The sequence below is a fragment of the Bubalus bubalis genome, chromosome 12 (genome assembly GCF_019923935.1).
Source record: "Bubalus bubalis isolate 160015118507 breed Murrah chromosome 12, NDDB_SH_1, whole genome shotgun sequence".
NCBI classification, from domain to species: domain Eukaryota; kingdom Metazoa; phylum Chordata; class Mammalia; order Artiodactyla; family Bovidae; genus Bubalus; species Bubalus bubalis.
In genome coordinates, this window is record NC_059168.1 from 66,782,888 (window position 1) to 67,337,982 (window position 555,095).

General features: G+C 41.5%; 6 protein-coding genes and 1 non-coding gene across 9 annotated transcripts; 3 read left to right on the forward strand and 4 right to left on the reverse strand.

Moving 5' to 3' along the window:
* Positions 1-8,037: 8,037 nt before the first annotated feature.
* Positions 8,038-15,802, reverse strand: BMP10 (bone morphogenetic protein 10). The gene is made up of 2 exons (XM_045162414.1): positions 15,366-15,802; positions 8,038-9,914 (listed from the first exon to the last, which is right to left on the reverse strand). The coding sequence occupies exons 1-2, from the start codon at positions 15,697-15,699 to the stop codon at positions 8,974-8,976; spliced, it is 1,275 nt and encodes a 424-aa protein (XP_045018349.1). The 5' UTR covers positions 15,700-15,802; the 3' UTR covers positions 8,038-8,973.
* Positions 15,803-46,093: 30,291 nt separating this feature from the next.
* TRNAG-UCC lies at positions 46,094-46,166 on the reverse strand. The gene has a single exon. It is a non-coding gene; the product is annotated as a tRNA-Gly (tRNA).
* Positions 46,167-66,637: 20,471 nt separating this feature from the next.
* LOC102394414 (gastrokine-3-like) lies at positions 66,638-74,943 on the forward strand. The gene is made up of 6 exons (XM_006049077.3): positions 66,638-66,888; positions 68,177-68,230; positions 68,633-68,767; positions 70,356-70,463; positions 71,453-71,594; positions 74,642-74,943. The coding sequence occupies exons 1-6, from the start codon at positions 66,877-66,879 to the stop codon at positions 74,734-74,736; spliced, it is 546 nt and encodes a 181-aa protein (XP_006049139.1). The 5' UTR covers positions 66,638-66,876; the 3' UTR covers positions 74,737-74,943.
* Positions 74,944-82,386: 7,443 nt separating this feature from the next.
* On the reverse strand, positions 82,387-90,292 carry GKN2 (gastrokine 2). The gene is made up of 6 exons (XM_006049076.3): positions 90,179-90,292; positions 87,485-87,538; positions 86,909-87,046; positions 85,048-85,158; positions 84,164-84,320; positions 82,387-82,603 (listed from the first exon to the last, which is right to left on the reverse strand). Exons 1-6 carry the CDS (start codon positions 90,188-90,190, stop codon positions 82,521-82,523), a joined length of 555 nt encoding a protein of 184 aa, XP_006049138.1. The 5' UTR covers positions 90,191-90,292; the 3' UTR covers positions 82,387-82,520.
* A 14,557-nt stretch (positions 90,293-104,849) lies between these two features.
* On the forward strand, positions 104,850-110,730 carry GKN1 (gastrokine 1). The gene is made up of 6 exons (XM_006049075.4): positions 104,850-104,914; positions 106,895-106,948; positions 107,040-107,174; positions 108,133-108,243; positions 109,676-109,823; positions 110,491-110,730. The coding sequence occupies exons 1-6, from the start codon at positions 104,903-104,905 to the stop codon at positions 110,583-110,585; spliced, it is 555 nt and encodes a 184-aa protein (XP_006049137.1). The 5' UTR covers positions 104,850-104,902; the 3' UTR covers positions 110,586-110,730.
* Positions 110,731-149,233: 38,503 nt separating this feature from the next.
* Positions 149,234-408,157, forward strand: ANTXR1 (ANTXR cell adhesion molecule 1). The gene is made up of 18 exons (XM_006049074.4): positions 149,234-149,738; positions 177,927-177,998; positions 182,766-182,837; positions 206,452-206,533; positions 207,062-207,095; positions 208,677-208,756; positions 211,320-211,388; positions 212,855-212,935; positions 228,747-228,807; positions 244,061-244,159; positions 272,175-272,244; positions 273,739-273,817; positions 303,187-303,282; positions 323,732-323,773; positions 333,809-333,904; positions 334,433-334,600; positions 346,692-346,772; positions 404,308-408,157. Exons 1-18 carry the CDS (start codon positions 149,587-149,589, stop codon positions 404,566-404,568), a joined length of 1,695 nt encoding a protein of 564 aa, XP_006049136.1. The 5' UTR covers positions 149,234-149,586; the 3' UTR covers positions 404,569-408,157.
* Positions 408,158-489,605: 81,448 nt separating this feature from the next.
* On the reverse strand, positions 489,606-554,140 carry GFPT1 (glutamine--fructose-6-phosphate transaminase 1). 3 transcript variants are annotated; one of them, XM_006049072.3, is made up of 20 exons: positions 553,901-554,140; positions 543,522-543,629; positions 541,135-541,242; positions 535,314-535,439; positions 527,196-527,254; positions 526,113-526,247; positions 524,622-524,683; positions 523,051-523,130; positions 522,798-522,851; positions 519,806-519,911; positions 517,727-517,890; positions 516,218-516,313; positions 511,360-511,457; positions 508,325-508,445; positions 507,584-507,741; positions 500,436-500,550; positions 499,222-499,349; positions 498,487-498,654; positions 497,017-497,178; positions 489,606-495,864 (listed from the first exon to the last, which is right to left on the reverse strand). In XM_006049072.3, exons 1-20 carry the CDS (start codon positions 553,905-553,907, stop codon positions 495,820-495,822), a joined length of 2,100 nt encoding a protein of 699 aa, XP_006049134.1. In that variant the 5' UTR covers positions 553,908-554,140; the 3' UTR covers positions 489,606-495,819. The 3 variants fall into 3 exon arrangements, with proteins under 3 accessions (XP_006049134.1, XP_006049135.1, XP_044782015.1); XM_006049073.3 differs by lacking the exon at positions 522,798-522,851; XM_044926080.1 differs by lacking the exons at positions 543,522-543,629; positions 553,901-554,140 and having other exon boundaries at positions 541,130-541,242.
* Between the last annotated feature and the right edge of the window lie 955 nt (positions 554,141-555,095).

Sequence of the window (555,095 nt, forward strand, 5' to 3'; positions counted from 1 at the left end):
ACCATGGAAGCATCCATTAAGAAAAACAATAGTATTTAATATTAGAAACTCTATAGGAACAGACTTCTTGTATCCAGCTGGTGGGGCAGGGTATATAACATTTTGGAGAATAACTTGGTAGTATCTCTTAGAATGATATAGTCTAAATATGTACATCATTTATCTCTAGCAATTTCACTTTTGTGAATATAACAAAATCCAAAATAGGCAAAGTGAACATGAAAAATAGAAATTTGAAGGTAAGATTTCCAGGGAAAGAGGGAGGAGGATTTGTCTGGGATTGCTACTGTTTTTAGTGTTAGCAGTTATCATGGTAAAGTGGATTTTGGGTTTCAACTTCAAATCTCAAAGTTTCATTCAACAATGAACCCAGCTAGGCTTGATTTATTATCCTCTGAGTAGCTAGTTGGGGAATCGATGGGAGATGCACTTCATTTCCTCTGGCTCTTTCTGCTCAAGGAATCTTCTGAGCAATAACCCACGAAGGCAGACAGATTTAGCAAATAATACAGAGGACACTCAATTAAATTTGGATTTCAGATGTACAACAAACATACTTTTAATATATGTATGTCCCATGCAAATATTTGAGACATACTCAATCAATTTTTAATTGTTTATCTTAGATTCAAATCTAACTGGGCATCCTATATTTTATCCAGCAACTTAATACCTGACCCATTACTGTACAAAGCAAGAGGACCTGGCCCTTGGGAACTAGGATGCAATGGTATGATTTCACTGTGTTGTGCTTTTATAGGAATTTTTAAAAAGGCAACAACAACACCCCCCCCAAAAAAACAAAAAAACAAAACCAAAAAAAATATTAAAGAACAGAACATGTGACAGGAGCTGGTCTCATGTAAATATTACGTTAATTAAAACAGATGGATCTGGAGCATAAACAACATAGCTGCAGGGGGCTGGTTTTTGTTCTGGCTGGGTTTCTTAATATAGTCACTCAGTTCCCATCCTGTTAGCACTCTTTCCTTATCAAACATTGAACTGGGGTATAAGGAAGTTTAAATTACCAGTGATTGGAGAGCCGTTTTCTAAACACTTAAAACAGATGGTTTACTGCCTGAAAAGCGTGCTTCTTTTCGGGGAATGGAGTGTTGAGTGTGGTTATTTCAGGAAAATGCTTGGCCGTAGCTCATGTACTGACATCACGTTTGCCACGCGGATGAATAGTTTCCCTTCCACTCTGTTTTCCTCCTGTCTACCCACTGGGCAAAGGTCTTATTTTGGATGCTACTTGCTTGCTTCCTGCAGATGACATTGGGCAAAAGGCCTAGTTACTCCTCCCATATGACTCCCCACAGCTTCAGAGAAAGAGCAATAACCATGCAGAAGATTTTTTTAAAAATGACCATCATTTGAGAGTGTAGAGCTGAAGACTCTACCCCCTGAGCAGTAGGGAACTTAACAGAAAGAGAATGTCCTTTTGCCCTTTTGGTGGAGCAGGGCGCTGAGGGGGGATCTAGGATCCAACCCAGGGTCATGTGTTGCATTGAGTTGTCATGTCTCTTTAGCCTCTTTTAACCTATAATAACTTCTCAGTTTTTCTTTGCCTTTCCTGGAAGATTTAAGAGAGTACAGCTTGGTTATTTTCTAGAATATTCTCCAAACGGACTCATTGATATTCCCTCATAATTAGTCAGGTTACATCATGCATTTTAGGCAAAAATCCAATTAGAACTGGATTTTCTAACACCATTTCTCTTCTGTGGGAGAAAGCTGGCCTTGTATCCTGTGAGTGAAAATCTTCGGCTGAAACCCTGCTTCACACTTCCCACCAAAGAATCTTAATTTGAACTGAGAGTCCTAAAGCTTTTACAAGAGTCTCAGAATCTCATGTAAGACTGAAAATGGACTGGGTGTCTGTGTAGTTTCTGACTTTCTCCTTGGGATGAGCTGAGCTCCTGTGGATCTGTCTGAACTGTCTGATGAACGTTAAGAGAAGGCAGGAGCTGGTTCTTGTAAACTGACAGTTTGGGGGAGTGAGTTGAAGATAATCACATAATCCATTTATAACCACCCAAGTTAACAAGCTCTCACCCTCTCCAAGCAGGCCCCTTATTTACAAATAGTCACTTCTGCACAAAAGCGGGCTCTTGACCACGTGACTGAAGTCACATGGAGCCCCTCTCATGGCACTATTTTCCCTCAACACCACAAAGACCCATTCACCTTAAGAGCAGTAATACAACCTATAAATAGTATTAATGTATAATCTGAGCTTTGAAAATCATTTTTTCTCTTACTTTGTAGACAAACTACACCCCTCCCCAAATCACTTACAGCCCTGTCTGCCCAATGTACTACCAGGCTCTATTGTAGATGAGAAACTTCTAGAACCATGATAGCTAGTCCTGGGCTGCCATGCTCAGGTCAGACCAAGGTGGAGAATGAATCCAGGCTCCACACTGGGAGAAACACTCAGTAATGGACTTATTTACAGAAAGGAATGAATATGTTGCTAAAAATTGCTCAATATGAATGTGTTGCTCAAAATTAAGTACAAGAATGGCTTTTCAGGTTTTGTCACTCCAGTCCCGGCCTATGCACATCGACGGTTCTCAGCTCCCTTTTCTCTGCGTCTGGAACTCTCATCCTGCCTTCGTCACTTCTGATGCTGAGGAACTAGGGTCATGCTCCCTGCTGATGCACTTGCCAGATATGACCTCCAAAAGAGGTGCAGGATGATTGATAAAAGGAATTTTAACCCACCTGGGACTGTCTCTATGTCCTTCAGATCCCATGTTCTGCCATAAGAGTAAACTTCCTCCCAGGACAAGCAGCACTATCTGTCTGTCCACCAGACCTATTACCCCATCAGGGCCATGGTCTAGACCAGGTACAGGCCTTCCTTCTGTTTGCCTCTGGCAGAAGGAGCTGTTTCTGGGCATGTGTTTCAACATAGTCTATTGCTTCCCTGGTGGCTCAGATAGTAAAGAATCCGCCTGCGATGCAGGGGACCCTGATTTGATCACTGGCTTAAGAATATCCCCTGGAGAAGGAAAGGGCAACCCACTCCAGTATTCTTGGTTGGAAAATTCGATGGACAGAGGAACCTGGCAGGCTACAGTCCATGGGTGTCACAAAGAGTCGGACATGACTAAGCACTTAACATTTTCCTTTACTATTGCAGAACAAGGAAAACAGTGGATCCAGAAGGACAGAAGAGTGGTCTGCAAGCCAGAGAGGCTGTCAGGAAGGTGGATCAGATGTACATGTTCAGCCCCAAGCGCTGGGAACTGGAAAGCTGCGAGGGTCACTGAAAGAGAATTAAATTTCATATAAGGAAGAATCCTAACAGCTTTCTGCTTACCTTTGTCTCTCCTGAAGTGACCTGTATGCATAAGGACCTAACCTACTTGATGAAATGAGTATAATCAAGGCAGCCCCTCTAAAAATGCATTAGGTGCTCCTTAAAGGAAGTGTGTTCCCTTCTCATCACTAATATTTGCAGAAAAGATGAAAGGTGAGTTCTGGTGGCTGCCTGAGTAGCCCTCAGATAACTTTGAAGTTCCCTTCTGAGCCTGAGATTCTGTAAAGTTTGAATAATCAAATTTCAGTGAAATTTAGCACGAGTACGTTTCCCAAAGAAACTTCTGCTTGTCCTGCCTCATTCCACACTCAAAGAAGAAATATTCCTCAATTATTGACAGGAGCCAACATCATTGTCTATGTATGTCTCTGCAATTCTTGGGATTCACAGAAAGTTGTATAAAATGAGAGAAACAACTACTCACTCTCAGTTAGAAGCCAAAATCAGCTCATCATTTCCTCTGGCCATGCTCTACAAATGTATCAGGAAGCTTTATTCCATCAGAGTAGACTGTGAAACAGATATGCAAAAGAAGGGGGTGGGGTGGGAAGGCAAGGCAGAAAAGATTTCATCTCGTGGAAAAATAAGCTGCAAATAATTATTGTCAAAATAATTTTTCCATTTTATTTAACAAGATGATCCTGAATGTACACATGTGGCTTATGAACACAGTGTCAAATATTTATTTTTCCATCTTCACTTCAGTCTAATAGTTACTACGTACATTTAGACATGGTTTGACAAGAGAACATGAGCATGCTTCAGCTGGTTCAGTGCGACTGCAGTATTAGCCGATTTCCCGTGTTTGTGGGGGCGTGTCAGGTGGGCATCAACAGTCCACATTCCCACAGCACTCAGGCCAGACTCTCACAAAACAAGTGCTCGTGTGCAATGGAAACATGTGGATCACGACAAACGGGCATTCCTTGATGGGGTTGTTCATTTTGGATACATTGCCACACCCAGAAACACCTTTTTTGCTGCTATTATACAACAGTATCTACTTTCCTTTACGCTAATGTGTGAAATCAAATGTCTTTGTTGGAGGCAAGAAAACGCAGAGTCACAGAAACATTGCTTTTTTTAACCAGATCTGCAAAGGGCTAAGTACCACCCATGGTTACTCTGTGAAAAGATCCACAGTCTTTAAAAAGGGCAAGGTCCCCCCAGTGTTACAAATTGCAAATGCTTTTGCTAAAACACTGCTGGATTTTATCGTCTGTTGATGAGTGCAGTAAGCAGTCATACGTAAAATTCCTTTCTGTGAAAGTATCCTTTACTTCAACAATGTAAATTCCAAAGAATACCACAAAATTTAATAAGAGCTCTGGGGAAAGTATTTACCACTGTTCCAGACCAAAAAATTACATGCAGGAAGGAAGTTATTCACTTTAAGACCGATTCTTTGGAGAAATCACTAAATTAATATATATATTATATATATCTTTTTCATTTATGGCATAATGAGTCCAATTACAAATAGATTTTTCCAACTGGATATCTGAATTGGTGGGTCATTGAAGGCAATGGATAAGATCAGAGGGGAAGCATCCAGTTTGGGGGAAATGAAAGGCCCCCATTACATTCTGTCTTCATTCACTGAGCAGCAATCCTAGTCCCTCACATCCTGACATTTGCCTCTCACAGTAAAATGATGAATGTCAGCTCATCAGAGTGACATTTACTGATGAAATGCTTTCTGAAAACATGGGCACTTCAGTTAAAACCACCCTATTTACAAATCAGTAAACATGCCAAGGAGCTCACAGCATGCCTACAAGGTACAAATATACAAAGTTATGGCAAAGTTATGAAAAGACTCCTTAAAGTAACAGGAAATGTTGGTGCAAAAAGAGAGAGATGAAAATACAGGCCATACATTGTAAAGGAGCCATATTTAGGGGAAGGTACTGTTTGAAAAAGCACAGAAGACGCTTTTATCCAAGAGAGAATCACAAACATAAAAATAAAATATTTGGTATTCTACACTATATTACAAAAATAAATATATCCATCAATAAATAGTAGGAAGCCTAGAAACTTTTACATGAATATTTGGGTTGTTGGCTGCCAAAGTCCCTCTGCTATCTTTCTCCTTGAAAGTCATTTAGGTTTATCAACTTCTATGATGACAATTCTGCCATAAAAGTATAAAAAAAGACTAGTGTGGGACGTAGCAAAGGTCTCTGACCAGAAAAGACAGTAGTGAATTCTACTTTCCTAAGGGTCTGACAACTTCCTGGCTTTGTATCAATGCAGTATGTAGAGAGGTTGCAAACATGCTTCAGGAGGTCTAAGGGGAGATGGCAGGACTCCGCTATCTATGGTCAGTGTTTCTTCATTTTTTGATGAGAAAAAAGAAAAAAAAATAACATTTGAATAAGCAATAAAAGGCTTTCTGCACTCTCTTTCTGTAGGGTAGAAGAAAATCTTAGAAACACATGTTTACATCTGGACTGCAGTGAAAAGAGAAATACCTGGTATATGCAGCCTGATCGCCTACAGCCTAGATTTTCACATCTCTTTAATGGAAGAGTGATGATGAGGGCTCATGACAAACTTCTCGAGGAACCCAGCAGAGCCAGCAGAGGGGATGAGAAAAGCAGAGTCTGGCACCTCATACCATCAGTGTTCTATTATCTATGTGCTAACAGCAGAGTGTACCAGAGCTAGCATTCATGACTCCTGAGAACCTGCTGTTACATTTATGGGAATTTTGTGAGCCAATTGATAACACACTGGTGGCTTGAAATAGGCGGAGCAGGGGGTGGATATTTATACCATCAAAACTGACAAATCAGAGCTATTCCCTCCCACCACTCCCATCCTAACCACTGCTGGTTATAAGCATTCACCAGCATACGCCTCCTATGTATTTTCCATATAAAGAAAATCTTGGTTGGTTTTTATCTAACTACAACAATCCTGTTCAACCAAGGTTTTACCATATGTCTATTACAGTGTCCTTTAGAAATACTATAGAGTATATGAGTAAATGGTGTGTACCATGAATGGAAAGGATGGACCCCTTCTCACAAAGGGTACTGCTGCTGCTGCTGCTAAGTCACTTCAGTCGTGTCTGACTCTGTGCAACCCCATAGACGGCAGCCCACCAGGCTCCCCCATCCCTGGGATTCTCCAGGCAAGAACACTGGAGTGGGTTGCCATTTCCTTCTCCAATGCATGAAAGGGAAAAGTGAAAGTGAAGTCGCTCAGTCGTGTCCAACCCTCAGCGACCCCATGGACTGCAGCCACCAGGCTCCTCCATCCATGGGATTTTCCAGGCAAGAGTACTGGAGTGTGGTGCCATTGCCTTCTCCGACAAAGGGTACTAAGCTTGGCTATATAAAGCCAGTTACACACATACACACATACACACACACACACACACACACACAAGCACACCATTTTAGGTAGAAGGCATTCCATCATTGAATAATTCTGAGTTGCCTAGCTGTCTCAAATTGTCAGTCACCGTATACCCACTGATGGCCAAAACTCCATTTTTCCAGGGCCAATGAATTCTCCAGGACTCACCCTCTGGACACCAGCAGACAATGGATGTGCAGAGCTGAGATCCAAATTCGGCAAAATGTCCTTCAAAATAGCTTCCCTTGCCTCCATTTTCTAGTGCAAGATGAGTTTTATGAACCCAGGGTTTTGTCAAAGGAAGGCTGATGGCTTCCCAAGGTTTAAAAAAAAAAAAGTGCAAAACTTCTTAAAGAAGTATTCAGTTGGGTGAAGGTGGGGTAACCACATTTCCAGTTCTAGCTTGGACCATCCCTGTCGTCTGCCTGGAGGTGTCGGAACGATTCTGTCATGGTTCTGCCTGCACAGCACCTGTGGTCCTGCACGAGGGGCTGGGACCAAAGTCAGAGTCCCAAATATCCTTCCAACTGGCCAACTACTGGGCAGACCTCCCAGACAATTCCCATCAGAAACAACTTCCCAGCCCCTTCATCCTGGCAAAATGGAAAGACTGCAGCGGGAGAAGGAAGGGAAGGCCCCGGGTTTCTGCCATAGCTGATTTCTAAATTCCAGCTTGGCTTTCGAGTCATTTGGTTGTGTATCTGTTTACTACCTCATTTGTTTAAGTGTATTCATTTTGACTCTGGTTCTCTTTTTCTTACACTTGAGTATTCTTCATGAACAAAAATCTTATATATTAGCAATTCAACTAAAATATCAGGGGGAAATCTCGGCATAAGGCACTAACTCCTATCCTAACAGCAAATGCTTTTTAGGCGTCCTCTTTCAGCTCACAGCAGGGGCAATGAAGGCCAGTGAAGACGGGAACACAGGAATGGAAGAAGGACTCAAGGTGCTGGGCAGAAAGAGAGACGGAAGTGAGAAGGTGGGAAAAAGCAAGAGCAGAAGTTCAGAGGCAAAGAGGAAAATGTGACGAAAAGAGTAAAAGTGAAGAGTCCCACAAACAGATCCCTTCTGATATTTCCTTCTCTTGGTCTTTGATGATTTTATTTTGTCCAAAATATTTAACTATCCAATTAGACCTGCTTATTATTCCTGCCTGGAAAATCCCATGGACAGAGGAGCCTGGTAGGCTGCAATCCATGGGGTCGCTGAGGGTTGGACACGACTGAGCGACTTCACTTTCACTTTTCACTTTCCTGCATTGGAGAAGGAAATGGCAACCCACTCCAGTGTTCTTGCCTGGAGAATCCCAGGGATGGGGGAGCCTGGTGGGCTGCCGTCTATGGGGTCGCACAGAGTCGGACACGACTGAAGTGACTTAGCAGCAGCATACTGTTACAAACAGTCCTGGGACATCTCTATTCTTTGCCCCTCCTCCCCTAGGAGCCTCTCCCACCTCCCACACCCTCTGTAGCCATAAAGGCCAACACACAAGGCCTTGAATCTTCTATCACCTCAGGAACAGACGAAGTCCCCTGCTTTCCTTTCTTGACAAGGCATCACCTTCGAAAGCACACTAGTCTCCCATGGGCTCCTTCCTTGCTATTGTCCCTTAAGGCCACTGCCCTTTGAAGGCCTTTGGTTTCTGTATCAAACAAGCCCTCCCCTCAAATGTACAGCCTCTTTGCCAGGCCTTGCTGCTCTGAGTAATGACAGAAATTCAACTCACCAAAGCTGCATCTAGAGTTCCAAGAGTACTGAAGAGATGTAATAGCTCTAGGATGGTTAAATTCCTGGTGCAATTTATCTTGATGTAAATCCTACTCAGAGAAGAGGTGACTGAGACCTTCCCACTGGCTTTTAAGATATACACATTTGATGGTGCATGTGAGTAGAATCTGCTCCTATAGATCCAAAAGGGTTGATAAGCTTATCTATGTACACATATACATACACAAATATCTACCTCTCTTGACACTGTATTTCTGCTTAGCGGTGTTCCTTTCAAATTGACATAGAAGGCAAGTAGTGTGGGCTTGCCCCTTGCTGTTAGAGATGGCATTGCCAGGACATGGTAAGTCCAAAGAAAAATAGATTGGAAGGGACTCGACTGTAGAGTAAAACATGGATTTCCTACAACAAACCCACCTGTCAAATTCCCTAAGGCAGCAAGCCTCTATTATCTGTACACCCTTATTAAATAATCTCATTAAATAGGAACACAAAATATACACATTTACAGTTATTAAATAAGCCACAGGATTCCTCTCCTATCTACAGCCACATTCAGAGACAGCCATGCCCTCATATTTAAACTTGTAGGTGACGACGCCCTTATCTAAATAGAGGATGGAGATGGGCTCGAGCTTGGTGGGCACACAGCAGGCTTTGGAAGCCTTCTGGGAATTCTTGAGGTGGACCAAGGCCTGGATAATCGCATGCTTTGTGGGGGTGAGATGCTCTGCCAGGGGGTAGTTGCAAACACCACGACATTCATAGGCTTCATATCCAGGTGGAGCGATGATCCAGGAGTCCCAGCCAATCTCCTTGAAGTCGATGTAGAGCGGGGTCCTCTTGCAGTAGTTTCCTTTTGCATTCCTTCTGATGCGGGCAGTGGAGTCATAGATGATATTCGATCTCATCTGCAGCAAAGCCTCTTCCCCAGGTCCGTTGGAATAACCGTCCAAATCCAGGTTGTCCATCTCTGGGAATTGCTCATGGGCGATCATTTCATCCAGTTCCTCTTTCCGCTCCTTCTCACTGCTTTGGTCATCAGAAAACACGACAAGCAAAGGATCGTGCTTATTCCGGGCACTAGTGTCTATTTCCAGCTGTCCCCTGCCAAGTGTGTCCTCCATTTCGTGTTTGCTCTCAATGTGGACCTCCAGCTGGTGGGTGGATGAGCCTGACTTTTGCCAATGCCTGATGGCATCCGTGACATCAAAAGTCTCCCACTCACTGTTGGTTCCGTAGATCTCCCCTGACACCAAGACCAGCATGTTTCTTTCCCCTTCATGGTCCTCTTTGCTCTCAAGTACTTCAAAAATGGTGATTTTTCGGTCCACTCCTTCATATATAAGGCGGTCTCTTTGCACCAGGGTGTACAACCTGAGTTCAGCCATGATGATGTCTTCATGGTGAGGGATGGATACATTGAAGAGGAGAGGGTATTTTCGGAGTCCGTTAAAACTGGCTGGTTGGGAAAACAGATCTGGAAAAAAAAAAAAAACAAAAAATAAATCAGATTTGCAGCACGTAGCAGAGAAAAACAGATGCTTATTTATGCAATAAGAGTGCCTGTCCATTCTCTCCACACAGAGAGAATGAAGGAAAATCAGTGAAAACAAACACAGTGTTGGCATTCTCTAAGAGAAAGTATTGACTGCTAGACCACCTTAAGCTGCCAAGACTAAAATGGAAACTGGCCCCCTAATGAATGAAAGAAGATACACCCAGCCTGGTTCCCATAGCTTATGAGTCACAGAATTACAAAACTGGGAGGGCCCCCATAGCTTATGAGTCACAGAATCACAAAACTGGGAGGGTCCTTGGAGATTGTGCAGGCAAAACTTTTCTAACCAATGAGGAGTTATCAAATGAGCTGTATGTGGTTGTTCTTTGCTTGAAGCTTTTCAGAGATGAGGTTGTCATGGCTTTTCATATTTGTACTTATGGATGGAGTCCTTCACATAGTCAGGGCCTTCCAGAAAAACATCCATTTAGACCAGGGGTTTGTAAACCTAGCTCATGACCAAATTGGCCCTGTCATCTGTTTGTTTTTTAAACTTGGCTGCAGGCATATGGGATCTTAGTTCCCTGACCAGGGACTGAACCCCCACCTCCTGCATTGGAGGGTGGATTCTTAACCATTGGACCACAAGGGGAGTCCTGCCCCACCTGTTTTTGGAAATAAAGTTCACCCTGATTGATAGTTGATAAAGAATCCACCTGCAATGCAGGAGACCTGAGTTCGATCCCTGGATTGGGAAGATTCCAGATTCCCTGGAGAAGGAAAAGGCTACCCACTCCAGTATTCTGGCCTGGAGAATTCCATGGACTATATCCATGGGGTTGCAAAGAGTCTGACATAACTGAGCGGCTTTCACTATACTATACTGTTCATTTCTACATTATGTTTGTGGCTACTGTCGCACTACAATGGCAGAGTTAAATAGTCTCAACAGAGATCATACAGCCCACAAAACTTAAAATATTTACTTATCTGGCCCTTTACAGGAAAAAAAATTGCTGACCCCTGCTCTAGACACCAAAGCCTAACAAGTTCAACAAGATAGCCATAACACTAAGGGAGTCACCGCAGTTGAATCTGGAGTGTGTGGTCCTTTGTAAGGAGGGATGGGGGAAAATGAACCTTGAGGGCGAACTGGTTGCCTTAATTTTGCCCTTGATTTTGTGCACATAGGAAACATTCAGAATGTTTATGAAATAAAACTTTAAAGGTCCCTTAGTCTTAGAAGCACACCTCCAGATATTATCATGTTGACTCCCTATATGCGAATTTTATAGGTGTCCAAATCTTGTACACTTGTGTGTTAGTTGCTCAGTCATGTCCAACTCTTTGCAACCCCATGGATTATAGCCCCCCAAGCTCCTTTGTCCATGGGATTTTCCAGGCAAAAATACTGGAGTGGGCTACCATTTCCTTCTCCAGGGGATCTTCCCGATTCAGGAATCGAACCCCAGTCTCCCACATTGCAGGCAGACTCTTTACCATCTGAGCCACCGGGGAAGTAGTTTGCCCCAGGTAGCACCTGTCTGTGATGAATCCCTAAAGGCATCTGTCTTCAATCAAAGTGTTCCATGATGCCAAAAATGTTCAGAATCACCATCTGAGGGGATCTCCATCATCTTTGGCAACCTTTTCCCATTTGTATATCCAGTTCAATGTTTCGGTTAGGTCCCTATGCCAGATTGTATTTTTTAATATTTAATTTGATTTTATTGTTTTCATACTAACTTTTAGACTTGTCCTAAGCAGCTCTATTCTTGAAATGAGAGGTTTGAGATGATAGTTACGTGGATTTTTTTTTCAATCCACATTAACAAAAATAAATAATGATTTCACATGATTTACAGCTTCCTCTGGGTACCACCCCAAATCTTCTCATACACCACCAGTGAGAACTACAGGTGAATGGAATGAATGTAGACTTTCTAGCATGGCTCTCTAAACTAGACTGTAATTAGGTCTTAATCTGTTGACCCGGTCATAGCTCCCATTCTTCGCCAGCAGCATGGAATATTGCAATTTATCAATTAATATTCATTGAAAGATTAAACAAATCTTTTAAACAAAGTCTCTTATTTAAAGTAGACTGATATCTTCACTACTTGCCCAAACACTTCTTTGCTTTAGTGTCTATTGCACCTTCAGATATGTTCTTCTGACCCTTGAAAAGGTCTACTCTCTCTTTTCCACCTATCTAGCTGTGACCCCTCCCTGCAGGACCCTCCTCTCCTCACCTCCCTATCTGGAAGCCCACTCCCTTCTGAGTAACTTGAGTACTTACTCTGTCTATCTCTCCTTTGACCTTGCCATTTGAGTCCTTGTTTCTCAGTTGTCTTTATAAGTAGATCCTCCCGACTATTAATAGATTGACATCCTACTGTCAGATACCACAATTTAAATTCCCTTCTATGCCCCTAATCTACTGTGATGGAGATAGCACTTAAAAAAATATTGATGAGTTGATGATTCTGGGCATCAAACCAAACTGATTACGGGCACGGTAAGTGTCCTTAATATATCAAGCAATTTGGTAGTTGTACGCCTCCCCCCACCCCACCATAGGAATGGAGGAAGCTTCACTCCCCTTGGACAGGAAACATGAGAAAACCCAAAATAGGGAAATAGACTAGTGTTCCATCCATTTAAAAAATGGACATAATAAAAGCTCACTGTTGTGGGAGGAAGTGTTTACAGAGAAGCACAAAGGAACTTTCACTGATGATGCATATGGTCACACTATCTGGATGGTGATGATGGTCCCGATGGATGTTTACAGAAGTCAAAACCTGTTAAATTATACACTTTAGATATATGAAGTTTATTGTATGTCAATTATGCGTCAATAGAGCTGGTATAAAAAAATACATTCACTGTGCTTGTGCAAGTATAGTTATAAAAATGGTGTTATATTTCAGGCAAGGGAACTAGGGTTTGTTGAGCAAATTTCCTGTGCCAGGTGTTTTGCAAACTGTTTTATCTAGCTCTTGCAATGATTCTATAATGCTTGTATTGCTCTTCTGTTCATCTGATTCTGGAAGAAATCAAGCCTCAATGCAGAGAACTGACTTCTCCAAGATGAGGTCAAAGCAGTGGTAGGAAATAAAGTTGTGTTTTTCCACCTTGGAAGGGGCTCTTGTTTTTCCCTGATTGGTTAGATGTAGAGGAAATTTTATTTTGTTCTGTTGGTCTTTGCCTCCTAGGAAGTTGCACTGAGCAAACGCAGAAAATCAAAGAAAGATAATAACAGCCAACAGGGTGAGCGCAGTGCGGGGTTCATGACCTCGGGCTGTGCATTTTCACCCGAGGACTGACAGAGGCGTTCACGGAGAGGTTTGCTCCCACCCTCGCTGATCTTCAGTAATAAGAAGCTCTGAAAACTTCACTTCCTGACCTAGATCATCCAAATCCTCCACAGAAGTAAGAACTGAAAAAACTTTTTCCCCAGGGATGCGAACACTTTTCCACCCACATTCTGAGCCAGCTGCCCAGGGATTAGTAATCAGAAACATTAGGAAGTTTTCATAGAGAAGGAGGTTGTTTATTTTCAATCCAGACTGACCCAAAATGAATCTGTAGTGTCAACTTGTCATTGTCATTATGTTGCTAAATGTTATGAAGTCTCATTTCCAATGTTACTAAATATTTGAAACTGGCAGTCACCTACATTTTAAACCAAATAGTTTCTCCAGGACTGAGCAATACCTATTCAATACTTCCTCCAATGCCTAGAATTTGAGGAATTCATTAGCAATAACTGACATTCAGAACTTCATAGCAATTGTGTACTTTCTTACTCATGACCTCTTTGTGAAATTGCTCAATGTGTTATATGTATGTATGCGTGTCTGCTAAGTCACTTCAGTTGTGTCGGACTCTTTGCAACCCTGTGGATTGTAGCTCACCAGCTCCTCTGTCCATGGGGTTCTCCAGGCAAGAATACTGGAGTGGATTGCCATGCCCTCCTCTAGGAGATCTTCCTGACACAGGGATTGAACCCATGTCTCTTAAGTCTCCTGCATTGGCAGGTGGGTTCTTTACCACTAGTGCCTGGTGGCTGCCATGTATGGGGTCGCACAGAGTCGGACACGACTGAAGCGACTTAGCAGCAGCAGCAGCAGCAGCAGCCCCATTTGGGAAGCCCGCTATGTAGGTATATTATTCTCAATTTACAGATGAGGAAAAATTGGGATTCAGAAAAATTAAACTAAATATCCACATCTATTAAGTCAACTCTGTCTCAAAAATCCAAATTCTGAGCTACTACCTGTTTTGCTACTACCTGTTCACTTTCAAGAACATTTGGCCAACATCTACCTAAACCGTCTTTTGTACCTGGTTAATGACTATAAAAGAATAATTGGTAAATATGAGAGAATTAGGTTTTTTGGACCCACAGCTTTTAGCAAAGATTCTAGAAAAAAAAAATTTTTTTTTGATTACTTGCACCATATTAAACAAAGGATTAACTTTCTAGGTCATTAGATTTAGTACTGAATAAAGATCTAGAGGGAGAAAACACACTTTTCCCATGATATTTAAAGTTTGTGCATTGTTCTTCATAAAGACACAGAATAAGCTGAATCATTAATTGGGCATGCACACTTCCTGGAAACTATAACCAGTGCTTCGAGGATATACACACATGCATGCTCAGTCGCTTCAGTCGTGTCGGACTCTTTGCAACACTAGGGACTGCAGCCCGCCAGGCTTCTCTGTCCATGAGATTCTCCAGATAAGAATACTGGAGTGGGTTCCTGTGCCCTCCTCCAGGGCATCTTTCCCACCCAGGGACTGAACCCACATCGCCTACATTACAGGCAGATTCTTTACCACTGAGCCCTCAAGGATCTACATGTTACATCAAACAAAACAAAAATTTAGGAAGAATCTCTAAAATGTAAGTTTCCATCCTGTTTGAATATTTTTTACATCAAGTCACAAAATGAAAACTCAGTCAAAGTTTGAGTGAAACACAAATCACAACTCTGTATTTTGTCTTTTTTTCAACCTTTTCATTTGAAGTAGAAGTTCACAAACCTGGAGTCAATTAAAAGCCAAATGGGACTGAGGCCTATCTGGAAAATGACAAAGGTGTAGTGGTAGACCAACATTAATATTTTTTTTACCTGCTGTCAAAATTGAAATTTTTCAAAGAGCCAATTATGATAGTGAAATGGTAGACATTTTATGGCACTGGATTAAAAAGCTATTCTTTAATACCTTTTAGTACTATCTGGAAAATGACCATAAAAATAGTATAGACCAAAATGTGCATTGCTTTGGAATATCTGTGTACACATACCCCTATATAGATGTCTTCATTCTTAGCTGTATTATTTCCACGCATTGTAAATTTACCCAACCACTTCTGAAGACTCGAAGCCAAATTTAATCAGTAAAATCTCCACTTACCTTCATTCTTGAAACTCCTGATGATGTTAGCCGATGGCATGGAGGTGCGATCTGTCGCGAATTTGTTGTAGAGCTCCAGCATGTACTCTGGTGGGTCAACCTTGGCCGAGTCCTGCATGGGGATGTCAGACAGGTTCAATGTCTTGAGAAACTCATTCTTCATGCTCTGTAGCAGTGTGTTGAAGTCTACACCATCTTGCTCTGAGAAGACATCGTCGAAGAGGGGCATGTCTTCTTCCAGGGGTGACTGCTCCAGACTCATGATAGGGTTGCCAGAAACCGAGTGAACCAGCAGGCAGGAGAGAGTGCACAGCTGCAGGACCACGGAACCCATGACTCTGCTCCAGCCCCCAGGCCAACCCAGGAAGGTTTAGCGCTCCTGGGGCTCTAAGTGGCAGTTTTATCTCGCGGAGCATAAATGTCTCGTGTCACTGGAGACAAGTTTGGAAACTTCCCCTCTCTCCCCCTCCCCCTTACCACTCTTCCTCTCCCCCCCAACCAAAAAATCAGGTTGCAGTAATTGGATAACAAATCCCCCATAGGGGCCTAGCCTTTCTTATCTCCCTAGTGTAAACTGCGCACCAGATTTTGTTTCTATCTTGCAATCCTCTTTTCTTTTAATGAGCATTTTGTAAACATTTCCACATTCTGACACTGGCTGAGAGATAGGACAATTTTCTCCTCGCAAAGGCTCTGCTTCTCCTTTTAATTCACTTCCTTTTGGCAGGAACGCCTAAATTCTGCTTTTACATGGTTTGGTTTCACACATGCATAAAATAGACATTAGGAATCTACAGGATACACATCAATGGTGATACGTATTAATGCAAGTGATGGGATTTTATCCTCACATAAGCTTTTCTGAAGAAAGACAAAATAGCCAACATTTCCAAGTTGAGTTAATACATATGAATGATCTTACATAAATCGTTGGAAGCTGACATTATTAGAAACGGGAAAGTATAAACTTCACGGGCAATAGCCTTTTTCGTACAGATTTGATCTGGCTAAAATGGCTTTGGGAAAATAGGGCAAGTGCTTCATTATGACAGCAACTAAAATTTATTAGGTGCTTTCCTACGAAGAGGCATTGTACTAAGTGCTTTGCATATATCACCGAATGTGCTTCCTATAATAACCCTACTATTATCCCCATGGCCTATATGGGTCACTAAGGTTCGATAAGTTGCCAGAACTCACAGAGCTACAAAGTGATAGAGCCAGGATTTGAATCCAGGCAGTCTGACTCTTATGAAGCAAGAAAATAATCAGACCATTTAACCAGGTTTCCCCTAGTCTGGGCAGAGGCAGTTTAACCAGGCCAGGCCAGCCTGTCCCCAAGGAGTCCACAGTCAGGAGAAGGCAGGTGACAGTTTGCAGCTGGGTGTGGTGCTCAGGTCCTTCACCTGTGTGATGAGTTACTAAGAAGACCACAATCTCTGCCCAATTCACCTTTATGGTTAAATCAAATGACCATCAAACGGTTCAAGTAAAAGCTTGCAAACAAAGGTGAAAAGTGCCAAATGCCGTGGTCTGAAAAACAGTGGTGGAATTGACCGTGTGTCTGCTGTAGGGAAAGACAAGTCAAAGTCATCCCAGTTTTCAACCCTAATTAGTGGCGGGAGCAGCATGCAGCCATCAGGGTAGTTCTGCAGACAACCCGCCAGGGTTGCTTTTTCTGCTGAGGTATTGGGGTTGGTGTCTCTCTGACCTGTTCAGGGCATGCCTTCGTTCAGGGGTCTGCATCTATGTATTTGATGCCCTCAAATAGTCTTAGTTTCTGAGTTACAGTTTCCTACATTTCCCCCAATAAGATGACTACAGCATCTCTCCTTTTTTCCTCTAGGTTCGCTATGGTTTACTGTCATCTTCTAATTCTTTCCCCTCTTAAAAATGCAAATTTTTATAACAATTTTTTTATTGTTTAGAACACAATTTTATTATTTATAACAAAATTTTTATAACAATCAGAGAAAAGATTTGTATTTTGAGGGGATAAAAAAATCCCTCCACAAAATTGGTCATCTCTTTAATAGTGAGAGAAGGCAATGGCACCCCACTCCAGTGCTCTTGCCTGGAGAATCCCATGGATGGAGGAGCCTGGTGGGCTGCAGTCCATGGGGTCGCAAAGAGTCGGACACGACTGAGCAACTTCACTGTCACTTTTCCCTTTCATGCGTTGGAGGAGGAAATGGCAACCCATTCCAGTGTTCTTGCCTGGAGAATCCCAGGGACAGGGGAGCCTGGTGGGCTGCCGTCTATGGGGTCGCACAGAGTCGGACACGACTGAAGCGACTTAGCAATAGCAGTAGCGGTTAATAGTTGTGGATTTGATTCAATGCTCTATTTCAATAAAAGATTCTGCCCCTCCGTTAAAAAGACAATCGTAGACTGAAAATAGATTGCAACCTGAACAGGTCCACAAGTGAGTGAGTCCAAGGGCCATACTCCATCCCTTGGGCTTTACTGTCAGGCTCCTGACAGCATACCAGCAGGGCCCCTATATGACACTTTGCATTGAAACCAGCGCCCGTTTATCTTCACACACACACACAAATGTCAGCGCACACTCCAAAACTCTGAATGGCAGGCATGTGCGTCTAACTGCCACAGGACAGCCGAGTAAGTGGTGGTACTTATAACCCGGGTGCGCTGGTTTCAAGTGTCAGGAGGAGAAAGAGGCATCCTGCCTTGCAGAATTCTGGTTCTGAACATTCTCAGGGCTAAGGTGTGCAGCTGAGATTTCACTGGCTTCCCTGTACTCTGTGTTAGAGTATCAGTGGGGTTAAATATTTGGACCCATTTCCCCATCACAAATGTCTAACTTTTGGGTTGATTTAAAGATAGAAGTGAGCCTTTGCCTGGTGGCTCTGATGGTAAAGGATCTGCTTGTGAGGCAGGAGACCTGGGTTTGATCCCTGGGTTGGGAAGATCCCCTAGAGAAGGGAATGGCTCCAGTTTTCTTGCTTGGAGAATCCCCGTGGACAGAGGAGCCTGATGGGCTACAGTCCATGGGATCACAAAAGAGTCAGACATTACTGAGAAACTAACGCACACAAAGATAGAATAGGAAAGTGTCTACAACCACGTCTCAATGCCTATGACTTCTTGGAATGCATGGTCCTTAGGCTTCTCACCTGTGCTGGGTAAATAAGGCAGAAGCTCGGACTTCAGGCATGAAAGAAGCATACACAACTTCCTCCCTCTTCTAGGCATCTTACATTTTAGCTACAGAGTCTCTTTATTACCACAGTTTTCTCGGGCTTTTCCTGGTGACTCTCTAATGACTCTGAAAAGTCCAAACATCTCCACATTCCTTTTTTTAAAATTTTTATTGCAGTGTAGTTGCTTTACAATTCTGTGTTACTTTTTGCTGCACAGCAAAATGATTCAGCCATACATATACACATATCCTCTCTTTTATGGATTTCCTTCCCTTCTCAGGTCACCATAGAGCACTGAGTAGAGCTTGCCGTGCCATGCAGTAGGTTCTCATCAGGTAGCTATTTTATACATAATAGTGTATATGTGTTAGCCCCAATACCCCAATTCATCCCACCCCACCTCTTTCCCCACTTAGTGTCCATATATTTGTTCTCTATGTCTGTGTCTCTATTTCTGCTTTGCAAATAGGTCTATCTGTACCATTTTTCTAGATTCCTTATATGTGTTAATACATAATATTTGTTTTTTCTTTCTGACTTATTTCACATTTGTAGACATGGTCTCTTCTATTACTTTGCAGGTATATAATAAAATTGCTTAGGAAGATACATATATAATAGGTCCCAGCCAATTAAAAGAGATACTAGCAGGATCCCAGGGGCCCAAGCTTCACCTCTTAAGCTCTGAATCCTGGGGAGATTGGGCTGTAATGCTGAGGAAGGAACTTGGACAGCCCCTATCTACCAAGTGGTATGGGAATACGATGATAGATTTTAGCACGACATAGTACTGCTATACCATGTATAACAGGTGAATCTAAGTTCTGCTGGAAATTCCTCAGCCAGAGCTCTGAAAATTTCATGCTGTTAAAACTTGCAAGGTCAACATGAGGATGACAGCTTGCTCTTTAATAAAATTGTAAGTTTTCCTTTGCTACTTTAAAAATCCTCTTGCAAGGTTATGGAAATTCTACCCAATAGAATCGAGTAGAAATGAACAGCTTGTTCACTTCCAAGCTACCACTAAATCTGCTCTCCGGCTGCCCTTTTTTTCTCCTTCCCAGATGGTGCCCACTGTACCAGATGTAGGAATCCACTGAGGGGGGATTGGGAGCCACTGTTCCCAGGGTGGGTTTTTTTCTTTTGATATTGTCTGCCCAGAACTTCCTTCTAGGATTAGAAGTTGCCTTGGCAGTGGTATTTCTCATTAACTCCATAGGCCATAGTCCACCTTCTCAGTAGGAGATGTTTACCCTTACCTCTACTGACCCCTCAACAGTTAGGTGGCTGCTGACCCAAGGTTAGCAGTGTGCCAAGTGCTTCTCATGCCCTAACACACAGGAGCCAGTGCCTCAACTCAACTTTTCGATGTAGGGTATTTCCGAAGTAGGGTCTAAGGCCCGTCCTTCAATAACCTTCCACCTGATCCCTTCACTCTCCAATGAGGCCTAGAATGTGAATCATCGTCAATAATTGTTAGCAATTTAAAAAAATTCAAGCCTTTGTAATAGTCTTCCATTCAACAATTTCTTGCATGTACCTACTATGTGCCAGGTATGGTTCAAAAACAAAACCTGAAGGAAACACGCCAAACCCCTGACCTTGTGGAGCTTACTTTTCAGTTGGAGGGAGAGAGACAAATACACAAATCAAGCAAAGTACCTGTTGGGTGGTGATAAGTACAATGGCAAAACCAAATGGAAGCAAAATGATATGAAGAAGAGCCAAGGGGGAAGGGGACTGCTGTTTCTCTGTTAAGGCCTTACTGGTGGAGGTGAGGGAGTCAGTCGGGTGGGTCCAGGGAGCCCATGGAGCACACACAAGGGGACTGCATGCAGAGGGAACAGTTCATGCAAAGGCTCTGAAGAAACAGGATGCTTGGGAGGCTTAAGCATCGATGAGAAGGTCAAGATGGCTATAGGAACCCAAGCAAGGGGGAGCTGTATGATAAGCCCAAAAGGAAATGGGCTGGACCAATTAGAAAGTCATAGATTTTTTTTTTTAATAGTCATACTGTGCAAATACACAACTTTACTCTTGTTTTTATTTTTCACTGACTGCTTCATCTTAAGTGTTTTTCACATTGGCATATAGTGTTTATAACCATTCATTATAATAATTGCATAATTCTATTGGGTAGAATTTCCATAACCTTGCAAGAGGATTTTTAAAGTAGCAAAGGAAAACTTACAATTTTATTAAAGTGTAAAGACATTGGATATTTAGATTTCAAATACAACTGCCAACATATTCCAAGACTGAGAGCAATTGTTCATATATTCGCTTACCTGGAATGTAGGTCCAAGAAAAATGCAGAGTACTTAAATCACATTTTTTTCTTCATAGAATACCACTAGTCTCAGGAATACTTGAAGACCATCTGTGCCACACTGCCTCTTGTCTGGATTATGGTAGCAGGCTACCAGCTGCTTCTGCCCTCAACTCCTAACCATCTGTTCTCACTATGATAACCAGATCCTGATATGATATTGTACCATCACTCCTTTCCTCACTCAGACAAAAAGACAAAGTCTCACAAAAGTCCTCATGACCCTCCACTGCTGCCCTGACATCACTGTTACTTGCTAACCCCACTCCAGGGCCAATGGTCTTCTTGCTATTCCTAAACACCCCATGCCTGTTCCCATTTTAGGGCCTTTGTTCCCTCCACCTGAAACAAGCTTTCCACAGTAATCCACATGGTCCCTCTCTCACCCCATTCAAGTCTCTGCTAAGAAGCAACCTCCTCCATGAAGCCTACCCTGACCACTGTTCAAAATGACAGCTCATTCAGCAATCCGGAACCTACCAACCCTTCTCCAGTGGTCACTTATCACCTCCCAACATAAGATATAATACAATTTACTTATATAGTATACTCATTGTTTTCAGTCTGTCTGTCAGTCTTTCTCTCTTTGCCATCTGCTTCTCACCCCCTAGCTAGCATATGTGTTCCAGAATGGCAGGAATACTAGTTATGTTCCATGCTATATCACAAGTGCCTAGAGCTTTACTTTCCCCACAGTGGCTAATAAATAGTCACAGCCACTCAAGGAAAAATGATACCAAACACTCAAATCTCTTCTTCCTGAGACTACTTACAGTACTTTCATAAAAACATAAATGCCATTAAAAATAAATAACAATTAGTAAAATTATTATAAGTAATATAATATGTAATAATTTTAATATTATTTAAACCATTATTAAAATGTGCATGTGTTTTCTTGAGACACAGTATATATATCTAGGTTGGCTTATGTTCTAGAATGGTATATAATAGTATTACATACCATTCAACTAAAACTTTGCAAAGAATTGGTTTATCATTCTAAAATTTTATTATGCATTGTACTATATATACAAAGTGTTTATATGAAATATGTCAAAAGTTTGAAGACAATAATAGAACAGACACACTCACATACCTACCACTTGAAAATTAAAAAGTGAAAAAGGCCAGTACCTTTAAAATCTCCAGTGTAACCCTTTCCAATTCATCTCCTCTCCAACAGAGAAATTCCAATAGTCTATCAGACTAAAATTTTAAATTAATCAACCTGTTACACTTTTGTGATTTTACTACAAATGAACCAATTCCAAAAAAACATATAGCCTGGCTTTGCATGTTTTAACTTATATATAAATTGAATCATGCTGTATGTCTTTTGTATGGCCTACTTTTTTGCACATTTTAACCTGTAATCCATTGATTTTCATAACTACATAGTTACCAGATTTACAAATATATAAAGATGTGCTTTTTGATTATGCTGTTGATTGACACTTGGGTTATTCCTTTTTTCCTCATTATTTACAGTGTATTATGAGTAATCTTATTGCCAAATTGAAGTTGTTTTTCCCAATTCTGTTCATCCCAACAGGAGTACCTGTTATTCCACATCCTTGCCAACACTTGTTCTGGGGGCTGAATGAGGCTGTCTCATCTGTTGCTGGCCCCGTTTATCCCCAGGATCCACGACAGAGCAGGAGACAATCTCTTGGACAAAAGGCATAGTTTATGTGGGAAAGCAAGCACTGTTTTAAGGTATTGTGTTGGTTCCCAAAACTCTATAATAAATGATTCAAACCATGTAAAGCATGGTTTCCGGGAACAACAACAACAAAAAAGACAAAACTTATTGAAGGGCAGGAAAGGAGACTGATATAAATACAGCAGCATTATTTTTTATTATTGCCATGCTGTGTGACATGTGGGATCTTTGTTTCCCAACCAGTGATCAAACCCATTCCCCCTGCATTGGGAGTGGAGAGTCTTAATCAGTGGACCACCAAGGAAGTCCTGGCAGCACCATTCTAAGTCCATGAATAGGAAGAGAATATAACAAGGCTGTCAATAATTCCCAGTTAGTATATAGATTCAATAATATCCCACTCACAATCCTAACAAGACTTTTAATTGAACTTGAAAAGATGATCCTAAAACTTGAATGCAGGAGCAAAGAGTTAAGAATAGCTTAAATACCCTTGTCGAATACTATCTACTTCACTTTTTCTGCAAAAATCAAATTGAGATAAAGTAAGAGCTTAATATGAAAGAGTAATTTTGAACCTTTGCCTTGGTGACATAGAGACTCCTGGGAGAAAAAAAAAAATCCTGGGAGAAAAGCTCCTTTCACCCCAAGAGCTAGTGTTTCATATGCTATCTCCAACGGCAGAAGATAAAAAGGAGATAAATCATTGTCCTATCACCCTTTGCTTTTTTAAAAAAAAGCATATAAATTGATGCTATCTATCAAATTCCAAAGTAGCAAAATAGTATTATCATTATTAGCTTTAGAAAAAATGTCACCAAGAGTTCCTTGGAACAGAGTTCCCCAATTACATGATAAATTGATTTTGTTACACTGCTTTCAGGAACAGTTATTCATAGAATGAGACAAGCTTTCCTTGTCACAGAAGATACATTATTTGCATCTTAATTCACGTTTTCGTAGTTCTTTAAAGCTAGCAAAATATTTTTTGGCATGTGCGTCTTAAGGAGTCAGTGCTAAAAAGGAAAATGCCCACTGACCTAGGATATCGTGGGAGTGGCATAGACTATCCGTCAACGTGCTCTTAGGATCACTCGAGGTGTTTGACAGCTGCGCTAAGCAACCATCCAGAGTGCGAAGACAAAGCAGCAAAGCCAGCCAGGGTGCTCTGCCACCGCCCTGAGATAAGTCAAGCCCTTTAACACCAGAAGCTGCTAAGGTTTTATTCCACACTCTCAGCAAGATAAGCTGCCTTTCACGCCTCACAAGACACTCAGATCTGGAAAGCAGCTCAGGAGGAAAAAAAAAAAAAAAAAAGCTACTCAAATAAGTGCAATTATTTATTTCAGTGAAGAAAATTAGTAGATTTCAAGTTATTTGAATTCCAGCTTCATGAGGAGCCAAGATGTGCGTGTCTTCTAGGCTCTGCAAACATGTGGATAGAGGAGACAAATAACCCCAGGGCCCTGAGTCTCTCTCAATATCAGCCATTTTGCACTTACATCTGAGCCCCTCTCTGAATGGTGTCATTTGCCTCCCCATTTTAGAGATGAAACTGAGGTTTGAAAGGTCAAAACAACTCGTGCCAATTTCGTGCATTGGGGAAATTTGTATTCAACCTCACCCTCTTAGTATTGCTCCCTCTGAATTGTCTGAAAGCTGATAGTCCACACAGTTAGACTCTGAGAAGGTAAATAGGGCATACCTCTTTTTACTATGTTTTTCTTTATTCAGGACTTCCCTAGTGGCTCAGCTGGTAAAGAATCCGCCTGCAATGTGTGAGACATGAGTTCGATCCCTGGATTGGGAAGATCCCCTGGAGAAGGGAACGGCTACCCACTCCAGTATTCAGGCTTGGAAAATTCCATGGGCTGTATAGTACAAGGGGTTGCAAAGAGTCAGACATGACTGAGTGAGTTACACTTCACTTCCTTTCTTGCACTTCACAAATACTACATTTTTTACAGGTTTGTAGCAACCCTGCATGGAGCAAGTCTATCAGCATCATTTTCCCAGTAACATTTGGTCACTTTGTGTCTCTGTGTCATATTTTGGTAATTCTCACAATATTTCAAGTTTTTTCAGTTATTATATTTGTTATGGTGATGTTACTATTGCAAAAAGATTATGATTTGCTGAAAGCTCAAATGACAGTTAGCATATTTTTAGAAATAAAGCATCCTTAAATTAAGATTTGTACACTGCTGTTTCAGACATAATACTGTTGCACACTTAATAACTAAGTATAAGCATAATTTTATATGCCTTGAGAGGCCAACAATATACGTGTGTGACTCACCTTACTGTGATATTTGCTTTGTTGTGGTGATCTACAGAGCCAAATCTGTAGTATCTCCAAGGTATGCTCATATAAAACCTTGACTGGTGTGTTTATTCAGGTTTCCCTGGTAGCTCAGCTGGTAAAGAATCCGCCTGCAATGCAGGAGACCCCGGATTAATTCAAGCACAGAGTGGTGGACTAGTCTGTACTCTGACTCCTCTGTGGTTTCCCTAAAGACTGCATGAAACCTCTAATATTTTTAGATTTCCTAGGATGGTTCCAATTTCAAATGTTCTATCAAGGCAAAATATGAGTCTCCTTTCTTTTTTTCATTAAGAAAATATGGTCACCTTACCTGCAGAACTCAGTGTACCTACATTTTAAGGGAGTAACACACATTCCTTCTTTGAGTGATCACCACCAGGACCTTCTGCAGACAGCTGCAAGGTCAAGGCAAAGCACTCACGATAGTTTTGAACTTGGAAGGTGACTGCTACTAGATGATGACTCCCTGGGGGAGGAAGAAGGCATGTAGTTTTATAAGCTTCGTCTCAGCCAAATCGCAATATGAATGCCACTGTCGCAGTCTGAGACTGTGTAACTACCAGAATGTTCCCCAAGAAACTCCTTACTCCCCAGTGTCGTGACTCACTGAGGCAAACCCTATGACTGAGACTCACTGCATCTCCAAGTTGGAAGGAACAAAGGAGGTCAGCCCAGCTGGCCTCAGACACTGCAGGAAGGGAGAAGGAAGGAGAGAGTAACAGTTGAGACCTGCCTTATCGGTGGCTAGCCACTTTTCTGACTACTTTCACTTGACAAGTTCAGAAGGTTGCATGCCAGAAGGGCTTCTTGGAGAAGGTCTTCCGTATCAGAGCGATAGCCTAAGTGTCTTGTGACAGAACTGCTGCTGAGCATCACACAGTTCTTTGTGAAATTAGAGTCTGCATGTGATCCATCTTCATTAAATGTCATGCATAGAACAAAGAGAAAAAGAAGCTCGAAACCATGAATAATCTTTAGGAAATGTTGCAAAAGCAGATACATTTAGAATCAAACTTTCGGTTCCTAAACAGAAAGGGATGATCATTTTCCCTTAAAAGGCTTAGTTACCTCCCCATGAAAATCTCTTTCTCTGTCTTTCTTTCCATGGCAAAAGGTCAGATTATAGAGTCAAGCTCCAATCCAATCATATGATGTCATAAGACAGTAATTTAGTTTAAGCAATCCTTACAAAGTGATGTGAATACATGACTGGAAGATGACAAAATGAATTTTAGATAAGCACCTTCAATTAAGCTTGTTCTGATGTAGAAGTCCAAGGGACCAAAGCTATTTGTTTGGTCTTTCACATACCATCCAAAATTATTATTAGTGAATTATCTACCAAGGTTTTGTTAGAAATCACTGGTTAATTACCTCTGGAGAATTTGTGCAGTTAGGATTGAAAACTGAATTCTTTAAACAGCCAATCAAACAGTTAAGTGGAGTTTGGAGTGCCAAAGAATAGCATGTAAGACTTGGTTTAAGGAGATTGCTATGGTCACCTGATTCTGCCACTCTCACTACATAGTAATCCATTGGCTTAGCTAACATGAAATATCCATGTGAGTTCTGTTATAAAGCTAAATGACCAAATCTGTGATAAAAAGAATTCCAAAATATGCATCCCCCAGCTGTTATCCCAGGCACAAGAATGGCCCTTCTCTGTTACATGATTGGCATACTCGTGAGTTGTGTCATCTTTCCTGAGATAATGTTAGAATGCCTGTCTTCTCAGACAAGTTGAATGCAGAGGCTGTATTCCATTTATTTATCTCTGGAACCCAGTATGAAGCTTGGCACATAGTACATGCTCAATAAATCAATAAACAAAGGAACATATTTTTGATGTGACATCATCACATATTTATTTGCTTTGGGTTTTCTATAGGACTGTAGAGAGAATTAGGCTAAAGATATTCAAGGGAATCTACTTTTAATTACTTTAACTAATTTTCCTAAGCGTCCCCATCTTCCCTAAAACTGCTGGTGCATCAGATCCTTAAAGACACTTACCTCTCTTGCCGTCTATCTTCTACCCCATGCCATACCCACCTACTCTCTCTCCTTGAGGTCTCCTTTGAAAATATTGAGATTCTTTTTTGACTATTTTTTTACAGACTAAGTCTTTGGAATACTAGCCAGATCTTGACACATGAGAACCCTTCCTCCACATGGCAGATGAAACAAAAAAGGTCTGGGTATCCTCCAATTAAGAAAGCCCAAGCCACCACTCTCTTTGATAGACCTTCAGGATCAAAGTCTCTGGACCCCCCTTTTTTTTTCTTACTGTGTTCTATTATAATATTAGTTGCTCAGTCATGTCTTACTCTTTGCCACCCCATGGACTGTAGCCTGCCAGGCTCCTCTGTCCATAGAATTCTCCAGGCAAGAATACTGGAGTGGGTTGCCATTTCCTTCTCCAGGGGATCTTCCTGACCCAAGGATCAAACCTGGATCTCCTGCATTGAAGGCAAATTTTTAACCTTCTGAACCACCAGGGAAGCCTGTGTTTCTACAGGGTTGCTTTTCTTCTCAAATGGATTGATGTGTGGTCCTCAGAGGAAAAGAGATTGCTGCTGCCCTTGAGCTCTAATCTTTGAACCTGCATACAGCCAGAAAATGTTCCTCTCCCTGGTCCGGTCCAGTTCATCAGGAGACTGCATTAGGTTTGGGGCAAAATCCTCATAGAAATACAATGATTTTGCCTGGAACATCCCCCCGCTACATGAATGTTGGTCCCTTGAACTTGTGATATCACACAGCTCTCTGAGGAGTCAGGAATCTTGAGTCCCAGCCAGAGTCAACTTATCATGGCTAATAATTCGTCATTCACCACCACCTCTAGAACAAATGTTTATCAAGCACCTACACTGTGTAATGCACAGTGGCACGAGGCTGGCAGAGCTCACAGACATAGCAATGAGAATAAAAGGCTGCCATTTATTCAGATCCGATTTTGTGCCAGGCACTGAGCTCCATGCTTATGGTTATTATCTTACCCAATTTTCCCCCAGACTTTATGACCTAGAGTCATTTAAGCCATCGTGTCCATTTTTCAGATGAAGAGGCTAGTCGGAAAACCCGGAAGAGGAAGGTCCGAGATTGACGCCAGCTTGGTTCAGTCCCAAGCCCAGTCATTCACTCTAACACTGCTCTCCATCCCCAAGAAAGGCTGGTTTGATGGGCTGAGCAGGGTGGCAAAGAATACACAACTGGGAGGAGGAGGATAAACCATAGAAAGGGGATCATCTTTGTCTACAGTGAAGGAAGAGAGGAGAATACTGGTGGAGATCCAACCACATTGGTGGTGGTAGAAGTTGAGGAACTTCATACCTGACATCCTCAATTTCCTCTAAGAAGTAAGAGGCAAAATCATCTGTTTGAGTCAAATTAGTGCAAGGATGGGGAAGAGGTAGTGATCATGACGAGGACGATGACAATAAGAGCAGCAAATACTGAGTTCATTACGTGCTGCCTGCCTGTTTGCTAAGTCGCTCCAGTTGTGTTCGACTTTTTGCAACCCTCTGGACTGTAGCCTGCCAGGTTCCTCTGTCCATGGGAGTCTCCAAGAAAGAATACTAGAGTGGATTGCCATGCCCTCCTCCAGGGAATCTTCCCAATTCAGGAATCAAACCTGCATCTCCTGCAGTTCCTGGATTGCAGGTGGATTCTTTACTGCTGAGCCACAGGGGAAGCTCCTATTACGTGCTGAAAATGCACTAATTTATTAACATGAGTGATCTATTTTAATTCTCACAATTCCATGTGATAGGCACTATTTTGGACTCCAGGAAACCAAGGCTCAAAGAAATGAAATAGTAAAGCCTATCACAGGACAGGGACTAAGTAATAAAACTGGGATTTCAATCCTGGAAGTCTGACTCTAGAGCCCAACCTGCTGAGGGGAAAATGAGAAGACCGTTCAGAATATAAAAAAAAAGATGACTCCTCACATGCTTTTCGTTCAAAAGATAAACATTGGAAAACCGGTGATCTAAGAGGTGGTTTGCAGGGGGAATTTTAGCCTAGCATGTTAGACAGAACATGGAGCAGCAAAGCCAACATGCCAAGGAGGTATTTAGACATGCAGAAACCACAGTTCAAGAGAGAAATTAGGTGTAGAGCTTTTATAGCAATAACATATCATATGCACTGAAGCTCCAATACTTTGGCCACCTCATGTAAAGAGGTGACTCATTGGAAACGACCCTGATGCTGGGAAAGATTGAAGGCAGGAAGAGAAGGGAATGACAGAAGATGAGATGGTTGGATGGCGTCACCAACTCAATAGACTTGAGTTTGGGCAAACTCCAGGAGATGGGGAAGGACAGGGAAGCCTGGCATACTGCAGTCCATGGGGTCACAAAGAATTGGATGTGACTGAGCAACTGAACAAATGCATGATGTTATAGTCACCAGAATTTTAACTGAATGAGTGATACAATTCAACACACATGCAAACATGTATATATAGACCCCAACATTCATTAAAGTTAGTAAAATATATCATCTCTGCCCATAAAACTCAGTTAAATACAACAGATGTTAAGCAAACCCTATAGAATCTCAATCTATAAAGTAGAATCAGAACTATTTTCATTTTTACTAAAGTCAAGTCTAATTTGAGTTTCAGTCATACTGAAGGAATACTGTAAACTTCAGGCGTAAAGTTACTTATCCTGCAGAACTACAGAGCTGATGGCAGATACTGTGAGCTGCCCTGAAACAGTACATAAGCAGAGTATACTGGTGAAGGAAGTAGATAAATGGTCTGTAGCACCAAAAGTAATCACATTAACAGCAAGACAAGGTTCTCCATGGAAAGCGCCAGTGAGTTCAACAGCGAGAAGAGGAGGACAGCTGTGAAGGAGGCTGCCAAGGACCAGAGGGAGAGGGTCTTGGGGAAACAGGGGGCTTTCCAGGGAGAAGATAAAGATTGGCTCCTGCTTTATTTTCTTTGCTATTTTCTATTCTTTACTTGGTACAGAGCCAACAAGAAGTTAATTTCTCCATTGAAAGAAGTTCTTTCATTGCTGAATTGTCGCTAAGGAAAAGGCCAGGCTCCAGTGTCACTCATTCAAGTGTTTTATTAAATGAACAGACGTCTCCAGTAAGTAGCTAAAACATTTTAACAGCATCTTTGGTTTTCTTGTAAACCAGTATCCCCAGACTTTTTCCATCCCTTCCTTCCCATGATCCTCTGTTGACTCTTCCTATCACTCTCAGCCAAGCCCACACACATTGTCTTGCTCTGCACACACGTGGCACGCTTGTTCCCATGCTCTATGGAAGAAAACTTCTACACGGGCTTCATCCACAGGGCTCTCACCAACCAGGCAACCTGTGGGATTCCCCTTTATAGCATCTTTAAATTGCCTTACCCCAGTCTTTTAGTGATGTTCCCACTTCAGCTATGCATTGAATTTGCAGGTAAATTTCTATTCTTTTTATTCTTAGGAATAATTTTTTTAATTTTGAATATTTTATTTTTATCTTTGTGACTTGAAAATGCAATTTAAAATGTATCGCCCAGAATCAAACATAGTCTAGCCTAGAACTTCCTGATTCTCAGAGCGTGACCTGGTCCTCAGAAACACTTGATCTTTGCCCTGAATAGGCAGGTTTCTTAAGCCCTCAAAGCTTTACCTTTGCCATCTGTAATGCATGAACAACAGTGTTTAGCATAAGGCTTAGTTCTAATAACTGTTATGAATGTAGATATCTATTCAGCTTGAGGCTTTGAGAATAATTATTCTCCCTTTTAAATAAAATCTCATTTTAAAATTTGTTATCTTTTCTGTCTTGTATCATGCCCTAAGCTGTGATTCAAACACAGCTTTTGAAAACTACTTAGAAACTTAGGTGGAGAAGGCAATGGCACCCTACTCCAATACTTTTGCCTAGAAAATCCCATGGATGGAGGAGCCTGGTGGGCTGCAGTCCATGGGGTCGCTAGAGTCGGACACGACTGAGCGACTTCACTTTCACTTTCATGCACTGGAGAAGGAAATGGCAACCCACTCCAGTGTTCTTGCCTGGAGAATCCCAGGGATGGGAAGCCCGGTGGGCTGCCGTCTATGGGGTCGCACAGAGTCGGACACGACTGAAACGACGCAGCAGCAGCAGTAGAAACTTTGGAAAAATGATTAAATGAGTATACAGTTAACTTATTAATGAGAAGTTTTCATTCACTGAATGGACCATTTCTTTCTTCAATGGCTGATACAGTCATTAAAATACTCCATACAAGAGAAGGTCAAACCCCAAACTCCAGTGAAGTTCACGTTAGCTGTGTCCGAAAAAGGAAAACAAAGTTCATGGAAAACTGAGGTCTGCAAAGCCAGGAGAATTAGGAAGATTCCTCCAGCTTGTCCTCTCATGGCCACGTGGGATGAATGAAGTAACCGGATTTGATAGATGTAAGGAAGAAAAGGGGCTGAAAAACCCTCAACCTTTATAATCTGGGGTCCAGAAAATGTATTCTCTGGATTGTCTCTCCCGCCTTCCCTCTTATCCTTCCTCCCTTTCCTCTTTCTTTCTAGCTTCCCTCTCTCCCTACCTCCATATATGCTCTGAATACTTCAGGTTAGTTTTTTTTTTAGTATATACATTTAAGAAAAGAAAACTTGACTACTGCAATACTCTCAGTTCACTTTCGTGTCATCAGATCCTCACCATAATCCTGTGGAAAAAGCAGGGCACACAACATCATCTTTTTGTATAAATAGGGAAACCAAAATGCCCCAAGGTGAAATAAAACTTGTCAAAGACCTCTTACAGTGACCCTGAGAGCCGAGACCGAAATCTAACAGTTAAACTAGGTCTAAGCTAAATTGAGAAATAGGCAGGATTTTTTTTAAAGAATAAGCTGGATAGCATCAGAACAATAAATTTACTAAGTTGGCTAATGGTTTTAATGATTTCAGTCGTAATACAGATTTAAATATTCTACAGAATGCTTGCTGACAGTATTTTAAAAATCATTACCAGTAATTCAGGTAAAACAAGACAAAATCACATCTAATTTCTCTTATATGGAGGACACGACATTTTCTCTTTATTAGTCAAATGGCCCATATACACCAAGTATAATGTAATTTCTCCCATTTTTACCAATGAAGGATTAAGAAAAGACATAGATTGAGGGAAGAGGGGGTGCATCTTTTAAAGATGTAGATGAAATGGTCAAATTTTTACTTATATTATTTCATTTAATAATGTTAACACATGTATTTAGAATAGTGTTGTAAAAAACCAAAATATGAATTTAAAATTGTTTCTATTTTCATATTTTTCAAAAGACTGCATTCAAACCCTTTAGTTGAATCTTCAGCATCAGTGTCATTGCTTGAGCCATTTTTGAGTCATTTATCACATTTTCGAGACCTCCTCATCTTCACTTTTAAGACATTGGAAAAATCAGCCTGTCACTAGAAAACTGATCCCAAGCACAAACACATTTGGATAACATTAGCTGTCAGGTTTTCAACTGTCCTCGGGTATGCATTTATGACCTGTCTAAGGTAATCGTCCAATTTATTGCTTTAAAGCTTATTTTCAAAAGGCTTTTCCCCCCTTTATATCACTGGGTGGTTGCAGTTGGGAAGCATACTTTCAGAAATAATTGTGAGATATGAGTTAAATTCCTTTGCTTCTTTTTTACTTTATCGGTTCAGACAGACCTCAATAAATATTCAACTAAGGTTATCAGGTTGATGTTTTCTTCAAGCAATACTTTACTGGTCAAGAGAAAAGAATTCAGACAGTAATTGTAGCATGAGACTTGTAAGGCCTCAAATATGAAGTGGGCTCTTTTCTAAAGGAGAACTTTGGGGAAAGTCTTGACCTTTCACTTGGGCCTCTACAACAGCTGGCCTGAAGGCCCATTTGCCTATTAACTGCCAGCCTCTGACCTTCTTGGGGAATGAGGTTGCCTACATGAAACAATGGGAGGGCCAGGGAGCTCTAGGTCAAGGTGGAACTCTATTAATAGGATGAGGTATCAACCAGCAGTATGCTCCTGTATGTTTGAGACATCTCTTTACAAGGCCAGAAATAAGGTCTTGCGTCAATACATACCCGTGGTTCTCTCCCTAGCTGCTTTTCTGGCAGACTGAGAAGATTCCAGAGTGTCTGTTTGAAATGTTACACATTCATTCATCATCAGAATTTCAGTAGCTTTTTTAGCACCGTTGACATTTAGACCTCTGAATGAGAATCATCTCAGAATGGGCCATGTATGGGAAAAATGTGGAAATGACAGCCATTCCAGAGAAGGCAGAAATGAGGAGCTCAGATTGGGAACTAATTTTAGTTATCCTGCACACGCCCACCCCTGTCACACTCCTCTGTATCTCTCTTCTCACCGAAGGTTTTGCTCATGCTGCAGGCAGTGTCTGATAGCATTTATAGACATATTTGTGTTGCTCATCCCATAATGCTTTGGAAGAACTTAGAATTGCCCTTTGGTATCAATGACTTTTGAGAAAGATTTGTATCATTCCATTGCTCCCAAATCACTGGTAGATGTCAGGATTCTGAAATCAAGCTGCAGAAGCAGTTGTCAGCACACATTTTACAAACAAAGCTTATAGAGTGGTGAATTCCAACGACGGAACTTCGGGAAAAAGTATTCATCATAAGATGGAGTCAAGTGGTTCACACATTGGTGTTTTATCAGTTGGTGATTGTTGTTAGTAAACTCAGAGGTGTCCTACCAGGCAGACTGCCTCTGCCCAAAGACTGCCTGAATTGGAGATGCAACAGAATTCTGACTGGGACATATTGGTCAGGACCCATTCCGAGGTCATATATCTCCTCTGATGTTTTGTATTGCTATTCAATTTTCATGAGTATACATCTTATCTCAACTAGTTTATGGTTGGATACTGGGTTTGTTAGGAGCCCATTGGAAAGAGAAGAAAGAACTTCATGTGGAAATGAAATTTTTGTTCAATGGTTTGAAGATTCTTGGTAGTGGCCAGAGATTACTGACTAAAGGGAGCCTTCATTCTCCCAGAACCTCTGAAAACAAAATCAGATGCAGATAGGGCTCAAGGAGAGATGTTACAGCATAAGGAGACATGGTTCTGTATACTTTTGAATATAAAATAAAGATATGAAAACAATTTAATGCTTTGGCATTTTTATTAGCATTCATCATTCCCTTCTCTGCCCTCTAATTTTATTAAGCACCCACTATTGGCTACAAATTTGGATACAAGCCTTTCCATAGCCACTACTTTCTCTTATAACTCCTTTAATGTTTCCTTTAACACAGTATTTAAGAACATAACTTTTTGTGTTACACAGACCTTTCTGTGTATCATATTGAACACAGTAAGACCACTGATTGACCATACAAACTTGAGTTGATCACTTAGCCTTTCTGAGACTTTGTTTTCTTATTTATAAAATACTATGTGTAAAATAAATATGCTTTTACACTTAAAACTAATACAATATTGTAAATCAACTATATTTTAATAAAAAAAGAAATAAAAATAAAATGAAGACCAAAACACTACTTACCTTATAAGGTTGTTGTGAGACCAAATGAGATAAAGCCTATAAAATATTTAAAGTCCTCTACAGGTAAATGGTAAGATTCATTATTGTTATTTAGTACAAATTTTTCTTATTTGATTAGACTGAGCCATTTGCAATTGCCACCTTTGTAGGTTGAAATGGTAGAATACTGGTGGTCATATGATTTAACTTCTTGTACAGTTGTGTTTTCCAGATAGGCTTATGTTGGTTGCCATCAGAGTTAAGGAGACTGATCTCCTTAATAAGGTACATAAGGAAAGGATTATGGTGTCCAAAGACTGGAGGTCCAGGCATATAATTTTTATTCCAGTCATATTACACTTTATATTTGAGCATTTCTCTCAAGGCTTTCTACATTGGAGATGATTAATAAATATTAGCATAATTAATTAATATAACAAAACTTTAGGAAATAGCAAACTACTTGTTAAAAACCAGCCTATATCCCTTAGTTGTAACATCACAGTTCTAATACCTACGACCAATTGACCCATCATTTCAAAAACTTGAATAGCAAATATGTATGACTTGAGTTGACCTGGTTGAGTTTGCAAACTAGATCTATCATATAGAAATCATTTCACTTCAAATCAGTGATTCTTGACGAAAAACAAAGCTGTGCAAACTATAGCATGAAAATGGATGTTAACACTCATTATCAGAGAAATGCAAATCAAAACCACTATGAGGTACCATTTCACGCCAGTCAGAATGGCTGCGATCCAAAAGTCTACAAGCAATAAATGCTGGAGAGGGTGTGGAGAAAAGGGAACCCTCTTACACTGTTGGTGGGAATGCAAACTAGTACAGCCACTATGGAGAACAGTGTGGAGATTCCTTAAAAAACTGGAAATAGAACTGCCTTATGATCCAGCAATCCCACTGCTGGGCATACACACTGAGGAAATCAGAATTGAAAGAGACACGTGTACCCCAATGTTCATCGCAGCACTGTTTATAATAGCCAGGACATGGAAGCAACCTAGATGCCCATCAGCAGATGAATGGATAAGAAAGCTGTGGTACATATACACAATGGAGTATTACTCAGCCATTAAAAAGAATACATTTGAATCAGTTCTAATGAGGTGGATGAAACTGGAGCCTATTATACAGAGTGAAGTAAGCCAGAAAGAAAACACCAATACAGTATACTAACGCATATATATGGAATTTAGAAAGATGGTAACAATAACCCTGTATATGAGACAGCAAAAGAGACATTGATGTATAGAACAGTCTTTTGGACTCTGTGGGAGAGGGAGAGGGCAGGATGATTTGGGAGAATGGCATTGAAATACGTATAATATCATATATGAAATGAGTCACCAGTCCAGGTTCGATGCACGATACTGGATGCTTGGGGCTGGTGCACTGGGACGACCCAGAGGGATGGTATGGGGAGGGAGGGGGGAGGAGGGTTAAGGATGGGGAACACATGTATACCTGTGGCGGATTCATTTCGATATTTGGCAAAATCAATACAATATTGTAAAGTTTAAAAATAAAATAAAATTTTTAAAAAAAGGAAAGAAAATGGATGTTAAGGGTGAGGGTTTCAGTCATATCTCTGTCCCCTCTCCAAAAAATGAAAAGAGATCTCAGATCAGGAATAAAAAGAGCTAAAAATTACTGGGAAATTTCTCTCTTTCTCTCCAGCCAGGGATGAGAGCACCATGAGAAACCAAAAGAAGCTTGGGATCCTCATACCCCACCCCACACAGTAATCCAGCCAATGCTGTCAGATCTAAAAATGACCCAAAATTATAGATGCAGCTTTGGTCCCTAGTCTGGATCCAGACCAAACAGTTCAGTGATGGCTGTGTCCATGCATGATCATTGGATGTATCATAGGTGAGTTCTACTGAAAAGCCTAGGTAAGACATATAAATATAAGTTTAAAATATGAATCCAGAGAATGTTTTTAAATATATAGAGAAAAAGAAAAATTAGTGGTTGCAAGGGTATGGGCGGTGGGGTGGGTGGGACTCAGAAGTGATGGCTAAGGGGTGCAAGGTTTCTTTTATGTGATGTTGAAAAAGTTCTAAAATTGACTGTGGTCATGTAGTCACACAATTCTATGAATACACTAAAAGCCATTAAATTATACAATTTAACTGGGTGAGTTATATGGTATGTGAATTATATCTCATTTAAAATCTTTAAAAGAACAAATAGGAAAAAAGAAAAAAGGAAGCAGAATTTCATTTCACAAATCTTTAGTTGTACCATGAAGATATATAAACTCTGTAAGCATTTTGGTATATAAGTCTTTTGGTCTTTTTTTCCATGTTAAGAGAGTTTTGTAGTAATCTACCTTTTAAAACTTAATATAACTTGAATATCTTTATATGCCAATGTGCATTTATATAATCTTTATTACATGGCTACATAACACTTCATTTATTTTGCATATACCCACATTTCCTTACCCAATCACTAATTATTAAATATTCAGAATTTTTGCTATTTAAATAATTCTTTATACCTAAGAAAACAAAAATGAACAGGGAGAACCTTTGATAAAAGACTAGATGAACCCTTAAAATTGTCAGTGGTACAAGCAGAAAAATTGACTCTTTCCTTCCATTAAAATGCAGGCTAATATTGTGTAACGTGTCTCTATAATACATAGATACCTACTGTGTGCCACCACTGTGCTTTGTGCTGGGGAATCTACAAATGACAGAAACTATCTGTCCTTAAATAAGATCTGAACTACCACTTCATAGATGATATTCCTAATTCTTTTTAGAAAATAATTCAAGGTAATGTCATATCATACTCCAGATAACCGTATTTTGCTTTCCCAACCTAAACCATGGAATGCAATAATGTCAGGGCCCAAAGATCATCTATAGAAGCCCTATGTCATTATACAGATGTGATATCTTAACCCAAAGATGTTTGATGACTTTTCCCAGGTGACATAGTCTCTAATAGAACCGAGATTTCAACTCAACTCGCCATGAGTCCAGAGCATCCACCATTTCTTATTGGTTCAGTTCAGTTCAGTTCAGTCGCTCAGTCGTGTCCGACTCTTTGTGACCCCATGAATTGCAGCACGCCAGGCCTCTCTGTCCATCACCAACTCCCGGAGTTCACTCAAACTCATGTCCATCGAGTTGGTGATGTCATCCAGCCATCTCATCCTCTGTTGTACCCTTCTCCTCCTGCACCCCAATCCCTCCCAGAATCAGAGTCTTTTCCAATGAGTCAACTCTTCGCATGAGGTGGCCAAAGTACTGGAGTTTCAGCTTTAGCATCATTCCTTCCAAAGAAATCCCAGGGCTGATCTCCTTCAGAATGGACTGGTTGGATCTCCTTGCAGTCCAAGGGACTCTCAAGAGTCGTCTCCAACACCACAGTTCAAAAGCATCAATTCTTCAGTGCTCAGCTTTCTTCACAGTCCAACTCTCACATCCATACATGACTACTGGAAAAACCATGGCCTTGACTAGACGGACCTTTGTTGGCAAAGTAATGTCTCTGCTTTTCAATATGCTATCTAGGTTGGTCATAACTTTCCTTCTAAGGAGTAAGCGTCTTTTAATTTCATGGTGCAATCACCACATGCAGTGATTTTGGAGCCCCCAAAAATAAAGTCTGACACTGTTTCCACTGTTTCCCCATCTATTTCCCATGAAGTGATGGGACCGGATGCCATGATCTTAGTTTTCTGAATGTTGAGCTTTAAGACAACTTTTTCACTCTACTCTTTCACTTTCATCAAGAGACTTTTTAGTTCCTCTTCACTTTCTGCCATAAGGGTGGTGTCACAGCTAATCTCCTCTCTACAATACTCTCCCTGCAAGCCCAGCTCTAAAAACTCCTTCCCCCAATAACTTGTGATGTGAGAGTAGGAGCTTGATCTGAAACAAAATTCACTTCATCCACTGTTAATTATGGTTAAGAATTGAGAGAATGCTCATGCAATTAACACTAAGATGTGAATGGTGATGGGTTACTCCTCCAGGGAATATATACATCCAATACTCTGCACATGTTCCTAGCCCCATGCCTTTTACAGAGCACTTACATTTCATATCAGAGTTGCATAATCAACAGTATGACATTTATTGTACAGATGGGGAAATCTAAGACTCAGGCAAGTTTTCCTTTCTCTGGACAGAAAACATAGGTGGCAAAGATGAGGTGGATGCCCAGAACTTCAGTGACTGAATCCAGGACTCTTTCCACTAACACATTATCTTGATAAAATCATGGAAGACTATTGGGGTATTTTTGAGCAGTGTAGATTTTTCCTTCTTCCTCCAAGAATAGCAATCAACCATTTGGCTCTTATGAATATTTGCCCCTGCACTCCCACCCCCATCCTTACTGCCAAACTAAAAGATCTCCGTCTGCTGTCTTCCAGATTGAAATGAGAGACTATTTCCTTTTGTCTCCAAAGGACCAGAGCTCTTCATAAGTTTCACGGATGCACACAAGGCACTGCAAACTTTAAGATTATTTAAAATTTGGTTTTAGTGGGGGCCAGGTTGAAAGATTCAGAGGAAACAGTATGAAATGTTAAAAAGATAGATAGATTTTACATTTCTTAAAAAATTCTGCCCCAGGAAACAAGACCTGATACTCTGTAAATTCTTCCCCACGACCCTGTCCCCCACTTGCTGCCCACATGAGGATCACACCCTTCTCATCACAGGAATCCTCCACCCTGACACGTCCTGGGCTGTGCTTCTCCTTCCAGCCTTTCAGCACCAAATATTGGACACACATTCTTTTAGAGGCTGTGGCTGCTGCTGCCTCATGCGACCAGCGGCCGCACACCACAGTCCACCAAGGGTGAAGGAACGGGTTATCACAGATCAAATTCCTGTGTCAGTCACTTCCTCCCCTTATCAGGCAATCGGGGCTTTTTGTGAGGGATGGGGTGGATGTCAGCCCTTGCAGAACACCAGCAGTCCTAACAAGCCTGACTTCTTGCATGCAGTCTGGGAAGGCGCTCTCAGCTGTACTAAGAGAAGATGCTTTTAAAGAGGGGATCAGACCAGCCAGCTGGGGGCCATCAGTCATGCACTCACTCACCCACAAAGGCCAACTGAATGCCTATAGTTGCCAGACCCGGGCTGGGGCACCATGGAGATAATGAACGAGGCTTGTCCTCAAGGAGGATGTGCGGACAATGTGATAAACTTGCAGCATGCTTTGGGGACCCTGTGCTGTCTGACTGTAAGAGGACCTAGGGATTATCAGGCTTTACTCACAAGAAGACCAACACTCAGCGGGTTTAGCATCCGTCACGTGGCCTCCTTGAATGGGCTGTGCTGCCCATATTAGAACTCAGAGCTAATTCCCTGCTCAGTACACTCCCCACGCTTGCCCCAAGGTCCCTCCTCTGGGAATCTATAGGATAAACCATAGAGAAGTTCACAGGGTCTTTATTCACACATTGCTTCTGTCATTTGTGGGTTAGATTATCATGGCTTGTTGAGACTGTCTTTAAGCAAAGATTATCTACTCGGGAACACCTCTTGGTGTAAAACAGTCCACCAAGGGTGAAGGACTTGGGGATATCATTCCATTTATTCATTTCAATTCTAAACCAGCTCAAGTACTCACCGTTAAGAAGATTCACATAATAGAGTGCTATAGTGGAAAAACTCTCCTCTCCTTTCTCTTCAAAATAAATAAATAGATGTGCTGTTTCTAATCATTTTCTTTCCCTTCCTAAACGATTTCTTCCCAAACTCATTAGGTGAAACCCTGCAAAGTAGACATCCATGCTTGAAGGAAGGAGAGTAGGAACCACAGTGGTCAGAGAAGGGATTCAGTGTCCAAGTGGGGTGAGGTCAGCCACATGGGGAAGAGCTGCTAGTGGCTCTGGAGGAATTGATGGTGCAGGATGATTGATTGATCAAATAAATCATTAAGGGTAACAGGAGTCAAGTCCTTAGTGTCAGAGAAGGGAGTTACAAATGGGAAAAGTGAGAAACTGAAATGAACCTTTTGCTGTTAAATTTAGATTGGAGGTATTCATGTGAACCATGACTTTCAGTAGATATAGATCTAAATGATATATGATGGATAAATTGTGTCATTATCTATAGATATAAAATGTTATGTCTATATTTCTAAATATGCACGAATATTTAAAAATATGTGTGTATATACATACCGTCCCTCATTCTGGCCACTAAGAAAGTAAGGGCAAAGATACTCTGACATAAGTATCTCTGTGAACATATCTACAGCACATATCCTAGCCTCTGAACATCATTCTCCAGTAAAAGGAACCAGTGCTCCTTGTAGAAATGGCTGATTTCAGGGCTGGAGCAGGGAAATTACAAGATGAGCCTGGCACATCTGTTGTCTTCAAAAGACAATTACAAAGAACACAAGGAATAATGGGGGCCCTCAACAGGATACAGAAGCCAATGTAAAGCCCTCTTTATGGGCAAATCAAGGACAATTTGAGCCTCCAATAAATAATCATAGCAATGGATTGCAACCCATTGAGTAAAATAGTAAATCGGGCATCTATAAACACAAATAAACATATGAATCAATGGAATCTTTAGTGGGAAATGGAATATTAACATGGTTCCCAAGTATCTCTCAAAAAAAGCCTCATTAAGTATAAAGGCAAAAGGAGTGAAAAAGCTTGGCAGAAGCCACCTTACTCAAAGGATCAAAGTGAGCATTATCAGTAACAGAACAAAACCAAACCAAGCCCTCCCTGTTGGGATGCAGTGAGACATATACAGCATCACCTCAGTGGTACTCTTACCAATGATATATAGCCTGAATCTAATCATAAGGAAACATCAAACAAAGGAAATCAAGGGATGCTCTATAAAATAGCTGGCCTGTAATCTTCAGATGTATCAAGGTCATTAAAATGAAGAGAAGATTGAGAAACTGGGAACTAAGGAGGTATAACAACCAAATGCAACTCTTGATTCTGAACTGAATCCTTTTTCTATAAAGGACCTTAATAAGATGATTGGCAAAACTTGACTGGGAGCTTAAGAATTAATTGGTAATAGTGTACCAATGTTAATTTCCTGATCTGTTGGTTGTATTCTGGTTATGTAGAAGAATGTCCTAGTTTGCAGGAAATGCAAATAATTCATGGTTGGTGAGCATCAGGGTGGCAACTTACACTCAGATGGGTCAGGAAAATAAGGTTCTTTTCCCTCTACTTGTAACTTTAGTGTAACTTTTTTGTTGTGTTTAATATAAACAAATAATGTGGAATCAGTGCTCATCTGTTGATAAAATGTAGGAAGTGTTCTGCTCTGCTCATTTTTCTTTATTTATATTCCTGGTTCCCACTAAGTGAGACCATCAAAATGGGATGTTGATTTATTTGCTCAATCTGTGGTTTTGCTTTGAACAAGAGAAGCCCCTTAGTGATGAGCACTTCGACATTCATTTTTAACAAAGGCACAGGAGGCGACATTCAGTTGACCAACACACTATTTCATTTTTAAAATTAAATAGCTTAATGCGAACTAACTAGCTCTGGTGCTTAGTTTTCGTCTCAATGCAGTAAATAAACTGGAAGAGACCTATTGGTCTGGGTGTATTAATCACCGTGGGAAGAGGGTGGAGTTATAACTGCTCCCCTGGGAATCTTTTTCTCTATGGAAGCTGACATTGAAAATCTTCTCTGAGGGTGTGTGTGTGTGTGTGCCCGTGCGTGTGCACACAAAGCGCAGTGGTAAAGAAGGCCCAGAAGCAGTAGGCATTTGATATTCCTCCCAGCTCTAAATTCTAACATTCTCAAATCTCTTTTTGAGGGAATCTCCCTACACTGTTGGTGGAAATGTAAACTGGGGCAGCTACTACAGAAAACAATGTGGAGGCTCCTCAAAAAACTAAGAGCCAGAGATATCATAGGATCCAGCCATACTACTCCTGGGCATATATTCAGGCAAAACTATAATCCAAAAAGATACTTACTCCTTTATGTTCTTGCAGTGCTGTTCACTATAGCCAAGACATGGAAACAATCTAAATGTTCATCTCAGATGAATGGATAAGGAAGAGGTGGGACATATATGCAATGTAATATTACTCAGCCATAAAAAAGAATGAAATAACGCCATTTGCAGCTACATGGATGGACCTAGAGATTATTATACTAAGTGAACTACCGCACGATTGAACTCATCTCACATGCTAGTAAAGTACTGCTCAAAATTCTTCAAGCCAGCCTTAAGCAATATGTGAACCATGAACTTCCAGATGTTCAAGCTGGTTTTAGAAAAGGCAGAGGAACCAGAGACCAAATTGCCAACATCTGATGGATCATCGAAAAAGCAAGAGAGTTCCAGAAAAACATCTATTTCTGCTTTATTGACTATGCCAAAGCCTTTGACTGTGTGGACCACAATAAACTGTAGAACATTCTGAAACAGATGGGAATACCAGACCACCTGATCTGCCTCTTGAGAAACCTGTATGCAGGTCAGGAAGCAACCGTTAGAACTGGACATGGAACAACAGACTGGTTCCAAATAGGAAAAGGAGTATGTCAATGCTATATATTGTCACCCTGCTTATTTAACTTATATGCAGAGTACATCATGAGAAACTCTGGGCTGAAGGATGCAGAAGCTGGAATCAAGATTGCCGGGAGAAATATCAATAACCTCAGATATGCAGATGACACCACCCTTATGGCAGAAAGCGAAGCGGAACTAAAAAGCCTCTTGATGAAAGTGAAAGAGGAGAGTGAAAAAGTTGGCTTAAAGCTCAACATTCAGAAAACTAAGATCATGGCATCTGGTTTTTCCAGTAGTCATGTATGGATGTGATAATTGGACTATAAAGAAAGCTGAGTGTTTAAGAATTGATGCTTTTGAACTGTGGTGTTGGAGAAGACTCTTGAGAGTCCCTTGGACTGCAAGGAGATCCATCTAGTCCATCCTAAAGGAGATCAGTCCTGGGTGTTCATTGGAAGGACTGATGTTGAAGCTGAAACTCCAATACTTTGACCACTTGATGCAAAAAGCTGACTCATTTGAAAAGACCCTGATGCTGGGAAAGATTGAGGGCAGGAGGAGAAGGGGACGACAGAGGATGAGATGGTTGGATGGCATCACCAACTCAATGGACATGGGTTTGAGTGGACTCCAGGAGTTGGTGATGGACAGGGAGGCCTGGAGTGCTGTGGTTCATGGGGTCACAAAGAGTCGGACATGACTGAGTGACTGAACTGACTGATTATGTGTCAGTTACAAATGGACTGGTTATCTTCACTCTGGGACTCAGGAAGACAGAGTAGCGTCTGCTTGGAACATCGCTGTTCCTTGTGGCAGAAGGAACAGGAATATGGTGCAGCAAATGTCAGCTCCTAAAATTTCTCCCCAGAAGTGACACATCCCACCTCCATTCACATTCATTGACCAAAACAGTTCACATGCACAAGTCTGATGCCCATGGGACAGGGGAATAAAATGCTTTCCTCCCTTTCAGGGAGGGGCATATTTGGAACAATAATACAGTCTCCTTTATCTCCTTCCACTGAGAACAGTGGGGATTGGGCTGGGCAAGAACAGCGAGACCGCACACACAATTCTGTGCTGATAAGGAGGGTGGAAACATTCTGTGTGCTGTGCTATGCACTCAGTCACTCAGCTGTGTCTGAGTCTTTGCAACTCTATGGACTGTAGCCCACCAGGCTCCTCTGTTCATAGGATTCTCCAGGCAAGAATATTGGAGGCCAACCCAATATGCCCTCCTCCAGAGGATCTTCCTGACCCAGGGATCAAACCGTAGTCTCTTATGTCTCCTGCATTGATAGGCAGGTTTTTTACCTCTGCTGCTGCTGCTAAGTCACTTCAGTCATGTCCAACTCTGTGTGACCCCATAGGTGGCAGCCCACCAGGCTTCCCTGTCCCTAGGACTCTCCAGGCAAGAATACTGGAGTGGGTTGCCATTTCCTTCTCCAACGCATGAAAGTGAAAAGTGAAGGTGAAGTTGCTTAGTCGTGCCGGACTCTTTGCGACCCCATTGACTGTAGCCCACCAGGCCCCTTCATCCGTGGAATTTTTCAGGCAAGAGTACTTAGTGCCACCTAATCTGTTGTTGTGGTTTAGTCCTATTCTGTGGTAACAGGTAAATATTGGTGACTTACCAGGAACATATATCTGATGTTATATGAACTGCTCTACTTGGCAATTAGTCACGGGTGATAGACAGGTTATCATGAAGGGCCTTGAACAGCACTTTCCAAAACCAGGATTCTAACTAGGGACCCAGGTTGAATATCAGGAAACTTGGGGATCCAGGGGTGGAAGGAAGAAGTGGAGAAATATCCCACCAACAAGAAGGCGCTGTAGCTGGGGCTTAGGCAAGGAGGTAAGATGCACCTTTTCTTTATAAGGACAGAGACTTCCCAGTGGTCCAGTGGTTAAGACTCTGCACTTCTACTGCAGGGGGGCATGGGCTCCATCCCTAGTCAGGGAATTAAGAACCAACATGCTGCAAGGTGAGCTAAAAAAAACCAAGACATTGGGGAAAAAAAAGGTTATAAAGACAGGTACAGAATAGTATTGAGTGTTGGATGGCCCAGTTGGAAATGAGATACGATGTGAAAAAAATCTCGGGGATTAGAGATTGGCAAGGCTTGTAGCTGTTGTTCAGGGGGCATGAGGTAGTTCTTGGTCCTTGAGTAGGAACATAGGTGGAAGTGGGCTGGCCGCAGCCCTCTAAAGTCTCCATAGACCACACCCAGGGGTTTGAATGGGCAGCAGTCACTGCAGAGGGAGGTGACTTGAACCAAGAGAAACACTTGGGTTTGGTCCTCTCTGATCGGCCCTAGTAGTTCAAACATCCTTGTCCTTCCAGGGTCCAGACCACGCCTGAACTTTCTCAACAAATTATCCAGCAGCCCCTGTTGCCAGGCCACAGGGTAAACTGGAGCCCAAAAGAAGAGGGAAAAACCTTTTTCCAATTCTCCTTATTTTATTCTACTTACATAAGGTCTTACCAGCATTCACTTGGGGTGTAAGGTGGGATTAAGGAAGAATGGAGTGAGTATGCTTGTGCTTTTATAACTCTTCAAATAAAGTGTTATTTTTTGAAGGTTGTGGACTCACAATGCTTGTTTAAGAAATGTTTGTTGCCTGCTGAAATCTTTTTAAAATCTAACACAATTTCTGATTCTGTTCATCAAATTGGCTAAGGTTTCCATCTTTTTCCTGCCCCTACCCCATGCTAAGCCCTATAAGCTGATGTTTTCCTTTTAGAGGCACAGTTCTTAGAGACCTTCTTTTTTTTTTTTTAACTTTACAATATTGTATTGGTTTTGCCATATATCAACATGAATCCGCCACAGGTATACATGTGTTCCCCATCCTGAACCCTCCTCCCTCCTCCCTCCCTGTACCATCCCTCTGGGTCGTCCCAGTGCACCAGCCCCAAGCATCCAGTATCGTGCATCGAACCTGAACTGGCGACTCGTTTCATATATGATATTATACATGTTTCAATGCCATTCTCCCAAATCATCCCACCCTCTCCCTCTCCCACAGAGTCCAAAAGACTGTTCTATACATCAGTGTCTCTTTTGCTGTCTCATATACAGGGTTATTGTTACCATCTTTCTAAATTCCATATATATGCGTTAGTATACTGTATTGGTGTTAGACCTTCTTTTAAAATATTTATTTATTTATTTGGCTGCATGAGGTCTTAGTTATAGCACGTGGGATCTTGTTCCCTGACCAGGGTTTGAACCTGGACCCCCTGCATTGGAAGTACAGAGCCTTAAGCACTGAACCACCAGGGAAGTCCCCAGACCTTCTTTTTTTTTAGATAGTGGGAATAAACACCCGCCATACTCCTATTTGCAATAATGAATCCAGGTTCTGTGAATTTAGAGGAAAAAAATTCACGAAATACAGAGAGCATCTGTAAAGCTTGTGTGTGTGTGTGTAAAGGTATCCTGTAAAGGTAAAGGAATCCTGTCTTCTTTCCCAAACCAGAGCACTGCTCCTGTGTGTGTGGTGTGTATGTGTGTGTGTGTAAATATCTGAACTACACTTGCACAGAGACCTTCTTTCAGGCCCCTTGCAGGCTTCCCTGAGTCACAGCCCCGCCTTCCCAGAGAAGTGCCCCAATTTGCCTTATAAGGCAAAACTGAGGTTTCTAATTTCTCTTCTGAAGATTGCAGGGAGTAGAAACAGCAGGTGCAGAGAGGTGTGGTCCAGGGTTGCATTTCCACAGTGACTCAGGGAGTCTTCTTGGAAAACAGATCCCAGTGAGGGTGCTCTTCTTCAGCAGCCTCTGGGCGATGAGTGATGAGGGGCTGTCCATGCTGCCGGATGCTTATCCCAACACGATCGCCTTTGCTGCCCATTGCCTGGGATCCACAGACTATATGCCCTTGTCCTTGGAGGCGCTTGGAGAGGTCTTTGTGAACGCCGCAGTAGGAACCGAGAGAGGTCCCATGGATAGAGCTCCAGCAGGTACAAGGGGACTGTGGTCAAGCAGAGCCCAGTGGATCAGGGCGGGCATGCAGGGCCGGAAGTTCCAGTGAAGGAGCAAGGGGCATAGCGGGAGGTGCCCTGGCATGTGTGCAGAGTCAGATGGCAGGGTGCCCGGGGGCAGGAAAGAGATAGCGCTCCAGGAAGGCAGATGTCCAGGGTCAGGGAGACCTGCAAGGCCAGGTTTGGCCCAGAACCTCAGGACGTGAGGCAGGATCCTGGAGCAGAAAGAACTGGGGAGCTGAGCTCAGAGTCCAGTCAGCTGCTTAGGTATAAGAGCATTATTGGACCTGGATGTGAAGTAAAGCCCCGATCATGAGGAAGGTGACAAGGGCTCAGTCAACAGAAGCCTGAGCCATCAGAACCTTGAAGCCACTGGCTTGAGGCTGTCAGAATCAGCATGGCCTAGAGCACAAGTGATTCTAAAGCCTAGGCCGTTAGTGTGGCTGTGGCATGGGCTGATCTCCGGGAAAATCAAAAAGCCCATGCCTGCCTATCTTTGATTAGCCCCTCATCTGTCTCCTGTTGCATCTTCCCTACTTGAGTCACACAGGTAGTCAGAGAGTGATGATCACCTGAAGGATGATGTCTCAGCTTCCCATGCCCTGGGCACCTTGTGCATCAACCCACCCAAATATTCCCAGAAGGTCCCACCTGCTTCAAAAGCCCCACCAACTTCCTATTCAACCCCAGTCAGCCTGTCCTTGAAACAGTAACCTTGTTTGTCCCAGTTTTCCCATCTCTGACAGATTAAAAAAAAAACAACGCGGAGGAGTTGGAGGGGAAACCTGAGATGCTTGCTCCTTGGAATAAAAGTTATGACCAACCTAGACAGCATATTAAAAAGCAGAGACATTACTTTACCTACAAAGGTCCGTCTAGTCAAAGCTATGGTTTTTCCAGTAGTCATGTATGGATGTGAGAGTTGGACTATAAAGAAAGCTGAGTGCCAAAGAATCGATGCTTTTGAATTGTGGTATTGGAGAAGACCCTTGAGAGTCCCTTTGGACTGCAAGGAGATCAAACCAGTCCATCCTAAAGGAAATCAGTCCTGAATATTCATTGGAAGGACGGATGCTGAAGCTGAAACTCCAATCCTTTGGCCACCTGATGTGAAGAACTGACTTACTGGAAAAGACCCTGATGCTGGGAAAAATTGAAGGCAGGAGGAGAAGGGGACGACAGAGAATAAGATGTTGGATGGCATCACTGACTCGATGGATATGAGTTTGAGTAAGCTCTGGGAATTGGTGGTGGACAGGGAAGCCTGGCGTGCTGCAGTCCATGGGGTAGCAAAGAGTCAGACACGACTGGGCGACTGAACTGAACTGAACTGAATAAGAATTGAGATGAAGATGACGATTTGGGGAAGAGAGAAAAGGTCACAGAGGGAAAATTCACAGGTTTAGGGACCATCTAAATTAGTGAAAGAAGAGAGAGACAAGTAGAAGTGACACCAAGAGTTTGATTGAACATAGGCATGATGGTCAGGCATACATTCTCCTGCTGTTGCTTTGAATTTTAGTTTCCACTACTTTTATATTCAATTAGTGTGGAGAAGTCTGAAACATGCAGGGGCATGAATGGAAAGAGAACTGAACTTGACCTGGAGAGTTGCAGGCACCGCATCTCCCAGAATGGCGGCTGCATGTCCTAGAAAAGTCTTTTAACCTCTTTGGGCTTCATTTTTTTCCTCTATAAAAGATAACCTTCTTCATCTGTTCCAAGGGAAATAATGTGAATGAAATACTTGTAAACAATGCAGAATAAGTGTAAGGTATCATGTGCAGATAATTGCAAGCTCACTTTGCCACATTCAGTCTCAGCCTCTCACTGGGTCTCTCATGAGGGGACCCGAGCTTCACCTCCTTTGCTACTGCCGCCACGTTGTGGCTGCCTTGTGAACTGCATGCCACAACTGGGGACGATAGACAAAAACAAGTTTTGTTGTTCAGCCGCCAAGTCATATCCAACTCTTTGTGACTCTTTGGACTGCAGCATGCCAGGCTTCCCTGTCCCTCACCATCTCCCAGACTTTGCTCAAGATCACGTGCATTGAGTCGGTGATGCCACCCAACCATCTCATCCTCTGTTGTCCTCTTCATCTGCCTTCAATCTTTCCCAGCATCAGGGTCTTTTCCAAGAAGTCAGCTGTTCGCATCAGGTGATCAGGTACTGGAGCTTTAGTTTCAGCATCAGCCCTTCCAAAGAGTATTCAGGGTTGATTTCCTGGTTTGATCCCCTTGATTTCCACGGGACTCTCAAGAGTCTTCTCCAGCACCACAGTTTATTTGCAAATAAAAAAGTATTTAAGTCTTTCCAAGTTAGTTAATAAATTTAATGCATTGTCAATCAAAAGCTCTTAATAAGTTGATTCTAAATTGCAATGGAAGACTGAATGGGCAGGAATAGTCAAGACAAATTAGAGAAATAAGAATAAAGATAGGGAGAAAAATAGGTTAGAAAGCTATAGTTATACAAACAGGGGTATTGTCACAGAGTAAGCAGATAGCTCAGTGAAGCACAATGGAAAATTCAGAAGCATCTCTGCACACACAGGAATTCAGCATACAATAAAGAATATTCAAATTAAGGGGAAATTACTCAATAAATGTGATTAAAACAACTGACTGTCCATTAAGATCTAAATAATATATTCATAAAATTTAATTATAAATGAACTATAGATCTAAACTTATAAAATTCAATTATATAATATTAAAGTAAAATATTTGTGGAGTAACAAAGGCTCTTAAACAAAGTTTTTAAAACCCACAAAACAAAACTGTGGCCTAAGTGATTGACAAATTTGATTACATCAACATTTCTAAAATTATGTTCATTAAAAGAGTGTAAACAAAGATAAGTAAGTGAAAGTAGGAGAAACAAATTTTGCAACAAATGAATAGTATATAAGCTCCTATAAATTAATTTTGAATGACTCAGTTGTAAAGGAGCCAAGTATAAAAGTAAGCAAATCACAGAAGTAAAGCAAATGGTCAATAAACTTAGGAAAAGATGTAAGTATTTACTTAATAATCCAAGAAATGCAACATAAAACAATTATAATGCCATTTTTCACTAATTTGACTGGCAAAAATTGAGAACATTTTTTTATAACTGTCAGAAAGATGTGGGGAAAGCACACTCATTTTCTGTTGGTGAATAGTGTAATTCAATAAACCACATCATATCTATATTGTGCATAAGTGGAAAAGGCTAAAAGAGATCTCAGTGCCTCACATGATACAATCTCTGGATGTGATAAATGAAAAATCAAATTGAAATGAAATACGTACAGTAAGATGCTATTAATGTGAACCATTAGAAACACTCCAGATTTTCTATAAAAGCCTATGGGCATGTGTTTATGTACGAGGAGGTAGGCGCAGGCAAAATTCCTGTCAGATGTTCAACAAACAGAATATGGTGGTCATCTTTGGTGAGGAGATGGGAATTGAAGTATTGGTCAAAAGGGATACAAGCCCTAACTTTCATGTTTTACAAGGATGCATTATTCATGTAGAGACTTATTCAAAGAAGAAACAGGTTAAAGTGACAGATGGTATTTTCCAAAGATGGCTGCAACAACATGTCCAATCCCTCCTGTTTTTGGCAATGTGACCTTGCCACACGCCTCACACTTGATCAGCTTTCAAATATCAGAACTGGCATCCAAAACCCATTAATCTAGATGACATCTGAGTGAAGCCTGTGAGCACTCTCACAGGCTTGAGACTGACTAACTCTGACAACAATCCCATAAGGTAATGTTGCTGACATCCCCATTTTACAGAAGAGGAAGCTGAGGTTCACACAGGAATTACAAATAATGAGAACTAGTTTTAAAACAAAGAAAGAAAGTCTTATGGGAAAAGATTGAGTCATCTCATCTATAATCAAAGAAATAAAACAAAAACAAGATTTGATGTCATACTTAAACCATTAAAACTTTTTTAAAAAAGAGTGTTTATTTCCATGAAATTTGAATATACATAATTATGGGTGAAAGTGCAGATGAACAGAGTTCTTTGGAAAGCAAGCTGGTAGTGTGTATCATGAATCATAATGTGTTGCAAACATCTTGATTTTGATCTGCTTCTTGGAGCTTATATTATAGGAATAATACAAAAGATGAAAAATGTTTTCACACTAAGACACTCATTCCAACATTATGCAGACAATTAGAAAAAAAAACTTTTGGTATTTTGTATTTATATATCCTCTGCTTTCCCTTGTTTTTTTTTTTTTTTAAAGCATCTTTAGACTATTAATTGAAATATTTCATTATAAAAAACTTAGGACACCACATTCATTTATGGAAATTATGTTAATAAATTCCCGTGGGAAAATACCAGCAGAGGTTATGCAAGAGTAATCATAGCCTTGTCAAATTTATTTTCAAGATGCTTAGTAATGTTCTCATCTTGTTCAAAGATTTGTTTTATTTATTTATTACATTGCGTGCTAAGTTGCTTCAGTCGTGTCCAACTTTTTGCAACCCTATGGACTGTAGTTCATTAGGCTCCTCTGTACATGGGATTCTTCAGGCAAGAATACTGGAGAGGGTTGTCATTTTCTTCTCCAGGGGATCTTCCCAACCCAAGGATTGGACCTGTGTCTCCTGCATTGCAGGCAGATTCTTTTACTGCTGAGCCACCAGGGAAACCCCATTACAGTGGAACCTTGCTATTTATCCATTCTATAGATAAAAGCTTACATCTGCTAACCCCAACTTCCCAGTCTATTGTCTATGTCCATGTAGGACAACTGTTACAATGCTTATCTGTCTACCAAGCTCTTTTTCTAAATCATAGTTTTTGCCTTAAAGATGCTGGGCCAGGAGATCCCACCCTACAGTCTGTCACAGGTTTTTCCTGGATGGATTCTTCCTGCCCACGGGTATGGTGCCGGCAGGGTGTAAAGCACTGAGCCATCCAGAAGCTCATGGGCAGCACCCTGTGCCTTCAGTGGGGAATCAGGTCTGGAATGTCCACGGTCTCAGGCCCACATGCCTGGCATTCTTCACCATCCAGGCCTGTCTGCTGGCAGTTGAGGTCCTTGACAGTTGGTTCATCTGCAGTGGGGTTTAAAGCCAAAATCTGCAATTGCATTATTCCATTATCTAGATTGAGGATTAACACCTCTACTGATTTGATGGAGAAAATGGCTCCAAAATCCTCCTTGACAACCTCTCTCTTTATCAAGAAACCACTCGGATCTCACCCACTTAGCAATTCACACTAAGTGCCTGTATGAACTGAAATTAGGTAGCTCTCAGTCGGCCTGCTCTGTCCAACCCCAGGAGACAAAGCAGCAATAACTCAGGCTTGGCTCCTCACCCCTACCCAGAGGGCCTGGAATGAGTCTGGAATGAAGCTCATAAAACCCAGACCCCTTTTCAGAATCCTTACTACCAGAAGATAACAAGTTTCCACATTTGCTCTTACTGGCCTCCAATTCACTGTCCACAGAGAGCTAGGAAAGGATTTTCAAAGACCTCTGGTGGCTTCCCGTCACAGGCAATAGAAAACCGCCTGGGCCCAGCCTCCAGCCTGCCCAACCTGGCCCTCCCGCCTTACCCCCTGAACACTGGCACTTCTCCCAGCCTCTGCTGGGGACATACTCTTCTCACTCCCCCATAATGACCCACACATCCTGGTTGACCTGGCACTTTCCTTTTAACACTTCAGAAACCTCTCTGCTACTGCTAAGTCACTTCAGTCGTGTCCGACTCTGTGCGACCCCATAGACAGCAGCCCACCAGGCTCCCCCGTCCCTGGGATTCTCCAGGCAAGAACACTGGAGTGGGTTGCCATTTCCTTCTCCAATGCATGAAAGTGAAAAGTGAAAGTGAAGTTGCTCAGTGGTGTCCAACTCTTAGCAACTCCATGGACTGCAGCCTACCAGGCTCCTCTGCCCATGGGATTTTCCAGGCCAAGAGTACTGGAGTGGGGTGCCATTGCCTTCTCCATCAGAAACCTCTCAGTCCCCAGCAAACCCAAACCATGGACCAGGCTGCTTCCCCATCCAACCCCGGGTACCTAACTGGCCATGCCCAGGCTTCCAGAAACTCTTAGCCCCAAAGTCACTTTTCAGAGAGTCCTGACTCTCCCCCTACATCTAAATTGGGTCCTCATTGCTCCTCTATCTTGTGAAAGTCTTTCTGGTTGAGGACACCCATGATAATTATTTACTGCTTCATTCACAATCATTTATTGAGGACTTGGTGCTAATGTTTTATGGGCTGGGGATAAAGTAGTAAACAAAGCCGACAGGAGGCCCTAACTTCAAAGAGCTTACATCCTAGGGGAAGAAATGGTGTGGTTTTTATAAACAAACTACACAGAGTGATCAGTGTGGTAGAGAAAAGTAAAGCAAGAGGGGACAGAGAATATCCAGGGTGGAGACTGTCTCAGACAGGGTGTCCAGGGAAGGCCTGAGGGAGGTTACATCTTGATCTCAAAAGATGAGGAAGCAAAACTTGGATTCCTGGGGTAAGTGTTCCAGACAGATGGCAAAAGCCCTGAGCAAAGAACAATGAAGAAGCCAGAGTGGCCAGAGCTGAGAGGCAAGAGGAGCAAGAATTGGAGGTGAAGACAGACAGGTAACAGAGGTCTGACCCTGTGGGACTTACTAGGTCCCTATAACACATGTGGCTTTTGCACTGAGTGAGCTAGAAAGATACAGCTGGCTTTTGATCAGGGAATAACATGATCTGCCTTAGGATTTCACAGGACAGGGCTCTGACAAACCCCTGGTGGAGACTTTCAAAAGATGCCTGGGGTGGATTTTTAACAAGGGTGGTTGTAGCAGTGATACCTTAACCTGGGATACACTTTGAAGATAGAGCTGAAAAGGTTTTCACTCAATTGGATATGGTGGGGAAGGAAAGAAGAGTCAAGTGACTCCAGGGACTTTGACCTTAGTGAATGATGGATGGTGAGTCCATTCTCTGGGATGGAGACTGTGGGCAGCAGGTTGGTGGAGGTGGAACCACTGAAGATCAGTTCCAAACAAGTCGACTTTTAGGTGATTAGACATCAAGTAGAGAACTAGACATATGGGTCTGGGGGTTGAGAGAGAATAGGGATTAGGAGTGTATACACTTAGGAGTCTTAGAGAAGAGATATTTAAAGCCATAACACACTTAGTAAAATCACTAAGTGAGCCAAATATAGACAGAAAAGAGGAAATGCCCAAGTACTAAGGTTGAGGACAGTTCACAGCCTTACTAGGCTGTCAGCTCTATGAAGTCAGAGACTATGTTTAACTTTTTTCATTTCTATCTGTTTGGTACTATGATAGTGTGTGGCATATTGCAGAAATTAAATATATTTGTAAAATTGTGATATAAAATACAATGGAATATTATTCAATCATAAAAAGGAATGGAGTGCTGATAACATGGATGAAATACGCTAAGTGAAGCCATTCAGACACAAAAGGACAGATATATGATTCCATCCATGTGAAATATGAAGAATAGGTAAATCTATAGAGACAGAAAGCAAATTTGTGGTGCTATAGGCTAAGGGAAGGAAAGATAGGGAGTAACTACTTAATAGGTAGGGGCTTCCTTTTAAGGTGATGTTTTAGAACTATATAGAAGTGATGGTTGTACAACTTTGTGAACATACAAAATGTTGATATATTGTCCACTGTGAAATGGTTAATTTTATGTGAATTTTACCTTCATGGAAAAATATTAGCTCTTAGTGCATAACAAGTTATCCCAAACATAAAGAAAATAAATATTTATTACTTTACATAGCTTTTGAGGGTCAGAATCTGGGAGGGTTTAGCTGCATAGTTCCAGCTCAGGGTCTCTCGTGAGGTATCCATCAAGATGTTGGTAGGGGCCACAGTCACCTGAAGGCTTGACTAGGGAAGGAGGATCCACCTCCAATATGGCTCCCTCATAAGATGGCTCAGCTTGGAATGGGAAGCTTCTTGCCACATAGTCCTCCCCATGAGGCTGATGGAATGTCCTTATAACACAGCAGTGGGTTCCCCCGCAGAATAAGTGATCCATGAGCATATAAGACAGAAGACACAATGTCTTGTACGGACTAGCCTAGGAAATACCATGCCATCATTTCCACACCATCCATTGGTTGCACAGGTTAGTGTGGAAGGGACCTTTACAGGGACATGAATATCAGGAAGGAAGGATCACCTGGGGCCACCTGGAAGATTGGTTACCACACTTCCTTGCCCTTACCCAAGGAGTAGTAATGAATTACATCCCCTGCTCAACATGAACTTGACCACCAAAAGCAGAGAACAAAAGGCAGCCTTGGGAAAACACGGGAAATATCACATGTGAATAGCATACATGTGGGGTACTATACAAATCATGCCTGAGTCTCTACAAAGTGCCTCAGGCATCTGTGTTATGCTGGAAACTACACTGCAACTATTTTCTTTGAAAATATTCTTTGAAGGAAGACTCTCCTAAGTAACTGGATTATTGATCCTTGATAATGAGACACCTTGTTGGGAACTAGGGATGAGTGGGTGATCCCTGCCCCTGGTTCCCTAGTTTCCTTTTATGGGTTATTACATGTCAGCACACTGCCTCCATGTACCTCCTAGGCCTGCCGTACTGCGCAAGTCCAGACAATATCCCTTCATTCTCAGAAACGGCAGCTTTGACAACGTTATGGCTCTGAGAGTCCAGAGACAGTCCAACAGAACTGCAGGCTTGGCTGTGTCATCTCTTGAGTCAAATCTTCCAAGATCCTGCCCAATCAGATTACTGATAGGAGCAATCCTGAAAGTTAGCCAGATCAATAAAATTTTACCAGAATCTTAACTTGGATGGAACACTCTTTGGACACACTGATGGAAGCAAGTGATCCAAATGTTGGTCATTTGTCATTCAGAGAGGAAAAATGGTCAGGCCACTTGAGGCTTTTGCTTGAATAAAGAATTCAGTAACAGGAGCATTCAGCTACTTTGGTCTTAACACTGCATTTTAACCTCTGCTATTCTCTTGTTCAAGTTACTGCTTACGATAGATCCCAAAAAGCAAGCAGGACATATGTAAGGGTATACACTTCTACAGGCAGTGCCAACAAGTTAATTTCTCTTAGCCACTCCACCCCAGAATAAAATAAATATATTTCTGAAAGGGCTCAACCCACCAGGGATTGATGAAAAACAAGTAGATATCAGTGGAATTGGTTACCGCTGCTTATTGACACCTGAGGTGGGTTTCCCGCAGGCATTCAAGACATCAGCCAAACATCCAAACCCTTATCTGTTGGAAGATGGAGGACAGTCAGTGAGGGTGAAAAACAGAAGAGCTGAGACTAAAACCCTGGTTTTCAGACTTCAGATTTGGTGCTTTTTCCAATACACTGTATGTCTTCCAAGGAATTTAAGATAAAAAGGCAAAATGAGGTATGCAATAACAACACAAGAGAATGTCATAGAGAATAAAGAGGTAGGAATCCTTTGACTAGAGTTGATTTTATGTTCCTCTAACAGTGCCTTTTGAGTAAATGCACATGACAAAAGTGTGAGGTTCCAGTTACACCATGCGCATCATGACAGCACACATCCTGACGGGTTTCTCTCTCAACATTCTACTGAGTGGAAGGATGGAGACATTTAGAAGCCATCTGCAAACAGTGAGGGTTTTAACACATAATTCTCCAAAGAAGACATACAGATGGCTAACAAACACATGAAAAGATGCTCAACATCACTCATTATCAGAGAAATGCAAATCAAAACCACAATGAGGTACCATCTCACACCCGTCAGAATGGCTGCGATCCAAAAGTCTACAAGCAATAAATGCTGGAGAGGGTGTGGAGAAAAGGGAACCCTCTTACACTGTTGGTGGGAATGCAAACTAGTACAGCCACCATGGAGAACAGTCTGGGGATTCCTTAAAAAACTGGAAATAGAACTGTCATATGACCCAGCAATCCCACTGCTGGGCATACACACCGAGGAAACCAGAATTGAAAGAGACACGTGTACCCCAATGTTCGCTGCAGCACTGTTTACAATAGCCAGGACATGGAAGCAACCTAGATGCCCATCAACAGGTGAATGGATAAGAAAGCTGTGGTACATATACACAATAGAATATTACTCAGCTATTAAAAAGAACACATTTGAGTCAGTTCTAATGAGGTGGATGAAACTGAGCCTATTATACAGAGTGAAGTAAGTCAGAAAGAAAAACACCAATACAGTATATTAGCGCATATATATGGAATTTAGAAAGATGGTAATGATGACCCTATATGTGAAACAGTAAAAGAGACACAGATATAAATAACAGACTTTTGGACTCTGTGGGAGAAGGCAAGGGTGGGATGATTTGAGAGAATAGCATTGAAATGTGTACATTGCCATATGTGAAATAGATGACCAGTCCAAGTTTGATGCATGGAACAGTGCACTCAAAGCCGGTGCAATGGGACAACCCAGAGGGATGGAAGGAGGAGGGAGGTGAGAGGGGGGTTCAGGACAGGGGGACACATGTACAACTGTGGCTAATTCATGTCAATGTAGAGCAAAAACCACCACAATACTGTAAAGTAATTAGCCTCCAATTATAAATAATTATAATAATTAGCCTCCAATTAAAAACTTAATTTTTTAAGTTAAAAAGGAAAGAAGACACATACAAGCAAACAAAGACATTTAGAAGCCAAAGGAAGGAAAATGCCACATCTTCAGAGAGGTGGTCTTCCTCTCCCCCACACCCATAAGACGAACAGTGGTAGGACAGAGGTTCAGCGTAAAAAGAGAAAGGCAACGTTTCTAGAAGTCCATTTCCACCCATCCCCTGAAGGAGCAGCGTCTTAGAGCATAAGCTGGGTGGTCTGAAGCGGATGGAGTCTAGTTTCTTTGACTCAGGATCCACAGGGAGGCCCAGAGGAGAAGTCATAGGCTAAAGTTATTGGCTCCAGGCTGCTGCTCCAGGGACAGCTGGCCTTCCAGTTTGTTTTTCTAGAAGTTTGAGATACTTGAAGGAATATCTTTCATGAATGGGTGACTTTGGCCCACATATCTGCAGGAAAATGAGCCATTGGTCATCAGGTATAGGCTCTGGGTTAAAGATAAAAGGACTCCCCAGCTGGGGTGATGCAGAGCCTGGAAGGAGGATGTAGGGCCAAATGGAAGCACACAGGGCCCAGGTCTGTCAGAAGTTTGCTGGGACCCAGGATCGCTCTCACTTTCTGGCAAACACTTACTGGGTGGAGATCCGAGGGAGTTAGTGAAGTGTGACATCCAGATGTCTTCACTGTGGCTGGGTCTGAGGGCAGGGGGATGGAGGCAAGGCTTTCCACCTCAAAAAATCAGAAAGTCAAACAGGTCTTTTAATTCCCTGCATCCTCCTGGCTCATTTTAAGTAGCCAGTGAGTCCTTATTTCCACCTCCCTTGCTTTCTGTCCTTCTGATTCCTGAGCAAAGAAGTCCTTAGCCCCCTTGCCCCCTCCTTAACCAGACGCCCTGCACATGGTTTCATGATGCTGTCTGGGGTGTAGAGGAGAGGGCAAGATGTGAGTTTATTTACTGATGGCCTGTGGTCTCAATGGCAACCAACAACCTCTAGCCCCACCCCCACAGTCCAGTCTCAGTTTCCAGATCTGTGAAATGGGTAAACTACACTGTCTCCACCTCCCCCAAAATGGTTTTACCACCTAAACTCGTCTTTCCTTACTAGCGTCCCCCTCCTAAGTTTTCTCCCAAGTGAACTAAACTAAGAGATGAGAAAATAAATTACAAAAGAAAAGATAAACATGTATTTTCTGTGGGAGGAGGATCATTGAGGCAGAGATTCTTAAACTTTTAAAATAGAACTCCTTTGAAATTTTTAATGAAGGGCATGACACTTCTCCCTGGGAGGAAAAAACCATGTATGCCTGCACAAATCTAAGTTTTACTTGCAATTTCAGGAAGACTTAGAACCATTTCATCGTGGGCCCAGGTGAGAATCTTTGCTTTCAGAAAAACTCTGCTGTAAAAATTTACTTTGTAAAAAATGACACTTGTGTGTTAAGTTGCTTCAGTCAAATCTGACTTTTTGCAGTGCTATGGATCATTGCCCTCCAGTCTCCTCTGTCCATGGGATTCTCCAATCAGCATAATGGAGTGGGTTGCCCTGCCCTCCTCCAGGGGATCTTCCCAACCCAGGGATCAAACCTGCATCTCTATGTCTCCTACATTGGCAGGCAGATTCTTTACCACTAGTGCCACCTGGGAAGCCCCTGTAAAGGATGATGTCAGCTGCCTACCAAGGCAGGACGCAGTGGATCCTGGTTGCCAATTTACCTGGAATGGACTCAGGAAAAAGTGAGCGCAATCAAGCAATTGCAGGTCAGGAAGACGCAGACATGAGAATAGCAGCTCAGAGCCAAGACAAGATGCAGCAAAATAATGTCTGCTAGAAGGTTGTAGCTGTTCAGGGAAGGCAAGCTCAGAAGTGCCTGCTGTGGAAAAAAATATTTGGGTCTGGGATCCGGGGAGGACAAAAGAAGGGGCAGAGATAACATTCAGGGCAATGGACCCATGAAGGGAAGAGACACAGCTGCAGAACAGTTCTGGGACAGGGAGTGTCCTAAAGTTGAGATCCTGAGTCCTAAGATTTATGGAGCTAAAGGAGAAAATCCAAGGGGAGGGAGAGAGGAGGGTGGGGTGAAATTTGAAAACAGTCATAGAGAACATATAGAGATAATCATGATTGAATCTAGGAATGTGAAACAAGCAGTGCATGGATGAAACAGTCCAAATGCACATGAGTATCAAACTCTGGAGAGAAAAACTAATTAAAAACAACCAAACAGGACTTCCCTGGTGATCCAGTGGTTAAGAATCCATCTGCCAATGCAGGCGACACAGGTTTGATCCCTGGTCTGGGAAGATTCCACATGCTTTGGGGCAACTAAGCCCCTGCATCACAACTACTGAAGCCCATGTGTGCAGAGCCCGCAAAACCCAACAAGAGAAGCCAGCACAATGGGCAGCCTGCATCCCACAGCTAGAGAGCAGGCCTGCTCCAAGGAGCCAGGGGCAGCCCGCACACAGCAGCAAAGACCTGGTGCAGCCAAAAACAGTTAGTAACAGATAAGCTTCCTTTTGAAAAAAATATTTATATTAAAAAAATGAAACAAGAGTATCAGAAAGAGAATTGGTTTGTGGGCCAAAATGATGTTATTGATTTCTATTTTTCATTTGCTTAGGGATTAGGGAAGAAATACAAGTACACAGAGTGTGGGCAAAGCTTTGTTGTTGTTCAGTCACTAAGTTTTGTCCAACTCTTTGTGACTCCATGGACTGCAGCACGCCAGGCTTCCCTGTCCTTCATTATCTCCCAGAGTTTGCTCAAACTCATGTCCATTGTGTCAGTGATGCCATCCAACCATCTCATCCTCTGTCACTCCTTTCTCCTTCTGCTCTCAATCTTTCCCAGCATCAGGGTCTTTTCCAATGAGTCGACTGGTCGCATCAGGTGGCCAAAGTATTGGAGCTTCAGATTCAGCATCAGTCCTTCCAATGAATATTCAAGGTTGATTTCCTTAAGGATTGACTGGTTTGATCTTCTTGAAGTCCAAGGGACTCTTAAGAGTCTTTTCCAGCATCACAGTTTGAAAGCATCAATTCTTTGGCACTCAGCTTTCTTTATGATCCAACTCTCACATCCATACCTGACTACTGGGAAAAACATAGCTTTGACTGTACGGACTTTTGTTAGCAAAGTGATGTCTCTGCTTTTTAATCCAGTCTAGGTTTGTCACAGCTTTCCTTCCAAGGAGCAAGCATCTTTAATTTCATGGCTGTAGTCACCTTCCACAGAGATTTTGGAGCCCAGGAAAACAAAATCTGTTACTGCTTCCGTTTTTTCCCCTTTTATTTGCTATGAAGTGATGGGACCAGATGTCATGATCTTAATTTTTCGAATGTTGAGTTTTAAGCCAGCTACTCACTCTCCTCTTTCACCCTCAAGAGGCTCTTTAGTTCTTCTTCACTTTCTGCGATTAAAGTGGTATCATCTGCATATCTGAGGTTGTTTATATCTCTCCTGGCAATCTTGATTCCAGCCTGTGATTCATACAGAACAGCATTTTGCATGATGTACTCTGCACATAAGTTAAATAAGCAGGGTGACAATATACAGCCTTGTCTTACTCCTTTCCCAATTTTGAACCAGTCCTTTGTTCCATGTAAGGTTCTAACTTTTGCTTCTTGACCTGCATACAGGTTTCTCAGGAGACAGATAAGGTGGGCTGATAGTCTCATCTCTTGAAGAATTTTTCACAGTTTGTTGTGATCCACATGATCAGAGGCTTTAGCATAGTGAACAAAGCAAGAAGTAGATGCTTTTCTAGAATTCTTTTTCTTCTTCTATGATCAAATGAATGTTGGCAATTTGATCTCTGGTCCCCCTGCCTTTTCTAAATCCAACTTGTACATCTGAAAGTTCTCAGTTCATGTACTGCGGAAGCCTAGCTTGAAGGATTTTAAGCATAACCTTATTAGCATGTGAAATGAACACCAACTGTACAGTAGTTTGAACAATTTTTTGGCATTGCCTTTCTTTGGTATTGAAATGAAAACTGACTTTTCCAGTCCTGTAGTCACTATTGAGTTTTCCAAATTTGCTGACATATTGAGTGCTACACCTTAACAACATGCATCTTTTAGGATTTTAAATAGCTCAGCTGGAATTTGATCACCCACACTAGCTTTGTTTGTAGTAATGCTTCCTAAGACCCACTTGACTTCATGTGGGTCCAAGACTCCATGATGTCAGCTCTGTGCAAGTGACCACACCATTGTGGTTATCTGGGTCATTAAGACCTTTTTTGTATAGTTCCTCTGTGTACTCTTGCCACCTCTTCTTAATCTCTTTTGCTTCTGTTAAGTCCTTACCATTTCTGTTCTTCATCATGCCTGTGCTTGCATGAGATGTTCCCTTGATATCTCCAATTTTCTTGAAGAGATCTCTAGTATTTCCCATTCTATTTTTTTCCTCTACTTCTTTTCACAAGTTATTAAAGAAAGTTTTCTTATCTCTCCTTGCTATTCTGGAACTCTGTATTCAGATGGGTATGTTTTTCCCTTTCTTCCTTGCTTTTTGCTTCTGTTCTTTCCTCGGCTATGTGTAAAGCCTCCTCAGACAATCACTTTGCCTTCTTGAATTCTTTTTCTTTGGGATGGTTTTGGTTACTGCCTCCTGTATAATGTTATGGACCTCTGTCCTCAGTTTTTTTGGGCATTCTGTCTACCAGATATAATTCCTTGAATCTATTCATCACCTCTGCTATATCATAAGGGATTTGATTTAGGTCATATTTGAATGACTTAGTCATTTTCCTTAGCTTTACTAATTAAAAAAATGATTCCCCAGTTGTGATGCCTGCTGAGTTCTGCAAAGCTGGAAAGATTAATTAAATATCAGCACCATGACAGGGATGAATACAGAAGCCTGTATTCCAGGCAGGAACTAGAAACTGTAAAATAAGGATGAGGAAGTTTCTGGTTTGCAGCAAGTGTTAAGTCCATTACAGAAGAAATCAAAGAGTGATTAGCAAACACCAAGTAGAACAAGGGATCCAGTCAAAGGAGCTTGGCTCATGCCAGAGGCTCCAGGATGCAAGATAAAAGGTAAACAACTTTGCAGATGCCTGGCTTTCTTTTCCTTTTTCTTCACCCCCTACCCTCAAATCCAGGGGCAGAAATATTAATGATGTCTTGGCTAACCTTATAATTGCCCTATAATTGACATCTATAAAAAGGCTCATTTTTTTTCTTGTTGAATCTGCTATGCTCTTCAAAATTTAATTGCCTTCCTCATTCACATTATTATTAAATAGTTGATTTCATAATTTGCCTTTAAATTTAACAATCATTTACTATGTACTCACTACGTGTTGACCACTGCTAAGTATTCTAGGAGATAGAGCAATGAATGATACACCAAAACTGGCACGCATTCACTCATCTTCTTGATGTATATATTTTTGTGCACCTTCTTTGTGTCAGGCGCTGCTTTCAGTATTTTATATCAGAGCTGCAGCAGAAAGTAAAGGAGCCTCTAATCTTATGAAGTTTATGGTCTAGTGACATGAATGTGTCATTTAATGACCAGATCACACAACTATACAATTAAACATAGCACAGCAAAGAGTATAAATAGCAAAGTAAGGCCCAAGCATGGAATTATGAGATTGTGAAGAAGTGGTCACATGTGGCTAGGAGTGATGGCAGGGTGGGGAGTGGGGCACTGTTTAAATTGGCCTTAAAGAATGGGCAAGAGGAAGAGGCCAGGTAAGGAGTCTCTGGTATGGACCAGGGATTGGAGTCCAGAAAGCATGCACTCCATATGGGGAACAGTGGAGAGCCACCTTTGGTTGGCATCTTGGCATAGGCTGAAAGAAGTGGAAGACAGGACTGCAAAGATTAAGGGGGGGCCAAACCATGGAAATCCTCAGGTGACTTTGGAAAAGTGAAGTAGCAAGACTACAAAAGTTTGTGGAATGGATTGGAAGATAGAAGAGAGAATGTTGGGTGAAAAAGAAGTGCTTCCTAAACTTTTTTTGGCCAATGCGCGTTCCTTAATGAGACTTCATTGTTTGGATATATTGATTTTTCCTTTGTGCACATGGCTTTTGTTCTTTGCAGAAATAAATACAGATTTCATTATATAGCTATACAGTTATTTGTTAACAAACTTACATATCAGTATAATGGCTGAATAATACTTATATAGACATGTGATATCTATATGTATACATATAATATTTATATATATGTGTGTATGTGTATATATATTTGGAGAAGGAAATGGCAACCCATTCCAGTGTTCTTGCCTGGAGAATCCCAGGGACGGGGGAGCCTGGTGGGCTGTCGTCTCTGGGGTCGCACAGAGTTGGACACGACTGAAGCGACTTAGCAGCAGCAGCAGTATATATATATATATATATATATATATATATACACACATATCTGTTATTGTTTTGTTGTTAAGTCATATCTGACTCTTTGCAACCCCATGGAATGTAGCCTGCCAAGCTCCTCTGTCCAAGGGATTTGCCAGGCAAGAATACTATAGTGGGTTGTCATTTCCTTCTCCAGGAGATCTCCCTGACCAAGGAACTAAACCTGTGTCTCCTGCATTGGCAGGGAAATTCTTTACTACTAAGCCACCAGTGAAGCCATATATATATGTGGCTTTTAATCACATTTTTATATTCATTCATTGAATGACAAACCTAGACAATGTATTAAAAACAGAGATATCACTTTGCCAACAAAGGTCCATAGAGTCAAAGCTATTTTAAAATAAATATTTTAAAAAACTAAGACCATGGCATCCAGCCCCATTACTTCATGGCAAATAGAAGGGGAAAAGGTGGAAGTAGTGACAGATTTCCTCTTCTTGGGCTCTAAAATCACTGCGGATGGTGACTGCAGCCATGAAATCAGAAGATGACTGCTTCTTAGCTGGAAAGCTATGACAAACCTAGACAGTATGTTGAAAAGCAGAGACATTACTCTGCCAACAAAGGTCTGTATAGTCAAGGCTATGGTCTTCCCATTGGTCATGTATGGTTGTGAGAGCTGGACTGTAAAGAAGGCAGAGCACCAAAGAATTGATGCCTTCGAACTGTGGTGCTGGAGAAGACCCCTGAGAGTCCCTTGGTCAGCAAAGAGATCAAACCAGTCAATCTTAAGGGAAATCAACCCTGACTACTCTTTGGAAGGACTGATGCTGAAGCTGAAGCTCCACTATTTCGGTCACCTGATACAAACAGCCAACTCATTGGAAAAGTCCCTGATGCTGTGAAAGATTGAGGGCAGAAGGAGAAGAGGGCATCAGAGGATGAGATGGCTGGATGGCATCAATGGGCATGAACTTGGGTAAACTTCAGGAGATGGTGGGGGACAGGAAACCCTGGTGTGCTACAGTCTATGGGGTTGCAACGAGTTGAGCATGACTGGGTGACGGAACAACAACAATCCTAAAATGTATGAGGTGATATCTCATTGTGGTTTTCATTTGCATTTCCCTGTGATTTGTGATGTTGAGCTCCTTTTCATACACCTATTGGCTATGTAAATGTCTTCTTCCTCAGGAAAATATCTCTTCAGTTTCTTTGTCCATTTTTTTAAACTGGATCATTTCCCTTTTGCTATTGAATTGTATAACTTCTTCAGATATATTGAATAATAACTCCTATTTAGATATACACTTTGCAAATATTTTCTCCCATTCTCTAGGTTGTCTTTTTAATTTATTGATAGTTTCCTTTGCAGTACAGAAGATCTTTATTGTGTCTATTTTAGCTTTTCTTTGCCTGTGTTTTTGGTGTGGTGCCCAAGAAATCATTGCCAAACCAATATCAAGGATCTTTCTTCCTATGTTCTCTTCTAGAAGTTTTATGCTTTCAGGTCTTAACATTTAAGTCTTTGGTCCCAAAGAGCCAAAGAAATTCCAAGGAAGAAGAACAAATATGGAGACATAAAACTTTCTGATTTCAAACTATATTACACAGCTAGAGTAATCAAAATAGTATGGTACTAATTGATGCTGGGAGGGATTGGGGTCAGGAGGAGAAGGGGATGACAGAGGATGAGATGGTTGGATGGCATCACTGACTCAATGGACATGGGTTTGGGTGGACTCTGGGAGTTGGTGATGGACAGGGAGGCCTAGCGTGCTGTGGTTCATGCGATCACAAAGAGTTGGACACGACTGAGTGACTGAACTGAACTGAACATAAAAACAGGAGCATAGATCAGTGGAACATAACAGCAACCAGTGCATATTCAGTCAACAAATTTTTGACAAAGGCACCAAGAACATACAATGGATAAAGGATAATCTAGTCAATAAATCATGTTGGGAAAAATTCATAACCACATGCCCCAAAATGAAAGTCATTCTTTTATTGCATTTTATTTATTCAGCCAATAACTGTTGAGCATGTGCTCTGTGCATGGTGTTTTTGAAGTACTGACAGCAATTGAGATTATATTATCTGAGCCCTGGGTGACCTGATAGTCCCCAAGGCCCACTTAGTTCATGCTCCCATTGAAAATCCACTGTAAGAACTGAGCTGTCTGTCTACCACTTTGATCATTCCAGTGCCCAACCTCATCCATATACTTCATCTTTATCCCTGAAGAAATACTTTCATTTGATTATGACTTTTTGGAATTTGGTCCAGGTAGTTGAGTCACAACCAGTTAAGGGCTTGATAAAAACATAAGAAAATGTTTGAAAAAGCCTGAGTTAGTGTCGTCTAGTTATAGAACGTTGTTCTATGTCTCAGGAGATCCAGGGCTGCTCAAATGGTCCTTCATGGAAAAAGTCACCCTGAAACAAAGGCTGGGAGGAGAAAGACAAATCATAGAGTGGAAGCAAAATATCAGAATATCAGGAAGTCACCCAGAGGTAGATCTTTGAAGAGGTTAAATGAGGTCAGCTTGGTGTGTGGGCAGAAGGCATTACAGGACCAACCATGTGATTTGGGGTTTGGATGAAGAGCTGGACCAGTCTGCTCTCCAATCTAATCTTGTGGTTACAATTCATCTCTTTTGGTTTCATAAGGTTTTTCTCAACCACCTCCACCATTAGTAAAGAACTTCTCTGAAACTGGGAAATAGAAATGGTAAACACTGATTTTGTATCAGGACCATTTGGTGAGATCTACTATTTGCAATCCTTCCTTGACTGTTAATGTCATGGGCACACCAGCCCACAAAGCCTTGTTCTTTGCCATGTTTGCCTTATGTAACCAGTGGAGGTACTTGAGTAAAAGGAAAATATTAGAAGTAGTTAAAGAAAAGTGATAGCAGTGATTACATAAACTTGCCTTTCCCCCCCTAATGGTATTCAGATTATGATTAATTTTCCAGAATCTTTTACCATGGCAGTAGTTGAAAGGTCCAAGTCTATATAAACCAGACTTAGAAAGCAAATAGGACATGAAAATTCTTTTATGCGTGAAGTTGCCTAGGTTCTGAGAAAGAGGCAATATGAAACACCTTGTAAGTATTTTTTCTGGTTTTGAATATAGGTAACTATGTTTTCAGAGCCAGAATAGCCAGGGAGCAGTTCCTTTTTGCCATCAACTCTTCAAATTAAACCTAAATAGAACTTCCAAATATTAACTTGGCACATAACTTCCCTGTTGGTAAGCCTCTTTTTTTTTTTAGAACATCAGAAAATGGGTCTGTCCCAAAAGAATTAATAGCTAGTTTCTTAAAAGGTCAACTATCTTTGGGGATTGAGTAGATATTCATATTTTAGGGTCTTTTCTTCCTAGATTCATCTTATTTATAAATTTCTGTCAAAGAAAGTTTCAGGTGTATTTAACACATGGCACTAATTCTAAGAATCATTTAATAGAATATTATTGCTGTCTGCATCACATGTTTTTCCTTGGTTAACCTCATTGCATTGTGGTTATTATTCAGAGAGTAACTGTTGTCTTTTTCTTTGAAGATGTATCTCACATTCATGGTGTCATCACATGCAGACTACTGCATAGGATATTGTGGGGAAGGGGAGGAGGGGTTTCCTGTCGATTTTGGCTTAGGTTGTAAGTGCTCTTGAGCTGAGTGAGCCTTGAGCTGTGAGTGTAGGGAAAGATTCTCCGCTACATTTATCTTAGCCAGTTCCCATCCTTCTAATTCTCTTTCACTTACTTTCTGGTGTCTGAAATGCCTCCAGTAGGTTAGGCAGGTCACAGCAGGAGCAAACGATTTCCTGCAAATATCTCAAGAACCACTCACCCTTGAGTCAAATCTATTTCAAAATAAGGTGTAAACAAGTGATGCATAATCTTTATGCTCAGGCAAGGTGGGAGAAACTGGAGGAGAGGAAATTGGAAGGATATCAGATTCCAGAGGGGACAGAGAGGGGGTCCCCACTGGTTGGGAAGAAAGAAGGAGGTACAGAAAGGAAGACGGGGGACCTGAATTATCACTTATTTTACGACTTGACTTAAGATGGCCCTGCACTATGTGCAGATCAAGTGCTTGGTCAGGTTGCCTAATCTTTAGCCCAGTGATTGATAGCAGATGTAGCGCAAAACAAAAGGTATCTTTGAATGAACGGTAAAGCTTTCCTTCTTGAGCAGCCAGTACATCCCATATCGAACACACGGAATGACAGTCTCCTGATGCATCTGGGGCCTCTAGGGCAAGAGACACTATGAAAGTTACAGATCTTTTAAAAAGGCTCCAACCCTCGGCTCACTCTGAGCCCCATGCCCTGGGCTCATCTGAGGCTAAGGGAGCCAGCCCTGTACACTGACATTTGTTTCCATTTCAGATTGTGCCTTCAATCCTTATGGTCCTTTTCCTAGCTCCATCTCTGGCCCTGATGGTAAGTAAGGGTGGAGAGGGTTCAACCTGTCTGGTCCTCCTGAAGCAGAAGTACTTCAAAGGTGATAATCTGGGGTGCTGTGTTGTGCTTAGTCACTCAGTCGTGTCTGACTCTTTGCAACCCCATGGACTGTAGCCCACCAGGCTCCTCTGTCTATGGGGATTCTCCAGGCAAGAATACTAGAGAGGGTTGCCATGCCCTCCTCCAAGGGATCTCCCCAACCCAGGGATTGAACCCAGGTGTCCTGCATTGCAGGTGGAATCTTTACCATCTGAACCACCAGGGAATCTGGGGTGGCCTCCGTCAAATTTCTTGTGAGGACCACTTTATACCTGTGAGAGACCGGCAATGCAGAAACGCTGAACTTTAGGACTGTGCTCCTTGCTGCCTTCTCTTCTCCAGAACATCAGTGACAACCATCCTCTGGATGGATCTGTTGGGACCCAGAGCATCCATGTCAATGCCTTTCGAGGTATGGTCAGCATCCGAGACAACAATGTTTTGAGTGAATGGGATGGAGTCTTGGACCACAAGAATGTAAGATGTAGAACACATTCATTACAATGCCAAAGAAAGCCTTGCCTGCTCCAAAATTTAGCCTCCTGCTTTTCCAGAGAGAAGAGAACCCTGTCTACATAGGCCTCTCTAAGTTTAGGATCTTGAGGGAATACATCTCTCTTGGTAAAGAACCAGCTTTCGTGCATTTGCAGTGACTTGTTTTTGAGCCAGCGACCATAGGAAGAGCTTCTGAAATCTCTAGGGATCCAGCACTCTTTGTGTCCCTCTCCTGTGTTGACTTCACAGGGCTCCTGAAGGCCTCTGAAATAAGAGAGCTATTTTAAGAATCCTGATGTCCTCCAACTTGTATGTACCATAGAGGTTCTTTGGTCTTGCTCTCAGATTTTAATCAGTTTATTTCCAAAGCAGGAAAATAATTTATTTTCACTTTTAGAAATCTTGCTTCCACTTGCCCATGTGGTCAGGGATGGCAAGGCGTGACCTGGAAGAAAGAGGCAGGATTGGGAAGGGAGGCTCCATGATAGAAAATTTATATGACCAGAGACACGACGCAACAAGAGACATGATGCAATCAGAGACACAAGGCAACCAGAGACAGGATGCAGCTTTTGTGTGCTTCGGTTTCCTCATCTGCAAAGGAAAATCAATGGCTGCCTTTCCTACTGGAAAGGATTCAGAGGATTAAGTGAAGGAAAAGACCACAGCCCCCACTCCCTGGATGACCCTCTGCCATCCAGCCCCTGGTGTTCGGAAGCCCCGCTCCTACTTTCCCCACTCAGGACAGAATCCACAAACACAGGCTTTCTCTCTGCTCTGCCTGGACCTCCCCAGACTCTGTCCTCCCCATTCTTCACCTGACCCGCTCCTGATTTCCTGGAGGACACAGCTCCCAAGTCTTCTTTCACGACATGCAGGCCAGGGATTTCTAACTCTGTTTTAAACCATAAAGACTTTTGTTCTAATGAAGATTTCGCAAAATTCCACTTGATGGAACAGAAGTCAGAACCTTGGCAGGTAAGGGAGATGAGCTCAGTGTCAGACTCGGCTGGAGAACTGTTGCTTTACTCCAAAGCTCAGAGAGGCCGAAGGTCAGGTCCAAGGCTACATCAGGCAGTCAATGACAGATCGAGGGCCGGATCTGACCCTAGAGGTCTAAGCACAGGCTCCTCCTCAGCTTGTAAACCCAGATGGGATGCTAACTCACACACTGGCTTCACAAGCAGGTGGTATCTGTCTCATCCGTTCATGACATCCCCCTGGAGAGAGTCTACTTTTCCTGCTTTGCAGATGGGGAAGCTGAGGGTCGTGCAGGCGGCTGAGGACCATGAACAGCACTGTCACTGCGGCCCACCCCCTGTCCCTCCAGTCCCCCAGTCTGTTAGTGGTATGCAGAGTGCCCCAGGGGATACCCTCCGTGATGCCTGCAGCAGGGCCCCATGTGCAAGGCCAGTCCTTTGGCTGGCACTTTGCTCTGGTGCCCAGGGCCTGCTCTGCCAGGATGCTCCACACCACAGTCTGAAGGACAGCTATGTGCAGCTCTGTTGACAAATAGGAGCCCCTGTATTGTGACTAAATGAATGACAGGGTTCTGCTGTGTTGCTTTAAGGCCCTCTTGGTGGCTAAGTTGTTTAGCAAGATGGCCTGTGTCCTGGCCAAGATGGATGAAGCTGTCTTCCCAACTTTGGATGACATTGTTAAGGCCCTGGACCACCAGGTAAGTGAGATCAGCTCACTGGGGTCCCCTCCTAGTTTAGTGTTTTTGAACTCTACGTTCTGACCTCCTAAGATGATGCTGTACATGCTGGGGAATTCATTTCATGCTTGATCTTAATGCCCATGGAATTCCATCATCATGCAAAGGACTCCAAGTCCAATCCATGGCCTATTTAAGTCACAGCACATTAATGAAAATGAACCTTTGCATTCCATGCAATGACAAAATTTTGATGTATTCCAAAAGGGTGTGAACTACACGTTAGTGAATATAAATATTAAAGTGAAATACTAGAGTATTTTCATTCTCATACCTCCTCTCCTCCCCTGCAGACCCTTTAAGCTCATGCACACATAATATCTTAGTTGAAAATGAGTTTAGGACTTCTGAAACTCTTTCCTGTCTCTTAAATGCCAAGGGTTGTCAGATAAATTAAAAATCAGCAGGAAGTCCTTGGGAAGTCACTGAAATCTGGCATCATTTTGCTTAAATAACCAACCTAGCACATTTGGGCTGTGTCCCTGATGTCCATGGCAGCAGGGCTGCTGATTCCTGGGGAAGAAAATGCCTTTGGATCACATAAAAATAAAATAATTTATCACTTTTTAAAAAGAGAGGTAGAAAGTATTCCCCTCATCTGATTTATAACAAGTAAAAAGTATAATATAAATGAATAGCATAACTTAAAATGTATTGTACATCATTATTAGAAATGAGAATAGCACTGGAGTCCGGAAGAGCTGAGAATTCAAGGGCGAAAGGAGTACAGATTGAGTCACAGGGACACGCAGACTTTTCTGGAGTAATTTTGCCACCTTGTGGTCAGATAGGATATTGCTATTAGAGAGGAAACTCAAGGGCTAGTGCAGGTTCAAGGCTATTTTTGGACACCCAGTGCCCCCATGCACTGGAATAGGTTTCTCACGCTTCCTCCTTGCTGCGCCACCTCTACCTGCTGTCTCACCCTTTTGAAATGTCTCATCTTCCAGACTCCAAAGCATTATCCATCTACTCACGGCCTGACCTACACTGTTTTACCCAGCCGGGTCAAGAACTTGGCCCAGTTCGGAGCACCCATCAAGGACATGTGCCGAGCGGTCCCCACTTATTTTGCCCAACAGCAAAAAGAAGGTACATGAATCACTTACCTAGAAACTCAAGACCACAGGTGAGGCAAGAGGTGTGGAATGGTTTTTAGGTCCTTGACAAATTCTAATGACACTTTTCAGGTCTATTCCATTTCTTTGCAATTGGGTATAAAAATAATGGGGCCTGAGATGTATTTCCCTCTGGTGGTAGAGATGACTTCTGATTACTGAGAACAGGAAGCAGAGTGAACTTAGCTTTACCTAATGGTTGAGGACAGTCATTTCGCCACTGAAAACTGACAGCTGGTGGATACTCTCAGCAGACCCAAAGTTTCAGCCTCCCCTCCCTTCCCCCCACCCCAGCAGCACAGTGCCTGGAGTCCCCCATGGAGACCCATGGCTCTGGAGAATCTCAGTCCTCCTCTTTATCAGGCGGCCCAGATGCTGTAAAGCAGGACTCTGACAGTTATAGACTACACTTTGGGAAAGAAATGTCTTAGTGGCTGGCATCCCTGATGGGGATACAGTGGGATCAGTGTCTACCAGCTTGGGAAGTTACCAGATAAGAATAGAATCTCCCTGGTGCTCCAGATAGAGTCAATAACCACTTCCCATTACACTGTTGTCTGTCAACTACATCTGAGTATAAACTAACCCAGTGAACAAGGCTTCTTCATAACGAGAACTTCCAGCAGGAAAACAAAGAGAACTTGAGAGGCTGGGGGGATAAAGAGGATGATTCAGTTCAGTTCAGTCGCTCAGTTGTGTCCGACTCTTTGCGACCCCATGAATCGCAGCACGCCAGGCCTCCCTGTCCATCACCAATTCCCGGAGTTCACTCAGACTCACGTCCATCGAGTCAGTGATGCCATCCAGCCATCTCATCCTCTGTCGTCCCCTTCTCCTCCTGCCCCCAATCCCTCCCAGCATCAGAGTCTTTTCCAATGAGTCAACTCTTCACATGAGGTGGCCAAAGTACTGGAGTTTCAGCTTTAGCATCATTCCTTCCAAAGAAATCCCAGGGCTGATCTCCTTCAGAATGGACTGGTTGGATCTCCTTGCAGTCCAAGGGACTCTCAAGAGTCTTCTCCAACACCACAGTTCAAAAGCATCAATTCTTTGGCGCTCAGCCTTCTTCACAGTCCAACTCTCACATCCATACATGACCCCTGGAAAAACCATAGCCTTGATTAGATGGACCTTTGTTGGCAAAGGAACGTCTCTGCTTTTCAATATGCTATCTAGGTTGGTAATAACTTTCCTTCCAAGGAGTAAGCGTCTCTTAATTTCATGGCTGCAGTCACCATCTGCAGTGATTTTGGAGCCCAGAAAAATAAAGTCTGACACTGTTTCCCCATCTATTTCCCATGAAGTGATGGGACCGGATGCCATGATCTTCGTTTTCTGAATGTTGAGCTTTAAGCCAACTTTTTCACTCTCCACTTTTACTTTCATCAAGAGGCTTTTGAGTTCCTCTTCACTTTCTGCCATAAGGGTGGTGTCATCTGCATATATGAGGTTATTGATATTTCTCCAGGCAATCTTGATTCCAGTTTGTGCTTCTTCCAGCCCAGCATTTCTCATGATGTACTCTGCATATAAGTGAAATAAGCAGGGTGACAATATACAGCCTTGACGTACTCCTTTTCCTATTTGGAACCAGTCTGTTGTTCCATGTCCAGTTCTAACGGTTGCTTCCTGATCTGCATACAGGTTTCTCAAGAGGCAGGTCAGGTGGTCTGGTATTCCCATCTCTTTCAGAATTTTCCAGAGTTTATTGTGATCCACACAGTCAAAGGCTTTGGCATAGTCAATAAAGCAGAAATAGATGTTTTTCTGGAACTCTCTTGCTTTTTCCATGATCCAGCGGATGTTGGCAATTTGATCTCTGGTTCCTCTGCCTTTTCTAAAACCAGCTTGAACATCAGGAAGGTCACGGTTCACGTAGTGCTGAAGCCTGGCTTGGAGAATTTTGAGCATTACTTGACTAGCGTGTGAGATGAGTGCAATTGTGTGGTAGTTTGAGCATTCTTTGGCATTGCCTTTCTTTGGGATTGGAATGAAAACTGACCTTTTCCAGTCCTGCGGCCACTGCTGAGTTTTCCAAATTTGCTGGCATATTGAGTGCAGCACTTTCACAGCATCATCTTTCAGGATTTGAAATAGCTCAACTGGAATTCCATCACCTCCACTAGCTTTGTTCGTAGTGATGCTTTCTAAGGCCCACTTGACTTCACATTCCAGGATGTCTGGTTCTAGGTCAGTGAGCACACCATCGTGATTATCTGGGTCGTGAAGATCTTTTTTGTACAGTTCTTCTGTGTATTCTTGCTACCTCTTCTTAATATCTTCTGCTTCTGTTAGGTCCATACCATTTCTGTCCTTTATTGAGCCCATCTTTGCATGAAATGTTCCCTTGGTATCTCTAATTTTCTTGAAGAGATCTCTAGTCTTTCCCATTCTGTTGTTTTCCTCTATTTCTTTGCATTGATCGCTGAGGAAAGCTTTCTTATCTCTTCTTGCTATTCTTTGGAACTCTGCATTCAGATGCTTATATCTTTCCTTTTCTCCTTTGCTTTTTGCATCTCTTCTTTTCACAGCTATTTGTAAGGCCTCCTCAGATAGCCATTTTGCTTTTTTGCATTTCTTTTCCATGGGGATGGTCTTGATCCCTGTCTCCTGTACAATGTCACGAACCTCATTCCATAGTTCATCAGGCACTCTATCTATCAGATCTAGGCCCTTAAATCTATTTCTCACTTCCACTGTATAATCATAAGGGATTTGATTTAGGTCATACCTGAATGGTCTAGTGGTTTTCCCTACTTTCTTCAATTTAAGTCTGAATTTGGCAATAAGGAGTTGAGAAGGTGATTAAAGATCAATAAAAGAAATAGAAAAAAAAGAATGTGGGACCTGTTATTGCAGCATTGATGAGATCTTCTGTTTTGTTCCCAAGTCTCTGGTTAGTAACGTTGTCTTGAGCATCACACCTCATCTAGGTGCAACTCATAATATATCCACTCTACTTTAGAGTCTTAGAGCAATTAAGTGATCTTTTAAATAAAATGCTTCTCTTTCTTTTTAAAGGTACTGCACTGGCTATTGACCCAGATTCCTGTTTTGAAATCCAACTCCTGTCCTTCCTGGGACTCTCCATCTGTGGGGAGATACCTGGGCTCTGAACCTCCAGGTCAGCCACGTGAGGGGCAGACCTGTCTGGACTGGGGCCGCTGACCTGACCCCAGAGCTCAGGGACCCAGCCCACCTCTGCCAATGGAAAGCTGCTCATTTCAGGCCAGATTACCCCTATCTTTTGACCCAAGATCCAGCTTTGTGACCTAGAAACTGAATACACTTTCTCCTTATTCTGTTGGCTTAGAACAATAAAGTTTCTTGCCTCCCTGATCTAACATATGAGCACTGCCTGCCTACACTGTCCTCTCTAGGGTTACTGGACTCCCATCCACATGCTGTCCATACCATCACACATAAACAAGGCACAAAGGAGAACACGCCTCTCCTGGAAGGTCTCATTTCTAAGGGCCTCTCTTTGGTGTGTCCCTTGAAGAATTCCTGAAGAATCTGGGACACAAAGAAAGAAAGAACAAAAAGACATCAGCCACAGCCTGACTTAAGCTTTCAGGTCTGAGGTCACATCTCCATCTCCTGCAAATTGATGCTGTTCACTGTGGCCCAGCCTGCACAGTGAAAATCCCTGAGAGAGTTAACTGCATGAACAAGGCCTCTCAGACCTCTCTTTGGAACCAGTCTAAACCCCTTCATGGGAATCCCTAGTCAGCCCCACCCACAGCACCCAGAACATCCCTGACCTGCCTAAACCAGAATAAACAAGGAAAGAGTACTGGAAATACATAGACATCCACCAAAGGTCATGCTGGAGTTTGGAGTAAATAAGACAGGACTGGAATGGGAGGGATGGGGAGTGCTGAACCGCACATGCGCGTGGAGTAGACGGACTGGGGTGAATTTCAGCACTGATTTGCCACAGGCAGAGCTGGAGCTCAGCTTCGGTCTGCAAGGTCATGATGTGATGTGACTTACAGTTACGAATGGAAAGGTGATTGTATGGGAAAGGACCAGAATAAACCTCTAGCTGGGTTTAAATAAGGTGTGACTGGGTCGGCCAGGGTCTCTGAAACTATGCATTTGGTCACAAGCATCTTGTCAAGGATAAGGCTGGTGGAGATACCTGCACAGAGCATCCAGGCTGGAAGAATCAGACAGATGGACAGATTAAGTCTTGGTCAACCAGAAGCCCACAAAGCATGATCTTGCCCTCAAGGCTTGACCTAAAGTGTCCCTGGAGTTAAGTCCTCATGGCTATCAGTCCTCCTTGACTAGTGTATGCTTTATCCCTGACATCTAGCCCCCAGCATCTTCAGGAGCAGTCCCTATCTGGTCCCAGGTGCCTGAGTCCCTGTTACAGTTGCTGGACCTCTGCTGCCTACTGACTGGTTCTGATATCTATCACACCTTCCCTTCTGGACATCTGAGTTTCAGCTGTTTCTAAATTTCCCATCATCTTAGGGCTCCACCTGATCATTATAACATCCCAGTTACTTCCAGGAGACTTAAGACATCCCACCTCCCGACATCCACCATGTGTCTTTCCATCTGTTACCCTCCCCACAGACATTCTGCCAGCTAGACTGCTTTCCTTTAGCAAATTCTTGGTTCAAGGCCTGCTGCCCTCTCATGTTTGGCTATCATTGACTGGGCTGTAAGAGCTCTGTACCAACTCTGAGAAAAAACTAGCATAGTCCTCTAGACCAGAGATCCTCAATCTCTGGGATCTAATGCTTGACAATGCTTGATAATCTGAATTGGAACTCATGTAATAATAACAGAAATAAGGTGCACAATAAAGGTAATGCACTTGAATAATCCTGAAACCCTCCCCCTGACTCCAGTCTGCAGAAAAATTGCCTTCCAGGAGACAAGTCCCCGGTGTTAAAAATGTTGGGGACCACTGCTCTAGATCTTACAGAACTTGTCAAGATAGATTTTGGTCCTTCGGGTCCTTCAAGCTCAATCTTCATCTTATAAAGAATCTTCCATGTGTGCACCAGGATTTAGATATTTTAGGAAATAGGATTGGAAGGGGCAACATTCCAAAATGTCATAGACCAGGTGACTTGTAAACAACAAACATTTATTTCTCACATTTTTAGAGGCTGGGAAGTCCAAGATCAAGGCACCAGCAAATCTGGTGTCTGCTAAGAGCCCACTTCCTCATATGCAGACAGCCGTTTTCTTACTGTGTCCTAACATGGTAGAAGGTAAAAGGGAGCTCTTTAGGGCCTCTTTTATAGGAGATTAATCCCACAACATTGGGGATTAGATTTCAACATATGAATTTTAAGGAGACATAAACATTCCTGTCTACAGCACCACCCTACTGATGACCATTGTTAATATTTATCTTTAATCCATCACTCAGCAAAATTCACCATATTTGAATCTCAAGCCAGTACCACTCACCCTCACCCAAACATATTCCATGTTATCAACACCACCAGCCTTCTGTTTAAGATGCAATCACATTAATATTCATAGCAAAGTGTTTTCCTCCATCTGTGACTGAAGAACCCAAGCTTCTCGCTATGTCTTTTGCAATAATCTTTGAACTGGCTTATGAAACCATTCATCTTCTAAGCAGGGAAATCTTCTATTCTCTTTTCTTTTTTCCCCCCATTTCTTGGTACAGCTGCTGTCACTGACCTCTGTCTACATCTCCAATGCTGCCTCTTAGGTCTGGGCGGGAGGGACTGGGAACCCACAGCCCACGGTGCTCTCAGCTGAGCAGTCACATCTGCCACGCCTCCACTGAGCATGCGCCCCGGGCAGACACTGCTGTCTCAGCCTCAGCGGGTCATGGACTTACCGTGAAATAGGAAAGTGTGTCTCCCCCCGGGGTTTGTTGTCAGTTGTTCGCACTGCTGCAAACGTCTGCTCTGGTTTCTTCGAGCAAGTGTAGTGAGAAAAGGCTTCTCTCTTCTTTTGCTTCTGCTCACAGCTCCCACTCACCACCCTGGAGCCTGAAGCTTGAGCCCTTTGGAGACTGGACTGGGGGCAAATCTGAGCACGAGACAGATGTCACAGGGTGTTCGTCACCGCTCCTCCCGTCTAGGACTTGTTGGGTATGACCATGTCCCAGTTCCCTCTTCCCTGAGCTTTCTATCTCCCTCAGCTTTGTCCTTATCTTCCTGCCAGCATGCCATGGAAGGATCATGTCTAAATCCCAGCTGGGAACTGCTCGAAATCCTCCTGCCAAGAAATCTCTGAGATTCTTGTAAAAATTCCACCCTTGCCCTTAGGCCCTTCTCAGGGAGGAGGCCCAAGATAGAGGTCAATTTCCCTGCCTCCGAGCTCGCAGAATGATGTTCCAATGATAGGCTCCCTTGAAGGTAGTCTTGCTCCCTTCACTAGCCCTGCTCCTTCCACCCTAGAAGGAGGCTCCCCTACCTGTCCTCATCACGCCTGCCTCTCTGCAGCCTCAGGGATGAGCCAACTGGCCCCGAACCCCAGATCTGTGGGTCTGGGTGGGCAGGCTCACCAGCTGAGGGCAGTGACTGCCCAGAGCTTACTCTCTGGCTCCCTGCCCACTCCATGCTCTCAAATTCCCCAGGGGTCAGGAGTGGGGCCCCTTGTCCTGCCAAGAATGTGCTGCTCCTCTTCTTCCTACTCCTGCCTGAGGTAGAAGGACCATCCTCACAGTTAAAGCTGTATCTCTGCAGTTACTCCTATGAAGCAGCTTCATTGGCCTCATCAGGTGGGTTCTATTCACCTGGGCATCAAACTCAACATTCAGAAAACTAAGATCATGGTATCTGATCCCATCACTTCGTGGCAAATGGAGAAACAATGGAAACAGTGACAAACTTTTTTGGGCTCCAAAATCACTGCAGATGGTGACTGCAGCCATGAAATGAAAAGACACTTGCTCCTTGGAGGAAAAGCTATGACAAACCAAGACAGTCTATTAAAAAGCTCTAACTGAAAACCACCAATTTAGACTAATCATTATGGAAGCCTTGGAACTAAATAAGGAATATATTCCTTAAAATCAAAGGATCTTTTTAATGGCTACTTAAACAGGAAATGACTACTGTTGGCAGCAAAGATGTGAATGGGGAATGCGGATTAGGTAGTTGGTGGATTTTTTTGTTTTGTTTTATTTTTGCTGTAGAGATTGGAAAACTCTGATCAACAGTAGATGAGGAGGAGGAGCAGCCAAGATGATAGAGTAGGAAGGCCCTGTGCTCACCTCCTTCTACTGGCACATCAAAAATTACTTCTATGTACAGAGCAACTATTGATGAGAATGATCTGAAGACTAGCAGAAAACATCCTTCTGGTGCTAGGAAAACTGGGCAACTACATGGGAAAGAATGAGATTAGAAGATTTTCTCACACCATACATGAAAAAAAAAAAAAAAACCTCTCAAAATGGGTTAGAGGCTTAAATATAAGACCTGAACGTATAGAAAATATAGCAGAACACTTTGCCTATAAATCATAGCAATATTTCTGGATGTCTCCTAAGGCAAAAAAAGAAAAGTAAAAATCAATAAAAGGGGCTTATTTAAACTTAAAAGCTCTTGCACAGCAAAGGGGACCATCAACAAAACAAAAAGAGAATCTACTAAATGGGAAAAAATATTTGTAAATGATGCGATTGAAAATTGGTTAATACCCACAGTATATAAACAACTCAATGTAGAAAAAACAATTTTAAAATGGGCAGAAGACCTAAATAGACATTTTTCCAAGGAGGATATGCATAGCCCAACTAACACATGAAAAAATGCTCAGAATTGCTAATCATCAAAGAAATGCAAATCCAAGCCACAGTGAGATATCACCACACACCTATCAGAATGGCTATCATCGAAAATATCACAAGTAACAAATGTTATTGTGGCGAAAAAGGAACACCTTGTACACTGTTGGTATGGATACAAATGACTGCAGCCACCATAGAGAAAAACTATGTGAAGTTTTCTTAAAAAAACTAAAATAAAATTACCATATGACCCATCAATTTCACTCCCAGGTATATAGCTGAAAAAAGCAAAATGTTAATTCTAAAAGATATATGCACCCCTATGTTCACTGCAGCGTTAATTTCAATAATCAAGATATGAAAGCAACCTAAGTGTCCACCCATAGATGAATAGAAAAATAAGATGTATATATGCAACGGCAACCCACTCCAGTACTCTTGCCTGGAAAATCCCATGGACGGAGGAGCCTGGTGGGCTGCAGTCCATGGGGTCGCTAAGAGTCGGGCACGTGTGAGCAATTTCATTTTCACTTTTCACTTTCATGCATTGGAGAAGGAAATGGCAATCCACTCCAGTATTCTTGCCTGGAGAATCCCAGGGACAGAGGAGCCTAGTGGGCTGCCATCTATGGGGTCGCACAGAGTCAGACACGACTGAAGCGACTTAGCAGCAGCATGCACAGTGGAATAAGTGGAATGGATACACACACACAGTAGACTATTAGCCATAAAAATATTGAATCTTGACATTTGCAACAACTTGGATGGACCTAGAGGATATTAATCTACATGAAATAGCTCAGACAGAGAAAGATAACCACTATATATTTCCACTTATATGTGGACTCAAAATACAGAACAAATGAACAAACAGAACAGACTCATAGGTACAGAGAACAAACAGGTAGTTGCCAGAGGGTAAAGGAGTGGAGGGATGAGTAAAATAGTTAAAGGCGATTAAGAGGTACAAACTTCAGTTACAAAATTAAGGTAAGGTATTGGGATTATAGTCATTTATAATGCAGTATCTTTGTATGATGACGGGTCGTAGCTAGACTGACGGTGACCATATTACAATGTATAGAAATATCTAACCACTATCTTGCGCACTTGGAACTAATAGCGTTGTAGGCCAATTACACTTCAATTAAACTTATTAGGAGAAGCAAATCAAATAGGACAGGCACATGCCTACAAGGAGTGAGTCAAATGTAAGCTACAAGGAAGCTGGGGCTGCATTAAATGTTCTCCAGAAAGATTCCCTTTGTAAGGGCTGGAGAGGGAAGATATTAATTCTGCTTTCATTTTGTCCCAAGATATTTTCTAATTTCCCTTTGACTTCTCTCTGAACTCAGTGGTTGTTCGAGTGTATGTTGTTCAATTCTCATGTACTTATGAATACTTTCCTCTTGTTATTGATTTCTAGTTTTATTCCATTGTGGTTGGGAAAGATACTTGGAAAGATTTCAATCTTCTTAAATTTGTTAAGACTTGTTTTCTGGGTTAGCATGATCTACCCTACAGAATGTTCCATGAGTGCTTATGGAGAATGTGTTTTTGCTACTGTTGGGTGGAATATTCTCTATATGTTGCCGGGCTTGTTCAGTTTATAGTTTCCAAGTCTGCTGTTTCCTTATTGATTTTCTGTGAAAGATCTATTATTAAAAGTGGGGTATTGCTGTCCCCCATGATTATTATATTGCTATCTACTTCCTTTAGATCTGTCCATGTTTGCTTTTTATGTTTAAGTGCTCTGACATTGAGTGTACATAGATTTATAATTGTTTTATCTTCCTGGTAATTTAAAGTCAAGCTAATTTGAAATTAGAACAAAGAGTCCTTTCCTCTCTGATGATGACACAAGGAAGATGGAGACCTTGGGACTCACAGTCACATTGGTTTTACCACCATGGAGAAAGCTAATGCAAGATACTGAGTATGGCATGTGGAGAGGAAGAGTGTTGAGAGTGGAAAAAGATAGTCTGGTCACCTTCAAGCACCTAGTTCTGGCCAACCAAGACCAGAACATACCTATCTTCCTTTGGTAGACGAGACAATAAATTCCCACCTCGCCACTCCCACCTGTTATTTTGATTTGGGTGCCATCATTTGCAAACATTAGGAGCCCAGCTAATATACTCTACTTTTGTTTGACACTTTATTATACACTCTTTACTGCTGTTCTCAAACGGTTTCATATAAATGACTCATTGCCTAACAAGAAAATAACTTTCTTTACTATGGTAGTTTTGCCAGCATATCTATCCTGGTGCTAATGGTTATTAAGGAGTAGATGTTAGAAATAGGAGCAATTGACGACAGAAATTCTTGCTAAAGTAGTTCCTCTTTGTTCTGAACTTGCATTCACTGACCAGTCCATATGAGAATTAATTATATGAGCTGGAAATTTGCCCACCTTTTGCAATTTATATGAAATGTTAGAAATTGTTTTCCTCCTACAATGACTTGATATTCCCAGTCAAGTCCTCACTCCTGTAAAACTTTCAGGAATATGCATCTCTCTCTAGGTGATGGGTGTTTCTCCCTCTCTCTCTCCACACTCTGGGATGAAATATGTCATGATAGTGTTTATTACAGTTGAGTCTACTAATCTGATGAACTAAAAGTTATATAAATGGCCCTCAAAGCTGGGGACTTTGTCAGAAGGTATACTTGATAACACAAATTTTATTTATTAAGTTTGCATCACCTGATCAGTCAAGTTGTCTTTAAAGGGTACAAATAAACTATGCCTCTCATTAGGTGGAAGTTACTGTCACCTGAGCCCCTGCCCTACCTAAGCTACCTCAGTGTGTTGGATGGAGAGATGGGCAGCTGGTCTAAATGACAGATGCAAAAATGGAGACTTGCACATAACTGACCAGCCTGTATGTAACTCACCTATATTATCCGGGAATTTTCACACTATGCACTTTATTTGAAATCCTGGCGATTTCTTTCATATATTGATGTAAACATCATTTGGCTTCCCTTTGTGGTTTACAAAAACAAACACACAGAGATCTATAAATATACTAGTCGTGTTTTACTAGTGAATCTCCAAATTAGCTGGGGCATTGAGAAAGAATTTAATTTGGGTGTTGAGTGGAAACCAAGGGTGTATTTCTTTAAAAAGATGAAACCAGTGAGCTGAATGCCTTACACGTGAACATCTGCACAGACGGAAATTCCCAAGATGCCCAGGAGCCCAGCCTTTGCGCAGACTCCAGCACCAGTATTATCTGAAAAGGGGGGAAATTGTTGAAAGAAAGAGAATGAAGACGTTAGCAAATTAGATTTAATTTAGCAAACCAATGCCCTTTAGTAAATGTTTTGACAAGGGGTTGTACATATAATTTCATGTTGCCCAAGATTTCAGCTATACTTGTAAAGAATAATCATATATTAGCTTAAATAAGACTAACAATTCCTGGAAGTACTCTCTGACTCAGTTGATGCCATGGCATTCTGCATTGATGGCATGCCAGTGTACCTTTACTTGTAAGTACTAATGACCTTATTAAAAGAAAAATACCTTAACACCTGGGCAATAGAAAGGTAATAAACGCCATTTCTTTTCTTCTTTATCTACCTCCCACTACTCTGAGGAATTTTTCTTGCTGCCTTCACTGTCTGTGAAGCCTCTCTTTCATTCTGGCCACTCTTACTACTTGGCCATATTTAGCAATTTTGTGTAAAAATACCAGGAATGACTGCAGTGACATATGTTAACTGGATAAATCAGAGTTTTTATTCCCCATCTGTCAGTCCACTTTGCCTGCTCTTTTTTGGACCAGTCTTATCCTAAATTCTGATTGCTCTTTAACCTTTTTGAGAAACAGTTGACAAATATATTTGTATATATTTAAAATGTACAATATATTGGGGCTCCCCTGGTGGCACAGTGGTAAACAATCCACCTTCAACGCAGGAATCTCAGGTTCGATCCCTGGGTCAGGAAGATACCCCTGAGAAGGAAATGGCTACCCACTCCAGTATTCTTGCCTGGAAAATCCCGTGGACTCAGGAGCCTGACAGGCTATGGTACACTGGGTTACAAAGACTCGGACATGATTTAGTGACTAAGCCACCTCCAAAGTGTGCAATATGATAATTTGATATACAGATACATTATAGAAAGTCAAAATAGCACATCCATCACTACCCGTAGTTAACCCTTTTGTGTTGTGTGGTAGAAATTCTTAATCTCTACTGTCAGCAACTTTCAAGTATACAATACCATATTATTAACCAGAGTTACCATGTTGAACTTTGTGTTCAGTTGCTCAGTCATGTCTGACCCCTGGCGACCCTATGGGCTGTAGCCTGCCAGGCTCCTCTGACCATGGGATTTTCCCAGGCAAGAATACTGGAGTGGGTTGCCATTTCCTACTCCAAAGGAATCTTCCCAACCTGTGGATCGAACACAGATGTCCTGTGTCTCCTGCATTCCAGGTGGATTCTTTACCACTGAGCCTCTAAGGAAGCCCTATACTATACTTTAGAAAATCCAATAGTTTTTCCTTGGTCCCAAAGGAATCTCTTTTTATTCCATCCTCTATCTTAATGAATTAACTTCTCCACCAGATCATGTGTTCCTTGGGGGCAGAGTTTTATTCATTTCTGTGTCTCCCCCAACATTTAGAAGCATTTCCACACAAGAAAGATATTTAATTCCCCCAATAAACCAAATTGAGTCATGTTTCATGTTTATTTGTATCTCACACAGCACTTAACAGAGTGCCTGACATATTGGAGCAGTCAGAAAATATTTGGTGAAGGAATGATTGATTGGTACTTACGTGTCTTATCAGCCACTTCCCCCTGATATAAGGGGACATGTTCGCAAAGCTGCCTGATGGGTGATCCAAACAGGAACCAATCCACGTTTGTGATCAGAGACTTCAGTGGGTTGTACTTGACCCAGATGTATTTGTCAGAGAACATGCTGTTCAAAGCCTAGATCAGTACGACAGAGTGGAATAAGATGAAATAAATCAATACAATCTGGTGTACCTTATTCTAAATTGTGACTTTTTCTCTTTCAAATTATTGAACAGAAGGTGGTCAGGGATCTCAAGACATTATTTCTTCTGACCGCTTGGTCTGTAGAGAAGCCTCATTATTATTATCAATGTTATTTTGCAGCTAATGACAATGAAACCTAGAGAGAGTGAATCCTGTGCCCAATGAGAAGACACAAAAGGAAAATTAAACCTCAGGTTCCTAGCCTCACACAATGTTTGCTTATTCTCACTATATTGTATTTACTTGCACCACTGTGTTATTGGATATTATAACTTCACTCATTTTTCCTCCCAATCATTACTTCCTAAAGCCTTGTTTTAAGAGAACAGCAGTTAGTCCTTTCTACAAAGACACTGGCATTTATGATAGTTTTTAAATTTTTAATTGTTATTTTTACTTTCTAAGGAAATAAGTGGTTTGCCTGAGGACACATATCTAGGGTTGAGCAGAGGCAGCCTTTGTATTATAAGTTCTTACACCTGGCGGCTGCATAGTGGAACTCAAGCTAAGAGATAAATTCCTGCTCTAAAATCAATGAATATGAAAATGCTTTAAAGTGGAGAGTACGTATCCTTATCCCTTACCCTCTTCATTTCTCCATGGACCCCATATTCTCTGGCTCAAGAACAGGGAATACCTAAGGCTACCCCAGACTTACCTTCCTCTCAAAGATGTACCGTTTGAGCTGGTCCAGAGCAGGGATGGCTTTGTGGTCCATCTTCAGGATGTAGCAGGCTCTTCTGGAGAGCACCCTGAGCGCAATGTAGCCCTAAAGCAGCAAGAGCACAGTCACTGCCCCTCCCAGTTCCCTGGGTTCTGAACTTCGTGAGTACAGCCCTTCAGGAAAGCTTCAAACATGCACAGTAAGATTTTCAAGCTGCAATCCATTCTATCCATTTGACTTCTTTTACCGCGTCATTTCACTTTTTCACTTGTCATTTCTGTCTCTAAATTTCTGTAAACTCTTGACGTGTCTCTCACTTTTCACGTTTTGGTTTTGCAGTTTGGGGTTTGAAAGGTTAAGGAGAAATTGTTCTTTGTCTTTCTCTATTGATTTTGTTCTGCCACGTCTTCAATTTGGAGTAAATACTGTGCTTTCAAATATGTTAATTACCAGCCACAAGTTTCCATTTACATTTAAAGTCAAATTAAATAAAATTTAAAGTGTACTTCCTCCATCACATATTTCAAGTGCTCTGTAACCACAAGTGATTAGTAGCTTCCCTATTGGAAAATGCAGATACAGAGCATTTCTACCATTGCAGAAAGTTCCACTGGACAGTACTGCTTTAGAAGATCTCCTCAACATATCCAAACCACCCTCACTCTCCACACATACATGTTTCATTGACTCTCCTCTCCCCTCTTCACCATCTTCTCTTCATCTTTTCTCCACCTCAAACCCAAGCTGGCTGCATAAGGATGGAATGAAGGAAGTTGGGATTGGAAGAACAATGGAAGGTGAAGAACTTGGAGCCAAAAGGAACCTTCTGGAATATTCATCTGGAGTGGAATTTTCTCTGCATAGTTCCAAATAATTATTCAGCATATAAGATTGTATATAATGCAAATCTTTCTAGTCCCTAATTTTTAGTTCTCACTAATTTCCAGTTCCTAAAATCCAAAAATCCAGAAGCCAAGCCTGATGATAGTGGAGAGACTTATACCAACTTCTCACCATGCTACTTTTTAAAGATACTTTTGGGATTTCCCTGATATCTGCTTAAAAAGAATTTCAGCACAACTCCTTGAAAACTAAGACTTGATGCTTTCAAATGTGTCATGAAACTCCCAATAACAGTGGGACAGAGGCAGGGAGGAGGTTTCTACAAGAAAAGCAAGTTCAAATGCCCAGTGCCATAGACTATGGACTACTTATATCCACAGTGCATAACTCTCTCCATAGATAAAAGCAGGTTTCTCACCCAGGAGGAACAAATGGAAAACAAAAACATAAATGAATGAATCAAGGATGGAATAGTTTTCTGAACAGGTTTCTGAGATTTATTGTTAATTCCAGCAATTGAAACTTGGAAATAGCATAATGTTTTTAAGTTAACATGCTTTAATTCTTCCAAAAGTATAATTTATTTCATATCCTATGTACACAGTTAAATATGTAGCTGTTCAGGATTTCTGCTATTTTGTGACTGCTTGTTTCATGATTGCTCTCTTTCTGCAGAATTTTTTGTATTAGAAGAAGCCCTACTTCACTCACACATTTGAAAAACATTTTTGAGAGCCTGTGTGTCAGGCCTTGCCCTGGGTTTTAGTCACCCTTCTAGGCACTTTCTGAGCCTGTAATGAGCCAGCATCATCATGCTTCCTACCTGAAAAAATCAAGCAAATTTGTATATTTCCTGTCTCATCAATTTTTAAATTAGAAATGGGAAAAGAAGAAGTAAGGAAATTCTGAAAGAATTACAAGGATAGATCCTGGAATTCAAATGCATGATAAATGGTTGTCCCTCCACCCTGTAGGAGTCCATTCTTGAAGAATATAAAATATTGCTGCTTACATGTTTATAGTCAAAAATGGTGGTAGAGGAGCATGATCCTGCGTGGATGTTAATGATGGCAGCATTTTTTTCATTGTCAATTGTCATCGTCTCCTGAATTTGGCCACCTTTGTCAGTTGGGCTGATGATGTTATAAACCTAGATTGACAAAGACATAATGGTGTTTTCACAAACCATGTGCATTTGAAAGGCAACCCTCCTGGCAAAGTAAAGCCTTCTATTGCTTTGAACAAGAGATTGAACATTGAGATGTTCCCACTGGCATCCCAGACCAAAAGCCCATGCTAAAATAAGAATGCAAAGGTCCTCCTCTTAGTTCATTGTATTATATATGGGCAAAGCAATGACATCACATGAGAAATGAAATTGACCACATTTTAAAGCAATGGGTTATATTTTTAAGGTATTGTGATTGGAAGAAATAGTCAGCCTCATTGTTTCTGTTATTGGTTATTTCTGGGATTTCATCCCACACGTAGGGCATGTAGACTCTCTACTGTCCTTCAGATTATCTTGTGTCTTTTTTTTCCTCTCCCAATATCTCTAGGATATAATATCTATAGTGAACTAACTCACCTCATTTCCCAAAGATTGTGTCCCAAAGATGGCCAGTGCCACCAGAAATACCACCTGAAAAACAGATCAGTCACATCCATTCATAATAGGGTTGTCATTTGGAGTGGGGTGACACAGGACAAGCACAAATATCTCAGAAAACATACTTAAAGACACTGGGGGGAGGTCATGGATGGTCAACAGTCCATTTCCAAAATGTGCCAATACTCATTCATTTGACAGGCATTTGATGAGTTTTTTCCTAATTTTCAGATTAGTTCTCCCTTTGTTACCAAATTCCTGACCCTTCCCAACAACACAACCGTCTAGAAAGAATATGCCAGAAAAATACTTGGGGGAAATACAAGATGCTTTTTGGTGTTAAAAGTAATAATAATAATATTAGTAATAAATTTTTAAAAAATACTTGGGAGAAATGAGCAGTAAGAAAGGGGTCATTTTACTAAGAGGAGGACCCTGGAGGTATTCACACTGGCTTTAGTAGTCAGGCATCAAGTTGTGTTTTTTGGTTTAAAAAATTATTTAATGCCTTGAGATAAAGAGAGTAAGACAGATTTAAAATAGATTCATGGGTGATAGGGGTACCTATGTATTCCTAAGGGAAACTATGAAAATCAGATTGTGGAGGCACAAATAACTTCTGAGGCTGACATCAAAGAAAACATCCACATTCCCATTAGTGATGCCTCGGACAAGTGTTAGGCCAGCAGAACGTGAGACTGACCCAGGGGCACTGCTGACATCTTGCTGCAGTTGTACAAGGGTCTCATTCAATATGCTGATCCTGGTTTTGTGTTCCCTGTTCTGAACATCACAGGGCACTGCACTGTCATTGAGACTGCTAATGGAGAGACTCTTCAGAGGGGCAGATGTTTTTAGTACCTGTCAGTGAGGTTTCAGAGAAGGCAATGGCAACCCACTCCAGTACTCTTGCCTGGGAAATCCCATGGACGGAGGAGCCTGGTAGGCTACAGTCCATGGGGTTGCGAAGAGCCGGACATGACTGAGCGACTTCACTTTCACTTTTCACTTTCATGCACTGGGGAAGGAGATGGCAACCCTCTCCAGTATTCTTGCCTGGAGAATTCCAGGGACGGGAGCCTGGTGGGCTGCCATCTATGGGGTCGCACAGAGTCAGACACGACTGACGTGACTTAGCAGCAGCAGCAGCAGTGAGGTTTCCCTACTTCCCTTTGCATCTCATCAGTAATATTTCTGTCCTGGTGACTGGGTAGAATGTCTAACACGGACCTAAGTGCAGATGTCCAATCTGTCTACTCGCATACGGAAAACCTGGGCTCCAAGGCCAGCTCTAGTAACCTCTGACACTCCTAAGTGTTCTGTTTAATGGGTCAAATACAGAAGCTTGAGTTAGATGGGTGGAGGGCTGAGCACCTTAGTGGAATGATTAAAGAGTCAGGAAATGTCCCCTGCCCCCAAATAGCCACCCACCCAACAATGTGATTAATACACCACAGTCCTAGGTGTGCATTTGGGGGTTAGATCTCTCTTGGAAAATCAAGAGATCCTGGGAGAAGGAACTCATTAAATTGTCAGTGTTTGACAGCTTCTGGGGAGGTACTTATATTACTCTCTCCCTCAACAACTCAGTGAGAATAAGGGGTAGAGGCTCCATGCAGCCATAGATCATAGTTCACTGTCTATGGAGCGCTGCCGTGTGAAGCTATGGGAGACTGGGATCAGGGCCAGGATCAGTTGGAGTGGTCACGGCAGGGCTGCTCTGCCATGATTGCTTCTGTATGTGGGGCCTAAGATGGATAGATTTTAAGACTAAACCCTACATTTCCTGGCCTAGGGAAATCATATTTCTCTGTGCCTCAATCTCTTCACCTGTAGAATGGGGCAATACTACTCAGTTCAGTGGCTTCCCCAGTAGCTCAGCAGTAAAGAATCCGCCTGCAATGCAGGAAATGCAGGAGACACAGGTTTAATACCTGGGTCAGGAAGACCCCCTAGAGTAAGAAACCCTCTCCAGTATTCTCTCAGGAGAATCTCAAGGACGGAGGAGCCTGACAGGCTGTGGTCCATAGGGTCGCGTAAGGTTCAGACACAACAGAAGCAAGTGAGCATAGCACACAAACACTTGTTGCAGTGGATAGATGAAGTGATTCATGTGAATGTTCAGCATACAGCCTAGTCTGCACTTGGGAAATGGCAGATTTTTTTTTTATTATCAATATTATTATTACTTTTGACCATACCTCATGGCATGCAGGATCTTAGTTCCCCAACCAAGGACTGAACTTGTGCCCCTTGCAGCAGAAGCATGGCGCCTTAACTACTTCACCACCAGGAAAGTCCCTGATATTATTATTTTCAAATGACTATTTCCCTTTTAGATGGTAAGTATAGTTATCCTAAAATGCCTATATTCCCTCAAAATTTCACAATAAGGAATTATTATTATCAAAATATTACAAATTAAAATTCCCTAGCTATTTCCCATTTTTTCTTTGTATTTTCTTAGTAAACATCTCAAGAAACAAAGGACAAATAAATATGGACTAATTAATATTTGACATTATTCCTGCCAAAGACAGCATTAATTCAATCAAGAAACTTAGAAGCATGCAGTATTTGTCTAAGACCCCTGAAAACCAACACATATTGGATGTGAACATTCTCTGCAAGCAGTTACCATAAGAGTATAAAGAAGCATAAACAAATACTCACAAGGATTTTCATTTTGCCTGAAAAGAAGCTGCTGGAGCAAGTGAGGCCACCCAGTGCAACTTCTACCTTTATATCAAATTTCAGGTGCAGAAATCTCTGTCCAGAAGGATCACTTTGAAAAAGGCCATGTTCCTATCAATGCCACACCCCAGCAAACTCCTTTATCAGGATTAAGACCCAACCACATAACATAATATCAGAGAAGTTGATTACTCAATAGTGAAAATTTGCCACTTGATCACTCTGTAAATATCACCACTTATCTATTCTGTGTTGCATTTGTGATTTCAATGTCCACCCTTTAAAAGCATTGCAAGATCCTTGTCCTACACAAACATCTCATGGTCATCTATACTAATACTATATTCCTAAATCTCACCTGATGGTAAAGTCCACCCTTAAGACATTAGTTGGGCCCCTAACTCAGCGTCTTTTCATCCCTGCCTGTTGAATTTTTCCATCTAAGAGTTGGATATGAGACTAGAGCTGAGGGTATTGTCTGGGGACATGTTGTAAGAAAAAGCCATCTTATGACTTTTTTTCTCCTCTCCTTCAGATTTGGTGCCAATTTCCAGAAATCCATGAAGAACAAGTCTCAGAGATCCCTCTGCCCAATTACCAGCATTAAGCAATTTTTTATGTTGAAACATTACCTAAAACTCCATCACAACTATGACATATAGTTCTTGCTATCTTGATATACACTGAGAAATTCTCAGACTAAAAAATTAGAGAGAATAAAGATTAAAGCAAGTAATTTTTATAATTCTGCCATTAGAAATGGCTAGCTAGTATTAGGGTGGGATCTTGAACTCAAATGTGGGAAAATACAAAAGCAAATAGCACCTGTAAATGGCAGAATTGTTCAATATGGAAAATTACTACAGTGAGCAAAGAAAAAACATAAATGATGTTCTTGTTCTAGAGCTGGAATGACTTCTTAGCCAGTAACTATTTAAAGCTTGAGCTTTTAAAAAGCAGACATTTGGGCAATTTGGGAGTTACCTAGCTCGTTGGAATTCCCCTACCTTGGCTGTTCAGCTGCATTGGATGTAAAATGGGCTTTTCATTTAATCTAAGATAGCAACAGCAAGAAGGATTACAGTACATCTGCAATTTTCTCCCATATCTGGCTCCAAAAATCCCCCCTAAAATCACACGATAGATATTAGAATTAGAGGTATTACACTCTACCCTTTAATGTGTCCTCTGTCCCCTCAAGAGTTCTGAGTCTCTTTGTCTAATAATGACAATAGTTAAATTAATCGGGGCTTCCCTGTTTGCTCAGGATGGTTAAGAATCTGTCTGCAATGCAGGAGACACCTATTCAATCCCTGGGTTGGGAAGATCCCTTGGAGTAGGAAATGGCAACCCACTCCAGTATTCTTACCTGGGAAATCACATGGACAGAGGAGCCTTGTGGGCTACAGTCCATGGGGTCACAAAGAGTCAGACATGGCTAACACTTTGACTTTAGTATTAATGGAGCACCTAATATGTTCTATCACTTCCTAAGAACTTTGCATATATTAATTCATTTGGTACTCACAACAATCTTATGGGTTACTTTCTAATCATGTTTCATTTTACAAATAAGAAAACTAGGGTGCAGAGAACTCAACTTTTAAGGAGGCAAGTGGGGGTCAGAGCACAATCTGACATCACGTTGTGTCACCAGAGTCCACACTGGTAACAAGCGCAGTCTGTCCTCTCTGAGTGGGTGCTAAGTGTAACTTCTTGCCTTTCTGAGATGGAGGCATTAGCAAGGAGCCTTGTGATTCCAGAAAGTTTCTTGACAAAAAGATAGACTTGGAAATAGGCCTAACCCACAACCCAAGGGTAAAAAATTTAAATAGGGTGAATGAGACACTGTACTTACAAAAGCTATTATAAATAAAATCCAAGACTCAACTGCCTAGCTCCCCACTGAGAGTGTGAAGTTGCCAACATGGAAGGGTCTCCTGCTGGCCTTACCTACACCTTGGACTCTTCTTCAGTGGGTCCAAAAAGGGGCACAACCATATGGACTCTTAAACTTCCCTGGGTGATTCTAATTGAAAGAGCTGTTTCAAATCCTGTCCAAACCCCTCCTGAGGAAAATAGGATTCAAATAGGTTAAGAAACTTGGCCAAGATCATATATAGATACAGTTAGTGGAAAAGATAAGACTTTTTCTTGCTATTTTATTGTTCAAACTAAACAGTAAATCCACTTCCTTACTGATTTTGTTAGCTTTCCTTATGTAAGTTTGAGCCTATTTTAACTATTACCTTTTTTATGACACCTACATCCCCTATTTTTGCAATTTTTCTTTCACTCTCTCACACACACACATGAACATAATTCTGTAACTCTTTTTTTAATTTGCCAGGCCTTTATGTTTGGATATACAATAATATATGAGAGTCAATACATCTAAAACAAAAGTTCCTACATTTTTTCCCTCAAAGCAGCCTTTTTTCTGGACATTGTTATTTCTGCTAACAATTTCCCTCAGGTGTTCAGGCTCACCTTGAGGTTATCCTTGCTTTTTCTGCCATTTTCCTCTGTAATGCCTTGCCCATTTGTGTCTTTCTTTTCAATCTATGAGCTAAAACTCCATTTTCTCACTCTCACCACCACACACTGCCCCTGTCGCAATGACTTTAAGTAACCAGAATTGCTACAGTAGCTGCTATAACAAGAAACACTTAAATCTCAGTGATTTGACAACATAAACTTTTATTTCTCATTCACATAAAGGCCAATACAGATGACTTCATGGACAATGGCTCTCCTGCAACAGATGACTTATGGCTTCCAGCTTCTTTCTTATGTAGCTTCCCCATCTTGATTTCATGGTTATCCTGGCATCAACAAACCAGCAGTTGAGAGTTTAGATCAACAGCATGATGAAAACACATCTTCTTTTAGCTTCTTTAGAATGAAAATGACCACATCCATTCATTATCCATTAGTAAGGACCAGCCACAGTACATATCTAGATGTGAGGGAAATGAAGCTTAGCTCTGTGCCAAAAAGAGGAAGCCAGTCTTTGGGCATTGTCTTCTTGTTTCCAGACTTTCCATTGTTCCATCCTCAAAACCAATTAATTCAAGACTTAAAGGCACCACATTGCTTAAGTCGCTCTTGTGTTCAAAGACTTTCTAAAATTCTCCAGAAACTGTAGGCTTTTGTAGAAATTGAAAACTATTAGCTTGACATTTAACTCACTATTATAGCCTCATTGCAAACTAAATTTCTCAAGTGGTATGAGTGAGAAATATTTGAAATGAAGAAGAGAGGATGTGGTTATAGAGATAGAGAGATGTTCATGTAGTCAATTGCCACAAAAGACACTCAACTTTACTTTCCTGTCCTTTCCCTCCATGTCTTAGGCTCCCCACCTTTCACCATGCTATTTTCTTTTCATATTACCTTTATCTACTTTGTCTCTCTTTCTTCTTTCCTTCCTTCTTTTATTTCTCTTCTTCCTTCTGTTCTTAATGACAGTCTCTCTTATGAAAGTCACCAAATAAATATTCTGAAATGGATAGAAGAATGAATCAGACCCGATGAGTATCTGTTCTTAGAGCTTGCTATCATAAACATAAATAACTATTAAAATATAGTAGGTGTTATGCACACTGTTATATATAAAATAGATAACCAAAAATGACCTACTGTATAGCACAGGGAACTATACTCAGTATTTTGTAGTAACCTACATGCAAAAAGACTCTGAAAAAGAATATACACACACACACACACACACACACACATATATATGTGTATATATATATGAAACACTCTTGTTGTATATTTGAAACTAACACAATATTGTAAGTCAACTATACTTCAATTAAAAAATAATAATCAAGAAATATATAGTAGATGTTAAGTATCAGAAAAGAAACACAAGTAATTTGCAGCCACATGTACAGACCTAGAGATTGCCCTATTGAGTGATGTAAGTCAAACAGAGAAAGGCAAGGATCATATGGTATTGCTTAAACATAGAAACTTAAAAAAGAGTACAAATGAACCAATTTACAAAACAGAAATTGAGTCACAGATGTAGATTTAGTCTCAACTTATGAAACATTTTACAAATCCACAGGTTATAAAATGAACACATGGAACATGTCTTTAGGGCCAAAGACATGATTAGAGGGAACAAAACAGTAGGAGGTGCTTAGAGTTACAGCTTCTGACACATCTTACCCAAATTTGAATTGTCTAGGTGTTCCAGCTACTCACTGTGTGTTCTTTGCCAAGTTGTTTAATCTCTCTGTGCCTCGATATCTTCATCTGTAAAGAAAGGGTAATAAAAGCATCTCCTCACAGGGGTACCATGAAGATTAAACGAGGGCACACATATAAAGCACATAGTAGAGTAGCAGACACAGTAGGTTCTTAATAAATGTTAGCTAATATTATGGTCACTGTTTATTATTCACATACACATTCAGTCTTGTTAGTTATTAAGAAATTGCAAATCAATAATTTAATAAGAAACCATTTACTTCTTTTAGTGAGTGTAAGGTGAAAAAAATTCCATCTTCTGGTTGAAGCCTTTGTAACTACCCCAGCTTAAAGAACTCACGCTCCTCTGAATGCTTTGTCTATATTGCTCGTTTGAAAAAGCTACAAGGCACAAAAGAAAAGCTCCTGGATTTCATGAAAACATCATTCCATTTTTTAGCTGCCATGAGACCTTTGACAAGTTGCAGAGCCTCTCGGTAAGAAGATGGCCCTCATAGAGGAAGTGGGCTCTCACAGATTATGAATCTGTTGGATTTATGAGCCTCTAGAACTATGAGAAATAAATATGTATTGTTTATAAGCCACCAAGTCTGAATGCCTAAGACAATCAGAGAAGGAATAAAGAAGGTAAAATTAAATCTTTTTCCTTATTCTTAATTGATCTGATAGATGTAATGCACACTATGGATTTTGGGTGGTAATGATCTGTCAGTAGAGGTTCATCAATTGTAACAAATGTGCCTTTCCTTTCAGTGTTGCTGAGGGAGGCTATATATGTATGGGGGCAAGGAAGATACAGGAATTCCACTCAATTTTAATGCCAACTTTAAACTTATCTTTTTAAAAAACTGTTTTAAAAAATGAAGAAGTTAAAAAAAGGAAAAAAAAAAAAACAAATGCAACAAATACAAAATAGTTTCAAACATATTAGATATTAATCCAATTATTTCAATAATTACTTTAAATATGAATGATGTAAATACACCAAGTAAAAAAGAGATTGTCAAAGTGGATCAGAAAAACAAGACCCAATTATATGTTATGTTCAAGAAACTCACTTTAAATATAAAGATACAGATTATATATTAAAATACAGTTTAAAGTAAAGGAGTAAAGAAATACATACCATCTAACACTAATTTTTAAAAGTTTGAGTATCCATATTAATTTTAGATAAAGCAGGCTTCAAAAAAAAATTATTCAAGATAAAGTGGGCAATAACAGCATGATAAAGTAGTCAATTCTTTGATTTATTTTAGGGTAAGCCATGAAATTCTACACAATGAATAGTATCTACATTTCTAAAATATACATATCTATTTACATATCCCCTTAAATATGTGCCTATATGAAGAGAGTAAATCAAATTTAAAGGTGTGTTAATTATTTTTAAAAATGAGTGATTGCCTTTTTAGAGAAACACCCATGGAAACTAACACCAATTAAAATATTATTTTTCTGGGAGGAGCGCAAGGAACTTATAGGTGTGGCAAAGAGAAAAGAGCCTTCACACATGCAGGGAAGTATGAGGCTGACATACCTGAGCTCAGAGCCCAGGGAGAAAGGGAATTTTCACATGGGTATCAGTGAGGATTAAATCCCTAGAATATCTATCTCAAGCTTCAGTTCAGTTCAGTTCACTTCAGTCACTCAGTCGTGTCTGACTTTGTGCAACCCCATGAACCGCAGCACGCCAGGCCTCCCTGTCCATCACCAACTCCCGGAGTCCACCCAAACTCATGTCCATCGAGTCGGTGATACCATCCAGCCATCTCATCCTCTGTCGTCCCCTTCTCCTCCTGCCCCCAATCCCTCCCAGCATCAGAGTCTTTTCCAATGAGTCAACTCTTCGCATGAGGTGGCCAAAGTATTGGAGTTTCAGCTTTAGCATCAGTACTTCCAATGAACATCCAGGACTGATCTCCTTTAGAATGGACTGGTTGGATGTCCTTGCAGTCCAAGGGACTCTCAGGAGTCTTCTGCAACACCACAGTTCAAAAGCATCAATTCTTTGACGCTCAGCTTTCTTCACAGTCCAACTCTCACATTCATACATGACTACTGGAAAAACCATAGCCTTGACTAGATGGACCTTTGTTGGCAAAGTAATGTCTCTGCTTTTTAATATGCTACCTAGGTTGGTCATAACTTTCCTACCAAGGAGTAAGGGTCTCTTAATTTCATGGCTGCAATCACCATCTGCAGTGATTTTGGAGCCCCCAAAAAATAAAGTCTGACACTGTTTCCACTGTTTCCTCATCTATTTCTCATGAAGTGATGGGGCCAGATGCCATGATCTTAGTTTTCTGAGCTTAGTGTGTAGTCAATTGTCAGTTCTTGATAAGTGGAATAATTCTGACTCAACTATTCTCTATTGAAATCCAATTAAATAGGAGATTTCATAACTATAAAGAGGAATCTGAGAGTATTAAGAATGTTGTAAGGTGATTCTCACAGCTATGTAACTCCCCCAGTTCACACCACCTGGCTCTGCTGCTCCCCTAGGCTGACACTTGGTTCCTAGGTATCTAGACCCAGACTGCCCCACAGGTCTTGACCAAAGGTCCATCTTCTGTATGAAGCCTCCATAACTATTCCAGCTTAAAGAGGACACACTCCTCTGAATATTTTGTCTCTACTGCTCATTTGGAAAAACTGCAAGGCGTAAAAGAAAAGAATATAGGCTTCTGAGTTTCATGAAAGGATTATTCCATTTTTAACTGCCATGTGACCTTGGATAAGCTCAAAGCCTCCCAGAACCTTCCTCTTACCTTACTTTGATATATCCATGTTATGTGTATGTGTTGTCTCCTTACAGAGCCAGATATGCAATCTGTGAAGCCCAGGGCAAAATGAAAATATGGGACCTCTTGCTCAAGAAACAGAAAACCACCACAATTTTGTAAAGTAATTAGCCTCCAATTAAAATAAATAAATACATTTTTAAAAAAGAAAAAAAAAAGCTTTTTCCTTTCTTCCATAGTTTCTCTCTTTCTCTCAACCTATGATGGTGTCTTTGATTTGATAGTTAATGTCACAATCTCTCAGGCATGGGGATAGTTGGAAGTAATTGCAAATCCTCAGAGGCACCCGGGGCCCCTCACTATGACTCAGCATGCAGGTGTACCTGTCTGACCTTGATCATGTCTGCATTTGCACCCAGACTCCACAGTAGAGGTAGAGGAGTGGGAGGTGGAGAGACCATCCAGGAAGCTGGGGAGAAGCAGGAATTGGGACAACCCATGAACCACACCTCCTTATTTAACTTATATGCAGAGTACATCATGAGAAATGCTGGGCTGTAAGAAGCACAAGCTGGAATCAAGATTGCCTGGAGAAATATCAATAACCTCAGATATGCAGATGACACCACCCTTATGGCAGAAAGTGAAGAGGAACTCAAAAGCCTCTTGATGAAAGTGAAAGTGGAGAGTGAAAAAGTTGGCTTAAAGCTCAATATTCAGAAAATGAAGATCATGGCATCCGGTCCCATCACTTCATGGCAGATAGATGGGGAAACAGTGGAAACAGTGTCAGACTTTATTTTTCTGGGCTCCAAAATCACTGCAGATGGTGACTGCAGCCATGAAATTAAAAGACACTTACTCCTTGGAAGGAAAGTTATGACCAACCTAGACAGCATATTCAAAAGCAGAGACATTACTTTGCCAACAAAGGTCCGTCTAGTCAAGGGTATGTTTTTTCCAGGGGTCATGTATGGATGTGAGAGTTGGACTGTGAAGAAGGCTGAGCACCGAAGAATCAATGCTTTTGAACTGTGGTGTTGGAGAAGACTCTTGAGAGTCCCTTGGACTACAAGGAGATCCAACCAGTCCATTCTGAAGGAGATCAGCCCTGGGATTTCTTTGGAGGGAATGATGCTAAAGCTGAAACTCCAGTACTTTGGCCACCTCATGCGAAGAGTTGACTCATTGGAAAAGACCCTGATGCTAGGAGGAATTGGGGGCAGGAGGAGAAAGGGATGACAGAGGATGAGATGGCTGGATAGCATCACTGACTTCAATTAACGTGAGTCTGAGTGAACTCCGGGAGTTGTTGATGGACAGGGAGGCCTGGCATGCTGTGATTCATGGGGTCACAAAGAGTTGGACATGACTGAGTGACTGAACTGAACTGAACTGAACTGAACTGTTGAGCCACGAATCCAAGCCCCCAGGTAGCATGCTGCATTGTCTCATTAGACTCTACTTACAAAACACAAATTCAAAAATGTAATTAACAATAATTTCAAGTTGGCAACTTCAAAATGTTAAGTTTGGGGCCCTCTTCTGAGCATGAGTCCTGCATGGGTACTATAGTGATCACATGTCCAAAAAACCAATCCTGCCCTTGGACAGATTTCAGGATCTTGGAGTGTGAGCACTTGTTTTATATCTTTGAATCTTCTATAGCACTTGTGTTTAACTGGTTCATTGCATTAGCTTGTTAATTAACATGATTAATTAACATGGTTAATTGATTACTTTTCAATATGAGAAAATGAGCAAAGAATTGTAGGTCTGGGCAGTAAATGAAAAAACTTCCCAGGCTGGATGAGGGGCATTGAGTCTTTATTTAAATGCAGTTGGCCCCCTGAAGAAAAAATACATTCCAGAATAAATCCCAGTGGATACACTCTATTAAGCATTTCCAGGAATTGGAGACTGGGGGTGTGGGTAGAACGAGTACGTAATTGAATAAACATGGAGCTCAGTATTCCCTGAAGCACCTCTGAGTATCCAGCTTCTTCCTCTGAGGATGTATGCTTCCAGACCTGAACAGATTACACACATGTGTGTGTTTTCTATCTGGGATGCAGAAAAGAAAACCAGTTTAGATCAGTCACCCTGCAGAACATTCAATGATCCACAAAATCATGTTTCACTGTTCAGTCTTAGGGCAAGTCCTTCGCTTTGGCTCTTCTGCCAGGGAAGTCATGGGGATAGTTCAGTGTAAGGGCCATGGGGTCCTCACAAAACCTGGGCTCCGGGTGTGACCCTCACAGCTGTGCTACTTTTGGTTCTCATCACTTAGAATCTGATTTTCATCTTCCAGTGTTCACTTCGATCCTTTCCAGGCCTGACTGCTATGGCTGAAGGAACATACCATCAGCATGAGCTTTCACACCACTTTCTCTAAATTGCTTCAATATGAGCAATCAACAAGGAATGTGCTATTACTTCTGAATTACCTGTAAATAATTATAAAGCAGCACGGTATCATCACTTTGTTTCTATTCTTCAAGCAGGCACATTTTCTCCAACTCCTTTTCAGAATAAAAGTACTTTGATTTGATTACTCTTTATAGTGATGAAAAATGAAGTTATTAATCAATATTCCCTTTATCTCTACTTTCATATGTTTTATAGAAATGATGTCATCACTCAAGAGACCTTCTTTTAGCAAGATGTTTCCAAATCCTGTTCACAGCACTTTAACGCTCAAGGTTAGTGACCAATTGGAGTCATAATGTGTCACTGGTTGTCTCTGAGGGGTTCCAGAGGTTTGGCAGATGTGATTGGGCAGACATACAGGCAGCAACAGAAAGGCAGCATTATATAGATTTTGGCAGGCAATGGTCCTAGAGGAAATAACAAAAAGAGAAGGCTCTGTGATGCCATAAGAAAGAGCTTCCTCCATGTTGCTGTAATTTGAAAAGAATTTCTCTCCTATACAAAAAAACAACTATGTAATAAGCATGGATTTTCTGGAATTGGAAGCTTTCTAGTAATAATTATTAACATGCTGTTCTACATGTCCTTATTGCTATTTTTTCAGATGTGTCATTCCTGGCCAGAAATACATATGGAAGATTCAATAGGAGTACATCACAGTTAAAAGCCCTGGGAGCTGTAATCACAGGGACTGTTATTAGAGTCTTAGATGCAAACTGGTAAACCAAGATTGTGGGAGGGGGCAGAAGTCCCCTCCACTCCCCACCTCCAGGTGACGAAGGGTGCTCAAATCTCACAATCAACCATCTGATGTGGGACCATCACAGACTGGTGTTCAGCAAGAAAACAGAGGCAGAGAGACCGAGACAGAATCTCAGCATGAAGGGGATTCCCCTCTCCAGCAAAGACAGTATAGTGTGAAGTCACAGGGGTTAAAGGCCAACTGAGTCCTAAATATCAGAAAATGGGAGAGAAGGAAAGGGAAGATGAGATTCTTTCGGGCTTCCTAGGTGTTGAGGGCAGCCCCTCTATGTACCTACACCAGAGCAGGAATCTTGAATGAGGATATTTAATGATGAAAAATTGCCCTGTAAGTAAACATCCCTTTCACTCAGAGAAAGAGAAGGGAAATAGAAGTCTGATTTATGCAGAACAGCTCTGAAAGGTCCTCCGGATCTGTGGTCTGACCATATCGCACTCATATCGCACCCCTGTTTGATCCACACAAAGAGAGCTTCCACCCAGCTGGACATACAGGGTGTGGGGTGACGTGAGGTCCTGGGTGTGTGTGCTGTGAGATAAAACAGGGCCTTATTCTTGGCATGGCCCAGCATTGAGCTCTGTGGGCAGAGGAGGTTTTATTTACGCAGCGGCTGGTTTGCCCCACACTGACCTTGGGCACTGGGGTCACACCATCTCCCGAGACTCCCTTGCTGTGTTACCATAGCCAGTGCAAGGCAGTACCTATCTAGCTGCCTCCAAAAATCAGAAATGAATAAATATTGTGTATCTTTTACCTTCTAGCTTGAACATCTCCTTTCAGTGTGTGTTTGTCACTCAATCGTGTCTGACTCTTTGCGACCCTGTGGACTGTAGCCTGCCAGGCTCCTCTGTCCATGGAATTCTCCAGGCAAGAATACTGGAGTAGGTTGCCATCTCCTTCTCCAGGGGATCTTCCTGACCCAGGGACTGAACTTGGGTCTCTTGCACTGCAGGCAGATTCTTTACTGTTTGAGCCACCAGGGAAGCCTCTCCCTTTTCTAATTCTAAATTTTAAAATGGGCCTGAAAGTGAAAGTCGCTTGGTCGCATCCCACTCTTTGGGACCCCATGGATATAGTCCGTGGAATTCTCCAGGCCAGAATACTGGAGTGGGTAGCTTATCTCTTCTCCAGGAGATCTTCCCAACCCAGGGGTCGAACCTAGGTTTCCCACATTGCAGGCAGATTCTTTACCAGCTGAGCCACGTGGGAAGCCCAAAATGGGCCTATGGAGCATCATATATGTGTCATATATATTCTAGGTTCTATGGAGGTGACAAAAACACCTGTTTTTCTCTCAAGGGAAGACAAGAAACATATAAAACATAGCTCTCAGAATGGAAGGGAGCAAGATACTTGCTCATGCACGTGGCTTGTAGGATCTCAGTTCCCCTATCAGGGATTGGACCTGGGTCCTCAGCAGTGAGGGTGCAGAGTCCTAACCACTGGACTGCCAGGGAATTCCCACTTCCCTAAGACTTTTGGATGAGACTAGTGTTGGGGTCAGAGTTGACCCCTCCCCACACACATACAGGTGTGGGGTGAGGTGAGTATATTTCATACATACTACACTGATAGCTCAGTTGGTAAAGAAGCCACCTGCAATGCAAGAGACCCCAGTTCGATTCCTGAGTCAGGAAGATCCCCTGGAGAAGGGAACAGCTACCCACTCCAGTATTCTGGCCTGGAGAATTCCATGGACTGTATAGTCCGTGGGGTCGCAAAGAGTTGGACACAACTGGGCGCCTTTCACTTTCACTTTCACACAAAGTATGGGCTTCCCTGGTAGCTCAGCTGGTAAAGAATCCACCTGCAATGCAGGAGACCCCAGTTCGATTCCTGGGTTAGGAAGACCCCCTGGAGAAGGGATAGGCTACCACTCCAGTATTCATGGGCTTCCCTGGTGGCTCAGACAATAAAAAATCCACCTGCAATGTGGGAGACCTGGGTTCGATCCCTGGGTTGGGAAGATCCCCTGGAGGAGGGCTTGGCAACCCACTCCAGTATTCTTGCCTGGAGAATTCCATGGACAGAGGAGCCTGGTGGGCTACAGTCCGTGGAGTCGCAAAAAGTTGGACATGACTGAGTGACTAAGCACAGCACAGCACACACAAAGTACAGAGGAAGAGATTCTTCTGATTTTTCAGGCCACTGAAATACAATATTATATGAAGGATGAATTATTGTCAAATCCAAGATGCATCCTCAGAGGCAGCACAATTGTCTCCCTAAGGAAGTTGCCTCCCAGGAACGTTAATAGCTATTATGAAAAATAAATCAATAAAAGAAAAAAGGAAAACCAGGTTCTGTGGTCAGTTAAGTTTAGGAGAATCTGGATGAAACAATGCGACAGAGATTTCTCCTCCACAAAATCCTCAGCACGTTTGATAGGTGAATGTGAGTTGTCAGTCCCTAAGAGGGAGATTATTGAACCCTGAACTCTAGTTAGCTAGTTAACTAATTACTCACTGTGGAGCATCTTCCAGACCAGCATTCCATAGCCCCAGAGGAAAATATGTCAACCTCCAATCCTTTGTAAGATATGACACACAAAACATATCCTAGGTACTGCAGCCATGTACCAAAGTGACTACACATGGCTGAGTGTACAGACACCGTGCTGTCCCCGCTGACTTTGAAGTCACATGACAGCACGTGAAGAAGATGAAACCTCTTCACAGATCTCTGCCTCTATCCCAGGCTTCCTGATCTTCTGCAGTTAAAGAGAAAGTTTGGAAAAGATTAGTGAACATATTAAAAACATAAAATCTTACCACAGCTACACTAAATCACTCAAGCCAACATTCTGAAAGAGATGTGGATAGTGATCAAGCTTTATAACCACATAACCCAGTCCTGTGATTGCAGTCCATATATAGAAAGATAGCTATGGGCTCAGGAAGGTTTCCCAAGGGAAAATTTATAGATCAGTGATTCATGACGTATAGTTTTTCTCTTCAGTAATTTAATTTACTAACTTCCATTTGTAAGAGAGAGCAAGAAAAAAAAATTAAGACTTTAATTCACCTCCAAGATTGTTTTGAGCATTTACTTGTTTGTCCAAGTGACAATATCTACTCTCTGCTTCTGATGAAAACATCAAAAAAAGATTATGTTAACATCATTTCTGAAAATTTAATTATCTAAAAACAAGTCAAAGGACAAGAATTCCTTTTAGAGCTCCAGGGAAAAAGAAAAAGATTTAGTCCCAGGATATGGAGAAGACGTAATGGAGGCAGTGATATTTGAGCTGAGCCTGGAAAATGAATAACAATTACCAGTTAGAGATAAAGGCAAGGGTTGGCACTCCAGGGTGAAGGAACAGCATGTATGAAGGCAGAGAGGTATGAACCATCCTGAATGTTTCCACTAGAGTGAGAACCCTGGTGTAGCTCAAATACAGATTTTTAGCATAGAGTGACAGATACAGCAGGAGAGGCTTTGGAAATCTTATTAAAAAGGGCCCTCTGTGCCATTCCAATGAGCTTAAAGTTTATCTTGTAGGTTGCCAGTGAAAATTTTAAAGCATAGTAGTCAGTTTACTTAAATACTTTAGAAAAACAGCCTTCGGGAAAACGGAGAAAATGCCCTGGAATATGAGACTGATAACCAGAGCTATCAATTACATCACTGTTGTAAAAGTCCAGGTGAACAAATCTGTGGACAAAGCCAGGGTTGAGAGCCAATTCTAAGATGAAATGACAAGGGTTAGTAACTAACTGTATGTGGTGGTAAGAAGAGTCACAGAGAGTCCTTAGTTTTCTAACCAGATGTATGGTCCTGTCCCTGAGAGAGTTCAGGATTGCAGAGAAAAATATAGGTTTAGTGGAAGTAGCTAATAGAATATGTTTGCATGCCTGCTTGCTCAGTTGTGACCAACTCTTTGTAACCCCATGGATTGTAGCCCACCAGGCTCCTCCACCCATGGGATTTCCCAGGCAAGAATACTGGAGTGGGTTACTATTTCCGCCTCCAGAGGGTCTTTCTGACCCAGGAATCCAACCCACATCTCCTGTGTCTGCTGCATTGACAGACAGATTCTCTACCACCGCGCCACTTGGGAAGCCCTAATAGAACAGCTTAGCCTAAGCAAAAACCTCACAGTGGCTCAGTTGAAGGTACAAAGAGGAAGCCGTGCCACATTCTTGCACGAGCTGCTCTCTGCAAGGTCCATAGTTTCTTATCTTGTTTGATTTTAGGGATGATTCTTTTCCTAAATCTCAGTAATATCAATGTATAAAATACCCACAGCCACAGCTCCAATTGGACCAGAAGTTGTCATCAATCGTTTTGATATCTTCAATGTCAGCATATGGTGAGTCAGATCCGCTCCATGTCAAAATGCCTTGCCAACCAGGTGGATATTCCAAAAGGCTTCCTGGTATGCCGGAATGTGGCACAGATATGGAAAATGGAGAAAGATAAGTCTTGGGCCCCACCTGTTCACACCTAGCTTGAGTAAAGCTGGCCAAGTACAAATAAGAGAACACTTTTTATCTGAATGCATACCTATCATCTCAGCTTCATTGCTTTGGTGAAGTCAAAATGAAGTTCACAGTGAGTAGACTGTTCCTTTTGAATTTATTACCTTATAATTGGAAACTGTTAATATTCTCAGCTAAGTGGGGGTATGCTTCTTATTATACTATCACTGTCATGGAAAAATTTGTAAAAATAAGAATAATCCCTTTTTATGGAATCATGGCATTTATAAGCATCTCCATAGAAAAGGATAATTATACTGGGATTAGTCAGCTGCCTGAGCATCTTGTACTATGCTATCTTTTAAAAAAAAATTGCTTTCTGGATCTGTTGATTCAGATCTGGGCACAGAGCAAACAGCTGCTAACTCTATAGGAAATGTCTGATTTTTCATTACATTCTTGAATTCCTTTTTTGACAAAAAAAACTACTGAGCAGGTTCAGGCAAGATAAAAAGCTTATTATCAAAATAAATTAGTGAGAGACTTCCTGTCACATTCCCTCCTGTGAAATGGATCTCTAAGTAACAAAGTTTTGCCTTGAACCCTGTCTATAGTCTTGTATTCATGAAAACACTAGAAGCATGAAGCTAGTTCATCATCTCATTTGTTTCATGTAAAAGGCTGAGAGAGTAGCAAATGGCCAGCAAAATTCTGCCAAAGCAACCAGTGATGCTGTGTGTCTCATAACAGGATGCAAAAGGGCTAGAGTAGGGAGAATAAACATTCATATTTTGACATACTAAACATTAAAATATATGACAGTAGATTCTGCTTCATAATGGAGTTGCAAGTGTGAAATAATTTTCTGGAAAAAAGTGCTAATGATAGGAAGGTTAAGGGGAAGAAAAAGAGCTTCAGACAGGTTAGATCTGATTTCTCTTCCAGTTTTGGTATGAACAAAAGGTAGACCCTTGGCCAAGTCACTCAACTGCTGAAGCTCCATTTTCTCATCTGTGAAGAATTATGTTGTACTAATAGATCTTTAAATTTCTTCTACCTCTGATTTTTTTCATCCTCCTTTTTAAACTATCAGGGGATACATCAAACTTTTTTTTTTTTAATTATCTTGAACCACTAGGGCAGGTCTCAAATCATTTTGTTCCAGGCAAAGAAAATGAGGATAGGGACCCAGAGTTGTGCATCCTGCATAAAGCTCTGTGTTCTGAGAACCAGTATCATGTATTCTATGACAATTATGATTACCAGGTATCCTGGGACACTGACTTCCCTTCTACTAAGCACTCTTGATAGACAGATACTCCATCTTTGCCTTCTCATCATTCATATCCAACCTGGTTACTAATCCATTGCTTTGAATATATATATGTGTGTATATATATATATATATATATATACACACACACACACAGTAGATGCAGACAAATACTATTTGATTCCACTTATACGAGATATCTGGAATAGTTAAATTCATAGTCAAAAAGTACGTTGATAGATGCCAGGGGCTGGGGGTGGGATGGGAAGGGGAAATAGGAACAACAATATGAATGTACTTAGTGTCACTGAACCATATAGTTAAATATGGTTCAAATAATATGTTTTATATTGTGCGAATTTTACCACAATAAAAATGTTTTTAATAAAAAGACTGCTTTTGAGATTAGGGGGTTTAGGAAGAGAAGAAAGCATTCAGGTCAATAATTTGATCTGGAAATTAGTCCTATTTGATTTCTAGACCACATTAGGAAAGTTATCTTAATTCATTTTCAGGTCCGCTTCTCAGAACTTATAACCATTTTCATGCCATGTATGCTATTCAGTGTCAATGCTATTTTTCAATCTACTTACACTTCATCAGTTTTTCATAAGACCTACATTAAAAATTCTAAAACAACATAATTATTTATAATTAACCTACAATTCAACATTATCATTAAATTTTCTACAGTTTAAAAAAATTGAAGATCAAAGAAGAAAAGACAGATCACTCAACAGTAATAAATTTAGTAAGCACTTTTATAAGTTTAGCTAGAAAAAGACGATGAGGGCATCATTTTGCCATTTAACAGTAGACCAATGTTATTTGTGATTTCAGATTGTCTTTGCTGGACTTCTTGGCATCTTCCTGACTCCTACTCTTGCGGACTATGTAAGTTTCATTTTTTAAAGTGTGTTACCAAAATGCATTTGCAAAAAAAAGAAGTGGTATTAAATCATTATCAATTTCTTGTAAATTTCAGGATATCAGTGTTAATGATAACAACAGTGGTGGAAGTGGGCAGCAGTCAGTGAGCGTCAACAACGAACATGGCGTGGCCAATGTTGACAATAACAATGGATGGGACTCCTGGAACTCCGTCTGGGATTACGGAAGTGTAGGTAGTCAACATGCAATTTCTGTTCTTTGCAAACACGGCATTTCTTTTTAAACAATAATGAAAACTGCATGCTAACCATAAAAAAAAATTAAAAACTTATGTAAATTCTAATTGCAAATAAGAGAGTTATAAGTAAAAGTGTCTCTTTTGCTTACTCAGCTTCACTTCCTAGATAAAATTGCTGTCAATAAGTTTCTCATAGTAAGTTAAAATTCAAGTCAATGAATGTTAATTAGAATCCAGTGAATGGTATGAAGCTATAAAACAAGTGCAACATCCTTTGGCCTTACCTGCAGAAACCCTCAATAAAAATGAAAGACCTTCATAGTATTACTGTTGCCAAATCATAGTCCACATCATTCCATTGTCAATTTCCTAAAAAGACAGAAATTGGCATTTAATTTATAATTCAAAAGGACCAAAGTAAATGTAAGTAACAATATTAATTAAATGTAAGGGCACCTAAAAAAACAAACAAAAAAAAAATAATACCCACTTGGCTCTAGTTAGAAAACCTAACTCTGCAATTATCATCTCTATATTTAACAAAATTTATCCTTTAGAAAAGGCAACTCTTTGTAGTTTCAGTTTTATCATCTGGTCAATTAGAAAACTAATTACTATCCTGCTAGCCTCCTTGAAATGTTGTGAAGATCAAAGGAGATTAAAATATGATAGTATTTAAAAATTTATTTAGGCAAAACAAACATGTAGGGAGACTCTTGCTGGGCTAGAATCTGAAGTGAATTCAACAGTCTCTCCCTCAAAGAGTTTGTGATCTATGCTTACAAATGTCAGCAATAAAAATGATTGCAAAACAGGGCCAGATCCAGCGCTTTTATCTCAGTTCATTGTGATCTCACAATTCCATTTCCATCTGCTGGTGAAACTAATTTCTGATGAGAAAGACACCTTGGAGAACATACTGCTTACCATCCACCATCTTCTTTAATAGGGCTTTGCCGTCATCAGACCCTTTAAGAAGAAGTCGTGCATTGTGCACAAAATGAACAAGGAAGTCATGCCCTCTATTCAAGCCCTTGATATGCTGGCCAAGAAAAACAAGGTAAAAGCAAAAGTCATTTTATTCTTTACTCGGGGAGGGGGGGATCTTATGATTTCCAATAAACAATGAGAAGGTCACAGTTGCTCCCTCTTGACCACATAGTACGTTGTCCTGTGCAGCACAAAAGGGGAAGAGGAGTTGGAACTGCCTGAGGAGAGGCAACCGCCATCACACTCAAATGCTGAGGCTCACACCTGCGCCTCTGGAGTCTGATCAGAGCATCTCACTCTTACCATTAGGGGAACAAAGCGCTGTTCACATCAAGGAGAGTCCTCCACACTTCAAGGACATTTTCCCAGAAGAGTTGGGTTAGGGTTATTATTATTATTAACAAACAAAAATAGAGGATACCCAGTTGGGTTTGAATTTCAGATAAACAGTGGATAATTCTGTTTGTTTTTTTTTTAGCCTAACTATGTCCCATGCAATATTTGGGACATGCTTACAAATGATCTTTTGTTTACCTGAAATCAAAATTTAACTGGGTGTCCTGTATTTTATCTGGTAACCCTAGGTGTGGTGGGCAGGGAGAGGGGAACGATCACTAAAATGTCAGCCTGAGTTTATATTTGTATACCTGATAAGTGGGTATCTTTCATTGACAGTGGAAAGAAAAGAAACTGCATTTTCAGAGACTGATTATCATATAGGTCAATCCAAGAACTATAAGATGACCAAATGAGCTACAACCTTCAGTGTAAATTTATCCTCAGACTTACGCTGTTATGAAAAGCTGAGGTTTTGAATCAGCTAAATCCCTTAGGACATTTCAAAGTGTTGAGATATACAGGGCTGTAATTGGTTCTTCTTCATTTTGGTTACGGAAAAATTATAGCCAAGAAATATGCCCTGTTGGCCTTGTTGTTGTTCAGTCCCTCAGTTGTCCTACTCTTTGCGACCCCATGAACTGCAGTACGCCAGACTTCCCTGTCCTTCACTATTTCCTGGAGTTTGCTCAAACTCATGTCCATTGAGTCAGTAATGTCATCCAACCAACTCATCCTCTGTTGTCCCCTTCTCCTCTTGCCCTCAACCTTTCCCAGCATCAGGTGGGTCTTTTCCAATGAGTCAGCTCTTCGCATCAGGTGACCAGATTATTGGAGCTTCAGCTTCAACCTCAGTCCTTCCAATGAATATTCAGGGTTGATTTCCTTTAGGATGGTCTGGTTGGATCTCCTTGCTGTCCAAGGGACTCTCAAGAGTCTTCTTCAGCACCATAGTTCAAAAGCATCAATTCTTCGGCACTCAGCCTTCTTTATGGTCCAACTCTCACATCCATACATGATGACTGTAAAAACCATAGCCTTGACTATTCCGACCGTTGTTGGCAAAGCAATGTCTCCGCTTGGCCTTGTATCCAACCCCCAATTCAACAAACCACTGGGTTTAACACTCCTCTCCCTCCTCCTTGCCACATCTTCCCCACACTCAGCTTCAGGGTAGAGGACCAGAGGGACCACCTCCCAAGAGCCTGATCTACTCAGTCAAGCCTGACAAAGTCAACAACCTGGACCAGTTTGGAAAATCTGTTGTTACCATGTGCAAGGGGATTCCAACATACATGGCTGAAGAGATTCAGGGTAAGGAACCCCCCTACTGTGCATTCTGAGTTAGTGCTGGTAGGATTGTCAGACTGTTTTCAGGCCTGTCCACAGAGGACACAAATTACTCAGGAGGTGGTGATCAAGGCTAACACTTAAGTAGTGCTTGCTCTGTGCCATGCACCATTCAATGGGCTTTACGTGAGTTAGCTCATTTGCTCCTGATCCCAGTCTTATGTGATAGATTTTATTGTTACTCTCACTTTCTGAGGAGGAAACAGGCACAGAAAGAGGACACAAACTCCTTGCCTGAGTCATTCCTAAGTATTTTGGCTCTGGATTCTGTGGTTTTTAACCATGCTGAAATATTTCCTTTCATGGGTGAATCTAGAGTAAACTCAAGAAATGCATAAATCATTAAATGCAAGGAGAATGCTGATAGAATCTGTTGGTTTTTTTTTAATAGCTCAAACAATCACCAATTCTGAGCATTAAAACAATAATCTATGCAGAAACAGTGTCCACTCAGGAACCGAATATAACACCAACTTTTCAGATCTCTTAATTGGTTAATTTATGGCTAGCCAGCTTAATCTTGAAATTATTGCAGAGTTGGTTTGAAAACTGTGCAACATTTCTCACCACCATCCCCCAAAAGACAGGTCCTTGAAAAGGCATTGATGGTGCTTTCTTCTTCTTTTATCAGGAGCAAACCTGATTCTGTACCCAGAAAAGTGCTTCAATGTTGATATACTCTGGATTCTGAACATTTCCTTATGTGAAGAAGCAATGGAGAACTAAAAAAAAAAGTTCCCGTGGGTTTAGTCTTCAGAATATTCTATTCAGAAAAATGTGGGTTCTAATGGTGTTTATCATATCATTCTGAAATGTTCTCTCCTAGTCCTGTTTGGTTTCCTTAAGAGTCAATAAACCTATTTAGCACTGAGTTCAGTTTATACTAAAATTCTTTGGTATTTCTATTTGGAAAGCACAGGGTCAAAAGTGCTGTATGGTGTCAGCAAGTTGTCGAAGTGCATTAGACCCAACTGTTAGCCTATATTCAGGACCTGTCCCTTATAAAGAGCCCCTTCAGCTGCTTCAGACACTACTAACCACAGCTCTGGGAATAGTTCCAAGACCATCCAACTGCTCTGAAGACTGCCCTATAGTTGATGTGCATAGTAACATCTCAGATCAACAGAAATCCACTCAACGGAGCATAAGCCAAAAGAGGGGGAAGGGTATTGCAAGGATATTAGAATGTCTAAAATTACTCTTAGAGAAAGAAAAGGAGAAGAAGACTTGAGTCTTTGAACTATATTGGCTCCAAGACCCAAGTCTCCTTCTCTCTGAAACCACATATAGTTCTTCTCTGCTCCTCTCAAATTCAACTTCTCTCTTCTTTCCATCTTGATGACTTTCTCTGTATTCATGGCAGAAGATGGCTGTACCAGAATATCATCCCCATCTCCCATGTTTTTGTGTCTTTCCAGCTCATAAGATCAAGTCTCATACTTTTGAATCCATATTCCAAATTTTCTTCACAATGCATGGTTCAAGAGCCCACAACCTCCACTCTTTGATGGGCAGGGGAGTGAAGTCACATGATACACACACAGCACTGAGGTCTCCACGGAAGGAGAATAATCTCAGAGAAAACAGAGGTGTGAATTGGTGTGTGTTCTAATATGAAACTACAGCTCATTTTTAAAAATTACTCCCACATATATTTTTTATATCCTGGATGCCATAAGAGGATATTAATCCATTACCATGTCTTCGTATAAGACACCCCTAAATAACCTAACAAACAAAACGAAGGACATTGAAATGGTGGAAATGGCATTGGAAAAATGCCCATATTTACCAGCCCTTATTGGGAAAAATTATAATTTTTTAAATTCTGAAACAATTCTGATCTTGATGCGAGGCAGCAGTGAGTGGTGGCATGAAGTGAGGTCCTAACTCCCTGCCTAAGCATCGGATCTGGGAAGCCTGTATGAAAAACAGGAATCCTTGCCACCAGACAGCAAAGACTAGAGGCTAGAAGCTACTTTTCTTTGCTCCCAGCAAAAAGTGCATTTATCCTAGAGGCAAAAACTGTTCCTACAAGTGCAAAGTTTATTATTAGAGACGTAGCACAACAAGTGGGAGAGCACACAGAGAAGTGGTTTCTTAGTTAATGTGGAGACAAGACAGATGCACACCCAGAGAGGAGGGATGTGAGTACCCCTCCTGGTGAGGAGTGCAGCAAAGAGGCAGTTAAGTTATTTACATGAGGCAGTTTTTCTGGATCTTTGTTTGTCTCTAACCAATTACCTGATTTCTTTTTCCACACCTGACCTACCCTAAGACCCTCCCTGACATGCTTGTCCAAGTTTTTTCCAAGATGGATTCCAGCCCAGAGGCCTATGGAATATTATCATCACGTATTACAGGATGGTACTACCTCCTTTGGTCCCCCAAGGAGTCTTTCTGTGCATGTGAAATGTCTTCCTTGCCACAAGGATGGGAAATATACAATCGCTCTTTTAACAGGGTTTAGTTTCACTCTGTCCTTGCTATAAAAATGTCCAGTGTCCAGCTCTTTACCCTATTCCTGTTGCTGGTTTTTATATTAACATGTAGATCTCAAAATATAGACAGGAGTCCAGTCACAAATATGTAGTCGTGGAGCCTGTTTGTCTCTTGCTTCAGGAAATATAAACAGGAGGCTGGTAATGAATGTCCGACCTGGAGCTCACCTTCTCACCTCTCATCAGGCTATATACAAGGAGGTGTGAACAGGAGACCAGTTGTAAATGCCTAGCCTGGAGTCCATCTATCTCCTGCCTCTATTCCACTGCTGTTTATAAGAAGTGTGTTACCAACAGAGTAGAACTTCCAAAATACCCTGAAGCCATGAGATGTGGAAACCTGTCAAAGACCCATTAAAAATAAAAGTCTTACATACTGCCCTCCTATGAGCAAGCAAGCAAGAAAGAAAATCACAACTCCCCAACTAGACACAATGTCATGGAGCTGACTTAAGTGAACCAGTTAGTCTCATGTTTCTTAGAAGAATTGTCTCATCACTATTTCAGGATAAGAAATTGAATTCAATGGGAAGTAAAAATTTTAGATTATATATACCTATCAAATATATGAAATAAAAATTGTAAGAATTTCAGGAGAATTTAACAATCTGAGTATGCTATTAAAGATTTTAACACATATTTTTCTATTACTTGTAAACAGTTAAGAAGAAAAAATGAATGTAATTAATAATAACAAGCTTATTTTGATGAACATATATACAGAACACTACAGAAATCACATTCTTCTTAAGCATATATGGGACATATACAAATATCTATCACATGCTGAGGCATAAAGCAGATCTCAAAAACATTCAATGATTGGTATCAAAAAGATCACACTTTTACAGACCTCAATTTAATTAAGGGAGTATAAGCATTCACCTCTGAATAAAACAAGATGGCCTCATTTGTTTTGAAATTAGGCAACATAATTCTAAATAACACTTGAGCCAAAGAAAAATCCATGATGAAAAACACAATTTATTTAGAACAGTGCAATAATGGAAGTGCTACATGTCAAAAGCTTGTGAGCAGCGGCTATAACAACTTACTGTTTTAAATAGTCAAAGAAAAGCTAAAAACTGAGTCAACTATTCAACTTTAAAAATAAAGGAAGACAATAAAATATCCAAAATCAGTAGAAGGAAAACAATAATATGGATAAGTCGACTAAAAAATATTAGTCACAACCTGTAAATAAGAGAGTTGTTTTATTTGGTGGGCATATGAAGGACTCTGAACCCAGGGGGCAGCATCTCAGTAGCCCTGAGAAAACTGCTCCTACAGGCAGGAAAGGGAGTCAGGCTATATACAAATTTGCAACAAAGTGGGCAAGCAGTCTGAACATCAAAGACTATTGATAGTAAGGAAAACCAGATACCTAGCTAAGGAATTTAGCGTTCTTCTGTGTATGGGAAGATGCAAGCCTCTGGACTCACTGAATTCATTCCTTTCACATGCACCTCTGCTATCTGGGGCCATATCCTATTTCCTAATTGTTTACATCCTCCATTCCTGTTCACTTTACTGGGTGGCAGATGCGGCAGATGGCTGCTTCTTGCATTCCTCAGTTCCTCAGCAGTCACCATGGGGGTAGGGGTGAGGAGTGGGGAATCTGCTGGATCACAGGCATTGATTTCCATTTTGGGGAGCTCTCATTCACATTTGGAGCCCTGAAATCGCTGATGGCTATGACATTTCTGGTTGATTGATATGGCCAGAGATATTCCATTTCATGGATGGTGGCAGATGTAAGTAACATAGAAAACAACTATACACTAGAAAAACTCAACAACATCAAAAAGTGGTTCTTTGGGAAAGCAGACAGTTGACAAGCTTTAGGTAAAATTGACCACAAATAAGAGATAAATTATAAGCAATGCTAGTAATAAAAATAATACTAACCTACAAATATCACAAATATTAAAATGTCAATAAAATGATATGAATTTTGTATAGATGAATTTTAAAGATTGGGTAAACTGCATATCTAAAAACTTAACCTACCAAAGCTCATTCAAGAAGAAATAGCTAACCTGAATAATTATGGCCAGAAAAGGAGTTAGTGAAAAGTATAAAAACTTCACACAAGAAAATTACAAGCTAAAATAGTTTCTACATTGAGATTTTACAAACATTGAAAATATAGATTATTCTAATCATAAAACTATTCAAATGTATGGTGGCAAGGAGAGAAGTACTCTCCAGTTCCTTTCATAAGAATATTTAGAAAAAAAAGAAAAAAAAAAAGAATATTTAGTTCATTCCAAAATGTGACAGGTATGAAAAAGGAAAAGTACAGGGCAATCTCTGTCATAAAAATAGATGCAAAATGTCTCAATGAAATGATAGCAAACTTATCAAGCAAAGTGTACAAAAGGTAATACAGTGTGACCATGTGGAATTTTCCCTATCCATGCCAGGTGGTTTGATATTCAGTTCAGTTCAGTTCAGTTCAGTCACTCAGTTGTGTCCGACTCTTTGGACTGCAGCACGCCAGGCTTCCCTGTCCATCACCAACTCCTGGAGCTTGCTCAAACTGTTGTCCATCGAGTCGGTGATGTCATCCAACCATCTCATCCTCTGTCGTCCCCTTCTCCTCCTGCTTTCAATCTTCAACTTTGTTTATCTGCTGGGAAAGATTACAGATTTTATATTAGAAAACCAATAATGTAGTTTGGCACAATAAAAATCAAAAGACAACAAACTTACTAAATATCTCAATAGCAGCAAAATTACCTAATAGAGCTGAATATTCATTCACAATAAACAAGCAGTTCTTTGGAAACTTGGAATTAAAAGAAAATTCATTAAACAGACCAAAATCATCAAAGAAAACTGTAAGCATCAATTAGAACAATGAAAACATTTCCATTAAAACAAGAAATATAAACAGATGCCTGCTATCACAACTTCTAGAAACATTATACTGACAGTTTAGTTCAGTTCAGCCACTCAGTCCTGTCTGACTGTTTGCGACCCCATGAATCGCAGCACGCCAGGCCTCCCTGTCCATCACCAACTCCCAGAGTTCACCCGAACTCATGTCCATTGAGTCGGGGATGCCATCCAGCCATCTCATCCTCTGTAATCCCCTTTTCCTCCTGCCCCCAAACCCTCCCAGCATCGGGGTCTTTTCCAGTGAGTCAACTCTTCGCATGAGGTGGCCAAAGTATTGGAGTTTCAGCTTCAGCATCAGTCCTTCCAATGAACACCCAGGACTAATCTCCTTTAGGATAAACTGGTTGGATCTCCTTGCAGTCCAAGGGACTCTCAAGAGTCTTCTCCAACACCACAGTTCAAAAGCATCAATTCTTCAACACTCAACTTTCTTCACAGTCCAACTCTCACATCCATACATGGCCACTGGAAAAACCATAGCCTTGACTAGACAGACCTTTGTTGGCAAAGTAATGTCTCTGCTTTTTAATATGCCTTCTAGGTTGGTCATAACTTTCCTTCCAAGGAGTAAGGGTCTCTTAATTTCATGGCTGCAATCACCATCTGTAGTGATTTTGGAGCCCCAAAAAATAAAGTCTGACAAGGTTTCCACTGTTTCCCCATCTATTTCCCATGAAGTGATGGGACCAGATGCCATGGTCTTCATTTTCTGAATGTTGAGCTTTAAGCCAACTTTTTCACTCTCCTCTTTCACTTTCATCAAGAGGCTCTTTAGTTCTTCTTCACTTTCTGCCATAAGGCTGGTGTCATCTGCATATCTGAGGTTATTGATATTTCTCCCGGCAATCTTGATTCCAGCTTGTGCTTCTTCCAGCCAACGTTTCTCATGATGTACTCTGCATAGAAGTGAAATAAACAGGGTGACAATATACAGCCTTGACGTACTCCTTTTCCTATTTGGAACCAGTCTGTTGTTCCATGTCCAGTTCTAACGGTTGCTTCCTGACCTGCGTATAGGTTTCTCAAGAGGTAGGTCAGGTGGTATAGCATAGTAAAAACAAAAAAAAAAATGAACTATAAAAATTAGAAGAAAAAGAAGAAAAAACTATTATTATGCTGAGATGCCAAGATTTTCTGTGTAAAAAAATGCAAATCTATAGATAAGTTATGGGAGTCAGAGCATTTGGAAATTTTTCTGAATACAAAAATAACTATTAACTATGAATTGTGTTTCAATATGTCAGCAGCAAACATACAGAAAGTTTAATTTTTTAAAAACATTGATAACAGGAATAAGAGCAGTATGAAATATGACATACCTAGGGAAAAATATTTAATTTATTTAAGAATATTTCTTAAGTATCTGCTACATGTATAGCACTACTGTACACACTTGAAATCCATCAGCAAATAAAAATTCAAAGATCCTTGTTTCATAAAGGTGATATTTTAGTTGGAGGAGGCAAAAATAAATGACAAACATGATTAACAAACAAACACAGAAATAAATAGGATATTTGATAGGACAGTATTGTGTACTGTTAATGAATGGGATATAAAATGAGAAATGCTAAGGGAAAAACGCAGAGTGGGTGACATGTGAACAAAGAATGAAGGAGATAAAGGAGTCAGCAATGTCAATATTTTGGGGAGAAAAGTATTAACGGCAAAGGGAATAGCCAATGGTAAGGTCAAATTGCCAACATCGGCTGGATCATTGAAAAAGCAAGAGAGTTCCAGAAAAACATCTATTTCTGCTTTATTGACTATGCCAAAGCCTTTGCCTGTGTGGATCACAATAAACTGTGGAAAATTCTTCAAGAGATGGGAATACCGGACCACCTGACCTGCCTCTTGAGAAACCTGTATGCAGGTCAGGAAGCAACTGTTAGAACTGGACATGGAACAAGAGACTGGTTCCAAATAGGAAAAGGAGTATGTCAAGGCTGTATATTGTCACCCTGCTTATTTAACTTATATGCAGAGTACATCATGAGAAACGCTGGACTGGAAGAAGCACAAGCTGGAATCAAGATTGCCGGGAGAAATATCAATAACCTCAGATATGCAGATGACACCACCCTTATGGCAGAAAGTGAAGAGGAACTAAAAAGCCTCTTGATGAAACTGAAAGAGGAGAGTGAAAAAGTTGGCTGAAAGCTCAACATTCAGAAAACGAAGACCATGGCATCCGGTCCCATCACTTCATTGGAAATAGATGGGGAAACAGTGGAAACAGTGGCTGACTTTATTTTGGGGGGCTCCAAATTCACTGCAGATGGTGACTGCAGCCATGAAATTAAAAGACGCTTACTCCTTGGAAGGAAAGTTATGACCAACCTAGATAGCATATTGAAAAACAGAGACATTACTTTGCCAAAAAAGGTCCGTCTAGTCAAGGCTGTGGTTTTTCCAGTGGTCATGTATGGATGTGAGAGTTGGACTGTGAAGAAAGCTGAGTGCCGAAGAATTGATGCTTTTGAACCGTGGTGTTGGAGAAGACTCTTGAGAGTCCCTTGGACTGCAAGGAGATCCAACCCGTCCATTCTGAAGGAGATCAGCCCTGGGATATCTTTGGAAGGAATGATGCTAAAGCTGAAACTCCAATACTTTGTCCACCTCATGTGAAGAGTTGACTCATTGGAAAAGACTCTGATTCTGGGAAGGATTGGGGACAGGAGGAGAAGGGGACGACAGAGGATGAGATGGCTGGATGGCATCACTGATTCGATGGACATGAGTCTGAGTGAACTCTGGGAGTTGGTAATGGACAGGGAGGCCTGGCGTGCTGCAGTTCATGGGGTCGCAAGGAGTTGGACATGACTGAGCAACTGAACTGAACTGAACTGAACTGAATGGTCTAGTGGTTTTCCCTATTTTCTTCAATTTAAGTCTGAATTTTGCAATAAGGAGTTCATGATCTGAGCCATAGTCAGCTCCTGGTCTTGTTTTTGTTGACTGTATAGAGCTTCTCCATCTTTGGCTGCAAAGAACATAATCAATCTGATTTCAGTGTTGACCATCTGGTGATGTCCATGTGTAGAGTCTTCTCTTGTGTTGTTGGAAGAGGGTGTTTGCTATGACCAGTGCATTCTCTTGGAGAAACTCTATTAGTTTTTGCCCTGCTTCATTCCACATTCCAAGGCCAAATTTGCCTGTTACTCCAGGTGTTTCTTGACTTCCTACTTCTGCATTCCAGCCCCCTTGCTGGGAGCCGGCATATTGCATATTGAGTGCATATTGCATATTGAGTGAGGATCTGTAATAGCTCAACTGGAATTCTATCACTGCTGGGAGCCAGCGTGAGGAACTCCGCCCATGACAAAGGTCATGAGGAAGGAGGCTCGGCATACGCAAAGGCGGGATCGAGCCTCAGGAGTCCCCCTGGAAATTCTCGAGCATCTACCCCCAAAACCAGAGTCTGCCTACTTTCTACTTTGTGCTTTCACCTACACCTCTGACTTTACGGGGGGCTGTCTCCCACTACCTCTCTCTGAAAAAAGAGTTAGCTTACAGCTCCAGTTAATAATTCTTGGGTGTGACAGTGTTTAACCTACAAACTCCTTTGGAAATCCTCTAGCCTGCCTGAATAGGTTTTTCCAGCCACATGTGATTGTTCAGAGCCTCCCAACTGTGAGAGGCAGGAGATGTTCTAAACTGCCTAAACACAGATTCCTTTGAGTAGTTAAAAGATTGATTAGAAATTGTATTGGTGAAGGGTTTTTCACTTGTTGGGCCAATGTTTGCTGCTAAGTCTCCATACTCCTTACCTACTGTGTTCTTGGCAGTGTATTGATTGATATAATGGGTGTATAGAAATGTAAAATGCAGCTTTGTCCAATGCTTTTTGGAAGGCTGGCGCCTGACTTTGGAATAATCACCTTTAGAGAAAGATAAGTTTCTTAAAATGTTAACAGGCCTCCTGGCCAGAAGATGATGTCAATCACCTGAACTTTTGCATATGATAAGGAAGAAAGCCTGGCTTGCTGCATGGCTCTACCCCTTCCCCCATTATCCTCTATGCATACCTTAAGGTATAAAAACTACTTTGGAAAATAAAGTGTGGGCCTTGTTCACTGAAACTTGGTCTCCCCATGTCATTCTTCCCTTTAACTTCCGGCTGAGCGTCCATCTGGAGCGCGGATGTCCTCTGCGACCATTTATTTGCCTGGGCTTCTAAGACCCACTCGAGAGGGTGTCTAAGGTGGGGCACCTTCCGCTATTCGAGAGGGCGCCTGCGGCCTCCGTGGTCAGAGCTAACCTGGTGTCACGGGTTATATTGATTTTCCGCGTAAACCAAGCCACTCAGCTTCTTTTCTCCACTGAATTTTCCTACTGAGCTATCCTTATTTCAGCCGCTTTTCTCCACTGAATTTCCTCACTGAGCTATCCTCATTCTATTACTCTTTGAATCTTTGATGAATAAATAAATATAAATAGGTCGCCGACGCCGTCCCCGCTTCGAATACCCTGGATCAGCCGGGGCTGGTCCCCGGCACCCCCTATAATGAAAAGGACATCTTTTTTGGGTGTTTGTTCTAAAAGGTCTTGTAGGTCTTCATAGAACCGTTCAGCTTCAGCTTCTTCAGCGTTACTGATTGGGGCATAGACTTGGATTACTGTGATACTGAATGGTTTGCCTTGGAAACGAACAGAGATCATTCTGTGGTTTTTGAGATTGCATCCAAGTACTGCATTTTGGACTCTTTTGTTGACCATGATGGCTAATACATTTCTCCTGAGGGATTCCTGCCCACAGAAGTAGATATAATGGTCATCTGAGTTAAATTCACCCATTCCAGTCCATTTTAGTTTGCTGATTCCTAGAATGTCGACGTTCACTCCTGTTTGACCACTCCAAATTGCCTTGATTCATGGACCTGATATTCCAGGTTCCTGTGCAATATTGCTCTTTACAGCATCAGACCTTGCTCCTACCACCAGTCACATCCACAACTGGGTATTGTTTTTGCTTTGGCTCCATCCCTTCATTCTTTCTGGAATTATTCTCCACTGATTTCCAGTAGCATATTGGGCACCTACCGACCTGGGGAGTTCCTCTTTCAGTATCCTATCATTTTGCCTTTTCATACAGTTCATGGGGTTCTCAAGGCAAGAATACTGAAGTGGTTTGCCATTCCCTTCTCCAGTGGACCACATTCTGTCAGCCCTCTCCACCATGACCTGCCCATCTTGGGTGGCCCCATGGCATGGCTTAGTTTCATTGAGTTAGACAAGGCTGTGGTCCTAGTGTGATTAGATTGACTAGTTTTCTGTGATTATGGTTTCAGTGTGTCTTCCCTGTGATGCCCTTTTGCAACACCTACCATCTTACTTGGGTTTCTCTTACCCTGGACGTGGGGTATCTCCTCACCGCTGCCCCTCCTGACCTGGAATGTGGAATAGCTCCTCTAGGCCCTCCTGCACCCATGCAGCCACCACTCCTTGGACGTAGGGTTGCTCCTCCCGGCTGCCACCCCTGGCCTCAGGCATAGGGTAGCTCCTCTGTGCCGATGCCCCTGACCTCGGGTGTGGGGAGCCTCTCTCGGCCGTTCCTGCACCGTCACAGCCTGGCACTCTAGAAAACTCAGCAGTGGCCACAGGACTGGAAAAGGTCAGTTTTCATTCCAATCCCAAAGAAAGGCAATGCCAAAGAATGCTCAAACTACCACACAATTGCACTCATCTCACACGCTAGCCAAGTAATGCTCAAAATTCTCCAAGCCAGGCTTCAGCAATATGGGAACCGTGAACTTCCAGATGTTCAAGCTGGTTTTAGATAAGGCAGAGGAATCAGAGATCAAATTGCCAACATCCGCTGGATCATGGAAAAGGCAAGAGAGTGAAAAACATCTATTTCTGCTTTATTGACTATGCCAAAGCCTTTGCCTGTGTGGATCACAATAAACTCTGGAAAATTCTGAAAGAGATGGGAATACCGGACCACCTGACCTGCCTCTTGAGAAACCTATATGCGGGTCAGGAAGCAACCCTTAGAACTGGACATGGAACAACAGACTGGTTCCAAATAGGAAAGGGAGTACATCAAGGCTGTGTATTGTCACCCTGCTTATTTCACTTATATGCAGAGTACATCATGAGAAACGCTTGGAAGAAGCACAAGCTGGAGTCAAGATTGCCTGGAGAAATATCAATAACCTCAGATATGCAGATGACACCACCCTTATGGCAGAAAGTGAAGAGGAACTCAAAAGCCTCTTGATGAAAGTGAAAGTGGAGAATGAAAAAGTTGGCTTAAAGCTCAACATTCAGAAAACGAAGATCATGGCATCTGGTCCCATCGCTTCATGGGAAATAGATGGGGAAACAGTGGAAACAGTGTCAGACTTTATTTTTTGGGCTCCAAATTCACTGCAGATGGTGACTGCAGCCATGAAATTAAGAGACGCTTACTCCTTGGAAGCAAAGTTATGACCAACTGCTGGGGTCCAGCCCCGGCTGATCCAGGGTATTCGAAGGAGAGACAGCTTTGGCGACCTATTTATTTATTTATTTATCAAAGATATAAAGAGTAATAGAATGAGGATAGCTCAGTAGGAAAATTCAGTGGAGAAAAGAAGCTGAGTAGCTTGCTTTACACAGAAAATTAATATAACCTGTGACACCAGGTTAGCTCTGACCACAGAGGCCACAGGTGCCCTCTCGAATAGCGGAAGGTGCCCCACCTTAGACACCTTCTCGAGTGGGTCTTAGAAGCCCAGGCAAATTAATGGTGGCAGAGGATTTCCGCGCTCCAGATGGAGACTCAGCTGGAAATTGAGGGGAGGAATGACATGGGGAGACCAAGCTTTGGCGAGCAAGGCCCGTAGCTTTATTTTCAACAGGGGCTTTTATACCCTAAGTTACACATAGAGGATAATAGGGGATGCAAAGTCAGCAGTCTTTGATCCTTATCAAAAACCAGGGTTTCTTTCCTGCAAATTTATCGTATACAAATGGTTTAGGTGATTTACATCATCTTCTGGCCAGAAGGCCTATTAACATTTTATGACTCTTGACAAAAACTTATTTTCTCTAAGAGTAATTATTTTAAGGTTTGGCGCCATCTTCCGAAGGTATTAGATAAAATTACATTCCTATAGGGCGGATGTGTAATGGGTTTACAACAAAGGAAAGAATTTATTACCTTAAGGGTCTAAAGTTACTAACACCAAGGCCACTACTTATTTTTTTGTACATACCAAATATATTAATTAATACATATTCAAGGATACAATACAGGGGACATGAAAACTTGGCAGCAAGCATTGGCTCATCAATGAAATCTTTTACTAGTTTTATTCTGACAGTTTCTAACTCTCTGAGAGGCTCTAAGCTATTTGAATATCTTAAGCTTCCCGTGCCTCTCAAGGCTGGGAGACTGCAAACAATCGTATGCATAGCTGTAGGAGCCTGGGTAAACTTGTCAGGCGAGTTAGAGAGCTATCTGAGGGGTTTGGATTTAAACACTCCTAATGCCAAGGAACTTTATTAATTGGAGCTGTAAGTTAACTCTTTGACAGAGAGAGTGAGATGGTGGTGGGGGACAGCTCCCAGTAAAGTCAGAAGTGAGAGCACAAAGCAATAAAGTAGGCAGACTCTGGTTTTTTGGGGGGTAGATGCTCGAGAATATCCAGGGGGACTCCTGAGACTCGATCCCGCCTTTGCGTATGCCGAGCCTCCTTCCTCATGACCTTTGTCACGAGTGGAATGTCTCTCGCTGGCTCCCGGCAACCAACCTAGATAGCATATTGGGGAGCAGAGATGTTACTTTCCCAACAAAGGTCCATCTAGTCAAGGCTATGGTTTTTCCAGTGGTCATGTATGGATGTGAGAGTTGGACTGTGAAGAAAGCTGAGCACCGAAGAATTGATGCTTTTGAACTGTGGTGTTGGAGAAGACTCTTGAGAGTCCCTTGGACTGCAAGGAAATCCAACCAGTCCATTCTAACAGAGATCAGTCCTGGGTGTTCATTGGAAGGACTGATGCTGAAGCTGAAACTCCAATACTTTGGCTACCTCATGTGAAGAGTTAACTCTTTGGAAAAGACCCTGATGCTGGGAGGGATTAGGGGCAGGAGGAGAAGGGGATGACAGAGGATGAGATGATTGGATGGCATTCCCGACTCGATGGACATTAGTTTGGGTAAACTCTGGGAGTTGGTGATGGACAGGGAAGCCTAGCGTGCTGCGATTCATGGGGTCGCAAAGAGTTGAACACGACTGAGCGACTGAACTGAACTAAAGTTAGAGGGAGGAGAGAGGAAAACTTATACCATATCCATCAATTTTTAAGATTAAATACATGAAAACAGAATATGAAAAACTTCAATATGATATGTTTGCATCTTAACATAGAATCACAATGACATGCAGAATCATGTCAGTATCTGCTTTCAGTGGTTTAAATACCATGAGCTGTGTTCATTGTTGAAGAGGTTTTGTTTTCAAAGGCAAACAATTTCTGATACAGTTCTAAACAATATCTTCCCTCAATTTACATTCATTCCTGGAAATTTTGGACACCCAAAAATGTACAAAGTAAATCTCTTTCCATGTAAAATAAGTTAGTATCTAAATCCAGAAAACTGAGTTTAGATAAAGATAAGTGTTATCTAAACTGAATTTAGGTTAAAAATCACATGGGATGTAGGACAAGACTTCACGGAGCCTATTGCAATCTCAGATGAGCAACCCTCCAAATGACTTCAGTGTGTGTCTGATACACACAATTAATTTTGACAACTAAAATTCTCCTACAATTTTCTTCAAATCTTTTACTGCTTGTTATATGCTACCTGTTAATAGTATGGAGAGAACTCTAAAACAACGGTAGCATATTTGGGATGTCCCAACTGGACACAAGGTTTTATTTTTATGTTTTATTGCCTGAAGTTAGCTGGGTCTTCTACTTAGTAGGATTCTCTAGTTAGGGGACCACTGAAGCAACTGACACCCATTTTCTTGTAGCTCTTTACTTGGTTGGAACAAGGGTGGAAGCCCATCATACTCCGTAAGGCCTTTAATCTGGAAAATCCTGAAGCCACTGGCCGTCAGGTTCTGTCTGTGACAACTGCCCTCCACTCCACTCTCCGCCATTCTGAGCGGGGCAGTATTTGCACCTCTGATTGGAGGTGGCCTCAGTTCTAGTGTTAATGAGTCCAAGCTCACTATACTTACTGTATAACAGGCCAATAAATCGAAAGATGTGGTTTTGAGGCAAGGAATGCAATGCTATGCTATGCTAAGTCGCTTCAGTTGTGTCCGACTCTGTGTGACCCCAGAGACAGCACCCCACCAGGCTCCCCCGTCCCTGAGATTCTCCAGGCAAGAACACCGGAGTGGGTTGCCACTTCCTTCTCCAATGCATGAAAGTGAAAAGTGAAAGTGAAGTCGCTCAGTCGTGTCCGACTCTTGGCGACCCCATGGACTGCAGCCTACCAGGCTCCTCTGTCCATGGGATTTTCCAGGCAAGAGTACTGGAGTGGGGTGCCATTGCCTTCTCCGGAGGCAAGGAATACTTGATTTGTAAAGCCAGCAGAACTAGAGGATGACAGACTATTGTCTGAAAACAGCCATTTTATTGGGGTCAGTTTCTTTTATAGAACAGAGAAGGGGAGGAGGTGGAGAAGTAAAGTAAAAAGGCCATTTATCTTGCAAAATATCTCCTCACTTGGCCAGCATCAGGGGAGGGGATGTGTTAATTTCTTCTTTTCTGCAGTCACTCACAGGTGGGCAGGGTCAGATCATCTCCCTTCCAGCTGATCAAAGGCACTTTAGTTTAATAGTCAAGCAGAGGGGCAGGATTCCCTGTGACTCGCTATTATGTATGCTTACAGCTATAGACAGATATTATAAAAACAAAAGCAACAAAAAGAAAAGGTTAAAGTAACAAAGAGATTCAATGTGGAGTCAGTTTTCTCTTCCCTGTTACACTGGGCATGTCCACTGTGTCAAATGTTTTCTTTCCCAGTGGTATAGCTGAAGTTAGTATGGGCACTGGCTCCTTTGCCTGAAATGGATGTTCCACTTCAAATCTGCTATTGCAATCTCTTTCCCAGGCTATCTGAGTGCAATGGAAGCTGGCGTTTGGGCTGCAGTCAGCTGCTCTGGAGTTGAGTTATTTGTACATTGGAAATTTGACTGCATCTAAGTGTCATCATACTGTTCATACTGTTCATGGGGTTCTCAAGGCAAGAATACTGAAGTGGTTTGCCATTCCCTTCTCCAGTGGACCACATTCTGAGCCCTCTCCACCATGACCCACCCATCTTGGGTGGCCCCATGGCATGGCTTAGTTTCATTGAGTTAGACAAGGCTGTGGTCCTAGTGTGATTAGATTGACTCGTTTTCTGTGATTATGGTTTCAGTGTGTCTGCCCTCTGATGCCCTCTTGCAACACCTACCATCTTACTTGGGTTTCTCTTACCTTGGACATGGGGTATCTCTTCACGGCTGCTCCAGCAAAGCGCAGCCGCTGCTCCTTATCTTGGACTAGGGGTATCTCCTCACCACCACCCCTTCTGACCTTGAACTTGGAATAACTCCTCTAGGCCCTCCTGCCCTCTCGCAGCCACTGCTCCTTGGACGTAGGGTAGCTCCTCCCGGCCACTGCCCCTGGCCTCGGGCAGGGGATAGATCCTCCCGGCCCCCGCCCCTGACCTTGGACCTGGGGTAGCTCCTCTCGGCCGTTCCTGCGCTGTCGCAGCCTGGCACTCTAGAAAACTCAGCAGTGGCCACAGGACTAGAAAAGGTCAGTTTTCATGCCAATCCCAAAGAAAGGCAATGCCAAAGAATGCTCAAAACTACCACATAATTGCACTCATCTCACACGCTAGTAAAGTAATGCTCAAAATTCTCCAAGCCAGGCTTCAGCAATATGTGAACTTCCAGATATTCTAGCTGGTTTTAGAAAAGGCAGAGGAACCAGAGATCAAATTGCCAACATCCGCTGGATCATGGAAAAGGCAAGAGAGTTCCAGAAAAACATCTATTTCTGCTTTATTGACTATGCCAAAGCCTTTGACTGTGTGGATCACAATAAACTCTGGAAAATTCTGAAAGAGATGGGAATACCAGACCACCTGACCTGCCTCTTGAGAAACCTATATGCGGGTCAGGAAGCAACCCTTAGAACTGGACATGGATCAACAGACTGGTTCCAAATAGGAAAAGGAGTACATCAAGGCTGTGTATTGTCACCCTGCTTATTTAACTGCTATGCAGAGCACATCATGAGAAACGCTGGCTGGAAGAAGCACAAGCTGGAATCAAGATTGCCTGGAGAAATATCAATAACCTCAGATATGCAGATGACACCACCCTTATGGCAGAAAGTGAAGAGGAACTCAAAAGCCTCTTGATGAAAGTGAAAAAGGAGAGTGAAAAAGTTGGCTTAAAGCTCAACATTCAGAAAACAAAGATCATGGCATCCGGTCCCATCACTTCATGGGAAATAGATGGGGAAACAGTGGAAACAGTGGCTGACTTTATTTTTGGGGGCTCCAAAATCACTGCAGATGGTGACTGCAGCCATGAAATTAAAAGATGCTTACTCCTTGGAAGGAAAATTATGACCAACCTAGATAGCATATTCAAAAGCAGAGACATTACTTTGCCAACAAAGGTCTGTCTAGTCAAGGCTATGGTTTTTCCAGTGGTCATGTATGGATGTGAGAGTTGGACTGTGAAGAAAGCTGAGCGCCAAAGAATTAATGCTTTTGAACTGTGGTGTTGGAGAAGACTCTTGAGAGTCCCTTGGACTGCAAGGAGATCCAACCCGTCCATTCTGAAGGAGATCAGCCCTGAGATTTCTTTGGAAGGAATGATACTGAAGTTGAAACTCCAGTACTTTGGCCACCTCATGCAAAGAGTTGACTCATTGGAGAAGACTCTGATGCTGGGAGGGATTGCGGGCAGGAGGAGAAGGGGACGACAGAGGATGAGATGGCTGGATGGCATCACTGACTCGATGGACATGAGTCTGAGTGAACTCCGGGAGTTGGTGATGGACAGGGAGGCCTAGCATGCTGAGATTCATGGGGTCGAAAAGAGTCGGACACGACTGAGCGACTGAACTGAACTGACTGAAGTGTCATCACCACCCTTCACTCCCAGCCTTTGGGGGCTTTGCCCTTTGTCCCATTAATGTGCTCTTCCCAGAATGTTCTATTTCCCTTGCTTGAATCATGGGTTGCTTGTCACTTCCCTCACCCTGGTCCTTTACCTCGGTGTAGGTAGCAAAAACTTGTCACCTTCTGGCCTATCAATGGCAACCTTCCATCTTTCCTAGTGCTAAAACAAAATTTTACTCTATTTTTGTGTTATTCAGTTTTAAAGGAATATGGATGAGAGGGTAGTTAATATACAATTGGGGGGTGGGGGAGGCTGTGTTGGATCCTCATTGCTTCACACAGGCTTTTTGCAGTCATGTGGGCTACCCTCTAGTGGCAGAACATGGGCTTCTCATTGCGGTAGCTTCTTTTGTTACAGAGCACAGGCTCTAGGGCATGTGGGCTTCAGTATTTGTGCTGCATGGATTTAGTTGCATGTGGAATCTTCCCAGACCAGGGATCGAACCTATGTCCCCTGAACTGGCAGGTGGATTCTTAACCACCAGACTACCAGGGAAGTCCTATATGGACTTTAAATGCCACTTTCAACCAGAGGCTGGAGAGGAAGCTGAGTTAATGTCAGACCCCAACAGGACCTTGTCATGGGGCTTTGAGGGTCTGGCAAGTGACTGTTGAAAGCAGCATTTTTGATGGGGCTGTGGTGTCTCTGGTGCTGAGGGATGGGAGGGAGAATTATTTTTTTGTTTTTTTACAAAGCTTTAGTGAACAAATTGTTTCAATTTTATACTAATGTTTCCAGAATATAGAGAAGGAGACAACACTTCCTCACTTATTCTGAGAACTTGGTATAAACTTAAAAACCCAAATTTGGCAAGGATAGTATAGAAAGGAAAAATTACAGATCAATCTCACTCCTGAACATTCAAAAATTCTAGACTAAATATTGACAAATCAAATTTTAGCAATGTATAAGAAATACAATATATCATTATTAAATTGGGTTTATCTTAGGGATTCAAGTGTGATTTAACATTCAAATATTTATAGATATCACTCATCTCATGCAGATAATACCACTCTAACGGCAGAAAGTGAAAAGGAACGAAAAAGCCTCTTGAGGGTGAAAGAGGAGAGCCTCTCGAGGCCTGAAACTCAAGATTACAAAAACTAAGATCATGACATCTGGTTCCATCACTTCATGGCAAATAGAAGGGGAAAAAGTGGAAGCAGTGACAGATTTTATTTTCTTGGGCTCCAACATCACTACGGACAGTGACCGAAGCCATGGAGTTAAAAGACACTTGCTTCTTGGAAGGAAAACTATGTCAAAACTAGACCACATGTTAAAAAGCAGAGATGTCACTTTGCCAACAAATGCCCATAGAGTCAAAGGTATGATTTTTCTGGCTTCCCTTGATGGCTCAGTTGGTAAAGAATCTGCCTGCAATGCAGGAGACCCAGGTTCAGTCCCTGGATCGAAAAGATCCCTTGGAGAAGGCAATGGCAACCTACTCAAGTATTCTTGTCTGGGAAATTTTGTGGACAGAGGAGCCTGGCAGGCTACAGACCAAAGGGTCACAAAGAGTCAGACATGACTGAGGGTAGTCATGTATGGATGTGAGAGCTGAACCATAAAGAAGACTGAGCTCCAACGAATTGATACTTTCTAATTGTGGTGCTGAAGAATACTCTTGAGAGCTCCTTGGACAGCAAGGAGATCAAACCAGTCTATCCTAAAGGAAATTAACCCAGAATATTCATTGAAAGGACTGATGCTGAAACTAAAGCTCCAATACTTTGGCCACCTGATGTGAAGAGCCTGCACATTGGAAAAGACTCTGATGCTGGTAAAGACTGAAAGCAAAAGGAGAAGTGGGAGGCAGAGGATGAGATGGTTAGAGAGTATTACCAACTCAATGGACATGAATTTGAGCAAAGTCCAGGTGATAATGAAGGACAGGGGAGCCTGGTATGCTGCAGTCCGTGGAGTTGCAAAGAGTAGGACATGACTGAGCGACTGAACAACAACAAATTACATCAAGAAATTAAATGAGTAAAAAACCAGTCAATGGGTTCAGGAAAAATATTTGACAAATTCAAAACCAATTTATGACTTTATTCAAAAAATGAGAGGGGCAATTAAACTGCTGATGTCTCTCTCTACAGGTCTTGCCTGGTTTCAGAGGACAGTGACCATACTAATATTGACCTGGACAGACAGCAGCCAGATCATGACAGACAAGGTTCACATGCCTTTTTTTTTTTTTTTTCACAAATGCAAAAGTAAGAAAATTGAAAATCATATTTCCAGGTTATTAATATGCATCAATAGCCTCTATTCCAGACCTATGTGGATTTGTTCTTCTATCATCTGTTTGATGAAAGTGTGTGTTTCTCCCTCCATGGTCTCATTTGGCTCTTTGGAGTGAGGTAGTTAGGGCAGGTGGAGAAGGCAATGGCACCCCACTCCAGTACTCTTGCTTGGAAAATCCCATGGACGGAGGAGCCTGGTAGGCTGCAGTCCATGGGGTCGCTAAGAGTCAGACACGACTGAACGACTTCACTTTCACCTTTCACTTGCATGCATTGGAGAAGGAAATGGCAACCCACTCCGGTGTTCTTGCCTGGAGAATCCCAGGGATGGCTGAGCCTGGCGGGCTGCCGTCTATGGGGTCGCACAGAGTCAAACACGACTGAAGCGACTTAGCAGCAGCAGCAGCAGCAGTTAGGGCAAGCAGTTCATGTGGAAACTGAGCCTTAACAAGGTGAAGCTTTCAATCAGAACCAGGTAGCTAGCAAATGCTGGAGGACCAGGACTGGGTCTCTGGTTTGGATCTGAGTCCAGTTTTTCCTCTAGCACATTTATTCACATTATCTGATTCATTGAAAACACAAGCACAGGATATGGAAGAGAGAGTTTTAACATGAGTAAATACCAAAAACTAAGTCTTAGATGAATGTCAAGTCTTCCATTTGTTCTCATTGTTAAGAGTATCAAATGGTAGACCTTTAGGGTACAGAATCCCAATCCCCACCCTCTCACACACATACACAGGCAGAGTTCATCTCTGTGAGACCAGCATCCTTCCAAGGTCTTTTGAGCCCTTTAGCTAACCACATTAAGGCAGCCAAATCCACAATGCTTTCTTTCATGCTTGAGCTCTGTAGATGGGACTTCCCTCCTTAGTTGTTCATCTCTGCTGTGGAAATTACTCAGTAAACAGTAAAACTAGGCACAGCAACCCCCACTCCCAACTCACACGCAGCCCAAGATCAAAATTCTCAGCAATCTCTAAGAACTTCCTGAGGAATAAATATAGAGAGGAGCCTTCCCACTTAGATCCTTATAAACTAGCCTCCTCCAATTCTCTAACCCATGCCCATCAGGCAGTGTAGGAACTTGGTCACACTTGTCTTAACCCATCTCTTGGAGTACCAGTGAATGGTGTGGGGAGCTGGACTGAGCACAGCTGATCATTTTAGGTAAATTAATTAACTTCTCAGGGACCCAGGGGAAAAAATATAGGATTAATAATGCCTGCTATATTAGTCAACTATTATGAACAACCACAGAATCTCAGTTATGTTCAATAATAAGCATTTCTTTTCACCCATCAGTGGTCAGCTAGGTAGGGTGTCCTAGGCAAGGCTTGGCTGAACATCGCTGTGAATCCAGCTGGCTCTGATCTGTTCCATGTGTCTCATTCTGGATACCTGGTAGATGAGGCAGCCACTGAAACCATGAAGGACCCTGCTGGACAGAGAATCTGCCACTTAAAAACTCCCTGCTCACCATCAGATTCATCACACTCCTAGGGTTGGTCCTGCTTTCCCTTTGATGAAGGTTTTAGCACCTTCTCAGCTCCCTCTCCAGCCCGTTTTACTTCACAAATGGGGAGGGAGTCCACAGTGAGAGGGTATGCTGTCCGAGTTCTGAAGGCACATACAAGTCCCCATGTCCCCTCCTCCAGGAAGAGTCCAGCTCAGATGGACTGAAATGACCCTTAGACTTTCCGCTGTAGACAATCTTTGCCTTTGACTCCAAACATACTTAATGACATTTTCGAGAAGCACTCTGAGACTCTGATTCCCCAGAATCCTGCATTGACCTCCCCTGTTTCACAAACTCCAAAGAACACAGACCCGTAGGCAGGCATGTGTAGCTGGTTAGTGTCTGATGGCATTGCCAAGACCCTGGTGGGTCTGACAGAATCCCACCTCACCCCAAAGCATCACCCTTCAGAGCATGGCAGGTGTCCACAGGAACCCATCAACATTTTGGGAAACAAAATGCAATCACAACACTATGGTTTAAGTGATCCCTTCCCTGTTTGTTTTGCACATCTGGTTTGCAGAAATAAGTTTACAGTAAAGGAAGGAGCAACCCTGTGTTTGAATTCAAGCATCCTTGGCCCTTGCATAATTCAGAGGAAGGACTCTCATCATCCACTAACCAACACATGATACAGTCATTTATATGACTTAAAATATTTAGATAGAACATAAATTAATGCTATAAAAACCAGTGTCTTGACAGTAGAATAAAGAAATGTCAAAGTACTTTGACACAGTCAAAGTTTATTATGCCAAACGCTGTGTTATGAATAGAATCCAGAAAATATAGTTCCAGGAACTCTAGAAGTAGAAGATGGTTGCTCAAAAAAGACTATTATGTTTATACTTCATCATTCAAAACTTCAACTCCTCATCTTTCCACTTACGCACTTGTCAACTTGTCAACATCCTTTCCACTGTCTCAAAGGATCACACAGTGGGAAGAGCCAAGGCAAATAGGTACAGGCCGGCATCCCAGGCCCACAAACAGGTACAGAGATGATTAATCAAAGTTATTTGACCTCTTTGAGTCTCAGGTTTTCATTCATTAAATAAGGATTGCAATATGGAAATCATGCTGTTGTCGTTAGAGAAAGGCAGCATCCATGGTCCTCTAGCATCTTTACTGCCTTGTGATATGTTCATTTCCTTGGCCAGTGCTGACCTCTCCCTCTGTGTTCTAAATACCCACTTCCTATCTCCTCACACAGGCACCACCTCCTCTCTCCTCTCCTCTCCTCCTCCCCTCTCCCATCTTTGACCTTTCACATTGTTGGTCTCTGCAGTTCCTTTGTCCCTTCCCCATCACAGATATCAACTAAAACATCTCCCAGCTTAAAAAAAGAAATCATGAAAATAAGTAAACACAAAAACCTCTTCTAGCCTTGTCCTACCTCCAATTCCCTCATCTCAGATATTCCCTTTTTTACAGCTCCAAAACTAGTGTTTTATATGAATTGCATCTACTATTCTTCAATGTATTCTTTTTGTTTCTAAATGATTTGATTTGTAAAAATGACTTCTGAGTCCTTATCCAAATGAATATATTTCATAGTTGCCATCATAACCTACATAGATTCTAAATTTTTCATATCACAATGCACCATTGTTTCTCATGTTTTACAGTCTTCCTGTGTCTTATTTTTATTCTTATTTTTCAGGGAGAGGGGGAACTTAAAACAACATGAGTTTATTATCTTATAGTTCTGGAGGTCAGAAGTATGAAACTGATCTTTAGGGGTTAAAGTTAAGATGTCAGCAGAGCTGTGTTTCTTCTGGAGACTCAAGGGGAGAATCCATTCTTTGCTTTTCCCAGCTTTTAGAGGCTGCCCTACACTCCTTTCATTGTGGGGCCCCTTCCAGCCATCAAATTACTCCAACCTCTGCTTCTGTCGTCATCTCTCATTCCCTGACCCTTGTGCCTCCCTCTTTCACTGATAAGGACCCTTGTGTGTATGTGGACCCATCCAGATAATCAAGGATAATCTCCTCATCTCAAGATCCTTACCTTAATCACATCTGCAAAATCCTTTTACCTTATAAGGTAACTAGTTCACAGGTTCTGGAGTTTAGGACATGGACATCCAAACTGGAAAGTGAGGTGAGTGGTGGAGGGCATTACCTTGCTCCCAACCAATGGTAAGGTCATAAAGAAGCCTAGGAAGTGATCACCATGAAAGTCAAAACAGACTTAACCTTCCTGTGTTTTATTTTTAATGGCATATAATGTACCATTTTATTAATGACCCCAAACCAAATATGTATATCATTATATATTGTCTATACATATGATATGTGTGTGTATATATGTATATGATTTTTGGTATTGCCTTCAAAGTTTATAAATTACTCTGTGCTCTGACTATTTTTCAACTTCTCTTTTTTTTCACTTTAACTGGAGTCTCCAGCATTGCAGGCAGATTCTTTACCAACGGAGCTATCAGGGAAGCCCCTTTATTTTATAAATATCTCCCTATTTTTATATCTAGCCCACGTGATTGTCACTTTTAAAGACAACATGGCATTCCATTGTATTAATAACCCAAAAGAATGAAACAAACTTAGCAGAATTCCTTAGCAAGAACTTTGGCAAAATCTGAAGACTCAAAATTTTTATTCAAAATATTAAAGTCACATAGTTTAAAAGTCAAATTTCTGAAAGTCTTATAGTAAGATGTTTCTGTTTCCTGTCCCACCATACTCCTCAGTTCTCAGTCTCCTTTCCCTTTTAACTATTTTAGGTCATTTTTTCTGGCATTTACACATGGCCATATCTCTAAATGATGCATACACACTGATATATTTTAATTCATCAGCCTCAGATATTATCCACTGACTTTCTATTTTAGAGGGGAGATTTAGCTCACCTGTGTCAATCACATCATATGAGCTATCAATTTCTTTCTTGCTTATTGGCAGTGTCCTTTTAGGAGAACTCATTCTCCTGTCTGGACTGGCTGCCCTCTAGGCCATCTGTGTACGTGTCATTGTTACCAAACTAAACTCGGGTCCACTCACCCATGTGCTGTAAATCCAATCTACTGACACTCGGTTGTGGTGAAGGAAAAATGCAGTGTTTATTACAAGGCATCAAGCAAGGAGTATGCACAGCTAATGCTCAAGAAGCCCAAGCTCCTCTATGACTTTCAGGGCAAGGTATTTAAAGGATGAGAGATGAGGGAAAGTGTTTCAGTTTACATGATCAGCTCATGGACATTCTTCTGATTGGTTGGTGGTAAGGTAATGGGGAGTCAGCCTCAACCTTCTAGTTCCAACCAGTCTGGGCTCTATGTGCTTGTGGTCAGCATGCACTGAACTTCTACCACCTGGTGGGGGTTTCAGTATCTGCAAAACAGTGCAAAGGATATGGCTCAGAATATTATTATCTCTAGCCCTAGAGGAGGAACTAAAAGTTCTTGACTTTGCTTAACAGCTAACATTATTATTTTGTATTGCTTGACTGTTTTCTTTTGTTTCTGCATTTTCTCACTCCTCTGATTACATTTAGTCTTTTGATGTCAGGGAAGGCCTAGGAAGCTAAAGTTCTACAAACAAGAGGCAGGCAGAGGACATGATGGGTGGGTGGTGGGAGCATCTGTCCCAGGAAGGCCTTTAAGGTCCCACTGGGCTACATCTCGGGGACATCCCTTTGCTGTCATCCTAAGAATTGTCTTTGCCTTCATGCTGAGCTGGTGTACTAAAGTTCTCCAGAGAAATCAAACTAATACAGTGTACAGAAAGAGAGGCCAAGAGTGAGAGGTTTATCTTAGGGAATTGGCTTGTGCAACAGCGGTGCTTGACAAGTCTGAAATCTGTAGAGCAGGCCAGCAGACTGGAGATCCAGAAAAGAAATGATGTTGTAGTATTGAGTCCCAAGGTATTCTGGAGGACGAATTCCTTCTTCTGAGGACCTTTATCTTTTCTGTTAATCCTTTCAACTGCTTGAATGAAACTTACATTTCAACATTATGATAGTCCACTTTACTCAAAGTCTACTGATCTAAATGTTAATCTTATCTAAAAAAATACCTTCACAGCAACATCTGTACTGGTGTTTGACTGAAAAACTAACCACCACAGCCTAGCCAAGTTGACACATAAAATTACCTTCACAGTGGTTCCCTTTTGCTTTGGCATTTTGTCTTTCTTTTTTGGTTTACGCCTTCATTTTGGTGGAACTCCTTCAGCACCATCTTGAGAAATATGTGTGGCAAGTAAAAGATCATGAATGTTTGAACATGTCTTATTCTATCCTGATATTTCATTGACAGTTAGGCTGTGTACAGAATTCTGGATTTTCCTTCAGAAGTTCAGAGGCTTCATTATCTACTGGATTCAAATTTTGCTGTTGAGAAGTTCAAGGCCATTCTGACAACTATTTATCTATATGTGACCTGGTTTTTATTTTTAGAGTCCTATGAAAATTCCTCTCTGTTCCAAATACTGTTGTTGTTGTTAAGTCACCCAGTTGTGTCTGACTCTTTGTGACCCCATGGACTGCAGAACTCCAGGCCTCCCTGTCCCTCACCATCTCTCAGAGTTTGCCCAAGTTCATGTCCATTGCATCAGTGATGCAATCAAGCCATCTCATCCTCTGATGCCCTCTTCTCCTTCTGCCCTCAATCTTTCCCAGCATCAGGGACTTTTCCAATGAGCCATCTGTTCACATCAGATGACCAAAATACTGGAGCTTCAGCTTCAGCGTCAGTCCTTCCAGTGAATATTCAAGGTTGATCTCCCTTAAGATCGACTGGTTTGATCTTCTTGCTCTCCAAGGGACTTTCAGGAGTCTTCTCCAGCACCACAGTTCAAAGGCATCAATTCTTTGGTGTTCTGCCTTCTTTACGGTCCAGCTCGCACAACCATATGTGACCACGGGGAAGACCACAGCCTTGACTATACGGACCTTTGTCAGCAGAGTAACGTCTCTGCTTTTCAACACACTGTCTAGGTTTGTCATGGCTTTCCTGCCACGAAGCAATCATCTTCTGATTTCATGGCTGCAGTCCACCATCTGTAGTGACTTTGGAGCCCAAGAAGAGGAAATCTGTCACTACTTTCCCCTTTTCCCCTTCTATTTGCCATGAAATAATGGGGCCAGATGCCATGATCTTAGTTTTTTAATATGTAGTCTTAAGCTGACTCTTTTACTCTCCTCCTTCATCCTCATCAAGAGGCTCTTTAGTTCCTCTTTGCTTTCTGCCATTAGAGTGATATCATCCACATATCTGAGGTTGTTGATGCTTCTCCTGCCTATCTTGATTCCAGCTTGTAACTCATCCAGACCGGCATTTCTAATGATGTGCTCAGCGTTAAACAAACAGGGTGACAGCCCTGTCATACTCCTTTCTCAATCTTGAACCAATCAGTTTTTCCATACAGGGTTCTAACTATTGCTTCTTGACCTGCATACAGGTTTCTCGGGAGACGGGTAAGATGGTCTGGTCGTCCCATCTCTCTAAGAGCTTTCCACAGTCTGTAATGATCTACACAGTCAAAGGCTTTTGCGTAGTGGATGAAACAGATAGATGTTTTTCTGAAATTCCCTTCCTTTTTCTATAATCCAGCGAATATTGGCCATTTGATCTCTAGTTTCTCTTACCTTTCTAAACCCAGCTTGGACATCTGGAAGCTCTTGGTTCACATAATATTGAAGTCTAGCATGCAAGATTTTAAGCATGAGGTTACTACCATGAGAGATCAGTGTGATTGTCCAATGATTAGAACATTCTTTGGTACTACCCTTCTTGGGAATTGGGATGAGGATTGACCTTTTCCAGTCCTGTGGCCACTGCTGGGTCTTCCTGATTTGCTGACATAATGAATGCAAAACTTTGATGGCATCCTCCTTTAAGGATTTAAATAGTTCTGCTGGAATTTCATTGCATCCACTAGCTTTATTAACAGCAGTGCTTCTTTAGGCCCACTGAACTTTGCATTCCAGAATGTCTGGCTCTGGGTGACTAACCACATCATTGTAGTAATCTGGTTCATTGAGATCTTTTTTGTACAGTTCTTCCGTGTATTCTTTCCATCTCTTCTTCTTGATCTTTTCCGCATCTACTAGGTCTCTTACCATTTTTATCCATTATTGTGCCCATCTTTGGGCAGAATGCTCCCTTGATGTTGCCAATTTTCCTGAAGAGATCTCTAGTCTTTCCCCTTATGTTGTTGTTGTTTTTTTTCTATTATTAAACACTGTTCATTGAAAAAGGACTTCTTGTCTCTTCCAGCTATTCTTTGAAACTCTGCATTTAATTGGATGTACTTTTCCCTCTCTCCCTTGCTTTTTGCTTCTCTTTGTTCTTCTGCTAGTCATAAAGCCTCCTTAGATAACCACTTTGCCCTCTTACTTTTCTTTTTCTTTGGGATGGTTTTGTTTGCTTGCATGGCATGGTTCATAACTTCATTGAGTTATGCAAGTCCCTTTGCCACGTCAAGGCAGTGATCCATGAAAGGGATTCCAAATATACTGATATTTAGTAATGAATTTGGGGTGGGTCTATTTCTAGCCCTTGTTTTGGAGACTCAAAGGGTCTTTTCAAGCTAGAAACTTATGTCCTTAATTCTAAGAAGTTTTGATGATTTTTTTCCCCTTTATTTTCTCTGTTCTCACTTTCTATACTTCCGTTATTCAGATATTGGACCTCCTGCACTGGTCCATTGTTTCACATATGTTTTCTACCCATCTTTTTCTTCTTGTGGTCTTTTAACTCCACTTCCTTGAAAAAAAAAGTCTTCAAGCTTATTTTCCATTTATTCTGAGTTTTTTTTATTTTTATTTTTGTGTTTTAATTTCTAAGAGTTCTTTTTTCCCCCTCTCTGAATGTTCCTTTTTTCTAGCACCATTTCTATTAATCTCCTTTCATAAAGGTCAGCAAAGAACTAATTACTAAATGTAATGAAAGGTATTTAGTTCTTGTTTTCTCACCCTCTCTATCATGATTGATGCTCATGATTACTCCTTCCTAAAAGTGTCTTATTTTCCCTCTGGTTCCTCATTCTCTGTCAAGCTCTGTAAAAATGTTCAAGATCCCCAGGCTCCATTCTTGACCTCATTATGTGGCTCTCTTCACTTGGCCTAAAATGATATGTAAGTGTACTCATACTGTCAACTTCTACACTCGTGACTTACAATGCTCTTCATCCAGTCACCATTCCTGAGTGTAAGATTCACACAGATGAATGTCTTCTGCATTCTAACTTTCCAATTAAATATGAAGCAGCAGTATCAATTAAGAATAAAGAAGCGTATGTTGGAAATTTAAAGATAAAGTATAAATAGACATCTTAGAGAGGAAGAAAGTAATCCAACTAAAAGCACATAACCATGGGACCACCCATGTAGATCTGAACTACAGCATCAGTAAAGACTTGTTTTAATTTTATGTTAGGAGAACGTGCTTAATGAAGAACTATCCATTTGTGGAAAAAGTATTCTGAGAATTCTACTATAGCCATAGAGTTTTCTGAATTGAATGTTTTTCTTTCCCTTTTATCTCTTTCCCACTGTCCCTGAATTGACTGCAAGATTAAGAACTATATTTTAAGCAGATTCCATTACTAAGCTTGTGATGAATTCCCTCCACACTTCACAGTTTCTGTTTTTAGACACCAAATTCTAAAGCTTTCTTTAGAAAGCTATCACCTGAAGTTTTCCCTCTACCTCTGAGCAAATCTGATTTCTAGAGGACAGTGTTCCAGGTGTTGGAACAGGTCATCCCAAAGACTGTGGTCCAATAGTGTATCACTGAGGATTCCATTGTGTCAGATCTACTTCTCCTTGGAATTGTCCTGGTGGGGTCTGGAGGAGATGAGGAGATAAGTTGAGTTTTCTCTAGAAGGTAAATTAACCACACTGTTGGACCTGTTTGTATATTTGTGCCTCCCAGCTAAACTCGGCAAGGTCCACACTGCATTCATCCTCTATCACCAGTGTAAGCGCAGGGCCTGCCTTATAGCAGATATCCAAAAACTATTTTTGAATGAATGAATGAGTTAGGAAGAAGAAATAATAATGGTTGTTTTCTATAAATTGTTAGATCTTAAAAAATAATAATAATAATACAGTACCAGAAAGAAGCATCACTGATTATAACCATTTCCTCAGACATTTCTTTAGAGTTTAGCTCTCTAGCATTCTTGGCTAGCAGAAACAGAATTGGTGCCAATAGATTATTAATAGCCCCAAAGCATGTTTTCCATTTGTTTTCTGTACACACCCTAGGAAACCATCAACTCCCAGTAGATCCTGGATGAGCTAAAATCTTTATCTTTGCATTTTTCAAAATTGATAATGTGAATGCCCATGGTACAGAAACAGCTTTGTTTCATTGGTGGTAGAAAAATCAAACACTCTGAAAGTGGTTCTTCTAAACTTACTCTTTTCATCCCTAGAACAAATTCACATGCAATTTCCCAGAATTTCTCAATAACCCTAAAAGCCAAAATCTACTGTGTGCTTCCTGAAGGCCACATGTAATATATTATCCCATTGAAACCATACAACAATCCAATGAGGTAAGTAATATTAACCCAATTTCACAGATGAGAAACTGTACTACAGATAGGTCACTTAACTTGCTCGGTCACCCATTAATAATGGCAGAGCTGTGCTTTGTCCCAAATAGCCTGTTGTGCAATTACACTATTTATTAGTGTGTGTCCTGCCTAATGCTCAAATAGTTTATGGGAATTACCATTAATTCTATCTATTTCAACAGATCTCATCAGAGAAGAAAAAGGTATAGATGAAAAAGAAATTGGTCACTGTAAGGCTGTATTAAACTATATGTGTCCCTGGAATCTCCACATCCATTTCTGATATTTTACAGAGATATATATCTTGAAAAAACTCCATTGGTTATTCCAGGGTGATTAATATGTTTGCCCCCACCTTTCACACTTCCCCACCCACACACACATGTGTTCACACACTTTGAGAACAACTGCTCTTTCTGGCTTAGAACTTGGACAGTGGCCACTACCAAAAGTGTTGAAGGAGTTATGGGCTTGACAGGCCTAGGTAGGTTTTTTGTGTCATCTTCAATTATAAACTGGTCCAGGGTCTCTGAGTAAGACCTTGGTTTTGAATACCCTGAAATATGCCAAGACTGAGCAGAACTGGGTAGAAAAGGGCTGAACTGGTCTTGTATGTACCTTTGTGCTGGCCTTGAGTCATCTGATAAAGCTTCCATTAGGCATTTGTAAATTCTGGACCTGTCAGTACCTTGGATTATCTGTACTGGTCCAGTTCATCCCTCTTCTGGGTTCTGTATTTGATGGGCCTGGTCTCTACTCTAGATGAAGTAAATGTTTTGTATGCAAGGCTTTGGGTCTTGTGAGGCTCTGGAATGGATTTCTTTTTTCAATATGTTGGTATGAATCATGGATTATTCTCTTGGCTGAGTCCTTGTTGCTGCTGCTGCTGCTAAGTCGTTTCAGTCGTGTCTGATTCTGTGCGACCCCATAGACGGCAACCCACCAGGCTCCCCCGTCCCTGGGATTCTCCAGGCAAGAACACTGGAGTGGGTTGCCATTTCCTTCTCCAATGCATGAAAGTGAAAAGTGAAAGTGAAGTCGTTCAGTCGTGTCCGACTCTCAGCGACCCCATGGACTGTAGCCCACCAGGCTCCTCCGTCCATGGGATTCTCCAGGCAAGAGTACTGGAGTGGGGTGCTATTGCTAGTCCTTGTAGGGATGTGAATAAGGCTTGCTGTGTTTGACTTTGAGCTTTGGCTAAACTCTGGTTGGATTAGGCTAAAGAGGGTAAGCAGTTCAACTTCAGGCTGGGCTTGGATGTGTTTTAGGATCTACTGGGATGGTCTGTAGGCTTAGCTGAACTCAGCTGTGAACCATATTACACATGGTCTATCTCTGGGATGATGGTGACAGATATATGAAATTGGCTCATTTTTTTTCATGGCTCTGAATTTATTAGAGTTGGGTTGGGACTGTGTTGAATAAGTTCTTTCTCTTCATTTGGATGGCTGTAAACAGGGTTTTGGGATTGCCCTAAATTGAATCAAGGGATATAGTGAAGTTAACTGATTTTTAAGTTAGCCCATGTTCAGAGAAGGCAATGGCACCCCACTCCAGTACTCTTGCCTGGAAAATCCCATGGATGGAGGGCCCTGGTGGGCCGCCGTCCATGGGGTCGCTAAGAGTCGGACACGACTGAACAACTTCACTTTCACGTTTCACTTTCATGCATTGGAGAAGGAAATGGCAACCCACTCCAGTGTTCTTGCCTGGAGAATCCCAGGGACGGGGGAGCCTGGTGGGCTGCCATCTATGGGGTTGCACAGAGTCGGACACAACTGAAGCATCTTAGCAGTAGCAGCAGCAGTGCTGGGCTTTAGCATGCTGGATTTAGCAAGGTTTTGCCTGTTTCAGAGCTGAGGTTGTGGATAACCTGTCTTATGGAATGCATCAAGTTATTTAGCTATAAATCATGATTCTGCCGCTGGACTTAAAGCTATTACTGGTGGCTTTTCTTTTCCTATGACCAAAAACCAACATTCAAATGATTCAGATTCTTTAGAAATATTGTTATGAACAATAAATTGCTCCTAGGAATGCTCTCTTGAATTTTTGCAAGTGGTGGTCCTATGGAAGATAAGCATGAAGGAAATCTCATAACAATGAAAAGAGATTTTTTTTTTTTAAACTAAAAGCTGTTTTGCCTTAAAAGGCTATGGAGTCTCACCAAAGCCTGAGGACCTGTGGGACCTCCAAGACCTTAGCAAACATTGAACATATTTGACTGACACAAATTTTGGCAGAGAATGCCAGATCTGTCCATACTGTGAACAAGTATTCCTAAAGAAATAATTATCCAAGTTTTCTTCAGTAGACTCTGTTATCTGGAGCTTCCAAAACCTTTGCCAAAAACCTAGACCAATGGTCCTTTGGTACTCAATTGGATTCTTAGAAGATTAGATGGCAATGTTATCAGGAGAGCAAACTTTGTTTTTGAGAGCTTGACAAAAGGGCTCAATCGTATGTGTTGAAGAGTAGGGGACAAATAATGGAGAGTGAGTCACTAGGGGCTGGTAGACAGGTAGGTCATATTTAACAATTTCTGTCTCAAAGAAAGAAGCCTGGAAAATTCATGTGGAATAGTAATTAGAGTGCAGGATAAAGCCTTAAGATGGTCAGTCTAGTATTACAAAGTCCCCATCTTTTGGAAGCCAGGTAACTTGAAATTCTTGACATTCTTAGGTATCCTGGGATCCTTCTTTGTGTCATAAAATGTGCAAACATTCACAAGTTACCACCTGTCCCTCTTTCTTCTTGACATAGAAGTTTCCACTTCCTGGCCACTCATTGCAGTCCAACGTCTCCCTGCACTGCTCCACTGGCGTGCTCCTTGGTGACACGATTACACACGTGTCAGATCAGTGCTGTTTTCTCACTGCTTATGCTCTTGACTTCCACACGATGTGGTACTGTTGACTGTTTCTTCCTCCAAGAAGCTCTTCCCTGCCTTGACTTCCAGTTTTCACTCAAACACTTTCACGTGCGTGGTTAATTTGCCCTTGTGCTTCTTCAACCCCAGAAATATCTTTCCATAGCCCCAGCATCATCATTTATATCATTCTTGCACTGACTTGACTTTGAGAAGCAGGGGAGTTCCTTGCAAACTCCATATGGCTTTCTCTGTGAAACCTGGGAAGGCCAGCCAATGTTCTATAAAGAGATTAGAACCCTGGATACCCTTAGTCCAGGTGGAATATTTAGCATTTCCTTGAGAAGATGATAACATCTGTGGAAAGGTATATTGATACTTGAATATCTCTGAGCTGTGAAATCAATCTGAGAAATGCTAGCAGAAACCCATTGAAAACTCTTCCTAACTTCTTCTCCAACCTCAAGGAACTGATCCACCCCTTTCATTTACCTATGTGCACTAATTATAAGTCTGTTACATTCTCACTTCCAAAAGAAAATATTGCCAATTTGAAGAACCTGAAAATGTCTCCACTTGAGGACCTGCTGAACCACCATTTTGATATCATACCAGGGACTTCATTTGTCTTGTTATAGACTCTGGAAATCTTTGTTCTACTCAGCATTCCATGAGATTAACCATATCTCCATGGCTCAATATCAAGTTCACTTCATGGGCATATTTGGAGGATACCTCTCCATAGTGAGTGAAGCTGGCAAAAACTGTCTAATTGGAAGATGCACATGAAATGGATTTCTCTGGGCTAGTCAGAGAGAGGAAAAGGTAGAGTGACTTTAAAGTCTAGAAATGGTCAAGATGTATTAATGATTCCCTGACATTGTACAGGAGACAGGAATCAAAACCATCGCCATGGAAAAGAAATGCAAAAAAGCAAAATGGCTGTCTGGGGAGGCCTTACAAATAGCTGTGAAAAGAAGAGAAGCGAAAAGCAAAGGAGAAAAGGAAAGATATAAACATCTGAATGCAGAGTTCCAAAGAATAGCAAGAAGAGATAAGAAAGCCTTCTTCAGCAATCAACGCAAAGAAATAGAGGAAAACAACAAAATGGGAAAGACTAGAGATCTCTTCAAGAAAATTAGAGATACCAAGGGAACATTTCATGCAAAGATGGGCTCGATAAAGGACAGAAATGGTATGGATCTAACAGAAGCAGAAGATATTAAGAAGAGATGGCAAGAATACACAGAAGAACTGTACAAAAAAGATCTTCATGACCCAGATAATCATGATGGTGGGATCACTGACCTAGACGCAGACATCCTGGAATGTGAAGTCAAGTGGGCCTTAGAAAGCATCACTACGAACAAAGCTAGTGGAGGTGATGGAATTCCAGTTGAGCTATTCCAAATCCTGAAAGATGATGCTGTGAAAGTGCTGCACTCAATATGCCAGCAAATTTGGAAAACTCAGCAGTGGCCGCAGGACTGGAAAAGGTCAGTTTTCATTCCAATCCCAAAGAAAGGCAATGCCAAAGAATACTGAAACTACCACACAATTGCACTCATCTCACACGCTAGTCAAGTAATGCTCAAAATTCTCCAAGCCAGGCTTCAGCAATATGTGAACCGTGAACTTCCAGATGTTCAAGCTGGTTTTAGAAAAGGCAGAGGAACCAGAGATCAAATTGCCAACATCCGCTGGATCATGGAAAAAGCAAGAGAGTTCCAGAAAAACATCTATTTCTGCTTTATTGACTATGCCAAAGCCTTTGCCTGTGTGGATCACAATAAACTGTGGAAAATTCTGAAAGAGATGGGAATACCAGACCACCTGATCTGCCTCTTGAGAAATTTGTATGCAGGTCAGGAAGCAACAGTTAGAACTGGACATGGAACAACAGACTGGTTCCAAATAGGAAAAGGAGTAGGTCAAGGCTGTATATTGTCACCCTGCTTATTTAACTTATACGCAGAGTACATCATGAGAAATGCTGGACTGGAAGAAACACAAGCTGGAATCAAGATTGCTGGGAGAAATCAATAACCTCAGATATGCAGATGACACCACCCTTATGGCAGAAAGTGAAGAGGAACTCAAAAGCCTCTTGATGAAAGTGAAAGTGGAGAGTGAAAAAGTTGGCTTAAAGCTCAACATTCAGAAAATGAAGATCGTGGCATCCGGTTCCATCACTTCATGGGAAATAGATGGGGAAACAGTGGAAACAGTGTCAGACTTTATTTTGGGGGGCTCCAAAATCACTGCAGATGGTAACTGCAGCCATGAAATTAAAAGACGCTTACTCCTTGGAAGGAAAGTTATGACCAACCTAGATAACATATTGAAACACAGAGACATTCCTTTGCCAACAAAGGTCCATCTAGTCAAGGCTATGGTTTTTCCTGTGGTCATATATGGATGTGAGAGTTGGACTGTGAAGAAGGCTGAACGCCGAAAAATTGATGCTTTTGAACTGTGGTGTTGGAGAAGACTCTTGAGAGTCCCTTGGACTGCAAGGAGATCCAACCCGTCCATTCTGAAGGAGATCAGCCCTGGGATTTCTTTGGAGGGAATGATGCTGAGGCTGAAACTCCAGTACTTTGGCCACCTCATGCAAAGAGTTGACTCATTGGAAAAGACTCTGATGCTGGGAGGGATTGGGGGCAGGAGGAGAAGGGGACGACAGAGGATGAGATGGCTGGATGGCATCACTGACTTGATGGATGTGAGTCTGGGTGAACTCTGGGAGTTGGTGATGGACAGGGAGGCCTGGAGTGCTACAATTCATGGCCAGACACGACTGAGCAACTTAACTGAACTGAACTGATAGCTTAGTTGGTAAAGAATCCACCTGCAATGCAGGAGACCCCGGTTCTATTCCTGGGTCGGGAAGATCTGCTGGAGAAGGGATAGGCTGCCCACTCCTGTATTCTTGGGCTTCCCTTTGGCTCAGCTGGTAAAGAATCCACCTGCAATACGGGGAAGACCTGGGTTCCATTCCTGGGTTGGGAAGATCCTCTGGAGAAGAGAAAGGCTACCCACTCCAGTATTCCGGCCTGGAAAATTCCATGGACTGTATAGTCCATGAGGTCACAAAGAGTCGGACATGACTGAGTGACTTTCACTTTATCTAGGATAGTGAAAGAAAAACAGACAACTTGGGCTTTCAAGTATCTGAATCCATCTAAGTCTCTGTCCTCGAAAGAACCCTCTTTGTCCCAGGGGAGACTGCTCCACTCTTTCTCGTTTCCCATAACTTTGTTTCATACTGAATTTCCCTCCCCATGGCTTCCTACCGCGGGAATTCCCTCACTTATCTTTAACAATCATGTCTCTAACTTTGAAGAGTTCTGTTAAGACTCTTCTGATCCCCTGCCAGACTAGCTTCCTAATCTATAAACCCTTCAAAACATGCTTCTGTCACCCAAACTTTAAAGAGAGTCCCTAGAGCATGAGGATGAGAGAAGACACTCCTAAGCTTCCCTGACCCCCCCGCCCCCATCCCCCAAATCCCTTTCAGGTTCAAGCCCTTTCTTTTTCTTTGCCAATCCTGTTACCCACAAATGTTCTCTTCAGTATGTTTTTCTATCTCATGTTCCTTCTCTAATCAGTTTCCTCTGGTTTTTCTGCATTCATCTACCCACTTAATTTCGGCAGATGTTCCTCACCTTCTTTCTCATCATAGAGCTGCAATGGGACCAGGAGAGGTTTTCAGTTTTGGAGAGAGGGAGAATATATGAAAAAAAAAAAAAAACTTGGATAAGTTAGAGTATTTTAATCTCCCTGCAATTATTTTTTTCCTGAGAGTAGTTATTCCTAAAGTATAAGTATTAATAGGTACAGTACTTTTCAAAAAAAGAACAGTTTCTTCGTCAACTAAGCTTGGAAAATACAGTTAGACATTTTTTTCCCCCTAAAGATAGCTGAAATTTTTAAACATGATAATAGGCATTTCTTAGTTGTCTACTATTGCATAACAAATTGCCCTCAAAATTTGATGCTTGAAACATACATACACTTTCATTCTCTCGTAATTTTTGTGGGTCAAGAATCTGAAATTGGCTTGGTTGAGTGGTTCTGGCTTTGAGGTTCTCATAAGGTTACAGTCAAGAAGTCAGTCAGGACTGTAGTCATCTGAAGGCTTCACTGGGGCTGGAGGATCCACCTCCAAGATGGGTTATTCACGTGGCTGGCTGATTGATGCTGGCTATCAGCAGTTGCAGTAAGTTTCTTACTACATGAACTCTTACACAGGGCTGCTTGAGCAATCTCATGACATGGCACTGGGTTCCCCAGAGAAAGTAGTACAGGAGAACAAGGAGGAAACTGCAATATCTTTTATTATTATTATTATTAAAATATAGTTGATTTACAATGCTGTAATTGTTTCAGGTTTACAGCAAAGTGATTCATATACATATCTATTCTTTTTTAAGATTCTTTTCCATTACAGTTTATTACAAGGGGTTTTGAATGGAGTTCCCCGTGCTACACAGTAGGACCTTGTTGTTTACCTATTCTCTATATAGGAGTTCGTCCCAAACTCCTCATTTACTCCTCCCCCTGCACTTTCCTCTTTGGTAACCGTAAGTTTGTTTTCTAAGTATGTGAGTCCATTTCCGATTTGTAAATAAGTCCACTTGTATATTTTTAGACTCCACATATATGTTCTGGAGTATGTGTTAGTCACTCAGTTGTGTCCGACTCTTTGTGATCCCATGAGCTCACCAGGCTCCCTGTCCATGGGATTCTTGGGGCATGAATCCTGGAGTGGGTTGCCATGTCCTTCTCCAGGGGATCTTCCTGACCCAGGGATCGAACCCAAGCCTCTTGGGTCTCCTGCATAGGCAGGTGGGTTCTTTAACACTAGCACCACCTGGGAAAGTATATACTTTAAATACCACAAATGATTTTTTTTTCTCCGACTTCCTTCACTTAGTATGATCTCTAAGTCCATCCATGTTGTTGCAAATGGCATTATTTCATTCTTTTTTATGGCTTAGTGATATTCCATTGTCCATATATACCATATCTTCTTTACCCTTTCATCTGTGGATGGACACTTAGGTGGCTTCCATGTCTTGGCTACTGTGATTAGTTCTGCTATGAACATTGGTGTCAAACAGTTCAATATAAAAAAACCAAACAACCCCATCAGAAAATAGGCAGAAGACCTAAACAGACATTTCTCTGAAGAAGAAATGCAGCTGGTCCACAGGCACATGAAAAGATGCTCAGTCGCTAATTATTAGAGAAATGCACATCAAAACTATAATGAGGTATCACTTCACACCAGTCAGAATGGCCATCATCCAAGAGTCCACAAATAATGAAGTCTGGAGAGAGTGTGAAGCAAATGGAACCCTCCCTCACTGTTGGTGAGCATGTAAATTGGTACAACCAGTGTGAAGAACAGTATAGAGGTTCCTTTAAAAACTAAGAATAGAGTTATTATATAATCCAGCAATCTCACTCCTAGGCATACATTTGGAGAAAATTCTAATTTAAAAAGATAAATGCACAATATCTTTTATATTCTCAGAAGGCACAAACCATCATTTCTGCTGTACCTTATTTATTACACACAGTTCAGTCTCATTCAGTGTGGGAGAGGAGGTGTGAATATCAGGAGATGAAGACCATAAAGGAACATTTTGGAGGCAGCCTAGAGGGCTGCCCTCTATGGGGTCGCACAGAGTCGGACCCAACTGAAGCGACTTAGCAGCAGCAGTGCAATTAGCAATCTCCCAAACTTAGAGGCTCTCAAGCAGAGGGGAAGATGAGTGTCTGGAGCAATAATCCTGAAATACAGAGCACGAGTGTGTATTGAGGATTCCCAGAGTGGAAGACAAAGGAAGATAAAACTTGAGTTCCCGCTGGGAACGGGGGTCCAGAGCCCACTCTAAAAAGGATCTCTCCCTGTATAAAACAGAGCTTCTCTGGCAGTCCCAAACTGTTTGGAAGGTTCACATTCTTGTAAGCTGTTTGTTTTCTCTGTCTTAAATCAAAGATTGGGTGAAAAAAGTCAAAGTTCACAGGCTGAAAAGAATTTACCACAGAATCTCCAAAATCGGAGATGGAGACCGTCTAGAATGCTCCGCTGTTTCATGCCAGGAACAGCTTTCTGTGTGGGACTGTTTTTGCTGTTTACGGTCACATGACCGCATCCCAACAGTCTCTTTTATGATCTGCGGTAAGTGTACAGTAAGGTCTCTTGGGTAATTCAGATAACAAAGGCCCATTCTTCTCTGCTCGTTTGTCCAGCATCTTGTTTGCAAAGGTCCTAGCCTGGGGTCAGAGCCGTGGTGCTTGGAGTAAGTTCTCATCAATTGCTTACATGGACCTTATCAGCGGAAGTAGAACAGGAAAAGAAAGAACAAGGATAAAAAGGCTAGCGAGTGAGGAAGAACTAAAAATGGGGAAGAAATAATGGAGAATGAAAGGAAAGATGCGTGGAAAAAAAGGAATAAGAAACGTGCATAGCCAGGCTCCCTAGAACGCGCAAGAGTGCTTTCGCCGTCCTTGGCCACAAGGTGGCACCCTTTGAACTTTCTTTCCCCATCAAAATATGAAAGGGGCGGGGGGTTGAGAGGAGGGAGAAAAGAGTAAGCACTCCCCCAACCAAGAACAATTTGAAAACCCACCCCAAAATATTTAAAATCTAGGACAAAGAACCGTCAGGACGGAATTGCTTCAATTGCAAAACCTCAGCGCTGCCTCCCGAGCGGCCCGCCGGCCCGAGTCAGGAGCAGCCCCTTTAAAAAAGAGCGGACTACAGTATTGGGATTCTTGAAACCCGAAACCTAGAAACAGAATCGTAGCGGAAACCAGAAGGAAAACCTTGAACTCCTCCAGACAATTGCTTCCGGGGAGTTTTTCGGGAGAGCGAGGGGGAATAAAGGGCCCGAGAGGAGGGCCCCTCGGATGGCGCGCCCCTGAGGGTCCTGGCGAGTTCGAGGAGCGTGGGGAGTAGAGGACCATACCCTCTCCCTTGGGCTGCAGGTCATGGCCACCGTGGAGCAGAAAGCCCTGGGCATTGGCTTCAAGTGTCTCTCTTTGGCCACTTTTGTGCTCATCTGCGCCGGGCAAGGGGGACGCAGGGAGGAAGGGGGTCCAGCCTGCTACGGGGGATTTGACCTGTACTTCATTCTGGACAAGTAAGTGCCGTGAGTTGTTCCACCCTAGGCTAAGCTGATGATGCTTTCTACCCGGGCTGGGCTCCTTGGCAGGGTGGCTTTGGGACAGGCGCGCATCTCCAGGGACCCAGAGGGGCCGCGGGAGGTGGCGCTGGCCCCAGCTCTGCGCCTTTGTGGACCGAGCGCGCGTCCCCATCCTTCCCGGCTGCAGGAGCCGGACGGGCAGGCGTCGCTGCTTGTTCTCCAGACAGCTTCTTCTCTGCCTTGCTTTCCGGCGACCGAGGCGCCTGAGTTTGAGGATGGGAGTGTAAAGATGCTGTTGACCTACTACCTCTCTGTGAACCTTTTCCGTTTGCTTTAGAATCCTTGGTGAGAAAAACTGGCTTAGGAGAGGTAGAACAACGTTCAGGCACGTCTAAAGTAAGCGGCGTGGGCTTTTAAAAGCCAATCGTCTCTTGTTTAAAAACTCTGCCCTACATATTCCTTTTCCCTTGGTTCCTCATCATAGAATGTAGGCAGACTGGGCAGTTCGTGGAAATATAAGGAGAATTTCTCCACTTCACTGAGTTTGAGGCTAGGGAGTTCTTTGTTGTGGGACGTCTTGTGAGTTGTAGGATGTTTTGTGAGTTGTAGAATGTTGAGCATCCCTGGCCGCTACCCTGTAGATGCTGGTACTACCCGCTCCATAACCTCCCCCACCCCACTCCCCAACCCCCACTAGTTCCTCCGTGGTGACAGGCAAAAATGTCTCCAGACATTGCCAAAAGTCCCCTGCGGGTATATTTCTCCTCCCTCTGGGCTTGAGAAACCCCGATGCGGGCGAAGTCAAGTTCTTGGTGATTTGACTGGTGGGCTACCAGGGAAGTGCAGGAGCCCTGGTTTTCTTGCAAAAATGGATGAGGCTTCAGGACTGTTCAAGGGAGAACTGAACTCTGCCCAATCCCCCGTAGACTTGCCAAGCCACAGTCATTCAAGGAAGTTGCCTGCTATCAACTAAAAAGCAGCTTTTACAATAAAAAGCCCCTCAGCGAAGATCAGTGCTCACTAGCGTCGTGTGAGCGCCCCACTGCCAGACAGGACTCTTGCTGGTACAGTGGAGGGGACATGAGTTTCACAGACTGGAAAGTATTTGCGAGTTGGAAAAAGAGTCCTGCAAAGCAAGCTGGCCAGCTAGACATCAAATGTGCTTTGCAGTTGCCCCTGGAGTTTGATTTTTTTCCGTAAAGGCTGTTTTGAACTCCAGATTCTTTGGATGAAAAGGGAGATCTCTTTCCTGCAGATTTATGAGAAGGTGGATACTGAAAATATACTCCAGTGCTAAGAAATGGAATTTCTTTAGTTACTTCTAGCAGCTGGGAGCACCAGCTCACAGATTCAGACCTTCTGAAAACACAGATGCCCATCATTTTGCTTTTTTTTTTTTTTAAAGCCAGTTCAGAAGAACATACAGGAAGCTTGAAAATGGACAGAATCACCATGTCCTGGAATGGAACAACCCCACATTGCACAGATATCAAACTCTTTCCAAATTACCTTATAGATTGAATTAAACTTTAAAATCAGAGTTCTGAAAGAATTTTGTTGGTGAGAGGAATTTAGCAAAATGATTCTAGGTTTAACTTAGAGAAAAAAAAAAAAACAAGTATTAAGAGCTAAAACATTTTGGAAAAAGAATAATGAATACTTGTATCTCCAAATATTAAAATGTACTGTGAGGCAAATTAATAAAACACAGGATGGCTTTTTAAAAAATGGTTCTTGAACAAATGGTTGGTCCATAGGAAAAGAAAAAGTTTAGATTTACACTTTACCCCCCCCACCACCACCAAGATAAATTCCAAGAGAATTGAAGATTTTAATGTTAAACATTTAATTTAAAAATGAAGTATTGAAAGAATTAGAAGAAAACTTAATGAGTATTACTGTAATCTTAACTTTGGAGCTTTAAAAACAGAGTAGCAACAATAAAGAAAACTGCAAAAAGATTTAAATATATTAAAATCTGACATGTCTATAAGTGAAAAAAATGCCACAAATAAAAGATAACAAGTTACAAAAACTTTTGCAACATAAATTCGCCTCTATAGAGTAACCTTAAAATGTAATAAGCAGTTTTTAAAAGATCATCTCAGTAGAAAACAGGCTTACTATATGAATAATTCACAAAAAAATATGAAAGGTAATAAACAAAAAAGTTCAAGTTCCCTAGCAAAGAAATAGGAAAATCAAACAAGATGTAATATTTATTGCGTTGGCAAAGATTTTTAAAGAATTGTAATATTCAGCATTGGCTAACTTGTGGGAATGAGGGCCGTTGTCATATCTTATAAGGAAAATATAAATTTGGTTTGGTCTTTCTAGGTTTGTGCTAGCCAATAAAACTTTCTGTGATGATGGAAATATTCTCTTTTTGTGCTTTCCAATACGGTAGCCACTAGCCGTATGTGGGTATTGACTCCTGAAATGTGTCTAGTGGGACTGAGGAAATGAACTTTCTATTTTATTTAAGTTTAATATAAATTTCAGTAGCCAGATGTGTCTATTATTTTGAATAGCATAGACAAGAAGATAGCATGGCAATATGTATCAAAGGAAAACTCCAAGATAGTCAGAAAAGAGTGCCTATATGTTCATGGCTATGATGTTTATGATAATGAAGCTGAAAATTATCTAAATGTCCAACAGCAGAGGCTTTAATAAGTTAGATGTGGTATATGCATGATATTGAGTACACATGTTATACATGCATGTAAGATATTTTCAGGAGAAACACAGTGCCCATAATATACTTTTTAAGGGAAAATATAATTACCTAACATTATACACTATGATTCTACCTTTGTAAAAAATGCTAAACACACGTGTGTCTTTATTTACCCAATATGTAATAGTATTTGTCTGTAGAAAGTAGGATTTTAAAATTCTTTTTTTACACTTTTCTGAATCTTCAAATTTTTCTACAGTGAATGTATATTACTTTTATATTCAACAAAAATAAGTTATTTCGAGTTTTTAAAAAGTCATTTCAAGTGTGAGGAGGCTCTCTTAACCAGCGTGCTGAACTCCAAGCCCCTCACAATTATAGAGGATTTGCTTTCATGTTTAATCCTGGAGTACATTTCTAAATACACCATAGGGTCCTTGGCAATGTTGAGGACCCAAAAATGCTCCGGGAAAAAAATGGTGGGGAGACCTTTACAGGTACCTACCTTTACATGGAGGTGGACTCCTCTGACTTCTTTTAGTTGTCTTATTGCTTGAAGAGAGGGACATTTTTGTGCTGAATGAGAAAGTTGCTAGCACTTGGTATGATAAGCGTATGCAATTCCAGCTTGCCATCTCGATTGGAGCTGATTTATGGGATTGTGGAACCCAAAGCTGGGGGATGGGCCACAAGCCAGTGATAGCAAACAGTCCCCCAGCTGGTCCCTAAAGACATGGTCTTTTGTCCTAGAAAGTACCTCCCCAGAAAGTGCTGTCCAGCACCCAACCACTACAGCTTGCAAAGGGAAAGAGTGCTGATGCGTTTTTTTTCCTTGGGCTTCTCAGATCCTCTTGCGGACAAGACACTGTAGAGGCTGAAACCAGTGGCTCACAAGGCAGTGAATTCACCATTCTTCTCCCCACCCCTCAACTCCCTTTTTTCCCAGCGAATGGTTCTCTTCTTTTCTGTGACATTAAACCTCAGCTCATTTCAGCTTTAAGCAGGATGCACCTCTGGCTTGGAAGAAACCCAGATTATACATTTAATGGAACGTCATGTTTTCTCAACCAGAAGCAAAGACTTCATAATGATAACCTAGACTACCACAGTAACACAATAGGGCATTATTAGCGGCTTTGGCCACGGAGCTGATGGACTGGGCTTCACAAGGCTTTATATGATGGAATTTTATGTTCATTCAAGCATGCTTTTCTGGTTACAGTCAGGAAAAGTAGACTGCTGGGAATTCAATCAGGGATTTGAAAGTCAGATTTGAAAGGACTTTATCCAGAGGAAAACAGTCAAGGAGCAGCTAGCCACCTTAAATCTCCCAGAGGGCCCTCTAAGATTAGTGCACCCAGTTGGCCAACCCATGGACATGCGTGGACCTTTCCTCTCTTGCAGGGCTCTTCTGTTATTACACTAGATATTTACATATTGGTCTGTTTTATAGAGAGCTGTTAGTCACTCAAGTGGAAAAAATGGACTCTCCATCGTGAGTCTGGGGAAGTGCTGGCTATATTCATGTGTGCCCTACAGATTTCAAAAATAGAATGGTTGAGTGGGGTGGGGCAGGAGAAGTGGAGGAGATAGTGAGCTGGAGGATGGCAATAATCCTTGAATAGTTGACCTACAGGGTTTCCTAAAGCCACAGCCTGTCACCCAACAAATCCTTACATTTGCAAAGACCCTCTACAGGCTCACTGTGTGGGCTCCTTCCCCATTAGAACCCCCCAGCTCCTCCCTCCACGACGTCTTTTCTGTTCAGCACCAATTTTCTCTTCCTCTTTTCCCCATACAAAGGGACCCTGTCTCGCCACTCATGCAAGTCCAACCCCAGCATCCAAAATTGGGTGGTCACATGTGGTGATGCTCTGTAGAACCCTTCCTATGTGTTACACTTCAGAGACACAGTCATTAAATGGATTTTTATAACATTAGACTGGCAACCACACCATGTTCTGGGTTCCCAGCTACTAACTTACAAAAGAAATCTTTAGAATCAAAACGAAAGTCTCCTAAAACTTACACCGTCTCACAAGTGCCCCAGAGAAAACCTTGCTTGGTTGCTAGGGCAAACGCGCTAGTCTCTAATTTACTGATGAGAAAACTGTTCAACCTTGGTCAACCCACTGGATTAAGTGACCTGTGGAAGGACCTAGGATTAGATAATGACAAAGCTGGGATGCTGTCTGCTCCTGACTCTAAGCCCAGCTTTTTCCACTCATCATTGCCCTGTGCAGTTGGGTCATAATGAGAAGCACATGGCAATACGACTGGGTAGATTCCAGGAATTAAAAATCCCTGCATCAGAGTTTCAGGAAATGATGGTGCGTAAGGCAACTAAGGTTACTTAATTGAGGAGGTACTGCTCTGCTGTTAAAGCAGCTCTAAATTGATTGAAAGTTTCAGGGTCTCCAACCCTCTGCAGCCCATGGAGATGTTCCAGAGGTCTGGGGATTACCTGATGGGTAGTAGGACTCTAAGGACATCTGATTATAATGCCCTTAAAGATCTGATAAATTAATAATTTGTTCACAGTTAATCCGGTGGAAAGGGGAAATTCAACTCTGTAGACATGTTAAAACTCACAGATGTAGCTTGTTTTCAGAAATGCTTTGGAAGAAGACTTCCAGTAATGAAAATGCAAACTTGACTCTGAATAAGGAAGACAGAGTTCATTAGAAGGTACCTTGAAAATGATACAGTAATAATTCTGAGAAGCATCAGGGAAAAAAGCTTTTCAGGGCCTTGGAATGTCTTCTTTTTGATATCAAGTTGGATTTGATGGTTTTTCAATATTCTTCCTTAATTGAAAGAATTGCAGTTTTGGAGAGGTCTTATCAGGTCAGGTAATAGTTGGTAGAACTGCTTGCAAATTGGAAGGTTTGGCTTATGGTTCAAAATAAATAGGGCAGAACTCTTTTGTTTTATTTTGTACTTCTGTCTGGGCCAGCCAAGTAATTATCTCTATCTGTGGAGACCTGGTAAAACTCAGTGTCAAGCTGAGAATAGAATCCAGGAGTGCTGGAGGAAGGCACCCATCCTGAGATAACCTGCAATTATCTTCAAATCCTGTAGGACTCCCAACAGTCCAGGAGCAAACTCTGGCATCCCTTAGTGAGACTTGGCTGTCACATAAATACAAATAGGATTTGCCCATCCTAAAGGAAATCAGTCCTGGGTGTTGATCGGGAGGACTGATGTTGAAGCTGAAACTCCAACATTTTGGCCACCTGATGCAAAAAGCTGACTCATTTGAAAAGACCCTGATGTTGGGAAAGATTGAATGCAGGAGAAGAAGGGGATGACAGAGGGTGAGATGGTTGGATGGCATCACTGACTCAATGGACATGGGTTTGGGTGGACTCCGGGAGTTGGTGATGGACAGGGAGGCCTGGCGTGCTGTGGTTCATGGGGTCGCAAAGAGTTGGACACAACTGAGCGACTGAACTGAACTGAACTGAATTTAGAACATGTGTCTATTTTTGATATGATGTCCAGAGACTGGATTTTGCCTCTTGCAGTGATTACTGTACAACAAAAGACCAAGTGGGTATTTGGCTATTTCCTGATGTGTTTCCCAGACATACCACGTTTGTACTGAAAATAGTGATTAGATTTCTTCCATCTGGAAGAGCTGATTCTTTCATTCATTTGGCATAGGTTTGTTCTCAAGTCCAATCACAAGTGTGTGCTCCAATAAAAGTACAGGTGACAATACCTGTTGTCAACAGTGTCCTGTCCTGGAGGCTGCAAGGAATGGAAGAAAACAGCAAGCAGTCCAAAGCTATTTGCTTTTTAGGTAGGAGGACATTAGAAGGACTCCAGGCAGGTAAAGCTAAAGGCTCTAATGAGGATTTGGGGCAGGGGGCAGGTTAGGTCGGGCTTCCCAGGTGGTGCTAGTGGTAAAGAACATGTCTGCCAATGCAGGAGACATAAGAGACACAGGTTCGATCCCTGGTTAGGAAGATTCCCCCAGAGAAGGGAATGGCAACCCACTGCAGTATTTTGCCTGGAGAATCCCCATGGACAGAGGAGCCTGGCGGGCTACGGTCCATAGGCTCGCAAAGAGTTGGACACGATAGAAGTGACTTACCATGCATGCAGGTAACGTCAATTTTAGATCAAAAAGGAGAAGAAATAAGTAAGTTTACTGAGTCCATGTTACCTGCCACGCATTGTGTAAACATTTTGCCTGTATGATCCCATTTAGTTATCTCCTTTATAACCACATAAGGCCATGATCACTGTTTGACACATGAGGAAACTGAGGTTTAACAAGGTTAGCCAAGGTCATAGTAAGTGATGAAAGTCAGCCTCAAATCCAGGCATCTCTGACTCATGATCTATGCACAGAGATGAAAAGAATCTAAACATGCAGGAGAACATTGACTCAGTCAGTGTAGTTTATGTTATGCCATGGTAACCAAAAAAATCCCCCAAATCACAGTGACACAAAACAGCAAAGGTATAAACCTTTGTAATTTCTGTCTCTGCTACACATCTGGTGAGGGGCAACAGGGGCTCTGCTCAGGGTGCTAGCCTGGAAGCTAGACTGGTGGAAATTCCTTAACACTGGCTTTTACCATCATTGCTGCAGAGGAAGGAAATGCTGGAGAGTCTCTGGCTGGAGCACTGCCAATAAATTAATGATTTGTCCAGATTGAATCTGATGGGAAAGGGAAATTCAACTCTGTAGACATGTGAAATGACATGCATCCTTCACTCACAACCCACTGGTCAGAACTAGTCACGTGACTACTCAACACCACCACCACCATCACACCATCTATACTACCACTACCAGCACCACGCACACATGTGTGCGTGCCAAGTAGCTTCAGTCGTGTCCTACTCTTTGGGACCCTGTGGACCATAGTGCACCAGGCTCCTCTGTCCATGGGATTCTCCAGGCAAGAATACTGGAGTGGGGTGCCATGCCCTCCTCCAGGGGATCTTCCCAATCCAGGGATCGAACCCATGTCTCCTGCATCTCCTGCATTGCAGATGGATTCTTTACCCACTGAGCCACCTGGAAGGCCCACTGCCATCACCACCAAACCAACAAATAGGATGTGGAAAAATACCATCCTCCTGTTTTTCTAAAGGGAAGGGAAAGCCAGATATGGGTGGGCATGAAAAGTCTTTACCATAAACCTTTAATCATACACTACTTTCACCTGAGTAAGCAAGAAAGGAGTAGTCCCTGGGAGAGGATATAAAGATAAGACTTCTCGTCCAGGGTCAGTGTTGAGCCATGTCTTAGATATGTTCATCAACCTGGAATTACAGTCAGACGCGACAGTTCGAATCCGCCTGTGTAGCAGCGATGGCCTCTTGTTCTCTTCCTTCCTAGCCCATTGCTCACATTGTTTACATGAAAAATTCAGTGCAGTGGGCAGGGGATTAAATTAGACTAAACAGAAAGTAGAAATGAAGATGAGACATGTTTCCCTGATAGCTAAGTATTACATGAATGTATTCAGAAGCTCAGAATCCCTTTGTTCATAGTTTGTGGACTATGAGGGAATTTGAAAAGCTGTGAGGGGAGAGTGGGATGCCCAGGTGGTGCTGGTGGTAAAGAACCCATCTACCAATACAGGAGATGCCTGAGACAAGGGTTCGATCCCTGGGTCGGGACTATCCCCTGGAAGAGATAAGGCAACTGACTCTAGCATTCTTGCCTGGAGAATCCCATGGACAGAATAGTCTGTGGGCTACAGTCTGTAGGGTCGCAAAGTGTTGGTTGCAACTGAAGTGACTTAGCATGCATATACACCAGGGGAGAGCAGCCCCTGGAACACTGAGGCAGCCAGGCTGAGAGGATGCTGTGTGTTGCAGAGGCTAATTCCAACCTTGAATCAAGAGTATCTGTGTTCCAGCCAAATGTGTTTCTCAGTGAAGGTGTCGTTGCCATTTTCAGTGGACAGTTTTTCACTGAGAGGGACTGTAGGATGCTTAGCATTTCTGATCATTCCTTTGTAAATGCTGTAAGCTTCTAGTCATTGTGATGCTCAATAAATAAATACGTCTACATATATCCCTAAATGCCTTCCTTGAGGTGGTACCACCCTGGTTGAGAACTCCTGACTGAAAGAAAGCAGGTAGAGCAAGGCATGCCAGTGATACTGATTTTAGGCATCGTAGGACTACATCTGATCAGGAAGAGCATTTATCTACAGGAAGAACCAGAGTGGCTTTAGTTATAAGAGGGCCAGTGGAAACTGCTAACCTTGGAAATGAATGTGCTCAACCAGTGGTTCTCAACCAGGGACCAGATCAGAACCTTAAGGGTCAAGGGCAGGCCTGTATCTTTTGGAAAATTTCCCAAGTGATTGTGATGTGGTTCTTTCCCTCCCACAATAAATCATGAGACTGAACAGAAAGACCAGAAAAGCTGTCCTATACTGATGGCCTTGTTCCTCTCTCATGCGGATGTGGCTAAGGAAATAGACACCTGATAACTGAATGCCAAGCAGAGTTCTTACTTTAGATGGTGGTTGGGAAGGCTCAACATGATATAGAGAAGGAAGAGCCAAGGTCACAAATAAGCCATGCTTTGCCCTGCTGTGTTGGCAGGTCCTGCGTGTGTGCATACACATGGAGGCCATGGTGTTTGCTAGGACAATCCTTTGTTCCCTTTCTGTCAAGACTCCAGGCAGGAAACATACCCCAGTTCCTCAGGGGCATGAACTGGACTAATCACAGAGGTTAAGAAAGCTGACTTTGGAATCAGGCATTTCTGGCTTTAAATACCAGCTCAACCTTTTACTAAGTTGTATGACTTGAGCAAATTTTTTAGCCTTCCACTGAACCTTGGTCTTCTCATTAATAAAACAGGTATTCAAACTACTGCCTCACAGAAGTATCCTGAAGATTAAATAATATTCAATTAAAACCCTTAATGAAGCATTTGGTATGTGAGTGCCCTAGATGATGATAATGGTGGTAGTGATGGTGGTGACAGTACGGTGGTGGTGATGGGGATGATGGTGGAGGGGGCAACAGTGACGGTGAAGATGGTATTCATGGCGATTGCAGTGGTGATAGTGACGATGTGATGATGGTGGTGATGGCGACAGTGATGGTATTGATGGTGATGGTAGTGTGATCAAGATAATGGTGTTATTGATGATGTGATCGTGGTGGTGGTGATGATGGTATTGGTGGTGGTGGTGGTGGTGATGGTATTACTGATGATGGTATTGGTGGAGGTGATGGTGATGATGGTATTATTGATGATGTGATGGTGGTTGTGGTGATGGTGACAGTGATGGTATTGATGGTGATGGTAGTGTGATCAAGATAATGGTGTTATTGATGATGTGATCGTGGTGGTGGTGGTGATGGTATTGGTGGTGGTGGTGGTGGTGATGGTATTACTGATGATGGTATTGGTGGAGGTGATGGTGATGATGGTATTATTAACGATGTGATGGTGGTTGTGGTGATGGTGACAGTGATGGTATTGATGGTGATGGTAGTGTGATCAAGATAATTGTGTTATTGATGATGATGGTAGTGGTGATAATGATTATGGTACTATTGATGATGTAGCAGTGGTGGTGGTGGTGATGGTGGTGATGGTATTAATGATGTGATGGTGGTGGTGGTGATGGTGGTGATGATGGTCTTATTGATGATGTGATAGGTGGTGATGTTGATGGTGATGATGATGGTATTAATGATGTGATGGTGGTGGTGGTGATGGTGGTGATGATGGTCTTATTGATGATGTGATAGTTGGTGGTGGTGATGGTGATGATGGTATTAATGATTTGATGGTGGTGTGGTGGTGGTGGTGGTGATGATGGTCTTATTGATGATGTGATGGTGATGGTGGTGATGGTGGTGGTGATGGTGGTGATGATGGTCTTATTGATGATGTGATAGGGGGGGTGGTGATGAGTGATGATGGTATTAATGATTTGATGGTGGGTGGTGGTGGTTGGTGATGATGTTTTTGTTGATGTGATGGTGGTGGTGGTGGTGGTGGTGGTGGTGATGATGGTCTTATTGATGATGTGATAGGTGGTGGTGGTGATGGTGATGATGGTATTAATGATGTGATGGTGGTGGTGGTGGTGGTGGTGGTGATAATGGTCTTATTGATGATGTGATGGTGATGGTGGTGGTGGTGGTGGTGATGATGGTCTTATTGATGATGTGATGGTGGTGGGTGGTGATGGTGATGATGGTATTAATGATGTGGTGGTGGTGGTGGTGGTGGTGGTGATATGGTCTTATTGATGATGTGATGGTGATGGTGGTGGTGGTGGTGGTGATGATGGTCTTATTGATGATGTGATGGTGGTGGTGGTGATGGTGATGATGGTATTAATGATGTGATGGTGGTGGTGGTGGTGGTGGTGATGATGGTCTTATTGATGATGTGATGGTGATGGTGGTGGTGGTGGTGGTGGTGGTGGTGGTGATGGTCTTATTGATGATGTGATGGTGGTGGTGGTGATGGTGGTGATGATATTGATGATGGTAGTGGTGATAATGATTATGGTACTATTGATGATGTAGCAGTGGTGGTGGCAGTGATGCTGGTGGTGGTAATGGTGGTAATCACCCCTAGAGAAAATGGCTGTGTTCCTCTAACCAAAGACATCTCCTTAGATTATAAGTTGGACTTCCTGTCTAGGGTAAGGAGTACATCAGTTCAATTCAGTATTTATCAAACTTTGCTAAATGTATCAGATTACAAAATGCCTATGACATGTTCCTGGCTCTAAAGGATTTTGCAGTTTAGCAGAAGAGACAAGGGGCTAAGGAAACAGAGTTGGTGAAATAATGAATTTTGATTGAGATTAGAGAGGTTTAGGAGACTTCCTAGAGAAGGTAACTTCGGATCCAGGACTTGAACCTCAAGCAGGGTTTTGCCAGGTGACAAAGTAAAGAAAAAAACATCAATGCCCAAGGAGCAACACAAGAACGTGAAATGACACATATTCTTTGTGATGTAAGCATGACAGTGAGGGTGACAGAAAAAGAATCTGGAAAGAGCAGGATTTTTCATATCAACAGTAGGTTAGGGGATTATGTTGGGGGAATGGGAAAAAAAGAACAAATGAAATTGAGTGACTTTGTAGGGTGGAGTACCAGGACTTGATGAGCAGTTGGCTGTGAGTGAGTGAGAAGAAAGAGCCATGAGGGGAAGGAGTAGATTTCAGAAGAAAAGAGGAGTTTGGTGTGGACATGTTGAGTCTGAACATGTAGGACATTTGGGTGGAGGTATTGAGTAGGCAGTTGGATTTATACCCTGTAACTGGAAAAAAAAAAAAAAAAAAGACTTGAGAGTTGTCAGCCCAAGATGAAAATATGGATATGGTAATCAATAATATAGAGATAATATCAGGGTTAAAAAATGTCAAGTAGAGGTGGTGTTTAATGAGGAAGATGGCCAGGGTCCAACCTCGAGGAATTGCCAACAGGAATGTCTGGGCCAAAGAAGAAACTCCATTAACTAGAGTTGAGAAGAAGTCACCAGAACAGTTAGAAGAGAAACAGCTAAGAATTGTTACCACTGAGGCCAGGAGAGAGAGAATTTCAGTGGAAGGGTGATGAACTAGATGTTTTCCCCCTAAAATCATCATCTCTATTCCTAGTCTTGGGGGCAGCATCACCCATAGATCTAACCACGTAAGCCAAAAGGCTGGGATGAATCCTCTTGTACTCCAAAGCCTGACAATGTCTGCTCCCACATCTCTGCTTTGTCATCACCTTGCTGTACTGTGCTTAGTTGCTCAGTCATGTCCAACTCTTCGCAACCCTATGAACTGTAGCATGCCTGGCTGCTCTATCCATGGGGATTCTTCAGGCAAGAATACTGGAGTCAGTTGCCATGCCCTCCTCCAGGGGTCTTCCCAACCCAGGGATCGAACCCAGGTCTCCTGCATTGTAGGCGGATTCTTTACCATCTGGGCCATCAGTGAAGCCCTGTCATTACCTTGCTGCTACTGCTAAGTCACTTCAGTCGTGTCCGACTCTGTGCGACCCCATAGACGGCAGCCCACCAGGCTCCCCCGTCTCTGGGATTCTCCAGGCAAGAATACTGGAGTGGGTTGCCATTTCCTTCTCCAATGCGTGAAAGTGAAGTCACTCAGTCGTGTCTGACTCTTAGCAACCCCGTGGACTGCAGCCTATCAGGCTCCTCCATCCATGGGATTTTCCAGGCAAGAGTACTGGAGTGGGGTGCCATTGCCTTCTCCGATCATTACCTTAGTTCAGACCATTTCCCACCCAGTTCACGGAAATGTTCTCTAAATTGGTCTCTTTACCTCCTTTTTTTTTTTTAACCTTTCCCGCTGGGGCTTCGCAAGTGGCTCAGTGGTAAGAATCCGCCTGCCAATGCAGGAGATGCAGGAGACATGGATTGGATCCCTGGGTCAGGAAGATTCCCTGAAGTAGGAAATGTCAACTCATTCCAATATTCTTGCCTAGAAAATTCTGTGGACAGAGGAGCCTGGCAGATTACAGTCCATGAAGTTCCTAAGAGTCGACACACCTGAGCATGTACACACTACTCTGTACTTGACATTGGTACCAAGTTGATCTTTTCATCTCCCCCACTCCTTCAACCTCTAAATACTCCCAAAGTTCTTTCAGTATAAAATGTGAACTCCTTAGCAAGGGATTCTAGAGCTTTTTTGCTCTGATTACTATGTGTTGCCCTTAGTTTCATCTCTTACCACACCCAACACCCTTGCAATTTCCAACAAAACTGTTGGTGTACAGTTCCCTGAACTAACCCCATGCTCTTTCTTGCCTTTAGCTTTAGTGACCTCATCACCATTTCCATCTTTGTATAGGTGATACCTTCATAACTTTTGAGATGATACTGGCATTTCTTCCCTTCCTGTCACTAGCTGTGGGTTCACAGTGGTACAGAAAAATTGAGAACAGTCATCTCTTTACATATCATTTTCATTCTAAGTTTGTTCTTTGTTCAGAGTCTCTCAACCCCATAACAACTCATATCACATAATAAGCAGTGGAGGGGTCCATTATGAAGACATGGAGAAGAATAACACTTGGTGTGTGTCCTCTGAGGTCTCATTCAGTGGCCTTATCTTCTTTTCCTCGTACCCTGCTGCTTAACCATATACAGCTCATTCTTGTAGGAACCACCTAGAACAGGACTTCCCCAACACCTTTTGGCATAAGGATTATGATCAGAATCTTAACCATCATTACTTACATAAAATGTTGTGTTAGTCACTCAGTTGTGTTCTATTCTTTGCGACTCCATGGACTGTAGCCCACCAGTCTCCTCTGTCTATGAAATTCTCCAGGCAAGAATACTGGAGTGGGTTGCCATGCCCTTCTCCAGGGGATCTTCCCAGCTCAGGGATTGAACCTGGGTCTCACACACTGCAGGCAGATTCTTTACCATGTGAGCCACCATAAAAGATAATGCAAATATTAGGTTTATGGAAATTATATAGACAATTTAAAAAAAGAAATATCCTAACTGAACTACACCCCAGTCACAATAATAAGCTATATAAGGTCAAAGGAATTACAAAATGCCATTGGACAGCCATAATCTAACCATAAGTAAATGGATGGGCCAGTACATTCCTCGCCTGTGCTTGTCCCAGTATAATTATTAGTGGCTTCCTAGTTTACTCTTGAAAGTGTTTCAGTTTGGATTTTAAATTATATGGTCATCCTGATTATTGACTGTCATAAAAGACACTATCAAAGGAACACAAGAGGATTGAAAGCCAAACAGATGAATCCTCTAATACACCTTATTCCGTTAAAAAGGGCAACCAGTTTGGCACTTCTGATTCCACTCAAGTACACCAATTTTAACCTGGCCCTGGCATCCCCATTCCCAAATTCCTATAAAAATGTGTGGAACTTCTGCAGTACTTCTCGCTAACTTAGCAGCCGAACACTACGAATTGTAATCGTATGCTTCCTCCCTCCATGGGGAGGCAGTGTTGCACAAGTGTTAGGAGTACAGGCTTAAACACCGGAAAGACTGGAGAACAGCAGTGTTTGGACTAAGAGCATGGACCATAGGGTCCTTCTCCCAACCCTACCACTCACAAGTGTGCCCTTGAGTGAGTTACTTATTCTCTTTGTGAACTAGGTTTCCTTATCTGTGAAAAGGAGCCTAATAGTATTATCACATAGGGTTGTGCTCAGAGCAGAGTGCTGCCCACACACAGGAAGTGCTCATTAAGTACTAGCTATTATTAAATGGCTTCTCTGGTGGCTCAGTTGGTAACGAATCCACCTGCAATGCAGGAGACACGGGTTTGATCTCTGGGTCAGGAAGAACACCTGGCGAAGGAAATAGCAACCCACTCCAGTATTCTTGTCTGGGAAATCCCATGAACAGAGGAGCCTGGCGGGCTACAGTCCATTGGGCGTCAAAGTGTCAGATATGATGGAGGGACTAAACCACCACATTATTAAATGGCAATGAATGTAAAGTGCTCAGCACAATGCCTGCTGCCTAGTAAGTACTTAGTGCATGTTGTTCTGTAATTAATCTTTTAGATTCTAAAGGACCTGCCAGGCATTCAAAAATCATTTTGCTGCATCAATACACACTCTTTTTTATTTATACATACTACAAATATATCCAGCAAGAAAGAACCGAGAAAGGTCCTATGCTGAAGGCATTGGTGACTTTTGGAAGTGTTGCTTCAGGACCTCATAAATGCAGAAATTAAGGTTGAATGAACTCAGGGGCTTAGTTTGAGATGAGAAAGGAAAGAAAGTTTGTTGATGACTTCTGAAGAAGAAGCTGAACAGACAGTTAGCTTCTCACTGCCTCCCCGACCATCATCTAAAACTGTTTCATCCCCTGAAAGAGAAAGTCTTCAGAAGGCATCTGGGGAAGCCTGCGTCAGGTCCATGCAGGACACCTGCGTGTCCGCCACCTGCGTGGAGGACAGCCACACTGACCTCCAACACCCTCGTAAGAAATTCCACTAGGAACAAAGCAGATGAGCTGAGTTTGCAGGAGGTCCAGCCGGGTCTGCTTTCAATCCTGTTGCCAAGTTAGAAAAACATGTAGAGGAGGGTTCTGGAGGAGCCTCAAGAACAATCCCAAATCTGGAAGTGAGTCTGAAGGAAAGACTGTGACATCAGAAGAAGAGGCCACCTCCACGGAGCCCTGCTACCCTGCGGCATCAGTATCACCCAGAGGCATCTGTGCGGGACAGTAGAGGGGGAAAGAAGCCACAAAAGAGAGAGCGCACGAACACCAGGCATCTTCATGACAGTGACTCCCTCCAGCATTGCTGAGTCCTCCCCACATATCCTGGGCCTCCAGGGAAATGGCAGTCCTGTCTTTGATTATGTGGATGCAGTAGGGATGAGGAATGAGGTCAGATACAGCTCCAGATACAGAACTTGGAGTAGACATCAGGTCCCAAAACCCAACATATGGCAAGCCGGAACAGATATGGCCCTGTCCAAAACAAACACACAAACTTTGCAAGGATGAGATTCCTTTGTGAAAAATGATGAAGAATTATTCCATTCCCTACTCTCCCCTAATTGATGGAACAATAACATAAGCTTACTTTAGCTATTAAGGCCAACTCCCTTCCCCCAAACTAAGTTCTTTTCTAAAAAAAAAAAATTTTTTTTCATTGGAGTATAGTTGATTTGCAATGTTGTGCTCGTTTCAGGTGTACAACAAAGTGAACCATTTATACGTATACATATAGCCACTCTTTTTTTTTTTTTTTTAGGTTATTTTCCCATGTAGGCCATTACAGAGTATTGAGTAGAGTTCCCTGCGCTATACAGCAAGTTCTTATTAACTATCTATTTTATATATAAGCATGTGTATGTCAATCCCAGTCTCCAAATTTATCCCTCCCCTCCATTATCCCTGGTAACCAGAAGTTTGTTTTTTACATCCATGACTCTACTTCCATTTTAAAAATAAGTTCTTTTGTACCTTTTTTATTTTTTAGAATCCATATATAAGCAACATCATACGATATTTGTTCCCCAGATTTAGTTTTTAGAGAAGTTTGCAAGTTCAAGACATTGCCATATATATGGCAAATATGAGACCCAGTTACACCTTCCCACATTGAAAGATGAAAATAGGGCCTACAAGATTTTAACAACTGAAAATAAATGATGTAACAAAATTCCTGAGGTGGAAGAACATGTCTATGGAAAAAATTTTCAACAGCAAAAGAAGTCAGTTTTTAAGCACCATATGTTTTATGATTTCAGTGACATTAAATAAAATAAGAACTTTGTTAGGTGATAAAATATGAAAAGAAAAGAAAAGAAAAGGGACCTAAAACAGTTAAGGAAATATAAAATAATACGGAAAAATGTAAAGTCATAAAGCCACCTGAGAAGCAGTAAAGAACTGACAATGCAGAAAATGAAGGATGAAGGAATGTTTGAGAAGTTCTCATAAGTTGAATAGGAAATGAGTTACACAAAGGTGATGAGAGAGAAGATGATAAATAATGAATGACAAAAATAGATATCCAGTATACCAGATAATTTGCATTGCTAAAGAATAATCCAGAAGAAGCACTCAACAATTTGATAGAACTTCCCTGATTAAAAAACAAAAACCTGAAAATGTAGATTTCAACTCATCAAGTAATAATCAAAATTAATTAAAAGAGATCTGTACTTAAACATTTCCTGGTAAGAATGTTTAATTTCAAAAGCAAAAGAAGAATTTTATGAATGGGAAAAGATACAGGTTACCTACAAAGGTTCTGCAACATTAAATGTTGGAAAAATTTAATGGATAAAGTTATGAACAAAAATGTTCTGTCAAGATGTTATTTACATGAAAACAGAAAGAGATTTTCAAATACATACAGATTCTTCTAAAAGGGGGAGTGAGGATAATTTTCTTTAAGAACTTACTCAGAAAGTGAATCAGGGTTTTAAAAAAACTTAATAGTGATTATATAAAAGAACTTCCAATGACCATCCAAACCATTTAAGCAAATATGTCTCATTAGTATTTTCATTAAATTTGGAGATGATATTACATCAACTAATAAGAGCAGTCTGTTACGAGAAAGGAACAGCTGAAAGTAAGAAACTTTTGGAGAGAGAATGTGCTGTTCCTGAGTATTCAAATTCATTGGAAAAAATGACCACCACAAAGAATATTACAAAAATAAATTCAGCTCATCAAAAGACAGTTTAAGAAACTTTTTCCAGAACTCAAGCAGAAAGAATACAGAGATTAAAATTATGAAACCAGAGGTAATACAAAGGCATATAAAAATTCCTCAGACATAGAAAAATCCAAAATATATACCACCCACATACCTTTATTAAAAAAATATCACTTGAAAGTATTGACATCAAAATGGAAAACTTTTGTAAATAAAGGATATGAAAAAGATATAATATAAAAGAAATAGAAGTAATGGCCCCAGAAAAGTTAATGTCACAGTAATGTTATCAATGAGGTTGTACAGCAAAATATAAAAGTTAAAGAATGGATTCTCAAAACAGAAAGTGAAAAGTATAAATTTTTTTATGCCACATAGAAAAAATTGCTCATACTATATTTGCATATACTGCCTCCCTAAAATGAAGTTTACTTTTATCTAGCTTACAAATCAGTCAATCCTAAAGGAAATCAACCCTGAGTATTTACTGGAAGGACTGATGCTGAAGCTGAAGCTCCAATACTTTGGTCACTTGATGTAAAAGAGCCGAGTCATTGGAAAAGATCATGATTCTGGGGTCGCAAAGAGTCAGGCACAACTTAGAGCCACCCCAGTTCTCTCAGTCCTATGGCTGTGTGCTTGAAGGGGGCTCATTGTGTCCTCGTGGCTTGCACGTGAAGGGTGCCTCTGACTTTTCTGGCATCCATAGTACTGTACCTTGTCTTATCATGGTCACCTGGTGGTCATCCACAGATCACATTGCTGGCTTTGACTGGTGGCCTTTCAGGCTCGTTTATCACATCTTGCTTTCAGACAACTAACTAGTTTTCTGTTCTCTTAACAACAATTCTGTGTTGAATTTGCACCCAATGTACCAATACTTGTTATCAGAAATATCTTTAGACTTTTCTTGCTCTGTGTGTGTGTGTGTGTGTGTGTGTGTGTGTATTGGAAAAGGTGAATTAGTGGAGGTGAAAGGATTACATATTTTGGTCTAGTATCTTCCTGAGCATTCACAAGAAAAACACAGTTTAGTTTACGTCTTGACACAGTATATGTGCATTATATACCTACACATAGTTAACTGAAAGTTTTACATAACATGACTTTCTGTATGGTATACAATATATTCTGATATTTCTATTCTATTTCATTTTTATTAACTGTTGGCAACATCCCACCAAACTGATTTCCCAAATCACTAATAGGTTGCATTCCACAGCATAAAAGTCATTGCTGTGATAGCCTTCAGTGAGGTGGACTAACAGGGAAATTCCTTACAAGTCAGTACAGTGGGGCTGGGGTCTCCAGACACAGATAGGAGCAGGGTGGGTACAGTGTTCAGTGGCTTGACTTGGGTCTGCACTGAAGACATTGGAGGAGGGTAAGAGTTGCTGTCAGCTTTTAGAGCAAGAGGGAGGCTGGTTCATGACTCCAGCCAATCAGAAGAGGACAAGAGCTGAAGCTCTAGGCTCCAGCCAGGTAGGGTGCAGGGAGGCTAGGAGGAAGGAGAGAAGGGCCAAGGAAGAAGTGGAGTGGGGTAGGGGGTGGGAGGGGGATACAAATGAATGTGGGGCCAGAATTAATTGCCTGTTCCGCTCAGTGGCGCCTGAGGCTGCCCTAGCCTTGCAGGATTAGCTGGGGACCTGGTGGGTCACTGAGGACATGAATGACTTCAACTGGGTGGGGCTGAAGAAAAGCAGGACCTGACAGTTTTATAATTTCCATCCTTACTGGGACTATGCTCTTCCAGGACTAAAAGAGTCCTGGGTGATGTTTCCAACTGTGAGCTCTCTTTATTTCCCTTTCATTTTGCTCTGACCCTTATGCCAAGGAGAGGACAATTTAAACTCAATTTGGACCACTTGATTCTTTCTGACTGGTTGTATCTGTGGCTAATGGAAAGAGCTTGTGTTTTTAAAGGAGCTCAACCACAGGGAGGTTTGGAAACTCATATAAACACAAAAGAATGTGTTTCAGAAACAAATCAGAATGACACCCAGGGTTCTTCTTTTGCTGTTACTCTTTGCATATGAGATCCTTGAAAGTAACTGAGCAGTAATCTGAGGGCCAGGTCAAGTTCCATGCAAACCCCTCTCTGCAAACACACAGTGAATACACAAGATGTACTGACTTTCTTATCAGGCTCTAAACCTTGGAGAGGGCCTAGAAAAACAAAAATAAGTAAGGAGCCCTGGAGCTGCTCCCAGCAATTACCTTCTCAAGGGACCAGTGGCTTCGCCTCCTTGTGGTCTGGGGAACCCTTCTGAAAGCCAAGCAGAAAGTGGTGTGAAGAGGAGGTGACTGATTTTGAGTGGATCCAGATATAGTAAGTGAATCTTCAAGCAAAGAACTCTGTAGGACTGTGTTCAAGCAGAGTTCCCTGGGAGGCTGCTTGAATTCCAAATTTTGTTGAGATATATATTTGTGGAGCCAAAGCATGAGCTCCTAAGAAGGGACCTGAATTCTCTACAGCATCTCGATACCCAGTGGGCTCACGGAAATCTTCAGGGGCTAGAATTGCATGAGTTAGAATTTAATTGAGGCAAATATCTGGGACATTTCACATCCACTGACTTGGATCTAAAACATGGATATTTCAACTCTTTGACTATAGTTTGTCAGCAATTGTGTGTCAAAAACAATTCTAAAAACAAAACAATCCACACAAGTTCAGTGGAACCTTAAAGAGCCTCTTGATGAAAGTGAAAGGAGAGTGAACAAGTTGGCTTAAAACTCAACATTCAGAAAACTAAGATCATGGCATCTGGCCCCATCACTTCATGGCAAATAGATGGGGAAGAAATGGAAAGGGTGACAAACTTTATTTATTTATTTATTTATTTTGGGGGGCTCCAAAATCAGTGCAGATGGTGAGTACAGCCATGAAGTTAAAAGACACTTGCTCCTTGGAAGAAAAGTTAGGACCTATCTAGACAGCATATTAAAAAGCAGAGACATTACTTTGCCAACAAAGGTCAATCTAGTCAAAGCTATGGTTTTTCCAGTAGTCATATATGGATGTGAGAGTTGGACTATAGAGAAAGCTGAGCACTGAAGAATTGATGCTTTTGAACTGTGGTATTAGAGAAGACTCTTGAGAGTCCCTTGGACTGCAAGATCAAACCAGTCAATCCTAAAGGAAATCAGTCCTGAATATTCATTGGAAGGACTGATGCTGAAGCTGAAACTCCAATACTTTGGCCACCTGATACAAAGAACTGACTCATTGGAAAAGACCCTGATGCTGGAAAGGATTGAAGGTGGGAGGAGAAGGGGACGTCAGGGGATGAGATGGTTGGATGGCATCACCGACTCAATGGACATGAGTTTGGGTTAACTCCGGGAGTTGGTGATGGACAGGGAGGCCTGGTGTGCTGCAGTCCATGGGGTCACAAAGAGTCGGACACGACTGGGTGACTGAACTGACTGAGGCAGGACTTTTTGTTTCTACCCTGGGGCTTTGGTAACAATGGCTGGATGATCCATTATTGAAGAGAACATCAGGGCTCCCATAGCTGGGATGTTAAGATCAGTAATTCTTGAACAGTCTGGCATGATAAATGAGATATTTAACATACTGTAGGGTAGAGAGAAGCTGCCCCAACCAACACCTTACTTCTGGCTGTGACCATAAGTCCACATGGGTCCTCAAGCTTGAAAAGAAGCCATGTTAGAACATGGACACACCATCTTGGGCTGATTATTCTGGGAGTATCTACTAGTTTAGATTCCAAACCAGAAAATCAGTTCACAAGGCAAAGTACAGGAGAGACATGCATGTTTTAACAGAAAGTCCAAACAATAAAAAACCCAGTGTATCTGTCCCCATGAGAGAAGGGCAGGAGTCTGGTTCAGGGGGGTAGTTTTGAGATCCTCCATGGATGAACTAGTTAAGAGTTCAGAGTTAGGAGTCCAGTTGTAGCCAGTGGGTGGTGGTGAGGCAGGGAAAAGGACCATGGCACCAAGCAAGCAAGCCCCTTCCTCCTGGGGATTTGGGTTAAAGAGAAATGAGCTGCATGCCCAACAAACTTACCTCCATGCTAAAACCATAAGGAGCTGCCATGGGACTATTTCCTTCTCTAAGTGATTATTTGATCTTGGGGAGCACAGAGCATGCATATGTGGGTTAAGAAGGGTCAGTCCTGAGGACTAGAAGGATTCCAAGGTGCAGACTTACATAATCCTATATTCCTATGCCACTTTAGTAGCCGAGGCCCCTTGGGGTCCCATGTAACAAAAGAGAAAATAAAGTCAATGTTGTTCCCAGAATCTTTGAACATTATGTTTACCCTCAGTGCTGGAGGGAATTGGCTATGCACATCTCAAGAGTGTCCCAAAGGGGATATATTTTGGTCAAGGCTTATATAATTGTGTAAAGAATGATCATGAGTACATATGAAACAATAGGACAATTATTAGTAGAGTTGGGATGGGAGAAGCAAGCCTGTCAATATCCCCTTACCTCTTGTTTTATCTTATTTTCTTCTTGAGAAAATACAGCACCTGCCCATTGGCAAGAAAGTGTTCCAGATGGCTTTAGAATTTTCTCAACACTCCAGAATATTTCTTGGATCTTTCCTTATATCTAGCATCTAGAAATCAAAGATGAATACCAACATTTTCTAAATTTTACATGTCAATCAGATAGAAGAATAGTGCAATGAAATATTTTAAGATAAAAGAAAATGTGAATTAATTAACAGTGGGTGATCCTTTGTAATAAGTGTGTATATATGTGCTGTCACTTCAGTTGTGTCTGACTCTTCGTGACCCTATGGACTGTAGCCCACCAGGCTTCTCTGTCCATGGGATTCTCCAGGCAGGAATACTAAAGTGGGTTGCCATAGCCTCCTCCAGGGAATCTTCCCAACCCAGGGATCCAACCCACGTCTCTTATGTCTTCTGTATTGGCAGGCAGGTTCTTTACCACTAGTGCCATTTGTAATAAGTAAAGGAATGCAAATGATTTGTGCTCAATTCTTGAGGACAGAAAACTACTAACACAAAAAGGATTTACTTGAGACCCCTGCTTCTTTAGTAGACAGCCAAGAATAGACCCCCAAATCTAGTTCAAGTCCCTACTTCAACTCTTTACCTCCCTTCCCAGTTTAATTCCCTCACTATAGGACTTCTCTACTATTGAGAAAATCAGACATGGGATGGAGGAACTGTGGGGGTTCCTCTCTAGTCATTAGGTATCTTACCCTACTTCTCAGTGACCAAAATTTCAGATGATACTTGTCTGGGTCATAACACAGCATTGCAAAACACAGTATTGCATTTCAGAAGTGGGCACAGATGACCAGTGTTCAAGGAGATCTCTTGATTCTAGTGGAAAAGAGTTGTAGAATTCTAAATAGACTGTGGTTAATAGTCACGTGGTGGCTCATCTGAAGCACATACACAGCACTGAGCCAGATCTGCCAGACCCTCACTAAGACCCCCAGGACCAGAGCATCTACCCTTTGGATGAAGAAAGGGAATCAGAACCAGTCTTTGAGATTTTAAATATACAACTGAAACATGTCCAAGAGGATGGCTGGGATTCTAATGAAAAACTTTTCAAAGCTTTAAAAGTTTAGGGCTGGGATATGTTCTTCTGGTGAGCTTTTGGGAGACTCCCAGTTGCATTAAACTCAGAGATCTACCATTGATTAGATCAGATCAGTCACTCAGTTGTGTCCGACTCTTTGCGACCCCATGAATTGCAGCATGCCAGGCCTCCCTGTCCATCACCAACGCCAGGATTTCACTCAGACTCACATCCATCGAGTCAGTGATGCCATCCAGCCATCTCATCCTCTGTCGTCCCCTTCTCCTCTTGCCCCCAATCCCTCCCAGCATCAGAGTCTTTTCCAATGAGTCAACTCTTCACATGAGGTGGCCAAAGTACTGGAGTTTCAGCTTTAGCATCATTCCCTCCAAAGAAATCCCAGGGCTGATCTCCTTCAGAATGGACTGGTTGGATCTCCTTGCAGTCCAAGGGACTCTCAAGAGTCTTCTCCAACACCACAGTTCAAAAGCATCAATTCTTTGGCGCTCAGCCTTCTTCACAGTCCAACTCTCACATCCATACATGACCACTGGAAAAACCATAGCCTTGACTAGACGAACCTTTGTTGGCAAAGTAACGTCTCTGCTTTTGAATATGCTCTCTAGGTTGGTCATAACTTTCCTTCCAAGGAGTAAGCGTCTTTTAATTTCAAGGCTGCAATCACCATCTGCAGGATTTTGGAGCCCAGAAAAATAAAGTCTGACACTGTTTCCACTGTTTCCCCATCTATTTCCCATGAAGTGATGGGACCGGATGCCACGATCTTTGTTTTCTGAATGTTGAGCTTTAAGCCAACTTTTTCACTCTCCTCTTCACTTTCATCAAGAGGCTTTTTAGTTCCTCTTCACTTTCTGCCATAAGGGTGGTGTCATCTGCATATCTGAGGTTATTGATATTTCTCCTGGCAATCTTGTTTCCAGCTTGTGTTTCTTCCAGTCCAGCATTTCTCATGATGTACTCTGCATATAAGTTAAATAAACAGGGTGACAATATACAGCCTTGACGGACTCCTTTTCCTATTTGGAACCAGTCTGTTGTTCCATGTCCAGTTCTAACTGTTGCTTCCTGACCTGCATACAAATTTCTCAAGAGGCAGATCAGGTGGTCTGGTATTCCCATCTCTTTCAGAATTTTCCACAGTTTATTGTGATCCACACAGTCAAAGGCTTTGGCATAGTCAATAAAGCAGAAATAGATGTTTTTCTGGAACTCTCTTGCTTTTTCCATGATCCAGCGGATGTTGGCAATTTGATCTCTGGTTCTAAAACCAGCTTGAACATCAGGAAGTTCACGGTTCACATATTGCTGAAGCCTGGCTTGGAGAATTTTGAGCATTACTTGACTAGCGTGTGAGATGAGTGCAATTGTGTGGTAGTTTTAGCATTCTTTGGCATTGCCTTTCTTTGGGATTGGAATGAAAACTGACCTTTTCCAGTCCTGTGGCCACTGCTGAGTTTTCCAAATTTGCTGGCATATTGAGTGCAGCACTTTCACAGCATCATCTTTCAGGATTTGGAATAGCTCAACTGGAATTCCATCACCTCCACTAGCTTTGTTCATAGTGATGCTTTCTAAGGCCCACTTGACTTCACATTCCAGGATGTTTGGCTCTAGGTCAGTGAGCACACCATCGTGATTATCTGGGTCGTGAAGATCTTTTTCATACAGTTCTTCTGTGTATTCTTGCCACCTCTTCTTAATATCTTCTGCTTCTGTTAGGTCCATACCATTTCTGTCCTTTATCGAGCCCATCTTGCATGAAATATTCCTTTGGTATCTCTGATTTTCTTGAAGAGATCTCTAGTCTTTCCCATTCTGTTGTTTTCCTCTATTTCTTTGCATTGATTAGATAGGCCTGTTCATTGAGGACCTGTACTCTAGAATCATTGGCCCCTCTGGGAAGGCTCCTCGGGATCACATAGGGTCACAGGAATTGGCTGGAGCTATCTGAGTCTCAGGCCTGAGACACTCATCCAAACAAGGCCAGAAGCCAGGACCAGCTGGCAAAAGATCAGGAGGCATCCATGAGCAATAGAGACGTCTCCCCACGCTCTTCTTCCTTCCTTCCATCCAACTAATAGGTAGATGCTGGGGAGGCAAATATCCTTCACATTCTCACAATGGAAGCTTGAAGAAAAAAAGTGATGGCAACCCAATATCCAAGGATGATGACTGAGAGATGCACACAGTGCCCTGAGATCCCGGGGCAGGAGCAATGAGCCCCATCTGTGTTGGTCGGAGACAGCAGGCAGAGATCAAGTTGGCTCTTACAGATGAGTAGGAGTTTGCCAGTGTGGACATTGTGTGTCTCAAGCAGATGGAATGTATAAAGGCTGAGAAGCTGGAATAGAAAGTTTTACTGGAAAAGGTTTATTTTCTCCTTCTGCATCTCCCCAACTCCCCACTCCTCGACCCTGTAGGCTTTATGCTGCTGCCCCCCAAAACTACTTCTTTTCCCCAAACAAAGCATTTCTGGATTTATTAGAGGAGGAGTTGAATATTTTTTCAAATGCTGATTTGCCATCCTTCAAGGGATTGCCTGTTCTGATCCTTTGTCTATTTTTGTATTGTTTGCCTTGTTAACATTTACTTGTACCGATTTACATATACTAGACACTAATCTTTTGCCACTTATTTTTGTGGCAAACATCTTCTCTCAATCTCTTCCTCATCTTTGCTTTTGTCATCCTTATCTTTTGTCATCCAGAATTTTAGACACTTATAATAGTCATAATCTTTTTGTAAAGAACAATTCCTACTTTTTGTATTTGGTTAAGGGAACTCTTCACTAACTTGATGACATAAAAATCTTCTATAATTCACCCAATGGATTGAAAGTTTTGTTTTTCCTATTAGGTTTTAATACACCTAGGGTTACATTTGGTATGAGATAGTGATCTGATTGGTTGTTTCCAATTAGAAATCCATTGTCACAGCAGTGACATGGAAGGGTTTATTCTCCCTCCACAGTTTGAATCACCTCTTTCCCTATGTATTATAGCAAGACCTTACATACATTGAGGTGTGGATGTAGTTTTCCATTTTACTCCATTGGCTCTACTCTTACATATCATGTGTATGGGGTTGCTATATTCGATAGGGCAGGCTTTCCAACTTTGTTCTTTTTCATTATTACCTTGATTACTTTTATAACTTTAATCTTCATTTCATTTTTGAAGTCAGTTTTTGAGTTTCACAAAACATTTTTTCAGAATTTTTCCTAGAATTGAAGTTATAGGTTAACTTAGAGAACTTCCATATCCTTTTGATAAGTAATATTGCAGTGTTTGACCATAACATATTGTATCACTTCTGTTCAGATCAGACAGACATATCATTACTGGATGTGGGGCAGAAAAAAAATAGATTTTACTCATAGAGGTGGAATACGCTTAACCAGAATAAGAATTCCTAGACATATTGAATCACAGAAAAAAAAGGCATAAAATTTACTTTGCACAGATTCATCTTAAAGATCTATAAAATAGTCTGAAACAAAAATAACAATAACTTTCTAGAAGTTAAAATTAAGGTAGATGAGCACATAAAAATAAAAGCTATCTGAAACCAGTGGAAAATGTTTTCAGTACAAAATGTCAGAGTCAAAAAAGCAAACTAACCTCAACAATTATGACAGGCAGAAATGCAGAGCTCAGCTGAAACAGATCCTTAATAAAAGGAAAAAAACATTGAGTCTACAAAAGAGTACGTTAAAATAGAAAAAGCTACTATGAAGTCAGTGCAACAGATTGAGTATGAGCACTATGAAAAATACTTATAAGCTGAATTGAAGCAGTAGTAAGTGGTATCAGTGAAACAGAAGTCAACTGTGGGAAATAAGCCCATTTCCAAATCTAAAGTGCTATGATTCCATATGTCTTAGAGAAAGTTTCCCTCTTTTTTTTTTCAGTAAAAAGATCCCTTTTTAATGATGAGGGGCTGTATCATTTTTCTTCTTTTAAGTATTAGTATGACTAAATACATTCAGTTCAGTTCCGTTCAGTTGCTCAATCATGTCCGACTCTTTGCAACCCCATGAATTGCAGCACGCCAGGCCTCCCTGTCCATCACCAACTCCCAGAGTTCACTCAAACTCATGTCCATCCAGTTGGTGATGCCATCCAGCCATCTCATCCTCCATCGTCCCCTTTTCCTCCTGCCCCCAATCCCTCCCAGCATCAGAGTCTTTTCCAATGAGTCAACTCTTCGCATGAGGTGGCCAAAGTACTGGATCCTTAAATTTTGAACTATCAATATCTTACTGAAATAAATCACCAATGAACTAATTAGCATTCTTTTGAATTCCTGCTGGATTTGTTTTGCTAATATTTTTTTTAGAGACTTTGAATTTGTATTTACCAATGAATTTTGACTCTTTTGAGGAGTGGAATTTGTTTTTCTTTGTCTATTTGGGCATATAGTTTGTGCCAATTTCATTTGAATGAATTGGAATACTATTTCTTCTCTAATCAGAGCAATAAATTGCACAAAAATAACTATTCCTTAAAGCTGTGAAACTAACCTGTGAATCTGGCTGGGCCCAGGAATTTTCTTGACATATGAGTGTCTAGAGTAGGGGTGGTAAGGAGTCGGAGGTGGAGTGAAGAGAGTTCTTTACCAAAGTTTCTCAGAATTCTAAAATTAATTCTAAGCATCCTTTCAGGTAATTTCCAAAGTTATGGAAGTTTCAGATGGTGAGCCCTGTTAAAGGATAGATCAACTGTGAAAGAATAGAATATATGACACAAGGTAAAGACAAATGAACACCTGATTAAATCACATCTGCTTTATCTCCCTAGGTCAGGAAGTGTGCTACACCACTGGAATGAAATCTATTACTTTGTGGAACAGTTGGCTCATAAATTCATCAGGTGAGAAATATGTAGCTCTTGGCCATAAGTAAACCCAGCCTATGTTTGCTATTCTAATTACTGACTAGTTTGGGGGTGCTTTTTGACAAAGGTAGAATCTCAGACCTTGGAAGAAAGACTTGCCTTTGTTTTCATCTTTGCCACATGTCAGACTATTTTGTTTGTTTTTAAATAGAATAACTTGATTATGTGTTTTCAAGAGGAGCCCAATTTGGTTATAAGATCAACATTTTAACTTTCTTCCTCTCTTGTCAAATAATATCCTTCTAGAAGGATCATTAACATTTTCTTTCACAGTGCATTATGCTGGAGAAATTGGCTCATTCTAGCTGGACCCATGTGTATGGTGTAAGGTCATCTTACACCTTATGGAGTGTAAAGTGACCAATTCATCCCAGTTTGCCCAGAACCTCCTTGGTTTTAGCATTGAAAGATTCATACCCTGGGAGCTCTCCTCAATCCTCGGCAAACCACCATGCTTGTTCAGCCTGGCTATGTGCCCTGTGATATAGAATACTCTGAGCATTCTCAACCATGTGTCCAAGAGAGGACAATGAAATTTTGAATGTCGGCACTGTAAACGTTGCAGGGGTCTTAGCAGTCTAGTAATGTAGACTCCCACTAGTAAAAGAAAGGAGGTCATTTTACCCTCTTTGGGTGCAGCTGCCAAACGACAACACAGCTGTGATAGCGTTCACCTATATGCTAGAGTTTAAACCAGTTGTCCAGGTCTTTGGTAAAAATTGTTCTGGATGTTGTAAATTTGAAAGCAACTCCACTTCTGCTTTGTGGCCTCTGTTGAGTCTTCCAGCCAATGTAAGTAGCCATATACATCTTCTGTGAGTGAGATTTTTTTTTTTTTTAACTCAGGAGACAAGTTGTCCTTTGAGACCAGGGTACTGATAAATGTGTTCCCTGCAAATTCACCTTCTGTCTCCACATGTACCCATCTGCCTGACCAGAGGGAGCAGGGTAAGGGGTGTCCTCTCTGTGATGCCAAAAATTGGAAACTAGAGCAAGTAGCCGGAGAAGGCGATGGCACCCCACTCTAGTACTGTTGCCTGGAAAATCCCATGGGCGGAGGGGCCTGGTGGGCTCCAGTCCATGGGGTCGCTAAGAGTTGGACACGACTGAGCAACTTCACTTTCACTTTTCACTCTCATGCATTGGAGAAGGAAATGGCAACCCACTCCAGTGTTCTTGCCTGGAGAATCCCGGGGACAGAGGAGCCTGGTGGGCTGCTGTCTATGGAGTCGCGCAGAGTCGGACACGACTGAAGCGAGTTAGCAGCAGCAGCAGCAGCAGAGCAAGTAGCATATAAGCCCAGATGAATGGAGAAAACAGAAGCTGGGAGGAGATGGAGGGGGAAAACTGAGGGAAAGGAGAGAAACAAAATATTTAAGAGACTCATAGAAGCTTAGAATTGAAAGGAATAACTTTCCAAGCTATCCTAAGAGCTACCCACTAACTGCCAGCTTGAAAAGCTCTGGTGAGAAACTGCTGCCTTTTGAGGCAAATGCAAACCCAATAGTTGGACAGTTCCAGTTTCCTTTTGTTGTTGACCCATAATGTCCCTTCCTACACTCTCATCCAGGAGTGATATAAAACAAATCTACCTCCAGATACTTGGGAGTCTCTGCTATGTTTCTATTTGCTCTGATGATTTTCTGTTTCCTCTAAAGCAAAGGAGTCTCCTGAAAAAAGATTTGAAGTTAGACAGGTGTGGAGTTGCATCCAAGCTCCACTGGGCAACCAAAGCAACTGACTCACCTTGGTTGAACCTCAGTTTACATGTGAAAATTATAAGAGAAAATGTGCTCAAAGCAACAAACCCAGCACCTGACTTAGAGTGGGCACTCCACACTTCTCTTCCCCAGTTCCTTCAGCACCTCCAGACACTTTGCTATTTTAGATTCAAAGAAATTAGAGGTAGGGATTGAGGAAACTAAGAGACCATTTAATCCAGTTGTTTGTTTTATAGACAAAGAAACTAAGGACCAGAGTAGTTGATATGGCTTAATCCAGACCACGAGGCACTTTCCTGGTTTGTTTGTTTTTTGGTCTGTGCCATGAGGCATGTGAGATCTTAGTTCCCCAACCAGGGATCAAACTGGTGTCCCCTGCAATGGAGGCATGGACTCTTAACCACTGGACCACCAGGGAGTTTCCACCTTCCTTTCAATGTCTCCTCTGGTCCTCTTTGGCTATGGACCCCCATTAAAATGTGGCACCTGGACACGACTGCCATGCAGACTCCAAAAGGAGGAACTGTCTTTTGTTAACTGCTGCAGGCCCAGGGCCGCCAATAGTGCCCAACATACAGTACATGCTCATTCAATACCATAACTTTTCACCATATTCTTTAAACCCTCGTACTACACCTCACACCCATCACTCTCAGCAAAGAACTTCACCTGCTGTTCCACCAAAAGCCCAGAGAATAGCAGACAAGGGATTACCTCTTACTCTAATCCTCCTCTTAAAAGATATATTCATGCCTTCCCATTGTCTCTGAGATTCAAGTATCCCCTTTATTTAATGCCAGTCTTTTTCCATTAGTCCATTTTATCCCATTGTCTCCAGTATTCCCCCAGGTCTTTGTTTCTTTCTTGTATTTTTCTCTACCTTTCCTCTGGCTCCATTTCCATTGCCAATAGATAAAATCTCATTTAAAAAAAAATGAATTTCCTGGTCCTGTCTTCCTATAGATGCTACCTTCTTTCCCAGTTTCTCACTAAAATATCCTTAAAGACTGTCTGGCTCCATCCTTACTTCTCATTCATTCCTTAACCCATTCCCATCTGTTTTATCCCCACCCTTACATCTGCTTACTCTCAGCACAGTCCCAAAGTGATGCTCAATAGGACAAATCCATTGAGAGCCATGTAGTGCTTGCTCTGCTGGTTAGAGGCACTTCATTGGATTCAGATTTATCTCTCCTTGAAATCCTCTCCTTCGCTGACTTCTGGCTCACCTTTCATCCACTGACCGGAGCCAGGCCTTTAAATGTTAGTGTTGGTTCTAGGTTAGGCTTCCTTCCCATCTCCCTGCTGACACTCTGAACAATTTTACTCACATTAGTATGCTGAGAATTCCCAAATTATGTCTTCAGCCCAAACTCATATACCAGTTACTGTTTGGAGACCTGCATTTCCCACATTTCAAATTCATTCTTTCCAGTGCTTAATAATTCTCTATAAGGTAGGCAGTATAACCTGGTGGTGAAGAACCCAAGTTCTAGAATCAGAATGCTTGGTTTTAAGCCCAAAGTTCACCACTTTCCCACTATGTGACCTTGGGAAAATTATTTTATCTTTCAGAGTCTCAATTTCCTTTTGTGGAAAATAAAGATTGGTAATAGTAATGATCTCATAAAGTTGTTACAAGTTTAATGAGATAATACATGGGAATCACTTACAGTAGTGCCTGACACATAGTAGGCACATCATTGGACTGGCGATTATTATATTATTATGAAACTTATGATTGTTATTATCACTTGTGATGTAATGTCCTCAGCACTGGTGAAGTAGTACCAGGCAGCCTGATGCCATGGACAGAGAACCCAGGTCTTTCTCAAGAGGCCAATTTCAACTCACCAGGTGTTGCTTGGGCTCCTTCTATGTATTACAGACCATGCTAAGGGTTTCCAAAGATGCATTGAACATAAGGTAATGGAGGTAAACTTTATCTTGGAGGCAATAGAAGCCATTGGAGGTTTGATAGAGATGACAAGATGAGTGACAATATCTGATTTATATTTTAGGAAAATAATTCTGGAAGCAGTGTGAGGAATGAATTGGAGCAAGGAATGATGATCAGCTGGGTCACCAACTAGGAAACAATTACTGTTGTCAGGAAAAGGGGAACAGGTTTGGGGAAACATTTTAGGAAGTGGGAACTATAAGATCTGTGGCCAGGTCAGATATGAGAAATTATTGCATCATGAAGAAATAGGTTGATATTATGAAACCAGCTGGCTACCTAGAGAGAGCCCCAAAGGGTGGCATTCCCGTGGTGGATCCATGGTAGTGTGACAGTCCATCTTGCAGACAAAAAGTTACGTTTGTCCTCACCCGAGGGTTATCCTATCTTTCAGAGTGTGGATTTTACATTGATAAAGTTCCCAATCACTGCCATGTAAAAACCATGCTGATGTATTCATTAATCATGAGAAGTTCTAACTACCAAGTAGAATAGTTATTCTTGTGGCCCATCCGCATATGCTCTCCTTACAAGGTAACCTCCTTAGAAAGCCAAATAGAGATGACAAATTGATTGTGATCCTACTTTCCAAGTAAAATAAACTGTATAATATTGATGACTAATGGCATAAAGCTGCCACTGCCTAAGACACTCCATTCATTATAGGATACACCAGCCTATAGCGGAGACACCCGCAAATTTTTCTGTTGGGATCCTGAATTGTATAGACAGGATGCAAACCAGTCTTCTAGGGGCACACTTCAGACATAGCGGAGGAAAGTGATGAGCTTTAGCTTTCTTACTTATAATCCACATTCACTGAGTGATGGTGTCAAATCAGAAGCAGCTTCCAGGAAGACAAAGAGAGTCTTCTCTTTGATCCACAGCTTCAGGTTTTCTGGTGGCCGAATACTTGCAACACCAGCTGTGGAAGTGCCCTTTGGGTTGTAGGTTGGCGGCTCTGGCAGCCATAATAAAAGGGAAGAAAGAGGGGGAAGCCTAGAAGGGAATGGCATTCCACTGGGTCTCTTTCTGCCCTAATAGAAGTGCTTTTCCTTCCAGCCCACAGCTAAGAATGTCCTTTATTGTCTTCTCTACTCAAGGAACAACCCTAATGAAACTCACAGAAGACAGGTAAGTATGCTCCCCATCTCTGTCATTACAAAATCCATCTTTTCTTGAGTAGTTCTGATATTTGTGCCCTCCTGCCAGCCTTGACCTGTTTTTTTAATCAAATAGTTCTCTTCACTTATGCCTTGAACTTTGCACATTGACCCATCTGCTAATTTACTCTGTGATGACTTTGATAGAATTTCCTGCTGTTGGTGAAACTTTATAAATGACTGAATCACATTAAGGTAAATCTTACCTTGGTGACTCAGTCTGCTGACGTGGAGCAAAATGTTAGCAAACCACATTCTTAGGGGACTATATTTTCTTTTCTTTAAATTAGATTTATTTTGTGGATTGAGCACTGTGAAAGCACCAAGAACTTGAAATATCATCATCCATAATTATAAAGGCAGGAAATAGAAAGGGAGGGCTTACAGTACCACAAGATAAAAGACAATTTGAATCAGGTGTGGAAAAATGTTTTTGACATAAAAGGATTATTTAGACCTAGCGTAACACAAACATTGTTTGGGGTTTTACCACTTGTAGGTGAAAACTAGCAGTAACAGAGACGTGTCATTTATTCACAGCTAGGGTGGCATATAGGAGATGACATTTTTCCTGAGTTAATGATTCTGTGTTTTAAAAAGTGGTATGGTCCACATGAGAGAGGCCCCAGGGTGGGGCACTCTTGGGATTATTGACTGACTTATGTGAACAGGATGGAGAAAGGGAGGAATAGCAAGTACAGGGAGGGCAAAGGACTTTATTCTATACCATTCTTCTAGAAATGAGAATAGGACTAACAGGATGGAGTAAGGTTTCCTGGAATTTGCACTCACACAGCAATCTAGTCCTTGTTTTTCTCCATGTCTTTGCTTCCCATCTGTAACAAAAATAGTCCTCCGTACCACATGGAATTTCCAAATCCTGTTACACCTTCAGCAGTGTCTATTATATGCACTTATGCCATATGAGACTCACTGAAACCCCATTTTCAAAATAGAGGTTTCTTATGACAGAAGGGGAAACTGAGCCATATCTTGTTCCTAAGAAAAGAGCAGAACCCACTGTAGATCCAGGCTGCACATCCTTTCTGCTCCACCTGCTGGTAATCAGAGACTCATGACACCCAAGAAGCCTGTGTGACTTCCCTTCAGTATTGGCCAAGGATTTTAAGAAACTCCAAGACACTGTCTCTACCCTGTGGACCACATGCAAGACTCCTAATCTCTCTCAGTCTTTATATATGATAATATCGCGGTCTTAATTTACAAAGATGTCTTTTCTTTAGAGAAAACTCCTCTCTTAGCCATTCTTCACATCCTCCTGCAACCCAAGGCTGCCTAATGCTGTGTTATGCTGATTCCACTCTCTCCATGCCTGAGAGTTTGGCAAGAGACCAAGATCACACATCCCTTGTGGATATTTTGTGTGCTACTGCTCATAGCCTCTGGGAAGTTGGAGAGGTCGAGGAAGGTCACAGATTTATAAACACTATTAGAACGCCGAGGCTTTCAGACCCATTTTGTTTATGCTAGTTCAAATTAGTCATCTGAATCCTACTTTGAATCTAGTTTTTTGTGCCTTTACTACTCTTAGTATCTTGTGCCAAGGAGAAGGCTGGGATTCGAATCTCTACTTTTCTGGATGCAGCATTTAATATTAAAGGATGAAGATACATCAAATAACAGCCAGAAATACCTTGCTAAAGGCTGAATGATTTAGGATTAGCAGATATAAACTATTATATAGAAAATGGATAAACAACAAGGCCCTACTGTATAGCACAGGGAACCATGTTCAATATCCTGTGATAAACCGTAATGGAAAAGAATATGAAAAGAATGTATATAAGTGAATCACTTTGCTGTCCAGGAGAAATTAACACAACATTGTAAATCAAACAAAGACTGAAAGAGTTTTATGTGGTGACCTCTTGGCCTAAACTACAGATCAGCTGGTGAAGCATGGCAATGGTTCGCTGACACATACATCCCTAACCTTGTCAGCCTGTGGAGAGATGTGGGCAAGCCAGAAAGTATTTAAAATACTTCCTCATGAGATTGGTGTAACGAATTAGGCTTTAAAGCTCCCAAACTGATAGTTTCTGAAATACATAATTTTCAGAGTTTTAGTTTATATTTTTTGAAATATAATAAATATTTATATTTATTATGAAGATCAATTGTCTCATTTGATCTTCATAATATCCCTGCAAGACAGGGAAAGATGCATTATTAGACCTGTATAATAATGTGGAAACTTACAGAATTTTTAAAAACTTGCTGAAAAACAAGACATGAATTAGAGATTCTTATTTCAACAAGAGCAAAAGATTTGGGGCATATTAAAAGAAATAATATCAAAGGTACATTTGAAACCAATTCTTGGCATCAGGTCCACACAGGAAAACCAGGGGAAGGTTGGACTAATACAATGAAAAATAATTATGTAAAGTATTATTTTTCACTGACTAAAGATTTTGTTTTTCTCTTTACCTTTAGTTTCTCAGCAGTTTGATTATGATATGTCTGCCATAGCTGGTCTTTTTCTTTTTTTTGCTTGTTTTTTGAGTTTTTCCTATTTTGGCTTTGCTGAACTCCTTGAATTTAGAAATTTATGACTTGGATCAAATTGGGTGTCTCTGTAGCCGTTATTTTTCAAATAGTTTTTTCTGCACTGGTCGTTTTCCCCTCTCCTTCTGGGATCTCAGTGACATACATGTTAAACCTTTTGGGTGTTATTCCACATGTCCCTGAAGTTCTGTTCAATTGTTTTTTGCAATTTTCTTTCTGTTCTTTATACTAGATTGTTTCTGTCATTCTATCTTCATATTGACTTTCCTCTATCATCTCCATGCTGCTGCTTAGCTCATCTACTGAATTTCTAAGTGCAGATACTGTATTTTTTCAATCCTAAAATGTCTATTTGGTTCTTTTAAAAAATTTTCCTCTGCTGAGAATTTCTTTCCTTTTATTTTAGGTGTGTTTACCTTTACCTCATGGATTATATTGTTGTTATAGTTATATAACTATAATACTATGACTATAAAAATAGTTATTTTAACTCCTATTATATAATAACTATTATAACTGATAATCCCAGTAGCTCAGGATTGGCTTCTTGTCTTCTCTCTTGAGACTTGGTCACATTTTCCAGGTGATTTGTATGTCAAACAATTTTAGGTTATATTCTAAAAGTTTTTAATATTAGATTGTTAAGACTGAGTCATATTCAAATCCTATAGAGAATGCTGATTTGTTTGTTTGCTTTAGTTGGCAATTGCCATGGCGAAGTTCATATCACAAGTTCTATCTCTTCTGTGGGTGGTGGTTTTTCTTTTGGTTCAGTTTTCAGTTTTTGCTAAGTTGCTTTGGGTCTCTGCTGCACACGTGCGGTTCAGACATGAGCCCGGGACTTACACAGCTTCATACACAGTTAGAAGGATCCCCTTTTCCAGCTCTCTCCTCTCTAGGATTTCCCACACACTAATTTTCTCAGTGAGGGCCCCCCTTTCCAAGTCTTCCAGCAAGAAAAACAGGGTTCCTCGTGGAGTTTTGATCACCACATTGCTGTGTGCAGTTCTGTACCAGGCCACCCTTGGGACAAAGCCAGGAGTAATAAAAGAGAATAGAAATGGGATTTCCTCCACATTCTTTGGACCACAGGGACCTCTTTTCCCAGAGGCCAAAAATATGGGGACTTTCTTAGTTTTTCAGGTGACATCCCAGGCTACTGCCATGTGACTGAGACCACCCTCAGATTAAAGCTGTGAAGGAAATGAAGGAAAAAAAATTGGAATTCATTCCTGTATGGGTTATTTCTCTAGGTTTTAACTCTCCAATTCACCTGAATTTTTTGCTTTTCAGAGTTTTACTGTGTTTGCTTTCTTCATTTGTCCAGACATTTTTACAATCAACAGAAGAGACAGCAAATTTAACTCCATCTTACCTGCTGCTGCTTCAGTACTACAGATAAGGACACTGAAATTCAGAGAGTTTAGACAACTTGTTCAGGTCACAGAATGAAAATGGCAGAACTGGCATTCTGGTTCTGGATTCTGGATTCAGTCCAGCTCATGTGCTTTGCATTCTATCATGCTGCTCTTTCACGATTTCTTGGCGTCCTCAGTTTGAAAAATAATTGACAATGTGTAGCAAGTTTTTTTATTAATTTAAGTTAATTTAAGTTAATTTAATATTATAATATAATATAATATAATATATATAATAATATAATATAATATTATATTATATAATATAATAAAATAATATAATATAATAATAAATTAATTAATATTAATTTAAGTTAATTTAAGTGTTATTAGAATACATTACTTTAGTGTTAACTATTGCACGTGAGTCCCTAAAAACTCCCTGGATGGTCTTTTTCCTTATCTTAATAGAAAAATGCTTCAAATGTTTTGTCATTTGAAATGAGACCATGTCAAGGAAGTCCAACTCTTCCTATAAAAGAAACCAGAAATAGATACTCGATTTAGTTAAATGCATTTTTGGTATCTATTGAGATCATATTTTTTCTTTGACCTAACTAATACAGTGAAATGCATTGAAAAGATATTTTACTACCAGGTCAGATGCATTTCTGGTTACGCTTGGTTATGATATTTTATTATTTTAAAGTAGAGCTGAATTCTGTTTTCTGTATTTTATTCAGAAATTTAAAATCAGTATTCATAATTATGATTGGGCTACTATTTTCCTTTATATAACTACCTTTAGTTACAGTACTTTTTAATAATTTTTTTACATTATTACTTCTAGAATTAACCTGATATAAGGTATGAGGTCCATCATTTTTCTCCAGGTGTTTAGGTGGTTTTTCTAACACCGTTTAGATCCTGGGTAAAACTTTACTACTGATTTAAAAGTTTAAACTTTCTCATAGGCTTGGGTCCTTTGCTGGTTTTCTATTCTGATGTATTGCATTTGTCTGTTCTTATGCTAGCACCTCATTATTTTAATTAGTTTTAACATCTGAAAGATAAGTCCTTCCTTACCTCTTATCCTGGGTGAAAATCTGGTCTTTAAGTGACTGGGTCTCTTTTTCCCTACCATGTGCACTTCAAGTAATTATTTAAATTATTAAATATTCCAAAATATACCTGAGTTTTCACTTGAATTGTATGAAAAGTACAGAATAATCTGAACAAAATAGCATTACATTATTACTGTATCTATTTTCTTACTTAAGGATATATCACTTCTCTTTTATGTCCCCCTGTAAGGTTTTGATATTTTCTTCAAATCAGTCTCATGCAGTATTCATTAGGCTTATTCTTAGACATTTAAAATTTTTGCTTCCATCGTGAATGAATTTCTTTTCTGTTGTATTTTCTAAACTGTTGTTCACTATAAAGCAATTAATCTATAGCTTGGGATCCATGGGCTTTTACTGAACTCCATAAAATTATTTTTTAAAATTTGCAAGTCAAGGAGATTATAATTTGCAACAAAACAGGCCGATGCCTCCCAAACAGTTAAGAAATACTTGCCTGGGGAAAATCGTTGCTTTGTAGATTTATTTCTTATCTCAACATTTTAAAGAATCATTTTATTAATTCTAGTATTTTTCTACTTTTGGATTAGTTTTCTAGCAAGATAGTTACATTATTTGCAATGAATGAAAACACCTGTCCTCTTTTCTAATATTTATAGCTGTTATGCCTCTTGGGTATCTTGGGTTGTTTGTTTTTTGATATCGAGTTGTATGAGCTATTTGTATATTTTGCATATTAACCCATTGTCAGTCACATCATTTCTTTTCCATTGTATTCATATCCATTGTATATTTTATTTGTGATAAAATGTACGTCCATAAAGCTTAACATTTTAAACATTTTTAAGCATACAATGCTGTGGCAGTAAGTTGTGCAACCATCACCACTATCCAAGTCCAGAACTTTTTCATCATCCTAAACTGAGACTCTCCCAGTCCCTGGTAAAGTCTGTTCTACCATCTATCTCCCTGGATTTGTCTGTTTTAGGTACTTCATATAAGTGGAATTGTTTAATTTGTGTTCGTGTTTGGCTTATTTCACTTAACATATCTTAAAGGTCCATCTATATTGTAGCATGCATCAGAATTTTGTTCATTTTCAAGGCCAGAATAATAATGCATTTTGTTTATCCATTTATTTGTCAATGGACATTTGAGTCGTTTCCATCTTTTGGCTGTTGTGAATAATGCTGCTATGAATATTAGCATGTAAATATCTGTTCAAGTCCCTGCGTTCAGTTATTTGGGGGCATACACTAGAAGTAGAACTGCTGGATTATATAGTAATTCTGTGTTTCATTTTTTGAGGAAATGTCATAGTGTTTTGTGTTTTCCACAGTGGGCTCACCATTTCACATTCTTACCAACAATGCATAGAGATTCTGATTTCTTCACATTCTTATTGATCATTTTCTGATTTTTTTAAAAACTGAGATAACTTTGGTTTATAATATTATGTAAGTTTTATTTGTACAACATATATTTCTACTTCAGTGTACACTACAACATGGACACCATTACAAATTTAGTTTCCATTCATCACCATAGTTGATCCTCTTTAGCCATTTCACATTCACTTACAATACCTTCCCCTCTGACAGTTACTCTGTTCTTTGAATCTACATGTTTGTTTTTGGTTGGTTTGGTGTATTCACTTATTTTTGTTTGTTTGCTTGACTTTTATATTCCACATATGAGTGAAGTCGTACAGTATTTATCAGTCTTTCTTCGTCTGATTTATTTTCTCTGAAAATTTCTCCGAAATGATTTATTTCATTTAGCATAGTATCCCCTAGGTCCATTCATGCTGTTGCAAATGGCAGGACTTTTTATGCACTTATCTTGTCATGACTGAGTGGTATTCCACTGTGTATTCCTCTCCATACAGACACACACGTATACGCACATATTCTTATCCATTCATGTTCTTTATTCGTGTCATGTTCATCCATTGACAGTCACTTAGGTTGTTTCTATACATTGGCTATTGTAAGTAATGCTAATACTATGATGAATATGGGGCACATATATCTTTTCTTATTAGTGTTTTCATATTCTTTGGATAAATACCCAGAAGTCAAGTCGCTGATAGTTCTATTCTTAAGTTTTTGAGGAAGACCCGTACTGTTTTTCATTAGTAGCTGTACCAATTTACGTTCCCATCAACAGTGTTTGAGAGTTCCCTTTTCTCCACATCCTTTCCAACACTCTTTATTTCTTGCCATTTTGTTAATAGCCATTGAACAGGCATGGGGGAATATTTCATTATGGTTTTAATTTGCAATTCCCTGGTAATTAGTGATGTTGAACGTCTCTTTGTGTGCCTGTTGACTACCTGTATGCCTTTGGAAAAATGTCAATTCAGGTTCTCAACTCATTTTTAAATTGGGTTGTTTTGTTGTTGTTGAGTTGTATGAGTTCTTTGTGTTTGGATATTAATCTCATATCAGATATGAAGCTTTTTAGTTTGATGTAGTCTGGTTTGCTGATTTTTTTGTTTCCTTTGCCTGAGGATATATGCTCAGAAAGATATTGTTAAGACCGGTGGCAAAGAGTCTACTACCTATGTTTTCTTCTAGGAATTTATGGTTTCAGGTCTTACATTCATTTTTAATCCATTTAATCTGGTGGGTTTTTTTTTTCTTTTGTAATAGCCATCCCAATGGGTATGAAATGGTATCTCATTGTAGTTTTTATTTGTATTTCCTTAATGATGATGAATGTTGAGCATTTTTTCATTTGTTTATTGGCACATTCGTTTATCTTCTTTAGAGAAATGTCTGTTCAAGTCCTTTGCCCATTTTTTAATTGGGTTGTTTTTTATTGTTGTCATTGAATTCTAAGAGTTCTTTACATATTCTGGATATTAAGCCCTAATTAAATACATGACTTACAAATATTTTCTCCCATTCTGTGAGCTATCTTTTCACTGTGCTGATAGTGTCTTTTAATATATAAAATTATTTAATTTTGATTAATCCATTTTATCTATTTTTTTATTTGGATGCTTTGTGCTTTTGGTTTTACATTTCAAGAAATCATTGCCAAATCCAAGGTCATAAAGCTTTCCCCTTTGTTTTTTCTAAGAGTCTTATAGTTTTAGCTTTTACATTTAGGTCTTTGATCCATTTTGAGTTAATTTTTGCTTATGGTTTGAAATAAGGGCATAATTTCATTATGTTGAAAATAGATATCCAGTTTTCCCAGCACCTTTTGTTGAAAACACTATCTTTTCCCCCATTCAATGGGTGGCACTCTTGTTGAAAATTATTTGACCGTATATGCAAAGTTTTATTTCTGGGCCTCTGTTCTATTCCATTGGCCTGTACATATGTCCTTATGCTAGTACCAAACTGTTTCAATTACTATTGCTTTGTAGCAAGTTTTGAAACCAGGAAGTATGAATCTCCCAACTTCTGCTCTTTTCCAAGATTGTTTTGGGTATTTAGATTCCTTTGAGATTCCTCATGAATTTTAGGATAAGTTTTCCTGTTTCTGCAGGAAAAAAAAGGTCATTGGAATTTTGACCGAGATTGCATTGAATCTGTAGATCACTTTGAGTAGTATTGTCATCTCAACAATATTAAGTCTTCTGATCCATGAACATAGGCTGTCTTTCCATTTATTGAGGCATTCTTTAATTTGTTTCATTAGTGCCATTGCATTTTTAAACTGACAAATAATATCTTTCAACCCTATGAATATTTTTCTGATCCTGAATTTTTCTTTGTGTGTGGAGGGGCACACACTATCATTGTGTTAGAGATGATATATCTTTATCATGAATGTGAATTAGAATTGCTTTATGTGTCCCCCTGTTTCTTATATGAGTTTGCTTCAGAGGAAATTTTCTTAACTTTCTTAAATTGCACCTCTTCTTTCCATCTTATGAGAACTTTTCTTAGTAGAGTGACTCAAAAGAGGAACAACTACATTTACTAGGATTTGAGATGAGTTCTGTCAGAGATCATGTAAATCTTTGTTGAAAATGTGACGATCACAGGAAAAGAAGATGGGAAATTTATATGTAGTGTAACTTTTTTTTGAGGAAGGTAGAGACTTAGTATGTCCAAGGTAAGGAGGAAGCTTGTGCCAAAGGAAAATAGTCAAGTGTAGATGTTGGATCACTATGTTGAAAATCTATCTCACCATCAACCACAGGCTTTCCCCCTCAAGTCACAGACTTGCAGGCTGGTAGGTCCTTCTGTCACCTTGATCTCAGCAGCTCTACATCTTGCAGGAATTATTCTAAGAGTCTGGCATGTATATGACACGCTTACCAATTTGCCAGCAATGCAAAACATTTTCCCTTCATACTAGTTCAGCTGTTTTTACAGCATTTTGGAAAGAAAAAGGAAGGTGGAAATGTGTAGAACCAGATCACTGTTTTTAACTGGAAATTTCACCTTTCTTGTAAGCTTTGCAAGATGAAAAAAAACAAAGCATAATGAAACAACTGTGAGTCAAAGAATTATTATGTCTTATCCAACTCAATGGCCTCACTTCACTGCTAAGAAAATTATTCTCAGAGAGGTTGAATTATTTGCCTAAATTCATATAAGTAGTCAGTAAGAGTAGGATTTCTTCTTAATTCACAGAATTAAAATGTTTAAATTCAATGATTTTTTTTTTCGATTATATTACATAGCTTACCTAATTCACTGTATCTGTATGCATATTGTTATCCTTTTTCTTATCTGTGGAATAATTAAATGGTAGCAACCACTCTACATATAATATGTGCAAATACAGAAGTATATATGCATTTGTGTATACATATATATGTGTGTGTATATATATATATAATCTTCTATTAATGGCTTATTATGTACTGACAACCTAGAATACCTTTTTCAATTATAATAGAAAATAATGATACCTGCCTTGTAAGGTTGCTATGGGAATTATATTATTTATTATGTTTTATGTAGATGGGGATACTGAGTCAGAAAAGGCTCAAGGCCACTCTAGTGTAAATGTAGAAACCTGGATTTGGGCCCGGGAACCATGGCCCCAATGTCCCACATGCCTAATCACTGCACTACAGAGTTTCCCACAGTTTTACTACTATATACAGTTTTAAATTAAAAATAAACCTGAGCCTACATAACTCACCACCCCAAATCCTCTGACTTCTTCCAGAAAGCATTTCCCCTGAAAGCATGTGCCCTCTACACGTTTTATCTTTGCGGCCTTTTAACAACATAGCTTGGAAATACTCCTCACAAAGAGGTACAGAGGTAGAATCAGCAATTTGCAGATGGGGTTAAGAGGTTAAGCATCTTGCTTATTGCTTAAGGAGTTGGAAAGAAAGCCAAGAACGCTTGGCTCAAACTGCTGAGTAGAAACCAAGAGACCACACTTCTGTCTCCCTCCCAGTCAGCCTTTGGTTTGGTCGAGAGTGTGGTTTTGCCATCAGTATCATGGGGGAAAATGACATATTCTGAACACATCACTTGATTCCTGGAGCAGAAGATTGCAGGCTGTCATTACCAAGGGGCATAATTCTGAAAGCTTTTTCTAAATTTAAAAGTAATAGGAGAGAAAAAGAGTCTTCAGATACTTTGTGCTTGAAAGCACCTGGATTCATTCCATTTTGAAGAACTTTTCATGCAGGTACAAGAAGATTTGATGGCAAAATTAAGAGAAATGGAGCAGAGCACTTATTTACTCTCTTCTCCTTTTGACTGAGAGATAATATCATGGTGTCTCAGTCTATGGGAAGGTCCTTACCTCTCTGTGCCTCTGTTTCTCTGATTGTGAAATGAATACTGTAATGATCATCCCTACCTCGTAGAACTGTTGAAAGGATTAGCAATGCCAGCTGCCTAGTAGATGGTGCTGTTACATTTGTGGTTATTGTTGGGGGTTTTAACAAAGAATTAAGGAATCACCCTAAATCCTCATGGACACATCCCACTTAAATCATCACAGCATAGCCAAGAATAATTCAGAGCAAGTCCCCAGCTCTCCATGCCTCACATCCCTGTCTGAAGTTTTTAACCTTTGGCTGGTCTCTCCCTACACAGAGGGATATGGGTAGAAAAGACTGCTTTGGCATGGCGTCAGGTAAAAATGATTGTTTCCTTTGTCTAATGGTTCTAGCAAGACTTCCTCCAGACGGGAGCACACAGGCAATGTCTCTAGAGGAAGTTTGTCTAAGGGCGTCTCATATTGAATCTCAATGATGGTAAAAAAGAACCCACCTTAAAGCAATTCAGTAGGTCTAGGAACAGATGGATGTGTGAGAGCAGACTGGTCCTGCGCTTCTCATAGTCTCCCTCTGGAGAACCACTGTTAAGAAGGAGAAAGGAAAGGCATAGCCCTGGGGTCCCTAGGTTGAGTTTGAAGTGGCTCATCAAAATAAGAAATTTCCTCAACATCCTTTCATCTTGAAAATGAATGTACACTTGTATTCTATTCTGTAACACACCAATGTTTAACTTCACATAAAAATCATGTTGAGTCCTTTCTCAAATTTTGGAGTATAATCTATGCCCTAGGAAAAAACATTATACACACAAACACACACACACATCTTCCGTGTCTTTGTGTACAGTTCACTGTCCTGTACCAAGTTTGGATGCCACGTATGTAGTAGAGACAATACAGACTTTGTACCAGGACCAGCCTCGGCTCCAATCTGGGCTCTACCAGCACATAGAAAATCTGTTTTCTTTTCAAATGTATGATGAAGATAAACACCATTGGGTGGTGTTGTGATGCTTTGTGAACTAATGCATAGAAAGAGCCTAGCAGAGACCCTAGCACGGCATGGATCCTCAGGAAATACAACTTCCCCTGCTCACCTACTATCTGGCATGTGGCATAGATAAAGGATAACATCTTACAGACCAGCAGCCACAAACATTCTTATCTGGATGAAGTCAGCAAGGCAAACGTCAGAAATAGCAGCATCAAACATGGTAGAGTTCTCATATTCAAATCAGATAGCTAAGACCAACACATTTTCTGTGGGCTAACCAAAAAAAATCTACTATTGGTCAACATCAGGCTTGTCCATCACCTCCTAGTCCCTTGGCCTCTCGGGTGGGAACGTGAACCTTAGGTTTAGCACTGCCTTTGACAAGCTCAGAATGCTTCCTTGTGAACTGTGGTTCAGCCTTTGATATTCACCCTCAACAATTTTTAAAAATCATTAAATATTTTAAGTATAACAAAAGTATACAAAGAAAGGATTGTAAACCCTCATTATCCACCACCAAGCTTATGAAAGAAAATGCTACATGTTTTGACACCCCTCTTTCTCTCATCAGAGATATTACTATCCTGAAAGTAAGATTTATCATCTTAATGACTGTTGTATATTTTTGCATACCCATGAATAATGTATTTTTTCATATTCGGTTTTATAATAAACTATCATACTGTGTTCTTCTTGAGCTTGCTTTTTACACTTAACATCATGTTTTTGAAACTTTTTCTATGTAGATACATGTAGCTACACTTGGTTCATTTTAACTAATGTATACTTTCTGTTGCATTGCATTATATTGTAATAATGTACCACCGTGTACTAATCTATTCTCTCATTAATATACAATTAGTTTGTTTCTAACTTTTCACCACTATGAACAAAGTTGCATTGAACATTCTTGTACCCGTCTCCCAGAAGGTGGGAAGCAAGATTTCTCTGATATAGAGATATATACCTAGGGATTGAATTGCTAGGTCTTTGGTATGTGAATATGTAACTTTAGTAGACATGATTTAATTGTGCTCCAAAAGGGCTGCACCAATTTACACTGCCATTAGTGATTATAAGAATTTTCATTTCCCAACATTCTACCGATGTCTTGTGTGATTCTCCTATTCTTATCAAAGAGATGTGCCCACATATGACTTGTGGATTGGATTATCTGGTGTGAACCTAGTATACTCCTACCTACTCCCACCTCCAGCCCAACGCTGCTCCAAAGTGTGACAAGGAAGACCTGTCTTTTGGAGAGAAGTGTAGCTTTTTTCAGCGTGACCAGAACAGCAGACTCTTGTCTGTTATCTACAGTAGAACTGTCTACTTTCAGCTTCCATCCAAGAAAGTGACTCTGGGCTCCTCATTCTCTGTTGCTCAGGATTTGGCAGAGTGTTACTCTATCCTCTGCCCCTGCAAACACTCCTTGTGGTCAGTAGTACTAAGCTCAGGTACATCAAACTGACCATCTTAGATGCCACCAACACCAGGAGAGACCCTGTCCCCATTGAACTAAGAGGAGTGTGGAACTAAAGGTTCTCACAGGATAAAAATCTGTATTTGGGCAACCCTGACTATACAGCCTACTTTGCACCACTCCCGTCTCTTGCAAAATATGACTCAGCTAGGGGAGAGGGTTAGTGATGGGGAAGGTCTTACAGGTTGGTGGCTCAGAGGTTCAAGCATCTGCCTGCAATGCGGGAGACCTGGGTTCGAGCCCTGGGTTGGGAAGATCCCCTGGAGAAGGAAATGGCAACCCACTCCAGTATTCTTGCCTGGAGAATCCCATGGACGGAGGAGCCTGGAGAACTACAGTCCACAGGGTCACAAAGAGTCAGACACGACTGAGTGACTTCACTTTCACTTTCAATGCCATAGGAAACTGCATGGTGAAAACCGCTCTGCAAATGAGTAATAAACCAAAATAGAGTTGTGTACAGAGGAGTTTGTTTGGACAAATTCGTCATGTTGCCCTGTGATTAAACCACTGTTCCTGTCCTTTATGCTAGCTTAGGACAGCTCAGGAATTTGGAAATTCCTTGATGGGCTCCTTTTAATGAACTTCAGTTACTGGTCTGCCCTTGACCCTGTGTTGTACTGTAGACTACTCCTGCCTGTCAAATGTAGCCTCTCCAGTTACCAGCAGATTCCCAGGTTCTGCTTCTATTTCAACCATTGGTCCTAACATAAAATCAGATGCAGGACTCTGAGCTGGAAGGAAGCTGGTAGGTCTTATAGTTCCACACTTTCACTTTGCATTTGAAAAACCAAAGGTTGACATGTGTTAGAAGTGGCAGAACTAAAATTCAGTTCAGTCTGATTTCCTGCAAAATCCATGCTCTTGTGAATGGTACTGAACCCATGGGAAGAATGAGACTGCCTTATAAGACAGTGTGAAAAAAGTGAAAGTCGTTCAATTGTGTCTGACTCTGCAACCCCATGGACTGTAGCTTCTCTATCCATGGGATTCTCTAGGCCAGAATACTGGAGTAGGTCGCCGTTCCCTTCTCCAGGGGTTCAGTGTAGGTGTAAGAATAAGGGGATCTGGGTTCTGGGGCACTCCAGTCTTTAAAGTTCTAGAAGAGAAGGCAAAGCTTACTCAGAAATATGAGAAAGGACAACTGATGTGGGAAATGGAGAGAGGATGCTACAATGGAAGTCAAGAGAAGAAAGCATTTTTAATTGAGAGAGAGGAGTTAACTGTGCTGCTGTTAGAGAGAGAGTAAGAGGAAGGCAGAGAAGTAACCATTAAATTGGGAATGTGGTGATCATTGAGGACCTTGAAATAGGCAGTTTCAGTGGAATTGTTGAGTCAAAAGTCACTGCAAAATGAGCTAAAAGGTGAGGGGTTTCAATTTTAAATTGAGAGGGAAAGACATTTTAGCCCCTTTTCTTGCAAAAAGCACCCACAATCAGGAGAAGGTGAGACAAAACCACAAAGCCCATCTTTGAGGAAATTAAAACCATAAAAACACAGGACAGAAAAAAAAAAAAAAAAACAACAGAGAGTGGCAAACGATGTAAGCAGTGTGGAGAGAAGTCATACATAATAAGAGATACTGAGGAGGAAATAGCCTTGTAGCCTTGCAGAACCTTGGAAAGCTCAAAACCTGGAACTGTCTTCTGCTACTGCAGAAGGCAAGAAAGTGTTACAGGGTGAAGACTAGGACATGTTTAAAAGTTTACCTAAGGATCTTTTCAACCTTCAGAACCACTTGCTTCTGCTACAATTTGAAAATTTCCCTCTTTTCCAACTCCACTAGAAAAGAGAAGTGTATTCTCTGGCAAAATTAAACAAGAAAAGTTTCATGGACAGACACCACATAAGGGAGATTATGGAGACATATGCACAATAAATGTTGCTACTTCCAACCCTCTCCCTTGTCAATTCCAGAATTAACACCTAAGGAAAGAGTTTGAAAACTACTTCTCTGTAGAAATAATCATTTCAGAGGGGAAAAAGTGTTCATACACTGATGCATCAGTGGATGATCCATCCAACAAAGAATCCTGTTGATAAAAGCTGATCATCCACCAACTGGTATGCCCCACCGTGCACGCAGGGTTTCCCAAGTGGCACTAATGGTAAAGAACCTGCCTGCCAGTGAAGAAGATGTAAGAGACATGGGTTCGTCCCTGGGTCAGGAAGATCCCCTGGAGGAGGGTATGGAAACCCACTCCAGTATTTTTGTCTGGAGAATCCCATGAACAGAGGAGCCTGATAGGCTACAGTCCATAGGGTCACACAGAGTCGGACACAACTGAAGCAACTCAGCACACACGCACGCACCGTGCACACAGAGCTTCCAACCAGTCTTAGTCTTGTTCAATCACTATGAAGAGATAGATAAAGATCACTTTACATTTGAAATCTTTACCAAGAAAAACTGGGAAGCAAGTACTCTTTCAAGAAGTTTTGTTTTGAAGACATGCAGATGAATTGGTCAATAGCTAGAGGGACATGTGGGGTCACAGTGGATTTATTTTGTTATGATGAAAGGTACTAGAGTATATTTATATGCTGGTAATCATCTCCGGTATTTTTCTTCCTGACTTGAAACAAATGTGTAGTTGCAAATATTTAGAAAAAGCCTTTATAGTATGTCTGCTTCTAGTTAGGATGTAGAGGGATGTGAAAAACCTTCATTTCCATGGTCAACCAGAAAAGCCCAGACAAAATAAAATTCATATGTTCCACTGGGGCTAGCAGACACACAGGAAGCACTGATGAGATGAGAGAGAAACAAGCCCAGTAGAACTGAGCAGACATCTGCAGAAGCTTCTGTACTTGAAGGTGGCCACCTGATCTGGGTTTGGGAAATTAGAAATGTAGGTGAGCCATGGACAGACCTCTAAGGCATGAGGGAAAGTCAGCTGAACCTTAGACAACAATGTTCACCAGAGAGATGGATTATCTTAAAGAGCCCCGATAAAGAAAAATTTCTCAGCCTAATAATTCTTCCCTCTCATCCAAACCTCTGCAGTTTCCCAAGAAAGTAGCAGTAAAAGAGTTGTTGAAAATGAGAGAGAAATCACTTCATCCCATGGATATTTGTGGTGCTTGCTTGGATTCCGGAGTCCTAAGTCAAGCAAAATTATCTGAAACTGCGCCTAACTCCCGTCTCAAATACAGAAAAGATCACAAAGACAGGGCTGGGAACTGGGTTAATAACAGGGAATACAGTCTAATTAAAGCTGTATCCCAAACGAAGATCAACCTAACTCAAGAGAGAATCTAAACATTCAGCACCACCCCGACCCCAGCTCACAAAGATAAAAGGCTTACAGTCTCCAGTTAGTCAAAAAACAAAAAACAAATCAATATTATACCTAAGTTTCCACTGCTTTTAAGAAATATACCATGTGTGAAATACAAATTTAAAAATTGTGAGACATGGAAAGTAGGAAAGTGTAACCGATGATCAAGGAAAAAAACAAGAATGGTAGCAAACCACAAACGACTCAATTATTGGAATTAATAGACAGGAATTTAAAACAACTACTATAAACATATAAAGAATTTACAGGAAAAGGTGCATATAATGGAGGAAGACATGGGGTATCTGAAAAATAAGAAAGAATCTCCAAACACCAAGTGAAAACTGCCGACTAAAAAATACAATATCTGCAGAAAATGGATTAATGAATTAAAAACACATTAATAGAAATTATCTAAATTGAAAGAGAGAAGGGAAAACATGGAGGGTGATGAACCAGATCTTATTATTTGTGGGGTTATATCAAGTGATCTAATATATGTATAATTAGAATACTAAACATGATATTTCACACACAGATTCAAGAAGCTGAAAGAACCCCAAACAGGATAAATTAAAAAAAAAAATCACCTAAGCACATCACAGCTGAATTCTTGAAAACCAGAATAAAGAGAGAATCTTAAAAGCTGTCAAAGGGGGAGGGAAAAGACATATTACAGAGAAATATCAATGAAAATCTTGTACTTTTCCCTGGCAAAAATCTTGTGCAATCCAAAAGACAAAGGATCAATAACTTTAAAGAGGTAAAAGGAAAAAAAGTCCATCCAGAATTCTGTATCCATTGAAAATATCCTTAAAATTAAAGGCAAAGTCAAGACGTTTCTAGAAAGAAAAAATAAGCTGAGAGAATCATTACCAGCATATCTGTGTTACAAAATAAATAAATAAATGTTAAAAGAAATTTTTCAGAGAAAAAAATGATACCAGGTGTAAACTATCCATAACAACACATAAAAACAACAACCAGAAATGATAACTATTTTCTTTTTCATTTATAATTTTATTTTTTGTTTTTGACTGTGCTGGGTCTTTGTTGCTGTGCGAGTTTTTCTCTGGTTGTGGTGAGCAGGGGCTACTTCTCTAGTTGTCGTGTGTACAGGCTTAATTGCTCCCCAGCATGTGGGATCATCCTGGACCAGGGATCGAACTACTGTCTCCTGCATGAGCAGGTGGATTCTTCACCACTGAGCCACCAGGGAAGGCCAACTATTTTCTTAATTTCATAAAAAGATGATTATTTAAGTCAGAAACAATTAACACTATATTTTGGAGTGTATTACATACAGAAGTAGAATATATGACAACAATAACTCAAAGGATGACAGAGAATTACATGGAAGTATAATACTAAAAGCTTTTTCAATTATATGAGAAGTAGCGTGATATTAACTTATTATAAAATAAGGATAAACATCATAATCCATATAGCAACTGCTGAAATGAAATGAAAGGGAGGATATCACTAGAGATCCTACAGATATTAAAAGAGAATGAAGGAATATTAAGAGAAAAGTAATAGAAATAAATTCAACAATTATAATGGATATTAATGAATATCTATGCATGTTACTATCTATAAATTATACCTAACTTTAAAAAATATAACAATGGATCTTTAGTTCAACATGCATCCTGATGTCATTAATCATACTGGCCTACTCTGAGATAAAAATCGTAAAGAGGACGTGATCTTTATACATTATAAACAAGTGATTAGAGTTGGTTAGGGACTTCCCAAGTAGCAGCAAAATGTCTTTCTTTGCTATTCTGTTCGGTTCGCTCCATGTTTTGGGTAGCCGACACTGGAGCCCTGAGACATCTGGAAAGGTCGTGAGTGTAGTGTTAGTTGTTAATTGTGATGTATGTTTACTGTATCCTTGAGGTTCCAAAGCCAAAAACTGCAGGACATTTGAGGAAAATCAGTTCCACGGAAGCTCATTCACTAGGAGACAAAAATTGGCCAATTCAGAGCTGACGCTGGGTGTCAGAGAGGTGGTGGTGGAGTTTATTTTTTATAGACTGGAAATGTGGTAGACATTGCCCAACCCCAAGGTGGATTTTGCAGTAGAAGAACCACTGGGATACTTGGGGTAAAAAGTTGTTGAAGTGCTTCTTGATGTACTTATGTACATGCCTCCTTTAATGGTTCCATCAGCAAATATTAAAATGTCACAGTACAACTGGAATCCCAGAAAGTAATCTTCAAGAAATGTAGAAAAATTCCAGGGTAAGAGAAAGCCCAACAGACACTGTAACTGATTCTCCCCACCCCCTCCCCCTACAAACCAGCATAGTACGGGTGCAAAGTGAGTGCTCAGTAAGTAGTTGTGAAAATGAATGAATGGATGGATGGACTGTCCAAAGTGGAGTCATTCATTCAGCAACAAATCACTCAACTATGTCCATCATTAAGTATTGCAGGAGTTGCAAAAGGAACACAAGACATGTGGCCTGAAAACCCTTGACTTCTAAGTAGGAACACTGGCAGACATGTGAAACCACCAAGGAAAAGAGGAGACTCTTTAATAGCAGCCTGTTTTCGTAGGATTCCCAGACTCTCTCATTTCCCAGGAAGATAACATTTCATTTGGTAATACCCAAGTTCTCAGAAAAAGGAGAGGTTCTTATCAACCCCTTTAAAAGACCTTTCTTCCAGCTTTCTTTCATTTCTAAGAGAGCATAAAAAAATAGGTCTTTATTAATAGTTCTGTTGTCCCAGAATTAAAACAGACCCACAATTTCCATGAAACCATCTGTTTTGTTTGCTTGGATGTTGTGGGAGCTTAGAGAAAGGGCATGGAGTAGGGAGATGGGGCCATAAGTCATCTGATCTTTCACCAACTAAGGGTGGTATAAAGGAAGTTTGACCACTGCTTGGGACCAGTGAGCAGCTCATCATATCTTGCCAGAGACATCAAGGATAAGGAGAGCTCCCAAAACAGCCTGTGCTTGTTCTGGTACCAAAAAAATAGAAAGCTCAGGAAAACACTTGTAAGGAAAGGAAATAGGCTTAGAGAAAACACCCCCGTTCCCAGACATTTTTTGGCAGAGAAAAATACAAAGCAGCCAGGGAATCTTTTCCACACCCCCAGTATCCCGTTTTTCTTTCCTCTTTTTAAAGTTCCAATTTTAACACAATACACCAATTTTAGTGTTACCAAAATGTCCTAAACCTCACTAGTCAATGACCAAAGACAAGACCACATTTACTTTTTTGGTTCACATTTCCTTTCAATGCCCTATCTGCGTCCACCTAATTAGAAATTATCCTCCGACTCCATAATGTACCTCAGCTATACCGGAGAGTTTCAGCGTATGACCTCTGTGACTTAGGAACAAACCCCAGTTTTCTGTCTCAGCCACACTCTCCTATCCCAGCTTCACCATCCTGCCACCTTGTTGGCTCTTGTTGCTGTTGTTCAGTTGCTCAGTTGTGTCCAACTCTTTGCAACCCCGTGCACTGCAGCACACCAGGCTTCCCTGTCCTTCACCAACTCCTGGAGCTTACTCAAACTCATGTCCGTCTAGTCGGTGATGCCTTCCAACCATCTCATCCTCTGTCGTCCCCTTCTCCTCCTGCCTTCAATCTTTCCCAGCATCAGGGTCTTTTCAAATGAGTCACCTCTTCGCATCAGGTGGCCAAAGTATTGGACCTTCAGCTTTAGCATCAGTCCTTCCAATGAATATTCAGGATTGATTTCCTTTAGGATTGACTGGTTTAATCTCCTTGCAGTCCAAGGGACTCTCAAGAGTCTTCTTCAACACCACAGTTCAAAAGCATCAGTTCTTTGGCTCTCAGTCTTCTTTATGGTCCAACTTTCACATCCATACATGACTACTGGAAACACCATAGCTTTGACTAGATGGACCTTTGCTGTTACCCTCATGAAAAGGCTGACCTGCAGGGCAAAGCTGCCCTCTGCCAGGTGAATGCTAATGCCACCCTCCCCCTGCCATGGTGGCCTCATGGGGGACTCTGCTCACATCTTTAACCCTCCTTCTAATGCACAGATATATGCTCTTTCTCATCGCCGAACAGCAGAGTTGAAATTAAACTATGGCTTTTAATGGAATTTATTAAAATGTGGGGGTTCTGTAAAGAGGTACAGCGTAGAGAATGGTTTATAGTTACATGGACCCAAGCCTGCCCTACAGTCAATTACTACCAGGTGAGCTTCTGCCTGGCCACTGTCCACATGTAGCAATGAAGCCTATTCCCTCCCCTACCTCTTTAGCAAATATTTTTTGAATGTCTGTAATGTTCCAGGTATGTCATAAACACAGAAGATTAGTGGAGACCAAAACAGACATGGCCCAATGCTCATGGAGTTTAAGTCTAAAACTGAAACAAATGAACTAAACTGAACAGATGATGACATAATCAAATGTTACTAGTTATAAAATGTCCTAAGTGCTATAAAGCAAAAATTGTGGGATACCCTGTAAAGTCTGATTGAGGGAGCTAATTGTCCAATGAAGCTACTTTGAACAATTGATATTTAGCTTGGGATTGAAGGCTGGGAGAGAAGTAGCCCAGTGGAGAGCTGGGCAAAGAATATCTCCCATCCCTAGGCAGCAATGACTGCAGATGTGAAGGATCTGTTGGAGAAAGGAGCTAGGGATGACCAGTGGCACTCAAATGAAGGGAGTAGGGGCAGACTGGTGCAAGTTGAGACTGTCAGGGAGGCAGAGAACCATCCCATGTAGGCCCTTGAAGGTTGTGGTAAGGATTTGAGATCTTATGCCAAGTGTAATCAATTGCTATGAAGGGTTTTGAGCAGCAGAGTTAATGGCATGTTTTGACACAAAAATAGTTTAAGAACATGTGGAGATTGAACAGAAGAGGGTTGAAGAGGCAGTCTGATAGCTAATGACTTTCCCAATAGTCTAAGTAAGAAATGATGGTGGCCCAGGCCATGAGGTTGGCAAAAGAAATAGAAGTGTCAGTCTCAAGATATCTTTAGAATACAACCAATGGAATCTAATGTTAGATTACATAGGGGATTAGGAGAGAGGGGAGTCAAGGTAGAGGGGGTCAAAGAAGGCTTCCAGTTAGATGATTTGGGCAGCTTGGCACGTGAGCTGATATCTAGGCACTGATAAGAGAAGCAGACAATAATCTGTACGTCTCCCAAAGTCTAAGTTGCTTGACCTTAAATATTCCACCTTAGAAGCATCAGCAACCTCAGTTTAAACCCTATTCAATTCATCTTTTAAAACTTCCAACCTGACGATCCAGTCTCACCTATGAGCACCCCATTACATCAGTTTAACAAAAATATTAATTCCACGTTGGGCTTCCTCTTTAAGCAATTACCAGTATATACAAGTAATAAATCTTATCCATTCATTTGTTCATTCATTTATTCAAGAGAGGAATAGTTTATCATCGTGACCGAGAGCAGGGCCTCTAGGTTGAAATCCCACCTCTGCCACTTGGTAGTGAAGGAGCTTTGGACAACTTCCTTAAAGTCTAGAGCTGAAACAAACAGATGTTATTAGTTATAGAATTCGTTATTAGTTTATAAATTAGTTATAAAATGTCAAATGTTCTTAGTTATAAAATGTCGTAAGTGCTATAAATCCAGAATTGTCGGGTGCCATGTGAAGTCTGATTGAGGGAGCTAATTTGAACTGGGGAAGTCAAGTGACTATTTAATACTTTCAGCAATCTAGTGACTCAGTTTCCTTATCTGTGAAATGAAGATAACTCGAGTATCTACCTCAGAGAGCTATCATAAGGCATAAGTGAATTAATTGTATGTATTTTTCAAACTGTTTGACACAGTATTAGTACACAGATGGTATTAAAATTTGCCATTGCTCTTCATTAATTCAAGTTTTACTGAAAACTTCTCACTGTTCTATGCTGCTTGGCAAAGTAGAAATCCAGGCAAAAAAATTTTTTTCTTCTAATCAGGCAGATTGGATGTCAAGCCTCTGTTCTCTTACTTAACTAACCTCTCTGAACTCATTTTCTTACCTGAGGGCAATGATACCCACCTGGAGTGGTTATTATGAGGATGAAATCAGAAATCTGTGTAGGGCCTGTATCTAGTGGATGCTCAGTGAACATTAGTTTCCTTCCCTGCTGAAAAGAACTTTCCCCACCCAATTTAAATTGTGCATCTCCACCCTCTGCTCCTAAAGAAACTCCAGTGGGAGGAAGAATAATTTCAAACCCTTTATGGGCTTACTATTCGTGAATGAAGTTCTTTTTTTTTTCTTTTGTCAAAAACTACACTTTCTTGCCCTTTTCAGCATAGTATGCTATGCTAAGTCACTTCAGTCGTGTCCGACTCTGTGCGACCCCATAGACGGCAGCCCACCAGGCTCCCCTGTCCCAGGGATTCTCCAGGCAAGAACACTGGAGTGGGTTGCCATTTAGCTATGTAATTGATGGGAATGTGAATGTGGACATCTAACATCCCTAAGGGAATGGTCCACAAAGATTCTAATTGGTCCCCTAAGCTTCATGTTTTCCACTGCTGTCAGACCCTTTCCCAAGACCATAACCACTTCCTCTTCCTGCACCACTACCACCTTGAGCAATCAAAGTAAGAAAACATGGACTCCAGCCCACAGAAAACACTGTTGGTGTCCTGGAAAGCCCAGCTTGCCAGGGTCTTTATTTTCAAAGCTGACTACTTGGTTTTCTCTGGCGCAATGGTGCTGGTGGCGTTTTGCTCCAGACGCCTGTCCCTCCTGCCTGTGGTCCTTGTGGTGACCTTGCCCTGGGTTGTTAGTACCCGCCCCTCTCTGGACTACATGAGCCCTTTGCATCTCGATATAAAGTTGCCTAGGGTGGTATGTTTACTTCAAGACCAGTTGCATCTCAAGACTTGTTTCCAATGTAGAGTGAAAACTTTGTCCTGTTCCAGGGAATGGAAAATTTTCACCCACAGATTCCTGAAGAAGTGTCCTTTCCCTCAGTCCCTGGAATCTCATTTACTCTACACTATGGCTTGCCCTAAACTGATGATTTACTGCAAAGACTTTCCTGCCGATAGGCTTTTAGGGGACAAATGGGGTAATATAGACTATCCATGGAGATAAAGACTAATGCATGTGACTATCAACAGCAAAATAAAAACAAGACTAACAGGGTGTCTTTGGATTTCAGGGAACAGATTCGTCAAGGGCTAGAAGAACTCCAGAAGGTTCTGCCAGGAGGAGACACTTACATGCATGAAGGATTTGAAAGGGTAACTTCAAAAAGAGTTTTAAACTCCAAATGTAGATTGTGATGTAGAAACAGGGATGACTGATGAGATGAGACACATGTTTTAACGGAACTAAGCCACACTCAATGGCAAGAGTAAAAAAATTTCCCAGAAGTGTGTACCCAATAATTCCATCCAAAAGAGCTGAATAAATGAAATTCCTTCCTCCTTCCCTGACACTGGATGAAGAATCTCAGCTAATGCTTGGCTGATGCTCATGAATCATGCCACACACAAGTCCTCTCTATTCCCAGGGTAGCCTTTCTATATATTTCTTCAGAGGTTGAGACAGAATTTCATCATTTCAGTCTTAAGAAAAACAAGTCCCAGTCTATGAGAAGTAAGATATTGATCCAAGGTAACCTTAGATGAATGTCATCCATTGGTATTTGAGTGAAACCTGGGTGAATTACATAAAGAACTGATCCAACATCAGAGACCACTGCCCATAATGGCATTTGTTGTAGCAAAGAGTAGATATGTCTAATGACTTTTTCATGTGTTTTTCAGGCCAGTGAGCAGATTTATTATGAAAACAGTCAAGGTAAGACTATATTCTGAATTACCATTATGATTAACTTTTTTTCTGTGTTTCCTTCTGAAAAATTACCTCAGTAATTTCCTGTTTCAAAAGACACATATGATATTGCTTCAGATCCTTGAACTCACACTTCATCACAGAGAAGGGACACATAGAAAGATGGCATGTACCAGGTCAAATTCTACTGCTCTGATGATTCCCCAAAAAGTTATATAAAAGTAATTAAGATCTCATTATGGGCTACAGTTTGTAATGCTCATGACCAGTTTTGCATGCTGAATTCATCAAGTTAATAAATACTTGGATGAGTTAGTAAAGTCTTGGATTTTTATGTCAAATTTAATTCTCTTGTCCTTCTCTGAGCTCCAAGCCTCTTCATCATTGTGACTGGATATGATTTTAGATTAAGATACCAGTTTGGCTTCATTGTTCCTTCATTTAAATGGGGGAAGGGCATGAAATGCACTTGCTAGTGTGTTTAGCACATGGAAATAATATTTATTATTATTTTCGTTAATATACTATTACTACCTTATCTTTCATGGGTAACATTTCTCTATCTGAGGCAAATCTCCAAAAAGAGAGTCAGCACTACAGTAGGGACTTTTCTCCCAGACCTGTAGAGGTGTCCACTTCCTATTTTACTCTAAACTGCAACAAATAAGACAGACCCAGTATCTATAGCAACAGTTGTTAATACAAAGACATCATCAGCAATGGTGGCTCAGATGTGAGCTCATATGTGCTCAGATGTGCCTCCAGTGTGAGACACCCGGGTTGGATCCCTGGGTTGGGAAGATCCCCTGGAGAAGGGAATGGCCACCCACTCCAGTGTTCTTGCCTGGAGAATTCCATGGACAGAGGAGCCTGGTGGGCTACAGTCTATAGGGTTGCAAAGAGTTGGATACAACTGAACAACTGACACACAATGTTACTAGAAGTTTCTAAATCATTGACAGAATTCTAGTAAGTTTTGACAACTGCTGTAATACTTCTGCTGCTGCTAAGTCGCGTCAGTCGTGTCCAACTCTGTGCGACCCCATAGACAGCAGCCCACCAGGCTCCCCCCATCCCTGGGATTCTCCAGGCAAGAACACTGGAGTGGGTTGCCATTTCCTTCTCCAGTCAACTTGTAAATCACTTCTGTTCCTCTTTGCCAAACTCCTCAAGGTATGTAGCATGCAGTCAAGGACAGCATGTGAGAAGGACACCTGGATGGCCCAGGTGTTCAAGTTTGCCCTCAGGCCTTGGCAAGACTCAGGTAGACTGCTCCTAGGAAATAGTCATGTGTGATTCCCTGTAGCTACCCTCAGCCCCCCAGCTATCAGTCCAGTGACCAATTTACAAGGTTTGGTCTTTTTTAAAGACAAGACTTGGCAACCCAGAAACAAAACATGTTCCCCCTTAGAGTTTGTTCCATATTCTTCTTCATGCTGGAGCAACTTCCAGTCTCAAAAGAAAAGGTGCTGATTTTCACAATACTGAACCTCAGATGGTGCAGCTTTGAAGAGATAGACTCCCAGGGCTGAGGGGGTTTTCTTGGTGTGGCAGGATGAACTGAGTGGGTCTGTGTTGTTTGACCAGGATACAGGACAGCCAGCGTCATCATTGCTCTGACTGATGGAGAACTCCATGAGGACCTCTTCTTCTATTCAGAGAGGGAGGTAAGAGACAGCCTGGCCTGTGTCTGACATACAAACAGGGCTTCTTCCTTCTGAAATGGGCTGCAGTCTCTCTACTTGGGCAAAAATGATAGATTTTCTTTGTAAAATCCCCGGATAAAATAGAGTCCCATATGTGAAAAATAATAACAGTTTATTTTTAAAGTGAATCCACATGTCTCACACATGGTGGGTATTTTTCCCTTTTACAAAATATTTGCATATTACTTTGGGGGATAAAATTTATCTGTCATGCCTTTCTTTATTGAAAGCAGTTTTGAAATACTATATCATTTTTTAACAAATCCATTGGTACTATTTTTCTTTCATTTCTACTAAAAACAGGAGGGGAAAGAATTACTTGAAATATGTAAGGGCCAATTTTGTCAAAATGTATTCATCACTGAAATTCTTACTAAGAATCAAAGCTGAACATTAACTGGTGACAAAGTAAATTGCAAGCTCTCCTTCAATATTCCTTTTTTCCTTTTCTTTATGCTCTTGAAAAGTACTCCCCAAAGCAATTAAAGGAATTCTTTCTAAATGAAGCTTTCAGTTTGTATAAAGAGATTCAGAAAAAGAGGTTTGTCTAGGACTTGAAAGTGATGTTTATATTTAGGAAATTCTTTCCTTTCAAATTTCACATTCGAGCTATATGTATAAGTAACCCAAAGAAACCAGTTCACCATAGAAATGTATTGAAGCCTCATTAGTAACAAAGGCTCATTCAGGACAACCTCAAAAGAAACACGATAAGAAGAAACACAGGCGGGGAGGAAGGGCGATGCCAGCCTCTTGAGGAGAAATCAATAAGAGCATTACCCTTACTTGAAGCTCTTGACTACTATTTAATTTAAATTCAGCTTTCTCCACAAGCCAGAAGTATATATTCATTCATTCATTCACTCACTATTTACTTAGAGTTTGACCTGTATGGGCACTTTGCTGGACTAGAGAAACATTGATTCGTAAGACACAGTTGCTGCCCTCAAGGACTTGACCATGTAATAATGTTCAACTTTTTGAAGGCTCTGTTGGCAAAGGGCATGAGGATATTAAGTGGGTAAACACATTACTGTCCCCCATCCTTAACTTGTACAAAATTCTCAATGGGGAGACACATGAGTAAATTATGACAGACACTTCCTGAGCATCTGGGAAACAATATATTCCTATATGAAAATACATTCCTATATAGAAATTCCTAACTTTAGAAAAAGTTGAAACTAACTATATAATAGGAATGCAAAATGGTTTATCTAGATGCAAAGTAGCAATCAAAGTAAAAACCCTAATAAGGGAATAAGTGAATATAAAATAAATGATAAGTGACAGGCTTAAAATAGGGATTGGTAGAAAAGAATTTTAGGTATGGCACATGCAAACTTAGAAAAATATTTGGAGTGCCACTGCCAATAGGAAGAGGGTGTCTGAAACAGAAAGATACATTTCAAGATACAGAAAGAAAATGAACCTTTCCATTTTTGATAATTCTATTTAAAGCCCTGCTAGAGGAGAAATGTCATATAGAAGTTGTTGCAGATAAGGCTGGGGCTAGACTGTATCTAAAAGTTAATTTTATCCTGAAAGCAGCAAGAAATAATTTCTAACTTGGAGGTAAAAAGATGTACGTTTCTGTCCCTTCTAAAATTCAGGGTTAATCATAAGTGGGTTGGAGTACTAAGAAAGGGGGATAAAAGGATATCATTGAAATCAATATGCATATATTGGGCACCTATTATATGTTTCCTATCAATTATTTATTAATTTCCTACTGTATTGACGTATACCAAGGAATTACAAATTTTGTTTTCTATTCTGAAACAAACAACCTAGAAAACCTGGAAGAGTCTTTAATAAATCAAATATTAAAACCAAGCCAAAATCTGTATATTATTCATTGTGTTGCCCTCTCAATACTTAATTGTAGAGAAGGTCATAGGTTCACCCACTCAAATATGGACCACACCATTGACCCTGTGTCTTTGGGAATAAAAAACCCTTATTCACAAAGGTGCTGACATTGATGCCCATCTGTATTGTTCTAGGCCTCATGTGAGGAGCTCTGCATATGTTATCTTATTTAATCCCCCAAACACTTCACAGAGCTAAGTCAAGCATCAAACACAGGTATATCAGGTTCCAAAGATTACAACCTTGCTGCCAGAGCATGATGCCATTACAAAAGAAGAACCTATGTCAATAAAAATCCATCAGAGGAACAGAAAAGATAATTATTTCCCCGGAATATTTAATATGACTTAGCCTACAATTTCCTTTTCCTCCCTTCGTCATTCAAAGTTTCTCATCAAGACTCTACTTCTGTGGATCTTTCTCAACACCTCCCATTAGACTAATCACGCCCTTTGCATCTACCATATTGAATTAGAATATGATGTTCACTGGAGTATTGACTCTTCAGGGACAGGGACTGCCCTCTCCCTTATGGTACATGGCACACAGTAGATGCTCAACAAATACCTGGTTATTGCAATTAGTCTGGCTGATCCAAAAGGACCGCATTTGCCTTTGCTTCTCACTCTAATGTCATTTTTCATTGGCCCAGGCAAACAGATCCCGAGATCTCGGTGCAATTGTTTACTGTGTAGGCGTGAAGGATTTCAATGAAACACAGGTATGAACATTAGATTTCTTCATGCTTGGGAGCATATTAAGCTTGTGAATGATAGAAAACATATGCATTTGGTGAGGAGGGTACATCAGCAGTATAAATACCCTTTAGATAGATGATTTTTCCAGGAATGCTAAACAGGAAGGGAGTCATTGGATGTGTGAGGGATGTGAACCCATTTGCAAATACACTTGAGGGTCTTCAACACAGAGCATCTAGGCAGCATCCTTTCTAGTTGACTTTTCAGTTCAGTTCAGTGAAAAGTCTTTTAGTAGATGTTAAATTGCCAAGAAGTCAAAACAGATCGAAATTAACTTGGAAACAGATTGGTTTTTTAAAATTTATTTTGACAAATCTGATTTTCTTATTTAAATGGCAAACATCCCTTTTATCTCATTAAAAACACAATGCATTTTCAATACCCCTCCCATAAATGGAAATAATTGGCCAGTGGGCAGAAAAGTATGTGCAGGTATATATAAGCAAATTGTGAAAATGTGTTAGCAACCTAGTTCTTCATAATTTATTTTTGTTTTGGTAACATGGACAATACTCGTGATATGTTGCTAAATGAATAAAATAAGGTAACAAAAACTGTTTTGGGAATAGTACGAATCCACTTTTTAAAATAAAATATATTTGTATAGAAAAAGTATGAATAACTATATATATCAAATTAACAATAATAGATGAAGGATGAATGGACAAATGGGTAGATAGATAGATGAATTATATGAACCTTTTTTAACAGATGAATTATATGAACTTTTTTTCTTTTTAATACTCCTGGGTTTTTTGAAATTTCCCAATGATTGTGTGTTCCTTTTGCAATCAGTAAAAATCCTGGCATTGACTCTAACTGTGGCAGTCTCAGCACTAGACAGAAATTTGGGAGGAGAAAAGCTCACAGATCAGTTTCTCCTTTCTTCAGTCCTCTGCTCCATCAAGCAGGAGCAGCCAAACCAGTCTTAAGGGTTCTTCCCTGAATGAGCAGCTTGGGTCTAAGATAAGGGTCCCCATTCATTGACCTCACCCAACACCAAAGCTTGAATTTATTTTTAAAGTTGCTCTGAAAGGAAACCTGAGTCTGTTTGATTCAAATATCGTTGCCAATAGAAATGTGGTTGAATGGGAGAGAAATGAGCCAATGGCCTGCCCCCAAATCCATAAATACATCAACCCAGGCCAAATGTTCATCTCGCTGCGCAATCTTACCCCTGCTCCCAAGGAGACAAGCATTAAAACAAACGTAAAAGCTGGAGCCGACTCTCCGGACCCGCTCCAGAAGGGCGGCTGGTAAGCTCATTATGACTGAGGGCCTTGCAGTGAGGCCCCTGCGCCCAGGCAAGCCCTTCAGTTCCTGCGGGTTCTACATGCGATGGAGCCCCCTGGACCCAGTGGCTTTTCCCGGTTCTCCGTGTCCGAACCTTACACGTCTCCGTATGTGTTTGTGTTTGCTGTGTTCTCAGCTGGCCCGGATTGCGGACAGTAAGGATCACGTGTTTCCGGTGAATGACGGCTTTCAGGCCCTGCAAGGCATCATCCACTCAGTGAGTAGAGCAACTTCCTCTGGGACTGAATACTCCGGCCCTTCCGGCCCCCTGATCTGCTGCCCAGTGGCCCCACTGCCTCTCGCTGAGGCTGGTGGTCTTATTCTTGAGACACACGCCTTTGTATATCTTCGTATTTGCTGTGTTCCACTTCTCCCTCCTGCCTTTCACACGTGTTTCTATTCTTCTGTGCCAATTCTTCACCCTACAGTGGAAAACTAAAAATGGAAGGGAGTCCTGCTCTGGCAGTGAGCCAGACTTCAGGCAGTTCTCCTACTGGAAGCACTGTGGCCCATTGCTGTGCTCTTGAGTGACCTCAGCTTTCCCAGTCATAACTGACTGCAGCCTCCCTTCAGACCGTTGCAGGCTCAACCCCTATCACTTGCTCATCAGAGGTACTTTCCACCAGTGGTGTTCTACCTTGGCTGCCCGTTGATGATTATCTGAACAGGAGTTTTAAGATCTTCCCTGGTGATTTTAAAAGGCTTCTTTTTTTAATATTAAACTTTTATTTATTTAATGAATGGAACTTACCTGGAGTCACAACATAGGTTCTTGTTTCTCTGTTTTTTCATGGCTCATTTGTTTGTTTAATATATATAGTTGATTTACAATGTTGTGTTAGTTTCAGGTATATATACAGCAAAGTGATTCAGTTACACACACACACATATTCTTTTTCAGATTCTCAGATTCTTTTCTCTTATATTATTACAAGATATTAAGTATTGTCCCCTATGCTGTACAGTAGGTCCTTGTTGGTTATCTGTTGTATACATAGTAGTATATATATGTTAATCCCAAGCTCCTAATTTATCCCTCCTGCTACTTTCCCTTTTGGTAACCATAAATTTGTTTTCTATGTCTGTGGGTCTGTTTTTCTTTTGTAAATAAGTTCATTTGTATCATTTCTTTAGATTTCACATTTAAGTAATATCATATGTTTGTCTTTTGTCTGACTGACTTCACTTAGCATGATAATCTCTAGGTCCACCCATGTTGCTGCAAATAGAATTGTTTCTTTCTTTTTTATAACTGAGTAATAGTTCAACCTTACTGTAAAATATGAGGGTTTCCGTGTTCCCCAGGGTTTGCACAGTCACCAGCCCTCTTTTCCATCACAACCTGGTTTTGTTTTGTTTTGTTTTTAATCATCCCTTTCCTATCAATGAACATGACCTGGCTTCCTGGATTTCTTTTCTACCATCCATCCCCTAGCTAGACCCTTGGTCCAGTGGAATCCTGGAGAATGCTGATCTTTGAAGCTTCAGCCAAAAGGCCTGTGTGTGTGCTGTACCCGTAATAAAGTCCAGAGTTGCTAAAGCCTCCACCTTTAGGTCTGGGAACCAGGCGGACAGCCAGCAGTGTCTGCAGTTGGAGTTCACCAGGCTTTAGACTTGGGGTCCAAGGTGCAGATTCAGAGCTCAGAGGATCACTGTCCTTTTAAGATGTCAGTGTGGCTTTAATCCAGGGATTACTCCTCAGGAGTTCAGGATCTGTCCAGCTTCTGCAGATTGACCTAGGAAGCCCCCAACCTGTTGTGCCTGATGCTCCCTCTCCCTCCCTCCAAGGTTTGCTAAGAACCCCAGCAGAGTGGAAAGGAGAGTGAGACGTATGAACTTTGGAGCTGGTCAGTCCAGAATTTAAAGGCTGGCCCAACAACTATCATGTGTAGATCCTTGGATGAGGTATTTTCTTTCGTTCCATATTTGTGTAGGGGATTAATGATAAGACATACATTGTAGTCTTGTTTGAGGATTACAAGAGATAACACCAGTGAAAATGCCTAATATTTTTTTCAAGCACATAATCAGTACTCAAGACATATGAATTATTTCCTCTTCCACATCCCTTCACTACCACACAGGAAACTTTAGTGTTAGCTTCCTCCTGATCCTCTGAATTTCTTGAATATGCATAATGATCACGTGGAGAATCTTGTCTGCACTACCCATTCCCAGGGTCTGTCCCCAAGAGCTTCTATCAGAATCAGTATGAGATGGAGCCTATGAACCTGCATCTTTTAAATCTGCACTTTTTAGTTAGTGCCCCAGATGTTGTACATTCAGAACATCGATATGTATGACCTTACATTTCCAGAACTGTGAAAAAATAATTCCACCCCAAGTTGAGAGCTCCTATCCTAAACATGTACATATGACAGACATCTTCTTTAAGATGTGATTGCAAGAAACAGAAACCCACTTAGAGTACCTTAATCAGAAAGTGGAAATAATTGAAAGGATAGAAGATTATCAGTTCCAATTATGGATCCCCAGGCGAGGGACCCCTGGGGTCCTGTAAATAACTTCTGAGGTCAATGTGGCACACTTGACAGTATAAACAAGAAACATAATAAGCATGTAAAACAACACCCAAATAGTGATTTCTCCAGATGATTAAAAACAGGATTCAGGCCTGATCATGAATCCTGTGGCAGCTCAGAGGTGAACTGTTCTGGACTGGAGACTTCATGAGAAGTTGAGCAGACCTAAATTCCTAAAAGACCAGGGATGGGTGATGGATAGCTCCAGAGAAGAGATAATATGACCTCAGCCCAAAGAATGGAAAGGAGCAAACATATTTTGAGGACAATAATCTGTCTGGGAGAGTTTGGGTAAAGGAGTCAGGAATAATGAGAAATAAACTAAGACATTGGGTTGGAAGCAGATTGATGAGAGCCTGGAAGGAATTTTAACTCCAACTTAGTGTAATCACTGAAGCATTTGAACATCTAACAAGTGATATTTAAGAAGAGAATCTGATAGCAGTGTCTCTGTATATAAAAAGGATACTGAGGGGCCCCAGAGGCAGAAGCCCAGTCATGAGGCTACTGTAGAAGTCCTTTCTTCAGATGGCTGGGTTCTAAACAGGGACAACTCTTACTCGTTCCAAGATTCTTATGAGTGGTATGCCACATCATTCAGGAGTTGGTTCCTCCCCAAATAATCTAAGTATTTTTATCTGTATAAATTGTGTTTTCTTTGACTGTTTCAGCCTTAGCAACTCATTCAAGCTCAGTATGAGCTCAGATGTTTGTAAAGCTCTCCCTACCCCTCCAGTAGAAATCACTCCAAAGATGTTTAAGAAACTTTAGTAAAACTGTCTTCCAAAAAGGGAAAAAATAATTTGACACTCCAACCTTTTAGCTGAATGATAGCATTCTTGTGAGTTTTTATCTGGGAGTTATGCTGGTGGTTTCCATCCTTCCAATACTTGAAACCCATGTTTATTGCAGTTGTTAATTCATTTGCTTGGACAGAAAAACGAGGACAAACACAGCACAGCTCATCTTTCTCAAGTCAGACAAAAATAATTATGGCCTGAAAGTTGGCTAACTAATTTTAAGAAGTGGGTTCATTTCTCTTTCTGGATACTGAAAAGAAAACTCTTGTATCCCCTCTCCCCATCTGAAGAATCTTTTCCAGCTTTTTCCCATGGATGTTGTTTTGTGGCTAGTTTTTTTCTCATAATAAAATAGGACTGGGCTTAATTATCCAGAATAGGAGTGCAGAGCAGCTTTCAAAAGCTCAGATAATTCATGAAGTTCTAGATCCACTGTGACCTTCTTTTTTTATTGAGGCAGAGTTGATTTGCAATATTAGTTTCAGGTGTACAGCATAATGATTCAATGTTTTTATAGATTATACTCCATTTAAGGTTATTATAAATACCGGCTATATTCCTGTGTGGTACAATATATCCTTATAGCTTATTTATTTTATACAGCAGTTTGTACCTCTTAATAGTGACCTTGTTTTTAAATCCCCAGTCAAGATTCATGGGCTAATATTTATTCATTCCTCTAATATTCATTGAAAACTTTTTATGGTAGACTCTGGCCATTTGGTTATACGTAAGCAGATAGAGCAGAGAAGGCAATGGCACCCCACTCCAGTACTCTTGCCTGGAAAATCCCATGGACAGAGGAGCCTGGTGGGCTGCAGTCCATGGGGTCGCGAAGAGTCAGACACGACTGAGTGATTTCCCTTTCACTTTTCACTTTCATGCGTTGGAGAAGGAAATGGCAACCCACTCCAGTGTTCTTGCCTGGAGAATCCCAGGGACGGGGGAGCCTGGTGGGCTGCCGTCTATGGGGTCGCACAGAGTTGGACACAACTGAAGCAACGCAGCAGCAGCAGCAAGCAGATAGAGACCCTATCCTGGTGGAGCTTATAATCTAGTGGGAAGAACACATGAAAAAACAACTCAATAAGTACACATGTATAATTTAAATTGTGATGCATAGTATATAGAAAGTAACATACAACTGAGATTAATAGTAAAGTGGTTGGCAAAGAACGCAGGCTCCTTTGAAGAGATCACCTCAAAGTGAAATGGAGTTGTTCATTGGAAAAGTGTGGCTACAACATTCTTGGCAGAGCAGAACCCTAAGAAGGTGTATAACAGAATTGAAGAAAAGTGGGGCTTAGATGGTAAATGACAGACGATGAAGGAAGAAGCAAGAAGTGGCTAAATCACATGGAGCCTTGACAACTATGGTATTTTACTGTAAGGACAATAGGCAACCATGGCCAATACAAAGTCCAACAAAGGAACGACCATGTTTGTAATCAAGATGCTCAGGGAATCTAGAGATCATGGTTTTTATCCCCTTTGGATGATGAATAAACAGTCAGAACCAATAGTAATGAGACCTGTGAAAAAGAAGAAAAATTACTATGATTATTGAGCATCTTCCTTCTACCAGCTCCTTTGTTAACTACTTCCACAACCACTCTCACAAGAGGGACTTATTATCCCCATTTTACAGGTGAAGAAACTGAGGTGTAGGCAGTTAGATAAACTGCCCAAGTCTGCCCACTTATAATGGTGGAGGAGGGAAGTTGAACCCACATCTGGGTCCAAAGAGTCTGCTTTTTCCACAATACTGGGCTGTGAATGTCTGAGGAAATGGAAAATCACTGGATTATAGGGAACTGATTATCTAAGGTATGGATGCAGCAAGTCCTGGGATTCTTTGCTTCCTCAATATGATTCCTGTGTTTTGATCTTTTTACTATCCTTCATTCCTCTCTACTTTAAGGAAGAAGCACTCAGATTTTGTGTAATGTGTTAGTTCAAAGTGCTTTCACTTGTTTTCCATTTTAATCTCCCATCAGTGCAACACAGGGAATAGGCTGAGAGAAAAGCTTGTAATTTATTTTGGTACCAAATATTGTTCCTTTTTCTCATTTAATGTTACCCCATTTATGTTTTTTTTTAAATATTACCCCATTTAAAAACTATAACAGCCCTGTGAAGGAAATATTCCCATTTAACAGATGAAGAAACTGAGGCTCAGATACCCTGCACAGGGGCACACAGCTCTAATGGGGAGATCAAGGTTGGAACCCAAGTACATGACTCTAGAGCTCAGGCTTTCTCCCACCTTAATTTCCTTGGAAAGGTTAAAAATAAGTCATCATTTAGTGAATTTTTAGCTGTTAGGCACGGTGAGAATCATTTTACATAGTCATCTCATCGAATGCTCACTCCTACTGTTAAATGTAGATATTATTACTCCTTCCATAGAAGCAGATACCCTAAGCACAGAGAGATTAGCTAACTGGTCCAAGATTGCATAGCAGTGGGCAGTGATCCAGAATAGACTCAGTTCTGTCTCTAAGGTCCATAACAAGATGACCACAGCATTTAACGATTGATGTGGGTAGGCCAGGAAGCAGCTCCATTTCGGAGAAGAGGACCCTGAGGACCAAGAATATGAAATGACTTAACACAGTTCACAGTTATAGCAAAGACAAGACCAGAGTCCAGGCACGTGCTCTGGTGTGAGTGCACCATTGGTGGGCAGGAGAACCTTTGCCATTTACTATTAGGTGGAGAGCATCTCTGAAAATCTCAGTTTCTGCTCAGTGGATGAAATTCCATCATTTTGAGAGGCTGGCAGCTTGCCACAGCTGAAAGAAACATCTTCACTTTCACATTTGCTCAGGACTCTACCTCGGAGGACAGAATTCCTTGTTTTTGCAGAATTCAGTTGATAAAATTATAAAACAAAATTTAGAAGGTTAGAAGGTTGGAGCCCTTTAAGCCAGTAAAACTGTAAAGGAAGAAACTATTTTTTTGCCTTTTCTTATTGTGGCTTTCTCCGGGAGTTTCCATTGACCACAACTGGTGAATGCAGTGCCAGCCCTCAAGTGAAAATATGAAGCAAAGGTCCAGCGAGGCTCCTGGGTCTTTGTTTGCCTTTTCAAAAGTGCTGCAGGCAGTGAAATGGGAACCTGCATGAAAGCTGGCTTCGGATAACACTGAAGTGGGTCTGCAGCTTTGAATCCTAACGCTTGACCTGGTTACCATGGTGCCAGCTCCTCCTCCCCACTGTCCCCACTTCTCCTGCAATCAAGGGCGGTGTCTAGAACCAAGCACACTTGGTCTCTGAGAAGAACCCAGTCACTGGCACCAAATTATATCCATCCAGGAGCATTTCTCTAGAATAAATATTTAAGCCTGCATAGGGCTTCCTCCTAATTAGAGGGGTGAGTCAGTGCCTAGAGCTTTCTGCATGTTTGATCAACTATAAACAAGTATTGAGCAAACGACTATATTTGAAAGGATTTCTTGCAAGTTTTGGCACTAACATCCTTGTTATCAAGGAAGCTGTAAGAACTACTGAAAGTGAGGACTGGATCTATTCCATGGTGTATATATATTTATTTTATTTATGGTAACCATATCATGTGCTAATTTCTCCCTTCCCCTCATGGGAATGTGAAAGCCCCTCGTCCAGCCCTACTGGAGCTTTGACAAAAGGCAAAGCCCATCTTCCTGGCTTCCCACCCATCTACTCTTCCAAGACCCCACAAGGGACTGCTGCTGCTCCTGCTGCTAAGTCGCTTCAGTAGTGTCCAACTCTGTGCGACCCCATAGGTGGCAGCCCACCAGGCTCCCCCGTCCCTGGGATTCTCCAGGCAAGAACACTGGAGTGGGTTGCCATTTCCTTCTCCAATGCATGAAAGTGAAAAGTGAAAGTGAAGTCGCTCAGTCATGTCCAACTCTTTGCGACCCCATGGACTGCAGCCCACCAGGCTCTTCCGTCCATGGGATTTTCCAGGCAAGAGTACTGGAGTGGGTTGCCATTGCCTTCTCCTCCACAACGGACTGCTAAGGGTTTTTCTCCAATCAAAATCTAAATCCCTGGGGTTTCCCTGGGGTTCTAGTGCTTAAGACATTACCTTCCAATGCAGGGGGCATTGGTTCGATCCTTGGTCAGGGAGCTAAGATCCCACATGCTTTGTGGCCAAAAAAACCAAAACATAAAAAACAGAAGCAATATTGAAACAAATTCAATAAAGACTTTTAAAATGCTCCACATTTAAAAAAAAAAAAAAAACAGTATCTGCATCACATGCCTGTAGTCCTGGAAAGTACCTGATTTAACTGAACCAGCTCTCCTTCCAGGGCTAGCAGAAGGGGAGATTCATTTCAGCAGCAGCCCTTCTCTTAAATCAGCCTTGTTTGTGAAGGAAGAAACTGCCCTCTCCACCTTTGCCCCATCTAAATCCTGTATGGAGTTCTGTCTCAACTTCAAAATTCTGCTCACATCCTCTCATTTCCATGGAGCCTAGCCTGCTCTCTCCTGCACCTTGAACTCTCCCTGCCTTGAACTCCACTGGCGCTAATTGTTGGCATCACTTGCTTGGCCCTTGCGTTTCCTCCTGGTCAGTTGCTGAATTGTGTAGTCACAGAGCCCGCCCCCTTTGTTGTATTCCCCCTGTGGCATTGAGTGTGGGGTTGAGCATAAGAATTCATTGCAAAGCGGCACCAAGGACTGCGGAGCCTTCGTGACCTACGTGGCACCACACATGGGCAGTTTTGTGGCTCTGTTTCTTGTAAAATCCTCTTAGTCTTTCCCTACCCTCTTTTCCAGGACTGTATCTATAAAAGATGGCATTTTGTGCTGCATTCACATTGGCAGGCCTGGAAGCATAAATAGAATTAATTGTAGTTTTTGTGGTGAGTGGAAAAGCTTTTTAAAAAATCATTTGCCTCAGGAGTCATTAATTAGACTTTACAGACATTCAGGTCAGGCATTTCAGCTAAGCTATTATTTCTATTTAACTCAGTAAAGAATCCAAATGTAATAAAAATTCCCATTACTTAAATAGGCTGAAGAGATTGCAGGGAGGTATGTTCAGTTAATCCTCAGGTCAACCCCACACCCTCCAGCTCCTTTTCCTATATCTAGGAATCTGTTAAGACTTATTGTAAAAGCAATAGCAGAATTTAGACAAAATCCATTGAAACACTGCAGGGTCCAGCTCCCCATGAGGGCCACTGACTTTGCCAGTATTCATGAAATCAACAAGCTCGTCTTACTAAATAAACCTCATCTTGGAGTTCACAGTTATCTGAGCTTTCCTTCTGAAAACAAGAGAGGAAAGTGGTTTCATAGAAAAACGATGAATTTCCTCAGTTTCAAAACCTTGTTTGTCCTGTGCTCCTTCACACCAGACTCTCCTTGAGTGTGCAACTAAGAGAAGAGTACCATATATTTAGATAAGCTGGATGCCCCTCTCCAGACAAAAACTCTTGCATGTTTTGAGGATAATAAACTTTATGGTCTAAAATTCAGTAATCTCTTAAACATGTCTTTCTTGCACGTTGGAATATTTACTTGGTATTATGCATGACTATACATAGGAGCCTGGAGGGCTAGGGTCTACAGGGTCATAAAGAGTCAGACACAACTTAGCAACTAAACACAACAATGACTATACATAAAATCATGAATGAATCCTAGAAAGATCTCTGTGTGTTAGTAAATTTTTATTTTAAGTTCAGATTCTGTAGAACTGATAGGAATCTAGGATAAGGTCCATAGTTAACAATAAATATGTCTGTTGCTGTTAAGTCACTTCAGTCGTGTCCGACTCTGTGCGATCCCATAGACATCAGCCCACCAGATTCCCCCGCCCCTGAGATTGTCCAGGCAAGAACACTGGAGTGGGTTGCCGTTTCCTTCTCCAATGCATGAAAGTGAAAAGTGAAAGTGAATTCGCTCTCTTAGCGACCCCATGGACCGCAGCCTACCAGGCTCCTCCATCCATGGGATTTTCCAGGCAAGAGTACTAGAGTGATATGTCTATTGAGTTTTAAATGTGGAATGGAATTTACTTAGGAAAGGTGACTATCTTTTTTTTCTTTCCAAAATTTTATTAGAGATCAAATAGTTTCAAAATTCGTGAGGGCAAGATTGACAGTCCTGAAGACAAGGATGAGCCAGATACGTGTCCCAAGCTCCCTGATGTTTTCTAAAAGCAATATCCTCCAGGTTTATCCAACATGAATACTGCCATCAGCTATAATATTGTACCTGGGAGTCTGAACCCCACCTCCCAAACATATACATTTTTGCCAAGTAAAGGGACCAAGGCCTTTTACAAAGCAGGCCTGTCTAGACCTTAAACATGGGGATATAATACACCTACAACATTACTGTTTTAAAATATAAGTCATTTAAAAGGATGAAGGTCAGAAGTAGTCCTGCTGGAAGGCAGTCTCCAAAGATGGTGGTGCTTAATAAGAAGAGGGAGATGTTACAAGATGCTGAAACTAGCCTTGTATTCAAGAGACTATAAAAGATTTAAAATTCAATTTAAAAAGCCAGAAAAGATTAATGTAATAAAAGATTATATTTATGGGGAAAAAGAAAGACTGCTATATAATATGCTAAAATGCCAATTAATGAAGCCATGCAGAAAGTGTGCCATTTGTGCAACAAATATTTATTTAGTGCCTACTATGTGCTGGATAAAAACAATTCTCCTTGCCTTTGTAGAGGTTATAGTCTAAGAGGGAAGATAGACAATGACCAACCAATCATAAATATATCATTATAAACCACAATAAGTCCTCTGGAAGATGGTAATTTATACTAAAATGTGAATGAATACAGAAATATTTCATTGGTAAAATCACCAAGACTTAGTTCACAAAATCCATACTGAATTTGGAGAGTGAGTGTAAGGGAAATTGCTAAGTTTTGGCTTAGAGAACTGCTGCTGCTAAGTCACTTCAGTCGTGTCTGACTCTGTGCGACCCCATAGACGGCAGCCCACCAGGCTCCCCCGTCCCTGGGATTCTCCAGGCAAGAACACTGGAGTGAATTGGGTGATAGATAGTTAACCACCTATGGGCCAGCCTACTTCAAGCTGTAGGCATCTTAGAAGCAGAATATGCCTTTCATGATAAATAAGACACTAAGAAACATGCTATCTAGATATGTAGAAGCAAAAGGCCCTTATACCACAAATGGATAAAGGAAATTGGTCTTATATGAACACACACAAAACCCTTCCAACAGGAAATGGCCAAGGAAATAAAGAATGATAGTTTATTAGGGAAGGAGGCAGAGCAATGAGGGGGAAAAATTAGGTAAGCTTATGGTAAGGGAGGGATTCATAACAACTCTATGCAAATATTCACAATCTTTAAGGATTCTTGAGAAATCTCTGCATAAACCCTGAATTTATGAGAGAAGTCTTCAAAGTAAATAAATAAAGTCCTGGACTAATCCACCATGGATTTCACTTTAAATATATTGAATAGCTTTCATTACTTGGCAGAGTTATTTTACATCGGTTGCCTCTTTTACTCCCCTAATAATCTAATGAGGTGTTCAAGAGTATCACTACCAGTAACAACACGTGCATTTCTAGAGCTCTTTACAGCGTCCAACATGCTTACCCATATATCTTCTTTTTGAAATCTGCCCAAAAGGTAGCAGGATAACATTATTAGCCATCTTTCAGGCATTTTCAGCAAATAGGATTTAGCAAGAGGCCAATGGTGAGTGATGAGATAGACGCAGTTATGAGTGACTGTCTTTGCCCAAGAGTAGTAGCAGTCATAGCAGTAGGTAACAGAAGTAAGAGTAACAGCTACCATTGTTTGAGAACTGAGTATGTGTTAGAGATCCTGCTAAGAGCTTTACTACTAAGGCTGCTCTGAGCCTGTTTCTTGGTACCTTATTTTCATGAAAGGCACTTGTTGGCTGATGGCCCAAGGTCATTAAATAACTATCTATTGACTAATCACATCTGTCTAGTTCTGTCTACAGAACAAAAACCTTGTCAGTATTCCTTAATCTCACTCTCTTCCTCACTCTCTAAGCCAACTTTTACCACCTAAGTTCTATTGATTTTACAAATGAAACTTCTCTGCATTCTTGTCTGTTACTCATTTTACCATCAGACAGCTCTTTGAGGTCAGTGTTTTTCTTATTCTCATTTTACAGAAAAAGAAACTGAGATGCAGAAGTTTAATAACTTATCCAAATCCTCCTGGCCAGTAAGTGGTGGGGCTTGGATCTGAACAGAAATCTATTTAAAGTCCAGATCTATTTTTTTTCTGTCTCCAGAGCCCAGGTTCCTAAGAATAAATCATCATTAGTTGAGGATATCCAGGCCCTGTGCTATGGACTCTACCTATAGTATCTCATTTAATCTTCCCAACTCAACAACTTCATGCAGTAGGTACTGTTCTTATCCTACCATTACAGATGAAGAAACAGACTCAGAGAGGTTATGGAACTTCCCCAAGGTCACAGTGCTTATGAGTTGACCCAAAAATTTGATTCCAGATTCTAAATTATTAGTATGTTAAACTGTTTCACAAAATTGGGGTTCAGACAAGTTTAAGGATTTGCCAGGGACCATAAGTCAGACAAGTAGAGGACCAGGATCAAGGCCAAAAGCCAGTTCCTCACACTGGTTAGGCTTGAGGCATGTGGTAGACTTAGCCCAGTCTCCAGTGGAGGTCAATTATTTTGTCACCTCTGACATCACCCCGACCCTGTGTGAGTTCTTTCCGCTCTGTCTAGTCATTTCCCATCATCTGGTTCCCAGTGCTCTGTCTGTACCTCCTCCATGGCTACCAGTGCCCAGATTGGGGATGGATCCTCTGCCTCCCCACACCCATCCAGTCTCCAGTCCCTTAGGCTTCTCTGCTGTCTACTGAAGTTCAGACAGACTGATTACTGTACAGTCTGGGCTGCTAATAACCAAAGGACCCCAAATCCACCCCATGCCATTCTGACTTCCTACCTTTTGAAACCAGATATTTCAAATTAATAGAAGCCACAGTCCCAGACAAATCCTGCCCATCCCCCTCACTGATAAATTTTACTCTATTGGCTGCACCGTATCCCTTCCAGATGTTTTATGTTAAGATTGGGAAAGCTGTGTTTTTACTGGATTGAATCACTGCACTTGGCTGACATTTTTTGGCCCTAATACACTCCTTAGATTTATCAGCTAATTGCAGACACTTTGAGAGAATCATACGGCATGTGTTTATTATGACAAAACCTGCAAGTGTGTCTTTGTGGTTAAAGATTCACGGGTGTTTCCTTTACTGACCCCTGGTTAAGTATTAGAGTTAGTTCAAAAATGTTGCTTCCAAGTCAGGAACGTAACATGGGTGAAAATTTCATTTTTGTGTTTTGATGGAGTTTGAGAAATGGGACAGGATAGATCCAATAGCTCAATTTTCATTCTTGGACTGTTGAAATATTTAGTTGAAGATAATAAAATGACTTATAAATGGAGATGGAGGAATTTTATTTAAAATGTAAGAAACAGCTTTATGTTGTTCTAATATCACTTAAATAAATTTCTCCAATGGGTCAATTCTGTTTCTTCCAATGTAGCCTGTTTGGAGATTTATGCCTGAAGACATGATGAAGAGGGTGGTTGCCTCCCTGACTAACGGCCACCAGTAGCTAGGATGGCCCTTCAGGCAAGAAGAGCCCAGTGGCAGCAAACTAGGGGGGAGAGAGGAGAGGACAGTCATCACAGTTCAGGTAGCTCAGGTGCTATCTGGGGAGGATCTGGATGAGGATCCTGGCAAGCCCCAATCCTAGGATGCTGCTGCATCGAAAGGACTGTATTCACCATTGGAAAGAGGAGGAAGGAAAAGCCTGAAGGGAAACACGGATGCCCAGGATATGTCCTTCAGTGGGGGTGGGGGTCCCTCATTCCAAGTAACAATGTCAGTGAAGGGCTCAGGGGTGATACTGGGTCCCCAGAGCCAGGTATGTGAGGACCACTGACCAACAGAGATGGAGGTGCAGAGTTGGGTGCATGTTATCTCATTCTTGCAAAACAGGGGGAACTGAGACCACCTGTGCTTGAGGTGCGTGGTGACTGGGTAAGCTAAAGCGAGAGGAAAAAGTCAAGCGCTGACAAAAAGGAACAAATTGCTTTGACTCTGGAATCACATAGAAGCTGAAAACAGATACTAAAATGCCTTTAAATTGTGAAAGAGGCAGAAAGAATGTTCAGGAAAAATAGCTGGAAGTCTGAATCTTAGAATTGTCAAGAAAAAGAAATACAGTCAGCCCTCTGTAACCTGGGTTTCACATTTGCAGATTCAACCAGCTGGTGATCAAAAATATTTGAAAAAAAAAAAATCCAGAAAGTTCCAAAAAGTAAAACTTGAGTTTGCAGCATGCTGGGGACTATTTACATAGCATTTCCATTGTATTATGAATTATAAGCAATCTAGAGATGATTTAAAGCAGCGGTCCCCAACCTTTTTGGCACCAGGGACTGATTTTGTGGGAGAAAATTTTTCCATGGACCAGGGGTGGGGGCGGGGGAATAGTTCAGTGGTAATGCGAGTGATGGGGAGTGGCAGATGAAGCTTCACTGGCTTGCCTGCCACTCACCTCTTGCTGTGCGGCCCAATTCCTAACAGGCCATGGATGTGTACCATTTCCATAGCCTGGAGGTTGGGGACCCCTGACTTAAAGTATATGGAAGAATGTGTACAGATACTCCACCATTTTATATAAGGGACTTGTGCATCCTCTGATTTCGGTGTCCATGGAGATCCTGGACCAGTCCTCCTGCAGGTACTGAGGGAGGACCATGCTGCTTCTTATGATTCTCAGGTATAGAGAATTACCTCAAATACCTGGTTGCGAGGGAGCCTCTTTCGGTGAATACGTCTGAATGTTTTGTCGTCTGTATATCAGAGAACAATTTTCTGAAGCATGTTATTCATTTCCTTTCACAATGCTTCTCTATGAGGATGCCCAGATTTCTCTCTGGAATGGGTAAATATTATCTCTTCTGAGAAACTGGTTTGTTTTCATTCTTCAGACTGAGAATCTCATAAATATTGTCTGTCCTCATTTGCTACTAGAATGCTTAGAATTAAATTCAGGAGCCACTCCTAACAAGGAAATAAGCTATTCCCAATGTATTTTGTCTATGCTATTCTCACTCCTTACTTCATCTTCCTCTGATTTTCCCTTTAATCCATTTCCTCCCCTTTTGTAATTTATTATATATTTTGTTTTACTGTATCCTTGTGGCATATGTATCACTTAAGCTGGAACAAAGAAGCATATTTGCTAAAAACATCCATGCAAGTTAATGTGTGTTTCCCAATGCTAAAAATCCTTTTTTTCTTTCACAGACTTTACATTTTATTTCACTATTAATTCTTTTAACAAATGCCCCCTTCATAAATAGAGCAAAATGGTCTTCTTCAGCCCTCTGACCCATTTCAATTTCCAAATTAAGTAAGGCCCACCCAAATAAAGATCCTGCAGTATATCACTCAGTGTCCTATACTTGTTTAAAATGCTTGGCCAAAATTTTAGAATCCTTATGCAGTAAGCAGTGGGATTCATAAATGGCAGAGAAAAGCTTAAAAGTCAGATACCCCGATTTCACCAGAAGCCTTTAATTCCCTGTGCAGTCTTGGAGTTCTCCAGACTCTCCACTGAACCCTGAAAGACTCACTTGGGGGGAAAACTACATTTCCATTTACGTAAGGTCCTCTTAAAGTGTGAGGCACAATAAGCAGGCTTCAAAGACATCCTTCGCCTGCAACATGTTTCCACTTCTTTAACTAGAAGGTGACTGAGTAATCTGAGCATGCATCTCTTCTAGACAGTTGGCCATTTCCATCCTATCTCTCTGGTCTTATCTATTAATCACTTGTTTTTCTACTTTTTAAGCTTCTTTTGTTCCAGCTAAAGAGGTCTATGCATTTCTAGTTTCTCACCTTTGCAAATGCCACTCCCTGCTGGGACCTTAACCTTCCCCTAACTTACTCCTGCCCACTTGACTGCGTCCCACCTTCAGCAGCCACTTCTTCCAGGAAGCCCTTCTCAATTACAGCCCTGAGTGATCTCCCCCATGAACTCTGTAGCTCGTACTGTCTGCCCTTTTACCCTGGCATCTATCACATAGAATGGTCCATGGTTATTTATCTTTTCAAGTGTAGCTCCCATTTCATCTACTGGATGTAAACGTCTCTATAACTAGGACTGGCCTTTCATAGATTCAATGCATATCTGCCAGAACAAATGAATAAATAATTCCTATGGCTTTTGTGGGGCTTCCAGGGTGTTGCTAGTGGTAAAGAACCCACCTGCCAATGCAGGAGACCTAAGGGATGCAGCTTCAATCCCTGGGTCAGGAAGATCCCCTGGAGGGGGGCAAGGCAGCCCAATCCAGTATTCTTGCCTGGAGAATCCCATGGACAGAGGAGCCTGGCAGGCTGCAGTCCATAGGGTCGCACAGAGTCGGACAGGACTGAAGCGATTTAGCACACAGGCACATAGCTTTTGTGACACCCAGAACATCTAGCACAGTACTGCTCCTTAAATGCCTGACATTAATGATATCAGTGAAAATGTAACACTCTACTTATCCACCCACTACAGCATAGTATCCTTGAGCCTTCTGATCCTGGTAGCTAAAATCAAACCCACTTTTCTAACAAAATAGCTATGCTTTGACTTTGACTTTTTGATTTCCTCTCCTCCTAGATTTTGAAGAAATCCTGCATCGAAATTCTAGCAGCTGAACCATCCACCATATGTGCAGGAGGTAAATTGAAACTAAGTGTTAATTGCTGTCACATGATGAGATATCGAATTCAGGTCACGGTTACTTCATCAGTAGCAAAGAAGGGAGTTGGGGCACAAAAGGGGAGGGGGAAAAAAGGAGTAGAAATTGCTAAATTTGCTTCTGGGTCAAAAAGGTAATAAATAAACAACATGTCAGTTGTTTGAAAGTTTGAAAAAGCCTATCCAAATTCTCTCCTTTCGTGGAAACTAATTATAGGAATATTACAGAAATACTGGATTCCCACACACCGCCACCAATACCCCTTTAACCCTTCATCTTCATGGCAGCCCTACATCACATCACAGTGATCACAGGCCACCTCTGAAATGTTGACATATTTAATTGTTTAACTGGTGCTGAACCTCTTTCCGTAACTAATATTTTGATCTTAGTTAATCGCCCCATCTGCCAGCCCTTACAGAATGTCGATAGGCAACTCCAGTTGTCCCCATAAAGAGTCATTATAATTTTGTCATTAATGCAGCAAACCTCTACTTAACAAAGAATCACCCTTCTCTGGGTCACAGTATTTTTTCTGACTGATCAAAATTGGGGTCTTGTTGTTGTTTTGTATTATAATGGACTGCCTAAAGCTTCAACCGTGCTGGCTCTCTTCGTACAATTCCTGGTAGTTTCCCCATCATTCTCCTTTTATTTATTTAAAAAGTACCGTTAGGCACCTACTGAATGCCAGGCACTGTGGTAGGTGCTCAAGATTCGAAAAGGATAAACTCTCTCTCCATTATTTCCTGGTGCTCTAGGACCTGGAGTCTTCCACTGTTGAGACCTCACTGTTGACATAATCTTTCTAGTCTCCTAAAATACCAAGTGCCAATTATTAATTTATCATAGAAAATATATCATGCAACCCTGTAAGTAGTGAGGAAGAACTTTCCAGCTTTTTCAAAAACTGTACACTTTTATTCTTTATGGCATATTTTATTGATATAAGTGAGGTAATTCCTTGAGGATTTCCTTCTAGTTTCTTGGCTATATTTTAGAATAGCTGAAGCACTTTCAAGGAGTTAGATGTACTGAATAGTATGAACCAACAACAAAACACTAAGTATATATATGTAAACATACAAAGTTGTTAGGGGTACTTGGGGACTGACTATTCAGAAATGTGTATAAATTTTCTGAAGAAAAGCAATCAACAAAGAGTATCTGTTGACCTCTAAATACACTGCTACCTGGCAACACAGATGGCAGCAACATATGTAGCTGGCACAAAGACAGGTCCAGGAAAACCTTCTTAAGAAAAAGAATTGAAATATCTTACTTTTGCAAATTTACAAAAGCATATGACTACATGAAACCCAGTGCCAGGAGCCTTAACCAGGGTTCATTAGCTCCAAGGTAAATCTACCTCCACAATTTTTATCATTCCTTTATTTTAAAACAATTAGAAAACAGGGGAGTTCCTTAATTATGCAATTATCTCATTCATGAAAAAACAACCCAGACTTGCAGTTTAGCAATCCTACTGGATGTTTTGCAACCGTGTATTGAATCAGAACATTTAAAGACAATGAATACTGAATTCTGTTAATTCAGCAGCATAATCAGTTCCCTTCCTGTAAGGTTATTGGGGACAGAGAAGAAATCTTTCTCTCCACTTCCCACTGCCTCAGAGTACATGGTACTTAATAGGTGGTCAATAAATGTTGACCGAATGCCTTGATTCATATATTCCTTCAATAAACAATGCACCAATTTTTGCTCATTTGACCCTGATTAACAACTACTTTCACCTAATCTCAAGAAGTTATCAGACCTTTGAACTGCCAATTTAAAATGAAGCAAAATTAGAAATAGCCAAAGACAGAACAAGACCCCTCAAACCCACAAAATCTCAACCGGTTGGACAATGGAAAAATATCTTATTAAATAATTCTTGAATCAAAGATTAATAAACCAAAATCTGCTTTACTTACCATCAATGTGTTCAAGATAATAAAAAGCCCACATATATAAATATAATGAATATGTCACAGAAATATCAAGATCCACAAGATCTGATCCTAGCAAATTCAGTTTTTAGTCTGTTTCTTATTAAATAAAAAACAAAAATAATTAAGTAAAAGATGTTTTTAAAGCTAAGGAAAATACAAGAAAAAAGATTAAAATGCATTAATGAATTTAAACAAATTAAAACAAGTTAACTGATAAATTATGCCAGGAGCTGTGTCTTTGACCAATAAAATAGACAAATCTCTGGTAAATCCAATCCAAAGAATCTTCCTGTGGATATTTTTTAAATCTCTGACTGAAATGCAATAGTGCATATTTTATAAACAAACAATAGTTTCCCATATCAGAGTAAACTATCCAATTATATTTATTTTATTTCTTTTTTAATTAAAGTATAGTTAATTTACAATGTTGTGTTAATTTTTGCTGTACAGAAAAATGATTCAGTTATATATGTGTGTGTGTATATATATACATTCTTTTTTATACTTTTTCCCAGTATGGTTTATCACAGGATAATATTTCCCTGTGCTATACTGTAGGGCCTTGTTATTTATCCATTCTATATATACGAGTTTGCATCTGCTAACCCCCAACTCCCCCTCCGCGCCCCCCCCCTTTTCCTTTATTTCTTAGAAAAAAATCAACACAAGACACAACAATGGGACCTGGTCATATGTTTTGAAAAGGCAAGCTCCCACCTCTCTTGACTTAGAATCATTAGGGTTAAAACATGTTGATTAGAGAATAACTTTATTAAGAAGAAAATGAAACTTTCATAAGATATCCCTACTCCAAAAGTTCTTCCAAGGATTCTCTTAAAGGTCTATCTCTGATCATTCTTGGAGTAAGCATGGCTTTCATGAAATATTGGGGGCCACTTCCCCATGGTTACAAACTCCTATCAAGTAGACCCAGACATACCCCGTCTGAAATTTTCATTAGGCTACTGCGAGGATCCAGAGATTTATGTGAAAGTGCTTTAAAAATCATGAACTGTTATAACAAAACAAGGTGATATTATTATCATAAGTATCATTTTAATAAGGATTGAAGGTCAATGTGAGAATGTTGATAACATCATACCTAGATGAGAAAAATATGCCTGTATGTTTTTCTGAGCTTCCCTGATGGCTCGGTGGTAAAGAATCCACCTGCCAATGCAGGAGACGCGGATTTGATCCACTGGTCAGGAAGATCCGCTAGAGAAGGAAATGGCAACCCACTCCAGTATTCTTGCCTGGGAAATGCCATGGACAGAGGACCTGGCGGGCTACAGTTCATAGGGTGGCAAAAGAGTCAGACATGACTTAGTAACTAAACAACAGTGTTTCTCTACTGAAAGAAAACTGGAGAAATATATAGAGTTCAGAGTATCTGCAAAATGATTCACTAACTCAATATGTACTGAAGGGGAAAGTAAACAAGGAAATATTGAGACTAAACCCTGTGAAGAAGATAGAATTTGCTTTCATCCAAAACCTTTCCTCTCAACCCCTTCTCCTGCTTCTCTGAATTACTTCCCTTCCTTGGCCGCCAGAGCACCCCCTCCTGTGAAGCCCCACCCAGGCCTGTCCGCTCAAGACACTCTATGCTGATGACTGCATTCCCCCAAGACAGTGATCTCTGCTGGCTTTCACCAGCAACTCAGCAACAGGCATTATTCCGACGCACACCGAGCTCTGAGTGAGGCAGTGAGACAACGCACTGGACGACAAAACTGAGATCCAACACAGACCTTTCCATGTTGGCCTGCAAATAACATGGTGAAATTTAATAGGACAAATATAAAATGTTGAACTTGCAAACAGTTTCATGGACAAGCAAGTTTAGAGAAACTTGACTTAGTAACAGTTCATGCAAAGAAAAAGAAAAAAGCAAGAAGACGCATAGCTATCTTGAGAGCCAACAAGAATGCCTTTGACAAAAAAGAAGCTCATGCCATCTTAGGGTGCATCAGTAGCCATCCAGTGTCCAGGGTAAGAGAGCTAATTCCATGCTGTGCTATTCCAAGTTCAGACCATGGCTCCAAGTCCCATATTTTAAGGATAGCACTGACACATGTTCTTAATAGAAGAGGAGATGGAACTAGAAAGCATTTAATAATTCATTCAGGATGTGAGGGCAGCCTGGCTGTGATATCTCCACTGATAGACAGGCTTGATTGAGCTGATCTGGCTGGCTAGACAGCTGTCCCCTCCCTCCCTCCCACGTGTGTCCCTCCTGAAGCTGTATGCTTAGTAGAAGAGGATAACCTTCCGCAATAGTGCTTCATGCATAGTTCATGAATGCTATAGTGCTTCATGCACTGTAGTCCATTCTTCAGTCAAGGATATACAAGTAGCTGTGCTCCCTTGCTACCACCTCCAGACAAGCACTCAAGGTCCATTTACGGGAACACGCAGGATAGTCAAGCTTCTAAGAATCCAGTCACTGATTCTTTGCTTCCTTCCTTCTTCCCTTTTTTCTTTCCTTCTTTCTCCCTCTCCCTCCTTTCTTTTTTCCTTTTCCATCAATTCTTAGTGTCTACTAAGTACCAAACAATGTGAAAAGATTTGAGTACCAAAATGCATGCCTGGTCCCAACCCCCATGAAATTCTCAGTCTTCTCTAGGAGATAGTCATATGTTCAGATAAAATACAAAACCATGTATGAAGTGCTATAGCAGAGATCTGCTCAAAGAGATGCTAATGAGATGCTTGTGGGATGAGAAAGGACTGAAGCGACCACAGATATTTAGACAAAAGAATTGAAACACAAGGATAGTTGGAGAACTCCCATGCAGAAAGGACTTATTGGTCTTATTATATGTAGCTTTAGGAGACCACCACCGAGCGGTTGGGGAGGAATTCAAGGAGGCAGATTTTGGCTTAACACATGCAACTTTTACAATGAAAGCTTTCCTACAGTGGAGTAGATGGTCTGAACTTTCCACCCCTAGAATTATGCGAGCAACAGCTGAATGACCATCTGTAAACATATGCTGTCCAGAGAACTCCTCCTTTGGGTTTCCTTTATAACTTTAAGTTTCTAAAGACTTAATTCAACATCAGCTAAGATATTAATGGCTGATTATTGTTAATTGATAAAGAGACCAGTACACTTGGAACTATTTTGCATTTTAACAAAAAGTCTTGATGGGAAGAAAATGTAGGGATCTGCCCTGATCAAAAAGAATTTCATTCAATAAAATGAGTGAAACTATTTGGAGAGAGAGCCGTCCCCCAAAGCCTCCACTTCCAGAGGTTATAAACTGGCAACCAACAAGCCCTCTCTGGTCTGCACATATGTTCTTTTTGATTCATACCACAATTAAAAAAAAAAAACAAATTTATTACTAACACTTAAAAGTCTGATTTCACCTAAAAATTCAGATTTTCATCTCATATTTAAAAATCAGATCTAGCAACACTGGGTCTGTATTTATCACATGAAAATGATTATTAGAGACTGAATAACTTCCCTTTAAAAGAAGCATGTACTCTTTCCAACTCACTATACTATCCCACCTCTCCCCATTGTCACCCCTATACTGAGGCCAAGCATATGTTTGCCATTTAGTATGGTGCTTAAGTCCCTGGATTTACAGCTCCTGTTCTAAAACATGTAGGAAGTCACTTGCTCTGTGGAGAGCCTTTACAGCACCTTTGACTTTGCATGTGTGCCTGGTTAAGTTGCTTCAGTCATGTCTGACTCTGTGTGACCCTATAGACTGTAGCCAGCCAGGCTGCTTTGTCCATGGGATTCTCCAGGCAAGAATACTGGAGTTGTTTCCCATGCCCTCCTCCAGGAATCTTCTTGACTCAGGGACTGAACCCATATCTCTCACATTTCCTGCATTGGCAGGAAAGTTCTTTACCTCTAGTGCCACCTGGGAAACCCCAGCTTTGAGATTGGCTACATTTAAGTGATTCTCTTTCCCTTCCAATATAGACTCTTTTTTAAAATTTCCTAATTAAATAGTTTTGCAGATTAGCCTGTGTGTAATTAGGAGAATAGGCCCAATGTTGGATTGGCCCTGCCTACTTTAGTGTAGCTCCTCTTTAGGAAATGCATCCTTTGCCTAAGCACAGTTTTCTTCTGCTACCACAATGACAGCCTCAGATGTATATAGCTCAGTTCAGTCACTCAGTCATGTCCAACTCTTTGCAACCCCATGAACCGCAGCACACCAGGCCTCCTTGTCCATCACCAACTCCCGGAGTCCACCCTAACCCATGTCCATTGTGTCAGTGATGCCATCCAACCATCTCATCCTCTGTTGACCCCTTCTCCTCCTGCCCTCAATCTTTCCCAGCATCAGGGTCTTTTCAAATGAGTCAGCTTTTCACATCAGGTGGCCAAAGTATTGGAGTTTCAGCTTCAACATCAGTCCTTCCAATGAACAGCCAGGACTGATCTCCTTTAGGATGGATTAATTGGATCTCTTTGCAGTCCAAGGGACTCTCAAGAGTCTTCTCCAACACCACAGTTCAAAAGCATCAGCACTCAGCTTTCTTTATAGTCCAACTCTCACATCCATACATGACCACTGGAAAAACCATAGCCTTGACTAGACGGAACTTTGTTGACAAAGTAATGTCTCTGCTTTTTAGTATGCTGTCTAGGTTGATCATAACTTTCTTTCCAAGGAGCGTCTTTTAATTTCATGGCTGCAGTCACCATCTGCAGTGATTTTGGAGCCCAGAAAAATAAAGTCAGCCACTGTGTCCACTGTTTCCCCATCTATTTGCCATGAAGTGATGGGACCGGACGCCATGATCTTAGTTTTCTGAATGTTGAGCTTTAAGCCAACTTTTTCATTCTCCACTTTCACTTTCATCAAGAGGCTCTTTAGTTCTTCTTCACTTTCTGCCATCAGGGTGGTGTCATCTGCATATCTGAGGTTATTGATATTTCTCCCGGCAATCTTGATTCCAGCTTGTGCTTCCTCCACCCCAGCGTTTCTCATGATGTACTCTGCATATAAGTTAAATAAGCAGGGTGACAATATACAGCCTTGACGTACTCCTTTTCCTATTTGGAACCAGTCTGTTGTTCCATGTCCAGTTCTAACTGTTGCTTCCTGACCTGCATACAGGTTTCTCAAGAGGCAGGTCAGGTGGTCTGGTATTCCCATCTCTTTCAGAATTTTCCACAGTTTATGATGATCCACACAGTCAAAACTGTGTGGATCACAATAAACTCCAGGAAGAAACTAATTGGAATTAAGCATACAACTTGCCAGCTACTCTTCATGTGAAGCTTTTGTCCTCCAGAAATGGAAGGAGGTTTTCATCAGCTCCCCACATCATCATTTGAGAAGCAATTGTATTATTGTACTCTGTTGTTTCCCATTGTAATAAACAATGATTGAGTGAGTACAAAGGAAGGTACTTTTAGGCAGCTTAAACTAGACACTTTTAAGCAAAATCAAAAAGTAGCTTTGTTTCTTTCACTCTTCATTTTCTTTCAAAAACCTCATGCCTGGCCCATAGGCACCGCTTCTGAATCAGTTGTTTAATTCTCTGCTTGTCTTCTTTTCCATTCAAAGATATTTCTGTTTGAAGGAGGGATACTCACACTTAGAGGGTGGAAATGTAAAATGGTACTCTTACTTTGGAAAACAGTTCTAACAGTCTCTCAAAACATTAAATATACACCTACCACATGACCTAGCCATTGTACTCCTAGGTATTTACCCAAGAAAAAAAGAAATTTATATTCTGACAGAAACTTGTACACAGATGTTTATAACTGGTCTATTTTTAAGAGCCAAAAACTGTGAACAACTCAAATTTTCATCAACACATGAATGGATAAACAACTGTGGTTTTTCATACAACGAATAATACTCAGCAATAAAAAGGAATAGACTATGCATAAACCTCAAAGTAATTATGGATGAGTCTTAAAATAATTATGCTGAGCATAAAGAAGTCAGACCAAAAAGAAATACTTACCATATGATTCCATTTCATAAAATTCTAGAGAATGCAAACTAACCTACAACAACAGAGAACAGATCAGTGGTTGCATGGTATGGGGAGGGACTGGAAGAAGAGATTATGAAGGGGAACATGGAAACTTCTGAGGCTGCTGGGTGTGTTTACCACCTTGATTGTGGTATTGCCCCATGATTGTGTAACTGTATCAAAATGTTTCAGTTATACACCTTACATCGGAGAAGGCAATGGCACCCCACTCTAGTACTCTTGCCTTGAAAATCCCATGGACGGAGAAGCCTCGTAGGCGGCAGTCCATGGGGTCGCGAAGAGTCGGACATGACTGAGCGACTTCCCTTTCACTTTTCACTTTCACGCATTGGAGAAGGAAATGGCAACCCACTCCAGTGTTCTTGCCTGGAGAATCCCAGAGACGGGGGATCCTGGTGGGCTGCCGTCTATGGGGTCGCACAGAGTCGGACACGACTGAAGCGATGCAGCAGAGTAATTTAGGCATCAGAAAGCACTTAATACACATTCAGCTCTATATTATATTTTAGATGTTACATGTCACAATAAGCATTTAATAGGAAAGAAAATTAAAACTAACTCACAAGATAGAAATATCACTAACAATAATTTTGTTAGTGATAACAACAAAAGTCTTAGGTGACCAGAGCAAATGGTGAATATACAGATATCTCATTTTCAGATCCAGTGATTGATAAAGGATCTTTATTGAGGCCATCACAAAACTATGTGTTCCATATTTTCAAATAAAAAGAAAAGGAGGGAATAGAATAACTTTATCAATCTATTCTCTGACCTTAACAGTTTTCTTTTTTTAAACTGAGCTATAATTCACATATCCTGAAATTCACCCTTTCAAAGAGTTCAGTTCAGTTCAGTTCAGTCGCTCAGTTGTGTCCGACTCTTTGCAACCTCATGAACCGCAGCATGCCAGGCCTCCCTGTCCATCACCAACTCCCAGAATCCACCCAAACCCATGTTCATTGTGTCCTTGATACCATCCAACCATCTCATCCCATCTCAACCTCTGTTGTGTCCTCCTCTGGCCCTCAATCTTTCCCAGCATCAGGGTCTTTTCAAATGAGTCAGCTCCCGCATTAGGTGGCCAAAGTATTGGAGTTTCAGCTTCAACATCAGTCCTTCCAAAAAACACCTAGGACTGATCTCCTTTAGGATGGACTGGTTGGATCTCCTTACAGTCCAAGGGACTCTCAAGAGTCTTCTCCAACACCACAGTTCAAAAGCATCAATTCTTCGGCACTCAGCTTTTTTATAGTCCAACTCTCACATCCATACATGACTACTGGAAAAACCATAGCCTTGACTAGACGGACCTTTGTTGGCAAAATAATGTCTCTGCTTTTAATATGCTGTCTAGGTTGGTCATAACTTTCCTTCCAGGGAGCAAGCATCTTTTAATTTCATGGCTGCAGTCACCATCTGCAGTGATTTTGGAGCCCGAAAAATAAAGTCAGCCACTGTGTCCACTGTTTCCCCATCTATTTCCCACGAAGCGATGGGACTGGATGCCATGATCTTAGTTTTCTGAATGTTGAGCTTTAAGCCAACTTTTTCACTCTCCTCTTCTACTTTCATCAAGAGGCTCTTTAGTTCTTCTTCACTTTCTGCCATCAGGGTGGTGTCATCTGCATATCTGAGGTTATTGATATTTCTCCCAGCAATCTTGATTGCAGCTTGTGCTTCCTCCACAATTCAGTAATGTTTGATATACTCACAAAGTTGTACAGCTATAACCACTATCTAATTCCAGAATATATTCATAATCTTACTCTTTAAGCAGTCACACCCCATTTCTTCCTCTCTCCAGCCCTAGCAACCGCTAGACAATATTCTGTCTTTCTGAATCTGCTAATCTGAGCTATTCATATGGAAATGAAAGGGTATGGGTGTCTGGCTTCTTTTACTTGGCATGATGTTTTCAAGATTCATCCACATCACAGTCTGTGTCAGAACTTACTTACTTTATATGGATGAATAATATTCCATTGTATGAATACCATATTCATCATTTGATGGATACTTGCATTATTTCCACTTTTTGGCTATTATGAATAATGCTACTGCAAACACACATGTACAAGCTTTTGTGTAGACATACATTTTCAAGTCTCTTGAGTGTATACCTAGGGATAGAGTTTCTGGGTCATACAGTAATTCTAGGTTTAGCTTTTTGAGGAACTGTCAAACTGTTTTACAAAGCAACTGCACCAATTTACATTCTCACCAGCAAGGTACACAGGGTGTAATTTCTTCACCAACACTTGTTATTGTTCATCTCTCTTATTACAGCCATTCTGGTGAGTGTGGAGGGATTTCGATTTATATTTCCCTAATAACTAATGAGTTCTAAAGGAGATCAGCCCTGGGTGTTCTTTGGAAGGAATGATGCTAAAGGTGAAACTCTAGTACTTTGGCCACCTCATGCGAAGAGTTGACTCATTGGAAAAGACTCTGATGCTGGGAGGGATTGGGGGCAGGAGGAGAAGGGGACGACAGAGGATGAGATGGCTGGATGGCATCACCGACTCGATGGACGTGAGTTTGAGTGAACTCTGGGAGATGGTGATGGACAGGGAGGCCTGGCGTGCTGTGATTCATGGGGTCGCAAAGAGTCGGACATGACTGAGCGACTGAACTGAACTGAACTGAATAACTAATGATGTTGGGCATCTTCTCATTCAGTGACCTTATTAAGCCTCAGAAAATAAACAGGATTTTTATCTGACTGGTACCTGAATAAATGACCACATTCTCCTTCCCTTATTCCCTTTCTCTCCCAAGACGTCATTTATCCATTCATTAAAGGAGCTTAGACTGACACAGGGAGAAGGCAACAGAACCCCACTCCAGTACTCTTGCCTGGAAAATCCCATGGATGGAGGAGCCTGGTAGGCTGCAGTCCATGGGGTCGCTAGGAGTCGGACACGACTGAGTGACTTCACTTTCACTTTTCCCTTTCATGCATTGGAGAAGGAAATGGCAACCCACTCCCAGTGTTCTTGCCTGGAGAATCCCAGGGATAGGGGAGCTTGGTGGGCTGCCGGTCTATGGGGTCGCACAGAGTTGGACATGACTGACACGACTTAGCAGCAGCAGCAGACTGACGCTGACTCAGCCCTGGGTTAGACACAGCCCAAAATTATAAAGAAAAAGAAATCATGGCCTCTCCCATCAGGAAGCTTAAATTATAATTGAGAATAAAGTGACAAAAAGTCATAATAAATATATATCTTAAAGCTAACTTAAAGAATATGCAAAGAGATGGAGTAAAAGATCATTGCCTGGTAGAAAGTCCTCCTTGAAGCTTTCCAATCTCTAAGCACTTCTTGTAGGAGCTGTAACCCAACATACATGTTGCAAACTCTGGGAGTTGGTGATGGACAGGGAGGCTTGGCGTGCTGCAAAGAGTCGGACACGACTGAGAAACTGAACTGAATTGAAAAAAAAACCTTAGATGTACTTATTGTGAGAGGTAGGTTTAGGGCTTTGTGAATAGTGTAATTCAATCAGTATGTCCTGGTTCTGGTGTGTCCTGGTCTCACTTGCTGGCAGATCCACTTGACAAAGGTTTTGTTACATAACCTCTACGTGTGAAGGGCTGACATTCCAGTCAGGCTGCAGGGTCAGTATTCGGGCTCTTCTGGAGACCAAATGTGCGTCCTATCACAGAAACTATACCAGGCAGGGTGGCATCTGGCCTCTGCTCTGGTGTGCCTCCCAGAGCATCATTTCCTCCATCTGCTCCCCAGGCCTGGGGGTTAAATTGTTTGGTTTCCACTGTGGCTGTTCATGGATTCCTGATGTCTTTCTTCCTAATACCCTGAGGGTGTGCCAGGCCCAACCAGAGAGACATCCTCTCTTACAGAGGACCCCTCAGCAGCACTGCTAAGGCTAGGATATGACCTTAAGAGAAGAGATCTTGGGACATGGCCTGCATTTCCAGCATCTTCTCTCCTTCCACTGATCTTTGAGGAAATAAGAGAAGTAGGCCCAGCAGTGAGGCAGAAAACATTTTGAATCAGCAGAAACATCCAATAGCAGATTTCTGGATGTCTAGCATTCAGACTAAAAACAGAAATGAGTTTCTAAAGGCTAAACTGAATAAAAAGATATTGTACAATAAGATTCTTCCACAATGCCTGGCACTTAACAGAATGCTTGTTGAACCAACGGTGTCATCAGTCACATGCCAGGCAGGCATCAAAAGAAAACGCTGAGTCCCTTCGCTGTTCACCTGAAACTATCACAACATTGTTAATCGGCTATACCCCAATGCAAAATGTTTTTGGTGTTAAAAATAATAATAATAATAAACTTTTTTTAAAAAGAAAAAATAAAGAAAACTATTTGGTTCATCCTTCTAAATTTAGCAATCCTATCTATGTATCAACATGCATAGCTAAATCCTTAATACTCATACTGTTGCAGTGAAAAGGAAAATAGAGGAATTTGTTTTTGTTTTCTTTCCCTTTCCTGAGAACAAAGAACGAGAACAGTGAACAGGTCAGGGAAGAAATATAAACACACCTGAAAGAGTTGATCACTCCTAGTTTTACTTTTAACTATTCCTAATCTGTAGTCTGTGACTAGATTTGCTTTTCACAAACTAACCTGACACTCTGTAAATTACATCCTGCACATATGGTCCCTAATTCTGCATGAGTTACATCCTGCATGTATTGCCCCTTAACTCTATGCTAATTACATCCTGTACCTGGTGCTTACCTTTCCTGAGCTCTCCCTTTGCAGACCACCCCTTGTAGCTTTTTGCATTTCAGAAAGAAGGCCACAGGAAAATAAACCAGAGATAGTAATATTAGTCGCTCAGTCGTGTCTGACTCTTTATGACCTCATGGACTGTAGCCTACCAGGCTCCTCAGTCCGTGGGATTTTCCAGGCAAGAATACTAGAGTGGGTAGCCATTCCCTTCTCCAGGGGATCTTCCCAGTTCAGGAATCAAACCCAGGTCTCCCACACTGCAGGCAAACTCTTTACTGTCTGAGCTAACAGAGACTAATTACCTGTCTTCGTGATGCCAGCTATGAGTATTTTGAAACAATACAAGAAGGAGAAGGATAGAAAACTCTCACTACTTTGTTCCTCATCACATCCCCAGACTATAAGCCCCTGTTTGTTACCACCAAAATCTTGGCTTTCTCTGGCCACTGAAGCCAAATAAAAAATTACGAAGACAGAGTTTGGAGGAACTAGAAAGATGGCTTGAATCCTCAGCTGGCTGAGGGAAGAACACAGCAGGCCAGTGCCCCCCACCATGGGCAGTCAGAGGGGACCATATGGATGGGCCTCCCAGTCTGGGGTATGTAATAAGGAACAAAGTGAGAATTTGGCATTCTTCTTCATGCATTGTTTCAAAACAGTCATAGCTGGCATCAGGTAGCCTGGTAATTGGATCTGAAAAAGCCATGTGCCCATGACCTTAATATAGTTCAAAACTGAGGCAGTGAATACTCATACATTAGTACCCAGTTTTGCTGCTGCCCAATTACAGATTACTTGATCTTGGGCAAGTCATTTACAATTCAATTTCCTTACAGTGAAGTTCGTTCATAGCTCTCAACAGCACTCTGTGCTAACTTGTTTCTCCTTGTGGCACACTTAGTGCCTCTAGGTTCCTTTCCTTTACTTTGGGTTCTCCACCTCCCAGCCAGGCCAGCTCCACTTACCTGCAAAACGGGCAAACCTGCCCAAAATAAAAATAAAATAAGCTTTAAAAAAAATCACAATGTTAATCTCTAAATGAGTCATATGTCACAAAACATTGAGGATCCATTTTAGCATAATGGTAAAGAGCATGGCTGAGTTCTAAGCACATGACACTTGACACCTGACAGACCTGGATTCCAGTTCTAATCCTGACTACCAGCTGTGTGATGTGGGACCAGCTATTTAACCTCACTAAGCTTGTTTTTCTCATTTGTACCTCCCTGTAGTGAGGTTTAAATGACATCAGACCTTTACAACACTTAGTACAGAGTCTGGCACACAAAGAGGGAGCAACTGATATCAGTTATTATTCTCTCGGCAAACATGACCCCTAAATGAGTTTCCTGGGAATGAAGGTGACATACATTCATGCCATTTATTAAAGTTTGGAAGAGTCCCCTATGCTAGTCCTTTAATTCCATTCTTCCTCCAGTGAAAATCTCCATTTGAAACTTTACACTGCCAAATCCACTTTCACAAATATTGCACTTTGACTTCTTTTTTTTTTTTTTTGCACTTTGACTTCTAAGTTTTAGTCTTTTTCTTTTTTTTTAATGTTACACAGCATTATCCCATGCCCCAATTTTTATATACAAAAGGATGACAAAAATAAAAGAAAATGAAGTATTGGCTATTAGTTACCATCAAACTTAAGCAAATATTCCTAAGCATTTAATAAATTAGTTAGTTGTTTTTTTTCCCCTTAGTAAGAGGATCATTATTTTTACTTTATGAAGATATTGTGTTAATTCAGCATGAATTATGCCAACATGAAATTAACATGCAGGGCTAGAGGCCAGTGAGCTATATTAGCTCTTCTATTTGGAGAGAAGAGAGCATTAACTGCACTAGGACCTATGTCAGTTCAAAAGGGAAATGCTTGACAACTGGCCACCCATAAACAAGACTTGTCTTCTCTGGTGAGTACAGTTACTCCCACCTAACACTAGGTTTTCCTACTGTGTGCCCTGCAGAGACAGGAGAGCTGAAACTGTTGTCAAACAAATTCTGAACATAAAGGAATGCTTTTCTAGCTGTGGAAGAAAACACAAAAGGACAATGTCAAACGATACCTAGTCACATGCTGCACTATTCAGGGCAGATTGTGAATGCCAGAAGACAGTGGTCTTCAAAAACCCTAGGCACCTTGAGTTCTAAAGAAATCCTTTCCTCTGCATCCAATGTATAAAAGAGATACAAGAGGCCTGCTGGCAGCAGACATCACAAGTTTTAAAACTGCCACGACTTGAGAGATGGGTAAGGTTTGCAGGACACAGGTGAGGGAGAGGCACTCCAGGGAGGAGGAACAGTAAAGGCAAAGCCAAGGTGGGAATTTAAAGTAAGAAGTCTGTGCCTTCCTGGTGGACAACCAGTGAGAAGGTAGTGATTAAGTGGTAAAAGGCTCCCACATGGATGCTTCTGTTTCCCAGCTTGAACTGCTTTTGAATATTTTAAGCCTGATGAATAGTTAACAAGTACCCTAAATCAGGGCAGATGGGAAATGTAAGGTTAACATTGTGCAGTCAATTAAGGTGTCTTGTCATTATTCTTTGTTTCAGAATCATTTCAAGTAGTCGTGAGAGGGAATGGCTTCCGACACGCCCGCAACGTGGACAGGGTCCTCTGCAGCTTTAAGATCAACGAGTCAGTCACGCTCAGTAAGTTCTTGCGGAGTTTGGGGGTTTCTGCTGCTGGCTTCTGGGAAGGGGGAGTTCCCAGCCTATCTCCCCGAAAAGCCACACCCAGGAAACTACAGAGAAGGGTCCTCCCTGCTAGAAAGGCTGCCAGCAAAGGGCATAACTGGCCCCTGCGGTCCCCTTGCTCCCATAAGGAGAGGCAGCGGGTACTTGTTTCCCAGTCCGCCAGCATACCTGTACCAAGTTCCAAGCTCTCAGGTGGCCGTGGTGGCCCTGACTGGTTAGGGCTTGCAAAGCTCCACATTGCTTAGTGAGATATCAGGACTCTCAAGCAAAAGAGGAAAACAATAGGTGTTCTAAATTTATTAATTCTGAGTAAACCAAAAGCCAGAAAAATCTCATCAGGGTAGATACCTGACCTGAGATACAGAAAGATGGATGTAAAACTAAGTGCATTTCATGGGAAAAATGAATTATCACAACACTGGCACATTCACAAGACATTTGTAGCAGGGAAGTTAAAGACATGTGTGACTCAGATTACTGTCCAGGAAAGATGGGGCAGATGGATTATGTTAAGACAGATGGCCAGGAGTCCCTGTTATTATTTACATCTGGCATTCATCCCACAGATAATTACCGGTTCAGTATCTGCAGCAGTAAACAGCAATCATATACTGTATTTTCTACAGTGTTAGGACCGTTTAAATACCTCACATCTTTTTACCACAACAGCCCTGGGAGGTAGAAAAACAAAGAAGATGGGGAGGATACTCATTTATTGACCTTTCACACTGGTTTTGTCCTCCTGTTAGCATTGTGGAGTAGGTACTATCCTGTTTTTAAAAAGGAAGAACTGAAGGGTATGCCTTTTTCCCTCTTTAGCATCTCAAAACCCACTTGAATATTTAAACAAAGATATGCAATGGCTTCTCTACATCTGGAATTCCTGTATATGGAGAAACTGCAAAGATTTGAAATATTCAGTTATTTTTCCTGATACTTAGAAATGCCCTCATGTATCCAGAAAGTACTTGCTTTTTGAAAACATTTTCAAGTATCCTAGTTGGACATGCACCCTCTACAGAATCTTTCTGTTTTTTTTTTTCCTCCTTTAATTTGTGATGTTCAAGTCCACCTTCCCTCTCTCCTCTTAATCTTAAATCTAAGATCAGAAACTCCTGAGAATTAAACTCAAAAGACATCAACACCTTCCAAAGAAGGCTTCCCAGACAAGCAAGCCTTTAGAACCAACTCCTCTCTGAAGATGCATAGCCATGAGTATAGCATTGCTGTTGCTTGACAGGTTACCCAGAGATTCTATACTAAGATAAAAAAAAAATGCAAATTTTTTATGATGGATTTATAGAATGACATTTTAAACACATATTTTCCAGGTTCTCCATAAAATTTTATTTCTTGGAAAACTAGCTTCTTTTCCTTTCCTAATATAAACTTGCAAACACCTGCACAGTCTGTTCACCTAACACATATTTTAAAAGAAATAAAGGCTGTTGGGTTTAGCTTAAACCACAAACTTAATTATGCTTTCAACACAAGCACTGACAGCTTGGAGAAGAGAAAGGCAGTGACTCAACCATATTATATGCCACAAGCAACACTCCTGAACTCAAACAAATAGTTATTAAAAATATCCTAGCTAAGGGGAAAATACTGGAATTTTTTATAAAAAATTGTATTTATTAATTTGTCTGTTCATTTATATTCAGTAAAGTAAGAAACTACAGAGGACAGAAAAGATAAATAAATTTTAAAATGCAACATATTCAATTCTTCATCTTTCTGTTAACTTTATGAATGTAAGTATCTCATTGAGTTGTCCCCATAAAATAAGACAAATTCAGATTCTCTTATCCCATTCTCCTTTTCCACTTCCATATCCATGTTTTAAAATATGTTTTCATTTTTATAGTATATATTTCCTCTTTCAAGATTTTTTCCTAAATACTGCATTATATTTTATAACAAAAAAGAGAATAGAATTCCCTTATTAATCAAAAAATGACTAATTGAAGGCCCAATAATGAAGCTATGGTTTTTATTATATAAGCCTTGGAGTCTTCAAGAAATAATGTATTATTTGTAGCAGATTATGTGAAGAAAAATAGTTAAGTAAAAAATAGCAAATTAAAAAAGTTACATTTATAGTGAGATATATTAACATAACTGTCAAAGCCTTTGGATGAATAATAAAAAAATTAAAGCTATAGAGCAAATATATATACTTTTTTTAAATGGCTATGAATTCCCTTCAACATGTATTGCACTAAGAAATAAACCACTGACATATTAATGCCAAAGTGTTGAAATTGTTTACATATATTTTTAGATGATAAATATAACCAGAAAATAAAAAGCATAGGTTAATACCTATGTCCATCCTGCTTTCCTTGCCTTTGCTTAAAAATAAAATAAATCAACCACTTAGGAATCTAAAACAATTTGGCGACCTGTTTCTGGTCAATGGTTCCAAATTATGCATAAAATATGATGTAAAAACTGTGACATGTGGTCTTGCTCAAAGGAATGAGGAAAACCCCCAGGTACAGGAAACAAAAAGAGAATGCAGAATCTAAGCAGAAGGCAAAGCTGTGAGGGCTCCAGGCCTGAGCTCAGGCTGTGATCTCAGTACTGATATAGATACAGGACACCAGGAAGTTCAGTTCAGTTCAGTTGAGTCGCTCAGTCATGTCCGACTCTTTGTGACCCCATGGACTGCAGCATGCCAGGCCTCCCTGTCCATTACCAACTGCTGGAGTCTACTCAAACCCATGTCCATTGAGTTGGTGATGCCATCCAACCATCTCACCCTCTGCCGTCCCCTTCTCCTCCTGCCCTCAATCTTTCCCAGCATTAGGGTCTTTTCCAATGAGTCAGTTCTTCACATCAGGTGGCCAAAGCATTGGAGTTTCAGCTTCAAAATCAGTCCTTCGAATTAACACCCAAGACTGATCTCCTTTAGGATGGACTGGTTGGATCTCCTTGCAGTCCAAGGGATTCTATAGAGTCTTCTCCAACACCACAGTTCAAAAGCATCAATTCTTCAGTGCTCAGCTTTCTTTATAGTCCAACTCTCACATCCATACATGACTACTGGAAAAACCATAGCCTTGACTAGATGGCCCTTTGTTGACAAAGTAATGTCTCTGCTTTTCAATATGCTGTCTAGGTTGGTCATAACTTTCCTTCCAAGGAGCAAGCGTCTTTTAATTTCATGGCTGCAGTCACCATCTGCAGTGATTTTGGAGCCAAAAAAAAAATAGTCTGTCACTGTTTCCCCATCTATTTGCCATGAAGTGATGGGACCTGATGCCATGATCTTAGTTTTCTGAATGTTGAGCTTTAAGCCAACTTTTTCACTCTCCTCTTTCACTTTCATCAAGAGGCTCTTTAGTTCTTCTTCAATTTCTGCCATCAGGGTGGTGTCATCTGCATATCTGAGGTTATTGATATTTCTCCCAGCAATCTTGATTCCAGCTTGTGCTTCCTCCACCCCAGCGTTTCTCATGATGTACTCTGCATATAAGTTAAATAAGCAGGGTAACAATATACAGCCTTGACGTACTCCTTTTCCTATTTGGAAAGCAGGCAAAAGCAGAGCCAGCTGTAGAGATCAGGCTCCAGGGGTTGTAACACACATTGAATGGGTGCAGGGACAGGCGCTCAGTGATTCAGGAAAGCAGGCAGGGGAGTAAGGTAAGATGCTCTACCAACCACATAATACAGAAGCACCACAATGTGTCTGTGGCCATCCTGATTGCTGTAGCCCTGGCCAAGGCAGTATACATCCAGTCCAACCTACACCACTCCTGAAGCCGTAACTCCCTCTGAAGATGGGCTCACAGCACCAAATGATAAATCATATGGCAATAGTTGAAAGAAAAAGGAGAACAAGCAAGATGACTAGGGAGCATTTTAAAAGAGAAGGTAAAATAAACATATTTAAAGTGTATTAAAACAAGAAAACATCTAAAAAAATCTAACTTTACACCTAAAGGAACTAGAAAAATAAGAACAAACAAAACCCAAAGTCATTAGAAGGAAAGAAATAAAGATCAAAGTGGAAATAAGCAAAATAGAGAGTTAGGAAGCAACAGAAAATGTTTTTTTCTGCAACAGAAGAGGTGTTTTTTTTTTTTTTTATAAAAATAGACAAAGTTGACAAACCTTTAACCAAATTCATCAAGAAAAAAAGAGAAAGGATCCAGATAAATAAGTCAAAAAAGAGAAAGTACAATCGACAACAGAGAAATACAAAGGATCATAAAACAGTACTGCAAACAATTATGTGATAATAAAAGAGACAACCTAGAAGAAATGGATAAATGCCTAGAAATGTGCAATCTCCCAAAACTGAATCAGGAAGAAATATAAAAAATGAACAGACTAATAATCACCAGTAGTGAAACTGAATCATTACTTTAAAAACTTCCAACCAAAAAACTCTAGGACCACACAGTTTCACAGAGAAATTCTATTAAAATTAAAAGAAGAAATTGATCCTTCTCAAACTATTTTTTAAAAATGAAGATGAAGGAATACTTCTGAACTCATTCTACAAGGGTAACATCAACCTAATATCAAAGCCAGACAAAGATACCACAAAAAATAATTATAGGTCATTATCACTGATGAATGTAAATGCAGAAGTCCTCAACAAAATGTTAGCAAACTGAATTCAACAGTAGGTTAAAAGGGATCATACCCATGATCAAGTAGGATTTAGCCCAGGAATGCATGGATGGTTCAGTATCCACAAATCAATCAACATAATACACCATGTTAACTAACTGAAGAATAAAAACCATATGATCATCTCCATATATGCAGCAAAAGCTTCTGACAAAATTCAACATCCTTTTATGATAAAAACTCTTCACAAAGTGAGCATAGAAGGAACATACTTCAACATGATAAAGGCCATGTATGACAAACGACAGGCAACATCATAACCAATGGTGAAAAGCTGGAAGCGTTTCCTGGAAGATCAGGGAACAAAACAAGGATCCCACTCTTGCCACTATTTTTTTTTAACATGCAAGTGGAAGTCCTAGGCACAACAATCAGAAAAGAAAAAGAAATAAAAGGAGTGAAAATAAAATTGGAAAGGAAGAAGTAAAAGCGTCACTATTTGTGTGTGATATGGTTCTATACACAGAAAATTCTAAAGACACTAACAAAAACTATTTGAACTGAAATGAGTTTAGTAAGGTTGTAGGATACAAAAGTAATATACAGAAATACGTTGCATTTCTAAATACTAATTGTGAACTATTAGAGAAATTCATAAAACAATCACATTTTTTATAGCTGTCTCAAAAAGAGTAAAATAACTTGAGATAAATCTGATCAAAGATGAAAAAGCCCTGAAAGCCATAAGAGATTGATGAAAGAAATTGAAAACAACAAAACAAATGGCAAGATACTTTGTGCTCATGGATTAGAAGGATCAATATTGTTAAAATAACTACACTACCCAAAGAAATCTATAGATTCAGTGCAATCCCATAAAAATACCAATGGCCTTTATCACAGAGCTAGAACAAATAAGTCTAAGATTTGTATGAAGAAACACAAGACCCCAAATAGCAAAGCAATCTTGGGAAAGAAGAACGAAGCTAGAGTTGCCACACTCCGGGGTTCAAGCCACTACAAAGCAGCAGTTGTCAAACCACTATGTACTGGCATGAAAACAAACACACAGATCAATGGAACAGAATAAAGAGCCCCAAGATAAACCCATGCTTATATGGTCAATTAATCTACAACAAAGCAGGCAAGCATATACAATGGGAAAAGACAGCCTCTTTAATAAGTGGTGTCAGAAAAACTGTACTGCTGTGTGTAATAGAATCAATCTGGACTATTTTCTCACACCACATACAAAAATAAATTCAAAAGTGGATTAAAGACTTACATGTAAGGCCTGAAACCACAAAACTAGAAGAAAGCATAGGCAGTATGCACTTTGACATCTGTCCTAACAATATTTTTTTGGATCTGTCTCCTCAGGCAAGGGAAAAAATAAAAATAAACAAATGGGACTACACCAAACCTAAAAGCTTTTACACAGAAAAGGAACCTATCAATAGAAGGAAAGGCCACCTGCTGAATGAGAGAAGACATTTTCAAACTATGTATCTGATAAAGGGTTAATATTCAAAATATACAAAGAACTCATACAATTCAACATCTAAAAAGGTAAACAGCCCAATTGAAAAATGGGCAAAGAACTGGGTAGACATTTTTCCAAAGAAGATATGCAGATAGTCAATAGGCACATAGAAAGATGCTGAACATCATTAACCATCAGGGAAATGCAAATCAAAACCACAAAGAGATACTAACTCATACCTGTCAGAATGGCTATCAAAAGATAACAAAGCGTTGGCAAGGATGTGGAGAAAAGGGAACACTTGTGCGATGTTGGTGGGAATGTAAATTGGTGCAACCACTTGGAGGACAGTATGGAGTTTCCACAAAAACTTAAAAGTAGAACTGCTATATGATCTAGCAGTTTCACTTCTGAGTATTTACCTGAGGAAAACAAAAACACTAATTTGAAAAAATATATGCATATTACTGTTCACTGCAGCATTACTTACAGTAGCCAAGATGTGGAAGCAACTTACATCCATCCATTAGGTGAATGGATGAGGAACATGTGATATACATGTGTGTGTTGTATGCTAAGTTGTTTCAGTTGCATCTAACTCTTTATGACCCTATGGACTATAGCCCACCAGGCTCCTCTGTCCACATATATACACAACTTAGTGGATAGATTAAGCAATGTGATTAGACACAGATAAAGATGAAATGCATGAACTGGAAGAGAGATGTGAGGAAATACTACCCCTCAACCAAAGCACTTGACCCAGATTTTTTTCATCTGTGTTTTACCGGAATTTAAGGACAAATGATTCATATCTGATACATATTCTTCTAGAGAAAAGAAATAGAGCAAAAGCATTTTAATTCACTTATGAAAATTATGTGATCTTGACTTTTTAAAAACTGGACAAGACACTAGTAGTAGAGTATATTTGAAATCGATTTCCTTGATGACAAACATACAGATAAACTATTGGTAAACACAACTCCAGCAATGCATTTAAAAAGGACCAGGATAAGTAATACCGTTTTAAAAAATGAGAGGAGAATTTTCCTCTCACATAGCAAATTTTTTGATGCCAAGAAGATATTAAAATTCACTATCCATTCCAAATGTTAAAAATACATACTTTTTTAGGGACTTCCCTGGTGGTCCAAGAATTGCCTGCCAATGCAGGGGACACGGGTTCAGTCCCTGGTATGGGAAGATTCCACATGCCAAGAGCCTCTGAGCCCATGCACCACAATTACTGAGCCCACACTCTCAAGCCCGAGAGCGGCAACTACTGAAGCCCAAGCGCCCTAGAGTCTGTGCTGCATGACAAGAGAAGCCACCGCAGTGAGAAGCCCGCACACCTCCACTCCAGCATCAGCCCCAGCTCTCCGCAACTAGGAAAAGTCCACGTGCAGCAGTGAAGACCCAGTGCAGCCATAAATAAATAAATAAAATTATATTTTTTAAAAGAAAAAATTCACAGGAAAAATAGAGCAGCAGCATATAGACTCTAGAAAGAACTAAATTTAACCAAACTGTAAAGACATATAGGAAGAAAGTTCAACAACTCTGTGAGGGAAATGAAGACAATGTAAGTAAATAGAGAGCCAGTATAGACTCATGGCATAGAACACACACTGGAACCAAACCACCCAGGAAAAGCACCCTGGCTCTGTCTTAAAGCTTTTTGACCATGGCTGGTTACTTAACTTCTCTAAGCCTCAATTTCTCCAGCTGTAAAATGAGGATGGCAATAATAGCACCTCCGTGGTGGATTCCTATGATATTTCAGTGTAATAATTAGGGCCTAGAACAGGGCCAAGCATGCAGTAAGCAGTCGATCAACGTTGGCTGATAGTATTAATTTATTATTATCATTATCACTATTATTCAGTGGAGCAGCAGCTGAGGATTGTAGAGACATCAGTTGTCTTCAAATGAATATTTACTTTTACTGCAGTCCCAAGGAAAAGTCCAATGGGACTTGTGAAGTTAACAAAATAATTCTAAAGAGTATATGGAAGAATAAACATTTAAGAATAGCCAAGAAAAATGTGGAAACTTGCCCTAGCCCATTTTAAGATGTATAAAAAAATCTGAAGTAATTGAAACAATGTATGACTGGTGCCCCAAAAGGCAAACTGAACATTGGGACAGGAAAAACGAAGTCCATAAAGAGAGCCAAACACTTCTATGAATTTAGTATAAAATAAAGTGACCTTTCTAATCGGTGGGAAAAGAGTAGATTATGCTTTTTGGTATTGAGACAACTGGCTAACCCCTTGGAAAAACAATTCAGTTCAATTTTTATCTCACACTTTACATCTAAACAAATTCCAGATGAAAAATTTAAATGTGAACATGAAACTATGGAAGTTTTAGAAGGAAACAAAAATAAATATTTATATAATTTTCCACAGGGGAAAATCCTTTTAAGCATAACTCTGAAAGGAGATACCACAAAGGAAAATTTGAATGGTTTGAGTACACATTTTAAAATTCTTTAAACCTCCCCCCTTAAAAAATCTGAAGGGAAACAGAAAACCTGCTAAATTATTTTTAAGACATATAACAAATAAAGGGTCAATAACTTTAATGTATAGATAGGTCTTAAAATCAGAAAAGATGAGCACATCAATGGATAAAAGAGAGGAAAAAGAAATTTACAAGAAAAATAATGGCAAATAAGAATATGGTAAATGCTCCCTGTAGTCAAGGAAATGCAAATTAAAATAATCTATCAAACTGGTAAAGATTAACAGACATACAATGCCAGTATTGGCAAAGATACAGGGGAAGAAGTGTTTTCATTCATCATTGGCTAGAGACCATTAAAGATCACTGAATCTTTTGGAAGGCCATTCCTGTTTTGTTTTTGTTTTTTGGCTGAGTCACACAGCTTGCAAGATCTCAGTTCCCCAACCAGCGATTGAACCCAGGCCCAGCACTGAAAACCCGGAATCCTAACCACTAGGCCATCAGGGAACTCTCCAGGAAGGCCACTCTTAACAAATCAACTGCTTTTGTACATTTTTGACCCAGAATTTCAACTTCAACTTCATCAAAGGGAAATGCTAGAGAATGTTAAAGACTCAGCTGCAAGATGTTCATCATAATATTGCTTTATGTTAGCAAAAAGGAAAAAAAGAAACAGAGGGGGGAGGAAGGAATGAATTTGAGATGGGAGCAAGGAAGGAAGCAGAGAGGAAAGCAAGTAAACAAATCGAAACATCTAGGTGGTAACATAAATGTTTTACAATTGATGGTGTGTTATATAAATTATATTCATGTTTAAATAATTAATATTGTGAGAAGGAAGAGTAATTACCTATGTGGGGGAAATGTTAACAGTACTGCCTCACATGTCGAGAATAAGTTACAAAACAGTGCCTTAAAGCTGCTCCTGATTTAGACACATACATTTATATGCAGAGAGAGAAATGTGAAAGACACACATCCAGATGTTAACAGTAGTTACCTCTGAATGAGTCCACTATGAGTTTTTACTTCTTCTTTCTATCCATCTAAGTTTTCTGTGATCATATGTCCCTTCCATTATGAGAAGAAAAAAAAAAGACAGTTGTTTAAATTTTCATTTTAAAATTCTTGTTAATTATTGAGGCATGCATCTTAAGTGTAGCATTTAGTTGGTTCTCCAGTTACCAGGCTGAACTACTAATCCTGGCCAAGAAAGTATCTTGGAAATCTTCACACAACCTTTATTTATTCTGGCTACACTTTTTCCTACTTCAGTATTCGGTGTATCGTGCCATGAAAAGATCCACTTTCAATTGGAAATCCATTTGTAGAGAGATTAAAATGCTAAAAAGGATACACTGAGGTAGGAGCTAAGAAAGATCCATTTTAAAGAACAATAAATAAAAAATGGATGGTTTTACTAATACCATAATGAGAAACTTGTTAGACTCTCCTAGTGTTGCATGGAGACTTACGAGGTATGACCAGAAACAAAAGAAACTGATTTTTAGCAAACTTACTAAAATTCAATTGAAGGGCCATGTGAAAAATCAGCCTCTTGGTATTATAGGCACATTTCTTTTCTGATGCAGGATTTTATTTCTCAGCTTGAGCTTCGATCTTATTCACAAGGCATGGCTCTGGTTCACCTTTGGTTCACTCTCAAAGAATAAAACATTGCCCCCTTTGAAGATTTTTTTTCTCAAACTGAACATCAGTCCTGAAAGCAGCTCTAAGAGAGTTTCAGAGAGGGGCTTCTTCCCAAGGGGATGAGAGACTACACTCACTCAAATATAGAAGTTCCAGTGTGTTTGTTTTTAGAAATCTGTCCAGTTATCCAGAAACTATCTTAGAAAACATCTGGTCCTCAGGACTGCTTTGGGCCCCTTAAGGAGATCATCGAAGTGCACCTATGGTGACAGCTGGGGAGAGAGGAGGAGAAAAACTTCCCAAACAAAAGCCTATTGTTTCCTTTCTCACTAGTTGGAATGTTGCATCTATCAGTCAAAGGTACTTAGCGCAATTTGGATGCATCCTTACTTAGGGCTTTGATGTCGTATGAAGATAATAGAATGTCACTTTGCGCAACTCAGAATTAAATGATACAAAGGGACATCTTGTCTCATAATTCTTTTTTTTTTTTATTGGAGTGTAGAGTCTAGTTGGTTTACAATGTTGTGTTAGCTTCAGGTATACAGCAAATTGAATCAGTTATACATATACAAACATCCACTCTTTTTTTAGATTCTTTGCCCATACAGGCCATTGGGCTTCCCCAGTGGCTCAGTGGTAAAGAATCTGCCTGCCTATGCGGGAGACGTGGGTTCAATCCCTAGGTCAGGAAGATCCCCTGGAGAAAGAAATGGCAACCCACTCCAGTATTCTTGCCTGGGAAATCCCATGGACAGAGGAGCCTGGTGGGCTACAGTCCATGGGGTCTCAATGAGTCATATGCGACTTAGCAACTAAACAACAACAGGCCATTACAGAGTATTGAATAGAGTTCCCTGTGCTATATATAGTAGGTTCTTATTAGTTATCTATTTTATATATAGTAGTATGTATATGTCAGTCCCAACCTCCCAGTTTATCCCCTGGTAACCGTAAGTGTGTTTTCTACATCTGTGCTTCTACCTCTGTCTTGTAAGTTCATTTGTACCCGTTTTTCAGATTCCACCTATAAGTGATATCATAGGATATATGTCTTTCTGTGTTTGACTTACTTCACTCAGTTTAATGATCCATCCTCCACTCCTGCTTCTTAATCAGGCCTCACATCAGAATCCCCCAGAAGCGTGATCCAAGTAATGACAATTACTGACTGTGACCACCTGCCTGGTTTCCTTCCTAAACCAGCTCGTTTCATCCTCCCAGCAGCCCAGTGAGGGAGGAGTTACTTGTATCCCCCCTTGGCTAACAAGGGAACTGAAGCACAGAGAGAAACTGCCCAAGGTCACTCAGGTGGCCAGAGGTTGGAGCAGTGTGGACACCAGGCGGTCTACTCCAGAGGCTCTTGCCCACTTCTCTATGTTGCTTCTTAAACACCGATCCCCACAGGTCCCCAGGTCCCTGATCCTGAATGCCCACATCACTCTGACACGTGCCTAATTTGAAGACACTGATTCCCATGGCTTCCTCTTACTATAGAGACAGGAAACCTCAGCTCCAAGAGATACAGCTACTTGCCCAAGATCATGGGTTTGTTAGTCAAGACTTGAGCTCTGGTTCAAGGGGAAAAAAAGCCCCAGACCAGGGGACGAAGAGCCCAGGCTTTAGATCAGTTTATGCAGATGATTGTGAACACGGAGAAGCCACCTCTTCTGGTTCCCCAAGTGGCCCCTCTTTCTTATACTTTACGGGCTTTCCATGTATCTGCTCATGTTTCCCTTTGCCCCTGCTCTCAGAGGGAGTTTGGGTTTCGCCCAGTTGTTTCTGAAACGGGTCCTGCCAAGACTGTGTTAGTCCATGTTTCTATCTTTCAGATCCAGACAAAAATATAGATAAGTGGAAATTTACTGCAGTTTTGCTTGGTCAGACAAAAACCTCAGGAATCTGGGATGAGGTGGTGATAAAAGAGAATTTGCCACCAGATGTAACTAACTGGTGAAGACTTTCATTTAGGGGCAAAAGAGTTTCTTCCAGGGGAAAATTGACACAAAGTTAACTACAGCAGTGCCTGATAGATGGTCAAACTTGACATTGCCCCGGTTCTACCAAGGGTGCTATTGCTTCCAAATGAAAATTGGAAGCTGCCTGTGGACTCTGGCACCCAATGAGCTTCTTTGAAGCATGATTAAGAGAGATTTGCTTGTGAATGTCCCTGAAACTGCTGTTACCCTAGTCCTATTGTCTCAATAGGGGAAGTTGGCACCCCCTCTATTCTGTACCAGATAACTGGACTTCTGCAGTGCCTTTCCTCATGGAGCACTACTCCTTTGTCATTTCAGTGGGATGATGGAAGAAAAAGTGGTTAACAGAAATGGACCAGACTTATGGGAACTCCAAGGAGGCTAATAAGCTATGCCCCCCTCAAATTAGCATTTGAAATATGTTAAATATTTGCTCCACATTCATTTAGAGGAAAAGTTGGGTGCTTCTGAGGGAAAGGAAGAGAGCGCTACTGATGTATCTTTCCTTCAAGCAGTTCAGCTCTGGCCCCTAATATGCACAGCACAGCAGCTTAGTGATGTCCACCGTGACTCAAGTGCATGCCTGAGGCCTGCTTCCCACCTCTTCCCTGCATTTCCGTATTAATTTGTGTTCTTTAAGAGCAGTCAGCATTTGCCATGGGTCATGGTCATGATCCTGTGATAGAGATAGATAGTCGCTCTGTCGTGTCCAACTCTTTGCGACCCCATGAACAGGGTCACCAGGCTCCTCTGTCCATGGGTTTCTCCAGGCAAGAATAGTGGAATGGGTTGTCATTCCTTTCTCCATTGGATCTTCCTGACCCAGGGATCAGATCTGGGTCTCCGGCATTGCAGGCAGAGTCTTTACCATATTTTAATAGACTTGTCCCTCAATCCCAATTCCAAAGGTAAACCCTTCCAAACCTAATTGTGCACAGCTGAAAGACTTGGTGTCAGTAGACACATACCTTGTGCATGAATCCTAAATTGTCTTCCGCCAAGTGAAAACAAAACTTTAAAAAATATATTTCTTAGCAAATTACAGCTGTCTCAAGGGCACCAGTTTTCTGACCTCAAGCTTACAAATTTTTTAAAGGTTAATGCTTTGCTTATAAGATAATTTGTTAGTTTTGTAAATGTCAACAGTCAAGAATTTTTGGTCTAGATTTATTGAGAGGAGGAAACATTTTGCCAGAGCCCTGAGCCCCATTATCTTCATTTGGTTTTCTTGCAATACCTAAATCTGTCCCTATTAACTTTGGATAGAGATGATGCAGAAGACTACAACATTATGGGCAGTATGATTCCAATTATGTAAAAAATAATATGCATAGAAAAAATTCTGAAACAGCATGCCCCAAAGCATTAACAGTGTTTATCACTAGAAGTTAGGATTACCAAGGATTTTCATGCATTTTATATTCTTCTCTGTATTTCTCAGACTTCCCACACTCACCATGTATTACTTTTACAGTCACTAAAAATAACAGTAAATATGAGCCGAAAATAATTTACATCCTGAGAGGTCAGACTAGCTGTGCTAAGGACCAGTTCTAAAAGCTGGAGAGTTCTGAGGCACAGAGATCAAGCCCCCAAAAGACAACCCAGTGACCAGCAGGCTGCTGGCTACTATCCCTGGGCTTCTCTGGGAATGCATTCATGGTCCCTCACCCTTTACTGCCTCTCCTTCTGGCGCCATGATGTAATCTTGATCCTCTTGTAAACAGTGTTCAAGATAACCCACTTCATTTTTTTCCAAGACTGCATTCAGCTCTCTGTCCTACACTGGTGTTTGTAGGTAAGGTCTTCTGATTGCAGCCTTCCCACCCATATCCTCAGAGCCTCAGCAGCAGTCTAATCCCCACTCTGGAGCACCCCCATTTCAGTTGTAAAGAACCACCCAGCAGAGTGGCTCAGGTGCCACCTACCACTAGGCAAACCTGCACCCATCAAAGCCTGCATGGAAGAATTTACCAAAAAACACTCCTCTTTAGTCTAACCAGATGCCTTCCAATGGCCCCCAAGCTGTTACTCCCTCACCCTCCTCTATGCATAATCATTCAACACCTCTGAACTTTTCTGGACATTCTGTCAGTACCCCAGGGGGAACTGTGAACTACCTAGTAATATCTACAGAACCCTCTACAGTGGGCCAAAACCATGTGTGAAAGTGTTAGTCACTCAGTTGTGTCAGACTCTTTGCAAACCCCATGGACTATAGCCCACCAAGCTCTGTTGTCCATGGAATTCTCCAGGCAAGAATACTGGAGGAGGTAGCCATTTGCTTCTTCAGGGGATCTTCCCAACCCAGGGATCAAACACAGGTTTCTTGCATTGCAGGTAGATTCTTTACCATCTGAGCCACCAAAACCATGGTAGATATTATACCAAGATTTCTAACCTTGGTACTACTGACATTTTGGGCCAGATAATTTTTTAATAAGAGGGAGAGGAATGCCTTGTATTGTAGACTACTTAGCATTGTACGTGGTCTCTACTCACTAGATGCCAGTAGCACTTCCCTTCTGGTCTGACAATCAAAATTGCCTAAAACATTGCCTTTCATCTCCTGAGGGTCAAAACCACCCCCATGCAAGGACTGCTGCACTGCATACGTGTCCACATGTGCTATTAGAATAAATGAATGCCTTCTTGTCATACCTACACTATATAGCCTGACACAACCTAGGAAATAAGTTCTGCAGGACCTAGTCAGTTTATATATACCCTCACATCATGTGTTGTACAGGTACAGCAGGCTATGAGCCCAGAAGTACCCCCCTTTAGTAGTCACAGTTGACATATGTCAAGTGCTTATTAAATGTTCAGTATTTAATCATATCATCTCACTAAATGAGTGAGTATGAAATGACTATTATTGCATCTTACAGGTGAGAACTCTGGGTTATGGATAGGGTTATACAGTCTGTTGGAGAAGGCAATGGCACCCCACTCCAGTACTCTTGCCTGGAAAATCCCATGGATGGAGGAGCCTAGTAGGCTGCAGTCTATGGGGTCGCTAAGAGTCAGACACGACTGAGCAACTTCACTTTCACTTTTCACTTTCACGCATTGGAGAAGGAAATGGCAACCCACTCCAGTGTTCTTGCCTGGAGAATCCCAGGGACGGGGGAGCCTGGTGAGCCGCCGTCTATGGGGTCACACAGAGTCGGACACGACTGAAGCGACTTAGCAGCATACAGTCTGTAGGTAGCAAGCTGTGATGGGGCTCCAGCCAGGGACCAGGCTGTTCATGTGCTCATGGTTCCTACTCTAACCTGCCCAGAGAACAAAGAAGAAAACCAAAAGGTATATTCTGGACGCCTTAACACAGAGGTACTAGGGAAATAGTCATGTATAGACCCAGGAAACTTACCTGGAATCCGTTGGCCAAGCTCATCAGCTGATCTCATAGTAACTAAGCAGTGAGGGCTTCCAGAGAAATCTTGCAACAACTCCAGGCCAAGGGATGGGTGGATAGGTATGGGTCATGTCTGAGGGAAAAAAAATAGTGGCCAGCCTGGTTCTGCCATGTTAAAGACATGAGAGAACATTTCAGCAGATGTGTATGTTCTGAGGATCATTCCCAACTTGGCCCCACCCTCCTGTGCTTCACTACTGGCTCTTCCCATTCTGTGTTGACTCTTCTCATTGCTCTGACCACAGAAAACCATTGTTTAGCCTTTCCAAGTAGAAGCTTCCCTCTCCACTTTCAAAATCCATGCTGGGTCCCCTTCTGTAGAGTTTAATGACTTCTATCAGAAGAATGCATAGGTTTGTTACTAAACCTGTCTATGAAAAATCTTCCAGTTCAGGGTCTGACATGGAGTTCACATGCCTAATAAATAGCTTCTTTCTACTCTAAGCAATGGATCCCATTTAGCTTTACAGTAAGACCCTCACATTTGTGAATTTTCATTGCACGAGTCCCAGTAGAGCAATCAACCACCTCTTTTCTGGCTGGGACCTCAGAAAGCTCAAGCCAAATGCCTTGAATTTCATCAACTTGGAGTCCTGCAGAGTATCATTTTATTTCCAGTTTTTGCACAGCATTTTAAAAGTCTAATTTTTTAAAAGCTGGTTACTTTTCAAGTCAGTGAAAAGGTAGAAACATTTAGTCTAGCCTGTCTTTTCTCCCTTCATTCAGGGACACATTCCCCAACCAGCTGATAATTTGGTGCTGAACAGTTATACTTGGCACAGAGATGCCACAAAAATGCTCCCTAGACCCAGGGAAGATGGGGAGAAAGAGCAGGGTGAGCTCATTCAGTCCCTAACCTCCACTCTTTTGTCACAGTAGGAATGTAAACCCTACTTTGGAGCTTACATCAGCTTTTGGAGGGTTTCAGCAAGCTCCCCTAGATAAGACTAAGAGTTATTTTTCTTGTCCTTTTAGCCAGAAATAAATATTTATATCAAGAAAGGATTGCCAAGACTTGGAAAATATTTCAGTTATTTAATCAGCCCTATAAAAGGATTCACTGTGATTGGTGTTTGAATTAGCTAATAAATTTTAATCTTGGTTTTATCCCAACTCCATTAGACAGTCACCAACTGCAGCTAAGAATTCTGGAAACTTCTTAACCAGTCTGAAAAGAATTACATTGATCTGAGATCAAAACCATATACACATTTGAATGTATGGTTTTGCTGCTGCTACTGCTGCTAAGTCACTCAGTCGTGTGCGACCCCAGAGATGGCAGCCCACCAGGCTCCCCCATCCTTGGCATTCTCCAGGCAAGAACACTGGAATGGGTTGCCATTGCCTTCTCCAGTATGGTTTTGAGATATGGGTTAATTATAGTAAGTCAGGGTCTCCCAGAAGACACTGGAATCTTATCACAGAGCTTCTCAACCCTGGTTGCCTCTCATGGAAGACAAGCCTCCTAACATTATTCAACCTCACCCATGGAGAATCTTGACTTTTGCCTCCACAGCTGTCAGACTCAGCTCTAGGTATACTTCAGGCCATATCATAAAACTAGCTGTGAGAGTATGACAATATAAAATGACTAACTAGTTTAAATTATATCTGTAAAAAAAACTAGCTGAGTTGACTATAGGCAAGTTATTTCAAGAAAACCTGGGTTTGATTTCCAGGTCTTTTATTCATGTTACAACACTAACTCAATTAACCAACTTCTTTGAGACTCAGTTTCCCAAATTATAAATTAATAATAATAATAATGTCAAATGAGACCATAGGTATATCAGTTCAGTTCAGTCACTCAGTCATGTCTGACTCTTTGCGACCCCATGAACTGCAGCATGCCAAGCCTCCCTGTCCATCACCAACTCCTGGAGCTTGCTCAAATTCATGTTCATCGAGTCAGTGATGCCATCCAACCATCTCATCCTCTGTCATTCTCTTTTCCTCCTGCCTTCAATCTTTCCCAGCATCAGGGTCTTTTCAAATGAGTCAGCTCTTCACATCAGGTAGCCAAAGTATTGGAGTTTCAGCTTCAATATCAGTCCTTCCAGTGAATATTCAGGACTGATTTCCTTTAGGATGGACTGGTTGGATCTCCTTGCAGTCCAAGGGACTCTTCAAGTCTTCAATACCACAGTTCAGAAGCATCAATTCTTCGGCACTCAGCTTTCTTTATGGTGCAACTCTCCCATCCATACATGACTACTAGAAAAACCATAGCTTTGACTAGACGGACCTTTGTCGACAAAGTAATGTCTGTAATGTCTCTGCTTTTTAATATGCTGTCCATAGGTATATAATGTTACACAAAATCAGTATAGAATATATATATATATATATGTATGTATGTATAGGTATAAATATGTGTGTGAATGCATAAGTAAATATATATGCCTGTGTGTGTGCACATATGTACACACAAAACACATTCACTAAAACTTTTCATTTTCCCAGGAATTTCTAATAAAATCACATTCTTTCTCAGATGGGACTCAGACCCAGCCAAAACTCAGATTGGGACTTGAACCCACAGTTCCTGACTTGGGAAGGGACTAGAATCCATTGTGTTTTAACTGAAACTGTTTATCTGGCATCCAGACTTAATGAAGCTCAGGTTCTTTTGCCACAGAAAAAAATTCAGCGTGAGGTAGAACAATAGGCTAAGAGTGAGTTTATTAGCATAAGATGCTTGTTAGAAATACAAGCAGGCAGGCAAGGGAGTGCAGCCCTGAGAACAAAGAGGGCTATATTTTTATAATCAAAAAGTAGGGAGGGGAGAAGACCACCTTCTTCCTCATTTTGGAGTAGACATCAGGCTTATGTCATTTAGTTTGTCCCTATATGGTTTAACTGGTACTGTCATGGTGCTATTTAAATCATATGTATATTAGCAAAGGGCTTCCCTTGGACTGCAAGGAGATCCAACCAGTCCATTCTGAAGGAGATCAGCCCTTTGGAAGGGCTGATGCTAAAGCTGAAACTCCAGTACTTTGGCCACCTCATGCGAAGAGTTGACTCATTGGAAAAGACTCTGATGCTGGGAGGGATTGGGGGCAAGAGGAGAAGGGGACGACAGAGGATGAGATGGCTGGATGGCATCACTGACTCGATGGACATGAGTCTGAGTGAACTCTGGGAGTTGGTGATGGACAGGGAGGCCTGGCGTGCTGCAATTCATGGGGTCGCAAAGAGTCGGACACGACTGAGCGACTGATCTGATCTGATCTGATCCCTTGTGGCTCAGTTAATAGACTCTGCCTGCAATGTGGGAGATCTGGATTCGATCCCTGGGTTGGCAAGATCCCCTGGAGGAGGGCATGGCAACCCACTCCAGTATTCTTGCCTAGAGAATCCCCATGGACAGAGGAGCCTGGCAGGCTTCAATCCATGGGGTCGCAGAGTCGGACACGACTGAGAGACTAAACACTTATTAGCAAAAGGGTGATGACATATACTAACACATGTTGATTAGTCTTAGGTTTTGATATAACATGCCCTTCCTTTACCCTTTCACCTAAATTCTTGTCTTGGCTACATGCAGAAATGCCAGTCTTCCAAGGACCATTAACTCCCTGACTTCAGGTAACAAGATTCATATCTATTGTCTTGTGTTATAACTCTCAGGATTTGTGGCTTGACTGTGCCTGGCACTTGAATGTGCCTGGTCTTCCTTCAAGACAGAGTAGATTGTTGCTAGGTGACTGGATTCTTTTCTTGACTGTTCATATGCTCTCAGCAGTCTCCCAAACTCCCTTAAAATTCCCTTTCTATCTTTAATCCCCTAGTGGGATTTCTAAACTATTTAATTATCCTACTCTATTCTTATCACTAATGCCTAAAAAAATGTTTGATAGAACAATGTAATCAAGCAATTAAGGCATTTTGAAATTTTGAATTTTCAATTCCTCTGATTTTAAACCACACATTTAGTTTACAGTCCATTTTAAAGGCTTGGATACCCATGTAATAATGTGAAGTAACATTTACTATGGACAGAGGTTCATGACATTGTACAGGAGACAGGAATCAAGACCATCCCCAAGAAAAAGAAATACAAAAAAACAAAATGGCTGTCTGAGGAGGCCTTACAAATAGCTGTGAAAAGAAGGGAAGTGAAAAGCAAAGGAGAAAAGGAAAGATATACACATTTCAATGCAGGGTTCCAAAGAATAGCAAGGAGAGATAAGAAAGCCTTCCTCAGTGATCAACGATCAACGTAAAGAAATACAGGAAAACAATAGAATGGGAAAGACTACAGATCTCTCAAAGAAAATTAGAGATACCAAGGGAACATTTCATGCAAAGATGGGCTCGATAAAGGACAGAAATGGTAGAGACCTAACAGAAGCAGAAGATATTAAGAAGAGGTGGCAAGAATACACAGAAGAACTGTACAAAAAAGATCTTCACGACCAAGATAATCACGATGGTGTGATCACTGACCTAGAGCCAGACATCCTGGAATGTGAAGTCAAGTGGGCCTTAGAAAGCATCACTACGAACAAAGCTAGTGGAGGTGATGGAATTCCAGTTGACCTATTTCAAATCCTGAAAGATGATGCTGTGAAAATGCTGCACTCAATATGCCAGCAAATATGGAAAACTCAGCAGTGGCCACAGGATGGAAAAGGTCAGTTTTCATTCCAATCCCAAAGAAAGGCAATGCCAAAGAATGCTCAAACTGCTGCACAATTGCACTCATCTCACACACTAGTAAAGTAATGCTCAAAATTCTCCAAGCCAGGCTTCAGCAATACATGAACCGTGAACTTACAGATGTTCAAGGTGGATTTAGAAAAGGCAGAGGAACCAGAGAGCAAATTGCCAACATCTGCTGGATCATTGAAAAAGCAAGAGAGTTCCAGAAAAACATCTATTTCTGCTTTATTGACTATGCCAAAACCTTTGACTGTGTGGACCACAATAAACTGTGGAAAATTCTGAAAGAGATGGGAATACCAGACCACCTGACCTGCCTCTTGAGAAACCTGTATGCAGGTCAGGAAGCAACAGTTAGAACTGGACGTGGAACAACAATCAGGTTCCAAATAGGAAAAGGGATATATCAAGGCTGTATATTGTCACCCTGCTTATTTAACTTATATGCAGAGCACATCATGAGAAACTCTGGGCTGGAGGAAGCACAAGCTGGAATCAAGATTGCCGGGAGAAATATCAATAAACTCAAATGTGCAGATGGCACCACCCTGATGGCAGATAGTGAAGATCTAAAGAGCCTCTTGATGAAAATGAAAGAGGAGAGTGAAAAAGTTGGCTTAAAGCTCAACATTCAGAAAACGAAGATCATGGCATCTGGTCCCATCACGGCATGGCAAATAGAAGGGGAAACAGTGGAAACAGTGACAGACTTTATTTTGGGGGGCTCAAAAATCACTGCAGATGGTGATTGCAGCCATGAAATTAAAAGACACTTACTCCTTGGAAGGAAAGTTATGACCAACCTAGATAGCATATTCAAAAGCAGAGACATTACTTTGCCAACAAAGGTCCATCTAGTCAAGGCTATGGTTTTTCCAGTAGTCATGTATGGATGTGAGAGTTAGACTATAAAGAAAGCTGAGTGCCAAAGAATTGATGCTTTTGAACTGTGGTGTTGGAGAAGACTCTTGAGAGTCCCTTGGACTGCAAGGAGACGCAACCAGTCCATCCTAAAGGAAATCAGTCCCGGGTGTTCAGTGGAAGGACTGATGTTGAAGCTGAAACTCCAGTACTTTGGCCGCCTGATGCAAAGAGCTGACACATTTGAAAAGACCCTGATCCTGGGAAAGATTGAGGGCAGGATAAGGGGATGACAGAAGATGAGATGGTTGGATGGCATCACCAACTCAATGGACGTGGGTTTGGGTGGACTCCGGGAGTTGGTGATGGACAGGGAGGTCTGGCGTGCTGCGGTTCATGAGGTCGCAAAGAGTCGGACACGACTGAGCAACTGAACTGAACTGAAGATTTAGTAAATGTTTCTTGAGTGCCAAGTAATGTACTTCCATGCACTCTTGTAATCCCCACACAGCCTAGTGCAATGATGTCATCATTACTGTTCACAGATAAGGAACTTGTCCTCAGTTACACACTAGTCACAGGACCTGGGATTTGAACCTGCATCTGTTTGACTCTGGAGTCTACCCGGCACTGTAACCCCTGTACTCATCTCCAGAGCTGCTCAGATCCCAAGCCTGGGTGTCTGCTGGTTTGGTTTAAGGACACTTGTTGATCCCCAAATCCTGATTTAAGTCAAGTTTCAGTTTGATTATCAGACTGTTGTAAGACAGATGCTTTGAATTCAACTATGTCATGGGTATGCACTGAATTCGGAACTATCTTAGGTAAAAAGCAAGGACATTTATATTTATAGATCATCTAAAAATTCCCTTAAGGCCTGTTTCAACCCCCTCCCCTCACTAATTTCCTCCCAGCTCCTGCTCTGTTTCCCCCGCCCACCTGGTACTAACAAGCAGTGAACAGAGGACCAGGGCCCTCCACTGTCCTCCAAAGTGGATGTTGCCCCGTAAACATCACCACACCGGTGGTTCTGGCAGAGGTGGCCCTGAGGTTGGCGTGGCCCCTGAGCCAAACGTAGCCCAGCCAGAGGAGGAAGGCTTTGGGCCCTGCTTCCCAAGTGGACGTTCCAGGAAGGAGTCAGATGATCAGAATTATGGAAACCAAATGGCCCTCCTTTGTTTAGAGAGAAAGAAAAAAAAGAAAAAGAAAAAAATCACTCATTTTTGTGGTAAAGTGAAACCAGGCTCCAAACCAAACAATCTCTCTCCGAGCTGAAAATGCCAGCTCCCCAGAGCAGGCCCACAGCCTGGGACTCCGAACTGGTGGGAGGCGGTGCCACGGCCTTCAGCCACGTCTCCTCGGGCTTCTCAGCGGCGAGGGTCTCCTCTGCTCTGCTCCTGAAATCGCTGGTCTCCCAGGCAGGAAAAGAAAACGAAAGGAGGGGGAAAGTGAGAAAGGAGTCTGCTCGACCCAGGCTGACCAAGGCTAACGGAGACAACCTCCACCTCTCCTGCCTTTCCTGTTGGGAGGGAGCAGAGGAGCTGCTGGGAGAGCGCAGGGGAGGGAGCCTGGGCCCGGGCGTGTGGTTGTACTGCGCCCCCTACCGCTCCCCCCGCAGAATGCAGCCGGGAGGCACAAGGCCTCCTGTGGCCGCGCTGTGGCGGGCTGGTGGCTCCGTGGGCAGGACCCCACACTCCCATGTATTACTAGAGCATGTGCAGCACCCAGAGCAAGTAAATATAGGTTGTCATTGGCCACGCCTATCCTGGGCTTTGTTTCTCCTCTAATAGGAGCCTTTCCTGGAACGGAGAGGCCCTTGGTGCGGACACGGGGGAATCCAGTCCTAGTCCTGGCTTTGCCTCTGACTTGCTGTGAGATCATAGTTTACAACAGCCTCTCTGAGCCTCCATTTTGCATCTGGAAAATGAGCCCAGTGAGTCCTGCCTTGCCTTGGTTCCCAAGGTCATGGTGAGAGGAGATCAAGCCTGGCTTTTATCCAGAGGTGGCGGCCAGACTGCCCACGTGCTGATGCGAGCTCTCCTGTGTAACACTTGTTAAGTGTCTCCATCTTTGTTCCTCACCTTTACAGGAAGGGAATAGGGACTTCCTCGGTGGCCCAATGGTAAAGAATCCTCCTGCCAGTGCAGGGAACACAGGTTCAATCCTTGGTCCAGGAACTAAGATCCCACCTGGCATGGGCAGCTAAGCCCATGGGCCAAAGCTAGTGAAGCCTGCGGGCTCTAGAGCCTGGGCTCTGCAACAAGAGACGCTGGCATAAGAAGCTGGAGCATCGCAACTAGGGAGTAGAACCCACTCACAAATAGAGAAAGAAAGCAAATAGAGAAAGCCTGCGCACAGCAACCAGAACCCCCTTCAGCCAAAAATAATTTAAAAAATAAAGTAAAGGGAATAATAGCCTTCCCTGACAGCACTGCTGCTGCTGCTGCTAAGTCGCTTCAGTCGTGTCTGACTCTGTGCGACCCCATAGATGGCAGCCCACCAGGCTCCGCCATCCCTGGGATTCTCCAGGCAAGAAGACTGGAGTGGGTTGCCATTTCCTTCTCCAACGCATGAAAGGGAAAAGTGAAAGTGAAGTCGCTCAGTCGTGTCTGACTCTTTGCGACCCCATGGACTGCAGCCCACCAAGCTCCTCTGTCCATGGGATTTTCCAGGCAAGAGTACTGGAGTGGGTGGCCATTGCCTTCTCCAACTGGAAGGTAAAACAGTTATGTGATGTGTGTGATGACTTAGAGCACACAGCATGCCCCAAGTCTCACTGTCATCGTCACCATCATGGACAGAAAAGCATCTTGAAGAGAATGCCCAGTTCAAGCCCTGTGTGATCTGCCTCTGTCCTCATAAGCTTTTAATTGTTCTCAACACACTCACTATTCTGACATATTCCATAATCTGCCAGTGTCTGCGGGCCGTGTGCTCAGTCCCGTCTGACTATTTGTGACCCCATGAGACTATAGCCCACCAGGCTTTTCTGTCCATGGAATTTTCCAAGCAAGAGTATTGGAGTGGAAATCTTTTTCCTACTCCAGGGTATCTTCCCGACCCAGGGATTGAACTTGCATCTCCTGCGTCTCCTGCATTGGCAGGCAGATTCTTTACCACTGAGCCACCCGGGAAGCCCAGTCTGCCAGCATTCATTCTAAATATGAGGGGAAAACTCCAGTATCTTCCTGTTACACTTAGGAAAAGTCCCCCAAACCCACCATGATCTACAAGGGCTTGATCAGCTGGCCCTGCTGCCTTTTCTAGCCTCATATTTTACCCGCTGTCTCACTGAAATCCAACAGCCTTGTCAGCTTTCTCCTAACTCCTGAAGACCTGGGCTTCTTCTTGCCCCAGAATCTGTGCAGGTCCACCTCTTTGCCAACCCATTTCCTCTCCACCTGGCCTCAGGTCTCAGTTCACAGAGCCTTTCCTCAAGGAAATGTTTCCTGACCTTCCAGATGAAAGTCTGCCCCCTGATTCTCCTTCTTTGTACTGAACACAATTTAATTAAATAGTAATGTGTGTAATAACAGTATTTTTTGTGCTTTGTTGTACTTTCCTCATGATTTCTCCTCCTCCAGAACTCCTGTTCACTCAGCAAAATCCAATGTTCATTGTATTTCCAATGTGAGATCAGATCAGATCAGATCAGTCGCTCAGTCGTGTCCGACTCTGCGACCCCATGAATCGTAGCACGCCAGGCCTCCCTGTCCATCACCAACTCCCGGAGTTCACTGAGACTCGCGTCCATCGAGTCAGTGATGCCATCCAGCCATCTCATCCTCTGTCGTCCCCTTCTCCTCCTGCCCCCAATCCCTCCCAGCATCAGAGTCTTTTCCAATGAGTCAACTCTTCTCATGAGGTGGCCAAAGTACTGGAGTTTCAGCTTTAGCATCATTCCTTCCAAAGAAATCCCAGGGCTGATCTCCTTCAGAATGGACTGGTTGGATCTCCTTGCAGTCCAAGGGACTCTCAAGAGTCTTCTCCAACACCACAGTTCAAAAGCATCAATTCTTCGGTGCTCAGCCTTCTTCACAGTCCAACTGTCACATCCATACGTGACCACTGGAAAAACCATAGCCTTGACTAGACGAACCCCTGTTGGCAAAGTAATGACTCTGCTTTTGAATATGCTATCTAGGTTGGTCATAACTTTCCTTCCAAGGAGTAAGCGTCTTTTAATTTCATGGCTGCAGTCACCATCTGAGCCCTCCCTCAAACAGGGTTACTCATTAGAACTCTAACTGAAGTTTTGATTTAGTAGGTGACCTCTGTCTGGAAGGTGTAAGAGTGTCTGCATTTTGTTCTGCTAATTATCCCTTCTCCTTAGGCTACAGACCCAAGGAATAACAGGAAATAAATGCCACTTATTATTAGCAAGTTCAATATCTGATGTCCCCAGGACATAGATCTTGGCCACATCCCTAATTCCAATAGATAACTAAAACACTGGCCATTAAAAAAAAAAAGTGAGAGGCTTTGTCTATTGTGTTCAGTTCCAGATCTAGCATAATGCTTGGCACATGGTAGACATTCAAGAGAATATATTTTTAATAAATAAATGTTTAAATAAGCAACAAGGATATATTGTACAGCACAAGAAAATTTAGCCATTATTTTGTAATAACTTTAAATGGAGTATAATCTATAAAAATATTGAAGGACCATGATATACACTGGAAACTAATATAGTATTATAAATCCACTCTCCTTCAATTAAAAAATCTTGAACTGAAAACTAAGATTAAGTAAATGTAATATTTTTACTGCTTCAAAAAATTGAATGTGTTTAATAACTATCTCCCCTGCAGCTTCTATAAAATCCATGAAAGCAGAGACCATGTTTCTCTTCTAAAAGCCTGTGTTTGTAGTTCATAGTAGGTCTTGAATAAATATTTGTTGAATGAATGACTTGGAATAATCTCCCTACCTTTTCACCACTTGAAGGTCTCCCTAGACATCAGGGGAAACTGTAATTGGCCATCCCTTTTTCCTCCTTCCACGGAGACACAGTGCTTAGAACTCAGATGTGTCCTCCAGCTCCTGTCTCATGTGGGTCTGGTCCTTAAATCCTATCATGGAGGGCACGAAGCTTCCTAATCTCCACTCAGGCAAGTGATTAGTGTCAATTGCATTTAAATGTCATTAGAGATATCAATTTCCTATCAAATGCAACAGCAGCATAGCATTCTTCCATTACACATGGATTCCTTTCTGTCTTCTAGGCATTTATATTCACAACTTGATTAAAGGGGCATATTTATTCATCTTCATATCACCTACAGTTCCTACTACAATCTTTTGAACAAAGAATGCTGAGTTCCCAATAAATGTTGAGTCATGAAAGAATGGCTACCATATGCTGAGTATAGTAACTTCTCAGCCCTGCTTTTGGCCCCAGAATCTGAGATACGATGAAGTTTTTAAGGAGTTCCAGATTAAAGCTGCTTAAGTTTTTCCCTGGACATCCATTAGGATAAGAAAAAGAAATCCCCCAGCTCCAGATTCCTCCCCGCTTGAATCAATCTTTCATAACTACATTGGCTAAAACTTCCAAAATCATCACTTCAAGTTTTTCTCCAAAAACCTCCAAAGTTCTTTACATAGCCACATAGGCTTAGGTCCAAATCCCTCAGTCTAACTCAAAGAACTTGGACCAAACATTTTCCTATACTGATCTTTTCAAATCCTCCTTGTGTCCTACCCTGGAGCATCCCTTTTGTTTGCTCTGTCTTTGCTGTTTTCCATTTCTTCCACCAGGAATGCATCTTCCCATCTCTCCCCCAAAACTCAGCTGCTGTTATGTTCCCTGTGACCTTATCATGTCACCCACCTAGAGGGAGCTGCTCTCTGTCTTCTGAAGCCAAATGATATTTTGGCTTAGCTACTTCTTGTATCTGTCAGCAATTTTTTTTTTTTTTAATTGAGATGTTAGTCTCAGGTGTACAACATAATGGTTCAATATTTTTATATATTGTGAAATGATCACCACAATAAATCTAGTTAACATCCATCACCACACATAGTTATAATTTTTTCCTTTAGGATAAGAACTTTTAAGATTTACTCTTGTAAACTTTCAAATCATGCTGTACATTGCATGCTCATTACTTATTTATTTTATACCTGGAAATTTGTACCTTTTGACCACCGTACTCATTTCACCCACCCCACCTACCCCTGCCCCTGGTAACAACCAATCTGTTCTCTGAATCTGTGAGTTGTGTTTTTGGTTTTTTTTTTTTTTTCTCCTTTTTATATTCCACATATGAGTGAGATTATACAGTGTTTGTCTCTCATTGTCTGACATTTTACTTAGCATAATGCCCTCAAAGTCTATCCATGTTGTCACAAATGGCGAGGTTTCCACTTTTATGGCTGAATAATACTCCATTCTACACACATATGCCCTAATTTCTTTATCCATTCATCTGTAGATAGACACTTAGGTGGGTTCCCTGTCTTGGCTATTGCATCAATAAACAATGTTGAATCAACAAACTTTTCCCATGAATATGACTCCTCTCTCAAACTAGACCTAGACTTGAAGCTCCCAAGGATCAGTCTAATACCTTCTCATTTCCCCTCAGTTGTGCCTGGTCTGTGGTAAAAGCTCACTCTCTGTGTGCTCACTGAGACTCAATTGGATATACAGGTTAGAAAGCATTCAGGCAGAAGAGCTTGCATTCACTCTAATGGATTTTACAACTCAAGACAAGTTTATATTTCAAAACATCACGGCTTTTCTAGTGTCTTCTAGGACTTGGTTGATGGTCTGCAGGAGGCACCAAATATGAAATTATCAACTTGCCTCACTCCTCTTAATCCAGTGACTTCCTTTTACAGATGAGAAGCCCTTCACTGTGGAAGATACTTATTTGCTGTGTCCAGCACCTATCTTAAAGGAAGTTGGCATGTAAGTTTCCACCAGCAACTAAACCCCACAGCCAGGGAAGTGAGAGGAGGTGGGGGCGGGCAAAAGGAGAAGAGTCTCTCTTCACTGTCATTATGGAACCTTTCTCTAGACTCCTCCAGATAATGATGATGGTGCTATGAGTGCAGTGAGCTAGGCACTGCATCAGTGTTTCACAGCGGGGACCTTGATTCTCCCAAGATCCGCTGTAGCCTGCCAGGCTCCTCTGTCCATGGGATTCTCCAGGCAAGAGTACTGGAGTGGGTTGCCATTCCCTTCTCCAGGGGACCTTCCCCAAACAGGTCAAACCAGGGTCACCTGCATTGCGAGAAGATTCCTTACCCTCTGAGCCATCAGGGAGGCCAATGAACCACCGCAATTTTACAGATGTGCAGTCTGTAGCAGAGAGAATTTAAGTAGCTTGTCGAGGTCACGTAGTGAGTGGAAGAGTATGAGTTCAAAACAAGGTCTGTCTGGCTTCATCACAACTACATTTCTAGAAAGCTCTCAGGCTGCCCAAAGCACTGTCATAAGGAAACTCAGAAAAGAAGCTCAGCAAGGCTAAGTGATCCACAGCTGATTCAGGACCCTACGGTCAGACCCTCTGAGGCCATGTTCAGTGTTCCTCCGTGTCTTCATCCACACTGCCCAAGCCTCTGTGAACTAATTTATGGAGAAAATCTCACAGTGATGCAGTTGTGATAAGTGCTAGTGAGATGAGATCAAAATATTCAAGAGAAGGAAGAGAATTTGCATCCTGAGCAAGAAAAGAAATATGCAGGGAAACAGACAAGCAGTGTTGGTGAGGGAAACAAACTAACCTCTCTGTAAACACATCTCTAACAGACTGAAGACAGAATGGTAGCTTTAAGGAAAAATGCTACACTTGTTCATCTGAATTCTGCTTTCAATCATTTGTTCAAATCACAAAGCCTCCAAATCTAGTTGCCTGACATCAGCTCATGATGCCACTGATTCCACAAACTAGCTCTGTGTCCGTGCTGCAGAAAGCAAGCTTGTGTCTCAACGAGCATCTTCTAGATGGCAGGAAATAGAAGGCAGGTTAGCTCATGTACTGCTGTACCTTTCTGTGTTGGCTGGGTGGTAACAAAACCATCACCATCAGAATCTCATCACTGAGAGTCCAGATAACAATTGTAGAGGTTCTAGCTTAACCAATTCATCCCCTGCTGATTTGGACCATTTGTTAAGACTACCTCTTCCTACCTACTACAATGGCAAGTAAATTAAACGGGAGCAGCCTCTGCCCATTCAGTTCTATTTGCCATGATGTAAGAAAGCCTGGATACACTGCCTTGCTGCACCAGCCGGGTGTATCCTGACATCTCTCTAGGGTGTTAGAGATGGATGGGCCCCTGGAGAGCATACTCCGCGTTTTACAAAGGAGCCAGCTCAGAGGGTGGTTTAGAACGGAGCCCCGGGGCCCTGTGTGTCCACACGCCGTGCTGAGTATCCCTGGTCCCCGTGTCGTTGCAGGAAAGCCGCACTTCAGGTCAGCATGAACGACGGCCTCTCCTTCATCTCCAGTTCTGTCATCATCACCACCACACACTGCGTAAGTCCCTGCCTTTCCCTTGACCGAGAACATCACTGTCATCCTCATCTCCCTGGCAAGATTTTTCCAGTTCTGCGTTCTGTTAACTGAGCTTTGACTCTGACACTGCAAGGCCAGCCTTTGGCCACCTCAGGGGCTGTACACATGTCAGGAGTGTATCAGGAAGGCCTGTGCCTCCCGGTTCCCCGTTTCTGTTACTAAAAGTGAGACCTGGACACACTGGCATGACCAGACGGTACGATGGGGCCAGGGCCTGTGCAGTATGGAGTGGGGATGCCTGGATGGACTGGGTTTAAGAGAAAATGCACAGAAGGAAATGGCACAGTATATACAGAAAACCCATCTTAGGGAGTTTTTCCTCTAAAAGGAAGCAGGGGGGAGGTGGGTGGTGCAGTAGCTGAAGGAAGAGGTGGAGTAAAAAGAGAGGCTTTTATTTAGAATTGGAAAAGTTGCCACTTGTTAATATGCTTGTGAAAATAATCCAGGGGAAAATGGAAAATTCATGAAGTGGGAGAGAAGGGGAAGGGACCTTGGCCCATAGGGTAGTGAGGCAGAGAGCAGACTGTATCCTCTGCCAGCTCCTCCAATGCCCCATCTCTGGGTCCTTCATGGAAGGTAGTATTCATTTCTGGCTACCATGAGATCACCTGGAAAGCTTTTTAAAAATATGGATTCCCTGACCAACTGGGACAAAGTCTGTGCAGCAGGCCCCAGCTTTGGTGGGTTCAGAGCCCCCTTGGGAGTTCTCTTGTGCAACTATGGCTGGGAACCCCTGGATTTATGAGGTTGCTCCCACTGTCGGTGTCTTGGAGCTCAGCCCGTCAGAGGGCAGTCAGGGCTTTGTTAGCTCATATACAGACCTCAGCTCCTAATATGAACATTTCCAAAAGGATCTTTGTTGAATATTCAGTTTCTATTCTACCAAATGCACTTTTCCCATGAGATTGCTCTGCATGCTAAGTTGCTTCAGTTGTGTCTGATTCTTTGCGACCCTATGGACTGTGGCCCACCAGGCTCCTCTATCCTTGGGGATTCTCCAGGAAAGAATACTGGAGTGGGTTGCCATGCCCTCCTCCAGGGGATCTTCCCAAGCCAGGGACTGAACCTGTGCCTCTTACATCTCCTGCATTGGCAGGCAAATTGAAGACTTCTTTACCACTAGCACCACCTGGGAAGATCACTCTAGAGACTAGCATTTTTGACCTGCTGGCCAACTTAGACAGGTACCTTAGTTACTTCCCAGCTGGCCTTTGGAGGGCATGTTGTTAGAATCCCTCAGTGATTGGGGTTTGTGTCCTTAACACTATCCAGGTGGATGAGGAAGAGCAGGCAGGCCCTGGAGCTGGACAAGATAAACATGAATTGTTTCCTGGAGGAGCAGGAGGCCAGGCCTCACAAGGGACGATGCACCCAGCTTCCCCAGTTGTCCCTCCTCCTCTCCCCCCACACATATACAGTCCATCGTATGTTAGGAGCCACTCAGCTTTCTTGACAGCTGGGTAAACCAATGCAGTGGGTACAGACAACAGAAAAGTTCCACTTGACCAAAGTAAGAGCCTAGCGTCACCACAGAGACATGTCAGACTTGTCACCCCTGAGCAGTGTCTGTGTCTCAGTCACACCTCAGTGGAACCTCAAATCTGGAGACCAAATCTGAAAGCTAGATGCGGGAGCAGTGACATGTCTCCAAGCATGCCCTGCCCGATTCTTTCAGAAACTGACCCTGTTGGAAACTGCCAACCTGCAGGAAATGATTAAAATACCCCAAATCTAACAACGCCATTCCAGATTCCTCCCCGCTTTGGAATGACCCAACAGTTTGGGCCTGTGTTTCTCATTATGTCTGACCAGACCAGAGAAACAGCCATGTCCTGAGTCCACGAGGGCAGGGAGGTGGGAAGGGGAAATATCTTGGGACCAAGCCTGTGGGGTGGCAGGGGCAGGACGACAAACTCAAGTCCTGGGCCTCTAAGCCAAGAAGAGAGGGTGTCCTCACTGACATAACCCAAAAGGAAAAGAACTCCCAGTCAAGTCACTCTAATATCGTCCCGACTCACTCCAGCCTCCCTTACATTTCCCATCTCCTTAATCTGAGTGCAAATCACTAAGTTTTCTGTTCAACTAACCCTTGATCAGCATCACCTCATAATATCTGCATTATTCGCCTTTCACTTGAGAAGGCTGCATGTCTATGACAAAGTTATAAGGACCCTAAGATTTTAGATCCAGGTCCATTCACTCATTTATTCAACAAATATTCACTGATCACGCACAATGTGCCAGATAGGCATTGCCCTGGGTGCTCAGGATACTTAGAGGACACAAAGGACAAAAATCTCTTATCTCACAGGGATGCAGGGAGAGAAAGCAGACAGCGAACAATAGACATAACAAATGAATCACACACTATGTTAGAAGTCATATAAGCTCTAGGGAAAAAAAAAAAAGCCAAGGGAATTCCATGATGATCCAGAGGTTAGGAGTCCAGCTTTCACTGCTATGGGCCTGGGTTCAATCCCTGGTGGAGGAACTAAGATCGCACAACCCATACCACCAGAAGTAAAATAAAGAAAAGAATAGAACCAAGTAAGAGAATTTGGTACTGCGTGAGTGAGTGAGTGAGTACAAATTTTAAATAGAGATACATTGAGAAGTGGCATTTGAATAGAGACTCTGAAGTTAACTGTGAGGGAGAATTTGCGAACGGTGAGCCCCACTGCTCAGAGCCCACCACCAGGGGCAGCTGGTATATTCAAGGAAGAAAGAGGGCTGGTGATTAGTCACAAGCAGCGAGTGAGGCAAGCAGTAGGCAGTGAGGGTATGGGATGGAGAGTGGAGGGTCTTGTGAGAACTTCGGCTTTTGCAGAGGTCCAACACAACCTGGCTTGCATTTGAGAGTTCACTCTGGCTGCTGAAATGGCCAATAGGAAGACAAGGATAGAAGGACCTTGACTGGTTAGGAGGGTTATGGCAATATTTCAGGCACAAGTGATGATGGCAGTTTGACTCAGGTGGGAACAATGGTGACGAGAGAAGAGATCATAGTCAGATATGTTCTGAAGGCAAAGCTAGCATATTTCCCAAATCGTTAGATATACGGCTTGAGAGGAGAGGAATCAAGAATGGCCCCAAGGTGCAGCCACTATGGAGAACAGTATGGGGGTTCCATAAAAAAACTAAAAATAGAGTTGCCATAAGATCCATCAATCCCACTCCTGGGCATATATCTAATTCAAAGGAAATATGCATTGCAATGTTAATAGCAATACCATTTTGCAATAGCCAGGACATGGAAGCAACTTAAATTTCCATTGACAGATGAATAAATAAATAAGATGTAATACATATATACAATGGAATATTAATCAGCCATGAAAAAGAATGAAATAACGCTATTGGCAGCAACAAGGATGGACCTATTGTTGTACTAGGTGAAGATTGTCATACTAAGTGAAGTAAGTAGAGAAAAACAAAATACCATATGCTACCACTTATATGTGGAATCTAAAATATGATACAAATAAACTTCACATAGAAAACAAATTTATGGTTCCCAAAGGGGAAAAGGGATGGGCAAGAGATAAATCAGGAGTTTGGGATTAGCAGATACAAAATGCCATATATCTAATAAATACTATATATTTAATAGATATATAACAAGGTCCTACTGTGGAGCACACAGAACTAAATTCCATATCCTGTAATAAAGCATATGGAAAGAGTATGAAAAAGAGTCTATGTACTCATATATAAATATAACTGAATCACTGTGCTGTACACCAGAAACTAACACAACATTATAAATTAACTATACTTAAGTAAATAATTAAGAATGGTCCCAAGGGCTTTGGCCAAGAAGTAGCCCTCAGTTGACAGGAAGAAGGCTAAAGCCAGAGAGGATCTGAGGCAGAGGAGGAATCACCAGTTTTTTGTCCACTAGTCCCGTGGCCTTGACTGAGTTATTTAGCCCCTAGGTACCTCAACTTCCTAATCTGTAAAATTAGACTAATAATAATTTGCATCCCTTAGCAGTATGGTGAGTATTAAATGAAATGATTATGTAAAGGGCTTGGCAGAAGGCCTGGCCTGTAGTAAGTGTTCAATAAATGTTAGTTGTTATTATAGTGGAAGTTTAGTCAAAATGATGGACCTAATTGGAGATTCTTCCCAAGGAGTTGCTCCTCACTTCAGGGTCCCAGTGTAACAAAATAACTCTTTCAACACAACATGTAGTCCTATGAGAACATGTTTGTCGGTTGATCAAACCCAAGTGATTGCAAGGGGGCAGACAAGTTGGCCAAAATCATCCTGAGAAGAGGATCTATAGTGAAATATTCAACCCCAGTCCCCAACAGGTCCTGTAGAAGCTCAAATTAAAAAGACTAAAGCCATCACTGGACAAATAGAGATGCAAGAGGAGTGGGTGGTCCTCCAGAATATGAAGTAAGGTCTTGGACTTCCCTTTGTTTCTTGGGCAGCTGGTTTGGAGGACAAGGTTTTTAGATCAAAAATGATCCCTTGGGTCTGAGTAAAGGGTTAGTCTTGTCAGTGCCAGTTGCAGCCTGCCCAGTCCATCCCCTGGAACCAAAATAATTTTAAAATATGTAGTTGAACCTGTTCTTTTCTCGCTTTATTTGGTGCCCATTTGGACAACCGTGTCACAAGTTTTCAAGATCTGCAATGAATAACTATTGCCTCTGCCAGAAGCAGAAATTCCATGAAGTTTTACAGGAAAGACATTTTTCCATCCAAGAACTAAAAGATTCCTATACAAATGGTAAACTTTGTTGAGCTCCATGACTATAGAAAATGGTCAAAGATCCAAAGCTCTCTCTTCCCAGCATATTTGAATACATCCCATCTCTAAGAGTCTTCACCGGCCTCCTTTTTTCCCCCAGCTCTAGAAATAGGTTGAGAAAAATCACCAAAATGTACTGCTCTAAGGGAAATAGCAAAAAGCAATTTGTCATTTTGATAACAATGCAAGCAAATTTAGGACCTTACCAGAACTTTTTATGAAAGATTGTCTTCTTTTATGTAAATAACCTTAAAATTGTATAATTTTCCACCTTAAGTGTACAAAAACCAGAGAATCATCCAACAAGTATTTCTCAAATTCTTCCTGTGTCTCTGGTGCTCCATTTACATTTTACAAGTCGCTGTCCTTAAGGAACTTAAAATCCATTTTGAGACGTGAGTCCAACAAACTCATAAAAGAGTATGTAATAAAGAACAAGGTTGTGGGAGCCAGGTGTATAAATGCTGTAGGATTTCAGAGTAGAGAAAAAGGGGAGAATCCAGAAAGAGTCATGAGGGCTTCATAAAGGAGACAAAACCCAAGTGGTGGTTTGAAAAATAATAATAACAGGTGAGAAGTGGAAAGTGACCTTCCACTAAAGTGAAACCAACCTGAGCAGGACTGGATACGGCCATGAGCATAGTTTGTTCATGGTCCCTCCCAGGAAACATGACTTTTTTTTTTCCTCTTATTTTGTATCAATATCTGGTGCCTTCTAATTGAGGTCCATCTCTCAGGTTGCCAACTACTTTCCTAGGATGTGCACTCCACGCACCCTTGGTCACCTGGTGATCAGCAGTGAGACCCAGCTGATGCTCTTCCTTATTAACTATTAGGATTTGATTAGTGTTGGTTTCCAGGTTGGAGAATCACAATCTTTGAAGAGGAGACCTAAAGTTAGACATAAAAGTCTAAAATCAACACTAACTCAGTGGACACTCTCTCTTTCCTCCTAATTTATATGAACAATAGCCTGGCTACAGTGGTGTGAATGTGAGCATGCTCAGTCACTCAGTCGTGTCTGACTCTTTGCAACCCCATGGACTATAGTCCACCAGGCTCCTCTGTCCATGGAATTTTCCAGGCAAGAATACTGGAGTAGGTTGCCATATGCTCCTCCTCCAGATCTTCCTGATCCAGGGATCAAACCCACGTCTCCTGTGTCTCCTGCATTGCAGGCTGATCCTTTACCCACTGAGCCACCAGGGAAGCCCAGCAGTGACAAGGCTGAGTAAATCTGAGAGGACTCATGTCAGTTCCTATTCAGAGAAAATTTTTGAATTAAAATAAAAATGCAACAGACTTAACCCTAAGGCATCAAAACCAGAACAAATGCTCTATGATTACAGCATAATGGAAGAATTAAGAATAATATTGAGTCAAAAATCCTAATTTCAGGTTCTAGCCCTTCCATTTCCTACAATAATCTTGGGCAAGTTAATCTGAGCCTGTCTCAGTGTCTGTCTCGTTGTAAAGTTTAAAAAGTGACAGCTGTGTGTTAGTTCATTGACATTCCCTCTCCTTGCCGAGTAAAAGCCTAATGGACTATCTCATTAAAAGATTTGCTGTTCATTATTTATAAACAGGCTATTTCCCCCTGATTAAGAAGTACGCTTCCTTCTGAGTCCATGATAAGCCTGTTCCTTTAGGAAGGAACAGGCTGGGAAAGACTGAAGATGTTGCCTGCATAATAACGAGGGAAAGCAGCACCAGTAAATTAGATCTGGTGATAAGTCAAACTGGGTTAAGCTGCAGTTTCTTCAATATTTTTTGTGTAGTTGATTTATAATATTGTGCAAGTGTCAAGTGTACAGCAAAGTGATTCAGTTTTACATATATATATATATATATTATTTTTCAAATTCTTTTCCATTATAGATTGCTGCAAGATACGGAATATAGTACCCTGGGCTATACAGTAAATCTTGTTGTTTATCTGTTTTATACATAGTGGTGTGTTCTGTTAATGTTCACTATTTTTGAAAAAAAAAAGTTTTCTCAGTAAATGAATCATGGAGTAACATAAGGGGACTATTTAGAAGAATGAGTCAAAACAAGTTTTAACTAAATTTGATGCGTCATTACCACTTAGAAAATTTCTAGTATTATAATTTAAAATATGCTATCACACCCAGCATGTCTGGAAGCATCTTATCAGAGGAGATACCATTTCATACAGATGAGAACTGCAAGCTCAGAATTTTCTGACAGCCTAGATCCTCCAGCGTGCCCTGAGATAGCCACAACTCACTGGGGTTTGGAGCATGTTTGACTTCTATATGGATGAACATAGTACTAATTTGTTTCCCAAGGGTTTTTAAATGATTTTATTCTTCAGATTTTCATGAATTGAGACTGTTCTTTTCCCAAACTAATGGCATTTTTCCCAGAAAAAGAGTGAGAAAAAATGTGTGTGTGTGCTATCAAGATCAAGATTCAGGGCAGGCTCTGGCACGTGAGGATCTACAGCACAAAGCAGACAAAACCATTGCAACTGATACAAAATCTAAGTAACTACATTTGCTAAGTCCAAGGAACACAAAGATAATGCATGGGAAACAGACAAGTACTGCAAAGATTTGCAATTTGACATAAGTGCTTTAATTGAGAAATGAACAATGCCCAGTGATACCGTGAAATGGAGTGTCTGGGGAGTCAAAGAAGGACTGATTCACAAGAAAGATGATAAATTTGCTCAGGGTATGGCCTGGGTGAAGGTGTGTTTGAGGCCCATGTGGCTGTGGTTAGTTGGGATGGGATGTTAGGAGAGAAGATAGAGATAACTGGGACTGGTTGGAGAAGGCTTCCTTAGTTGGAGTTTTTCTCTAGTGTTTACTTTACACAGAATGCTGTTTTGATGTTGAATTCCAATATCTCCTCATTTATGAAATAAACATTTTTCATCTTCAAGAAAAGAATATAGAGGAAAGCAGTGTTGTAGGAAAACTGTCATGGCCTGAGTTTGCCTTGGAATACCAGAAACCAAGGGCCCTTGTGGCTCTGCTAGTCAAGAATCCGACTCCTATGCAGGAGACCTGGGTTTGATCCCCGGTTTGGGAGGATCCCCTGGAGAAGGGAAAGGCTACCCACTCCAGTATTCTGGCCTGGAAAATTCCATGGACTATATAGTCCATGGGGTCACAAAGGGTCAGACACAACTGAGCGACTTTCACTTTCACCAGAAACCAAGGCGATGGTAACTTAAATAATCTGGATGCTGCCAGTGAAGGCTGGGGTTGCACAGGCAGCCTTGGTTAGGGCTAGCTCAGAAGACAGTGTGCTGAAGCCCATAGAAGAATGCTCCAGGGGCTGCAGCAAAGAGAGGCTTCAGATGGAGGTCAGGGGGCATCTTCCAACCTTGTCTGCAGAGTTCTATTCTTAGCAACTTCCTGGGTTCATTGTGTAAGTCAGTTCAATTCTGTTACTAATTGCTTTGAAATAACTTAGGAAAATAAAAATCCAGCCCAGCTTTGTAGTTGTATAACTATCTAGGTAAACAGACAGTTGGCATGACTGCCCTTGCCAAAATTTCTTGAATTTCACCAGCCTGGTAGGGAATGAATCCAGAACCTTGTGCTGAGTGGCAATCTCGCCTTCCAACTTAATAAAAAACTAATGCTCACTCTTCAGAAAAAGTAGAAATCAGAGAAGTCATTTTTCTTCTATTTCTTTTCCAAGGTAAACAAAACAGTCCATTAATCAAAATAGGTAGCTATCTTTGAAGTAGCTAATTCATACCAGCAGCTATAAGCATGTGGGCCTCTTCATTAAGTAAAGTAGTTTAGAGAAGCAGTTGCTGATGGTGAACAGAGCCAAAGACTGGGACTGGCATGTATGAAATAGTACTGTGGTCCAAGTGTTAGGGTCTCAGAGAAGCGCGTAGCCTGTCTTTGCCCTCCAGAACATACAAACTAGTTATCAAGGCAGAATACATACTCCAAGAGGTAAATGCTATATTTGGTGGTATAAAAGATAAATATTATATTTGGGGGTGCAAAAGACAAATACCACAGGGTATCCAGAAATTCTTTGTCTATTCTAAAGACTTGTGAGCCTCCACCCAGGCCTGTGGATAAGTAAGTTGGCACAAGCACTGCACACTTTGGGGAGAGTCCGTTTAATGGTGCTAGCGGGTTACCAGGTTCTAACCGTAACCCTAATTCTCAATTACTTAAGAAGGCATTCATGACTTCCTGCAAAAGGGAGCTGGACAAATTCTAGAAATTCAAGAATAACATGTAGACAGCTCACGATGTACTGAGCTCAGAGTGTCTTTTTCCCAACAAGACCCTCCCCAGTTTTTATTTCTCCCCAGTTGTATTTCTCAATTACAGGAAAAAACTCATGGAGAAGACAAGTCCCTTCCAAACAACCAGTGGAGAAGGGCAGGACCAAGCCCCACACTCCAGTTTTGCTTATAGATTATTCACCCTGACATCATTCCACTGCCTGTACAGCTCACTCCCGTGTGCACCTTTCTCCCATCTTTCTCCTTATCCATTTAGCCCCCATGTCTTCACAGAGGGTGAAGAATTCCTATCCTGGAAGAATAAGGGGTGTCAGGGTTGGAGGGGAAATAGGAGACTGACTTTGCAGAGTGTTTGAATGACAAAAGATGGAGTCTGGGTGATGGGAAACCATTCAAAGGAAGAACAAGGCAATATTTTTGGAAGATTAATTAAGCATTTGTTTATTCCAAGTCTTTTAGCAAAACATTATTTATCTGGATGTCCCTGATTTATAATTTGGTCATTTGGAAAGGAACAGGCTCCAGTTTACTGTTCCATTATTTGAGGTGAAAGAAACTTTGTTCCAAGAATGACCAATCCACAGCCCTAGGGCTACAAGTGATTCATTAGTGTCTCATAATCAGCCCCTGAAAAAGGATGGCTGTTACTTTCTTATTGCTGTAATTATAGGTGATATGTCCTGTGAAAGATGTGGCTTAGCAAAGTACAAAGGAAAGACTTAGTTGAGGAAGAAAAGTAGGAACCATCATGGACTTTGGGATCAGATCAGTGTGGCTAAAATCCCAGGCCTTAAACAGCTGGCAGTGGTCCTAGTACAGAATAGACCCAATGTTAGCTTCCTTAGGCTGATGTTATAAGAATCAGTGCAGTGACAGTCTCTGACTTCTGATTGAATTAACAGAATGGTATCTGAGCCTAAGGAAGTGATAGAACCTTTCAACTTGCTGAAGGAACATCTTTCAAGTATCATATTAAATAGTAAGGACACTACAAAGGAGAACCTCAAAAAACTGAATATGTGAAAAAAGATTACCAAGTATGATAAATCATATAGAATAATCTATAGAATTGAGACCGAAGATATAAAGATTTGATAGACATTTTCAATATTTCAAGGGCTGGGCTCTCCTGAGGTACATCTGCTTTTATTGTGTTTATCTAAGGAGTAGAATGGGGCTTCCCTGGTGGTTCAGATGATAAAGAATCTGCCTACATTGTGGGAGACCTGGGTTCAATTCTTGAGTTGAGAGGATCCCCTGAAGGAGGGCATGGCAACCCACTCCAGTATTCTTGCCTGGAAAATGCCATGGACAGAGGAGCCTGACAGGCTACAGTCCATGAGTTTACAAAGAGTGGAGTAGAATAGGCTGATGGATAGTTTGTGGCTCAGTTTTGTAAAAGGTCTTTCTGATTGGGTGCTCCGTACAGGTGGGAGTCAACTCCCCGTTGTGGTTATATTCAAGTCCAGGCAACTTGATAAATTGGCAGAATTATGTAAAGGCCATTCATGCATCAGATAGGCATTTGGACTAGAAAAACTTTCAGACTTCTTCCAATGTTGAAAGTGAAATTCTAGAACTAAAAGTGATCTAGTGAAAGAGTAAGGCAAATATTATCAGTCCTAAATGGTGCAACAAATGAGTTTGGCTTTTATATTTTGAAAATAAATGAAAGCCTTTTGTTGGTGACACTGGAGATAGTTTCTCTTAGTGTGGTTCAAACTAGCCAACCTTCACCTGATACAAGTGAGATTATATTTCAGACTAAAGTGAGCTTAAAGCTCCTCCCAAGAAAAATTTGTTTTCAAATAACTTCAAACACACCATCTCATTTACAAACAATTAATACACTAGTCACAAATCAGTCTCATCTATTTATTAGCTGGCCTTAGGAAAGACATATATAATTCAAGGGTTTTTTTTGTTTTTTTTTTACAATATCCTAGTATTTATTACTATTATTTTAACAAGATGAGCTATGGTTTCTTATACTGTCATTAGAAAGGCTGAAAGACCACAGGAATATCAGAATGCCAAACTCAGATGTCAGATGTTGTTTATGAACTGAAATAAAAATAGTTTGGCTGCATCTCTATTTTGATAACCCTCGTATACATAAGAATCTTTTCAAATATGTTTTGGAGGATTGTGCTGATTTGTTTTTCTTGGAAGTTTGAGGAATTGACTTTCAGTATTTTTATCTCAAGGCATTTTAAAGAATGTTTGCCCTAAGTTTGAAATTTCCTTGTTTTGAGAGTAAATGAGAGAAAAAAAAAAAAAGGATTTTTCTGAATCTATACTTGAGGAAATTCAGATAAGCACATAGCAAGATGGTAATATTTATTTTTAGAAATAAAAAGTCCAAATACTAATCCATAACCAAGATAAATATATAAAGGGCCAAACCCAGCAGTTAAAAAACACAGACTGATATATTGTGTTTAAAATATATTCTGCTATATTTTACTTATAATAAAGCATGCACTCAACAACAAAAAAGGGCACAAAGGTTAAAAATAAAACTATGAGAAAAATTATGTCAAGGGAATACCAAAATAAAGTTAATATAGCTATATTAAAGTTAAACTTTTTAGCTAAAAATCTTTATTGATAAAAAGAGGACAATTACATAATGTTAAAAGGAACCATTAACCTGGGAAGTATAATTCTAACCTGTACTTCATGACATATCCTCAACATATATGAGGAAAAAGCTGACCAGATTACAAAGAGAAATTGATAAATCCACCATCACAATAGGACATTTTAAAACAGTTCTCTCAGTAATTAATAGGTCAAGCAGCCAAAGGTATCAGTTCAGTTCAGTTCAGTCACTCAGTCATATCCAACTCTTTGTGACCCCATGGACTGCAGCACGCCAGGCCTCCCTGTCCATCACCAACTCCTGGAGCTTGCTCACACTCATGTCCATCAAGTTGATGATCCCATCCAACCAAATCATCCTCTGTTCTCCCCTTCTCCTCCTGCCTTCAATCTTTCCCAGCATCAGGGTCTTTTCCAGTGCATCAGTTCTTCACATCAGGTGGCCAAAGTAATGGAGTTTCAGCTTCAGCATCAGTCCTTCCAGTGATTTCCTTTAGGATTGACAGGTTTGATCTCCTTACGTCGTCTTCTCTAACAGCACAGTTAAGAAGCATCGATTCTTGGGCGCTCAGCTTTCTCTATGGTCCAGCTCTCACATCCATACGTGACTACTGGGAAAACCAGGCTTTGACTAAACGGACCTTTGTCAGCAAAGTAATGGCTCTGCTTTTTAATATGCTGTCTAGGTTGGTCATAGCTTTTCTTCCAAGGAGCAAGCATCTTTTAATTTCATGGCTGCAGTCACCATCTGCAGTGATTTGGGAGCCCAAGAAAATAAAGTCTGTCACTGTTTCCATTGTTTCCCCATCTATTTGCCATGAAGGGATGGGACCAGGTGCCATGATCTTCATTTTTTGAATGTTAAATTTTAAGCCAGCTTTTCCACTCTCCTCTTTCACTTTCATCAAGAGGCTCTTCAGTTCCTCTTCACTTTCTGCCATAAGGATGGTATCATCTGCATATCTGAGGTTATTGATATTTCTCCTGGCAATCTTGATTCCAGCTTGTGCTTCATTCAGCCCTGCATTTCGCATGATGTACTCTGCATGTAAGTTAAATAAGCAGGGTGACAATATACAGCCTTGACATACTCCTTTCCCAATTTGGAATCAGTCTGTTGTTCCATGTCCGGTTCTAACTGTTGCTTCTTGACCTGTGTACAGATTTCTCAGGAGGCAGGTAAGGTAGTCTGGTATTCCCATCTCTTGAAGAATTTTTCAGTTTGTTGTGATCTACACAGTCAAAGGCTTTGACGTAGATGTTTTTCTGAAATTCTCTTGCTTTTTCTATGATCCATCGGATGTTGGCAATTTGATCTGTCGTTCCTCTGCCTTTTCTAAATCCACCTTAAGCATCTGGAAGTTCACGATTCACGTACTGTTGAAGCCTGGCTTGGAGAATTTTGAGCATTACTTTGCTAGCGTGGGAGATGAGTGCCATTGTGCAGTAGTTTGAACATTCTTTGGCATTGCCCTTCTTTGGGATTGGAATGAAAACTGATCTTTTCCAGTCCTGTGGCCGCTGCTGAGTTTTCCAAATTTGCTGGCATATTGAGTGAAGCACTTTCACAGCATCATCTTTTAGGATTTGAGATAGCTCAACTGGAATTCCACCACCTCCACTAACTTTGTTCATAGTGATGCTTCCTAAGGCCCACTTGACTTTGCATTCCAGGATGTCTGGCTCTAGATGACTTTTCACACCATTGTGGTTATATGGATCATGAGGATCTTTTTTGTACAGTTCTTCTGTGTATTCTTGCCACCTCTTCTTAATATCTTCTGCTTCTATTAGGTACATACCATTTCTATCCTTTATTGTGCCCAACTTTGCATGAAATGTTCCCTTGGTATCTCTAATTTTCTTGAAGAGATCTCTAGTCTTTCCAATTCTATTGTTTTCCTCTATTTCTTTGCAAAAAGAATAAATACAAAAAAAAAATGATTTAAATCATGCAGTTAAACATGATCTAGTAGACACACCATAATGCTACAGCAAAATGTTTCAAGTAGGATCCAAAATTTGGGGGTTGCATAAAATGAGGCCTATACAGTTATAAGATTAATGAAAAACACCATTATTCCATAAATTTTAAGAAACATATCTCTGAAATTGGAAAATTTCAGAGATTAATGTATCATAATCTCATAGTGTTTTTCCCTAATGGCTCATAAAATAATGAGTCATCCTACAAAGGATGCATCTTAAGTTCATTAAAATGTTTCCCAGCAGTCTGTGCTGTACCCAAAGTAAAGATGATGAAATAGATGATGAGCAAAACTTATTTTTCACTTCCTCTCCCCCACTCACACCTACCAACAGTGGAAATGAGAACTCTGTCCTTGCCCCTCTGGAGAGTGGGGGCCAGGCAGAGGGAAGGAGCTGATCGCCAACCACCTTACAGCCAAATCCATGACATCTTCATAATGCTGCTGTAGGACTTATTGTGTATAGGGAAATCTCATGTGCCTGCAGTTTCAAATAAACCATTTAAATCTTTTATAAGTCAAATTAAAATCATAATGGAAATTAGAAAATAAAGTAGTTGATTATAAAGATTCATCATACCAAAACTTGTGGAATACAGCTAAAGTGAGTCTTAGACGGAAATGTGTATCCTTAAATATCTATGTGAGAAAAGAAGAAAGGCATAAGTTGATTAGCCAAGCTTTGAGCTCAAACCATTACAGAGAAACAATTGAGTAAGCCCCTCCAAAAATAGAACAAAAACAATAAAGTAAGAGAATAGAAAACAAAATAGAGAGAAAACAGAGTTGTGGACCCTGCTGCTGAGTCGCATCAGTTGTGTCCAACTCTGTGTGACCCCATAGACAGCAGCCCACCAGGCTCCTCCGTCCCTGGGAGCCTCCAGGCAAGAATATTGGAGTGGGTTGCCATTTCCTTCTCCAGTGCATGAAAGTGAAACGTGAAAGTGAAGTCGCTCAGTCGTGTCTGACTCCTCGAGACCCCGTGGACTGTAGCCCACCAGGCTCCACCGTCCATGGGATTTCCCAGGCAAGAGTATTGGAGTGGGTTGCCATTGCCTTCTCCCAGAGTTGTGGGGAAGGGAGTTAAAAGAATAAACATGTATTCAAAGAACTGTGTTCTCATTGGTCAGTTCTGGATGAAAAGTGTTAGTTGCTCAGTCATGTCTGACTCTTTGCAATCCCATGGACTATAGCTCACCAGGCTCCTCTGTGCATGGAATTCTCCAGGCAGGAATACTGGAGTAGGCAGCCATTCCCTTCTCCAGGGGATTGTCCTGACCCAGGGATCTAACCCAGTTCTCCTGCATTGCAGGCAGATTCTTTACCATCTGAGCCACCAGAGAAGCCCCCAGTTCTGGTTGGGGGACACACAAACTCCCTTCTGTCACAGGTTCAGGCTGTGCTAGAATAAGATCACTGACTGAGGGAACAAGAAAACATATGCCAGTTGAGCTCATCCCTCACTCCCTTCATGGGGTTGCAAAGAGTCGGACACGACTGAGCAACAGAACTGAACTAAACTGGACTCACTCCTTTCAAGGTCTTTCCTCCTATGGAAGCCTTTGTACACAAAGTAAATGTTATAAATGTTATAAATGTGTTGTGTAGTGTTTACATTTTATTCTCCACCATTCTTTTCTAAGTTCTTTTTTTTTTTTTAATGTGGACCATTTTTAAAGTCTTTATTGAATTTGTTACAATATTGCTTCTGCTTTATGTTTTGTTTTTTTAGCTGCGATTGGCCAAGAGGTGTGCAGAATCTTAGCTTCCCAACCGGGGATTGAACCCATACCCCCTGCATTGGAAGGCAAAGTCTTAACCACTGGACTGTCAGGAAAATCCCTTACTCTCTTGCCATTCTTATCAGGAACTAAAATTTTCCATGTTACTGTGAAACCCTTGGTATCTGTGGCTGTTTGCCCCTAGAGATGTCTTCTGATCACTGTTTTTTGAAGTTTATGGTTCTGCTTTTTCTAGCCTCTCACTTCCTGGTCTTCTATTTTAGATCCCCTCCTCCATCTCTTTTCTGATTTGACAGAAGCTTCCGGGTGCTCAGATATCAAACAACCAAGCTTCTTTGAATATAAAATAAGAATCCCCAGTCTCTGAATAGGAACCTGAGAGAGAGTATATTCCTTAAGTACACAAGTTTTAGTGAATGTCCAGTGTGTGCGTTTACGTGTGCTCTTGGGTCATTGAGGCTATTCCAAAAGATTGAGTCTTTTAGGTTGAGCATTCTGAATTAGAAAATCCAGTTGGGAGAGGCACAATTGTAGGAAGAAGTGCACAATTTAAAGAGGATCCAAAAAGTGTGTGTTTGTGGAGAGAAAGAGAAAAGAGGGATAGAGGGAGTGGGGCAGGAAGAGAGGGAGGACAGATTCATAGTTGGGGAAATACAACCAAATCACAGAGAAAGCCTCTGAGCATTTCTGTCTGCCAGCACTAAAATAATGCCAACTCTTTAAGTGGTCCAAAATTGGCAAAAACCAGAGGACTAGGCTATCCCAGAACTAGAGGAGACAGCAGCCAGACCCAGGCTACATTGTCCTGGCTGGGAGTTTAGAGTCACAATGCACCAAATCACAAATTGCCATGGGGTCTTTACATATATCTTCTGACCAGGATGTTGTGATTTACATTGTCTGCACCCCCAAAGAGCAAACAGACTCTTTCCTCTGCTCCCCACAGAATGACAAAGTCCCACCAGGGTACATGAGTGCCCTTCCTTTTGCAAATCAACCAGCTTCTCACCTATTTGTTAGGGGACCAAGGAAATTCAAAGGTCAGTGATTTAATTTATAGCTCCCCAGAAGAAGAGTCTGTGCCTCAAGTAATACATAACTAGCATTCCTTTGCTGTAACAGTGGTTCCTAGAACACATGTTAGTTTAGCCAGTTAGTTAAGCCACTGTCCAAAGCAGTGGGCTTAATATTTTGTTTCATTTACTTAAAAAATTAGAAAGCACTTGAATAAGTGACAACTAAAATATTTCTGAGTTCCTTTTATATACCGTCCAGCATCAGGAAAACTGCTTCATTTGCAGGCCAAGAAAATGAAAAAGGTGCGGCTAAGGCACTTTTGTTTTATCTGCATCGCCCAAATCCTTCGACTTAGAAGAGGTAGCTCAAGGCTTTTGAGACTGTATGTAAAAGGTGCAAACCCGTCAGAGTAAATATCTAACAAAGCTTCTTCACAGTAGAGTGCGACATGGCGACCTCAGTTGGCCTTTAGCTGCTGGCCTTAAAATTTGTGAATGCAAATTTTAGATCCCTGATAGATTAAAAAAAAAGTTTGATGATGATCCCGTATTTGTATCTCGTATTTCCTCACTCTAAATAATGTCCATCCTTACTCAGTGCCTTTGATCAAATTTCAGTTTTATTCTGGAATGCTCTCTCCTCCTTTCCACCTACCCAAATTTCACCATGGCTATAGGGCCTGCCAAGTGCTGCCTGGACCTGCCCCAGGTTGCCTCACTGATCTCCTCCTGCTCTGAGCTCAAGCACTGTGGGTTATAGCATCATTTAGAGATTAACTGCACATAACGTGTGCTGCTCTTTGAGAAAGTTCTGTGAGTCAGTCCTGACTTTCTCACTGGACGGTGATAACATCTTCCAAGATTGTAGGCTGACTTTGTTCGTCTTTCTATGTCTCTCACTGCTGAACATATGTTAACTATTCAATAGAAAATTATCTGTTGGTTTCCTGATACTATTTGCAGTTTTGTTGTTATTTTGTCGCTCAGTCATGTCCAACTCTTTGTGACCCCATGGACTGTAACCCCTCAGGATCCTCTGTCCCTGGGATTTTCCAGGCAAGAATACTGGAGTGGGTTGTGATTTCCTTCTCCAGGGGATCTTCTCAACCCAGGAATCGAACCCACATCTCCTGCATTCCAGGCAGATTCTTTACCACTAGCCACCCAGGAAGCCCTATTATGCAGTTTAGAGACATTGTCTTAAGGACTAGATCATCATGGTCACCAGTAGTAAGCATCTGTCTCTCGACAATGGCCGCAAATCATAAACATGGCTTCTACCTTTCCAAGTTCATAGTCTAAAGCAATAGCTAACAGTATAGTGAAGATATTCTTACTGACAATAGATAATAATGATGCTGACTAACATATGAAGTATGATCACTAAGACCAATTGAGCATATGCATTAACATTAAATAAATAGTTACATTAAAGGCAAATAGACAAGTCTCTGTAGCTAATGGAACAAAAAGTGGAAATGAGAAATTAGTCTCTCTCTTCCACTGTCAGTAGTTGAACGTTACTTTTTCTGTAATCCTATTTCAACAGCCCACTGACAGGAATTAAGGCTTTCTGAGTACATATGAGCTACATCTTGTCTGCTTTATTCTCTAAAAACTGGTTCTGACTAGCAAGCTCTATGAATTTTATGGAAAGGAAAGTGCTGAATGAATCCAACATCTATTTATTATCACCCTCACCATTGCAAGTGAAGATCAAGGTGATGCTGGAAAATCTTGACAGAGTGTCCTTCCATGATAAGGACCTCAAAGCTTGAGTTTGTAGGAGTGTGGCATTAATCTTCCCCTTCTTATTGCATTATAATGGTGGCTTGTCTAAGGCCCTTTGGTATTATTTGTATAAGGCAAAAAGTAATAAGATGTATAGCAAACTAGAATTGACACATCCAAATTATTACTGCTTCTTCAAAATATTTACCTTGGAAAGCCGTATCCTTAACAAGACTCAAAATTTCAGTTATCCTCTGCACTCCTGCTGTGAAACTGGCATGACTCTGAAGGCACAGTATTTGAATATCCCCAAAGAATTAGGAAGACATCATCATCATTTGATATCAAAACAACTCCAAAAGTTGTGGGAACTAGGTCTGGTGAATGTCGGGTGATCAAATTGGGAAACTCACTGATAGAAAGCAACACGTAGCTTACAAGATAACAGATTTTCTTTTTGTGGCCTATAAATCAGCTTCAGAAACACTTCCAAAGGAGGTATTTCAGAATTGCTTTGAGCATGGGCTGAATCACTGGAGCATCTCCAGCATCCAGAGTCACTAGTTTGGAGGGAATTAGATTCCTCTCTGGGAGTTCTACTATGTTCAATACACGAACAGCCTCACCACTTTATAGTCATGCCTTTTACAGAGTCCCACAAGAGCCGAGGTAATTCTCACCTAGTATTTTTCCTGTACTGCCCAGTTTATGGATTAAGGAATCCAGTATCTTCGGTGCTTATCAATTTTATCACCATTTTAGCCCAGATTACCTCTAGCCTGGATTACCTCTCAGGTAGCAAGAATAAATCATCATATTTGATAGTGTTTTACCCTTATTAATGTTCGATTGATTTTAATGGAAGCTAGTAAATTTACCAGAGAAGGCAATGGCACCCCACTCCAGTACTCTAGCCTGGAAAATCCCATGGATGGAAGAGCCTGGTAGGTTGCAGTCCATGGGGTCGCACAGAGTCGGACACGACTGAGCGACTTCACTTTCACTTTTCACTTTCATGCATTGGAGAAGGAAATGGCAACCCAATCCAGTGTTCTTGCCTGGAGAATCCCAGGGACGGAGGAGCCTGTTGGGCTGCCATCTATGGGGTCACACAGAGTCGGACACGACTGAAGTGACTTAGCAGCAGCAGTAAATTTACCATTGGAACACTCACTTGGGTTTTCCTTTGCTTGACATTGCAATGGCAACCTGAAGGCCTGTGGTTTCCCACTATGTAACCTGGGACCACCCATCAACACCACAGCCCAGTCATAGTTGTAAGAGACTGTTCACAGGAATCAAATTTATTCACCTGAGCCAAGTCTGGGCACATCACCAGGAACACAGCTTGGGCATAGAAGCAAGGGGGAGAATGGAAAGGAAAGTCACATTTTATTGAAGGATGGCTGTGTGCCAGGATCTTTACATACCTTATCCTATGTCATATCGAATCAATCCTGGGAAGTGGGAATTAGTGCAATTTCATACACCTTGAGAAAAGGAAGTTTAAGAGAGGCTGGGTTAGTTACCTAAAGTCTATGTATGAATAAGTTAAAGAATTAGCACTTTAAATTTTACTGAATCCAAAGCACAAGCTCTTTGCAGTAAGATTGATGAGCTGTTTCTAGCAACAGGACCATGGAGGGGGAGGTGAGCAACCTGGGGCAACATTGGCAACTGTGCCATTTCGGCTACCCACTAGCCGTGGAAGGTCTTGGTCTACCAAATCCTTATTTCCCTCAATCTAATAAATACTTGAGTGACAAGTCCTTTTAGTTTGAAACATTATATTACATCTCAGTCACAAAGATAAGTGAAGTCAGACTTAAGTCCTCCAGGGTCTTATAATTCAGTGAGAGACAAGCACATAATGATATAATATCTAAAATACACAGGAGATACTGAGATAGAGATATAAGATCAGAGCCCAGACTTGGAGCTGAGTGGTAGCACTTACTTATCTGTGTTCCCCTCTCAACTACGAGGTCAGTGATTACAAAGACCACATCCATCTTTTATGCCAGTGCTTACAGAGGGCCTGGCATAGAGTAGGTATTCAATAAATATGTATGGTATGAATGAATTGGGTGGTGCCTTAGCTAAGACTGGTTGGGAAGTAGCTCAGATGGTAAAGCGTCTGCCTACAATGCTGGAGACCCAGGTTCAATCCCTGGGTCGGGAAGATCCTCTGGAGAAGGAAATGGCAACCCACTCCAGTACTCTTGCCTGGAAAATCCCATGGACAGAGGAGCGTCGTAGGCTACAGTCCATGGGGTTGCAAAGAGTCGGACACGACTAAGCAACTTCACTCATTCACTTAGCTAAGACTTGAAAGATGAAAAACAGTTGCCCAAGGAATGAAGGAAGAAAGGGTGTTTCAGGGAGAAGACCATGAGAGAAACAGTGAGCTGATGTACAGGGAACGACATGTGGTTGAGTTTCGTCAAAGCCCAAAGTGTAAGGAGGGAGGTGGTGAGGGAGGAGGTTGGAGAAAAGAGAGGCCTAGTTGTGAAGGGCCTTGAGCTAAGGACTCTTGGACTGAGGGACCCATAAATGGATTCTGGGGGTTTGATGGACCCCTCTGAAAATATGATCAAAATTAGTGAGCTTGTTTATAAATTTGAATGTGTCTTTTTCTGAGGAAAGGGCTGTATCATTTTCATCAAATTCTCCAATATTAAGAACTCTTGACCGTGAAGAGCTGTTAAAGATTCATGGGCGGCAGAGCTATTATAACATGTTAGGTCAATAACTCTAGATGCAGTGGTGGAGGATGGAATTTGGGTAGCAAGGCTGGTGGTGGAGAAACCAGTGAAGAGAGAACTACAAGTGGCAAAAAAAAAAAAAAGATTCTAAATCTAATCAAGTGTTGAAGAAGGAGTAGATAAGGCCAGATTCAGGAAGTATTTAGCTGGTCAAAGGAATAGGTGTACTTATAGGAGGGTGTGAACTTGGGGAGCGGGGAGAGGAAGAAAGAGAAAACTGAGATGGACTTCCAGATTTCCAACTTGGATTGATAGGCGGTGCATGCATGCTAAGTCACTTGTCGTGGCCGACTCTTTGCAATTCCATGAACTATAGCCTGACAGGCACCTTTGTCTATGGGATTCTCCAGACTAGAATACTGGAGTGGGTAACCATTCCCTTCTCCAGGGGATCTTCCCGATCCAGGGATCAAACCCAGGCCTCTATGTCTCCTGCATTGCCAGGCGGGTTCTATATCACTGCACCACCTGGGAAGTACTTAGTACTTATCAATGAATGAGAAGAGAATGAGCTGGTTTGAAAAAGGCAACAGTGAGCTCAGTTTGAATTGTTGTTTGTAGTGCAGTGCCAGTAGAACCTACCAGACAGTGGAATGACCCTGACCATGACCCTGAAGCATGAAGAGAGATCTAGGCTAGAGATAAAGAGTTAAGTCTTCAGTATCTAGATAAGAGTTTAAACTGTGAAAGGAAGGGAGACAGCCCGTGGCCAGTTTTATAGAAAGAAAAACAGCAAGGGACCAAGAATGCATCCACGGGTTGTACAACACGGCAAGCAAACTAAATGCCACCGAATTGGACACTTACAAATGGTTAAAGTGGCAAATGCTGTGTGTATATATATTTTACCATGCTTTTTAAAATGAGAAAAAAGTAGGCACTTCAGGTATAGCTTAGGGGACTCTACTCACTGTTCTGTGGTGATCTAAATGGGAAGGAAATTCAAAAAAAGAGGGGATATATGTATATGTATCGCGGATTCACTTTGCTCTACAGCAGAAACTAACACAAAATTGTAAAGCAACTGTGCTCCAATAAAAATTAATTTTTAAAAAGTATATACCTTGCTTTAAAAAAAAAAAAGATCCATGCCGCCTGCTGATATTTAAGGGACTGCATACAAGGAAAAGCCCATGAGGAGGTGGGCAAGGAGTAATCTGAGATGAGAGGTGGGAAGCTGAAGAGAGCCACCACAGATGCCAGGGCAACAGAATTCCAATAAAATGCAGGGCGGGATGGGCAGTGAATTAGATAACGGCTAAAGTTACTTCCAGAAATAACAGTCAAGAATATATAAGCTCTGGGAGAGAGAGACTGAAAGAGAGAGAATTTTGGTCTCAGGGCTTGCCCATCCAGAACTTCTCAGCAGTAATAAAATGACTTAAATTTCATCTTTCAAAATAAAACTTGCCCATACTCTGCCAGTTTTGTCTGGGCAGGAAACAGAGCTCATACCAGCTGCTGAGGATGATTTGAAATTCCACTTCAGAGCCCTGGAATGTGACACCTCCCAAGTGGCAGCCTCTGCCTAGGGAGGGATGGAGGGAGGGAAGCTGCCTGGAGCGGAGGGTGGGGGTACAGCAGGGGGTACAGAGCCCTTTGCCCTCCCTTGGAGAAGCGGACACTCCTGCCTGACTTGTCCACCATGTCCCTGGTCCCTTTGTCTCTGCACATCTCCCTCTCCGCCAGATGGCCTCTTTTTTGTTTACAACAAGCGAGTTGCCATGAGATCTCGAGGTCACGAACCAGAACTGCCCCTGGCCGAAGGGTTCTTTCCCTTGAGTACTTCCCGACAGTGCTTCAAAGACAGCCGTGCTCAACACCAGGGATAGAGGGACGGAGCCAAAGATGGAGGCAGGAAAGGAAGAGGGACCACTGGGTAGCCACACCCCATAGCAAACACGCCTAGTCGTGTCCTGGAGTGCCCTGTGGCATCATCATTTCCCAGCTGAATCCAGGGAAGCAGCCTCTCCAGCTTTTAAAAAGATCTAATGGATCATCAGCTGTTTTCCTGTCATATTTTTGGCAGAGTTTGGCTGATAGCCCTACAATGTGGCAGAATAAACCTGCTAATTTATTCTTCAGGTTGAATGTTTAAAAGACAGCCTCATCTAACCAGGTGAAATAATCTGAGTATCTTCGGTAACTCAGTGATAATGCTGAGGATCTGTAAAACCTAGCCTAGATCCTAAAACTGCAGCAAACCCACCACCCATCAGGGAGGGCTCTCCATACTGCTTTATTAATAATTCCTGTACACTCTTGTCAACATGTAATTGTTACAGTTTACCAGAGCCCTTCCTAAAAAGTGAAAGTGTTAGTCACTCAGTCCTGTCTGACTCTTTAGGACCCCATGGACTCTAGCCCACCAGGCTCCTCTGTCCTTGGGATTCTCCAGCTAAGACTACTAGAGTGGGTAGCTATTCCCTTCTCCAGGGGATCATCCTGACCCAAGGATCGAAGCTGGGTCTCCCACATTGGCAGGCGGTTTCTTTACAGTCTGAACCACCAGAGAAGCCCTAGGGCCCATACTAGGGTAAGTTAAAAGATACTGAGGGGTCACAGTCCTCAGGGCAATAAAGCATATGAAAAAACAGAAATAAGACCCTCAACACCATATATGAAAGCCTTCGTTGTTGTGGACTGGAGACTGAGGCTGAGGGGACAGCAATGGGCTGGAAACTGAAGCCCAGGATTAAACAGATTTGCCAGCCTCCTCTCGCCTGGGGCTTGTCCAGGGAAGATGCAGAGCTTTGGGGGAGCTGATGAAGTTTAAGTTTCCAGGATCCTCATTTGAATGGGTTTCTCCTAGCCCTTTTAAGGCCCCAGGAGGGGCACTTATAATTATGAGTTCGTATTTTTACATTCTTTTTCTTAAAGAGGACTCCCCAAATTGTACAAGCATCAGGCCTTACACAAAACCAGCCTGCATGGAGCTGAAGAGGAGCTGTTTCCAGTGGGTAGCATGCTCCCAGGAGAGGAAGTGGAGAGCAGAGGCCCATGTTCTCTGTGCTCTGGTCCTATTTACTGAATGAAGAAGGAAATGGCAACCGACTCCAGTAGTCTTGCCTGGGAAATCCCATGGACAGAGGAGCCTGGCAAGCCACAGTCCATGGGGTCACAAAGAGTCAGACACAACTGAGCAACTATGCACTCAAAGAGGAAGAAAGGCCTGTAGTTGTGCACAAAGCGCCTTCAACAGGGAAAGATACGCAGGAGTGGGGAAGAACACACCCTCCTTAACTGATCCAGAACTGAAGACACTTCATTGGCTACATGTTAATAACCCCATGCCTGGACATCAGGCAGAATCCCAGTTCAAACCCACCTTAAAGATCTGAGTTTCTTAAACTTGAGCTTCCCCAGTTTCCCATCGTTCCTCTCAGTTTTACCCTCCTCCCTTTATCCGGGTCAGCAAGCAGCTAAGAGCTATATAGAAGTCTCTGGAGTCAGGGAGAACAACAGGCAGGGTCCCACTAGAGGCCATCCCCTTGTGGGACAGGTTTGGGTTTTTTTTTTCTCCTTTTTTTAAAGATATATTCAGAGCAAACAAACAAACAAGAAAGCAAAATATTAAGACAGAAAGGAGCAGTGGTGCTTAATGCTCTCTTGCTTAGAAGCTTGCCTCCCTCCTATTATACAAGATCTCTCATGCCCCACTACTGTGAGTCAGAAATCCAAAATTACTAGAAACCTACTGTGAGAGTTGCTGTCATTATTCAAGTTTCCAAATCTATACCCTTGAAAATAACGCCTCCTTGTTTTAAAAGACACACCCTCATTTGGTGAGCTGGGAACAAAGGAACGGACAAAGCCATGCAGCAGGGATTTGCCTTTCAAGCCAGGTCTACTTCAGAGAAGGTTATCCTAACAAAGGATGACTGCAGGAAGGAGCAGGTGAGCATCCTGCCCTTGTATTTAATGTACCATGTCTGCTTCACTGCAGGCTTCTGTGAGCATGTTACACCTCAGCATTCACAGGAAAAAAGGCATGAAACTACTACTCATTGAAGAAACCGATGTATTGTTGTTCTTTAGACCTAAGTCGTGTCCAACTCTCTGCAACCCCGTCGACTGCAGGCTCCTCTGTCCCTCACTATCACCTGCAGTTTGCTCACGTTCATGTCCGTTGAGTTGGTGATGCCATCCGTCTCTACCGCCCCCTTCTCCTTTTGCCTTCAAGCTTTCCCAGCATCAGAGTCTTTTCCAATGAGTCAATTCTTCACATCAGGTGGCCAGAGTTTTGGAGCTTCAGCTTCAGCATGAGTCCTTCCAATGAATGTATCTCCTTGCAGTCCAAGGCACTCCCAAGTCTTCTCCAACACCACAGTTCAAAAGCATCAGTTCTTTGGTGCTCAGCCTTCTTTATGGTCCAACTCTCAGATCTGTACTTGACTACTATAAAAACCATACCTTTGACTATACAGACCTTTGTTGGCAAAGTGATGTCTTTGCTTTCTAATACGCTGTCTAGGTGTGTCCCCCTGCTCCAGCTGGAAGTACCTTAGGTCGCTTCTGTTCAGCTCTAGTCACAGACCCCAGAACCCTCAACCTCCAGCTGAAAATATTCCAAACTAAAGGGCTATGTTGATTTATTAAACTTTCTTTTTATTTTTTAAATAAAATAAGAATTTAACTTGTTGGATATTTAGGCTGTCCAGAAAATAACAATGGCAGGAATCAATCTTTGGCTACTTGTCTGCTGCTTTCTTTTCCCTCAGAAAGCTCTTTCAAAGTTTCTAGAGAATTACACACAGAGGCTTCCCAGCAAGGATAGGTGTCAAGACAGAGTTTGCAGGGCAGGTCAGCTTCTGCTCTCACTTTGTGTCATAAAATCAGGTCCAGGCAGGTCTCTCCCCAGCGTCAGAAAGAATAGAGGCTACATTTGCTTCCAGGCCTGGAGGCTGGCTGGGGTGGCACTGTGAGTGGTGAGAAAGCCAGCTCGGCCCCGCTCAGCCCCATAGTGGAGGCCATGTGGGTCCAGGGGTATTTCCAGTCCTGGTCACCCTGTGCCTGGTGAAGCAGAGAGCAGAGGCCGAGTCCACACACTTGTCCTGAGTCAGACTGAGAGCGATGGTTAAGCCCATGACCCTCTTAGGCTCCAAGCCAGGAAGAAGCTTTGGGGAGCAAGCAGTGGGTAACACAGTGACCTGGGACACAGGAGGGCTGGTGGAAGGCCAGAGCTCAAGGAGCCAAAGAAGGTGGCACCAGAAGAGAACAAAAGAGGCAGATTATGGGCCACCAGGCTATACTCTGGACTCTGGAGCATTCCACATGTCTCCTGGCTCATGGAAGAATCTTAACATCCAAGGGAGCTCTTCATCTTGGAATTTGGTGAAGATATAAGAGGATTAGTTTAGAGTAACTGAACCAACTTCTGGAGTGGAACAAATACCATTTAGTACACATTGCAGGTGTGTATGTATTTCTCTACTACACTGATATAAATTCAACAAGGTAACACAGTCTCCAATATGAGTTGTCATGAGGTAATTGATTAAAACTCCAATCCAAGCTCATAAAGGGCAATCCCTTTTGACTTTACTCTGAAGTACACTTTCACCATGTGAGACTCCAGTCCACCTGGAGCCATGTGGGTGAACTTCTGTCAGAGCAGATGTAGCAATTACAAACACATTGTCAGTCTCTCACGTGGCTATTTAATGTTTAGTCTTTAAAGTATCGATATTTCTTAAGTGAATTTTTTATAAATCTGATATTACAGTATAATGGTGAAGTGGAAGTGGGCAAAGTGCTAAAATCAGACTGTGAAGGTTCAATTCCCAGTTTTGCTGGAAGATCTTGAAAACCAGGCAGTGCATTTGGGGGGTTTATTGGGGGCTGCATCCAGAGCAGGGGTCAGTGCCTTCGGGACCTCCCACCCTGCCTCCTTTCCTCCCCCCCAGCATCCCCAGTGTACTTGCCCCTTCCAGAGTCCCACGCTGTCTTCCTCCACTGCAGCAGGGAGGCCTGGGGCTGGGTAGGGTCAGACCAAACCTGGCCAGAGGCAGGCCACATGGAGCTTTGTCTGAATCCAGGAAATCTTCTAGTAATGAAGCCTTCTGTCTTCCCATCTGGGCCCGGTCCTTCACCTTCCCCACTTCATAGGAAACCTTCTCCTTTTTCCAGAAGGAAATTTTTTAAAATCCCCCCAATACATCAGCCTTTCTGCTTCAGTTCCTTTCTCTAGAGTGAGAATTAAATCAGAAGAAGAGAGACTGCATATAATGTGAATACATGTAGTCTGTAGTCTTTACTAAATTATAACTTAATACTGAAATACCAAAGGTCTATAAACCTTGCAGTAACAAAATCACTTATTATTCCAAGTGCAAACAGATTTATGATGTGAAATGGCCACCATATTTGCTGGCCATGTGGAAACAGAGAGGGTGAGTTCAGCTCAGCGTCTGGCTTGATGGCCTCCGAATCTCTCATCCAGGCCTGTCTGCTTTCATCTTACAATTCATTTTCTCCTCACATCAATTCAGTGAGGCAGATGGGGTTTAGTATCTCCATTTTATGGGCATGGAATTTAGGGATGGAAAGATCAAGAGGGTTGTCTTTGACTAACAGTAAGTCTGGAAAACACACATCGTTTCTTTGTGTCTTCCAGGAGAGCATCATTTTCTGCTGTAGCTCATGCATAAATGTTGTGGTCCAGGAGCATCCTCTGGCCACTGTGCCCTCTCCCCACCCACTGTCCAGCCCTGCACCTGCCCTTGTGAGGTGCAGCTCCCTCGGGGACAATAGGGCATTCCCAAGCCTTGGCTTGGTGGAAGTCAAATGTTTAGTTCCCTGGCTTTTGGGTCAAAGACGTTCCACAGAGTAAGAGATGCCTTTGAACAGCTTCCAGTAGTCCCTGATGAGCACTCAGAGTAAGAGTGAGTCACACCCCAGCTCTGCCATTAACCTACTGTGTAACCTCCAACAGGCCACCCAGCCTCCCGGCTTTGGAAATGGGTGGGAGGGAACAGCTTTTAGAACCTGGTCACACTGTGAACAGCTTCCCGTGAAGTCATGTGCCCTAAAGTTCATAAGTGTCATTTTGGGAGGGTGACACCTTCCATCCAGCTGAGCCTGTCTGTGTACCCAACAGGTCCACCAACCCAGGGTGAGAGCCCCAGGGTCATGAGAGCGCTCACACCAAAGCGAGGTTCCCCAAGTGCAGATTTTTAAAATACAACTTCAGGAGTTTATTTTCTTATTATGCAATGTTAAAAAGCGAAAAAAACAAAGATAGATTTGTTTTTAATTACCATTAACCCACTACCCGCAAAACCACCATTAATATTTTAGTAAATATCCCTCAGTCTCTCTCACTCTTGACACATATACATAAGTCCACTCTTTATATCAGGGCTGTTTTCTTGGGTCATTTAAATATTTGCAAACATAATGTCTACAGAGTAACTGACTGCATGGTGGTTCTATGATGTATTATTAGTCATCCTTTGTTAAACATTTAGGTTGCTTTCCTTTATCATCATCATCATTATCTGTGCAAACATACCTGATTTTCCCAGGGAGGTGCTAAAAGTAGAAGTGCCAGCTGTATTCAGAAGGGGTACCCATGACAATTAATACCTGTGTCAACTTGCCTCTAACCCCTAGCTCCAAACATTGTGCCTCCTTGCATTCCCAGTAGCTGGGAAGGAAGGGAGATGGAGGGCACTTAAATCTGCCTCTGAACCAGCAGCCTCAGAATAGTGACACCCAGTCAATGAGATCTCTGCTGCTTAAAGTTAACCATCTCAGGCCACGGCAACTGTCATTTTGGGGACTGGCCTAGGCATGTTTGGAAGTGGGCATAATTTGTCTTGGCTGCCTGTCTCACTGGATCTGACAGCAGCATTGACTCAGCCACCACACCCCTCTCCTCCCAGGGTTAGCAGCAGCTGCTTTACCCTCCATACCCTGGAATCCCTTTGCCCTTTATCACATCCTATCTGTGGGCTCTAGTCTTTGCTCATGAATCTGTTACATGCACATATGAGAAACAGGTTCAGGGGAGCAGACTGAGTCCTGAGAACTGTCCTGAGTCCAGCCCAGGTGGTAACAGGAGCAGCAGATCCAGGGAGCAGGAAACTGTCACCGTGCAGAGGGTGATGGTCCGCAGGCAGGCAGGGAGTGGCGGGCCTTCTCAGCACCCAGATGCATGAGCGGCCATCTGCTCTGTCTCTTGCAGGATTGGTCCTTCGGGATGTTGTTCAAAGAGAAGAACAGGGCTTCGCTGAAAAGAGGAATCCATTTCTCATGAGAATTGGCTACATAGAGTGTGTTGCCCAAAATGCTGCACAGAGTCTCAGCCATTTGCTTAGCGAGCTGTGCTCTTCTCCAGGCCTTAAATCTGCATACTGAGGATGGGAGTGTGGGGTGGGGGGACCACAGGTGTTGCCTTGCCCCACCCAAGCTCTGTGCTGGTTGCACACACAGCCAGTCCCACTGCTGACCACCCTCTCTCTCGGCCCCACAGTCTGATGGCTCCATCCTGGCGATCGCCCTTCTGATCCTGTTCCTGCTCCTGGCCCTGGCGCTCCTCTGGTGGTTCTGGCCCCTCTGCTGCACTGTGGTAAGTGACGCAGCCCCCTCCTCGACCCTGGGCCTCTGGCCACTCAAAGCGAAGAGTGACACAAAGTTAACAGCACCACGAGCAAGGAAAGGGCAACAGGAAAATGTGTGAATAATTCAGAATAAATCTAGCATTTTGGGGTACAATTAATACAAAATTGGCAAAATCTAACACAAGCAATAAACCTGAGTCATTAGGAGTTCAAATGGGTTAGGGAGTGAGTTTGCCAGTGGACATGCCATTTGGGTAGAACAGCTGGAGAGCTTGCTCTGGGTCCAGTGCCTGGAAGGATTAGTAAAATATTGTAAATGATGACATGTAACCAATGCACATGAATGTGTGTGTGTTTGGTACATGTGCATGTACACACACACACACACACACACATATTTGTGGAGTTGCACCAACTGATACTCTTCCAAAGCCAACTTGGTCTTAGCAACTTGTCAGCTCATCCGAGAAAGAGACTTGCTGCTGCTGCCAAGTCGCATCAGTCGAGTCAGACTCTGTGCGACCCCATAGACGGCAGCCCACCAGGCTCCCCTGTCCCTGGGATTCTCCAGGCAGGAACACTGGAGTGGGTTGCCATTTCCTTCTCCAATGCATGAAAGTGAAAACTAAAGTGAAACTGCTCAGTTGTGTCCGACTCTTAGCGACCCCACGGACTGCAGCCTACCAGGCTCCTCCACCCATGGGATTTTCCAGGCAAGAGTACTGGAGTGGGGTGCCATTGCCTTCTCCAGAAAGTGACTTAGGCCTCTATTTTTAACAATACAGAGTGGCACCTACCTTTTATAGCATGCACCTGGGCTTCCCAGGTGGTGCTAATGGTATAGAACCCACCTGTCAGTGCAGGAGACATAAGAGACATGGGTTTGATCCCTGGGTCAGGAAGATCCCCTGGAGGAGGGCATGGTAATCCACTCTAGTATTCTTGCCTGGGAAATTCTATGGACAGAGGAGCCTGGCGGGCTACAGTCCATGGGGTCACAAAAGAGTCGGACAGGATTTACCGACTAAACAACAGCAACAATCAGTTTCTATTCCCTGGCCCAGAGACCCAAACAAAAGGAAAAGCCCAAACAACATAATATTCAAATGAAGAAAAACATTAGGTCTCACAGGTCTAGTTCTAGCACGCGCCCTGCCTTCTTGCCAGTCAGAGCATGCCCTGTAAAGCCAGGTAGGTTTGAATCAGCGCCGCTCTGCTGCTGCAGCATCTTTCATTCCCTGGATTTCAGTCCTTCTATGGCCAGCCCAGGAGGGGAAAACAGATGATGAGACTCTCCAAGCCAGTTTGTCTTCACGTTATCTCTGGAATGCCAGCATTTAAGCATACAACACAAAGCTCCTAAAATCTATGTGTGGAAATACCCTGGTGTTCCAGTGGTTAACACTGCACTTCTACTGCAGGGGGCACAGGTTCAATCCCTGGCCAAGGACTAAGGTTCCACATGCTGCTCAGTACAGCAAAAAAAAAAAAAAAGTTTTTTTTTTTTTTTTAACTCTGTGTGAAAAACAGAAACCAAAGACTCATAGAGCACTAGACTTGAACTGAAGGAGGAAATGTCTTCAAATGACATCTTAAGGAGATGGGAAATGAATGAAACAAGAAATTCAGCCAGGATATGGATCCATGTGGCAGGGATTTCTGGAAAGTAAAGACTTTGCACCAACAGAAGCCTCTGGTGTAGACAGGAAAAGATGACTTTTAGCAGACAAGAATGTGTAGTGGGGAGGGACTCCAGACAGGTGCAAATCTTGGGTCAATTAGTGTAATCCAGGCTGGAGTGATTTCACCAAGATTTTAAGCTGTCTCGGCCACGGCAGCCTCAAAAGTTAAATGTTTAAATACTTAAGGCTGTACAACCATTTTATTTTGAAGGTTTAAAAAAAAAAAATGAGCCAGCCAGAGTGCTCTGTATGGTGATTCAGAAATATACACCTTTCCAAGTCTGGAATTCTGGAGGGGCTCTTAAAGAAGGGGTGGCTGGTGGTGGTATTGGTGGCAGCCCAGAGTGAACCCAGGGCTTCTGTTATGGTAGACATCACCTTTGTTCACTGAGTCCCCTTAATTGTTAAAAACTGTTACTTCTGAGTGACGGCAGCTAGAAACAATAAAACAGCCAAGCAGTACTCTATGACTTACTTGCTGTGTGATCTTGAGCAAATTACTTAACCACTCTGTCCCCCAGTTTCCTCAGTTGTATACTGAGGACAATGAGAGCTCTGACCTCATAGGTAGATAGTGAAAATTAAAGGATCCTAAATATGTATATCTATATCTGTATAGATATATCTGTATACGTGTATATATACTGCTTGAAGCAGTTCTTGTATTATTTTTAATAACAATAATTAATATTATTATTTTAAAATAGTTACTATAATAAGAATACATAGCTGTACCATATGGCATTCAATTTATATTGGTGAGAAATGTCTCTTTTTTCCAGTTTTATTGAGAAATAATTGACATATAACATTTTATAAGTTTATAGTATACAACTTAATGATTTGATACATGTATTGCACAAAGTTTACCACAACAAACATCCATTACCCCACATAGTCACACACTTTTTCCTTCATGATAAGAACTTTTAAGAACTACTTTCTTGGTAGTGGTGGTGGTGTTAACCACTAAGTCATGTCGGACTCTTTAGTGACCCCAGGGAGTATAGCCCACCAGGCCTCTGTCCATAGGATTTCCCAGGCAAGGATACTGGAGTGGGTTGCCATTTCCTTCATCCAGGGGATCTTCCCAACCCAGGGATCAATCCCATGTCTCCTGCACTGGCGGATGAATTCTTTACCACTGAGCCACCAGGGAAGCCCAGGGACTACTTTCTTAGCACCTGTTAAATGGACAGTGCAGTAGTCTAAACTGTAGACATCGTGTCTTACATTACAGCTCCAGAGCTTATTTATCTTAGAACTAGCTGCAAATTTGTACATTTTGACTACCTTCACTCAGTTCCTCTACCCTCAAACCTGTACCCCAACCCCTTCCTCTGGCAACCACAAATATGATCTGCTTTTATGAATTTGGTTCTTCTAAATTCCACGTGTGAGATCATACAGTATTTGTCTTGCTCTGCCCGACTTACTTCACTTAGCGTAATGTCCTCAAAGTCCATCCATGTTGTCGCAAATGGAAGGATTTCCTTCTCTTTTATGGCTGGATAGTATTTCACTGTATATGCATATCACATCTTCTTTATCCATTCATCCTTCATAGGTTGTTTCCACCTCTTGGCTATTATAAATAAGGTTGTAATGAATACGAGGCTGCTGGTACTTCTTTGGGATAGTAATTTTGTTTCCTAAAAGTGGAATTGCTGGGTCATGGTAGTTCTATTTCTCATTTTTTGAGGAACCTCCGTACTGTTTTCCACTGTGGCTATACCAGTTTATGCTCCCATGAGTGGTGTATAAGGAGTTCCACCAACACTTGTTATTGTCTTTTTGATGATAACCATCCTAACAGGCATGAGATGATATCTTATTGTGGTTTTATTTTCCAGGAAAATGTCTCTTAATTAACGCCTTTCATTATTGGGAGCAGGATTACATAAGGCCAGGTTGTTTTGCAATACTCAAAATATTTTTCAACAATTCTATCTGGTTAAGCCTATGTTGCTTTGGAAGACAGCCAAAAGTCTTAATGCGGTCTGATTTTGTAAGTCCTGAAGGATTTCTTTGCAAGGGGAAGATCTTAGAGATTGATTTCCCTGTTTATGAGGTCTATAGAAACTGCCCTCACAGCTATTTCTGAAAGCTGGCTGGGGCTGACACTTGGTGTACCCCCAAAATTGCTTCCTGATCACTGGCTTCCTTCAAGAATGGTGATGTTCTGAGGGGGATAGGATAAAGTCATGTGTTTTCTGAAGGGAGTATACAGGAAGGAGGGCAAACATCATCTCCTGCCTCCCTAAAAGGCAGAATGCAGGAAGTTTCTCTCCCTTGTTTGACAGCATCCCTCTCCAAGTCTGGGACTGACAGAGGGCATCCTTATAACTGATGGTCCTGAAACCTTCCTCTGTCCTTCTCTCTACCCTGCCTCGAGTGTGAGGAATGCCTCAGTGACCTGGTACCAAAGCTACATCTCAATGATGGAAAATAACCAGAGAGCAGAAAGGGTCTGTAACGTGAGGAGCCCATGAGGATTCTCTGCTGTGTCCTTCCTCTGTCTTCTGCACAATTCTCTCCAGGAATGATATTTAAAGTATTTAACAACCCGCAAGGCCCCCCATCGCAACTGAGCCAAACATTAACCCTTTAGTGGCTGGATATGAACTGGGAATGGGGGTGGTCCACAAAGTCCTGGAGGGTGGCAGGGGTAGGGGGGCAGGCAATTAGATCACTCTTTACTCATCATAATGAACATTTTAAAAGTAATGACCAGAGCAAGTGTATTGCTTACTACAAGCTGGCCCTCTGCAGAACTCAGCATCTTCTTGCTTCCTGCTGGCCCCATCTGGAAGCAGAAATCTAAAGGGTGAGAGTGACTGGTGCTACTCATTGCATTTTGCCTTTCTGAAAGGACCTTACTCCCATCTGGCTCTTATCTTCTGCCTAGATGAAACCTGGGTTAACTTCTTGCCCAAATAGCAGAGAATAGTCTATCAGTGATGACCAATGGAGAGAGAATTTTTCCAGACCCTGGATCAAAACCTTTTAGTGTTTCCCAGCATGGACCTCAATATCCCCAGGTAAACCTTTGATTTCTAAGATTCCTACCTTTATTCACTGGCACGAAAAACATTCCCATTGAAAGGGAGAGAGTCACTCGACTATGTAGCCTGGGTTTATTTGCCATTGCAGAAAGGGAATTCAGGAGCCAATATTTTACCCCAAAATAGATAAGTAAATAGAGACCTGCCTCAGTTCCACAAGGGACATTGCTAGAACCCTTTAAGTCATGCAATGGCCATTCTATCTACTTATTAGTTGGTCCAATATTATTGAACTTTCTCAATTGAACTTTAAAAAAAGGAAGACCAAGAAATCTAAATAAGAAGATGATCATGAGAAAAGGGTTGAAATATATTGTAAGAGTGAAAAAGTCAACAATAAATCAGTGGTATTAGCAGTAAATATCATCTAATATAGATGAAGAAAGTATAGGTAACCCTGGGTGTCTACCATCGTCTCAGCCAAGAGGCAGCACCCTAACAAGAGCCTGCAGTCCAGCTAGGGTGGTAGCTTCATGTACACAGGGAAAGACCATCACCTCTGGCCTAAATTTCAGCAGGTCATCAGACACTGATAGATCCCTGATTAGTAGTGGGGACTTGACTCCTCCAAATCAAAAATCTGGGGATAGAATAAAAGCTTACATGGTCTCTTAACCTACTGACCCCATGTTGCCACTCTCAGGAACACCCTTGATTCCGTAACTCCTTCTCCACCTGCCCTGGCCCCTTCCTGCACCTGAACAGAGCAACTCTAAGTCTTTTCTCCTGCTCCCAAGATGCTGATCCCTTCAGAAAATAATTGCCCGAGCACAATGATGAAGCCCGAGCACACTGATGAAGCCAGGGCACATTTACCGGTCCTTGAATTGCTTAGCACACTCTGACCTCATTCGTATGGAGCCCCAGTTTCACTCTCACAGTGTCTCTCCCAGACTGTTCTCTGCTACTTCTGGCCCTTTCACTCTCAACAGACAACCTGCTCTTCTGTCTCAGTGAGAAGATGGAAACCATCCTGTGAGAAACCTTCCACTTCAAACAGACTTGTGTGCATCCTTCTCCAACATCCCTCGCTTCCCTGGATGCAGACTGGCCCCTCTCCCTCTCCTTCCACTCATGTCTTTCATCCTGTTCTCTGCCACCCACCTCTGCCTATGGTATCTTCATCCTTTCCACCATCTTCCTCCCCACTGCCTGCTGGCCTCCTTCAACCTTAACAAATGTGTCATAGCTTATTCTTCCTTCAAGCTGCCCTATTCCTTCTCCCTCTCTTTCATCTGAAAACTTCTCTGCAGAGCAGACTGTTCTTCCTTTCACTCTTCAGCCTGCTGCACCCTGGGCTCCATCACCATTGTTTCTCTAGTCCAGCCCTTGCAAGCCTGAACTCCCAGCCAGGAGTGCTCATTTCTCTTCCTACTCTAGTTCTTTCAGCAGTGGGCACTCTCTCCTTTCCACTCTGTCCCCTGCTGGCTGCTGCTGACTCTTCTGTCTCCTTCCGCTGCTGCTCACCTCTTGTTCTTTGACCTTGTCTTCAGCCTTCTCTACACATTGTCTCTGGCAATATTACCAATGCTCATGACTTCGGCTACAACGGATATGCTAGCGGCTCCTCAATGTGCCCACCCATCTCTGGCCTTGGCTTCAAAAGATCAGGTCTATAGTATCAGGACCGAGTGGCTTTCTCAAACATGGCTATCTCTACCCGCCCTCACAACATGTCCCAATTAAACTTGTTGACCCCAGAACTGGTCTTCATCAGTGGATATGTCATCATCCTCGGAGCTGCCCAAACTAGAGACAGCAGAGTGATTGCCAATGTCTTCTCTCTCTCTTCCTGTCTTCTCTCACTCTGGAATGGTGTATAGAGCATCCTCTTCTCTCACACCCCGTCTCATCTGGCACTTCTGTCCACATCCTCTACCCCAGCCCAAGTATATTACCTAGAACTCAGGAGTTGCTAAACAAATAGTTTGGAATGAATGAACGAGTGAATGGATGGATGTCATTGCCCTAGTCTAAGGTTCTGCATCTCCCACCTGAACTATTGCAGTAACTTTCTAACTGCTCTTTTAGTCTACCATCACTAGGTTTTTTCCTTTAAAAAAAAAAAAATCAAGGAAACAGTTCATGATCCCACTCCCTTCCCTGCCCCAAATCCTCATGACTGTTCAAGTTCTCTAAAATAGACTTCAAATTCCTTGACTTGGCATGTGTAGACCCTTCCCAGTCTGGCCACAACCGCCCTCTCCAGCCTCACCTCCTACCCTTCTCCCTGTGTGTGCATGGACCCCCTAAGCACCCCATGAGGGCTTCTTCATGGCACCAACCATGCTGTTGTTACTGATTGTTTACTTGTCAATCTTCCCCTGTGGACATAAGCTGTTGGCAGCCAGGAGTGTAGTTCCGCAAACATTAACCGTGCCCAGTTCAAGACTGTTACTTATAAATCTCAAAGTTCTTTGAGTAGCCAAATGGAAGGAGAGTGGTCTCCAGGCTCGCTCTGTTCTTTGGGGCTCCTTGAACATACCATGTAGTTATTACTGATCTCTTTCTGTTGCTTCCACTTGCTGAAATATTCTCATAGTCTTTATCTATTCTGTCTACAATTCCTCTTTGAAGTCCTGCTCATGATTACGCCATCTAACTAGTTTTCCTTTTTCCCACCTGGGAGAATTAGCTTCAGCTTTCCTTGGTTTTCATAGCACTTTTTTCACACATCTGTTAAAGCAGGGGTCCCCAACCCTCAGACCAGCACTGGTCAATGGCCTATTAGAAGCAGGGCTGCACAGCAGGAGGTGAGCTGCAGGCAGGCCAGTGAGGGAAGTTTCGTCTATATTTTCAGCCCCTCCCTGTTGCTCACATTACCACCTGAGCTCTGCCTCCTGTCAGATCAGTGGCCGCATTGGATTCCCATAGGGGCATGAACCCTAAATATGATGAGTTTGGATCATCATAAAACCATCCCTCCAACCTCGCCATCCTTGGAAAAATTGTCTTCCATGAAACCTGTCCCTGGTGCCAAAAAGATTGGGTACCACTGGACTAGAGAACTGTTTCATTCTAACACAGTGATTCATTCATATATATGTTCCTGTCACTATACAATGAACCCCTCCAGGGGAGGGAGAAACTAGTCACAGAAAATCATCCTACAAAGTAGTACAGTGCCTGGCATGTAATTCATATGTTTTCCAAACTAAACTAAAAAGCTAAATCATCTTGGGGATATGCAAGGAACTCAAAAACAGTGGAACTGTAGGACATGGTAGTCTCATGAGTGTTTGCATCATTATTAGGTTTCATAAATTACATGTCTGTTAACACATGGTTTTATATGTATCAAACATTGCATAACAAAGCATATTTATATCTTCTTCTTAAATATAATCCTAGAAATGTGCCCATTTTATTGGAAGGTAAATGGGGTCAGGAGCCCTGAGACAAAAGATCCTGCTGTATTTTGCCAGATGAGAAAGTTCTGGAGCTTGGTTGCCTAACAACGTGAATATACTTAACACTACTGAACTGTACCCTTTAAAATGGTTAAGAGTAGGTTGTGCATTTTTTTCCACAACTAGAAAGAAAGTAAGAGATCCTGCTGTGCTGGGCTCAGTCGGGTAGTTGTGTCCAACTCTTTGCGACCCCATGAACTGTAGCCCACCAGGCTCCTCTGTCCATGGAACTCTCCAGACAAGAATACTGGAGTGGGTTGCCATTTCCTACTCCAAAGAGATCCTGCTGCTGCTGCTGCTGCTAAGTCACTTCAGTCGTGTCCGACTCTGTGCGACCCCATAGACGGCAGCCCACCAGGCTCAACCGTCCCTGGGATTCTCCAGGCAAGAACACTGGAGTGGGTGCTAGAGAGTCGCAATTCTTCTGCAACCCAGCTAATTAAACCACACTATTTAGGTGAAATCAAATTGCTATATTTCTATTCAAATAATAGCAAATATTTTTATTCAGTTTGTTGGGAAAGGATTATGTGCTTGTATTGAGAATTTCTCTCAATATAAACAAAAGTCAGTTCCCTTTTGCTTTGCTTTGTTTTTAACGGCCTTGTAGGTATTTTATAAACAGTTTTTAAAGAATTATGTAAAGGATCATGTTTAATTCCCTTATTGAATTTCCAGGGTAGCTCAACAAATAAGCCCCTTTGTCATCACCAGCGACAAATTCCAAGGGATGAAAACTAATCAGGAAATTGATATGCCTTAAATTGAAATAAAAATAAAGCCTTCAAATATTGCCCTCCACACCTTTAAGCATAATATTTAATTTTAAGGGCCAGACAACCAAACCTCACATCACCAAAGGGATTTACTGAAGTTTATTTAATAGAAACCTAACAAGTACAAGCAGCTCCTTAGCCAGGCATTTTAGGCCTAGATTCATCGTGCTTTCTGGACCCCTTTCCAGCCTCCACCCACTCCCATCTGGACACGCCTTGCTCTGAAGCTTGCAAGATTACACAGAGCTCTGCCGTGGCCTGCCCTGCACCGCAAGCCCCAGACGCCCAGTCTGTTGTCATCTCCACCTTGCCTTCATGGCTACCCTCATCCCCTGCAGGGCTGGTCTTGACACTTGCTTGGCCCACCCACCACCATCCTCACGCCCCCGAGTGAGCTGGGAAGAAACGAGCCGTCATTAAAGACAACGGGATTCCAATATGAGATCATCGTCCATCAGTTAAAGGAAAATCTTTTAAATTCATTTCCTCATGTGAAAAATTAGAAAATTGGAACCTTATTGGCTCTAAGGTTGCTTCCTTTTATTCTCACCTAGTATAAGTGAATCTACTCCTCCCCTTCAACATGTCCTGGCGTGTGATCCTCAAATCTGGTTACACATCAAAATATGATGCAAGTAGTCAGTGGCAACATTTCCAAACAATGTCCACCTAAGCTTCTTTTGATCCTGGAGCCCCTTCCCCTTGGCCTAGTCCTATCCCCACCCATTAACATACCAGCACCTAGCACACTATTCCTTCCCAAACACCTGTAGACATACCGATGTCTGGAAGGACACTAACATTCTGCCAAAGACTGTTTGGGAAACATAATCCCAGAGAATGCTGAATTAGCTGAAAGTCATATTCCTGGGTTCCTAAGAATGGCCCCATTCCTGCCCTTCTCGAAGGGTACGTCAATGCCAACAAGCTCAAACACGCTGTGAACATCACCCCCCATCCTTGCTCAGTGTGTGTCCCAATGAGATCCACAGCCACTCCCCGTGGCTGGAATCATCTTGCTCATAACCAAGGCAAACAAGATGCTCCTCCAAGCTTCAGGGAATCTGAATTCATGGATTTTTTTAAAACTGTCTCAGTTTTGCAGTGCCTGGCACATTGTCTACTGGAGAGTATGCATAGCCATTTTTTTGAATTACCATGTAAATCATTTGGGCCTTATCAACTGATGTTAAAATTCTTGCCACCATTTTCTCTTGAGTTATGGATGAGTTTTGCCTTTGAAATAATTCTGGTCTTAAGGGAGATATGATGAAAGGCCAAGAATTATTTGGAATTTGAGTTCCAAATGCAAAAGACAAAAAAAGTTGAGCTCATTTCTTTGAAAATGTCTTGTACTACATTCTAGATCAACACCCTTGGCAGTATCCTTTACTAAACTTTTACAGTGTAAATTTATTGAATTCAAGCAGTACTTGGCCAGCTTTAATCAGCTGTGAGGTTTCTATTACATTTATACTGTTTGTATAGTAAGATTCATTTATCTGTCATCAGCTAGTATCTCATACTTGCTGGACATTCTCCACATTGCATTGCCTAGTTTCCCTTGGTTTCTTGATTTTAATTAGAAAGATATTTATTATAAGGTTAAGGAATCAGAATTGAAGTCTAGATTGTAAAAGCAAAAGAGCAAGCATCTCCTTCCATCCATGAGACTAAAGCCTTTTGTTATATGGCTTTTCAGATCTCATTGGCATTTCTTCTATACACAGCTCTCTTCTGATGGCTTCTCTTCACACAGAACCTATGAGGTCAGTGAAAGTGAAAGTGAAAGTCGCTCAGTCGTGTCCGACTCTTTGCGACCTATGGACTATACAGTCCATGGCATTCCCCAGGCCAGAATACTGCAGTGGGAAAGCCTTTTCCTTCTCCAGGGGATTTTCCCAACCCAGGGATCGAACCCAGATCTCCCACATTGCAGGTGGATACTTTACCAGCTGAGCCACAAGGGAAGCCCAAGAATACTGGAGTGGGTAGCCTCTCCCTTCTCTAGCAGATCTTCCTGACCCAGGAATCAAACCGGGGCCTCATGCATTGTAGGTGAATTCTATACTAACTGAGCTGTAAGGCCAGGGAGGTAGCAAAAGAGTTGGAATTAAGGTATCAGTCCAGAAGTCCCATAATATGCGATGTTTTGAATCAAAAGCTCCAAATGACTTTAAGCATCTAAATACATTTATTTGAGTTAACCCCTCTGAGGTGGTGCTAGTGATAAAGAACCTGCCTGCCAATGCAGGAGATGTAAGAGAAACGGATTCGATCCCTGGTATGGGAAGATCCCCTGGAGAAGGAAATGGCAACCCACTCCAGTATTCTAGCCTGGAGAATCCCATGGACAGAGGAGCCTGGCAGGCTACAGTCCATAGGGTTGAACAAAGTCAGACATGATTAAAGCAACTTAGCATGCCTCCTGAGCATGCAGGAGGTAATCATTTGCAAAAAAATCGATTACTCCCAGCTGGTGATACACTAGACCTCACAGAAAAATAAAAACAAAAAATTCCTGGAAAAAATGTATAATAAAAGTTTGTTTTAAGTGCATAACCAGGATCACAAGAAAACAGACATTTCCAGGGACAAAATAAAGTTCTGGAAATTAGGTGCTTAGCTGACCCTAAAGCAATGGTGATTTTCTAATCTCAATAACCTAGACATTTGGTTTCATAACTTTACATAAGTCCATAAAAGTTTGAGAGTAGGACTGAATCTTCTGCCTACAGCTGAGACTTTGAGTAAAAGGATGGGCTGTGAGTTTAATGTGTGTATGTGTGTGTCCCTAAAAATTCAAAACAACAACCTCTCAGTTTTAGAGTTCAAATATATATTACTTTGGGTTCTATAAGTTACAAACTAAGAGAAAGGGATTCACAGTTTAGAAGTACTTAGGAATCTGCAAAATGAAACTTGAATCCCCTCTGGCAGGCTGATCCCTTAGCTGAGTCTTCATAAGACTCCCATAGGTAAATGCAAACTGCACATGAGTTCACAATTGAAAATTACCCAAAACTCAAGGAATATTATTACTCAGATTCCTTGGTGTTTTACTATGCATAGAAAGCACAAAAGACCAAAAACCAGTTGAGAAAGTCAGGCCCTGTCATTTGTCCTTCCTGTCCTCTTTACAAAATCAACAATGGTTAAGCAGCAGATATATCAAAAGTTCTCTAAATACCATTATTTCTCCCATAACTTGAAGGGTGTTTCTAAAAATGTCACTTCAAAAATACAATAGCCAATTATGATACAGATAAAAAAATTTCATAGAGGGAATGTATCTCAACATAATAAACCTACAGCAAACATTATTTTCAGTGGTGAAAAACTGAAGCATTTCCTGTAAGATCAGGAAGACGACAAGGGTGCCCATTCTCACTACTGTTATTCAACATAGTTTTGAAAGTCCTGCTGCTGCTAAGTCGCTTCAGTCGTGTCCAACTCTGTGCGACCCCATAGACAGCAGCCCACTAGGCTCCTCTGTCCCTGGGATTCTCCAGGCAAGAATACTGGAGTGGGTTGCCATTTCCTTCTCCTAGTCACAGCAATCAAAGAAGAAAAAGAAATAAAAGGAATCCAGATTGGAAAAGAAGAAGCAAAACTCACTGTTTGCAGATGACATGACACTATACATAGAAAACCCTAAAGATGCCACCAGAAAATTTCTAGGGCTAATCAATGAATATAGTAAAGTCACAGAAATCCCTTGCATTCCTATACACTAACAAAGAAAACTCAGAAAGAGAAATTAAGGAAATAATCCCATTCACCATTTCAACAAAAAAAATAAAATACCTAGGGATAAATCTACCTAAAGAGACAAAAGACCCATATGCAGAAAACTGTAAGCCACTGATGAAAGAAATCAAAAGCAGTACAAACAGATGGAGGGATATATCATCTTCTTGTATTGGAAGAATCAATATTGTGAAGATGACTGTATTTCCCAAAGCAATCTATAGATTCAGTGCAATCCCTATCAAACTACCAATGGCATTTTTCATATAACTAAAACAAAAAAATTCACAGTTAATATGGAAACACAAAAGACCCTGAACAGCCAAAGCAATCTTGAGAAAGAAAAATGGAGCTGGAGAAATCAACCTTCCTGATTTCAGACTATATTACAAAGCTACAGTCATCAAGAGAGTATGGTGTTGGCACAAAAACAAAAATATAGACCAATGGAACAAGACAGAAAGCTCAGAGATAAACCCCTGCATCTTTGGGCACCTTATCTCTGACAAAGGAGGCAAAAATATATAATGGAGAAAAGACGGCCTCTTCAGTCAGTGGTGCTGGGAAAACTGGACAGCCACATATAAAAGAATGAAACAAGAATTCTTCCTAACACCATACACAAAAATAAATTCAAAATGAGTTAAAGACTTAAATGTAATGCCAGAAACTGTAAACCTCTTAGAGGAAAACATAGGCAGTACATTCTTTAACATAAATCACAGCTAGATTCTCTTTGACCCTACTCCTAGAGTAATGGAAATAAAACAAAAATAAATAAATAAATTAGACCTAATTAAACTTAAAAGCTTTTGCACAGCAAATGAAGAAATAAACAAGGTTAAAATGGGAGAATGGGAGAAAATAATTACAAATCAAACAACTGACAAAGGATTAATCTCCAAAATAAATAAGCAGCTCATACAGCTCAATATCAGAAAAACAGCCCAATCAAAAAATGGGCAGAAGACCTAAAGAAACATTTCTCCAAAGAAGACATACAGATGGCCAATAAACACATGAAAAGATGCTCAGCATCACTAATTATTAGAGAAATGCCAAACAAAACTACAACGTGGTATCACCTCACACCAGTCAGAATGGTCATCACCAAAAAATCTCTAAACAATAAATGGTAGTGAGGATATAGAGAAAAGGGAACTCTCGTGCACTGTTGGTGAGAATATAAAAACCGATACAGCCACTATGGAGAACAGTATGGAGATTCTTTAGAAAACTAGGAATAAAAAACTACCATATGACCCAGCAATCCCGCTACAGGGCATAGACCCTGAGAAAACCATAATTGAAAAAGACACATGTATTCGTTACAGCACTATTTACAGTAGTTAGGACATGGAAGCAACCTAGATGTTCATTGACAAATGAATGGAGAAGGAAGCTGTGGTACATATATACCATGGACTATTACTCTACTATAAAAGAGAATGGATTTGAGTCTGTTCTAGTGAGTTCTAGAGCCTGTTATACAGAATGAAGTAAGTCAGGAAGAGAAAAACAAATATCATGTATTAACACATATATATGGAATCTAAGAAAATGGTATCAGTGAATCTATTTGCAGAGAAGGAATGGATATGCAGATATAGAGAACAGACTTATGGACACAGTGGGGATGAGAGAGTGGAACAAATGGAGAAAGTAGCATGGACACATATACACTATCATGTGTAAAATAGATAACTGGTGAGAAGTTGTCATATAACACAGGGAGACCACCCTGGCACTCTGTGATGACCTAGAGGGTTGGGGGGAGGTAAGGAGGTGATATATGTATATTACAACTGATTTGAGATGTTATATGGCAGAAATCATCACAACATTGTAAAGCAATTTGCCTCCAATTATGTAAAGTTAAAAATAAAATTAAAAAAAATAATAATAATTTGATATAAAAAAATAAATTTAAAAATAAAAGCAAAATAAATAAAATGTCAATTCTTTATGGAATTTTAGCCCCATGAAAGTAACAGCCTAGTGAGGGAAATAGGTTCAGAACAGAACACCCAAAGCCTTCTAAAGTAACACATTTTTTAACATTAATAATACACTAAAATTTTCTAGCATTTTAAATGCTTTAAAGTCTTAATTAAAGTAATGTGTGTATTTTAGTCATTCACTCAGTCATGTCCAACTCTTTACAACCCCATGGACTGTAGCCCACCAGGCTCCTCTGTCCATGGGATTCCAGCAAGAATACTGGAGTGGGTTACCATTCCCTTCTCCAGGGAATCTTCCCAACCCAGGGATTGAACCCAGGTCTCCTGCATTGCAGGCAGATTCTTTACTGTCTGAGCCACCAGGGAAGCCCAATTAAAATAATGCTACAGTATAAATAGCTCTATGCCTCAATTTTTAAAGTATAAACACATGAAGTTTCATGATGGGTTTGAGTATTATGTAGCCCCATGCCTTTGAGTTAACAGGACGGAAGGAAGGACATTCTTAGGATGAAGTATCACAACAACAGAGGTGGACGGCTGTGACTCATTGTCTTGTTATTCCTTCTGCACTGGCTTAAAATAGAAACCCAGCTTTTGATGTCTTGCCAGGGTCCTCTTTTCTTAACAACAAAAAAAAGCTATTTGTGTGATTCCAAATAAGAAAAAAATGCCACAGATTTGTTTTTCTGCTGCTCTCAGCATTATAGCCTTTTCTTCATCCATGGCACATGCTTCTAATCTCCTGTAAAGCAAATGATGGGCCCCATGAGTTCCATTCTCCTTTCTTTGTGTTCTTCAGTGTGGTCTCTGATGAAGCCCTCAGGGGTCCATCTGTTTCCTTTGCTCTCAGGGTTTCCTCTGTCTCTCACGTCTTCACGAGTTCTACCAAAGCTTAAGATTTTCCTCCTTCCCTGAATCCCTGGCTTATTTAACCAGGACACACGTTTGTGTTAAGGATGCTATAGTGAATGTTTTAGTGAAGAAAAGTACACATGCTCACAAGGGTGATATGTAATTGCATTGCACAGGGGAAAACAGAAGTGAGAAAGCAGATGAGGTGTGTGTGTGAGAGAGAGAGTTTTGTGTATTTCTTCCAGGTCACTACTGACAACTGGACAGCATCTTCATGTTCACCTGATAGCAGCTGGTACACCCAATATAATTGGCTCACACTTTTAAATGGTTAATGTTATGTGAATTGTACCATAACCAGAAAAATCTAAAATATATACAGGCGTACTTCAGAGACAGTTCTGTTCCAGACATCACAGACCAGAGTTCTCCCCAGTCCTACCATGACATGCTTACAAATATATCTGTTGAGGGATTTTCCTCTTAAACATTTCGTTAAGGATTTCTTCACCCTTATCCATCTTCTCTTTGTCCCTCCTAGTGAGGAAGGAGCTGACAAGCCCACCCAAAACCGAGAGGAAGCTCCAGAACCTTCTAAGAAGGGAAGTGGCCCAAATCAAGCCTAAGTTTGGTAGTGCTCAGCAGCTTCTTGTGTGCATTCTTGTAAGAAATAAAGATCCTCCAGTCATACTAGTTAGAAGCCCAGAAATTATGCAATTAACTTTCGATTACATTTAAAAGTATGACAGAAAACACTGGGTTGTGTGAGACCCCATAATGGAGACCTGCAGACGTGCAGACAAAGCAGGGAACACAGCAGGCATTTAGGCAGAAGATGCTCCCAGTGAGAAGCAGCCAGGTGCGTGGAATGGGCAGGAAGGTGACAGGAGGCTGAAGTGCAGAAGTGAAGGGGAGGGAGGTGGCGAGGAGTGAGGTAGGGAAGTGGGGGGCCCTGTCTTACAGGTCTTGTGGGGGCCAGGGCAGTCTGCATTTTATCCTGTGAGCCTGGGCCACTCTGTGTGTAGCAAGGCCGCAGTGGGCTGTAGGCTGGAGAGCAAAGCAGGCTGTTGCCCAGTTGCTCCTCCAGGCCACCTGGGCTCAGGCCCTCGGGCGGGTGAGGTGGGGAGGGCTGATGTGGCTGTGTACTCAGAGCACTCCATTGGGTGGCCCAGGCGCTGGTCTTGGTATGAAGGTTTGGCTCGCTCACAGGCAGCCCATCCAGCTTCGAGGCTTGGAGTAATCATATGACTTCAACTCAGCCTGCCTGGATCGCACTTTGAGATGCTCTCTTGCCATCACTTCAGGGTGGGGTTGGGGGGGAGTGGTGTTTAGGGGGCGGCAGGCGGTGCTGGAGGCAATAGGAAGTCTTCTTCATTCCCACTGAATGCAGCCAGACACCCAACCCAGGAGGCCAGATGGAAGTGCTTAAATCCTGTCTACCTGAACTTGTGGCATTTTTTCAGAGGCTCAGGTGGCCAGTTTACAAGTATGTCAGAGTGGAATCTAGATTATAGATTACTCTGCTTCTGATTAACACTTAATAAATCTTGCACTTTGCTTTGTCTTTTGGGTTCCCCTTGGGACATTGTTGGCTGTAAAATTCAATAAATATCCAATAAGACACTGTGAACATAAGCTCACAGATGGGTTGGTCTGAGTGGTGGGCCACTTGGCTGATATCTGCACTTCCTAGCTGATGTCATGTGCTTAAAAATACGTGGTAAAACACACTGCTGCTGACCCCTGTGAATACCCTGGCCACTGTCAGGCCCCTCTGGCCACTGTCTGAACATCAGCCTCCTATCTCACTCATTTTATGAAGCTCTGGCTTGTAGGCTGCACCATCTGGAAATCACCATACATAGTCATTCGGTATATGCGGGGCGGAGGGGAGGGGAGGGCAGGCAGTGTTAAGTGAAACCTTCATTAAAGATGTGATAAAAGCAAGAGACAGTGACTATAAGAAAGGGAAAGGGGACTAATAATAGTATGCACCATCTATTGAGCACCCACCCTGTTTCAGAGCAAACATTATTGCTCACCGTGACTCAGTTCCTGCAAGGTTAGTGTTATTGCTCCCATTTCACAGAAGTGGACAGTGGAGCTCAAGGAGGTTCGGAGACTTGTCTGATCTTCACAGTCAGAAAGAGGCAGGTCTGGGGTTCACAAGTGACAACTACTCTGTACTTCCATGCAGCAAGGGGCAAGGCTGATTGCATTTTGAAGACAAAAGCCCAGCTGCTCTGCACCAAACCTCTGTTCACCTCGGGTACTCCTCAAGCACATAGTTCACAGCACTCTTGTCGACATCTGTCTGTGTTCCCAAGTCTCCTGCTCTCCTCTCACTCCCTTCCCTAAGACTGCCCTGAGAGAAGAGATGCATGCCAGATTGTTGTCCCTGGCTCCTCACTCCTCCTTCCATTTCCTATTTGAAAATCACCACTGCCTCTGGGACGATGGGAAGTCTGCATTGGGCAGTAATGACCCTCCTCAGCGGAGAAGGCAATGGCACCCCACTCCAGTACTCTTGCCTGGAAAATCCCATGGACAGAGGGGCCTGGTAGGCTGCAGTCCATGGGGTTGCGAAGAGTCAGACACGACTGAGCGACTTCACTTTCACTTTTCACTTGCATGCATTGGAGAAGGAAATGGCAACCCACTCCAGTGTTTTTGCCTGGAGAATCCCAGGGACGGGGGAGCCTGGTGGGCTGCCATCTATGGGGTCGCACAGAGTCAGGCACGACTGAAGCAACTTAGCAGCAGCAGCAGCAGACCCTCCTCAGAGATTTTTTTTAAAGGAGTTTGGAGCCAGTGTTGAGTGGGCAAGAAAAACCATGGCTTTGTACTTTACAAACACCTTCAGCAGGTTTCTCACAATGGCCAGGAAATGGAAGCAAATACAACAATAGTTTGAAATGATCACCTCTGCCTCTTGATTAATTGAATACCATCCTTTTGGGTGACTGAGGGCTCAGTGCCCTGGCTGGTGTTAGTAGAACCTCAAGTGAGTAGCCTATCTCAGCAACAGAGATGACATTACAGACAGTGGTAGCATGGGTGACAGCAGTGGGCATCAGAACCCAAAAGAGGCCCCAGAATAACCATCAAATGAAAGGTGGGATGTGCTCAGTCGGAGGGATGGGGAGGAAGAGCTGCCTAGTAGGCAGCCTGCTCTGTAGCCGGTAGAGCTCTCCAATCAGATTAAGAAACTGGTCCCATGGACAGCACCTGAGCACCCATCCACGAAGTGGTTCAGGCCAGCGATGATGCTAACACATCAAAAGATACATAATGACTTTTGTATTTTCCAGAATTCTCAGGAAAAGGACTGCATGTTGGGGTCCCAACATTCTGATAATAAAGTTTGGAGTGTGAGAGGACGGAGGCTTTGAGGGATGTGGTAGTTGTTCAGTCACTAAGTTGTGTCCCACTCTTTGCCACCCTATGGACTACAAGATGCCAGACTTCCCTGTCCTTCGCTATCTCCTGGAGTTTGCTCACATTCATGTCCATTGAGTCGGTGATGCTATCTAAACATCTCATCCTCTGCTGCCTGCTTCCTCGTTTAACTTCAGTCTTTCTCATCATCAGGGTCTTTTCCAATGAGTTGCCTCTCCCCATCAGGTGGCCAAAGTATTAGAGCTTCAGCTTCAGTCTTCCCAATGAATAATCAAGGTTGATTTCCTTTAGGATTGACTGGTTTGATCTCCTTGCTGTCCAAGGGACTCTCAAGAGTCTTCTCCAGTGCCACAGTTTGAAAGCATCAATTCTTCAGTGTTCAGCCTTCTTTATGGTCCAACTCTCACATCCGTACGTGACTATTGGAAAAACCCTAACTTTGACTATATGGACCTTTGTCAGCAAGTAATGTCTCTGCTTTTTAACACACTGTCTAGGTTTGTCATAGCTTTTCTTCCAAGGAGCAAGCATCTTTTGATTTCGTGGCTGCAGTCACCACTGCAGTGATTTTGGAGCCCAAGAAAATAAAATCTGCCATTGTTTCCACCTTTTCCCATCTATTTGCTGTGAATTGATGGAACCGGATGCCATGATCTTAGTTTTTTGAATGTTGAGTTTTAAGCCAGCTTTTTCACGTGGTAGAGTCAGAGTGAATAAATGGCCAAACTGCCTTGTAAAAATTTTTAAACAGAATTAACTTAAAGGTGGCAAGAGCTTTCCTTTTATGAATGGATGTCCAAGTTGGAGATAAAAATGAGGACAGGTGGCTTACTGCCACCCCTCTGTCCTCCTTGCTTGTCCTTCTCCCATGTGTTACCCATCCTCTCGTTGGTTAGAAGTGGCTCCCAATTGCTTGCCTTCCCAAAGTGACCACACATCTCTCTTTAACCCAGATGATGCAGTGTTTGTGGAGTCCAGTCTTAGAATATTGATATGTAAATCTTTGTACCTCTTCAGTTTCAAGGCCCTGAAAGGAATCCCTGGTTAGCCCTTCTTTGCTGCCTTCTGTTGGGAATCAGTCTGCCTGCCTGTCACACCCTCCCTCCAAGAGTACCACCCGGGGCCAGCAACAGTTAATGGGATTGCCAGCAGTCTGAGTGTGGCCCATACCTGACTGACCTCTGCAGCACTATCTTAACTTCTGTTGTGTACCATTCTTGTTAGATGTGCAGCGGTTCGGGTGGACTGGTGAATGAGTCGATGCAGGAATGACTAGATGAATAAATGAGTGAATACATTTGCAGGACATTACCTGGGGTAAGAGATGAAACTGTTACCTGTGGAATATTTTTTTCCCTATACAAAACTATAAGAGGCACAGTTGAGTGTGGAGCCCTCAGATGGATCATGCTGTAATTACTGAGTTAGTCTGCCCAGAAAGACACCTGCCTTGCTTGAACCCATTACGGTGGTAATTATGGCCATACCACCCAGGTACCTTTGGAGCAGGTGGCTGGAGATTTCTACTCATTTGTTCTTTTTTTTTTTTTCCTTTTCAGATTATCAAGGAGGTCCCTCCACCCCCTGCTGAGGAAAGTGAGGTGAGTGACCAGGTGGGCTGGGTGGCAGGGTGGGACAGAGAGCTGACTGGGCTGGTCCCAGGCTCAGGCCCCCACAGAGCAGAACTACATCAGGCCTAGACTCCCACTGCATATGAAGCAGCAAAGAGGGAGGTCTTTGGCTCTTTCTTAACCAAGGATAAACAGGAACTGATCTGAACTGACAGCTGGAGGCACAATGGTTTTTGGAAGGTTTTCTCCCTGGAAGAAAAAATTGAGATGTGAACATAAATGGTTTTCTCAGTACAATTATTTGGAGCCCTGAGGTACTGATTTTTCCTCCAAAACAGATACTTGCTGGATCTCTTCTCCCTGAAGAGACAATGCTTTTTGTGTGTGGATCGGAGTGAATTTGCCACATTCTCCAAACAATCAGTGATTCTAGGAACAGACTGATGCTGAAGTATTACATTTTCCTTTAATTTAAAACAATGTTACCTAAAGACTTGCCAGGCAATAAAGAAAATTATTGGAGCCCCCTCCAGTATGCTAGTATTCTGGCCTTGTATAGGATATTAGATCCTCATCATTGGAAAGGAGAAAAATGTCTTAGATTCCATCGTAAATTGCCCAATAAGCAGATGTGGTCATGTGTGGCCTAGAGGCGTTAAAGGCTAATGGTGAGAAGGAGCATCCCTGGGGAGCAGTGCCTGCCCAGTACTTTTCCTAGTCCTCTGATTACTCCTGGGATAGCTGGCTTCCCTCAATGTGGCATTCACCAATTTAGAAGCCAGAGTACAGGTCTGCAAGCTGAGTGGGATCCAGAGATATCAGTGAGGTTTGCAGTTCATTTTCCTTAATCCCTAAGGTAGGTTGCATGCAAATTGAGCACCACCCCCTCACTATTCCTCTTCCCAATGCCTTTGTCAAATTTCCTTCATACAGAAAAAAAGATAATGATTAAAATTCCATGTGGCTCTTATATCCTGAACTATAAGCTTGTAAGCTAAGGGATTTAATAACTGCAATCAATTAAAGCGCATCTTGTTGGAATGCTAACTTTCTGCCCAGAAATCAGTGGAGGAAATTACATTGCTGTGCACAGCTAAGGGAGGGAAAAAAACTCTCCTGACATCCACAAAAGCCTCTTCTTAATCCTTCAAGAGAAAGCACCGTGGCTAGCTCCCCCGGTTCCAATTTGGCTGTGGTTCTATTGTGTGCAGCTGTGTCTTATACTCCCTGAGAAAAATAGGGCAAGAAACTCTCGATGAGGTTGCTCTGTTTGCCCTGAAGTGAAGAATGTTCCCTTCACTCATCATGTTCAATCAGCGGAGTTATTACCCTTTCTTCTGCCGCTGGCTCTGCATTTGCTTTTGGAAGGTGATGTGGCAGCCACCATAGCCAAAATACACCAGGGGTCTTAGGTCCAAGACTGTGGGGTATGGTTGACCCCAGGCCCCAGCATCTAGCATAGGACTCCACGCACAAAACAAATGCAATAAGTATTTGTAAAGTGAAGTCCCACAATTCTGGAGGAAAAAAATAAAGCCCAAGTCAGTAAATCACCGAGAAAGAATAGCTAAACGCAAAAGAAGACAAGTAGTTGGATTTTTCCAGTTCCATCCAATATTCTTATGGGAGTCATACTTTCACCTCTAGAAGGCAGACCTGAGCTACAGTGACAGCCTGGGGGCCCTTGAGACCTAGCAGGCTGTGTTAGATCTATAGGAGCTTCCAGGCTGGCCAGGGCAGGCTAACGGGGGCGCTGATTCTCTGGGTATGCGTGCTGGTCCTGATTGCTCCTTGGCCCTGTGAGCTCAGCAGCCCTCATCTCCTTCCTAATGTGTTTTGGCAGAAAAAAAGAAAATAATCATAAAAAAGAAATCCCACAGAAACAATGACGTAACCCAGCCCATGAAAGTATTTTACACGAAGCCCTGAATCACAGTCTGAACCTAGACAACCTTCTCCACTCTGGCTCCCTGTGTTCAAATCCCACCAGCCCTTCAAGGACAGCTCCTGTGCTCTAATTTCCTTTCACCACAGCTAATTTCTCCTTTCTGTATATTCCCAGGGTATTTTATTGACGTTTTCCTTCTGCATCAAAGTTTAAGATTATTAGCTATACGTGAAGGTCAGGAACTGTATCTAATTGATCTTTGACTTATCCCCAAAGGATTTACAATATCTAATATTTAATTAATAGCCAAATGAGGTTAAACGCTTTCTGCCATATATATGAATAAGTATCAATTATCCAAACTTTCATCAGCTCTATAAGCATCATATCCTAAAGGTAATAAATATGCTGAGAAAATGAACACAACTTTATAATAAACTCTCAGTTATCCTCTTTATTCTTGTTGTTTAGTCACTAAGTCATGACCAACTCTCTGTGACCCCATGGACTGCAGCATGCCAGGCTTCCCTGTCCTTCACTATCTCCTGGAGTTGGCTCAAACTCATGTCCATTGAGTCGGTGATGCTATCCCAACATATCATCCTGTCGCCCCCTCTCCTTTTCCTTCAATCTTTCCCAGCATCAGGGTCTTTTCCAATGAGTCAGCGCTTCACATCAGGTGGCTAAAGTATTGGAGCTTCGGCTTCAGCATCTGTCCTTCCAGTGAATATTCAAGGTTTATTTCCTTTAGAATTGACTGGTTTAATCTCCTTGCTGTCCAGAGGGCTCTCAAGAGTCTTCTCCAGCACCACAACTCAAAAGCATCAATTCTTTGGCACTCAGCCTTCTTTATGGTCCGACTCTCACATCTGTACATGACTCCTGGAAAGACTATAGCTTTGACTATATGGACCTTTGTTGGCAAAGTGATGTCTTTGTTTCTTAATATGCTGTCTAGGTTTGTCATAGTTTATTCAAGAAACCTCTGTCTATAGTTCTTCAGGCACTCTGTCTACCAGATCTAATCCCTTGAATCTATTAATCACTTCTACTGTATAATCCTAAGGGATTTCATTTAGGTCATACCTGAATAGCCTAGTGGTTTTCCGTACTTTCTTCAATTGAAGCCTGAATTTTTCAATAAAGAGCTCATGACCTGAGCTGCAGTCAGGTCCAGGTCTTGTTTTGCTGGCTGTATAGAGCTGCTGCTTCTTCAGCTGCAAAGAATATAATCATCTGATGTGGGTATAGACCTTTGGATGATGTCCATGTGTAGAGTCATCACTTGTGTTGCTGGAAAAGGGTGTTTGCTATGACCAGTGTGTTCTCTTGACAGAACTCTGTTAGCCTTCGCCCTGCTTCATTTTGTACTCCAAGGCCAGACTTGCCTGTTACTTCATATCTCTTGATTTCCTCTTTTTGCATTCCAATCACCTATGATGAAAAGGACATCTTTTTTTGATGTTAGTTCTAGAAGGTCTTGAGGTCTTCATACAACCAGCCAACTTCAGCTTCTTCTACATCAGTGGTTGGGGCATAGACTTGGATTACTGTGATGTTGAATGGTTTGCCTTGGAAGAGAACCAAGATCATTCTGTCATTTTTGAGACTGCACCAAGTACTATGTTTTGCACTCATTTGTTAACTATGAGGGCTACTCCATTCCTTCTAAGGGATTCTTGCCCACAGCAGTAGATATTGTGGTCATCTGATTAAATTCACCCGTTCCCACCTATTTTGGTTCACTGATTCCTAAAATGTTGATGTTCACTCTTGCCATCTCCTGCTTGACCACGTCCGGTTTACCTTGATTTGTGTACCTAACATTCCAGGTTCCTATGCAGTATTGTTCTATTCAGCATCATACTTTACTCTCACCCAACACACCCATAGCTGAGCACTGTTTTTGCTTTGGCCCAGCCACTTCATTCTTTCTGGAGCTATAGATTCCGAGCAACTGACAGTGATATTTCTGTGTATAAAGACAAGACAAAGAAAAATTACTTGAAATTTCAAGCTCTCCACAAAAACAAGAAAGCTAAATTTTAGCAACTAAGAAGAGTATTTCCTGGGTTTAGGGTCTTTGCTAATTGGCAGTAGGCTGAGGACTCCTCAGTATCTCCAGTTATTCCAAATAATTGGCAGTTTATGGAAGAATCAGTAATGGAGTACTTGACTTGCTAATTTAGTTCTAAAGGTCATCACCCTCCATGCATTTTCTGACTGTTTGAGAGGGAGAGGGACATGTGTTAAGTGAACTGACACTGTGTGAGCACCCAATTAATAATAAGCACCTGGCTTTAAATGATGGATTTATTTCCAGGTTTATCATCATGCTCACTGATGCTAATGATTTCTCTGTGGCAAGAATTTCTTAGATGGGAAAACTGGGCTACAGAAAAATTAAACACGTGTCTTGTTGTTTTGAACTCCTTAACAGCAGCAGACCTGGTCCCTCTCACAGCTGTGTCTACACAAACAGCCAGACTAGCATCCTACTGTGGAGGGGTGAAGAGCCAAGTTTCTGCCAGGCATCTTTTTTTTCCAGTGGACATATGACACATCCGATACACACATGCACAAATACACCCTTACGTACACACATGTCTGCTCCAATCAGAAGTCCTAGAACAGACCCAAATTCAGTCTTCTATATTAAGTAGTTTAAAAAAATAAACACACAATTGCTTTAAAAAGTGCACACAGAATTCTTTATTGAAAAACACAGGACAGTCATTGCGTTAATCATTATGTGTATGTAATCAGATAGGATGGTACCAAAACATATCAGTTAAGTCAACTGGGATTTTTTTTTTTTTTTTTTTTGCACTTACACAGAACGGTTGATGAATTTTTTTGACTCACCAGTTCATTTTCAGGAATTCGTCTCCAAGACAGACACTGAAGCTAACCTCTCTGGCTTATCCCCAGAGACTTCTGAGGACACAGTACAGCCAGAGCTACTTAAGGTCGGCCCTCCAGAGCCTCTCAGACCTGGGAGTTTTTTTCTGTCCTTTAGTTCATATCATCATCCTCACAAAACTTACTCTTCTATAAATGTAAACAATCTCACTGACAGTTGCATTCTATTTTTCTCAAAATAGAACATGTTGCAGTGGAGGTACAACAATTGTCTGAGTGAGTGAAGGAAGGAATGGACAAATACAGGGCCCTTGTTTGGGGGTATGTAGGGTTTATCATAAGGTTTTAAGATGTGCAATAGTTCAAAGAACTTTTTAATGAATTCAGAGGCTGGTTTAAAACTATTTCCTTGGGCTCCATTCTAGTTCAGTTATGTTTTCCCTTCTATAGATGGGTCCTACTGTTACCCATAGTGAACTGGAGATTGAGAGCCTATTTGGATCAAAATGGCCATTTGGTTCTTCTGCCAGATGGATATCAAAGAAGCAGGAATGTTAAAGAACTTGTAGACTGAGTCTCAGAGGGCCACCATAGACACAACTCTAGGGGGCGCTGTTCACAGCATGGTCTGCATGAGGAGTGAGGGATCCCCAGGATCAATAATCTCACCCCTCTCCTTGCTGGTTTGCTTAATGACTGACTAAGAGGTCAATATTTGTTGAGTGAGTGAAGGTCAATACAAGGAACTATGGCAAACACAAGAAGGGAGCACTGAATTCCCTGGGGAATCAGGGCGTTCTTCATGGAATAGGTTACATTTGAGCAATATCTTAAAAGATGGCTAAAAGAAGCAGGAGAAGTTTGTTTCAAGCATATGGAATTGTGAATGTTGAAGCATGGAGCTATATGTATAAAAGCCAGGCATGATTGGAAAGATGGAAAAAGTGCAGTGCGTGCAGGCAGCAGAGGACTAAACCAGTCATGGACTCCCAAATGTGTGCATCAGACTTCTATTTTTCAGCTCTTTCTTGTCCAGGTCTGCCTGGATGAACAGGTCAGAACAAGCCTCCCTATCTGAGTCATGTGCTGCCACTCAAGCATCAGCCAACTGGATGTCTGGGGCCACCACATCCTTTAAAATTTAAACAAAACTTCCACTGATGGAAAACCAGCATCCCTTCCTAATGTCTGCGGTTGCTCCAGGCACCACCGCCTCCTACTACTTGCTTCTTCTGCCTTATCTCCTCTTCTTCCTTTGCTGGATACCATCTAACAAATCAGATCCCTCTATTCCCCAAAGGCACCACTGGCACAAAGCCATCTGTGTAGGAAGTTTTACTGATGGCTTAAAAGTACCAGTAGGTTACAATACAGGGCAGCCAATTAAACAGAATATTAAACAGCCCCTTCTTTTTTATTTTTAATTTTTTTAACACCAAAAACATTTTCTATTGGGGTGTAGCCAATTTGGGAGAAGGGGATGGCACCCCACTCCAGTACTCTTGCCTGGAAAATCCCATGGACAGAGGAGCCTGGTGGGCTGCAGTCCATGGGGTCGCACAGAGTCGGACACGACTGAGCGACTTCACTTTCACTTTTCCTTTCATGCATTGGAGAGGGAAATGGCAACCCACTCCAGTGTTCTTGGCTGGAGAATCCCAGGGACGGGGAGCCTGGTGGGCTGCCGTCTATGGAGTCACACAGAGTCGGACACAACTGAAGCGACTTAGCAGCAGCATAGCCAATTTACAATGTTGTGATAGTTTCAGGTGAACAGTGAAGGGACTCAGCCATACATATACATGTATACCATCCCTGTCATCCCATTCCTGGAAGGTTCTACTGGCCATCTTCTGCGGTGGAACCTGGCAGTTTCCTGGAATTCAGTTCCACTCTTCTGCTCATCTTCTGCTGACTGCCCACAAATCCCTGATTCCTATGGCTTTGCTGACACAAAGCAGTTCAGCTCATCCAGTCCTCCATTTATCATAGGGGATTTCTGTCCTGGTGGTTTTTCCCTTCCCTGCTACATCCTTAAAGGGCAGTGTGAGAGGGGACTTACCCCCAAAGCCCTGCTATTTAATTAGAGGTTGAGACTCACCTCAGGTGCTGCCGATTCTGTCAGTGAAATTGCTGGGGACTATCTATGATTTTACTCCATCAATTTTTGGCCAGATTGGAAAAAAAAAAAAAAAAACCACATCAAAAATTCCCTTCTCTTCTGAAGATTGCAAAACCCTTCTGTCTCTAGAATGTGTAAACAGAGCCATAGTAACTGAAGGGACTCTCCCTTTGGTCAATCCTTGGGCCTTTGTGTTGTCTTTTGCTGTTGTTATTTGAGTTTGGCCCGCAAGCTCAGGTCACGGGATTAAAGGCAGGCTTGGTTGTATCAGGAGCGCGTGGAGCGGATTGCCATCTAGGCATTTCCTGTATGGGATGCAGGACCTGCACATGCGCAGAAGGCAAGCCCAGCCTGGGTACCCGGCAACCGCAGAGGGGTATAGAGCCTAGGGGCAGGAAGAGATAGGGGGAAGGGCTGCTATGCGTGCAAGTATAAGGGGAATACCCGACAAGGCAAGCCAGATCAGAACTCCACTCCACTGGTCTCTTTGCTTCTCTGGATCCAGCTATCCTCTTCTACGCAGTGAAAAATCCCACTTAGATGGTCTCTTAACATCTGTGCTTCTGTCATTTAAAAAATTAGGAGATTCATGAGACCCTTTCAGTGCCCTAATGAATAGAGCAGCTTTATTCTTGGAATTTCATACATTCTCTGTGCTGCTGTGTTCAGTTTAGGGTGACGTAATTTCAGTAAGTCCTTGACCGGGTGTGCCCAGGGTTTTGGAAGCCATGTTTCATGTATGACACAGACACATTCTGGTGGTAAAGTTTAACCATATAAGGTTCCTGATTGACATAATAAACTTTCTGAAATTATAAGGTGAGATACCGTGAGCTATAGCATTTTCTGGCTGGTGTCTTTTTTGTTTGTTTTTATTTATTATTTTGGCACATGTAGTCAGAAGTCTTAGCAGGTACAAGGCGTGAGAAGTAGAAAACTGCATTTACTTGAAAGCATCAAATGATTGGAAAAGCAAAACACAAAAGGCCAAAACCTAGAATTTTGTCAACACTGAGAAACAATCAAACAAGAGTGTGGCTGCCTGGGCTCAAATCCAGCTCTGCCACATCCAGGCTGCTGACTAAGTCACTTAACCTCTCTATTCCTCCTGTGTAGTGGGTGTAACAGCACCACCTACATCACTGGCTGGTTAATATATGTCAAGCACTTGGAAGGGTGACCAGCACATACATGTCAAAGGCTACATAAATCCAGCTGTGTTATCACGAATTCAATACTGACAATTATTGAGCACCTACTGTGCACCAGGCTCTATGCAAGATTTAGAATACAAGAGTCGACAGAATCCACTGTGCCTTCAGGGCTCACAGTCCCACATACAAGAAGGACAGATTCATTTAAGACACACACACACACATGCAGACTGACCCATTCTGGTCAGCTGCCAGAATGTGATCACTGTCCTTTAGATATATTAATTTTTAAAAAGAAGCCCGCCCATCACAAGCACAGAGGTCACCTTGAAGGTCTGAATGTGTCGTGTTACTGCTTTGCTTTGTCACTGCTGGCTCTGATCTCTCTTCCGCGGACCCTTGCATGTACCCCGTCCCATGCCTGCCGCTTTCCGCACAGCAGTGGCCCCACATGGGACTCCACTCTGCCTCCCCAAATGCCTCCAACCCAAGGCTGTGGGAGGTGAGCTTGTTCTGAGCACATTAATCTGCTTTGCAGACTCCATTTTCAGCTTCCTTTCCTTACCCGGAAGGGAAATTATGCCACCACTCCCTAGCCCATCCAGGACTGTAGATGGTGACTTTTTCTCCCCACAACAGGAATCAGCGCCAAGATAAGGAGGAGTTTTGCTAATTATCCCTCCCTTTTCCACCCATCAGCTTACAAGTTCCTCTTGTTTTCTCCCTTCATCTTAAAAAACATAGTAAATGCTAACTTCTGTCGGTAAGCTAAGTTCCAGACACCTAGTTAACTGCTGTATTTGAATCATATTGTTGAATTTATTTGTAAATTCAGCAGATAATTCTTGGGCATCTACCATGTACTAGGTGCTGTTCTAAAAGCTGAGACTGCAGTGGTAACTATGACAAATAAACAGAAGCTTTCTTGAAACTTCCATTGCAGTGTGGAGAGACAGACAATAAATAAATAGCAAGCCATGTGTGTGCTCTGTTGTTTAGTTGTGTCCAACTCTTTGTGACCCCATCGACTGCAGCCCGCCAGGCTCCTGTGTCCATGGAATTTTCCAGGCAAGGATACTGGAGTCGGGTGCCATGCCCTCCTCCAGGGGATCTTCCCAACACAGGGATCAAACCCACGTCTCCTACATTGGAAGGCAGGTTCTTTACCACTGAGCCACCTAGGAAGCCCTATAAGAGCAAAAACTAGGAATAAGATAGATTGATGGGATGAAGAGACTGGGGCTACTTGAGAAGGATGTCCAGGGAATGCATTGAGAGTATCTGAGAGAGGGGAGTGTGGAAGGAAGAAGGCTGGAGAAATGAATAAAGGCCAGAGCTCTCAAGTCAGAGTTGAGGTTTGGAATTTATTCTGCTGCTTTGTGGAGAATGGATTATAGGTAAAAGAGGTCAGTTAGGAGACTGTCTCCATATCCAGGAGAAAACTTATGGAGCCTTGGTACCAGGGTGGTGGAGGTGGTGATGGAGCTTGAGTTGGAGAAGCCATCAACTGAGGATCTTTTAGAATTAAGGCCAGTAGAACTTGCTGGAAAATTGAGATGAGACAGGGAAGGGGAAGCAGAGGAAGAGAGAATTCAAGCTTGACTCCCAGGCAGGGGGAAAGACTATGGCAGGAACCAATCTAAGGTGGGGAAATCAGGACTTCTTTTAGACATGTATTGTTGAGAAGTTGATTAGTCCCCGAGAAGATGTCAGTGCCAACAGAGGTCAGAGAAGTCAGGGACAAAGATGTAAATTCACGAGGCATTAACATGTAGACAGGATTAGATGAAATATGCTATAAAGGAGTAGAGATGCAGAAGAGAACATGTTCCAAGAACGCAACACAATCTAACCAGGTCGTACTGCTCTTATTCCCACTTTGCAGATAAGGAAAATAAACTTGGACAGGTTAAGCGATTTGCTCAAGGCCCAGCAAACGGTGGTACTGGGATTTAACCCAGACAGTCTGCTCCCATCCACTCTGCCATAGTGGACACAATGGTGCTTTGCTTCCTTCATGTGTCACAATCTCTCTGCAGGAAGAAGATGATGATGGTCTGCCTAAGAAAAAGTGGCCTACGGTAGACGCTTCTTATTATGGTGGCCGAGGCGTTGGAGGCATTAAAAGGATGGAGGTAAGGACAGCTTCACTTACTCATGTCTACGTGCTGACTACTCAGTGACAGAAAACCAAAGCAAAATGGTGAAAACTCACACTTAAGGTCTAATGGGGATGTGACTCGTGAGGCATCAGTGGAGAGATGGCAAGTATAGCCTTTTACCTCTGCACCCCAGTGTTTTGTCCACTGTGAGTCAGAGCGATTCACTCATTAGCTCAAGTCCCCCTACCCCCACCCCAGTGGTTTCTTCTGTCACTGGAATACAATCCAGAGTTCTTACTGGGCCCACAATGCCTTTGCGTGTGTTGTTCCCATGCCCTGGATGGTCCCTTCCCCAAATGCCCACGCCCCTTGCTTGCTTTCACTGCTCCTCCAGCCCTTCCCCTTTCCCTTTCTCTATTCCACCCCTCTTCTCTGGTCCTCATGACCCAAAAGAAATGAGGACTGGGTAGCACATCGTAGTTATTTGTGATCCCTGTTCTCCAGGGGCATCATATTTTATTTTGTCATTTCATGGGGTTTTTTGTATGTTATTTCTTTTAGGTTCGTTGGGGAGAAAAGGGCTCCACAGAAGAAGGTGCTAAGTTGGAAAAAGCAAAGAATGCAAGAGTCAAGATGCCAGAGCAGGAGTACGAGTTCCCTGAGCCCCGAAATCTCAACAACAACATGCGCCGGCCCTCCTCTCCCCGGAAGTGGTATTCTCCGATTAAGGTGTGCCTCTTTCTACTCAAAAACCCATCCTCACTCCTTGTAAAACACTTACATAGGAAGAACCAGAATCTCTTGAGATGATATCAAACCAAAACCCAGCTTATCACAAAGAAACAAATTTCTCAAATCATGGACTTGAAAGTTTAAATGTATATTTTCTCAGTTTCCACAATATCAAGGTGAGAGCTGGGCTTTTTTGTTTTAATTGGAGTATTGTTGATTTACAGTGTCTTGTTAGTTTCAGGTATACAGCATAGTGATTCAGTTTCATGTATATCTATTCTTTCTCAGATTCTTTTCCATTATAGGTTATTACAAAATATTAAGTATAGTTCCCTGTGCTATACAATAGGTCCTATTGTTTACCTATGTTGTGTATAGTAGTTTCTATCTGTTAATCTCAAACTCCTAATTTATTCTCCCCCCCTTTCCTGTCTGGAAACCATAAGCTTGTTTTCTGTGTCTGTGAGTCTGTTTCTGTTTTTTAAATAAGCTCATTTGTATAATTTTTGTAGATTCAGCATATAAGTGATAGTGTATAGTATTTATCTTTCTCTAACTTACTTCACTTACTGTATAATCTTTAGGTCCATACATGTTGCTGCAAATGGCATTATTTCATTCTTTTTTTTTTTTTTTACAGCTGAGTACTATTCCGTTGTATATATATATATGCATCACATCTCTTTTTCATTTATCTGTTAACGAGCATTTAGGTTGTTTCCATGTCTTGGCTATTGTAAATAGTTCTGCTGTAAACACTGGGGTACTTGAAAGTTTTCATCTTTTCCTGATATATGCCCAGCAATAGGAGCTGGGCTTCTTAAAATCCCCATGGCAAAGTGGTGGAATGAGAGTGGACTTGAAGAAAGTGACTTGGGTAGTAACCCCAGAGAATGATTATGACCTTCAATAATTTCATTGGTAGGCTTTCCATAGTCTAACAACAATAGCTGGATTCTCCTTAGTGCCTAATATCTATCCTTTTTGCCGCAACAGGAGCCCATTTCCCTTTATTCAAGCCATGTGCTGGTGTAGAGGGCTGTGTTGGCCATGAGTCTAGTACTCATTCTCCCTGGCTGCAAACAAAATGTCTTATTTCTCCAGAATCTCTCTTCCCCCCTCACAGTTCCACAGCTTAACTGAAAGCCTTTTTGACTTATTGAGAAATTTAAGTCATAAGAGACAGTTAATGCTTCCTAAAGGCCTCTTTTCTCTTCCTCATGGGTGCAGATGTCTTTGAATTCATGTGATTCCTTCAACACCCTTGCTCCTTGGTCTTCCTCATAAGCATCTGCACTATGCCAACCATCAAAGAGCACTAGAAAATTGTAGCCAAAAGACCAACACAGTCTACCAGTAAAACTAGAGTGGTCGAGTCTTTGCTCTGCCCGGGTCTGTCTGGAATCCAAGTCTCCAACTCAGATCTGCACCCTCTAGCTTCTGCAGACAGAACTATGCCAACTCCAAGGCCTCCGGTGAAAGACTCAATATAAGAACCAGCTCTCTTTGCAAAAGAATGGATACATGTATATGTATGGCTGAGTCCCCTTGCTCACCTTTGAGTCCACCTGAAACTATCACAAAATTCTTAATCATCTATACTCCAAAATAAAATAAAAAGTTAAAAAAAAAAAAAAAGAACCAGATCTCATCAGCAGCCACCCCCTCTCACACACACATACAGCTTTACCCCTCTTCCAGTGATAAACTGAGATATTTGCTAATTTCAGAGCAGCTCTTCTCCCATGAAATCAAAAGAAGTAACCATTTTTAACAGTGGAGGAAACTTTCTTGGTAGTTGTCTCTGCTGAGTTGAATTACCTCATTCTCAAACTAATCTCAGTGCATTGTCATTTTGGTTTGTTGTGTTTCAAGTGGTGAGATTCTTAAGATAAGCCACCCCCTCTCCTAGAGCAATGGGTTGAACTCTGGAAAAAATGTGGCCCAAATGTAGTTTGCTTGACTAACAGCTGTTTGCTTCTAATTATATTCTAATGTGGAACATTCAGTGGCGTGCATGCATGCACAGACAGGAAGGAGCCAAGGAGAATCTCAGATGAAGGCGAAAGGGGATTTTCTATTATGTTGTTTTCAGAAATCTGTACCTTGTGACTAATACAACATATTTGGTAAGAGCCAGGGTTTCATCTCTGTAATCTTGGATATTGAGAGAGCTTTAATTCTATTTGAAGAATTCATATTTGCTTGAGAGCATGTTATTCATCTGTTAACTAGTTGTCTAGGATGAGTTTTATGAAACAAATGAGCATATGGTCAACTAGATTTAGAAATCCCAAAATACTCCCAACACGCACTTGGAATTAGTGTCAGTTGAACTGAATATTTGTTGTGTACCTACTGTGTGCCAGTATTGCTGGATATTGAGTCTATAGAGGATCTCAAACTTGGCTGAGAGTCAGTCACCTGTAGGAGCTTTAAAAACACAAATTCCCAGGCCTGCTGTCTCAAACCTCATGATTCAGTCTCACAAAAGGCTTTCAAAGTCTCCCTGGCCTTCATGACCTGCCCACTTTTTCTCATGAAGTGAAACTCTGTTTTTTCCCTAATTTTCTCCCTTTTCAAATTTCCCATCCAAACTCCCCTAAGGGAGACCCCACTGTTACCTCAGTTACCGCTCCCTCCCCAGCCCCTGCTCTTCAGCCTTGGTCACTGTGTATGCGCGCGCACACGCTGATTCTCAAAGTGTGGTCCCTGAATGGGCAGCATCAGCATCCCCCAGGAGCTTGTTAGAAATGAACACCCTCAGGCCCCAAGCCTGACCTGCTGAATCAGCAGCTTTGGGGTCGGGGCCCAGTTAAGAAGGGATCACCCAAGGTACCAGTCAGCCTTCCAGAGGAGACTCCCTGAGGGCAGGAACCATGGTGCGTGGTAAAGTGACCACAGTCATGCCTCGGAGGCATCCTAAATTTCACATGGGTCCATTGTTCTCCCAAACGCAGCTGCTGGATTAATGTTGAATGGCTGGAAAACTGCATGTTAAGGGATCACCAAAAAAGCCAGCTGGAAAAAACCTGTGACGCTGGTGGGCTCGTTAGGCGCCTCTGTAGGACCCCTTTGTTAGGACATGAGAAAGTGTGAATGCTCCTCCTGCTGCTGGAGCAGCTCACACCTAGGCTTACATAGCACAGCTCGTTTGTGTGACTGCTCCTGTTTGTGAGTCTTCCCCCAACTAGATTTGATCCCTGCTGGAGGCACCAATTATCCTTAACTCATCTTTGAATCACCCACATACAGCATTGTACCTGGCATGGAGTAGGGATTTCTCTTGATAATAGAGCTGATGCGTGGGATGTAATTATGAAACCACACCCAGAGCATCATGCTGGATAGACTCTCCTGTGACCTACACAGATCACTTTGGTACTCTCGGACTAAAGGATGTGACATTCTTCTTGCCATCTCTTTGAGGCAAGGAGAGAAAAAGAGGTCATCCTATGTGTATCTGGGCCATATGGGCAAGGGAAGGGAAAGAACAAGAAAGTTTGAGAGTGGAAGCACAGAACAGAATTGAAAAGTCGTAATGTACACTGTTCAGAAGAAGAGCAGACTCTCCACCAGAACTTCAGCCCTTGGACTGTAACCCCATGTGTGGTTCACGATGAGCCCCATTCTAGCCACAATGTCTCTACACACTCACCAGGCCTTGGACAAAGCATTCAGCCTCAAGCTGTGCCGTAAACTCTATTTCCCTTTCCTGAACCCTCTTGCTGGATTTGTCTTGGTCCTGGCAGGAAACAGAAGGCACACTCAGGAGGGTCAAACTCACACAGATCTGGGCAGGGTTAGGAGAATCCGTGGCAATGGTGAGGCACATGGGTACTCAACAGTGAGAGCTGCGACACCCCCGGACCTGAAGGGCAAGGAGAGGAGAGGGTGTTACTGGATCCAGTGAGAGCTGCAGCCCCGGAGTGGAGGTCACCCAACGGGAGCTGTGGCCATAGAGAGGGAGTCAGTAATCTAAATCTGCCCTGCTCCCTGTTTTAATATGGTCCATGAGCTAAGAATGGTTTTTGTATTTTTTAATGATTTTATTAGCACCTACATAATAGCCTTGAGTTTGCCTCTTGACCTACAAAACCTGAAATATTTACCCTCTGGGCCTATACAGAAAATGTTTGCAGACCCCTGCCCTATAAGAAAGCAGCCACTGATGGAAGTGGGGGTCGGGGAGGGAGTAGAAGGAACAAGTACCAACCTCCCCGTTATCTTGCCCTCTTCTCTCCTTTTTTAAATTGAAGTATAGCTGATTTACAATGTTGTATCAGTTTCAGCTGTACAGCAAAGTGATTCCATTATATATATATTTTTTCTTTTTCAGATTCTTTTCCATTATGAGTTATTATAAAATACTGAGTATAGTTCCCTGTGCTATATGGTGGGGTCCTTGTTGGTTATCTATTCTATATCTAGTATATCTAGTATTGTGTATATGTTAATCCTAAACTCCTGATTTATCCCTTCACCCCCTTACCCCCTTTGGTAACCATAATTCATTTTCTATGTTTATGGGTCTGTTTCTGTTTTGTAAGTAAATTCACTTATATCATGTTTTTTCATATTCCACATATAAGCAATATCATGTTTGTATGACTTACTTCACTTAGTGTAATAATCTCTAGGTCCATCCATGTTGCTGCAAATGGCATTATTTCATTCTTTTGATGGCTGAGTAATATTCCACTATATATATACACACGCAGACACACACGTGCACACGCACTCCACATACTCTTTATCCATTCATCTGCCTGCTGTCATCTTCTGGGGTTACCTGTTGGCCAGACCAAAGGGAAGCTAAATGATGCCATCTGTTGAGGTTGCTCTTCCAAGGCATGGAACAAGGAAGGCAGAGAATTGCAGAGAGTGGATGGGGGCAGGCAGCTCATGGAGGATGGCCTGCCCACTCTGTGCCCCACTATCAACAGGGAGAACATCTCCACCCAGGGCAAAACTTTCAGAAAGTTCTAGAAAGAGTCCTGGTTCCCCAGTGAAGGTGGTCAGAATCACACACCTTTAAACTGGTTGCATTTGACTCAGTTTCTCAAGCATTCCAGGAAATAGATTTGAGCACCACAGAAGCAGGGGAGCACGTTGCCTCAGCACACCCCAAGGGAGCTCACTAGGAGAAGGAGTCCACAACGGGCTGCTCCCTGCCATCGCCCAGGCTAATTTAAGGCACTGACCACACTGACCACACTTTACCCTTTCCTCATTCCAGGCTCATGATCAGGAAATTTTCCGATATTTGGCCTGAATTTTTCTTTGCTTGGTTTTCACCCCCTGGATTTACAGCAATCCCGTGCTTCTCATTAAATTGGGACTGACCGCTTCAGGCGAGTTAAGTAATGCCCAGATGTATGGCCACCAGAAAGATGAAAACCAGGTCTGTTTTCAAGTTTGCTGGAAGGCTTGCAGCCTTCAGAGAAATGATTTTCCTCCTTTTCCAGTAGCTCCTCCCTTTGACTGGCAATGACAGAAATGACAGCCGAAGAACAAAAGCCAGACCCTGGCTGGCCCTGCAGACCACTGTGTTCTGCAGAAGAGCCTGACCAGCCTGTGCTGCTCACAGCGCCGGGAAGCCGGTGGTCTTCTGTTCATTTTCTTTCAGGCGAACCTGTCATCCCTAGCCTTAAGCACCTTGACCTTGTAATCAAGCAGCATTCAGTGCTCAAACTGCACTGAACGAAGCTGTATGCCGTCCAGCAAGACACACTGAAGCCTTAAATGTTGTCAGATGTGCTGTTGATGTTGAACAGACATTTTTTTGTCCCTTCCTGGCTACAATTTAGAATGGTTCCAAACATGTTTTAAACAAAGACCGAAAGAAGAGAGAAAAAAAATTACCGTGTATGAGTGTGTCTATGTGTGGGTATGTATAGGGAAAGTTTCTAACTTATGCATTCATTTGTTTCATTTAAGGAGAAGCATGAGTCACAATATTTACTATATATTTTAAGGTATAAAAAATTAGTATTAGTCTCTCACACGCCTCTAAGTTGAACTACCCTCAAAATTCCCAGCTTCTGACTAACTTCCAAGTAGCTGAGGCAGACAAACCAGGAGAGAAGATACAGCTGCTGCCTGCCCACCCCTCCTCCCACCCCCAAAAAAGGAAAGAAAGGCAGCCACAAAGCCCATGCACTGAGATGCTTTGAGCGATGGACCTCACAAACCTCCTGGCATGGTCTTCTTGTTTAGGAAGAAACAGCGAGCATTGATGTAAAATTCCCGGTTTGCCAGCCTTTGTGGATTGGAAGATATTGATTATCAGGCTGGGGTAGAGTTGGGGAACCTGGAATTGGTACACTTCTCATGGGATAGTCAAAGTGTGTCAATTTCATATGAAAAAAAGATATATATAAATGTCAGGTAATACACTGTGGTGGAGGGTTCCCAGAGTGGTGGAGAATCTTTAAGCTTGGCAGAAGCATTCCTCCTGGGAAGTGAGGACCTGTGTCTTGAAACGCACCTTGTAGAGAGGGCCATGCAGGCAGGACACTCAGATCTGAGAGAAATAGTGGCGTCAACTCAGAGGCTCCCCCCAGGCTGTGAGTAAAGCCCACCGACCACTTGGAAGAATCTCCTGAGGCTCTTCTGGCCCCAAAGGGATGTTATTAATAAGCCCAGTAGCTACTGTCTTGAAATGACAAAACTTCTGCCTCCTCTCAGAAAATCAAGCAAAGGAACCTTGTTATGTACTTCTCTTTGACTTTTAAGAGTTATTTTTCATCCTCTTGATTCTAAACACACTTATTCTATAGCTTACTTCAGCTCTTGCATAAAATGCTACCTGATGTATTGAAAGAAGTACAACAAGGTATAGGATGTATAGATTACCCCAGCTGTTTTCTATGCCACACAGAATGGGGACTTTGGATTCATTTGTGGAACTTTTAGAATTCAGAACACTGAGGTCTACAATCAGAACTAGCTGGTCTTACCTTGGCCAGAACAGCTGTTGATAGCAGCTCGCCTGGATGAAGGGCACACCTGGGTGACTCATGCAGCACAAGTCAGGCATAGTCCCGAGGGCCCTGCTTGCACTCACTTCTTCATTTCTCACCAACGCCCTCAAAATTAGAAACTGCTACTACTCCCTCTGTTTTACAAATGGGAAAATCAAGGCACAGAGGGGTAACTTGCCTAAATTCACACTGCTAATATGTTTCTTGATTTATTTTATTACTGACAAAGCATCCATTCCAGCTAGCCATGAAATCTGTTATTAATCAAGTAGTAGAAAGGACTGGGAGCCTGGAGGTGAAAGACCAATCAGGAAACTATTCACAGGATGAGAGACAGGTGATCAAGGCCAAGGCAGTAGCCAAGGAGACAGTGGGGCAGGGCTGGACAGGAAGAGGCAAGAGGGAAGATGGGACAGAACATCCACCGGACGTGGTCGAAGTTGGATGTGAAGGGGTGGCAGAGAGAGAGGAGGTGAGAATGGCCTGTCTGGTCATTGCCTGTCTCCATGTTGGTGGTGCTCCATGGCATACTCAAGGCAGGGTGCCAAAGGAGGAGCAGGTTGGGGGAAAATTATTCAATATGTGATGTTTGGGGTTTTTTTATACCTGTGATATGTTTACTTTACAACTAAGATTTGGTAATTGGATTGGAAGCTTATATGAGCCATGGGCAAACAGGTGGAAATTTGACCCATGAGACTAGGTGAGAGTAGGCGGGGTGAGCATTCTGCCTGGGGGTGAGTCTGGTAGAGGGGGGACACCGAGGGGACCCCCTTGCATCAAGTGTAGGCAGAGGGGAGGGGAAGAAGAAGCTGAAAAGGATATGAGAGAGTTAAGAAGGAGCAGGCAGAGCCAAGGTTTAGCCAAGCCTTAGCAAAGCAGCTGTGGTGGAGTGTTGGGGGTCCCCAGACATCGTCATAGAAGCCAGGGGGAAAGGCGGAAATGGGGTTGCAGGACAGAGTGGAGGACAGGCGCTCCATGCTTGTAAAGTACAAATTGTTGGATTCTTACTCGTCATCTTACATTCATTTCCATCTTTCTACAGGGCATTCCAAATTATCATTTTAATGACTTTACCTAAGGATTAATACATTGATAACATTGAATGAATGCTTTCTGTGAGACAAGTATCTTACTTCAAGGGCTTCCCAGGTGGCGCTAATGGTAAAGAACCTGCCTGCCAATGCAGGAGACATAAGAGGCATGGGTTCAATCCCTGGGTCAGGAAGATCCCCTGGAGGAGGGCTCGGGGACCCACTCCAGTATTCTTGCCCAGAGAATCCCAGGGACAGAGGAGCCTGGCGGGCTACAGTCCATAGGGTCACCAAGAGTCGGACATGACTGAAGTGACTTACCATGCACACATCTTACTTCAATATCTAATTGTAAGCCTTTTAAGATATCCATAGAGCAGACAATATTATTATCTCTCTTCTTTCTAAAGATGAGGAAGGTAAGACTTAAGGACATGAAACAGTTTGTTCAAGGCCACAGCAGAGCTGGTGAGGGGCAGCCCCAAAATACAGTCTAAAGCCAGTCATTTTGTGCTTCAATATCGCTCTATGATCTGTTGCCACCCATTCTCCTGGTGTTGCACATCTAGGTGGTTTTTGCCCCTTTTCCCTGCCTGGAACTTTGTATTTCTGCTGAGTTAATTATAACACTTCCTCAACAGCCACTTTTTCTTTTAGCCCCATCTCATTGCACCTCATTTGTCAAGGAGTTGAGTGATCAGGGCACAGAATACTGAGAGGGGGATGATTTACCAAGTCAGTTACCAGGAGTCCCCCCTAAAAAAGGGAAAAGAAAAGAGGCATTCATCCAGGAAGTCCACCTGGTTATATCCTGACACATAAATACTTATCCCAAAGAACTTTAAAGGAAAACATTTAACCAATGATTGAAACAGTTTAATGCAGAAAACCATGCTGAACACAGCAGCAGTCCTTCCCAGCATCCTGAAGTCAATCCAGAATATTTTTAGAGGTTTTTGTAAATACTTGGGCAAGAGAGATGAGAAACATTATGCTTAGCAAGACAGAGTTGAACCCACAAGAACTCAAGCGACCATTGATAAAGGTTGCAGAGCACATTTTTCATATCTGAGTAAAACCCACCAGAAAATAACTTCAGAACACCAACTCTTCAAGTGGCATTCTTAAATTGATGCTGCCACTATGAACGCTTTGTGGCAAGGAACTTGAATTTTCTAGACTCTCCTAGCCCTTCAGCATTATCCTTCAAAGACCACTTACAGATCAGTGTTTTCAAACATGCTCTCGAAACCCCAACAGGAATACATGTTGGCCCAGTAAATCCTTATGTGTGCATATGTGTGTATTCACTTCATACACTAATACTCACACCCATGCATGTTTAACTGATACACATTTTTCACAAATCATACTTATCCTCACCATGTGCCATTAACTCAAATATTTTCTTTCCTATTAATTCAGATCCTAATACACAAAATTATTTCATGAGGGGTTGAAGAGTTGCAACCCCCAGTTTAGAAACCCTGTTCTAGAGGATCTAAGTGAAAGTGCTCTGACCAGAAGATCTGCACAAGGAAGAAGCTGCAGCTGGTATCATAGAAAGGATATGAGCTTTGCACAGGGAACTATATTCAAAATCCTGTGATAGACCATAATGGAAAAGAATATTTAAAAAGAAGGTGAAGTGAAAGTGAAAGTTGCTCAGTCGTGTCCAACTTTTTGTGACCACATGGAATGGTCCATGGAATTCTCCAGGCCAGAACAATGGACTGCGTAGCCTTTCCCTTCTCCGGGGGATCTTCACAACCCAGGGATTGAACCCAGGTCTCCTGCATTGCAGGTGGATTCTTTACCAGCGGAGCCACAAGAATGTAGATATGTGTATAACTGAGTCACATTGCTTTATAGTAGAAATTAACATAACATTGTAAATCAACTATACTTCAATTTAAAAATTAATAAATGCCATAAAATTTTTTTTTAATATTTAGAATTAGACATGGTGGGGGCATCCAGTCACACCTCTCCAGTTTACAAGTTGTGTGCCTCTGGCCAAGTTAGTTGACCTCTCTGATTCCTTCCCCATAACCCTTTGGGACTGCTGGGAGAATCAAACGAGCAGACACTCAGAAAAGCACCTCGCCCTGCACATAGCAGCACTGGATGCATTCATTCATCTAACACATATTTTCTGAGCACCAGAAGCTGTGCTAAGGGCTGGGTATACAGCAGTTAAAAAAACCAGTGGCACCTCTGCTTTCATGGAGCTGGCATTCCAGATGACAGAGACAAATACTAAGCAAATAAACAGAGTCCTTGTCAGGGAGTGATAAGGGCTGTATTAGTTTCCTACTGTTGCTCTAACAAATTACCTCTAACTAAGTGGCTTAAGACTGCACAGATTTATTGTCTTTTAGTTCTGGGGGTCAGAAGCCCAAAATGGGTCTCACAGGGCTAAGATGACAGCAAGGCCAGGGCTGCACTCCTTCTGGAGGCTCTAGGAATCTCCTCATCTTTTCCAGACTTCAGAAGCTGCCCGCTTATTGGCTTGTGGCCCCCTTTCTTCCCCAAAGCCAGCTACCATGGGTTGAGTCCTTCTCACATGGGATCACTCTGATTCTGCTTCTGTTTCTCCATCTCTTTCTCTGACTTAGACCCTCCTGCCTCCCTCTGTTAAGGACCCCTGTGAAATACATAAATTTTATAAACAAATCCATGTGGTTAGCTTGGGTGCATCCAGATGATCCAGGATCATGTCCCCAATCTAAGATCCTTAACATAATTGTTGGGGCAATTCGAGTGCAGGTTGGAAAAGACTTTCCAGACACACAGCATTTCAGAAGGGAGTGAGTTTATTAAGAACAAAGAGCAGAGATAAAAGAGGCACTGCAGACACAGTGGGCTGACCTGACAGACCAAGAAGAGTTGACAGTCTTTGTGGGTTAATAGCCAATTTTTACAGCCTCAAGACAAAGAAAATTCCTGCTGGAAGGTTGGTGTTAGGTGATTGGTTGGGGCACTATATAGTGTTTCCTAGAGTGGAAATCTTTGCCGCATTTGGAGTCAGGAGGCCTGTTAGTGATGATCAGGGGCTTTTGGCAACAAAGGGTCAATTAGCTTGTTGACCTGGTTCTGGGCTCCACTTCTGTGGCCTTGGTACAGGGTTCGCACCTGTGGCTTTGGAGCAAGACTCAACAGTAATCAAATCTGCAAAGTCCTTTTTTTGCCATGAAAGGGAATGTAGTCACCAGTTCCAGAGGCTAAAATGTCATGTTTGGAGGTGGAGGTGGAGGTGAGCAGATTTCCTGGTGGTGAAGGGAAATCAGACAAAGTAAAGGTGACTTCTGCCTGTTGGTGGAGTCACCAGCCAGGGTTAATAATAAGAGCAAAGCTAAATAAATGTCCTTTTTTTCCTGTGTGTTTAGTGTTTGCAGTGGCAGAAGCCAGCTCCACTCAGCACGTCTCAGGAACTAGAACATTAGACTCCCTTTGTCACGCACTATGAAAACTTTAGCCCTCACAGATTCAATCTTCTCCGATTCAGCCAATCACCTACAACTCCAAAGGGGGCTGTGATTTGTGGTGATCCATGATCCTTGGTCATTTGTCCCTCAGGCCCAGGATTCTGGAGCCTCTTGTGGGGACAGCCGTGGATCTGCGCCCCAGGACCCTTTCATTGGTCTAGCCCCATCCACGCTTCTGTTCAGTCATTTTCCTGAATTTGTCCTCATTGTTTCATTTGTAAACTCGGGACACTAAGTGGGAAGAAAAAACTTTAGTGCAAGTTGAAAAGCTTGACCTGCAGTGAGAGGAGATGCCCAGAAATGCAATGAGGGCAGCAGGCTGGATGACCGCTCTGGGTCTGCACACCTGAGGCTGCGCTACAGTCGGCAGGTGTCTCCTGCGTGAGCATCAGGGTTCTCTGGGATGCGTCTCTTCTCCTCTATTGCTGAATCCACATTTGAACTAGAGAGTCACGTCCTGTGACAGCTGAACTGCTGGTGAAGTGTGGTTCACATGACTGAAGAGGCATGGAAAGTTCATGTCATTGCGGGCCCTCAATCTAGCTTCAGATGTAATCTTGGTGCATTTGTTTTATTTCAGGGAAAACTTGATGCCTTGTGGGTCCTACTAAGGAAAGGCTACGATCGTGTGTCCGTGATGCGTCCACAGCCAGGAGACACGGTAGGATTCATTAACGGTGTCGCATACACGCGTTCTTTTTCTTTTTCTCTCTCTGCCTCTGACTGTTGAGCTGGAATGACTCCAGATAATGAATCCAGCTATCATTTCATGTTGTGACAAATCAGATACTAGTTTTCAAATTTTGGGTTCTACAAGACCTTGAGTTTCGACTTGCTTTTCTGAAAAGGATTTTGACCGAAACAGGTTAGATTAGCTTCCTAGGACTTGAGCGGCTGGGTTTCCATGTACGGTGAGTGAATAAAGCAAGGATGCTCAGGCAGCTTCCGGAGAGAGGGCTGCTGCTCCTCGGCCACACTGGCCAGTGGTGACAAGCAGGACGCCAGGGCCATAAGGTGGAGCCAGGGAATAGGGACCATGGGAAAACTCCCCCATCGTCCAGCAGGTGTTGGGTTTGTCTGGTCCAGGATCACAGGAGGGTCTTCCACAGTGAGGATTTGCCCTGAAACTGTCAGGGCCAAGCTCTGAGTGTCTCCAACTGGAAGGAGATAGAAAGGGAAGAGGCTACAGAGGCCTTAGTCCTCATTTTGTAAATGAGGAAACAGAGGACAGGACAAGCTGAATAATAACAATGCTGGAAACAACCTCAGTTCTGCCGTAATCACACCATTGCTAGCTCTTCTGGGAAGAGCTAGTCTCTCTTTTATAAAATCTTCAAAGCAAAGCCTGGGACCAAATTCTCCCTCAACCACCCGCAACCTGCATCTTTCATCTGCTGCTCTGGGAATCAGGCACACTAACCCAAAAGCAAAATCAAGGTGTCTAATTTGGGGCTCCTTTTGAATCAGGTAGAGTTGGGTCTGAATTTTGCTTCCTTCCTGCCTGGAAAACTCTAAGCAAGTCCCTTGACCTCTCTGAACTCCATTCTTCATATTGTAAAGTGGTTGATAATAATTACTTCAGTGTGGCTGGCTGGAGACAGTAATGTTTGTAAAGCATTTGGCTTAACGTTTGAACACATTAAATAGTAATGCTCAGTCAAACATTATTATGATTATTTACCTTGTGCTTTTCTGTTTGTGAAAGGTTGGTGGAGAAATTCAAACTATATTGCTATTGACTATGTCAGATATACCTGCATCTTTGCACTGTCCACTCTGCAACACAGTACAACTGATAAAACACGAGAGCAGGGTCAGTCAGGCACCTGGTGACAACAGGTAGCTTGTGGTTGAGAGAATTTGGTCCAAAGTTTCACAGCCTGAGCAGACTGCTGCCAGCTAGCTGTTCCTGCTCCACCTTGTGGCAGGGACAGCAGGCAAATATGATGTAAAAAAAAAAAAACCACCCAGGGCATATAAATGCTGGGCCAACTTGACCTTCTTGATCTCTAGAATTTGTTTTTTGTCTGGAAGTCAACAAGAACACATTGCTAGAGCAGATTTTAAAGTATAAACAGCTAACAGAAATGAGCCTTGGCCATCAGCTTTGTACTCAGCGTGGTATCTGGCCTTGTAAGTTATACATATGGTTTCTGTGGAAAATTAAGAAATTTTTTAGCCTGCATGAAACGCATCTAACAGATTAAGAAGGAAACAATAGGATAGGTAAACTCCTCGGGCTCAGCAGTACTATTTTTGTGATAGAATGTACTAGTCCATGAACAAGACCATTTTTCTCAGAGCACTTGAAAAACATCTCCACTCAGATTTGTTAACATTCCATTCTTCACTGACCAGTTTGCCAGAAACAGATTTATAAACTGGGTCAACCAGAGAATCGAGTGTAGGAAAGAGGAAGGATAAGAGAAATATTATGGTAGATAAGATATAAGAACTAAAACTGTTTGAGGGCAAATGGCTGATCGGATAAATCTAACAAAAATGAGATGAAAATGGATGGAGTTCCTTCTAATGAATCACACCTAGATTGAATCTCTTATTTACAAATTCTGAATGAAAGCTTGTGTCTTTCACATTTGAAGACCTTCTGTGTGCTTTTGAGAAATACAATCCCACCCTGAAATTTCATTCTCCAGTCACACAAAATAATAGATGGGAAGGACGGGAGGTCTGAGGATTAGGATACATTTGTGACCATGTTCTTAGAGGTGTTGCAAAGTACAATTGTCCAGCCTACTTCGAAATGGACGTTCTTTACAGGAATCCTGCTAAAATCTTGACGACTCATGAGAGTAGATGCAGAGAACCTTGTCTTTGTAATCATGGTGATGGCCACAGACATCTAGTTGTGTACATGTATACATGTATACAAAAAAGATCATAGATTATGTAGGAAGGGAAATTCAAAGCTACCTTATCGCAACTCAGGAAAGAATTCTGGAAGAGAAGACTATACTGTAGCTTATTATTATGTGCTTATTCTGTTCTGTTTTCATAACTTCGACAGACTCACTACAGACCTGCCTTCTTTGCACGGTGGATGACTCTGTAAGAATTCCTGAGCACTGATTTATGGGGCTGACCACATTTTCCATAAACTCAAAATGACTACATCCAGGCATGTGCTCATGAACAAGAGTCACAGGTTCTGAGTTTTTCCTTTAAAACAAAAACAAAAACAAACATCACCTAATTACATTCTCAGTTACATTCTGAATTGTTTCAAACACATGTTGATCTCACAGAAACCTGGCAGTTCTTCTCAGTTCCTGTCTGCTCTATCCTTCCCCAAATGAACCCACCCCTGCTCTACAGAGGCAAACATGGGCTCACCAGTAGAGCCTCGGAGGCTGCTGGAAAAGCAGAATGCCTCCAGCCCCCACCACAGAGCAGAGGGCTGAGAGAGGCCTGAGCCCAGAGTCACATCCTTCCCTGGGATTGGTGCCCACTTCCTGGGAGCTGTCCATGTTTTCCCTGGGTCAGGGAAAACATGAATGGGATGACAGCAGGGGACATGAATGCTTTCTGACTGCCACCACCCATCTTCCTCTTTCTGCCTGGGGTGGGCCCACAGTCCTATTGTGTTTTGGAGCCCACCAAGAGAGCCTGAGCCAACATAGAAGGTAAAGTACCAAAGAAGCCACTTAAATAGCAAACCAGCAACACATAGGATCCTAAAATTTAATAAGCTCACTAAGCATATGGTGCTTGTGTGCCAAGTCGCTTCAGTCATGTCGAACTCTTTGCAATTCTGTGGACTGTAGCCCATCAGGCTCCTCTGTCCATGAGATTCTGCAGGCAAAAATACGGGAGTGGGTTACCATGCCCTCCTCCAGGGCGCCTTCCCAACCCAAGGATTGAACCTGTTTCTCTTATATCTCCTGCATTGTCAGGCAGGTTCTTTACCACTAGCGCCACCTGGGAAGCCCCAACCATATAGTATCCTCTGCTTAAACCACCCCCTGGCTTCCAGTGTATAGCCACCGCTTTGCTCTTTTGAAAACATGGATCTCAGCATGCCATCCGAAAGCCTCAGTCTTTCAAAGGCTAGGAAGAAGCCCCAAACCCTTAGCTTGATTTAGAAAGGCTTTCCTTGTCATTTCATCTACTTTTTCCCCCTGGTTCCCCTATCACTCCATAGAGGATCCAGCCATCTAGAATTGCTCCCCATTCCCTGAATATGCCAGAATCATTGGTGTCTCTATGCCTTTGCGCAGTCTTAACTTCTCTGCCTGGGATGTCTTTCCCACCATCTCTACCTATTGAACTGTTACCTTGGTAAGATTGTTCATTGTCCCCATGGTACCCCTGTAAACACAAAACATTGCTGTCCAGACCCAGGCTTTAAAGGGGGTTTTACCAAACTAGAGAACATTCACAGAGACTTAGCAGGAAAGTCTGGCAATTAGAACCTGTGTCCCATGAGCATTTGCCAGGATAGTCCCCAATTCTTCCTATATGGGAGCCTCTCTGACTTCAAAAAATTTTCTTACCATTCAAGGACAAATGGCAGAAGGAATTGGGAATGTTCAGTCTGAGGCAGAAGACTTAAAGGGAGCTGAGAGCTTTTTAACTTGCTCATCATGCTAAGCATTCTTTTTATAAACTATTAATATTTTCTCTCTGGGCCTCTTGGTTCAGATGGTAAAAAATCTGCCTGCAGTGGGGGAGACCTGGATTTGATCCCTGGGTTGGGAAGATGCCCTGGAGAAGGGAATATCAACCCACTCCAGTAGTCTTGCCTAGAGAATTCCATGGACAGAGGAGCCTGTCAGGCTACAGTCCATGGGGTCAGGTTGCAAAGAGTTGGACACAAGTGAGAGACTTTCACTTTCATTAATATTTTTAATCACTTACCTGTATTCAAGGAGTAATCTTTTCATGCCACTTCATATCATTATATGATGTGATTTTAAATGCAAACTGTGACTTTATATTTCGGCCTGCCTTCTCTTTTTAGAATGTTTATTTCAAATGTTTATTTTTACAAATGAAGCTATCTGTAATCAGTGTACTTGTTGCCAGATCATTGTGCACATTCATGAATGTTTCCTTAGGATTAAACATGCAGTTGTCTCGTCAATCAATCAAACAGCATGCAAAATTTTAAAGTTTTGACATGAATTGCCAGGTTGGGCTCATTATTCATTATTGCCTGAAACACTGTGTGAATTAACACGAGCGCCTGCCATCTGTGAAAATCCCATCTCCCATTAACATTATTAATCTTATCTATTTGACAGGTGTTAATTTAATTTGTGTTTTCTGTTATTGAAGTGAAACTTCGTTCAAATAACTATTTTCCCTTTTGTCTATTGCCTATATATGCCTCTATCCTATTTTTCTATTGCATATTTTAGCTTTGATTTTTATATGGCCATTTGTTTAACTCATATTCATTCATTTATTAGTCAAATGTTTTGAAGATCCAGTGGTATACATTAAGTATAAGATGCTTACTTCATGAAACTTAAAGTCTAATTTTGTGTCTGTGTCTGTGCGTGTGTGAGTGCGTGTGAAATTACCTATAATTTTATAGTTAAATCTATGAATGTTTCTAATTTCTGCCTTTGGTGTCAAACTTAGAACAGTCTTCTCTAGTCCAAGAGGATGTAAATTTTCACAAAAATTTTCTATTACTTCTATTCTGTCACTTTTAGTTTTGGTGGTGGTATGAGTTGGTAACTTTTCTTTATCTTCCTGGGTATTTTATGTAAATTTTGGAGAAGTGCCCTCAGGAGTTGTCAACTATATGTTATATCAACCAGAAGCCCTGGAACATTAAAGCCTCTAAAGCACAGAATATGATTTCAGAGAAGACATGAAGTTAAGCCACAGGTAGAAATTACAATAACACATATTTCGTCTTAAAAAACTGAAAGATGAGTTTCAACAACAAATGGGCTTCCACAGGCATCACTGGGGTTGCTCCATGTTACTAAACAGGGGTAAAGCCAGTCAAACCACTGGGCCAGGACATAGTAAACAGTTCCTGCAGCAGATCACTAGTTCTCAAACTTGAGCACAGAATCACCTAGAAGTTTTGTTAAAACACAGGTTGCTGGATCCCACTGTCAGAGTTTCTGACTCAGCAGGTCTAGGGTGGGGCCTGGAAATTAGCATTTCTAACAAGCTTCCAGGTGATACTGATGCTACTGGTCTGGAGACCACACTTTGGAACCAGTGAGATAAATGGAATTAGATGCCCATCAAGATCCCTCTAACCCTAACTTCTGGGGACTTGAAGTCAGCATCTCTGTGTTTATTTGACCACCAATGACTACTTTCCTATGTTTCTCTGCAGAACACCTATTAGCCTAATTGGGGAATAACTGCTCTAGCAGAAGTCTAAATATTAAATACCAACCAGTTGCAGAGAAATCTTGCCAGCTGCAGATGGTTTTGTTCCTAGATTGCTAGTTTCAAGCACAGAAATGTAAGGGAGTTTCAGAGATCAGGGTTCACAGAATCCAGTGATTTTCAATCTGGTTGCATGTTGTAATCATCTGGGGAGTTTTAAGGCCCTGGTGCCAGATTCTATTTAATTTTTCTGGGATGAAGTCTGGATACAGGAGTTTTAAAAGCTCCCCAGGTTATTTTAAGAAGCAACTAGGGTTGACAATCAGTGATTTGATCCAAGTCTCTATTTCTTGTCCTGGGCAGCATCTTCTGTTTCCCTCATGGAACAATTTGAAGGCAACTCTCAATATCCCTTCAAAAACTCTATCCTGTGTTTCATAGGCATAAGGAAAATGGATGATTACAATCACCAGACAATAAGCATAGATTTTTCCTGCTCCAATATTGTTACTGCTTGGGTGAAGAGAAAGGAAAGAGAAAATATAACTCTGCCTCCTGGGTCTTTCCCAGATGGAATTAAAATATCAACCTGTCTAAACCCTCCCCAGGCATTTTTACCCCAGCTTTAATGTCCCAACCCCTGCACATGCTCTGGGAGGAGCCACTGGGGTTGGATGTCGTCTTTGTTTTCAGCTCCTCAGTTTCTCTCTGATCTAGCATGGGGAGGCTGGTACATTCCATCGCTCCATTGCTATCTGCAAAAACAAAATATGAGGCACACTCTGAACTTGTTTTGCAAGACTGAGCCTCATTGCAATCAGAAGAGACCCCGGAAACACACATGTAGATGGAGATGTACGTAAACAACATATGATACTCCTCTGAGGGGCAGCCGCGGAGGTTGTGAAATCCTCTCCCTGAGCTCCCCAGGGCTGCCGTCTGCACAGCTGTTTCCAGCAAGGGAGCTGGGCCAGTCACGTGGGCCCCATGCCTGCCTACTGTTGCAGAGGCAAGAATGATCTGGGCAGGTTATCTCCAGGGACAGAGTGTCCTCAGCCCAGTCCTTCGAAAGCAGACGAGCCTCCTGCAACATAAACAGGCTCAAAGTGTGTGCACTCTGTTTCTTGCTTTCTCTTTTCTCCCTCTTCATGCACCTTGCATGACCTCCTCCTCCTTCTTCCATCTTCATCTTGGCTACCTTCCCTCAAACATTCTTTCATCAAATTTCATCTACTGTGCTCCCACCTAGCAACCCATCCCTGGGCTGGGCACTGGGGATGTCAGTTAGAATAGGAGTTAATTCTAACTTCCTGGAGTTCAGTGCATGATTTGAAAGAGAAGAGTAAAGCATTGTATTAATTATAGACGTTTATAGAAGCTGGAATCAAGATTGCCGGGAAAAATATCAATAACCTCAGATATGCAGATGACACTACCTTATGGCAGAAAGTGAAGAAGAACTAAAGAGCCTCTTTGTTGAGGTCCTTTAATGGACCAGAACCTGGTGGTCTGGAGTCGACTGATAAGAAAATAAAGGAGGGAGAAAGAGGCTGATATTCCTTGGTTTACGCAGAAAGCCAATAAAGCCCCTGACATGGGGCTTGCTCTGTTCACGGAGGCCTCAGGCACCCTCTCAATGGGGTGAAGGTGCAGAGCGCCTTCTCGAGAGGGTCTTAGAAGCCCAGGCAGGAAAGTGAACTCAGAGAGCCTCTGTGCTCCAAGGGATCAGCCTGAAAAAGAGATAGAGGGAGAGAGAGAAAGAAAGCAAGACACAGGGACCAAAGCTCTGATGGAGCAAATGTGTTTTATTCAACATTGTGTAGGTATTTATACTGTCTTACAAGATAGCTTTTCAGCAGAGATAAAATCAAAACTTACAAGTTATCAAGGAAACATGAGGTCATCCATATGAAAGAGAGAGGGTTGTAAATAATCACTTTTACCATATGGTTCATAAAAAGGAATAGGGTACTTATCACTGTATAGAAAAACTAACGAAGGAAATGCCTGGATTCCTCAGCCCCCAGGAGAGGCTTGCCTCTCCTCTTAATTCCTGAATATTCAGGAATTAATAAGGAAGAGAGAATTCCTGACAGATCCAAAACAGCACACAGGAAGCCTCCTGTTAAATGCTTCCTGACACCTCTTGATGAAAGTGAAAGAGGAGAGTGAAAAAGTTGGCTTAAAGCTCAACATTCAGAAAACTAGGATCATGGCATCTGGTCCCGTCACTTCATGGAAAATAAATGGTTAAACAGTGGAAACAGTGGCTGACTTTATTTTTCTGGGCTCCAAAATCACTGCAGATGGTGATTGCAGCCATGAAATTAAAAGACATTTACTCCTTGGAAGAAAAGTTATCACCTACCTAGACAGCATATTAAAAAGCAGAAACATTACTTTGCCAACAAGAGTCCATCTAGTCAAGGCTATGGTGTTTCCAGTAGTCATGTATGGATGTGAGAGTTGGACTATAAAGAAAGCTGAGTGCCGAAGAATTGATGCTTTTGAACTGTGATGTTGGAGAAGACTCTTGAGAGTCCCTTGGACAGCAGGGAGATCCAACCAGTCCATCCTAAAGGAGATCAGTCCTGAATATTCATTGGAAGGACTGATGTTGAAGCTGAAACTCTGATACTTTGGCCACCTGATGCAAAGAGCTGACTCATTTGAAAAGACCCTGATGCTGGGAAAGATTGAGGGCAGGAGGAGAAGGGGATGACAGAGAATGAGATGGTTGGATGGCATCACCGACTCAATGGACATGGGTTTGGGTGGACTCCGAGAGTTGGTGATGGACAGGGAGGCCTGGCGTGCTGCGGTTCATGGGGTCACAAAGAGTCGGTACAACTGAGCAACTGAACTGAACTGAACTGATAGAACAGTGGCTTCCCAGGTGGAACTAGTGGTAAAGAACCCACCTGCCAGGACAGGAGGTATAAGAGACATGAGTTCATTCCCTGGGTTGGGAAGATCCCCTGGAGGAGGGCATGGCAACCCACTCCAGTGTTCATGCCTGGAGAATCCCATGAACAGAGGAACCTGGCGGGCTATAGTCCATAGAGTCACAAAGAGTCAGACACGACTGAAGCGGCTTAGCACACATGCACACACAGAAGCACAGATCCATTCACAAGAAGGGGAAGAACTACTATCTCCACTCTATAGAGCAGAAACTGAGACTCTCGGGGAGGTTATTAACTTTCCCTGGGACACACAGCTGGGAAGGGGCAGGTCTGGGGCTTAATTCAGGACTATCAGACTTGAAGTCCACACTGGGATTCCTCAAATCCTTTACGCATTCAGTAGATACTTGTTGAATAATATAGAAACCTAAAAGTTTCTATATATTCCAAAAACGTAAGAGTTTCTATATAGTCCTTTTTTGTTAAAAGATTAATGTCTATTTTCTTGTTATTATACAGATTAACTAAGTCTAGATTACAATACTGATACCAGTGTCTTGTTACTAGTATAAGTGAGAAAGGGAGTTCCTAATAAGCTGCTAATATTAAAAAAAAAAAAAATAGATACTTATCAAACACTTCCTGTGAGATGAGCACTGAGTTTGTGCTGGCTGTTCACCAGTTAATAAGCTGTGTCCTGTCCCTTGAGAAGCAGCAACCAACAGTCAAGGCCCCAAACACCAGTGTGATGGCTCTGGAATGCATGTGAGAGGTTGGGGGCAGGGGAAGGAATACACCCAGGAAGGGCATTTCACCAGCTTTGGATCAAAACTGGCTTCTAGGAGTGGCGTTGAGGCTAAGATCAGAGCGGAGTTGTGGAAGGAGGCTCTTCTGTGGGAAGGAATCTTGAGCAAGAATCTGGGGGTGGCCTGTGGCTTCTTCAGGAGACTTGAGGAGCAGGGTTTGGTGGAGGACAGTGTGAGGAGTGGAGGGAGTGGGTGGAGGGGGTGCTGGTCATGGAGCCCACTCTGGGGACAGTGGAGAATCACTGCCAGGTGTTTTCGGCATAGTTGTGGTCACATTGTGTTTCAGAAAAGTCACGCTGGCTGCAGTGTAGACATGGTGGCAGCCTGACCAGAGTCAGTGGTGGGAGGAAGAAAGAGGCTGGATTTAGGAGATATTGAAGAAACAGAATGACTGGATTTGGCAACTGGCTGGTGTGGAGGATGAGAGAGCGGGTTGTCAGGGAGGACCTCCAGGTTTTGGTCTGAGCCAACTGTGACATCATTCACCAGGATAAGGGTGCAAGAAGAGCTTTGGGAGGGAAGAGGAGGACTTAGCTTTTTAACTTACAGAATTGAGTGTAAGTACCACCAGCTTATTACACTTCAGGAATGCTCACTCTCAGAGTCATATACGTGCAGGGTGTGCACCTACAGGACCTGAGAGTGGACGGTGTGCCCTGGATGCCCCCTGACATCACCTGACCTGTCAGGAGGCGGTTTTTCTCAGTGAGAGTTCTGGGCAGGAGGCAGAGACTTAAGTGTTGTGAATAGATGCAGAGCCAGGGAGAGGGTGGAGAGAGAGAAGGGAAATGGCTTGAGTGCTGAACACCCAGGGTCACATCCTTTGAGCTGGGGCGGGGAAAGAAAAAGGAGAACAAGAGGGAAACGAAGAAGGACCAGCCAAAGAAAGAGCAGGTGTGACAGGAGAGTTTGGGTCATGGAAGCCAAGGGAAGATGGCTCATCACAGAGGAGGCTGGGGTCAACAGCATCAAGTATGGGAAATTTAGATGCAAGCTGACAGGTCCTCTAATTACTAGCAGTAAGAAGATCCTGGAGGTCTTAGTGACGTGGATTCAGTGCAACGATGGGGGCAGGAGTGAGGCTTAGTGGAAAATGGGAAGGGAGAACCAAAGCAGTGGCTGGAGGAGAGCTGGGCTTGAAAAAGGCTCTTTGTTTGATCAGGATGAAGGACTTAAGAAAGATGAAGGGCTCATGATGCAAGACCAGGAGGAGCTGAGACTGAAGAGCTCACTGTTAGAGAGCAAGAGCCCTGAGGAAATAGATGACCTAGAGGCCGGGATATGCCTCTCTTCCTTAGTGACCTCAGTGGCAAAGTCCAAGATGGGCTCTCCCCCATTCAGTGGCCTCTATCTTCCCTGTGATAGGCCAGCCAAGCAGGGCATGTAGACGTAGACTGTCTGAGGAGAGGATGAGGAAACCAGCCACACCTTCGGAATTCTACCTCTCCCGTGCATCCGCACTTTCTGCAGTTCCAGGGTGGGTATCTCTTTTCATGCAAAGTGAAAGTGAAGTCACTCTGTCGTGTCCGACTCTTTGCGACCCCGTGGACTATAGCCTACCACGCTCCTTTGTCCGTGGGATTTTCCAAGCAAGAGTACTGGAGTGGCTTGCCATTTCCTTCTCCAGAGTCTTCATGCAAGAAACATGGTAATTTGGGATGCCATGTTACAAGCAATTTCACTTCAAAACTCCACCTGCAAGACAGCCCATTGTTGGGTCCCTAGAATATATTGCTGTATGTTTTATTTCTTGGTGGCAAAATGGAAATAATGATCTTCTCTACCCATGGCACCTAAAGGGCAGTGCTAACTGCATTGGGGTATTTTTTGTTAGTGGCGGCCTCCCACTTCTTTTGTTAGTGGCGGCCTCCCATTTCTCTGATAAATTAATCCCATAATATCTGTCAATTACCAATTACTAGTTTTATACTAGGTTATAATCAGCTACTTAAGTGAGATAATTGTCATGTATCAATATTGTGGCAGAGCCCTGAGTTTCATAGACAAAGCCATTGACAAATGTCCTTGGTCAGGATTAGGTTAAACCAACAATTCTGGAGTTAGTCTCTCACTCTACTATGTCCTCGCAGGGTCACTTTTCTTTAAGTGGCCACTGTGCTCTTTAAAATCATGTCCATTTTCCAAAGAATTGTTTACCAGAAATGCATACACCTGGATGTGCAGGCTGTGCCCTGTGACAGAGGACCACCCTGAACATCATTGGTCAAGCTCCCTGAGACAGGTCTGCATCCCAGCTCAGAGAGGAAAGTCTCTTCCTGACTCACACAAAAGCACCATGTGGGCTAGTGATGGCCCCCATCATATGAAAATACAAAGCAACTCATTTCCTCCCAAGGATTGCTTTAGATACTACTGCTCAGTCCAGTGGGTTCCCCCAACTTTATCATTCCTAGCAACGTCCTTCTCACCACTGCTTGTACTCACCAAGAAAGCATTTACATAGTTAATAGAGTTTTTACCCTATATTATCTTTTTTCTTTCTTCACTTGTGATCATGCCTGTATATAACTTAATGTCTGATTCTTTTATTTAATTTTATCCCTGTTAACATAAGGGGGAAACAATTTTTCAAATTGCTAGGCAATTAAAATCATTAAAACCACTGTTCTATGTGTGCTGATAAGACATTTCTTCCTGAATATTGGCAATTTTAAAACACATGGCGGCTATGTAAAGCCATGAACATCCCCATTTGAACAGCTTGCTGATGAAACAGCAGATCCAAGTACATAAATACCAGCACATTCTAAGACACATCCCAAACACGTGGTGAAAATGGATGACTTGGGCAAGTCCCAGTGTCCATAATACACACAATTGGTTGGTTAATATTCTGTGGAAAGTTCACCTGACCCTGAGGCTCTTATCAGTCATTTCCTGTCTGTCTGCCGAGTAACATTTTGCGTTTGAAACTCCTTACTTCAGTTTTCCTCTGAATTTGCTTCATTGCATCGCTAGTAAACGCCTCTGTTCTGACAACACTGATTGGTGAAAATAAAATGTACGGAGCAAACCTGAGAGCAGGAAATGTTTACCCAACTTTCTAAGTGAGATCCTTTTCAACAAATATTACTGAGGTGCTGGGAAGGGCTCTGGGGAAAAGGCAAACAAGTGTGAGACCTCAAAGAACAGATGGCTAAGGTTGAGGAGACAGAACAGATGGTGGTCAAGGTAGCTCCCGGGACAGACCAAGATTGCTGAAGGGAATGAAAGCCACAGGAAGGGCAGTCACCTGCGAGGATGGCAGCCCTTCTCCTGGACTGGAAGGGCTTGAAGTGGGCTTTGGAGGAAAGCTGGGACTTGGGCAGACAGGAAGTAGAAAGGTCAGGGTAGCAGGTTTCCAGGACCAGCCTGCAGCCCGTTAGTGCCCATGGCCAACCTGCTGAGTGAGAGGAGACACCCCAGGACGGGATACAGAGTGTACCTCCTGAGGCTGGAGGGGGAACAAGGGTGAGATATTACCACCCTGATGATAGGGACTGAAAATTTTACACTATCACCATTTTGAGCTAGTCTTCATCTGGGATAAATATTAGAGTGCCAAATTGCATTGTATTTCAAGACATTTGATTTCAGGCACAGTTTCTCAAAAGTTTTGCAAAGCTCTGGTTTGACAAAATATTGATAGAGTTTTTAATTGTTTTTAATGTATGTAGAAAACTTGGCCATAGGCATCTTTGTCTTGCAGAACAGCCCAGTTAAAATCATTCTACCAAAGCTCAAGAATGCAAAGGATCCAATGTGTTGGTAAATAGTTAATAAGCTAATAATTAATGATATTGGTCTGTCAGGATGAAACAAAATGACAAGTGTAAATAATTCAAACAGATGGGAGTTCATTTTCTTCCCTTCTTTACCCTAAAAACTACAATTGATTTCAACGAAGTTAGATCTCTGCACACAAGAAAAACTTCTCAGAATTCCTCTCTCATATTTAAATCAGCAGTGACTAAAAGAATCAAATTACTGTATTAATGTCTTTATGTAAAGGTCAATTCCTTCTTGCACAATAGACAATAGGCTTTATATAAGGCTTTTTTCTTAGTCCCTCTGCTCTTTAATTCAATTCACAGAACTGCTGAAAAAATAGACATTTGTATTTTAAAGTGGGGAAAAAGAAGTTTGCATAGAATATATTGGTTTTTACTTTGAGTAAACAGGGATCTTCAAAATTTCTATCAGTGTCTGACACCAAGATGTAAAGTCCCCAAAAGATCTGGAGAGAAAGTCCAACTTGCTGGCCACTGACTTCTGACCTTTCATAAACTTTTGTAAGACTAGATCATTTAAGAAAAAAAAAAAAGGCAAATTATAGCAAATGTTCCTAGAGGGTGTGATTTATTTTGGCTGAGCCCCTTCCCTGGATGTTTGAATTCTCAGTAGTATTTATTCAGTTCTCACCCTTGGAAATCTCTCCTTCACTGTCTCATTGGAGAGGAACATGAGTACTTAGAATTCTTGGCTTACCCACCTGATTTTACAAAAGAAAAAGTTCAAGACATCCTCTGTCCACAGCAAAAACCAAACTGTACCCGAAACCTGCAAAGTTAACTTTTTTTGGAGGTTAAACCCAAAGTTGATGCTGCAAAATATACCATCTTGAGGGATTTGTTTTTTGGGTTTTTTTTTTGAACTAACTTCCTGCTCTCAGTGGGAGGTCTCTTTAAATAAATAATTGTGAAGGTATCTGAAGTGGCTGAGGTCTCTTCCTCCTCTTTCAATCTCCCATAACCTAACCCCTCCTTTTTCCACACCCATACATATTTCCATACTCATCAGGATCATCATTTTATTGCTTAGCTGATGACTTTCACCTTTGAATTGCCTCATCTCCCAAACAGCTGCAGCAACAGGTCAAGTCCTGGTATCAAGTTGCAAATAGCAAACAGAAGAGAATTTGGGGGTTGAAGAAGGCAGGGCTGGGTAATAGAGACACCCCTCTTGAAATTCTCTGATCTCATTTCTTTTTCCTGCCAAAGAGAGTCAGGACTAAGGGAAATTGGGCTTGGTTCTAGGGTCAAAATTTCATCCAAGTGTATAACATTGTAGGAAGTTTTCTACTTTGCTCAAGTGTGATGTTTATGTCTAGCCACTTGGCAAATATGGGCCTTCTCTTTCAGCTGAGGGCATCGGAAAAGATCATCTCTAGTGAGTGGTCTACACCTCTGCCATAGGCCTCAATTAAGATTTATTTAACCCAGGTTGGTGGGGAGTTCTATTCTGGTCCAAAAGTGTTAGGTTGAATCTTAGGTGGCAGGATCTGACCTAGGAGATATCCTTCCAGAATTCACAGTCTGCTGTAGACACACACACACACACACACACCTTCTCCCAGTATTCCCATTACCCCCTCACCTCAACCTGACCCTGAGTCTCAGGAATGGGTTGGAGGTTCCTCATGATCTCAGTCCCTTCATTTTCAAGATAAGGAAACTGATGTTTAGCAAGCTGATGGGGACACCTCCAAACACTCCCAAGTACATTTTCTCGGATGCTCCCCATCACTGCTTTACTTATCTCCTATTTTCATATTAGTTAGATTAATGCTCTCATACTAAGATCCCTGCTTCATTCACAGTTACAAAGGGAATTATTGGAAGTGGCAGGACCAGACCCCTCCAGCCCTTTACATACCCTGGCTCTCCTGAGTTCTCTCCCCAGGCCAGGAGAAGAGGGTGGGGCTCATGATTCGGCTTGATCCCTTGAAGAAAAGGTAAACCAGACTGAATTTTGGGAGGTAGAGCTGGTCCCTGTGACCCAAACCCCTCCTTTCCTGTCTGCTTAACTTTGCCCACCTCCCAGCGCTGTTCCATTTTTATACCCTGCCCAAGATGGCGTACCCACTGCTTGCCTCCCTTAGTGACCTGCCCTCTTTTCCATGTGCTATGTTCCCAAGTTACCTCATATTTTCTCTTACTGATTCCACCTCTGCCTGCCTCTCCCTTTATCACCAACACTGTGTCTAAGACAGAGTGCACCCATGCACTGGTCTTGAGCTCCGACCCTACAGCAGGTACCGTGCTAGGCAATGGGGATTTACATGAATGAGGCCAATCCCTGCCCTTGTGGGATGTTCATCAGCATAGTCAGAAAAGCACTAAATTAGAACTTGATGTGATGAGTGGTATGGAACTGTGGGGAGCATCTGAAGTTTCATGGGAGCATAGAACACAGAGATTTAATCCAGGCTGGGCGACCAGGGAAGACTTTGAAAAGAGACCGTTGGACTGAGATTTAAAGGATGAACTCTCCTGGTGAAGTGAGGGAAAGGCATTTGGGTGGGAGAAACAGCATGTATGAAGGCTCAGACAGGAGACTAGCTGAAAGAGGTGGCCCAGGCTGACACTGGAGGGGGAGGGGAGAGCAGTCACACTCCACCTCCCAGCTCTGCCTTCTCCACCCATACAGCTGCTCACATCTTTTGGGTGCCCAGCTCTCTGAGGCTCTCCCCTGACTCCTGCTCATTGTCTGGTCCTTCATTCCTCCTGTGCTCACAGCTGCTGCCTCAAAATTTCACACCATTTTAATTTAAAGGCAGTACTGACATTTCACTGCCTGAGGAAGCAGTAACTGATTTGAGGAAAGGGACGTTTCCTTTCCTTTCCTTTCCTTTCCCTCAGAGCACTGAGAACGTGGTTCAATTTGTTTTCTTGTTCTGTGAAGACTTTTTCTGTGACCCCCAGGTCATAGCTGTTTGTAAACTTTTATAAGATTCCCTCCATAGGTACCTGCATTTCAGCAGTGCCCAAAGATGTCTCAAAAAAATCCTCACCTTTAACAAAGAGGGAGCGTTCACATGTTCTCGTAGGGGCATCTTCAGGTAAAATGAGGCTGACTGAGCATTCAGTTTATTCAGTTATATTCGCACATGCACCTATGTGTACACACCTATCACTCACCTCACTACACCAACAGTTTGCATGTGTGCTCAGTCGTGTCCGACTCTTTGTGACCCCATCGACTGTAGCCCACCAGTCTCCTCTGCCCATGGAATTCTCCAGGGAAGAATACTGGCAGAGGGTGTCATTTCCTGCTCCAGGGGATTTTCCCGACCCAGGGATCTTACCCACATCTCTTGCATCTCCTGCATTGGCAGGCAGTTTCTTTACTACTACGCCACTTGATTGAGCATTATTAAAACATTAAACTTTCATTATAATTGCTGTTCATACTTTCTGTCATTGCCGTTAATAACTTTGACTTTTCCTTTAAATTTTTTGAAAATAGAAAATTTGAGAGGAAAACGACTTTCTGACTTTACTCGTCTTACTTTGTAAATTCATTCTTGTGATATTTGTTTAACGTTTTAGTGTTTTCCCATTTTTTCTTTTGGCTAAGACCATCGAGAGCAGAGCTATGTTCGGAATCCATAGTAATGGCAGAGTTAGCTTCAGGGGCGCTCACTCCTCTAGCCTTCAGCACCTGTGTGCATTCCTGTATCCCCCCAATATCTGGATTGGGTCACCCCATTGACTGGGTGGCCCTAAGCAGCTGACACCCAGTCACTGGCCTCAATCCCCAGTGTACCTACTTTCCAAGGCCTCTGTGACTCCAACTCGAATATAAGCTCTAAATAGGAATAAATCTTGTGTAAGCTTTTCCACATTCTCTACTGCTCACTCAAGGTGATTTGTAATGGGAAACTCTTGAATGTCACAGAGTCTGGAAAATTGGACATCATAACAGACATCCATGCCCCTTACTGGGATCATTAATCAAAGTGGGTCCACTGGAAAGTCCACTGTGGAATCCTCCCTTCTGTTTTTCTAACAGGGAAGTAGTTCTGACCAAGCAGGGCTGGACTTCTTAAGCATGGAGGTAGAGAGAAATGGAAAGAAGAGGGAATATTTTCCAATTGGTGGTGGAAACAAACTTACCAAAATTAATGAAGCCACAGCCTTGATGCTCCACCATGTCTGTAGGCCCGGGGTATGTATGGTCCTCCAGAGATGGCCAAGGCAGCTGTAGAACTGAGGTTACCTTCTGTGCTTATAGACAGTAAGCATCCCTCCAAACCAGGAATAAGTACAGAACTCCTGTAGCCCATGGTCCCCACTGTACCACATCAGCTGCCCTGGCTTGTTCTGCTCTAGATCCTCTGCTGGTGGCCTAAAGTTAAAACGTGTTTGCTAATGATTCACAACAGAACCTCCTAGCAAAAAACTAGGGTTATAAGCAGTTCACATCACATACACCAACAACCCACGTGGCTACATCCCACACAAGGTCACTAATAAGCAACACAGATGGAAGCTTCCAAAAGACTTACCTACCCGTGTGAAAATTCCAGTTTCATCCAGCAGTGTTACTATGCCTTCAAATTACTGTAAATGCCAATAGTGAAATGACTGTTCTGATCCTCGGTGGACACAGCCAAGCTTTGATGCCTGTCCTTTATAACTCATCCATCTATGTCCAAAAAGCCTGAGACTACATAACAGATTTATGAATCAAGGGAGAACAATTTTTGGATAACTTTACCTTGTAATCGTTTTCTTGCTCTCTTAAGCTCATTCCATTGATGTGTTTAGTTCTAATCCATTTCCAAGTTTGATATTTTTTAAAGACAACAATTTGATTTTTGAACTTCTCTTGCTTTGCAAGCCATGGACCAAACTGTCCCACCCTGAAGAAACACAGCTTCTCATAAATCTTTCTCTGAAACACAGGGTGAGAGAAAAAGGGCATGATTTGATTTTAAATGAGTATAAAGCTTCCTATCACTTCCAGAGGATAGATAAATAGACAGACAGACAGACAGAGGGGCACAGTTTCAAACAGTTTTACATACCTTAAAGAGTCTATGGAAATCAGAAGATAAAAGTATTTCCATGACAGGAATTTAAACTCTTAAATTTTCTTTTAAGCTCGTCACTGGCCAGCGAAAGAGTCAACTAGAACTTTTCTTCCAGCTGTGGAAAACAGTAGGCAACTAAGTGGAGTCTTTTACAAATAAATGGAGTGTTTTACAAAATTATTTGTGACCTCCCCTTTCACCCTCACAAGTAGCAAGAGATCTTGAACACCTCAAAAGGAGAATCTAGGGACTTGCCTGGTGGCCCAGTGGCTAAGACTCCACACTCCCAATGCTGGGGGACTGGGTTCAATCCCTGGTCAGGGAACTAGACCCTACATGCCACAACTAACACCTGGCACAGCAAAATTTAAAAATTAAAGCAAATTTTTCTAAAAAATGTAAAGTGTAGGGCTCCACAGTCCCATAAGGCAGCCCCCAGCCACATGTGGCTATTGAGCACTTGAAATGTGACTAGTCAGAAATGCCATGTACTGTACGTGTGAAGTACACTCTGGATTTTCAAAGATGTAGCATGAAAAACAGATTGTAAACGATATCTTTCAATTCAGTTCAGTCACTGTCATGTCCAACTCTTTGCGACCCCATGGACTGTAGTACGCCAGGCTTCCCTGTCTACCACCAACTCCCAGAGCTTACTCACACTCATGTCCATTGAGACAGTGATGTCATCCAACCATCTCATCCTCTGTCATCCCCTTCTCCTCCTGCCTGCGATCTTTCCCAGCATCAGGGTCTTTTCCAAGGAGTCAGTTCTTCATATCAGGTGGCCAGAATATTGGAGCTTCAGCTTCAGCATAAGTTCTTCCAATGAATATTCAGGACTGATTTCCTTTAGAACTGACTGGTTTGATCTCCTCGCAGTCCAAGGACTCTCAAGAGTCTTCTCCAACACCACAGTTCAAAAGCATCAATTCTTTGGCGCTCAGCTTTCTTTATGGTCCAACTCTCACATCCGTACATGACTACTGGAAAAACCATAGCTTTGACTAGATGGACCTTTGTCAGCAAAGTAATGTCTCTGCTTTTTAATATTCTGTCTAGGTTGATCATAGCTTTTCTTCGAAGGAGCAAGCATCTTTTAGTTTCATGTTTGCAGTCACCATCTGCAGTGATTTTGGAACCCAAAAAAATAAAGTCTGTCACTGTTTGCACTGTTTAACCATTTATTTGCCGTGAAGTGATGGGACTGGATCCCATGATCTTACCTTTTGGATGTTGAATTTTAAGCCAGCTTTTTCACTCTCCTCTTTCACTTTCATCAAGAAGCTCTTTAGTTCCTCTTCACTTTCTGCCATAAGGGTGGTATCATCTGCATGTCTGAGGTTATTGATATTTCTCCCAGCAATCCTGATTCCAGCTTGTGCTTCATCCAGCCCAGCATTTTGCATGATGTACTCTGCATATAAGTTAAATAAACAGGGTGACAATATACAGCCTTAACATACTCCTTTCCCAGTTTGGAACCAGTCATTTTTATATTGGTCACATGTTGAAATGATAACATTCTGGATCTATTATTAAAAATACTCTCAGCTGTTTCTTTACTTTTTACAAATGGGGCTACTAGAAAGCTGAAGACTACGTATGTGGTTTGTGTGACACTTCTGTTGGTTGTGCTGGTCTAGAGAACTAGCCTGCAAGACACTTGTGAAAGGAGGGACAACATGATTTCATACAGGCCCCGCCTCTTCCAGCCATCTCTATTTAGTACACATAAGGATCATTTCAGAGTTTGGGGTCACAGTCTGCCCTTCCTGGTTTTCTGTTAGGTCAGCTGTGACTTTGCCTTTCTAGGCCAGTTCCTATTCCAAACTTCTTGTTCGGAGCCAAAAGTCTTGGCGTGCTCCAAACCAGCATGGAGGGTTTTGTTTTTAAGCTTCCTTGTACTATCATCACAGGGAAGAAAAGTTTGCTACATTTAAAACTTTGTTCTAGATATCTGCACATTTATTGGATTTTCTGCTTTATCTTTGAAAAATTCCTAGAAAGCAAATATTATCCCCATTTTACCAAAAAGAAAACTGACTTGACTTGGGAAATAATAACTTGTATTTACCAGGAGCTTCATAATGTGTAATTATTTTGAATGCATTTCCTCTGATCACCCTTTGATGTAAGTGTTCTCATCCCTGTTTTACAGAGGAGGAAATGCACTTTACAGAGGACTCAAGAGCCTCTTGAGTCCATGGCTGATACATGGAAAAGCTAGCATTTATTCACTCATCACGTTTATTTGTCAGGCTAAGCCCCAGTGAACCAGGAGGCCATGGTCCCTCCCTGCGGTCTGCACTGTAGGGTTCCCAGTACCCAAGTGTTATGTGCTATGCCAAGAATTAAAGTAGGGTGGTGGTATAGAAAGAAAATAAACACCTAGCCTGTGTGGTTAGAAAAGCCCTCTCTTTGGAGAGATGGGCACTGGAGAGGTGGCACTGAAGTTAAGGTGTCAACGACAAGCAGGAACTAGCCATGTCAAGATCAGGAGACGAACAACAGTGTGATGCCTGTATGGCTGGAGAGAGCGTGGCTTGTTGGAGGAAGTCACCAAGTGCAGTAAGAGATAAGAGGGCAAGGCTTGTAAACCAGGGACTGGATTTTACTCTGTGTGTTAACAGGAAGGCTGCATGGAGTAGAGGGTTAGCAGGGGAGGGACATGGTGTGATGCACATTCAACCAAACTGCTCTTGATTCAATGGGGAGAAGGGATTGTAGGACCCAGAGCAGAAACTGGGAAACCAGTAAGGAGCTCGTTGCAAATAGAGCTGGGTGAGGGGCAGTGGTGATGGCCTGGCAAGAATAGAGCAGAAGTGGCAAGGAGTGAATGCAATCTGAATGTATTATAGAGGGACTTCCCTGGAGGCCCAGTGGTTAAGAATCCACCTTCCAATGCAGAGGATACAGGTTCCATCCCTGGTTGGGGAACTAAGGTCCCACATGCCATGGGACAACTAAGCCTATGCACCACAACTAGAGAAAGCCCGTGTGCAACGAAGACCCAGTGCAGCCAAGAAAAAGAGAAAGGAAGAAAGTATTGTGGTAACACAGCTGATGAGACTAGCTGATGGGTGCTCATCCCTCTTTCCATCTGGCTGTCCCTCTAGCCCCCTCTACCTCCTGCAGTGTCCTTCCCAACACACTGTGTCCTGGAAATTCACATCCCAATCACCCAGTAGGGGCCTTTCCACCATACCCAGAGAGCAGAAGGAAACTCCAGCAGAGCACTCTTGTGTGTCACCCTTTGGTTTCGCTTTGTGAATTCTTGTCATGCCTCGCTGTCAGCCTCTTGACTATGCTTGGTAAGCTCTGGAATCACATCGAGATGAACAGTGAGACCTTATTGTATTCCAGAATCTCTTCCATGGAAATAATAGAGAAGTGATTCTGTTCTTTCTCACATTGGGGCTGGCAGGAAGATGAGTCATTTGCACATTCATTTGCCTTGCTGCCATTTGGAGACTGAAAAAGCAGAATGCATTGTCATATATGCCAATCATCAGCCAAGGCACCGTGCACACTGGGACCCAGCTTGGGGTAGGCACTCCTGATTAGGGGACAGAGCGGATGGGAAAGAAACCGGGTGGTGTGTCATAAAGTGATTGTTTGCTGCTGACAGTAAAATGGAGAGATCGTGAGTGGAGGGGGTAAGCCAGAGGTCGTTTGGTTGAAAGAGACTGCAGATAGGAGGTATGACTTCAGCTTTTCCTTCGAGGATGCTCAGGCTTTGGCTAAACAAAACAAAACAAAAAAAGTAAGACCAACAGTGTTGCCAGTCAGCAAGTTTCTATGTGCGTGTATATGTATATGTAGCCCCTTCTCCAGCCAGAGAAAATATTTTCTTGGCGTGCACGTTGAGCCTTCATTAATGCTCTCAGTGCTAAGGAATGAGAACTCGCTCTCCTTCACCTTCCAGCCAGCCAGCTTCTTCCCAGGAAAACAGAGGGCGATTAACCATAGCAGCAGGTGTTTGGCACGTCTGCATATGCCCCACACCCCCTGCTCTCTGATGTGAGAGAGTTCTGACTCCTTGAAAGCAATGAACTATGCCCTCTCTGAAACCTCCACTGGTTCCCACTGCCTGCACACAAGATGTGTTTTATGGACATTTATTCCCCAGCTGCTCATAGGCATCAAATAAGTTTGGGGAATGCCACACTTGACAGTGTTAAAGGTTTGGTTTTGTTTTGCTTTTTAATCTGCAAGACTTCAAAGATGCTTTCATGACCCAATTGCGTTGGGAATCTCCAAAGAATTCCCATGGAATGTATCATGCCATATTTCCCAAACTTGAAAATGACTGCTCTGTTTTGATTGAGCATCACTTGCACCCTGTGGAAGGCAAATTTGGGAAGTGCTGGGCTGCCCAGCATTTCCCCCCAACCCCCTGACCCCCATCACCCTGCACAGTGGATCAGACTCTGCCCGCCTGTCCATGAGTCCTACACAATACAGTCTTCCCTTTGAGACACTGTTTCAGTGGACAGGCCCTATGTATTCCTGCATCTAGACCTCCACTCACACCATGCCCTAACCCAAATGATCCTGGCCTTTCCTGTCCTCTGATTGTAACTCAATGCAAATCATGTCTCTTCTTTGCCAGTCCCTGCCAGGTCTCCGAGATGCTTTCTGCCTCTGATCCATCATCACCCTGCTTCATGTCCCATTCATCTAGCATTTCATAGAGGTCCCCCCACCCTAACTTTCTCTGACACCTCGCATGTGGTAGGCGCTCAACAAGAGGAGAAATAGGAAGGCAGTTAAGGAAGAGAGGACAAGAAAAGGAGCCAGGGAGAAGGAGGATGGGATGATGGAGGTGGAGGAAGAGGAGAGAAGAGCACTGAGGTGACAGAGGGAAAGGGAGTCCTCCAGGATCTTAGACGTGGTATTTCATTCAGTGTCGGGAGAGGCACAGCCAGGAATCGCACCTCAACTGCTTTGCAGAAAAGAAGATCCACTGGGTTTTCCTTCCATGACAGCAGCCCCCAGGGAGGGGACCGGTCCCCAGGCCCACTTTGCAGAAGGCCAGTGCCCAACTGTAGGGCACCAGCTCACACCGGAGGTGCCATACCTGAGACTGGCCCCAGCTGTGACCCCTTAACCTGACTTGTGCCTTAATAATTAACATAATTAGGTATGCCTTTACACTATTAACAAAACATCTTATGTACCCCTTTCATTGTTTTTTTTGTCAACAACATAATTGTGCTCAGTTGTGTCCAACTCTTTGCAACCCTATGAGCTATAGCCCACCAGGCTCCTCTGTCCATGGGACTTTTCCAAACAAGAATGCTGGAGTGGGTTGCTATTTCCTGCTCCAGGGAATCTTCCTGACCCAGGAATCAACCTGTGTCTCCTGCATCTCCTGCACTGACAGGGGGATTTCTTACCACTGAGCCACCTGGGAAGCCCAGATAACATAACACCATATACAATTAATGATAAATATTAAGCAAAATAAATAACAAAGTACAGATTAACCCTAAAGCAATCATCAAAAGAGCATTTTGCTAAAGCCGGTGCCTTCGTTTTACATGGGAGAGGCCTGAAACACAGAGCATCTTGGGCCTTGAAACTGAGCTTAAACCTTGAATCTGTAGCCTTGGGCACTCACTTTCTGAACTACTTTAAGCTCTGCCTCCCTGGCAAGGAAGTCTGTGATCTCTTTCTCAGCCAAATGGCCCACTGCCTGAGACAGAGACACAAGAAACCTTCCCACATCTGCTTTATGCTTCTGACTCACACAAACATGGCCACCCCATTTAACAAAGCATTTTTTTTTAAATGGGGCCCAACCTTCCTCTTTTTTTCCCCTGTACTCTTAAAAAAAAAAAAAAGTCAAGCAAAATGGTGTATGTTATAAATCAGATTAAACAGATATCTTCCAAAAGAGCCCAGTTTTGGTAAGACATCAGTCCATTTCCATCACCTTAGGTCCTTTCTGCAAAGGCTGGGGCCCTGCCAGAGTCCCACCCTGGAAAAGCTCATCCTATGGAAGCACATGGCTTGGCGGGTTTGCCAGACCTGTCTCTAACACTCTGTTAAATGCCCAGATGTGTTTCTTTCATGCATGTGCATAAATTCCATTTCAGAGTGTCAGGGCAACACCTCAATCCGTCTCCTGAAAGTGATTCGTGGAAAGAACCTGAATGCCAGGAGGCCCGGGTTCCAGTCAGTGTTTCCTCTGACTTTTACAAGTTGCAAGCAGATGATGGGGCCCCATGTGCCAGAAGCCATGGGACATGACGGAGATAGTGGACCCTGAGCGGAAAAGGCTGATGTGGGCCGTGGGAGAGAAATTGGCCCTTCCCCCAGCCCCCAGGGACCCACAGTTGGCAGAGCTGAGCCAGGGCAGGGCTGAGGCCAGAGCCATCCACACTAGTTCACAGCCAGCCCTGTCGGAGAAAAAGAGCTGGAAGTGTGTAACGTGTGTAAGAGCCCAGTCCAGGAGAGCATTTCTGGGGCTTATGAGAAAGAAGAAGAGAAAATGATGCACAATTCCCCAGGCTCAGGAAGACCAAGCCATTCCCTCCCCTGTAGCTGGGTCAGTTCCTTGTTACCAGCCCCACAAAGCTGAGTCTCTCTCCTTCTGAGCTCTGGTACCTGGAACGTGGCATAAGATGACTTGTGCATGATCAAGATAAAACTTTGGTTTGTCTTTCCCTCCACCCCTTGTATACTTCATTCACTGAGAAATTTCCCTCCAGACACGAACTTAGCAGGCCTCATAATCCCTAGGCCCACTCTTAGGTTATAGGCAGATCTGCAATCAAAAGAGGAACCTAAATTCAGCACTCAGAAAGTCTGATCTAAGAGATCAATCAAAAACGCACACCTCATCCGGTGTTCAGCCTTCCCTTCCCCACCCTGGGCTGGCCTCCCTATGAAGCACAAGTTTGGGTGTCTCTCCTCTCTTCTGTAGTTCACTCTTCTCCTCAGTCCCACCCCAGCTTATTAGCCAATTTCTTACACCTTTTGGGCGAGGACAGGTGAGCAGAGATAGGAGAAAGAATAGATCTTCCTTGATCTTGGACATTAAGCTGAGTGCAGCCCAGGCTAAACGCTGGCTCTGTTTTCCCCTGATGTGTCTGGAACTCCTTTTGGATCCTCGCAGGCAGTTCCTGTGACCTGTTTACTTGGTTTACTTGCTTCCACAACCTCTGGATGGTTCATCTCCAGCTTCCTACTCCCTCTGTCCTATTAGATGGCTTTAGACAGGATCTAAGATGGCTCTACACTGGATCCTTCTGCATGGCTGCATCTGCTCCACAGGAGGCACTCAGACAGCACGTGGCCAGGCTAACCCCATGGCAGCTGTCTCTACTCCACTGCCGTGGCTGCTTCCAGAACTCTGCGCTTACCACCTTCAGGGAACTTGTTTCCAAGCTCTCTGTTCCTCACTCACCTCACCAGTCTAGAAAGGAAGCCTCCCCTTCTCCCCATACCTCTCTCCCTGGCAGGAGGTCCACTGGGGACTCACAACACAATCACAGCACCTCTCCAAACCCCTCTCCCTACCCCGGCCCATTTATAGACCTCAGCTGAGGGGTCCATGCATCATGGGGCCAGTTTACAGATGTTGCCATGGAAACTTGCATTGATGGCAAGACATCTCCTCAGAAGCTCTTACATCGTGGAACATAGTCAGAACTTCCATTTTAACATTCTGCACACACTCATCTTAGAGTTTAATCATGTACTTATTTAAATATAAGCCCCAAAGGGCATGAAATTCATCTGGTTTATTCACTGCTATATCCCACCATATAGTGAGCACTCAGGGAATAATTGTTGAATTAATTAATTTTTAAGTAAAGTCTTGGTCTCTCTCTAGACTGTAAACTTTATGAGCATAGAGACTGGGCTAATTTTTACTCAACATCTACCTCTAGTATCTTGTAGAACGCTAGCCCACTGTAGGTGTTTTCAGAGTAGTTTTTGTTTCATTCTGTTTTGGGCCGCACTGGCTCTTCTCTAATTGTGATGGGCAGCTTTACTTACCCTGGCATGTGGGATCTTAGTTTCCTGACCAGGGATTGAACCCATGTCCCCTGCATTGGAAGGCAGACTCTTAACCTCTGGCCCACCAGGGAAGTCCCTAAAAGTAGCTTTGAATGAACTAATGAACCTGGCCAAGTGGCCACACTTCCGGTAGAATTCATGGACGCTCCACTAACCCCAAAGATCTCTGGCACCCTTCCTCAAATCCTTCACTTGGCCACACTGCTTGAAACTGTACCCATCAGAGATCTCTCTCAGAGTGAGTCTTAGCAATCCATATATCTGCACTAAGTAAACGGAAGCTGTCAGTCATTTATACTTATGAAGGCAGCTTGATACAGGAAAGCTAGATGACTTAAAAAGAGCCCGGAGGGAGTGCCCACAGGGAAAAAAATGGCGCCCCTCCAGGTGGGGACACTTTGAGAGACTTGCCAAGGAGACTGAGCCTACCAGGAGGTGGAAGGGGAATGGGAAACAAAGCCATTGTTTTTTTAGCAATGTGTTTTGCCTTTAGCATTCCCTCCTCCCACACAGTTTTTAAGAACCACTTAATTTTTAGAGCTAGAAGGAATTTGAGATACCATCAGAGTCTGTGGTTTTCAAACATTTTAGAGCCAAAAGGAGAATTCTTTAAATCTTACCAGAAGCCAATATGAAAAACAGATAAGAAGAGATGATCTAGTTCTACATGGGCAATGAGCCAGAAAAGCCAAACACACACACACACACACATATACACACGATTTTCCCACAGTAGCCCCAAACCTCCCCCTCAGAATTCCTAAGTGCTCTGAAGCAGTGGGTCCAAACACAGTGAAACACCCATGCTGTCCTCTGTCATCAGCATGTCTGTGAGGCTGGGCTCCAGAGGTCAAAGCAAATAGACCTGACTTTTCCCTCCCTCCATTGAGTGTCAGACCTTGCTCCCTCCACTCCCCAAACTCATCTATTCTGTAAATGTTTGCTAAATCGAAGAAAGAGCCCTTTCATGGGGCCACTAAAGACTTCCCCCCTGAGTTTAATGCAACCAACAAATATTTACTAAGTGCTGGCTGCACCCTTGACCCTGTGTATGGCACTCAGGACAAATGGTCATTGTCATTGCTGCATTCATCAACACTTTCCGGACGCTGTTTGTTCAACCTTCTCTGAACCATCTAAATTGCAACTAAACATCCAGCCCACATCTATCCATCTTTTCTTCAAATGTGCTGTGAGACACACTGTGAAATGATTTGCTGAAATGCAGATAAACTACATCTGTCAGCCCCCATCTATAATTCTGGTGAGACTTGCAAAAAAAAAAAATGAGGTTTGGCCCCAATTCACTCTCTGCAAACCTTGGCTCAAAGGGACGACCACTGCTTCCTGTCCTTGGAACTCACAAACCATCTGTGTAATGACCTGTTCAAGCTTCCTGCCAAGGACTGACGTCCATCTCACCAGTCAGCAGTTCCCACCAAGAGTTAAGGGCCTCAGGGGCTCCTGTCCCAGATGCTGGCCCAAGTCCAGGACACAGAGATGGCTCCCTCATCCTCCTGCTTGTTACAGGAGCACAGTGGGAAGCAGGGAGAGTTCAAGTTAGTGGAATTATTTCTGTATCGGCAACACCAATCCGGGGCTCAGAATCGCTTAGCCGAGAGCAGAAGAACAAGACTTTACAAAGAAGCACGGCTGGATTTGCAACCCAGCTCTCCCACATGCTGCCTGGGTTTGGTTAACTGTAGCAACCCACTCTAGTTTTCTTGCCTGGAGGATCCCTATGGACAGAAGAGACTGGCAGGCTACAGTATGGGGTGACAAAGTCAGACACAACTGAGTGACTGACTTCACTTTCACTGAACCTGTCAAATGAACTTGCGGGAGGTTGTAAGGACTAAATGCAGGTCCATGAAGTGCATAGAATGGTGGCTGGCACACATCATGACTGTCACTGTGAGAAAATGACCTTGTTGATCAATTCCTGGAGGTCAAGGGTGGGACAAGGCAAGGGATAGGCCCAGAGAAAGGGATCTGTGTATGAGGAGCATTCTCCTAAGTACACAATTCATTTTCCCAGGCATCAGGAGGTATACAGGAAAGACAGTCTTCCTATAAAGCTTGGATTCTTGTAGAGGAAAAAAATCATGAAAAAAAATGTCCCTGAAGCCACATGGTTTGTGAATTTGCTGTCTTCATGTCAGGCTGAGATCCCAGAGGACTGGCCCCCAGCTGGCTCCTGGAGTCACTTTTCAGAAGATCTATGGTTTTCATGGACAAGTTCTTCAGTGTAGCTTCTAACCCCCAGAGAGCTCAGTACAAGAGATTCTGTCTCCTTGAGGACTCAGAAAAATCCAGAGGAACCAAGAGAGAGAACCCTCCAAAGAAATGTCCATCCAGAGGGCAAACGTTATCACAATCCATGCTCCCAGCCCTTGTGGGAAAATTGCTGGACAGTCACCCTATGCCTTTGTTGATTAAAATTAAACTGGCAGAATTCAGCTGCAGTGGATTTTAGAAGTCCTGGGCCAATTTCTAAAGCACATTTATTTTTTAAATACTTGAGCTAAAGGCAATAGTAATAGATGACAGCTGGGAAGTTGAAGTTCTATTTTCAAACTGAAAAGAATTAGGGAGTTGGGTATCCCTGTATATTTTCGTATTAAGGATAAGTCAGTAGAGAGATTCCATTATGTTTGTCAGTCTAAAAGTAATTAATTCAATATGCCACAGTCACAGATTGAGACCCTTTAGAAAAAGCCCTCCTGGCTGGACGATATGAAAGTGACAAGGGTAGGTTAAGAGCAGAAAGCTGCTGGCGAGGTCCCTGGAAAGGGAGGTGGTACCTGCCAGGCTGCTTCTTCACAAAGCGCCTAGTCCAGCCTGAGGCTTTGCTAGAAGGGGCAGCACTTCCAGCCTTGACTTTGACCAGCTTTCAGCAAGAGTCAGAGATCATAACCGGAACAAAACCACAGCAGCCAGGAATCCAGCATAGATGGAAACACAGCCCAGAACATCTGAACCCTGTAACTTTCAGTGTTAATAAAAGGCTAACAGAGGACCAAAGACCTACTAAATATCCCTGCCCCACCTAGATCACCACTTAATTGGGGTGGGGGGCCCTCCAGGTCTAAAAACTCGGGTCTGATTAAAACAAACCAGGAGCCTCAATTGCTGCCCTATGTTGACATCAGGGAACTTGTTCTTGGTTCTGCTAATGGTTACAATGTAGAGATTATTAATGCTTTATTTCATGCACTTAATCAATGCTTGAAGAATTAAACCAGTGAGACTAAAGATCACCAAAGATCAAACTTCCTCATCCATCACAGATGGACATCTATTCTCAGAGCCAGCCTCTCGTAAAGAAGTCCCCAGTTTCCTTACCAGGGTTTTGGTAGTCCTACTCTTATATTGGAGACTTAGTCAGAGCAGTTCATAAGCTGTGATTAGAAAACTCTTCTGTGTATATGTATCTCCCCAACCTACTTACCAGAAAGTCTCCAAAAGGAGAAAGGTTCATCTCTTTGCTTTAGGAAACTTGAACCTAGTTAACATCAAATGTCCACCAGCTTGAGGAACACAAACACACACACACACACACACACACATTGATGAAAATGGTATCAGTTAAATCTTCTTTAATCAACTGGCTAAGAGTCGATCTTGTTCTTTATTCACCATTTTTTGTATTGCTAATAATTAGATCCTTTACTATGAGCCAGGCACTGTACTATATTCTTACCAAATTAATCATCTTCATGTATCAGAAAGCTTTCAGTATATGTAGAAATGATAGAAGTGAAGTGAAAGTGAAAGTCGCCCAGTCGTATCTCTGAGCGACCCCATGGACTATACAGTCCATGGAATTCTCCAGGCCAGAATATTAGAGTCAGTAGCCTTTCCCTTCTCCAGGGGATCTTCCCAACCCAGGGATTGAACCCAGGTCTCCCACATTGCAGGCGGATTCTTTACCAGCAGAGCCACAAGGGAAGCCCAGAAATGATAGATGACCTTGGTAATCATGATTCAGTAGATCTGGGGTTTGGAATCAGTGTGTTTGACAAGGATCCAAACTGATACTTATGACTGAGCAGCTCTCCTGGGAGGCGTCCCAATTTGCCCACAGCCTCCTGACTGAGGTGCCCCAATTTCCCAGCAAGTGGGATCTCATCACCGCAGAGCAGAGAGCAGCAGGCTGGTCACTTGAGTGAGGGGCACTGACCTCCCAATGTGACTTACAAATCCATTCACTTTTCCTGGGCTGTCACACAGCAGACTCAGATTGACCAGCTAGTTTGCAACCGCCAGATCCTCTTCACCCCAGCTGTGACTGAGCCAGGGCCTCCCCCATGCCAGAATCAGTTTTCTTAAGTGCTAGACCTGGTTTTTAATCCTAAATACCTAAGCTATTTAATTTAGCCTATTGTTGCTTCTCAACCTGGCTCCATTCTCCCATGCATTTGGCAGCCCTCGTAGCCAGGGGTCATCAGGACACATGGCAGAAAATGTCCATGTTCCCTGTTGTCCACTGGTGGCAGGAGTTGCCCAGACCAGCAGCTCTGGACTTGGCCACAGCCCCTCCACCACCAGGAAGTTCCCCTCTCGTTGAGTTCTTCCAGAATCATGTCTATCCTCCCTGTGTATTTTTTGTACAAGCTTTTTAGCTATTGAAAACCAAAGCAGGCCACTGTAAGGAAATTTTTATTGGAAAGAAACTGTCTGCCCTAAGGACAGTACCTTTTTTGCATTTATGAAATTCTCAGAACCATGATTTAAAGAAATGGGAGGCCAACTAATTTGAAGTCTGTTTTGGTTAACATTCATGTTGATGGTGGTTTCACCTACTGAAACAGCAAAAATATTTAACAGAAATATCCACATAGGAAGCCAAGACAGCCCCACATAGGGAGTCCAAGAAACCTTGGAGTTGGGCCCTCTCCTTCCCCTTTGTGGCTCAGCTTTTCCGGCCTATAAGGGAATGATGATTCCTGCTCCCTCCTCTTCACATGGAGAAACTGAAGTGATCCACAAGATAAGGCCATGCTGGCATTAGAGTTTCTGAAGCAAAATTCAACAGTTACAGTTATAGCATCATCCCCTGAAACTATGATTCCTTATCCACCAGATGATCCCAATGGTGCCTGGAATGATGAAAGTGTTAGTTGTTCAGTCGTGTCCTTCTCCTTGCGACCCCATAAACTGTAGCCCACCAGGTTCCTCTGTCCATAGAATCCTCTAGGCAAGAATACTAGAGTGGGTTGTCATGCTGTCCTCTGGGGGATCTTCCCAACCCAGGAATCGAACCTGGGTCTCTCACACTGCAGGCAGATTCTTTACCATCTGAGCCACCAGGGGAGCCTGATAAGAAATGCTTAAATTTGGGTAAAGAAGCAATTAGCTAAGAGTTTTCTCATATGTTGAGGAACAACAAGACACTGCTTTGAAACCTCCAAGTCTGAGACACAAGGAAACTCACAGTTTGTATCTATAACCTAAAAGACTTCCATGTACTATTTAGGAATTATAAATAAGAATCATTCTGAAATCAGGTGTGTGTATTGTTCTCTATTTCTTTAAAACAACTTTTCAAAACATGTATTCCATGTCTTAGCTTCAATTGAATGTGCTTCTTAGGATGGATTTATGTAACAAGTAGTTGACTGTTCTCTGGTGGAATGTAAAGACAGAGTCCAGCATCTTCTCCTTGAGCAGGGATTGTTGGGCGCTGATCTTCACTGTGAAACCACAGGGTGGAGTGTTTGACCCCTGGAAGTCCCTATGCTCCAATGATTCCTCTCCCCTGAATCAAATTTGTTTTGAAACTCAAAGAGATCATCATTGCCTCAAATACAAAGAGTGATTTTATGTGATATGTTTTGGGAATACAGCTCATATGATCCATCGTAATAAAATGAAGGTATATTAAATAAAACATCATGTACAAAACAGAGAAGATGGATGGAATGTCACAAAAAAGACTTAAGCAATATTTGTGTATACACTAAGTAGAAACATATGGGAAGGCGTTTTTTTTCTGTTGCCTTTTTTCCAACAGTGTGGGGCTTTTAAATGACGCTATACATTTATAACAGCAGCCTGCTGACCAGGAGTTATCAAGAGACGCTCCAGTTAGAGAGGCTTCTCAAGTGGTTCATCAGTAAAGAATCTGCCTGCCAATACAGGAGACGCAAGTTTGATCCCTGGGTTGGGAAGACCTCCTAGAGAAGGAAATAGCAACACTCCAGTATTCTTGCGTGGAGACTCCCATGGAGGAGGAGCCTGGTGGGCTACAGTGCATAGGGTCACAAAGAGTTGGACACGACTTAGTGACTGAGCACACACGTGATGACAGAGGACCAGAACTCAGTGGCCACTATACCCCCAAACAATCAAGTTCCAGTGAAACTGACTTAAAAACACATTTCAAAAGTATCTGTACAACTTTATGCACCTAAAATACAGTAAAATCTCACCAGATATCAGAGTTTGGGAGTTTTATTTGCCCTTACACCCAAATGAAAGATTGTTTCTTTTAAAATGATCCAGATAAAGCCCCATCTTGTCCCTGTATCATAATTCAACTTTTAATGTGAGAGTGAAAGGGGGACCTAAAAATAAATTAAAAGGCATTCAGTGGGGTCTTAGTTCAAATCATGGCACAGTTCATTAAAGAGAGACTGTTGGCAGTGATTAGTTTTGCCTGGATGGCATTTTCCCTTCTAGGGAAAAAAAAAAATCTCTGGTTCCTATTGCATCACCCAAAAAAAGGCGGATCCATTGAAATGTGAAAATGGTGAAATGTGGAAAAAATCATATAGCTCCCAAATATTAACAGTGTTCAAGCTGGGATCGTGGGCCTGAGGTTTTCTTTTATCTTAGTTCTGTAAAGTTTTTAATGTCCTCGATTGTTTTTATTTAATGAAAGAAGTGGGAATGTAAGAAGCAAGAGAAAACTGCAAATGCATGCTTGAAGGGGTGATTGTAGAACTGGGTCTGTGATATCTGAGCTAGACTTTCTGAGGATAAAACACGCTCCAGTTCATTGCATCAAAGCAAGGAGGTGTGAGTGGTTGGTCACACGAGAGCATGATGGTTCTTTGCCTTGACCACTTCTGCTTACACTGCATCCAGCACCATCTTCACATCTGTGGCCCAAGTCTCCCAAGACACCCATTCACAAGGTCACATCATTCAAAATCATTTTCTGGTCTTCTTGTCTCTCTTTTTGTCTAGTGATCCCCCAAGGTCTTTGGACTCAGCACTTTGGTATGAAATCCAATTTTCATTTAGTTCAGAATTTTTTTCTTTTCTCAGTGACAGAGTATGATGAGGTAATGTTTTCTGGCAGGCTGACCCAAGATTTGAACCTTTAAAAGTGAAAAGCACTGAGAGCTGAAAAAGCCAGTGTACAATATTTATTCAACGTTCTTGAGTACACAGTGATGTTTTCCTAGTGCTAATAACAGAGTGACAGAACTGTCATTGTCCCTACATGTGCCCATTGCAAAATTATAAACATATTAGTTATTCTCTATAACAATAGTAATAAACTGTAGAAACTTTTAAAAATGACCCAAGAAAACTGTCTTTTCCCCCAGAGACTATTTAGTAGGCTTTCTGTATTGGTCTGAACAACAGCAGGCCAGAAAGTGGATAAGGAGTGACCCCAAAATCACTGGATGCTGAGGAAAGGGGTGAGGAGTGACATGGAGTTGGAGGCACCTTGTCTGGTTTCCAAGGTAGCGGAGGTGGAGGAGGCGTCCTTGTGTAGGTTTCCTGAGACTGGATCGGAACAGCACCATTGTCCCCAGCCCTGGCATGTCAAGAAGATAAGGTTCTCCTCATTCATAAAGAGGGATGTGAAGTGATAGCACTCTGACATTTGTGGTCCATAAACCCCTTTCGCATGGCCTAGAACCTTCTCTGAGGTTTTAATTTGCATAAATTACACTTTCATAATCACTTTCTGGAACTGCTCCTTTTTGTACTCTTTAATGTACCTTCAGGTATAAGGAGAAGTGGCATCTTTTCATTTATATAAAGAATGCATACATTTGTGATTTGCATTCAGAAAAAGCCCCTTCACTAACCATGTTCCACACTTTGGGGGTCCCTGTGGTTTCAAGAGAAACAAGGAAATGGCTCTCTTCAAGTCCAGAACGGTTCTGAGATGGCATCAGGTCACCTCGACTCAGAAGGCCCTGGTGGGACAGTGAACCACAGCTTGAGATCCCTTCAGGAGTACATGGACAGGGAATAAAATAGTACACACAAGGGTGATTGAGTAACCAACAGCTTGGACACTGACAGACCCAGAGGGAGGGCCATGCCTTACTCAGCCAGCTCCTTCCTCTTTGTAGATAACATCGCAAGCAACCTCTTCTGTCAGTCTCATCCAAATGCTGTCTGTCACTCTTCAGCTGACATCTCCCTTTCCAAATCCTCCATAGTCTCCCTTCCCTTCTTAACTGGTTTCTCATTTTGGTTTGGTAGGTTTCCCCTTCTACTAATTTACCAACCTGGAGAGATGAGGCTTCTGAATTTTCTGACTTCCTTCTCAGTTCATCCTTAAAATGGAACTATGAAGAAATGCTCTCATTGGAAGGATAGCCCTCTACATGAGCAGAGTTACTCAGGACTTTCTCCTTCAGCCCCAGTAAGGCTGATCCAAACTGGGAGATCAAGAATCTGCCTGCAATGGGAGCAACTGGGTTTTTATCCCTGGGTCAGGAAGATCCCCTGGAGAAGGGCATGGCAACCCACTCCAGTTTTCTTGCCTGGAGAATCCCATGGACAGAGGAGCCTGGCGGGTTGTGGTCCATAGAGTCGCGAAGAGCCAGACATGACCGAAGCGACTTAGCACACACACATATGTTAAACCCAGACTCATAATTTATCTCTCTTCCCCCTTTTCCCTTTGGTAACCATAAATTTGTTTTCTATGTCTATAGGTCTATTTCTGTTTTGTCAATAAGTCCACTTGTATCTCTCTTTATTTAGATTCCACGTATAAGCGATATTATATATTTCTCTTTGTCTGGCTTACTTCACCTAATATGATAATCTCTAGGCCCATCCATGTTACAACAAATGGCATTATTTCATTCTTTTTATGGCTGAGTAATATTAGATTTAGGAATATATACATGCCACATCTTCTTTATTCTTTTATCTGTCAATGGACATTTAGGTTGCTTCCATGGCTTAACTATTGGAATAGTACTGCTACGAACATTGGGGTGTGTGTATTGAATTAGAGTTTTCTTCAGATACACGTCCAGGAGTGGGATTGTAGAACTGTGGTGTTGAGAAGACTCTTGGGAGTTCCTTGGACTGCAAGGAGATCAAACCACCCAAACCTAAAGGAAATCTACCATGAATATTCATTGGAAGGACTAACGCTGAAGCTGAAGCTCCGATACTTTTTCTTGGCCACCTGATGTGAAGAGCTGACCCATTGGAAAAGACCCTGATGCTGGGGAAGATTTAAGGCAGGAGGAGAAGGGGATGACAGAGGATGAGATGGTTAGATAACATTACTGACTCAATGGACATGAATTTGAGCAAACTATGGGAGATAGTAAAGGACAGGGAAGCCTGTCATGCTGCAGTCCATGGGGTCACAGGGAGTCAGACACGACTTAGCTGAACAACTGAACACTAACAACAAAGGAGAAGAGGGAGGGCTTCCATGGTGGTGCTAGTGGTAAAGAATCTGCCTGCTATTGCAGGAGATGTAAGAGGCATGGTTCGATCCCTGGGTTGGGAAGGTCCCCTGGAGGAGGGCATGGCAACCCACTCAGGTATTCTTGCCTGGAGAATCCCATGGACAGAGGAGCCTGGTGGGCTACAGTCCATGGGGTCACATAGAGTCGGACACAACTGAAGCAACTTAGCATGCATGCACACAGGGGAAGAGGGAACACAAAGCAAATTAACAAAAGCCTGACTTGTCCATTTCTCAGGGCAGCCGCATTCCTATCCGTAAATGTAATCATCTGCTCCAGATCGTTCTCTGCCCCCTGTTGAGTGGGGCCTGCTGAAAGCCTAGTCACTTAGGCAGGACCTGGAGCAGATCATGCAGCCAAGGGAAATGAAGATCAAGCTAGTTTCAAAGGTCTCATCAACCGATACAAATGAGAGAGCCTGGGGCCAGAAGAGTGTTCAAGAAGGAAGAAATGCAGAAAACCAGTTACATCAAAATAACCTGGGTAGAGGCCAAGAAGAATTCCAGAATCAGAGATCCATGCAGGCACTTAGGTGACATTTTGCTGCCATGGGAGGGGCTTGTACAACTGGAAGGGACCATTTAAATGGATAGAAATGAAGCAGGCAGTGCCACCAGAGTCTCTCCAAGTGAAGAGCGGACCCTCTACTGAGAGTGAACTCTACTGAGTCCACTTCCACTGAACAAATAAAATGCATTGGTCATTGGCAACATCCTTTATTTGCAATTAAGGTGCTGAAATCCACAGAAGCTTTCCTATATTTTATATCCTGCTTCTTTCCAAGGGATTTAAGGTATAATTTTTTTCCTCTTAATGATTCGTGCTCTACTCTCACTAAATATCAGTCTAACAAACCATTTCGTCCCAGATCTGACAGAATGTAAGCTCAGACCAGCCTGGGAAGAATTAAATATCACAAATATTGAATTAATGAGCCTCAATTAGTGAGCTGTTTCCTGTACCACGGAGATGAGGCATTTCAATACTGGGTCCCCTTTCAGATCCAACTCTACACTGTGTCATAGTTGGGAAGAATATGGGGGCCCAGTGGAGGCCTGAAACTAATTTTAAGGCTGAATAACTTAATGTTTTTTACTCCTAAATGAATCCCAGATTCTGAATGCTATAAATTTTCCATTTCTTCGGCTGACAATGGCAAACATCAACCATGACCTTTCAGGGCTTTGACTACTGTCTTCCTTTGGTTTCAATTTAAGAGGCACTCTGGCAGGATCACAGCAGCCCTTACCTGAAAAGCAGATGAGTCCAGGAAAATGTCAGTGGCAGCCTGGAGCCAGCTGGGCAAGGATCAGCCTTCGTAAATTTGAAGTGGGCAGCCAACTTCATGGTCAACATTTAAGAGGCATCCCAAAGCCTACCTGCTCCAGCACATCACCATAGTGGCTTGCTATAGCCCCCCAAATGCCCATTATTGGGGCCGCCCCTTTAGAGTTAAACACTATCTCGGGACTTTCCCTTTAGGAGTTACAATATTAAGGTTAGCAGTTCAGCTGATCTAGCAAATCCCAAAACAATACAAGCCAGGAGCAACAAGATAGGGGCTTCCCAGGTGGCTCGGTGGTAAAGAATCTGCCTGCTAAGGCAGGAGACACAGGTTCAGTCCTTGGGCCAGGAAGGTCCCCTAGAGAAGGAAATTACAACCCACTCCAGTATTTTTGCTTGGGGAACCTCACGGACAGAGGAACCTAACAGGCTACAGTCCATGGGGTCACAAAACAGTCATGACTTAGCAACTAAACAAACAGCAAAGAAGATAGAACTTTTTTTCTCACATGTAACCTTCTGGGGATAAGCCATCCAGAGTCAATACAGAGGCTTCAGTATGGTGGCTCTATGCTGTCAGGGGTCTAGGTTCCTTCTGTCTGTGTCTCCACTAACCCAAGTGTAGTGGCTTTCATCTGCATAATCCAAGAAAGGAACAGGGATGGGTATGTCCCTTCCTTTTAAGGCACTACCTAGAATTCATACACACCACTTCTGCTCACAGCCAACTGGTCAAAGTTTAGGTCATGTGGCCACACCTCAACAGAAAGGAAGACACACCCACCTGCAAATTCCTGCATCACACTAGGTCAGCTTTCAGCATCACTTACCCCACCTCTTGAACCAATTTATGCAAGCAAGGCTGGGAAGTGTAGTCATTACTGTGTGGTCCTGTGCCTAGTGAAACTCCATGGTTCTACCCCTGAAGGAAGAAAGTGAAAATGGATGTGGGAGACAGTTAGCCATTGCTTTTTACAGTATATGTTGGCAGACATGAAAAGTAAGTGCCTATTAAGGAATAAACCTTCATAGTGGTCCCAGCTCATGGATCATATTAGAGATTGTCACATAGAAAGCACAGAGGACTGAAAGGGTAAGCAAATTCTGATTAGAAGAAAGTGGGGATATATGGAGCCCTTCTCTAGGAAGGGCAGTTGGAGGGCACTAAAATTCTGAGGAAGTTAAAAATAGAGATGTGGAGAGGTCGAATGGAATGGTGGGAACAGGAACATATCAGGACCCAAAGCCAATCCCCAAATATATAATATCACCGGTAGCCAGCTCTTTAAGTAGACATCCTTCTTGATTCCTTCTGCTCTAGATTCATTCCAATCTAAAAAGCACATGTTGCTCAAAAGAGTTTAGCATTCAGAAGAGCTGGAGTTATATCTCTGCTCCATCATTTACTTGCAGAAAAACCCTGGACAAATTACTTAGCCTTTCTGAGCCCATTTCTACATTTTGGAATCACAGTATTAATATTAACAAATAGTACTTACTATTAGGGCTTCCCTGTTGGCTCAGATGGTTAAGAAACTACCTACAATGCAGGAGACCCCCATTCCAACCCTGGGTCGGGAAGATCCCCTGGAGAAGGAAATGGCAACCCTCTCTAGTATTTTTGCCTGGAGAATTCCATGGACAAAGGAACTTGGTGGGCTACAGTCCATGAGGTCTCAAAGAGTTGGATACAACTGAGCAACTAACACACATACACTCAGTACTATTAAGAGAACAAAATGAGATGATGTACTAGTTACAGCCTGGCTCAGTGAATGGTGGATGCAATTAGTATGAAACCTTTCATCTCATGATAAGCAACTAGTCCCTCAAATATGGAGCTTAGACATTATGACAGGTCACAGGATAGAAAAACAGTACATGTGTGAGATGCTGTGAATCTAAAGGACACATACCCATTTAGGGTGCCAGCCACTCATTGGCAAGAGTATAGTAGTCACAAAAGCAAAATGTTCTTTATATTTTAATTAATATCCTCTCCACTTGGGAAAAGCACTTTGATATCTACAGGCATTGGAAAAGAACTCGCCCTAAAGATGGAATTCCTCACATTGTGCAAAAGAAGAAAACAGACCTTCATCCAGGATCTTGTATGTGTGGAGCAGGATGAGACTGGAGCTATGCACCAGATGAATAAGTAATTTCGTAATTTGACATTTCACATCCAAGCTAAATAATGCTTTTGGCAAGGCAATCTCAGTTTATCTTCTGGCCCCTATTTTTTAAGGCAAATATCTCAACATAAATAAAATAATAAATAGACTATATTAATGATAGTTTTAAGTAGTCAGAGTCATTTAACTGGGATTATGGACAAGGACAGGTAAAATATCCTCAAGATTGTTAACTGGAAGAGACAGAAAGGGAGAGAAGTCTCTGAATAAAATTAGTTCATCTTGGGTCAGACTTTCACTCACTCAGCATGACCATGCCACAGTGTTTTCTTAAATTTTAGAAAAGTGCATGAAAGCAACATTATTACTGAGACCCATCCAAAATGTCAATTAAAACCAGGCTTTTTGGAAAAATAATTGCTGCACTGCTTAGCAGGACCCAACATTGAACTTGATACCACCAATGAAGAGAAAATGGTCAATACCAAGGGCTGGTTTTTAGAAAAGCAAAGCTTAGAAACAATATTTAGGGCATGCTACATCAGGTCTGACCACTCAGACCATTCATTTCCTCTTGAATCAGCAAATGTTTTCAATTAATTCCACTTCTAAAGTGCATGACCCTTGGAATCTCTGCATACATCTTTGTCTTGCCACCCTGAACGCTCTGAATTTTTAGAGTCCCTTTGGCCACTGATCACGTTTCCTGGATCTCCTTTCTCTGGTCCTATTCCTTCTTTTGTTGTTGTTGTTTTTAAGATGTGTCCCAACTAGACAGGTGCAGACATAAGTCAAGGTTTTATATAATGATGAGACATAAATAGGGGATTTAAGCATCAAATGGGAAACTTCATTTGTAAAGCAGTTCCTTATGTCACTGTGTATGTTTTTGTCTTTGTTGACCGCAATGGCATATTGATCTTCCTCAGAAGCCATAAGAGTGAATCCTTCTCTACATGGACTCACTAATACATTCATTTGCATGACAAGTAATTCATTGCAACTTTAGGCATAGTTTAGACATTAGCAGAGTCTCATGTAATCTTAGGACAGAACTTATTCATCCACATTTGAGTGGCAGGATTACTTTATCTTACTGTATTTCCTCTCTGTCAGGGTACTTATAAAAATATGGTTAAAGACTTTCAATGCTGGAATGGCAATTGGAGCATAGTTACTTCACTTGACTGCAGAAGCAGGGAAGACCTTTCAACTTTGAGCTACCCCCTGGCAGCATAGGAGTAAGTGATGGGATATCTCAGGCCCAGCTCACTTAAGTAAGCTCACACACGTGTATAAACAAGGAAAAGCCTTTCAATATTGCAGCATCTTGCCTATTTCTTTCCCAGTTCAGCCTTTTCTCATCACCATAACAGCCTACATTTGAGTCGGACACGACTGAAGCAACTTAGCAGCAGCAGCAGCAGCAGGGTAATATCAAGAGAACAAAAAGGGGAAATTGTGATGGTTTCCTTTGGGGTTATATCTTTCTCTCATTCAGCAAGCTTATCTTTCTCCTGAGGGCCCATGGGTTCTAGCCATCTGAAGTCCTAGCCAATCAGTCAATAAGTAGAGCAAAGATCATGGTCCTTACCAACACCTTTGAAGGATACCAAGTTGAATCCACAAAAAAATAGAAACCCACAATTCCTTTACTCAGCTCCACAAAAAGGAATGGTCCTACTAGTCAAAGAGATGAGTTACCACTTATTTCAGTACCATTCTATGACAAGTCACTCTAAAATATAATGGCTACAAAGGCTTCCCCCATGGCTCAGCGGTAAAGAATCTGCCTGCTATGCAGGAGATGTGGGTTTGATCCCTGGGTTGGGAAGATCCCCTGGAGGAGGACATGGCAAACCACTCCAGTATTCTTGCCTGGAGTATCCATGGACAGAGGAGCCTGATGGGCTATAATCTATGGGGTCACAAAGAGTCAGACATGACTAAAGTGACTTAGCGTGCATGCTTGCATGATGGCATATTTCACAGAACTAAAACAAATAGTTCTAAAACTTGTATGGCATCACAAAAGATCCCAAATAGTCAAAATAACCTTGAAAAAGAAAAACAAAGCTGAAGGTATCACACTCTCTGAGTTTAAAGAAGACATACAGGAAAGTTAATTCCTACAGCTCCAAATGGGAGAAAATAATTGTAAATGAAACAACTGATAAGGGATTACTCTCCAAAATATACAAGCAGCTCATGCAGCTCAATATCAGAAAAACAAACAACCCAATCAAAAAATGGGCAGAATATCTAAACAGACATTTCTCCAAAGAAGACATACAAATGGCCAATAAACACAAGAGAAAAAATTACTAGAGAAATGCAAATCAAAACTACAATGAGGTATCACTTCACACCAGTCAGAATGGCCATCATCAAAAAAATCTACAAACAATAAATGCTGGAGAGGATGTGGAGAAAAGGGAACTTGCACAGTTGGTGGGAATGTAAATTGATACAGCCACTATGGAGAGCAGTATGGAGATTTATTTAAAAACTAGGGATAAAAGTACCATATGACCCAGCAATCCCACTACTAGGCATGTACCCTGAGAAAACCATAATTCAAAAAGACACATGTACCCCCAATGTTTATTGCAGCACTATTTACAATAGCTAGGACATGGAAGCAACCTAGGTGCCTATCAACAGATGACTGGATAAAGAAGTTGTGGCACATATATACAATGGAATATTACTCAGCCATACAAAGGAGCAGATTTGAGTCCCTTCTAGTGAGGTGGATGAACAGAGTAAAGTAAGTCAGAAAGAGAAAAATAAATATCATGTAATTGGCGCTGATGGTAAAGAACCCTCCTGCCAATGCAGGATGCATAAGAGACATGGGTTTGATCCCTGAGTCAGGAAGATCCCCTGGAGGGGAGGGCATGGCAACCCATTCCAGTATTCTTTTTTTTTTTTTTTAATTGAAGGATAATTGCTTTATAGAATTTTGTTGTTTTCTGTCAAACCTCAACAAATCCCTCTCTCCCATCTCCCTCCCCATCTTGCCTGGAGAATTCCATGGACAGAGGAGCCTGGTAGGCTACAGTCCATAGGATCACATCAGTCGAACATGAGTCGGACATGACTGAAGCGACTTAGCACACATGGAATCTAGCAAAATGGTACTGATGAACCTATTTGCAGGGGAAGAATAGAGACACAGACATAGAGAACAGACTTGCGGACACTGCAGGGGAAGGAGAGGATGGGACGCATTCAGAGAGTAGCATTGACCAGAATCGAATTTACCATATGTAAAATAGATAGCTAGTGGGAAGCTGCTGTGTAACACAGGGAGCTCAACCCAGTGCTCTGTGAAAGCATAGAGGGCTGGGATGAAGTAGGGGGTGGAAGCGAGTTTCAAGAGGGAGGGGACATTTGTATACTTTTGGCTGTTACGTTGTTGTATGGCAGAAACCAACACAACATTGTAAAGCAATTATCCTCCAATTAAAAAAAAGTTTTTTTAAGTACCAAAAAAAAAAAAAAGACACACATATGGCCAACAGGCATGCCACTAGTTATCGGGGACATGCAAATCAAAACCACAATGAGATCCTACCTCACACCTGTTAGAATGGTTATTATGGAAAAGACAAGGAATAAAAATGTTGGAGAGGATGTGGAGAAAAGCGAACCCTGCGCACTGCTGGTAGGAATGTAAATTGGTGCAGCCACTATGGAAAACAGTATTAAGATTAAAAAAAAATGAAGAATAGTGTGTGTGTCTCTGTGTGTGTGTGCTAAGTCACTTCAGTTGCGTCTGACCCTGTGTGACGCCATGGACTGTACCCTGCCAGGCTCCTCTGTCCATGGGATTCCCCAGGCAAGAATACAGGAGTGAGTTGCCATGCCCTCTTCCAGGGGATCTTCCCAACCCAGGAATCAAACCCACATCTCTATGTCTCCTGCATTGGCAGGTGTGTTCTTTACCACTAGTGCCACTTGGGAAGCCCAGAATTACCATATGACCCAGCTATTCCACTTCTGAACACTAACTTGGAAAGACATAGACTCTTGTGTGTTCACTGAAGCATTTTTTCCAATAGCCAAGATATGGAAAAAGCCTAAGTGTCTGTCAGTGGATGGATGGATAAAGAAGATGTGGTGTGTATGTGTGTATATGTGCATATGTGTATACATATGTATGTATGTATACATATACACACATATGTGTGTGTATCTACTACTAAGTTGCTTCAGTCATGTCCAACTCTGTGCGACCCCATAGACGGCAGACCACCAGGCTCCCCTATCCCTGGGATTTTCCAGGCAAGAATACTGGAGTGGGTTGCCATTTCTTTCTCCAATGCATGAAAGTGAGACGTGAAAGTGAAGTCGCTCAGTCGTGTCCGACTCTTAGCGACCCCATGGACTGCAGCCTACCAAGCTCCTCCATCCATGGGATTTTCCAGATACACCCACATATAAATGGGCTTCCCAGGTGCACTCAGATGGTAAAGAATCTGCCTGCAGTGCAGGAGACCAGGGTTCAATCCCTGGGTTGGGAAGTTCCCCTGGAGAAGGGAATGGCAACCCACTCCAGTATTCCTGCCTGGAGAATTCCATGGACAGAGGAGCCTGGCATGCTACAGTCCATGGGGTCGCAAAGAGTAGGACACAACTGAAAGGCTAACACTTTCATTTTTACTTTTCATACACATAAACACAATGAAGTACTACTCAGACATAAAAAAGAATGAAATCCTGTTATTTGCAACAATATGGATGGACTTTGAGGATATTATGCTTAGCTAATAAGTCAAAGACAGCTACCATAGTCCATCACTCATATGTGCAATCTGAAAAACAACCAACAATAACAACAAAAAATACTCATAGATACAGAGGACAGATTAGCTGTTATAAAGGGGAAAGAGGTGGGGTGGACAAAATGGGTGAAGGGGATCAACTGTATAGTGATGGATGGTAACTAGACCTGCGGTGGTGATTGCTCTGTAGTGTACACAGATGTTGAACTATAACACTATCCTCCTCAAACTTGTATAATAAAATAAGTAAATAAAACATAGTGGTTTAAAACAATAACTTGCTATTTCTCTCACAGCTCTGTGGGCTGACCTGACTCACCTGGGGTCTGGTCTCTCATGAGGTTGCCATCAGATGGTGGCTAGGGCTAGAGTCATCAGGGTGGACTGGGCTAGATGTCCAGGAAGGCTTCTTCTCTCCCCTGGCTGTGCCCAGTGCTCCCCACATGGCTTTTCACTGCAGTAGTCTGGACCTCTTACACCAAGTCTCAGGGCACCAAAAACAGGAAGCAGAAACTTCCAGGCCACTTGATATCAGTCTCAAAGCTAGTACATCATCTCCATTATGTTTCATTATTCAAAACTATCACAGGACTTCCCTGGCGATACAGTGGCTAGGAACCTGCCTGCCAGTGCAGGGGACACAGGTATGATCCCTGGTCCGGGAAGATTCCACATGCCACATGGAGCAACTAAGCCCATGCAGCACGAATACTGAGCCCACGCTCTGCAACTACTGAAGCCCTTGCACCTAGAGCCCGTGCTTTGCAACAGAGAACCTGCCGCAATGAGAAGACCAGCAAAGAGTAGCCTCCACTCACTGCAGCTAGAGAAAGCCCGTGAGCAGCAACAAAGACCCATCGCAACCAAAAACAAATAACTCTAAATAAATAAACTATCACAAAGCAGATTCAAGGGCGTGGAAAAATGGACTCTTCCTCACCAGGGGCAGAAGCCTGTACCCAGAGGAAGGAAGGAGTTGATGGCAGCCATTCCTGCAGACAAGCTACCCATACAGGAAGAGAGAAGTCTTTGGAACAGAACTTTCTGCCTAGACTGCTCTGAGAGAGGCCCCTCCCCTGCTGCTCTTGGGTGGCCCAATGACTAAAGCACCAAAGCAAAATTTGAGCAAATACAATTGTTTAAAATTGAAGCATAGAGGAATTAATAAACACATACCACTCTTAGACTTCAACAGATCAAGCTGATGAAAAAATAAATAAACAACAGATAGGCTTTAATCTAATAAAAATAGATTTTTGGATATTTCTTTAACAGTGTACCCATCAACTAGAAAATTCACAGTATTTTTTAAATTTGTGAAAAATTACTATAACTTAGGCAACGAAGAAAACTGGGAAAAGGAGAAAAAATATAATTTTACAGGCCACGTTTTACCCACCACATCACCACCAAAAATACAAATAAACAAACCACTCCTGGAAGTTAGGAATAAGAATTTAACTCTTTTTTAAAGCCCTTAGAAGTTTTAAAACACTCACATAAATTACTGTTGAGTCTAAGGAGAAATGAAAATGACAATTACTGGGATTCTAGAAAATAAAGACAATTAGAACACCACAATTAAAACCTATGGGAACTGGAAAAAATCATAGCCTTAATTTTTTTCATTATTAGAAAAAATGAAAACAATGAGCTAAGCATTGAGTTAAAAATTAGAAAAGAATATGAAACAAGTCTACAAAAAACAGAAACAAGAAATCTGTGAGTCTAAGAACAAATTAATGAAAACCAAGCAAAATGAGTAGAACTGAGAAATAAATCTTAAAAAATTTTATTTGCAAATACCAATATCATTGACAAATCTTTGAAATTCAGAAAAGTCAGGATATATAAATATGTATAATGTGGATAATGAGAAAAAGGGTATTATCACAAAGAAAGATTTGCTTAATTGTAAGAATGTCCTATGTACAAAGCATAGATCTATGCAAGGGATTAAAAAATCTTGATAAAATGAATGATTTTCTAAGAAAGGATAAATTATAGAAATAGACTCAAGAAAAACTATAAGACCTGACTAGGTCAATATCTGTGGCAAAAACTTTTAAAAAGCTGCACTTAAAAAAAAATAACATGTCCAGAAAGATTTTGAGAGCATTTTCTCCCTCTTTAGTGAACTAATAATTCTTAGGCTATTTCACAAATATAGAATATACAAAAAAGATGAAAATCTTCCCAATTCCTTTAGTGAAAATTATTACCTTGATGATAAAAAGAACAAAAGTGGCCAATCTCACATATGAAAATTGGTGCAAAAATCCCAAATCAAAAATTAACAATTTTCAGAAGTTTATTTTTGAAATATGAGGATAGTTAGAAATTAAACAGACTCATAATACCCAGTAAAGAATTTAATAATTGCATTTGGTACTTCATGTGATAGATTATGCAGCCATTGAAAATGGCAGGGGAGAAATGATGATAGCATTTTATTTAAAAAACTTTGATAGATGATGATACAATTTTTTGTAAACATGTGCCCACTCTGTGTGTATGTATGCATGTGTGTAATCTGAAAGAATGAGCACAACTCTGAGTGTGAGCATTAAAATTCTTCCCTCCTCTTCTCCCTCCTTCCTTTGTGCATTTCCAAACTTTCCACAAATAAATTGTAGAACTTGGTAATCAGAAAAAAAGGGGGGAATTTTGCTCTTAAATGTCTTATCTCAGTCGTCGTTCTTAACAAACCCCGTGTTTACACGTGCCCCACTAAAGATGTGCCATTTTTATATATTTCTACCCTTTCATTTTTCTAGTTTGCTCTTGTTACCAAATATTTCCTTCGTGCTTTCATCTTTCCCTCAGTTTTGGCATCCAAAGAAGTTATTATGGAGAGCAGGCCAGTGCGTGTGTCAGCAAAATGCATCAAATAACTAAAGGAATTGACCTTGGATCCTTTTCCATGAACAGCACATAAAAGGCAGGCTATTATATGAGATTTATAGACAGGGTAAGGGTGCAGTGGAGGAAAGGGAGCAGAGAAGAACTCTGGCATCACCACTCTCAACACACCCTTCTCTTCGCCCTCGGCTCTGACTTTGGGGAAGAGGAAGGAGGCAAGACAGGTGTCTCTGCAACTTTGTCCCTGTCCTCGACTTGGGCCTATGAATGGATGCTGTTAAATGAAAAGCCAGAGTGTGTTTATCTTCATTTCCAGTGATGGACCAAAGCTGAAGTGTAGGGTTCAAAAAAAGAAAAGCACATGAAATTGGCAGAAAGAAATACCAAGGGAGCAGGACCAATTCGTGCTGAGGAGCGTGGATATTTTCCTGTAGAAGGTGGGGAGACACTGAAGAATTTTGTCTATGTAATATGTATATGATTATATATATATTTATATTTACATATAGAAATATATGAATGTTTATATATACAGGCATGTGCTGTGCTTAGTCACTCAGTTGTGTCCGACCCTTTGAAACGCCATGGACTGTAGCCCGACAGGCTTCTCTGTCCATGGGGATTCTCCAGGCAAGAATACTGAAGTGGGTTGCCATGCCCTTTTCCAGGGGATCTTCCCAACCCACGAATTGAACCCAGGTCTCCCACATGCAGGCAGATTCTTTACCGTCTGAACCACCAGGGAAGCCCATATACAGGCATACATACATCTTACTGCATGCATGCTCAGTCGCTCAGTTGTATCCAATTCTTTGTGATCCCATGGACTGTAGCCTGCCAGGCTCCTCTGTCCATTGGGTCTTCTAGGCAAGAATACTGGAGTGGGTTGCCATTTTCTCCGCCAAGGAATCTTCCCAACCCAGGGATTGAACCTGTATCTCCTGCATTGCAGGCGAATTCTTTATTGCTGAGCCACTAGGGAAACCCACATACATCTTCTATATAGTTCTGTTTATCCATGTTTGTGCATATATGTGTATATCTATGTGCATTTGTTGTTCAGTCACAAACTGAACATAAGTCATATCTGACTCTTTGTGACCTGGTGAACTGCAGCCCACCCGGCATCCCTGTCCTTCACCATACCCAGAGCTTGCTCAAGCTCATTCCATTGAGTCAGTGATGCCATCCAACCATCTCATCCTCTGTTGCCCTCTTCTCCTCCTGCCCGCTACATATAAATTTTACATGGAAACCAAAATGTCACTGGAAAAGAGAAAGGCAGAAAGCAGTAAGACAGGTTCACTGAGTGGCTCAATGGAGGAAAGAATGGATGGAGAGATCTTAGAGAGAATCAGGGACTTCTTTAGTGGTCCAGTGGTTAAGAATCTGCCTTGCAACGCAGGGGATGCAGGTTCAATCTCTGGTTGAGAAACTAAGATCCTATGTGCCACTGGGCTACTGAGCCCACATGCCTCAACTAGAGAATCCACACATCACAACAAAAGATCCTGCATGCTGTAACGAATATCCCGTGTACTGCAGCTAAGACCTGATGCAGCCAAACATAAAATAAATAAAGTATTCATCATTTGTAAGAGAATCAGAACTCTGCTTCTCCCTGAATGTGGCAGTAGATGGCCGTCCCCCAGTTTCCACTTATATTTCCTGAGATCAACCCTAACTGAATGACTGCCTGCAAATTTAGTCATAATTCCAAACTCCCAGAAGAGAGAATCTGATCCATCTACCTCAAATTAGGTGTCCACTCCCCTGACCAGTCAACTATGACCAAGGACAGTGCCACAGAACACAAATATTGTGTTCTGTGTGTGCTTAATCACTCAGTCATGTGCAACTGTAGATGGACTGTAGCCTGCCAGGCTCCTCTGCCCATGGAGATTCTCCAGGCAAGAATACTGGAGTGCCTTGCCATGCCCTCCTCCAGGGGACATTCCCAACCCAGGGATCAAACTGAGGTCTCCCACATTGCAGGTGGATTCTTTACCGTGTAAGCCACCAGGGAAGCCCATGGGTGCTGAGATCCATTTATTTGTGGGATTGTTTGATTGCTATCTACCTCCACTTCTGGACTATATTCTTCTTGAGGGCCAGGACTGTGTTTGGTTGCTCAGCACTGTCTGCAGCACCTTATAAGGTGTCCAGGACATGGTTAGCACTCAAAAACCATTTGTGGGAAAGAAATGCACAAATGACTTAACAAATGAAGAGATTAAGGCAGAAGAAAAGGCATGATGCAGTCTTCAAATCCCATCCTCCATCCGTTCATTGGTCATGTGTCTCATTTATCACCAGAGCATCTACTTCAGCAGAATTACATCAGTTGCTTCAACACGCCAGTGAGCTTTTTGTGGTCTAGCCTGAGAACCAACCCCCATTTACAAGAATGATGTAAGTTAGGAGCTATGCTCCTAATTCTAAACAACTGACATAAAACAAACTTTGGAAACCTGATCCACTTGTAACTTGAGAAATACCTCCAAGCAGGACAATCAATGGAGGAACTAGACCAAAGAGTAAAGGTATTCGTCAGACGAAACTTGGCAGACATGTTCTCCATTTTCCGTCTGATTATTTTCATATTCTTCCTGTGAAATTCCAATTTCCTTAAGTGACCTCTGTTCATAGGAAACTATTTGGTTTAATCAGTGGAAGCCATGGCGTATTTTTAACCATCTCTGAAGGCCAGCTCTCTCTCCATTGAGGGTGCCTGATACCCAAACAGATGTTTTACAGCACCCAGCACACATGAGCTCACCACTGGCAAGTCTTCTGCACACAATCAGACCTCAGCTCTTCTCACACATCTCCCGCAAACCCAAATTCAGAACCCGCAGGCAAGCTTGAATCCTTTACCATGGTAACAAAAAAGAGCAGAACATAGAGAATCCAGTTCTGAATTTTCAGTCTATTAATGTTCTATAAATCTGATGACCAAATGGAAAATATGCAATACAAAGAGTTAGCCAAACTAAATAGTCTATAAAAAGATGTGCAAACTGGATGCCCCCAAAGACTTCAGATTAAAGTATCCAACTTAAAGTGTTCCAAGGCAGTTTGAATTTTGATAGAATTTTAAAACATTCGAGCTGAAGGGTCTTTGGACATCATCTAGCAAGCACAACAGTTTTGTTTCAGAGATGATGAGGCTGAGACCCAAGAGAGAAAGGGACTCAGGGTTTCATATGCTAGAGGCAGAACTGGGGGTAGAGCTCTGCCTCCCAGGCCAGACCCGCAGGGCAGACAGACCACAGTCCCACACCCCCAGCTTCCTGCCTATTCTTCCTGGACCATCTGTCTGCAGTTCAAAGCTGGGAAGAAGCCAGAACCTGGTCAATAAGATCTTTCATCCTGCCTATCCCATGACCATTTCAGAGTGTGTCCTCTCCAATTTAGATAGAAAGTTTTATTGAAGACCAACTTCCCTTGATAAATCAATAAAAAGTAACCTAAAAAGATATGTTTAAAAGTAACATGTCAACATTTCAAGTGTGGAAATCAAAGGGAATACATAGAATTCGTACCACTCCTACGGTCAAAGGAAAGCATCACAGGATACCTGAGGAGATGTAAACACAGAGCTGTGAGACCATGGACCTTTGGTCCTCTGAGAAACTAACTAAAGAGATGTAAACACAGAGCTGTGAGACCATGGACCTTTGGTCCTCTGAGAAACTAAACTTGCAGGGGAAATCTGAGCTTCCTAAGAAGGCTTGCTCCACCTCAGAGACACTTGGAGATGTGAGCAGTATTCGCTGAGTGCCAGCCTAAATTTGACCCTCATGCTGCTATGAAGATCTCAAAAGGAGAAGAAGCAGATGGAGCCTCAAAAATATTCACCCACACATTGGGGAACACAGTTTATATTGAGAAGAAAACCAAGTGGCAGAGTACAGACTTCATTAAATAAATATTTGTGGAGAGCTTAGGATGTGCTCAGCTAATAGAAGAGCAAGAATTTGATTGAAAGGTATAAGTAAGGACCAGATCACAAAAGGCTGTGTATGCTGTTGGAAGGAGGTGTTTGGAATTTACTTTAAAGATGACTCAGTTCAGTCACTCGGTCATGTCCAGTCTTTGCGACTCCATGGACTACAGCACGCCAGGCCTCCCTGTCCATCACCACCTACCGGAGTTTACTCAAACTCATGTCCATCTAGTTGGTGATGCCATCCAACCATCTCATCCTCTTTCCTCCCCTTCTTCTCCCACCTTCAATCCCAGCATCAGGGTCTTTTCAAATGAGTCAGTTCTTCACATCAGATGGCCAAGTTTCAGCTTGGAGTTTCAGCTTCAGCATCAGTGGGAGCCATTGAATGATGGTGACCTGGGGAGTGAATTGACCAGACTTAGGTTCTGGAAAGATCTCTTGACAGCTGATGGACTGTGGCCAAGTACTACATTATATGATACTATCTACAAGTGCTTCAACAGCTTTATTAGCACTTTTAGTCTATATTCAGGATAATACAGTAAAGGGGGGCCGGGGTGTGAATGAGAGCCTAGGGCAAGCAGAGCTAGGTTTTAATCCCATTCCCACAATTTACCAGCTGTATGGTCTTGGGCAGGTTATTTAAATAGTTCTACCTCCTCAGTCGACTTCCTTTCTATACACTGATGATAATACTTAGCTGATGGGGTTTGATAATAAATAAAGTGGATAATGTGCCTGGACATTTCTAAGAATCCTCCCAACACCATTCAGATCAGATCAGATCAGTTGCTCAGTCATGTCCGACTCTTTGCGACCCCATGAATCGCAGCACGCCAGGCCTCCCTGTCCCTCACCAACTCCCGGAGTTCACTCAGACTCACATCGAGTCAGTGATGCCATCCAGCCATCTCATCTTCTGTCGTCCCCTTCTCCTCCTGCCCCCAATCCCTCCCAGCATCCGAGTCTTTTCCAATGAGTCAACTCTTTGCATGAGGTGGCCAAAGTACTGAGTTTCAGCTTTAGCATCATTCCTTCCAAAGAAATCCCAGGGCTGATCTCCTTCAGAATGGACTGGTTGGATCTCCTTGTAGTCCAAGGGACTCAAGTGTCTTCTCCAACACCACAGTTCAAAAGCATCAATTCTTCGGCGCTCAGCCTTCTTCACAGTCCAACTCTCACATCCATACATGACCACTGGAAAAACCATAGCCTTGACTAGACGAACCTTTGTTGGCAAAGTAACGTCTCTGCTTTTGAATATGCTATCTAGGTTGGTCATAACTTTCCTTCCAAGGAGTAAGTGTCTTTTAATTTCATGGCTGCAGTCACCATCTGTAGTGATTTTGGAGCCCAGAAAAATAAAGTCTGAGACTGTTTCCACTGTTTCCCCATCTATTTCCCATGCAACCAAATCAAAGTGGAATTTTTCAGTTCGGAGGGAACGCCACCTAGCATCCTGCTCTGCCTCCACTTAGCAAGAAATACTGTTGCATTTTCTTCTTAAAATTTAATCAGGACATTTTATTGCTAACATGTAAAAATAACTGGCATTTTTACTTTGTAAAAGAGCAATGAGGTAAACTGAGGTCAAAACCAAATATTGGTTCTGAATCAAACCACCCAAAAGCAATAGTGCAAAGAATTAAACTGGTTACAGAGACCCGTGGAGGAACTAAGTGCTTCTACCGTCCTAGCAACCTTTTAACCAAACACTGGTGCAGATTAGCTGGCATATGTGACCCTGAAAACATCTGGCCTTTCTATTACCCTCTCACAAGCAAAAACTGATGTCGTGTAAACTGATCTTTAGGCCAATTATATGGTCTAAGTGTTACAGTGTTTGTGTTGGCTCCTCTGGCTCCAGGTTTTAAGAATTTAATTTGTAGCCACACCCCTCCCTGAAGTCCTAACTGCGTCTTACTGTAACTGACTCCGGGGATCTGTTTATGCGGTGTCTGCATCTTCTTTTGGGGACGATAAGTACGTGTGACGGCACTGCCAGTCAACTGTGTCCTGTAAGAATAAGTCATAGGAGGCGCAGCGATAGGAGGACAGCGGAGGTGGGGAACTGAACGGGCTCTGGGAGCTGCTCTGGTCACGTGTCCGTTGCTACATTTTTTGTCACCCCTGTGTATCAGTTTTATTCTAGAAGCCAGGTGAGGAATGTAGAGGTTCTACCCCACAGTCCTCCTAGAAGGCACTAAACTAGGAGTCAGAAAACCTGCTACTACCTCCAACTGGCCTTTCTACCCTAGACAAGGTCATTATCATGTCTGAACACAATAGAGATTACTGTCTGTGTCCCCACCTAGACTCAGCTTCACTTATCAAACAAGCGCCAAGCCCATCACCAGTGCTGATTAAGTTAATCCTCCTCTTTACAGTGAGTGGCATGTGGTGTATTCTCTTACAGTGGGGTGTCACCCAGGAGGGGCATGACAGCCGCTGTGAGCTTGCCCTCTCCCCTCTGGCTCCGAGCTGCTGCACTCTGCTCCAATGTGCTGGGTCTGTACCTGTGCTCTGCAGCAGGTGACCCCAGGGCACTCCTGGGGTGCTACTGACTATAGGAAGGGGCGCTCTCTGCCTCTCCCCCACCTCACCCCACCCCTGTCCCTCAGCTGCTATGGCCAAAGGCTGTGATGGTGGCTGGGGAGGGGCTGACCAAGGAAGATCTCTCTTCTCCTCACTCTCATCAGCTCCCCCCAAATCCCTACCTGCTTTTACTCCATCTTTAGCTGACAGATGTGAGAGAGTTTTGCTCAGTGGATCCTTTCAAATCCTTTTGAAGACATTGAGGAATCCAAGTCTGGGTTATGAATGAAAGTATTGATAGAAGAAGCCTGGGAGCTCCTAATTTTGTCTCTGGTAAAAGTACTAGCTACAATTGCATGAAATAATTAAACGGACCTCTGGGTTCATTCACTTCGTCTCTTGCCCACCCTGACCATCACTGATCCCTGGAGGGAGGGAGAGAATAGTGGGACAGCCAGCCCTAAAGGAGATCTGAAGGTATGTGGGGACTGGACCACAGGCATCAGCATCTCCTTCCCCAGGAAGGGAACTTTCCTTCAGCTTTAAAGGAAATGCGTTTCTCTAGTCTCCTGGTCTGGTCGGGCATATCTAGGAACATAGGACAGAACATGTAGTACAGTAAATCCCAACGCTGAGTTACCCATTAAAGGAACTTATCACAGATGGTCATAAAATTAGGACTTTCACATCTTGAAAGAAAGAGCTCTATCCAGGATCATAAATAAACTATAACTGAGGCTTAGGTTTATAAAGCTGTAAAAGAGGGCTTCTTGAACACATAGGAATTCACAGTACTGGGTCACAAAATTAACTCGTGAAAGTCCGACCAGGATCTTGGAGTTGCCGGCAATGCAGTGGTGGCTGATTTCTGCAGTTAGTGGACCCCAGTCAGAACCTAATGAGGTCAGGCCCTGGTGTAATTTCATAAAATGCAAGCTCATAGGAACTGGGGTGCTGGCACCTAAATATGGCCTTATAATTCCTAAACCAGCAGTGGAGCAGCAGACGACAAAACAAGGCCAGTGCCTTCCAGAAGTTTCTCATCTAGTCAGGAAGCCAAGGCATTTACAAAAAAGCAATTACAGGATGCAGGCTTCGGAGTGTGGTGTAGATGGTAACTAGAGAATTCAGGGAGGAAAGCAAGGAATGAGTAGAAGCCGGACTTTTCAGGGAAAGATACGTGGAGGACAAAGGACCTGACTCCTGACTGAAAGATGCGGGGAGGGGCGCATGTGTGCGGAAAGCTGTGCTCTGGCCCCGCCCCCATCAGCTCCCACAAGCCTGCATTGTGCCCCTGCCATGACTCGCCCCGAGCCGAGCCTCAGATCACACACTTGTATTTCCCTCTTGTCCTTTGGGTAATTGGTCCTTAAGGTCAACAGTCACACCCTCTTCATTCCCTACTCCCCCAGGCTCTTCCTCGAAAGGCCTGGAAAAGGAAACCCTGGCCTGTCAGGACACATCACATCCAGGCTGGACAGCACAGGATGGTGTCCATCCTAAAGAAGGAAGCCAGGAAAAATCCACACTTCCTCCTCAGAGGAAGCCCAGAGTAATCCCCGTCATCCCTGTCATGGGTTATAATCAGGTTAAAATGAGCAGGACGAGGAGAAAAGGACAGCCTCAGAGGGGGTACCCTGCCTCAGCCTCCTGGGAAGGATTCTGTCAGCATCCAGGACACACAGTGGGGAGAAGAAGATGCCCCCATGGGCATGGGGAGTTTGGGAAAAGGCCAGGGCCCACAGGGGTGGCCAGCACCCTGCCCAGACAGGAGGGGGAGGGTCGAATGGGAAAGGTGATGGGGTTGGCGGAGGTCCACATATCAGAAGGAGAACTTCATGAGGGGGAGAGGCCCTGTGCTCCCATCCCTTGCAGAGCCCAGTGTGAGTGGAAGGCTCCCAAGCACCTATTAAGAATAGAACTGAAATACATTGTTTTTAGGTGAAATGCCCTAACTGGTCCATTGGATAAGGAAGTTGTGGTACATATACACAATGAAATATTACTCAGCTATAAAAAGGAACACATTTGAGTCAGGTCTAATGAGGTGGATGAAAATGGAGCCTATTATACAGAGTGAAGTGAGTCAGAAAGGGAAATACAAATATCGTATAAACGCATTTATATGGAATTTAAAAAGACGGGAACACGACAATCCTATATGGAAGACAGTGAAAGAGACACAGATGTAAAGAGCAGACTTTAGGATTCTGTGTGAGAAGGAGAGGGTGGGATGATACGAGAGAATAGCATTGAAACATGCATAATTACCATATGTTAAACAGATGAGCAGTGCAAGTTCGATGCATGAAGCAGGGCGCCAAAAGTCAGTGCTCTGGGACAACCCAGAGGGATGGGGTGAAGAGGGAGGTGGGAGGGGGTTCAGGATGGGGGGACACATGTGTACACATGGCTGATTCATGTTGATATATGGCAAAACCCATCACAATACTGTAATTATCCTCCAATTAAAAAAAAAAATTTTTTTTTAAGGAATAGAGCTGGTGGGTGTATGCTTCCACAGAGCAGAGGGGAAGTGCCCCAGCGGGGAGAGAGCTACTCTGAGGAGGCAGTTGTAGATGTTCCAGGTGTCTACTCCGCGTTATCCAGCTGGGTCCCTGGGAAGGGTGGAGAAAAGACAGAATTCAAGATGCCTGTGTTGCAATAAAAGGTCCCCAGGTTGTATTTCTTAAGAATCTAAGGGCACCCATGCAGGTGCCACAGCACCCTGGAAGAAGGCTTCCCCAGCCAAAGCAAAAGCAGGATAAACTGTCTATGTCAGAGCGCTAGGGAGGCAGAGGCCTGGAGCAGGCGGCGGCATGTACTGGGAACAACAAACCCACCTCTTCCTAGTGGAGCCTCAGTTCCCTCATCTGTGAAACAGAACAATTGATGATAATACCTGCCTGGAAAGGCTGTTGAGATTAAATTCAATGACTTCTGTTCTTGCCCTGACCCTGTGCATCCAGTCCCCTTCTCTTCCGCACCCTTGATAGAATCTGGGGCAAAAATGAAGTTGAACAAATAATTTTGCAACATAGTGTTGGCCTCAACAATTTAGGGTCTGTGTCCTTTACCAGCTCGAAGAAGTTATGGAATGAGAACGCTGCCCCTTTCCCTTGGCAACTTAATTCTCTTAAAAGCCCCCAAGATGATAGCTTATGGTGAACAATGTCAGATTCATGATCTCCAAAGATTTAGCTTCAGGACCAGGGACCAGGCTGGAATATTCAGAGCTTTTCTGTGGCAGAAGTTTTATTACAGTGACAAAGAACAGAGAAAGCTTCTGACATAGACATCAGAAGAGGGACAGAGAGTGCCCCACTGGCTAGTCTTATCAAGGCCTTAAATAGTTTACCAGACCCACTCCCATAACATACATCTCAAGATAACAAGATTAATCAGAAGGTTCTTGTTAAAAAGGAGAAATATGTCTTTCAGCAAGATACATTGCTGTTATATAATCCTTCAGTTCAGTCAGTTCAGTTGCTCAGTCGCGTCCGACTCTTTGCAACCCCATGAATCGCAGCACACCAGGCCTGCCTGTCCATCACCAACTCCCAGAGTTCACTCATACTCATGTCCATTGAGTCAGTGATGCCATCCAGCCATCTCATCCTCTGTCGTCCCCTTCTCCTCCTTAGTACAGGGCTTAAGGAAAAACATACCCTTGAGCAAGATGAGTTTTGTGTAACTGTTAGCTCTTGGCTTAAAGAAAATAACATCTTATGTGACTAAGACAAAGCAGTGTAGAAAAAAAAGTTTTCCTTTTCACCTCCTTGAGAGCCCCGGACCGCTTTCTCCTCCTTGAGGGCCCTGGACTCTTTATCAATGTACCTAAGAATTAACTCTGTCTATAGTAAGCCCAGAAGAAGGAAATGGGGAGCTTATTTGTTATCAGGTTCTATATCAGTGCTCTGCTGAGAGCACTGACATAAACTCTCACAGAAAGCATCTGCTTTCTGCAAGTTTCTTTCTGCCCGCTCCCTGCACTTCCCACCCGCCCTGTTGTAAAACCCCAGCCAGCATCAGCTCATGTTTCTTTTTCTCTGATTCTCTTTCAGGGACGCTGTATCAACTTCACCAGAGTCAAGAACAATCCGCCTGCCAAGTACCCCCTCAACAACGCCTACCACACCACCTCGCAACCTCCTGCCCCCATCTACACCCCACCACCCCCTGCTCCCCATTGCCCTCCCCCACCTCCCAGTGCCCCCACCCCTCCAATTCCATCCCCACCTTCCATTCTGCCCCCTCCTCCGCAGGCTCCCCCTCCCAACAGGGCGCCACCCCCCTCCCGACCTCCTCCTAGACCTTCTGTCTAGAACCCCCAGTTCATGCTCTGGGTTCTCTCAGAAACTTTGGGGAGGAGGCTCCTCTATGGTGTTAGAACAAGTCTTTTCAGTTAGAGGGGACTTCCACTTTGGAAAAGAGTGGTGATAACGCCCACTGACATTCACACACTATAAAAATTTGTTTGTAACACCAGTACACCAACAATTGTGATCAGCGGAAAGAAATTGAAATTTTGAATTGCCTGAACACCAGTGATGAGGCAACTACAGCCACAATTATAGCCACCAGCCAGCCATCATCTCTAGAAGGTTCCAGAGACAGTGAAACTGCTGAGATGCTCTAAGTGGGATTGGGTCTCCTGGAGACCAATACGAAAATCATTCTCTGAGGGTGAAATGCAGCGTCAGATAAGAAGTCATATTGCTGGGTTGCTAAGTGCTGCCTTCCCTCTTCCACACCACCTCCATCTCTTGACCCTAGACCTACTAACCAAGGAATCCTCTCCATGCCAGCCAGGAAGGTCAAAACCCTTCACCTACAACTTTGGGGAAAGATTAGGGTCCCCATTGTGACAAGAAACTCAGCATCAGATAGGTATCCAAAAGCATGTTCTGGGACTTGCAGAGGAATAAAACCTTCCAAATTCTCCCAGTTTCCAAGTGAGGAAGAGGGTGGTTGTTCACAGATGGAAAAGGTATGTTGCCATGTTGCTGTGTAAGTGAAATCAGGTGTGTGCATCGACAGGCGAGTACTGGTGGGAGCATCGGACAGTTTCTAAAGCTCACAGGCCATCAGCAGCTAGAGGTGGCTGGCTTTGGCCCAACATGGCCCCTAAATCAACAGACAATAGCATTGTCGAAGAACAACTTATTCATGATTTATGTTAAAAGAAAAATCAAGATTTGGCTTCAATGTAGATCACTTGAGATATGAAGAAGTGACTGATACTATTTTCCAGAGACAAATATGAGTTGATCTTCCCAAAATGGCATCACTAGCACCTACCACACAATTTCACTAATTTTGTTTTTCTTTCTTCATGAAGTTGTGCACCAGAGACTTCTAGGTAGAGCTGAGAGACAATAGTCCCAACATACTAAGGAATATATCCCCCCAAAAAAGCTGGTGCAAATATATTTCTCCTTGGCTTTTCAGCACACTGACAAATACTATCAGCTGCCTGAAATTCCCACCATGCCTGGGAACCACTCCACTCCTCCAAGTCTTTCTGAATCTGTTGTCACCAGGAAGCTATATAATCACTTTCTAAACATTAGACTTCATCACCCAAGGATGAAAACAGAAGCCATTGTTCAGGGCCTGCTGCACCAGCCTGTTCAAAATTACCTCCCCCTCCAACTTTCCACAGGTCTTAAAAGTCCTAAAACTCTTAAATCTTTTCGAGAATAAAGCAGAACATAAAGTAAATGCAAACTTGGTGCTTTGGGCTGTGGTCTCCAAAGATCTTGCAAGAACCCCTCAAGCCAGTCTCATTCTTTCACGTTACTTAGAACAGAGACATAGGACGCAGCATGCACTGCATACACACCAACGCTTGTAGCCAGGGCAGACATTGCTAATCAATCACAGCACATCTTCCAATGAGCCCAGGATTCCCTCACAATCTTGAAACCATAAGTCTGAAGAGCCACCACTCATCAGTTAAAATTGAGAGATAAATGATCCTTAATTGCCATCTCAACTTTAGAAAGCAAAAGCAAACAAGGATTGTGTGGGGGGATGGGGAAACCTTTGGATGTAAAAGGTACAGTCAGGGGAAACTAGATCTAGGCAGAGTGCCTTAGTGGGGGGCTACAGGCACTAAACGCATTGCCAACACCAAACTGACACTTCCCCAGGCATACCTTGGGCCCTCCCTTCTTCCAGCCTGCCACTTCCAGAGATGACCACGGCTTCCTCATAGAGCTAAAATCAGAGATGTTTTCCAGGGCTCCCTCCCTCGCCCCCCCATCCTGGCCCAAATTATCTATTTTGAAAACATTAGGCTTCCTCTTTAGTACAGTCTTCCATGAAGCAGGTGTCAGACTGGCGCAGCGACCTGCAGTGACGTTGCTGGACTCCAGAGACCCATCCCACAGGCAAAAGGGTTTCCCAGGCTCACAGCCAAGAGGCGTTGAGCCCCTGGCCACTGTTTTGACTGCTGGCGGTACAAAACAGTCCACCCCACACCACTGCCGCCGGGCTCACTGCGGCCATCAAAAAGTTAAAGCCAAAATGTTAACATTGTGCATCAAGACGGCAGGCATAAGGTGAGAATGCAACATTCAAGATCTCAACCATACATCAATCAGAAACCCCTGTGCAGTTTCCAAGATGTTGTTTTGATAAACTCTTTGATGAAATGGGGAACTGCAAATACATGATGGCTTTGAAGAGTATTAGCAGGGTTTGTCCTTAAAACGGATTCTTCATGTAAACCCTAGTCTTTTAGAATGACAGTGGAGAAGGAGAAACTTCTATACTGTATGAATAAGGTAATATTTGAATAGTAGGCTATTACAGGCAGGAAAATTCTTTAACTGGTTTATAAGTCTATCCGTACTTGGGTCATTCCTTGAAAAAGGTAGCAGACATATGATTGTGATCAGGAAACTGCACAAAATTATTTTTTTCAACCCTCATATTATTGTCCTCCCAAAGTTTTTTTTTTTTTAATAAAAACCAACTTTTTGTTGTATATATTCATATTCCATGTGTTAGATGGAAGCATTTCCTATCCAGTGTGAATAAAGGGAACAGTTGTAGTAAATTATTATAAGGCCAATGAAATTTCATGGCAGGTTATTCTACCAAGCTGTGCTTGTTGGTTTTTCCCATGACTGTATTGCTTTTATAAATGTACAAATAGTTACTGAAATGACGAGACCCTTATTTGCACAGCATTAAGAAGAACCTTGAGTGGTTACCTCTGTGTCTGGCCTGTAGCTTGGCACATACTCCAGTGAGACACAAGGTCTCTTTTACCAGAGTCAAGAACAGAGCTGGTGGACATATTAATTAATAGTCTTGGATATCTGGCTGTGGGTAACTTTACTGTAAATATATCTAGAATGGGCAGAGACTATGTGGAAGTCTCATACACACTAAAGTTCAAACACCAGGTCAGAAGAGGGAAATTCATCCAAGAACTAGGAAAAAAAAAAAAAAACAAAAACAGATGAAATATTGCACCACAGTTTTCAGCCCAGCGCCAACTCAAAAAGAAATTAATGCTGTGTAAAAGTGGGTTGAATTAGTTTGCAAACTATAATGAAGATATATGCAGTAAAAAGCCTGTTAATGCACATCAGATGGGAATGGGATGTTCTAGTCGTGTTTTCTAGTTATCTGAACTCTACTATATTATTGTACTTGGATAACCAATTTAAAAGAATTAGAATATGATGTTTTAAATACACTTAACATTAAACTGTTCTTCTAATTCTTTCTTCTATCTGTGATAATTCAGAAAACATTATGGATCTTCAGTGCCTCTGAGTCATTGTTATAAAAATCAGTTATTGCTGTACCTGCTATAGAAGACTGGGCTAAATGTGTACAATGACAAACCTTGGAAGTTGCTTTTTTTAAAAAAAAATAATAAATTCCGAAAATCAACTCTTTTACTGGTTGTCTCTTTGCTATGAAAAGGAAGTACAGATTGCTCAAGTGCTTAACATTGTGATCATAAAAATGGCTATCATTCTGCAGATTATATTTCCCAAATTTATTTTGTGCCTTCTACTATCTTGATTACTCTTTCTTCTTTAGCTGTCCAACATTCAACTTATATTTTTTGTAGGTAAAACAGTGTTTCTTACTAGTTCCTGAATCTGTTTCTTTATAAGTCCTCATGAAGCCTTGAGTTCATCTTAATTGGAATAAAACCATCTGAAAACAAAATCATTCCACAATTTCTTTCCAAGACTTCATTAGTATTCAACTTTAATAGCATTTTGGGCACATGGACTTTTTCAAATTACATTCATCATTAAATCATTTTGAGATAATTGACTAGCAATTTGGAAGGAAAAAGAAGTTGGAGCCCTACCTCACTCCTTATACCAAAATAAATTCCAGCTGTATTTAAGTGTAACAGATGAAACCAGGAAAGTACCAAAAGTAGGAAAAATGTTTACTGTATGGAATGAAGAATTTTTAAATCTCATATATTGCTTGTATTGCCAACCAACTTTCTTATATAATCATTTCAATGATTGAGTGCTGAATGCTGAGTCATGCTCCAATGTATTATGTTGAATAAACAAAGAAACTAACAGGAATAAGATTATTGATCAAGTGCTAACTGCAAAGTTGAGCAGCAGGTACAAAATTGTTTGTCACTAAATCCAGTTTTCTATCTTCAGATAAATGTGTTTCCCTAGAGTCTCACATTGGAGAAGGAAATGGCAACCCACTCCAGTGTTCTTGCCTGGAGAATCCCAGGGACGGGGGAGCCTGGTGGGCTGCCGTCTATGGAGTCGCACAGAGTTGGACACGACTGACGCGACTTAGCAGCAGCAGCAGAGTCTCAGTTAGGTGTAGAACAATCAGTATAACACTTTGTCCATCTCAATACATTGTAAACAAGGTCCATGGTACTTACAATTATCAAACATAGACCAGAGAGTTGGCATATGCAAAACAGATGAAGTTATTCTGGTTACAATTGTATCATGTTGGCTTGAACCATGCCTCTACCCTGAAGTTATCATACCTAAACAGATTAGAAGCCTTTTAATTCCTCTGGGCATAAGCTTTGGTTCCTTCCTTTTTGCTCAACGTTAAAATGGTCATTTAGTTATATAAACCCTTCCTTCTCTACTTGGGACAGTTTTAAAGTTTGGAGTTAAAACTGTGCAACATCTCCTCTGCTTAGTTTCAAATGTCATTTCACAATGTCCTTATAAAGCAACAGCAGCAGTTAACATAATGCCTGAGTCACTGGAGAGTGCAGAGCAAAGCTCTGTTAAAAGATGTTCAATTAGCTGTGCACATTCAGTACTTTTTAGCCAGCATCTTTAGTTGAGAGATCCTTGTAAACATTAAAATGGATGCAATTCATAAAAGACATACTTCTTTTTAGTGAAGTGGCTTGCATTCTTGCAAAGCATTTTAAAAGTACAAGAAACGTTGGTGCTAAGAGTGCAGAAAACGCTTCATTTTCTTCTGAAGGAGAAGTCGTAAGAGACCTGTCAACCACTCATCATTGACACCAAAAATGTGTACCCCCAAGATTAGTCATGGAAGATTTACAACCTCCTATATTCACATTGTTTTAAAATACTAGCACTTTGGAGGTGTTGCCAAGGTTAGGAAAACCTTGAGCTCACCTTCTCCCATTGGGCACACCAAAATTACAACTCTTTACAGAGCAACTATCAATGAGAATGACCTGAATACTAGCAGAAAAGATTTTCCACAACCAAAGATGTAAAGAAGGAACCATAGTGACATTGGGTCTTTTTTGCAGCACATTGGCTCAGTAGTTGTGGCGCCCTGGCTTAGTTGGCTGCAGCCTGTGAGACCTTAATTCTCTGACCAGGGATCAAACCCACATGCCCTGCATTGTGAGGTGGATGTTTAACCACTGGACTACAGGGAAGTCCCCATAGTAACATTGGTGGTGGGAGCAAAGATGCAGTATAGTCAAGACCCACACCCATGGGTAGGTGATCCATAAACAGGAGGATAATTATAATTGCAAAGGTTCTCCCCAGAAGAACAAGGGTTCCAAGTCCTACTTTGGGTTCTAGCCCCCAGGGGTCCTGGACCAGGAAGATGACCTCCCAGAATGTCTGACTTTGAAAGCTAATGGGACTTGCTTAAGGGAGAGCTAGAGACTCTTAAGGTGGTTTAGTTGCTAAGTTGTGTCCAACTCTTGTGACCCAATGGACTGTCACCCACCAGGCTCCTCTGTCCATGGGATTTTCCAGGCAAGAATACCAAAGTGGTATTTCCTTCTCCAGGGGATCTTCCCAACCCAGGGATCAAACCTGGGTCTCCTGCACTGCAGGCAGATTCTTTACTGACTTGGCTACCAGGGCTCTTAAGAGACATGCAAAATCTCACATACTCTGAGACCCAGTGCAAAGACAGTAATTTAAAGGAGCCTGGGTCAGACCCACTTACTGGTCTTGGAGAGGCTCCCAGAGAAGCAAGATCCAACAAGGACTCCCCTTGAGGACATAGTGTTGGCAGGAGTTATTTTTGAGGGCTCATTTTACCATGGTGACATTTGGGCTGGCAAGCACAGGTTTGGAGTCTTTCTCTAGCCTGTTAGCACCAAGGGCTTCTCTACTCACCTGGAGATCAGCACCAGTCCTGGGGCCATCCAGGTGGAAAGGCCAGCAGCATAGGAACTAAGCCCTGCCCAGAAGCGGGCCGAGCACTAGCCCCAGACATCCTTGTCCATGCAGCCAGCCACACCAAGACCTAGCGCCATGACAGCAGGTTGGCAGCCCCTGCATGAAGCAGGACCTGGCAACAAACCAGGCCAAGGACCAGCTGTACCTACCAGCTGCCCACAGCAATTGGTCCCATCATAACAGAAGGGCCCAGCATCCCACACAGGGTCACTCTAGAGCATATATCTCCAGTGACCAGAGAAGAGTATGCTGTTAGGTCCCATAAAACATCTCCTGTACAAAGTGACTTCTCCATGATCAGAAAGCATAACAATATACCTAATACATTGAAAATTAGGCAAATTGAAGGAACAGAGGACTATGTCCCAAATTAAGGAACAAGATAAAATGCCAGAAGAACTTGGTGAACTGTAAATAAACAATCTAACAGATAAAGGGTTAAAGGTAATGATCATAAAGATGTTTAATGAACTCAGAAGAAAAATGTATGAACACAATGAGAAGTTAAAGAGCTAGAAAACATAAAGAAGAAATAATAGAACTGAAGAATATAATAACTGAAATAAAAATTCACTAGAAGGAATCAACAGTAGAATAGATGAGACAGGGGAATATGCCAGCAAACTGGAAGAAAGAGTAGAAGAAATCACCAAAGCTGAATAGAAAAAAGAATTTTAAAACAGAAGTATAGTATAAGAGATCTCTGGGACCATACTAAGCATAATAACAGTCACATTAGAGGAGTCACAGAAGGAAAAGAGAAAAAAGGGCAGATAATTGAATAAATGATAGCTGAAAATTTACAGCTATCTGGGAAAGAGAACATGCCAGCAAGTACAGAACATCCCAAAAGAGATAAATCCGAGATCCACACCCAAACTCATTGTAATTAAAATGGCAAAAATTAAAGAGAAAAAAAAAAATTATTTTTTCCCTAGGCATCTGAGAGTTTTATTTAAGAAACTTCACAAAGCCCAGTTTGGTCTTAAGCTGCCCTCATGGTTAGTATTTCCTTAGGTCTCATTTACATCTTCTCAAAAGAGGTAAGAAAAAATTGGTAATTCTTTGTAGTAAATTCGTGTTAGCTATTTCAAATTTATCAGCATCATTTATAATAGGAAAATTAGAAATAACCTAAATGCTCAATAGTGGCTGAGTGATAATCTATGTGTCATGGACAGGTATAATATTTAATCATGAAAAGTGTTTATGGTCTAGTGTTAGGGAAAAGTAGAAAGTATATATGCTTGGAATGCAGTTCTTTTATGAAAATGTGTATGTGATGGGGAAGAAATCAAGCAGCAAGGGAAAAGCAACGAGGTATGTACAGGGGAACTCCCATAAAGTTATCAGCTGACTTTTCAGCAGAAACCCTGCAGGCCTATCCCCTTCAACGGCACGGAAAAAAAATTCTGACAAAAATCAACATTCATTTATGAGAAAAACTCTCAACAAAGTTAGTATAGAGGGGACATAACAAATGCCATATATGACAGACCTACAGCCAACATCATACTTAATGTTGAAGAGCTGAAAGCATTTCACCTAAGACCAAGAACAAGACAATAATGCCCACTCTCACCACTTTTATTCAATCCAGAAATGAAAGGTCTAGCTATAGTGATCAGGAAAGGGAAACAAGCAAAAATAAACAAAGAAAAAGCTTTTGCACAGCAAAGGAAACTATCATCAAAACAAAAAGACAACCAACTGATCAGGATAGGATATTTGCAAATAATATCTTTGTTAAGACATTAATATCAAAAATATGCAAAGAGCTCATACAATTAACATCAAAATAACAAACAACTAGATTAAAATAGGGCATAAGGCCTGAATAGATACTTTGTCAAAACATACAGATGGCCAAGAAACATAAAAAGATGTTCAGCATCATTAGTTATTAGAGAAAAGCAAATCAAAACCACGGTATCACTTCACATCTGTCAAAATGATTATTGTCAAAAGACAACAGGGAAACTCTGGTGGTCCAATGGTTAAGACACAGTGCTTTCATTGCTGGGGGCCCAGGTACAATCCCTAGTTGGGGAACTAAGATCCCACAAGCCTCATGGCACAGCCAGAAAAAAAAGAGACAACAAATAAATGTTAGAGAGGATGTGGAATAAAGGGAATCTTTGTGCACTGTTGGTAGGAATGTAAATTGGTGTAGCCACTATGAAAAACACTATGAAGATTTCTCAAAATTCAAAAACAGAGCTACCATACAATCCATCAATTCTATTAATTAGAAAAGATATATGAAACCTTATGTTCCTTGCAGCAATATTTACAATAGCTAATATGAAGCAACCTAAGTGCCCATCGATAGATGAACAGACAAATGTGGTATGTGTACACAATAGAATATTACTCAGCAATAAAAAAGAATGAAATTTTGCCACTTGAAACAACATGAATGGACCTAGAGGTAGCATGCTTAGGAAAATCAGTCAGATAGAGAAAGACAAACACCACAGGATTTCACAGATATGTGGAATCCGAAAAACAAATGAATTAACATGACAAAACAAAAACAGACTCATAGATATAGAAAACGAAGAGGTGGTTGCCATAGGTGGGAGGTGTGGAAGGACATGAGGGCGACTAAGAGGTGCAGGCTTCCAGTTACAAAAAAGCTAAGCCTTGAGAATAAAATATACAACATGAGGAATATAGTCAATAATATTATAATAACTTTTTATGATGATGTCACCACTCAAACTGTGATCATTTCATAACATATAAAAGTTATCAGGGATTTCCCTGGTGGTCCAAGGGCTAAGATTCCCCACTCCCAATGTAGGGGGCCCAGATTCCATCCCTAGTTAGGGAACTAGATCCCACATGCTGCAACTAAGAGCTCACATGCCACAACAAAGATTAAAGCTCCCACATGCACAGCTAAGACCCAGTACAGCCAAGTGAATAATTTAAATATATTCAAAATTAATTAATTAAAATAAAATATCAAATCACTATTCTGTGCACCTGGAAATAACAGTGTGGTAGGTCAATTACACTTCAATTTAAAATATTAAATAAATATTAAATTTAAAATAATAAATATTAGTTATGAAAAAGCCAATAAATAAATACAAGCCCTTTGACATTCTCCCTGTGAGCCCCACCTGAAACTACGTAATACAGAGTACATCTCTTTTCGCTTAAAACTATTTTAAAACTATTTTCCTACTGTAAAAGGGACTTCCCAAATGGCACAGTGGTAAGGAGATACAACAGACCCAGGTGTTCGATCCCTGGGTCAGGAAGATCCCCTAGGAAATAGCAACCCACTCCAGTATTTTTGCCTGGAAAATTCCATCGACAGAGTCTAGAGTGGGCTACAGTCCCTGGGGTTGCAAAGAGCTGGGCATGACTGAGCACAAACACACACACATACACATTGTAAAAGACCAGTTTGAAATTGATGGTAATATGCATTTCCATCCAAGCCTTAAATATTCCCTGTGAATGCAGAGTACCTCATAGATAAAGGTGATGCAGAAGCATTCACACTTAGCTGAACCTGAAGGATCAGGCTTCTCCCCAGCTGGGGTGGATTTCAGGTGACTGAGAAGCAGCCTTTGCTCTGTAGGGTTGGCTCTCGGGTTCACAGGCAGGCTCCAAAGAGTGGGAAAGAAGACAGTGGGAGACCCTCAGACAGGAATAGGAAAGGAGTGATTGATTCCAGGCAAGAGTGGGGAAAGGGAAGAGCTGTCAAACCAGACTACAAATTTTCTGATAATGCACACCTGGAATTAATTCCAGTGTCAAAAAACTAGGGCCCGGGGGTGGGGATGCTGATTCAGCTCTGTGGTCCTGCTGGCTAAAGACATCAGACATGATAGTATGGTCATTGTGCATGTGAGCTCAGTCACTTCAGTTGTGTCCAACTCTGCGACCCTGTAGACGGTAGACACCAGGCTCCTCTGTCCATGGGATTCTCCAGGCAAGAATACTGCAGCATGTTCCCATGCCCTCCTCCAGGGGATCTTCCCAGCCCAGGGATCAAACCCGCATCTCCTGTGGCTCCTGCATTGCAGGCAGATTCTTTACCAGTGAGCCACAGTGGAAGCCCAATATGATTACTAATGCTACTGCTGCTAAGTCACTTCAGTCATGTCTGACTCTGTGCGACCCCAGAGACGGCGGCCCAAAAGGCTCCTCTGTCCCTGGGATTCTCCAGGCAAGAACACTGGAGTGGGTTGCCGTTTCCTTCTCCAAAGCATGAAAGTTAAAAGTGAAAGGGAAGTCACTCAGTCCTGTCGGACTCTTCACGACCCCATGGACTGCAGCCCACCAGGCTCCTCCGTCCATGGGATTTTCCAGGCAAGAGTACTAGGATGTAGCAAATGACCAAAGGATTATTCAACTTTTGGTGGCAATAACTATACATTTGGGCACGCCTTCCCTGAAAACAGTACTGATAACTGATGGGATTGATCTGAGGGAAAGTCCAGACAGACCCTGTTCAGTTCCTCTCATTCCAAATGGTGGTCATAATGGTGGACTTTAAGCTTTGGGTGAGTAAACCCAGCCTCAAGAATAGTAATGTGGCTCCCAGTCATCCCTTCAGGAAGAGAAGTTTTCTTTCCTGCTTCAAATAGGCATGTAACTGTTTTGTACCAAAACTCCTTTCTAACACCACACCTGGCTGCCTTCTCCACTCCATACAAAATTGGATATAACGAACACCTCTTGGTGCTAACACAGAAATATTGTCACTGTCTGTGTAACACATGTTTTGTTTCCATGGCTTTGCATTGTATGTTTCCATGAAGTTGAACAGACTTTCAGACTCACTCACATTTGTATCTGCTCTGATGACATAATTCCTGCTTCTGAGGAATAGGCCTGCAGTGAGCTCCAGGAGAATTCAAGTCCATGTCTTACCTTCATCGGGCATTTCCATTTGCCCCATTAGAGTTGCCAAAACAGACTCTTTTTCAAAAAGCTCAGGCCACTACACATATTACTGGCTGAGACTATCAGTTCTCTAAAATGCTAAACTTTTATATTTAGATCAGCATCTTCATAGGTTTTTCAATATTTGCTTTTAGGGGATTCTTAGAAGATTATTACCTTTATTTAGTCTTGAACCATTAGTAAAAACAAATAGATCCCATTCAGCTCTATGTCCTGGACATAGTTTTCTTGCTTCTAATTAATAGTAACTGGTAGTTGATTTTCTAAAAAAAAAAAAAAATTAATTTCCTTTGTAACTTAGTAATAGGAAAGAAGAAAAGCTTCCTAAACCTGATAAAATGTATCCACAAAAACTACTCAGACATTATATTTAAAGTTGAAGTATTAGGGGTATTTCCCTTAAAATAAAAAACAAGAAAGGATTCTAACCATCACCATTACTGCCCTAACCAGTGCAATAACACAACGTTATAAAAACAGTTATAAAAATCAGGGAGAAAAAAACTGTCATTATTTGCAGATCATATAATGGATCAACTTAAGAGGAGCCTGGCTAGCTGCAGTCCACAGGGTCACAAATAGTCGGACATGACTGAGCAACTAAAATAACAACAGATCAATATAAGAATCAACTTAAAAATTACTACAGCTAACAAAGAAGGTCAGTGAGCTAGATAGGGACATGACCAACACAGTCAATGAGCATACCTGTTAGCGCTCTGTCCATTCATAATAGAAATATGTATAAATTATGAAATTTTAAAATTATGTATAAATTATACACATATATGTATATATATAGTAACTAGAAAAAAACCTAGCCAAAAAATGTGCAGAATCTATAGGAAGACAGCTATAAAACTTTATGAATTACCCTTCATAAAAAGAGAGATGTACTACATTTCTAAATTGGAAAACTGAATACTAAAAAGATGTCAGATCTCCCCTATATAGAAAGAGATTCCAGACGGACTTTTAAAAAGGGAGAGAGAATGTAAAAGAAGTGTTCTTGCTTCTAATTAATGGTGACTGTTCATTGGCAGGCCTGTCCGTGAACGGAAGGTTCTTGTTATCTTGCCAATCAACCCTCAGGGAAAATCAAGAAAAGGGCAAAAAGAAGAATGGAAGGCAGGGAAGAACTGTCTTCTCTATGGTCATAGCAAGAAGAAACAGAAAAATGAAAGGGTCCTCTCACCCCTACACTCTGACACTGAAGTAGACTGTGTATTAGTGTAGCCCTCCAGTAATAATTTATGCATACGGTGCCCAACCCACAGTAGTTAATCAATTGCAGTTGAGTGAATAAACGTACAAATGAAGAATCCCAACAAGTCCCATGTTTAAGCAAATCAACAGAAGAAACAGCTGTATCCGAGACAATGTTTACTTTCAAGAACCAGCAGTGGTAAAGAGGTTCTTCCTTTCCCCACTGCCTTTGAGCAAATATTCAAACTGTGGACTCTCACTGGGTGGTATTGAATAAATTCCTATGCAAATTCATTAACTCCATCCACTGACTGAATTACTTTTCAATGCATACACATTCCTTCACATTCTATGTCAGTTGAGGTCAAGTCCTTTTTGCCTGGGAGGAAAAATAAGAGTAGATGCCAGGAATTTAGGGTATGTGCCAAAAGGGAAAAAAGGCGCCAGCACTGGCAGTCTCCAGAAGAATCAGCTCCAATTTCCCTTGTTTGTTTATCAAATGTCCTATCACAGGACCAGATTCCCTGCCACTCTGTAAGTGCATAGAGCACGACTCAACAACCCTGTCATGGTTCATTGAGGAAATAGCAAGAATCTAGAATCAAGAGTCAAGCTGTCGTGATACTCAATAGTGCATTCATCAACAAAGCAGCTGTTCATCTGTAGATCTGGGCTCTGATATTTCACAACTGCCTGAGCGGGCTTCGTTCAGTCCATGATAAGTAGATCTCACCCCGGGTTGCTGAGCCTGTCATCTTCACTCTCAAGGCTGCTTATGTTGTTGCCTTTGGTAGATTACAAAAACGAACATTCACTTTCTTATTTGTCTTTCTTTATCTTTGAATGAGCAGTGAAGAGAGTTTCCGTATATCCCCTCTTCCTGGAACAGTCTTCCGTGTTATTAACATCTTGCATTCAGTTCAGTTCAGTTCAGTTCAGTCTCTCAGTCATGTCCAACTCTTTGTGACCCCATGAATTGCAGCACGCCAGGCCTCCCTGTCCATCACCAACTCCCAGAGTTCACTCAAACTCACGTCCATCGAGTCAGTGATGCCATCCAGCCATCTCGTCCTCTGTCGTCCCATTCTCCTCCTGCCCCCAATCCCTCCCAGCATCAGGGTCTTTTCCAAAGAGTCAACTCTTCGCATGAGGTGGCCAAAGTATTGGAGTTTCAGCTTTAGCATCATTCCTTCCAAAGAAATCCCAGGACTGATCTCCTTTAGAATGAACTGGTTGGATCTCCTTGCAGTCCAAGGGACTCAAGAGTCTTCTCCAACACCACAGTTCAAAAGCATCAATTCTTCAGTGCTCAGCTTTCTTCACAGTCCAACTCTTGCATCCATACATGACCACTGGAAAAACCATAGCCTTGACTAGATGGACCTTTGTTGGCAAAGTAATGTCTCTGCTTTTGAATATGCTATCTAGGTTGGTTCATAACTTTCCTTCTAAGGAGTAAGCGTCTTTTAATTTCATGGCTGCAATCACCATCTGCAGTGATTTTGGAGCCCTAAAAAGTAAAGTCTGACACTGTTTCCACTGTTTCCCCATCTATTTCCCATCAAGTCATGGGACCGGATGCCATGATCTTCATTTTCTGAATGTTGAGCTTTAAGCCAACTTTTTCACTCTCCTCTTTCACTTTCACCAAAGAAGCTTTTTAGTTCCTCTTCACTTTCTGCCATAAGGGTGTCGTCATCTGCATATCTGAGGTTATTGATATTTCTCCCAGCAATCTTGATTCCAGCTTGTACTTCTTCCAGCCCAGCATTTCTCATGATGTACTCTGCATATAAGTTAAATAAGTAGGGTGACAATATATAGCCTTGACATACTCCTTTTCCTATTTGGAACCAGTCTGTTGTTGCATGTCCAGTTCTAACTGTTGCTTCCTGACCTGCATACAGATTTCTCAAAGGGCAGGTCAGGTGGTCTGATATTCCTATTTCTTTCAGAATTTTCCACAGTTTATTGTGATCCACACAGTCAAAGGCTTTGGCATAGTCAATAAAGCAGAAATAAATGTTTTTCTGGAACTCTCTTGCTTTTTCCATGATCCAGCAGATGTTAGCAATTTGATCTCTGGTTCTTCTGCCTTTTCTAAAACCAGCTTGAACATCTGGAAGTTCACGGGTCACATATTGCTGAAGCCTGACTTGGAAAATTTTGAGCATTACTTTACTAGCGTGTGAGATGAGTGCAATTGTGCAGTAGTTTGAGCATTCTTTGGCATTGCCTTTCTTTGGGATTGGAATGAAAACTGACCTTTTCCAGTCCTGTGGCCACTGCTGAGTTTTCCAAATTTGCTGGCATATTGAGTGCAGCACTTTCACAGCATCATCTTTCAGGATTTGAAAGAGCTCAACTGGAATTCCATCACCTCCACTAGCTTTGTTCGTAGTGATGCTTTCTAAGGCCCACTTGACTTCACATTCCAGGATATCTGGCTCTAGGTCAGTGATCACACCATCGTGATTATCTTGGTCGTGAAGATCTTTTTTGTACAGTTCTTCTGTGTATTCTTGCCACCTCTTCTTAATATCTTCTGCTTCTGTTAGGTCCATACCATTTCTGTCTTTTATCGAGCCCATCTTTGCATGAAATGTTCCCTTGGTATCTCTAATTTTCTTGAAGAGATCTCTAGTCTTTCCCATTCTGTTGTTTTCCTCTATTTCTTTGCATTGATCACTGAGGAAGGTTTTCTTATCTCTCCTTGCTATTCTTTGGAACTCTGCATTCAGATGCTTATATCTTTCCTGTTCTCCTTTGCCTTTCACCTCTCTTCTTTTCACAGCTATTTGTAAGGCACGAACCTCCATCCATAGTTCATCAGGCACTCTGTCTATCAGATCTAGTCCCTTAAATCTATTTCTCACTTCCACTGTATAGTTACAAGGAATTTGATTTAGGTCATACCTGAATGGTCTAGTGGTTTTCCCCACTTTCTTCAATTTAAGTCTGAATTTGGCAAAAAAGAGTTCATGATCTGAGCCACAGTCAGCTCCCAGTCTTGTTTTTGCTGACTGTATAGAGCTTCTCCATCTTTGGCTGCAAAGAATATAATCAATCTGATTTCGGTGTTGACCATCTGGTGATGTCCATGTGTAGAGTCTTCTCTTGTGTTGTTGGAAGAGGGTGTTTGCTATGACCAGTGCGTTCTCTTGGCAAAACTCTATTAGCCTTTGCCCTACTTCATTCCGTACTCCAAGGCCAAATTTGCCTGTTACCCCAGGTGTTTCTTGACTTCCTACTTTTGCATTCCAGTCCCCTATAATGAAAAGGACATATTTTTTTGGATGTTAGTTCTAAAAGGTCTTGTAGGTCTTCATAGAACCATTCAACTTCAGCTTCTTCAGCGTTACTGGTTGGGGCATAGACTTGGATTACTGTGATATTGAATGGTTTGCCTTGGAAACGAACAGAGCTCATTCTGTCGTTTTTGAGATGGCATCCAAGTACTGCATTTCGGACTCTTTTGTTGACCATGATGGCTACTCCATTTCCTCTAAGGGATTCCTGCCCGCAGTAGTAGATATAATGGTCATCTGAGTTAAATTCACCCATTCCAGTCCATTTTAGTTCGCCGATTTCTAGAATGTCGATGTTCACTCTTGCCATCTCCTGTTTGACCACTTCCAATTTGCCTTGATTCATGGACCTAACATTCCAGGTTCCTATGCAATATTGCTCTTTACAGCATCGGACCTTGCTTCTATCACCAGTCACATCCACAACTGGGTATTGTTTTTGCTTTGGCTCCATCCCTTCATTCTTTCTGGAGTTATTTCTCCACTGATCTCCAGTAGCATATCGGGCACCTACCGACCTGGGGAGTTTCTCTTTTAGTATCCTATCATTTTGTCTTTTCATACTGTTCATGGGGTTCTCAAGGCAAGAATACTGAAGTGGTTTGCCATTCCCTTCTCCAGTGGACCACATTCTGTCAGACCTCTCCACCATGACCCACCTGTCTTGGGTGGCCCCACAAGGCATGGCTTAGTTTCATTGAATTAGACAAGGCTGTGGTCCACATGATTAGATTGACTAGTTTTCTGTGATTATGGTTTCAGTGTGTCTGCCCTCTGATGCCCTCTTGCAACCACCTACCGTCTTACTTGGGTTTCTCTTAACTTGGACGTGTCGAATCTCTTCACAGCTGCTCCAGCAAAGTGCAGCCGCTGCTCCTTACCTTGGACAAGGGGTATCTCCTCACCACCGCCCCTCCTGACCTTGAACATGGAGTAGCTCTTCTTGGCCCTCCTGTACCCACGCAGCCACCACTCCATATGCATTTAAGAGTCCATGTCTTTACATTGCTTGATAACTCATTTCTTTTTATTGCTGAATAGTATTTCATTGTTTGGATGTACTACAGCATGTTTATCCATTGAAGTGACACTGATGTTCATTATGACTGATTTGAACAGCTCATAGACAGGAATCAGTGGGATGGCTTTATGTTTTCCATAAGATTCTCTAAGGTTTTTCATGTATCTTTATAAACATACATGGATGGTTTCATAGATGGTGTTTCATGGAGCAGGAGGATAAAAGTCACCCATTATCCCAACACCAAAACAAAATCTCTTAAACAGTTTAATTTCTTTCCAGTCATTTTTTTACATATTCCCACTGTAAAGTACGGAAGTCAGAATAAATGCAATTTTTATCTTGTTTTTCTCACTTAATACTATGAAATTTTGTAGTGGATAGTATGGTTCTCTGCCAAGAACACTTCCTCAAGGCTAACAAATGACATACCAACCCCCAGCTGCTGGGTATATTAGTTGCTGGCAGCTCACAGCTAATTCCCTCACTAGGACTTGTTCTTGGCCTTGGCCGAGGTTATGCTCCCTCCTGGGTGAGCCCATGCCAGTGACAGGCTGATGCATAGATGTAGAGAACCCTCTTGTCTCAAACTGAGAAAACTCAGAAGAACCATGTTAGCTCCAGAGATCCCTTTAGAATCAGGTGAGGCTTCAGTTACAGCTACACTGAAAACCAGCTCCCTTATTTACTTCTAATCTGAGAGCACCACCCCCTCTCCCCCCATATAGCTCATCAACTCTGTTTCAAGGAATCTAAGACAGCTGTCACCAGAAATGGTCTTAGGAAGCAGACTCTAACATTGAATTCTGTAGCTGGGTGACTTACACCAATCCCTTGGGAAATCCCTTGGGCAACCCCATCACTGATGGTAAATGGAGAATGGAGAGCCCTTGGCATGCTCTGGTGATATAATTATTAAAACTTTCACAAATGGTAGAACTGGGATGGGATACTGGTAGAAGGAGGCTTTTGACAGGAACGGAGTAAAGGGACAAAGTAAGGTAATTAAATAGTTGATTCCACTGAGGGATCATAAGTAAGGAAAAAAGTATGAGAGACCCCTATAAGTTTATGATCACTCAAGAAAACAGGTTTGCTTAACCACAAAACCAAGAAGGCTTAGTTAGCAACAAAACCATGCAACAGAAGCATGCCCCAAAACAATGGTGAAATGAGACTCACATGCTGCCCAGGGAACTCAGAGAATCAGTGATTCCTAGCACATGCTACTCCGTTGCGCACCAAAAACAAAAACACAAGGAAAAGGTGACATTATACTGAAACCTGAGGTGATTTACCATGTTTTAGTATATGTTATCTCCTTTTGCTCATTTCCATTGCCCCCATGACGGTCCTGGCTTGTCCATGTAAGGAGAAAAAAACCCCTCCACCCATCGTGGAGGAGGAATTGATGATAAAAGCTTGACACCTACACAAGAATGAGGAAGAAGATGGTTTTCTCCCCCTCCTCACTTTTCCTCTGATTATAAAACATGGTAACTGCATTCTCTGGATAGCAAGCGCCCTCTCACCCACTCACTTGTAAACTTCACAAGCATCCTATTTTAATAAATCACTTTTTAGCTATCACTTTGCCACTCACTGAATTCTTTCCACTCTGAGACATAAGAACTAGAGCTCCTCAGAGCCCCTTGAGATGCATTTCTGTGGGTTCAATCTGGTCATGTAAGGCTTTTGATGAGAAATCCACTGACAGCTTGTGGGGTTTCCCTTGTTAAGTTACAAACTTCTTTTCTCTTGCTGCTTTTAAGTCTTTGATTTTGACAGTTTTATTCTAATGGGTCTTGGAGAATATATCCTTATGTTGAGTTTGTTGGGGGGACTTATTCACTTCATGAACTTAATGTCTAAATCTCTCCCCAGATTTGGGAAGTTCTTAGCCATTATTTCTTTAAATAAGCTTTCCATGCCCTTCTCCCTCTCTTTTCCTTCTGGGACTCCCATAATTTGCAGATTGTTTCTTTTGATGGTGACCCAAAAATTGTGTAGGTTTTCTTCACTCTTTTTTAATCTTCTAAATTTGTTCTCCTCTGGATAATTTCATAGTTATTGTCTTTTAATTCAAAGATTTTTTTTTTCTGCTTGCTTCATTCTGTTGTAGATGCTCTCTATTGCATTTTTTATTTCATTCACTGTATTCTTTGACTCTGGAGTGTCTGTTTGGTTCTTTTTAATGATTTCTGTGTCTTTGTTAAACTTCTCATTTTTTGTGTGCATTGTTTTCCTGACTCTGTTAAATTATCTTTCTGTGTGTTTGGGGTTTTTTTGTTGTTTGTTTGTTTGTTTTTGTAGCTCATTGAGCTTCATTAAAACCTTTTTTGTTTGTTTGTTTTTGAAATCTATCTTGGGTAAATCACAGATCTCCGTGTTTTAGGATTAGTCACTGGAAGAATTATTCTGATCTTTCAGTGACATCGTATTTCCTTGATATTTCATGTTCCCTGAAGGCTTGCATTGCTGTCTTTGCATTTGAACTTGTCATCACCTCCTCTGGTCTTCACAAATTGACTTCAGGAGAAAATTAACTTCCACCAGCCCTGCTAAGGATGCTGAGGTTTTCTCAGACCAGTTTTACCTGGCTATTCCTGCTCTCCCCTTATTTCTCCCTCTTGTGGCAGGCTTCTTAACTTTGTATGCCTACTCTCAGTCTTGCAGTACACTAGCCTCTTTTTTGCTCTCAGAGTAGAACTAAAGCTCAGCTTTGTGGTCTCTCCCTGGCCGGGCAGTAGTTCAGGTTTCTGTGTGTCCTCAACTAGCCATCTGCCAAGGCTTGTTCACACCACCATCGTGAGCATGCCCAAGGATCTGGCCACAGCATGGGGAAGTGTGTGGGCGAGGCATCCAGAGCACTGGGGGTGCAACAGGCCAGTTGGGGTATCCATAATGCTTCTCCAGGGCCTCATTGGTGGGTTTCTTTATGGAGTCCCACAGGTCAAGAGGCAGTTAGTAGGATCCACATCCTTTCAGGGCCCTCCAGCCCCACCTGCCTCTCTCCCAGCTTCTCCTCTACTGCCCCCACCTACAATCATTCAACTCACAACTAAGTACTCTGGACGGGACAAAAGAGAAATGGACCTCTGTGGCCGCATCCCACACAGCTGGGGAAGCTGGTGGTCACTCACTCTCTCACTTCCCCCATGGGAGAAATCATAAGCTGAAGAGGGACCTCACCAAAGTCTATATGCCTGTTATCTGATGAGCAAGTCTTCCCTGGGTCCCTTGGCATATGGTGCTGGATCCCAACCTCCCACAAAGATACTTTCTCCATAGACAGGTGCCTAAGCTGTTGTTGAGGGGATAATACAAGAGAGGGATGTCTTATTTGTCCATCTTGCTGACATCACCCCATAGATTTGACATATCTAACCTTAGTCTACATATACTGCTGTTTTAAAAAATACAAGAACTTAGACTTTTAAATCGAATCATATGTTCCAAACCTGTTTTTTATTTTTGTTCAGTATTTCAGTTCTACTTGTTTTGTAATTTTTATACATCTTTAGACATTAGTTTTTATTAAACTCAATCATTTATTTATAGATAGCCACATATTTAAAGATTTATTTCATTCCTTCTTGCAGTAGACCATCAAATTTTTGTGTACCCTAAGGGCATCTTTAGAATTTCCTTAATGTAAAATCTGTTAATTAAAACGTCTCTGATTTTTTCATTTGACCAAACAATACTTATATTTCCCTCTTTCCCTCCTGATAGTTTCACTGTGTGTAAAGTTCTAGGATGACAGTTACCTTCTCTCAGAATACTGAAGATATTAATATTATTCCAATGTCTTATGGACACCACTTTGTTTTGTTTGTGAGCTCCATAGTAAGAATTACTAACAGAAAGGTTCTTTAATCTGTCTTTACATTCTGGCTATGTTTAAGACCTATCCACAGTCTTTGGTATTCTTCAGTTCTACTACTGTCTAAGGAAAATTTTGCTTATATTGCTATAAATTCATTGACCTTCTTAAAACTGCAGTATGCATGCATGTTTCATCAATTCTGGAAATTTTTTAGTCATTACTCAATATCACTTCAAAAACTGCCTCTCTTTCATTCTTGTTCTCCTTCCTCCTAGAAGTCCAATTAGACATAAGTTAGACCTCCTCACCCTGTCCTTCATGCCTCTTAACCTGTCTTTCATATTTGCTACTACTTTGTCCCTCTGTTTTGCATTCTGGATAATTTCTTCAGATCTATTTTCCTGTTCATGTTTTATCACCAATATCTAGTTCTCTCTTTAAATTTAAACCATCATCTGAGTTTTCTTATTTCAGCTTTTAGATGTGTCTTTCATAAAAATTCTATTTGGCTATTTTTCAACTATGCCTGTTTATTTTTCATAATAACTTAACCTTGTATTTTTAATCACCACTTTTCTTTCTCTAAATATATTAAACATGCTTAAGTTCTATTTTGTGTTTGATACTTCCTATATCTAAAAACTTTGCTGGCCTTATTCTGTGGTTTGTTGTTCCTGCTGGCTTTTGCTCCGAGTGCTGCCTTGTCTCCTTAAATGCTTTTTGACTCTGTCTCTTAGCCCACATTCCTCTGAACTTTATTCATGGAAAACTTTGAGGGTTTTGTTGTGATTGCATTTCTCCAAAGAGGATTTATTTTTGCTTCTTCCAAACTTCAGGAATCATTACCAATCCAGACCTATTTTAAAATAAAATTTGACCTAAGAGTATTTAGAGTCAAGCAGGTAGCATAAATTTGAGTTACAAACTTGAATGAGTGCCAGTTTATGGTTAGGAAATCTCAAGAGAAATTTTCTCCCTTAACCCAACACAGACGAGCAAGCTTCCTTGCTATTTCTATCTGTAAAGCAGTATATTTTTCAACTTCATTCATACACTATGCTGTCTTTTATTGTTACAGCTCCTTCCTTTGGCTTTTGCCTCCTATTAACTCTACAACATGTGATCATCAAAATGAAAGCTGGGTCTCATTAAAGAAATGAGTGCTTCCAGAGGTGGTACACACAAAAAAATATACGGTGAGACTGGAACATTTTGTTGTATCAGAGAGTAAGAAATTGTTCCAAAAAAAGATTGCAAGATATTTTAAAAAGGAACTAGAATGAATGGATTCCCACTGTTCACATCTGGGAAAATTTGGCCTCATAATAAACTGTGACAGTGATAGAGTAAAATTCATGTAAAGGAATAAGAATCCATGTGTTTATACTGAAATAGAGCACCATATGCTAGAGAGGTAGATGATAGATACAGAGATATAGACAAAAAAATTTTTTTAAACTTCCTTATAATAGAATGTTAACAAATAAATGTCAACTACAGAAAGAATGATATGATTAGCTAATCACCATTTGGCAACCACAATAGTATTTCAAGTAAGAATGAAAAATAGATATTGAAATTAATGGGCAGAATTGTAACAAAAACAGGATATTTAGATAGTCTCAAAATATTTCACCAGAGATACTTATTAATTATAAAAAACTTTATAATGGAGAAAACTGGCAGATCTTCAGCAAGCAATCACAAATGAAAAATGATATCCTGTTCTTCTGTATATGAACAACTGACAAGGACATACCATCACTTCTGTTAACATTCTTGCCAAAAAATGTATGAGCTAAATCTCATCACAAGGAAACATCAGACAAATACAAATTGAAGGAAATTTTACAAAATAACTGACCTACTCTCTTTAGAAATATCAAGACCATGGAAAGATAAAGATTATAGAATTTTCTAGATTAAAGGATACTAATGAGACCAAAAACACAGCCTATGACCCTGCATTGAATATTGGATCAGAAGATTTTTGTTGTCAATGATATAAAGGCCCTTAATGGGACAACCAGAAAAATTTGAATGAGGTCTATGCTGCTGCTGCTAAGTCGCTTCAGTCGTGTCTGACTCTGTGTGACCCCATAGACAGCAGCCCACCAGGCTCCCCCGTCCCTGGGATTCTCCAGGCAAGAACACTGGAGTGGGTTGCCATTTCCTTCTCCAATGCATGAAAGTGAAAAGTCAAAGTGAAGTCACTCAGTCGTGTCTGACTCTTAGCGACCTCATGGAGTGCAGCCTTCCAGGGTCCTCCATCCATGGGATTTTCCAGGCAAGAGTACTGGAGTGGGGTGCCATTGCCTTCTCCAAATGAAGTCTATAGAATAGATAATAATATTGTATTCATGCTAATTTATGATTTTGATAATAATACTATAGTTATATAAGAGAATATTCCTGTTTGTAGTGAAAATATATAGAAAGAGCTAGAAAGAAGGAGTGGAGAAGGAAATGGCAACCGACTCCATTGTTGCCTGGAGAATCCCACAGACAAAGGAGCCTGCTGGACTACAGTCCATGGGTCGCAAAGAGTCGGGCACAACTGAGTGACTAAACAACAACAGAAAGAAGGAGAAAGAGAAGAAGAGGAAGAAGAAGGAAAGGAGGAAGAACAGATATAAGCACAGATACTGATGAGATGATGATATGGCCATAAAAAGGGGGGAAGGAAGAATAAAGCAAAGGTGGTAAAATATTAACCATGTGAAAAAAATGGGAATCTGGGTGAAGAATATACTCTAAGACTCTTTATACCACTGTCCCATTTGGAACATTTTTGTAGTCCAGAACCAGGACTATGATCAGGGTCTGGTAGGTCCAGATCCCCACTCTCACCTATCTCGCAAAGGGAGGCTGTGCTGGAGCTGAGGGATGCTAAGGACAGCCTGAGTTAAAGGAGTCAGAATCAGCAGAGCTGGGGAATGATGAGGACTGAGGGAGCCATAAGGCCAGGGACAAGACAGTGCAAGCAGATGGGCCACTAGTACCTGGCACTCAACAACGCCAACAAAAACCACAAGAATAGAATATACTGACTGCAAATGACAGATTCGCAGTTCCTGGAGAAAAAGTACTCTGTCCGATAGTTTCAAGCTAACCAGTTTCTTATATTAACTACAGATTTGGGGAATTAGAGAGCAAACAAAGCCATTGTAATTTAATGTGAGACTTGTTGAAGCTCTCTCAACACATATTGCTCTAAATACTCTAGAACTGTACTATCTCGTGTGGTAGTCACTAGGTCTGTGGGGCATTCTAATTTAAATTATTTTTAAAATAAATAAAAGTTTAAAATTCATTTCTTTAGTCACATGAGCCACATTTCAAGTACTCAATAGCCACATGTGGCTAGTGGTTTATAGCTATTATTACTGTACAGTATAGATACTGAACACTTCCATTGTTACTGAAAATTCTGGGCAGTCTATAAATCTTCAGATAACATTGTATATTACATTATACATTGTATATTCAGTTACAGAAGCTGAAGAGCTTGTCATTGATGAAGATAGCTGTGATTATTTATTTCATTGTCTTTGAGTCATGGAAAATTGGCAAAACATGAGAAATACCTTTAATAAAGCCCACACACTCCACTTCCTATTGAATTCAATACCAGGATAGCTCTTTTTGCCAAAGAAGAGAGGCTCATCAAGAAGAATCAGGAGTAATAAAGGACCTTGAGACTATTGCAAACATTGTTGAGAAGATTCTGATATTCTTATGTCCTCCAATTTCTTGGTTGGTCTACATTTCTCCCCATCCTCCACCCCCACCTCCACACTATGGAAAATATTGTACATGTTTCATTTATTATACAGAATGGTTTGGCAAGGATGCCTTGACCAAGACAAATTTCCAATAATAAAGCCTGTAACATTACCCAAGAAAGTAAGGAAATTGACCTCAATATCCACATTAGGAGCTAAGGAGTTGGAGCTCTGAGTTATTAGGACTGGAATGGAATTGTGAGCCACTAAACTTTCATAGCCTATGAGCACTTCATGTCAGAGCTGACAAAACTGGCTTGCTTGAGGCAAGCTGAAGTGAACATGGTCCGTGATCACTGATGGATATCTTAAATGCACTCAAGTGGAATCCAAAAAATAAAAAAGAAATGCAGAGTTTCATATTACGTATGCAACACTTGAAAGCATGCAAAATAATACTGAGATTGTTTTTAATATAATATATGTGAGAAAACATATACAGTTGCATGATAATAATAAATACCAACTTCAGATAGTGGTTATCTCTAGAGAGACAGGGAGAGGGGAAACATCAGGAAGGAAGACAGAAAGCTTCAGCTGGATATACAAAAATTTTCTTTAAAAAAAATCTAGAGACTTCCCTGGTGGCCCAGCAGTCAAAACTCTGAGCTCCCAACACAAAGGGCCCCGGTTTGACCTGGTCAGGGAACTAGATCCCACACGCCACAACCAAAAGCCTGCATGCCTCAACTAAGGATCCCATATACATCAACAAAGACTCGGCACAGCCAGATAAAGAAAAACAACTATTTTTAAAATTTAAAATATGGGACAAGGATGGTTCTTCGGTAGAGTCTTACAGAACCATCAGTGGGTACAGAAAGTATCAAATATATTATTTTGGGAATGTTTCTATCTGTTTGAAGTTTTTCTTCATGAAAGAAAAATTTAATATAATACATTCTGCTTCTCCCATTTTGTATTTGTGTGATCCCCAGCCTCCCTTTTATCTAGTTGCAAATAAGATCAAATAATACTGGATGAGCTGTTGAGAGAAGTTCAGGAGACACTCAGAAACCAATCAAGACATCTGCACAGGGTATGGAAGAGGGCTCCGGAGTGGCCAGGGAGCAGGGTGCATGGTGGGCTAGACCAGCCCATTGGATATGTGGCATGCAGTCGTCATGCTCTACTCAAGTGGAGATGGTCCATTTCTTTTGGACCAAAGCAGCTTGGAGGAATGAAGCTGGGTTCTTACATTCCAGTGAAAACAGAAAGGATTGGATCTGGAAGCCTCTCTGCTTACTTTGGCTGGCCAAGATTGCTCTTTCCACATCTGTCCTCAGGTTCAGGGAAGCCAAATACGTAGATGTAAATGTATACAGTGGTTCCTGCCCATCAGCACTTCAGGAACCCAGGTCCAACCTTGCAGATCCATAAGGGTTGACCATCACCTACAGGCACCCAAGCAGACTAGGGACTGAAAACAGCTGAGAGAAAAGAAGCCAATTTGTTTTTTCTTTTTTCTTGAAGTATACTTGATTTAAAATGTTGTGATAGTTTCTGGTTTACAGCAAAGTGATTCAGATACGTAGATATTCTTTTTCATTTTCTTTTCCATTGTGGCTTATTATAGGACATTGAATATAGTTCCCAGAGATTGAACCTGGGTCTCCTGCATTTCAGGCAGATTCTTTACCATCTGAACCACCAGGGAAGCCCATGTGGAATCCAAAATATGATACAAATGAATTTATTTACAAATCAGGAACAAACTCACAGACATGATAAACTAATTTATGGTTACCAAAGAGGAGAGGGGGGAGGAGGGATAAACTAGGAGTTTGGGATTAGCAGATGCGAACTACTGTATATGAAATAGATCCTACTATCAACACAAACAATTAGAAATGGGCAATTCACAGACACAGCAGATTGCTAATTAGTATCCTCAGAGAGATTTGAGGCAACGCCACATGAAATAATAGTGAGATACAGTGCAGGCTTCCCTGGCAGCCCAGGTGGTAAAGAACCCGCCTGCCATGCAGGAGACCCAGGTTCCATCCCTGGGTGAAGAAGATCCCCTGGAGAAGGAAATGGCAACCCACTCCAGTTTTCTTGCCTGGAGAATTCCATAGACAGAGAAGCCTGGTGGGCTACAGTCCATGCACTGACAAAGAGTTGGACATGACTGAGCAACTAACAGTGCTAAGTCATTTCAGTAGTGTTGGACTCTTTGCAACCCTGTGGGCTGTAGCCTGCCATGCTCCTCTTTCCATGGAATTTTCCAGGTTAGAATACCGGAGTGGATTGCCATTCCCTTCTCCAGGGAATCTTCCCCACCCAGGGATTGAACCTGGGCCTCCTGCATTGCAGGAAGATTCTTTACCACCTGAGCTACCAGGGAAGCAAGAGAATCTCCTAACAAAGAGAACAAAAAAGAAAAGAAAATATAAAATAAAAGAATGAAGATAAGAGAGACTTCCCTGGTGGTCCCATGGTCAAGTCTTCACACTTCCAATGCAGAGGGCGTGGGTTTGACCCCTGGTCAGAGAACTAAAATCCTACATACTGCATGGCCAAAAAATAAGATAAATAAATAAATACAAAAAGAATATAAAATAATTTTTAAAAGAAAGAAAGAAGATAAGAGACATATAGGATTAATTCATCTGACTTGTAGAAGTCCCAGGGGAAAAAAAGAAAAAGAGAGCAAGAGAGAGAGAGAGATAACAGAATCTTTATTTTTCAAATAATAACCTGCAAATCCCAGAGCTGAAAGATACAAGTCTTTAGATTGAAAGGTCATCCAACTGCATTGCACAAAAAAAGAGAAAGAAAGAGAAAATGAGAGAAAAACATGTTCAAGACCACCAAGGATAAAGAAAAATATCCTAGAAGTTTCCAGAAAGGGAAAATAAAATTGTCTACAGGAAAACCAGAACCAAACTGACCTCAGACATTGCATCAGAAATACTGAATTCCAGAAAACACTAGAACAGACAGAGCCTTCAAATTTCTGATAAAACTCTAGTTTCAACAGAGAATTGTACACCCTATCAATCTAACATAAAATTAGACAAAGATGACTTTCTTTTCAAGAAAAGAAAAATTTACTTCTTTTTCATAGATACACTTGATGATATATTCCAGCAAAATAAGAGCGTAAAAAGAGGAAGACACAGGATTCTAGAAACAACAAATTCAACCCAGGAATTTAAGGTTGCAGAATAAAAACTGTTCAGCACAATGAAAGAAGAGTCAATCCAGACTAGGGCTAAACAACAGAGACCACCAGAGAATAAAAATCAAGGAAAAGGATCTGGATATATTTATTTTTCTTCTTTTTAATTTACCTCTCTAATCCATTTACACTCCTCAGCTTGTCATCTGTGATTTTTCCCTCTGTGTTTTTAAGATCAATACATTAATAACTATAACTAACATAATCTACTCTTAGTTAGAAACTTAAGCTTATAATTCAGGTAGATAATTCAAGAGAAAAAGAAATGCAGTTAAAAATTCCAGGAAAAAATAAAAACTGAACAAAAAATTAAATGTAATAAAAATGCAATTAAGTTGGATATGCAATTAAAATATTACATATTCATAAATTTTATTATTAATTTTTAACTTTTGAATCAACAAACAGATAAACCATGAAAATTAATTTTAGTTGTTTTTAATTATTTTCTTTGGAAAAGACCCTGATGCTGAGAAAAACGGAGGGCAGGAGGAGAAGGGGGCAACAGAGGATGAGATGGTTGGATGGCATCATCGACTCAATGGACTTGAGTTTGAGGAAACTGGGAGATAGTGAAGGACAGGGAAGCCTGGCGGGCTGCAGTTCAGAGTCACAAAGAGTAGGACACGACTGAGTGGCTGAACAGCAACAACAAAAAACAAATAATCAAAAATAGCAGTGCAAGCAAACCAGTTAGAAATATGGAGGAAAATCTCACCCTGATTGAAATGTGTTGCTGTTGGGAAGTGACGGGAGAGTGGTTTCAGCAAGTTTTTCTTGAAATGTTTATTATCCTCCCCTTTTTAGAACAGCTTTATTGAGATATGATTTACATTATATTATTCCATGTAAGGGCTTCCCTGGTAGCTCAGCTGGTAAAGAATCCACCTGCAATGCCAGAGACCTGGGTTTGATCCCCAGGTTGGGAAGATCCCCTGGAGAAGACAAAGGCTGCCCAGTCCAGTATTCTGGCCTGGAGAATTCCGTGGACTGTATCATCCATGGGGTCCCAAAGAGTCAGACATGATTGACCACAGTTTTCTTCCATGTAAAGTGTGCAACCCAGTGGGTTTAATACATTTACAGACTTGTGCAACCATTGCCACAATCTAATTTTAGATCAGTGTCATCATCCCAGACAGAAAATGTACTGCTCTTTTAATAACAATCCTTGTAGAACTATGTAACTCATTAAACCATGATAAAATAAAAAACTAAATACATGAAAGAAAGCAATGATTAAGTATGGTTTCCTCTAGGAAGCAAGACAGGGCTATGAGTGGTGATGGCACGAGAGATGGGAACTTCTGTCAGCCTTTCTGTAATGTTTCTCTTTTTTGTATTGTAACCACATACACGTATTGCTTTTATTTCATCACTTTCTTTAAAAGTGATAGCAATTCCTTAAGCAAGAACTAATGGAAAGTGATGGATTGAATATGAGGTCTATAGAATATATAATATTGGGTTCATGGTAATTTTATGCTTTTGATAATTGTACTGTAGCTGCAAAAAGCCCTTCAGAAGCCCTTTAACGTGAATATTGTCCTTCTGGCACCAGGGCCATCTGGAACAAGAAGAGAGGAACCCAGTGAGTGACTAAGGGCCTGTGGCTGGGTAGCCAACATCTGAGGGGGGGTGGCCAGCCACTGGGACGTGGGGCTGGGCACCTGGACACGGGGCCTGAGAGAGGTGGCCTTTGGGAACAAGAGGTGGAGGACTGGGCCTTGGAGCCCAGGAGCCCAGCCACTACAGACCCAGGCCAGGGCTTGTGACACAGAAGGGTGAGTGTTGATGCCTGGGAGGAAAGAGAAACACGGCATCTGTCACCCAGCCACAGTCACTCTCTTTTTAAAATTTTGCATTTTCCTTTACTTAAAAAAAAAAAAATGACCCCAAGTTGGACTGACTTTTTTTTAATGCCAAGGAATAGCGCTGGCCACATAAGCGTTGTTCTCGCCTCTGCCTTAAGCTCGGCTTCTCATCTGGCTGCCAAGAGAAGTGGCCATTACTCTGCCAGCAAACTGTCTCAGAAAGAAAGAAATGGAAAATGTGAGGAAATTTCCTTCCAACATCCCAGAGAAGCCTCGCCTCAGCACAAGCAGGGAGAATTAACTGCACGATGAACCACACGGGGAAAAAGGAAAACAAAATCCTAATTCCATAGTGCCTGGTGGGTGAGGACCCTGTTGCGGGGCCCTGATGGAGAGATGGGACTAGCTACCCTGGAAATGAGGCGGAATTTGAAGGCTTGGTCTCACGACACGAGGTGGTAAAGGTCTCAGCCTCCAAAGGTGGCTAGGCCTGTCCTGTCGTGACCATCTCTCACTCGTCCCTAAGGGCAAACTCTACTGCCCCCAGTTCTAGGCTGTTGGGGGAGTCTTTGTGAACTCACGGGGGCAATGACACGTGTGCCCCAGCAGGGCTTACCTCACTGATTTTTTTACCCAGGACGCCTGGGCAAGCATCCTGTTATACAAATGGGATGTAACTATTAATTGGAAGGAAAAGAAAACAGCCAACAGAATACTTTACTAGGAAGACAGCCTTAGTAAGGAGGTATTGTCCTGGCTCTGGACAATACTAAGTGGAAAAAAAAATAGCACAAAGGAAAGGGGAGCACAAGCGATACAACACAATAAATAAGTACTAGGAAAAACAGAAGTACGATGATGTATAGCTTACTTTTCTTTTAATTTATTTCATTTTGATCGCTGACAATCATTTTATCTTAAATATGTTATTGAAAATAAGAAAATGTATATGCAATGCAACTATGCAACTGAAGTACTGAACACAATTTTCAGAACAGTCTTTGTACTTAGGGCTTTTCATGTGGCTCAGTGGTAGAGAATCTGCCTGCCAATGCAGGAGACACAATTTTGATCCCTGGGTCAGGAAGATCCCTTGGAGAAGGAAATGGAGTGACTAAGCACAAACTCTTTGTACATAATTATACTCAGGTGAGCCTCTTCTTTTAACTAGAGACTTGAACAATAAAGGCCTCTGTTCTGTCCTCTTTAGGTGATGAAGACACATAGTACAGAAGTTTGGGGATCAGTCACATCAGGACTGAAGCTGTGGTTCTGCCACTTATTGGCTATGTAACTTTAGGAAAGTCATTTCATGTCTCTGAGTGTCAGTTTCTCCATCTGACTCATGGTAATAGTAACAAGAACTAACACTTTCTGATCATTTTCTCTGTACCAATATTCTATACTCTCAACATACATCAACTCTTTTTATCTTCATGAGAAACTTTCATGTATATTGTTATGAGTTGCTTTGTGTCCTCCCAAAACTTTTATGTTCAAGTCCTACCATGCCTCTGTACTTCATTATGTGACCTTATTTGGAGAGGGAGGTCATTATATGTAATTAGTTAAAATGAGATCATATTAAAGTGGCTGCTGCTGCTAAGTCACTTCAGTTGTGTCCGACTCTGTGTGACCCCATAGACGGCAGCCCACCAGGCTCCCCTGTCCCTGGGATTCTCCAGGCAAGAACACTGGAGTGGGTTGCCATTTCCTTCTCCAATGCATGAAAGTGAAAAGTGAAAGTGAAGTCGCTCAGTCGTGTCTGACCCTCAGCGACCCCATGGACTGCAGCCTACCAGGCTCCTCCATCCATGGTATTCTCTCTGCATATTAAAGTGGAATGGACCCTTAATCCAATGAAGCTGCTGTCCTTATTTTAAAAAGGGAAATTTGGACATGAACATGTGCATACAGAAAGAATACCATGTGAAGATTGGCATTACACTGCCAAGGGAGGAGAAGGGCCTGGAACAGATCCTTCCCTTGTACTATCAGGGGGAGCCTAGCCCTGCTGACACCTTAATCTCAGACTTCTGGCCTACAGAGCCCTGAGATAGACATCTCTATATGCCATTTCATTCATGGCCCTTTATTAAAAAGGAGCCCTAAATCTAATATAATTAGATTATTAATCTATTTTTCAACAACCCTAAAAATCTAATAAATATACCATTATCATATTTCTACTTTACAGATGAAAAAACCAAAATGTAAGAGCTGAAGTTCATATAATAAGTCGCTGGGCTGGGATCTGAATCCAATCAAAACCTTTACCTTCACCCCTACATTATTACAGTCATGGTATTTAACTTCAGAAGACTGTCATAAGGACCAAGTAAAATAATTCACATAAAACAATTAGCTCTGTGACTAGCACATATTAAGTACTTAACAAATTTAACCATCATTGTTTATTACAACTTCTCTGTGTCCAGAATTGTACACTCAAAACTTATAACATTTAAATACAACTAATTCCCAAATTATAGATAAAAAATAAAAACTAAGACTCAGAACGAGTGACTTGATTGGGATTTTAAAACCAGTCTTTGTTGTTCCGTCACTAAGTTATGTCTGACTCTTTGTAAGCCCATGGACTGCCACACGCCAGGCTTCCCTGTCTTTCACTATCTCCCAGAGTTTGCTCAAACTCATGTCCGTTGAGTGAGTGATATCATCCAACCATCTCATCCTGTCACCCCCTTCTTCTACTGCCCTTGACCTTTTCCAGCATCGGGGTTTTTTCCAATGAGTCAGCTCTTCAAATCAGGTGGCTAAAGTATTGCAGCTTCAGCATCCATTCTTCTAGTGAATTCTCAAGGTTGATTTCCTATAGGACTGACCTCCTTGCTTTCCAAGGGACTCTCCAGAGTCTTCTCCAGCATCAATTCTTCGGCGCTCAGCTTTCTTTATGGACTAACTCTCACATCCGTACATGACTACTGTAAAAACCATAGCTTTGACTATACAGATCTTTGTCAGCAAAGTGATGCCTAGGTTTGTCATAGCTTTTCTTCCAAGCAGTAAATGTCTTTTAACTGCATGGCTGTAGTCATCTTGCTCTAAAACCCATATAAACCATTTCTACTGTCCAATTATCAATCTCTATCTAATTTTATTCTAGAGAAGAATTTCAAAAAGCCTTTGCTGAAAAAATTCTAGCCAAGCTTACTGACTAGATTAGGTAATTCTTTTGGAGACAAGATGAGACTGGTCGGGCTTTCCTGGTGGCTCAGTGGTAAAGAATTCGCCTGCCAATGCAGAAGACACGGATTCCATCCCTGGGTCGGGAAAATCCCACATGCAACTAAGCGGCAACTAAGGCCCTGGACCACAGCTATCGAGCCTGTGCTCTAGAGTCGGTGCTCTGCAACAAGAAAAGCCACCACAATCAGAAGCCCGAGCACTACAATGAATAGCCCACACTTGCTGCACCCAGATAAAAGCCTATGCAGCAATGAAAACCCAGCACAACCAAAATTAAATTAATTAATTAAGAAAAAAAGGTTGGGGCTGTCACTTAAAAAAAATGAGATAGGTCAAGATGGCAGCACCCCTGGGATGAAATGGGTCTGGTAGACCTGGGAGCTACTTGAGTCTCTGTAGGCATAAGTCAGAGTTTACATGGATGAGAAGAGACCCAGGGCACAGAGGACACTACCAGAGGATATAAGCTAAAACCCATTAGGTCACTAAAAATAAACTGCTAGAATTAAAGGAGAAATCCTTCCACTACAGGGCTTGATGAAGCAATTCTTAAATAAGACTAAAAAAGCACAACAAATATAGGAAAAGATTCACAAATTTTGACTCAGAATTTTTAAAATTATTTTAAGCAGAATAAACAGTAACAAAGATAAAAACTTTGGAGATGTATTTACAATGATTGTAATCAGCAAGGAACTGGTCTCTAGAAAACATTTTTAAAACTTCTATAAATTAGTAAAAACAAGGCAAATAGTCCTTCAGGAAAAACTGGTTCAGACTTTGAAGTCTCTGCCAGAACCATAAGATACATGAAGGTTTGCATTTTGTGTTCTGTTACCCATGAAATATGGGGAGTATGCTACGTGTGCTCCAGGAGACATGAACCAGAATGTTCTCTGCAATATTATTTGGAATAGTAGAAAATGAAAACCTGGTTCTCTGCAGTGTTATTTGGAATAGTAAAAAATGAAAACAACCTGGATGGATAAATAAATGGTGTCATATTCATAAAAAATGAACTAGAGTTTGTAGTATCTATGTGGATAAATCTCAGAACACATAATATTGAGTGAAAAAAGAAGTTGAAGGATAGATGTGGCATTATCCCATCTCTGTAAAATTTATAAATATGCAAAGTAATCCAATGTGTTATTTAAAGCTAAAAGTGTATGTTATAAACTTGTACAGAGGCATGATAAATAGCAACATCATAATTAGAAAGATAAGTGGGTACTGGGGTGCAGAGGAAGACACAGGAAGTTTCAAATGCACTTTCTACTTATTAAACTAAATGATGCATACATGAATGTTGATAAATTATTCTCTAAGTTTTCAGTAAATCTTATGTAATTTCACAATTTAAAAATAATGAGAGAACTTCTCTGGTGGTTCTGTGGTTAGGACTTTGACTTCCAATGCAGTGGAGTGTAGGTTCCATCCCTTGTCAGGGAGTTAAGATCCCATTGCCTCATGGCCAAAAAATCAAAAACATAAAACAGAAGCAATATTGTACCAAACTCAATAAAGACTTTAAAATAAATAAAAATAATGGGAAATTTTTTCTAATAGAATTCTAAGAGAGTAACATCAGCAAGATAGCCAAATAAGAAGTCCCTTGTTTGTATCCCACCCCACAACAACTATTTGGCTTCCATCCAGATAAAAGTGCCTTTGTGGGAGATGTGGGATCCATCACCATATGCCAAGGAAATTGAGAGGAGTCTCATCCACCCTTGTGTCAGGTAGTAGACAAACAGATTTCAGTCCTAACTATGGATCCAAATGGACTGGGATGAGTGAATTTAACTCAGATGACCATTATATCTACTACTGTGGGCAGGAATCCCTTAGAAGAAATGGAGTAGCCATCAAGGTCAACAAAAGAGTCCGAAATGCAGTACTTGGATGCCATCTCAAAAACAACAGAATGAGCTCTGTTCGTTTCCAAGGCAAACCATTCAATATCACAGTAATCCAAGTCTATGCCCCAACCAGTAACACTGAAGAAGCTGATTGAATGGTTCTATGAAAACTTACAAGACCTTTTAGAACAAACAGCCAAAAAAGATGTCCTTTTCATTATAGAGGACTGGAATGCAAAAGTAGGAAGTCAAGAAACACCTTTGGGTAACAGGCAAATTTGGCCTTGGAATACAGGGCAAAGGCTAATAGAGTTTTGCCAAGAGAACACACCGGTCATAGCAAACACCCTCTTCCAACAACACAAGAGAAGACTCTACACATGGACATCACCAGATGGTCAACACCGAAATCAGATTGATTATATTCTTTGCAGCCAAAGATGGAGAAGCTCTATACAGTCAGCAAAAACAAGACCGGGAGCTGACTGTGGCTCAGATCATGAACTCTTTATTGCCAAATTCAGACTTAAATTGAAGAAAGTAGGGAAAACCACTGGACCATTCAGGTATGACCTAAATCAAATCCCTTATGATTATACAGTGGAAGTGAGAAATAGATTCAAGGGACTAGATCTGATAGACAGAGTGCCTGATGAACTATGGACGGAGGTTCGTGACATTGTACAGGAGACAGGGATCAAGGCCATCCCCATGGAAAAGAAGTGCAAAAAAGCAAAATGGCTGTCTAGGGAGGCCTTACAAATAGCTATGAAAAGAAGAGAAGTGAAAAGCAAAGGAGAACAGGAAAGATATAAGCATCTGAATGCAGAGTTCCAAAGAATAGCAACGAAAGATAAGAAACCCTCCTCAGAGATCAATGCAAAGAAATAGAGGAAAACAACAGAATGGGAAAGACTAGATTCTCTTCAAGAAAATTAGTGATACCAAGGGAACATTTCATGCAAAGATGGGCTCGATAAAAGACAGAAATGGTAAGGACCTAACAGAAGCAGAAGATATTAAGAAGAGGTGGCAAGAATACACAGAAGAACTGTACAAAAAAGATCTTCATGACCAAGATAATCACGATGGTGAGATCACTCACCTAGAGCCAGACATCCTGGAATGTGAATTCAAGTGGGCCTTAGAAAGCATCACTACGAACAAAGCTAGTGGAGGTGATAGAATTCCAGTTGAGCTATTTCAAATCCTGAAAGATGATGCTGTGAAAGTGCTATACTCAATATGCCAGCAAATTTGGAAATCTCAGCAGTGGCCACAGGACTGGAAAAGGTCAGTTTTCATTCCAATCCCAAAGAAAAACAATGCCAAAGAATGCTCAAACTACCGCCCAATTGCACTCATCTCACATGCTAATAAAGTCATGCTCAAAATTCTCTAAGCCAGGCTTCAGCAATACATGAACCGTGAACTTCCAGATGTTCAAGCTGGTTTTAGAAAAGGCAGAGAACCAGAGAGCAAATTGCCAACATCCGCTGAATCATGGAAAAAGCAAGAGAGGTCCAGAAAAACATCTATTTCTGCTTTATTGACTATGCCAAAGCCTTTGACTGTGTGGATCACAATAAACTGTGGAAAATTCTGAAAGAGATGAGAATACCAGACTACCTGACCTGCCCCTTGAGAAACCTGTATGGAGGAAGCAACAGTTAGAACTGGACATGGAACAACAGACTGGTTCCAAACAGGAAAAGGAGTACGTCAAGGCTGTATATTGTCACCCTACTTATTTAACTTATATGCAGAGTACATCATGAGAAACGCTGGGCTGGAAGAAGCACAAGCTGGAATCAAGATTGCTGGGAGAAATATCAATAACCTCAGATATGCAGATGACACCACCCTTATGGCAGAAAGTGAAGAGGAACTAAAAAGCCTCTTGATGAAAGTGAAAGAGGAGAGTGAAAAAGTTGGCTTAAAGCTCAACATTCAGAAAACGAAGATCATGGCATCTTGTCCCATCACTTCATGAGAAATAGATGGGGAAACAGTGGAAACAGTGTCAGACTTTATTTTTCTGGGCTCCAAAATCACTGCAGATGGTGACTGCAGCCATGAAATTAAAAGATGCTCACTCTTTGGAAGAAAAGTTATGACCAACCTAGATAGCATATTGAAAAGCAGAGACATTACTTTGCCAACAAAGGTCCGTCTAGTCAAGGCTATGGTTTTTCCAGTGGTCATATATGGATGTGAGAGTTAACTGTGAAGAAAGCTGAGCACCGAAGAATTGATGCTTTTGAACTGTGGTGTTGGAGAAAACTCTTGAGAGTCCCTTGGACTGCAAGGAGATCCAACCAGTCCATTCTAAAGGAGATCAGTCCTGGGTGTTCTTTGGAAGGACTGATGCTAAAGCTGAAACTCCAATACTTTGGCCACCTCATGCGAAGAGTTGACTCACTGGAAAAGACTGATGCTGGGAGGCATTGGGGGCGGGAGGAGAAGGGGATGACAGAGGATGAGATGGCTGGATGGCATCACAACTCAATGGACATGAGTTTGGGTGAACTCCGGGAGTTGGTGATGGACAGAGAGGCCTGGCGTGCTGCAATACATGAGGTTGCAAAGAGTCAGACATGACTGAGCAACTGAACTGAACTGAACTGAACTGATGGATCCTACAGTGAAGCTCCTCTAGGCCCTCTCAACTGTGGTCCAGGAGCTCCTGGAGAACATTGTCTTAGACAATAACCCACAGATGAGAGAGCTCTGTGGAAATCCAGGTGTCTAGCAAGAAAGTTCTGACACAGTGTTGGAGCAAAAAAAAAAAAAAATGCACACACACATTTGGACACATTGGAGAAATTAGTCAGTAAAGACTTGTGGGGTCAACTGCTATTTCAAATGTGAAGACAGCAACGCAAGGCTTTAAAGAACATGAACAATCAAGGAAGCATGAAGCCACCAGATGATCATAATAATATTCCAGTTCAGTTCAGTTCAGTTTAGTCGCTCAGTCATGTCTGACTCCTTGCAACCCCATGAATCACAGTACGCCAGGCCTCCCTGTCCATCACCAACTCCTGGAGTTCACTCAGACTCACGTCCATCAAGTCAGTGATGCCATCCAGCCATCTCATCTTCTGTCATCCCCTTCTCCTCCCGCCCCCAATGCCTCCCAGCATCAGTCTTTTCCAATGAGTCAACTCTTCACATGAGGTGGCCAAAGTATTGGAGTTTCAGCTTTAGCATCATTCCTTCCAAAGAACACCTAAGACTGATCTCCTTTAGAATGGACTGGTTGGATCTCCTTGCAGTCCAAGGGACTCTCAAGAGTCTTATTCAACACCACAGTTCAAAAGCATCAATTCTTCGGCGCTCAGCTTTCTTCACAGTCCAACTCTCACATCCATACAATGGATTGAGAGTCCAACTCTCAATCCATACCGGAAACACCATAGCCTTGACTAGACGGACCTTTGTTGGCAAAGTAATGTCTCTGCTTTTCAATATGCTATCTAGGTTGGTCATAAATTTCCTTCCAAGGAGTAAGCGTCTTTTAATTTCATGGCTGCAGTCACCATCTGCAGTGATTTTGGAGCCCAAAAAATAAAGTCTGACAATGTTTCCACTGTTTCCCCATCTATTTCCCATGAAGTGATGGGACCAGATGGCATGATCGTCGTTTTCTGAAATATTCCAGTAACCAACCCCAAAGGCAGGGATATCTGCAATTTACGCAATAAAGATTTCAAAATATCTATTTTAAGAAAGATCAGTGACCTAGAAGAAAACATGGAAAGACAAAATTCAACAAAATTGAGCAAACAATACACATACAAAAATGAAAAGTTTAACAAAGACACAGAAATCACTTTAAAAAACAGACAGTATGGAACTGAAGAACACAATGATTGCAATTTTAAAATGCCACAGAGAGCATCAATAGCAAAATGAATTGAGCAGAAAAAAATTCTGCAAATTAAAAGACAAGAACTTTGAAATTATCCAGAAGAGAACAACATTGAAATGTTGAAAAAGAGAAAAGAAAGAGTACATAATCAATAAAAGTATAAAAGTGAAAGGGTTAGTTGCTCAGTTGTGTCTGACTCTGTGTGATCCCATGGGTTGTAGCCCATCAAACTTCTCTGACCATGGGATTTTCCAGTCAAGAATATTGGTGTGGGTTGCCACTTCCTTCTCCAGGGGATCTTACCCACCCCGGGAACAAACCCAGGTCTCTCCTGCATTGTGGGCAGACTCTTTACTGTCTGAGCCATGAGGGAAGCCCACATGATCCATGGGTCACCATCAAAAGAAACACTCTGCAAATTATGAGAGTATCAGGAGAAAAAGAGAGAGAGAGAAGGAGATAGAAAGCTTATTTATAGAGATAATGACTGAGAACTTCCCAAATCTGGGGTCAGATTTGGACATCCAAATTCATGAAGTGACTAGGTTCCTGAACTCAACACAAAGATATATCCTCTAAGATCCATTTTAATAAAATTGTTAATATGAAAGCAAAGAGAGAATTAAAGGCAGTAAAAGAAGCTTGTAACTTACAAGGGAATCCCTGTATGGCTATGAGCAGATTTCTCAGCAGAAACCTTACTAGCTAGGAGAGAATAGGATAGTATATTCAAAGTGCTGAATGGGCGGGGTTGGGGGGCAGGGGGGAACCTGCCTAACAAGAAACATCCACCAAGATTGATCATATGACAGGTCGCAAAATGAGTCTTAGCAAATTTAAGAAGACTAAAATAATTCAATGTATGGTATGTAGACCAAAAAAACCTGACCACAACACTATTAAACTAAAAATCAATAACAGGAGAAAAACTGGAAAATATTTTAAAAAAAAAAGTGGAAATAAAACAATACACTCCAGTATAACCAATGGATCAATGAAGGAATCAAAAGGGAAAAAAAAAAAAAGTTTTTTAAAATCTTGAAACAAGTGGAAACACAACACAACAAAACTTATAAAATGCAGCAAAAGTAACTTTAGGATGGCTAAGAGGGATTTTGTAGCAATTAACACCTACATTAAGAGAAAAGAAAGATCATTAAGTAAACAATCTAAAGTACACTTCAAGGAACTAGGAAAAGAACACACTAAGCCCAAAGTTATAAGAAGGAAGGAAATAACAAAGATCAGAGCAGAAATAAATGAAACAGAGACCAGAAAAATAATAGAAAAGATCATAAGAAACAAGAGCTGGTTTTTTTTGAGAAGATAAACAAAACTAACAAAACTTTAGCTAACCTAAGAAAAAAAGAGAGAAGTCAAATAAATAATATCAGAAATGAAAGAGAACAAATTACAACTGACACCACAAAAATACAAAGGATCATAAGAAACTACCATATATAATTATATGCCAACAAATTGGATAACCTAGAAGAAATGGATAAATTCCTAGAAACATACAGTCTACCAAGACTGAATCATGAAGAAATAGGAAATCTGAACAAACCAACAATGACTAAGGAGATTTAATTAGTTATTAAAAACCTTCCAACAAAGAGAAGTCAAGGACCAGATGGTTTCCTTGTGAATTCTACTAAACACTGAAAGAAAAACTGATGCCAATTCTTCTCAAACTCTTCCCAAAAATTGAAAAGGAGGGAACGCTTCCAAACTCATTTTACAAAGTCAGCATTACCCCTGAAACTAAAGTCAGACAAGGACACTACAAGAAAAGAAAACTAACTACAGGTCATTAGCCCTGATGAACATAGATGCAAAAAATCTTAAAATATTAGGAATCTGAATCCAACAGCACATTAAAAGGATTAAACACCATAATTCAGTGGGATTTATTTCTGGGATACAAGGATGGTTTGACATATTCAAATCAATGTGTGACACATTACATTAAAAGAATAAAGAATAAAAAGCTTATGATCATTTCAATACATGTAGAAAAAACAGCTGACAAAAAATACTTTCACAATAAAAACTCTCAATACACTGGGTATAAAAGGAACATACCTCAACATAGTAAAGGCCTTAAATAACAAGCTCACAACCTACATCATACTCAACAGTAAAAAGTTGAAAGTGTTCCTCTAAGATCAGAAACAACACAAGGGTGAGCCGTTTAACCACTTGTATTCAACAAAGCACTGAAAATCCTAGGCAGGGCAATTAATCAAGAAAAAAGTCATCTGAATCAGAAAGGAAGAAGTAAAATTGCTTGTGCAGATGGCATGATATTATCTATAGAAAACAATAAAGATGCCACCAAAAAACTGTTAGAACTAATCAACAAATTCAGTAAAGTTGTAGGATACAAAATCAGTATATGAAGTCAATTGCATTTCTATACATTAACAATGAAATAAATATCTGAAAAAAAGATAAAGAAAACAATCTCATTAATGATAGCATCAACAACAATAAAATAAATTTAACTAAAGAAGGAATAAATTTAACCAAGGAGGTGAAAGATATGTAGAATGGAAACTGTAAGGCTTTGATGAAAGAAATTGAAGATGACACAAATACTGGAAATATACTCTATGTTCATGGATCAGAATAATTAATAGTATTAAAATGTCTATAGTATCCAAAGTCATCTATAACTCAGTACAATTCTTATCAAAATTCCAATGGCATTTTTCACAGGAAAAAATCCTGAAACTCATAAGAAGCCACAGAAGACCCTAAAGAGCAAAAGTGATCTTGAGAAAGAACAATCCCGGAGGCATCACAGGTCCTGATTTCAAACTGTATTACAAAGCTATCATGATCAAAATAGTACAACACTGGCCTTGAAAATAGATACGTAGACAAATAGAACAGAATTGAAAGCCTAGAATTAAAGCCTTGCTTTCAAGCTCCACTAACATTTGGCAAGGGAGTCAACAAAACTCAACAGGGCAAGGATTATCTCTTCAGTGAATAGTGCTGAGAAAACAGAATAATCACATGCAGAGAAATGAAATTGGGCCCCTATCTTACACCATTCACAGAAATTAACTCACAATGAATTAAAGGCTTAAATATAAGACCTGAAGCCATAAAACCCCTAGTAGAAACATTAGGGGAAACTCCTTTACAATGGTCTTAGAAATAATGTTGGGGATATGACAACAAAAGCACAAACAACAGAAGTAAAAATAAATAAGTGGACCTATAGCAAATGAAAAAGCTTCTGCACAGCAAAAGAAGCAGTCAACAAAATGAAAAAAACAACCCACAGAACGGAAGAAAATATTTGCAAATCATCTATCTGATAAGGAGCTAATATCCAAAATATACAGGGAACTCATACAACTTATAAGCAACAAACTGATTTAAAAATGGGCAAAGGAACTGAATAGACACTTTTCCAAAGAAGACGTGCAAGTATTCAACAGGTACATAAATGAATAGATGCTCAACATGGCTAGCCACCAGGGAATTGCAAGTCAAAACCACAATAAGATATCACCTCATACCTGTTAGGATGGCTATTATCGAAAAGACAAGAAACCATATGTTGATGAGAATGTGGAATAAAGGTGGGAACGTAAATTGGTATACCACTATGGAAATGAAGGAATATGAAAAAAATTAAAAATAGAACTACAATATGATCCAGCAATCCCACTTCTGAGTAAATATCCAAAGGAAATGAAATCAAAATCTCAAAGAGATATTGGCCTTCCCATGATCATTGCAACTTTATTCACAATAGCAAAATATGGGAACAACTCGAGTGTCCATCTACAAATAGATAAAGGAGATGTGGTACATATATACACAGAAAATTACTTAATAAAGAATAACAAAGAAGGAAATCCACCACGTGCAACAACACAGATAGACCTTGAGGGCATTACACTAAGTAGAATGAGTCAGACAGAGACAGACAAATTCTGTTTGATATCACTTTATGTGAGAAATCTTTAAAAAAACAAAAACAAAAACTGAACTCATAGGAAGGAACAGAGAGTAGAATGGTAGTGCCAGGGGCAGAAGGCGGGGGTTGGTTAATATAAGTGAAAGGACATAAACCTCCAGTTACAAGATGAGCAAATTCTGGGGAACTAAGTTACGTGTTAGTCACTCAGTCGTGTCTGACTCTACGACCCTGTGGACCGTAGCCTTCCAGGCTCCTCTGTCTATGCCATTCTCCAGACAAGAATACTGAAGTTGGATCACTTCAGTTCAGTCCCACAGTCGTGTCCAACTCTTTGAGACCCCATGAACTGCAGCACGCCAGGCCTCCCTGTCCATCACCAACTCCCGGAGTTCACCCAAACTCATGTCCGTTGAGTTGGTGATGCCATCCAACCATGTCATCCTCTGTCATCCCCTTCTTCTCCCACCTTCAATCTTTCCCAGCATCAGGGTCTTTTCAAATGACTCAGTTCTTTACATCAGGTAGCCAAAGTATTGGAGTTTCAGCTTTAACATCAGTCCTTCCAATGAACACCCAGGACTGATCTCTTTTAGGATAGACTGGTTGGATCTCCTTGCAGTCCAAGGGACTCTCAAAAGTCTTCTCCAACACCACGTTCAAAAGCACCTATTCTTCGGTGCTCAGCTTTCTTTATAGTCCAACTCTCACATCCATACATGACTACTGGAAAAACTATAGCCTTGACTAGACGGACCTTTGTTGGCAAAGTAATGTCTCTGCTTTTGAATATGCTATCTAGGTTGGTCATAACTTTCCTTCCAAGGAGTAAGCATCTTTTAATTTCATGTCTGCAATCACCATGTGCAGTGATTTTGGAGCCCCACAAAATAAAGTCAGCTACTGTTTCCACTCTTTCCCCATCTATTTGCCATGAAGTGATGGCACAAGATGCAATGATCTTAGTTTCCTGAATGTTGAGCTTTAAGCCAACTTTTTCACTCTCCTCTTTCATTTTCATCAAGAGACTCTTTAGTTCTTCTTCACTTTCTGCCATAAGGGTGGTGTCATTTGCATATCTGAGGTGATTGATATTTCTCCTGGCAATCTTGATTCCAGCTTGTGCTTCTTCTAGCCCAGCATTCCTCATGATGTACTCTGTATATAAGTTAAATAAGCAGGGTGACAATATACAGCCTTGACATACTCCTTTTCCTATTTGGAACCCGTCTGTTGTTCCATGTCCAATTCTAACTGTTGCTTCCTGACCTGCATACAAATTTCTCAGGAGGCAGGTAAGGTGGTCTGGTTTTCCCATTTCTTTCAGAATTTTCCACAGTTTATTGTGATCCACACAGTCAAAGGCTTTGGCATAGTCAATAAAGCAGAAATAAATATTTTTCTGGAACTCTCTTGCTTTTTTGATGATCCAGCAGATGTTGGCAATTTGATCTCTGGTTCCCCTGCCTTTTCTAAAACCAAATTGAACATTTGGAGTGGGTTGCCACTTCCTTTTCCAGGATCTTCCCAACCCAGGGATCAAACTCAAATCTCCTCCCTTGCAAGAAGATTCTTTATCATTTGAGCCAACAGGATAGCCTAGGGGAACTAAATATAGCATGGTGACTATAGTTAACAATGTGTGTGTGTGTGTGTGTGTGTGTGTGTGCGCGTGTGTGTGTGTGTGTGTGTGCGTATGAGCTCAGCATGTGTGACTCTGCAACTCTGTAGACTGTAGCCTCCCAGGCTCCTCTATCCATGGGATTTTCTAGGCAAGAATACTGACTGGAGTGGCTCATTATTTCCTACTCCAGGGGATCCTCTGGACCCAGGGATTGAACTCTGGTCTCCTGCATCTTCTGCACTGGTGGATTCTTTACCACTGAGCCACCTGGGAAGGCACATAGTTAACAATACTGCGTTGTATACTTGAAAGTTTCTGAGAGGGTAGATCTTAATGTTCTGATCACAAAAAAAGAAATGGTAATTATGTTAAGTAATGGAGATGTTAACTAGCCTTATGGTGGTAATCACATGTCACATTTTACACCTTAAACTTACACAATTGTTGTTCAGTTACGAAGTCATGTCTGACTCTACATGACTCCATGTACTGAAGCATGCCAGACTTCCCTGTCCTTCACCATCTCCTGGAGTTTGCTCAAACTCATGTCTGTTGAGTTGGTGATGCAATCCAACCATCTCATCCTCTGTTGTCCTCTTCTCTCCCACCTTCAATCATTCCCAGCATCAGGGTCTTTTCCAACGAGTCAATTCTTCACATCAGGTGGCCAAAGTTTTGGAGCTTCATCTTCAGCATCAGTCCTTCCAATAAACATTCAGGGTTGATTTCCTTTAGGACTGACTGATTTGATCTCCTTGGTGTCCAAGGGACTCTCAAGAGTTTTCTCCAACACCAGAATTTGAAAGCATCAATTCTTTGGTGCTCTGCCTTCACTATGCTCCAACTCTCACATTCGTACATGACTACTGGAAAAACCATAACTTTAACTATACACACCTTTGTCAGCAAAATGATGTCTCTGCTTTTTAATGTGCTGTCTAGGTTTGTCATAACTTTTCTTCTAAGGAGCAAGCATCTTTTAATTTCATGGCTGCAGTCACTGTCCGCAGTGATTTTGGAGCCCAAGAAAACAGTCTGTCGCTGATGAATTACAAGCTGGAATCAAGATTTCTGGGAGAAATACCAACAACCTCAGATATGCAGATGATACCAACCTAATGGCAGAAAGTGAAGGGGAACTAAAGAGCCTTTTGATGAAGGTGAAAGAAAAGAGTGGAAAAGCTGACTTAAAACAACATTCAAAAAACTAAGATCATGGCATCTGGTCCCATCAATTCATGGCAAATAAATGGGGGGGAAAATGGAAATTTACACAATGTTGCATGCCAATTAATCTCAACAAAGTTGGGGTAGGAAGAATTCCAAGGCCAGAGGCCCAATGGGATCCTAGGAAAAGAATTTCAAGTAAATAACTAGCAGTAACTTTCTGAAGCCAGGCTGCTTTGAGAGATGCTGATCTGATGGAGAAAAATAAAATTGGTGACGATACCAGACAAGGATGAAGGGATAGCAGTGAGGCCACATCAGCACATGGCAGTTGGCTGCCCAGACTACTGGCCCAGAGCCCCAGAACCTCTTGGGACTTTTGGCCACAGAGATGTAAACACAACTTGTTCCTTTGCTCCAAGCCTCCTGCAACCATCTGGGTCCCTCTTGCCTCCCCACCTACATCCCTGTAGCTTTTATTGTTGGTTAAGATTTAAGGTTTTTTTTTTTCCATTGTGAAACATTTCAAACATATGGAAAAGTACAGATAATACTGTAATGGACACCCATGTTTATCCTAGACTTAACAGATATTAATGTGGTTTTGTAATATATCAACATAAATGGAATAAAGTCTTCATACTCTGACTCTGTGTCTTCTTCCTTCCACCCACTCTGGAGGAAAACACTCTCTGAATACTGTATTTATCACTCCCATGCATTCTACGGGATGTGTAAGCATATAGTATTCTTTTTATATAAAACAGAGGCTTTAGACTTCTCTACCACACCCAGTGTAAAAAAAATGCATTCTACATTTTGACCCCATAAATATGCACATGCAAACACTTGTGTATGTACATATACATATATACCTGAGTGTGTTCATGTATACATAAAATGAAATAAAACTTTCATGAAATTACTTGTTTTCTTACCATCAGCACATGCTGAGATTTTCTAATTTTATTTCGTCATGCTGGCAGTTATTCGTTAAATTCATTTCACAATTTACAGATGGGTCATAACCAACAGTTTGAGAAAATTAGCATTCCACTGTAATATCATCTTATAGCTTCTTTTTTCACTTCCAATAGTTTTTGAGAATTCGTCATTTTGACCCAAGGAGTTCATTTATTTTTACCTAGTCATGTTATTCAAACATTTATCTATTGTCCTATTTATAGACAATTAGACTGATTCTCTATTTTCACTATTGCATCGTGTCCTGCAGTGAACTTTCTTACACATAAACTCAAAAGTTTCTCTAAGATACATAACTGGAGATGAAACTGCTTAAGTCAAAGCTTGCACCTACTTAACTGTAGTAAATATTGTTAATTTTCCTAGAAACTGATGTATGAATTTACATTGCCATCAGCATTTTTAAAGAGTTTCTATTTCCCCACATCCTAACCACCACTTGGTGTTACAAGTCTTTGTATTTTTGTCAATCTGGTGGAGTGAGATGATTTTTTTTAATAATTTTATTTATTTAGTTTTGGTTGGGCTAAATCTTCTGGGTCTTTGTTACTGTGCAGGCTTTTCTCTAACTTGGGGAAGCAAGGGCTCCTCTCTAGTTGTGGAGCACAGACGCTAGGGCACACGGGCTTCATTATTTGCAGCGCCCTAGCTCTAGAAGAGCGCAGGCTCAATAGCTGTGGTGCATGGGCTTAGTTGCTCCTCAGTTTGTATGATCTTCTCAGACAGGGACTGAATCCATGTCTCCCACATTGGCAGGCAAATTCTTTACCACTGAGCCACCAGGGAAGGCTATGATTTCTTGTTTCATTTTGTATTTCTTTCATTACTAAAAAAGCAAGCTCCTCCTTGGGTCATCCTTACCTACTCAATTGTTTATAAATTACCAATATTATTGCCTAGATCCTTATTATTAGTTTTCAAGGCTTTTTGTATATTCTGCAAACTGGCTCTTTATTAGCTATGTAGGTTGCAAATATCTTCTCATTTTCATGTCAAATTTATCAAAATTTCCTCTTTCCTCTAACTTTTTTACCTATGTCATTTTGTTTTAAAATATTTTCCATACCATACTCTAGAGCTAGACACCCTAGAGTGTAAAATCAAGCAGGCTTTAGGAAGATTACTATGAACAAAACTAGTGGAGGTGATGGAATTCCAGCTGAGCTATTTCAAATCGTAAAAGATGATGATATTAAAGTGCTGCACATAATATGTCAGAAAATTTGGAAAGCTCAGCAGTGGCCACAGGACTGGAAAAGGTCAGTTTTCATTCCAATCCCAAAGAAGAGTAATGCCAAAGAATGTTCAAAATACCATATTATTGCACTCATTTCACATGCTAGCAAGGTTATGCTCAAAATTCTTTAAGCAAGTCTTCAACAGTATGTGAACCAAGAACTCCCAGATGTAAAAGCTGGATTTAAAAAAGGCAGAGGAATCAGAAATCAAATTGCCAACATCCATTGGATCATAGAGAAAGCAAGGGAATTCCAGAAAAACATCTACTTCATTGACTACACTAAAGGCTTTGACTGTGTGGATCACAACAAACTGTGGAAAATTCTTAGAGATAGAAATACCAGACCACTTTACCTGTCTACTGAGAAACCTTTATATGGGTCAAGAAGCAATAGTTAGAACCAGACATGGAAAAACAGACTGGTTCAAAACTGGGAAAGGCGTACAACAGGTCTGTATATTGTCACCCTGCTTATTTAACTTACATACAGATTACATCATGTGAAATGCTACGCAGGATGAAGCACAAGCTGGAATCAAGATTGCTGGGAGAAATATCAACAACCTCAGATATGCAGATGATACCACTCTAATGGCAGAAAGTGAAGAGGAACTAAAGAGTCTCTTAATGAGGATGAAAGAGGAGAATGAAAAAGCTGGCTTAAAACTCAACATTAGGGACTTCCCTGGTGCTCCAGTGGCTAAGACTCTGCACTCCCAATGCAAGGGGTCTGGGTTCGATCCCTGGTCAGGGAACTAGATCCCACATGCTGCAACTAAGAGTTCACATGCCAAAACGACAATCAAAGATCCCACTTTCTGCAACTAAAAACTGATGCAGCTAAATAAACAAATAATACATGTTTTTAAAACTTCAACATTAAAAAAATCTAAGATCATGGCATCTAGCCCCATCACTCCATGGGAAATAGAAGGGGAAAAAGTGGAAAGAGTGGCAGATTTTAATTTCTTAGCCTCCAAAATCACTGCAGATGGTGACTGCAGCCATGAAATTAAAAGAGGCTTGCTCCTTGAAAGAAAAGTATGACCAACCTAGAAAGCATATTAAAAAGCGGAGACATTACTTTGCTAATAAAGGTCCATCTAGTCAAAACTATGGTTTTTCCAGTGGTCATGTATGGATGTGAGAGGTGAACCATAAAGAAGGCTGAGCACTGAAGAAATGATGCTTTCGAATTGCAGTGCTGGAGAAGACTCTTGAGAGTCCCTTGGACAGCAAGATCAAACCAGTCGATCCTATAGCAAAACAACCCTGAATACTAATTGCAAGGACTGATGGTGAAGCTATAGCTCCAATACTTTGGCCACCTGATGTGAAGAGGTGACTCATTGGAAAAGATCCTGATGTTGGGAAAGATCGAAGGCAAAAGGGGAAGGGGGTTGACAGAGGATGTGATAGTTAGATAGCATCACCAACTCAGGGGACATGAGTCTGAGCAAACTCCGGGAGCTAACGGAGGACAGGGAGGCTTGGCGTGCGGCAGTCCATGGGGTCACAAAGACACATGACAGCGAAGGAACAACAAAAGTTACTATCTTTATATTTTAATCTAGCTAGAAGTGTATGTGTATGTGGTAAGGTAGGAATCCTATTTTTTCTTTCTCCATAATTTATTGTCCAAGACCAATTTATTAAATAGTCTGCCCTCTTCCTGCTACTTTGTAATGCTACCTTTTTCATCATAAGTCGAATTTAACATATACATAAATCTGTTTCTACAATCTCTATTCTATTTCATTGTTAGATTTCTCTATTCAATGCCTACATCACACTGTATAAACTACTATAGTTTTGTACAAATTTTTGAAATCTGGTAGGGCAAATCTCTCTTCATCATCATTACAATTATGATTATTTTAAATTTTTTGAATATTTTTGGCATTCTCTCTTTTGTGTGACTATTTGAACCTATTTTTGTCTATTTCTGGGAGGAAAAATTTCTTGGGAATTTTTATTTGAATTGAATAGACTTTAATTTGGACGGAAATTGACATGTTTTATGATGTCAAGTCTTCCCATCCATGGTATTTTTGTCTCCAACTACTTTGGTTTTATTTTATAGTTTCAATAAATTGTTTTGATGTTTTTTTCCCTAATGGTCTTATACTCTTTTATTATGTCTGTTTCTTGGAGTTCATAGTTTTTAGTTGCTATTGTTATTATAAATAGTATCTTTCATTAAATTTTCTAAATTTTCTTACTAATGACTTTGTACATTGATCATTTCCAATAACTTTTCTAAACTCAACTATTTTGAATATTTTGCCCACAGGTTCTCATAGGTGACCCAAGTTGGCCATCATGTAATCTCAAATCATGGCAGTTTCCTTTTCTCCTATCCAACCTTTTTCTTCTTTTTTCTACAACCACATCAGTTGCAACCTAGATCCAGTACTAACAACAACACTGTGGCAACACTGGGATGGAGCGTGAGCAGAAGGAGGAGGAGGTAAAGCTAAAATTGATTGTGGCTGACCATCAGGTGTGTTCAGCGCCCACGTTCTCTACCACCTATTGTACAATTATACAATTTTTATTTCTACAATTATATAACTTCCTTTCCCCATCTCATGACTTCATTCAGATTTCCCATTCATTCTCTCCCACTGTGTAACCTTATGGGGCTGCTCACAGAAATTTTACTGGCCAAATACTTTTCTTTCCATTATCATGTAGATTATTTTGGCGTCCTAGGCAACCAATTTAAGTGCCTGCATTCTCATCTTCATGACAAACCTAAAGCTAACTGGTCCAGTTTAACCTAATGCTAACCATGCTAATCTTCCGTGGGCTGAAATACACAAGGACAAGATGTTAGCCTCCCATTTTCTCTTTCCAAGGTCTGGCTTTAGAGTTTTAGTTTGTTTTTTAATTCAGGGTTTTTTTTTGCGGGGGAGGGGAAAGGGGCTGGGTAGAGGGATGCTCTAGAATCTTGTTATTTTGTTTGTTGGTCAGGTGGTTGGTTGGTGGCAACCCATCTTCCCCAGTTTGTCTTGTTGTTTTTATTTAATCGCTAAGTTGTGTCCGACTCTGTGTCACCGTGGACTGTATGTAGCCCACCAGGCTCCTCTGTCCATGGAATTTCCCCAGTCAAGAGCACTAGAGTGGGTTACCATTTCCTTCTACATGGGATCTTCCTGACCGAGGAATTGAACCTGTATTTCGTACATTAGCAAGTGGATTCTTTACCACTGAGCCACCAGGGAAGCTCCTAGTTTAAGTCTACTTATTTGTAAATCTGAACATGAACACAAATATATTTTATTATCAGTATTACTCCCACTCTTTCATAATGGTTGTTCTTTTATTGTGGTTTCTATATTTTTCTTTTTATCTCTTTAATCATTTAAACATTCCTATATTCATGGTGGAGAAGGCAATGGCACCCCACTCCAGTACTCTTGCCTGGAAAATCCCATGGATGGAGGAGCCTGGAAGGCTGCGGTCCGTGGGGTCGCTGAGGGTCGGACATGACTGAGCGACTTCACTTTCACTTTTTACTTTCATGCATTGGAGAAGGAAATGGCAACCCACTCCAGTGTTCTTGCCTGGAGAATCCCAAGGATGGGGCATCCTGGTGGACTGCCGTCTCTCTCCTGATTGCTTTTTTATGATCTCAAGGTGGGGGTTGCTGACCTCCACCACCCACTTCTTGTTTTTGCAAATTGTTGTTCATGGTGGATCTTTTCATATTGTAATTTTTTACTGAAAGCTAATCTTCAACTGAACTTGAGTTTTCAATGAAAACTCCTATGACCAGAGTGATTTTTCATCTGCTTCTGCATGTGTCCTAATTGTAACATAACCGAGACCACTCTTTAATGGGCATTTCTTAATCTAGGATGTCCCCAGTTCAGACAGTGTACATTGTCTCCAGAACCTGTCAACGCAGAAGCTTGGGGTTTCACTTTTTCACAAAATGGCTTTTATTTTTTCCACCCAGAATCCGGGCAGAGGCAAACTTTCTTGGCATCTGCCTGATTCATGACTGGATTATTTTTTTCCTAGCCCTCCTTTCTTGGAGAGTTCAGCCCTGCAGTCCCTCTGCCTTTTTGCTTTCTTGTTTAGGCCTCTGCCTGGCTCTGGCCCAAGGCCTTCACTCTGCATGGGCCCTACCCCCATCTAATAGAGCACAGACAGACACACCCACACCCCTGGCTTGCTGGGGCGCCACTCGCCACTTCCAGTTATGTGTTTCCATTACCTCTTCAGTTCCAGCCACTGAACTGATTTGGTTTTCATTTTATCTTGCATTTCTCTGTGCTTGTAACAGGAAGGGTTCCACATGAGTCCACTCCTCCCAAGACTCCCTTTCCTTCACAGAGCCCCTCAAAAGCAACCAGGACTTAAAACAGAAGCCAGAAGCAGATGCCTGTGAGTTCAAGGTCAATCCTACCTGCAGAAAGCATCTCCAGGATCTGGCCCAAATCTTTTTGGGAAGTAGGGACTGGGCTTGTCTGATTATTGACTGGACAATTTCTGTTTAACAACCACCTTTCTGTTCTTGAGCTGGAATGCAATCAGAATGCTTCTTCCCTGCCAGTTTCAGAGGGTGAGATCATCCAGACAGAGTCCTTGGGGAGACATGAAGTCAGGACTCCTTCACAAAAGAAAAACATGCCGCAGTGAGACTTGATGAAGGAGCGTCTCCTTGAGAAACAGGCCCAAGGGGGTCTTGCTGCTGTTGTTGTTGCGGCTCTGCTGCTGCTTGGGGAGGGAAGCTTCCCCAGCTTTTGCTTTTAGTTTTTCAAGAAAATTGGCAATAAGTCAGGGGACCTGGCCCTTTATGGAGGGAACACATACCTTCATGGGTCAGCAGGCTGAAGGGTCACAGCTGAGCACTGGCAGTATGCAGAATTGTCTCTTTCAAGCAGGATTGGTGTGGACAGTTGAGGGGAAGAGTCAGCACGTATCTCATGGAAAACATTTTCAGGTCCGTGACAGACAAACCCTTTACAAACATTCCAAGTGATGGCTTTCTTCTACATTGACATGCATGTTTAAAGCCCACTGGGCACCATGCCTATGCAATCAGGCTTGTGAATAATCAGCCCAAGGCTAAGAGGGTAGAAATCTCCAGAGTAGAATTCCTGGCCTCTGGACCCACTGACATCTTCCTTCTGTGGTATTTCCTCCACTCCTGTTCTTCAGAGCTCAATACTCTTCTTAGAGTCAGAACTGGCTCCAAGGAAAGGTTTGCGTAATCCATCAGCCACACCTTAGTGTGAATTTAACCCAATGTCTTATACATCCTGGGGTGTTGTCTATTGAAAATTATAATCTCAGTGAGATAAAGATTTGACTGAAATTATATGGAACAGAGTGGGGATGATTCCAACAAGATGCTCTGACTCTAAATGCCAAGCTCCTTCCAGACCTCACCGCTGTGCCTTAGGATGAGGCTGGAGCCCTTCTCCCTTCTCTGGGCTTTTAAGACTTTCTCTGCCTAAGGCATAATAGCTCTGGGCAGGTGCTGGTGAGAAGCATGCCCACATTCTATTTCTACCACCTCAGCCTCTGAGTAGATGTGCCCACCAGTCAGGTATATCTCCTGGGGTCATAAAAATAATAACAATAAAGAGAAATATCACTTTTTCCTCTTACGTAGTTCCACCTCTTGGTGAAGTATCTTTGGGGAGCCTAATTCCCTTTTATCCCTCCAGAAGCTCTCACCATCCCAGGAAAATCATCAAAAGAATTTTCTTGAAACAATCTCATTCGCATCAATCCAGAGTCCAATGAACTAAACTCTTTCAAGGGACTTTGCTGGTGGTCCAGTGGTTGAGAATCCACCTTCCAATGCAGGGGGATACAAGTTCGATCTCTGGTTGGGGAACTAATATCCCACAAGCCACAGGGCAACTAAGCCCTCATACCACATGGGCTGCCAATGACTGACTGACCCTGCCCACTGTAGAGCCTGAGCTCTGCCATAAGTGAAGCCCACACTCCGCAGCTCGAGAAAGCCAACCCACTGCAACAAAGAACCTGCCTGCCACAACGAAGACACAGCACAGTCAAAAAAAAATTTTTTTAATAAAGTAAACTCTTTCAAGGATACTAGTCTCATTAAGAGCTTCTCATACAAATCTGTTTGAACTCCAAGCACAATTTCTGTGAAGGGTGAGTCTAGGCCCATATTTGTACCTTGTGGCCCCCTTGTCCTGCCTGAAACACCAGTGTAGTCCTGACCCAGATGAAACCTACCCATTGGTTGAACTGAGCCAATCAGATTCTCCCTTTCAAAAGGGGATAAGAGAGAGGTAGGCACTGGATCTGTGATTCCAGACCAAGCAGGATTAGTGCCACGAGGAGCTGAGCCAAATGAAGGGTGTAGATGGATGCCCCTAGACCTGAGAAGGGGGTCTGCTCCCTCAATGGGAGATCAACCAGAGCCATCAAACAAACCTGATGAGGACTCATGTGCTTCCCACCCAACCCAGACACCATGCTGGAACAGAGGAGGGAAAGGGGGGAGAAATCTGAAGGACAAGCAGTTATGCCACAAAGGCAAGAGTCTTCACAACCACAGTGCATTTAGTGTTGAATGCTGTGGCAGAAGCCATTGTGAGGGGAAAGAGAACGGGCCAATACATGAAGAGTAGCCCACGCGGTGAGAGAAATTGGAGACCACAGAATGTGGAAAAGGCCTCCTGGCTGCTGCATTGTTTTCCAGATGTTTCTGGTTTCCCTCCTTACAGCAGCTTTTCCCAAACCTCTCTCCACCCCTCACCCCTTCACTTTCCAGTGGAGATCTGCCTCCTCCATCAGGAGAAAAAGCAAAGCCTCCAAGGGAAGGTGTGTCCATGCCCCTTCACTCCTCCACAAATGACTGTCATCGCCCACTCAACCTTTCTTCCTTATCTGTCACAAAGGGAACATGCCTCCTCCTTTACGAAGCTGAATCTTCCATCTCCCGTGTATATCCTGAGGCCTCAGGCCCTTGCAATCTTTCCACCCATCATTCATTTGCTCTTCTGCATCTTCGGTCTCTCCGTTTCTGACAGCACCTTCCTGTCTGCCATAAACATGCTCCGGGGTCTCCAACCCTAAGATCACCTTCCTCGACCCCAGCCTTCCCTCTGGCAACTGCCTGCCATCCCTCACTCTTTCCAAAGCCAAGCTTTTCAAAGGGGTAGGCTCTACTTCCTCCAGTTTCATTCCATCCTCAACTCACCATGCCCAGCATCTTTGGGAAATGGCTCTGGGGAAACAAGGCGAGCTCTAAACTGTGAGGTGTTCTGTCCTGGTCCCAGTCTTCCTCTGACAGCATCTAGCCCTGCCAACCATTCCCTCCCTATTGCTCATGGTTCAAACAGAATGCAAATGGCACACACCAAACTTGGGGGTTTTCCCAAACCACCCAGCACCTCTGCAAATAGCACCTCTATTCACAAGGAATGGTCAGAATACTAGTAATGGCCAGTAATGGACAGAAGAGTTGCCAGAACCAGAAGGAGTTAGGGGAGCTTGAGTCTTGAGGTGGAGGGTAGGGGCGAGGAGAACACACAGCTACCCACCCTCCCCCTTCCAGTCAATGCTCCCCACTGGCTGAACCGACCAGAGCCCAGAAGGCAATAGCGCTGTCACTGCGGGGTGCAGGTCCCCTCCCAGGAGCTGAATGGGGATGGGGGTCTGGGGACAGAAAGCCCCGGCACTGCCTCTCCTCTGCCTCCTGTCTTCTATCCTGGTTTGTCACTGACTCTTCTGGTTGTTCTCCTAACGCTTTAACCACACTTGTCAGGGTCTTCACTGATCCCTCTCTCCCACCAACATCTTAACTGTCTTGTCCTAGACCCTATGCCTGACTATTTTTTGTCTTCACAAACTCTGTCCCTTCCTCCTTTAACAACTTCATTTCCTCCCCACCCACCAGGCATCCATGCAGTCCCCAAGATGGGGGTGATCTGTGTCTTTGATTCTGGCCTCTCGCTGACCTCTTGCTGACTCTCACTGAACTCTGACCCCACTGGTCATCACCACACAGTTTCCCACAAGAAGAATCTGAGTGCCTCAAACCAACACATCCAAAGCGACACTCATTCTCTTCTCCCTTAAGCAGCTGGCCATGCTCCCCTCGTCATTAATCACAGGCACCCCAACTTTGTTTCCTTTTTGGTCTTGCTCCCCAGAGGCTTGTTCAAACCCTGCCATGTGGGCATATGGACTTCCCTGGGAACTCACGACAAACGCATCTCACTCAGACCCACTGAATCAAAATGTGTGTTTTAACAAGATCCCCAGATGTAATTTTTGGAAGTGTGGGTTTGCATCATGTATCACAACCATCTTTCTTTCCAATGATCATTGTGTTAACATGTATCCAACATAGAGGCTTGACATTAAAACAGAAGGATGTCCACCCTGCAGCAAAGAGTGACCCAGCGGACTCCCTCTACCCCCATTCAGGGCTGTGGACTTTGTCATAGAGGGAGCTGCCTCATGGAGGATGGTGTGCATATATATGTCTTATTGTTTGAAGAAATCTTTACTGGTCCTCTCAGTCTGTCTTGCCTGTATCCTTGGAGGGCTCTGAAAAGCACTCAGATCACTTTTTGTGAAAAATAAAAGGTAGCAGGGAGAGAATTGGAATATTCAAAATGAGAATCCCACCTGTCTAGAAAAGTCCCAGCTGACATTTACCACAGATTCCACATAGAATACACGATAGTCAGTTCAATCTCATCAGGAATTTTATTTCTCTGAGCCTGAGTTTCTTCATCTATAAAATGGGGTGATAACAGTACCTTCTTTCTGTTTCTTTAAGGATTAAATATGTGAAATATGCCCTTCAAATGGACGGTTCAATATTCACTAAATGAAGAAAGGACATCATTTAATACATGGAAGCCTCAGTTTACTCAAATGGAAAACAGAGACTACAATACCAAGTTCACCAAATGCGGGTTCCCTGGATCTCTCATACTCTCCCCCAGTCCCAGCACACAAGCACACACATGCACAAACATGCACCTCAATATGCAAGCACATGCACACACATATGCAGGCACTGCTCTCATGTGCATACACACATGCACATGTGTACTTGCACATGCTCACATACACACTTGCACACACACACTTGCACACACACAACCAGCAGAAACTCTGGCTGCCTTCCACAACATCTACTCCATGGCCACCTGCTCTCTGGATTCCCTCAGGGGAGGGGACCACTACAGAGCACAGCCCCCCACCCACCCCCCGCCTACCCACTGCTCTCCTGGCCCCTCAAGCTCTCCCACCTTACAAGGCACTGCAATCATTCTAAAATCCAAGCCTGACTGCTTCTCTCCTGCCTGAAATCCTCATACTATAGCCAGGTCCAACTCGCCGAGCATCCCTCAATGCACTGTGTAGTCCCATCCTGCTGGGTCTTCACACACCTTACACCTCCTCTACTGAAACTCCTCTTCCCCATGTAACTCATTCATATTTGTCAAATTTCATCTTAAGCACGGTCTCCCTCACTATCCCTGATGGCTCTCACCTGCAATGGCCCCTCATCTAGACTCTCAGCACCCAATGCATGAGTGGTCAGTCTCTCAGTCGTGTCCAAATCTTTGAAACCCCAAGGACTGAGCCTGCCAGGATCCTCTGTTCATGGGATCCTCCAGGCAAGAAAACTGGAGTGGGTTGTCATTTCCTCCTCCAGGAGATCTTCCCCACCCAGGGATTGAACCCGGGTCTTCTGAGGCACCTGCACTGGCAGGTGGATTCTTTACCCGCTGTGTCACATGGGAAGCCCCTCAGCAGCCAAGCGAGGATGCAGTCCTCTGAGGGCCCCTTGTCCTCTCCCCTTAGGCTGTAAGGGCTCCTCCAGGGCAACAACCTGCCTTATGTGACCATTTTCAGTGTCTGCCACCCCAAAGCCTGGAACACAGTGGGAGCCCAGCAGATGCTGGTTATAAATGCAGTTGCACGGGAAGGTAAGGAATCCTGGCCCCACCCCATCCCAGCCCCTAGACTCAGTTGCAGTCACAGGCTCCCTGGAGCTCACAGGAGATAGGAACGCCACCAGCAGGGCCACACAGCCTCCTGTTTCCAGGGGCACCAGAACACTTCAGGCCTTGTCCTAGAGTTAGAGCTGCACAGTTGAGGACAGAATCCACAGCATGACCCTTGCAAGAAGCCAACCCCTCTATCTGCTCCATTCCAGCTCGGGCTCCAGGTTGGCACCAGGGCTGCGCCTGCGCAGAGAGGCTGCTGAACAACCGCCAAGCTTCTCCCCACAGTTCCCACGTACATTTTCCTCTGCTTCCTTCAAAGCAGAAAAACAGCTGCTCTTTCCAAAAGACAGGAATGCTGGGGAGGCGAGTGTTCCTTGCCCAGAAGTAAAGATTCAGATTCCCCTCCCTAGTCCGAGAGATTTCTAGAGACTGGGCATCACCATGGAGGCGGCACACCCAGCCACCCCAGGAGAGAAGGTCTAACCCAGATGCTGTGAGTGAAATGCACAAAGACTTTAGTGTGAAATGAGCAGAGGAGGTTGAGTGACAGCGGGTTCCGCCCACACACCACCGTTGCCAACAGGAAGAGGCCAGCATCCTCTCCATCCATCTCCTCAGTAACAGGTACCACCCATGCAAATGCTACAGACACCAAGATCAAATTTACACTTATTGAGGGAAAGCCTGCCATGCATGGACAGATGCTGTGCAAGAAGTTTGGAGAGGCTCAGAATATAAGACCTGACCAGGCCTCTGCCCTCAAGTATCAACAAACTGTGTGCCCTGGCCTGGATACCAGGGCGGGTGTAACTGGACAACAGTTCTTGCCCTGGAGAAGTTTACATCTCATCGTAGACAGAGCATAAAGCCCACATGCAGGAAATCACCCCATGAGGCAGGATGTAACCAGGAGGTCAACTGGGAGGCACAGACATTAATTGCTCTAAAACTTCAAAGAAGAAAGAGGAAGAGCTGTGTGGACAGGAATCGTCAGGCAGGTTCCTGAAGGGGCCCCTGGAAGGAAGGATAGGTGAAGTCAGGAGAGCATTTCAGATGGGAACAGAAGCACAGAATATGATTCACTCTGGTGCATGTGTAGCAAAGACATGAATTTCTGCTCATTATGTTGATTATGCCCTTTTTTGACGGATGGTTCGCTTTAAAATCAGCCCTGAGTTCAGTCTGGATGAGTTAAGTCATCTTTCTTGCCAGCCGTGTAAACAAACCACAAAGCAAAGCCAAACCACAGAGAACTAGTCAGACAAAGAGAGGAGAAGCTGCCTTGAGAAGCGGCACTCTCTCCTTCTTAAAAGACCAGGGAGGAAACCTGGTCCTTCCACTCTGTCTGAAATCTCACCATCTGTGCTTAAAAATACTGAAATCAACCCGAGTTGGAAAAGACAGCTGCAGAGGCAGGGAGAGCTGCTCAGAGATCTGTCAGGTGATTTATCCACCTCCTAGCTTTTGATTGATCCCACCGATTGATCAAAGTTCCCTGTAAGATGAAATACACTCGCAGGAATGAGACCTCTGTGGTGGGCAACTTCCAAATGTCTGCCAATGACTGCCCCCCGCCCAGCCCCCACCCCTCCTCCTGTTGAACGTGGGCTGGACCTAGAGAGAGACTTCAAATTAGAAGAATAAAGTCAAAAAGGATGGGCTGTCACTTCTGATTTAGACCTGAAACGGTGAGTTCCTTCTTGCTCACTCTTTCTCTTTGGCTCATCTAGCTGCTCACTCTGATGAACCAGCTGCCACGTTATGAGAGGCAGAAGGGTCCACATGATCAGGAACTGAGAGTGGCCTTTGGCCAACAGCCATCGACCAGCTGAATCCTGCTGACTGTACTGACTTGGAAGAGGATTCTGCCCGGGGTAGCCTAGAATAACTATGGCCCTGACTGAGACCTTGATGGCTGGTTAGGAGGTCCTGAGCCCCAGGACCAAACCAACCCATTAATGACCCACAGAAACTGGAAGATAATAAATATTGTTGTTTTCAGTCCTTAAGTTTGGGGTTATTTGTTATCCAGCAAGAGATAACAAATACTCAGTCTAATCAGGCTTCCAGGGATAAAAACCAGGTCATATGTGTGCCTGAGCTGACATTTGTGCCTGATACAACCAGAAACATCCCCTGCATCTAAATCTTCCCCTATCCTCACCATTAATTAGTATGTCTCCCAAAAATTTTAGTACATAGTTTTTAAATCATTCAACATGAGAACTACTTTGTGTCTGTAGAAATGTTGGATGAAGCAGAAACCCTTACAATATGTCAGACTTGATGTCAGCAGACACTGCAGGGGACTGTAGGTCCCCTTGGAGAAAACTTTCCTTCTCATAGGAGTCAGCGGACCTCCGTTTGCAGAAAGTGGCCCCACAGCCTTAGGCTTCAACATATTTAACAAGTCTGGGCATGAGAACTGACCAGGATGTATGCTGGATGATTCATCATGTCCCGGGTAAGCCCCCAGTCCTGAGGAATGGGTGTGCCAGAAGCCTGGGAGGCTGGACAAAGGCATTCCAGTCTCTGACATCTCATGACAGGCAGCATTCTGGAAAAAGGTAGCGCTGTGTGTTCAAGGAGAGCCCAGACACTTGTTCCAAAGCTGGCAACATATCAGGAAAAGACACCATAAGCTCCAAAGAGGAACTCACCAGCAGGAAAAGAGGAAAGAGTTGCTAGTTTGTTGGAGGGGAAGTAACCTGGGCTGGCCCCAAGGAGCTGAGGGTCACCGAGGAGGCTGGTTCCCATGAGCCTATGGCTGAAACTGGAAGTTTTGCAGACCCTCCTGTCCTGGTGCCCTGTGAAGCTCTGCAGGCCTGAGACTGAGTGAGTGTGATTTCAAAGGGCTAAAACGTCAAGCCTCGTGTAGGACTTTAGGAGTTCCATTCTGAGCACAGAGGTATCCAAATTAAAATGTCTAGTACCTAAGTAACTGGGTTTTTTCAAAGGAGCTCAAAACTGAAGATATGGATTTCTATTATGGTAAGATATATGTAATATAAAACTTACCATATTAACCATTTTTAAGTGGACGGTCAGTAGCATTAAATACATTCACATTATTGTGCAACCATCAACCATCATCCATCGCCAGAATTCTTTTCATCTTGCAAAACTGAAATTCTGTACCCGTTAAGCAATAATTTCCCCCTCTTCCCTCTCCCCAGCCCCTGGTAACCTCTGTTCTCCTTTCTGTCTGTGTGAATTTGCCTATTCCAGGATCCTCATGTAAGAGGAATCATACAATATTGGTCCTTTTGTGTCTGACTTATTTCACTTAGCAGGATGTCTTCAAAGTTTACTCACATTGTAGCATGATCAGAACTTCATTCCTTTATAAGATATATTACTATTTCATCATGTATATACACCACATTTTGTTTATCCAGTCAACTGTCAATGAACATTTGGGTTACTTCCACCTTTTGACTACTGTGAATAATGCTGCTGTGGACACACATGTAGAAATATCTTTTTGAGTCCCTGTTTTCAATTTCTTTAGGTGTATACCTAGACATGGAATTGCTGGGTAATACTATATTTGATTTTTTATACTATTTTTTAATACTATATTTAATGTTTTAAGGAACTGCCCTATGGTTTTCCACAACAGTTACACCATTTTACATTTCCACAAACAATGTACAAGGCTTCCAATTTCTTCACATCCTCACCAACACTAGTTTTCTGTTCTTTGTTTTTCACGGTAGCCATTCTAATGTGCGTGAGGTTTGCGGTTTAGATTTGCATGTCCCTGATCATTAGCATGTCCCTGATTAGCATCATTTGCATGTCCCTGGATAACTTATATGCAGACTACATCGTGAGAAACGCTGGGCTGGAAGAAGCACAAGCTGGAATCAAGATTGCCAAGAGAAACATCAATAAGCTCAGATATGCAGATGACACCACCCTTATGGCAGAAAGTGAAGAGGAACTAAAAAGCCTCTTGATGAAGGTTAAAGAAGAGAGTGAAAAAGTTGGCTTAAAGCTCAACATTCAGAAAACAAAGATCATGGCATCTAGTCCCATCACTTCATGGCAAATAGATGGGGAAACAGTGCAAACAGTGTCAGACTTTATTTTTGGGGACTCCAAAATCACTGCAGATGGTGACTGCAGCCATGAAATTAAAAGATGCTTACTCCTTGGAAGAAAAGTTATGACCAACCTAGGTAGCATATTGAAAAGCAGAGATATTACTTTGTCAACAAAGGTCCGTCTAGTCAAGGCTATGATTTTTCCAATGGTCATGTATGGATGTAAGAGTTGGACTGTGAAGAAAGCTGAATGCCAAAGAATTGATGCTTTTTAACTGTGGTGTTGGAGAAGACTCTTGAGAGTCCCTTGGACTGCAAGGAGATCCAACCAGTCCACCCTAAAGGACATCATCCCTGGGATTTCTTTGGAAGGACTGATGCTAAAGCTGAAACTCCAGTACTTTGGCCACCTCATGCGAAGAGTTGACTCATTGGAAAAGACTCTGATGCTGGGAGGGGTTGGGGGCAGGAGGAGAAGGGGACAACAGAGGATGAGATGGCTGGATGGCATCACTGACTCGATGGACGTGAGTCTGAGTGAACTCTGGGAGTTGGTGATGGACAGGGAGGCCTGGCATGCTGCAATTCATGGGGTCACAAAGAGTCGGACACGGCTGAGCGACTGAACTGAACTGATCATTAGTGACGTATTAGAACTGGCCATTTGCATAGAAGATGCAGATTTTTGAGTTGTCAGCAGATAGATGCTCAAGTCATGGGTGGCACCCACTCCCATCCAGTATCCATCTTCTCCTTCTTTCTTAATGCTCCCAGCATTGTTCATGTCTGCATTGTACACAGCTACATCACTCAATTCCCAGAACACTCTTCTAGATACAAGAGGCCATGGGAACTGTTTCTGAAATAGAAGTCCTGGGGGAACTCCTGAGGGAGCTTTCTTGCAATGTGACAGATTAATTAGTATCATTCTTTTGCTTTTTGCCCTTTCTCTTCTCCTTCCTCCTGCCTGGAATGTAGATGTGATGCCTGAAGACATGGAAGCAACTTTGAACCACAGAGAAAAGAGCCACACACTCAGGTTGGCAAAGCAGGTCCATAAAAGGAGCACAGATATCCCTGGACTGACAGCCTGCCCCCAAACACCCTGTTACATCATAAAAAAGATGAGCCTCTTACTTTTGTTGGCCACCACTTGTTGGATTTCTGTTACATGCAGTCAAACACAATCCTAACTGACTCACCATAGGAGTGGGTCTACTAAGATGAGTGTACAGACAAAAGAATAAAACAGAATAGTGTCTTGGGAAATGCTGAGAGGTAACTGAAGGCAGCAGGAGAATCATTCTGGGCAGGGACTAACAGCAACTAAGTGAATGTAGAAAACATGAAGTCATGATATCAAATGAATGAGGGGAAGAAAATATTTAAGAGAGAAGGTCAACACATTAGAGGCTGAAGAAACATCCAGTAAGGAAAGCATGAATTCAATAAAAATGAGTCTTAGAAACATGTTGGGAGAGAGCCAAGTTGCCTGGGTTGAGAAGTGAATAGGATTCAGGAAGAAGGAAGAGAGTGTGAGGAACAGGGAGGAGATGGGGTACCAACAAGGAGAGCACTTTTAAAGATGAGAAGCACTGGAAATGCTGACAGCTGGAAGCAGAAGAGAGGAAAGACTGGCAGTTCAGAAGAGAGGGCATAATGCTAACCATCTCCTTTTGGCTGGCAGTAGAATCCTCCATCTGTTAACTGGACTTTGGGTCACCCAGCAGTCTGTGTTTTCCTGCCTCCCACCTCCCACAGACTTGGTCATCTGGCTAGTTTGAGCCAATGCTATTTCAGCAACAGCTAGGTGTTAGGGCTTTCCTGGTGGTCCAGTGGTTAAGAATCTGCCTGCCAATGCAGGGGACAGAGGTTTGATCCCTTGTCCAGGAAGATTCCACATGCTGCAGGGCAACAAAACCCATGTGCCACAATTACTGAGCCCGTGTGCCACAATTACTGGGCCCAAGTGCCGCAACTCCTGAAGCCTGTGCACCTAGAGCCCATGCTCTGCAACAAGAGAAGCCACATCAATGAGAAGCCCACACACTGCAACTAGAGAGCAGCCCCAGCTAGCCACAATTAGAGAAAGCCCACGCATAGCAAAAAAAGACCTAGCACAACCGAAAAATAAATAAAATTTTTTTTTAAGTTGCGTATTAAATTTCTGGGTTATTTCCTTAAAGGTGTTTGCTATGGACACACTCTCTCCTTTCCTGATGGCTGGAAATGCAGCAGCTGCTCTGGGCCTGGAGAAGGGCATCGCTTACAGAGGTCGGCAGGTCAGCTCACAGGCCTTGTTTTCCAGATGACCTTGTACAGTAGAGCCCTCTAGTTGCCTTAACTGCCCACCTACCTTTGAAATGTGAGGGAGTGAAAACTCTTCCATCTTATTTAAACCACTGTACTCAGGACTGTTTGTTATAGCAGCCTGCTGCTGCTGCTGCTGCTAAGTTGCTTCAGTCGTGTCCAACTCTGTGCGACCCCATAGATGGCAGCTCACCAGGCTCCCCTGTCCCTGGGATTCTCCAGGCAAGAACACTGGAGTGGGTTGCCATTTCCTTTTCCAACACATGAAAGTGAAAAGTGAAAGTGAAGTCACTCAGTCATGTCTGACTCTTAGTGACCCCATGGACTGCAGCCTACCAGGCTCCTCCGTCCATGGGATTTTCCAGGCAAGAGTACTGGAGTGGGGTGCCATTGCAGCCTAGCTTATCTAAAATTGTTGGGAGCCAGAACAGTGGTGTTGAAAGCCATTAGTCTATGAATTCATAAGACCTTGTATAAATAAAGTTTGGCTTATACATTTAAATATACTCAGTTTAATGGTTGCCTTTTATTTTGAGATTACATCCTTCCTAAGTTTTGCTATATTCAATTGTCCTTCCTCTTAAGCCAATCAAAGCTTGCATGGGGGCCACATTAGGAGGGGGCTAACAACAAAGGAGCATAAGGAAACTTTTTAGGACAAAGAAGCCATTCTATATATAAATTATGGAAGGGAGTTTAAAATCACTTAGAATTATCAAAATTCCTCAAATTTTAAATGGATGAACTTTAGTGTATGTAAACAAATAACAATGTGATAAAAATTTTAAATGATCCTTCTTTTATAAAAATAATGGAAGTAAAAATTGACTGTCATTTTTCAAGACCTATTGTGTAAACTAAGAGGGTGGCAACCTTATGTAGATCTTCAAATCTTTTCAAATTTTTCAGAGCTAAGAAACTGACAAGTCTGAGGGCCCTTGTATTCTTTATCTATAGCTATACCAGTAATCCAAGTCTATGCTCCAACCACTAATGCCTGAAGTTGAACGTTTCTGAAGTTGAATGGTTCTATGAAGACCTACAAGAACCTCTAGAGCTAACACCAAAAAAAAAACCCAAAAAAACATGTCCTTTTCATCATAGGGGATTGGAATACAAAAGTAGGAAGTCAAGAGATACCTGGAGTAATAGGCAAGTTTGGCCTTGAAGTACAAAATGAAGCAGGACAAAATGAAGCAGGGAATAGGCTAACAGAGTTTTACCAAGAGAACACACTGATCGTAGCAAACACCTTCTTCTAACAACACAAGAGATGGACATCACCAGGTGGTCAACACCAAAATCAAATTGATTATATTCTTTGCAGCCAAAGATAGAGAAGCTCTATACAGTCAGCAAAACAAGACCTGAAACTGACTGTGGCTCAGATCATGAGCCTCTTGTTGCAAAATTCAGGCTTAAATGGAAGAAAGTAGGGAAAACCACTAGACCATTCAGGTATGATCTAAATCAAATCCCTTATGATTATACAGTAGACGTGACAAATAGGTTCAAGGGATTAGATCTGATAGAGAAAGCCTTAAGAACTATGAATGGAGATTCGTAACATTGTATAGGAGGCAGTGACAAAAACCATCCCAAAGAAAAAGAAATGTAAGAAGGTAAAGTGGTTGTCTGAGGAGGGCTTACAAATAGCTGAGAAAAGAAGAGAAAGGCAAAAGAGAAAAGGAAAGACATACTCAACTGAATATAGAATTCCAGAGAATAACAAGGAGAGATAAGAAAGCCTTCCTAAATGAACAAGGCAAAGAAACAGAGGAAAACAACAGAATGGGAAACACTAGAGATCTCTTCAAGAAAACTGGAGATACCAAGGGAACTTTTCATTCAAAGATGGGCACAATAAAGGACAGAAACAGTAAGAACCTAACAGAAGCAGATGAGATTAAGAAGAGGTGGCAAGAATACACAGAAGAACTATACAAAAAAAGATCTCAATGACCCTGATAACTACAATGGTGTTATCCTAGAATCCAAAGTCAAGTGGGCCATAGGAAGTATCATGGTAAACAAAGCTAGTGCAGGTGATGGAATTCCAGCTGAGCTATTTAAATCCTAAAAGATGATGCTGTTAAAAGTGCTGCACTCAATATGCCAGCAAATTTGGAAAACTCAGCAGTGGCCACGGGACTGAAAAAGGTCAGTTTTCATTCCAATCCCAAAGAAGGGCAATGCCAAAGAATATTCAAACTATCATTACAATTGCACTCATTTCACATGCTAGCAAGATAATGCTCAAAATCCTTCAAGCTAGGCTTCAGCAGTACGTGAACGAGAACTTCCAGATGTACAAGCTGGATTTAGAAAAGGCAGAGGAACCAGAGATAAATTGCAAACATCCATTGGATCATAGAGAAAATAAGAGACTTTCAGAAAAACATCTACTTCTGCTTCCTTGACTACACTAACATGACTGAACAATAACAATAAATAGCTGTGTAAGCAATCAGAGCAGAAAAAGAAATAAAAGGAATCCAAATTGGAAAAGAAGAAGTAAAACTCTCACTGTTTGAAGATGACATGATCCTCTACATAGAAAACACTAAAGACTCCACCAGAAAATTACTAGAGCTAATCAATGAATATAGCAAAGTTGCAGGATATAAAATCAACACACAGAAATCCCTTGCATTCCTATACACTAATAATTAGAAAATAGAAAGAGAAATTAAGGAAACAATTCCATTCACCATTGCAATGAAAAGAATAAAATACTTAGGAATATATCTACCTAAAGAAACAAAAGACCTATATATAGAAAACTATAAAACACTGGTGAAAGAAATCAAAGAGGACACTAATAGATGGAGAAATATACCATGTTCATGGATTGGAAGAATCAATATAGTGAAAATGAGTATACTGCCCAAAGCAATCTATAGATTCAATGCAATCCCTATCAAGCTACCAATGGTATTTTTCACAGAGCTAGAACAAATAATTTCACAATTTATATGGAAATACAAAAAACCTCGAATAGCCAAAGCAATCTTGAGAAAGAAGAAAGGAACTGGAGGAATCAACCTGCATGACTTCAGGCTCTACTACAAAGCCACAGTCATCAAGACAATATGGTATTGGCACAAAGACAGGAATATAGATCAATGGAACAAAATAGAAAGCCCAGAGATAAATCCACACACCTATGGACACCTTATCTTTGACAAAGGAGGCAAGAATATACAATGGAGAAAAGACAATCTCTTTAACAAGTGGTGCTGGGAAAACTGGTCAACCACTTGTAAAAGAATGAAACTAGAACACTTTCTAACACCATACACAAAAATAAACTCAAAATGGATTAAAGATCTAAATGTAAGACCAGAAAATATAAAACTCTTAGAGGAGAACATAGGCAAAACACTCTCCGACACATATCAACAGCAGGATCCTCTATGACCCACCTCCCAGAATACTGGAAATAAAAGCAAAAATAAACAAATGGGACCTAATTAAACTTAAAAGCTTCTGCACAACAAAGGAAACTATAAGCAAGGTGAAAAGACAGCCTTCAGAATGGGAGAAAATAATAGCAAATGAAGCAACTGACAAAGAACTAATCTCAAAAATATACAAGCAACTCCTACAGCTCAATTCCAGAAAAATAAATGACCCAATCAAAAAATGGGCCAAAGAACTAAATAGACATTTCTCCAAAGAAGACATACAGATGGCTAACAAACACATGAAAAGATGCTCAACATCACTCATTATCAGAGAAATGCAAATCAAAACCACAATGAGGTACCATTTCATGCCAGTCAGAATGGCTGCGATCCAAAAGTCTACAAGCAATAAATGCTGGAGAGGGTGTGGAGAAAAGGGAACCCTCTTACACTGTTGGTGGGAATGCAAACTAGTACAGCCACTATAGAGAACAGTGTGGAGATTCCTTAAAAAACTGGAAATAGAACTGCCGTATGACCCAGCAATCCCATTGCTGGGCATACACACTGAGGAAACCAGAATTGAAAGAGACACGTGTACCCCAATGTTCATCGCAGCACTGTTTATAATAGCCAGGACATGGAAGCAACCTAGATGTCCATCAGCAGACAAATGGATAAGAAAGCTGTGGTACATATACACGATGGAGTATTACTCAGCCATTAAAAAGATTACATTTGAATCAGTTCTAATGAGGTGGATGAAACTGGAGCCGATTATACAGAGTGAAGTAAGCCAGAAAGAAAAACACCAATACAGCATACTGACGCATGCATATGGAATTTAGAAAGATGGTAACGATAACCCTGTATGCGAGACAGCAAAAGAGACACAGATGTATAGAACAGTCTTTTGGACTCTGTGGGAGAGGGAGGGTGGGATGATTTGGGAGAATGGCATAGAAACATGCATAATATCATATAAGAAATGAATCACCAGTCTAGGTTCGATACAGGATGCTTGGGGCTGGTGCACTGGGATGACCTAGAAGGATGGTACGGGGAGGGAGGTGGGAGGGGGGTTCAGGATGGGGAACACGGGTATACTTGTGGCGGATTCATGTTGATGTATGGCAGAACCAATACAATATTGTAAAGTAATTAGCCTCCAATTAAAATAAATAAATTTAAATTAAAAAAAAACCCAAATAGCTGTGTAATGAATTACTCCAAAATTTAGCATTTTAGAGTAACAAACATTTATTATTTCACAGTTCCTGCAGTGGGGGGTCTGGCCAGGTTTGGCTGGGTTCTCTGACCTATGGTCTCTCACGAGGCTGTCAGTCTGTGTCCATAAGGACCGGTCAATGGTTAAATCCAACCCCAAAGCAGAGCTGCCTTTTTTCTGAGAAAACCACGTTGAGTCCAGCAAATGTCCACACATTATCCCCAAGGGGACCTGTGCAGCTACCCGGAGGCTGCATGCGGACGTTCCTGGCAGACAAGAGCTTCACCTGGTGCTGAGGGGAGGCAAAGGGACTGGACTTTGACATCCTCCACACCCGCCAAGAGTGCTAGAGTGCACTGCTGCACTGCGAGGTCCATCCTGCCGGCCAGGAGGACAGAGCAACCCCGACGGGTGGGGCTGGATGAACAGCCCCACTGTCAAATGTCCTAGGAAAGGCAGGTCCCAGCACAGGAAATGAAAGGATCTGAGTCCTGGGCTGCGGTGAAAAGGCATTTCCTCTTCTCTCTGGGCCTGGGGATATAAAGTAAAGTTTGTCCCAGAGGTGAATTCCAGTCCCCACCCTCTCTCACACTTGAAGGCCAGGATGTAGGGAGGGTGTACACGGCCCTCTCTTTGGGGGACAGAGGATGACGATAGAGCTCTGCTCCCCAAGGACGGGCTGGTGGCCCTAAGTACCACTATATCAGGTAGGTGGATACCAGGACACTCTGTGTCTCACAGAACTCTGCTTGTCCAAGCCTCCCCTACAGTCTATGAAATATGTCAGCTGATCCCAGCCACATCACAGGGTATGGAGAGAAAAGCTTACCCATGTGAAATGGAATATCTGCTGCTATATCAATAAACAAGAAAAGTCACAGCCATCAGCGATTTCAGGCCTCCAAATGTGAAGGAGGGCTCCCAAAATGGAACACAACACACGTGATCCAGCAGATGCCACCACCCAGCGCCCCATGGTGATTGCTGAGGAGCTGGGGGAGGAGGGGAATGCAGAAGCAGCCATCTGCCACCCCATAAGGTGAACAAAGAAAGAAGGATGTAAACAATCAGGAAACCGGGTTTGGCCCCAGATAGCTGAGGTGCATATGAAAGGAATGAATTCAGTGAGCCCAGAGGCTTGCATCTTCCCATACACAGAAGAATGCAAAATTCCTTAACTTGGTATCTGATTTTCCTTACCTCACAATAATCTTTAATGTTCAGGCTGCCTGCCCCCTTTGTTGCAAACTCGTATATAGCCCTAACTCCCCTTCCTGCCTCCCTGGAGCAGTTTTCTCAGAGATACTGAGATGCTGTCTCCCAGGCTCAGGGTCCTAAACATTCCCACCAAATAAAATAACTCTCTACTTTTAGGTTGTGACTAGATTTTTATTTGACACCCACATCTTTGCCTGGAATAGCAAAAAGAAGAACAATGTCCCTTGTCCCAAGCCAGGGCAGCCACGTGTTGACACAAGGCAGAGCCAGGACCACAGGTAAGTTCTTATAAGACAGCACACTGGGAGAGGCTTGGGAGAAGGGAGGGGAAAGGGAAGGGCCCTGTGTGGGTAGTGATCTGTAAAGCTGATTGAAATGTGAGTTTCTACTAGCAAGTAACTGCTGAGAGTCACACATACTGGCCAAACCAGGACAAGCCAGTTTGGCATTTGGGAGATCAAGGCTGAATCACTGTCCACCTGTTTGTATCTGCCATTCAATGTGACTGGTTCTCCTGGCCCCATGCCCTAGCAGGTCTTTTCAGATCTGCTCTCAGCCAGACCTCTGATCCCTCCAAGCTGACCCTGAAGATTAACCGGCAAGCTGGCCACCTGAGAGGCTGATGTCTGCTCTTCTCCACACCAGGGCCACTGCTCATGGAACAAGAAGCAGGCACTAATGAGACCCAGGGTCCCAAAGCTACCTCGACACCCAGGAATTCCAAATTGTTTTGAACAACCAGATCCAACTTCCAAATCAAGGCAAAATTCCACTTACCTTGGACTCTCATTTTAGCTACAGTCAGAGATAAATGTGCCCTGGTCACACCCAGCCTGGGACGCTGAGGCAGACAGCACACTTACCTTGAGGACACTGACATTCTTTTCTTATCCCCACTGTGCTGTGGACTGAGAAAGAAACATTCCAGCTTTGCAACCCTCAGCTGTATTCCTTGTGCCAAAGGGATAGCAGCCAAAAAGAAAAAAGACAACACTAAGGAGAAGAATATTTAAAGATGGATTTACTTTCTTGATTTCTACACCTGAATTTTAACCTGGAAAGTTGCAATTTGCTATCAAATGTCAGGCAAATGTCTGGCTGGCGTGGGTGGCTATATCAGACCCTGAATTCTCTACTCCAAACCAGCAGAGAATAAAAGAGTGGGCTTTCACAAGAGATGGGCTTTAGCCACCAAAAATAGCGTTTCGCGGCTTTGCACAACTGAAGGAGGGCTTTCTGCGTGTAAAATGTTAGTTAACTGCTCAGTTGTGTCCAACTCTTTGCGACCCCATGGACTAAAGCTTGCCAGGCTCCTGTGTCCTTGGAATTCTCCAGGCAAGAATACTGGAGTGGGTTGCCATTCCCTTCTCCAGGGGATCTTCCTGACCCAGGGATTGAACCTGGGTCTCCTGCATTACAGGTAGATTCTTTACCAATAAATCCAGCATCTAACAAACACACCCATCTAGGGTGGTCATCCATCAACCAGAAACCCCACTTCCCTTCAGCCCCTCTTTCCACTAGAAGCCAGGACTCAGGACCCAGCTGTCCCAGGCAACAGCCATTTCCTGGATCCAGTTAAGGAGGAAGGAAGAAACCACAGATGTCTAAAACACTCAGGGAAACAGTCTTCTGCCTAGGGATCATGCCCTGCAGACACCAGCTCGTTTACTCCTGCCCTGACCCTGGGTGGGAGGCAGGCTGGCCCCATCTTGCAGATGAACACTTATCTCTGCGTTTAGAGCACTCTTGGGAATTTGCTGTGAAAGTGCTGCACTCAATATGCCGGCAAATTTGGGAAACTCAGCAGTGGCCACAGGACTGGAAAAGGTCAGTTTTCATTCCAATCCCAAAGAAAGGCAATGCCAAAGAATGCTCAAACTACCGCCCAATTGCACTCATCTCACACACTAGTAAAGTAATGCTCAAAATTCTCCAAGCCAGGCTTCAGCAATATGTGAACCGTGAACTTCCAGATGTTCAAACCGGTTTTAGAAAAGGCAGAGGAACCAGAGATCAAATTGTCAACATCCGTTGGATCATCAAAAAAGGAAGAGAGTTCCAGAAAAACATCTATTTCTGCTTTATTGACTATGCCAAAGCCTTTGACTGTGTGGATCACAATAAACTGTGGAAAATTCTTCAAGAGATGGGAATACCAGACCACCTGACCTGCCTCTTGAGAAATTTGCATGCATGTCAGAAAGCAACAGTTAGAACTGGACATGGAACAACAGACTGGTTCCAAATAGGAAAAGGAATTCGTCAAGGCTGTATATTGTCACCCTGTTTATTTAACTTATATGTGAGTACATCATGAGAAACGCTGGACTGGAAGAAACATAAGCTGGAATCAAGATTGCCGGGAGAAATATCAGTAACCTCAGATATGCAGATGACACCACCCTTATGGCAGAAAGTGAAGAGGAACTAAAAAGCCTCTTGATGAAAGTGAAAGTGGAGAGGGAAAAAGTTGGCTTAAAGCTCAACATTCAGAAAACGAAGATCATGGCATCTGGTCCCATAGCTTCATGGGAAATAGATGGGGAAACAGTGGAAACAGTGTCAGACTTTATTTTTTTGGGCTCCAAAATCACTGCAGATGGTGACTGCAGCCATGAAATTAAAAGACGCTTACTCCTTGGAAGGAAAGTTATGACCAACCTAGATAGCATATTCAAAAGCAGAGACATTACTTTGCCAACAAAGGTTCGTCTAGTCAAGGCTATGATTTTTCCTGTGGTCATGTATGGATGTGAGAGTTGGACTGTGAAGAAGGCTGAGCGCCGAAGAATTGATGCTTTTGAACTGTGGTGTTGGAGAAGACTCTTGAGAGTCCCTTGGACTGCAAGGAGATCCAACCAGTCCATTCTGAAGGAGATCAGCCCTGGGATTTCTTTGGAAGGAATGATGCTAAAGCTGAAACTCAGTACTTTGGCCACCTCATGCAAAGAGTTGATTCATTGGAAAAGACCCTGATGCTGGGAGGGATTGGGGGCAGGAGGAGAAGGGGACAACAGAGGATGAGATGGCTGGATGGTATCACTGACTCGATGGACGTGAGTCTGAGTGAACTCCGGGAGTTGGTGATGGACAGGGAGGCCTGGCATGCTGCGATTCATGGGGTCACAAAGAGTCGGACACGACTGAGCGACTGATCTGGTCTGGGAACTTTCTAAGCACGCAGGGGCAAGTGAACTGTTCTAAAGCTATGCTGCGCTTGCCCTGTCTCTGTGACCTATGGCATCCCCAAAGAAGTAACTGTTAGGGCCCTGCGATCACAGTGCCTTTGGTGTCTCCAAGCTCCACCTGGTGGTCACTTCACGCCCCTGCAGCTCTGTCACCCGATCACCATTCTCAGTTATCCCAGCCACACCCGGGGTGTGGGAGACAGAAGATGTGGCAAGGCTGAAGGTTCTCTGTCACTCGGCCTTCTAAAGTCAGGCCTGGGGCGACTGAAGCATCTGCCGCTGGGCCGGGCGAGTCTAGGGCTCCGGGCGCAGGTGGAGGTGGTGGCCAGGTGGGAGGAGCTGCCGGGAGACCTCGGCCCCTCCCCTCCAGAATCTAGATCCCAGAACTGCGGGTGCCTGCAGGGCCTAGAAAAGTGCCCGAGCAACAGTGGCTGCTTACCAAACATTTCTGGAAAGGGGAAAAGGGAGGGGGCTGTGGTGGGTGAGAGCAGGGAGCGGGGTGCCTCCGGTCTCTGCAGTGGGAGCGGGTGCCCAGTGTGGATAAAAGGCCTGGCGATGTGGCTACATTTCCTTTCTTCCTCCGACTCCCGCGGGATTTTGCACATTTGGACCGAGACAGACTGGAGAGGCACTGCCCCCTAGTGGCCTCCGCCCGTCACAGCAACTGTCTTCCGTCCGAGATTTTCACCTTTCGTAACAAAATTTCTTCAGCGGAAGCTGAAGCCCCAATACTTTGGCCACCTGATGCGAAGAACTGACTCATTTGAAAAGACCCTGATGCTGGGAAAGATTGAAGGCAGAGGAGAAGAGTACGACAGAGGATGAGATGGTTGGATGGCATCACCGACTCGATGGACATGGGTTTGAGCAAGCTTTGGGAGTTGGTGATGGACAGGGAAGCCTGGCATGCTGCAGTCCATGGGGTCGCAAAGAGTCTGACATGAGTCTGAGAGTAAGCTGAACTGAACAAAACTTCTCGGTTCTGTACGTTTGAGTCACCCTTTGCTTCCTCCTGATCACATCTACCTGGAAGCAGGTACAAGAGGATCGCAGTAACAGCACAGAACAGCATTTTTCTGGTTCGGCTCCACTTGCAGAATTGTGAGTACTGTGGACCCCGACAAGTTCCAACCAAATTAGTTTAAAAAACCCCTGGGAACCCCTTTGTGACGTCCACTATGTTCTCTTACCAAGGTGACCCTTTCGCCACCTACTGATCTCCGTCTCTTCCCATTACTCTCAGTTTGGAGTGCCAGTAGGGGCCCTCTCAGAGGCCACTTTACTCGAAGCTTGTCCTTTCTCTCTGACCATCAACCACTGTCTTCAGACCAAGTTGATGTTGCCTTCAGTTCAGTTCAGTCACTTAGTCATGTCCGACTCTTTGTAACCCCATGGACTGCAGCACGCCAGGCTTCCCTGTCCATCACCAACTCCCGGATCTTGCTCAAAGTCATGTCCATTGAGTTGGTGATGCCATCCAACAATCTCATCTTCTGTCATCCCCTTCTCCTCCGGCCTTCAATCTTGCCCCGCATCAGGGTCTGGTGTTGCCTTCAGCACTCTCTGCTAGGGCCCTGGTGCCAATAGCCCCGACACTGTAACTGCATTGGTGTCTGCCAAAGTTCTCAAATTAGACTGTCAGGACTAAAACACTGGCTGTATTTGCACTGTCTTTTTTTTTTTTTTTTTTGGTTATAAAAGAAAAAAGCAGAGAATGAGGACACCTGGATCCCAGCCCGGTGGTCACCAACCAGCTCTGGAATCTGGAGGTCTCTTTGTGCATCATTTGTTCTGCATTAAAATAACAAGTAATGAGTACGGAAGCCTGGAGGAATAGGATGGGGGAGAGGGGAATGGGACACTCGATGGAGAAGAATCTTGAGGAGATGGCTCTTGGTGGAGCCAAGGGCGAGAGAGTGGACATCGTGGTGTGTCATCCCAGCCCCATGCACTCCAGGAACTGAGCCCTGTGGTGCCTCAAAGGTGCACCTTTGGGGTGGCCAGGCATGGCCCTAGGAGAGGGCGTGACAAGCGAGACAGACATCCAACCCAGACCTGGCAGAAGACCTATGAGTGGGCTTTTCCCAAACACCTGAGCAAAATTCCTATGTCACTGGGAGTAGCAGGGAACCCAGAGGTCCTGTAGTTGTTAGGGGCCCTGCAGTTGGGGTCATGAAGCTAATGGATGGACCCCAGGTTGGCTGGTCCTGGAGATGCCCAGAGGACATCATCAGGGTTCATCTGGGTCTCTGGAACCCTCGTGCCATGTGTACAGGCATCATGCACTTTGGTGCCCCTGGAATGGAAGCAGTTTATTAGGGAAACTCTGGAAGGGGCAACAGCCCAGAAGCCGGTGGTCCCTGCAGGCTTTGGAGATTCCAGAGGGCCATGACGAGACACCTGAAGAAGCTGCTCTGAGCCCATAGGCTGCTCAGAGCATCTAAGTGTCCAGATGTTCAGGAGGGAGAAAAATGCAAACAGCTTTCTTTACCCAGAGGCTTTCGGAGATTCCTGATCACTTCATGGTCTTGGGGAAAGGATGCCTGAAAGCGCTCTTTAAGTTCCTTATCTCATTCCTTATTTCTAGAAGTCCTGATTTCTAGGAGGACTGGGTAATTCCCTGGTGGTCCAGTGATTAGGACTCCACGGTCTCACTGCCAAGGGCCCAAGTTCAATTCCTGGTCAGAAACTACAGTTTCTGTGCAGCCAAAAAAAAAAAAGTTTCTAGAAAGACTAAGTCCACCTAAAGTCTCCAAGGAGCAAGCAATGTCTGATGTACCAGAATCGGGGCCCTCTGGAGATATGGGTGTGTAGGCCAGATCTACCCCTGCCTTTGCAGTTACATGAACCAATAAATCTCCTTTTGTGCTTCAGTTCAAAAATGTAGGATTTTTCTTTACTAATAACCAAATGAGTCCTCTTACAATACAGGAGCTTGTTACAACTTTACATATGATTGGATGCGGGTTCCATCTTGGGCAATGGCAGCATGAAGCAGAGTTGACTGGGGGGACTCGGTGCTCTTAAGAGACTGAGAAGTCAGGGGGATGGAGTACGCGTTTTGTCAGAAACATGAGCTGAATTAAAATGGCAGTCGATTCTTCGGAAGGCTCAGTGGAGGCTGGTCCTATAGACTTTAGATCCACGAGAAGCCTGTTTGACATTATCATATTGCAGATTAATCTCTCTTCCAATCATTAGACCCCTCTCACCCTTATACTTCAAGATGGAAGTCCTCAACGCTTAATTTTTAAAGTGTATAGGATGCCTGAAAACAGCCTCCCAAAATAATAAAATTCTACTCAAGTCCAAATGGCTTGAACTAGCTACACGCAAAGAGAAGAGGCCCCTGTGGATTGAAGATTATTAAATATGAAGTATGTTTGTCAGGAAAAACCTTTGTTTATATAAACAGTAGAAGCACCACCATGGTAACCCTGCTTGGTTTACAGCCTAAAGCCTCCCGGCCAAATTCCCGCCTCCTTTTTCACTGCTAGCCTACATTTTTTAAAAACATCCCCAGCCAAAATTCCATGATTTGCCTGCTGGGTTTCCAGGCTCAAAAAATGTCATTTAAAAAGTATTGGGGGAACCGGTTGCAACCACGTCCAAAGCTTCTAAATGAAAGCTCATTTCTCTTTCTCCTTCTCTCTCTCTCTCTCTCTCACACACACACACACACAGATTTTGTTTGCCAGTTACAGTATGCTTTTCCTTTTTTATGTAACCAAAGTTTCCTTGGGCCCCACAAGCCTGCAGGACCAATGAAATAACAACATACAGGCAGCTGTAACCCGTATTCTGGGTTTTTCTCCTACCTGCTCACAGAGCATCTTAAGGGGTGTACTTAGAGGTGCCCTTGAACAAATCCAGTGTGAGACAGTGCAGCCTCTCCCCCAGTGGTGTCCACAGGGCCCCCACCACCTCTGTGCTCTCCCTGGAAGTCAGGGGACCCAGTGATGTGTGGGGGAACTCCAGAGAAGCCCTTGCATCCCTTGATGGTCTGCTCAATTAACACACATCAAACCAGGCTACTGTGCCCACTGTCTGATTATCTTACTAACGTTTGTAGCAGAAGATGTCCCTGCCATGCAAAGAACCCAGCCACATATCCAATGGCCAGTCCAAGTGGTGGCACCTGGCGTGTCTCAGGATACCCTTCCCTCCAGTGACTGAGGTCAAAGTATCCAGTCTAATCCACAGGAGGCTGCTCAGGCCTTCACCCAAACAGGCATCTGGGGGCCCCGCCTACCAGTTCAGACATGTCCCAACATGTCTGACCTACTTACACTCAAGTGGGGAACTCCAATCCCTCCAACAGGAGAGACCTTTAGAGAACGCAGCAGTGACATCCACCCTCTCCATCTGCCCGCCTGAGGCTGATGGTCTGGGCCCAAGCCCTGAGGGAAAGGATTGCTCTACTCCAGGAGAAAAGTACATTGACATCAGATTATTTTCCAACAGCATTTCCCACTTCTTAACATTTGCCACATTGCATTCCACGTTCCAGTTTTCAAAAGGACAGAAAGTGTTAGTCGCTCAGTAATGGCTACTCTTTTGCAATCCCATGGTCTGTAGCCTGCCAGGCTCCTCTGTCCATGGGATGTCCCAGGCAAGAGTACTGGACTGGGTAGCCATTTCCGGGGTATTGATAATATAAAAGGGAAATTGACTGGAATCAAGAACTTTATTATTTTCAAGTGGATTTACGATTGAGCATCGTTTGGCTTTTACCTGAAATGTTCTCCTTGAGACACCAGGAAACCAGGTCTGAGAGATACAGTGAGGTTGCAATACACAGTTATTTATTAAGTTTGGTCACATTTTAGATTTCTCTCTTTTTTTTTTTAAACCTGGCTTACTACAATTTTGCTTACTCTTTAAAGTTCTTAATTTAATAGAGAATAAGTAATACCTTCTCTCTGTATTACCTACTTCTCATTCACATTTCTGGTAAGTTTCCCCTTCCATATGTTACATATATTACATATGTTATATACATTACAGGATTAAAAGTCCTTTTATAGATATTTTCTCAGGTAATAAGTGTTTAAGAGCTTCATGACCTCAATTCACCCTCTTTTCGATCTCAACTCAGGCTTCAATTCATACACTTCCAACTCAGCCAAGGGTATATGGGAGCCAAAAATTACTTTTAGAGAAGGGCAGACTGGCTTCTGCTGGTGTGTTTCAATCCAAGTGTCACACCAAGAAAATGAAGCCTCTGCTTAGCTCTTCATGAACTGGGGAGCTCTGCATGAACTGCAGTTCTCTGCTTAGAACTGCATGAACTGCAAGAAAAAAAGAACTAAATACCTGTCTGCATAAATGAAACCTTCTACATCATTACTTTCTTCAGTGTGGTAAATATTTGAATGTGTGTGTACAAAGTCACTTCAGTCATGTCCAACTCTCTGTGACCCTGTGGACTGTAGCCCACCAGCCACCTCTGTCCATAGGATTTTCCAGGCAATAATACTGAACTGGGTTGCCATACCCTACTCCAGGGGATATTCCTGACCCAGGGATCGAACCCACATCTCTATGTCTCCTGCATTGGCTGGCAGGTTCTTTAGAACTAGTGCCAGAATAACTATATTAATAATTTGATACCAACTCCAATGTGGGAGCAGGGGTGTTCCCCACGCCACCAAGCAGTTAATTCATTTCTGACACTATCTAGTCAGAAAGAGTATCAGAGGCCACAGGACAAGGGCTCAATCCCACAAGACTTTAGATGCCAATCACAAACCCAAGGTATTACCTATGCTTCTCACTGGCTATAAATCAGAGTTCCCATGACTCCTCCTTGCATGTGTACATAATGTCACTTCAGTTGTGTCTGACTCTTTGCAACCCCATGGACTGTAACCCTCCAGGCTCCTCTGTCCATGGGATTCTCCAGGCAGGAATACTGGAGTGGGTTGTCGTGCCCTCCTCCAGGGAATCTTCCTGATCCAGGGATCAAACCTGCGTCTCTTACATCTCCTGCATTGGCAGACAGGTTCTTTACCGCTAGTGCCATCTGGGACTCCTCCTGGGGTTCAGGTAATTTGGTAGAGCAGCTCACAGAACTCGGGAAACCCGCTTCCTCACCAGGTTACTGATTTACAAAGACTATCAAAGAATATGAATCACCCAGATAGAAGAGATGCACAAGGCAAGGTATGGGGAAGGGACATGGAGCTCCTATGCTCCCCCAGCATCTCCATGTGTTCACCAACCCAGAAGCTCTCCAAACACCATCCTTTTGGGTTTTCCAGAGGCTTCATCACATAGGCAGGGTTGATTAAGTTATTGGCCCTGTTGACTGTTTCAACCTCCAGCCCCTCTCCCCTCCCTGGAAATCAGAGGATGGGACTAAAAATTCTAACCCTCTAATCCTGTGGTTGGCCACCAACCACCATCCTGAGGTGACCAGAAGTTTTTCTAAAGTCACCTCATTAATACAAGAGCATCTTATGATGCTCATCACTCAGGAAATTCCAAGTGTTTTAGGAGCTCTGTGCCGGAGACTAAATAATACATATCTATTATAAATCACGAAACCACAATATACAAGGTACTTTTTCTCTTATTTCACTCAGAATCAGATCTGCAGGAGGACAGAATGCTCCCTCTTGTACCATGGTCAAAGAATAGACTTAAGTAGGTCAGCCCATGCATATAAAGAGATAAATGGTTACTGAACATTGTAATGAATGTTTTCCTCCAGGGAGACAGCCATGCTCACATACACTCTTGCTCAAGATTGTACAATGGATCCAATGAAGCTATGAGATCTAAGGGTGATGGTTCTCAAAGTGTGGATCTTGGCTGCTTATAGCCAGATTATCTTTGGTGATTATTAGAAATGCAGATTCCCGGGCTGCAACTCTACTCACTGAATCAACAGTCCCTGCTGTTGACCTGAGAATCTGCACTGTTTAATAGGCTTCTTAGCACACTAAAACTCAAGAACTACTTCCCCAAGGTCTAAAAGGAGACATGTCTCTAAGGAAGATGTGGTAGTCTCTCTTTGTAAAATTGTATTGGGAATCAGTTCTGACCAGATACCAATCAAGTCCTTTAGGAGTGAGAGTTGTGCACATTTAAGCCCCAAATTCACATCACTCGATAGCAAAAAATCTCAAACCATGAATGTAGAAAGCAAAATTCTGAACTGGTAGAGTCTGAGGCACCTCACAGAAATAAATGCAAAACTTCTCTGAAGAAAGGCATCTTCAACCTAGGACTCAAAGAATTCCCAAAAGTAATTCACTGGGGAACTCACAGTCAAAATGAACAAAGCACAGAAAGAAAGAAATCCTTAGGAGTGCATATCAGCAGAAACAACAGACTATCCAGATACTGGAAATATCAGGCATAGACTTAAAAATAATTTCCACATCATGTTTAAAGAAGTAAAAATGAGGTTGAAAAAAGCTTGAAGGAAAACAATGACCAAAGTTGAAAAATAACCAAAAAGTAAATGTATAAATATACACACACACACATATATATACATAAATGTGCATATAATTATGCTAAATATACATATATTTGTATTAAATATTATATAAATATATTTATGATAAATATTAAGTATTTAAAGAGAGAGATAAAAATCATTGAAATTTTAAAAGTCAGTGGCTTGACTGTCATCAGGCACAAAGGAACTTTCTGGGGAGATAAAAATATTCTACAACTGAAATGTGATGATTGTTACACAACCATAAATTCACAAAAACTTATCAGTTCTACAGTAAAAAGGGATAAAACTTATGGGTATATAAGGTAAAAATTGCTCCGTCATGTCCAATTCCTTACAATCCCATGGACTGTATAGTCCATGGAATTCCCCAGGCCACAATACTGAAGTCCCTTCTCCAGGGGATCTTCCCAACCCAGGGATTGAACCCAGTCTCCCACGTTGTGGGCAGATTCTTTACCAGCCGAGCCATAAGGGAAGCCCAAGAATAGTGGAGTGTGGTAGCCTATCCCTTCTCCAGCAGATCTTCCCAACCCAGGAATCAAATCAGTGTCTCCTGCATTGCAGGCAGATTCTTCACCAACTGAGCTAACAGGGAAGCCCTTTATGGTATATAAAGTAGTCCTTAATAAAGTTGTTTAAAAACAAAGCTCAAAGAATTGCCTTCAAAACAAATTAGACACAGATAAGAGTAAACTAGTGAACCAGAAAACAGATTAGAAGAAATCATTTGGAATGATTCAGAGAGAGACAAAAAGATGGAAAATACACCTGAGAGGATGAGAGAGGCACGGAGAATAGGGTGAGATGATCTAACTTATGTCTCATCAGGTGATGACCAAATAGAAGCAGAAGATATTAAGAAGAGGTGGCAAGAATACACAGAACTATACAAAAAAGATCTTCATGACCTGGATAACCACAATGGTGTGATCACTCACCTACAGATCGACATCCTGGAGTATGAAGTCAAGTGGGCCTTCAGAAGCATTACTACAAACAAAGCTAGTGGTGATGGAATTCCAGCTGAGCTAATTCAAATCCTAAACGATGCTGTGAAAAAAGTGCTGCACTCATGCCAGCAAATTTGGAAAACTCAGCAATGTTCACAGGACTGGAAAAGGTCAGTTTTCATTCCAATCCCAAAGAAGGGCAATGCCAAAGAATGTTCCAACTACTGCACAGTGACATTCATTTCACATGCTAGCAAAGTAATTCTCAAAATTATTCAAACTAAGCTTCAACAGTATGTGAATTGAGAACTTCCAGATGTATAAGCTGGGTTTGGAAGAGGCAGAGGAACCAGAGATCAAATTGCCAGCACAAACTGGATCATGGAGAAAGCAAGGGAATTCCAGAAAAACATCTACTTCTGCTTCATTGACTAAGCCTTTGACTGTGTGGAACACAACAAACTGTGGAAATTTTTTAAAGAAATGGAAATACCACACCACCTTACCTCTCTCCTGAGAAATCTGTATGCAGGTAAATAAGCAACAGAACCAGACATGGAACAATGAACTGGTTCAAAATTGGGAAAGAAGTATGACAAGGCTGACAAGTATATTATCACCCTGCTTATTTAACTTATCTCTAATTGTTTTTAAGATCTCTTTTTCTGTGGTTTTGAAACAATGTATCTAAGAATGGAATTTCTTCCAATGCTTTGGATTTTGGGGGCTCCCTAAATTCCATAACTTGCCTTTAATCTGGTCTAGGACAGTCTCTGAAAAGCTTTGACTTTTGATTTGTTTTCTATAACTCTTTGCTTCATCAAACCTTCTTCAGACCTTGAGTTCCCTAATTTTCTCTTCAATTATGTCTATTTATCCATTATAATTTCAATTACTACATCTCATTTTTAGTCCCAAACTCTGCCTTGACATTATTTTCTCTTATTCTTTTGTCATACATACATAATTGTCTTATTCCCACATTGCTTCTGATACTTCCAATTTCTGCAACCTTTGAAGGTTTGATTTTGCCATTTGTAATTTCTTCTCTTGCATGTTTGTGATTTTGGATTTGAGCTTGTTTCTTGGAATACTAGTGGGAATGCTTTGTGGTTTGTGGTAAAGCACACTCCTCCAGCAAGGATTTGGGGTTGCTTCCTGGGACTCCATCAACTCGGAATGACCATGAAAGAAGCTCAGTTTGAGGCTTTTTAGGACATACAGGTACGGCAAACTTCTACACAAAGCCTACGTGGAGATTAGCTGTGGTAAGGAATTCCCATGGGATTCTCATGGCAGATTTCTCTCTCATCCACAACCCTCAGTTGAGGCCTGCATTTTCTTCCCAATAACTCTGACAATTTTTATTTCCTAATTTACTCTTTTACCAAGCATGTCATTTTCCATTTTGGTTGACTTCCCACCTTTCTCCAGCCCATGGCTTAGTTTCCCATCTCCCATATGCAACCCATTAAAACTGAACGATCTAGTCAGCAAGATATTAACCAATGCCCCCCTCTCCTAGTATAGCAAGATATTAACCAATGCCCCCCTCTCCTAGTATAACTATCAGCTTCAGTATTTGTTGTCTTACCTTTTGTGTCTTAGAATTCCTTTTTCTTCTTAACAACTCATTAAACTATATAAAGGAAATGTGGGTTTTTTTGCATTTTTGTACAGCATTAAAGTTTGTCCTAGTAAGTTCCTCAGGTCATCTGTCTACCATATTGTCAGAAATTCTTGCTGGTATTTTTTTCACATATAGGCCCCCAGCTTAAGTACAAGAATGGGTGGGAGGAAGAGGTTTAAGGAGAGAAGCAAAAGGTTCTGGCAAATATCACAACTACCTGAGTGCTGGGTGAGAGCTAAGGAAGCACAAAACAGGTAATGGAAGAGAAAATGTACGTATTTGTAAGTATCTGCATGCATGTATTTATATAATAGAACTATGGACTTTTATACAAATAAGGGACTTAGTAGCAATGTATATTGTCTTTCCTTGAGATATATATATATATTTATATAATTAATCAACTTTTCTCCTTTCTCCTTCCAATTATTCCACTTAAGACTAGATAAGACTTTTATATCAAGGGGGATTGTTTTTAAGGATAAAGAACAAACATCACACAGAGATGGACAGAGAAATTCACGAAATGTATCTCTTCTTGGGAAGAAGTTGAGAACATCTTTATTTCAACAGGGATAGTTGCTGCATACCAGGCAGAATCATGATATTCTTTTTGTTTTCTGGAAACTTAAATATGGATACAAGGGTAAGTAAAGACACCGTGTATTCCAAAGGGTGAACTGTGATGGACAACATCTGTTGAATATTCTATATATACTATACCCACCCTTCTAAATTCTCCTTCCTACTGGATACTTGTACACAGATATCCCATTCGATTTCTCCAGTGAGAATCATTTGAACACAATTTGGAAGGAAAAAGAAAAGGACAAATAATATTCTCCAATGGCAATTACAAACAGACTAATGAGCATCAGACAGCTAATGTGGGACTTGCCATTATCTTCCAAGCATCTTTCTGAGAACTCACCCCAGTGCTATGGACAACTGAGATCACCAACAGAAGTCCCCTGCAATTCCTGCAGATTTGTTTCCTCCCTGATCTGCATTTCTCAGACCTAATGCCTGTGTAAACCCAATTCTCATATTAAATCCTTTCTTACTGGAAATGCCAGTAGTGATTTATGATTTCTTGACCAAACTTTAATTAAGCAAGCAAAGACATTGAAAGAAAAAATAAGAGGAAAAATGCTATTTAGAGTATAACTTAGGTCAGCCAGTATTTTACTAGCCAACTACTATGGCAGTCATGGGCTCAGGCATAGAGATATATCTTGTTTATGCTGAGCTCATCTATCCTTGGTGGTGGTTCAGTTGTTAAGTCATGTCCGACTCTTGCGACCCCATGGACTGTAGCCTGCCAGGCTCCTCTGTCCATGGGATTTTCCAGGCAAGAATGCTGGAGTGGATTGCCATTTCCTTCTCCAGGGGATCTTCCCAACCCAGGAATCGAACCTGGGTCTCCTGCATTGCAAGCAGATTCTTTACTAACTGAGCTATAAGGGAAGCCCATTTATCCTTAGGTCTTTCTCATATGATCTGTATATCTGGTGTACCTAGTACACTGGACAACATAAGGTAAGATGGACAAGAAAGCAACAGTTGGCTGTTAAACTTTGTAAAGAGATTATCCATTTAAATATTGATCCAATTTTCAGGCATCCTATTTGAGCACAAGCTAAGCCATTATAGATCTTTAATTTTTAAAATATTACCATTAAAAATCAGCTCCATCTTCTGATAGGGTGACTATCAACATTCTCAGAGCAGCCCCTATTTTGTTTCAGCATATTAAGCCCAAACAAGTTGAGAACCATTAACTTCAGAACATCACACTGAAGAGACCAATGTTTAACTAATATAAACATATACAAAGGCAGACTGATAAATGGGAAGAAAATAACTACAGTTCTATGCAGAGAGCACTTCTCCAATTGTTTACAATCTCCATTTTTTATTCCGTATTTCCATAAGGCAGCTAACTTTTCTCTATCTTGGGGAATCTCAGGAATTTGCAAATAAATTGATATAAACCTGTCTTTTCTGCTAAGATAACTCAAAGTATTTAAAGTATTAATGTTGTGCCAGTAAAGTCAATTCTGCTTTCAGAGACCAGTATATTTTTCCACTTCACTTAAAGCACAAAAAAAGACAATCTATATAAATAAGTTTTAAAATTGTTTCTTTCAAAAAAAGAAATGCTTTGAAATTCAGTAACACACGATTCCAAGTTAATAACCAAGAACTTCAGACAGAAAACCTACAAAGATCTCCCACAGTTCCTTGGTTTTTCCACAGCAGCAGTAAAAGTAAATTAAGAATAAAATCAATATTGGATTTACAATTTTATTCAAAGGATGAATACAAAACAGAAAGAGATAAAATTCAAAGCAAATATACTCAGTATTTCAAAACAATTCTACACACAAAGCAAATAGGGGGAAAAAAACCCCACCAAAAGCCCCCATAAATCACACTAGCTAGATACATTCAAGTCTAACACAGAAAGAAACTTGAATTTAACGCAATTTTGCTTACCTAGAAACTGGTTTTTATTGTCTCAGACTATTTTCCATCCCAGTGTGGGGCATTCTTTGAAGACAAAGTTTTCTAATGAGTCCATCTCACATTGAACTTGCCATAGTAAAACACCCTTGACTGTTGCCACACTGGCTTTTCCTAATGCCAACAACAGGGTCACCTCAAAGGGGCTGTTTGCAAAAACAAACTGCAGTGACGCTGACAGATCTAGGCCTTTGCAGCTCGGCTACTGCATGACGATCTAAAATTAACGGAAATCAACCTTTGGGTCTCACAAATCAAGAACACATTAGTTAAGAACACGTGATCATTTGCCTTCTAGGTACAATGGATCTAGAACTCTCAATGAGTATTTACTTATATTACAAGCTTTGGGAATTTTGGCCATTTTCCTTCGAAGACCACACTGTATTTATCTCCATTTCAAAACATACAAAGCTGAGTGACAGAGGCAAAAATTAACCCCTGAAGATCCCCCAGGTGTACAATTGCTGTGAGTTCCACAATATAACTTATTTGCATTGTTGGAAATAATGCAATACTCACTATACTACAGAAATTAAAAACATATGAAACCATGCCAATTGCTTTCCTCCTAACAATAAAAGTTTTTTACTTTTTATAAACATATATAAAGGCAGATTGATAAATGAATGGGAAGGAAATAGCTACCATTTTATCCAGAGAGCACTTCTCCAATTGCTTACAAGCTCCACTTTTTATTCCATATTTCAATTACATATCCATGCTCCATATTCAAATATTTTTTGAAATACGGAAAAGGAAATCTGGCTGCATAACAGCATTCTTTATGAAAAAATACATGTGTGAACTTTGGTGTTTGAGTCAATGAATCATGTTAATATGAAGATCACAAACATGTCTTTTCAACTGTGGGAAAAATCTCCTGTATACATGCTAACCAAAAAGACAGTAATAAATTTTGTCTGGTTAAATGACCTATAACCTGGCAACTTTTCTTATATTATTACAAGATTAGTTTTGATCTCTGGGATGCTTGTTAAAGCTAGCTAATAAAGCTTCCACATCATTTTTTGAAAGTGAGATAAAACAGTTTAACCATGGATAATGAGAGAAACTTAATAAAGACTTCTTTCACTCATCCAAAAAATTAAAGAACTTATTTTTCCTTAAATCCACTCCAATGAAAAGTGGCCTCGTAATTTCTAGGGAAATTATTTCTTGGCCTTTAAAAGTACTCAGTAAATACTTACTGATAGTGAATTGAAGAGGATTTAAAGAAAACTTTTCACTAGAAGTAAAGCTAAATTTTATGTAAAAAATGTGGCCTGTGGAAAAAATGATTCATGCTGGTGTGGCAGCCCTGGGCTTTGCTGCAGAGCAACACAGAGCAAAAGAGAGATGAAAGATTGGGCTCAATTCTATGGGAAGGCAACACAGCATATCCATTCATTCAAACCACGCTGGGCATAACTCTGTTTCCTGCAAAACACAGCAAGTGCTGTAAGCACTAGGGATAGAGATTTTTAGCTTGCTGTTTATCAAAGGATCCTGTAAAAGGACTCTCTGTTCTACAATTAATAGACTGCCAGATATGACAGAAACTTTTGATTTGGAGTATATGTTATTTTACTATTCACCCATCCTAAACACCCTTCTTTTCCAACTATCAACAACTTAGAGTTGCTGATCACTGTATACCCTGTAAATGTGCTGGAAACACACAAGTCTAAAAGACTTGAGTAAGTATAATATTTACAGAGCATAACATCAGAAAAAGTAGAGCCTTTGTTTTATCTAATGATCCTTTTTAAAGTAATTGGGAAGTTGGAGTGAAGACATGACTTTTGAATATAATGTAATATTTCTTCTTTTTAAAACCAACAGTGATGAATAAACTTTTAGCATAAAAAATGTTTACTGACAACTAAACATTGGCTACAATCTTAGTACAATACAATCTTTAACACAACAACAAACATGTATATACTTCAAATATTGGCAAACTGCTTAAAAATGTAATTCGCAGCAAGATTTGGGTAACTTATTCACAGTTCGGAAATACAGTCATTAGACTGAGAAGACATGAGGAAGAAATGACTAAGTGGCTCAGTAAACTAAACATTCATCTTAAAGAACAGAAAACTGAAACAAAGCCAGGATGATTCTAAAATTTCCAGCTCAAAAGAAATATAACTTAAACAAATATGAAAAGTTTTATTTAAGCAAAAAAAAAAAATTTCTACTGCAGAACAGTTTTAAAAGGCTAACAGGATCATTTCTATATTCATTCTGAAAACTAGTATAGTAAGAAAGGTAATTTAAGATTTCTTAAAAAGTTCTCATTAGCATTATTTATCGTATATTCCATAACATTGATATCAAGTTATTACAGACTCACAAGTTAATATGGCATAACTTGATAGTTTTGCTAGTTAACTATGATTTTTATTTTAACTGCGGATACTATCAGTTCAAAGCTAGTACTATCCATCCTATTGGTTATCATCACGGATCTAAGGAGAGTTAAATTCGTCAAGCTAGAGAAACACTGTCATATTAACAATCTTTAAATACTCCGGGGGGGGAAAAAATGATTTAATTGTTACAATTTTTAACTTGAGGCTCTAACACAAGAAAACAAAGTAATCTGAAATACATTTTCACAGGTAAAATACTACCTGGTATTCTGATATAAAAAATCTATTAAATATGTGGATATAACACTTTTTTATCTACCTTTACCATTCCCTTCAATTTCTTTGGCCTTCATAAATTCAATGTGAGCTGTGAATTCTTTTTAAATAAACACTTTCAATGACATTGTTCTCTTTAGAAAAATCACTTAAGCTGTAGCATATAATAATTAACCTCAGTCTTTCCCTTTTACTGCTATAGTATATAGCCTAATTAGAAAGAGAGAGAGAGACAAAGGAAACTGACCCCAAAGGACTTCTTCAAATATGTTTGCTGAAGTCAACATTTCAGATAGTTTTCCCTCTTTCAAGAGTTACTAGAAATATGTCAAAGGAATATAACCAAGGAGCTAAAGAGGTTCCTTTCCTCTCATCCTCATAATTAACTCAGGTCAAGAGATCTGTATTCAAAAGGTTAAGACAGTATCATCTCAGAAACATCTTTCTAAGAACCTTAAAGAAAATCTTTATTAGCTCTCTAACCAACAGTCTCACCTACATGTCACCTGTGTCAGTTCCCTTTTAGTTGTGATGCTTGTTTTCACCTTGTATCTAACAACTGCTGTTCCTTACAGTACTACAGACACATGGATTTATAGCCTGTGATAACAGTTAACTCTGCAAAATGCACTTCACCTCTTAGGAACATGATATACACCAAAACCTGAACCATCATTTCAATGAACAAACTCACTCCCAACATTTAAAAGCTCAACTCCATTTTTCCACTCTCTCACCCTGTACCTTCCAATGATCCTAGTCTCCAGGAGCGGTAAGTACACCAGGAGACAAGTGGACTTTAAACAGGATGTATTTTTCAGTTTCTGGCACAGTGACTTTCACATAATACACTGTTGACAGAGTTATAACAAGCCAAAGACAGTTAACATTAACTTTCCTTCAACTATTTATTCCTATGGCATAGGTGATTTAAACAGACAGAAAAGTTGACTGATGTCAAAGTAACAATCATTTACTGTGCCACGTGTTAGATGCTAACATGATCCTTGGCCTAAAAAAGATTCATGGCCTGGGTAAAGAGTACTTAGTTATACACAAGTGAATTTAATTTTAAATGTATTACAAGAAAGAATTTCTTATATGAAGGACTCCTTTTGTAGAATATCTTTCCCAAAAAATGATTTTCTTATACTTATTACATTGGTTTTATCTGATCATCCACACTTACTAGCAGTTTGCCTCATTACATTATTTTGTGTTCATAATTCATAAAAGCATCTAAAAATCACTACATTAAACAGTGTAGGGAGCAAGAAAAAGGGGTAGGGAAGAAAAACGATGTTTGCTTGGAAAATACCACTTCTTTTTTCTTACTACTGGTTTTCGAGATTTGATTTAGAACTTACCCTAGCTTCAAGTGTATCTGTGTGTGTCTGAGAGTGAGAGAAAGACACACACACACACACACACACACAAAGAGGGAGAGGAAACAGACTGAAAACTAATGACTGACTTCACATATCAGTTTCACTTAGAAAGCTAATCTGAACTTCAGAAATGCTACAAACCCATACAAATCATGTGCATAAAAATGCTAAAATAACATAGTTAAGGATGACACTACACACAGACTAAAACTAGCAGGCCTACACAAAATAATATTACAAACAATTAAAATAGATAAATTTATACCTGCAGTAGCTATATAATGACATGAATAGTAATCCTATTTTAAAAACAGGTTTCTAGTCGCAATCTAAGAGTCTTTCTGAATTACCTCAAAATATGCCAGTGCTTTCTCTAACGCTAACACAAGGCAGAATTCTATGCTTCTCTTACAACAGCTACTAGAAGTTCAAACACAGAAAATGGGAAAGGCTCAGCTAACTTTATTAGGCTAATTACCTTTGCAATTCAAAAATGAAAACTTTTGAAGGAAAAGGACTTAACCAAAACATAAACACACTGCCCTGTGATGCCCAAGATGTTGCTAGAAAGCTCCGTGAAGAAATTATTATTCACAACTTTTTGGATGTCAAACTAGTATTCTACTCTAAATTTTTTAATCTAAGTTGTTAAGTTTGCATTTCTGACACTAGCCAGCTGAAGGCACCTCAATATCACTTTTATATTTATATTTTATTCATTCCTAAGTATATTTCAGGGGTAAAACACAGAATATTCAGAGAGAAAAATACCTAGAAAGTAATACTAAAAATTTTATATAATCCTTCACTACTATCAGTGTAAAGCTGATAGCTTTTTCTAATTTTAGCCCATCATATACATTTAGCCAAATTTTAGTCAAAAGACTTGCAAATCTTCCAAACAACTGCAAGGAGTTTCCAAATTGGCATGAAGGTACTAGAGTTTGAATCAACAAAGCAGTAAAGGGAAGTTAAAATTAACTGTAAGGAATTCTTCTCTGGGACAAAACTGAAGAGAATTCTGAACATCAGTATTTGACATATTTGATAGCAACTCTCTGTGATGATTTCAAAGAACAAGATAGAATGTCCTTCAGCAGTAATTTTTAAAAAGAAACTACAGATACAAGGGAACCAAAACCATTTTTAGGAGATTAAAAAAAAACAACAAGAAGTAGGATATCCAACTTATCTGTATCCCATCTTCAAATTTAAAATCATATTGTCAGCTGTTCAAAGCAGCTCAGATTTAAAGTCTGTGCTATGAAATTGCATAAGCATTCTCTGTTAAGAGCTGGAGAAAACCAATGCACTACTATACTTTTTAGCTTCCTAAGAAACCTTGATCTACAGATAACAGGCAATAAATCTGAGAGACTAAGATTAACTTAGATAGAAATCCCATGAAGAAGTTCTCAGTTTTTAAGTTTCATAGACTGATTTAAAAACAAAACAATAAATTTCAAAATAATCATGGCATTTTTTCTTTATAACTTAGCAAAACCTTAATTAAATATCCAAGTACACTGTCACTGGCTTTAAATATTCCAATTAAACACACTTTCCAATTAAACACACTTTCATTGGCCTGAATGAAATGTCAATGTATGCTGAAACAAATGCCAATTATTTTAATAACACACAATCCTTTCAGTTTGAAGTGGAGGGTCCCAAAATCCAACACTCAGCATCCTTTAAAGAAAATGAGAGCTAACTCGCTCTGATACCGATACCAACATAGATTCCACTATTCAAACTCCCCCACAAATCACTGGAAAAATATGAGGTAATTTCACAAAAATCACAAATTGAATGGAATAATTATAACTGATATATAAATAAGGATTTACTAAAAAAGGCTTAAAGGGGTGATATCTTAAATCAAGTTTTAAATACAAAGGTGTCTTGTGTTGCTTAATCGCCCAGTTTCAGATGCTCCTTATTCTACGGTTACAGATTTGGCAAGATTCCGAGGGAAATCAACCTGCAAAAAAAAAGAAGTTAAGATTTGAGAGATGATACAAACTGGGGTGGCAGTTGCTATCAACAAATTATTTTTGCTTATACAAACATAAAAACAGGGACTGTCCTGGTGGTCCAGGGGCTAAGACTCTGCACTCCCAATGTAGGGGGCCTGTGTTCGATCCCTGCTTGGAGAACTATATCCTGCATGCCAACTGAGAGTTCACATGCTGCAACTGAAGATCCTGCATGCCACAACTAAGAGCTGGTACAGCCAAATAAATGACCAAAGAAACCCCATGAAAATAGAAAACAACTTGTTCATTAACCATCTTTATTAGAGACTACAAAGAATTCGATTAGAAATATAGTAATATAATGCATCTTAAAACGACCTGAAATCAATTCAGAACAAGAATTCCAAAGGACCCAGTTCAGCACATGGAAAACTCTTGTGGTCCTCTATGAGCTGGCATCCCTCTCCCGGGACACTAGAAATGTATAAGAGTGGGATGTTTTTGTTTGTTTTTCAGCATTCACTGTCTGTATATTTACTTTTTTATACAAACTACAATAAAAGGATACATTTTAGTAAATTTTTAGCTATATGTGATTTTGGAATAGATTCTTTAGATTAACCAAAAGTTGAGCAGAAGGAGCCCTTTTGACTTGAATCTATATTAAAATCTTTTAAATACAGATTAATCCATTTTTCTGCCCTCAGAAAATGCGGAACGGTAAGTACAATTGGACCCTCCAGATTAAAGCTCAGAGGCAGTGATGCAGTCCTAATAGAAAAATAATAGTGACTGCCACAGAGACTGTTAAGAATAGAATGTTTTGATTGTCACTGTGGTTGTCACAATGAATGAAGGACTAGGAATGCTGAGAGTCCTTCAATGTGTGAGGAAGTCCCAAAGAATTTCCAATAGCTACCCCACTGAGAAACACAGAAAGAAAACAGGTGGACAGTCCCCAGGGAGGTAATCTCCACTGATGGAGCTTATGTCCAAAATTCCTTCAGGTTCGATGGGTGTGAAAATGTCAGGATGTAACTGACAAAACTGGGCCATGGAACTACAACAGGTGACAGATGTATGTATGATGGAATTATCAAATTCTATTGCTAAAAATTTGGAAGGAAACTCAATTTCCACAGTGGTCCGTCACTTACATCATAACCTCTCAGCACAGCCAGGTGGAAGGCCAGCAGCTGTAAAGGGATCACGCTGAGAATGCCCTGCAGGCAGTCCACTGAGTGGGGCACCTTGATTGTTCTTTTTGTGTTCTTAATGGTCTCAGTGTCTTCCTTGTCACAGATCACCACGGGCCGTCCCTGGGAAAGAGATCACAGGCACGATCACTGGTTAAGTAAAGGCAGGGCTGTAACACGTGAACATGCATGTTTTGCACTGCACAATTCAATGTGGCCTCACTGACGTCAGTTCAGTTGCTCAGTCGTGTCTTGATTCTGTGTGACCCTATGGACTGCAGCACGCCAGGCCTCCCTGTCCATCACCAACTCCTGGAGTTTACTCAGACTCATGTTCATTAAGTCGGTGATGCCATCCAACCATCTCATCCTCTGTCGTCCCCTTCTCCTCCCACCTTCAATCTTTCCCAGCATCAGGGTCTTTTCAAATGAGTCAGCTCTTTGCATCAGGTGGCCAAAGTATTGGTGTTTCAGCTTTAACTTCAGTCCTTTCAATGAATATTCAGGACTGATTTCCTTTAGATGGACTGGTTGGATTTCATTATATTCCAACTCTCACATCCATACATGACTACTGGAAAAACCACAGCCTTGACTAGATGGACATTTGTTGGCAAAGTAATGTCTCTGCTTTTTAACATGCTGTCTAAGTTGGTCATAACTTTTCTTCCAAGGAGTAAGCGTCTTTTAATTTCATGGCTGCAGTCACCATCTGTAGTGATTCTGGAGTCCAAAAAAAATAGTGTGTCACTGTTTCCCCATATATCTGCCATTCAGTGATGGGACTGGATGCCATGATCTTCGTTTTCTCAATGTTGAGCTCTAAGCCAACTTTTTTACTCTCCTCTTTCACTTTCATCAAGAGGCTCTTTAGTTCTTCACTTTCTGCCATAAGGTCGTGTCATCTGCATATCTGAGGTTATTGATATTTCTCCCAGCATTCTTGATTCCAGCTTGTGCTTCCTCCAGCCCAGAGTTTCTCATGATGTACTCTGCATATAAGTTAAATAAGCAGGGTGACAATGTACAGCCTTGACATACTCCTTTCCCGATTTGGAACCAGTCTGTTGTTCCATGTCCAGTTCTAACTGTCGCTTCCTGACCTGCATACAGATTTCTCAAGAGGCAGGTCAGGTGGTCTGGTATTCCCATCTCTTTAAGAATTTTCCACACTGATTTAAACTTATTTAAGCTTATTTAAACTCACAATCCCATGTGGTAAGTCTCATGCATAAGTCAAGGAAATAGAAGCTCTGTGGCAGTGGTCCCCAATCTTTTTGGCACCATGGACTAGTTTTGTGGAAGACAATTTTTCCACAGACCTGGGTGGGTGGAGGGAGGGTTGGGATGGTTTCAGGATGATTCTCATAATTATGCAACCAAGATCCCTTGCACGTGCAGCCTGTGTCCTCACAGTAGCCCCCGACTTACCTGCCTAGCAACCACTTGCTGTAGAGCATTCTGACACTTGGCGTAGGTGTGATCTCTCATGATGATCATGATGACAGGCATCAACTTATCCACCAAAGCCAGAGGGCCATGTTTCAACTCACCAGCAAGGATACCTTCAGAGTGCATGTAAGTGATTTCTTTAATTTTCTGAGAGGAAAGAACTAGATTAGTCTTCAGTCTGTTTTTCAAAAACCCATTCTTAAATACATATTACACAAGATATCTGCTGTTGGAAATCCCTGTCTTATTTATCAGACAGTATTAAAGGATCTGTGATGTACAAACAGAGCTAATACATTTACTGATCATTATTTCTATAATGTTAACAAGCAGCTGGGAGTTTTAGAACTCCAAAAGGACTTTTTGAAGATTTTAGATTATCACAAGTGTACTCGTATTTCTTTGTAACTGTTTTCCTAATTGTTTCATATTTCACCTCAAATCTCACACCTAGAGAATACATTATTTATTTTATTCACATGTGGACAAAACATTAACCCAAGTTACTTTCTAAACCCAAGTTCTCATGCTGAAGTGTACTTTCTTGATTTTCAATTTCTGAATTAAGTATTCTGTTATACTTTCTCAAGGTAAACAAATCAGAATGTGTAAATATAAAGGCACTTTTGTCAAAGTTCCATCTATTTCATTCAGTCTGAAAATATGACTATGTGCCAGGTTCATGAGTCAACAACTGGAAATGAGAAGACTTACCAGGGCCCCTTCAAGACAAGTAGCATAATGATAGCCACGGCCCATTATCAAGACTGACTTCTGGTGATAAAGTTCTGTTGCCAGTTTCTGAATTTCATCATCCATGCTCAAAACTTCCTTAATCAAATCTGTTAAGAAGTAATATTAGCAAAATCTATGAAAAAAGGACAATATACCAAACAATATAATAATAACATATGGGTCAGTTCAGTCGCTCAGTCGTGTCCAACTCTGCGACCCCATGAACTGCAGCATGCCAGGCCTCCTGTCTATCACCAACTCCCAGAGTTCACCCAAACTCTTGTCCATCGAGTTGGTGACGCCATCCAGCCATCTCATCCTCTGTCGTCCCCTTCTCCTCCCGCCCCCAATCCCTCCCAGCATCAGAGTCTTTTCCAATGAGTCAACTCTTCACATGAGGTGGCCAAAGTATTGGAGTTTCAGCTTTAGCATCAGTCCTTCCAAAGAACACCCAGGACTGATCTCCTTTAGAATGGACTGGTTGGATCTCCTTGCAGTCCAAGGGACTCTCAAGAGTCTTCTCCAACACCACAGTTCAAAAGCATCAATTCTTCGGCCCTCAGCTTTCTTCACAGTCCAACTCTCACATCCATCATGACCACTGGAAAAACCATAGCCTTGACTAGATGGACCTTTGTTGGCAAAGTAATGTCTCTGTTTTTCAATATGCTATCTAGGTTGGTCATAACTTTCCTTCTAAGGAGTAAGCATCTTTTAATTTCATGGCTGCAATCACCATCTGCAGTGATTTTGGAGCCCAAAAAAATAAAGTCTGACACTGTTTCCACTGTTTCCCCATCTATTTCCTATGAAGTGATGGGACCAGATGCCATAATCTTTGTTTCCTGAATGTTGAGATTTAAGCCAACTTTTTCACTCTCCACTTTCACTTTCATCAAGAGGCTTTTGAGTTCCTCTTCACTTTCTGCCATAAGGGTGGTGTCATCTGCATATCTGAGGTGATTGATATTTCTCCCAGCAATCTTGATTCCAGCTTGTGCTTCTTCCAGCCCATATGGGTAACAATCGGTAAAACACCAATGTTTCTAATCTTCTGTGCTATCAGTGTGGGGTTTTTAAATGAACAGGTACAAAGTAAAAAGATACTACTGACTAAATCGGTACAAGCCACAGCTTCACCCATCCCCCACTCCCGCAGACAGTAACTACTGTGTGTGTACGAGTCTTCATACCGGGCAGCCGCTTCAATCCAAGCATGATCTCTTTGCGTCTCTCCTGCATGGAGATCCTGTCATCACACATCATAAGAGCAAACATCACAAGAGATACAAACTGGCTGGTATATGCCTGAAAGAGCACAAGAATGCGCAGAATTAGCTGCACTGCATTTTAAGAACTTGGAATTAACTTAAAAAAAAAAAGATGAAAATAAACAAAAAATTTCCACTGAGGTTACAGGATTGTGAATATCTTAAAGACCTGCAATCACAGTGCCCAGACCCTCTTCATTCCTGTTAGCTGTACATGAATATGAGATATGCCTATTTTACCACATTCTTTGCAATGTGGAGAATTATCCTTTTAACAAACTTTTACCAGACAGCTGGACAATAGACTCTCACTACTACTTCATCATACAGCCCTTGAATTCAAAAAATTAAGATTATTTTTCATGTTTGTCAGTCATTTTATCTGTTGAAAATTAATTTCATTATTCTTCACTTGCTTTTTTTTTGACTTGGTTTATTTTCTTTTCAGTTGGTCTTGAAAGATCTCGTTAAATTTCAAATACATTTTCCCAGTTTAGGCTAATCTTTTACAATAGTGTTTATTGACACAAAAGTTTTAATTTTTTAACTTTAGGTCATACTTTCTAGCGTAAACAGTCCTTCCACCCTAACATCGATTAAGTATTATTAAATATTCTTAATTCTGTTGGTTCCATTGTCCCTTTCTGTTTTTTTCCTTAGACACTTCCTATAGCCTAAGTTCTCTGATATACTAGAGCTATGTCACAGAATACAGATCCTGCCTCACATGTTTAGTTTATTTACAAAACAATCGTCCCATCCAGAAACATGGTTTCTATCAATCTGTTAGGAATTTAAAAGTCTATAAAGTTATATGTTGTTGTTGTTTAGTTGCTTAGTCATGTCTGACTTTTGCAACCCCGGGGACTATAGCCCACACCAAAGCTTCTTTGTCCATGGGATTACCCAGGCAAGAATACTGGAGTGGGTTGCCATTTCCTACTCCAGGGGATCTTCCCAACCCAGGGCTTGAACTCGCATCTCCTGCACTGGCAGGTGGATTCTTCACCACCGAGCCACAGCAAAGCCAATTAAAAAAAAAAAAAGGTTATATAGTTTTCATCTGTTTGACAAATATTTATGAATATCTTACACATTTCTTGGTAGAGTTATTTTTAAGTATTTTTATAGCTTCCCTGATGGCTCAGATGGTAAAGAATCTGCACGCAATGCAGGAGACCCGGGTTTGATCCCTGGGTTGGAAAGATCCCCTGGAGAAGGAAATGGCAACCCACTCCAGTACTCTTGCCTGGAGAATCCCATGGACAAAGGAGCCTGGCAGGCTACAGTCCATGGGGTTACAAAGAGTCAGACACGACTGAGCGACTAACACATAGTTGTTAAAAAAATAGAATCCCCTCTCCAAACACACACACCCATACATTTCTAAGTAGCCACTGTCAGCTTACAGAGAAAGATTTCTGTATATTTTAAAACTTATTTTTATTGAAGTAATACTTAATGTATCATATTACATAAGCTACAGGAGTACAAAATAGTGATTCATAATTTTTCAAGATTATACTTGATTTATAGTTATTATAAAATAATGGATATAGTTCCTATATTATACTTTGTAGTGTATTTTACACATAATAGCTTGTACCTTTTCATTCTCTACCTCTATATTGCTCCTCTCCTCTTTCCTGTTCCCACTAGTAACTACTAGATCTCTAAATCTGTGACTCTGCTTCTTTTTTGTTATACTCACTCGTTTGCTGTATTTTTTAGATTCCACATATAGGTGACACAATATATTATTTATCTTCGATTTATTTCATTTAGCATAATATCCTCCAAGTCCACTCATGTTATTTCAAATGGCAAAATTTCATTCATTTTTAATGGCTAAGTAGTATCCCACTGTGTGTGTGGGTGTGTGTGTTTATAGGTGAATGGATAAAAAAGAAGTGATTTATATACATATCTTTTTTATCCATTCATCTGTTGATGGACACAGGCTGCTTTCATAAGTTGGCAACTGTAAATAATGCTGTTATGAACACTGGGGTCCATGTATTTTTTCGAATTAGTATTTTTTATTTTCTTTGGATATACACTCAGAAGAGAAGTTGCTGGATCATCTGATAATTGTTTTTAATTTTTTGAAGATTCTCCATACTGTTTTCCACAGTGACTGTATCAATTTACATTCCTACCAACAATGTATGAGGATTCTCTTTTCTCTATATCCTCACCAACATTCGTTATTTGTGCCCTTTTTGATGATAGCCATTCTGATACGAGTGAGCTGATTATTTTTGATATTAGTCCTTCATTGGTCATATCATTTGTAAATATTTTTCCCATTAAGCAGGTTGTCTTTTTGTTTTGCTGATGGTTTCCTTTGCTGTGCAAAAGCTTTTAAGTATAATTAGGTCCCATTTATTTACTTGTGCTTTTGTTTCCATTATTTTAGAAGAAGGATACAAAAAAAGTTACTGCAATGTAAGTCAAAGAGTGTTCTACCTAGGTTTGCTTCTAGAAATTTTATGATTTCTGGTCTCACATTTAACTCTTTCTTTAATCCACTTTTAGTTTAGTTTTGTATATGGTGTTAGAGAACATTCTAACTCCATTCTTTTGCATGTAACCATCTTGTTTCCCCAGTACCACTTATTGAAAAGATTGACTTTACTGTATATTCTTGCTTCCTTTGTCATAGGTTAATTGAACTTAAGTGCATGGGTTTATTTCTGGGCTTGCTATTCCATTCCATTGATCTAAGTGTCTGTTTTTGTACCAGTACCATATTGTTTTGATTACTATAGCTTTGTAGCATAGTTTGATGTCAGGGAGCATGATTCCTCCAGCTCTGTTCTTCTTTCTCAAGACTGTTTTATCTATTCAAGGTCTTTTGTGTTTTTACACAAATTTTTAAATTACTTGCTCTAGTTCTGTGAAAAATAGCATTGGTATTTTGAAAGGCTCTGCATTCAATCTGTAGATTGCCTTGGGCAGTTGTTCATTTTAGCAATATTAATTCTTCTAATCCAAGAACACAATGTATTTCCATCCACTTGTGTAATCTTCAATTTTTTTTCATCACTCTGTTATAGTTTTCAGAGTACAGGTCTTTTCCCCTCCTTAGGTATACTTATTTCTAGGCATCTTATTCTTTTTGAAGCAATAGTAAATGGGATTATTTCCTTAATTTCTTTTCCTGATAGCTCATAGTTAGTGTTTGGAAATGGAACAGATTTCTGTGTATTAGTTTTGTACTCTGCAACTTTGCTAAATTCACTGATGAGCTCTAGTGGTTTTCTAGTGATATCCCTAGGATATTCTATGCATCATATTATTTCATCTGCAAACAGTGACAGTCTTACTTCTTTCAATTTATAGTCCTTTTATTTCTTTTTCTGGTTTGATTGCTATGACTAGGGTTTCAATACTGTGATGAATAAAAATGGTGATAGCGGGCATCTTTGTCTCTTCCTGATCTTAGAGGAAATGCCTTCAGTTTTGCACCATTGAGTATGCTGTTATCTATGGGTTTCTCACATATGATCTTTATTATGTTGAGGTGGAGAAGGAAATGGCAACCCACTCCAGTGTTCTTGCCTGGAGAATCCCAGGGATGGCGGAGCCTGCTGGGCTGCTGTCTATGGGGTCGCGCAGAGTCGGACACGACTGAAGCAACTTAGCAGCAGCAGCAGAGTCTGTCTATGCCCACTTTCCAGAGAGCATTTTCATAAACGGATACTGAATTTCATCAAAAGCTTTTTTTGCATCTACTGAGATGATCATATGGTTTTTATTCTTCAATTTGTTAATGTGGTGTGTCACACTGATTGACTTGTAGATACTGAAAAATCCTTGCCTCCTTGGGGTAAACCCAACTGATCCTGGTGTATGATTCTTTTAATGTATTATTGAATTCACTTAGCTAGTATCTTGTTGATTTTTTTGTCTATGTTCTTCAGTGATAATTGGCCTGGAGCTTTTAGTGAATTCAAGAAAAATTAAACTAAGACTAAACTGTCATAATACTATATTTTCAGGGAGTCATTTTTTTAAAGAAATTGAAGTACATACTATAAAGAGATGCTTATTTTCCTATACAAGATGCAACTACCAGGGAAAACTGGGTGAAGAGTACCTGGACTTCTCTATTATCTTTGCAACTTCCTATAAATCTATAGTTATTTCAAAACAAAAAGATTTTAGAAAATGACTTGCCAAAAAAAAAAAAAAAAAAAGCTACTGACATTAAAAAAAAAAAATGGCAAATGAAGCAACTAACAAACAACTAATCTCAAAAATATACAAGCAACTCCTACAGCTCAATTCCAGAAAAATAAATGACCCAATCAAAAAATGGGCCAAAGAACTAAATAGACATTTCTCCAAAGAAGACATACAGATGGCTAACAAACACATGAAAAGATGCTCAACATCACTCATTATCAGAGAAATGCAAATCAAAACCACTATAAGGTACCATTTCACGCCAGTCAGAATGGCTGTGATCCAAAAGTCTACAAGCAATAAATGCTGGAGAGGGTGTGGAGAAAAGGGAACCCTCTTACACTGTTGGTGGGAATGCAAACTAGTACAGCCACTATAGAGAACAGTGTGGAGATTCCTTAAAAAACTGGAAATAGAACTGCCTTATGACCCAGCAATCCCACTGCTCGGCATACACACCGAGAAAACCAGAATTGAAAGAGACACATGTACCCCAATGTTCATCGCAGCACTGTTTATAATAGCCAGGACATGGAAGCAACCTAGATGCCCATCAGCAGATGAATGGATAAGAAAGCTGTGGTACATATACACAATGGAGTATTACTCAGCCATTAAAAAGATTACATTTGAATCAGTTCTAATGAGGTGGATGAAACTGGAGCCTATTATACAGAGTGAAGTAAGCCAGAAAGAAAAACACCAATACAGTATACTAACGCATATATATGGAATTTAGAAAGATGGTAACAATAACCCTGTATACGAGACGGCAAAAGAGACACTGATGTATAGAACAGTCTTTTGGACTCTGTGGGGGAGGGAGAGGGTGGGATGATTTGGGAGAATGGCACTGAAACATGTATAATATTATATGTGAAACGAGTCGCCAGTCCAGGTTCGATGCACGATACTGGATGCTTGGGGCTGGTGCACTGGGACGACCCAGAGGGATGGTATGGGGAGGGAGGAGGGAGGAGGGTTCAGGATGGGGAACACATGTATACCTGTGGCGGATTCATTTTGATATATGGCAAAACCAATACAATATTGTAAAGTTAAAAAATAAAATTAAATTAAAAAAAATAAAAATAAAAAAAAAACATGAATAAATTTCAAAGCCTCACATTAAATGCAAGAAGCCAGATACAAAAGACATGTATTATTACAATTCCATTTATAAGAAATTTCTATAAAATTAAATATGAAATAATATAGCAAGAGAAAGTAATACTTGCCTGAAGCTGAGGCTGAGGGATAGAAGTGGAAATTGACTAGGCACAAAGGAACTTTTTCAAGTAATTAAGTCTTCTAAAATTAGGCTATGGTGATAAACAGCCAAATTTACTAAAAGTATAACTTAAAATTTGTGAATACTATGATATGAAAATTATACCTCAGTAAAGCTGTAGAAAAAAGTTAACAGAAGAATCTAAGTGATGGGTATAGGGGTGTTAAATGCAAAATTCTTTTAATTCTGCTAATAAGTTTGAAAATTGTAATAAAACACAGAGGAAAATTATCTTTTCATGAATGAATGAATTAGAAATCCAAAAAAAAAATCTATTTCTCCTGGCAGTTCATAGTTAACAAAGATTCAATAAAAAGATAAATCAACAGCTCCTGTTCACTGCTATGATCCCACATGCCACACATGCCACGCTGAAGCCTTTGCTTCAAATGTGTCTGAATGAAGGGTCTGGGATTCTAACCCCTGATCAAAAGCTGTCTGTCTGGACACTTTCCAAGAATCCACAAACTGCTGCTGAGGGAGGCTGTTTATTCATTCAGGCACAGAACAGAAACCCAAGAACAAATATCCTACATGTTTTAATTACCACATGGAGAAAATTCAGACTTCAGTTTTCTGTAAACTATAGTGTTAGCAATATCGAAGTAACCAAGAAACAAAAACCTCACTTGGAGTGTTTACTTGAAAATTGTAACTTTTCCACAAAACAACTCTCCATGGGGTTCTTTAAATGAAAAAAAGAATCCAAATGTTATTTATATATGTTAACATCATACTATACACATCTTTAACATAAATCCACCAATACCTAAGCATCTTATTCAACAATCAGCAATAAATATTAGATTAAGCAGAACAACAGACAAGAAACTGAAATTTTGAAGTCACAAAGAATAATACATGTGTGGAGAACATTTCCTGCATTTATATAACTTCCTAAGATTCCTATTTTTATTACTAGTACTAAAATTATGCATACCCTAATTTCAAAGAGCAAAGTAGTCTCACTAGGCCTCAACAAAAATAAAGGTGCTTTTAAATCTCCACAAATGTATGGTATATTTAAAGAAAAAACAAAAAAAAAACAAAAAGAAAAAGAAAAAACAGTGTCATATATTACTCTTTTTTTAATATCACCAAGTTTTATACTAAAAGTGTATTTCTCTTTACAAACCTTCAAAGGTAATGTGCATATTTTGGCACATTTATTAGGACAGTATAAATACGTAAATAAAGATGTCAAAAATTATTAGAATTAAACTGGATGTTTCTGTTATTTTTCTAATTCCCTACTATACTCAAAGAAGAAGCTGTTATACTTACCACACATCCTACCCCCCAGGGCGGGAGTAATATAAATGCTGAATGGAGAGAGCCAGCAGAGACTCAGGCAAAATGAACTTACATTATATACCTTTGTCCCTTTTAAGCTCTTAAGATGAGCGTGAGGAAGGGAGATGACAAGTGTTTTTACCTATTTTTGACCCTTAAGTCTTAGGATAATTACAATGACTAGTTAACTATATGAATTGTACAATTGCTAAGAAATGAAATAGAAGATACAGATTAGTCTATTTCACCAACACTATGATTAAATTATCACATGAGAATTAAGTCAAGAACTTACTTTTGTGCTGGCCACACCAATCTCAGGCCCAGCATTGATATGAACTCCACAGTCTGTCTCTCTCGATATGGAACTGCCGACTGTGTTTGTGATCCCCACAGTTAAAGCTCCTCTCTCCTTACAGTACCGAAGTCCCATCAAGGTATCTGCTGTCTCTCCTGGATAAGAAAGAAGACAATAGTAACAGACAGAGCAGTGAACATTTGCTCTTCCACAGATGCAAAAACAGAAAACTGACGACTCTTTCAACAATATCATTTGCTTTATTACTTTTCAGGCATACACCAAAGTGATTCAGTTATATATATGTTTTTCAGATTCTTGTTCATTATGGGTTATTATAAGATATTGAATATAGCTCCCTGTGCTTGTTTATCTATTTTATATATAGTAGTATATATCTGTTAATCCCCAATTCCCAATTCATCCCTCCCCTGCCTTCCCCCTCATTTGTTTTAAATAAAATTTAAAACATGTACTTAAAAGGATAAAATTATAAAGCTTTTAATAACAGGATCCTACTTCTTAGGATCTCCTTTTCTTCTTTGTCTTTAAAACTTCAGCTCTTTTGAGTGTAAAATGTGTTGCCTTTATCAACTCATTAAGATAATATCAAAATAAATCTGTTAATTGTCAAGTTACCAGCAAATACTAGTTTATCTTTAAATATCAGTTTTGCTGATATATGCTGTACTTGTTAGAAAGAATGACTTTCCTTTTAAGTCTTTAAAATTAGCATACCTGACTGACTAATGAAAAAGCAAACATCATCTCGAAAAACTGGGGTGTTTCTATCTAGGAAGTCACTGGCAAGCTCCACCATAACAGGCAACTCAGTCAGTTCTTCCAGAACTTGACGTGTCTGCAGAGGAAAAAGATGCCTTGGTCAGACAACTGTACTTCAAATACTCTTTTTCACTGGAATACTTTAGACTCAATGTATAGTTTTCACTTTTTCTGATTATAAAAATGATATGTAAGCAATGTTAGAAAATACAAACAACAAAGATTAAAGCATTAAAAAAAAAAAAAAAACAACGAAATCCCACCACCCAGGGGATAAGCACTGTTAACATTTCAGCACAAGTCTCTTTAAACAATAATAAATGCATGTGTTCTTATAAGCAAATACACCCACACATATAAAATGTTTTGAGTAGTGGAAAAAGCACTGTTCTGAGTTAGCTTGCGTATTAACTCTACCTTCCCAATTCCTAAGTTTTAAATGACAATTCATATAATACCAGATCAGTAAGAGATTTCAAATGAGACAACAGATGCAGAAATACCAAATGAAAAATTAAACACTTCAAAATACTATGTATTCATTAAGAATGCATTTTCTCAAAAAAAGTCAATATACTTCAGAAATCTTATTTAAGAAAGCTCACTATTTTCAAACTGCAGTATGGAGGGAAGAGTAGGCAGTAGATAACTAGATATGATTAATTCAATGACACTTTTGTATCCTAAACCACACTGGAATCACTTTTTTTTTGCGGGGGTGGCTGAGGTTTGCAGTGGTGCAGCATGCGGCATCTTCGTGCTCTGACCAGGGATCAAACTTGTGCCCCCAGCAGTGGAAGCCTAGAGTTATAACCTATGAACTACCAGGGAAATCCCACCACACGAGATTTTTAATATTTGTATGCAGGTCAGGAAGCAACAGTTAGAACTGGATATGGAACAACAGACCGGTTCCAAATAGGAAAAGGAGTATACGTCAAGGCTGTATATTGTCACCCTGCTTATTTAACTTCTATGCAGAGTACATCATGAGAAACGCTGGACTGGAAGAAGCACAAGCTGGAATCAAGATTGCCGGGGGAAATATCAGTAACCTCAGATATGCAGATGACACCACCCTTATGGCAGAAAGTGAAGAGGAACTAAAAAGCCTCTTGATGAAAGTGAAAGAGGAGAGTGAAAAAGTTGGCTTAAAGCTCAACATTCAGAAAACGAAGATCATGGCATCCGGTCCCATCACTTCATGGGAAATAGATGGGGAAACAGTGGAAACAGTGTCAGACTTTATTTTTTTGGGCTCCAAAATCACTGCAGATGGTGACTGCAGCCATGAAATTAAAAGACACTTACTCCTTGGAAGGAAAGTTATGACCAACCTAGATAGCATATTCAAAAGCAGAGACATTACTTTGCCAACAAAGGTTCGTCTGGTCAAGGCTATGGTTTTTCCTGTGGTCATGATGGATTGCGAGTTGGACTGTGAAGAAGGCTGAGCGCCCAAGAACTGATGCTTTTGAACTGTGGTGTTGGAGAAGACTCTTGAGAGTCCCTTGGACTGCAAGGAGATCCAACCAGTCCATTCTGAAGGAGATCAGCCCTGGGATTTCTTTGGAAGGAATGATGCTAAAGCTGAAACTCCAGTACTTTGGCCACCTCATGTGAAGAGTTGACTCACTGGAAAAGACTCTGATGCTGGGAGGGATTGGGGGCAGGAGGATAAGGGGATGACAGAGGATGAGATGGCTGGATGGCATCACTGACTCAATGGACGTGAGTCTGAGTGAACTCCGGGAGTTGGTGATGGACAGGGAGGCCTGGCGTGCTGCAATTCATGGGGTCGCAAAGAGTCAGACACGACTGAACAACTGAACTGAACTGAACTGAATAGTCTCCAAAAAAACCAAACAAAGCAAAAGAAGACCATACATCTTTTCAAATCAGAGAATTCTAACACAGCATATATATAATTTATGCCCCACAATACAGGCTTAGCATTAGATGAAACATTTAATCAATTTTTAATTTCTGAATAGAGGGTTCATTCAGTAACAGATCTAAGGCACCACTAAATTAACCAATCCCTTAATTTACACTAATGTCTTTAGTTCATTCTTTTTATTTCTAATGCTCAAAACAATTACTTTCTTACAACTCTTCCCTTCAAAACTGCACAGATTTTCCTTTTTAGGACCATGTAATTTAGGGGAAGTGGGGAAGGAGGGAAAGAGGGAGAACAAAGCCTACTGAGAGGCAAGGGCTGGGTTTACTCACTCATCAAATGAATGGTTCCCATGATTGTAGATAAGTAATATTAATGCCCCAGCAAATTAAAAAATTACTGTCATGAACTTTGGAAATCAGTCCTAAAGCAGAAACTGAGTGGGTAAGGGTTTTCTGTACTTATAGAAATTGATATTAATAGCACATAACCTGTCTCTTTACAGTGTAACTACATGTGGATCTGATTTATTGGACTGAAAGACTGTTAAAGTCCTGTATTTCCATACTGAGAACCAACACACATCTTCGATACAGAATTTCAGCTTCCAAAATCAACAGTCAAGTCTATCAAAAAAGAAGACGTTCTTTCTCTGCAGAAATGTGCTTACTAGGTAAAATCCTGTTAAGGTTCACTTGCCCCATCCCCCTGTCTGAGGTAAGTGAACAATGACACACAAAACCCAGGAACTGCTCTAACAGAAGCAGGCATGCGGTGTGAACCACAAGGCCAGGAAGGCACAAGAACTTGCCACTCTTTGCCTTTTGTTAAGTCAGTTGCAGGCAGTCCACCTGTATATCTAAGGACCTTCCTAAAGCAGATGATCCATTGATAAGTAATTCCAAGTAGCTATTAAAATTCCTTTCCTCAACCTTCTTGATTTTTGTCATCAAAACATGAAAACATGATGTTTTAACAATAACAACAACAAAAAATAGTTCTACATGCTATGTTACTGGAGGTACTATTTGTCTGCAGATATTTTCTAATAACCAAAATAACACAATTAAAATTTTAAGAAGCCACTTACTGCTACACCAGCATGGTAACTTGTTCCACAAGCAATAAGAATCAAACGCCGACACCTCTGGATCTCCTTAATGTGATCCTTCAAACCGCCCAAATTCACTGAAAAGAAAGTGTGTGGATATAATTATTTAGGAAAGAACCATATGAAACAGGTAATCACTTTTCAGGAGTGTCCACTGCCTCTCTGGGAAAACAACACTGCTGTTCATATTCCTCTTAGGAAACACAGTTCTCTCTAGTTTTGAAAGTAAATTAAATAAGTCAGAACGTAACTGATCACCCCAAACTTGTAATTAACCTTCCTCACTCCACAAACATGCCTACACAACTACAGTATTTACCACAACCTACCCGATTGGTCATTTTTACATTCCTCTCTTCAGATTAAAAGTTCTCTTAAAGGCAAAACGGTAAGAACACAGACAATAGATCAGTAGATGTTAGTGCCTGGAGATGTGGAAAGAGCTGACTAAAAGGGCCATGGGGAAATTTTTAAGAAGGATCTGTGCTAACTCTTGACTGTTATACAGGTCGTTTAGGATTATGACCATGTTGTAAGAGGTTGTAAAAACTCACTGAATTATACATTAAGAACAGTGAAGTTTTATTATATAATTATCTCTAAGTCTATCTGGAAAAAAAAATTATCTTATGTTCATTTCTACTACGTGCCCAGAACAGTGCTCTGAACACAATATGTACCACACCCCTCTCAGTCTTTCCCATCTCAGTAAATGCCAACCACTCACATAACGTCAGGGTCATCCTTGGTTGCCCCACAACCACTACACAAACAAGTCCTGAGAGCCCTACCTTCAAACTGCCCCTCTAATGTCATCACCCGAGTTCAACATCTCTACCCTGGATCACATTCTCCAACCTCTTCTCCGCCTCCTAAAGCCTTTCTCCACACACAGCCAGAATGATCTTTTAGAGGGATTCTTTAGAAACAAATCTGATATCAAAACCCTCCAATGAGTCTGTCTCTATAGCCACGTATGTATCCTTCTAAAGGTGCCTTGTCTATGGATTCTTCTACACATGGTTACATGGCTAGTTTTCTACTTGTGAGCAAGTTTCATCCAGCATTTATTCAATCACTCAACTAATATTCTGAGAACCTACCAAGTGAACACACTGTCCAAGGCCTGTGTGGCTACCAGACAGTTCAGCATCTGACTGTGAGAGTGAGGAGCACGCCCGTGAGCAGACTCCTTCTCCGTCTGACTCACCATCAGTCTGTCTACTCTGCCCCTGCTCTTTGTCCCCTCCACTTTTTTTTCTACCTTAACTAGTTATAAAATGGAAGCAAGCTATAGGTTTTTGAATATTTTTTAATAACTTTATATTCTTCCTTTTAAATTTCAATACTGAGAGGGCATACTGTATTTCTCTATTTTAAGAAATGAGTAGAGCAGAATATAAAACAATAATGAAAAGCCTCAATGGCTTCCCAAATAAACTTTGGAATAAAGTCCAAGTTCCTTATTATGGCCTTCAGGAGGCAGACACCCTGTTTCTTGCTTCACTTTGACCTAATCTCCTGGCATTTGCCCTCTCACCAAGGCCACTCCAGCCAGACTGGCCTTGCTATTCCTTCACGTATAGCTCTGTCTCTGGCATTTTTCCACAGACCTCAGCAGGTACTGAAAAGATGTGAGTGGGGGGAGAGTAAAGAACTTTAAGAATCTAGATATGGGGTCATGCAAAAGCAAATGAGTCTGGAGATGACTAAGTGTAAAGCAGACAGACTATCGGAGAGACCTGCACTTCAGATGATGACCAAGAAGGACAGCAAGGTTGGACCATGAGGTTAGCTGGTCATTAAGTGTTTCCTTAAAATTGTCTGTGTATTAGTTGCTCAGTCATGTCCAACTCCATGCAAACCCATGGATTATAGCCCGCCAGGCTCCTCTGTCCATGAGGTTTTCCAGGCGAGAACACTGGAGTGGGTTGCCATTCCCTGCTAGCTGAGGGGTGTCTGGGAGAGTTCTGGAAGGAGTCGCCCATGGTCTGAATGGATGCTCTGGAGAGACTCCTACTCCTGGTAAGGGAGACCATGACTGCGGCAGGAGCGCCTGGAGGATGGGCTGGAGGAGTGGGAACCACTGAACACGGGAGGCCCGACTGACTCCATAAGTGACCAGCCGTATGACCTCTGGCAAGACTTCAAACTGACAGAGCCTCAACTTCCTTATCTTAACAACAAAAAAAGATAACAGTCATCCTGTTTATATTACAGAACTTTTATGAGGAACACATACCATAGATAAAAGTGCTTTTTAAAATCATGACTTCTCAAAGTTTATCTTATTCTCTTCCTTTATAAAACAACGCTTTTTCCTAATCTTACTTCCCTTCCATGCTGTAACAGTATTTGCTTACTGCTACTTTCCCAGTTCTTTCAGTTCAACCACCTTCCACAAATCCCTCGCCCCATACAAGCAGATGCAAGTTCTGGTTTCCAATGCTCCTGTTTCTCTCCTAGCCTCCACTTGCCTCCCCTTCCCCATCGCTTTACCCCAGATGGGACAACACTGCAACTGGTGACTGCATCTCAGCCTCATTCCTCCAGTGCACACTGGAGACTGGTAGTCCGGTCACGTCAATGAAGCTAGGATCATTCCTGGCTTCAGTAAAGCTAGGATCATTCCCAAGCCTCTCCTAAGTCTCCTAAAAGCTCTGTAATTTCTACAAGGGAGGCACCCTTCATACACAATAGAAGGCATTCAAGGCCCTCCTTGACAGATCCTCTCACCCTCCTGCCTAGACTTACTGCTCCCTACCCCTCTTCATGTACAAGACATGGCAGACAAACCGGACTACACATTATATCACAAATAAAAGTCTGATGGTTTTCCACTATCTCCCCTTAGCTAACGCATTCTACCCAGCTGCAAAGCTCCCAATTCCCTGTCACCTATTCCAACCTTCCAAATCCTTTACAACTATATCTGCCTACATCATGGAATCTGGCCTGGCCCCCTGTCCACACAGATTCATTCTCTCTCAATTCAACATTAAACATTTCAACACTAAACTGTGGGTCCAATGTCATTTATCATATTTTACCTTTCTTTAGTTATTTATGTAAAATTATGCAAATCCTCCACCTTCTAAGAACGTAGAGGAAGAGACCACAGCAGAGAGAACTTTCCCACAGCTCCTGATGCATTCAGCATGGTGCTCCTCCTGCAGATGTCACTTATAACTCAGCCATCAAGAAATCTCTCTAGCTGAGAAAGAGTATGATGATTCTCAGACAATGAAGTATACAAAAACCACACTTATCAGAGAAATAATTCTCTATCAATTAGCAGGACATCACAAAAAGGAGAAGGCACTTATTATTTAACACACAAATTCAGGAAAAGATTTCTGTGTACTAGACAAAATCTCTCAAAAACTGATTCCTAACACTGAGAAGTTTAGCCCAAAGCTTGTTTATGAAACTGGTCACAAGGAATGTTCAATCTGATCTTCTATGACCACAGAAAGTCAATCTCAAACTCATTTTACTAAGTGCAGAAAATCCTGTGACACAAGGTCTAGAGAGAATTTTCAGAAATAAGACCAGAGCTGCACTATCATCCCACCTTACACACACAGAAAGGCAAAGTACCACAAAAGGCATTAGGCAAACACTTGAAAACCTCTGGGAAGCTCACATCTTACTCATTTATAAACTGAGAGAAAAAACCTAGGCTGAACAGATACAAGTAAGCTTCCCAACAAGGGGACCACATCTCATTCTTCTGAGAATTCAGTGCTCAGAACAGCCCCTGGTAATAGCAAGTGTTCAATAAAAGATCTCTGAACTAAAAACGGGTTAAATGTTTCTAATGGTACACTGAAGGACTTTTCCCTGCCCCAGGAAGATCACCCTAATATTCCCATGAAAGTGAAAGTGTTAGTCGCTCAATCGTCTCCGACTCTTTGCAACCCTCCATGGACTGTAGCCATGGAATTCTCCAGACAAGAAAACTGAAGTGGGTAGCCATTCCTTTCTCCAGGGGATCTTCCTGACCCAGGGATCAAACCTAGGTTTCCTGTATTGCAGGCAGATTCTTTACTGTCCGAGCCACCAGGGAAGCCCAAATACTCCCATAACTGACAACAATTTTCAAATGTGACTCTCTAGCCATCTTATACATTTTTCATAACCATTTTAGATATGCTACCATTTACCATAAAATTCACCTTTTCAGAGTGTATGATTAGTGGTGTTTAGTATTTCAGAGTTGTACAGCCATCACCTCTATCTAATTTTATATTTCCATCACCTCCAAAAAACCTATGTCCATTAGTAGTCACTCACCATTCCCCACCCTCATCCCTTCAGCTCCTGGCAACCATTACTTATTATTCCCTTATTTTTACTGTGGTAAAATACATAACATAAAATTTACTATTTTAATGATCTGTAAGTGTATAATTTAGTGGCATTAAGCACATTCACATTGTTGTACAATCATCACAATCACCCATCTCAGAACTTTTTCATCATCCCAAACTGAAGTTCTGCATCCATTAAACACTAAATCTCATTCTCTCTGCTCCTCAGCCCCTGCTAACCACTAGTCTACCTTCTGTCTCTACAAATCTAACTTAGATATATATCCACTAAACACTAAATCCCCCTCATTTCCTCCTCTCCACAGCCCCTAAGGATAACTTAGATATAACCTCGTATCAGTGGAATCACACACTGAAGGACTTTTAAAAGAGGACTGGGCTCCATTGATAGCTGGCAGCCATAGTTATTCTATAAGGCTATAAAGGACAATGAACTCTAACAAGGCTGTCAACATCAACCCCCATAAGACTTTGAAATAATAACATAGTTCATATGTAATTACCAGTATAGTCATCAAAGTTGACTCTTCCTCTCATTGTGTTCACAACTGACTCTGGCTGTTCAAAAATTTCCTTCTGCATGAAGGAACTGAAGTTGCCTAAAGTAATATAAATTGTATCATTAAAACAAAAATTAACAAGCCAAAGGGTAGGAAATTTGTATTCAAGTAAAAGTCTATCTCCTTCAATATAACCTTAGTAAATGAAATTAAACAAAAGGTCATGCAGTAGAGAACAATATTCATTTATGACACTTTACCCTATGGGAAGAAAAATAAGCAAGTATGGAGAAAAAATACTTTTATTAACTTTATACCTAAAATATGCAATTACAGCAAAACAGGGGAGTGAGACAAGCTTAAGGTTTAGAGTCAGATCTAGATTCAAATAATGGTTCTACTGTTATTATCTAAGAGGCTCTGGGAAACTCCTTAACCAGTTAAATCTGTTCTAACAGTTACTTCATAGTGTGGTGTAAGGGTGCTAAGTCACTTCAGTCGTGTCCGACTCTGTGCATCCCCATAGACAGCAGCCCACCAGGCTCCCCCGTCTCTGGGATTCTCCAGGCAAGAACACTGGAGTGGGTTGCCATTTCCTTCTCCAATGCATGAAAGTGAAGAGTGAAAGCGAAGTTGCTCAGTCGTGTCCGACCCTCAGCGACCCCATGGCCTGCAGCCTTCCAGGCTCCTCCATCCATGGGATTTTCCAGGCAAGAGTACTGGAGTGGGGTGCCATTGCCTTTTCCGTCATAGTGTGGTAGTGTGGGTTAATATAGTAAAGACTTGACATATATAGTCATTATGCAATAAACTTTAGCTTGTTTTTCACTACAACCCCATCAGAAAGGACTATAAAAACCCCTATCACCATAATCACAATAGTTAATAGAAACAAACATTATATAGAGCTCACTAAGCATGTCAGGCACTGCTGTCAGGGCTAATCCCCAAAACAACCTTAATGAGGTAAGTCCTATGATCTCCACTTCATATATGAGAAAGCTGAAGCACAAAAAGAAGAGATGAATAAATAAGAGAACACAAACTATGCTTATAAAGCATCTTAAAAATATCAGTGCATGGGATTTCCCTGGTGGTCCAGTGGTTAAGATTCCATGCTTCCAATGCAGGGGGCACGGGTTCCATTCCTGGTCTGGAAACAAAATCCCACATACCACAACTAGCCAAATTAAAAAAAAAAAAAAAAAAATATCAGTGCAGTTCAGTCGTTCAGTCGTGTCTGATCTTTGTGACCCTGTGGACTGTAGCACTCCAGGCTTCCCTGTACTATTTAAATGATTGATTTCTTTTTTAATGTGAGAAACAACAAACCATGAGTTAGGTGGTAGCAGAATATGGTCAAATGAGCAGATACTTTCTCCAAAGAATTATCCCCCTTTCTGGTGTGAACCCTTCACTATTCTGTGTCACCAGATTCCTACACCAGGACAGGAAGGAGGATGTATCCTTTCCATTGAGGACACCGAGCTATAACAGGACAAAAACATTCACCCTTCATGATCTGCTGGAGTTCCATCTGGAGGGTCTGCACAGCTCGTCCAGGGTGATCTCCCGCAGTCCGTTTAATTCGATGGATAGAAAGACGGCCATCTACCACTGCGGCGACATCGTCATCCTCAAGAAAGATGACGCGATTGGTGTGTTCGATGACAGCACTACAAAATGTTCCAGGAGACAGAACAATCAATAATCTAGGATGATTATTATAAATATAACTATCATTAGAACAAAAGGACCAAGTTTAAATACAAAGTTGCATCTGGCAGTATCTCTGATACATTTCTGGTTATCAATGCTATTCCTTACAGAGAAATGAAGGAGGGGGTGGTCAATACAGACAATGAAAAAAAAACCTCAGTCTAACAACCAAAGCCAAATTTGATGAGACCAGATCAGAAGGCATGGTTATTTCCTTCTCATCCTACTCATCACCAAGTCCTCCAATTTTAACTTCTAAATATTTCCCAGAGTTTCTCTGTGTCCACCACCACAAACCAGTTCAAGCTACCACCAGCCCTCACAGGACTACTGCAGCAAGCTCCTAGCTTCCACCCCTGTTCCCTCTAACCTCCCTCCATCCACTCTCCATTTCTGCCAAAACGTTATCAAAGGTCAATTCTAATTAAGATTTCTCCCTCACCCAATAAACCAGCTGACACCTTCCCCTTAGTTCTCAGGAAAATAGCAAAACGCCTTTACCACGACCCCTACCTCTTTCTCTGGCCTCATCTCCCACCAAACTTCCTCTCTCTACTCCAGCCACACTCACACCCGTTCTAGCTCTCACAGGCTGATGCACCTGCAGAGAATGAATGCTCTTCCCCTCCACCTCTTCACCGAGTTAACTCCTAGTAACTCTTTAAGTCTCAGTTCAAACATCACTCTCTTAAAGAAATGTACCATTAGGAAAGTTAAATCCCTCTATCACAGCATTCTGTAGCTCTTGTCACAACTGGAATTCTATACTTGGTGAGTATTGACTAAAATCTGTCTCCCCCCATTAAGGAAGAGATCCTTAAGGACAAGTAATATTTTTATTTTTACTCACCCTTGTCTCCTGAGCCCAGTACATTACTTTGCTGGAGTGTTCAATATGAATATATGAGTGAAAGAAAAAATGTTGAAATCCTTTCATAACTTCCAGCTCACTTAAGCCAGAACTGTCAACTCTGTAACAAGCCTACTTAATGACAGCAATGACACATCTCGGCACTGACTACATACCCTACACACCTGTAAAATTCAGAAAATAGTGAGGCTTGCTTTCCCACGGAGATAATACACCCTTTGCAGCCCTAACCTGCATGAATATTCATTTTTAGGTCCCCTTACTTTCAGGCACAATGAATGACTCAAACACCTGCTGGCAATTTGGGTGATTTCATTTTACCCTCATTACTATTTAAATTTCATTTATAAATGCCTCCAAGCATCCTACTGCATTTTCTCTCAAAATGTCTCAGTCTAGTACTATTTCCTATATAAGTGATTTTGCTGCCAGTTATTTTTCAATCAAAAAGATGTGCCCATACTGGATGAAAACTACAATCTAGGTCAGCAATTATACTTTCACTGGTATGATGCTAAGCCATTCTACTCTCCAATCTAAAAATCTCTCCTCCCAGGGAAGTTTGGGAGAGGATGGATACATATGTGATTGAGTTCCTTCACTATTCACCTGAAACTATCACAAAATTGCTAATCGGCTATACCACAATACAAAATAAAAAGTAAAAAAAAAAAAAAAGGTAAAAATAAATAAATAAAATCTCTCCTCCCTATAAAACCTGGGTTATGGCTCTAAAAAAAGAGACAAAAAAAATACATGAGCTCCAAGTAAATATATCAGAACAAGTCTCAATGACCATTATCTCTTCTTTGTAGATGGACCTACATACTCTGAATTGAGAGAAAAGACATTCTAGGACCCCAGAATGGTCACCTTCACAACCTTAATTAACAAAGTTCTCCTATACAGCATGACTAGATTTATACAAAATGACTTTTTGGTTTCCTGCAGCCTAAGAAGCTTTACTAAAAATTTTCTCTGTATCAACCAATGATGCTCACCTTGCATCAGAAGCAAAGTAATATTCCACTGCTTTTTCTTCAACAGGGAAAAGGCAAGTTGTGCTGTCCACACGGGAGAGATTGCAGCTTCCTTTCTTATCTTTGCCTAGAGCATGGAGTTAAAGGAATCAGCAAACACATAGAAAACCATGGCTGATTTATAAGTATACACAACTTTCTACAAAATCAACAAAAAAACCATAGCAATGCAAAATAATTCCAGCAACTTTTCAATGCCAGGTAGATCACCCTATTTCCATGCAATAAGCCAACAAGAACAAAGGGCACAGAGTGAAAGAGCAACTATCAGACAGCGTGGCATATACAGTGCTATGTTATGCATTTTTTAATGTAATATTTCTTTTCCAAGTAAAAGGCAAATGATGTCACTAACTTTTTAAATGTATGTATAGCCTAATTTTAACTTTAAACAAAACTTAATGGAATTAATACATATAAATTTGTGCACTTAAACATTAAAATTACATTAAAAATATGAAAATTATGCAATGAAAAATAAAATGAAGGCTAGTGGCATATTTGTATTACCTCCAAATAAAACTTCTCTAGATTTTAAAGGTAAGTAACAAATCAAAGTTCAGGCTATACTAATTCTGATTTAAAAACAAAACAATGATACTCTCTAACTGTGGTATACCATACAAGGCAGCTATTGCTAAGGACTGGAACTATAAACCCAGAAACTCTCCTTTCTTAAAAAAAAAAAACAAAAAACAAAAAACTGGATTTTCTTACATTTCTTTTAAATCAGGATAAAGTGTAGTCCTTTTGTAATGGTAACATCTTTTAATTCTAGCACTTTAGAATTCTGGCATCTCTACTTAACTTGTTAAGCTACTGATGAAGAATTTCTTTTTCCTCTTTGACTAAAGTCAAAACTGGAAGGTATAATGAAGTTTGACCAATTAGCCAAATACAGAAAATACTATTAACTTAAAACTATATATATAAATTCTCAGAGACAAAAAAGCACCTTTCTCAAAGATCAGGACACAGTAGACCTTATAACCAATGGACACAATGGCCCAAGACTACTATAAATACACTTGTAAGAACTCATACTGTGTCCATCCTTTAAAATCAATATGTACAAACACTTGGTAGTAACTATTCTTAGTAACATATATCCAAAGTTCTCCACAGCCCACGATTATTTGATGTGATTCAGGCATGAAAACAAAACAGCTCTTCCCATCCATACCCAACAGTAGAAATGACACCATGCTTTTAAAAAATAAGTATAAGAAGACATCCCAGAGAAGACAACACTACAGAAAGATAAAGCAGGTCAGTGTTTGCCAGAGGCTGGATACAGGGACAAGGGTTGACTACAGAGAGTCAGCTGAAGGAATTTTATAGGGGATGAATTGCTCTTTATCTCAACTGTGGAGGTGGTTATACAACTGACTGTGTTTGACAGAACTCATGAAATTGTACATCAGAAAGAACGAACTTTACTGTATGTGAAAAAGTAAATTAAAAAATAAGTAAAAGGATAGGCTAGTACCTACTACATTTTTTACATAAAAACAACTAGCTTTGCTTATAAAATGTCCTACTGGGATTGAGTTTCACCATATTCTTTCTTCCAGTACTGGTTGTTTCATTCTTCAAGTAACAAGGCATACTTAATTACAATATACAGAAGAAGTAAAGGTATCACTGCCTATTTAAATGAACATTGCTTACATACATCTATATGACTCTTACAATCTGTAAAATGTCTTCCATCTATTGATTATTTCATCTGATCTAAGTGGAAAACAATTATTATCATCCTACTTTATTTGGTCAGTGGTTACACCTGCAGAAAAAGCAATGCCTGAAAGCCACTCCCATGTTTTCCCCTATACACAGCCTCTTCAACAAGAGGCTGTACTTCAAAAACTTTTTACCTACTAAGAGCTAGAAAAACCAGGATTACTATAACACAACCCCTGATCTCAAAAAGATCTGTCTCATTACAAAGTTTTCTTCCAGCCTCTTAAGATCGTAGCCAATATTTTTCTATTGCTTCTAAAAGCAGCCTAAGACAATGTACAATGTTAACATGTAAGTAATAAATATACACAAGCAGAATCATTCAAAGAAACCTGGAACTCTGGATCCAAAATTTATACTGGTAGACTAGCTTTACTTCCAAAAAGAGTTGGAGGAGAAGAGGAAAATAAATTCTAACACCTCAGGATTTGAAGGTTATTTAAGGAAATAACTGTCTGCTCTAGATAAAATAGTGAAAGCAGCCACTATCTAAGGATGAATAGGTTTAGAGTACTTTGTTAAATCTTTTTTAAGAAGCCAAGAATTATGCATCAATAATAGGGGTTTCACTCGCCTGAATTTACCACTCCCTGTGTCTTTTACCTGGAAAGTGTTTAGTAAAAAGGTAAACTAAAAGAACACATCATTTTTTGCTAATTATATCAATAAAATGATCCAGTTTGTATGGCTGAAAAGATAAATTTCAAACATAAATTTTTTCAAAATTCCAAATTCAAACAAACCCAATCAAGATATCGAATATAAATCGAAAAGTAAAATGTCATGCATAAAACAAAATCCATTTAAACATATTTCGGCTAAATTATTCAAATAACTACCATGGAGTTCAATCTATAACAGCCTAACACACAATGCTCTTTTCCTAATCTTAGCATCTTATTTATAATAATATATCCTACATGATTTTAATTTAAAAAAAAGGGAAAAAAAGTTACAATTTCAACCATTTCCTCAAATCTCAGAGATCTTAAAGAAACAAATTATTAAAAGCAGTTTTCTAAATGGCAAAAGCAGACAGACAAAATATACTCTGCAAATTAGAAAAATAAGGTCAAAATATGTTTCCCCATAAAATAAGCACATTTTTAGAGGCCCAGCACATTCATTCACTCCAAGAACAAAGAATTAGTAAAGAATGAACAAAAGAGGATAAAGGTTCCTCCCCATCCATGCAGAGTGCATTTCCCACCTCTTTCTCCCTGTGATCCCCACCGTGTGAATTTTGATCCAATCTGAGTCCTAGCTAAGGATATACAACAGAAAAAAATTCTACTCGTCAGAGAAATCACAAAAACAAATCCTTTTCATGTCTAGACAGAACTATATATATGAGTGGATCTGATCAAACGGGCATTTAATCAATTTATGGAAAACAAGTCTCTGTATCTACTGCACTCAATTTATACATTTTCCCCATGCCATAATATAGGAATAGTTTTTACCTGTTCTGTAGAGAATTGGAATGTGGTCAGTAGACAGTTTATGCTCACTTCGTACACCAATCAACAGAGGGCTTCCTCGTCTGTTAGTACAAAATTAAACAGAATTAAACCATTTTTATAAATAATGCAGTAATGATACAAAATGTAAATATGATGAGGGAATGCTATTCAAATAATGCTTAAATTCTCCCTCTGAGGTCGACTTCAGATGTAACAAAAGAATGAATTTTTAAAAAATATTCAAAGGTTAGCAAACTATGACCCACAGCCAGGTTTGTCTACTTTTACTGGAACATGGCCACGCCCATTCCTCTACTTGTTTCTACGGTTGCTTTCACACTACAACAGCAAACTGAGTGGCATGACATGGCCAAGAAAGCCTAAAATATTCACTATCTGGCCTATTATAGAAAGGGCTACCCAGGTGGTTCAGTGGGTAAAGAATCTGCCTGCAATGCAGGAGATGCAGGAAAAGCAGGTTCCATCCCTGGGTCGCTAAGATTCCCTGGATAAGGGAACGGCAACCTACTCCAGTATTCCTGCCTGGAGAATTCCATGGACAGAGAAGCCTGGGAGGCTACCGTCCACAGGGTCACAAAGAGTTGGACACAACTGAAGCAACTGAGCACGCTTGCATTATTACGGAAAAGGTTTGCAGACCCCTGTTCTATGATGATACGTTAAAAAGTTTCTCATTTTTAACATTAAATGGAAACTTTCTTTTGATAGATGAACAATATATGAACATTCAGCACTTTATCCTTAGTTCCTCTGACTTTTTAACGACTCCTCTCTCTTACAAAGTCTTAGGCCTCCACACTGTTCTCAAAAGGACTTAATGCTCAGGCTTGAATATCCCAGCAAAAGCAATAATCGTACAATCATCTAGGACTTTGTCTAGAATATTTAGTTCCAAAAACTATGGATATTGTATAGAATACTCAACCTCCAAATTCACAAAGTAACAATGGTGCCCCACTGCAGACAAAAGGCCAATTACAAATGCCTGAATGGTTCTACTTTGTTAAGGGTTTCTGTCACATAGAAGAAGAGTAGAATAGATAAGAAAACATGTGAAAAAAAAATACAATCGACCTCCATATGCATGGGCTCCACATCTGCAGATTCAACCAACTGTGGACTGAAAATATTCAGGGAAGAAGAATTCAAGAAAGTTCCAAGAAAGCAAAACTTGAATTTGCCACACACTGGCAACATTTTTACACACTGGTAGTATATACATTGGATTTACAATTATGTACATAAGATTTGCATCATATTAGGTATGTAAGTAATCTAGAGATGCTTTAAAGTGTACAGGATATGTGTACAGGTTATATGCAAATGCCACACCATTTTATATAGGGGACTTGAGCATCCATGGGTTTTGGTAGTCACAAGGGTTTTTAGAACCAGTCCCTCAAGGATACTAAGGGATGATTCTCACAAATATCTAGAAAAGGCAGAGCCATTATAGTAAAGGATCATTTTATAGTATAAAGAGAATACGCTTATAATTCAAAAGTTTCAAAATACATATAAATATTAGTCATTATTAAATCTATATATACCTTGTGCCAACTGCTTGGCCAGGAAAATGGACACTTTTAAATACAAGTGCAAAAGCACCTTCCTATGGAGGGAAAAAAAGTGCATTAGCAATATGTATTATAATCAACTGTTAAATGAGAAATGCCTAAAATATACTGGCTTCAGCACAGAAATTTTCAGTTCACACACTGCTCTTTTGCACTACTTTATAAATTAGCCTAAATTTCAGGCAGACACTTATTCCAGCTTTGATGTTTCCAATATTCACTTTTTAAACAAGCCCACTCTTAAAATAGGGTCAATGGTTCCAAAACAGAGCATTATAAAAGTCACCTTTGTACATGCTACTAATACTTCTCCTGTGTCCCATACTATGCATTAGTAAAGGAAGGGCAGAGTCAGAAAAGATACTAAGCTCCATATTCAAAACCCATTCTCTAGCCCAGTAATTTTACATCACTGTTAACCTTCATTCTTTTTGAACTTGATGTGCTGTGTGTGCTGTGCTAAGTCACTTCAGCCATGTCTGACTCTTTGCGACCCTTGATATTGAGACATATACACACACAGTCATAATTATTAACATGCACACCATACAACCCCCTCAACCCAAACTCCTCAGAGACAGGGTCTAAGGAAATCAAGAATGAATAAAGGAGGAACATAAGGTAGGAGAGGAAAGGAACACAAATCTGGGTTATACAATGAGTAGAAACAAAAAAAGGCTGGGAAAGCACACTACTCTGCCTTGAGTAAAGGGAAGAACAGTCCTCTACCTTCTCTATCTTTCTCATTCCTTTTGCTGCAGACACCGTAAGATTTGGGTGAGATGGGAGGAAGGGTTGGACCTTTACAGAGAAGTAAAGAGCTTTCAAATGGGAAAGCTAGAGTTGTGGGGGTAGAAGGGTGGGATGAAGTCACTATGTATTTGGACCTTTGTGTATCTTTGATATCTTTAAAGTAGGACGATTGGGATGAAATTAAAAAAAAAATACCACTTTTCTCCTGGGCTGGGAAATATTTTTCTGAAAAGGTACAGTGCCAAGTAAAAGTCCCCATGAGGAAAAATTAATTGACTGTACTGGCTCAGAGACATGCAGACATTATCTCAGAATAATAAGTGTGTATTTCACCAAAGCTACCTTTTGCTAAGTTATTGACTGGGAAGAACACCTGAATGAGCAGGAAGTGGGAAAGTGATGAATCCCCAACTTACGTACTGTATACATGCTTGTGTGTGGTATGTATGGGTTTGTGTATGAGTATGCAGTTTTTCGACAAACTCTTCACATTTAGACATTTTTCATTCCCATGACACTAAATTATAGTGAAAGAAGTAAAATCATTAAAGCAGCAGTCTCAAAATTATTCAAATTGAATAGTTTTGCACATATGGAGGAATAAAAGCAAAAAATACTTGAAAAATTAGCTAGTTCCTACTTATATTTTAAGTGTTTGTTTAATTGTGATCAACATTGGCAATAACTATCTTTAAAACTGTGGTTTAATACCAATTGTTGGATGACTCTCTCCACCAAGGTAGTAAAACTTGTATCTTGACTTTCCCGATTGTCATACATGTACTTAACAAGCTTGGCAATTGTCTCTGTGTCTGTTTCAGACTCAAAGTCATAGCCTTTACTTTCCTATAATTGGAAAGGAAAAAAAATTGACACATTTAAGGAAATATTCATAATATCTAAATCCTTTCTACGTAATTTTCCTCGAAAATCTCATTAGCCAACTTCTGGTCTTTTTTTGACCACCATACACCCAATTATACCTACTGTTCAAAATTAAGGTCACCATCTAATTATGTGGAACCCAAAATAGTAAGGTATTCCCTGTGAACAAACATAATACTTATAATTATACAAATCTATATATGCCATATATGAATTAAATAAATTTTAAAATAATTAAAATATAATGAAATACGTAACATTCACAAAACATTAATTTCATTATGAACATAATGATTCTTTCTTTAATGATGATATTTCACTATCCAATTCAATGGCCATTAGCTATATGCGGCTATTTAAATTTACAGTGAAATAAAATTTTAAATTTAGTTCCTCATTCATCCCAGCTCCACAGCCACACATGGACACTGGCTACCATTCTGGGACAGTACATGTATAGAAAGTTTCCATCATTGCAGAAAAGTTGAACTGGACAGCTCTGCTCAATCACTAATGAAGGTCATCATCATTATCATGACTACGTAGTATATAGCTATTTAGGGCATAGAGCCTTCATTCAATCTGTCTTAAGTCTTCTGACACTCTAGAAACCTTTAAAAATGACAAACAAGGTCTCTCACAATGCAAAAGAGACCCTTCCAAATTCCAATTTTATTGAAGCTTTTGGGTCATTTATAATAAAGCCAAATAATTATTTCCTTTTCATATAAGAAACAAAAAAGTTCCACTGTCAACAAAGAAAAGTTCAATAAACCACATACCCTGTAACTGTCATAGGAATTATTTAATCATACCTAAACAGGATTTACTGCACATCCCAAACAACCTCAATGCTCTCATTAGAAATATTCTCAAAGACTGGTGGTCTTTTTAGGTCACTTTACTTACCAGAAACTTTTTCAAGTCCTTGTAGTTGGTGATGATTCCATTGTGAATAACAATAAATTCTAAAAAGAGATAAAATCACTGCTGACCAAAAAATTATAGGTCTAATAAACACAATAAATTGCCATTACTGTCAATAGATTTTTTTCTCACATCAAAAAATTTGTAACATACTGTAGTTCAGGTGTAATCAAGTATTATCCAGTTTTCATCATCAGATTACCTTCAGGTAGATCAGCAGCATAGTCCACGTGTAAAGGCACACACAGTGCTTAGAAGTGGGTATAGCAGATTAATAAACTGGAGTATAGAGGCATTAACTTCAGTTGTGGCCCAAATACCAGTCCAATGTCATCACGCAAAAGAAGCATGTTCCCTGGGCAAGTTTCTTCCATTTGCAAAATGAAAGGGTTGAACTAACTATATTCTCACTTCTTTGTTCATTCATTCTTATGCATACAACAATCCAAAGTTTAAAGAGAAAGGCTTTATCCAGTTTACACTAAATGAGTTCAAAACTAAAGTTATAGAACTTGGCAAGAAAAAAAGTTATTCAGTTTATATTTACCTGAGGTCCAGAAAATTCCAAGATCAAATACAGATGATAGTGGGATAATTTTTATTCATATTTTTGATTAAATAACTTTCAAAAATGTTAAAAATGTGATATCAACAGTTGACAACATTATCTTTAGCCACTTAGAGTGTATGTAAAGACTACTACTGTGGATTTACTATTTGAAGTTCATGTAAGTCAGGAGAGAAATTACTACTAAATTCACTTTTATATCAAATTATCAAAATTTTATTTTGATAACATTTGATAACTATCAAAATAAGATCTAATATTCTGGTCTTACATTAAGTGAGCTTGAACTGAATGCACTACAAACCAAATGATAAAATAAACATGTCACTAGATTAAGATCGGAGAAGGCGATGGCACCCCACTCCAGTACTCTTGCCTGGAAAATCCCATGGATGGAGCAGCTTAGTGGGCTGCAGTCCATGGGGTCGCTAAGAGTAGGACACGATTGAGCGACTTCCCTTTCACTTTTCACTTTCACCCATTGGAGAAGGAAATGGCAACCCACTCCAGTGTTCTTGCCTAGAGAATCCCAGGGATGGGGGAGCCTGGTGGGCTTCTGTCTATGGGGTCGCACAGAGTCGGACACGACTGAAGCGACTTAGCAGCAGCAGCAGCAGCAGCAGATTAAGATACCATAAAATACTATAAAAACTTTAAAAAAATTTTAATGCTAGAACACAGAGAATCATAAATAGCCGATATAAAGCCTGAAGTTAAAGGCAAATTCTCAAAATATAATTATGGATATACATTTTCAGGAATCTTATATAAAGATTGTCAGTGTTAAAAATTTCAGTAGTTAGCTTTCTAATTCAATCCAGTAATTATGTGAAGTATGAAAAACCTAAAAAAGATGGCTTCTGAATTAAATTACAAAATCTTACCTCAAAGGGATAGATACACACACATACATATGCATATTTATACATATATTCATATGTACGCATTTGCTTATTTTTAAAAACCATGAAGAGACACTAAAAATTTTGTTAAATGCTTATATACAGGAAAAGATGAAATAAGGAAGAGGAAATAAGATAGAAGCTAGACTTATTTTAGTATGTCTTTTTTATAGGTGTGACCTCTGAGAACTATGCAAATATTTTAAATAAAAACTGTTTAAGAAAATCAATCCCTAAAATTCAAAACAAAATACATTAACAGAATGCTGTACCCCGCTAGCAGCACAACCACGTACAAAAGGATTAGTCCAAGTGACTCCAAAATACAGTAATTTGATTATACATCCTAGAGAGATATCCCTTAAGTACAAAAGAAAGTAACAAAAAACAATAAATATACTGTTGTGGCAATGTTGGCATTATGATTCTGTTGTACATGAATCATTTGATACATCATATAAGTATGTCGCTGACCTGTGGCGGATTCATTTTGATATTTGGCAAAACTAATACAATTATGTAAAGTTTAAAAATAAAATAAAATTTAAAAAAAAAAAAAAAAAAGAACTAAGGTTTTAAGTGTTATTGACAGGAAACATATAAATCAATGAGGTAAAATAAAAACTGTATAGCCCTGGATTTGAATTGGAAGCATTAGTGTAAAATTATCTATGTTTTCTCTTTAAATTTATGCAGGCACACATGTACACACACACACAGGTGTGTGTGTGTGTGTGTGTCTCTTAGCTCTGCCCACTGAAAAGGCCTAGGTGCAATAAGCACTTCCCTGGTTAACAGTCGTTTTTTTTTTTTTGGAGCACAAATATATAAGAACATAGTGCTAGGAGCTTGAACTAACAGAAGTTTTAAAAGGTGCCCATTTACTATCAAGAAGCCTCATAACAGAAATATATCTCAGGCTTCCAAGACTGCAGAAAATAAGCAGGATGGGATGGAGATTATTTCTTGTGTTTAACAGAAAATTCGGGTACAAAAAAGATCTTCACAACCAAGATAATCACAATGGTGTGATCACTCACCTAGAGCCAGACATCCTGGAATGTGAAGTCAAGTGGGCCTTAGAAAGCATCACTATGAACAAAGCTAGTGGAGGTGATGGAATTCCAGTTGAGCTATTTCAAATCCTGAAAGATGATGCTGTGAAAGAGCTGCACTCAATATGCCAGCAAATTTAGAAAACTCAGCAGCGGCCACAGGACTGGAAAAGGTCAGTTTTCATTCCAATCCCAAAGAAAGGCAATGCCAAAGAATGCTCAAACTACCGCACAATTGCACTCACCTCACACACTAGTAAAGTAATGCTCAAAATTCTCCAAGCCAGGCTTCAGCAATACATGAACCGTGAACTTCCAGATGTTCAAGCCGGTTTTAGAAAAGGCAGCGGAACCAGAGATCAAATTGTGAACATCTGCTGGATCATCGAAAAATGAAGAGAGTTCCAGAAAAACATCTATTTCTGCTTTATTGACTATGCCAAAGCCTTATGACTGTGTGGATCACAATCAGATCAGATCAGATCAGATCAGTCGCTCAGTCGTGTCCGACTCTTTGTGACCCCATGAATCACAAGAAACTGTGGAAAATTCTTAGAGATGGGAATACCAGACCACCTGACCTGCCTCTTGAGAAATCTGTATGCAGGTCAGGAAGCAACAGTTAGAACTGGACATGGAACAACAGACTGGTTCCAAATAGGAAAAGGAGTACGTCAAGGCTGCCTATTCTTGTCACCCTGCTTATTTAACTTCTATGCAGAGTACGTCATGAGGAACACTGGGCTGGAGGAAGCACAAGCTGGAATCAAGATTGCTGGGAGAAATATCAATCACCTCAGATATGCAGATGACACCACCCTTATGGCAGAAAGTGAAGAGGAACTAAAAAGCCTCTTGATGAAAGTGAAAGAGGAGAGTGAAAAAGTTGGCTTAAAGCTCAGCATTCAGAAGACTAAGATCATGGTATCTGGTCCCATCACTTCATGGGAAATAGAAGGGGGAACAGTGGAAACAGTGTCAGAGTTATTTTGGGGGGCTCCAAAATCACTGCAGATGGTGACTGAGGCCATGAAATTAAAAGGCACTTACTCCTTAGAAGGAAAGTTATGACCAACCTATATATCATATTGAAAAACAGAGACATTACTTTGCCAACAAAGGTTCGTCTGGTCAAGGCTATGGTGTTTCTAGTAGTCTTGTATGGATGTGAGAGTTGGACTGTGAAGAAAGCTGAGCACCGAAGAGTTGATGCTTTTGAACTGTGGTGTTGGAGAAGACTCTTGAGAGTCCCTTGGACTGCAAGGAGATCCAACCAGTCCATTCTAAAGGAGATCAATCCTAGGTGTTCTTTGGAAGGAATGATGCTAAAGCTGAAACTCCAGTACTTTGGCCACCTCATGTGAAGAGTTGACTCATTGGGAAAGACTCTGATGCTGGGAGGGACTGGGGGCAGGAGGAGAAGGGGATGACAGAGGATGAGATGGCTGGATGGCATCACCGACTCGATGGACATGAGTCTGAGTGAACTCCGGGAGTTGGTGATGGACAGGGAGGCCTGGTGTGCTGCAATTCATGGGGTCGCAAAGAGTCAGACATGACTGAGCGACTGAACTGAACTGAACAGAAAATTCGAAGAACAAAGTTTAAAATTTAAAGAATTAATTTCTAGCCTAGCACTTTATAGTATAAACTGCACTTTTGGGGAAAAAACTGTTTTTTTGGTGATGGTTTCATCTTTCATTTCTTTTAGCTGTGTAGGAAATTTTTAAAAATGTGTTTTCTTGAGTTTTCCATGTTCTTGTTAATACACGTTTCAGTAGGCTGCCGTCCATTAAGCCTGCAGGGGTCCTCCTGGCTATTTCTGAATTGTGTTGTGTACATGTGTGTCTGAGAGCTCAGACAGCTTATCTTCTTACAGTACTTAGTTGTTTGCTTTTTTGTTAGATAAAACATTAGCAATGTATCCTTTCCCTACTCCCTGCCATCAAACCCATTAAGATTTAAACTCTTTGTCAAACAGATGATTTTAGAACTTGGGAGGTGGTAGTTAAAAAAAAAAATTCTTACACAGACCACCTACTCCATAAGCACAGGCCTGTGAACCTTTCCCTCACAACTCTACATTTCTACTTCAAGTAACCGACCTTTCAACCCTACCCATTTAGAGGAACCAACCAACCATGAAAAGGGGGTACAGAGTTTACCCTCATCTTCTGCCTTAGTTCTGTCACATGAAAAAATCTCACTCTGCCCCCGTATCCTTCTCAAATCTTCACAAGGAGGAAAGTTCTCTTGTACAACTATCCATGCTCCTCAGATCAGCTGTGTATGCGGTGCAGACTCACAGTGGAGAGGAGGGAGAGTGACAGGAGGACTCAAGTAGACTCGATGGCACCTTCCTCCACATACAAGGGCAGGTTGTCCCCCCAGCCCTCTCCTGAGCAGCTGACTCAACCCATCCTGGCTCCTCATTCAGACAGCTTGTCACTGAGGAAGAAGACTCACAGATGCCTTAATTTATTTAAACTTGGGTGGCTCTCTAATATGACTAAATGACACGGGAACAATCATCTCTAAATAAACACTTTCCTCTAGAGATGTCTCTGCTCATCTGTTTCTATGCTGCATCCATTTTTCCAGGTTCAGTGGTAGAATGTGGCGCCCTAGTTCCTGCTGGGGCTTACTTGAAGCAGAAAGTGAATCCTTTTCCAATAATTTCACAGTACTTGAGATTTCAGACATCAGTTCTGATAGCTTACACTTTGTCAGCCTTCACCAATGCCTTAATTCATTTTTAGATTTTGTTGTTGTTTTTAATTTTCTGGTTGAGCTGGGTTTTCGTTGTTGCTCAGGCTTTTCTGTAGTTGCAGTGAGAGAGGGGCTACTCTCTAGCTGCGGTGCAGAGAGTTCTCCTTACAGCATCTTCTCTTACTGTGCAGCATGGACCCTAGAGCACACGAACTCAGCAGTTGTGGTGCACAGGCTTAGCTGCCCTGCAACATGTGGGATCTTCCCAGACTAGGGATCAAACCTGTAACCCATGCACTGCTAGGTGAATTCTTAACCACCGGACTACCAGGGAGGCCCACGCCTTAATTCTTGACACTACAAGGTGGAACTATCAATGAGATCACATAAGCTACTGTTGGACAAATTTGTAAGACAAAAATTCATTACATATTTCTCGACTGTCAGAACTGAGCAGTGTGATGTAGGTAGGCTCTGGAGGAATAATGGTAATAAGTTATCTGGGTATCCAAGTGTCTGAAAGACCTCTCTGGAAACACAAATATGTAATAAAGACAGAAGACAGTTATCAGGGAGGGTGCTTATTGCATAGTTTAATTTGGATCTGATTATTCTCCTACTGCAGAGGAAAAAGTACTTTCAATATAACATCTGCATACTAAGAGGTAGTATAGCAATTAATCTCAGTGCAAAACTAAATCAAGCTTTCTATCTTCTGGGAAAAAACTTAGATTTTTTTTTTTTTTAGAAATTATATACTCTTTTCTATCTAGTTTGCTGTGCTGTGCTTAAGTCACTTCAGTCATGTCTGACTCTTTGCAACCCCAAGGACTGTGGCCCACCAGGCTCCTCTGTCCATGCAATTCTCCAGGCAAGAATACTACAGTGGGTTGCCATGCCCTCCTCCAGGGGATCTTCCCCATCCAAGGATCGAACCCATGTCTCTTACGTCTATCTGCATTGGCAGGTGAGTTCTTTACCACTAGCACTACCTGGGAAGCACCCCGTTTTCTAGTGTACTGAACTTTAAAAATTAAAGCTCTCACATTTTTTAAAGGCCTTTTTTACATAAAATAGAATTTCTAACTTACAGGTCTATAGAGAAACCAATCTGAACTGGACAAACTATGGATTCAACATGCAGATGAGATTTCTTCCTATGGTTATCCTGATACCCACATTCAAAAGCATCCTATAAAAAACTGCTTCAAAATCTTTCTGAAATCATAATACTGCAGCAAAACCACAAGTAAACAACTGCCTGCTGCTGCTGCTAAGTCGCTTCAGTCGTGTCCAACTCTGTGCGACCCCATAGATGGAACCCCACCAGGCTCCCCTGTCCCTGGGATTCTCTAGGCAAGAACACTGGAGTGGGTTGCCATTTCCTTCTGAAAAGTGAAAGTGAAAAGTGAAAGTGAAAAGTGAAAGTGACGTCGCTCAGTCATGTCCGACTCTTTGCAACCCCTATTAACCTGTTATTTCAAATACTGATTGAAAAACCAACAAGCATTTTTTTGCGCAACTTTTTAAAACACTATAAGTTGAAATATCAAACATGCACAGAACTGTTCCTTCACAGAAGGCAAGAAACTGCCGGCACATCACATGGGAAGCCATTCTCAGTGCTGTTGGCTATGAAAGTGGGCCTCCTCCGGGGTCTGGCTGATGTGGAAGTAAGGGCCTTGGCACAGCATGGACTGCTCGGCACAGGCTGGGGATGCTGTGGGCTGGACTGGCGACGAGGTGGTTTAAGCTGCTTTCAAGCCCACTGGCCCTGTCTAGGTTACTGATACTGTTGCTATTGCTGCTCCCACCATTAACACTGCTATAAGACTATGTGTCCCAGGAGTTATGAAAGACAGGGTTTCTACTATTCCTTTGGTGGTCTTCTTCAATGCTTTCCTTCTTCTTTTCCTGCAGCAAAGGTACTCACCCACCGCAACTGGCAGAGGGGAGTAACAAGGCCCCAGGAGAAGAGGGGACAGACAGTGAGTGCTGTGTTTCAGTGGTTGCCAAGCCCACTCCCTCAGGCCGCAGCTCTCACTGTATGGCAGTACCCCTCTCACTGTAAGTGGTACCCTTACTTCCAGCATCTGCTCCACATCTACCCTCACAGCCACTGTGAAACTCAGGCTTAGAGTCTTTATTGTTTCCACTGAAAGGAACTAGGGTTCCTTAGAGAACTGGCTGATTTCAAGTTTGGGGCAGGATTAGAAAAACCTGCAACATCTTCAACTACCAAAATAACAAAGACTACTGGACCTACTTGGATCACATCAAAAGTACTCAGGAGTCAAACTGAAGAAGCTCCCAGTGACTAAAGATGCGAAATTTTGTGCATCAATATAGATAACTACTTCAGTGTTTTGAAACAAAATATTTTAAATCCATGAATTTATAATAACGAAAAAATCTGTTCATCTTGGACCATTAGAACCACTTCATTTGAAAAATGGTAAATAAAGGGGGAAAAATTAAACATTTATCTTGCCTTTCCTAGACAATCTGTACATCTGGGCAATCAATCTGTTAACATGGAGAAGCTTCTCTTTATCAAAGTATTTAGACATAGAGAATCATGAATCATGTGAAATAACACCACAGGATGCATGCCATTAGCAAGATTTAGACTGTAGGAAACTCAATAGTACAAATAACAGAGTAAACTGCAAGGAAGAAAGGAGAGAAAAGGAGAAGTCTCTTAGAGACAAATCAATCTGCTAGGTCCTTACTTTTTAGAAACACACTCTTACATAATTACAGATTAATTGCTATGATATCCAGTTATCTGTGATATATGTATCTATGTGCTACCTACTGGCTTCCAAAATACAAACATTCCAAAGTGTGTACAATCCGTCCATACCATTATTTTTATCAGACCGCTGGGGGTGGCTATTGACAGGATTCGGTTCACCATGTGTTGCCCAACGGGTATGAGCTATTCCAAGGTGTACATCAAATTCTATATCCAAATCCATATCTTGTTGTTCTGAAGAAGATAAAATAAAAAATTCCAATATTAAATCAAACTGTAGGGATAATGCTATAAGCTGTATTTAAATTATTACAGTCTTACACCTGGAATATACAATTATTAAAACTGAAGATCAGGCTTATTCAAACAGTAATTAAAAGACTTAGAGGAGTTAATGCAGCTGAAATATTTAGGGTAAATGGTTCCAATAACAACCCCAAAAGTGTGTACAAAGAGATAAAGCAAATATGACAAAATGTTGACAACTGGTAAAAATAGATGAAGTATATGGATGATTAATGTACTATTCTTTCAATTTTTATACAAATTTGAAAATTTTCAAACTTATGATCAAAAAGAGTTAATGTGATCTTTAAAAATCTTATTTAATCCTTTCTTTGAAAAAAATTAGCATCATTTTAATTAGTATCATGTTAAGAAAAAATTCGTTTTCTCAGTTCCACACAACCTTATGACCACAATGTCTTTGGTCCCAGTGAGTGGCCTGTATCTCATACCATAAACTGCAATTATGAAGTTTCCAAAATCAAATAACAGTCCTTGAGAACAAAGCAATACTATGAAAGCATGAGGTTACAGGCTGGTGTTCCTCCTCTGTTTTAAAAAGCAGGTACTCTAATTCCTTCTCCCTATGAACTCTTTTTGCTTCTTCCAGGGGAAAGAAAGGAAAAAAAAAAAAAGTTCTAGTATATACTAAGAATGTCCCCTTTTAATTGCCTACATACAAAATTCATTTGGCCAAGGAAGCAAATAACAAAGCTTATCAAATTAGGTCGAAATTAAGAGCAAACTGCTGAGAAGTCTGAACAAGAAAGTCCATGCAGTTTAATATACAGTCTTTGTGGGTTTTATCCTGGCTAATCAAAGGTCATTCTAAAATACAAATCTGATCAAGAAACAATGCTTAAAATCCTTGAATAGACTTCCAATTACTTAAAATGTGGTTTGCATCCCTAGTTACCCATATGAACCATCCTAAACCTGGTCAGGGATTTATACGTAGATTCTCAAATTCTAACACACAACTCAAAAACTATTTTCTCACAAGATAAAGCCCCAACACCTTTTCACAATATACAAGGCCCTTCACCATTTGGCCCCCACCTACCTTTCCATCCCCTTTCCATCCTCATCTCCCAACCCTCTCCAGTCACTCCTCAAAGCTCTTAATGCACCTGTTACAAATAACAACAGCTAACATTTATGGAGAACTTATCCTGTGTGAGGTACTACAGACACCTCCTCACTCTATTCCTATCACTCTGACCATCATCTCTACACTGGACTACTAAACAGAATCCTAACTGGTGGCCCTGTGTCCAGTCTTCCTTCTGTACAATCTAGCCAAAGTGATCCACTCAAAGCAGAAGTTAGATCACGTTACTTCCTATGCAAAATGTTCCAATGGCTTCCCAACAAACAGCAAAATCCGTTGTTCTGAAGACCCTCTGTGCCCTAGCCATCAGCCTCCTCTCTAGCCTCATCTCCTGCACTCTACTCCTCGCTTACTGAGCTCTAGCCCCACTGACTTCCAGCTGCAAGCAGGCCAAGCCCACACACAATCTATGCACTCGGTGTTCCCTCCTCCTAGAATTCCCTCATACAGACAATCACATGATCTCTGCTCAAATGTCACCTCTACCATACTTGTCCTTTATGGCACTGATCTCTACCTGATATTATGTATTTATTTGTTGTCTGGCTCTCTCACTGGACGGTAAGCTCCATCTGGGCAGGGACTTTGCTTATCTTGTTCTCTGTCCTCAGGGCCTAGACAATGGCTGGTATACAACAGGTACTCAATAGATATTCATTCTGTTACTGAATCCTCACAATACAATTACATACTATTAGGTGTAACTGTCCCCATTTTATAGATGAAGAAACAGGCTCACAAGGTCACAAAACCTGCCCTAGGTCATGGCTATAGGAAGCAGAGATAGAATTTGAAGCCAAGACTGGCTGCTTCCAGAACCTAAGATTAAAACCACAGTGTACACTCTTCTGTACTATTACAACATTTGACATGTTGTCAACCTGGCTTCTACCAGAATTTAAGTTCTACAAAAAGGAGGAGCTTGTCTTATTATCTTTGAATTCTAAGCATTAAGCTACATAGAGCAGATACTCGAATTTTTGTTAGCTAGCTCAATCAATCAATGGAGAAAAATCGTCAGTGTCTTTTCTGATTTAACGGTGTTCTAAATAATTAAGGCAACCTGATAAATGACCTCCAGAAAAGTAAGGATCACCGTTTATTACTACTTAACAGGCCAATACAAGCAATGAAAACACATAATTAGCTTTTTTAGATTAAGGTTAACTGTAATTGAAAGCAGTATGTCCCCTCACATACTGGCAAGAGAAAGTACATCAGAGAAAGTAACAGGAGTCTATAAAATGAACCCATTTCAAATTCAAGGTAATTACCATATCTAGTACACTGTTGGAGAAGGCAATGACACCCCACTCCAGTGCTCTTGCCTGGAAAATCCCATGGGTGGAGGAGCCTGGTAGGCTCCAGTCCATGGGGTCGCTAAGAGTTAGGCACGACTGAGTGACTTCACTTTCACTTTTCATTTTCATGCATTGGAGAAGAAAATGGCAACCCACTCCAGCGTTCTTGTCTGGAGAATCCCAGGGATGGCGGAGCCTGCTGGGCTGCCTCTATGGGGTCGCACAGAGTCGGACACGACTGAAGTGACTTAGCAGCAACAGCAGTACACTGTTGCCAAAGGAACTTTATTTAAGGTCTAATAAGAAAAAATCATTGCTACAATACACAAATTCCCCACAAGTAGTATTTCAGGTTTTATAGATTAATCATGGCTCCAATCCTCACTGTTTCTATTCACTGTTACTCCACTCTAAAGCCATGTACCCATGTTCCTTATTAATTAAACTGAGAGCTCATTCAATTCCCCAACAGTTCATGACATCTTTTACACTCTCCTTAAGACTCAATTCTATGTAGTCCCTCAATCTCTACCTTACTCAGCTTTCTTTCACCTCATAACTGTTTAAATCAGCTTTTTTTTTGCCCTTAACCCCTACGAAGGCTAACTCCCTACCCATTCCCACCTTTCTGAGCTGGAATGCCTCAATCACTTCCTTTCTTGCATCTTCTCTCTTCCCCCTGCATTCACTCCCAAGGCTCTTTGTCCCCTAGGTACCTTTTCTCAGATGTCACCTTTCTTAATAGTCCAGACATATTTAATTTGCTGGTTATAACAAAATACCTAAATACCTACACCCAGAGAACAAATGTTAACATATTAATATAATCATTTGTGTTTTACAGCTTTAAGATATAAAATACTAAAAAAATCTTTAGTTGTCACGATCTAGGATAGCAATCCTCTTCTGCCTTTCCTCTGCTCCCAAACCTCACTGGCTTTACTGTTGACACCATCTAAAGTCAGTACCTGCTCCTCTGAGCTTCAATTTCCTCATCTGCAAATGAGGAAGATAATTTTACCTACTCCACAGTTACAATGAGGACTATACAAAAGGCAACAAATGTCAGCAAGTATTATCCAAGTTAGAAGCTACCAATAACCAGTCTAACCTTCTTTGAGATGGCTTCCTTCCCTTTTGTCTTAAGAGGTTAAACACTAACACACTGCCAATAACAAAATAAACACCACAAATATCCAAACAACACACTCCAAATTAACAAATGTTAATTTCTAGCCATTTATGCTTTAGATCTATTTAAGCCCTGAAATGTAAAAAAAAAAAAAAGCAATTGGTGCCTCCTTTATACCCTACTTCATTCCTTTCCTCCCCAAAGGAGTCACAAGAGCTTTCCCACCTGTGCCTTCAAACTTCCATTGTGCTAATACAGCTATAAATTATAGTGTTCTTCTTTTTAATAGCACAATACTGTACATACCTTTCCACAGGTTTTGTGTTTTTTTTTTTTTTTTTTCACTCCAATATTAGGTTCTCAGAAAGCAGAGCCAGATCTGGTACACACCTTCCAGAAGCTAAATATGGTCATTCACTGTCACATACAGCTTATTCTCCCATTCCCTTGCTGGTGGACACTGAAGTTGCTTCTAAACTTTGCTGCAATGCCATCTAATTGTCATGTCTCCTTGTCATAGTGTTTCTTTCGAGTACACGCCCACGAGTGGAAGTGCCTGGCCATAAGGGATAAGCATCTCCCATTTAGACAGTGTCAGACTGCTCTCCCAAGGGACTCATCAGGTACAAATTCTCCAGCTCTGTCTGCAAGTGACCATTCCAGAAAAGAGATCACTTTCCTGCAGGAGGGAACATGTTTCAATATGATGACATTCAGAGATGGTGATTCTGGTCACTATCTTCCTTTCCAGCCTGCCATACTCACTGACCAACAATGCAGCTTTGAAAGCTATCTACCATTCCATCAAACTTGCCTTCCCTATTCTTACTTTGACCCAAGCTAATATACTCAGAAGGTCCTCCCTCTCACCTTCACTGCCCCAATATAATTAGCAGCCAATCCTTACCTATACTTAGCCTCCCCAACTTGTGGGAACTAGCTCTCCTCTGAATCTTAAACCAATCCGTTTGTTCTCTCCTATAAAACCTACTATATTCAACCTGGCAAACAGGATGCAGTACACACAGTAGACCAAATATTTATAACCAAGTTTTTGAAGTGTAGCTGTTTGGGTGTCTGCTTTATTCCAAGCTAATCTTATCCATAACAGATTCAAAATAAATACTGTCATAATTTGTTGAACAAGTACAGTTGACCCTTGAACAACACAGGGGGTTAGGGGTGCTGACTCACTGAGCAGTCAAAAACCTACATGTAACTTATAGCCAGCTTCTGGATCCAAGGTTCCACATCCACAGGTTTAATCAACCATGGATGGTGTAGCAGTGTAGTATTAACTACAGGAAAAAAAAAATCTCCATATAAATGAACCTGCACAGTTCATAGCCATGTTGTTCAAGCATCAATTGTACCATGAAGCTGAATGTCTGGCTTATGCAAAAACTAAAGATGAGTAAATCCACTGTTCTCCTCTTTCACCTGTACCCCTTTACAATGATAACGATGGCATCCATTTCAGCAGGTATATAAACAACCTACTGTTTCCTGGGTTTTGTGGAGGATTTTTTTATATGTTTTTTCAATCAATTTACTTCAAAGTATTTGCTTTGTTTTCAAGTTTTCTATGAAAAAATAAAATGTATAAACATAAAATAATGAATAAATACTGTAAAGTACACTCTGTATGATGGAATATGTATCTCTGGCAACTACTTTATGCTCGGGGAGTAAGAAAATCACGAGGTAAAAATATGATAGTTACCTGATTATATCAGACCTACTAAAAGGTGCAACATCCAGACTGATGATATATCCAAACTCAGCATTTTAGTCCAAAGTGAAGACAAGCACCAAGTGAAGCCACATGAGTAAGGGCACTACTAAAAATACCTTTTGTCTTATGAAAGGCCCTTCCTCAGGAATGATGGCTATTTCCCTCCCCAGTTAATACTATTTCTGCAACAAAGGTACATTAAAAGCAGTACAAACAGTATCAAAACTACTTTTCTTCCCTCCCTTCAACTTTAAGAATCACCATTCTTAAAATGGGCCCAAAAATATGGGAGGAAAAATAATTTGGTAAGGAAGGGAGAAGGAAGAAAAGAGGAGGGGGGACAAAAAACAAACTAAGTACATTACTGTGAACTTCTTCATCCAGTGCCTTAACTTTTCCTTTCTTCTTAATGAGCTGGATTTTGCAGGCATTGGCTTCCCAATCTTTATCATTGCCTCCGTCAATTCCCACACCTGAATCATCCAGAGGTGGAAAAGCAAGATTTAGAAATTGGCTACTACTTAGAAACTATGACTGAAAGGCAGAACTTATAAGTGAAAAATACATTTTTTTCATCTAATTAATTCATTTACTTTTCAATTCAAAATTTACTGAAAACGTACTATATGTCAAGAACCATGATAGCCACTAGAGATAAAAATGAAGAAAATTCAGTTCCTGTTCTCAAATTTCTCAACAGTCTATTGAGAAGACAGACAAGGAAAAAATAATTACCATACAGTGTGGTTTTAATATAATAAAAGTTATGTGACTAGAATAAAAGTGCTACAGTTTGCAACTGCAGCACAATGGAGATACAGAGAAGACTGGCACCACCTCAGAAGCAGGGTAAGGAAGGGATGTCAGGACACACAGCTCTCAAGATTCTACTAAAGTTCCTACAGAATTTGAAAAAGTTACTCTAGAGGTACTAGAAAACCACTGAGTTGTTTCAAGCAGAGAAATGACACGGCAAAGAAGTTTAGAAAACTCTCTTCGAAAACAGTGTAAAAACTGGAGGAGAGAAACAGGGAAGAAGAAACCTGCTGTCAGAAGTTACAGCTACAGCAAAGGAAAAATGAGGAAGGCCTGAGCTACACAATGGTCATGAAGTGATGGGTGTACTGAAAAGCAGAACTGACTGAAGGTAACGAGAGAAAGCACCTCCCAGGCTCAAAGGACTTGCTTAATGACTGGCTGTTGGTAAAAGGGAGAGAGAAAGGAGAGAGTGAGACACGGATGAGAACTGGAATGTATTCAGTTCAATTCTGAACATGCAAAGTTTACAATATCGTGGTTTGTCCAGGGAAAAATTTCTAAGAAGTAGCCGGAAAAACAGGTGTGCAACATGGGAAATACATATGGATTGTAAGTCACCAACATACAGGAGGCTGATGAAGTCAGAGCTCACGCACAAAGATATAAAATAAGGAAAGAGGACTCAGGAAAACACTGAGTAAGCCAAAAAGTTCATTCGGGTTTTTCCACAGGATGTTATGGAAAAACCCAAATGAACTTTTTGGCCAACCCAATATCTTGAGGAACATTAAAATAAGTAATAGGTGAAAGAAAAGCAGCCTCCAAAGCAGACAAAAAAGAAATAATCAGCAAGTTAGGAAGAGAATGAGAAGATATGTTGTCAGAGGTGAAGGAGAGAGAGAATTTGAAGAACAAAGAGTTGAGGAATTGACTTTCCATTAGCTGAGGAAGAGTCAAGGAAGATAAATGCCCATTACATAGGGCAATGTTGAGTGTAAAGAGTTAATATGGTAGGCCCAAGACCACTATCTTAGAAAGGCTTGCTTGCAAAGCTGGCCCTTGGCTGGCATCTGTGAACTTGAATTTCAAGGGGGTTCCCACCAGGTTAACTGATTAAGAATGGCTTACTGCACCTATACCATTGGAGCAAACAATGTGGCTTATGCTGAACATCCACTTCCCTTCTAAGAGCCTGCAATGTTGGTACATGTTAGGCACCAGGTATCTACATGACCAGCCCACAGTGACAATCTTGAGCACAGAGTTAGTAATGAGCTTCCCTGGTACACATTTTACACATGTTGTCCAACTCGCTGGGGGAATCAAGCACGTGTGGGGACTCCACAGGGAGAGAATTCTGAAGCTTATGCCTGGCTTCCTCCAGACTTCACCCCACGCACCTTTTCTCTTTGTTAATTTTGCTTTTTATTCTTTTGCTATAATAAACTATAGCCATGAGTACAATTATATGCTGAATGCTCTGAGGGAATCAGTGAAACTGGAGATGGTCTTGGGAACCCCAATATGATTAAGGGAAGGAGTTGGAGTAGAACATAAAGTTGACAAAAAGTTATTTTTCTTTGCTTTGTCATTTATGTAAGACAGAATCTTGGGCAAGATCACAGGCCAGAAGCATGGAATCCATGGAGAAAAAGAAATTAAAAGATATAGGAAAGAAAAAAAAATTTAGAGAGTAAAGCCTTCAAAAACTCTGTTCTATAATGAAAATGGCCCCAGTAACTTGTTTTTACAGTAACATTTTTAGCACAAGAAGAGACCCATAAGAAGCAATTCTCTACATAAATGGTAATGTTGTTGAAACTGAATGAACAAACCCTTTAAATATGATAAAAAACAAAAATTCTTCAGATTTTAGATTTACCAGAAACAACAAAATGGATATTATAAAAAGTCTAGGAACCGAAAACAAAAAACCCTTTTTATTGAGAGTCAAGAATCATGCAACACCCGTAATATTTTTTAAAGGAAATACCAGCAGAATCGTATCCTCTGTACTCCAGTCGCTGAAGGCCTTTGATTAGCGTCTCCAAAATTTCTCGTCTTGTGCGAGGAACATGGTAGTTTAAGTAAGCAAATATACCTGCAAATAAACAAATTTAATTAATAGAAAATTCTGACTAGAGAATCAAAATTGGCATAGTTATGACCAAAACCCTAATTTGCATAATAATGTATAAGATGTGCAAAAAAGGTGAAGCTTGAGTCCATCTTTGAAAACAAAAGAAATCTTCACTTCAAACTGTTCAAAGGCAGTGAAACTTTTTCCAAGGGGAGATTCTTATACATATAAAAAAGACTGAAGCAAATATGTCAAAACAAATGTTTAGTTTTTCAAAGAAGTTTATAAGACTGGTGACTTACCTTCATCATTGACATTTTATCAACTAAAATTTATTTTTCAAAATTAACCAACAAATTTGGGATTTATGTTCTATACACTGAGCATTATTTTTAAAGGAAAACATTTTCTGAACTAAATATTTTAAGCAACATAGGTACCCTACAAAACTTACATAGAATAATTTTTCTTACTTTCAATGACCATGCTATCAACACATTTATGAATAAATAACTTATAAATAACAACGATGTGAAGAATACTCACAATCTAAATCATTTAATCATAGAGAAAAAGGCTAAAAAAATATGTAATCATCATAGAAGCAATGGTTTCTCACTTGTTCACCAGATTCTAGTAAAGGACAAATAACTGTAACACATATTAATAACTCCTGAGAATTCTCACTCTTGAGAACCAATCAAGACAGCATATTAAAAAGCAGAGACATTACTTTGCCAACAAAGGTCCATCTAGTCAAAGCTATGGTTTTTCCAGTAGTCATGTATGGACGTAAGAGTTGGACTATAAAGAAAGCTGAGCACCGAAGAATTGATGCTTTCGAACTGTGGTGTTGGAAAAGACTCTTGAGAGTCCCTTGGACTGCAAGGAGATCTAACCAGTTCATCCTAAAGGAAATCAGTCCTGAATATTCATTGGAAGGACTGATGTTGAAGCTGAAACTCCAATACTTTGGCCACCTGATGCAAAGAACTGACTCATTTGAAAAGACCCTGAAGCTGGAAAGATAGAAGGCAGGAGGTAAAGGGGATGACAGAGGATGACATGGTTGGATGGCATCACCAACTCGATGGACATGATTTTGAGTAGGCTTCAGGAGATGGTGATGGACAGGGAAGCCTAGCATGCTGCAGTCCATGGGGTCGCAAAGAGTCGGACACGACTGAGTGACTGAACCTGAACTGAGAATTCACAGAAAAGGAGCAATCATTTCGAAAAGCAAAACTATAAATAGAGACTTGTACAACATAAACTGATCCAGCAAAGTAAAGTGGCAACAGAACACAGGTTAAGGAAATCCACATTTTAGGAACAGCAGCATGAAAATATTCTGAGGTCTTCCATGATTGTGCTTTGGCCAGCAAGAATATAGCTTAAATGTATAAAAACTGAAAAATCAAACTATCAGATCAGATCAGTCGCTCAGTCGTGTCTGACTCTTTGCAACCTCATGAATCGCAGCACGCCAGGCCTCCCTGTCCATCACCAACTCCCAGAGTTCACTCAAACTCACGTCCATTGAGTCAGTGATGCCATCCAGCCATCTCATCCTCTGTCGTCCCCTTCTCCTCCTGCCCCCAATCCCTCCCAGCATCAGAGTCTTTTCCAATGAGTCAACTCTTCGCATGAGGTGGCCAAAGTATTGGAGTTTCAGCTTTAGCATCATTCCTTCCAAAGAACACCCAGGGCTGATCTCCTTCAGAATGGACTGGTTGGATCTCCTTGCAGTCCAAGGGACTCTCAAGAGTCTTCTCCAACACCACAGTTCAAAAGAATCAATTCTTCGGCGCTCAGCTTTCTTCACAGTCCAACTCTCACATCCATACATGACCAATGGAAAAACCATAGCCTTGACTAGATGAACCTTTGTTGGCAAAGTAATGTCTCTGCTCTTCAGCATGCTATCTAGGTTGGCCATAACTTTTCTTCCAAGGAGTAAGCGTCTTTTAATTTCATGGCCGCAGTCACCATCTGCAGTGATTTTGGAGCCCCCAAAACTAAAGTCTGACACTGTTTCCAGTGTATCCCCATCTATTTCCCATGAAGTGATGGGACCAGATGCCATGATCTTCGTTTTCTGAATGTTGAGCTTTAAGCCAACTTTTTCACTCTCCAAAAGCCTTAATGAAGTCCAAATCCCAATAATGCAACACATTCAGAAAAATTCACTACTAAATCAGCTTTCCCTTAAGAAATGTAATTCCTTCCCTGGCGTTCCAGTGATTAAGACTCTGCACTTCTAATGAAGGATGTGTGGGCTCGATCCATGGTTGGGGAACTAAGATCCTATGTGCAGTGAAACATGGCCAAAATTTTTTTACAAATAAAAATAAAAGAAATATAATTCCTTTTTCCTGAGATTTATTTTTTTATTGAGGTAATACTGAGGCATTTCTTTCTACCTCAATATAATTTATGAGGTATTTATTTTTTTATTGAGGTAATAAGTTGCATGTATATAACATTATCAGAGAAGGAAATGGCAACCACTCCAGTACTCTTGCCTGGAAAATTCCATGGATGGAGGAGCCTGGTAGGCTACAGTCCATGTGGTCACAGAGAGTCGGACATGACTGAGCAACATCACTTTCTTTCTATAGTTCCTTTTGGAGAAGGAAATGGCAACACCCCCCCACCCCCCCCCACCCCCACACACACTCCACAGTGTTCTTGCCTGGAGAATCCCATGGACAGAGGGGCCTGGTGGGCTGCAGTCTATGGGGTTGAAAAGAGTCAGACATGACTAAGCAACTAACACACACACACATACAACATTATATTTCTACTTCTGTATACCTTATATACTCTGTTCTGTGTTTCTACATTCTTGTTTTTGTTTGGTTTGTTCACTTAAAGACATGCAATTCTGATGGTAAAAAAATAATACATTCATAGAATTAAAGATGAAATATAATAATCAAATACCAATTTTTAAAACAATTTAAATGTTAATGACAAAAACGTTTTTAAGACAAGTTATAGAGAGACTCAATACATTTTTTAAAAGAAAATTCACAGTGATGTCATACTAAATTCACTAATTTCAACACATGTAATTCAACAACATTCAACTTTGATATTTTTCCTAACTTCAATCTCCCTGGTTTACATTGTTTCATTGTATGGATCCTGAGATCCTGAGTACAATTTTATAGAAATATATATAGAATAGAAATATTCTCTAAACCAATACCCCTCTCCAAACAAACAAGGTTTTTATTTATTTGGCTGCGCCAGGTCTTAGATGCAGCACACAGGACCTCTGACCTTCACTGCAGCATGCAGGACTTTAGTTACCCAACCTGAGATCGAACCTGCGCGCCCGGCAATGGAAGCACAGAGTGTTAACCACTGGAACGCCAGGGAAGTTTCACATAAGTATGTATTTTTTTATATTGTCTGTTGATTCCCTATTAGCAATACTAAGATTCATCGCAGCTTTACGGTAAAGACAACTATATCGCTTAGCCTATGATACTCTCAAAGTATTCTCATAACAATTTATAGGCCTTTAGATACTGACAACACTGATTTCAAGACATTCATATTTTCTTTCTTTGTGGTCCATATAAAAATGGTACATTTCCCAATAAATGGCATCTTATATTCAATGAAATACCATTTATCAATTCCAATTCAAAACCTGCCTTTCTCTCAAGAGAGGAAGCACTACTATTACCAATAATCATTACTGTCTTGTTTTGGTTCACTATTGGAACAAAGTAAAAAAGAAGAGGTAGAATAGAGGAAGTAGTAGGAGCGATATTTCTCCTTGCATAACTAGGCAGAAACTAAGAGGATTAAAAGGACGACACACATAGAAAAATTCTCTAAGATCAAAGTATCATAGCTGGGAGAAGAAAGTTAGTTATCCAGCATTAGGAAAATGAAAGATAAAGAGGACAAATCTGTTGATTTACACACCAGCCCCTTGAGAGCACAGCTGGCCCACTTGTTCGGGTTAGGGGGTTATCTGTAATCTTGGGGAAAACAGAACCGCAAACAATTGCCAATTGGGCATGCAGAGCATATTTACAGCCGTTTACAGGGTAGGTATTCATAACTCAAAGTGACAGAGTAGCAATCCCTACTTCAGGTCTTTGGTATTTGTCTTGTCAAACCTCACAATAAACAGTTCTGCTTAAGGTAACTACAAAAGCCTAAAAACCAACTCTTCACAGCTCTTCAGTAATTGTTCCAATGCCACTAACAGTAGTAGCTATATGGAGCACAGGAGATTTTCTACTGCCAAGTCGGCTTGTGTTTCCAAAGTGAAAATTTCTTGTTAATGTAATATACCTGGAATAAATATATCCCTAACTGAAGCAAGAGGCTGCACCTACAGGCATCATTCTCAGAAAATGGCAACTTAAATTCAGTGACATAAAAGCACTTATAAGCGCCTTACTTAACAAGATATTCAGACACGACCTAGATCGTAGACTTGACACACCTGGTTAAAAGCAATCTAGTTATAGGCAAAGACTGTTCAATTGTACTGAAATGAAAACAATGCAATTTAGCTGACCAATCACATTATTAATGTTTCTATGTCTGGTTTAATTTAGGTTCTTATGAACAAAAAATTTTACTTTATATGAGGTATTATTAACTTGCAATATTGTATTAGTTTCAGGAAGAAATTTTGCTCTTCTGTATTTTCTCACTTTGACAGCTTCAATATTCTGATGAGAACCTAAACATCAGGTTTATCAGTATTAAGAGTTCAAATTCCTTCTCCAAATTTTATATTTTCTGAAACAATCCATCCACAATGTCATTTGTTTCCTTTTTAAAATTCTTCTTATAACAACTTACAAATTATCACTAAAGATTCAAATTACACAAATCCTACACAATAAATTGTGAAAAATCTCTTTTCCACCTCCATACAGGAGATAACTACCATTAACCCCACACATACTGCACCAAACCTTCAGGTATGAATTTTTCTACATACATAAACTCAGATGTATATGGTCTTAGAGGTTTTTCTAAAAGCATATGCATGTGATAATACACATATTGTTCTGTATTTTTCTCTTAAGATGTTGGAGATCTTTTTATGTTAGTACAACACATCCACCCCAGTCTATTTAATGGCTGCATAATAATAGTAGTTCATAATAGACTTCTCATTTTTTACCCAGCCATTTACCTATTGAGGCTTTCCTAACTCTTTGTAATTATAAACAATTCTGCAATTAAAGTTATACACAACTGGACACTTGCCATAAAACACAGCAATACTACAATTGTGCAGGCACATTCTATAGGTAAGATTCCTCTAAAAGAGGAAATATTTGAGAGAACATTTTCTACAACCCCAAAATCACAAAGAAAAAATTATATGGAGTGACACAAGAGAAATTTCCATTTTTTATTTGTTAACTGTTCAAAATCTTTTTCCTAGTTAGAAAATGCTGGTTGAATCGTCCCCTACTTTGTTGTAAATACTTGTGGCCACTGGACGGAGCTCCAAAACACTTCTCTCTTGCATATTTAACACCCTGGAACTCAAAGCCGTGTTTAAACCCTGACATCGCTAATTATACACTCCCTCACAGTCTACCTTTGTCATCATCTTTCCTGAGAAAAAGCATGCATTCCTTGCTTACACACATTCCAACATTCCATCTCTCCTGCTTCTCTCTGATCAATCACATCAGACCACAGTTTTTCATCATCTTGCCAAGTCAGCCCCTCTGGGCCCATTATGCTCTCACCTGTGTCCCTGAGCACTCCTACAGTGAAATCCATCCATTTCAGGTCATCCATCCATCTGAGGTCTACTTTCCTAGAGACCCTCCCAACTGCTGACCAGTTCTGCTAACTCACTGTTTGTCTAACTTTCAAATCACCCCCAGATATTATGCTAAAGTCTAGAATCTAGACTAACTCTTAAATCCTCATTTCTCTCTTTCCAGCTTCTTTCTCATTTCTGGTAGATTCTTTGTAGAACTGAAGCCTTCCTCTTCATCTTAAGGGTATAATACTCTATAAACTCTCTTATCCTTCCTTATAAACTCAAAATAGAGAAAGATATTCTACACACTATTCTGTGAACCAACCTCTCCTACTTGAACAAACCTCTCCTACTTGTAAGTCTTGATAAGTGAGTCCTTGATTTTATAAATACAGAACTTTTTGTTAACATCCAAAATATTATGAGGATCCTACACAACAGTTCAGTTCAGTAGCTCAGTTGTGTCTGACTCTGCAACCCCATGGACTGCAGCACACCAGGCATCCCTGTCCTACACAACAGTGGGTTGAATTTTCATTATCTAATGATCTAGCTCAACTTTCAGTTAATTTAGAGACAATGCTTAGGGTATGAATCAACCAGTTAACACCTGGTTTTAACTTCACAGCTTACATGTTGGAAATCAACTTTTCAACTCTACCAGGGACTTCAGTTTCACGATATTGTCTCTCTTGTTGGTATACATGCTCTCTTCCTGAACACAAACTTAAATTCTTCTACCTTCGTATGTGTAACTTCTCTAATGATTTCTTTATAGCCAAATGCAATTAATCTCTCTCTGCAGTATTAAACATGAATGACCTTTTTCTACTCTTACAGACTTTCTACTAAGGCAATATATCACTTTGGAACGTCTGTGCCTCTAACTACTATTCTTTGGCCTCTTTTCCTGGTACTTCAATTTCTTCTTTCAAACCCACTGGTAGTGCTTCTTAATTCATTATTTCTGACTTCATACACTGTTCGGTAAAATGTGTCATCAGTGGCGTCTCTCACAATGCACTAGTTCTTTACCAGCTGGCAGCAGTCCTCACCAAGAGTCCTATCCTGTCATCTGGAACATTCCTGGCCTAACCTAGTCTCTGAATTTCTATTCATTTCACTCGCAATCTAAAACATGGCAATGAACAATGACTGTGTTATTATCACCCACACCTGTTGCAAGTGTATTTACTGTTCCTTTCAATCAGACAGCAATTCCTTGAAGGCAATTCCCTTGTTCTAGTCGTCTCTCCTAAGGGCAGAGTGCCAAGTACAAAGAGATAACTTAAAATTTCTTTTCTTTTACCAATATTTTGTTATTGAAGTATATAGTTGCTTTATAATGGTGTGTTAATTTCTGATGTACATCAAAGTGACTCAGTTATACATACATACATATCAAATACCTTCTAGTACTTTCTAGGCACCTAAAATGTACAGTCAAAAATTCTCAAACCACAGAAAGAGAACACTATATTGCAGGATGCTAAGTAGGCATACAGTAAAAGAAAGTCTCCATAATTAAAGGTTTAAGAAATACTGGGTTAAACAAAGTTAACAGTTTTATTTGTAGAACTTCCTAAAAACTTTAAACTTGCTAATTGAGAATCTCCAAAAGCAGAATTATCCAAACTTATCTGTTACAAAACTCCCACCTTATACTGCTCATTACCAGAACCTGTTAACTTTTCCTTTTCCAGGGAACACAACTGAGAAAATGCTCATTAAGCGATAATTCTTTTCTTTCACATCTACTTCCTACTCGGTATGTTTAAGAATATGGCACTATAACTAATTTTATGATTTATCATAGAAGCCAGTCTCAGCATCACTTAAATAGCCCCACAGCCATTACACAGTATAATTATAAAACAATTTTAAAGGATTCATTTCAGAATATTTTTTAATTGCGGCTCTCTAACTGCTTTTAAATACGATCTCATCTACGAAAATGTCACTTATATATACCACTGGAGCAAAAACGTATAATCCCATATTTATTAAAAAAAAAAAAAAAACGCAGCAAAATCTGTTAAGAGCTGTGTGAAGTTTAAGTGAATTGACTCTCTCACTGAAGCCAAAGGTAAAACAGATTATAAAAGGACAAAGTGCATTCCGAAGAATCAAGAATAAGAGGAAGACAAAGGTTCTTAATGCTTATTAGCACATGAAATGTTCCAATAAATCCTGCAATTAAAAAACTAAAAAAAAAAGGCCAGTTCAGTATTGTTTAAATTTGCTTCTCAAGTTTATTTGACCATAAAATCTTTTTTCCCCTCAGTAACACTTACTAACATCCCAATACAATCTGATAAATAACAGTTTTACCAGTATTTCTGATTGGAAAAAGCTGTCAAAAAAGAATTGCTACCCTCATTCTTCTGTTTCAATATTCTGCAATGTTGAAATCAAATAATCTTTTAGAAAACCTTTAACAAGCAGCAGGTATTCACAAAGTAAACCTCTAAATTTTCCCATCTAATCTCATCCCCACTCAGTTCCTCTGCCTAGAAATTTTATTTTAATAATTAATAAGTGGGAAGAAAACAAAGACAAATCTTGTCTTAACAGTTAACTTTCAGAACCATACACCAAAGAGGAGATAAATTCTGGATATTCCTGGAATCATGTAAAACTCTGATCCAGGTTAAGAGCAGGACCTTCGAAATGCCTCAAATACTAGTTCTTTATTTCTTGCTCCATCACCTGTTTCCTCAGTAGTAAAACACGGTGGAATGGGGATGCTGGCTGTGTGAAAATGTCTAACATTTAATCTCCACCCTAAAATCTGAACCTCCACTCTTATCTGAACGTTTTCTAAACCAGAGCTTATGTTTTCTTTTATAGTAATCTATTTTTTACTTCCTTTTTCCTGGAACAAGATAAGAAATGATCTGCAACCAGAAAGCCAGGTACTTGACTAGGTGAATGCTTCATCACTTAGTAACACTTAATTACCAAACCAAGCACCCTGGGGGCCCCCTTTAGTTTGGGGGCCAGCTCCAAACTAAATTATGTCTTTCGGAAAACCATTCTGCTACCCTGAGACACAGCAAAAGTATAACTGATTCTAAAGTCCACTCTTCCAAATAATTTCAGCAAGCTATTTATAGTTGTTTGTTTTTTGTGCAGTTTTTTTAGTCTACTCTAAATTTAAATCTGCTCTTCATTTTAGAAGCTGAAATTAGCATTAAGTTAAATACAAGAAAAATAGACACTAATCAGCACCAGCTACCTCCTGCTCAGTTCTTCTTGAAAAGGGCTACAAAGAATAACTTTCCCAGGTAGCTTCAATTCTATTGGAATCATAATTCCCTTAAAAGGTGTTTATCTTCCAGGGGTAAGGTCGTTGTAAATTTCAATAAGGAAGGTAAGAATTCAATTCTTTTTGTTTACAATAGCCAAGTTAGTACCAATTTTAGAGCATATTAGTCATTTCCGATATAATTCTGACAATTCCTTTCGAACTCACTGTGCGTGCGTGCTAAGTCACTTCAGTCGTGTCCGACTCTGCGACCCTACAAACTGTAGCCCGCCAGGCTCCTCTGTCCTTTGTATTCTCCAGGCAAGAATACTAGAGTGGGTTGCCATACCCTCCTCCTGGGGAATCTTCCCGACCCAGGGTACGATCCTGCGTCTCCTTACATCTCCTGCATTGGCCGGTCGTTTCTTTACCACTAGCGCCACCTGGGAAGCCCCTTTTAATTCACAACACTTTCAGGTTACTATTAAAATGACTAAGTCTCAAATCATGTAATAGAAGAGCCTAACTTCAGGTTTTAGCTGTTCTAGGTAACAGATTCATTAAATGTAGGCCAATATTTCTCATAAGTAAGTGTTTCAAATGGAAGCACACTCAAGGGATAAATGAAGTACGATCTCTCACCACAGCCACTTCCGGGCCCATTCGCAAAAGTATTGATCAGCATTGGGTTCTGCAGAGTCGGGGGCAGGGGGCGGGGCGGGGGGGGTGGGGGTAGGCAGGAAGTAAGATCATGCGTAATGTCTTTATCGTAGTTCTAGTTATAGTTCTATTTTCTGCTGGGCGTGCCCGAAAGAAAGAAACTAAAATTAAGTATTTTTTAAAGGATAAATCCTAGAAACATGCGAGATAAATTCAAGAGACCTCACCTGATGTTCCACAGGTTGCCTCACTCACCTGGACTCTTTTGAATTCACTCCCCTCCACACCTCAGTTCCCTCTGCCCTCGCCCCTTTTCCAATACAAGACACTGCTTTTCCCTCCTATTTCTCTTCTTTTCGCAAAGCCTCATTCAGCCCCCCAGATCCCCTCTAGGGCCCGCCCTCCTCTCAGGTGCCCTCCCAGGTCCACCCCCCCCAACACTCCAGCTCCCCTTCCCCCAGCAGCCTCAGCCACCGCGGGACGCCCCCGGCCCAACACCCAGATTTCGCACCCTCCACACTCCCACTCCCGCTCCCGCCGGCGCCACCGGCCTCAACGGCGCCCGCACGGCACCCCAGCACCGGCCCGCAACACGCCCCCCGCCCGCGGCCCCCTTACCACACATGCTGCAGGAGGCACGGTTGGCAAGGCGAATGGCGAGCGGCTGGCGAGTCCGGGAGCGTACACGAGCCTGTAGAGCAACCCGCGAGCTTGGGGACCAAGGGGGCGCCGACACGACTCCCTCAGGGGATGCGACGGCGGAGGCAACGACAGCGGTCTCGGCCTCCCGGGCTTGCCAGCAACTGCCGCCGGGCCCCGCCCCCCGGCGCGCACCGCGCCGCCGCCGCCACCGCCCGCAGGTCCCATTGGGCCGCGCCCGCGCCGCTCACGCGCAGGTCCCGCCTCCTAGCGCCGCCCCGCCCCGCCCCGCCCCCGAGCCCACGCAGGCCCTGGCCTGCTGGCGGCGGAGACGTGGCATCGGTTCGTGGCCGTATCCGCTTGAGGTTCCTGGAGACGCCCGCCCCGGGGGCGAGCAGCGCTAGGCACTGCCCTGCGGGGAATAAGGAACACGGCGGCTGGCAGGGAACGACGAAAGGATCAGTAAAGAGGATGGACTTGTTAGCAAAGCAAATAGCGTGCGTTGTCCGCCTCGTGCAGCCCAAGGCCCCAAGCCCCAGCACCCCATCGAGCGGAGGAGGAGGAGGAAGAGAACAGGCGGCCTTATCCTGGGGGACCAACAAGTCAGGAAGGGAAAAGGACAGAAGATTGATGAGAAATTGCACAGGATTGAGTGAGGGGAGGGGAGAAAGGCAGTATTCAGGTTCGGCCAGTCTTTCTGGTGACAGGAGATTCAGGTCCCAGCTTAAGCTCTAAGTCATACGCGTGGCCTCTAAAACCTCTGCTCCCCATACCCACCGCATAACCCCCGTTTTTTGCAGAGGCGGAGGGGCTGACTGTAAGGTTCAACTATCCAATACTATGCGCTCGGGCTTAAGAAACTCTGCTGGCCCAGACTTCGGATGGCCAACAGGAGAGGAGGAGTGTAGGAATTGCCTAGATTTGACAGCCTTAGCTTGGGCTCATGAATGATTAATTCTATGAATTAATGCACCATTCCTGCCAAGAGAGACTTAATCAGAGAGAGACGATGTTTCTGAAAATTTACTACCTGAGCATTTGCTTTAAGAAGATTTAAATGCTATCTTTAATCAAACGTAGAGTGCTATCATAACTCAATTAATGGCCAAGACTAGAATCAAGTAAAATTTGTGTTATATACAGAATACCACATGATCTTCTGACTCCACGTCTC

Excerpts from the sequence above, each read along its gene's own strand:
- GFPT1 (XM_006049072.3), bottom strand. Across the intron at positions 527,255-535,313 it reads GCGGTCTGATAAAAATAATG|AATTTATTGTTATTCACAAT; the intron begins GTATGGACGGAT and ends ATCTCTTTTTAG. Across the intron at positions 526,248-527,195 it reads AGGACTTGAAAAAGTTTCTG|GAAAGTAAAGGCTATGACTT; the intron begins GTAAGTAAAGTG and ends TTCCAATTATAG.
- GKN1 (XM_006049075.4), top strand. Across the intron at positions 107,175-108,132 it reads CCGTCTGGGATTACGGAAGT|GGCTTTGCCGTCATCAGACC; the intron begins GTAGGTAGTCAA and ends CTTCTTTAATAG. Across the intron at positions 108,244-109,675 it reads TGCTGGCCAAGAAAAACAAG|CTTCAGGGTAGAGGACCAGA; the intron begins GTAAAAGCAAAA and ends CCCCACACTCAG.
- GKN2 (XM_006049076.3), bottom strand. Across the intron at positions 85,159-86,908 it reads CCATTTTTGACTATAAACAT|GGCTACATTGCGCTCAGGGT; the intron begins GTAAGCAGCAAT and ends TTGCTGCTTTAG. Across the intron at positions 84,321-85,047 it reads GGTACATCTTTGAGAGGAAG|GCTTTGAACAGCATGTTCTC; the intron begins GTAAGTCTGGGG and ends GTACTGATCTAG.
- ANTXR1 (XM_006049074.4), top strand. The coding sequence starts at position 149,587 with ATGGCCACCGTGGAGCAGAAAGCCCTGGGCATTGGCTTCAAGTGTCTC. Across the intron at positions 303,283-323,731 it reads GGCCCCTCTGCTGCACTGTG|ATTATCAAGGAGGTCCCTCC; the intron begins GTAAGTGACGCA and ends TTTCCTTTTCAG. Across the intron at positions 333,905-334,432 it reads GAGGCATTAAAAGGATGGAG|GTTCGTTGGGGAGAAAAGGG; the intron begins GTAAGGACAGCT and ends TATTTCTTTTAG.
- LOC102394414 (XM_006049077.3), top strand. Across the intron at positions 68,768-70,355 it reads GAGTCTTGGACCACAAGAAT|GCCCTCTTGGTGGCTAAGTT; the intron begins GTAAGATGTAGA and ends TGTTGCTTTAAG. Across the intron at positions 71,595-74,641 it reads TGCCCAACAGCAAAAAGAAG|GTACTGCACTGGCTATTGAC; the intron begins GTACATGAATCA and ends TTCTTTTTAAAG.
- BMP10 (XM_045162414.1), bottom strand. The coding sequence starts at position 15,699 with ATGGGTTCCGTGGTCCTGCAGCTGTGCACTCTCTCCTGCCTGCTGGTT. Across the intron at positions 9,915-15,365 it reads CAGGAGTTTCAAGAATGAAG|ATCTGTTTTCCCAACCAGCC; the intron begins GTAAGTGGAGAT and ends TTTTTTTTCCAG.